The 576,716-nt window shown below is 37.8% G+C and overlaps 3 protein-coding genes across 14 annotated transcripts; 1 reads left to right on the top strand and 2 right to left on the bottom strand.

The window, feature by feature from the left end:
* Positions 1-117,773: 117,773 nt before the first annotated feature.
* Positions 117,774-387,652, bottom strand: TMTC2 (transmembrane O-mannosyltransferase targeting cadherins 2). Of its 6 annotated transcripts, none has more exons than XM_062613857.1 (12): positions 387,168-387,651; positions 284,818-285,388; positions 234,577-235,402; positions 214,637-214,751; positions 202,591-202,676; positions 201,558-201,742; positions 199,835-199,913; positions 189,263-189,384; positions 174,181-174,262; positions 153,479-153,593; positions 144,138-144,201; positions 117,774-120,714 (listed from the first exon to the last, which is right to left on the bottom strand). In XM_062613857.1, exons 1-12 carry the CDS (start codon positions 387,248-387,250, stop codon positions 120,535-120,537), a joined length of 2,508 nt encoding a protein of 835 aa, XP_062469841.1. In that variant the 5' UTR covers positions 387,251-387,651; the 3' UTR covers positions 117,774-120,534. The 6 variants fall into 6 exon arrangements, 5 of the variants coding, with proteins under 5 accessions (XP_062469841.1, XP_062469843.1, XP_062469842.1 ...); XM_062613859.1 differs by lacking the exon at positions 387,168-387,651 and adding an exon at positions 297,585-297,670; XM_062613858.1 differs by lacking the exon at positions 387,168-387,651 and adding an exon at positions 287,376-287,750.
* Positions 387,653-451,047: 63,395 nt separating this feature from the next.
* Positions 451,048-511,114, bottom strand: METTL25 (methyltransferase like 25). Of its 7 annotated transcripts, none has more exons than XM_062613850.1 (12): positions 510,880-511,114; positions 503,730-503,894; positions 498,875-498,975; positions 493,748-494,377; positions 490,771-490,915; positions 472,931-473,025; positions 470,404-470,433; positions 469,252-469,325; positions 466,751-466,844; positions 453,649-453,723; positions 452,958-453,029; positions 451,048-451,374 (listed from the first exon to the last, which is right to left on the bottom strand). In XM_062613850.1, exons 1-12 carry the CDS (start codon positions 511,112-511,114, stop codon positions 451,276-451,278), a joined length of 1,815 nt encoding a protein of 604 aa, XP_062469834.1. In that variant the 3' UTR covers positions 451,048-451,275. The 7 variants fall into 7 exon arrangements, 5 of the variants coding, with proteins under 5 accessions (XP_062469834.1, XP_062469837.1, XP_062469835.1 ...); XM_062613853.1 differs by having other exon boundaries at positions 493,841-494,377; XM_062613851.1 differs by lacking the exon at positions 470,404-470,433.
* CCDC59 (coiled-coil domain containing 59) lies at positions 511,105-518,169 on the top strand. The gene is made up of 4 exons (XM_062613856.1): positions 511,105-511,357; positions 512,531-512,756; positions 515,153-515,252; positions 517,919-518,169. The coding sequence occupies exons 1-4, from the start codon at positions 511,234-511,236 to the stop codon at positions 518,078-518,080; spliced, it is 612 nt and encodes a 203-aa protein (XP_062469840.1). The 5' UTR covers positions 511,105-511,233; the 3' UTR covers positions 518,081-518,169.
* The last annotated feature ends 58,547 nt before the right edge of the window (positions 518,170-576,716 follow it).

The following is a 576,716-nucleotide window of genomic DNA, read 5'->3' as shown; positions in this document are numbered from 1 at the left end:
AATTAAAAGTCATTTTTCAATTCTAAACTGCAAAATACAAATCAGGGAAACAATTTTTTTTTTATGTGCTTTTTAATGTGCTTTGTCATTTCTTTTTCTGGATGTGAATTTTATTCTGAATATATTAAAATGGAAAAAAGAAGTTATTATTAATAAATTATATAAGGGCAAAACAGAATCTAATTGTAACATGTTTCATTCACCAACCCTCCAACTATAGGCCACGTTGGCAGTGAAATTAACTGGATGAATTGACACTGATTCATCCACATGTGCTCATCTTTGTGCCAACAGAATCGCTTGCTTTTTTGTTTCTTTGCAGCCTTTTCATAAAACTCTTGCAGTGCAAAAGGGCAATGAATAAAGTTAAAAGCTGGTCTTTGGTTCTAAGGTGTTGTACACCCAGAAGTGAAAAAAACTAAAATACAATCAACTCAGGTAAACTGAACTAAATTTCAAGACAGCTTCCATATCATTTCAATAGGACATTCCATTACTACCTAAATAAGTAAGTGATTAACAGATCCATGTACTGGATCGATTTTCTTGCATAAAAACAAAACAATGGAAAATGACAATGTGTCCTTAATACTTACCATATTGAACAGTTAAAAACTTTCATATTCTGAAGGATTTATTCAATTACAAGAAAAGACTCACTAAAATAGAGCACTTTAGTTCACCATGTGAGAAACTCCTATTAAGGACAAATGTGTGAGTCAGAAAATTTCTTAAGCTTCAAAAATAAACTGTATGACTAAAGGAGATTCTTCAAAATGCACACTAAAAGTGTATGATTCCTCTTCTGTTTTTACAGATGTAAATCACATTTCATTTGGACTGGTAAAAAAAGTGGAGAATTCTGGCCACACTGACTAATCACGCAGTACTCAAGTTTGATATTTATAACTCTTTCTTTTGGGGTGGTTTTTTGCAATGAGGTTTTTCTTGGGTTTGGGTTTTTTTTTGTTTTTGTTTTTGTTTTTGTTTTTTTTGTTTTGTGGTTTTTGTTTTTTTTTATTACTCAACAGGAGTAGCATTTGCAATAAGGCACAGAAGTTCAAATCAGAAAGAAATACCCTATGGTCTGTTGATCAGATTCTTTCGAGATTGCATTTGTTCACATCACCAGTTTCTTTCTATTTTTAGGATCCACAGTTGCAATCAAATATCAGACATAAACAAATAATCACAGTCTACTTTAGCTGAAAGGAGAGTTCAATTTACACAGAGGGTAATTCTACTGTTTTCTCAAAGAGTAGAGAAGGGAGTTTTTTTGTTGCCACACACATAAGGAACAGAATCTGAACTCTTCATGTTTCTTTCTGATTGAGTACAACACGGATGTTGTATCAAGTGTAGAGTGCAATACCATGTTGAGTACAACATGGATGTTGGATCAAGTGTAGAGTGTAATACCCCTCATTTTCAACTCCTGTCCCAGCCCTGTAGATTCTACTTCACACTTGTTCCTAAGGAAACTTTTCCAGGCTCAGGTAGCAGCTGCCCTTAACATTACTCAAGGGTGGCCTCTTGGTATCTGACTGATCAAAGACCAGCTGCCTTGCCTTATCTAACATTAACACCTAAACCAAACACTCTATAAGCTACCATAAAAATCACATTCTTACAGGATTTGCCTTTCAGGTTTTAGGATGCTCCAAATTGCTCTAGACTAATATTAGTATACAATAAAAATAAAGGAGCTGACTGATTGCAAATGTTGCAAATCTTCTTGCTCTGGCTATAGTATGATTTTAATGCTTTTGCTTATGGGTAAAATAAAGAGTGTTTTAGGATGTGAATATTTTACTTAATTGACACATTTTATTTTCCACATGTTCTGCAATAACCGTCAAAAACTGAGACTACTCTTTTGCTATGGGATTAATCATCATTAAACATTAAACCATAAGAACAAAAAGTAACCTGTCAAACATTAACAAGCTCTATAGTTTTAGCAGGCCTTACCACAGAATCAGTGAGTAGGCTGTCTTTAATGGCCACATGTCATTATAAGTCTATTCAAATTTCTATGCCTAATCTATGATTGATTCATTTTACAAACGTATTAAATAGACTGAAGTAGCTTGCTCAGGAGATTGACAGAAATTAGATATCTGATAAATGAGTTACGAATTAACATTTTCATTGAATGTGCTATAATAAATTTGAAGTTGCCATGCTCATAACATACATTAACTTTAGTATACAGCATAGTTAATCATGGAGCACTTCCAGGATTACTCATTGTGTGCGCCCTGCCCACAGAAAGAAAGAAGACAGAACATCTCCTCTTTCATCTGCAGGTTTTCAGACCATGCCCACATTCTGAGTGTGATCAGATATTTCAGTAGCATTTATAATACAGTCTACCAGAAAACATGTTAAAAATGAGCTTTAAGGAAATTCCACTACTTACCTACAGAGTACTGCTACATTTCCCAGGCTCCCAATCATCCTTTCTTAGTCAAACACACACTACAAGTCAGATTTTTGCCAGGCTGAAGGCTCCATTTACAGCAAATGCTGAAATCAAATACGTCACGTTCTTTCCAGGCCAAGAAAAAGGTATGTCAATAGCAATTTATTTGATGAAAATACTTTGGACAATGATTCCTTTAAAAATATGGAGTACGTGGTGGAAAATACAGAATTGTAGGTACAGAACAAAGTATTTGTAACTTTGATGAATAAATTAATCAGAAGAATCCTAGAACCAAAGATGCAGACCAAAACCAGCTTAGTCCCAGCAGTAACAGAGGCAGCCAAGAGACTTAGCCACCCTGTAAGGTTAAATGCTAACAGTGAATATGGAAAGAGGTGTCCACGCTATGCAAAGCAAGACATGAACTTAAAGACTCTGGAGAGTCAAAGGGCATGGATCAAACTGCGATGTACTAATTAAAATAGAAGTGTATTTTGCCTAGGCCAATTTGCCTCTGGATCTGTTTATTTGCTTACAATAGTAATAAAATGTAACTGAAATCACCAACACATGCTTTGTGTTTAGTATTTAAACTCTGCTTCTAAAAAGTTAACTCATATAAGAAAGGATTTAGGGTCAAGGGATTCATAACCTCCAGAGGGTATTGACAGTCAGAGGGTCTAGTAGCTGCGTCATGGGTTGTTGGCTCTCAGACAAGTTGCCTCCTAAGGATGCGTCTTCTGTTCCTGACAAAGGGCTGTAAACACAGGGAAATGTGGTCTGAGAGCAATCACAGCAACCTCAAAAGCGTGTGTCAGGGGAGGACTTGGCTATAGTTCTCACAGGGTCCTAATATCCCAAGGTACCTTAACACATCATGCTCAGGGAAGAAAACAAAAGACAAAGGCTTAGCCTTATATTTCAGTAAGAACACATGATAGCTACAGTGGGTGTCCTTTTAAATGTTGTTAAATCAATTCTTCACAAATCAGTTCTTACTGAAATTGCATTCATCTAGTCTTTTGTTCATCCTGCTCTGAGCAATAATCCTATTTGCTACTATTCTCAGTGACCTCAGGGATAATAATGCTTCCTTTGCTTGCTCTGCACATCTTTTAATAGTAATGAGTTGCCCTGTGCATGTGCACTTTTAAACTCAGGGTTAGTAAGGCAATCACTTGTTTATTAGAGACAATCACATTTGCTGCTCTCACTTGATGTTCTAATATTGCACATTTCAAGAAATAAATTTTATTTTCTGGGAGTAGGTGGAATTTCAGTAAGTTCAGAGGTTCTGAATTATGTCTGTCACATATATTTTGTAGTTTTGGTTCATCAAAAGCATGGAAAAAGGAATTAGAGGTATTTCTTTTGTTTCCCCACATCCAGGAGCCTAGCTGGTAAAGACTAATTTTATGGAAAACTGCATTGAGAGAGACGGGGGAAATACAGGTCAATATTTTATTGGACATGACAGACAATCTCTGTGTACCACTGGTTTATGGATGTGAGACATAAACACTTACATAGTAGGTCATATGCATGTTGAGAACAACACATAAATATTTAATATTGATTATTTTTATGTTAAAACAGGTCTCCTGCCCTATGAATCTTAAATCTCAATTAATCTCTGTGCTAATTTGTGATTGTGTCAATTTATTTTAAATATATAATTTTTTTTCTATTTGATTTCCCTTTAATAATGATAATTCTTTCGTAGTCTCCAAGCTTAAGCTGTCAGCCTTATAAAGCTGACTCTGAAAACAAGTGATCATTAATGCAGTCTTTTTCCTCAGAAGGACCTGAGAAATTACGAGAGAATCAACCACTTCTGTTGTATGAAAGTTAGTCCCTCCCCATGTAAGCTAGTTTCTAGTAAAGCACACGGCACACAGTAGTAATACCTATCTTTAGTAAAAATTACTTTCGCTGATGTCCTAGCTCAGTGCAACTGGACACTGATTCATCTACACAGAAACAGTTCCCATGATCTCTAACCTTTGTTCTGAAAAACCATGCAGTGTACCTGGACCATAAATCAGGACAATCCTTACTCAGAAGTTTTCCTTCTCTCTATTGTCTTGTGTGATACAATCCGGAATTCAATCCTTATTTGTAACTATGAAGTACTATATGCACACTTACAAATAATGAAATATTATTGCTATATTTACTATTTTAAGCAGTTTATATGATAGCGAGCATATTTCTACAGAGTTAAAATACAAAGTATGCATCAAAATATAGTATTTTGCTGTATTTCACTGATCAAAACTGATTTTATTATAAACCTAATAATTTTATCATTAGTAAATTCATAACTATCCCTTCCTCTTACTTTTCCTCTGAAAGACAACACAGAAGAATTGAAATGGTCTGACTGCAGTGGGGATGTTAAAGCTATTACTCAAACAAAATTACATCTGAGATCATTTGCAGCTGTCCCTAAAATTAAAAAAAAAAAATAAAATAAAATAACCTTAGTTCAAAATCCGAAGAAGAAAATGAACAGATATTTCAGAGTTTTTGGCGCATGTATTGCATCTGTTCATACAATAGAAAGCACACTTAAAATTTAAGTCCAAATCTACAAAATAACCCTATTAGTTTTGTCCTTGCATAATTTCTCTTGTAAAGGGGGCCATTAGGTTTAAAGGTCCATCCTTAAGGTTGCACTTTTGTAAATTAACTTGCAATACTAGGTCTGACTTTCTGATAAAAGGTTTTCCCTAGTGTGCAGCAAACAGCACTTGTCTTTCATTGCCAATCAAAATATCCATCAGTGACAAAATAAAAAATTATAATTGTACAGAAAAGAGGAGGCATATTTTTAATACTGAAATTTTAGGTGCTTAGTAATTTTGACAACAGGGGTTTTTCTTTATATAACAATATCATATTCATATAATTCACAAATTCAGTAAATGCAATGGCACAAGTCTCTAAACCTCTTTAACTAAAAGGTGTCATTTACAAAATCTTCACGGAAAATACTTTTTACTAATTCCAGAACAAAAAATTTCAACATGAAACTCTGTATCCATGATGAGAGCTCAGAGAATATTTTGTTCCATGTGGATCATAAGGGATCATATCCCAGCCTTCATTAGCTGCCTAAAAGAAATTTGTATACTACCCAAAACATCCACCCAAAATCAATAGAATTAAAGCCTAAATAATCATTCCTTTCTTTATTTTATAACATTTGGTCAGAATTAAATTTTGTCTCACAGCACAGCAGAACACAACCTATATAGGTAACATTATAAACACAGTAAATTACTGATTCTTACATCGGTTTTATATAAATAAATTGCTATACTGTCACTATGTCTTTATTGCTGCTTGAGAATAAAGACGTCAGCCTGAAAGAGACAGTTTTAATACATGATTGTCTGCAAACATTCATCAGTCATTGGAAATCTGAGCATAAAGAACATTGTAATAAATGAAACTGCAATATCACAAGCCAGGCTCTGACTTTCCCCCAGTTTTCACTCAGTCTCTTCCTGAGGACAGTGCAATTCAGAAATGAATCATAACCTACAGCTCAGTGTGTGGCTTACTCTCCAATGTCTGCAGGACAGTTAAGACCTGCATTGCTTTCTTCCTCACATTGGAAAGTGCTTGGTAGGAATTGCAAGCTTATGTGCCCTGGGTTTTTTTCAGGTTTTCTATAACGAACAATGTTACATTTTCTCAGTAATGTTACACATCTTAGTCTGAGAGCTATCACATTTTCAACAAATGCATTGTACCCATTTGTTTATGCTGAAAACAGCAAAGGTGTATGTCACCTTCAGATTCACTACAACCTTGATTCTATGAAGCTGGAGAGTCAAGTTCACTACTTGCCACTATTTATATCACAGGACTTGATCCTATATGTCTGCTGCCAGACAGCTGAACAGATGTCTGTTAATAACAGCAGATCCCAGAACTAATGGGATGTGTCACTCACCAAGGATGTAACACAGGATCATTACTGACATACACAGTGTATTGTCTTTATGGAGATTCAAGGTAGCAACAGGCTAGACTTCTGGAAATACAAAGCCAAATGAAATCAGAGGCAATTACTGAAAAATGGTGAACTCTTCCAAATCAACAGAGATGGATATGTGCCTCCAAGAATACTCTACTTAACCTATCCAAGTGAAATGTAGGAGACTGATATGGAAACATCTGCTGACTGCTGGCTGCTGGCTGTTGGCTGCAGACTGATGTCTGCAAACATCCCTGACTTGGAGGTGACACCTGAATGAAGATCTTCTTCAGCTCATCTTGTTAGCTGTTCTCAGGCAGATTTCTCTACTGGAACTCTCCCAACCTCCACAAATAATTTCAGGCATACTGCATGAAGGATTTGATTCTCAGATTACAGACTCCTATGTTCAGAGCTCTGAGCTACAGATTCACTCACTTTGGCCTAAACACTATGTAATTACTTATGCAGCTCTAAAAGCAGTGCCAACAGAATAAGCTGAGAGACTTTCACAAAAATATATGAGACTTTGGTGATTTAGCACTGCAGGACTGTGGCAAATAGGTGTAAAAAGAGAATAATATGATTCTGAAACAGAACTACCTACAGGTAAAACAAGAAAACAAGATCTATTTTATATTGACTATTATGATGTGGGTTACTTTTCTGCATACTGTTTCTGTCTCTCATGTTTGTCAAAACACCTGAGTTTCCTGCTTCTTTTCCTTTATTCTCATTCTATCTAGTTAATTTTCTTCATTGAACATCTTGCTGTCTTGAATTTCTGTATAGTACACCCAATACATCCTGTGTGCTGTGCAGTGGTGGAGAGGACCCCATTTAAGACAGGGTTTCCTACTAAACAACAAAGAAATTTGAAATAATAGTAGCAGAACATTCAAGCTCTCCACAGTTAAGCATCTCTCTGACAATGGTACATAAGCCATTAATTGCTGGAAAATATCTGTATTTTTGTCTCCTGATTTCAGTGGGGGTGCAGTAACTCAGCCCTGTGACAGATGATTTTGAATTCCTATTTCTTCAGAAACTGTACTCAATTTCTTTAGTCACCTTTAAGGCATTTGGGAAGCAACCTGCATTTTAAAGATCAAAGATGGAACAAATCTAGCCACTATTACACAGCAGTTCTGGCACAATGATGGATAATAAGTTCCTTGTATCTTCATTGTAACACTTTTTTTGTAAGAAAAGCTACCAGATAACAAAATGTTATGCGAATATTGCTCCTACCCCATCTTTCTTATACTAGAAATACCTCCAATACAATAATCAGCTACAAGTCCAAGGCTACACTGTACCAATTTTTTTAATTCCTTTTTCTTATTGTTCTCACTAGTCAACAGGTCAGTTACAGATTTCACCTCATTGAACAAGCTGCAAGACTGTTGAAATCTATAAAGCACTACTTGGCTCCATCTCTGTCAAAACTAAGTCACATTTGCCCAAGTTCTAAAAGAGATTATTCATAACAAATGTATTGATCTGTTTGTAGCCATTTCAAATGAAAGACTGCTCCACAAAAAGAACCTCCACTGTCTGCAGATTTATAACTCCACAGTAACAAAATGTTTGAACTGCGTGAGAGACAGCCAATGTTTTTTTTATGAACCTACTATTTGAAGCTACTGTACTTTAATGTGGTATCCCAAATAGAAAGAAATTGCTTCATTTTATTTGTCTTATTTAAAACTTTCCACTTATCTGTGCAACTGGGAGATTGAAATCATGGATTTCATTACACATCCCACAAAACAAAGCCACTAGCATAACCAGCATCTTCCCTCTTTAGCTGAAAAAGTATATATCATGTCTGTATATTGCAAAGTCTATTTTCAGCTAAAGTATTTCAGCAAAATCTCATGCCAAGTTCCGTATCTTTATATATTTCTGTACATACCATTTCTTGGAATACTCAGATGTTATTTTTAAAGTGTTATGACATGTACTTTGAAATCCATGCGTAAGACAAGGTGGCCCAGTCCAAAAGCTTCCATTCACTCTATTTCTTTTTCCATGAAAATGACCATCTGAATGTGGGCAGACTCTACAGAGTATGTCTTCATTTGCTGAGAGGGCGCAGTTAAAGCCCCACGTACCTCTGCCAAGAACCTATGGGAGGCTGGGGTGAATAGGAATCCTGCTGTATTAGCAGTTTCATCTCCAACCCACAGCACTGTCAACAGCATTTGGGGCAAGCACTCACAAGCAAATCAGGTCCCAGTGGTTTATGAGGTTAAGCTATGTATAAATTCTTGTACAATGGACTGATACTAAAGAGCAAGAATCTGTTCTGTATTAGCAGAAATAGTGCCTGGAGATGGACGGTGGAGGCGAGAATGTTCATAGAGGAATGGGTCTGAAAGCACCCCCCACAACAGAGCCAAATTCCTGCATGCCCTGATCACCTTAGGAAATTTAGAGATGTGTGACCATTTAGGGTTTAGCAGTTAAAACCTTTACCCCTGATAACTGAGGCTCCTCTGTTTGATTTGGGGATGTCAGGCTTAAACTGTATTAAATTTAACACATCAAATTTGGCCCAGTGTAGTTTAGACATAAGCACTTTTAGAAGAGAAATCACAGGCTGCCAATAGAATTTTGCATCCAGTTGCAATGGGAGAGCAAACGTTGTTTCAGTTGCACCCAATCTGGCAATCTAACAGCTGAAACTGTGATGCACACTAGAACTCTGATTTAAATAAAGATTGTTAATTATTTAAGATATGGGAATCATCTATAGTTGTTACACTGAGAAGGTATGAAGGATGAAGGACAGAAAGGAAAAAATGAGAGAGGGAGGTGGCATTCAGTGGGTATGATTACAGCGCAATCCTTTCTTCTGCTTATTTCTGTGTTTCCCAGCTGGGTATCCCCAGAAAGGATTCCTGACAATGTAGGGTGGTGGACAATTTCTTAGATGTCGCTAGGCTCAGATTCTACTTTGTTTGCCATGAAGGATATTAATTTGAAAAGCTATGATTTAGCAGTGCATACTGCAAGCTAAGCAATGTATACTTTGAGGGTTTCTATGGCTCTTGTGAAATTCGTTTGTTGAAATGTTCCATTTGACTCAAGATTATTCCTCTCCTGTCAACATTTAGTGAACAAAACAAGGACAAACTAACCTTGAGTTAAAAAAAGGTCTTTAATAGCCCCAGGATAAGTGATAATTGGTTTTTCATTCATTTTGCTTCAACTATTCTACCCAACATCCATTCTGCATGCATATAATGAAAAAACAGAAAGCTAAGGAAATAGAGAGAAAACTTACAAAAAGAAAAAATTTACCAACAGAGATTATCTAAGACAGCAACAACTGAAAAGAGAAATATACTTTTTTTGTTAATTTCTCACTCTTGTTTACCTTTCCTTTTTCTTTTTTGTTCTGCTTTAGTTTATTTACTCCTTACTAACTGATCTTCTTTGTCTAGCAAGCAAGATCAGATTCATCCCTTGTCTTGCACTCTTGCACATTAACTTTACTAAAACAATTATCTGCAAAACTGATTAACTGTACCACATTTAAAAGGGCTGTTAAAGGATAAATCACTGCTTTGCAAGCATAAAGCTATCAGGAATTAGGTTTTCACATTTTGAGCTTAATCTACTCTTAGCATCCAGTCTGTGAGCTCCCTGAAAGAGCAAGAGCATGATGATTTTACTGCTGATGCCAGGGTTTCCATGTAGCACCTCACCATTCTGAAGCTCCTGAGACAGTTCCATCAGTAAGCCTGCCAGATAGGCTTGAAATTCTGAATGCAGCACATACCTTGCTGCCAGAATTCAAGATTACACTTTAATCACAGCTGCTAGGCTTCTTCAGTTTCCCCATTCTTTCCTCTTCCATGATATATTTCTTCACCGAGTCACTTTAAACATCTGATTACTATTTGTGGGGATTCTGGTGCTGCAAAGGGGTTATTCCACCACAACCAGCCACCACTGGCAGAAGGGAAACTGAGTTATTGCGGTTGTGTATTATTATGTGTCAGCTGAAATGACTGCACCTCTTCTCCTTTGTTTTTATGACCTTGTAGTCACAATAGCTAGAAATATTGACATGCATACTCTGGAAAGGTGGCAGTAGGATTCAAGAAGTTAATACAAAGAGATGTTTTACCACAAAAGGCACATGAGTTACAATAGTTCCAAGATGGAGTGTTACCAGCAACTCCAGTGACCAGTGGGCAAAATTCCCAACATATCAGCATGTGGAGAGCTCTAAGGCTGCAGTGACAGCTTCACAGGCTGCCTACATGGTATTCTCTGGCTTATTGGAATGTTCCCATCTCCACAGCCCTACCATTAACCCAATGACCACAGCTTTTTTCCCCTGTGAATCTGGACTGAGAAAAATAGAAAAAAGTTATTGGCAAGTGTAGTTGGCAAAAATAAGAGAATTGGGGGCTTTTGTTGGTTTTCTGTTGGTTTCTTTTTTTTTTCACTTTTGACCTCTATAAAAGTCTTGGAAAAGTTTCAGTACTGCCAATTTGGATTCATTTGCTGAAGTGTTTATGAGGTTTATGAACAGAGCTTCTGGTCCTTGAGTTAATTTTTTCAAAACAAATTTGTTATTTCACAGAAAATGAGAAGGGCCATCCTGTTAAGGATTTCTTCTGAAGTGTTTTTCACTCCTTTTCGTCCCTTTTTTAGTCCAAGCCTAAGCGTGCTCCAAAATGGGAAACTAAGAAGAATACAAAAAATGACAGTCAGAAGTAGCTTAACAAAATGAGTCCCAGGTCAAGCCAGGGAGCCAGTTCAGGAAGGGTGGGTCAGGCCAGAGAGATGAAAGGCACAGGCACAAGCACAGCTCAGACACAGATCAGGCAGGGGCCAAGGATGTAAATCATCATCCAAGCAAGGGGAAGCTCCCCATAGTTCTTCTCACTACCTCTGTGTTTTCCCAGTGGTCAGATCCATGGCTAGAAGGCTGCACCACAGCAAACCTGGTCTTGAGCATTGGCAGCCAAACACTTAGGCGAGTTTAGACACTGACACTTTAGACACTGAGAGTCCCTTCATTTTACCCTCAGTGAGAAAATCCATAAAGATCATACTTCCAGGAACACGACCTTGTTTTTCCAAGCATTTCTAATTTCTTTCATTCATGAGACTCTCTATCTATGTAATTATAAAAAAGATCATCACTGAAAACATCATTAGTTAGCACAACTCACCTGCCAATACAAATGGATATGAAAGTATAGATTTCAATCAACACCTTTGATAGCAAAAGCTAAGTAAAATGCTCTGAAAACTTTGGTGATACTATCAGTATATTGACTATCATCTATTGTCACAGAAACTTCAGCAATAACAACTTGTTGGCATCTTACTTGTAAGAAATAGGTTTTTTCTGCCATAGAGTAATTAATAGACATGAACCGTGTATCAGAAGGTTGTCAGGTCAGTCTTAGCTTGATTAAACCCCTAAAATATGAATGTTTATCCCAAGTTCATACAACATTCCAGAGTCAGCAAAATTTGGCAGAAAAATACACAGTACAATTCAAATTTTGGCTGGTTCCCAGAGCTACAGATATATGCAAAAATGATAAATTGGTCATGCTAGGTAACAAAGAGAAATTCTACATTTCAGAACCTTAAAATGTCTAACTCTAGTATTGATAGAAATGTTTATGTAAGGAAGTGATTTCGTTTAAACCAGTTTCATCAACCATAGTGCTTTTGAGTATGGATTTACATATATGAAACAGGAAAGTCATATTCAATGTGTGAATACAAAATGAGGGAAAGCACTGGATAAATAACCTCAGTTGCACATACATTGTAAATTAAATAAGAAAAAATAAAATTATATAATAAAATTATCTGCAAAAACAGTTCCCCTGCTAATTTCACGGGTTTTTAGTATTTTATTGCTTCCATTTCCCAAAGGCTTCCATGCTGAGGAAAGAAAGGAACTTTTGAAAACGTCCATTCAGCTCCTTTGAAAACAGAATGCCATTTGAAGTCTTCAAGTAGCATTGCAGTAAAGTGATTGATCTTTCCCTTACATCTAAGCTCCTTTTAAATTTCTTTAATAAACATTCACTTGATAACACACTTTAAAATCATCCACATAAAGACACAAAATTACATGTCTCTTCAATAAAGCAAGCTGCTGAAGTTGTGAATACGGTCTATGAAATTCAAACTTGGTACTTCTCACAGCGTCAAGGAAAGTTCAACTTGCAACTTATCTCCAACATTCAAGGATAACCCATCAGATGTACAAATCTAGACAAAAACTGCAATTAATAATTTCATTCATCAGGCAAATAAGACCTTTCAAACAGTAGGAGAAAGTCTCTCTGAACAGGAGATTGCCCTTTACAGAGTGCTGGTCCAAGTTTGTCACAGAAGGAAATGAGGACTTCTTATACCTGAAAAATCACAGAAACCTGGAGCCACTGAATTTTGTTATTTTGCCTCTCCTTAGGAAAATTTGACAAAAATGTCATTTAACTGCCTCTAAGGAATCTTGCAGAGGCTGATAATATTTAGCAAAAGTTACAGAGCAACACAGGTGAAAAAGGAGGGGAAAAAAAGCAAAACAGAGAACACGAAAGGGAAAAAACAATTCAGAATATACTTAGAATACTGCTCTCAGTAGACTAAAGGAAAATTAAAGAAGCAAGCACAAAATATCTGTCTTCCATGCTATCTTTTTGAATTTTGTCTAAAAAAAGTTCATACCTCTCTAATTTAAACCCTGAGGAATAAGACACAATTTTTTAAATTATGAATTTTTTCAAGGTTTATAGGTCTTTTTCTATTTTAACCTACTCCAGAGAGAGGGAAAAATATTCTGAAGTGAATCAGATTGAAGAGATGTCTCTGGAAAACAGTTATCTCTTCTGTGTCTTTTTCCTCTGATAGCCAGTACAATGACCCTCTGATTGAAATTCTTTTATCACCAATAGCAATAATAGACTGAAAATGCATAGAAAATTAAAGCTTCCAATGTCATTTCCTCACATAAAATTTGCCAATAAACTTAAACGTATAATTTATAAAAGCAGCAATATTACATATAGTTGTACTGTTTTTATAGTGCAGGTAATAGGTTTGGGAATTTGGGGACATTTTTATTGTCTCAAGGATTTCCTTCTCTAATGCTTTTGAACCTGTAGGTTTTCTGGTGTTTCTATTTTCCAGGAAAATTCTGAATCTTCATTTTATGTGACTCTGGATTTTCCTTTTTTGTCTCACTGCCTTCTGAAGCTGTCATTATCCCCAGTTTTCTTCAGTTTTCCTAGTCTTACTGTAAGGATTGGGCTGCCCTTACAGTTATGAATAACATTATGGTGATACAAAAACTTTGCCCCATGTCCTGCCAGGAGAGATGTCTCCACTGAGCCTCCACTACAACAATACACAATTCAACTCACGCTATATTCCCAAATTTGAGTTACCCCTTTCTCATTTTGTTTTAGTAGCCATAACATTGAGGTGTCATGCTTTCCCTCACTTTTTATGACCAAGGGGGAAAACATTCATCCTGGAAGCCTCAGATACTCAAATCATTAGGCTTTTTTCACTCTGCTCTCTACCCTTGAACTTGGTCTCCTGTTTCCATCCAATTGTCTTGAATTTATGGACTTTGGGCAGCTCAACCAAATCGGTCCCCAAGCTGCGCTGAAGCCAGCCAAGTTCCAGGAATCCCATCTACATATTTAAGGTTTCATACAACAAAGGGAGAAAGGAGGGCAGAGGGGAGCCAACAGGTTAGCAGGGCTTCCCTTTATAATTCCTCAGGGGAAGAAAAATAACCCTGTGATGATTTAAACAGCCTGATGTGTGTTGTCAAGGCCCATAAGTCAGCACCAAAGAGTTATATGCAATATAGGCCATAGAAGCTAAAAAATGCATTTGCCATAAAAAATATACTGTGTTATTAACCTAACGTTCTTCACAAATTCAGCCCAAGCCCTCTAGCAGGAGACCAGTTTAAACAAGGTAAAGCTCTGGAGATTGGTTATTACCATACACTGCAGCTTGCAAAACAACTCTGTATTGATGATCTAGATGAGAAAAATCTCTTTTGCATGTACTCATTTTCTTTAGTTTCAGAATCCTAATTTCTGCAATATCAAGTTTTTTTAGAAAGTAGTTATTTTTCACTACAAGCCAAGTAAATGCTTCTAATTTAAGGAGACTCCACAATATTAAACCGGCAGTGAATTTGAATAAAATACTTAGGGAAAGCTGTCAATCAAGATAACACTGTTTTTATTAGAATTTAAAAACAGTACAATATATGCATATTGCATGAAACTTTCTTAACATCATCAGGATGTTAATCTGTTAAGAGAGAAAACTTCATTCTATCTCTATCCATCTGCAGCTAGCAATTCTACTCTTTCTGATGCACAAGATGTGTTAAGGAGACAGGAAGCTCATCCTCACCCTTGTTTCAAGGACATCTGGCATAAACAGATTCCCCAGCTGAGGGATTCAGGGAACTGTATTAATGTTGCCCAATAAGGTGCACCTATGCCAGTCCGCTGCATATCAGCAAGCTGTATCTAACCCTCACTGCTTCTGTATTCAAGATGTACCTACCATGTCAATGCGATATTTGCCCCTGTCCAGCAGGCCCGATGCAACATAGCACCTGCTTTGATGCAATTCTCCACTGATCAGGTGTTCAGTGTTTGCTGTAAAGTCCTACTGAATTTAGTTCTGATTTGAACAAGACTACTCTTCATGCTCAAGTGGAGTGCCATGTCAGAGAGGATGCGAACCATGGAAAGGTTTGGCCCTCAACATTTCAGGTTTTCTTAGATCAAATCTGAACAAGCAGGAGATACAAATAAGTAATAATGCTTTCCATGTAACCATTATTCCTGTCACTTTGCCAAACAGAGAAGTTGAGGGTCACTACATTTTAATACAAGCATTCTTAACTTTCAGTGTTATTAAGACCTTCTGAGTCACTCAAGGTAATGATTCCAAATGGAGGGAAAAAGTAAGGTAGATAATGGAGCCAGCAGGCGTGGAAGAGATTTTACTATTCCTGGGAGACACTATACAGAAATGTCAGACTGAACACCTACTGAAAAGTGCTGGAACAAGTGTCTTTCTGTAAAAGTGAGTAATGCTCAAAATAAATTCATTAAACTATGTTTATTTAAATAAAAACCAGAGGGATTGGTAGGGGGAGGAGAGATTCTTATCTGATATTTCCTCTGGTCATTATTTTTTCTGTAGATGGAACTGAATGAAATGTAATTATATACTGCTTTTACCTTTTGGATCCTAAAACACTACAAAAGCACTGTTCACTTAAACTTAGATGTGATGAAGTGCAGCAATTTTTCTGGTGGAAAGGGGTAACTACCATACTCCAGAAGCTCCCAATACCATGAGCCAATTTTTCCATCCTATTTCCCCTCCTTCCCCATGAAAGCTCTCCCCTACGGCTTCTGTTTTGTTTTGGTTTAATTTGCCTTTTAAATATTAGACAAAAAAAAAAATGTTTTAAGAGCTATAGTATCATTTAGGTGTCCTTACCCTGAAAGAAGCTCAGTTTCCAGAAATAGAAAACAAACACTATTTTGCCTGCTTTTGTAAGTCAAGAAGTAGGAGCTTAAATGCCCACTAGATTCCACCATTTTAAAATATTTTATTTTATTAATAAGGTATTTTAATATTACTTTTGGTAACAAATCAAAGTTAAGAATCACCATACTGGGACATAAGTTTCAATTCCTTTGAAAATGTGGGTATATTTGCATATCTAGCAGAACCTAAACTAAGGATATAATCAAATCCGTACTTGTCAGCTCAAGAAGTAATTTATTAAAATAAAGAACCCTATTAGGTCTATCAGTAGAAGTTTGAGGTTGTTTGTCATAGTCATGAGCAACAGCCCATGACTCTTCTGGTAACCATTTGGTCTTTCATCTTTCCTAGTCAGTGTTACCCCTACCTCTCTTCTGCAGGTTAATATATAGAAAACCTATTAGAAAATACTATTTTTCTTTTCTCTTTTTCTTTTCCTTTTTTCTTTTTAATCAGAAGTTCCTTTAATATGCACAGAATAGATATGACAGGGACTTTTATGGCCATGATTATGAAGTTAGATTTCTTTTTTATTTCAGAGACATCTAATTTCCTGTCCTCTTGTGATCTATCCAGGGGCAAAATGAAGTTCCAAAAAATCCCCACTTCATCACATTTCATTACAGGTCAGCTTTATGTTTCTAAATTTTATAGGAGACAATATTAGTCACACAGGTCTTTGTGACTGATTACTTAATATATTCATACTTGAGAATTGGACTTGAGCCAGTCCTGAACAACTGCTGGCAGTTCACTGTAGCATTATTTAAAGACATGAACTGTGTCTCCAAAGTCTTGTCTTTACATTTCACGTCCAGTTTACTTTTTATTCATATAAAAGCAGGTTATCTGGCAAGCAGGTTACCAGACTGCTTGTAAAGTTTTCTCTGCTCTTTTTTTCTGGATGCTCTGTGTAGGTTTCTGCTCATTTCTCTTTCAGTTTAAGCCACTGTATTATGTGAGTTATTGTTATTTTAGCAAAAAATACATTCTACTTCTGGAGAAGATCACTGTCTCCAGAGTGATATAGCTTTAAAAAACCATAATGTCTATTTCTCCATGTTTTTGATGGGAGAGTAAGGGGGAAATATGACCCTGTGGCACCTGCTTGCAGATGGACAAAGAAAGAGAGGAGATACAACCTTTAATCATCATGGTGTGGCTCCCTAGATACTTCTGTGGTCATCCATCAGGAGCAGCACCAAGCCACTCTCAGAGGTGACAGGCAGAAGAATCACCCCATTTTTCTCTTCTGCTATTTTGTAGGACATTTGCAGTTCCTCATTTGCAGTTCCTCATTTGCAAATCCTCCACAGATTTACTGTTAATTCCTTTAGCTACAACATTTACATATGCCATTTCCAACATCAGACTAAATATTTGTTTATGTTATGTCTGCAGGTAGATTTCTAAACATCTGCCTCATATTCATTCTTTTCTTCAGGCAGTTGTACAAGGTTTCTCTCTTTGTTAGTATTATTTTACTTTTCAGCTACAGATTCACTTCTGTGAAAAGTGATATTTCAGGAAAGAAGACATACATCTCCAAAGCATGATGAGAATTTAAGTTTAGAAAGTAAGTAATTTTGGAAGCTTGTCTTATGAGCAGGAGAGATTGAAAGCAATCACTGCCTCAGAGCACGGAGCATTTTCAGAAGGGCTTCCAGCTTTTCAGGTAGGAATAACCTAGTATGTATCTGACACACACCAAAGCAGAGGTATAAGATGCTTTTTATCCTGATATGTTTGGAAAGATAAACATGATGAAAAGCCTATCATAGGTACATGAAAGACATATTGACTGATTACAAATCTTTGTAGCCCTCTGTGTCCCTACCGCTTTAAGCAAGGAAAAACACCTCTTTTCAATTATGCAATTTTTTTGCCCTTGACTTTGCTTGCCTATGTTTTCATTTAAGACAGGGACTTATCACACAACTGATGGAATTCAACAAAAGTTCAAAGTACTAGTTAACATTTTAATGGTTTATTTACTTGAGAAAGCTGAATCCAACCACGAAGAATTCTACTTCAACTAGAAAATACCAGAAAAAAAAAAAAAAGCACATCCAAGGAATCTGCTGTTTACATGAAAATATGCTTTCTATCACAAGGATTAGATTGTGCCAGAAACCTGCTATGATTTTCTAACATTTTGTAGCATTTGAGGTAAAAAATATGCACCTTTTAAGAAATTATAATAAATGCATCTGTGTTCTGCGTTTGTTTTCTTAAATATGCAAAGTAAGATTAAAACCTATTTTCCTTTATATCAATCAAAACCAATAAAGTATAAAATAAATAAAAACCAATAAAGTATAAACCAGAGAAATTTCTCTGATAATATGCAGCATAAATCTACAGTTACTTTTCTTTAGAATGTTCTATTTACATGTAGAAACCTTACTGAAGGAAATGGTAGGAACCATGATATCGTTTTCCACAAAAATACAGACATTGCATAATGTCCAAAAAGACTTAAGGGTCAATGTCAGGGATCACTTATACCCATGAAGTTTCATTGAATTCAGACATGTGAGCAAAATCTGCACTTTAAAATTGCTCAAAATGCCTGAGGTAGTCCCATAAGGAAAAGTACATCCATTTGCCTGGCTGGGAGTGCTGATATAGACAGGCTTTTTTATAAGCAGATTCACTTCAACAATTATGGTAATCAGACCTACAAAGGTCCCAGCAGGAGTGATGTTAACATAAATCCAGCTGTTTCATAAGAAAAAACATTATGTGAAATCAGCATTCTCCATCCCATATTTTTTGTGAGACAGAGATCCCAGGTCTCCCACAAACAAAGAAGACAGATATTTTAGTATAATGTTACTGTTATTCTACAGAAGAAAAAGAGAGGATGAAATGTAGTTTTGTGACTGAAATTGAATCAGGATTTCTGGATCTGATGCCATTTAAATATAATTTTGCCTGAGAAGATGCAAAAGGCAACTTCAGTGCAAGCAAAAATCCTGTGAAGACCACAGTATAAGGAAAGGAATCATCAAAAGAATCATCTTTCTTTCTGTCCCTAGGGTAGATTTTTATAGTGTTACGTTCTTAGCTTTCAATGAAAAACAAAACAAGATAAAACGGCTTACTATGGACTATAACTTTCACAGTCAGCTATAGCTCTCAAATTCTGCTGCAACACTGTCTTCAGAAATTTTGCAGACTGACACAAGCAGAAGTTAAACACATTTGGGAAATGTCAGTGTGAATGGGTTCTTTTTAATATTAGTGGCACCAAGAAAATGTTGGATAATTTTTTTGATGATTTGTTTTAAGACTAGCAATGACAAACATACTAGTTCTTTTATTACTTACTTTTCTAATAAAATACATTACAACAATAATGGTATATCTTTATGGCCTCCATCTAGTTACATATTTTTATAATGACAAGATTAATGTTGATAAGATCAGTAATGCCCATAAAAATATTTTACACTTACCAAAATTACTGGTTTTAATTGTTGAACATTTTGAGAAAATTTAATTCCTTAAAATAAGTTGGTGCTCTTAAGCTTTGCATAACAAAGGGAAGTGTTAGAACCACATTTTTATTGAATGAAAACTTAGAATTTTGGAATGAAATATGACACAGGCAAATTCCACTAGTCCATTGAGTGCAAAGGAAGGAATAAAACAGTCCCAGTAATGGTAAAGAAACAAAAGCTCTTATTTCACAATGTACAATCATGTTGCCTTTGGAACTGAAACACTTTCTAATGAGTCACTTTCAAAAAGCTGGAAATCATTTCACTTTTGAGGAAACACACTGTCACTACATAAAATTGGAGGTCATCACAGCTTCCATGTGGTATTGCACCATGCTATGTACAACAAAATAAGAACTCTGCCAGAAAAGTACAGATGAATGCTATTTCATCCAAAGACTGGAGATCTGTACACAGGGGCAATTCCTATTCACCTCTAGACTGAGCTGTAGTTAGTTCAGATAAGGATCTGAACATAGGAACAGTCTGAACATACCTGCTCTCATCAGAAAAACTCTGATGGACTTTAAGTGTGCTACATTAATTTTTCTGGATCAGATGTTCAAAAGAGAGAAATGTCTCAAGTTTTCCTGAGCATCACCTTTGTTCTCAAAATTGTCTCTGAGTTTGTATCTATCCAGCACATACTGAGAGTATATTGGTATTAACTGGAGCCCTTACACTTACATTTTAGTCTAACTTAAATGATGTGAACAGAAGACATCACATACATTGAGAAATAGTCTTAATCAATAAACAAGCCACAGAAAAAAAAGAAAGAAAGCCCCACAAAACAAGAAAACAAACCGAAACTGAGAAAGGCTTTGTTAGGTGTGGGGGTATGCTGAAGAATGTGCACAGAGGAAAACTGAAGATGAGATTATGGGAGAGAAAGAGCATCATCTTGTGTGTGATCTTATGCGCATGCCTCAGCTTATCCACTGTATAATATTTTGTCCGAGTGCATAAACTAAAGAAAGATAGAATGTTTTAGGGAGGACAAGAAATCAAGAACTATATAAAAATATTGAGTTCCCTTTCCTCAGTGATCCCACAAGTTTCTAGAAAGACTGCAGACTAATTTTGACAAGACCAGAGTAAAGGAATAGAACAAATCATGTCCCACCATGAGGAAAAAAAAAGAAAAAAAAAGGAGAGAAGAATGGTGGCTTATCAGAAAAAGAGATAAACAGAATTTTTGCAGGATGCTTTTGGGACAGCTGTGCTCATTTAAACTCTGAGCAGGTGACAAGCTGCAGGCAACTGATCTAATAGTTTGAATGCTTTTTCTGACTGCTGTATGCAATTGCTAGGTGAATAGAAAATAGGCCTGTTTGTTCCAAGCTTAATAACAGATGCTTGATAGGTCGGACCTGTCAAGGCTTAATTGCAGTTTTGGCTTCATGTTGATATGGGAGGGAAGACATAGGGAGCCTTAGTTTTATGTCTGGTCTAAGAAGCTGAAAGATATTTCCCTGACGGAGGTATACATCTGAAGGGCATATATTTAACCCGTGGCAAGCTGAGGCTATGTAGGAGAATAAAGTCCTCTCCTGGGTCTCTAACAGGACAGTAGAATCTGGAGGTCTGTGATTTTTTGTGGGACTACCTAGTGAATGATATGGGGAAAGGCAAGCAACAGTTCATCACTGGGAAAAGCATCTATTATGACAACAGATGAGGGGAAAAGATCCCATTTTGTAATTCTTGAAGTTTCACTGTGGTCTCAGGAAAATACAAAGATTTCTCAGGGAGCTATTCCCAAGCTATATTTTTACCATGTAGAATTTTTTTCAAAAGAGATGTTGATCAGACTATTTCCTCTATGAAATATTTATTTATCCTTGTGTAACTTTGACAGATTTAAAAAAATGTATGATTCTGGTGAACTTCTAGGACCCTTGTATGTATGGAGCAGCTAGTTTGTACTGCAAATACCTGCATATTTTGGTCTTAATGTGAATCATAACTAATTGCATACTCCTAACAGCTCGATAGCACTGTAAACAGATATTATTTAATGTGATTTTTTAAAAAAAAAAGAATGCACTTACATGACTGTAAAAGACAGAATTTGAACAGGTACAGGATGAAATCAGCAGAAAGAAAAAGCTGAGGTACATTTCTTGTTAAGGAACAGTGTGTTACTGCCCTTGCTGTGAACTAGTGACTGGTGTCATTAGGTAGTCTGTTTAGATGGACCTGGCAGTTTCCCACTGTGTTTGAGTCAAAGAGGGTGAAGATAAACTTCTGCTCTGAATATTGTTCTGTAAAAATGAATGAAGTGTTTCGCAGCTTGCTTGTGAAAGATATTTTGCTATATTCTTTTTAATGCTGCTGATATTTCAGTCCTGCTATCAATAAAGAAAAGCTATTAGTAGCAAAGACAAGACTGTATTTTCTAACTGAAAGCAAGAAATCTTTGGAAAGGGGGGAGAGACAAGAAAAACTGAAATGTATTCAAGGAGTTCACAAAACAAATTCAGAAAACACTGAAAACTTGTTTTTAAGGTGTCCTTAGATTATTTTAGGGATCTGTAAACATCTTGTCTTCTTTTCTAATTGGCACATGTAAGTCTGAAATACATAAAATGACAAACAAAATTAAAATACCAAGTATTTCAATTCTTGAATGCTGCTTGAATGTTTCTATACCTCCAAAATTAAATATTTTGATGTAAAAAAAAAAGTTTTATTCTTTAGAATATCTTCACTTTTACTGTTTTTGCTGATTTAAAATAAACATAAAAACACAGATGCCAAATCTATACCTGATCTCAGTCTCTCTTTCATTTTCTACCAAATGAAGTCAGTGCCATATGAAAATTGTTCCTTCATAACTCTCATAACTCTAAATACAAGAGTTACTTTGATTGTCTTCTGTGCTTTACTCCCCCTCTCTGAGGCATGCCAGTGTTCATAGTTATTGAATTGCTGAGGTGAGTAGCTCGGGAGAGGACGCCTTCAACACCGGAGCGGGGGGGGAGATCAGCGTCCAGGAGCCTCAACTCAGAGCGGCGACAGCCACCGAGGGAGCCTCAAGTCCTCGACAGGACCTGCCCAGGAGCCGGCAGCTCAGCTGACGAGAGCGAGCAGCTGACTCACACGGGGCGGAGCCAGGAGCAGCGGCACCAGCCCTGAGTGGGTAAAAACCTGCCCCAGGGAGCGAGGTGAACAGAGCTGACAAACAGAGCTAACAAAGGGAGCGGGTCGAGGCAGTTCGTGCGGGCAGGCGAGCGGGATGGTGAGCACTCGTCGTATGATCAGGGCCCGGCCCGGGAGCTCTGCTCTGGCTGCCCCGGCGGTGGCAGCGTAGGCACCCAGACAGAGCCGATGAGAGGGGAGGCTGCAGTGCAGAGCTCGGGGTACAGAGAGTGCCTGCACGGGTCTGGTGAGGGGAGGGTGCACAATGGGCAGGGCTGCACTCGGTGCTCCCTGGTGGAGGTGCTCCTGCAGCAGGTGGCTGAGCTGCGGGATGCTGTTAATAGGCTGCGAGATGTCAGGGAAGCTGAGAGGAAGCAGGAATGTTTACTCCTGGCCCGAACTGTGCAGGGGCCTCGAGCTTCACCTCTACCTCATGAAGGAAAGAAGAGGCCGCTAACCTGGGAAGCTGGGAATTAGTGACAAAAAAAAAGGAAAAGGACAACCAAAAGCAAGGGGCTTCCCCCTAAATCCCCTGTCCCCACGCAGAACCGGTTTGCTGTCCTGCAGGGGGCTAATGAGGAATTGCACTCGAGCCAGAAACAGCCGGCTGATGCACTGGTAAAGATCTCTACTGGTGCTGCTAGGAAAAAGCGGCGGGTCATAGTAATAGGGGACTCTACACTGAAAGGGACAGAAGCACTTGTCTGCCTGCCAGAGCCCGTCTCAAGGGAGGTGTGTTGCCTACCGGGGGCACAGATCAGGGATGTGGCAGAGAGGCTGACTGCTCTAGTAAGTCCCACAGACTATTACCCACTCCTGGTGATACATGTGGGTGCTAGGGATATAGATAGTAGTAGCCTGAGGAACATAAAGAAGGATTACAGAGCCCTGGGGGAGGTGGTTAGGGGCTCTGGAGCTCAGGTGGTCTTTTCATCAATTCTCCAGGATGCAGGGGAGGACCTAAAAAAAGCTAGGAGGATTAGCCAGGTTAATAAATGGTTAAAAGGGTGGTGTCATAGTCAGGGGTTTGGGTGTCTTGAACATGGGACCCAAGCTTGTAGGCCAGGTCTGGTGGAGCTGGTCTGATAAAGAAGGGAAAGAGCAGTTTTGGTAGGAGGCTTGCCAGACTGGTCAAGGAGGCCCTAAACTAGATGAGTTAGGGGAGGGGGGCATCATTCCATCCCGACACACCCAGTCAGTTGCCAGAACCTATAATAAATGCTTGGAGCAATGTAGAGATATCCCAGGCGCTCCAGCCAATGAGCAGGCTTCAGTTAGAGCTTGGCTCAGATGCCTCTATACAAATGCCTGTAGCATGGGGAACAAACAAGAGGAATTAGAGATGTGTGCATGTCTATGGGGGTATGATATAATAGGCATTGCAGAAACATGGTGGGATGGCTCCTATGACTGGAGTGTTGGAATGGAAGGTTACAGGCTCTTTAGAAAAGACAGGCCTGGCAGGCAGGGAGGGGGAGTTGCCCTTTATGTTAGGGATAGGCTGGAGAGTATGGAACTCTGTCTGGGGACAGGTGAGCAGTCCACAGAGAGTTTGTGGGTCAGGGTTAAAGGGAATATAGCTATGGGAGACATTACTGTGGGGATCTGTTACAGACTGCCTTATCAAGGAGAACCTGTGGATGAAGCACTCTATAGACAGATAGGAAAAGCCTCAAGCTCGCAGGCGCTTGTTCTCATGGGTGACTTCAACCACCCTGACATCTGTTGGAAGGATGGTACAGCCCAGCACAAGCAATCCAGGAGGTTCCTCGATTGTGTAGAAGAGAACTTCCTTCTGCAAGTTATAGAGGAGCCGACAAGGAGAGGTGCTGTGCTTGACTTCATGCTCACCAACAGGGAAGGGCTCACTGGAAATGTGACTCTCCAGGGCAGCCTTGGATGCAGCGATCACAAGATGCTCGAATTTGAGATCCTCAGGACAGTGAGAAGAGCGTGCAGCAAGCTCACTGCCCTGGACTTCAAAAGAGCAGAATTTGGCCTCTTCAGGAACCTGCTTAGTAAGGTTCCATGGGATACAGCCCTAGAGGGCAGAGGGGCCCAAGACTGTTGGTTGATATTCAAGGATCACCTGCTACAAGCTCAGGAGTGTTGCATCCCAACTAGAAGGAAGTGCAGCAGGAGGGCCAGGAGACCTCCTTGGATGGATAAGGAGCTGTTGAGGAAACTTCAAATGAAAAAAGAGGCTTATAATAAGTGGAAGCAAGGACAGGTGGCCTGGAAAGAGTACAGGGATGTTGTCTGGGAAGCTAGGGACCAGGTTAGGAAAGCTAAGGCTTAGTTAGAATTAAACTTGTCTAGAGGTATTAAAGATAACAGGAGGGGATTCTACAAGTACATAGCAAATAAAAAACAGACTAGGGAGAATGTAGGCCCCCTCAGGAAGCTCTCAGGAGAACTGGCTACACAGGATTTGGAGAAGGCTGAGGTTCTGAATGACTTCTTTGCCTCAGTCTTCACTGGCAAAGGCTCTGACCAAACCACCCAAGTCTTGGAAGGCAGATGCAGGGACTGCAAGAATGAAGACCTTGCGCCCACTGTAGGAGAGGATCTGGTTCGAGACCATCTTAAAAATCTGAATGTGCACAAATCCATGGATCCTGATGAGATCCATTCTTGGGTCCTGAAGGAGCTGGCAAATGAAATTGCGAAGCCCCTGTCCATCATATTTGAAAAATCATGGCAGTCAGGTGAAGTTCCCGATGACTGGAAAAAGGAAAATAAGAACCCCCATTTTCAAGAAGGGGAAAATGGATGACCTGGGGAATTACAGACCAGTCAGTCTCACCTCTGTGCCTGGCAAAATCTTGGAGCAGATTCTCCTGGAAGGCATGCTAAGGCACATGAAAATCAATGAGGTGCTTGGTGACAGCCAGCATGGCTTCACTAAGGGGAAATCCTGCCTGACCAATTTGGTGGCCTTCTATGATGGGGCTACAGAACTGATGGACAGGGGTAGAGCAGTTGATGTCATCTACCTGGACTTGTGTAAAGCGTTCAACACTGTCCCACACGACACCCTTGTTTCTAAATTGGAGCGACAACAATTTGATGGATGGACCACTCTGTGGATAAAGAACTGGCTGGATGGCTGCATGCAAAGAGTTGTGCTCAATGGCTCAATATCCAGCTGGAGACCAGTAACGAGTGGTGTCCCTCAGGGATAGGTGTTGGGACTGATCTTGTTTAACATCTCTGTCAGTGACATGGACAGTGGGATTGAGTGCACCCTCAGCAAGTTTGCCAATGACACCAAGCTGTGTGGTTCGGTTGATAGGCTGGAGGGAAGGAATGCCATCCAGAGAGATCTCGACATGCTTGTGAGGTGGGCTGATGCCATCGTTATGAAGTTTAACCATGCCAAGTGCAAGGTCCTACAACTGGGTCGGAGCAATCCCAGGCACAACTACAGGTTGGGCAGAGAAGAGATTCGGAGCAGCCCTGCGGAGAAGGACTTGGGGGTGTTGGTTGAAGAGAAAATGAACATGGCCCGGCAGTGTGCGCTTGCAGCCCAGAAAGCCAACTGTATCCTGGGCTGCATCAAAAGGAGTGTGACCAGCAGGTCAAAGGAGGTGATCCTGCCCCTCTACTCTGCTCTTGTGAGACCTCACTTGGAGTATTGTGTGCAGTTCTGGTGTCCTCAACATAAAAAGGCCATGGAACTGTTGGAATAAGTCCAGAGAAGGGCCACAAGGATGATCAGGGGACTGGAGCACCTCCCGTATGAAGACAGGCTGAGGAAGTTGGGGCTGTTCAGGCTGGAGAAGAGAAGGCTGCGTGGAGACCTCATAGCAGCCTTCCAGTATCTGAAGGGGGCCTGTAAGGATGCTGGGGAGGGACTCTTCATTAGGGACTGTAGTGATAGGACAAGGGGTAACAGGTTAAAACTTAAACAGGGGAAGTTTAGATTGGATATAAGGAGGAAATTCTTTCCTGTGAGGGTGGTGAGGCACTGGAATAGGTTGCCCAGGGAGGTTGTGAATGCTCCATCCCTGGCAGTGTTCAAGACCAGGTTGGACGAGGCCTTGGGTGATGTGATTTAGCGTAAGGTGTCCCTGCCCATGGCAGAGGGGTTGGAACTAGATGATCTTAAGGTCCTTTCCAACCCTAACTATTCTATGATTCAATTCTATGATTCTATGATTCTATTTCTAGTCTTGGCATTCACTGTGTAATGATAAGAGGGGACTACACTACACCAGAAACCTGAATAGGGAAGGAATGCAAATTAGAATGGCAGGTTTGCCACCTTCTGAAGAGGTGCAAGATGCAAACTTTTCCTGCACAACAGTGATGTAGTATTAGCTTTTGTAGTATCTTCACAACTTTTGTATGTAGTGCTAGCATTAATTTGTCCTGAGTTTATTGTGGCTGTCCCTGTGTACAGATCCTGTACATCTACAAGAAGCTCCTTCTTTTGCCCTGGGGAGGGAATGAAGAACAATTTAGGTGAAATCTTTGCCCATAACAGTTTTGGTAAATTTAAAGTTATTCTGCCCCTTTGTCATGAATGTTTTCAACACTGACCATCATAACTGCTGTAACCAGTGCCAGCACAAAAGACAAGGTTTTTAATTTTACAGAGCCAGTAACACAGTGCAGGATGTCCAAACCCAGTATGTTGTATGATAACCTAAATGAGAGCCATCTGTAGATGTACAGTGTATGCTACCCTGTAAGCCCTAGAGCACATATGAGGTTAATTGTTTTTCTGATCAAAAATACCACTTTTTTAAAGGCAGTATTATTTGTTTTAAAGAGAAATGAAAAGAAGGAAGCAATAGGTTGTGCAGAACAAAACAAATAGTTTAGAAAATAAGCATCAGAAGAGTGGGATATGTGCCATAATGTAAAGCTCACACAGTATCTGAAAAATTATAATAGCATGTCTTTAGTAAATATGAGTCTTGAAAGTGCAATAGCATGTAAGACATCCTGGGGTGGGGGGAGAGAAATAATCTTTCCCTCTTCATCTAGGAGTGCATGACTTAGCCAAACCAAATACTCAGAGTTCCAACTCCAGTACCGTGATGCCCTGCCAAGCTCTGACTATGGACTGGCTTACTTCCGTAGATGTCTCTCTGCCTCAGTGTTTGTAAAATGAGTTATTGAAGCAGATACCAGACTGATTTTTTTAACCTGTGATAAACCAACGGGATATTAACAACTCCACTACTTCCTGTGTATACTGCCATTCTGAATATCACCTTCTGTGCCCTCCCTTAGTCTCTCTACAAGCAATGAGAAAGGACCATCTAGATGAAGGTCTCAGATCTTCCCTTAGGAAAGCCCATTAATTTTCTTCATCTATATTTTATAGGCTGTGAGTTTCCATTTTGCTCTTAACTCAGCTTGCAAAAAACTTTACACTGTTGTTTGTCCATCATTAATAGTATTCTGATATTCTTATGTTTGTCTGCAACATCTGAATATGGCTGGACTCATAAGTAAAAGAATATAAGTAATACCTACATAAAATCTGGGAGGAAAGCAGAAGCAAGAGCTGTACGAGGAAAGTGAATACAGAAGACAGAAAGAAGTTATGAAAATTTAATGCAAACAAAATACCTCCCAGTTACCCACAGGCATCAAAGCTGGAAGAGATGGATTTTTGTCTGGTGATTAAGACTACCCCTAACCACCCTTCCAGCTGCTATCCAGTCCTAAGAACTTATTTACTGAAGACCTAAGGGGACAGCCTACTCTCAGGAGAGCTGAAATGCTTTAATTTGAATTAAATTTTACAAGAAATTTAAAGATAGAGAATAGAAAGAAGAAAGAGTTTAGAAGAATTTGCAAGAAGTAATTCTGGTTTACGTTTTCGTTTTATGTTAGCAGGAGCTGCAGAATGTATATAAACGTCTCTAAAATAACATTATTCTTCATGTTAATCTATACGTTTAAATGCACACATATATATACACACAGATATAGATACTCCTGTTATGTATGCACACATATATATACACACAGATATAGATACTCCTGTTATGTTGTTAACTCACATCTGGTGTGAGAAACCAAACTTAAGTGTCTTTGAGAAACTGAACATAGCAAACGGATTATATAAATTTATTAAAAATAGTCAAAGCAATTTGCATAACACAGTAAGAGAAAGTTGTCAGGGTTTTTTCCAAGCATAACATTGGAATGGTTTTATATATAGTTAAATAATATCCTTTTTATTTTCAGGACATATATAAATGGCTCAGTACATCCTGGATGCATAAACCTATTAAGACTCAGCCATAACACTCAGAAGTGGATAATTTCAGGATTTCTAGATATTACACAGCTTGGTGAAAGCAGTAAAGATGCCAAGAAATCATTGATGAACATATAGAAGTCTTCCAACATCATCTACACGTGACTTAGAGATTGAGAAAGAGGCCTTGTTCCAGGAATAATAGATGTATACAAACCCTCAATATTCCACAGAGTGAAATCTTCTGCATGATTTGTAAAATTTCCATTCATTCTATTCTTTACCAACTTATAATTACAAGCATGGGTAAAAAACATGGCTGCTTATTTTGGTGTCTCTATGGCTAAATGAAAAATCTGTTCTGATTATACAAAACTTAAAGAAAAGACATAAGGAAGTTGCTTCCTGTCCAAACATGCTGAGAGCTATATTTGTTGGATCCCAACTGTGGCACTGAAATAGAAGAAAAATGCAACTATGACGTAACTTCAGTAGCATCTTCAGATCTCCAATTAGCTATTTTTACCAGGTGCTAATACTGCCAAACACACCCACTAACTTCTGCATATGCCCGAATACCCAAACTGTTTCATAGCTAGCAGGTCTACCTCATCACTTAAACAGGACACTTTCAGGAAAATTAAAGGCAGAAAGTCATATTCACCATAGCCACCATAGATTTTTGGGAAACCTTGGGAAACCTGTTATATTGCTGAGATATTGATTTTCACATTCAGTCTGGCTGCTGCTTCAGGCTTGATTTGCTCTGGCAAACTAAAATGGATTGAAGACAACCAAGAAATAGATATCTCCAGGCAGATTCCATCCCATGTTGTAATAAGAAAACATTATAATAATGCCAAACCAACAGCCAGTGGTCAAGGTGAGGAACATAGTCCTATTATTGTGGTTTAAAATGTTCTACTTGGTTTATCTGGATGTAAAAAAGAGAAAAAAAAAAAAAAAAAGGCATAAAAATGTAGTGCTTATCCTCAGAAATTCCCAGCATCACAGCATTGTTATTCTTACATAGTACAGAACCAGCTAATGAGCTACAGCTCCTCAGCTTCCAAGACAATTTAAATGCCTATACAGAAGCATTCAGGAAGAACTGCAAAATCAAAGACTGAAAAAATGCTCTCCAGAGAAGCAATGTCCACAAAGGTATCAAGTCAAGCCACAGATGGTTCATTTTATAGATATTTTCCTCATTTTAAAAACATTTACATTGAGTTTGTGGTGATTTCTGCACCCTCACGAAGCTCCCTGAAAGCTTCTTATCAGAAGCTTTTTTCCAATTCATTTTTTTCATTTTGAGCTTAACTTGCATAGCTTTGCAAACCCCCTTACATGTTTTCTTTCAATAACCATTTTTCGCAAGTTTATATATTGAAGTGACTTTTCTTTTACCTTTCACCTGCTTCAAATAATGTATTACTTTTTACTTCATAGTAAGATTCAAGATATCTCTTCCTCCTTTATTTATGATATGCACTGATTAAATTAATTTCAAACTAGGCTGGGGCTTATCTGGGGTAAGGGCTGTTTCCATCAGGATATTTGCAGAGTTTTCACTACAAATTGCTCTGTTACAATTGGGCATTAGTAGAGTACAAAAAAAGGGGTGCTATTAACAACAGCAGCTTTAGGTTCAAAGATCAGGTGAGGTGATGTCCAAAAACAAAAGATACAATTTCATTTGGTTGGCTAGCAAATAGTGATCACTTGATGAATTCAGTGCTTCCACCTTCTGCTGAGAATTCCTGATTGACAGGAGTCTGTCTGGTGTCATTTGTTAGAGCTGTTGGAACATAACCTTGATGTGCATGTTTCAGCACTGTCTGCTTCTCTCTGTCACTTTTGCTATGTGTCGAGCTCTAATTTGTTGATTACAAATTGATGGTCATTTAGACATTACTGATTTTCTCCATTTAGCATTCTTAATTCTTCTTCTCTACCATGGTTTTTGTACAAGGATAAAAGTACAAAGTACCTCAACCACATAAAGAAACTTCAGATGAATCTGGCATTCTTGCAGAATGGTAACTTGAATTAGGATATTTTCTTCTTTTCTGCATTTTGTTTTGAGTTGTTTTTTGTTTTTTTTTTTTTTTGACTAAGCAATTTAATTAATAAATTTATAGCAATTTAAATAATAAATTGCTAAAATTCAACACAGAGTACAATTAGCAAGGCCATTTAAATTTTTAAAGCCGAGTGGCAGCATATTATCATTTTAAACCTAATTTATAGTGAACATCAATGAAGAGCTATCTGTGTGAAGATTTTAATAACATCATACAATGTGTATGAAATTGTGATCAATAATAGCAAAAGCATGACAGCTCATGGCGAGTTAACATACTTGTTAGTCAGCAAAACTGGCAGTACAGAATTGCTAGAGAAATTCATATACTATACATGGCAAGGTAAGACTTAAAAGAGATGCAGTTATCCAAATGAAATACCACTGGAGTTGATACATACATTTTGGAATATAGTATGATATTAGAAAAGTGAAAATATGCCTTTAAGGTACAATACTTGATGAACAGTAATTCTGAGAAACTGTAGAGATTTTTAAATCTGATATTTCATGTAATTCAGAGAAAAAACTCCTAGGTGACTGACAGAAAAGCACTTTCATAGAAGAAAACTCATAAAAGAGGATGTCTTATCATGTGTTCGTTTTTATGATCTGTGTGTGTAGTCCAGCCTGTAAAGCAGTGAAACTTCACATCATCTGGGAAGCTCAAAGAGAAAGTAAGTTTCAATACACCTGAAGAGTGTTTCAAAGGCCTAACTGTAGGGAATTCATGCCATTTTTGACCCTAGAATAATTGCATGGGACTGGCTTACATGACATATGACCGACAAGAGACACAAATACTTTGAAGCTGCTAAATAACAAGCATAAGACCGTAGCACATCTAAAATAGCACTAGATGATTAAGTTTAAGCATCTGAATCCTGTGTTCATCCCTCCTTAGCAGTTTTGCTCAAGCGGCTGATTGATAGACGTTGTTACTCATAGCCCTCCATTCATTCTTCCCTTTTCAAGAAATTTGCTCTTCGAACAAGTTGAAAGCAATGGTTACTCCTACTTTCAAAAAAGGGAAGGAAGAAGGACCTAGGGGACTACAGACCAGTCAGCTTCACCTTGATCCCTGGGAAGGTGATGAAATAACCATTTCTTAGGCAGAAGAAGGACAAGATAGTGACTGGGAGTAGTCAGTGTGGATCCACAAAGCAGAAGTCATACTTAACCAACTTGATACACCTCAGTGCTGAAATGAGTAAGGATTTCATACTGTCCCCCACAAGATCCTTATAGAGAAGCTGTTGATATATGGGCTGGATGGGAGGACAGTGAGGTAGATTTAAAACTGTCCATCTGGAGGGTGATGAGGTGGTGATCAGTGTAGCAAGGTCTAGATGGAGACTAGTAGCTAGCGGTATAACCCAGGGATCAATACTGGCTCCAATCCTGTGTAACACCATCATTAATGATCTGGATGGTGGATCACACCAAGTTTGCTAAGGATGCAAAAATGGATGGAGTGGCTGATATCCCAAAGGGATATGCTGTCATCCATAGAGACCCCAACAGGCTGGAGAAATAGGCTGACAGGAACCTCATGAAGTTCAATAAGAGGAACTACAAAATCCTGCATCTAGGGAGGAACAGTCTCATGTGGAAATATATGCTGGGGGCCACCCAGCTGGAAAGCTGCTTTACTGAAAAAGACCTGGGGGTTGAGGGAGATGATGTTTCCCCTCTGCTCATCACTGGTAAGGCTACATCTGGAGTATGCTGTGTTCAGTTCTTGGTTCCTTGTTGCAAAGGAGCACAAAGATGATTGAGGGATTGGACCATCACTCCTATCAGGAAAGACTGAGAAAACTTGTACTGTTCAGCCTAGAAAAGGCTCAGGGGGCAATCTCTTTAATGTGAACAAATATCTGAAAGGAGGGTGTAAAGAAGATGGAGCCAAACCATTTTCTGTAGTGCTCAGTGACAGGACAGGAGGCAATGGGTACAAGTTGAAATATGGATGGTTCTCTCTAAACATCAGGGAGCATTTTTATAACAGTAAGGGTGGCTGAGTACTGGCATAGGCAGCCCAGAGCAGTTGTGGGATCTACTACCTTGGACATATTCAAAAGCTGTCTGCCCACAGTCCTGGGCAACTGGCTCTAGGTGACCTCTTAAGCAGGAGGTTGGACCAGATTATATCCAGAAGTTCCTTCCAACTTCAACTGTTCTGGGATTCTATGAAGGGGAAATTAAAAGAGGTCTTGATACTGCAAACATTTAATTCACATCACTGTATACCTAACCAAAAATGACATTATTCAAGTCCACAGGCTGCAAACATTCTAGCATATGAATTCAAGAATCTAACTCCGAAGTCCCTCTTAGCCTACAAGATGGTGTGCAATCTGAAATTACAGATGAACAAATATGTGTAACTCCTGAAGATGTTCTTACACACTTGGAGAAATTCAGGCGTGCTAGAAAAAAGCACCCACCTATGGTTCAGGCACACTTACATAAACATGCATGCACCATGTGGGCATTTGCATGATCATGCAAAACACTTTGTCATGGTTTAAAGCCAGTCAGTAACTCAGAACACACAGCTGTTCACTCACTCCACCTCCCTTTCCCTTGCCCTAGGCAGGATGGGGAGGAGAAACAAAAGAATGCAAAACCAGTGGGTTGAGATAAGAATAGTTTAATAAATAAAGTATAATATACTACTACTACTATTAATGATAAGGGAAATAACAAGGGGAGAGAGAATATAAAGCTAAAAAGTAGAAAAGAAAAATGAACAATAACACAAAGGATGCACAATAGAATTGCTCACCACCCACTGACTGACACACAGCATGACCCAAGCAGCAATCAGTCCCTTACAGGTAACTCTTCCCAGTTTATATACTGGGCATGACGTGCTGTGGTATGGAATACCCCTTTGGCTAGTTTGGGTCAGGTGTCCTGTCTCTATTTTCTCCCAGCTTCTCGTGCCCTTCCTCATTGGCAGAGCATGAGAGACTGAAAAGCTCTTGATCAAAGTGCTACTTAGCCACAACTAAAAACATCAGTGTGTTATAAGCATTGTTCTCAGACTAAAGGCGAAAACACAGCACTGCACCAGCTACTAGGGAAAAAGTTAACTCTATCCCAGCTGAAATTAGGACATTCCTGCATGCAGAAAATTAGGTTCTTAGGATACAAGATAGCACCTCTTCTTTAATGTGCTTCACATTTCTCTGTTTGGGGCTTCTCTCCAAATTAATAGAGTCCCATGGCTAGCTCCACAAATATTGCTTCAATCACTATGGGAAAAGATCCGATATGTGGTAAAGGTAATCTCTGTCATGCACTTTATGCCAGTAGTTCTGTGGACATTACATTACAGCATTTTATCTTCTGTTTTTCTGATGCAGTTCATTAAACATATTTCTTCCTAGATCCTGTTGCATTCATTCTGATTCACTAAAGCCCTCTGAAAGTGGGAAAAGCCGTCAGGGTATATATGTCCAAAAGAATCCCTAAACTCTGCAGAACATTAATTTATCTTTACATATGAACATACTCAGCTCAATTTGTTGCAGTAATATCAAAACTAAACAATGAAAAATCAATGAACTGTGTAGGAATTATTCCTCCTACACTGTTTGAAAGACTTGCCTTTTCAAATAAGTAAATGATCTCTATCTTGCTGTTTGTACTAAAAATGAAAATACAAAATCTTACTGTAATACAAATGCCCAGCTACCTATCTTACATATTTTCCTACAAAATTTGCTTTAAAAGGTCTGAGTAACATTCCAAACCAGAAAATGGCTACAGAAACCATGTTTGACATATTCCTTAAATCACTTTGTCAAAAAAAAGTAAAAAATTAGAAATGCTTGTTTTTAGCAATGACAGCAGAGATTTTGTATCAGTCAGTCTCTGAAGCTGTTAGACATTTGTCAGGTCTCAATATTTGTTGAAAAAAAGCAGGTGAAATAATAGGTGATACAAATACTGTAAGTTTATAATTGAGACAGCATTTTCATGGTCAAAAATAAATTCCAAATATTGTCACATTTTTTTCAAGGAAAGTGGAAAATTCCACAGTGTTAGGCACTTCCTGTCCACTTAGAAAAATCCAAACTTGGAGACAAACAGGTTTTCTCAAGCAGTATTTCAGTTTTACAGGAATTTGTGAGAGCAAATTGATTTAGAAAGTTGGGGAAAGAGCTGGATAGAATAAATGCTGTACGTTTCAAATGTCAAGAAAGATGACAATGGCTTACATTGCCATGTATGGTCCATATCTGAGGTCTGATTATAAATCAATTCCTAGACTACCTTTCCTATTAACAACAGAAGCTTTCTGGGGAGCCACATGTTTGCAGTTCCTTTTTTCATATTTTCAGGCTTCAGATAACCTTTCTGTAAGCTAAATTTCAAATAAGTTTTTACTTATTATAGACCACCTGTGTGCTATGAATTGGTTACATCTGTAACCATAACTGGTGTCTTACTTTCATTGCAGAACAGCTAAGTGGAAAAGAGTGTGTCTAAAAAAATACAACTGTTTTAAATATAAAAAGCTGAAAGGAAATTTACAGTATGAGGGTACTTTAAATTGCAAAGGTATTGAAGAAAATAGTATGCTATTCCAAAATTTTCATCAAACATTTATCTTATTGTAGAAATGATCAACATAATGTGCTAAAAGGTTGATCTGATCCTGTAATTTCTGCAGAAAAAAATATGAGCATTTCAGTTTTCTCTGTTAAGAATTGCTAAGAAGCTAAGTTCATGTAGTGTACCTCAAAGTTTTACTATACGTCTTGGACTATTCATAAGGTGCTATACTCTCCATGTCATATAGTAGCACACCAGGAACTTTCTGATTCATTCAGTAAGATATGCTTGGTGATGTTTGAAAGTTCTGCCAAATTACTTGGTCTGCCCCTGTGAAGTACTTTTTCTTTCCCTTGAACCTTCAAGAGACTTACTTTGAGATTAGAGGGATACAACGGTATGTAATTCCATTTCATTTATTTATTTATTTATTTTATTTTGGGTTGGTTTGGTTTGGTTTTTTTGTGACCAAGACATTATTTTGCTTGTTGTTGAGAAAGTATTTTGTTACAACATATTATTGCTAGTAGGTTTCAGAGATAACTTGTGCAGCCTTCATGTGCTAATTCCAGGTCAGTTATTTATAAATAGCTCATTTGAATTTTCATACTTTCTTCTTTATACAAATATGTTGTGATTTGTAGCTGCATAGTTAAATATGTGTCAGACAATATATGGTATATAAGTAATAGATAAAGAGGACAGTATAAAACAAGCTGGAAAAATTAATCAAGAAAAGTAACTGACAATGGTAGTTACATTCTGCCAGTGACATATAATTTTTTTGAACTGAGCTGCAAATAAAGAATTTAGCAGTCATTTATTTGGGTGATGTTTACCCACAGCACCATGAACAGTTGAAAAAAAAAATGTGGTAGGCTTTTTACTGCACTTCTCATTACTTGCTGTGTAAGTTAGATGAAAAGTAGGATAAAAATGCATGCTAATCAACTATATGTTTCATATCAGTAAAATTTCGCACAAATTTCAAGTAAGAACTTGATCCACAGTATGCTTTTGATTAATGACATGTATTTCTAGAGATTTCAGTAGACTTTGGATTAGGCCCTAAAGGGAAGAGCAGGAGTTGAAGAACAGAATCAAGCTGTTAAGTCATAAAGCAATATATGATCCACAAAATTTTTCCAGGTAAGCCCAGCACTACTGTTTCCTCAGTATCTGTACACTTCCTTGTGCAGGATAATGTTTTCAAGGTGGATCCAAATAAACCATTACATTGACATTCATATGTTAGTAATAACATGACCAGGCTCTTCTGCACCTAACTTCCGTTCCAGAAAAGATAATATGTTCTTAGAGCAATGATGTGTTTCATTAGGCTGTGGTAAAATATTCCTGAAGGTACAATAGTGTAGATACTGTACTTGGCTAAGCCAACTCTCAGAAGAAGTGATAGTAATGACAACTTAATTCAAGCCTTCCAACTTTGATATTAGCTCAGATGTGGATTGTTGCTAGGGGGCATCTTAATTGTTAAAATTGGTCTTCAGTGAAACAACCTACAAATACAACCTTTGGAAATATTGGTGACATTACAGTTGCTTTCCTTAGGCAGACAAGATTCATATGCACCTCCTTTCAGACCCATTAATATATCTGCAGACCCAGCTACAAGGTTTGCCACGGAAAAGAAAGATTATCAGTGTACCTGTCACAGAGATCTTCACCCAGCCTATTTCAAAAAGGTCTATAATTTCTGTTTTTGCATAACAGACCTGTGTTTTCTGACATTTGTATGTATCAATAATAGGTGAAAAATCCCTAAGAAAAGTCAATGTGTATGCTGAACTACCTAAGGAGAAAGACTAAAAGCACTGGAGCTTAGAATTTTGAATGTTATTCAAAGAAACATACAGCTGCTAGTGGAGATGAATAATGCCCATTATTTTGGAATTAATGTTTGCCTGAAAATGAAAAGTCTGATCAATAGAAAATCTTTACAAATCTTTCCTTTTTGTGTTCAAAGGCTTGGACTGCCTCACTCACTTTCTCTCTGGGTATCAAATTAGTATAACTGGTCATCACATTTGTCATAGCTCATCAGCTTATTTGTGCTGCTTTGTGATACAGGGCTGCAGCTTGTATCAATTTTGGTTAAAAGAATGTTTTACGTTTAGTTGTTTGGGTTTTTTTTGGTTTGGTTTGGTTTTCTCAAGTTAGATTTGTCCATATGGCAGGTGGTTTTGAGGTACTTACACTAGTTTTTGACCTTGTTGATATGCATCATGGTCTTGAGTCAGCAGTGTTGTCTCATCTATGGAACAGGAAATTAATTCCTACCCTAATGATAACTTTAATTTTCTTACTACTTCCTGAAACTACATTTAAAAAATGGTGTTCTCATTTTAAATTGGCATAAATCAGCATTAAGGTCAAACAATCTGTGTAGTTCTCACTCCTGCCCTCTGTGTGAAACCACAAACATTCTTTCTGAACATTTTTTTATTATTATTTTTTATTCATCAAGTTAATTTTAATTCAGGTTTTTCCCCATATCTTGTCTGTTTTGTAGCATTATAAATGCTTATACCAACAGAAGGAGGAGATATTGGCGAGTAAGTAAAAAAACTGGTCGGAGCAGCAAAACACCAGTACTACTGCTTCCTTCCTCAGCCTAAAGGCACTGCAGCTACACTCTGATGTATGCAGCCTTTCCTTGGATACTTTAAAAAGGTCATGAGGAATGTAAGAGTTGTCAGAATATGTAGTTTTGCCCAGAATTTTGGATTCCAACACTGACTTTCACATGCACACAGGATGAAAAGGGAACACTTTGGCTCTTGACAAGTGTCGTGGCTACTTATTACATCTATATGGCAGATTTTCAACTATGGAGTTCAAATTCTACATGAGTTGGACACTTTGTACATGAATGTAAGTCAAATTATGGGGCTTCAGAGAGTTCGAGGAAGAATTCAGGTGTCCATGTAGACTTAGCCTTACTTAGTTCTTTTCCTCTTGGATGACTGGTTAGATCAAGTCATAATCAGTTTTGGTTGGAAAATGACTGTGTGTTCTTACAACCAGATGTGAATCAAAGCACTGAAGGTGAATAGGGCATCCAGTACTATGGAAACTTATTAGAAATGTTCATAACAAAATAAAAATATTTGAAGTAAAATCTTTTACTGGCAGCATGAGATCCAATAATGTTTTCTCACTTTTTCCCAGTGGTCTGCCTTAGGTTTACAAGGATTCAGAAGGTCTCCTTTACAAATTGCTTTAATATTTCTGTGAAGGTAGCATGAATGTCCAACTGCATATTGAAATAATTTTGAATTTTTTTAAACTATGCAATTTAAAATAGAAGTGTAAATAATAAATTTTGCAAATTATTTTCAAAGGCATTTACTGAACCTAGACAAAGGAAACTTACCTGCCAGAAAATTCTTCTTATCACATAAACCGCTAGTCAAGAAAAATCAAAAGCCACTATGTTTCTGAAACTTTTCTAATGGTAAATCCTAATATATTTTACAATGCTATTGACATTTTCACCATGCACAGGATGAGCAGAGACTTTGAAATCAGAGGTTGGTTTTGGCAAAATGAGAGCGTGTCACTGATTGAGTATCAGAAGTTTTCAAATCCCCTTTCAAATGATGCCTCTAGACTTTTTTATACTTGAGATATTGCAAAACTAATGGAGATCATAATATTTAAGGCACACTAAGTACTCATTTCAAACAGCTGGTTGCACTTAGAAATAATAATGTTCATAATCTCTCATTAGTGGACTCAGACATTTTTCAATGGTTTCAGCTCATACTAAAATTGTACAGCTCCTTTGACCTCCAAGATACTTTGAAAATACTAGGTTCTAGAAAAAAAAGTAATTGTAGTGTATAACCACTTTGTAAAATATAATAATTAGGAATTTTTTTTTATTTTTTCTTTTTTTTTAATAACTATTTGCAAAAAGCTAGCAGTTTCATACTGCTAATATATACTGCTAACCTAGAAGCATGTAATATGCTGTACACATCTGCCATTGCACAGGCAATCTAACTTTGTCATGGTATAAAAGATTTTTCTTTGTACATGCCACCTGTGTTTGACAGCTGACAAGTGATTCAGCTACATGAAAAAATGTGCAAAATTACATTGAGCTGCTAATAGAGAAGTTCATTTGCAAGAATTAACTGGGGAACTTGGAAACATTCAACTAATTAACTGTACAAATTACAAATATATGAGGGAATAGAAAATAGAAAAGCTTTTTCAACACTATGAAGAATAGTAGATTACTGATCCAAGTATGCCATTGCCAGATTACTTCAGAGTGTAACGGATCCTTAAGTGAAAGATCCAATACATATGTAAGGTATTATATCTGTTTTTCTAGTGGTCACATTTGTGATCCATATGTAAAAGAAGAGAAAGCTATATTTTATGACTTGAGATGACAGAAGATTTGGAAAACCCTGGGGTGATCCACAAGAAACGGAAAACATTAAGTGTATAGTAGCCATACTATTTCTGTCTTAAGCGTTTAGGACTGTTGTATAAAACTTTGAAGGTTAAAAGAAAGAACTGAAAAAAAGAAACTTCAGGATAGCAGCCTTCAAGACTTTTAGCAGGACTGTGTGAGGTTTCTTGCATGTCATACTTACTTTCATTTCAAGGGGTATATCTGGCAGACAGAGAGGAAACAGTTGCTTCAAAGAAAAGTTTGAGGAACGTAATGAAAAGGCTAAACTAATCCTTATCTATGAAATCCATCCCAATTTTCTGTTATTTTCTTCTTTAAAACATCTACAGCTGACTGAAAACATGCAGCAGCTAATGCCAAATGGTTTTGATATGTCATCAGACTTGTACCGTGTTTAAAGGTTAGTGTGATACAGGTTAACACTCAAGAAAGAAGATTCGTCAATTTTATTCTTGGCTTTACTAAGATTTCCAGCAAATGACACACCTCTATTTGCTTGTATGTAAAGAGGTCAAAAGGATACCTTTGGGCAGTCAGATTCTCCACCCCAGAGCTAATCATAGCACTCAAATATGAGGTCTAACCAGAGCCACCTTTAGCATTATAACAAAAAGCACATCAAAAACCATCATGGTTACTGTTTATTCTAAAGCACTGTGGACCAAATGAAAATGTGTTCTGATAGGAAACTTAAACATCTAAAAATATTTTAGGATTAATTTAATAACAAAGACCTAAGGAAGCATTTCATAATATCATGGAATTTAAATTTTGAAAACTAAACATATTTAAGAAACTGAAGTTTTGTGGCTGGGCCTGTCATGGTCTGTCTCTGTCTTGGTTGAGCAGAGCGACTCCATATATGTCTCATAACCAAGCCTGCTGGAGATTCAGCATGTGCTCTTGCATCTAAGTGCCTTGAAGGACCTTGGAGGTCCTAAACTCTTTGACATATTTTGTTTATCTCTAAAAAATATGAATAATCCTGAGCAGAAAATCATTTATTCAAAAACATGCTGATGGCTGTGACAACAGGTGATTACATGAAGTTATGGGTTGTCACCCCAGGGCTTATTCCTTCATCAGGGAGGTGCTCACTCATTGAAAATTTTACCCCTTATACTGTTATACTAGCATATAACAGTATGTCCCTTCAGAAGAACTTAATTACTTTTACAGGCAAAACCCATTAAAATTAGTCTTCTTATATGTCTGAATTTATTACATCCAAGAAAATAAATCCATTACAGATTTATGATCATCAGAGTTCATATTAAGAAACAATTATACTTAAAGACCTTATTTATTTTTTTTTAATTTCAGCAAAACAAAGATTTAACTCTGATAATAAGAAAAGAAGAGAGTAGTTGAAAAGCAAATACACCACTAAACTAAAATGTGGTTTCAAATACTACTAAGACTAAGGTTCATCCTTTGACATTGAAGGAGTGGGCTGATTCAGGAATCTGGCTTTGCCTTTCTGAGTTCCATCAGTCTGCATCTGATCTGTCACTGTCTTCAAACATAATCCTCCTCTCTCCTTCACACACTTTTTGAAAAGTTATTCCACTGAAAGCACAGCTTTTCTATTTATACTGCCTTAAACTATGATGACTAACGGTTTATCCATCTCCTGTTTTTTGTAATATGTCACATGATAGATAAGAGCGTGAGACTGTACCACACATGCCTCATTCAGTTCACTATAGAAACTCACTTTCTTCTCATTGTGGAGACCAAATATAACATATTAATAATATGTTTGAAAACTTGACATTTTGAAAGACATCCTCTTCAGTTTCAGTTCTTGGCATCATAAACATCTATTAAATACTTAGAACACTTCATGAGATTTTGTTGTGGTTTGTGGTCTTTTTACCTACTGCATCAGCCTTTGAAGAAAGTATCTAAACCAACAGACTGCACACAAGACTAAGTGTCTTCCCAGGTCTCTGGTTTGAGCTAAGATATGGTGCAGCAAGGCATAGAAAATGTAGAGGGAGAAGTGCAGACAGAGGAGAAGAGCACATTAATTACAAGCAGCTTGATTTAATAAGCTACTGATGAATTCATTCAGGATCTAATTGTCAAGCACGAAGGACAGACATTCAAGAATATTACAAATCAGCCTACCTAATTAAAAAAAAGTTTGATTATTTATAATTTATACAATTATGGAAGGATAAGTAAAGGTATGGAAATATGACATTGCAAGTACAGATCTGCTGGTTAAGATCATAGATCCGTATAGACATCTGTCTGTCCTTTCAGAGTAACTATTAAAGGATACCATGGGAAAGAGTTTAGGTCATGATACATAGAAAATTGCACCCTGTACATGCTTTTTCAAGACAACTTCCCAGCTTTCCTTTGTAAAGATTTCCTGAACTGCTAGAACCATGTTACATATGATTTTGTTGGTTAAGAGAGAGAAAAAATTCACACAAGGGAGCAACAGTTAGGTACTCAGATCCTCAGTTTAGCCACCTACCATCATTTAAACATTCAGAAATGGAAAACACCCAAACTGATGTGGAAAGAGAAAAAGATAATATTAGTTTCAGCTCAGGTGCCCAAATATAAGTAAGCGCTAAGTGCAGATGGAGATGAAAAATTAAAACTTGGATGAATGCATTCTGTCATCTTTTCCCCACCTGTGTCCATGTTGGAAGTCAAGGCCAGACTTCCTTTGATTGGAAAAGACCATAATGAAATAATTTGTCATGGTATGGTAGTATTTATGTAAAGATTTTTATTTAATAAAATTTGTAAGCTGGTCAATTAAATCAATAACCATCCTCAGTAACCTCTCCCTTGGTTGCTCTGTTAGCTGGAGTAAGAAATGTTCCTCTGTGCAGCACTTAAAGTGAATCTGAATTCATGGTTTTATTATTTACATTCTTTTCAGAGACACCTCTGGGCTTCTCTGAATGTAACAAAGAATATACTTTACAACTAATTTACCTTCACACACACAAACAAAAAATTCCTTAGCTATTCATCAATACAACTTTTGTTGAACCTACATAAAAAATCATTTTTTAGTATTTATATTTGACACTCTGTGGGATGCAAATAAGTTTCAGAATTTATATCTGTGTAATTCTTCTGCAATCACTTTAGACATTAGAATCCCCTCTGATTATGATTGCAGCTTTTTCACCATGATAAAAATTAGGCTGGAAATACACCTTATTAATTAGAAGCTATTAGGTCTTCTTAACGTAAGACTTTTCCAACAGAATAACAAAATAGCTTGCTCTTAGCAGGGGCTATGTTGTAAACTATCACTGTTTTGACCCCGTTATAACAATATTTATCACTGGTGTACTCTAACAACTACAATTGCTTATGCAAAAATTAATGTACATTTGCACATTTGTACATAATGCACATTTATTAGCCTTTAAAGTATGTTTGGTCTTCCCTTTTGCTGAACTGAAGAATTTGTTTGGATAAATGTATTAATTTTTATTTTGCAGAGATTAAATGAAATTCTTTTTCATTGTAACAAAGAACTATTAGAAATGTAGTTCTTTTACAGGCTGCTTTTTCTTTAATACTATTTTTTGTCTGGCACTCACTTTTTAGGAATAATTGAGATTATCTGTTAAGACATTTTAAGAGGCTCTCAAATTTGACCAACTGTAAACTTTTTCTACAACAACTACGTTTCCATTTTTATTCTGTAAAAGCTTTGTAATTTCCAGAGAGTTTGTCCTAACCAGCTGCTGTTTGGATTGTTTCAGCTAAATTAACAATGTATATCTGACCACCATATTTTCAGTTTCAAGCTTCATGTGACTCTTGTATCAAGAATATACTCAAATATTTCACTTTCTTGCCCTTTATCCTTTTAATAACTCAAATTGACATAATGGGGAAGCACAACCTGTCTCATAATCCTCTCTACATCTATTTTAGGAGAAGCAAATAGAATGGAAAGTGGTAACATGGACTTGTTCTTTTCTCAAGGATTACTTCGGCTATATGAAGAGGTTTTCCACTAGGGAGAGTTTAGGTGTGACAAAACTCAGTAGTCTAAAGGTAGAGATTGCTAAATGTATGAAAAGGATTGCACATCTTGGCTGTTGTTTGGGGCTGTGCTCAGGAGTACCCTCTACAGTCTTACACTCCCATATGTCAGAAGGAAATCCTCCCTAAGGAAATCTCCCCTTTTCCAGATCTGCATCCTTGAAGGTCTCTTTTTAACTTCTGATACTGTTCTAGGTTTGGAGCAATTTGCCTCCCTTCTCAGATGTTTTTTGAGGACTTAGCAAGTGTACGGATGCTTGTGTCTTTTGCTGTTCTTCCCAGGCTTTGTTGATTTAACATATTCCCTCTCACAATCTGAGATCATGAGAGTTCTTCTCTGTAACCACACAAAATAGACATTCCCTCTGAGCTTAAGATCTCAACATATTAAGGTTGTCTCTGATTGCTATAACTGAAAAACTGAAAACCATCTTTGCATCATAAAAGCAAAAACCGTAAAGAGCAATTCAGAATAATCATTCCATTACTGACTAGTCTAGCTAGCTGTGCCACTACTGGGGAATATTTTTTTCTTACCTTACTATAAAACTGTGTTTATCCTATGTAAACTGTATCTTTCCTGAGATTGTGCATCATCTGCATTTGATAACAAATATAATCTAACCACAGGGATGAAACAAGCACAGATTGGGAAGACCAAAAAAAAAGAAAAAAAAAAAACTAAACAAACACAAAACAACCCTAAAAGATCATGAAAAAAAAAAACAAAACCCAAAAACCCCACAAAAACAAAAAAGCCAAAGCAACAAAACTAAAATATTAAGAAATTGTTCAAATTTCAGAGAGATGTATATGTTAACAGTACATTGACCCATTCTTAAACCCAGTTCAGATAAAATTCCCCAAACATAGAGTATCTAATCTAATATGCACCAGATGTAGAAGGACATAGCACTTCCCAGTCTACGCATATTGTTTAATGCAACTTCATCAACTCATAGTACCAACATCATATATTGTATGGATCATAATCCATAGTAGAACTTGATACAACACTGTGAAGAATATTAAGAGCATTCTTTCTTTCTGTGGGTGTTACAGACCTAATAACACAATAACATAACCAGGCAAAACTTGAAGGAATATGTGAGTTTGATATGGTTTAATTTGAATATGAGAGACACCTTATAAGGAAACCAAGAAAATGAATTATTTGGGATTAAAACATTAAAAACTTGCTAATAGATTCTATTTTGAAATAATTTTCTCTAAAATCCTCTCACTTTGTAGCCAAGGATTGCCCTCTGAAAAAACACTGAATTTCTCACTGATAATAAAGGTGGATCAAATCCTTAACATAGAGTCCTCTGTGAAGTTTAAAATAAAATGCAGTGAACAGGTTATTTACAGTTAACAAATTACTTATGCATTCTTGAGAGTAATTTTTTCGTGAGAAGTTAAACTTTCCATAACTTGGGTTACTATAGTTGCTCATGAATATCTCATATTTCTCAATGGGTAGATCTTCACAAAACCAGAGGGAGAGAAAGCAGAATTTAATACCCCCAGTCTGGCCTTGGTTTTGCAAAGTCTACCCCCTGTGTAATAACACTCAGTGGCAGTGATCAAAAGCAATCAAGCTGAAATAATTCAATTTAAGAAGAAAAAGCACCTACGAATAGAAATTTCTCTGAAATATGAAGATCAGTTTGCTTAGTTTGATTTTGTGATGCAAGACCAATAAACGACTGAAAAGCTCAGGCTTGATATGAGATTTTTGGAGATGATGGCTGGATTCATCAAGGACACTAAAGCATATTTTTTTATTTATTATGTGATTTATAAGATCAAGTTGGTTAACATTATTTCAGGGCAATGGTTGTTCTCATTTTGGATATTGGTTTTTTGGACGATAGGAGATAATTCTTTTCATAAATTGGATAATATAATTTAAAAAAGATTCTCTGGCTTTAGCATTTAGTTTTGCCCTGTCAAAAACATGCTCACATATCAGAAATGAAAAAATATTAATAAAGAAAGTCTTGTATATTGTCCAAGACTCACCTGCAGCCCAGAAACCAGAAAATTAAGATGATGCTCTGTATCAAGACAAGTTATGGAAAACTTGCATTTTCCTTTGAATGTTGCAAGGTACAATAAGGTTAAAATGTAACATTTAGAGTCCGTATTCTTTACAGGCTATTTTTAATCTTTTTTAATTTTTAAACCCAAATACTTACTTCCTGAGAGTTTTCTCTAGCTTGTCCCTGTGGTTAGGCAGGAAGCTGAGATAAATTCAGGAGACTCAAGATGCTTAGGTCTTGCATGTGTAAAACAGAATGGACAGAAAGAGAAAAAAAAACAAACAACCTTGCAGACTTTTTTTTGGGGGGTATGACAGCTGATGACTTAAGTGAAAACTTCCACAGGGATTTCCAGACTATCTCTTATTTTGAATTCTAAACTCTATTACAAAGAGCTAATATAACATATCCCGCTCAGCTTTAATGGTTGTCACTTACACTATGCTATGCACATACACATGGAAATAAAAGATTTCTGTCTCTGTACAAAAAAATTAGCATAGGTCCCATATTCTCACAAGGAAGAAATACTTAAACAGCTTGACAATCTAGGCTTAATACTCTGGTAGAATAGCTATCTGAAATGATGTAAAAATCTCTGCAGTATAGAGCTTTTAAGTTCATTTCTCTGCTAGATGATTGTTTGCTCACAGAGAGCTCAATTTCAGTTTGCTAGTGTTGATCTATCATTTTTGATAGTGATCTATCATTTTGATAGTGGATGATAGTGTTGATCTAGCGTGATTTTTAAAGCATTTTAAATAAAATGTTAATAAAATTATTAAAAGTATTTTCAAATTCAGGCCACTGGATATAGCAAATGATCTATATAATTACTTGTGTGTGTGTATGTGTGTGTATATATACATATCGTGTATTTTGACTACAGATAGTTCAATAGGTACAGAAGTATGTACACACTCCATATATACATGATATGTACAGATAGACAGACAGGTAGACACCTGGATAAATGTATTAAATTCTTCCTTAGTATTTTCTCCGATTACATATGTGCACTGGGAGAGTGCAAAATACTTCTTTCCAAGAGAGTCATTTTGGTGTGTTTACCATCCCTGAAGAGAGAAGCAGTCCCTGAGGATTGTATTCTAACCATGTTGGGAACAACCTTTCCAACTCTCCATTAATCTTAATTTTTCTTATCATATTCACAAAGAAACATTGTGTCACATTTACTAAGCAAAGAAGAAGTTCTCCCAAAATACCTTACTCTCAGAGGCTTTCAGAGAAGGAAGCCGTTTCCACTTACAAATTTCATGCCTGTCAAAGGCCCTGGAAAGCATTTCCTTCTCTTGTTTTTGTTATGTTTTGGTCAGTTTTCTCCCTCTTGTTCTGTTATTCTCAGCGCTATTCCAGTGATTTTATTTCTTTCATTCTCCCTAGGGTTTTTTGAAAGCTTGCTGACCCCTAATAAGACAAGGAACCGCTCCCCCGCCACATCCTCTGATTCATCCCAGGAGCCCAAGATATAAACTGGTTCTTTTCTTCAGGATTTTGGATGCCTTTTCAAAGCATTTTCTGATAATGTTTGTAAACATTTCAAATTAAATTAAACAGAACATCATAAAGAATATCTCAGCATAGCAGAATGAAACAGGTACTGGAAGGAGATTGATATTTTTTAGCTTTCCCATAGCTCTCCCTGTGACTCCTTCCTCTGTTAAACCAAGACCAACATTGGCCTTTGTCATAACAACCCCCTAATGCTGGCACTAGCCAGCAGCCAAGAAGTGCATCTGCCTGAATCTAAGACGGAAAAGCCAAGGCATGCCTGGACACAGTCGCAGCTGCAATATCAGGGACAAGCATGGAGGAAAGCAGGCTCCCCATGGCTGAAGGAGACAGACCATGCTCCCTGCTATACAGTGCTAACAGAAGCAGTTATTTTCTTCTTCCAAGTACATGGAATGAGTATCAGGAGGTTCCTACCTCCAAAAAGATGTGGGCAATACCATGTTATTCTCAACTAAAAATACACTTAAAATGTAATTCAGAAAAGATCTGCTTTGGAATAAGGAAACAGACAATTTTGTTCAAGCACAGCAAATGTCTTCACATTAATGCCTTGCCAGTAACAGATTTTTTTCCATGGTCACTAACAGAGCCATCTGGTTTAACAGTCTTACTGTGTGTCTGTTTAGACACAGTTTCTTTTCTAACCTTCTTGTGAACCTAAGGGAAAGGCACAATTGGCTGGTTTTAATTTACATTCTAAACACGCCACATGACAATTCAAGGAGGAGAAATTATTTTAGTCTTGACTTATAACTAATATAAATATCTGCAAAATGTATGCATGTGTCTAATTTTCCATGTGTTTGGCTTTGATTGATAAATACAGACATGTACAAAATGTTGATGCATATATTAAACATAGGTTATATACAACTTTTAAAATTATTTAACAATTAAAATATTCTTAGTATAAAAAAAAACCTCACGTCAAAGCATTCACATTACTCTGTGGGATATTTTTCCTGTATTGTAGCATGGCAATGAACCCTTAAGGAATTTTGTAAGTAAATGTGGCAAAAAAAATTGATTGTGAATTTATTTTTCTTGTAATTTGTGTATGTTTTCTTTCTCTTTAGAACTTCTGCCCTTGTTAGATGAGGGATTTGAACAATTCTTTTTGCAATTATTTACAGTCTTTTGAACGGATTCTGAGGTCAAAAGTTTTCAAAGTTTCTGGGTAGAAATAGCACAGAACAGCAAATATGTGCAAAAATATACAGAAAGTTTAGTGATCATGTACAAGAAAAAGGTTGGGAATGCACACCACTTAGTTGTGCGAGCTCTCAGAAGTATGTCCTTCTGCAAAAACAAATCTGAGAAATACAATACTAAAATTATAGTGCTAACTAAGCAGGGGATTTTAAAGGAAGCTAACAAGCTTCCTGTCATAGTATGCTATATGCTACTTTATTATAGGACTGAACTGTTGTTTCTCCCTATAAAATTAAGATAAGCACTCTCACCAATCAAATCTGTTAACACATGTAAACTCTTGATTAAGACTGTGCCTTTTCTATAAGCAGTTAGCAGGAGAAAATGCTTGCTTGAGGAGAAGTCTGGAAGGTACCAATAACTAGATTTGATCTTTAAGGCGGTCTAAATTATTCACATTAGAAAATATGAATTTTTTTTCCTTTGGCCAGTGTGGCCCTGCACCATTTTGCCATGTTATATAGTCCAGTTTCATTGAGATTCATCATTTTGCATCAAGTCTCAGCTCCCCAGGTTAAAAGATCTGAAACTAAAAACAAGAACAGCAAGAAGAAAGAGAAACTATGCCCTCAGCTTGGTGTGAAAACCTATTTGCAAACAATGACCATGAAGATTACAAAAAGAGAAGAAAAGCTGTCCCATTTTTTTCACCTGAAGATATATACATCAGCCATATCAATGGTGGTTAACGGTAGTCCAATTTTTTAATATCCTGCTTTTTTCCTGTGTAATAACAAGAATACTTGGCAATAGGTAATCTAAACGAGGAAGCCCAGGATCCAAAAGGATCACTGACTCATCCAAGTTTCATAACACACACAGAATGATCACATTCTTTAATCTTCAGAGGAGGCTTGCAGTGATGTTTTATGAACTGCATAACTGTGCAGTTCAGAAAGCAAATGTGTAAGAACTATAGCTATAAGCAGCGTTTTCTCTGAGCAATCTAATATGTTAAAAGGCTGGTAACATGATCAGTATTCAATATCAGTTTTACATCTGTAAAAATTCGAGTTTAAACTTGTGTAGTTATTACATACTTCCAGAAATACCCCCATCACTTCTTACTACTTCTTACATCAGTATACAACTGTTTTGCTTCTACAAGATTAAAATGCCCTGAAAAGCAAATATGATTTTAAGGTTGCCTCTTGAAGAACCCATTGTACATTTACTACACTTACGCCTGCAAGTATTAATAGGAGCAGTTGCTACTGAGTGTTCCCAACTAAGGCCTTCAGATTACTGTGAGAATAAAATCCTTGAGCTCTGGAGAAAATAAATTTAAAAAATGTGATTTTGCTAAAATATGTCCTAATTGTGCATAATGTCAAATGGCAATTACAGAAGATACAGAACAAGCCTCAAACAATATTTATAATTTGAAAAAGTCCTTCCTTTTTTCCCCTACACTCTCTTCAGCAAATCATGTAAACTAACAATTTCTTTTATGAATTTTGGAAGTGTATTCAAGAAAAAAAACCTTAAAGAGATAAAAAACAGATACCATCTGCCAACCGCATAACTGGTTGACAACTCTAGATCCAGATGTAAAACGGCTTTTTCCCCAGCAAACTCTCATTAAAAAGAAAGCTATTATTGGGTTTTAATTTATAGGTCCAGGGGAAGTGAGATAAAACAGAAAATTAGTACAAATTTATGTTGTTTCAGTAAATGTCCTTCCTATGTTAGCCAGCGTCTGGTATAAAGTGGACTGGCACTAAAACACATGTAATAGGTAGCAGATAATACCGAGTTTCAGAGCCCATAATCAGATCCAGCAGTGTTTGCCTAGATCAGAAGGAAGTGGAGTTTTGGAAAAAGTTTTGTTACTACATAGGGTAAAACTTGTGCTGAGGAACAGCTTCTTTGGATATCTTTCTTAAGAAGAGTTTGGAAAGAGACTGCAGCACCTCTTCGAAGACTTAGTTATTCTGAGCTTCATTTCATACTTTGAAGATTCTTGACAATATTCTGTTGCCAGGTTTCATTCTGATTTGGTTATTTTTTCTGTTTAACAAATGTGTTCCTGATCAGCATTTGGCTACTTTGGCAAACATTCTGCCCAGTGAGGACAGAGTATTGACAGATCACAGCAAGGGTGATGATTGACTGCTTCAGTGCAGACATAGGCTGATTTAATTATTGGCAAGAGTTTGTGGAACTGTGGTCTTGCTTTTTTATATCATCAAACTCTAATTCTTATTTCCATCATGTTTAGGACAATCCAAAGAAACAACTAATGTAACTAACAATGCCTATATATAAGGATAAATTTGATTACAGTTTGACTTTTTCTAAGTTAGTTTAATAAATTTGAAGAGAGTTATGACTATTTACACAAAGCTAAGACGCCAGACTTCTATGATCTCATATATTTTTGGGATGCATTTGCGATTAAAGCATAACAACTTACTATTTATGTGCAGAGACACATTCTGGATAGTTGTAGCGCTTTGACTCGGTGGCATTATTCTGTAATGGATGAGAAAGAAATAAAGCAGGGTGAAGTGGGAAAATGGTTTATTATAAATACCCATCTGCTGATAATAGCTATTAACAAATCACGCCAAATGATGATCATGTTACTCTAATGAGGCATAGTTAAGGCAGAGAATCAAGCAAGAAACATCTGCCAGTAACCAAAGTTACTTGAATGAAATGGCCACAGCATGACCTGATTGAAGTGACAAGACAGTGGACATGAAATCCTGGATTTTGAGGCCACAGCTCAGTACGCTTAACAACTCTTTCAAAAATTCTTCCTCTGAAAATATTGTCTCTGTTGCTGTACAGAAGTTACTTTTATTTTAAGAAGACAGGGGTTTTTACAAAGAGCTGTATATAACAGTCATGAAAGAGAAGAGGTCTATATAACTAAACCTAGATGAATCTCACAAATATCAGCCATTGATTTGCGCTATTCTGCAGTTCCAATGCTCCTATACAAAGAAGAACATATACTGAATTTCACCTGGGCGTGGGTGAAGAAGTCAGGCATGGTAATGAAAGAGAGCATTCAGAGAATATAAAGTTAACCCCATTTCTTTTGTTTATTTTTCTTAGCTTTAGAAATATATCTTCAAATAAACCTAGCCCAATTGCTATTTTTCTTTTTTTAAGCCATAATACTTAAGAAAGCAGCAATCTCAAATTTCATTAAAGTATAAACTAACTCCTGTCTGGGAATTTATTTTTATTTTTTTAAACTCAACATTTATTTAACAGTAATTTCTAGCACAGAAACTGTGTCACAGAACTGTGTTTCTGTTTTTATGCCCTCATACTCCAAAATCTGCTTTTAGGCCAGATCTGCATATTGTCACCATAGAGAGCAGAATATCTCTGAGTGGCACGTCCCATAAAAGACACATCAAAACACAATGTAGTGAAATATTTGCTACACAGATGCTGGAATTAAAAGTGATTCTGGGTTACCTGAGGAACATAATTAAGACAGATATGCATGTTTTTTCCTTGTAGTTAGGAGACTCAATTGAAAGTAATTATATTAAAATTAACATTGAGTTAACATCAAGACTGTAAAAATAATAAGCACACTATATTATTTACCTATAAGAGATGGTATACGGAGAATATCAGATAATTTAACTTATATAAGGTAGGTGAATTTCATTGACTATGAAACCTGTGAGGTTTTCTTCTGTCCAAGCACTGTAGATATGAGGCTACCTCAGTTCCTTGTTCCCACGACCAGGCAGTAGGGAAGCTCAGCAGAGTTCCCAACACACACAGAGAAGATAGTTAAAAATAGGATTTAATAGAATATAGAACATATTGTGGTGATAAAGCTCAGGACTCAGATACATATACTGAGCAGCCAGCACCTGTTTGTATGTGGCCACATACTTATATTTCCTTTTCTTTATTTCCTTCTATACTATATTTCCTTCTATTGTCCTACTCTTTCCTATCTCAGTCTTGCTTGATTGTTCATTTTCTCTGCCTTCAAACTGTCTTCTAAATGTCTCATATCAAGGCTTTCTATAGTTTCATACATAAATCACAAAATTACTCAGTGAGTCTCATGGTCTAGGGGGAAAAAATGTATTGAAAACAATTTTCCAGAATTGTTTAACACTTGGCATATATTGTATACATATGGCTAGACAAAGTGAAAGGCAGCATGAGGATCAAGCCTCAATCTATAACCAGAAGATGCTGGTTTACTATATCCTTATTGTTTAACTTCACCTAGCTGCAAGCACTATTTCAGGAAAAAAAAAAAAAATCCAGTTATGTTTATCTTCTGTCAGGCTGATAACATCTCCGATCTTTTCCAATCAGTGCTTCAAACTGGATTACAGCATGAAGCCTTATGAGATTTTAATTGCAGGTTATTCATAAAGATTGCACTTAAGGAAGTAAAAAAAAAAAAAAATAAATTTGAAAGGTTCTCTGAGATGATTTAGCCCTTATTTACTTTTTTTTTCATGTCTAGTTTTGTTAAGAACTACAGATTGTTTTCATTTCAATACCCAGCTTCTTGTAGTAGAGAGAAACCTAGTGTCTGAGCTTTGATGTTTCAGTCACATCAACCAACTTTAAAATAAAATGTTATAAAACTATGCTTTTATTCTACTTTTTCAATCAATTAAACTAAATTAAACTGTCAAGACATTTACTATATTCATTCATTTCCTTTTTTTTTTCTTTTTCTCATATATCAAAAATGTCCTGGTTAATACCTATTTTCAGAAAAAGGATCTTGAGAGTAATTACCTCCAAACTGTCTTAATACTACAGGAGTCTATCAGAATTTTCAGAGGATGAAGAAAGTCCTAATTTAATACCTGGAGGTGTTCAGCAACGCACCCTGGCAGCCCAGAGTGCAAAACGCATCCTGGGGTGCATCAAAAGCAACATAATTGTCTGGTCAAAAGAGGTGATTATCCTGCTGTATTCAGCATTAGTAAGGCCTCACCTTCAGCACTGTGTGCAGTTCTGGGCCTCACAGTTTAAGAAGGATGTGAAGGTCCTTGAATGCATGCAGAGGAGGGCAACAAAGCTGGTCAAAGGGCTGGAAGGTACATCCCGTGATGAGTGGCTAAGGACATTGGGTTTATCTAGTTTGGATCTTTGGAACTTAATGTTCCCCACAGCTTCCTGAGGGAAGCTGTTTCAGTTGCATCAGCCCCAGTCTCTCCTGATTCTGAGTTTTCTTTCCTTTTTTTTTCTTTCCACTAACCTGCAATAACGCTGTAAAATACTAACTCACATTCTCTTTTTTTTCTTAATAAATTTATCCTTACCAGACAAATAGAATAAGAAATTTTTGTATGACTAGCTGCTGTACAGCAAAGGTAAAAGAAACTCAGAGTCAGATCCTAGAACAGAAAGTTTTGAGCACTAAACTAAAAGCTTCCCATCAGCTCTACACAAAGTACAAAGCAGGACTAAGCAGTAATGTGGTTCTAGAGCAACCCAGCCAAAATGCATCAGCAAAGAAGTAAATTATCTATTTTGCTGTTGTTATTTTAATATAGGTATATGTTTTCTAATTATAAGGATAAAATTTCCAATAACACTTGTTTCCAAGAAATGGAATAAAGGTCAGGATTGTAAATTGATTGTTCAATTTTATTAGTGGAGGACCACACAGAGGTGGGATCTGATAATGGGTCTAAGACATAAGGCATTTCCAGCAGTTAGCAGCCGCATGGAAGATATGAGTTTCTCACTCTGCCATACCTGGCAGGAAATACCTGACTGATGTCTTTACTGATGTTAAGAACTATGAAAATATGAAAAAATATAAATAACACAACTGAGTATCTATGGCATCATTCAACATTGGATTTTATGATGCCATAGATACAGTACTCTGTTGACATGCTTTATAATGAAGCTTTGACTTAGCATTTTAGTGATGGACCAGAAATTCTTAACCTAGGTCTCTTACAACCATTATAAACAATGATTGTAAGAGTTAAGATTTGTTCTGAGAAAGATTACCAAACCAGTCCATAACAGTAAAAGGTAGTCCCTCATAATGTAGAATTCAACCTTTTCAGCATAATAAAATATTTCAAGTTCCTTCACAAGACTCTTATTTAGATCTTTAATTCTCTGTCACTTATAGGATGCCAGGAATTGTGCTTTCCAGAAGCACTTATGATTTAAAGAGTTGAGCCTTGCAGAGCTATTATTTATTTAATCTTGCCAGAGCCCGCAGCTGATAAATCTTCTATGCAATGACAGTCTTCAGTGTATAATGTGACACTGGTGGATTTAACTTTTGAAAAAGATCCTAATTTGTTTGGCTTCAAAGACTGATAACAGAATAATCCTTCACCTCTGTTAGTTCTAGCATTCAGCTGTGAACAAATTCACATGGTCAAGAATCTGTGAGTACGTATCACTTTTCTTGGAATATCTCATTCTGAGATTCTTAACTGAATTGTTTTTCAGCAGCTTGGTTTCCAGCATGTTTTGAAGCACCAATTACCTGAAGTCTTATGACCAAAGCAAATATTAACCTTTCGAAATCCTGATCTTTTCAGGTCAGAAAAAGATTAAATATTTTCCAAGTGGGACATTTTAGCAGCACTTTGCTTTATGTACAGAAGACACTTAGTTTCTGTTGGTCTTGAATCTTATACAAGCATTTGGATGGCAGTATCATAGTGGTTCAAGAAATTACAATATTTTTTAGCTCTCAACACTAATATGAGAATTTATGTCATTCTGTTACCAATATGTAGGAAATGATAGCATCAATAATAACTCATTTTATTTGAATTTTTAGAGTTCAAATAATCTAACAGCACTTGGGGATCATTTAATATATTTAATGCTTTGTAATTTATATAATTTAAACTCAAGTAACCGAAGAAAGTTTTATTTGTAATATGAAGAAGCAGCACACTATCAATTTTAACAGGTCTTGGAAGAAAATTCCTATGAAGATATTTAAAAATCTGTATTAAATATCCCTACCACAAAATTCTGTTTGGCTTCTAGAAAGAAAAGAATAATATTTACTGTGATTCAGAAGATGAAATTCTCCCTTAATTTAGACATGTTATATGAAGGAAGCACAGAGCCAAGAAAATGGAAGTGTTAGAACTAAGAGACATTATGCACCACATTTTCAGGCCTTGATGAGTTCAAACGTGTACTTTTTATAGATATTCATGGTTTTTTAATTTCTTTTATAGCTTTTTTTCAGTTTATCAAAATTCAAATGAAATAAGAAATTCTCTTTCTGTGCACTTTTTAATTAATGAAGAATAGGTGGATTAGAAATAATAACTAAGCCTTTTTTGCCAACCTATATTGATAGATTATTGTATCTCATGAACCTTTCTGCTGAAATTCTGATATATTGCTAGTAGTACAAACAACATTAAGCACTACAGTTTCATATCATAATTCAAAAAGCTGTCCACATAGACCAAATATGCATAAGAATCTGGAATATATCTTATATAATTATATATCCTATTAGCAAACAGACATGTAGCTCTTATCAAGTCTTTGCTTTTAAGAAAGAGAATACCAGTGTTTCCCATTAAGAAATATTTCATTGCTATTCTCAAGCTGGCTACCCTCAAGTTCACTGAGGCAGTCAGAACCATGATTCCAACACAATTGCACATGACTCCAGCTTATACCTTTTTGCTCAATGCCATGAAGAAGGAATGTGTATCCACCAAACCTGGGATCAGGCTGGTTGTAACTTCTGCAAAGAGGCTAGCTCACTGTACAATGATCCTAGGATTAAAAACTGCGTCCGAATGGCTCAAAGTCATCTTTGAAGGCCACAAATTCAGCTAGTGTGCCACATACTTCAAAAACTAGAGCCTAGAACCAAAGCCTATACTTCAAAGCACATCAAAAATTTGTTTAATTCCCAGAGGTTTATGAGATTGGAAATGATGGGACCCAACTTCAAGATGGAAAAAGGGCAAATTTTGTTCTTCTGTAAGAAAAATGGACCCCTGATTTTACATGAATATCAGTTCCCAAAGCTATTGTAATTAGCAAGGAGATAATAGTATAGTGAACCTTTTCATTCAAGACTCAAAAGCTGATCTTTTATTGCTAAAAGTAGAATTCCCATCTGGCCATCCATCCATCCATCCTCTTAAGGCTCAGGAATTAGATTATACTAAAATTAACAAGAAGCAGCTTGATAGGAAGATACCTGTACATTGAAATATTTAATAATGAGGTTTGTAAATATTTCAGGGGTTTTCCTTTGTGGGATTGATTGTCCCATAACTGAAGAAAATTAGCTGTTGAAACAGTGCACACCTGGAACATATCTTCCAGTGTAATGTCATCAAAAAGAAATTCAGTTCATGTCCTCTAGTTTCCTCAGTAGGCATAAGAGAACAACAGACAGATTTCACACCTAAAACAGTCCTATTCTAGTCTATATCATAAAAGTAGATAAATCCTTAGGTAGCACAACAGAGCAAAAACTATAGAGTGGCAAAAATGAGTCCACAGTAAGTAAATGATAACTATGGGTTTTTACATTTTTGAAAGAAAACATCATTCTAATATTTAGGAAAAGAATTACTACTTTTGAGTTGATTTTGATTATCACTACAGAATAACAGTTCACTCTGTACTAGAACCACTGCTTTCATAACCTGGAATTTTAGGAAGGTCCAAAAAAAAAATATAATAAATTTAAATCTTATGAGCAGCAGTGGCATTTCCTATGTGAAGAGAGTAACATGTCCAGAAAGTTACCAGATAGAAATGACTGGCAGCAGCAGGAAGACCTGAGTATCCTATTAGTTAATTCAGCCTAAGTGGAATGGATAAATGGATTGCTGCAGCCCTTTTTGGTCAGTGTCACTATTAAGCAAGAAATTAATACGTCAGCTGTCCATTAATGAAAAACACACAGTAAAGTAATAGAGGGACCTCTTGAGCTACATAACTAGAACCATATCTAGTACTGATAGGAAAAACAACCACCATGCTGAATTTGTTATACAGCATGACATTGTTGCATATGGATGCTTTGCAAATGCGGAAGTAACCTAAAGCAACTCCATATAAATCAACACCTACGGTATGACTTCATTCTGAAACCTGATGAAGTACTCCATGATGCGAATATACCTGGGAATTGCATTCTGAAGTATGCAGGAGGAATAAAATAAAGGCACAAAAAATCATTTGGACGTGGGTTAGCTGGGAGACTTTTAAATCCTTAGAACGTGATCTTATGATTCAACAGTAAAATCAAGATTATTTTTTTTAACAAGGTTAGTTTACATATTGAAATTAAATCACTACAGAAAATCTATGAAAACAGACCTGGCTCTCTCCTCTGTAAACAGACTGAATCTTTAATAGTTCTATTCCTGGTATCAAATGTGTGATATTATATGGATGTAACTTCAGCATTCTGCATACCGTGTAGCAATTCCATGGGAAAAGAAGGAAGGACTGGGTAAAAGCCTCTTTTTTCCAAGAAAATTTCCTTCTGAATCAGAAAGTGCACTTCCTTCTTATGATTTTAAAAATATCATTTTCTGTTGTATTAATGTTCTTTTACATTCTATTCAGCACAACCTTTTAAAAGCATTGAGGTTACCTAAAGGAACTCACTCAATAAGTCACTGTAGATGAGTTATAAAACACTATCCATTAATTACTGATCTACACATTATTGTCATGTCAGCTACTCAAAAATGTAAAGCCCACTTAAAACCTAGGAAGCTATGGTATTTTCCACCAAGTGACAAAGAAGATTGCACAACCATTCCCACTGCTATCTGACCACAAGTACTTTTTGAGTTTTCAGAATTAAGAGACAAGCAGCAGGACTTTTGTGTGTCCCTTGCTACAATTTTTAAGAAACAGTTTGTTCATTATATTAAAAAAAAAAGAAAAAGTGATAAATGGGAATTCAGCCTTCTTGATATCCACTAGTCAAGTTAAAAATAAATCTGTTTTGCAGCAGATAGATGTGGCAGCAAGGATTGGCAAATTAGGTATAACTAATTGTCTTTCTGTTTATTCAAACAAATAAACATCTTTTTGCATGACTGGCCATATAGTATAGAATTTCAAAGAAATTGAGATGCAAATGTACATTAAATATGCTTTAGTTATTAAAAAAAAAGTTAATTTTCTACTCTTCTTATTTTTATACAAATTTGTAGGGCTAATGTACTCTCAAGGGAAATTTTGCAGGTAGTGCTAGAATTTCCATATTACAAAAAGCAAATGCTTGCTTCAAACAGTTCCCATTCTTAGCACAGAATTTCATACAACACAATATTAACATTCATTCCTAGATTTATTCATAATGAAAAATTAGTAAGCTTTAAAAAACAGGTGGTATTTTACTTATGTGTTTAAATTCTTAATTTGCAGATCTGACTTTACAAAGAAAAAGATCACTGTAGATCTGACTTCAGAAAAGAAAAAGCTTTTCTTAGGTCTATGTCATACTTAACTATCACAGGGGCACTGAGCATTGTCCTCTAAATCAAGATTTTTATGCTTGCCTTTGCTGGATATTCATTACAGCTCCTAAAAAATAGTGCTATGGCTTCCAGATTTACAAGCCTGAGAAATAATGAAAGATGCAAACCTTCAGAGCAGGAATAAGACTCAGATGAAGCTCAAACACACTAGTCAACTCAACATAAAGCAGCCCTATGAGCTTAACATAAAATTGATATGGCCCTATCAGACATATAAACTTTCAACATAAATTTGATCGTAGCTCACAATGATTCACATGTTTAAATCAGATTCTTTTCTTCAGGTTTATAATACTTCAGCTGTGGTATGATGTCTTCTGCATTTCCAAAATCTTGATCTGTTCCATCAGCATGCAATTGCAGTCACTGTACATTATTTTGACTGTGATATATCTTACTGACAACATCACCTACTTTTGATTTACGTTGACAGGACTTAAAATACATAAGTGGAATATTCTCCAAGGCATATAATCAATAGCATCTGCTGCATTTCTGGTATTTCCTTTTGCCCTGTTTATACCATTACTGTCTCTGCTGAAGCTATATTACTATAAATGCTTCCAGGAACATATGCTGGCATCAGCTCACAGCACTGTTTCTGCAGTACTAACAATTTAAAGCCTCAGAGGAATCTCAGAAGTATTACTGCTTTATTGTTAGAATGCTCAAGTTATTGCGCTAAATAAGATGATGAAACATACACATTAAAATCCTCTGTAGCATGTTCTAGTTTATGCAATACAAGATAATAATGGGAATGCATTTTCAAGAATAATAAAAAAAATCTTACTATATTGGAAAAATAATAATTAGACACTTTTTTTACAAGAAAAAAGAATAGGATTTCAATATTAACATCAGCTAACTTTTGAAAACATTTTAGCATAAAAATCAATGTTCTCAAGATCTATTTAGGACAATACAACTAACAACAAGAAAAAATCATGTCATTTTTAAAGAAATGTGTGTATATGCATTAATTAAATCACATTTTCTAACATAAGTATTCACATGTTATTAAAGAGCATAGTTGAAAATTAAAGAATTATGTTAAAAATTGGAGAGTAAAAAGGAAGCTGGGAAAAAAGCTGATGAACTACAGGTTTGTAGCTGAACAGAGAGGAAAGTCTATGCATAACTTAAATTAAACAGCATTGTCTGATTTAGTTTTAGTAAATGTGTCAGACTAAGTACTTTAAAACACATTAATTTTGATAGTGTGTTAAGCTTAGGCACATAATGAGTCATGAAAACATTTCAGGTATAAATATCATCTAATTGTTTAACTGTAGGATAGACCTATAATTGTTCCAAATTTTTATAATTAAAAAAAAACCACCACATTTAACATGTCCAGGTGAGCAAGAGTGCACCTACTTTCCTTTAGGCAGATGAAGAAATACTGAATCCAGCTAAAAGGTTCTTTCAAGGTCAAATTCTAAGAGAAAATTACTACATTTAAAAGAGATTAAATGAGGAGTTTTTTGAAGTTTATGATTGGAAGTGGTATCAGGAGCAGTAATACATAATGAAGAACTGAAAAGAGTTATTGCAGATCATTTATCTGCTGCATACATCTCATTCATAATAGTGCTGAAGATGGTGTAAACTGAAGTGTATATGCTGGCCTGTGAAAGCTCAGCATCTGAAATCTGTTTGCCTGATTAACGTGCATAACTTTTATTTCTTAAAAATCACATGTTCTACCAGAAGACTAAGGCTTTCTTTAGACTAAAAATAAGTCTTCATTAAACTCAATTCAAATTAAATTTCAGAAATTATTTAAAGGTAACTTTAATGATAATTTTAAATGATCTTTAAAAAAAGAAAGAGGGAAAAAAAATCATGTGCTATCACTGTGTTTAAAAAGGAAGGTTATCAGTAGTTTCAAGGTGGCAGAACATATTTCTTTAATAAGAAAGATAAAAGTTACTAACTTGAATTCTGTGTCTAAATCTGGCCCTTTTCTTGAACTCTTCATTGAGATTATGTTGTCAATTATGTCGATTATGGTGTCAATTATGTCAAAATTGCATTTCTTGACTGTTTTTAATTTCATTTCCATGTAGGGATGAAGGGATGGGAGGAACTGTCTTACAGCAGTTATCATTCTGAAATCTGAAATTACCTATTTTCTAGGCCTGGTGCGCCATCTAAATGTGATGGACACTTTTACTGCTGGAAAGAAGTAGGCACTTCGTGGATAAAGAAATGTGTCTCAGTATTGAAGATGCATGGTGAAACACCAGCAGGTTAACTTAATGACATATCAAATGCCTCACAGATACCCCAGCGGTGTCAGGAAGCGCCTTTCTGAAGCACACATCACAGCAGAAAAAAAAAACCAAAGAGACAGTAGATGAAGGATTCACCAGTGGACGGAGAAAAAGATTAAGACAAAATTTGACTATGTGGCATAGAGCATTAAAGTGTTTCTCTAGGAACTCAGAAACCTGTTCTTATTCTATAATTTCTGTTTATTGTATTTTGTACTAAAGAGAAAAGCAGCAAAAACCTATAGATAAGGTTCATGTCCTCAGCTGATGTCCCTTGCTGTGACTGCTACGTACGGCTTGTCTTCCAGTGCATGTCCTCAATAAGACATATACATTTTACCAGCTTTTTCCAGTAGAAAAGGTTATCATAATCAGAGAGTGGTCTTCCTGATAGTGGATCAAAGTGTGAAAAATGGGCAGAAAGAGCCAGATATTTACATTCTGATAGAGGTCTCTGAACACCAGGCTCTTACATAGTAACAGCATTACCAACTGCTATAACTTCAAGAGAAAGCAGTGAAGAGCAAGCTCCTTGAATGTCCTCTGTATTGTATCTCCTCAGAAATATGAAAAAACTGGGGCTTTTATTCTTTTTCAGATGTCAGAACATCATTTGTACCATGAAAACTGAAATATTTCTAGTCATATAATTGGTAACTGCAACACAGTGAAAAATAAGGTGTATAGACGTTTGTTGAGAAGTATCAAATGGTTTGGTTAGGGAGTTATATTCTGTCCTAGGGCAATACCACTTTAGTGGGGGTATCTACCAGCTCTTTGCTGATAGGTGGTAAAGAACAGGTTTATACATTAATTTTTGGCAAAGTGGTAAACTAAAATAGTCTCATTTATTAAATCAGTCAAATTACACTCTACCTTTGAGTTACTTATATGGAATGTCTGTCTTACTTATGCACAAGTGGGATTTTTTAACTTTGTATGTTCTAATGGTGCAAAATTCCAGTTCATGTTAGCATATTCTAAGTACATATATCAGATAAATGCCTAAAGAGAAGCCGTGATCAAAGTAGTTCACTGTGGGAACACTTATGTTCATAGTAAATCTATCCCTATTTCACCTTTTTCCATAAGAATGAAAGTATACTGGAACAAATCTGAAAATGAATGCATACAAACAGTATAAATAACAGATACCAGCAGCTTCTACGTGACATTTATCAGTATGTCAGACAGCAGCAAAGGTGAACCCATCTCCCATTTATAATACAATTCAGCTTCAGTTTTCCATATCTTCAATTACTAATTTTGCAAGTGTTTATTTCTAAAACTTTGGGTTTGATTTACTTCTAAATCATGGACTTCCCCTCCAAAATTTCTCAAAAGATATCATTCTTTCATCTCTCAATACTTTCATGTCAAATGTAAACTGAAATGTAGTTCAAACATGGGTGGGTGGTGGAAAAGAATAACAAGAACATTTGGTCTATACGTTCCCTAGAATTCTGGCAACTTTTTAAGGAAAAGTAAAAATACAGTAAGATAGTGCAAGAAGAGCAGATAAGATGACATTCCCACATTACAAGAATAATGATTTCTCTTTGGAGGGCACACACTTTTTCATAACTGCTGGGAGAATATAGGTATTTTTAAAAGGTACGTATCTATTAAAATGCTCATGAACTCAATTTCTGCCACCTGCTTTCATTGGCTCTCTGGGAACCTTAGTTTCCACATTTTAGGCAAATGTCACCTACATTCAAAAGCCTCTAAGAAAAAGATTACATAAAAGATGAATAAATTATAAATTCATCATAAGATCCACTAAGTAATAACCTTACAATAAAAAAACCCTTCTTTAGTGGATCTTCTCAGCACTAGGGTGCAAAAATTAGAAATAGAATACAAATTACATACTTGATTTAATAATCAAATAGTGTTAAGACTGGCAATTTCTGTTAGAAATAGAATACAAATTACATACTTGATTTAATAATCAAATAGTGTTAAGACTGGCAGTCAGTATTCATCTATGAATACTATGTCAATAATACATTATATATTATAGCTATAGCATTCATCATAGTTGGTTCACTGTTGCTCTAGGAGAGTTAACCTGCAGTCCAGAAAAAAGACACATGGCCAGCAACATCGTATTTTGACAATAAAAACGCAAAGCTTCTTTGAGAGAACCAGTGGGAGACAGGGTTCACACTGCTTCATTAGCCAATTAAAGATCTTTATAGAAAGCTTTTTAAATCAGGAATTACAACATTTCTCCAACATATCAATTTTTTAATGGACTCAGCTGTAAGCCTAAAAGGCACCTCCAGTGGGCTGGGTTCTTATATATGTATATATATATATGAGCAGATAAGCTCAGACAGGTACTCATTGTGCTTTTAAGACCTGACAGGCATCACAGCATAATGTCCTGGATTGTTTTCTTTGATTTAGGTGCTCTGCTCTACCTAAGTCTAATTTTAAGGACTGAAGTACAAAGTTTATGGCCTTACTTCCTATATGACATATGTTAGTACCTCTTATTATATAAAAAAGAGTTGAAATACAGGTCAAAATGAAAAAAGTATTCAGTAGATCTGTATTATGTATCGTTTTGCCCTGATTTACAAAATGTCAAGTTTTAATTCTAGAAAAGAATGATTTTCAACATTTCCATTGCTTTTGCCCAGTTCCCAGAAGAACAAGAAATCCAGTTTTCATTCACTATTTTTCATCCCCTAGGAATTTATAATTATACCAAAGCTGGAATACTTTCTTCTATTTACCCTTCTTTAGTTATTAGTTTTAAGAAGTTCTCCTGTCTCTTGGGATAGTTCCTTGTATATCAGATATGCACATAAGAAAAAGAAAATATAATTACAGGTAAGAGCAATATAAGTTTAAGTCCTCAGAAGAAGTATTCAGACCACTCAAGCTCTGCTTAACATACAAACTGTTATAATTTGTTGCATAAAACAGATGTTTGGAGCAGTGCAGTCTTGGACACAGGTACATTTTAATGACAAATCTGATTGTAGAATGGAATTTCTTTTTCCAAATACAGTTTAACTTCACAGGTGTTCTGGCAGTTTATTTTTCATGAATATTTAAATGTCCAAAATCAACTCTTCCAGAAACATAGGGCTTTCAGATGAAGCATTCAAGTACAAGTAAATCTATTTTAAATTGAAAAGAAGGAAGTTTAATTGAACTCGCTTTAAGCTGCAGAGACTGGAGAGAGATGTAAAAAATAAAACAGCAACTAAACTCACCAGGCAAGTAGTCCTAATCTCACAGAGTATTAATCATGTTCCTTGTAATGAGAAAATTCTATTAGCTATTGCATTTAAAATCATGTGCAAAAACGTTGAAAAGAGCTTATTTTAGAAACTTTCTTCTTCAGAGATTTTAATGGAACAATTGGATTCAATACAACATGACACATAACACACTAGTTATGTATATATTAGTGTACAGAATTCAACTTCAGTAATTGAGTGACTACATCCATTTGGACGTGTATTTGAGCAGTCAAGTTGTGTGTTTCTTTTCATTCATAAAGTGACTATTTCCCTCCACTACAGCTCCATTAATCAAACAATATTCTCACAGTGAAAAGATTTTTTATACACTGGAAACATCATGCTCTACAAAATAAACAAGATAAATAACCAGTCAATATCATTTATGTCTCAGCTCTCTAAACTTTCTGCAACTGAAATCAGTTCCTGAATGGCATCTAAATTGCCACATTTAAATTGCAACACAAAGTACAATCTAAATTAAAGTCCAGGCCTGCCGTTTTTTAAGTACCTCATTAAATTCTTGGATTCTAAGTCCTTAACAAAGCCAACTATATTTTATATTAGCCACTGGATGCAAATGGTCTATATTATAATCTGTATTCACCATCTAAATTATGTGAAGCTTTCTTTTTCATTCAGGAGACTGCAGGACCCCTTTGCCCTTCACTTCTACACAGCATTCAGAAAGACCCCAATCTCTGGCACCACACAGCAAAACAATTCTACTAGCAGTTACTAATTAGTAATTTTTCCCATTGAAAAGTACTGAAAACAAAGGTGCAAGTAGCAGAAGAATACCCCCTCTGCACTCCCTTCAACAATTGCATATATGTACAGCTGAGTTGCGTGTAGTTTACTTCGTCCATTTAGAAAAAAAAAACTTTATGTAGAAACTTTATATCTCCTTACTCTCCACCATTCAAATGTCATAAATCTTTGGCAAAGGAGACTGGTAGGAAGCGATACTGTAGTCATGATCTTCTGTGTGAGTACATTACCCAGTCATTCTTTGCATTGCTATTTCTTTCTTCTCCATACATGCAGAAGCAAATTCAATGAACAGACAATCTGTAAGTTGTGGCTCCTACTTAAATCGTAAGAAATGCTTTCTGTTGTCTCACTGACAATAATCACTAAAATGAAACCAAAAATCTTCATTCAATAAATGTGCTCCAGTGGCTTTGGTTTGGTTTTTTTTTGTTGTTGTTTTTTGTTTGTTTGTTTGTTGATTTTTTTATTTTTTGTAAAATATACATCTTATATATATTGTGGTTTTTATTTATTTGGTTTTGGTTATGCTGGGCTTTTGATTGAGAGATACATTGAATAAGAAACTTCAAGTGCCATCTCAAATTAAGGTTTCCAGTTATGAATTTAACTAGGCAGTTATTGGGCACTACAATTAGTAAATACTAACTGATTGTTAAAAACAAATTCAGACATGATTAGCTGTGCAATACATGTATATTGTATCAGTTTTATAGAGTTTTATTAACCAACTACTGTTTCAAGCGCTTATAAAAACTAACTACTCTATTAAATCTAGTTCTTTAGCCTGAATGTGATGGATTACATATTATTCAGTTACTACTTGTGAATGCTGTATGTTGACCTGGATATTGAGATTATTAGCCTATGCTTGTATTTTGCTACTGCCAGAGTTAGATGGCTAGTATCTTCCCTGCTCTGCATCAGTGAACACACTGTGCTAAATAAAATCAGTGAGAAAACACAGTGCATAACAGTCCCTTTAGTCCTCATTATCCAGTAAAGGCAACCCTTAGCCTTCTGAAAACAAGAAAAAGCAATGCCAGAAGATGACCCATACCCCCACCTTAAGGTGACTGAAACATAAGTTTTGATTCATGGACTCAGGGAACTGTTGAGGTTGGAAGAGACCTCTGGAGATTGTGTAGTTCAACCACTCTGCTCAAAGCAAATCAAAAGGACCTCCTGACATTAAAAAGTCTTGCAAAAAGAAGACATTGTGAAAATTCTTTTCAGATGGATACAAGCATATGTATTCAGCTTCACCTAAGCTATTACATTATGATAAAAAACAAAGTTAAAAGACATTGTTGTTCCTTCATATCCTTATTGAACTTCAATGAATTTCATTAGGAAGTGTACCAAATATCTATTTTAAACATAGAACTTTTGCACATCACTGTATTATTACGTCAACTGAACAACAGTGGTTAATTGTATAGCCCCAACACAATGCCAAGCATGTGAAAAGAACCTCAAGGAGAGAGGTTTAAGCTAACGAGTTATAGCTCAAGCTGGAATACATGCACAGTTAGTAACAGATGCTCAATTGATCCTCACTAGTGTGTGTAGCTACATCTCTGAGCCAAAATAGAGATAAAGGAAATCCAGTACCTACTGCCATTGGAAGAAGTGTCTAATGAAATCTATGCTGAGTAAATGACTCATTGAATATACCATACCACCAAAATGAGTCCAAAGTTTCCAGTTGCTTTTTTCTTTCAGTAGAATCTTTTTATTCTTAGCTTATAGATTTAAAATGTTGATGTCTTGGGACCATGCGGATGAATGCTTATACATGGTTAAAAGTGTGTCTAGGCTAAATGCCTGCATAACTACTTGCTAGACTTGAGCTGTGAGTGTGAGGAAAATACATGAACAATAACTGAATCTCACACATTTCCATTTTTAGTCTGGAACTCCCCATCTCAGTCTGTTCAGAGAGGTTTCAGATTTTATTGCTATGGTAGTAAAATCAATGACCCAATGGCAAGTCCCCATCCAGCCAGTGAAAATTCCAAAACTTGAAAGTCTGATCCAGTAAGATATTTAAACTTGTGTGATTCCTTAACACAGGAGTAGTCCCACTGAAGTCAATTAGAACTGCTTCTTTACTTAAAACAACACGTGAGATACGTATTCTGCCAAATCAGAACTGAAGAGAAAATGTCTCATAGAAAAGAAAACAGCTATAACTCCTATTTTCTGTTAAGGTATATAATTATTTTTTTTTTCCTAAGTTTTCACATCTGGGCTCAAACTCCTTTACTTAAATCATTCAATTGGTATTAAGAACATGTAGACTCCTTTTTAAAGAAAGCTAAATTGGGGCAGAAATAAAACCTTACAATGATAATAAGACAGCAGAGCTGAAGAAGACTGACAAGGAAGTTTGCCTAAGCATTCTGATGCAACTTTCCAAATAATTTGTGTTCCAGTAGCACCTGTATGGAACAGGTCGTTTTACCACAGTTATGGACTAAGAAATTTAAAGAGGTAGTGAGCTCAGATTGTTCGTAATAAATTAAAACCAAATTATTTAACAAAAGTTTCTGGGGAGGTTTTTCCTGATTATCTAACATTTTCCCTGGCTATGCCCTCATTATACACAGGCATTCAGAGAAGATTACATCTGAATGTGGTCAGGTGGCATCCTTGTTCAAAGCTCGGCCCCTAATGTTAAACATTTGAGCTGAAATTTAATACAAACAATTTCATATCTTTCTAGTATTTTCTGTGCTCTTTCATCAATCAAAGTTCAATTCATAAAAACAAGTCAGCATACTCTTCATAACTTAGTTTCGCACTTTCGTTAATGTAGGTGCAGTTCGGTGATGTTGGGCTTTGCTTTTTACTCTGCTTATAGTCTTCTGACAAACACAATAATGAATTACTGCTGGATGTGTAATTAATCTTATACATTTTCAGATGGTGCTTTATGACTCATCGGGACCATGAAATCATTTCTATTAGAAGACTCATCCTACATTATTTTGTCATAAAATACTGATTTATATGTCATCTACTGAAATTCAACAAATATAATTTGCTTTTAGTTTTAGCACAAACAGGAAATGCATCTTGTTTTCACTCCCACTCCGCTAGTCACACTGTTTAAGACAATAAATAACCATAAAAACTTTATACATAGCCTAGCATAAATACAATATTCAGGAACAAAGAGGTATGCTTATGACACTAGAATGTTTTTGTAACAAATGGATTTTGAAGACCTTGGACCCTGGGAAGGTAATTATGTGATTTGATGGGGTTCACAGTAGCTGCAATCTGATTAAAGAACTGATAACATTAGTGCTGACCATGAATCTGTCAATACGTTCCTTTTTACTCAGAGTGTTTGCTTTAATACAGCTAGATTATACCTTTAAAAAGATCTACTACAGTAATTTCAATCTGATTGCAAAGTATAAACTAAATATTCGTATCACTAATGTCTTGCTAATTTTTTTTCTTTTTTTGTTTTATTTGCTTAGGTGTTTTAATTCTTTTGAGCCTAGAGTGAAGTAGGATGGATGCTATAAATGTTTTACACTGAAATAGTTGAAATGAAATGTGAATTAAGGTAGAGTTTTGAAGTGTTATGACACACTTCTCCATGAGAGGAAAATATAGGCTACTTTTGAGAATTATGAAAATCACTTTATTGAATCAAGTAGAAGAGCTGATTTAAGAGACCTTTAAATATTTGTTAAATAGCATCACTAAAGAACTGTTCACTTGGCACTGTATTCAAAAATGCTAAGTTCCTCATAGGTGTTGATAACAACAACCTGAAGGAGCCACCCATTATTATCAAACACACATTCTTCCTTTTCAAGTAAATCACATTATGCAATCCTCTTTATGTATATATGACATTTCCTTTGCTTAGGAAATGAATTATCAAAAAATTTACTAATTTTGTAAAATATGATCAAACTTTGGTAAATCATTTTTCCATCTCCTTGCATGTCTTGTTTTGTTGTCTTTACATTATCTGAGAATCATCTATTTAAAATAACTTTATTTGCCTAATCTTCTAAAAGGCTCTGTCCTTTTTCCCAAAAAGTGATCAATGCTAATAAAGATATAAATACTGCTGTTGAGATGAAATACAAAGACAACTTATTAATTAAATGTAATTAATCTTTCACATATACACTCAATTCCAACACCTCCCAAATACATCAAACTGAAGACCCTGAGTAATAGATTTAGATTTATTCACAGAAATGAGTGCAGAATAGAAACTGTAAAAGTTTTGTTCACTGCTATCATACCTATGTCTTTAACTTTATCTCAAAGGAACAAACTAACACAATTAAAACCATATAATTTAATTTTGGGTTTGTTTTTTTTCCTGCCTATAATCTTCCTCATGAGTTGGTTAACAAAAATTCCTTTTAATGCCAGTTAAGATGGTATGACCATTTCTATGCTGATAAGGTACAATTATATTTCAGACTGTCCTCTTGATCAGTACAGGTAAATAGTCATTAGCTGGCAGTAATTTCTTATTGTACTAGGAAGGTACAACTGGAAAAGCTGCCTATACAAGTACAAATATGTCATATAATTAGAATGTAATGTGGTTTTGGAGTCAAACTCAGTCTTTGAGAAACACAATTTGTAGCACCTGAAAACCTGGCCCATTTAAGCCACCTCGTAAGGAATTCCTTCTTTGGGAAAAAAATCTCACATTTATTTCAATAGAAAACTTGTCAGGCAGAGCATTAGCCAGAAGCTTTTTGCATTCTTTTTGTAATACAAGAGAAGAAGGAGAAGTAAGATGAGGTGTTCCCTGAAAATTTTTAACTCGTATAATGTTAGACATTTTGGAGAGTCTGACTAAATGATTAATATGTATCATTTAAATTGTTGATATTTAAAAATAAGAAAATGTAGCAACTGTTATTTAAATTCAACTTAAATTTCTTTCTTTCCTTAATGACTGATTTAACTTTTAGGGATTTTTACGGTAGTGTTCATGAACAAAATGGAAAACAATTGCTTTATAGTTTGAAAAGTATGGATGAAACAGTAGCTAATGAGCTATAGGAAATAATTTTTTTCAGTTCATGTGGTAAGTATATTAAAATTAAGAAATAGCATTTAACTTTTTTTAATTATTTCTCTTAGAACTGTATTATGAATTTTATTTATTTAAAGCAAATAGAATATACACGTTCTTTAAATAATTTTTTAGATAACATACAACAATTTTTTTAAGTATCTGGTAAAAAAAAGCATAAAAGATACCTTGTGTCAACATCTCTGTCTTGCTTAGTATAAAAAGAGATGTCTAAAACCTTCCCTCTTGGAATTTACCAGCTAATTAACCACAAAAATTCCGTTTGATTGTTTGACAGTGAAACATGTTTAACTCAGTATGACTTTCAGACGTCTGTTAAAAGCTAAACATCAAAAAACAAAAGTGTTAAAGCCACATCCTTAGTTTAGGGGGCTGAGATTGCCTTTCAGGGGCTTTATTTGCTTTCATTTTATCGTCTTCCGGGCAGAAGGTCCTTCCTAGTCCCAAGAAGCTGCTCTCTCTCCTGATCTGGAACCCTTCTGGTTCTGGTCCCCTAAAGCAATCTATGTCTGTCTCTGGTTCACTCACCCTCTCCCCATACACTCCCCCCCTTCCTCCACAGCTATTCCCTCTCTTAACATTTTTTAATTCATCTTCCTGTGCACCATATTTATATGCAAGCTGGATACATATTTATTTCTTCTTCTAACATCCTACAAAGAGCAAGAAATCTAATAAAACAATAATTAAATGCTATGAAAAAGAGTGTATTATTTTATAGCAAGGCACCAAGTAGGCAATAAGATATTCACTATCTTCTTGAGTCATATTGTAAAGCCAGGATTAAAGTTAAATTTGCTTCTTTGTTCAAGGACATAGCATCCTGTCTAATTCAAAATAAAATAGAACAGCCCAATCATCAAAATTGAAGGGAAAACTAAGCAGCGTCTGCCTTACTTCTCTAGAAAATGACCATTTTGATTTTCAGATTTTTTTTAATGTTATTTCCCAAGACTTTTTTCCAGTACAACATTTCCTTTGAAGCCTTACATAGCTTTCAAGTGCCAAACTACATGTTCTAGAGAGATGTCAGTGACCTGCTTGTAAATGATAAGGCAGGAGAGGCTGACACAGTCAGTGTATTTTGTTTACAGAAATTTTACCTCATCGATCAATAACCATACGTAACAGAAAGATGGTTGCATTCTCCCTTTGACATGGTGCTAGCTACATTGCCTAAGGACTTTTTTCACTGTCAAACATGGTTTATTCTAGTATCTATAGCCAGTTTAACAGCAACATAATGTTTTATACTCAGAAGTGCCAGCTATGCTTTCACACTTGATTTGTATTTATTCCATCAAAACATTTCTATTTTAATGCACTGTAGTGCTTGGCTTTAAATCACTGTCAGTAAAGTAAACTTGCTGAGTAAGAAGATCAGACCCTCAGAGGAGATTCCAGGCAGTGGTGGGTTTTACTGTAAATTTTTGTTTTCTAGACCTTGATCTTCACAACAGAACCTCAAACATTGTGGCAAAGGTTATTATTATTCTTAAAGTATTTAGTAAATACAACTGCTTGTTGAAGCTACCGGGAAGACATGCATCAAGATAATGGGCTGAAAGATGCACACTCTTTCTTGATTTAGATTAAAAAAAAGAAGGTGGAACTAGAGGATCTTAAGGTCCTTTCCAACCCTACGATTCTATGATTCTATAACTGGGAGATAAAATGTGTTTTTTTATCTCCTCCTCAGAGCTGAGGCCTAATAACAGAATGATGGACAAGTAGTCGGTTTTGTTTGTTCAATAGCTTTCATTTAGTTACATTCAGGCATTTGTCTATACCACTAAAATACGTCTTTGTTGCAGATTTACATACATGGAGGTGTATTTTTGGTAGTGGGAAATAAGGTCATACAGAAAAGCCAAATAGGTAAGAGTTTTTACAAAAAGGACTAATTCTAGAGAAACAATTGGTCATTGTACTGAAATGGGAATATAGATGAAAGCTGAAATTCACAATTTACAGTTAACATGAAGTCCTGGATTGTTTTTCAGTTTCGGTTCATTAGGGCAAAACGCTTAGAACCTGATCTACTGATGTTTTAGCTGAGAAAACAGTTTTAAAAGCCCTGTCAGAAATGGTAATTATGTCCTACAGACATGCCTTTAACCAAATAAGTTCAAATTTTTCTTTTATGTGGGATCAAGTAACAAACAGTGTATTTATTGCTTTCTAGATCCTAATGTTAAGTCCCTATTTTCTTTTCTGTTTCTTTCACCACTGCAAAGTAATTAAACTTTTTTCTCAAATACTTTATAAAATGTCTTAAAAACTGTATAAAATATAAATATAATTTTAAAATAAGAAACCATTAAAAGGAAAGCATCTGCAACATAGTTGTTTCTACTTTGATTCCAGTAGTGTACACTGCGCCATTTCCAAGCCCTGTAACTTACTGCCTGGCACTTTCGGACCAAAACTTATTTTTACCCACTGCATGGGCCAGCACTGTGGCCAGAGGGCAGGGAGGAGTATATACATTTTCATTCAGTCCCCTGTGTTAAGCCATTGCTTTAAGGATGAACCATTATCAAACAGTAGCTCGCTAGTTAGAAGAAATACATTAATCCCCAGTCCAGAACTACTGGAAGATTGAACTGCAGGGACACTAGCCTTATCCTGTGACTTTTTTCCTTCTTTGTTCAATTTGTTTATCCAGGCCCTTCCATTCAAGAAGCCCACCAGAAACACACACCAACTTCCATCTTTAGTTACCTAAACGGAGCAAATTTCTGGAAAAGAGCCAGAAATTTCAGATTACTTAAAATTTTTAGAAGATTTTAAGGTATTAAGGTATACGGAAATTTGGAGAAGGACAAAGAACATGGGTGTCACAATCACCCAGGTTTTGAGATATATTCTTCTTTTGGACAAGTAAAAATCTCTTACTGTTTTTCTTGCAGCATCTGCAGTGGAGAAAGGAGAAAGTTGTGGACATGACTCAGAAGGACCTTCAGAAGCCTTGAGCTAGAATTTCTTCTGTTTGCCAGGATTTCACAAAGGTATGGCAGAGAGTTGCGTGGGAAGAAGCTGCCTTGTGATTTTGTTTTTTCCTCAGGGAACTTAACAGAAGGAAGTGCCAGTGCCTGCAAAAGGAAGCAGTTGATAGCCAGGTGCTTAAGAAAATCAGTGAAATAATTAGAATTTCTCTTGGGCAGTTATAGCGTTGAAAGTGTGCATGGGTGCATATGTAGTTCTTTCATAAATTGTTTGGTACATTTAGTGATTATTAAATGGCACCCAAAGGCAATACAAGATTTAATACTAAAGAACACAAAACCTGATGAAATTATTTAGCAACCTCACAGTGTTCTTTCTTTAAAAACAAGATTAACTCACATCTTGAAAAAATGATATTGCAGGGTGTGACACCTGATCTGTTTTCATTTTTATCCTGTTGACCAGCTAATGTTAATGTTATGCTTGATAACAAGGGCACGATTTCCAGGAAACGTAGATTTTGTGGGATTTTTTTTTAATTAATCATTTCAGAAAAATAATGCCTGGAAGCCACATCAGCCTCATTTTTGCTTGTAATTTTTTAGGGCTTAAAAATTCTATAGAGATCTTTGTTGAGTTAAAATAGTCTACTTATATTTTCTCAATACCAGTATAACTCTTGGGTTTGGTTTATGTTTAATTATTGGAAAATCATCTTCATGCACTAAGCATAAACAGGAGAAAGCGTTGGGGTTTCTTTTAAAGATGCACATAGTTATATATTTCCACTGGGGGATGTTATACATTTGAAGTATAGCCCTTAGTAGCTTCTGCAGTTTTGTTTTGGTGTATTCTCTAGGGTACATAGAAAAATATGGGAAGGTTGTGCAAAATTTCCTGAATACTGAAATTTTTTGCAAAGGTGTCTTTATCATGGCAGTAGCTTTAAACCATTTGGCTACTACTTTTGAAGTAGACAATGGCACAGAAACAGTTCAGCTATTTTAAGATATCTGTTCAAAGTTCCTCATGATGAGACGCAATTACAGAGGTGATATGCAGGTGACTGTGAATCTATCAATCTAATATTTTTCTCTTACTGATAGTAGTTCTAGTCAGCACGAACACTTCTTTTACTTAGCTAGGAAAAATGTTTAAATTTTTATTACGATATATTATTAAAAGTTTATATTGAAGTAGGGAAAATATGCTTTAAAAATTTAGGAAGTAACAGTTAAGGTTCCAAGCCTATATATACAAAGGGAAATTACTAGAAAATCCTGCCCAATACACCTAGCTGAATAGACATAACTGCTTCAGTGAAAACAGGTCCTATGATGAGAAAACATGCACCACTTTTACTGGTGTACGTATATATCTGAACACTCTGGAAAATGCAAACAACCTTTCCAATATCCAATAGCCTTAAACTTGACATAAATCTTTTTACTTTCCTGGCTTTTGCGACTTTACTTATTTCTCACTCTTCATGCAAAAAGTATCAAAGAACTAAAAGCAGTTTGTTAAAAGAAAGAATTAATGTTGAAGGTATAATTTTACTTTTGATATTTCTTAACCTTTGTATTTCACAAGTTTCATATCTGTTTATCACAGGTTTGGGGTTTTTTTTCCCCTTGACTAAGTTGCTGGGCTAAGAGTGTTTTTTGTTTTGTTTTCTTCTGCTGCTACAAGTTACCTTGTGTTACTGATTTAATGTGCATGGAGGAATAACTCTTATCTTCCTCTGTCTCTTGCTAGCCATAGAAATAGTGTGTGCAGGGGTGAAGCCAGGTGCCATTTCCTGAATAACAAAATGAGGTGAACTAGGCCCAAGAACATACTTTGGCATTTAGACACCAATTTGGCAATACCTGAAAATATAGAAGATGGAACATATCAGTTGCTAACAGTCAATCTATGTATTCATGTGAATATACAGCTGTTGTAATTTAGATAAGCATAATGCAACTAGCAGAGGTGGAATTTGGATAGAACAATGGAGCTATCCCTCTTCCTCTTGAAAATATCAAGACTATTTTTAATCACTGCAAATGATTAATATCTTGACTATACTCTTCTGCCAAAAAATTCAACTCCAACATCATGGGTCATTATGCAGGAACATTAATTTAATTAATATTGACTCACAGTGAAGGATATAATCTATTAAAATGCCACCACTACTTGTTTTAAAATATAGAAATACCCTATTTAATCCAAGTATGTTTTGTGCAACTGATTCTTGAGGACTATCCTGCTGCTCCCCTAACCAATAAATTACTCTTTTCATCTACTGTTGATTCATTTCATTCAAATCAGAATAGTTTCCAAAACAAGTTATTCTTCTCAAAGAAAAAAAAAAAAAATCACTTTAGACCTGCATGATCACAGGAGCACATCCTGTCAACAGCTCTGCAATAAGATCCAGTGGGATGGATGGTGTCCAAAGAATACTAATCAGGTTTCTGTATAAACAAAGTGCATTCTACACTTCTACACTGGAAGCTCATTGTCCAAACAGTTTGTGAACTTATTAAGTGCCTTAAAAAAAGTCTTTCTGTACAACAGAAAGAACTATCAAAGCACCTATGGTAAAAGATAAGATTGCACTTAAACTTACATGATGTGTTTTTTCAAGTACCAGCTCTGTTGATGCTAACAAGCAGTTGTTTAATTTGTGCAACTTCAGTGTTTCCACAGTCAGAGCTTCTGACTGGGATTCTGCCCTTCTAATATTTTAGTAGTGGAGGCAATATGTGCACGTGGGTGGTTGTGGGGCAGAGCGAGAATCACTTCTGTGGTTTGTGTGCTGGTATTTAAAATGTCAAGATGGAGTCCAATATAAATATTAGCAACAAAGGGCTGCACACTTAACTCTTGCTCATCTCATTTCTCTGAAGTGTAGAGCAAAGGATGCTGAACACATTTACAGCACAGCCAATTCACCAAATTGCTGAATACCTAATCTTAAACCAGCGCTATCAAATACAGTAAATTTCTCTGAGGCAGCACTTCAGTACATAGATTCAGCAGCAGGAGATCCAGTGAGTCCAGTCTGACCTCTGAGCCCCTGGAATCAAAGAGGCATGAAGTCTAAGGCACACAAACTACAGATCAAAGTAGAGCTGCAATGTTTCAAGGCTTTTCTTGTTTAAATATTGACCTAGAGAAACAGATGCTGGAGGATGTTTGGTTTGTGTTCCATCTGATTGCTTTTCAAGCTATAAGTTAGAGCCTGCAAAGGGAACAAGTTTTCTGCAAAACAGTTTGAGTTTCAGAAAGCAGAGAGGGGAGCTGGAAAGGGCAACAGTCACACTTTCTCTGTCCACACACAGACTAAGTGCTGTATGGATTCCTGGTCAGGGAAGCTCAAATCAGCGGACGACCAAATTGCAGAACCCTTCTGCAGAAGCTCTTAACCCTGAGCTTTCTCTATTTCCCTGCACTTAAAATTCCATTCCAGGTTTTGAGATTCTTGCTAATTCTTTCTAGTAGCAGTCTAAAGAAAAGGCTGGTAGGGAAGGTCTCTGGGACAGTTCCCTGTTATGAAAACATGTGGATTTTCCTCCACCTTCTATCCTCAATTTTTTTCCCATGAGCCACCTCTCCCACCCACTGTTACCGGTTTCTCAGTTCTTACAAATGATACAAGACCCTGCCTCTTTTCCCCCATGGATCACTCCTTACCCAAGTGACTTAGAATTACTCTAGAAAAACTCCTACATCTTCAGTGTCAATCCAGACAGCACTGGATTCCTGACATAGCAAAGATCACCATGCCCTCACATCTCCAAACACCCATCTTACCATGAATGCCAGGGCTGAAGATTCCTCACCCTGCCATTGCTCCCTACTTTTCTCTATCAGCAGTCCACCAAATAATCCTTGTCTCCATTCTCATTTACTCTTAAAGTTTCTTTTTCCAGACATAGGGCTATTTACAGCCTTATATAAGCCACCTAAAATTAAGTGCAGTCCTGAGCCCTTTGTTTCAAAGAACATGCTCAAGCAACCAGGTCTAATTTCTCATTAGTTTCCATCAAATTCTGTCTGTCACAACACTGAATCCCCTAATCAAAAGTGTGAATGCCAAACAAATCTGTCACACACCAAATCTTCCATTTGATTCAAAATCCTCTTAAGCCTCCTGAACCACCTCTACAGAGGTTAATGCTCACTAAATACCTATTCTAACCAAACTGCTCACCTAGAATTAAAGTTGTCAACCCTGAGACTCCAAAGGAACTAAAAAAATCCAGATATAAAAACCCCATAAAAGGGAAAGGACTGTAAGGAATACAGCTGAAAAAAAAACCACAAACCCGTAATGGTCCTATTTTGTCTACTTAGTCACTAGAGGAGAAATTACAGACTAGACTGCAAGTGTACAGACTCAAGGTATAGGGGTTTCTCTTCCAGTAACATGGGAAACAGGCTCCAGGTAATTGCAGCTGTGAGAAGTCTCTTGATTTGTGTCTGATCTATGAATTTTGTCTCCATTTTAAGGTGCCTGCTGCAGTACCTGAAAATCACAGACTGGACAGGGGTTTTTTTGTCCTGCTCAAACTGCCAATTATTTGCACATGACCTGTGGACTCCAGCAGAGAGAGAGGCCACAACACTGCACAGCCATAAAAAGCTGTGTTCCTTATTGCACCAGGCACTCTTGGCATGCAGTCTAATGCACAACCCCCTGTTGCTTTGTTTCCAGTGACCTGGTGGGCAGGGGCAGGTGATGGTGAGATCTGATTCAGGGCAGACTGTCTCACACACTGGAACAGAGGGAAACTGATAGGTTTTCACAAAAACCTGAGTGATTTCAGGCCACAGACACTACCAGCTTTGAAACAAACAGCCCTGCACCTTTACAAGATCCAGTAATAATTTCCAGCTGCTTGCCACAGGGGAAAACGTAAATATCCACCATTTGTACACACATGCTTTAATAGCCATGTCAGGAGAGTCCATCATGGGGCTGAAGTTTGGCCCAGCTACTCCAGCCACATTTTCTAGTGGGTGGAAATGTGACCCATTAGACCGGTGGGTCTAGTACCACTAGCCCAGGGACCAACCCAGGCACCACACCCTCAGGTGTACAAATGGCTCAGAGCTCTGCCTGGGCACCAGCAGGTTCAAGGACCACTTCTAGCTCAATTAGTCACCGTGTGCCAAATAGCGATGGATAGGTATTTACTGTGGAACTATGTAGAACAATATTTTGTGCCAGTGACGAACACTGGGGAATTCAGGAGTCTTGAACTGATAGTGATTTCCTTGCAGGAAAGCCACTGCTAAGTATAAGAAGAATGTTGATCTTTCACCTACCACTTTTCACTCCGGCACTCAGGTCCCTGCATGCAAATATTCTGGATTAAAACTCCAATTTCTTATGCATCTCAGTAACATTAACTGGACAAAAGCTTTAATTTCAGAGTCTTTATGAGTAATTACTTCAGAAGAGACATTGTGCTTTAAATCCGTAAAAGTCAAATCCATATTAACTTCCATACAGAAGAGTTTCCCGTGGCCAATGGCCCTCTAAACCTGTGTTGTCTTGCAGCAACAATAGAAATCTGGAAATAAATGTCTGTTGAAGAGTCCAGATACGTTGTACACCTGGTGATTTGCTACTGTATGTCATTGGGTCATCTTATTTTTAAATTGAAAGTAGACTATATTGAAAATACTTTTATTGAGCTGCAAGCTTTGCTCCCATGGATTTAATAGATACTTTTCTAGCAAAGTAACACCAAGGTAGTAGCACCTTGAATTAAGAGAGACTTCAAAAACCTCTTTGGGAAAGAGCTTTGCTTTTTTAAGATTTATCAGAACTGCAGTCCAAATAAACCCTTATAATGTCATCGACTTTATTGCAGTATAACTGCTGGCAACATTTGCATTTTTCTCAAGGCTATCTCCACGGAATTGACATGAAGTTGTTTTCCCTTCAGAAGTCCCATCATAATGCTAATAGAGAATTATTTTAAAATTGCTAAGATAATGTCACAGGAATATTCATTAACCTGACAAAATTCCTTTGAAAGTTGTCATAAAGCTTCTTTGTTAGAAATTGAACAATAATACCTGCCAAATAAATGTCTTGCTTCAGCAGAACACCACTAGTTAAGACAATGTTCATGTACACCCTTTTACAAGATCCTGTAGGCATCAGTTGAGCAATCTTATATGTTATTTTGAACAGACAAGAATATGTGCTTCTATGATAACCTGAACTTGATTTCCAACAATTTAAATTAATCTTAATGAATGAATATGTTGGCCCAGTTAAAAATTTATTTGGATTAGAGTGTTTTTTAAATGCAATAGCTATTCCACTCTGAAATACATTTCAATTTCAACATAATTAACTTTATAAATGTGTTCTTACGTGGAATTATTCAGGAATAGCTAATTTCTTGTATTATCTAGCTGTGGTTAAGTTTCACAGCTCCTATAAAATGCAGGAATTATTATCACCTTTGCACAGCCTGTGAACTTGAAGCAAAATGTCAAGGGAAAACAAAATTATTGACATGACTTGAATTAGACCTGCAGACACTCTTACACATACGCTTATGATCACCTATCCCATTTTTCTCCCTTATACATATATAGTCCTCCACAAGTGCTGAAACAAACAAGTGCATGTAGTTGAAGCTAAAAGATTTTCTATATGTAGAAAACTGTCAGATGATTAGATCAAAATAAATCCTATCAGATTTATTTATTGGTGATTTCTAACTAAAAAGGAGTTTCTATTTTAAATAACTGTTGTTTATAAACAGAAAACCCAGCAAAGCGTAAAGATTCCTATTTGGATAGGCAATCCCAGCCACACACATTTCTGAGACAACAAAGCCTTGTTAACAATGGCTGCTAACATATGTAGCTACATATTTTTGCTACATAAAAAATAATAATCATATCATCTCTATGCCATAGGGCAAATAGTTTCTCACCTGTGCTTATTCCTTTAAAACAATATTTTGTGTCTTCTTTTTTTGTTAACCTTATCCACATACAAAGAATGCTCATAAATGATTAACAAACGAATTGCAAATACTTTCAACTTAACAGGCTGCAGTAGTATATTAAATAAATAATAACACATACAACTAGAAGTTAACCTAGGGCAATGAATACTAGAATAAGATATTTACTTTAAGTGAATAACAGTATTAGAAACAAAACATTATTACATTCTAATTTCTAATTAGGATTAAAAATTTAATACCTATTTTCTTTTCATAACTGAACAAATCCTTAATCCAAATTTCTGAAAATTACCAAAAGTTCTTAAACCCTATTAGTATTACAGTTGTTCTTGTGCTTTTAGTTTCAACTAGATATAGATGCATGTTTCCTCTTTTTTCAGATAACAATTACTCAGTGTACTTGAGCAATATGAGCAACTCCATTGCACTGGACACTACAGCAGTTTCATTGGCACCATGCAGAACGCCAGCTCCTAAACTTCAGATTCTTTAAAACAGGGAGTAAAATACGCAATTTGCATAATAAAATCCATTTGTGATCATTGAGATTGCTGATATCATTAAGCTATTTGACGGTTGAATAAGGAGTCAAAAATCCGGCCTTGAGAAAAGAAGCTTCATTAAAGCTTATTTCTCCCTTCTGAAAAGAGAACGGATGTGAAAATATAATGAAGTATCTCTATCAATTGCAGAGCAGCAGTACATACACACAAACATTAATTTCCCTCTCTGTACAAACGACGTGTGCACATACTGTGGGAATGAATCCTTTACAGCTCATACCGCAGAAAAGATGGATATGGTGCTCATGTTTGCTTGAAATTGTCTTACATGACTGCTATATAATATAAAATGTGAGTGGAGTCACTGATTATATAATTAATATTGGGGAACTGAGGGGTTGAAGATATTTTTTGGCATCAGCTATTAGTGGTCTAACTTTTCACCTCTGAAGACATGAATTCTGGTCATGCTATGAGTAGGGGGTTTTTTGTTCACAGGAAATCAGTGGTAGTTCTCCTTTTGGCTTCCACTGACCAAGCTTTACCCTAAGGCTGAGAATATAAAAGTGTCACAAGAGATCTGTCTAAAACCTAGCTTCCTCTTTGGCTCTATTGCATCTTGGCAACATTTACACCTCTCTTGGCCAGCTCTTCAAAATTCCAGTAAAGACAGGATAAGAAGGAAAAGCAAAATTTTGTTTTGCCTCTTTACTATTCCAGGATGCTGTTTTCCCCTTAAGTTGCACTTGATTTGTTCTATTCTTTCTTACACCAGTCATAATAGTCCCTTTGGGACATTGTCCTGGCTTAAGACCCCGGAACATTTTGGCTTGGCTTCCCTTCCCTTCTGACCTGGCAAATCTTCTACACCAAAGGGCTGGCAGTAAGCGACCTACATTCAGTAATACCACTGTTGTGCCACCCAAAGGTTTACCTAATTAGAGACAGTATTGGTACAGGAACATAGAAATTGCTGTACAAGATATATGATCCTGCTAACCAGGACCATAGTATACCTCTCTCAGTTGTTTTCACAGAGGACTGTAAAAGAATACATCAGAAACATTGTCAAATAATCTCAGGATTCATTCTCTCCATTAGAGAATGAACCTAGCTGTTGACACTTAGCTCTAATCTTCAAAAGGAAGTATAATCACACACCTGTGCACTTTGTCACATGCGTCCTAGGTTCAGCAGTAGCAGTCATTTTTCTCCTTCTTGGTAGCTGGTGCAGTGCTGTGTTTTGAATTTCGGCCTGAGAACAAAGCTGATAACACTGATGTTTTGGTCTGGCCAAGGACTTTGTGAGCCTCATGCTCTGCCAGGGAAGAGGAGAAGCTGGAAGGAAGCAGAGACAGGACACCTGATCCAAACTGACCAAAGAGGTATTCCATACCACAGCACGTCATGCCCAGGATGTAACTGAGAGTTACCTGGAAGGGCTGGGAGACTGCAGGGCTGGAGGAGGTATCGGTTGGTGCTTGGTCGGGCTGGGGGGGTGAGTTATCGGCTGGCTAGTGCTGAGGTGTTGTATTCTCTTCCCTTGTTATTTATCCTTATTATTATTATTGGTGGTAGCAGTAGTGATTTGTGTTATACCTTAGTTACTAAACTGCTCTTATCTCAACCCGTGGGAGTTGCATTCTTTTTGATTATCCTCTCTGTCCCTCCAGGAGTAGGGGGAGGGCAAGAAGGGGGGGGGGGGAGTGAGTGAACAAGCTGTCTCCCTGGGTTTAAACCACAACAACATCCCATCGTATTTACCTGTGCTTGAAGGTAAATAACCCTTATTTTTTAATTTCTCTCTCCATAGACCCAGGACTTTCCATATCTTTTCCTCGCCTAAATTAATTATGTTAAATTTGTGTCTTATGTAAAAGCACTTGAGCTTAGCCTGAGCAGACTGGTACACTGGGTCATTCCTAGAAACAGTGCAACTTCACTGGTGACATAACTACGCCTACCTAGTAAGCCCCACTCCTCAGGCTGAACAAAACACAACCTTGACATGACTGCTGCCACAAGCAGTGATTCATGCTATGTATGTGTCTCCATAAATGGTTGTTATTTTTCTTTCCAATATTGTAGCAACTGCTAAAGACTTTACTTGGTTTACTGAAACACATGGGGTTTGTTTGTTTTTACTGAACTCCTCCTTTAAAACATATTTTCTGCTTGCAACATTGCTGTCCTTTAGAAATTAAATTTTAGTATGGTGTTTAGTTACTGCTGTGACTGGAATGAACTTTCTGGTGAGTTACTTCAGACTAAGCAAGAATAGCCTCTGTTGCCATGCTCTGCATGTATCTATTCTAAGCAGCAACCACTTAGAGTGTCAAGAAATAGTTTTCATAAATACAGTACATTTGTAGGTGGTACAAGTGGCTAGCTGAAGTTCCCTGGTTTTAGTCTTGTTAGATTTTTGTGGCCTCTCCAATTATGCTTACCAGTGAGCACTCAAATTCTTCCCCTCCTCCCCCTGCATATTTTGGTTCAGAGGCTGGTAATAAAGCTTTACCAACAGAGATTATTACAGTTTGAGATTTCCAGTCATATACATAAAACTTTGATAAAGGCAATAGAACGGAAAAAAGTACTGAGGAAAAAGATTTACATGACTGAAACAAATTTTCCAGTGTAACTAAATCCATGCTATCAGGAGCAGTAGTGGGAGCATCAGGTACCAAATGGGTAGTACTTACAACTGTGTAGACATTCATTTGTGCTTATTCAGGTCTTAGATGCTCTTTTTTGGAAGAAAAGGGTACATTTTTCTACATAAAGAGGGAGGAAGCATTTCTAAAAAGACTGTATGAAAGAGGTGACAGACAGCCACCAACTTGCGCAAATTTAAGGACTAATTTCAAATTAGTGAAGTATAAAAGCTAATTTTATGTCAGAGCCTACATGAAAAATCAAACCAACCATGTAGGCAAAAATTTTACTTACATTTTATCCAAAACCAAATGTCTAAAAATAATGCAGATCATTACTAACTGATGAGCCCAGAGCACAGGCTGTGGGAAAATGTATAAAGAAGCTGTGATTTCGTGGGAGAAATTCTGTTCTTATTTATATGTGGTTGATGCCATTTATCCAGGAAGAATTGTATTAAGTCTTTAGAAATAAATAGAATTGTAAGTGGATATGTATGAAACCGTGGGAGTGACTGATCTACAGATGGCAGAGAATTTTCTCTGCTTGAAGAATTTAGCATGCCAAACCAAGTAACCATTCTGGAAAATTCAGTCTGTTATTTGCTTACTTCCATACATATTACTTCTATTCAACTTGCTCTTAAAGGGCTGTCAGTGTTGTTATGTTTTTACCTTTTTCCACGGGAAACTACAAAGATTCTTCTTCTGAACTTCTCTTGCTCTTAAAAGCAGATTTGTATTGCCAGGCACAAATAATGCTCTGAACTTGGTTTCGTTCCCTGAAGGATTTGGTTCTTTGGTCTAAGAGAAGTACTAATCACTGACTGAAGTGGAATTGACTGCTGCTGGTAGATTCCCTTATCTCTGCACAAAGCTGACACTGTTTCCAGAGTCAATGAAAGGTGCAGTGCTGTGTGATCTCAATTTGTTTTCATAGCAGTACACAGCCAGTGACAAGATAAAGATATACTCTTGAAAATGGAGCAGAATTTCAGAGGGAAAACTCTACCCTTGCTAAGCATACTGTCGGTGTGTTTAGTAATAAAGAACACAACAGTATTCTTTCTTTGCATAAATAATTTAAATGCAGCAGCTACTGTAGCAGTCACACAGAATATAAATAGCTAATTCCAGAGACTAAATCCCCTGATTTCAATATCAAACTCTTAAGAGGTTATATTTGTCAGACCACAGCCAGTGATTACATGGCAGAACTCGGAGAAACTAATGGCCCTTCTGTATTCAAATGGTAATTACGAGAATTAGAATACCAACCCCACCTTAAATCTCTATGTTCACATTTCTCATACACAAATGAAACGCCATCATTTTTAAAAGAGCACTTTTGAAGTGCCGGTATAGTTAGATCTAACCACTTGGTATGCACATTGTGAAACGTCCCTCCACACTTTGCCAAATCCAGTCTTTTGAGAAGACAGGTCACTGCAGTTTACAAGAGTTCACTTTCCCTGGAGAGATACTCCTGCCAGCTCACAAGGACTGCAAATTGTTCACCCTCACATGTATCTGATGTAATAAGGCAAGCCAGGACAAAAAAGAAATAAAAAAATCCCACAGCCAAACGTTGGGCACTAGAGGTGTAATGAAAATAGAATATACACATTTGGAGGTCTAATGTTGAGAGATAATTTGAAAAATGATAAGTATTCCTGAAAATTGCATATGCCAGTGGAAGTACCAGCCCCATTTCTTTTATCATGTATAGTAGCTTCTGATTCTTATTTGAAAAAGACTTTTCATCTAATGATTGGTCTTACCTATACTGGACACTCCCTATAAGGAACAAATAAATAAAATTAAAATTCACCTTTAGGCGATATTACTTCCATTTGAAAACTACTCCTAAGATTAGGATTACTCCTAAGAGTACTCCTAAGGTTAAGGAATGTTTTTGTCATTTAGACACATGGGAATGCTGAGAAAGACTTTTATTGGATCTAATTAAATCTATTCTTCTCAGGATATGCAAATATCTATATATTTACATTTAGCATGAAGAATAAGATGTAGAAATATTTTACATCTCCAGCAGGCACAGATTTTACTCTAAATTTTATCATTTCACAGTAACATTTACAGAGACTGCTCATTGAGAAGACTTCCACAGATGATGATACAACTGTTTGTAAATAAGAATCACACAAAACTCTTACTCCTGGTTGCTCCTAAAGACAGATTAGCAAGGACAAAAGTTGCTGATGTTCACAGATATCATGGCCTTGATTGCTTTCCTTTTGAAAAAAGGCAATAGTTCTGTCCACTTAAAATTCATGTAAAAATTGGGTTTCTGATTTTGGTGGGATTTTTGGTTTGTTTGTTTTGTTGGTTTTGTTTCTTTTTCCTAAAAGATCTTATTTTTACAATTAGAAAAATCCAAATGTTTTGCGTGTCTGTCTTTACTTGGTGCTTAGCACTGTGAGATGGATGGCAGCACTGACATAGATTGGAGGAATCATGAACACTTGTTAGTGACAGAGTTCTCAGTTAAGAAACAGCTGTCCAAAATGTGGAAAATATAAATAACTTTAGCAAGACAACAAATTACACGTGAAGACATAGTCTTTACCATTTTATGAAGTTTAAAAGGTTTAGATAGAGTCTTTGTTGTACTACTTATTGTATAAACTCCACTGTCCCTGATCAGGGAAACATTTTTTGGACCAGACAAACTGATAGAATAATTTTCCAGCTGGCAAGTTAAGTTATCAAAAATAGAAGTGCTCCTAATACAACTCCATGACATTCCAAAAGAAGCATGATAAGTGGGTGTAGACTGCTGACACTGGAATAAGTCATCTTCTTTTATAGAATGATAAACATTTCTTGACCATTTGGCTCTTTTATCTGAAAGCTAATAATGCGTGCAGCTTCTCTCTACCCAAATGTATTCAGTTACTTAACAGCTGTATAACGTTTTTGTACACTTTTATATCCTTCTGCCTCAAAAGCAACTAAAGAGAAGATAGAGCAAGTAAAAACATCTTCAACTGAGAAAAATCCCAAAACAAAACAAAAAAAGCCACTGTGTCAAAAAGTGGCTTCTCTTACATCCATTTGCACTATTTCTTTTATGCATGTCTAGAGCCTACACTGCATATCTTTTCAACTGTTTTAGCTACTAATCCATGTTTTTAACTACATTAAAAACTATTACTCTTGCAAGTTAAAACAACTGAAGCTGATATTTATCCCTGTAAGTGAAATTCCATAGTTACCAAAAAACTATATTCCCTTTATTTTTATATTTTCCCTTGCCTCATCATCTTTTTTATTTCTGCGATGAGATGTATAGGATAAACAGAATAAAGATTTTTGTGCTGTCACATTCAGGACAATTGCAAATGCTAGTTCATGTGTACTAAATGCATGACAAGTAAGCTCTGCATTCATATACAGTCATTCATTGCTTTATAGCTAAAATTCAGTCTGTCAGTTTTACTGCCTGTTAATAGGAAAAGATAATAGAAACAAAACAGGGAAAATTATACCATCTGCTTTTGACATTGTTTTAGCATATTTTAACAGTATGAGTTCATATTTCTTTTCCATTTACTCTAAGTAATGAATACAGTTGAAATATTAACACTGAAAGTTCTTATACAGTAGGTTTGTCGTTGTTGTCTCCAAACACCTCAGAAAAAGCTGAATTCTTAGGTGGAGGAGAGTCTAGAAACTGTCCAAATTACTGGAGGAGAGAGGTAAATAAAAGTGAGATCCTGTCACAGTTAATGCTGTATCCAAAATATTGACATGGGTAGATGTTCAAACCCAACTAGCAACTAAGCACCACGCAGCTACTTACTCACTCCCTGATACAATGGGATGGGTGAAAGAACTGTAATGGTAAAAGAGAAAACTCATGGGTTGAGATAAAGACAATTTAATAGGTAAAGCAAAAGCCACACATACAAGCAAAGCAAAACAAGGACATCACTCACCATTTCCCACTGGCAGGCAGGCGTTCAGCTATCTCCAGGAAAGCTGTACTCCAGCATGCCTAACAGTGACTTGGGAAGAAAAAACTCCATCACTGAACATCCCTCACTTCGTTCTTCTTCCCACAGCTTTATATGCTGAGCTCATGACATCATATGGTATGGAATATCCCTTTGGTCAGTTGTCCTTGCTGTGTTCCTTCACAAACTCTTGTGCACCCCCAGCCTACTTGCTGGTGGCATGGTGTGAGGAGTAGACTGTGTGAACACTGCTTAGCAATAACAAAACATTTCTGTATTATCAATACTGTTTCTAGCACAAATCCAAGACATAGCCCCATACAAGCTATTATGAAGAAAATTGACTTTACACCAGCCAAAACAAGCATAGGCAGTCATCAAGGTATGGGTAATTATGGACAACTTTTGTTAGTTTTCATAGAAAAAAAAGGCCACAAAAACATCCCGTCATCATGGCTAATATAAAGCATAAAATATACAGTAATTTTTTAACATCTGGGCCACTTGGAATATAAGTCTTTTATGCATAAAAACTCTTACTATTTTGGTTGCAGTCAGTAAAGTATAAAGGGGATTGAAACCTTTATGGTAAACATCAGCAGCAGCAAGAAATCACTAGCAGCTCCCTGCCCTGCACCACCTACATAGTTTGAAGGTCTTCCCACACCTTTATCAATACACCAGCACTGTTTAGCAGCCACCTAACTTAAATTATTAGAAATACAATATATTCCAAAAATTCAGGGTTTCATCCTTCCTGTAGGTGCTATTTTTTGCAAACTAGGTAATATGTTACTTGGAAGTAGCTTGCATGCATCTATCATTTCTGGGTACCTTCACTTATTAATCTCAAAACATGGAAACAGACTGAACAAAAAGTTTGAGATTCTAAACCTACTATGAATATTTGAGGGGATTTTTCCAGTGGTTAGTTAAGGAATTTCAGAGGTACAACTGCCAATTTCCTTTGCAATGCCTCAGCAATACAAAATGAATTACTTAGCACCAAGCTAAGTAATCTGGCACCTACAGTCATGGCTTAGCAGCGTAAACACATACTCTGTTATAGCCTGATATGTCTTGTTTTCATGTGACTGTTAGCTAAACTGATTTCAGTGGAGTTTTTTCCTAATCTGATATGAATATTAAGAATGAAAGAACAACTTCTTTGACTCCCATCCTTTCTCCTTTATAAAAAAATTAACTTAAAATCACTATTGTGAAGTCCTAATGAAAACATTTTGAGGGCATTTTGAACATATCAGGTTGTTGCTGACCTGAAGGGTTAGGAAAGAAAGTGAGGTTAATCAAATTTAATTAAACCTGACTTCCACACCTGAGATGGACATCAAGGAAGAATATGTAGGAAGAGCACCCACTTCTTTCTTAGCTTCTATAATGCTTGTATTCAATGGAAACCAGGACATAGTTATTTTTCAAAAGTGAAAATTCTCAAGCCTGGACACCTCAAGGTACATTGTTGAAAAAGACTGTTGTGACTTCCTAGAATTGCTCCTAAAATGTGCAGTCTTAACCAACAGTATAAATAATGGTAACTCAGCTATAATCCAGCTTCCAGTTTTGTTGAATGGCGAAGTGGCTTAAGAGCAACATCACCTTTCCTACTGCCCAATTCCTCTGGAGAAAACTCTTTCCAGGTAGCACATGCTGTTTTTAAAAAGTGGTGCAGCAGACATCTTTGTGGGTTAGATGAGTCTGTTTGCCCTCAGAAATTCATATCTGCCTGGCTTTAGACACATTTCAAGTGCTGAAGCTACTCCAGCAGTGGCTTCCTAGAATGTTTCAAATAATTTGACTTTAATTTGAGGCAGAACATTAGCATCTTCAATGAACTCAGAAACAGTCATACAGCTTTCAGCACTCAGGGAGCTAGTGTGCTTAAAAACGTTTGTTAACTTCTTTTTGACCTTGATAATATCACTAGTGACACGACAGTTCAGAAACCTCTCAGGAAAACTAGAGTTTACTTAATTTGCTCTCTAATACTGCTAGTTCCAGCTGGAGTCTCTGAAAATTAAGTTCATTATTAAGAAGATCTTTAAAGTGAATACCAATCTAGGTAAATGTCACACTCATTAATCACCTTCTTAAATAGACAAAGAAAATAGCATGACTATTAACTCTGATTTCCTGAGAAAACACCATAGATTATTAAGATCAACACCACATCTGACAGGTTGCTAAAAGAATAAAAATAAAAATACATTCATAAGAAATGCAGTGTGAGGCACAATCAAGTTACTTGTTCACACCTTTGATAGTTTTAGTGAATCAAGTTATAAACAAACAGGAAGAAAGACAAAAGACATTTTCTATTTCACATAGGTATAGGGTTTGCATCTTGATGGTTTCAGATCAATTTTTCCGCCTGATGAGGACAAAACCCTAAAGGTCCTGATATTGCTTACTTTCTAACACCTAACAGCACTTAGGAAAAGCAGTTTCTATATGACAAATTGTGTTAGATCAATATAATCTAGTACATTTCACATAAGCAGTGAGAAAAATCTGTGCTGATGTAGCAACCTTCTTAGTATCAGGTTCAATAGATAAGCATCTACTGAGAGGAGGTGCTTATCACATCATTACTTTGATTGACAGAAATATAGGTCTTTGTGCATATGAGCATATACTGCACCTCCTGCACCTGTACTGGTTTCAAAGCAATAGGAAATAGATGATGAATGCATAGCAGAATTTGAATTTTCACCAGAGTTTCCAGAAATGTTCACACTCATATTGTTTCAAATACTTCTAATGGCACACAAACACACAAACAAAGCTCAGTCACTCATACTCTTTCTGCAATGTAAACTGTGAATGTGAACAGAAATAACCTCTCCTCCTTGCAAATAAAATCTGTACATTATTACATGGAGTATATCAGTTCAGTTAAGGGACAAGAAAAATGTTAGCAGAAAGACAAGAGGAGAAGGGGAGGTGGGGATGATCAAGGTATGAGTGAGCAGTGAGCAGAACATACTGTTTCCTGTTGGCTTTTCAAGATTATGCATGGAATAATAATTTCTTGCACCCAGCACCTTAATGTTAAGGTTAATAAAAGTAAGTCAAATGTGATGTGGTGAAGCAGCATTTATTTGCCAGGTAAATGTAACCTTAGAAAACTGATGGCAAAAGAAACTGAAGAATACTGGTGTCACTTCTAACGTCACAGTGTTGTCTATGTTAATGCTAATTCTTGCACTACAAGTAAAGCAGTGCATATTACAGGAATAAAAGCAGGCAAGGTCCTGAATAGTACTCCTCTGGCCAATGCAGTGTGCTAATGTAACCGGCAAAATACAGAGTGCTGTAAAAGAGCCTATATTAGTAAAGAAAAAAATGTCTCTTAGTGCCTCAAATTTTCCCCTTGGTCAAGACGATCCAGACAAAGCAGCAGGGTTTATGGCTATGTGGCTATGTTGTCTACATAGGCTGCTTCATGCTAGGTTGCTTTCCACTGAGTCAAAATTTTCCTCTTAACTAGTAAATTCTCACAAACAATAATGTGTTTCAGAGCTTTGACTTTACTCAGCTCATTTATCATAGCAGAGAGGATTGACTGAAGAATTCCAATCAAATGCCTGCCTGCTTTCTATGCTGAGTGAAAATCTAAAGTTGCAGTTATTTACTTAGCAATTTTGTGGCAAGCTTGTGAGATCAGCCAAAAGAGATGATTAGTGTGCAGCTGAACATGACCACTGGCCATATAATGGCATGGAAGAATGTACCCCTTTCCTTTTCCCCTGGTGTTCGATACTGGGGGATGTGGGATTGTTTTTACTACTCCTGCTCTCTTTTGGCTTACCTGCCAGTGTTTATAGTGCCATCCTCTCTAAATACGTTTAATCCTCATTTTGCAAGTCATTTATTACAAAAATAAACCAAAAAATATTTTCCTGTTACTATTGCAAACTTCACCACTGCAACCCCAGGGCTGTAAAAGAAGGGCTTACGTGACTTAAAAAGCTGCAGCTGCTGAATCCAGGATTTTCTCTCCCATGATTTTCCTGGGTCATTTATTTTCTCATTCTCCTGCTATTGTTAAATCTTCCAAGACTAACCTGAAATTGTGCTGATTGCTGGTATTTTTAATGTCCTTTTCAGTATTTATTCCACACATTTCAGTGTATCTATTTCTCCTGTTTTCATCTCTCCCTCCCCTCCTAGCTTTCCCCACCTTTTTTTTTTTTCCAGGTAGAAGACAGTATAATGAATACAATACATGAATTATATCTTTAGAATCGCCACAGGGGCCTCCAAAGTAAAAACAAAGATTATTTTCTATTCTACATAAATAAACTTTACATAGTGGGAATAGATCATTTATTTTCCAAGAAGAGCATTGATTTAAGCTGAAATAAGTTACAACAGTATTGGAAAAAAGAAATACCATCTGCCTGCACTAACAGTTGCCACAACTAACAGTTGCCTTGCCCAACTGAAAGTTTACAAAAGAACTTTTAACTCTGTCTTAACCACAGTATTAACCTGTGAAGCAAAGTAATTCCAAAATAAATGACTGATGATACTCTCTTTCCTGACAAGGTTCTCCTTCCTGCCCTGTTACATCCCACTTTTTGCACACAGTAAAAACGTTTAATTCTGCTAATACCACAATGAAAGCTCTGAGGTCAATGTTTATTCCAGCATAGTTCCACTTAGACCTGCACCTCCGCCAGATAAAAAAACACAGAACTGGATTTGCTTCTTGTAAGGGCTAGGAAATTTCAGAAATTCCTGATCTGCACTGACGCCCTTTTCCACAACTCATAAATAGGCAGTAGACTGCCTTGTATGAAAACTAGGTGGTGGTCCTCAGTCTTAATACAGGAACCCTAGTTAATTTGTTTGAACTGTCCCACTTCCTATAAATAATTGAATCTTCTTCAGAGCACAAAGAATAAGACTAAAGCAAAGGTTTTACTCTAGGTCTCCCACATCCTTCCTAACCACTGGTCCATTCAGGAATTTTCCTTGACAAGAAACTACAGACAGATTTGGGCTTTTTTTTTGAACACACAATTCCAGTGAAAATATTAGTCTTGATAAATTATCATTTTTTTTGAGACAAAGCTTTTGCTCAGAGATTCCTGACCAGCTTCTCTCAGAAAGGTGACTTCCCTCAATATCCATTATTTGCTGGTTTTCAGCCCTAAGTTCTGTCCCAAACAGTATCATGGGACAAGGGACCACCTGCGGTGTCAGAAGCCTCTGCTGGCAGCCCCAGTCTGAGAACATCTCCCTTAGTGCCCCATGGGGAAGCATTGGGGCTGTAAACAAACAACATATTGGTCTGAATTTAACAACACTTTTTATTTTACATAAGAAGGAACACATTTGGGTCTGGAAGTTTGCTAGCTCTCCCTTTTCACTATTATTTTTAAAACAAATATCGGGTCATTTAATCTTGAAATACCATCCTGAAGAAAAAATTGATTTTGAAGCAACAATTCATTTTTGAACTGAGAAAATGAAACATTGTTATTTGTTATATTTTGGGGAGGGGGGGCTATTTGTTTTTTATTAATATTATTTAACAGATTAAGCATAAATTCTAAGTTTTTTCCTTTCAATATCTACTTAATCACTCACATACCTAGAAGAGTACTTGTCCATAGGTAAACTCAATAACTACTTTTTATTAGAAAATACTATGCAAAACTTAAGAGTCTAGCCATTTGTAGGAAAAAAAGTGGGTAATTCTTCTTCCTATTGAAAAAAAACAATAATTCACCTTAAATATGATAAGGCTGTAGCTTTTAAACCTCCTGAAACTTGGATCATCTTCTGATGCACCATTTAGGACCCAGTACCAAATATTTAATCATTATTCTGATAAAATACCTGCTAGGAACCCTTAAACTGTGATTTCTACTGTAAGATCTGAAATGTGCTAGGGGTTCTTTATTTTGTTTCACATAACAACTGTCTTGCTGAACTCTGTGTTTTAGAAGAACTCTAGTTTTATGGGCACAATTCTGCATTTGCAATAATTTTAAGTACTAATTACATATACACACTTTCAGTGCTGTTAGACATACAAATGCTGACATTTGCCCTAACAATTAGAGTGTGAAAATAAAACTGTAATCACAGAGCAGCACACTGGCTTATTCTCACTTCAGCAATTAACAGTATGGCATCTCAGAGCAGATTGAAAGCAACCCTGAACAGCATTGAAAACAGCTGTGAGGAGGAAAACTTCTAGTAGCAAGTAGGTTCTTATAGCCCAGAAAGCCAACAGTATTTGAGGCTGCATCAAGAGAAGCATGAACAGCAGGTTGATGGAAGTGATTCTCTCCCACCACTCCACTCTCATGAGACCTCACCTGCAATACTTTGTTCAGCTCTGGGGCCCTTGATATAAGAGGGATGTGAACCTGTTGGGCAAGTCCAGAAGAGGGCCATGAAGATGATTAGAGGGCTGGAGTGCTCTATGATTCTATGATCTTAAAACTCCATATTTCTGGCTAGAACCATTACTCACAGCCTCCTGACAAGCACAGGAAGGTAATTGGTCCTACTTGTTTTAGACTGCAACAATTAATACTTCATAAGTGTCTGAATTGTTTTGTCGAATTGTATACTTCAAAAGTAATTGGATTTATGCAATGCTTTTCTTGGCCTGCAGTTGAGTTACAGATGTGGAAGTAAGCATAAAGGGCCCATGTGGGGCTAATCAGTACTAGCCTAGTTCCTTAAAATGTCTGTTCACTAAATGATTATTCCTTCAGTGAACATCCCTTCAGAAGCTGTAGGAGTCCTCATTAACTCGTTAACTGCCAGTTCTGCTTACCTCCATTCCGGGGAAAACCTCAGCCATCCCATCTGACAATGACATTTTCAGCATTCACAAATTAGTAATATGCAACATTTCTGGTGAAAAGCAGAGCTGAAATTAGAAGTTTATATGTATATATATTTTCTTTATTCACGTATGGTACACCGAGTATTTGTTCCTAAGTGTGAACCATAATCATATTAGACACCCAGGATAATTTAATTTAATTTATTGTGATTTAATTTAATTATTTAAAAGTTTTAGACCAAAGATTCTCTGGAAAGGGTTGTCTCATTTAGCAATTTGCTTAACTGTTTCAATCATTTTACTTTCATTAAAATGCACATTTACTATCTAAGAAAGAGGAGTACAATACTAAAAATACATCTGACTTTTATCTGAGCTTTTATTCATTTGTGATTTAGTTACATTTAAGACTGATAATTACATTTTTTTTTAAATCTTTGGTAGTTAGTCTTCAGAATGAAAAGTTTTATTGTGAGAAGTACGTAAAAACATTTTAAAGGTAATTAAAAAAATACCAATGTAGTTACACCATGGGGGAGCATCTACACAGTATTTTTTATTACATATTCAAAAAGCAGTAGATTAAAAGCACAGACAAAAAATAAACTTTTTTTTTTTTCTATGTAAACTGTGTATCTAGTTCAGGGGGGATAACAGAAGGGAGACTGCTGTGGCACTCAATCACAGTCCTGCAGTGAGATGACAATGAACAACAGGAGGAAATTAGGATATATTTCAAGAATAAAAGAGGAAAGAATGATAAACTGCTACACAGAAGTAACATGAAACCTCTCTTCTCCATTTAATTTGACCAACGTTGTCATTTCATGGGCCAGACTTTTCTTTTTTGTTATTTTCCTTCTTTTTTTTTTCGTACCAGCTTTTTTTCCACTTCAGCACCACCATTATTCAAACTCCAGGTTGCTCCTGACACCAAAGATGTTTCTTCTTTAATCTCATTACTATGAACTGTAAAATGTATAATCCATCTGAAATCATCTGCTCCAGTCAGACTAGCCTCCTGAGTCTGTGGATTTATAAGAAAGCAGAGTAGTTACATTTTCTTTGTTGGACTGTTTTTATAGTGCCAGAATGGTAAATTCTCAAGAACACAGCAAATATTCAGGAGTTATTAAGGGATTTTAGATATATATATATGTATTATTTTATGCTGAAACAAATTTTAGGTCTTTTTCTGCATTTTACAGCTCTGTAATCTCTCTTATTAAAAAAGCAATAGAAAGTAAGAAAATAAGAATAGCGCACCAGCTTAAACTGAAGTGCCATCTATGCTGGTACTCTGCTCTCAACAATAACCATGTACGATTATCTAGAGATGATTATAAAAGCGAATGAAAATAATACTTCCCCATAACACTCACAAACTCCTGTCATCTTCAGGTCAGGGACATACTGATCTAGCTGTTCCTGTGTACATAGCAACTCTCAATATTTTTTTCCTTTGAACTTTGCAGGTCTTTCTTTGAGCACCAGGGAAACCTTAAGCATCCACATTATACTTGGCAAGAGTCCTCTTGTTTTGAATCCATTGTCATCAGTTTTATTTAATTTGCCCTTTGATCTTGTGGTAAAAGATTAAATATCAGTTAAGCCCCTGCATGCTACTAAGGAGTCTATAAATCTATACTATTTCCCCTCCCCTCTATCAAGTATGTCTTTACCATACTGATGACTGCCAACTTTGTTGTTGCTCACACAGAAGCCATTTCATACTCTTGAAGGTCTTTGTTGACCATTTGTAGTTTTCCAGATCTCAGTCAACATCAAAATGATTGAGTGGTTCATTTAGAAACTTTCTGCAAACCTTCAGTGCCATTACTTGCATTTGCTCTCATCAATCACGCATACTGTGAAACAATAATTTAGAAAACCCACAAGCTGTGTCACTTTGATGACAGTCTAGAAAATAATTCGTTTAAATGACACTACAAGTGTGAGGGATTCAAGACTTAATAAGACAGGCAACTGAACTGGCAGATGTTTGGTCCGAAAGGATGAATGGCTTCTTACTGGTCAATCATAAGGGCCATGAGAGCATCTCCTGATCCTGGAGGTCTCACTGCTGAGATTCAGAGACACCATGGCAACAGCAGAGCCAAGGGCTGATCCTTCCTGTCTGAACCCCCCCATTCTGTAGTTGGGGGTGAGCAGGAGAGGGTCAGTCCAGCCAGGGTTTGTCCTACCACCAGATGGAAGCCTGCACCAATGTTGGCACTCCAAACCTATAAACAAGTTTTTGACTATCCTGAGAGCAATATGGGGAGAGAATGGATGAGAAAAGAAGCCAACTGGAGGTGATGGGAAATATTTGCCTCAAAGGAAAATTGTTTTCATCCCATGGAAAACAAACAAAAAAAAGTTTAAATTAAGTACTATGGATCATAGAGAGGGTGAATGAAAAGCATAATTATGTGCACAATAAGCTGGGCTAAAAATTTACATTAGATGGTAATATTTGTTTGGTTTTTTTTTCCCCTCACTTTTTGCAGAGTCAAAAAAAAGCCAAAGACTTCATATAGAGCATGTTATACTTACAAAAGAGACTGTATACAGAAATGGCACGTAACACACAGATTTACTGATCAGTTGTGGGACTGTGGTGACTGGCGAGAAGAGCAGACTAAGGAAGAATTTAGCAGACAGAAATTGAACCACTGCTGTTTTAATTTTCATCTTACACATGTGCTTCTATTGTTTGTTATTTAAAACCTCTGTCAGTACTCCTTTGGAAAACATTACATTTGTCTGGGCCTACAGCACAGCTTTGGAAGAAAATCATCCTTGTCCTTAAACAAGATTTAGAGATTCAGAGTTGTTAGCAGGGTTAGAAGATGATGGGGTCCATTCTCAACTGAACTTTAAAGCCTCCTGAATCTCTAAGTATCAATTCCCTGCTGTGCTGAGTGTGGTGGCTGACTGCCTTCATGGAGCCTGGCACTGCTGGAGATGTGCAGGAGAGCAGTCTGGATGCTGGGGACAGGAAGATTGCCCCACCAGGCAAAAATGTGTTAAGGCTGTTGATGGGCTGTATGTCTTGTATATATAACGGGAATATGTTGGCTTTACCAGGGTCTTTTATCATCCATGTTGCTGATTTAAAATATTAAAATTATTGTTAAGAAAGAAAAAAACGAAGAAACAAACAACAAAGAACAGATGAAATTTTAAGTGAGGGTTGAAACTCCTGCTCAAAAAAAATAAAACAAAACAAAACTTCTTCAGAAACTTCATTTTGTGTCTGATGTCGCTTAAGAGCCTGCAGTTGAGCAGTGCCCAGTATTGCCCCTGCCCACAGAATTCTCTCCCAGGAAAGGAATCAGTGTTAAAGGCTTAGCACCAGCATCATGTCCTCATCTTCCTTTACCTGAAATGCATGAGCACCACACAGCTTCTTGTAAGAATGGACACAAGACTAAACTTCATGCTGCTGCTCAACTTCCCCATAGTGCTATGGAACAGATGCTTAACTCCAGGTGTAGGCTGTTCTCTGCATTCCTCTGTGTCACACTTCTGGTATTTGGCAGTTTCCCAGTGACCATGCTGTTTTGGATGACATACTGAAGAGACTGACTATTCCTGTATGTTCCGTATAAAGACTGGACACATGAAATGGAGTTCTGTAATCTACTGTGTTGGTCAATCAGTTTTTCTTTCACAGTGCTTGGTCTAGGTATAGCTGTAAATATGAATGATTATACATAGACATAAAGAACAAAGGAAAACCAAAAAGTTTATCCAGAGCACAAAATTCCCAAGGAAAAAAACACAGCAATGAAAAATTGGCCTGCCTTAAGTGACGGAATAATGCTGAGGTGCAAGCCTGTCAGTTATGGCATTACATGATTCAGACCTCCAAAGTAGTGATATTCTGATATCACTGATTTTGCTGGAAATTCAATAAATGCAAGGTAGTCTAATGAAGAATTGGTAACTCATGAAAATTGAGAACAAAGAAAAAATATATGCTAAAAATATACTAATATACTAAAATATAAAAAATATACATGCAAATAATATACTTATTATATCATATATACATGCTGGATTGCTGGATAATCAGGATACCTTTTCATTTCCTAATAAGAACATCAATGTTAAAACAAACAGACTAGAATGCATCGATGTGAATGATGTGCCTCTCTTTTTGTTTCACTGCCCATTAAATCAAACCTAGTATTATAAGAAAAAACATGAGAGAAGGACAAACTGGGAACGGTGACTCATCAGTGTGAAGTTGGTTCCACCACACTGTTGCCAAATATGGCATGCTTTTGTTAAATGAAGATGGATTCCTGGTTTCCTTTTTGTTTATTTTCTTTACCCTTCTATTCTGTCTGTGGGGCATGGTTTGTTTTTCCTGACAGTTTGAGATTTCCGAGCTACTGCAATGTAGTGCCAACACACACTGTGCACAGTAAGTGAAGAAGAAACAATCTGGCTGTTTTTTCTTGCTTTGCAAATAGCAGTTTGCTTCTCATGACTGTATTTTAGATACTGGTACCACAGTCCCTATTTTAGAAATGAAATTTGGCATCCAATTAAAATAAAAAACTATGCAAATGTCCAGAATACATTGCAATGCAACTTTAGTAATTACCCAAGCAAATTAGAGTTAAAGCTTCCATTACTTCTGGTTTTCTGAGGAATCAGTCTTCCGATACTGAATGAATTCATCAAGGTGAACAAAGAATTAGCAGTTCATTTAAACTAAATTTAAATCAAGAAGAAATTTAAAAGTACTTTCCAATAAATTGTGCTTCATTATTATTTAACACAAGTACTTTAACACAGATTAAGCAACAAATTTAACAGATTTGCTACTACCACTTACTCTAATTGGACATCCACTGGCTATGGTTAAAATGAAGCCAAATTTCCAACGAGTTTCAGATCTTTCACTGAATAGTAATGATATCATGTCAAGAAGTTCCTAGAACAAACAGTGATACAAATCACTTGCCATGTACAATTAAATGTACATTTCATTTAGTTTTTATAGGCTATTTACTGCATGATCTTCTTATGTCATAAATTATCATAGCTCTGTTGAAGTCAATGAAGCCTGTTTATAACAGCTGAATCTCTTCTTCTTACTGTTGAATGATTAATGTTGTTTTTTAATATTCAGTAGAAAAATACATTGTGATATTGAGAGACATCAAGAAGAGAATGGAGAAATAAATGTCATAACTGGTTTGGGATTTCCCAAGAGATGCTGAAAGCCAACATTTAGGAAGAAAAATAAAAGCACAAATCTCACTGTAGTTGTTTTACAAGGTATTCTGATTCTTTATTTGAAAAATTTTAAAGTAACTCCCAGGGGGAAGAGGGGAGAGGGGACAGAAGTACTGAAAATGAATCCTGCTTAAAAGTAGCCATCAATTACACTTGTGATGTAAGATGACTAATTGCCTAGTCTAGAGATTATTGAAGATCAGACTGATTCTGCATTAACTACCATTCTCAAACACTGAATTACTTAATCCAGAATCATACAGTTTAATTACTTGTACTTTTGTCTCTTCAAGAATGTGACAACTTAGTTCATAAATGGTCTATCTAATGAAGAATGTCAGCTCTTCATATACATCTTTTTGTTGCTCAGTGTTGTTTTATCCACTGAAGTAACAAGATTTTATCTTCTATTCTAGAAACCCATTTCGTTGTGATTATATTTTTTAAAAAGACTGAAGACATAATGACCTTTGCCAGTTAATTAAATGTGATAATTCTGGATTATCTCTTAATTAAACCACAGCTTTGAAACACCCTTTACGATTCTATCAACAACTGATTACAAATAATCTTGAGATAAAACAATTAATCTTCTTTCTTTTTGATTGCTTTCCTTGATCCCTTATCTGAAAGCAGTTATTAAAATTATTTGCCTCCTTTATCATCTGTCTGTTTGAGTATTTTGACTTAGCTTTATCTATAGGTGTATTCTCAACTTTTCAATGTATTTTGCCACTAAAATTCAGGTCAAGGTGTTTGGTACCTTTTCACTCTGTTTCTGCCATTCACCAAGGGTTTTCCTGTAAGTAGTGGCTCCAAATCAGACGTGGGTTTTTTCTTGTGTTAAACTCCTAAGTTGGATCCTGAGAACAACCATATTTTGATCTCTTCCTTTCAAAGGTCTGCTATACAGATCCAATAGTCTCAGTATTCAGTGTGACAATAACGAAATCACTACTGTCAAGTATCCAAAAGAATAGTGGTAGGTTTTGGAAAGTATAGAACATGTTAAGGAAATTGGAGCTGAAGTGAAATTTAACTTCACAGGATTATTTTAATTGCTCTACTTAATTAATGGAAAATGACACAGAATGACTTAAAATCCCCAGGGATAAATATCATCCCTATTACATTCTATATGACTTCATTTTAGGCAACTGGGCACCTGCCGTTGAATTGGCCTTGCTGGACATAAAAGGTTTCGTAATATTTAGAAAAACAAGACCTGCTTAAGACACCTACTCTAAGACCTCTTCTGAAGAGGCTTGCACATTTATTAGTGCTCCATTTCTGTTTTATACCTATTAAACTCTGTGAGGGTTGTTCATAAAGGCCAACATTATCCTAAAAATGTTAATCTCTCCCTCTGTATTCATTTAAAACAGGCAGAGGGTCATTTAGAAGACCTACATCAGTCATATCTTTCCCAACAAAACTGTAGCAAGAGTATAGGGAGTTTTATATCATCCTTTGTGAATATCCTTCTCCAAAATTTTCCCATGTAAAAATGACTGTAACAATTTCAGGCTTTTTTCCATAAGTTGTAAAATAATTTCAAGTGCCATTTGTCTTTCCTTTCATACATTTTATGTTATTCAGAAACATATTATCAGCACAACACCAGCTGATTATTAACAGACATGTTGCAAAGCTGAATAAACAGTTTTATAATGATTTGGAATGTACTGAGTTACTTATAACAACCCAAAGTCAAGACTAGTAAAGAGGAACAGATAGAAATTATGGCTCTATCAGCATACATATGTAGAAAGTAGCTGTGTTACAACTTTCGTTAAAACGTGCTTGTCAAATTAGTGTGTGAATTTTCCTGGTGGTAAAAGGAAATGGAAATTTTGTTTACATCGATACATACTTTATAACAGCTGCACATTGAAAACTCCCATCTTTGAGGGGTCTCTCGACTTTAACATGAGTATCTATGTTAATTTGGTAAAACGAGAGCAATATTTGGTCCAGTATCTTAAAAATCTCTGAAATACATCTACATTCAGTTTCATTCCTGATTATTAGCACCAGGGAATGAAACAGAGTAATCATCATCATGTTTCAAATTAAATTTCTGTACATGAAATGCCCAAGGAGTTTGTGGACTGCTGAGAATAACTGAAATTCATAACAGTTTTGTTAAGTATGCATTAAAAAACATTATGCCACCATTAAAAAGCAACCTATTATTTCAATGGTATAGTACATTCCTGCAAAAAATGAAATACAATATTTCATACCTATGCTTTATGAGCCATGAATGATATGGAAGAAGGTTCCTGTTTTAAGAAAAAAATTTGAAAGGTGTGTCTGAAACCAAGCCCATTTCTGCCATAAAGGATTTTCACATTTGTGTTTTCTTCTCACACACACATGCACACACACACACACTCTTTTAAATCACAGTAAAATAACAAAGGGATCAGAATTTTCCATAAATTGCCAGCAGGTGCAAAGAAAATAGCTTCAGATTTTTATAAACATGTAGCACATATTTTAGGCAACAAACAAAAACTTACATCTGCAACACACTAGATCTGCAAGTTAGAGTATGCAACAGATCAGACTGTCAAACAGAAGTCATCTGCCAAACACAAGAAAAATTATAAAAGTTACACTAATTCAAGTAATAATTGTTATTGTTTTTAATTTTTTTCTGTTTATTTTTTTCTGCAAGAGACGCTGTTTGCAGTAAGTTGTAAATACAATCTGAATCACAAAATATTCACTATATCACACAAAAGGGACCTCCTGTATTTTGAACAAAAAAAAAAAAAAAGGGAGGACATTATGACATTATGGTCATTCCTCAACAGCTATGTTTCCAAGTGTGACAAGAAACAATTTTATTTTGTGTCAGCTACAAATGTCTCAATGAAAAAATATTACATGACCATTCAAGAAAATGCTAAAATGAGGCTTCTTAAAGAACTGAGTTTTCTGCCTGTGCTTGTTTAATCCTGATTTTAATATGTATATTACTATGTCTTCTAAAAAAGAGAAATCATCCATAATACAAGTTGTGACGTTTCGGATAAGCACAACTTAAGCTATTGCACATGTATTGTAACATGTGTAGCTGGATCCTGCTGAACGGTAATCCTACAAATTAATAAGCTCTACCCAAGAAAATTATGTATGGCAGGATACTTTTTTTTTGTCCAGTGTGACTTTGAATATTCTGCCCATGAAGGTGAGGTTTTCCATTTTTCATCTCCTTGTACAGAACATGAAATACTTTACAGGACTAGAATTTGGGGACCAAGAGGTACTTGAACAGTTAGTCTGTTACAGCCTCTTAGAGAAGAGACTATATCTTGTCTGTGTGTGAAGAGCACCAAGCTACTCCCTTTAATTAGTAACAGATGATGGATTTTCCTCTTGTCTGTCATGTTTCATAGTGATAGCCTGTCTTTCACTGTCTTTTTCTTGGGCCAGAGGAAGAAAGCCAATGTAACCAGGAATCTGAATAAGGAGTATCAGATCAGTATGAAGATATGTTTAGATTCCAGCTGTTACTTGATTAAGATTGTCCCAAACTGAGGGCCGATGGCTCTCTTTTTTTTTTCCTAGCAGGTCAGTTGATTGGTTTGTAAAAGCACACTCCAAAAACACTAGAGGCAATGAGACATCATTTTCTTCAGAATGCCACCATTTTCTTCAGAAGGATGGGAATTGAACTCTGAGAGAAAAAACGGTTATCATGCTGCTTAGCTGCTTTTTTCCAGCTCCCAAAGAAAATTTTTCTCCTTCAAGGATTAAGAATGTGGGTGGATGGTATAGCTAAGCCTAGTGTGTCTGCAAACTGTGAGGGTTTAAAAAGAAAGGCGACACAGTGAGCCACATGTGGTTCATAGCTCAAAACTGGTATCTGGAGATGTAATACTCTCAAAGTATTCACTCATTATTTCTCAGAAACATATCCAACCCTGCTGCAATTTCAACTCAACATGTCTGTATGTATACAGACACAGGATTAGTGTTCTAAATGAAATACCTCATATTATAGTCACACTGTGAAGTTCCTCTTGTCTCAATAGCCACAACAAAGGAAGTTGCTGGGCAGTACCCAGACTAGTATTTGGAAAGAATGAGAGAGAGAATGCAAAAAATGGCATTTGCTCTATTTTCTAACTTCAGATAGTAAGTAGGCTGTGCCATCTGCTGAACAATTTGCTTCTGTGCTGTCTTGTCTGCCACTTGTTTAATATGTAAAGTTATATGTCACTCTGACAGGAGCGCCACATTAACAGGCCCTAACAGGGTATGTCTCTCGATGGGATGACAGCTGATGTTGACTCTGCCTCTGAAATACTGCCAGTTTCATTTCTATCCTCCAGACTCATTTCTTGAGATTATTAATGATAGTATGAGACTTAGTTTGCAGCACACTGACTTCAGTTACTGACAATTACTCCCCGTCCTTTCCAGAAGGGAGGCCTGTGGGTGTTATAACAATATCATTTTATTCTTTTAGGGTTTTTTCTCTCTGGTTTTATCACACTTACTCTGTCATCCCCCTTGCCTTTTTATGTGATTTTTTTTTTCCTTTTTAACTTAACATTTCCTCCATATAAAGAACCTTCTGTCTTCTCTGCTCAGTCTTTTCCTCCCAGCCATTCCTACCCTTTGCACAGGTTTATGCACAGGAATTGCTGCGGCAGGGTGCAGAATTTTTAGATGCTGGGTTCCTGCTCTGCATTTTGCCTGTTATTAACCCAGAGCACTAAATTAGACGCTGCATCCATGTCATACAGTGCTACAGCCTCTCCAGATACTTCAAGCAGAAAACTATTATCATTAGCTGTTTACTAGAACAACTGTCATGGTTGCTAGGTTTATGTCACTTTTGTACACTCCTGCTAAATCAACATCTTGCGTTACATTTGACTTCTTTTTTTTCACCTGCAGAACCAGAAGCTGATAAAACTTATGAAATAATAGCTGCTGATCACTTTGCAGGTCCAACAGCGTATAAAACATTTCATGCTTTGTGTCTTTGAGAATGTGATTTGTGGTCCTGTTAAAATAGGGTATTTTATATAGTAGTTGGAACAAACTATGGGAGCAACTTCATTAAAAAAAAAAACAGTTATAGAGAGGTTATTAAAACAAAAGTAGCCCTAGCACTGGTAAGTCTTATGAGCTCCGGCACAGCAATGTATTAACATGTCTTTATGGCTTCCAGGCCAGAGCTGGCTTCCATTCAGACAGCTCAGTGTGCAAGCAGATCAAACGCATGACTGTCTGCACCCGTCTGTGCAGGCAAAGCCTCGGCTGCTTTCTCTGGCTCATCCTGCTTAGGCTGGTTTTGATGCTCCCCAATGAAAACACACTAAAGCCATTAAAGTATTTATGCATGCTCTCCTAAGGCCCCCAAAGCTAAGTGCTGGTGGTCAACAGGCCTTCCATCACTTTTGTTGTTGGAAAGGCTCTGCTAAGTATTCAGACCAAAAGTTTAATGTTCAATCAAGTACAAGAAACTAATAAAGACTCAGTATTAGCTTTACTAAAGACCAGCTTATCTTACTGAATTTCACTTATGAATGCAATTAACTATACTTTTTAACTCACTATACACACAGACCATCATAGCATAGGGCTGATCTGGAAACAGTAGTCAGAACTGAGCATCCCACAAATCAAACCCATTATTGAGACACCCAACCTAATGAAAGCAATGCATTTTTCCACTTCCCAAACTGCAGGAAAAGTCAATGATCTTTATTTTATCAGAAAGGTTCATTGCCACATGCTGCTGTCATGCCACTTCTGAACAGCAACATGATGTTTCTTTGTTCTTTTGTTGTGGAATCACCATCCCTTATGGAAACGTTTATTAATACTAAGCATGCGTCATCTTCTAAGAACTCTAGGCCAGCAAAAGCATATCAAAGTTGTCCTTTGCTTTCTATATCCTTTTCAGTGGACAGAGTCAAGTTTCACATCAAAGAAGCCAATTTTCACAATTTTTCAGATATCTATGACTAGCATATAAAATGTTTACATAAATCCCTTGGTAAAAATCATGGTATATAGCTTTGCACAAAAGAGCACTTGAAAATAAGGATAAACCTTGGCCAACCAATAGATACTGTTTTCCCAGAGGCTGGTCTGAAACTCTTTAACAGTCTTCCTTATGAACTAAGGTCCAGAGCTCTCCCTGGCTTCCACCCTCAGTAAAAGATGTTTTTTTACATCTTTTTGTGCCAAAGATGTCCAGCTTAAGCACAGAACAGAATATATTTGTTAATAATAATATTTAAAAAACTATTGGAACAATAATTATAGAGCAGACTTTAACTATAAATTTAAGTTATTCATGTACATTCATGACCTCTTTTCCCTCAGGAAGAAAACAAAAATTAACTAAAGGTCAGCTTTTTAGCCTGCAATTTATGAACTACCAGAACATACTCAGATACTATTGTGAACCAAGAAATGTAAAAAAATCACAGACAACAGAGTAGTATTGCCAATGCTTAAAGCTAGACATAATAAACATAATATTAAATAGCAAGGGTGCATGCTCCCAGTGCGTCTATACTTCTGCAGCTTCCAAGCAGCTGCATGAAATAAGGAGATCCCCATTTGTTATCATTTTAAATAGTTTAAGATACATTAAGATGAAAGATATAATGTCAAGATACTGTATTACTGGGTGGCCAGTTCCTACTTCACTGCTGTTGACATTTTGCTCCTTGATGTCAGCTTTAAAGTATAGTTTCATTTATTGGAAGATTTTTGTTATAGTACTTTACACTGATCTCATGATCTCCCTTGATCTCCAGGAATCCCATATTACAATTGGAAATGGGTAACACTGAGCAAGCAAATACCACAGAGCACCCTGAGCATAACACCATCAATCAGTAAACTTCACAGGGACTCTCTGCTTCCAAGAGGAAATATGACACAGGGTCTCCTCAGCTGTGGTCTCTAAAAGCTTTGGGGATCTTTGGTACAAGAATAGGATGCTAATCTCATTATCTTTTAAAATTTCTAGACAGATAATTGCATCTTCTTAGCCTACATTCCTCTGGCAGATGCAATTGGGTTCAGTACTGTTTCTCACTACCATAAACTGCCTTCGAGAGTTGCTGTGAAGTGTTAAATACTGCTTTGTTTTCCTTCAAAGGCATTTCTGCCATGGGAAAATTATCACTCTATGGCCCTTCTGTATGTTGCAGGAGTGATGAGACATTAAAATATTCTGATAGCTCCAGGAAAAGGTATTAAGGAATACACCAGTATTAATAAAATAGTGAGCGGTGTTTTAAATCTCTCTTTATATCAGAGCTTGTAATGTGACATTGAGATCTATGGAGCACACACTGCATGAGCAGACTGCCAGTATTTTCCAACTTGTTGTACAAGGAATGGGATGTTTTGAAAAATCAAATGCACAACAATTTAGCTCTGGAATTTTTCTTCACTGCTGGAAATCAGGTCCAAAAGTACCTTGTGTCAAATACCTCAGAAATAGGCACCCAGATTGAAAGTATCAGAAAAAAAATTGCTTGCACAGCTGAACCTCTTTCCATTAGAAAAACAGTCCTGTGGGCTGCAGAACTAATGAGGCCTGGTTTCCTATGGGAAGTGTCTAATAATCAGATCCCCTGATGTCTAAAAAGGCGTAAGCTCCTATTTTCCCACATTGAGGTTCTTACTCTCCAATCTGGATTTGTTCTCAGTATTTCTCTCCCAGAAGGACTGGAGAAGGGGAAAAGCACAATAACATATTTGTACATTAGGTATTTTTTCCCCTCTCTCTGTTCCTCACTTTACATTTCTGTCAGTGCTTGAAAGTCTTTGTTTAAGCTCACTTGTCCTGGGGAAATGCAATTCTTTCATATTTGTCTATCACTTTAAAAACAATGTAGCAAAAAAATGAAAGATGTAATCAAACTCTTAAATGTGGAAGCTCAAAAACAGGTTAACCACAAAGAGAGAAAAAAAGATCTACTCTGTCAAAATCATGATTTAGTCTCTGCTGTTAGAGGCTTCTGAAGTATTAGTAGGAGTAAACAGTTTTCTCAAATGTTTGAAATCAGTTGACTTTAATGAAATGGAACAGCATAATGATTAGTAATCTTGGTACTTAAAGGTAATAGGAAAAAAACATAAACTTTCTAAAGAAACATATTTATTGAGCAATTTTAAATTGAGAACATTTTCAAAATGTAGTATCTTAGAAATGGATTGACTCTCAATCAATTGAATAATTCAGTCAAAGTCAAGAGCACTTGGAACAAAAATCCGTCAAGTGAGCAAGAACAGTTTAATAACACACTAAACAGCGTAACAGAATTTCTAGTTACAAACTAAATTAAACATTAAAAAATGAAGCTTCAGTATCTCGTATGTGCCAAAACCCACCTGGAAAATCTTGGACAACTGGGATCAGAAGAAATCTAGAATATTTAACTCTTTTGAAAACAAGTCCTGTCTGTATTAGAAAACACTGAGATGTTGTAGCATGCATGTCATGAAGCAGTGCTTCATCTCAGCAGTCTTACTATTAAAAATTGCCTGCTTGATGTCCTCCAAGTTGAAAACATAAATCAATGTGATGAGCATCAGTGCTAGACCGGAGACACAACCCTGAAAGGAGGAAAAAAAATCCATGCTCACTTTAGAAATAATGTTTCGCATTACTCCTAATCTGAAATGAATAAGTGGAAAGTCCTATGTACAAACAACTTTAAAAATAATTAAATCCAATGTTAATCCACTGAACAGTGTGTAGCTGTGTTTGTTTACATCAGAGTTGAAGTCAGGTACCATTAAACTGCACAAGAGGAATAGACCTGTGAGTGAAATCAGATCTGCTCTCACTGTGAAGTAAGCACTTTCCCTTAAGGTTAAATTTGACAGGCTCATCTTTGTCATAAAGCTCCAGTTCCAGAATGCATTTAGCTAGAGCCAAACAGTGAGCACTCCTGCTTTGTAGTCTGAATGTCCAGCTCCAGCCAAAACAACCTTGAGTCCAAACACAGGGAAAACAGGAACCCTTTCTTGCAACCTAAGAGTGTTGCAAGATGCAGTGACTAGTAAAATTAGTGTCTCTAAATCACTGTCAGAAGGTAATTAAAGCTAATAATCAACTTTTTAATTTCTGTGCAGGAACTATGAAACAAGGATTTTCAACTACAGAATCAAACACAGAGCTGGTAGCTATTCAAATAATTTCACATGTATTTGTCATCACCGATTCATCTGTAATGAATCTGGGAATAAAATCGTAGTCTATTTACTAGTACTGATTTTTTAGCACACTTTCCTTTTCAAGCTTACTGTAACAAAAATTAATTATAGCTCTTCATAATTATTTCTTTTAGTGAAGAATAAACAACATGATAACAAGAAAAACTCTGGGGTCTTAGGGATGGATTCATTTTTTGCATATGCCTATGCAACTCCTTTTTGCTTTGGTGGAATTACAACCACATGCCTGAGCTTGTAGTGGGACCCTATGATTTTTCCAGTTATGAAAGTGTAATATGTAGATATTTTAACAGGATGCAATAGCTGTGGGGTTATTCTTTCCTATAACAGAAAAGCTTACACATCTAATCATCATTACAGCACTGGGCTGAAAAACAGATATGGTACAGGGGTCATTTTGTTATGTTTCTTGAATACATTCTCATGTGACATTCTCTTTCCTTGATGTATCCTACTCCTGATAATGATGAATTGCTTTAGCCACCGCTACTTGTTCTTTGAGCAGCCCCAAATGAACTGTATATCTCAATTAGCGTCCAGCTACCCTCTTGCCTTTCCCAAATTAACTTCATATATGTCCTATGTGATCTCACTGGATTTCATTAAGTTCATCTAAAACGGGGAAGTTTACATTCAAATTTGGTTTTCTCAGTCCTCTGCTTTATGTAAACTTATTTTTAGTGCTTCTCTCCTAAGATTGCATTTTCTGGAGCTAGTACTGTGATCAATCACATTAAGGACCATGAAGGGCCTATCAATAGATCAGATCATTCTGGCTTCTCAGAGTAACTGTTATCATTTGTATGCTGTAAGCACAAAACACATCATCTGGTGCAATTATAGAAGTGGCTTAGACAAAATGTACTTATGAAAAAAATATTATTCTAGGTCAGTCTAGGGTCAGGCTGTATCACTGCTATTCATGTCAACTTATGCTTCATAGAAAACTGGATTCCTGTTTTCCTCTTGGATAGTATTACACAAATTACTGTAGGCCAGCTGAGATACAGTAAACATCCATGAAAAAATGTTTAGTCACATCAAATGTGAGGTGACTAGTCTTAAATTAAGCTTTTTGCATTCTTGCTTAATTAAATTAAATTGGCACGTTTGCGGTGACTACTGACAGCGACTGAGCTTCAGCTGACAAATATCTGCAGTAGCCACAACAGTTGAAGGCACATTCGGACCTTGCAATTAACTGCACTATTTTTGGGGTTTTGCTGGGTTTGTGTTTGGTATGTTTTTTAAGGAGAAGCTCAGAAAAATTGAGACGTTGTTTTCCCTGCAAGAAGGCCTGAATGTTGAGACCACTGGGAGCCTTGAGCGGCAAAATGCCCATTCTAAGTATAGCAGACAAGTTTCTAATAAGAGTGCTGTCATTGTTAATGGTTTGAGATTTGGAGTAAGAAGCTTTTACATTTCAGGTATAAATGCTTAATCATTTATACTGCCACAACAGCGTTAAGCCCCAGTACTTTAAGCTCCATAGAAGTCCACTCACAGCACTGCACTGGCCTGTACTGAGGGAAAGAAAAGCTATGGGACTGGGAGCATCAGGTGCAAGTTAAGCTCCTGAAAAGCTGAGAGGTAATCTCTATGGAAATACAACAATTAACCCTTCTAACACTTCTTTGAAAAGGTAGACATCACCAATGTAGAAGTAATATTAAAACTAAAGATGAGACAAGAATAAGGGATTGCATTTTATACTTTATGAAAACTCTACCTCGCAAGCAGCATGACTCACAGATTATTAAAAAGCATGTTTCATGCTTCAGTCATTCCTCAACTGAATCTTTCAACTAAGCTGACAAATTGTTTGCTTTGCCTTAACATGTGAAAGTGGAATCTGCCAGCCACATGGTTGGCATTGTGGCAAAAAGTGCTTAGCAAAAAACCCTGAACCTATTCAAGAGGAAGAAGGTGATGCTGTTGAAGAATCAGGGAGGGAGATGATGCTTTTAGAAAAATCAAGTGAGCGTGCAATAAATTGCAGCTGTGACATTTGAGGGGGAGCCAAACACAACTGTGAGAATCCAGTCACTGAAAAAAAAAATAAATTAGGACAGAACAAGACATCCATTACTGAGGTTATTTTTTTATTTTCTTTGGTAAATAAACAGAGGTACAATTTTTTCAATAAAAGTTAATATCATCCAAGGCATAAAAATATTAGAATTTCAGAGGAAGTTCATCAACTTTGTGTCAGAGAAAACTAATTATTAACATACAAGAGTTACTACAACTGGACTTTACAAAAGAAACATGGTCACAAAGATTAAGTTTACATTTGAACCTCATCCTTATGAGACAGCATATGTAAAACTAGATTATTTGGTTTATACCAAACTAGAATCTGCCCTTTTTATTATGAACTTAAGGTAAAAGAAACAAGCACAATTTCAAGGGGCCTGGGATTTATTAGGGGTGCTGGTTGTATCTGTAAGTTTGTTCTTTTCTTTTTTTTTTGTGGTTAAAATGCTAGTAAAAAATCCACCTAGTTTTCAGAAATTACAGCTTTGTATTTCAATTATATTTTGCTAGAGCAAAACTAAATTCTAGGTGAGGTTCCTGTCCCCCTCCTTCATTACTTGGCTTTGTCCTATCCATCATGGTTATGTTCCTGCTAAAATAATTACAGATTTTAATCTATGTTCAAACAACTTTGCTAGGTGGGCTGTGAAGCACAGAAGAGGGGTCTTCTGAAACTGACTGAAACACACCAGAAATAATGCTTTTTGCAGATCAGGAGGAGAGTTTATACCTAGGAATGTCAGAGAGTTCACCTTCTTATCAGGCTTTAATATTCATCCAGTACAGTGCTGAAGCAATTACAATTGTGCACTTGACAAACTGAAATGTGAATTAGTTCTCAGTTGGTCACTCTAGTTGCCATAACAGAAGCTCTCCAGGCATTCAGAGGGAATGTATCTTCCAACAAATTGTATTTTCCTAAAAATACAAGAAAAAAAGATTCCCCGCTGTAAACTGTTAATGTGACTTTGCACTGTGAAACAGGAACTCACTGGTAGCCACCAGTACAATCTCTGGGCTAGCACTAGTGCTTTAACGCAGCTTTTGTATTGATGTTCTTAATCATGCAAATTGTTGCCACTGCAGTGAGTGAGACTGCACTAAATATACCAAACCCTAAACCCTTCAGTTCTTCTAAATTGTTATCCAACTTTGAGAATCAAGTAGGCTCCTAGGACTTAGCTGTACGCACAGAGTTATTGTCCCCCTTATAGTAGCCCTGCTGTACATGTTCAAAGTAATCATCAATGTTTAATTTAGCAGCTGTTTGGAATCTGTACAATTCCTCTTAAGACATATGGAGTATAGTTATACCATTCTCAGAGTTGACCATTCTCAGAGTAGAATTAAATTATAAATCCAGCACTAAGTGATGCTGCTTATTCAGGGTAAGTCAATCTATCATTTAGACAGTTTTCTGAGTTTCTGATATGAAACGCTTAAAGCAATTTTGTTTTAAGAAGTATTACAGCCTTTTGTTGTCATTTAAGAGGCAAAGGTGCACATTAGAAACCTATTAACACTGCAAATAAGTAATTTATATGAAAGTTAGGTTTGTGTACCCTGTTATTCTCACTTATTTTTACTGAAAGAGGCAGAAAAACTAATTATACAGTCCCATTAGAGCAGGCTACTTTACAGCCAACTAGAAGAAACAAATCACTGCCCTCAGGACACTGCTGTCTGCAATGAATATAGCAAGGCAAACAGAGGCAAGAACCAAATATATGAGCAAGGTTATGGGAAGACTAAGGTTAGGGAAGTCTGAGAAATGATTTCTTCATCTTGCCACTTCCATAGATTCTAAGCAGGTAACAGTCAAGATGGTGTGGCAATTTGGGATTTGCTAAAAAACACCTCTGTGATATAGTCCCATTCAGCCCCAGCTTCTGAAAGCTCAAATATCAGTTGGTGTGTTTACAATAAGCAATAAAACCAGACAAAGCAATCAGTTGCACTGCAACTTCCAACATTTTCTGCCTGAAGCAGTAAGACTTGTCCAGGAATCATGTTTGAAAAAAAAAAAAAAATTCCTGTATACTTTATTAGAAGCCTGCTCTTCCCTTGATTTGCTGTTGAATGCCTTCTCTTCTACAGTTTATGTTGAATTCAGTTTTAAAAGGCCACATTTCTCCATCAGAACACTATTGCTAGTTAAATCAGACTGAAGTGGAGATTTCCCTCCCTGCTTTTTGTTTAGCTGTTAATAAGTTCTGGGTACTTTTTAATTTTGAAGGTGAAAAAACACAACCTCTTCTTTGCCTCTAGCTTCAGAGAAAACAGTTCCTCTTTTAGTCTAAATCATTCATAAAACTAACAAAGCAGTAGAGAATATCCTAAAGAATCTCAACTAATGCAGAGCAATCAGAAGACATTCCATTTAAAGAAATAAAATCCAGAAACACAGACATATTTATAGTTACATAGTGAAAGGATTAAATGTCACTGAAACTTCACAGAGAAACTGCATTTCAGAGGGAGGAGTAATAATTAAATAATAGATATTTTTGTGACAGAGCCACTATGCTCGATCCATGAATTTTAAGGCATAAGACCCATTCATAGAATTCCGTTGTTATTAACAGTATCACTGCTTGGTTTTATTTTTTTTATGTTTGTTTGTTTTCAATTCAATTGTTAAAGATTTTAATTAAAGAGTAGAAAAGGACAAAACATGCTATGAAACTCTGGTGGCTGAGAAGAAAGAAAAGATCCTACTCTAAAGCAGGAATAAGACATTTTCTAGCAACTTACATCTTCGTGTTGTCATGTAAAACCATTCACTTCCACAACAGGAAAAACAACGTTGGATTCCAGAAACTGTGGGTGTGCAAAAATGACTCTATTGCAATGACTGGCTTTGCATATTGGATAGAAAACAGAAGAGAGAATTGATTTAATATAGGAAACAATACACTGCATTATACGCACATGTACCATACAGAAACTTATGGCTGTGGTTGCAACAAACATGACAAAATAATAAATCCATTCTATGTAAACTTTTCTCATTGCAATAAAGAAAAATATCAGGTATGCAGAAACATGTTTTAAAGAAAATTAGAGACAAAATAAAATATATTTCTCCAGAAAAGGACAAAATACGCTTTGCTGACAGAAAAAAGGAAATCCCCAAAACCCAATAAGAAACAAAACACTAGAGAAGAAACAAACAAAGCCTCTAAATTATTCTCTACTTTCTTGGATTACTTCGTAGAGCAAACAGCTATACTATTGGTTTAGAAATCTGCTCACCTGGGTTAAATCAATCCTGAAATCAAAACTGAATTCAAGCTTAGCCATCAAAGCTGAGCTTCATTTCTGCTTTGCTCACAACTGAATGTTTGGCTTAAGTTACTCAAACCCTGCAGAAACACGGCTTCATACAACCAGGTTCAGAGTTTCAGAAAAACAAAAATATCCATGTAAAATATCCATGTAACAGCAGAGTGCCAGCAGCTAAAGGACCAGCAATGGAAGAAAAGATAGACTTATGCACAAGTTCCACCAAATAAAAAAAAAATCCCAAACCCACAACTGTTCTCACTGTACGTGGTTTCCACACCCATTTCTTTAAAAGGAAATCTAAAGTTTTTTTTAAAACATAAATTTGTGCTCAAATACACATCAACTGGCACAAATTTGCAAATATAAACAACAATTTAATCTTCCAGCCTTGCACAGAAGTATCTGTAAGCTCAATAATTTCTGTAAGTAAATGTAATTGCACTTTGTCACTGAAAATATACTCAAAAAGTATACAGCAAGCATGCATAACTTAATCTATTTTATCTTACACCTTTCTCTTAAGGCCCATGCTGATGTTTCCACCCTTTTGAAATGCTTCCTCATATGTAACCTTCAAAGCTGTCAGACTCTAGAACTGTGGCACCACAAAAGAGCCAGCACACAACTACAGTAAATATGTAACACAAAGAATATAGAAGGAGGGGAGAAACATCAGTTTGAAATCTGAATACAAATGCAGCTACAAAGGTTTTCTAATCAAGTGGCATAACTCAAGGCATACATTCAGTCTTTCTTAGGTGCTGCAGTTTAATCCCAGCTGGTGATAAGCACCACAAAGGCACTCCATGGGATGGGGGAGAGAACTGGAAGGGTAAAAGTGAGAAAACCGATGGTTGAGATAAGCACAGTTAATAACTAAAATAAAAAATAAAATAAAATAATAAAATAAAATAATATAAAAAGATTAAATAAAATTAAAAAATATTATAATGAAAAGGAAAATGACAAAAAAAAAAAAAAGGCAAGTGAAATAAAACCCAAGAAAAAAAAGTGATGCAAATCAGAAACAATTGCTCATCACCAACTGGCCCCTGCCCAGCCTGCTCCTGAGCAGCAACCTCACAGCCACCTTTCTCCCCAGCTTATATCCTGAGCATGACATCCTATGGTATGGAATATCCCTTTGGGTAGTTGGGGTCAATTATCCCCGTTGTATCTCCTCTCAGCTCCTTGTGCACCCCCAGCCTCCTCGCTGGCAGGGCAGCATGAGAATCTGAAATGTCCTTGACTCAGTGTTAACACCGCTCAGTGACCACTAACTAACACATCAGTGTGTTACCAACAATATTCTCACTCTAAATCCAAAACACAGCATTGTACCAGCTACTAGGAAGAAAATTTAACTTTATGCCAGCTGAAACCAGCACAATGGGGAACATACTCTACCCAAACTCTACTATACTGCCCTCCGAGGCCAGCATTTCTGGCTGGCAATGTTTGGTTTTGATACATTATTAGGCCAAAAGAACTTAAGACCCTCATTCAAGTCAGTATTGCTTTTGGCTTTTTTGTTTGTTTGGTTAGATGTTTGGGTTGGTTGTTTGTTATTTTTTTAATCTACCGATGCATATCCTTTTCCATAGTTTATCCTGCCTTAGAAGGATCTTGGGATTCCTTCTTTTTTGTTGGAATAAACTCTGTCCCTCTAAAATTCTTACTCATTTCCACAAAAATGTCTGCACTTACTTCCTGACACCTCCTTCCCCATCACCTGCATAACACTGGATTTATTCTGTTCTTCTAAATACATTCTTCCAATATCACAATACTGAATCTCAGAGTAATTAAACGCTCACTATCTGTGTGAAACAAGACAGGGAGCTTTCAAATTGCAGGGTCGGTCCAACTGAGGGAGTCCATATGACACCTGAGTGGGGCCTCTATTTTATTTCAAAGGACCAGAAATAATTCCAAAAAGGTAAGTGGTTATATGGGATTCTCTTTAGATTTCCCACAATTTATTTCTTAATCTCCAGCTTCTCTCACAAAAATTTCTCCTTTGCAACCCTTAGGGATGCAGCAAAATAAATATAGCAATTCAGCTGTCAGTGACTGAAGGCAGAATCTTTCATTCTACCTGCATTTACTCCTGTCAGGCAAAGCTGCTATGGGAATGCCTACAACTGAGAGTCCCAAGCCAGAGTCAGATGAGCTGGTATATTTACACAGAATAATTTGGTGCTTACCTTTATACTGGTTCAAATCCCAGAAGTAATACAGCCATGCGTGTCAGCTGCAGCAAGCAAGTTCTGGTAGGCCAGTGTAATATAGCAGGACTAAAAAGCCACCATAGAGCTGCCATGTGCCTTCATCAAAAATGCATCAGGTATCTGCTACCCACAAAGGGTGAAGCTTGGAAGAACAGAAACATCAAAAGCACAACACAAGGCAGAGAGAACAGGATCTCGCAGACAAGGGCTTTGTGATAAGATGCCAGAGGACATGTTTAGGCCCTATTTCCATGAGAAAGGAGTGACACAGATCAGATTAGTGTTTGCATACTCCGTGTTCATTGTCTGCTATTTCATCGAAGCCTATGTAGGCAAGGAATGACCACATCTGAAGGTGAGGCATGACCTTTTCTTAAAAATAAGGCATAACAGCTGAATTTGGAAGTCAGTGACCCAAAGCCCCTGTAGCGCTCTGCTCATACCTATCAACACTTTTCAACCATAGAGCAAATCACTGCATAAGAACTGAATGCAACAGAACTAGAAAGGCATGAAAAAATTAGCATTAGGTCCACTGAGGTAAGAAGGCTCTGTCCACAGAAGATTAAGAGAAAAGCAAAGGTCAAAGAACCACGTCACTTCAAAACACCTCATGCACAGGAAGGCAGCAGATCTGAAACGGATCAAGTGATATTGCAGCATGAGAGAAAAGTGATCTCAGACACTAAAAAATCTATGTACGTAAGAGAATGCTTCTTTCCAGCTTTTGTAGCCAATTATACATTTTAGAACCATTTTAACTGACATCATGTTTGTATGTCAATTCAAAACTAATTTATAAATGTATCTTATTCATCAGCTTTTATTCCCTTAAGAGTTTAGAAACAATAATCAACTATAATAGTTACCATACCCCTTTGGCTAGATGTAGTAAGTAGAAATATAAAAAAATGCTCCCAGAGAACCTTTCTGAAAGTATTAGCTGAAGTATAATTGCAATAGAATATAGAAGAAAGCCAGCTGTAACAGGTTGTGCTCTACTTACGCTATATAGTTCTCCCATACGTAAACCAGTCACTATAACTCATTGAATTAGAATAATTTAAAACCAAAACCAAGTGTTGTTACAGTAACACATAAAGGAATGCACAGTGTATTAGTTATCAATGCTTTATTATTGAAAACAAAATTGAAATTTGCTTATCTAGCACATAAAACAATTATTTCTACAAAAAGGAAAGCCTACAAATCTGATAATTTATACAAAGAACAGTTTCTCAAAAAATAAAATTTTAATTTAGTAAACTTGTCTTGTGCTCTTTTTTCTTTTTTTTTAGCACTGTCTGCAATAATCCACCATAAATCCCTGAGCAGAGAGACATATTTTAAACATGTTTTAAATTTATCCCAAAAGAAGAAACTTATCAAGCCCAGACCTATATTAAAAAATGTATTTTCAGGGACATTCTTGTTAAATTTATGCTAGTCCTTTTTTCTTTTGTTTTTTTTTAAGAATCAAACAAAACCAGTTATCAAGGTAAGCATGGCACTGTATCACAGGAGTGCTCCCCTTTTCCCCTTTCTGTGCAATGAATAAAAATTACTAAACAATAATGAGTACAAGCTGAAGGAGACAAATAACACAGTGAATGGTTAAGACCAAGAAGCCATCAAAGTTCAATGGCTGTTGAGCAAATGAAGCTGCAAGATACCACAGTTTTATATTGAGTTCAGTTATATCAACTATCTAATTTCTTTCTATACTTCTTCCAGAAAGTGAGTAAAGCAGGAGAATAAGTTCAAGCTACCATTGTATTCTAACACTGGTTTCAATGATAAAGTAGGAATTCAACTCTCGAACCTTCAATTTTGCTTTTCCAGCCATAACACTATTTGAGAAAAGCCTGACACACTCCATGAAACCAAACAATCTTGCCCCTCTGGCCCTTTTGGTAGGCCAGTTGTAAACTTAGCAATGTATGGTATTTCAGAGAGCAAAAGGAAACACACACTACTATGACTTTTTACTATACTGACTTTGAAACAGCTACTCCCCAATCTATTTCAATACAGATTTAAAATCCAGGCGTATGATGGGGAGAATGACTAAGAAGGTAAAGTGTAACTCAAGTGTCCCCTTTCCTGTTATGTACACACACTAACCACAAAAGTTGCGAGGAAAAACAAAACAAAAAAAAGAAATAGCACACTTACAGACTGTTGTGTTAATGGCAGGTAACATTGCTGCAGTCAAGTAATAAATAAATAAATACAGCAAAGTATCCTTCTTTACAGTTTTGTTGGAATGGTGCTCAATGGCTAAAAAGCAAACTGAAAAAAACCCCAAACCATTGCTTGGTAATAAAGAGATTTTAACAGAAGATCCTGGAGAAGCTTCAGTTCAAGGTGCTCTGCCACTTTAACACTGCCTCTACCATTATGAAAATAAAACTGAAGCAGATACCGACAGGTAATTAAATGAAATAGTAAATTTTTGTACAAGCAATAATACTTACTCCAAAGAAAGAAAGCAGTTAACAAATGGCCTGGGGGAAAAAAAATTACTAAACCTTCAATACACTGTAATTTAAAATAAATTATTTTAACATTTACAAACTGAAGACTAAACCAGTAACTAGGCCAAATAATTCTGAAACAGAAATAAACTGAACCTCAGCAAAAGCATATTTAGATATTTGACATCTCTGATGGTAGCACACATGTCAGAATATAAACAGAATGCTAATATTTGGTTAGAATCTAAATAGGTAATATTTTTTAAAACACCACTACTGTGAAAAATAACTGGCAACCACCTTTACAATTTTCTCTTGAGTTACACTGTTTCAAGCATGATCTAATCCAGTCCCTTCACTTATTTGCAAGCCTCACTAATTTGTAACAGTCCCTTTTCTCAGAGTTGCTCATGAAGTCTCAACTATAGCATATCCAAGCACTAATATTTTCAAATCTCACTTGGCTGAGTTACTGCAAAAATACTGTAAGGACAGTCCAGTTTAAAGTTGGTCTTATCAGACAGCAATGTGGAGAGAGTCAAACACATTGCTCTATAATACCTATAATACCTTTTTTTTTTTTTCCTTAAGATGATCACACTCTTGATATCAGGGCAAACATCAGTCTTGCTTGTATTGCTAAACCACACTTCTGGACTTTTGTGTTAGTTATTTTTACCACTCTACATACACAGCTAATGTAGAATGTAAGTGGTTCCTTGCTCATTCTGTCTAGCACGCAGCCATTTGACTGTGTATCTCAAGAAAACTGCATTAAAACTTAACAAGCAGAAATAATATGCATATTCTCAACAAACAATTTTGAATACTGTCATCTAATCACAAATGACATGTTTGAAAAAAAAAATTACCGTAAGGGCTGTGAAATTGGTAAGCAAGTGGTTCTAAAGTGAGATACAGCAGTATTAAGACAAACTGCAAACACACTGGATTTAGTATACATTTTAATGAGTTACAGTATCAGCAAAACACTTTAACCTACCCTTACCAGTTTTACTCCCATGCGGCTTAGAGTATACTGTACAATCTTCCCTTAATACTTCTATGACAGTATACATTTCAAGTACCCACCCAAAAGTGAGCAATGTGGGATCTGCAATGATTTATCAAACAAGCCAAAACACCTTCTGTCAAGTGCTACGGTTCTAAATATTTTTGCGGGGTAACAAGTCCTTCATGAATATCTCAAAGTCTCCTTTTTTCTATTTATCTAGCAAAAAAACTTATGCCAAAAAGCAGAATAGCTTCTCCTAGCAGCAAGTAAGACCTCTGATCCTTGCAGTTAAGTCCAATGAGTTCTCTTATCCAACAACTGTGTGGAAGTTCTAGTTCGTGGTTTTAATCAGTTTAAGATAAAAAAGGTTCAGAATTTTCATCATCATATTTTGGATGTCTTCAAACCTTGCTTCTCCATGATATTCCACAATTTGCGAAGATTAGACTGAGTGATGACATCATCAGGTTTAAGTTGAAGAGCACGGAGGTAGTTTTCTTCAGCCTCTTTCAGTTTACCGTTCAGATGAAGAATGGCTCCAAGATTCATCAGGGCAGCCGGATACTGGTACAAAAAAATGGATGGAGAAATATTAGGAATATTTTCAATTTTTCTCTTCAGACAGCCTTCTTCCACTTAAGCAAATTATTCCCTTATGTTTGTAGACTTTTCATGGAAGCAGTTTAGCAATTTAAGCAAATAGAGATAACAAGAAAAAGTTTCTGAACAGCTGCTGTATACTTTGTACTTTAAACAGGTCAAGCTCTGGTGTCTACAGGCATAGACTTCTCTGTTTAATGAGGAAACACAGAACTCATAAAGCTTTACATGTGGTAATGTAGGCATAGCACAGTTTCCAAGAGAAAATTAAAGTGATCCAAGAGTGGATTAAAGACAGGAATTTAATTTTAATTCAACCCATTGCCAATAAAGAGTTTTTAATCGTTGGGAATAGTTAGCACATTGGAACTCATCCCTTTTCTCTCTTTGTCTTAATTACAACTAGTAGAAAATACAATCTGTTCTCAGATTGTAAGGATGTTCAGGGGTTCTAGGATATCCATTTAGATTCAGGCTGTGGCAATTATTTCTTAATGAATGATTGAATAAAATGAACAGTGGTGGAAACACATGCTACTTTAATAAAAAAGAAGCGAAAAAATCAGAACAAATCCATTAAAAAGCTTCTTACGTTTCTAGCATTTTTTCCATCTTTAGCTAAGACAAAACATTTCTTGTTTTTATATTTTCATCTTTAGATTATTCCATTATGAAATAATAGGATGTTCATGATAATTAAACATGACTGGTTACTGGAGTTAACAAATATTACAAGGGCAGAAAAGCAGATATATGAAGCTGAAGAGAATAGTTTAACCTACCTTTCTTCAACTACCTAAGGCATTCACATGCTAGTGAGAGCACAGGAAAGGCATTTGCAAAACCAGTACCTTTCATTTCAAAGAAAACGGGAAAAAACTACACAAAGTTCACTGCGGTTTTCCCTCTCAGGTCACTAACGTTTCCAATAAGCTTCAGGAACGCTCACTTTTGAAATCACATACTTCTGCCTGAGAAGATAAGTGTTTCAAGACACCACTCACCAATGGTCAAAACACAATACTCAAACGTGAACCCACATGGAAACTCAAGCTTCTGACTACTCTGTGTGGGTGTTGCTATGCTTCAGAGGCCCTTCAGTGACAATAACTTCAGGAAAACATGGATGTAGAAGGCCAATAAAAAATGCCCTAGAATTGGTCTCCCAGACTCATGAGGTAATAGGAAGTCATTAGGAGAAGTAAGACTTGTTCCAACCTCTCCACTAGCAAGTTAAACTCATTAATCATATCCTTCTGAAAAAAAAACAAATCAAAAAACCTCCAAACCTCCAAACAAACAAAAAAACAAAACTGCCCAAACCCCATAATTCTTGAATTTTTGTGTCTAAAACCTAAATTTTGTGGTGGAAATGTCCAGAAAATTCTCTAGTTTCATAAGTTTTATTTCCTACAAATATTTCTCTTTTTATTCAGCTTTCATCCTGCTTCTTTTCACCTATTAACACAAGTACCACAAAAATTCATAAAGAACCGCAACACACCATATTTTCAGAACAATTGGCTTCCAGAGTTTCAAAATTAAGCAAAAAAAAAAAAAAAAAAGGGTTCAGCCCTCCCTATTGTAAACATCATAATGCTAATACGGTAGAATGTGAAGTTGTTATTTTTAGATTTAATTTATTTTGCTTTGCCCTGAAAGATTATTTCCATCACCCCTAAGTCAGTTACTTTGTTCTACTAAAAATAAAATGAAACAGAAAGTTCTCCTGGATTTTATACAGTTTTCCCAATCAAGATTTCCTCTTCAGTCATATTCTGTATAGGGAAGTAAAAGAAAACTCATGGGATGTAACCTTTGCTATAGACTGCATATTGTCTCCATCTTTGTAAGACCAGTCTCACATACTATTTTATAAATGGAATAATACACTCCTTTATTACAGATGTTCTGGGTGCTAATTGAAGTGATGTAATTGAAGAATGACTGTAAAACAGCTCCAGTGTATATGGATGACTCTCTATATATCCACACATTTTATTTATTAATTTATTTGTAGAATTTTCTCAAATCATGAGTAGGATGGTCCATTCCCACTAATTGTGCTCCTTATTTGTCTCATTAGAGTTTATGAATCATACAGCTTTTTTGAATAGCACAATAGTTTCTCTTCCCACTTGTTATATAACTGTACATATGTTTGCATCTAGACAAAGCTTACAACGGGGAAGGATTAAAAAGCCTTAAACCTAGAAAAACTCACATTAAATAAGACAGAAGTTAAAATCTGCTCAGGGCTAATTCTACAACATCCGCAAACTTATGATGTGGGAAGCAACACAGTTGTCTCATGTGGCTTCCAGAATTCCTCTCCATTTCCTCCACAACCCCCTGAAAATGTGGTATGTGTATGGTACTAATCAAATACTCTAAAGAACGTCATATGCATAAGACTACATGCCTAGCTAAGAAAACTCTTCTGCCATCATGTCTTTAATTCTATATATAATTTCACTAGCCCATGCAACAAATACATCTAGAAAAAGAACCAAATCCATTCCTTTTGAGTGAACTTGAAATTTTCCAATTTCTACACGTCATTCGCAGTTTCCTGGAGACAACAAATTTTAGGCTGTTAATACTCTAAACAAATGTATCCTTGGACAAGGGGAACTGATAACTCATTTCAGGTACAGCTGAAAGCTTATTCCAAGCCCTGCATGTTTTAAATGAGGAAATGCACATGATTTCAGACAGACTGCTCCCTAAGTTCCTAGGGTATCAGCCACTCCAGTATCTATTGTAAAAGTCACAAGAATTTTGGGTGGCTGCTAGATTACACATCATTGCCATCACTCCCTGACAGCTATAAATGATGGTCTGAGGACAAGACAGCAAGAGACATTTGGTACAGTTTTTGTTCACATATATTGTCTCTTATTAAAGACAGATGAGAAAACTTTTCAGTATGTTAACAAAGGCAGTCGGCAGCTACCAGTGCAATAACATGGGACTTGTAGCACTGTATAACAAACGACACCACCTACTATTTCAGAGACTTGAAAGGAGAAACAGGCCTGCCTTCATTTCCTTTTGGAGACAGATGCTTTACATCAAAAAAAGCTGACTGGCATTTCTATCAGGGTTATAAATGCTGTCTTTTATGGTCTATTGGGAATTATTCTCTTTATCAGCATTTTTACCACGGTGCGCATGTTTCCTTAGTGTTTTTGAGGGAGGCTTGGGGGAGGTGCACATAGGAGGGGAAAAGAATAACAGAGTAGTTAATGAATAACAAAATAGCAAAAGGCATGCATTTAGCTGCCTGAGGTGTTTTTGGTTTACATTGATGACAGTTCTTCTAAACTTTCTAAAAATGACTTTATAAAAACCCTGCCAAAATTAAATGAGAGCCTTTGCTAAACTAAAATTTTAATCTAAATTAAAGTCCTCTCTAAAATTACAGAACTATGGAATGTCCACATAATTCAAAATAATTCTGAGTAGTATTTCCAGATTACATTGGTGTAAATGAGTACAGTACTGAATCCACAAATAGAATGAATCTTAGCGATACAGAAGGTAAATTACTGGCTCCCCATGTAGTAAATGTCATATCAAAAGAACAGTCCCAAACAGAAGAGAAGTTTACTCCTACATCTGCCTAAGAAGTTACGGAGAAAGAAAAAAATACAAACACTTAACCTAACTGAAAACACCTCTTCCATGTTTGTTAGATAAGTATGAACAAACAACATCCCAAACACAAGCAATGAAATCTGAAATTGTTTTCCTCAATGTTCTGCTTATAGATGACTTCTCCACTCAACACCACAGAGGCAGGGCAGCAGATTCTGAAAGTGCATTTTGTTGCTGATGGGGTACTTACAAGGAAAAACATGCAAATTTTTACTCCAGTAGACTCACAAGTGCAAGCTACTTCTCAGCCATTTTAAAAGGTCACTGAAAAGATGTTGCCAGTGTTCATCTTGCTCTTAATGAATTACTGCAGTGCATGATATTGTATATGTCTGAAAACAACCTCAGGACTGTTTAATGAATACTGTAATAAGCATGGCCAATCCATTCAAAACACAGAGGCTGTGTTTTATTTTAAAACAGTGCAATTAAGGACACTTGTGTTTTTAAGGGTTCCTGTTGAATAGTTCATACTTAAAGACGGACAGAAAATGTATCCACATGTGGATATTTCATGCCAGTATTTTTAGTTAAGTATGCATGAAGAATTCAGGTATTTCTCTCTGATAACGGAAAATACATTGGAGGTACAGTGACTGAGTAGTGAAGCAGCAGAGTATTAGTTGTAGCACGGTGGGCTGCTTCATCTTATCAGTGACCATGAGATAATGTGCTGTCATGCCTTTTTTATCCTCCTACAGTGACAGCAAGAATTTTGACTTGAACTTTTATTACTTGTGTTATTGCTGTAGCACAGCATAGTATTTTCTGAAGCAATCAAAATGTCAACAGCTCCTTTTTTATTGCTCAAGATAACTGTGGACAATACAATCGTTTCAGGGGTGGCACTTGCTTTCAAGAAACCTCACATCTGAATAGAAACATGACCTAGGAGTTGCACCAAGATGTAAGCATACTACTTTAAAGCATGGGTGTGGGCTGTGAAGGTAAAAGGAGAGGAAGGGGGAGGGACATAAAGCAAGATGGTTGCTGCCAACTGGGTACTACTCTCCAGTGCAATTCATTGTCAACACTAAATTCAGCAGTGACACACAGACCTTTTTACAGGAGTGACCTGATGTTGCCAGATAAGCCAAGTACCAGTTATTCCTTCCAGAGACTCATGTTTCTAGTTGGTCCTGTATGTTATAAGGCCTCTTAAGAACTTCAGTTTGCATATACTATGTTTTGTTCCAAACAGCTCATGAATCACAACTAAGACAATAAGCTCAAGGAAGTTGGCTAAGATGCCAAGAGTAAATTGTCTAGGAACTGATAACTTGATGCAAAAAGCATTCTGGAACAGGACGGCAGGATGTGTGGCAAAATAGTATGGATCAGGGAGAATAAAAAAGCATAAAATTCAGAGCTGAGAGGGATTTCCTGTGTTATCAGCCCAGAGAGCAAAGCATTCACTGCTGCTGGAAAACAACAACAAAAAAAAACCACCAAACCATCATCTTTGCAAACTCAAAATGGAAGAATGCTCTGCATGTTTTCCTCTATGACAGTTAAGGACATCATTATTTAAATTGCAAGTCTACTCATGAACAATTTCAATAAGCATGTTTTTGGGTTGACAGCTTTCAGCTTAAATAGTGAGGAGGGGGAATGGAGAGAAAAACATTCTCCTTTCAAGTACTAATTTGAACAAACATTGTGAAGAGCACAGTTTCCACAGTTGTATTAGTCAGAAATGGACCTAAAAGTCTGTAGCAAAGGGAGCCTGCGTCCTGATCTAATTTCCTTAAGACTGACTAACATACTTAGCTATATACATCAAATTAACAAGCCTAGGCTCGAGGGGAGAATGGATCCTTGGATTCAGTCATCATCTTTAAGAGATCTACATTGTTAACACTGATAGTTATCATTTATACTAACATGTCATTAAACGGAAAGAGACTTCATTTAGTACTCTATACTCATATTTTGTTCACAAAACTATTATTCATATCCAGGGGAGATGAACATCCTCCCGACAAAAAAAAAAGAAAAAAATCAAAAAAGAAAACACATAAAAATAGATGGGAAAGGAAAATAGTTTTTGTTGGATACTGTTTCTCAAGTTCAGTATCAAGTTAAGATAATATACCAAGTTAATAAGGCAGAACAGCAAAAGTTAATATGTGGCCACCTTAACAACTGATTGCCCTACAGAAATGTTAGGTCACATATATTTTTTTATTTTTTAAAATTATTATTTTACATTTGGACACTCTCATCTGGACATTCAAAGCAGATGACACTTTAACTTGCCTGTTGGAAGGAGAATAGACGTAGAAAGTGTTTGTATGGATCTAATCTTACATGCTTTCAAACGCTGGAGACTATGCTGTCTAAAATGGTAAACTACAGGATACGTACATTTAAAACCAGAAATTTAAGACTGAAGGAAGGGGTTTTATCATTTTATTTATGGCTGGCAGATGTGGGAGTTTTCATTCACAAGCATACCATGAAGTTATTCAGTTTGCTTGTAGATTTAGATATCAGCATGGTTAAGGAAACCCACAGCTGTGAATCAGTGAAGAGTTCTAGACTTGGCATGGGAAGGAAGCTTCAAGAGTCTACTTTGCTTCTCAAATTATCACATCAATAGGGGACATTTTTGCATCAATGTTCTCCAGTCAGTGGAGATTTTTTCCCTCAGCATCTTTTTCATCTTAACCTTCAGAGACTGCTCAGAGTTTTAAAAACATGGTTATCCATAACCAAACAGGCATATATAGATGCATGTTACTTCTTGCTGCTGAAAACCTACCACTGGCCTTTATATAAATTCAGAGTATACTGTTTTATATATCAGAAACAAAAGCATGCACTACAAATAGGGAAGGCTGCAGATCATAACATCAGATTAAAAAGTCCCACAAAAAATGTACATACATTCGTTATTTCTATGTTTCTAGAGTTTTTCCCCCATTGCCATGGATCAATTGCTTTGATTTATGCTTAAAAATCCTCTTAGTAATCGCTCTCAGTTTATATAGAAACCGTTATATTTAGATAACATACTTCTATTATCACGATAAAAGCTAAACAGGAACATATGTTATGAGTATTTAATATTATGGCTATATTTTTAAAAAAACAAACATTTTCCAGGAGTCAGTGTTTCTAATTAAGCTTCTTAGGTTTCCAGCTCAAATGTTGTCATTAGTATATGATAGCACAATCTTATCCAATTTTCCTACTACTTTAGGATTTCATTAAAAAAATCTTCAAATGACTTAATTTTTGTTTATAGAAATTCAACTGTGCTCTGATGTCTGTAATTTTGATAATTTTACTATATAGCTATGATTATGGTATAAAACATATAACAACTTCTTTACCTTATCTAACACTGGCATGCTGCATGCTAAGTAGAAAGTCTACTCCCAGCAAGTGAGAAACTTGCTGAATAGAAATGGCATCTGTATTACCATACAAACAGAAATTGCTCAGAATCTTTCACATACAGAGTTTTGTCCTATTAAGAAGGAGTTTTTAAAAATTAAATTAAATTTGTGAGTAAATGTATTTTTGCATGAACTTGCTTTCTAAATTTTGGAAACCAGAAAAATAAATGGCTTTGTGCTACTGCCTAAAGATAAACCCCACCTTTAATTTAAAAGTCTTAAAAGAAAAAGGAATATATTCTACTTTGCCCAGCAGCACACATGCAGGGTGATAGAATAGCTGTCCATATTAACACAATCGAAACTGTCTAATCTGCGCAGAAAACTCTGATTTAAAGATTATCTGAGATTATAATCACAGAATTATACTCCCATTATATACTACTAGTATTAAAAAAAGGTTAATTTTTTTCAATCAAATAAAATTTCATTGGAAAATAAAAATGCCTGCTGAGAAAAAAAAAAAAAATCATCATCTCTCTGGTTTGGCCCAGGTACTGATCAAATAGATGAGTACCCAGAGAAGGTCATATAGCTTTTCAAAATGCTTGTCACAAGCATATGAAATACTGCATTAGAATTTCCTTTTTTTGAGTAAAATAGCCAACTGCTGAAATTTCACAATGAAGAAATGTTAATTTTTGGCCTTAAAATTTTGTGAAGTTCTAATTAAGGAAATTTCAAAATAACAAGTTTTCCAGCTTTTTGACTCAGGAAGTTCACATGAATGCCAAGTGTCAAACAGGGCTTTGCACCTTTGGCTGACAAGTGTAGTCAGCTGAATCAAATGCTTGAGAACCAAATTAATATTGACACTACTGTATGTTTTCCAAAACTATTTAGGCATTTATAGTTGTAAGGTATAACTTTCAGACACATTGTGAAAATGATTATGCAACTTGAAATACTTGCTCTGAGCACAAAGAATGAGAATCTTGCTAACCTGTTCAAGGCTTATATCATGAACAATCAGTATTAAGACCGCTCACACGAAAAGTGTGATGTTAGAGCATTACAGAAATAAGACAGAAAACACTAGAAGATAATAGGCACTGTAGGATGTTTTAGGATGAATTTTAGCCTTCATTCTACCTCTCCATTGACATGCTTTCTTTTTTCTAGCTTGCCCGAGACAACAGAATCAATCTGTATGCCTCTATTGATAATAATTTCACTGGCAGGGAAGTACAACTGATGTCTATCACACAAAGTGATAAAATTTCCAGAATAATATGGTTTATCAATATCTGAAGATATTTTCAAATTGGTCAAAAAATGCAACTTCTCATAACTTCTTAAATAAATCACAAAACTCTTGAGAACATATATCGTTCAAGGAAACACATTTTAATTGGAGACAACTGCAAACACTTGAAAAAATCTTGCTACTAAGATTTTCTTTTCTGAAATTTTTGCATATAAAACCTTAAAATATTCATGTATTAATTTTTCCTTCCCCTTTGTAATTTTTGATCTGCCTCCTATCACTTCCATGCTTGTTTCATACTGTAAAAAAGTTATGCCTACCCTCTCTCTTTGGTTTTACTCACAAGATTATGACAGCAGCTCCGAAAAGAGGCACATGCTATCGGTCCTTTCAAAATGCTGAATTACAGTACTCCATGTAATTCATAAGAACTCATGCTCTATTTTTTGGCAGCCAATAACCTGCAGGTGTTCCCTATACAGTATTTAGCAATTAAATCTACAGTACACATTAAAATTACCAACTTCCAGAGTAAGATCAAGGATTTCTTTTTGACTCCTGTAGCTTACAGATTTTAAGGCTGTCATTCTAAAATTTCATCTTCTAATATCAAGACTACTGGGCACTAATTGCTTGCTAGGCTTTTACAAGGTTGTGAGTTGTAAAAAAAAATACTTTCTACTAGGGCAGCCTTATTTACCACCTCTGATAAGTGACACATATTTACACTGTCTTCTATCAATATCAGTAACAGCAAGACACGTTCAGTGGTAGACCTACACAACCCACTCTGAAAGGTTGAACTTCATACTGAATATGCTGATGACATTATTGAACAGAAGCTTTCTGTATTCTTCAAACTATGTCTCTAAGATATGGACACACAAAGCAACAGTGTGAACAATATTTTCCATTTTAAAAAGCTTTAATTAATTATTTCTGAAGGCACAGGAGAACAACTATTATTTACAGCACGAGCACCAAGAAATCAAAGTTCAATTCCAATCTCCAAAATGTGACGTCAAAAATTACTCAGTAAAGCCAGACACTTGCTCCAAAGAGCTCTAGAAAAACCCTTCCCTGACTGGAGCAAGCTACAATCCAGGGTCAACTAGAATCGCTATGCAGTTCTGTGGTCAGACGATTTCTCAGTTTAATTTGCTTTCTCATTATATGTTTTCATTACATATGCCACCTATTTTATATGAACACCACAGACTCCTACTGAAATTAACTTCAGGTCCAACCTACCAGGAATCTTTTTGTTAAAGCTCATTTTTTCCCTCAAATCAAAAGGTTTGCCTTCTGTGCAATTTAGAATCATAGAATCATAGGCTCATAGAATAGTCAGGATTGGAAAGGACCTTAAGATCATCTAATTCCAACCCCCCTGCCATGGGCAGGGACATCTCCCACTAAACCATGTCACCCAAGGCTCTGTCCAGCCTGGCCTTGAATACCGCCAGGGATGGAGCATTCACAACTTCCTTGGGCAACCCATTCCAGTGCCTCACCACCCTTACAGTAAAGAACTTCTTCCTTATACCCAATCATCTAAACTTCCCCTGTTTAAGTTTTAACCCGTTACCCCTTTTCCTATCACTAGAGTCCCTAATGAATAGTGCATCCACAGCATCCCTGTAGGCCCTCTTCTGGAAGGCTGCTATGAAGTCTTCACGCAGCCTTCTCTTCTCCAGGCTTAACAGCCCCAACTTTCTCAGCCTATCTTCATACGGGAGGTGCTCCAGTCCCCTGATCATCCTCATGGCCCTCCTCTGGACTTGTTCCATGTCCTTTTTATGTTGAGGACACCAGAACTGCACACAATACTCCAAGTGAGGTCTCACAAGAGCAGAGAAAAGGGGCAGGATCGCCTCCTTTGACCTGCTGGTCACGCTCCTTTTGCTGCAGCCCAGGATACGGCTGGCTTTCTGGGCTGTGAGCGCACACTGCCGGCTCATGTTCATTTTCTCATCAACCAACACCCCCAAGTCCTTCTCCACAGGGCTGCTTGTCTTGGGTTCAGCAGTAGCAGTCATTTTCTCCTTCTTGGTAGCTGGTGCAGTGCAGTGTTTTGACTTTCGGCTCGGGAACAGAGCTGATAGCAATGATGTTTTGGTTTGGCCAAGGACTTTGTGAGCCTCATGCTCTGCCAGGGAGGAGGGGAAGCCAGGAGGAAGCAGAGACAGGACGCCTGACCCAAACTGACCAAAGAGGTATTCCATACCACAGCACGTCATGCTCAGGATGTAATGGGGAGTTACCTGGAAGGGCTGGGAGACTGCAGGGTTGGAGGAGGCATCAGTCAGAGGTTGGTCAGGCTGGGGGTGCGAGCTATCAGTCGGCTGCTGGTGAGGTGTTGTATTCTCTTCCCTTGTTATTTCCTTTATCATTATTATTATTGGTGGTAGCAGTAGTGATCTGTGTTATACTTTAGTTACTAAACTGTTCTTATCTCAACCCGTGGGAGTTGCATTCTTTTCAATTCTCCTCTCTGTCCCTCTGGGAGTAGGGGGAGGGCAAGAAGGGGGGGAGTGAGTGAACGAGTTACCTGACTGGGTTTAAACCATGACACTACTCCAAATCTCTTCTCTGCCCAACCTGTAGCTGTGCCTGGGATTGCTCCGATCCAGGTGTAGGACCTTGCACTTGGCATGGTTAAACTTCATGAGGTTGGCATCAGCCCACCTCACAAGCATGTCGAGGTCCCTCTGGATGGCATTCCTTCCCTCCAGCGTACCAACCGAACCACACAGCTTGGCGTTATCAGCAAACTGAGTGCTGAGGGTGCACTCAATCCCACTGTCCATGTCAGTGACAAAGATGCTGAACAAGACTGGTACCCAACACCGATCCCTGAGGGGCACCACTTGTTACTAGTCTCCAGCTTGACATTGAGCCATTGACCACAGCTCTTTGTGTGCATCCATCCAGCCAGCTCTTTATCCACCGAGTGGTCCATCCATCAAATTGATGTCTCTCCAATTTAGAGGCAAGGATGTCGTGTGGGACAGTGTCGAATGCTTTGCACAAGTCCAGGTAGATGACATCAACTGCTCTACCCCTGTCCGTCAGTTCTGCAGCCCCATCACAGAAGGCCACCAAATTGGTCAGGCAGGATTTCCCCTTAGTGAAGCCATACTGGCTGTCACCAAGCACCTTGTTGTTTTTCATGTGCCTTAGCATGCCTTCCAGGAGAATGTGCTCCAAGATTTTGCCAGGCACAGAGGTGAGACTGACTGGTCTGTAGTTCCCTGGCTCATCCATTTTCCCCTTCCTGAAAATGGGGGTTCTATTTCCCTTTTTCCAGTCATCAGGAACTTCACGTGACTGCCATGATTTTTCAAATATGATGGACAGTGCCTTAGCAACTTCATTTGCCAGCAACTTCATTCCATAATACCTGTTCAGAAAGCATTTTTTTTCCTCGATTATGGGTAAAAAATCCAATTTGTCAACTCATCAGCAAAAAATTCCATCAAGGCAGCTATCAGAACAGAATTTTTCAGATATAATTACTGAATGATCACGAACTGATATTTCAAAAATGATAAAAAATTAGTCTGATAAACTGTATTTAAATTCAATCAGGATGTGAAGAAATGAAGTAGAGCTACTGAGCTACAATAAAACTCCAAGTAACTCCACCATGAATATATCAATTATTTACCCCATGGAATCTGAGACATACAGGAAACCTTTATATGGAATTTAATTTAGCATTTTATTGTGGATTTTCATTTTTACTGTTGTTGTATTGAAAAAGAATTTCAATTTTCTTTCACACTTTAACTGGTTTTGGTCAGTTTGAAGCAGCCAGATGCTGAGGCAACTGGCACTGTTACAAACCATAATGTCAGATTGAAGTTATTTACTGATAGAGAAAGACAATCTTTACTGGAGCACCTGAAAAATTAATAAAACTGTCTCAGCTCAGTAATAGAGCTGTTCATTAAATGAAGACATGTTTCAGAAGGGTAGGTACGCTTGAATGTATATTTGCTCTCTAGGAAAACTAACTGTGGCAAACAGAATAATGTAAATTCAATATACAAGCTGACCAGCATACTGTGGTTCAGAATGCCTCAACAAAAAGGGACTGTTCTTCGGGGGAAATGAAGAGCCACCCATCCCCTCCTCACAGCATCTTCTATTAGCAGACATTTGAACTCCAGACTGTAACTTTCCCAAGGGAAAAATACATTCAAACTGGTACTGAGGTTACTCTTATACATTCCAAGAAAATTACTTCAGCCAGACACCTGCTACCCATCCCGTTCATAGCAGTCTGCAAACATATCCTTCTTCTCAGGCAGAACTCAGATCAAAACCAGGCTTATTGTGGGGTGTTTTTCCTCTATTTAATTACTTACATATACACAAAGGTGTGGGAGGGGGGGAGAATACCAGCTGCATCAAAACCATCTTGTGAAACAGAAGTGTAAGTCCTTCAGTAGTTGCGTGGGGGGGGAAATGTAATACCCACAACTAAAAATCATTCTGAGAATTAAGAAATACATCAGAACTATCTATTGGGAAGAAAATTAGTAAGTTATTTATTGTAAAACATCCTAATGAGAATGGACTTTGCTGGGTTTATTTAATGAGTATTAAGAACGCTTCCTTATCATTTCTAATTGCATAATAAATTCCTTGCATTGTTTCCAGAGTTAGCACTAGAATGCTCTATTAGGAAAAAAAGTTGCTGGATTCTCTTTTAATTGAGTTCAAACAGATGGTTTAGTTTCTGAAATGCTAATCTACTGCTGCGAGTTCCATATTTCATGGCACTTTATTTTTGATTGACACTGAGGGCTACTTTTACGAGGCAAAGCCAATCTTGCTCTCTCCAGGAACTGATGCAGGCAGCATAGTACCCCCTGCAATATTCATATCAGACTGTGAATCACAATCAAGTGCATAGGTTTACCCATGATACATCATCCTCACTTCCACAGCTTCAGCAAAGAGACTGCATCTTTACTGCCTCCCATTATCTCAAAGCATAATGATTCCTTTCATTTAACTTAGTAGTACAAATCTAGGCTGTGACTTCCTATTAATTAGTTTTGCAAACCTATTCCTTTAATTATTCAGTAAACAAACAATAATTGAGTACAAGGAAAACTGTTGCACAGATATTTCCATACTGAAAAATAATATAAAATAATAGAATAAAAAAAGTTATTTGTTTACGAAGATGCAGATGAAAACCACTGGAATGCTAGATGAAACAAATCCGCACTCTAAGAGAGAGGCCTAGATAACCTCACATTCTTTCTTCTGCAAATAATTTTGATGGTGGACTGAACATACCTATATACCAGATAAAGACTTCAGATCTGCATCATGAAAATACATGTAAAAATCAGAAAAAGAAATGTGAAGACATTAAGACTTCTGGACAAGTTAACTGAGGTGCAGTCCCACAAAATTTCTGAATCAAGGTATTGACAATAAAGTAGCTCAAATATTATTTGGTATGAGATTTTCTTCTCTTCAGAGAATTTCTGAACTATCTATTGAGAATTACAGTCATCTGATGGGATCGAAAGAACAGTTTTCTGTTTCTATGTAGGTGCCTGGACAGAGAACAGAACCTGTAACTTAACACTTGGGTGATTAAATTCTTAGGAAACATCACTGCAATAATAAGAAACATGCATTATTTTTGTGGAAACACGGTCTTTTACCTTTTGGAGATGTAGTCACATAAACATTTCTAACACTGTGGGCAACGGAGCCTACAATGGAAAATGGGTGCATAAAGGAAAATACTCTGGGGTATTTTTTTTTTCTGAAGAAAATACCTTATTAGCAGCTTGAAGCAGCACAAAGGATTGCCACCAGACATACTTAGGACTTATGTCCTAAGTGAATAACGTATGAATCAGTTTCTTTCTCTCATATTACATGTTAAGCACGAAATTACTTGTTCAACAATTCTTGGTAAGAGTAATTGATGATTTAATGCAGATCTAAAGGTTAATTAAATTAGAAAAGAGGAATTAGTGTATAGTTGCTTATTTCCATTTGTTTCCCCCCTTAAAAAAACTCATGTCCATACATTTTACAGTTCATGAAGATGGATGACTCAGAAAATACATTACGCCAATAATTAGACTGCAGAAGGAGTAATATTTATGGAAAATTTGTAAACATTTTCATAGTTGAAAATGAAAAGCATTCCAACTTGCCATGACAACGAGTTTGTGGCTTACTTTGCCAAGCATGTCTGGGTATGCAACTTATGCCTGAAAAACTTTATGCTAAGAAACATTTATAGCTGCTTGCAGAATTTCACTGGAAGAAATCTGGAACTACATACAGGAGAAACAGAAGCAACTCTGAACAGTTGATGCTGCAATGCAATAGCTAAGTTAGCAGAAGAAACTCAAATGCATTTTCATTTCAGTCATTTAGGACTTGCATAGAAAAAATACTTATGTATTGTTGAGGATATCAATGTGCAATGAATTATTTTAGATGGAAATAAAGAGCAACATAAAGGACTTTTATTTCTATGACAAAGCTTACAAATTACACTGGGTGAGCCAATCGGTCTCAGACATTTGCATAATTAAATGCTTGTATAATCAAGAAGAGTACTAACAAACTCCCCATAATCTAACTTTCACAAAACTGAAGCTGAGAACTGTAATGACATGTTTTCCAGCTTTCTCCTATGCATCTTGCAGAAGGATGGATTACAGTATCAAGAAGCAGATTTAAGTATTCTATAATCACCAAAAAGCACGTTCAGTCTTTGCTTTTACTGAACTGCTATAATGCATGAGAAAACACATGTAGAGTTTTCCAGAGTAAGGCTATAAATATTCACATGTATTTCCCAAAGGAAATTCAGTGTTTTCCACAGCTGAATAAATCAGTTTTCAAATTATACAACTCATCCTGATACCATGCTTTAGTATTACAGGTAAATATCCCCATTCCAATAGCCTTCTTTCTTTGTCACCTGCTGGAGATCAGGGATGGGAAATGCTATATGGTATTTTTTTTGTTTGTTTTGTCTGTTGTTTTTTTCAAGGTGGGCGGCACTAACCTCTGCTGAAGCAGAAATACTTAAGATTCAAAACAACAGCCTATACTCAAGCCTGCCTTGAAGCTGACAACTGTATATGGCTAAAAACCTAGATTTATATTTAAAATATTTTGGAGGACCATGAACGAATATAATTGCAAATACAGAAATAGCTTTTTGTTCAAAAGAATAAACATGGTTTTCTCTAATTAACTGGAGAGAGAAAACAGATCTGCCTTGCACTTACCCCAGACAAGAAGAATGAACCTATGGGGACCTAGACGGGGTGAATCAGCAACAACAACAGCAACAAAAGAAAACTGAGCTACAGCCCAAAGTAGATTTATAAAGCTTTCATGCTCAGGAAGGACAAAGTGAGTTCATGCATAGATAAACTCTTTACATGGTGAAGTGATTGCTATTTCTGTGATAACACTGAAAAGTCTTTCTACCTGAAATGAAGGGCAGCTTGCATTCAGTTAATATTAATTTTCTTGAATTTCTCCATTCTGCACAACCTTTAAGCTAGGTCAGCCTTCCGCTAGGCAGGATGAAAAATGTTACAGCTATTCTGATATCAAATCTTAGAGTGTCTTTTATTGCCTGTCAATGGGGAAAATCTACCCAATTTACAGTAACCCAGAAAGTGCTCTCTCATCCTTTTGACATCAGAGAATGGTGTACTCTTTTCTCTAAGGGCATTTTACTATCTCCTCTCCCAGTGGAGCAGCACCATGCCTAAGCCTCCCTGTATCTGTCTGAAATAAAAAGCATGCCATCTTAAAATACAGTTCACATCAGTCATGCCTATCTTCTCATTAGGAAGCTGCAGTACCCTTTTTAGTCACTAAAAGTCCTGCATGCCCTATAACAATTGGTTTAATCTTTAGGAAGTAATAGAGCAGGAAGAGAGGAAGAACTGGATCCTGGGAAGTTTTCTTATTCCTCACACCTTCACCAGGAGAAAAGAAAGGAGGCATTTTCAGGAGGCCAAGAGTGTTGCTGGGCTGGAAAGAATCCACTACCATTCACATCATTGAGGCAGAAAGTTTGGCACACTTGAGAGGAAGCCTTGAACAATGTGAGGCTTAGTAGCAGCTCATGCTGGTAGTGGGAAGCTGGACAGCCCTGACACAAGACAGGAGAAGCTGGGAGCTTTTCAGAAGGCAGGCAGGCAATCAGCAAAAACTCCACCTGCCCCACAATGCCCATTTTCATATTTTCTGTAAAGGCAGACACAATTAATGGAAGACAACTGAAGTGAATCTACTGGATGCTAACTACCTAAAAATACAGCTCTGCAGTCATTCCATGGCACTAATAAATAAAGATAAGAGATTGCCATACATTCACTACTTTGAATAAACAAGGAACAGGAAGAAAAACATTTTAAAATGAGGATTCTCAAGAAGAAAGTGTCATGCTTTACTGGCAATAATACATGGTATAAAGATCTACAATGTACTTTCTCTAGAGGATTTTGTCAGCTTTATCCATACTATGCTCCAGAAACCAGGAGTAAGATGGCAAGACAACGGTTTGGGTAACAGAAAATAGGTAGACCTGTCCAAAAGAGCTGCAGGAGCAAGAAACTCCTCACTGTGAGGGGTTTGCAGTATTCCTAGAACAGTGTGAGGATGACATCATTGGATCCAGTGAAGCACGGGTCTGTGCCAGTTTTTTGTCAATGAGGATTAGCTGCAGACAATTTAAGAATTGCTGTTCACCCATCCATTATTGCCACCAGCAGCAGAACTAACATAGCAGGAACCCTTAAAAGCTTCATGAAAATTCTCCCTGGCAATAATAGGACATGCCCTTAAAAAAGCTGGCAAAATGCATTAAAGCTGTATCCCTCACAATTATTCCTAGCCTGGTAAAGTGACATGAGGAGAAAATGAAATGGGGAAATTTGGCATAAAAACACCTAAGCAAAAAACATAGAATAAAGCAGATCTTGGTTATAGATGTTTCAAGACCAAATCCAACATCTACTTTATTTTTTAAAGATGTATGTACTATCAGAAGTATATTAATTTTCAGAGGTCCTGCCATGAATAAAATCCATATATTGTGAACATTTTCCATAAGAAGGCACTGAAAGCATGTTATCTGTAATGTGGTTATGAAAATACAATCAATTATCTGGAAATCACCAGAATTCTTCTTTCAGCTATTAAGCAGCTTGAGGTATAGCTTATTGCAAGATTAGAGCCTTTGCAATAAAATCTGCATCCCAGCACTGGGAGGGAGGAATAAATAAAAGAAGCACTTGTAGAAACTGCTTTTTAATATGATATTGTGTTAACTGATTACATAAACCCTTCAAGTCAAGAAATGGTTTAGTAGCCCACATCATGATTAAACCATCTAGTGGAAATTGTATTTATTTTGCTTATAGGTACATTTCTCTTTCCCCCTCATTCTATGTGTGTGTCTTTATGTATGTTGTTACAGTAAGACATTTAATCAAGCCCTTTTGAAGTGGTAGAGTGGAAACAGCTGTTTCTGACAATGTGCTGCTGACATGGGGTTTAAAGCTGTCATGAACTCCAGATTGTAAGCAGCACTAGTATGTGGTTGGGATGGTAGTGACTTGCAGGTCACGGCACCTCCTTGAGGAATGCTTCTAAGCCAGTCAGCTCAAGGTGGTGGCTCAAAGTCTTAAGGCTCTGGTGAGCTCTCTTTCATTTCATACTCTTGAGGTCACACTTCTCGAAAGCCATTGGCCATATGTGGGGGCTCTAGAGCAGCTTTTTGAACATTGGTTGCTTCAAGTTCTGAGTTAAAAAATTAGAAGTGCAGTTCTATTATACAAATGATGTCTTAAAAGTTTAATCAAAGCTGAAGCTTAAGTCAATACCTCACATTCTTGTAAAGAATGCCAATTTAAAGAAAGTTTCTGGATGACTGACTTTTCCATAACAAGGGGAGCTTAAAGCCCACATTTTAGAGTGCCTAAGAACCTCTTAAAATAATTTCCTGGTTTGTGAACATTACAAGTTGTAGGGAACCTAGAAACCATCTCTGAACACAGATTTTCCTCGGCAATACTCCCACTCAGAATAATTACTGCATAAAGGTCTTGCTGTCCAAAACACGGTATCATTCCTTCGTGCAGATGAATTTATTAAAATTAGACTAATGTGATTAAGGCAAATCCAAGCCAACACTGTTAGAACAAACACATATGTGCTTCTCACTGAGAAAGCTCTAAAATGATTTTGTTTTGATCAAGGTAAACAATGTAGGAATGTATTTTTTTGAAAGTATTAAAAGAGATCCAGGGGCTAGGAGAAGCTAATCTCTGTAGGTTACCTATAGAGTTGAAGGAGGAAAAGAGAGTCCGGCAAGAAACAATTCATAGCAAATAAAAGTAGACTCCTTCTCTGAACCGATTTCTGGATTCCTCTTTCCCCCTTGGCTCTCCAGGGGAATGTCAACTCTCTGAAGCCTATTTGGAAATAAACAGACATGATCTTGAGAATGCTTGCTTCTTCACTGAAGTTTAAGACAAATGATTCCCATCTCTGCAGCAGCACTATATTCTACAGAAAATACTGTTGATTTGAAATTTGACTGGAAATTACTTTCACAGAGGATAGATACACACCTCCTGCAAATAAGGCCAATCATGAACTTTATGAAGAGAACAGCTACATCTCAATCTGGAATAATAATACTAGCCAGATCTGATCTTTCTTTGCACCCAAGCTGTATTTTAGCTGGTGCTGCTACTGTACCAAACTGTTTTAATTCTTTTATACTCTGCAGAAGGAAGGTATACCCAAAAGCAAAGATGATGCTCAAGATGTGGACATACATTTTAACATACCTGCACTGTATTCAGTTGTTCTTCTACTGGGTATAATTTTTTACTGTTTTTGCAAATACTTCATTCATTGTAATACAGCTTTTCACAGAGGAAAGAGTACTGGTATTTTCAGTATTTGTCAGTCCTCTCAGGATTAGTTCAATGAAGAATGAATCATACCCAGTACTACAAAAATAAAATCTTTTTATATCTGCTTTCTTAAAAACAATGACTTGCTCATTTCAGAGAGGTTTCTCCTGTAAGGAAATACTATTTTTCTGGGGATGTTTTTAGCTTTCTTAGTCGCAACTTTCATAAAAATGGATTAGTCAAATGAGAGTGACTCAGACTTAAAGGTGTACTGGTTGCTTACTGTTGTGTCCCAATCTTGAGATACTGAAAAGAAGGTTTGCTTAGGAGACAAATGCAAGAGTGAAGACTGCTGTCTGGAAAAAAAAAAACAAACTGAGACAGACAACTAAGTAGTTCTGAAAGCCATAACTCAGTTGGCCATTTAAACTGGACTTGGGTGTAGAAAAGCTCAACAGAGCAGCTTCTGGATCCAAAGGACTTCTACATCTGGGAGCAGGGGAGGAAGTATTGTGTTATGAAGTGTTGTTTCCTTCCAAAACCAAAAGGAACAGTTGAGAAACCAAAGAAAGGGATACAAGAGGAAAACAAAGCAAGGATGCGAAGAACAAAATTGTGTCATGAAAGCTCAATGAACATACAAATTCACTAACAATCAGTAAAGGCCTGAATTCACAGTATTACTCTCATTGCTGCTAAGGATGGATGTGGTTCTAAGAAACCTGATCAGCGGAAGATGTCCCTGCTCATTGCAAGGGGATTGGGCTAGATGACCTTTGAAGGTCCCTTCCAATCCAAACTATTCTACAATCCTATGGTATTTTATGGTAGTGATATTAGAGATATTGCACAAGATGTGATAATTGTAAAGAAAGTAATGCAAGAGAAGGGAAATCTGAGTTTTATTTCAGGCTGCACTAGCTGAAAATCTCTGAAGAGCCAGGCACAGGTCTAATTATTTAGAATAACTGAAAATTTAGTTGTCTTACTACAGTGTATAAGAAAGGAGTGAATAAGAAAGGAGTTGGTAACAGAAAAATGGATTTTCAACTTGGAATCTGGAAGAGTGACTGGGGAACCACAGGATGAAAAAATATCATGCTGAAAAAAAGCAGAGAGCCAGTTTATTTGGGATCCTGATCAACAATTCCTTATTGCCAAGCACTGGAAGATGGAAGGTTCTTGTTAAACGGATGCTTTTAGCACTTAATTATTCTAGCAACAAGGCTGATCCACTGCACAGAATGAGACTTCAGCACTGCCACAGTATTCTCACTGAGAGGGAATTTGGGAACACACCTCTTAGCCATTAGCAGTAAACAGATGCACACTATATAGATATGTGTGTATATATGGAACTGTATGCATGCATACATCATTACATTACATCGCATTCATATGACTATTACTTTGAATTATCTCCAAAGAAATGTTTCTAGTTCATTAATAATGGATTAAAAAAAATATCATTAAATCCTTCAGCACTATATTTTGATTAAGATATTTCTTTAGCATCTTGACTCACATAATTTTGCTGAACCTCCATTTTCATAAAACAGTGAGAAAATACAGAGGCTATATCCAAAATAAAAAATGTAACTGTGGACAAATGTAACTTGTAATTTTCAGGCTGTAAGGATGGTTCCTACACAGCTATGGACTGGGCCACTTGCAGTCTCTCAGACAGTACCTGAGAACACTCAAATAAGCCAGTTCAATCAACACTAGAGAATAGTCCTGGCCACATTTAATTTACCAGTGCAGACGCAACAATGAAGCACACAGGATTTGACTAATTTGCATTCCACACTCTTTTGGAAAGGTCAGGAGATTCTGTCTTAACCATATCTGCATCATATTGCTTACTACCTAGAAAAATTCCATGAGTGGCTTCTTTTCCTCCCACTCTGAAACTATTATGGAAAATTTGAGAGCTAATAATAAGAGAAAAGATATGCATGACTACTTTTGGCTTTATTTTCATTCTTGAGAGATTGCTCTTGTACAGTCATCAGATGGTTGACGCTGGCACTGAAAACTAATATCCTCCCCACTCTGCATCATTAAAGTAGTTTTAAATAGTCATGAACCATATGTATGCTATGCTTAGCTAGAAACTTTATCATCCTGAACATAAAAGTGAAATTATGTCTCATGAGGCCCCACTTGGAGTCCTGTGTGCAGTTCTGGTGTCTTCAACATAAAAAAGACATGGAACTGTTGGAACAAGTCCAGAGGAGGGCCACGAGGATGATCAGGGGACTGGGGCACCTCCCGTATGAAGACAGGCTGAGAAAGTTGGGGCTGTTCAGCCTGGAGAAGAGAAGGCTGTGTGGAGACCTCATAGCAGCCTTCCAGTGTCTGAAGGGGGCCTATAAGGATGCTGGGCAGGAACTATTCATTAGGGCCTGTAGTGACAGGACAAGGGGTAACAGGTTCAAACATACACAGGAGGTTCAGGTAAGATATAAGGAAGAACCTTACTGTGAGGTTGGTGAGCCACTGGAACAAGTTGCCTGAAGAAGTGGTAAATGTTTCATCCCTTGCAGTGTTCAAGGCCAGGTAGGACAGAACCTTGGGCAACACAGTCTATGGTGAGGTGTCCCTGCCCATGGCAGGGGGGTTGGAATGAGATGATCTTAAGGTCCTTTCCAACCCTAACTATTCTACGATTCTGTGATTTGTAAAGAAAGCTGAAGCAGTACTTACTTATTAGATTTTTACTTAAACTAATCAAAATTAAATGCAAGTTGCTCTAAAAAACTGTTCTGATGGTCCCATCCAGCAAAAAGGACACTTTAGTCTTAACAAGTAAAACTTGGCAGCTATACCTAGAAATACCACTCTGTAATTGCACCACTGCCATCAGCTAGAAAACCTCAGTTGTTTCCAAAGCTCTCTGAGAAACCTCACACATATAATCATATATGGCTTTATACAAATATCAGAAACTCAGAAATACATTCAAAGATTTTGAGAGTACAATGAACCACAGAAAAGAGAAGAGGAATTGTACCAACTTTCAGGCAATTGAGGGAATTTGTTCAACATTAGGGCATCCATACAGGAAAAAAAAAACCAAAAATTCTTGCATCTGAAAGCATATGGAGTCACAAAGTCTAAACTGTTAGCTCACAAAGTAGCAAGTAAAGAAATACACAGATTTTCTGAGTTTTGGTTTTGGCAAGTTTCAGGGTTTTTTTTTTGTTTTTGTTTTTTTTTTTTATGAGATGGTGTAAAAGTGTGCAATTTCATACAAACAAGTTATTTTTATTTTGGGTTATGGGGATTATATTTTGTTAACATGTGTTGAGTCTTGGCTGGTGTTGCTTTTAACTCTTAGCTCTGAAAACTCATTTTAAGCCTGCTATTTTTTAACTTTTTTTTCTTTTTCACTTGACTGAAATTGTTAATTTGCATCCTCAAATTTGGCACTATAGATTCTGAGACAGGAATGTGCTCTACATTTGATTTATTGCATAGACAAAGTATTAGGTATTTGAAATAGATTCTGCTCCATTTATATTCATGAATATTTTTTCTCAAAATGGAAGGTAATTGAAAAGAAATATAACATTGAGTAAAAAACTGCAAAAAGAAAATATTTTGTTTCCTTAGTTCCTGATGCAATAAGATTGGAAATAAGCTTTTCTTTTTAAGAAGGGTCTGTCACATATTTCTGCTTCAAGTAATAAGCTTTTCTTTGCCAATATACAACAATCTCAGAGGTAAATAGCTCTGAGGTAAAATCATCTTTAACTCTGTTGAATAACAAGGTTTGCCAGAAGTTCATGACAGAGGAAAAGGCGCAAAATGTATTGTTGAAAATACCTTATACAGTGGACCATAGAATTGCCCTACATTCTCTTTTACTAGTGAAAATAGATGGAATTAGGAAAGCTTTCCAAACTCAACACACTTAAAGGTACATAAATAAATCTTTTCCAACTATGTTAGCAAAGTAAGATTTGTTGCTAGAACAGTTCACTCAGGTAACTTAAAAGTATAGGGATTGGTTTGACAAAGGAACACCTTTATCTGACTATCCAATAATTAACCATTAAAACATCACAAATAATATAGGCTGAAGTTTCTCCTTGATCACAAAGGGTTCAGCACTGTGGCACGTTCATCAATTTATGTAATGGATATCATTAAGAAGGTACTTACATTAGGTCTTAATCCTGCTGCCATTTCATAATACTTCTCAGCTTCTTCATTGAGACTGGCTTGTCTATCAGGACAGAAAAAGCCAACACAGTTACACCTGATTTTCCTTGGGTTAAAAAAGAAAACATGCCTAATAAAGCATAGCTAAAACCAAAATACTGCAACTACTCCTCATTGATTAAGGATATAACCGTAACAAATGCAAAAAGTATGTCAATCTGAAAGATATTTTTTATAGTCCATAATGTCCAAAGATTTCTCTTTCCTACCTTATTTCCTTTTTAGTTCTAAAATTATATAAGTACACACAGGAGAGAAATGAAGAAGGCAAAAAACTCAGCTGAGACAAAACCAGAGACATACCAGTCCCCACCACAGGAAAATCTGGCTTGTTTTTTGTAATTAGCCATACTTTCACAGTAAATTATGAAGCTGTAGATTGTACAATAATGCAGTCCCTATTATTCCAGAAGGGAAAAAAAAAAAAAAAGGAAAAGAAAATAAAATCAGAGAATACAATGATTTTTCAAAAATGGGTTTTCAGGATGCAGGGAATTCATTCAGAAGGTAGAGTTTTGATTTCAACATTTACGCAAATCAGTCTGAGAGTGAATTTAAGCTTAGCTCTCATATTCCAGGAGAATAAAATGAGTTTCTGGGTATGGGAAGCACTATCAGTATAGTTGGCATCTATATTCTCATACTAGTTTAAGTTTTATTTGTTCCCTTGAGTTTTCACTTTAATGCGTTCAAATGAAAATGAAATATATTGACACAGAAATTCAAACACATTTTTGTCTCAATAGGCCTCTTTCTTCTCTCAAATTCCTCTCTTCTTTTGTCTTGTTCTTAATTTCCCTCCAACTATTCATTTTGGCTACTGATCCAATGTATATCAGTCAAACACATACATATCATAAGACGGATGTTAACTATGTAAGAATACTCAAGCAGAACTATCAGGCAGGCTACCTATCTTCTGCTAAAGTTATTTGCTTTTTATTTGCTCTTTTTTACTTTTTTTTTACATGAATAGCTATTTCCCTTCATACGGGAGTTAGGACAGGAGTTTTTCAGCCTATTTGTGTTTATTATGCAATTACAGATGTATTTCTGTGATACATAATGGAAAATTGGAAAACAAGGATAACATTAAGCACTGAGTTGGTTGTTTTTTCATTTTTTTCTTTTTCTTCTGATTCCAGAAACAGTTACTAGCTCACAGTGTATTAATCAATCAACTGAGCACTTGTATCTGGAGATTTTACTTTGTTCATTACAGGAGATTTTACATGCTTTGTTATTCAGTGATCAAATTGTATTCTAATTTTATGTTCCCATCCATCCAAATTTTAAACAATTAGCCACATAATACATGATAGGTAATTAATCCCAATCAACACATTTTGACAGTTATTGGTCTTGGGAGGAGAAAGGGAAGAAGGATAATCGCTTTGAAGTTTCCCACATAATTCACGTGCAAGCTGAAACCGCTTCTTGACTAACAATTTCCCAAGTAGTACCTGGTTTATACCTGTTAACTGTTTTAAATTACTTTGCACATGTATCATTGACTCAGTGGTTCCAGTGGTTAGGAATGTCTAATGACTGAATGTCTAAAAATTTAACCTGTCACATAACCTGCTTCTGAATCACTCCTGCTGAGCATTAGTAGTACTTGAAACAACTTGGGGGGGGGGCAGGGGGAAATCTTCCAAATTTCAGGATTTACTACATGGCACATAGGATAAAAAAATGAAAGATGTCACAGAGCTTTTTTTTTTTTCCTCCCTTCTTTTTCCTGTTTTCACAAAGCTGTCAGGAAACAAAGCATTTCTGAACGTGGTTAAATTCTGAACAAACAAGGTGCCTTACCCAGGAGGCAGATACAGATGGTACACTTCACCTCCAAAAAGTGGTGTTGGCATGTGAACATTGAACAAATTAAAATCCTGTCTCCTTTTAGCCCAGTGGAAAAACATGGTTTGTTTTCCTCCCACATGTACATTTTGAAACATGGATCATTAATTCCTGAGTTGAAATCAGTTTGAAATTATAGCTCTCCATTAAAAATGGTTTATAGAAATGAATGCACACCACAGCAAACCAGTGAGGAAAATGCCACTTCCATTTCTGGGGCATTCAGCAACAGCTCCTTTAGTTAAGATACAGCAGAATTCTGGTTCCCATTTTCACTGGAAATGTAAACTAGAAATACATTATGTTAAGCCTTGGAATGGCTTTCCCTTGAGAAAAATTAAAGGCACAGAGGCAGAAAATTGCAGTAACCTTACGCCACTGAGCAGTAAAGGGCCCTGGATCAATGTCAAACAATGGAAGGACACTACTAAAGGAATCATAATTCATATTAGAGTAAAACATTAGATAAAATGTTGATAATTACACAGAATGGAAGAAAGGAAGCAAAGGCAAGTCTGGAAGACAGTCCTTTTCATAGTTGCAAGTTATATTTTAACCTGCATCCTAAATCTCTTCATGGGGACTGACCTTGAAAATACATCTGATTTTATCCATTAACACCTAGTACTCAATCTTACTGTAAGGGACAAAAATGTCTCTTCTTTTTATTCTCTCATATATCTTAACCTGAGCCTTCAGACCTAACAGTTCCCTGGTTTCTGTTCCAGCTGACTGCCAGTGACACCTCATAAACGTGCTTGACAACACATCGCTCTTCGGGTCTCCTGATACCCAGTTACATTCAGCTTGCATTTATTTTGAATCTTTATGTTGATCACTGGAAAACATATTGCTTTAAGAGAAAACTACCATCAATGCTGACTGGTTCAGACACATAAACAAGTGAATTTTAACCTGTCTATTGCTTTGTATAAGGCCTTAGTCTGTTTTGGGGGTTTTCAATGTGAAATCATGCATGTCAGTCCAGCAATAACGATCAATCTTCAAAGAGATTCCTATTTTAAAATACGAATGTTGATACTCAGCATTCTTAATGGACCTTTTTGTGTCACAACAAAGTCATAATCATATTCTATACATGTAGACCTTAATGCAAATTCTTTGTATACAAAATTTACATAGGCCTAGGGTTACAAAATTTATATAGACTATAAACTTAGCCATGCATACATGCATATATGTATTTAAGCACATGGGCAGTAATTAAAGAATTAATAAAGTCTGTTTAGACAATGACACTGAAAAACCGAAGACAATGTCATGTAGTATTGCTCTAATTCAGACTTCTGTTTTCAAATAGCCAATAAGCATGCTGTAACTTCATGTAATATAAGTGTTTCCCAGAACAACCCACTTCAAGAAGCATGAAAAGAACCAATTGTTCCTACAAAATATGCTTCTAAGCAAGGTTCTTTTTCGTGTGTTTGTTCGCATTTGGAGACAATGTGAAGCACTTTTCCTGTTTATAATTAGTACAGTGGTATCATCACACTGCCATTCCTCATTCTAAAAGTAATTATTCCCTAGATCACAGGAAACCTATCGCATGGCAGCTCACCTCAGTATGCAAAGTGAAATTTCACTTAGTACTGTTAATACATAACTTAGTCACTCCAACTATGGCCACCAAATGGCATTACAAATATACACTTCCATACATTCTTACAAAATGTATCTGCCAAAAAGGCTTCAAACTGCTATAAGCAAAAGAGCATAGCAAACACTACAAAAGTAAAACATGTGACCAGTTACTGTTTTAAGATGAACCACCCAAAGATGACCCTTGAATGAAGCTGTCTAGAAAACAAATTTGTTGAGAAAACAAATTTTACAGGCAAGTATTAGGCAAGTTATAAGTTACCAGACTGTTGCAAAGATATTAATTACATTCATTCCATATCTCATCCCTATTACAGATGACTTGATTCATCTGGCACTGCATTATCAGGATCCAACAGAAGTCATCTCAGCAAAAAATTAATAACTATGCTTGTGTAATTAGGAATAGGGAGTTGTCTTAATAATGCATACAGATCTAACTTGGTTTTTGTCTTGGTTTCGGTTTCAGATTTAGTCACAAAGAGAGGCAGTAAACAGTGTTAGAATACCTGACTGAACAGAAGTCTTTCTTGTGACTGCTAAACTGAGAACAGACCATCTATAAATACACTTACTGCATCTGGACACAGCTAACAATTCTGTTACAAATTAAAAAAAAAAAAAAAACCCTCAACAAACCAAATAAAACTAACCTGCAGCATACCAGTTAAAAATTTACAAAACCTGGTATTTCTTTATTCAGGTTGCATTTTAATTTAAAAAATTTTCTCAACGAAAGGAAAAGAAAAACATTTTAGTAGAAGAATAATCGACTTGGAAGGCATGTTGTGATTGGTTTTACTCAAAGCAGCTCCAACCCAAGTTTTAAAGAATTTGCCTGCAATTGTGAAGAAATGTCTGCATGTTTCTGAATCCTGTGACACTCTTTGGGCTAATGGCAGAAACAGGAGTACGGCAGGGAGAAAAGATGGCTCCTTTCTATTACAGCAGAACATCACTGCAAAGAGTACTTGGTCTGAAAAAAAATTAATTAGAATTTACACACAAATGTAAATTGCTATTACAACTAGTTATTACTTCCCAGTCATTTTGGAAACCTTGCACCACCCACATTAAAATCGTTTTCTACCTCTTATTCTACAACACATTTTAAAATTTATCCCTTCTCTCTCACAACAGTGAATTCACTTCCATGCCCTGTAAACTTCTGTAATGTATTTTCTACCTCACAGCTGTGAAGTCCATTCAAAATTCTTACTCACTAGTCAGTTTTTATAGCTCTCTAAGGTACCTAAAGAGCAGTTGGTCACCTACGTGAAACTAATATATTTAATAATTTTGTCCTTTCATTTATGAGTGTTAGCACCCACAGTTTCGAGTTGTGTCACTCTATGTCAGTCTGAGTACTTCCTTCTTTCCTCCCTCTGTTGTATCCTTGTATCTGCTTTCCTCTTGGAATCACCTCAGCTCTCCATCATTCTAAATATTTTGAAAATCAGCTTCTGAAGTCCCCCAGACTCATGATGGATTTGTAGCTGCTTTGTCCTAACATATGAATATACATTCCTCTTGTCCAGCAGGTATTATGTAAGCAGTATATTGAATAAATTACTAAGCAGTGAACAAAGGCAGACAACAGAATCATGTTTTAGCTAAAATCAGACAGATCATAACACACAGGGTTTTAAGCAAATACTTGGCAGCACTGAATTTCACTTTGCCACCCTAATTCTTGCTAAATCCTTCAGACCACTTTAGACTCCCAAAGCATATTAGGAAGGCATTATCATCTTCCACAAAGAAAGATGAGCATTTAAGTGAAAAATTAGACCAACTGGATATCCCTAAGGACCACAGTTGGATTCTAGCTAAACAAAACCACTGGGCCTTTTTTTTAATTTTGTTTTGTTTTTAAGGGGTTTGGTTTGATGGGTTTTCTTTCTTTTAGAGGTTCTTTTTTGGTTTTTGGCTTACAGTTTAGAATCACTGAGCTCAATGCTGGTCAAAGCTTCTCAAAAAGTGTCCGCTCCCAACCAGAACAAGAAGCGTAACCATGGCTGATTTATACAGTACAGCCATGTCACTCTAACTCTGAGAGTCAAAAAATAACTCATATCCCAATGTAAAGACATACCTTTAAAACCTGGGATGCCTCACTCAGTGCTCAGAGAGGAAGTAAGAGACTTATTGCAGTTATCCCCAAAATAATATTGATCTATGTCACCGCATTTTAAGATAGATACCCACAATCATACCATGAAACATACATACTCACTTCCACAACATACTCACTGAAGTCAGGAGACTGGCACACTTTATACTGTTTTGGATTCAGTTTTCATACCTAACTTGCTATGCTTCTGTCAGTGAATTTGTTTCATTAATCTAAATGTTTCAAACTACTGAATTCTATCTTGAGAGATATAATTCAGAGAATAATCGGGGGAAGGGAAGGATCTTTAAAATAGCTCATATACCTGTGGGAGGTCAAACTGTTGTTTACCAGTTAACCATCTGTCTTGGTTTCCTTTCTAATCTACAAGCAATGAGAATTATTTCTCAAAGGGTATTTTGGGTCTTATTTCAAAATCCTGGTATAGAAACTTTCATTCTGAAACACAGGCTGCTTGGCTAAAGCCAATTCTACCTGCTCTTTAATAACATTTTCTTTTCATTTCATATCCTAAGTATTAAAAGTATAAACAGCCAAGTGAGATACCTCCACCAGACAAAGTATTTCAATAATTGGCTTGCGTTAATGATGAATTGTATTTTTTATTTCCCTTTTTATCCATTTTCTAAGAATAGACACAATCTAAATGAAACCAAGTAGCCTCGTAGCTGTTAAGCGGACAATAGACAATAATTAGACAGTTATCCTAGAAATAAGCATGGAGGATACCTATTACGGTAATGTGAATTTAATGATAATATTCAGGTAGAAGCTTAATGTTACTGCATATCTGGGTCTGACAGCTTTAGAAGGAAAAAAAATAGTCTAAATTTTTATTCTATTTGAATAGGACAACAGGATTAAATATAACAATAAATCACAGATTCTGATAACATCACTAAGTGCTACTGTGAGTCTCAAAGTCACAGTATCACAGTATGCTAGAGATTGGAAGGGACCTCAAAGATCATCTAGTCCAATCCCCCTGCCACAGCAGGAACACCTAGATAAGGTTACATAGGAATGTGTCCAGGCGAGTTTTGAATGTCTCCAGGGAAGGAGACTCCACAGCCTCCCTGGGCAGCCTGTTCCAGTGTTCCGTCACCCTCACTGAGAAGAAGGTTCTTCTCAAGTTTAAGTGGAACCTCTTGTGTTCCAGTTTGTACCCATTACCCCTTGTCCTATCATTGTTTGCCACTGAGTAGAGCCTGGCTCCATCCTCGTGACACTCACCCTTTATATATTTATAGACACTTATAAGGTCACCCCTCAGTCTCCTCTTCTCCAAACTGTAGAGACCCAGCTCCCTTAGTCTTTCCTCATAAGGGAGATGCTCCACTCCCTTAATCATCTTAGTTGCCCTGCTCTGGACTCTCTCCAGCAGGTCCCTGTCCTTCTTGAACTGAGGGGCCCAGAACTGGACACAATATTCCAGATGGGGTCTCACCAGGGCAGAGTAGAGGGGAAGGAGGACCTCTCTCGACCTACTAACCACCCCCCTTCTAATACACCCCAGGATGCCATTGGCCTTCTTGGCCACAAGGGCACAGTGTTGGCTCATGGTCATCCTGTCGTCCACTAGGACCCCCAGGTCCCTCTCCCCTACAATGCTCTCTAACAGGTCGTTTCCCAACCTATACTGGAACCTGGGGTTGCTCCTGCCCAGATGCAGGACTCTACACTTTCCCTTGTTATATTTCATCAAGTTATTCCCTGCCCAACTCTCCAGCCTGTCCAGGTCTCGCTGGATGGCAGCACAGCCTTCTGGCGTGTCAGCCACTCCTCCCAGCTTAGTGTCATCAGCAAACTTGCTGATAGTACACTCAATTCCCTCATCTAAATCGTTGATGGATATATTAAATAATACTGGTCCCAGTACTGACCCTTGAGGCACTCCACTAGTTACAGCCTCCAACTAGACTCAGTCCCATAGACTACAACTCTCTGGCTTCTCTCTTTCAGCCAGTTCACAGTCCACCTCACTACCTGATCATCGAGACCACACTTCCTCAATTTAGCTGTGAGGATGCTGTGGGAGACTGTGTCAAATGCTTTGCTGAAGTCAAGGTAGACCACATCCACCACTGTGCCATCATCCATCCACCTTGTTATTTCCTCATAAAAGGCTAAGAGATTGGTCAAACATGATTTCCCCTTGGTGAAGCCATGTTGACTGCCCCTCATAACCCTCTTATCCTTGATATGCCTTAAGATGGCACCAAGGATAAGGTGTTCCATCACTTTCCCAGGGATGGAGGTGAGGCTGACTGGTCTATAGTTACCCGGGTCCTCCTTCTTGCCCTTTTTGAAGACTGGAGTGACATTTGCTTTCCTCCAGTCCTCAGGCACCTCTCCCGTTTCCCAAGACTTGGTAAAGATGATGGCGAGTGGTCTAGCAATGACTTCCGCCAGTTCCCTCAGCACCCGCGGGTGCATCCCATCTGGACCCATGGATTTATGGATGTCCAGATTGCTCAACCGGTCTCTAACCCATTCCTCATCGACTAAGGCAAACCGCTCCGTTGACCTGACTTCATCTAAGTTCTCCGGGGTACAGGGCTCTTCAGGACTGCCTGCAGCAGAGTAGACAGAGACAAAGAAGGCATTCAGTAACTCTGCCATCTCTGTATCTTCTGTCACCAGGGCACCCATCCCGCTCATCAGTGGGCCTACATTGCCTCTGGTGTTAGTTTTATCTGCCATGTATTTGAAAAAGCTCTTTTTGCTGTCCTTGACCCTTCTTGCCAGGTTTAATTCTAAGGATGCCTTAGTCCTCCTAGCTGCCTTCCTACATCCTCTAGCAGCAGCCTTATATTCCTCCCAGGTGGCCAGCTCCTCCTTCCATGACCTGTAAACTCTCCTCTTCCACTTGAGCATACCCAGCAATTCCCTATTTAACCACGCAGGTCTCCTGGCCCTCTTCCTTGACTTCCTACGTGTCGGGATGCTCCGATCTTGAGCTTGGAAAAAGCAATCCTTGAATGCCAACCAACTATCTTGGGCCCCTTTACCTTCAAACAGCCTTGCCCATGGGATTTCCCCTAGCAATTGCTTGAAAAGGCCAAAGTTTGCCCTGCTAAAGTCCAGGGTTGCAATTCTACTTGCTATTCTACTGGTCCTACCACACAAGATCCTGAATTCCACCATCTCGTGGTCGCTGCAACCAAGGCAGCCCTCAACCCTTACTGTCATAATTAAGTCATAATTAGCCTGGCAATATTTAGATTTCTAATTATTGTACTGTTCCCTACTGTTATTAATATAAAATCTTGTGTTTTCAATATTCCCTAGTTACACCCAGATCACTCTATTATTTTCAATTGTATGCAATCTAATTTTTTTAAAATCAGGTAAAAGAAAATTCTGCAGATGGTTCTTCACAAAGCCCCCACTTTTTCTTGTGTGCAAGCAAAAAGGATTAACTGCTTGTGAACAGAAATTTTAAAAGTAAGAAATTACAAGATAAAGCACAGAAAATCAGAAATAGAAAGTGCTAAATCCTGCAACAGTTTCAGTCCAATTCTTTTTAACTTAATCGCAATGTTGAATTATTCAAAAGAGTTGCTGGGCTTTAAAAAGGACCCTGTGTAAGCGAAAGCTGTAAAGACTTTTTTTTCCTCTAAAAGTGGGGAGGAAAATCAAGTAAGGTGGATGCAAAAGCACTAACCTGAGCATATGGGCTGCATTGAAAACAACATCAAATTCTGTATTATCCAGTTCAGCTGCTTTTTTTGCCATCTCAGCCGCTTCTATCAGGCGGGATTCTTCTAGAAGGAACTGACCTGCAATGTAGTGCATGAATGTGAGCCCACAAAAAACAACTGATGGATAATACCTCAGACAATATGGTTAGGAAAAGGAATTTAGAAAACAAAAAAATCGCAGATGTCTAAGATTCAAAGTTTAGTCATTGGTTGATCTACTCTGTATTTCAGTATCTTTAAAAATGTAGTAAATATAGAAAAAATGCAATAAATATGACAGGTATTAACTGCAATATTTGCAGAACATATTTATGGAGCGTGAGAACAACACAGAACAACTCAGCCATCAAGAAACAACGCTCCCATCCCTGAGAAGTTTGCCATTTAAGAATTTGCCCTTCCACCTATACACTGATATTCACTTCCTCAAAACAAAATAAAATCAAATATCATCTACAGTGAAATATATTCCAATTTAAAAGTATCTACCAGAATCATATTGTCGTGGTTTAAACACAGTCAGCCACGCAGTATCTCTCTCACCCCCCCACCCACCCCCCCTTGCCTTCCCCCTGCTCCCAGAGGGATGGGGAGGAGAATCAAAAGAATGCAACTCCCACACGTTGAGATAAGAACAGTTTAGTAACTAAGGTATAACACAAGTCACTACTGCTACCACCAATAGTAATAATGATAAAGGAAATAACAAGGGAAGAGAATACAACACCTCACCACCTGCCCACCCAAGCACCGACCGATACGTGGTCCAACCCGAGCAGTGAACCAGCCCTTCCAGGTAACTCTCAGTTACATTCCGGTCATGATGTGCTGTGGTATGGAATACCTCTTTGGTCAGTTTGGGTCAGGTGTCCTGTCTCTGCTTCCTCCTGGCTTCCCCTCCTCCCTGGCAGAGCATGAGGCTCATAAAGTCCTTGGCCAGACTAAACATTTGAGCAGCAACTAAAAACATCAGTGTTATCAGCTCTGTTCCCAGGCCGAAAGTCAAAACCACAGCACTGCACCAGCTACTAAGAAGGAGAAAAAATGACTGCTACTGCTGAACCCAGGACACATATGAAAATACTTTTTATATAAATACCTGCAAACATATTTCTTCAGCTTTAGAATTATAAATGATGCTTTGCTTTAAAATTATTAAATATATAAATATATATAATATACTTGATGAACTGGTATTTTATCATGTATTTTAATAACACTAAGAAAATCACAACAGGTAGCTTTTTACAAGTTTCCTACATGATGCTTACCTTTCACACGAAAATACAGATGGCTAGAATTAAGTGACTGAATTTTTTACAAATGACGTAATCATAATCATTAAACCAAGTTAATACTGAAAAGAATGAATAATTTAGGATTTGTCCCTGCTCATGGCAGCGGAGTTGGAACTAGATGATCTTAAGGTCCTTTCCAACCCTAACTATTCTATGATTCTATGATTCAATGATCAACAAAACTTTAACTAAAGTACAGTAGTTTCAAAACAAAACATAACAACTAGTAGAATTCTGTAAGAATGTATTTTCCTTTGAAGAAGAGGGGAAAAAACATTTTGGAAGGTACTCAAACCACCCTATTTCTGCTTCTTTCAAAGATTTTTTCACACCTAATTTATAAAATGCGTTATTTTTGGATCAAGGACTTTTCAAAGGGTTTCAGCCATCTAGAATCTGTGTCTACATAACTTTATATTTGGAAAAGCTATCTTAAAGTATGGTGATTATACATTCCAGTATCCCATCCTTTCTTTTTTATCTTTCTAAAGGTCACTCAACCAAAAGTCCACCAAATCATCACTGGCCACAAGCCTCTTCAGGTGCACTTTGCCATAAGCAAATTACTTTCTCTCTCAGAGAGGGATTTTATTTTTTTTCCTTGCCTCCCTTCCTCATACATTCCCTGTTACTTTCATGCTTATGCAGATTGACTTAACCAGAGCTAGCAAGGTCTGCAGGGGCACAGTGAATTCAGTGATGCTTTGATACCATGAACCTGTTCACAGAAGGAATTATCTCTATACAAAAAGTGATGAAGGACAGCTTTCCTAGGTTTTTGTTTACTCTGTAGATACATTTCAACTTCACAAGAGATAGAATATTATTTACTCAGACAGTCACCTGTATCTTAGTTATTCAGATCTGCAAAAATCTGTGCCTTTCTGCATTCAAAGCATAAGGTTTGCTTGCTTTAGTTACACCCTCATTCTAGTATATGCCATCCTTTCATGCATTATGATGTTTTGTGTTCAATTTGTCCGGAAACAGGTGATTTCAAAAAAGATTTCTTACACAGAACAATAAGTAAATAAATAAAGAGATAAAAGCATAACAATAAAACATACTGTGAGAAAAGTCTGTATTACAAGAAATTAATTTGTCTTTAGAATTAGAAACTGTGGTGCCCTAGGTTCAGTTGTAACAGTTGTTTTTCTCCTTCCTAGCAGCTGGTGCAGTGCTGTGTTTGTCTTTAGACTGAGAACAGTGCTGATAACACACTAATGTTTTAGTTGTTGATAAATAATGCTTACTCTGATCAAGTACTTTTCAGTCTCTCATCCTCTGCCAGGGAGCAGGGGAAGTCAGGAGGAAACAGAGACAGGACACCTGACCCAAGCTAGCCAAAAGGGTATTCCATACCACAGCACATCATGCCCAGTATATAAACTGGGGGGAGTTACTCAGAAGGCACAGATCACTGCTTGGGTCAGGCCGAGTATCAGTCGGCAGGTGGTGAGCAATTGTATCGTGCATCACTTGTGTTTATTGTTGGTTTTTTTCCTTATCCCCTTTTAGTTCTGTATTACCTCCCCTTGTTATTTCCCTTATCATTATTATTATTAGTGGTAGCAGGAGTGGTTTTATATTGTAGCTTAGTTACTGGACTGCTCTTATCTCAGCCTGTGGGATTTACATTCTTCTGATTTTCCTCCCCATCCCGGGGGCAGAAATGGGGGAGTGAGCAAGTGGGTGTGTGGTTCTGAGTTACTGGCTGGGCTTAAACCACAACATATGGCTTGAGCCATTAATGGAAATCTTTTATGAAGGAGAAAAAAAAAATTATGAGAGCCATAAGTTAGTTTTTTTAATTTTTCTCTTTTTTTTCTTTCTCAATCTAGTGGAAATATCTGAGTGTACAGGTGTGTGGTGGGTTGTCCCCTATCAGCATCCAAGCACCCATACAGCTGCTCACTGCCAGACCCCAGCTGGGTAACATGGGAAAATAGGAAGAACAAAAGCAAGAAAGCTTCTGGGTCAAGACAAAGATAGTTCAGTAGATGAAAGAAAGCATTAAAAAACAAAAAACAGAGAAATGAAGGAAATTGCTCACCACTTCTCATATGTAGTCTGACACCCAGCCAGTCTCCAAAAGCTACCTCAGAAGCCAAAACCCCTCTTCTTCATCTATCCCAGGGTCTATTGCTGAACATGATGTTATATGGTCTGACATATACCTTTGGCCAGCTTGGGTAAACTGTCCAAGCTGTGTCCCCTTCCAATCACCTGCTACCTCCAGCCTACTCACAGAGGGAGCAGAGTGGAAAAAGGAGAAAGCCTTGACTCTGCTAAAACACTGTTCAGCAACAGCCAAAACATGGGCATGTTATCAACTCTGGTTTAGCCACAAATTCAAAACACAGCATCATGCAGTCAGCTATGATAAAAGTGAATTATCATTAGTATGCTATATCTATCTATTGCAGTCAGAGCCAGTACAAGATGGAAACTTTCAGTTGAGAACTGATTTGCCAAGTTCTCCTGAAAGGCATACTAATTTTATTCATGCACCTGAATTTAATTTAAAGCATCTAAGTAGAGATATCTCATTTTGAAAACATTACCTGACATTCATTTTAATATGATATACTGAATTCATATGACAACAAGGTGGATTGGTACTTTACTGCTGCACTTTCTTATTTAGAAATCAGACTTATGAACTTTTCCTGCCCAAGTCACAAAGGTGTGTTTCTCAAGAGAATAGCACTCTTCCCACTTCGCTGGGAAGAATAATGCCAAGGAGTTGAAGGTGGATTGGAAGGCTTGATCCACAAGGCCCTGGATCCAGCAACCGCTTGCGTGGGTCTAAATTTGCACGCAGGATTTCCTCCTCTGACAGGCAGCTGGCAAACTGCATGATTTATGACAGACTGCCCAGTATCCCATCCTGAGCTTTCTTAGTGCAGGTGTCATGACTCCAACTCTTGCCAACAACATAAATTATGGTAGCCTGATTGTTTTCTTGAATCAGAACCAGCTTTTGAGAAAACATCTTTCTAGAAGCCCTGAATCCCTGATTTTCCTTTATCAAGGAAAGAATATTTCTCATTACTATTTTTCTGAAATGGGAGTGGTAAATCCACGGTCCAGGTTCAGGTGCAACCTTCAACAACACTGCTTTTTGCCTGGAACAATGTTATCTTTTTAATAGAATTTTCTACCTTTGTTGCTACACAGCACAGAGCTGAGGGTAAATATGAAGTCAAGAGTTTTGAAAGACCTTTGACAGCAGAGAACTGATTCAATATTTCACTATCCACATAATAATTCTCCCCTAAACCAAGATATCTAAGCATCAGAAATAGCATAAAAGCTGACAAATCCTGTCAGACTTGCTTAAACTTACTTTTTCTTGCAGATTGTCAACAACAGTTTTGAGTCTATATTTGACAAAAAAGAACTGAGGCAATATATGCAAACTACTGAAAAGTAACATAAAAGTATACATTCAATTTAAACAACAACCAAGAATTTTCAGTTCCTAAGAGCTGAGGAAAAACAACTCATTTTCATCTTATGCCAAAATTTTTAACAAATCTTCATCCACAGAGATGAAAGCATACAGCTCTCTAGCTGGTGTAACTACCTGTCTAAAATGAGCATAAACATTTGTAAAACATTTTGTTAATACATGCACCAACACCAGTTTAAAAGCCATACATCTGAATTGATAGTTCTGCTTTGTTGTAATATGAAAGGTATTAATTGGTTGGGATATGCCAGCGTGCAACAATCTGTTATGGCCAGAGCACAAAGGCATTAGTGCCTTCCTCTAGAACGGGCTCAACTATTCCTTACAGGCGCTAGGAGCTTCTTTTCTTATTAGACAAAAGTGCAAGTTGCACCAATCTTTCTTTAATTGAAATATTCTCACTTGTGCTCACTGGCAAACATTCAAATGTACTTTGTACCAGATCAGTGTAGGTTTCTGAAGTAGCCCATCTTGTTACTGCTGCTTTTGAAAAGAAAAATTTTGAATGGTCTCAGAACACACCATTAGTTCTGGACTTACTCAAACTTCAACGACTTACACTTCTGTCCTGATATCTTCAGTAATCCAAACAAAACTGAGTAAACTACCTTGTGAACAAGAAGGAAAAATCCTCAAATCCCACCATAACAGGAAATAGTTAACATTTTCTTCTTTTAATACACATTTGTCACCAGGTCTTCTGCACCTTATCTTCTTCAAAAGTTTTCTCCTTCCGTGGCAGCAACTTAAACAACTATATTAACAGGAAAAGTAGCTATATCAAAACCATAGATTCAACTGTCAAATCTGTTTATAATAAACTTCACTGAAAGATCTTTCAGAAACACATTCAACATTGAGGATTTGAAGCTGAATATTTGTTGATGCTATCAAAGCATTTCAAGTTTCAAAAGAAACCAGAATACAGACTGGGTTCTTGCTAACCCAAAGCATCACGTCTTGTCTTTGAAGCATGCAGTAAGGCTAAAAGATAATGTCTTGAGAACTGAACTACATTCTCACTGGCATAAGCAGAACTGCCACTGAAGTTACCATCAACTTCAACTCTGCTGTGGTAATGCAGGGCAAAAGAGCAGATGCAGCTAGAGATTTCTGAATGGAAAATTTCAACAGCGTTCTGTGGAAGAAATGAGAGGAGAGACCTTGTCTCTGAGTTGATTTCCAAAGCTTGCCAGGTGATGAATCAATGTTGCAAGATGCCAAGTCAAGAGACATGACCTAATGTAACTGTCTCCTTCAAGAGTTTCAAACCAGATTCATTGCCTGTGAATGAGCAGTTCCCAGAAAAAGGAAATGTTTGCTTAAAGATCCTGTTTTGCAAGCCTGTTTAGACAATAATTTCTTGCTGAATGTATAATTTTACAGGGGAAGCAAAGAGAACTTTTATCAGGATTACCTAGATGGTAGCAGCATTCTGGTTTGTTTTGCTACTCCTTATAGCCCATTCTATCTTTATCTAAAGCTGCTCTCTGGCTTTCTTGCAGGAAAGGCTTTTGGGGAGCTCATCCCCTCAGTCGGTTCCCATGGAGATCATTTCATGCAAATAACATATAAAGAAAGACTACACAAGCCTGCAACTTCAATATACACACTGTCTTGGAAAGGTCTTTTAACTAGCCTTTTACTTTGTCTGAAAAACTTGTATTACACTTGTGCTAAATATACCATTGGATGCCATCCAGAGCACAACCAGAGATAAGAGGGAAAAAAATTAAATTGCAAGCCTTTGGGACTCAATGACTGAACTTGTGACCACAACTGGATTACTGGAAGCTCTAACTAAAATGAAAGATTAATGATGAAAATATATAATTCAGAGGACCTCATCTTCTACAAATAGTAAGGAAGATTTTGGACCCTAGGTCATTCCCCAGATACCTGATGACGTATAAGGTTTGGAAAAGTGAAATTTAGAAGGGAAAGTCCCATCCATTTGCACTTTTATAGTGGCTCCATGGTATTTCTTCAAAAATCCTCATAATGAGAGGAAACTCATAGGTCAAAACATATGATCATTAACAAAGAAGTCTCCATGGTTGTTCATGCCATAGGTTTTTTTGATTCCTGCAGAAACCCCATATTTTGGCAAAATGAAATAAGTATAAAGCCACATTTCTAGCTCTGTCTCTAATCTGTAATTTCTATACCACATCTTTCTAGCAGTCTAGTATAATGTGCTGAGGAAGCAGTCAGCCACATATTTGGGATGTCAGAATGATGAGATTTAAAGATAAGGGAAGAACCAGAAACATGGAAATTCCACAGTGTTTAGGGTCAGTGACCTGGCTTGTTTGGAAATACTCCATTGCATCCCACTTATGTGATTGTTTCTAAAAGAAGGTTAGGATAAATAGTTATTATAGTGGTTTGTCATAACCTTCTTTTAATTTTGTGTGATAGCAACAGTCTAGACAACAACAAAAAGGACATGACAATTTACAAGTAAATTGTCTTCGTACACTCATCATTCACAGCTGCCAAGACAACAGCAAACAAGACTTCAAATTAGTATATTCTTTTGAATAGCTCAGTTGCTTGTTCAGTTTCAGTCTGGAGATAAGAAATACTGTCTGTGTTAATAAAGGCTGAAGATTTTCTTAAAAGTTATTGGAGAGCGTTCTGGGAGCGGAAAGGTTGTAAGCTTAATGAAGTCTTTTTGCAAGTGAGTTACATCCATCTTCCCATTTTGGGTCTAGGAATCCTGTTTTACTGGAACTACATTCATTCATTCATACTGTAGGAGGAGGTACAAGCCATAGTCCACTGCATGCCCAAGACAGAGAAACCCTTCTTCTAAAGAGTACATATGTTCTATGAACATGTCTTGAGTATCATAAACTTGTTTTACAGTTTCCCCACAAAAACACTATATATTTAGTGTTAGGATTTACAAAAGATTTTAAATGGCAAAAAGCCTTTCGTTTACTGAGATGTTCTTGAGTGCACACTGGAAGGCTGGCAAAGCCACTTTGTGATGGACATACTACATCTGGTTGGCTGTGAACCATCTCATGAAGTAATTTAATTCCTCAATATATAATGACCATGTAACATCTGGTGTTTCCAATGGAGCAGATCCACGTACTCTGTTTTATTTATCATTTGGCATATACCACATTTATCTAACCTGCCAGTCAGAAATAGACAATTCATTCACTGGAATTATGTATTGTGAAGTAAGTTTTATTTGTTTCATTGACAAAGATAAAAATCGACCTTCCCATGGACTAGAGTGACATTTTTTTCCATTGGCATAAAAGTCTCTTGAAGAAATGAGTAAGACTTTGTTACTAGGCCATGGTTGGTATTTGTCTTTCTTATCAACACCCCATTGACATTTTTCATTATTACACTGTTTTCTTCATAAAATCTTTTCCTTAAATATATGGCAGGAAAATAAAGCTTTCCAGGGCTGCTCTTCAGGAAATGAAGAACAAAGACACAAAGCTCCAGCAATATGACTGCACAGAAATATTATAAATACATCACATCTAAGAAGAAAACTGAATCCACATCTGTAAACATATGTAAATTCCCACACTTACTAGTACATGCAAGTGTATGACTTACAGACTGAAAAAAATGGTGCTCGAAAATCCACTGCTATCATATTTCAAATAAACTTATTTTGAAGCTTAATATACAGCAGTTCCAATCCATTTTCAGTCTGGGACTTATGAGTGATAAAGCAGTCATCTTTGGATGCAAGTCATATACAAAGTACTCACAGGCTCAGGTAAAAATTTAGGTTTCAAAAAGAGCTAAAAGCCCTGTGCTGAAACAATTATTGGAAAGACTTAGGATGAAAGTGGAAAAAAAAGAAAAAAAAAAAGAAAAAAAAAAGAGCAGTTAACAAGTTAAACTTGTGTTAGAAAATAATGATAATAAAAACCCCAACCAAAACCCAAACTGGATAATATGAGAAAATCTATAAAAGCAACTAAATTATCACAAATTCAGAAGTGAAAGCTAATGCAAAAAAAACCCCATGTTAGAATGTTTGGGAACATGTTAACATGTTCCTCCTTCAATGAGAGCATAGCTAATATGCTTCAGTTTTACTTTATCTGACAGAGTATTTTTCATTTTATTTTATATCTGTAACTGGGAATGCACTGTAAAAGGCAGATGAACAATGTGAACTGCCTAATTAAGTGAATGCATAATTAATCTAATGAGAATAATCCATTTTTATAATGAAAAGAAATCATTAAACAATTTAGAGTTATTAGAAACAATGTATTATTCAAAGGAAGCTATTTTTAAAAGAGGTCTCAATGGTGATTAATAAAACAGACTTAATATGAACATCCCGTTGGGTTCTCGACTTTCCCATTCCAATTAAGCCACTACAAATGTAAGGGAGAAGGGACTTCTGTACACGCATTTACCTTGAAACCTACTTTCTCTTTTTTTTCCTACTCCATTTTCTTTATGTTGAAGGGAAGCCACTACATGCACTTTAAGAGGCGTGGTAGCAAACCCTGGTTTTAGCAAACAAGCTAGCAGCTTGCTGGCTAAACAAAAGTGGCAGGTTTAGCAGAACTTGCTTTAGTGTGGTTTTCATTATTATTATTATTATTTTTCTTTTAAACAGCAAATTATAACGGAAATAAGACAGTTTAGGAGGCAAAACGTTTGGATGACTTAAATTTCACTGTAGATTTATGGGGTTATTTTTTTTTGTTTGTTCGTTTGCTTGTTTAAGTGAAACCTAGTACACAAAACCTTCAACAACTTCAAACTCCTAAATTATGCTATATCCTAGTAGCCATCTCAATGAAAAGATATGAAGAATTTAGGTTTTTATTTTCAAACAGATGAGCACTTAAGTGTTTCACTGTTTGAAATTCATCTCATCTCTGTGCACTAACAAATTTTATATAGAATATTTCTTCAACTTCTGAGATAGGCTCAGTGGAGACAGAAATATATCTTTACTTCCTTTGTGAGTGGTCAAATAACCCCTGGGCCATAATGGCACTGGTCTGACCTGGCTGAATATTCCTATGTTTGGCACATTTGTTAACAAATTGAACTTATTGACTCTTTAGATCCCAACATGTTCTTCAAATATATATACAAAAATTCCTTTGGATTCGATTAATTCATAGGTGTCTGGTTTCTCAGTTTCACACCTGGATTCATCCCTCCTAACCACGGCATTTAATCAAGGCAACTGGGTTAGAAAGAGTTCTCTTAATGGTCAATGGAGACCATTTCAATTATGTCATCAATTTTTTGATGACAGAAGCCACTGAGGTCTTGCAGGATCCAAAATGGCATACTTGAGTTAAATGTTCAAAATAACATGGGATTATAAGAGCCAATACCATGAGTAGGTGTGGGTAAGACCCTTTGAAGAAAACTTTAAGGGGCAGGGGGAGGAGAAAGGAAAGGAAATGCAAAAATAAATAAGCATTTATTAAGGTTCAGTCCAAACTGTTCATTTTAAGTTTTCTTAAAAAAATGTATTAAATCTATCTAATTAAAAGCCTCAGACTTTAAAGGAGCACTCAAATATAGTATCTGAAATAATTTCTGCCAGTGTTTTAGTTTTAAAAATTGTAGTATGTGCCAAAAATAGTATTTTCATTGACAGAGAATTAAAAAAATAATAATTAAAAAAACAAAAGCTAGTGCTTCTGCAGTCTTTCAACAGCCATTTTTTTTCTTCTTCCTGACTGGTATGCAGTTTCATCTGTTAGGTGTTTCTGGTAGCATAGCATGTACATGAGTAGCTTGTATCAGATCAACCATCAAGACTCACATACTCATAAGACAACCGTTTTACACAAATTCTAGATGCTCAGATAACTGGCATATGTGAAAGAAAAAGGAGAAAAGGGGAAGAAAAGGGGAGAATTAGTAGAGAACTAGATGAGAATTCAGAAAAAGGACAGCTGAGCAGCTGCCTGCATTTCAGCTCAAGAGGGGATCGCACACTCTCATCACTAGAGTAAAAGATCCTTCCTCTTCTGTCCAATGAAGTGGCATCATGTCAGGAGTGTGCAGGGATTTCTATCTCTTCAGCTTTTCCACTAGTTCTCCTTTCAGACATCTCCAAGCACAGTGAGTTTGAGAAACAGTGCTTTAAACCTAAGTCCACTGAAATACAAAGTCAGCAAATTACCTAACTAATTCTAACACTACCTCAAGCAGGGAAGTGTGCTGTGGTGGTATTATCCATGAAGCAACCATGAATCTGTTCACATCTTCAATTTTCATGTGATCAAATAAGTTGACTCCTGCACCAAATCATGCCTAAGAAAGCCTTTAGCTTAATGCTTGAATTGAAGCACAATGTAATACACATGTAAGTCTCTTGAAAGATACAGTATATTGACAGTTTTTCCTGACAGCTCCAAAAAAAGTCTAGAAGGTTAGAAGTCAAAAAGAACATCTGCACATCCTGGGAGCACAAATTATAAGTGTGTGTATCCACATGCACTTGGAAGAAAATCATCAATCCATTCATTTCTGCTAGTCCATCAACGCACTTCTTTTGTCCCAGGTGACCCTTCTTTTCATTTGGCTGATTCGTGAGGTATGTGATTTCTTTAGGGCTGATGCCAACTAATTTATTCTCTGTTCTAACGTCTTCATGCTGAGAAAAAAAGATTTACGTGGAAAATACAGATGTATTTCCCCATATTTTAACACTTGGAATGTAAGACATAGTCTGTACCTGTGACAAGGTGCTAAAATAAACTAATGAGCTGATAGAGATAAAGCTTAAAACATTCACTAGGGATTCCTGTGTAGTATCTGGAATGTCCCTGGTAACATACACTAAAGAATCCTTATCAATACAAGAAATAGGTGGAAGTGAAATTGAAAGAAAGGGAAAAGGGAAAGAAAGGGGAAAGAAGGAGAGAAAGAGGGAAGGAGGGAAGGAGGCAGGCAGAAAGGAAAGAATCATTTATTTCAAATTTTATAGTCCTGTGACCGAAGTGACAGGGCTTTGAGATCAACTGTACTACATAGGCACATAAGACAAGCAGAAGTAAACCACCTCTCTCTCATAGCTACTTTGATATAAACATAGAGTAACATCATTGAATTTTATGAGGTGATCCGAAGTCATGCCATTCAAAGAAAAGATTTCACTGGCATTCAGTAGAGTTCTCTGTGTATAATACTCCACAACAAAGACCTAGTGACTGGTATAGAGAACCTTCCGGTGTCTACAGCCTTTCTGCATCACATTTTACTATGCTTGTATTCCAGTGACTAAATTTTGCCTTTCACTCCTAATCTGCAGAATGTCATTTATGTTGCAATATCCTCTGCACAAGGACACAGAAACCACAGTTTGAACCTGTGACACAATAAAAGAAAAATCTGCTAAAGTTTTTAGGCAATAATCTTCCTTAGGAAACAACACACCATTTTAACACTGCAGTGCAGTAATGAAGAAGTCGATACTCCTGAGATGAATGATTATTTGAATAACCTTGCTTTCAGTTTATAGGGACTTGAAAATGACACAAAGGGAATATTGCAGGAAAAGAGGCTAGCTGATGGAATAGTGAGAGAGAAAAAAGAAAAAAAAGTCTAGATCTGTAATAAAATGCACACAATCAACTTCAATTGCTATGACAGATAATCAAGACCTTTCATACAAAGTAAAGACAGATTTCTTAATAACATAGGCTAGAAGGGACTTGAGTAGGATTTCAAGATACAAGCTGCTGCAACTTTTCTTGATTATTTTGGGACATCAACTGTACTAATATTCAATTGTGTTGTGGTTTAAACCCAGTCAGGTAACTTGTTCACTCACTCCCAGTGAGTGGTACCGAGCTGACAGCAATCGAGGTCCGTGTCGTCCCCCCCCCCACCGGGGTTCGCCCCCACTCCCGGAGGAACGGGGAGGAGGATCGAAAGAGTGCAACTCCTACGGGTTGAGACAAGAACAGTCCAGCAACCAATGTACACAAATCACCACCGCTACTATCAACTACAACAACGATAAGGGAAAATAACAAGGGGAGAGAATACGATACCACCGGCCAAGAAAACGAGTGCCACCCGGAAGCCTGTGTCCTTCCGGGTAACTCCCAGTAACCCCCCACCCCGGCCATGACGTGCTGTGGTATGGAATACCTCCCTGGCTAGCCTGGGTCAGGCGCCCCGTCTCTGCTTCCTCCCGGCTTCCCCTCCTCCCTGGCAGAGCATGAGCCTCACAAAGTCCTTGGTCAGGGTAAACATCACTTAGCAACAACCGAAAATATCGACTTCACCAACACTGTTCTCAGGCTGGAAGTCAAAACACAGCACTGTACCAGCTACCACAAAGGGAAAAAAAAAATAACATGACTGCTACTGCTGAACCCAGGACATTATCCACCCGTTATTCCATACCATTCACGTCGTGCTCAGATCCCACATTTTCAATACACCATCACTCTCCCATATATATACATCCATACACATACAGGCCAAGAGGAAAAAATCATTTTCAGAGTGCATGGACCAATCCCTATAATACTGCCGAGTCCATTCAGTCCATGATGTTCAAAGTTCATTCTCTGTTGGGATGATGGCTGGAGGGAAGTCAGGGCCAGTCGCTGGTGACCTGGAGACATCTAGTTGATGGGCTATAAAAGCATTACACAGCAGGCAACAGCATACAATTGAGTTCACTGGCTGTTTTCCCCTAAAATCAAATCCCCTTGAGGTACACATCGGACTTCCCCATCTTCCCGCATTACCCACCAAGTATATCCAGGTCCCTGAGCAAAAGCAATCCCACGAGTGGGTTTGCCTTTACCTGAAGCAGGAATAACCCAGACTGTCTTCCCCAGCAAATTCTTCATATGCACCACGGGAACTTTGTCCCCCTCTACAATATGTAAAAGTTCTGACTGGGCTGGGCCAGCCCTGTTGGCAGATCCTCTGGTGTTGACCAACCAGGTGGCCTTTGGTAAGTGTGTATCCCAATGCTTGAAAGTTCCCCCACCCATTGCTCTCAGCGTAGTTTTTAACAGGCCATTGTACCATTCGATTTTCCCAGAGGCTGGTGCATGGTAGGGGATGTGATATACCCACTCAATGCCATGCTCTTTGGCCCAAATATCTATAAGGTTATTCCGGAAATGAGTCCCATTGTCTGACTCAATTCTCTCTGGGGTGCCGTGTCGCCACAAAATCTGTTTCTCAAGGCCCAGGATGGTGTTCCGGGCAGTGGCATGGGGCACGGCGTATGTTTCCAGCCACCCGGTGGTTGCTTCCACCATGGTAAGCACATGGCGCTTGCCTTGGCGGGTTGGCGGCAGTGTGATATAGTCAATCTGCCAGGCCTCCCCATACATATACTTCAACCATCGTCCTCCATACCAAAGAGGCTTTAACCGCTTGCCTTGTTTAATTGCAGCACATGTTTCACACTCATGAATAACCTGGGCAATAATGTCCATTGTTAAGTCCACCCCTCGATCACAGGCCCATCTATATGTTGCATCTCTGCCCTGATGGCCTGAAGTGTCATGGGCCCACTGGGCCAAAAATAATTCACCTTTATGTTGCCAATCTAAGTCCATCTGAGCCACTTCAATCTTAGCTGCTTTATCCACTTGTTGGTTGTTCTGGTGTTCCTCAGTGGCCCGACTCTTGGGTACATGGGCATCTACATGACGTACCTTCACCACCAGGTTCTGCACCCTGGCAGCAATATCTTTCCACAGTGCAGCAGCCCAGATGGGTTTACCTCTGCGTTGCCAGTTGCTCTGCTTCCATTGCTTCAACCACCCCCACAGGGCATTTGCCACCATCCATGAGTCAGTATAGAGATAAAGTACTGGCCACTTTTCTCGTTCAGCAATGTCCAGGGCCAGCTGGATGGCTTTCACCTCGGCAAACTGACTCGATTCACCCTCTCCGTCAGCAGTTTCTGCAACTTGTCGTCCAGGACTCCATACAGCTGCCTTCCATCTCCGATGCTTTCCCACAATACGGCAAGAGCCATCAGTAAACAAGGCATACTGCTTTTCACTTTCTGACAGTTTATTATATGGTGGGGCCGCTTCAGCGTGCACCGCCTCCTCCTTTGGTGACATTCCAAAATCTTTGCCCTCTGGCCAGTCCATGATGACTTCTAGAATGCCTGGACGACTGGGATTTCCTATTCGAGTTCGTTGTGTAATTAGTGCAGCCCATTTACTCCATGTAGCATCAGTTGCATGATGTGTAGAGGAGACCCTGCCTTTGAACATCCAGCCCAGCACGGGCAGCCGGGGTGCCAGGAGGAGCTGTGCTTCAGTGCCAATCACTTCCGAAGCAGCTCGAATCCCTTCATAGGCTGCCAGTATCCCTTTCTCAGTTGGGGTATAGCTGGCCTCAGATCCTTTATATCCCCGACTCCAAAAGCCGAGGGGTCGACCTCGAGTCTCCCCTGGAGCTTTCTGCCAGAGGCTCCAGGTAGGACCGTTCTCCCCAGCTGCAGTGTACAGCACATTTTTTACATCTGGTCCGGTCTGGACTGGTCCAAGGGCTACTGCATGAACTATCTCGCGTTTAATTTGCTCAAAGGCTTGTTGCTGCTCAGGGCCCCATTTAAAATCATTCTTCTTCCAGGTCACATGATAGAGAGGGCTTACAATCGAACTGTAATTTGGGATGTGCATTCTCCAGAACCCCACTGCACCCAAGAAAGCTTGCGTTTCTTTCTTATTAGTTGGTGGAGACATTGCTGTTATCTTGTTGATCACATCTGTGGGGATCTGTCTACGTCCATCTTGCCATTTTATTCCCCAAAATTGAATCTCCTGTGCAGGTCCCTTGACCTTACTCCGTTTTATGGCAAAACCGGCTTTCAGCAGGATTTGGATTATTTTCCTCCCTTTCTCAAAGACTTCTTCCGCTGTATCGCCCCACACAATAATGTCATCAATGTATTGCAAGTGTTCTGGAGCTTGCCCCTGTTCCAGTGCAGTCTGGATCAGTCCGTGGCAAATGGTAGGGCTGTGTTTCCACCCCTGGGGCAGTCGGTTCCAAGTGAACTGGACACCCCTCCAAGTAAAAGCAAACCGTGGCCTGCACTCTGCTGCCAAAGGAATTGAGAAAAATGCATTGGCAATATCAATCGTGGCATACCACTTGGCCGCCTTTGACTCTAGTTCATACTGAAGTTCTAGCATGTCCGGTACGGCAGCACTCAATGGTGGCGTGACTTCATTCAGGCCACGATAGTCTACTGTTAGTCTCCATTTTCCATTAGACTTTCGCACTGACCATATGGGGCTATTAAAGGGTGAGTGGGTCCTGCTGATCACCCCCTGACTCTCCAGTCTACGGATCAGCCTATGGATGGGAATCAGGGAGTCTCGGTTGGTGTGATATTGCCGCCGGTGCACTGTTGTGGTCGCAATTGGCACTTGTTGTTCTTCAACTTTCAGCAACCCCACAGCAGAGGGATCTTCTGAGAGACCAGGCAAGGTGGACAGCTGCTCAATTTCCTCAGTCTCCAAAGCAGCAATACCAAAAGCCCACCGGTACCCTTTTGGGTCTTTGAAGTACCCTCTCTTGAGGTAGTCTATGCCGAGGATGCATGGAGCCTCTGGACCAGTCACAATAGGGTGCTTTTGCCACTCCCTCCCAGTCAGGCTGATTTCAGCCTCCAGCACAGTCAACTCTTGGGATCCTCCTGTTACTCCAGAAATATAGATGGATTCCACCCCTTGACAGCTTGATGGCATCAGGGTACACTGTGCACCGGTATCTACTAGAGCCTTATACTTCTGTGGGACTGATGTGCCAGGCCATCTGATCCACACAGTCCAGTAAATCCGATTGTCCCCTACCTCCACCTGGCTGGAGGCAGGGCCCCTCTAATGGTCGTCACAGTGTTGGACACTTAAGTCGTGGTGAAAGGGATTATTCTTCGTTATCACAGGAGCTGGAGTAAAATCAGCTCTTCCATTCCATCTGGGAAACTGCTCACCAGAGACTGAAGCCGTAGCTCTCATGGGATGATCAGTCTTGGCCCTTGCTCCCCTCTTCAGTTCACTCACCCGTTCCTCCAAAGCTGAAGTAGGTTTTCCATCCCACTTTGTCATGTCTTCTCCGTGATCCAGCAGGTAAAACCATAGGGTACCCCGTGGCGTATACCTCCTGTATCTCCTCTCTTGAACAATAGGACGCCTTTTGTTAATAGCTGAGACGTGTGTTGGTACACGTGAGGAGCTGGATAAATCAGATAGATCGTCCCTCAATTGTTCGATGTCCTGGGACAGTTTTTTCACAGCTGAGATGATGGAAGGGGTGAGGTTGTCTTCGAACTCTCGGAGTTTATGAACCATTTCATCCACTGTTAGTGGTACTATGTCATTCCAGGTTACTGTTGCCAATGAATGGGCATATGATGACGGTGCATTCCGTGTAAGTTTTCGCCACATGGGTCGTGTACATTCAACTTCATCTGGATCTATAGGTGTATCCCCGTTATTCGGCTTGATGTGATAGATCATCTCTACGATGGCCGATTCCCTCAGAGACTGGATGCCTTTGTCTATAGTAGTCCACTTGGCCGAACGACTCGTAACATCGTCCTTGTACGGAAACCTTTCTTTCACAGCTGCCAAGAGCCTCCTCCAAAGGCTGAGGGACTTTTTCTCTCTTGCAATTGCTTTGTCAATTCCCCCTTCTCTAGCAAGTGATCCCAGCTGCTTGGCTTCTGTACCTTCTAGTTCGTGACCATCGGCCCCATTGTCCCAGCATCGGAGTAACCAGGTGATGATGTGCTCCCCTGGTTGACGGGTAAAATCTTTTCGCATATTCCGCAGCTCGGTTGAGGTCCGAGGTCGAGAAGTTACCTCTTCTTCTTCTTCTTCGTCATGTGATGATGACTCCTGATCAGATTCTGGACCGGGTGGTGAATTCATTGGTTCTTCATCTCGCTTCACCCTTTTTGCCTCCTTTTTACTTGTTCTCTTGCGTACAGGGGCAACCGATATTGGTACAAAGTGGTCCTCTGGTTTGGCTGTAGTGATTATCACTGGGAGTGGTGTAGCTGCTGTGCTTGGAGCTGGGGTAACCGCGCTGTCTGTTGCAGTTGAAGTTTGAACAGCTGCTGTACTTGCCGCTGGGGTAGCTGCTCTGTTCATTGAGGCCAAAGTTTGAGTAGCGACTGTTGCTTTAGCTGCTGTACTTGCCGCTGGGGTAGCTGCGCAGTTCATTGCAGCCAAAGTTTGAGTAGCGACTGTTGCTTTGCCCTCAGATCCGCCGACATTCTTTTCCTTTTGAAGGTGCTGGATAGTGGTGAACAAGGCCCTGTAAGCATAGGCCAAGCCCCAGCACGTTGCCGTAATTTGTCCATCTCTGGTATGGCCAGAATGACCACACACTTCATTTAAGTGTTTTACTAATTCTTCTGGATTTTGTAGTTGTTCAGTAGTGAAATTTCAAAGTACTGGAGGGGCCCACACCTAGATACTTGCCCATACTGTCCCACACACCCTGCCACTCATGGCTGTCCAGCCTCAGGGAAAATCTCTCGCTCCTCCCACATCGTCGTTTGACCCCAGACAAGAACCAAACCTGACTCTGCTTAACTCCTGAAATCAGTAGTGGGTAAAACACACTCTGTATGCGTGTTAGCATGGTGATTCCCATCACCATCAGCAAACAAGTCTCAACAGCATTAAAATGCCATTCAAAAAATTCAAAACTCTCAAATGTAAATGGTCTGGGGGGACGACTGGGAGGGTAAAAGAATGTCTCCTTCACAGGTTGAGCACCTGAGAAGGAGAAAAAAGATGTGTAATTGCTAAGCACCTCCATCATATACCTCCCAAAGTATAAAGGTGGTGACCACACTGGGAACATAAGCCAGATCAGTTTCATGATCAATGATTCTATTGTATTACAAGTCATTACCATAAAGTACAATGGGACAAAAACCTTAGCCCAAGCCCCACACTTGAAAAACACTAATACAGCAAATACCGGATGGACGTAAGATACTATATACTGAAACTGTGAGATCAAGAGGAACAACCTTGAGAGCCAATAAATCAGCATTGTGACGAGTGACTATCAATTCAGTCAGATCTGTTCTTATCTCAACCCCTCGTGCCCCACGTTGGGCGCCAAAAAGAACTGTTGTGGTTTAAACCCAGTCAGGTAACTTGTTCACTCACTCCCAGTGAGTGGTGCCGAGCTGACAGCAATCGAGGTCCGTGTCGTCCCCCCCCCCCCACCGGCGTTCTCCCCCACTCCCGGAGGAACGGGGAGGAGGATCGAAAAAAAAGTGCGACTCCCACGGGTTGAGACAAGAACAGTCCAGCAACCAATGTACACAAATCACCACCGCTACTATCAACTACAACAATGATAAGGGAAAATAACAAGGGAAGAGAATACGATACCACCGGCCAAGAGAACGAGTTCCACCCGGAAGCCCGTGTCCTTCCGGGTAACTCCCAGTCACCCCCCACCCCGGCCATGACGTGCTGTGGTATGGAATACCTCCCGGGCTAGCCCGGGTCAGGTGCCCCGTCTCTGCTTCCTCACAGCTTCCCCTCCTCCCTGGCAGAGCATGAGCCTCACAAAGTCCTTGGTCAGGGTAAACATCACTTAGCAACAACTGAAAATATCGACTTCACCAACACTGTTCTCAGGCTGGAAGTCAAAACACAGCACTGTACCAGCTACCACAAAGGGAAAAAAAAAAATAACATGACTGCTACTGCTGAACCCAGGACAAATTGAAATTAACAGAAATAGCTGCACAAATACCCATATCAGATTTGTCTGTACAGGCATAACTAGAAGACAAAGTTACTAACTGTAGTGATCCATAATGCAAAAAAATGCAACACTGACCTACATTAATTTAAATACCATAACATTTTCTAAATAACAAAGTATGCATTGATTCTGGGAGTCCAGCATACAGAATTTTACACTGAACAGGACCAAAGGGAAATACAACATGTGAGCAATTCAGGCAGAGATATCACACAAAGTAAAAACATGGTTATTATGTGAGATTAATTTTCCCTTTTGGCCACTCATTTTTATTTATTTTACATTTATCAGTTAGAATCAGAAGAGGAAATTAAAACAATATACAAATATATATACAGTATGCTTGTGGTTCCCTACCTTCTTCCTTAACTAAGATTAAATTTATTACTTCTTTCTGTATTTTCCAATTGGGACTACATAGCTAGCATTTTTAATTTGTCTATTACCAGCTTTAAAATACAGTACAAATTAGTCCACAAAGTTAAATATTTTTGGTTCCTTGGGACTAATCGCATCTGGAACTATTTTTTGCACATCTAGCATAAACAATGCAAAGTTATAAAGACACCTTCACGTTGTGTACTTTCTGCACGTGCATGGCTCAGTAGGACCAAAAATAGGCAACTTGTCAAAACCTTTTGTAATACTTATCCTTTTCAGCCATGAAGATGTTAGGAAGGAGATAAATCTAATTCTTCAACACAAAGCAGACACTTCGATACATAGAACTCATGCACAGTAAAGTATAACTTCTAGTTGCCCACCCAGCAACAACTGGCAAAGTTAGGCCACAACTGTTAGTAATAATATCCCAGCTCATGAAATTTTGAGATATGGCAATAGTCACCTTTTTTTTGTTTCCCAGAGAGGCAGCAATACTGAAATTCCTCTCGCAGGAGGAAAGTTATGCAAAATATTAAAATCTTCACTTTTGCCTCTGCAGTGATTAACAGACTGATGAAGTTATATTAACAGGTAGATGAAGTTATACATGACAGATTAGTTTATTTTCCTTTAAAGAAGATATTTTGCCAGTAGCACATTTCAAATCCTTAATGTTTCTGAGAGATTAACAGCAAGCCTGCAATATGCGTGAAAACCTTATCTATCTGAAACGTACCATAATGCATGTAGCAGTTTCCTTTGGTAGGATCCAGCTGAATAGCCTTCACAAAGTACTTTTCTGCCTCAATCTTGCGTCCCTAAAGAAAATAAAGGGGGGAGGAGGGCATTATTTTAATGGTGTGTCACCATGTAGCGATCACATACAGTTACAATTTCCAAATTCCAGGCACTAGAGAAAAACAACTTCTATTATCACTAGGCTTAACCTAAGTAAATATGAATGTTTAAGTGTTACAGCAAGTTTTGTGGTCAGCTACTTGATGTTGCTGTTCTCCAGATTGAGGAAGAAATGTGTCCAACATTGTCAATGTCCAAGAAGTAAGGAAGTGGTAAAAATGTATTGCAGAATATATTGTAAAGGGCTTTGGGTGAACATCAAGATCCACACTACTTTTCTGGACAGGCATCAGGATGAGCATTACAGACCCAAGCTAAAATCAGAAGAGAAGGTAGGAAGGAGGTTTAGTCACGCTTTTTAATAAAAATGGGGGTGAGGTGGGGTGGGGGTAGTTTGGGGGGAACATGTTTCGATTCTATGAAATCACAGAATACCTCAACTTGGAAAGGACCCATAAAGTTCATAAAATCCAACTCCCTCCTTCTTGCAGGACTACCTAAAACTAAAACATATGATTAAGAGTGTCATCCAGATGCTCCTTGAGCTCTGACAGGTTTGGTGACCATGACTCTGGAGAGCCTGTTCCAGGGTCTGATAATCAGCTCAGTGAAGAGCCTTTTCCTAATATTCAATCTGAACTTCCCCTGGTGCAGCTTCATTCCATTTCATTGTGTCCCAAATAACACTATTTACATAGCCAACAGTAAAGTCACCGCAAAGAAAGGTAATTATAAATAAAAGTATTTTGGATTTCAGTATGGGAAGTAAAAAAATAGAAAATATTCATAATTTTAATAGGAAGTAAGATTTCATAAGAAAATAATTCTGTCTACCATAAAACATAATAGAAATTGAGAAGATAACTTTTAAAAGACAATTATCAATGGTATGACAGAACAGACAGCAAAAAAAACAAAATCCCAACACAAATGACAGTGAAAAGAGTAGATATGTTCTATACCAGAGATTTTCTTATCACTGAAATCACCAAGCTACTAACGTTGCAGTATAGTATGTACATGCCAGAGCATGTTCATTAATGGTTGTTACTCTTTCCATGGAGAAACCAGCAATATTGGGTTAGCCTAGAGTCTGATATCAAACACAAATCACCATCCGCTATTTAGTAAGACATCTGTAACCTGTTTATCTCTATTTCCATGAAATTAGTTGCTTCTGTATGTGTTATAAAATAGAAGACCTCCAGAATAAAGAACAGTTAAGCTTAACCACTGTGGAAGAAAGGCATTGTGGTCTACACCTATCAAGGTTTCCTTGAGTGCTATTTCACAGATATAAGCATATAATCTTTCTCAAGTTTTGTGGTCTGGAAACAGATACTGCATACATCCTGCACTATCCCACAAGTTAAAATAGGAATAATAATGAGGTCTGTTCGTGATTACAGCTGCTCCAGATTCTCAGTATTTCCCTCAAGGGCCTTAGAGACAATAAAATAAAGACAGGGAAAGAAGTTGTGCAGCACACCATGAACTGTACCAAGACCAGGTTCCATCCAAAACAACAAAGAGGCCATATTTCTAAGAGATCACCCTGGCAGAGATGTAAGCAGGCTTACAATTTACAATATTTCGGTTTCACAAAATAAATGTTCATTGGAGGTAAGGGTTTAGCTTTATTATTTAGTAAACTTTCTTTGGTAAACCCATATACCTTAAAATCATATCCACATGGCAAAAGGCTCTTATCAAACAAATGGTGCAATTACAGCACACTATTTGATACTGCAGCATCTCTCATCCCTGGTTTGTTTGTTTGACTGATTGGTTTAGTTTTTGTTTGTTTAGTTTATAAAACAACCCCTTCCCAAACCCATATGACCTGTTGGACAGAGTCCGGAGGAGGACCACAAGCAGAGGGCTGTAGCATCTCTCCTACGAAGACAGGTTGAGAGAACTGGGCTTTTTGAGCCTGAAGAAAAATCTCAGGGGAGACCTTAGAGCTGCCTCCCAGTACCTAAACAGGGCATAAAAGAAATCTGGAGAGGCACTTTTTACAAGGTCAAGTAGCGACAAGATAAGGAGAAATAAGGAGGCTTGAAATGAAAAGAGGGTAGGTTTAGACTAGGTATTATGAAGTTGTTTACTGTCAGGGGCCTGAGACACTGGCACAGGTTGCTCAAAGAAGTTCTGGCTGCACCATCCATGGCAGTGCTCAAGGCCAGGTTGGGTGGGGCTTTGAGCAACCTGGTCTAGTGGAAGGTGTCCCTGGCCATGGCAGGGACAGTTGTGTGTGTGATAATTAAACACTAAAATTTACACATTAAAGTCCAAGGTTGGCATTCGTAGCCTGGCAAAAGTTACCATGATGCACTGTGTAGTGCAGCCTTGAGGCTCTGAAATGACAGCACCAAGCATACGTACTACTAATACTGACAGAACTAACATGTACAGATTTTGCATCAGTGCCTTAACAAACTACCATCACTAGTTTTAGCTGGTTGCACTTTGTGTCTATTTCTAGAATATAAAAGGACAGTTCATTGATTATACGTAGCTTCTGCCTACAGATCTATAAGTACACAAACGTTTGTCAAACATGATTAATTTACATTTACTGTGATCACCAAAACCACATGACTGCTCTACTCTTTTTGGCACTTTTCAAATGGCATATTGCACTTAAGTTCAGGCCAGTCAGGAGACGAACACATAATGATGACAGGTGCCAGCATACATAGCATCAAAGGAATGACTGTGCTATTAACAGTCTCTAATACTCATTAACAGATAAAGGGGATGTCCTGGGTTCAGGTGCAACAGTTATTCTTCCATGACAAGAGAGAAAAATCTTACGTTATATCAGCAAAGATACAAGATGATCTATGAAGATCATAGAATCATAGAACGGTTTGGGTTGGAAAGGACCTTAAGATCATATAGTTCCAACCCCCTGCCACGGGCAGGGACACCTCCCACTAGATCAGGTTGCTCTAAGCCCTGTCCAACCTGGCCATGAACACTGCCAGGGATGGGGCATTCAGAACTTCCTTGGGCAGCCTGTTCCAGTGTCTCACCGCTCCTTTTATCTAACCTAAATTTCCTGTGTTTTGGGGATTAGCAAAGTTCCGTATGTTCATGTTGGCCATCTTTTAATATATACAAATTTGTCAAAAAATTAAAAAAAAATAGAATAAAAACATTTTCTTGCAGAATTGCATTTTGAGGAACCTTGCATCACATTATCTAAAATGTCCTCTTTGGTGACATCTGTCTGCTGCTAAAATGTCAATACCTTGGCATAGATTTAATAACCATTATTTTTGTGTCAAACAATATAAAATCCAACCGCTTATCACAATCAAGCTATTTTACAATTAAAATTTAGCATTTATCAACTTTTTTCAACTATTCAATGTACATCTTAACTACTATAACAGAACGCATACACTGTGTAGTTAAAGACAGCAATCCCTGTCATCCTCCCTTTCCACTGTATGTTTTCAGTGTTATACACATGGCATAAGGGACTAAAATTCCGAGTTTTAAAGAAAATCCAAGTAATTGTTTAAACAGCTGAAAAATAATGATTTGGGGCAGGAAGGCATTTTGTGTGCATGTTCACTGTTACATGACCCATACAAATGCAGGCATTGAGAGTCTCTGGAAACCTCCCAGTTTCTAGCAGCAGGGTGTGCAGTTGTATATGCGCAACCACATGCTTTGGCAATTTTACAAAGCAAAAGAAATCTGCATGATAGCAGACTTATTTGAAGGACAGAAAAGTTACTCATAAGATTTTAATGGAAGGACTTGATGGCTCTGAGGATTAATAATGAGATATGAAATACCTTTCACCCATTGGTCACCAGTTCACATCCCATCCAGGCCAGTAGCTAATGAAAAGGTGCTATCTAATAGCTACTGCTTTGCTCAGGAGAAATGAGTGGGTGGTCTTAGCCCAAGCCCTAATGGAGATCCTCTGCAAAGACGCACTGGCATATTTATGGCTTTTCAGTGCAGAGACCAACAAGACAGAATCATAAAACAATGAATGGTAACCTCATTGCTGGGAAGAAAAAAACAGGAACATAACGAAGACACTTTGACAACTGATTTGGAAGGCTGTGCTGATATTCGCCTTACTGGATCTGGACCTTATTCTAAAGCCTATAATGAGGACAAATATTCAACGGTTTTCCATTAATAAGGAAAACTTTATTCCCCCTCTGTCTAAATAAAGATGAATTTCCCATGATTACTACCTTCCAGCAACAGCATCAAATTTGAAAGGAAAAAAAGGGAAAGTAACTGACACATGACTCTTATAATTTAGCACACTAGTTGTCCTGGCTTTCAGAAATACCCCACAAATCATGAGACTTCCAATCAGAACAGCTGGTTGCTTGCAGGTTTGGAAGGCAGTTAATTGTTCAAATATGAATTCAGGAGCTTGATTTTTAAGACCAGATCTTTGCAGTTGACTGCAAGGGGTTTTATGTTTGTTGGGCTGCTTTTTTCCTAAAGACAATGCATCTGATCTTGGTAATATGGTTGGACATACTGCTTAATAGGGCTTTCCTACAAAAGACTGTTATGACAAACATGACAAACAAAAGAGAGATAGCTAAGGGCAGCTGATACATTAGTAGAAGGCCGGTACTTATCCTTAAAATATTAAAAAACTGAGGCTAAACCTACCACTTTTATATCCACCCACTTCTTTCTCCATATTGTGTTGGCAAACTGTGCCAAATTCATGTCAAGGCAGCTGTTGTACTCCAGGCTACTGGAGGCCCAAGGACCCTGAGATGCTAGTAAAATTGGGAAAGATTAACACAGGTAAGCAGCTCTGAATAACCCTCTTGTGGAAACTATGATGACACAGTGGCAACCAGTAAGGTAGTTCAACAAACTAGTTGGTCTCTGCAAATTAAAACAAATTATATTTTGTAAATATTCATCATTCTTTAAAGGGTGTGAGGGTTTAACCGGCAGAGCAGAGGCTTCACTCTGCAATACAGTTTAGCCCGATTTAACTGATAATAATGTGATTACATAGGGAACTCAATTTGTGTCACAAATGCAGTTGACTGTTATTTCCTACAACCTGTTAAATTTATTTTCTTTTTTGGCAAGCATTCGTATTTTTAATAAAAAGAATTGAATTATGAAAAGATATCTTAATGGAAGATTGATTAAACTGTGGACACTGGATAAAGAAAAGAATTATTATGTTACATATTTCCTTCTTCCTCTCTAGGACATTTTAAAGTCACAGAGAGACTACACAAGGATAGTAGAAAGCTCTGAACTGAACCTGTGACTTAGTTTCAAGTTTCTTTAAGTCGCTGCATACCAGCACATCTGTTTCATAAACAGTTCCTTTGCCTTACTTACAAAAGTTGCGGCAGGACAGGCAAAACACAATTTAAATGGTGTGATACTGTGCAAATTAGTGATCAAGTGCTCAAAAGTTTACTTAGCTGGACTAAAGAAACAGGAACTAGAGAGCTGCATCCTACAATGAGGCCACTGACATATGTAAGCTCCCCATTCATCAGCTAAATATTAATACTTAAGAAAAAGCTCTAATATCTAGTATTTAGTAGCTAAATGGATTTTAGTTTTTCCCCACATTTTGCTGTTATTTCTATAACTCTTTCTTCTTCACTCTGAATTACAATGTCAGCATCCTGCATCATAATTTGCACTGAAATGCTAGTACCAGTGAAACATGAGGGACTTGCATTATTTACATCGAAGGTCCAGAATTTATCTCAATCTCTATAGCTCCTATGCAGTAGAGATACACCTTGCCCCTTCATCCCATCTTTATTATAATAAAATATAAACAGCTGAACACGGAAGAGAAACAATGACTCCTGAAGTTTAACATCTGGCCCAGAAAAACACACACACAAGGCAAGATTTGTAACTAGAAATCATTTGTAACGATAAGCAATACATATTTCATCAGAAAGCCAAATAGTTGTGGGGGGAGTTTACAGCCATGCAAAGCCCTTTGTTTCCCAAGTTGTCATAGGATCATAGAATGGTTAGGGTTGGAAAGGACCTTCAAGATCATCATAGAATCATATAATTATAGATCATATACTTCCAACCCCCCTGCCATGGGCAGGGACATGTTCTACTAGACCAGGTTGCTCAAAGCCCCATCCAGCCTGGCCTTGAACACTTCCAGGGATGCAGCAGCCACAGCTTCTCTGGGCAGCCTGTGCCGGTGCTTCACCATCCTCACCACCCTCATAGGGAAGAATTTTTTTCTTATGTCTAATATAAATCTCTCCTTTGTCAGCTTAAAGGCATTCCCCTTTGTACTGTCACTACACGACCCTGTAAAAAGTGCCTCTCCAAATTTCTTGTAGACCCTATTTAGGTACTGGGAGGCAGCTCTAATGTCTCCCCTGAGCCTTCCCTTCTCCAGACTGAACAAGATGGACTCTCATAGCCTGTTCTTCATAGGAGAGGTGCTCCGGCTCTCTGATCATCTCCGTGGCCCTCCTCTGGACTCAGGATCAGTGGGCTTGTAAAAGATGCTCTCTTTTCAAACAAAGTTTTCTTCTCTCATGTCCTTAGATGATCACAGTGACTAGTACTGATCCTCAAGTTTTGGCTCTCTAATAACTTCAAGAACATGAGAATATTTCTGCTTGGTGTTATGTATTAATGTTGGTGTGTGGGAGCAAGAATTGGGTGACTGGAGGAAATTAGGGTATAAATCTGTATCTACTGATACACAGTAATTCATCATATACTAATCTTTGCCTTATACAAATGTGAGGCAACCTTCTCATTATTGCGCAGTGTGATATGTTCACATACCCTTGTCCTTGAGGTCATGACTGATGCTTTCCTTCCCAGTCATTCCACTGGACCAGGGTCCTCACATGCACACGAGTCTATGTATACTATGCTTGTGTAATCCAGTGAGTTACTTTTAGAAATAAGCTTGGCATGATCAATAAAATGCAATGTCCTGTTTAATTTTAATCCTCCATTTGTACCTTAAGTAAGTGGTTTGCTTCCATCTAAATATATTATATTAGTCCTCCTTCAACTTGTTGACTAAAAATCCACCTCCTAGCCTGAGATTCTGCTGAAGTTGGTGTAATTTTTCTATGAGCCAAGGTTATTTAGCAAGTAAATAACATAAATTTGGTTCTTGAGTCTACATGTACCGGGATAATTAACGGTGATAACCAGAGAGCTGAGATTTAAGCACTACCCCTGGACCTTGTTGGGAATCCACTTAACCATTTCTGAATGTGACACCACTGCTTATACACAGATTTTGGAATGTAAAGCACATCTCATAACTTTACTGGCTCAGGGCATGATTCAGTGGCTAGTAAGGTGGCATTTTCTTCAAGCAAAGCATGTATCTGATTAATCAGTAATTTATTACAGCTATTTGACACCCATTTTCTTAGCTTATGGGTCTCATATCATAAAAAGCATTCTTGTTTTATTAAAGCATTCAAAATTATATAGGAAAGATATATAGGCATAGGATTTTCCCCCCTTGAAGTTTTATTTGGTTGTGGGTTAGGGTTTGGGTTTTTTTTTTTTTGTTGATTGGAATGGTTTTTTTGGTTGGTATTATACCTACTTTTTAGTCTTTCTTTTTTTGCGCAATATGAAGTCTAAAAGGAATTTACCTCATGTTACATCACTGTTAACACCAAAAAAGATTGTATACAATCTTAAGTAAACTTTTAAACAACAGATTTCATTTCATACCTGTTGTGGTTTATACCCTAGCCAGACAGCTTGTTCACTCCGCTCCTGTGAGGGCTGGGGAGGAGGATCGAACGGGTGCACCTCCCACGGGTTGAGACAAGAACAGTCCAGCAACCAATGTACAACACAAATCACCACAGCTACCACCAACGACAACAATGATAAGAGAAAATAACAAGGGAAGAGAATACAGTACCACTTGCCAAGAAACGAGTCTGACCCAGAAGCCCGTGTCCTTCCGGGTAACTCCCAGTTACTCCCCACCCTGGGCATGACGTGCTGTGGTATGGAATACCTCCCTGGCTAGCCTGGGTCAGGCGCCCCGTCTCTGCTTCCTCCTGGCTTTCCCTCCTCCCTGGCAGAGCATGAGCCTCACAAAGTCCTTGGCCAAACCAAAACATTGCTGTCAGCTCTGCTCCCGAGCCGAAAGTCAAAACACAGCACTGCACCAGCTACCAAGAAGGAGAAAAATGACTGCTACTGCTGAACCCAGGACAATACCTTGTGATTTATCTACTGTCTAGAGCCATATTGAAATGTTGACCTCAGTCATTAAGCTTTAGATTATTTTATATCAAGAATATGTAATGCAATGTTAAGTAAATTTTCATGTTATGCCCTTGCTTTTCCATTCAGTCTTAAGCACATTCTATATTTTTTGATAAAGCAGTGTATTAATATCTACTCATATTTCACTGGCCATTCAGTATAATATAAATCAACTATCTCCACATACTCTTTCCACCGAGTACTATGAATTTCTTCTAAGTTAAATTTGGCTTATATCATGCATTTTATGATTACTGACAAAATTACTACACACAGAGTAATTACAGGTGACTGGTGGCTATATTCAACCATGTAGCAAACCAGAAAGATCTCTTTCTTTCATGAAAGCAGTTCATCCTGTGTCAGTGATGTTTTCTATAACAAGCCTTAAATATATGTTGAGTAAAGCGAGAAGTTTAGGGCTCCCCTTTTCCTGTCTTCAGGACGTCAGAAACAAGATACAGAAGATGAGTTCCCTAAAGGAGGTTAGTGAGGGGTTATGTGCCTAAGTACTTATTCCAGAGTAATTTACCAACTAGTTAGACGAATATGTTATATTTAAATTAAAATGCTCTGTTTTACAATTAATTCTGTTACATTTGGCATGCAGCCAAACATATGTCCTAAGGGGATAGAAAAGTATATCTATGGATGCAATACTTATGGCACACAGCCAACCTTAGAAGAAACAGAAGCTCAATAGATGTCAGCTATTGAAATTTCTGCAGTTCCAAAATCCTAATATTCAGCCTGAAGGTGTTAATGCTCTAGATACACCAGATAACCAAACATAAAAAAAAAAATAGGGCTTATGGTTTTGAAGTCAGTAAGCTTTTCACATTGAAGAGGGAAACTCACCCCTCCTAACCCCTACAAGCAAACTGCTTGTAAACTGGAAACAAAACTGAAAACAGCTTCAGACATTCTGCAAATTTCAGAACTAAATCCAAACTTCATGCTTGGATCAGTTTTCACCCTCAAGGGATCTCAAGTGTCAAGAAAAACTGTCTGCGTCAGACTCCAAAGACAAACTGAATACATAACTGAAAAGTAGCAGTGGCTATTGCTTGGCTTAACTTCATTTCTTAGGGAGGGCCTTCTCAAAGATTCAACGTCATTTATAAGTTGTTCTGATGGGAGTTTAACTGAAATAACCAATTTTCATTAAAATATTTTTCCTTGAAGCAGTACTAATAGCCAAGGGATTCAGCCTCCAAAAATGAAATATCTAATAGACTTGCTGATTTAATTAAACTGACTCATTCAGAAAATGCTGTTTCATAAATTAAAGATTTCTGTATGTGCAGGCATTTATTTATCATTCCCAAAAGAAGCATTACTAAAAATATTTTGTTGTCATTGTTTTAAAGGAATTGATTACTAAAATAAGGGATAAACTGCTCTGGAAAAATTATACCTAAATTTAACATACAGAATTTCAATTGCTATGCCTAAAACTAGTCATGATTCTTTTGACATCATGACTGTTCTACCTCATCCCTGCTTTCTTCTAAGTTATGTTAATCTAGAGAGACAGAAGGGTAGCAATCAGCCAGTGACGTAAAAAATGGCAATATGACAGGATTGTTCAACAGAAATGCAAATTTCATTTCTGTGCTGGAACATCAGCAGCAAGTAATTAGAGAAATAGTAAATGTTGAATTAGTCCATTAATTATTGCACTATGTCCTCCTTTTCCCCTGCTGTCCTATTTCTTTCTCTTTTTCCTACCTTCCATTTATTTCTATGTTGTCATTTATTTACATTTATTTTGAGATGATTTTCAAGGACTACACCAATTACTGAATACAGAAGGGTATTTGATAGTGGCACTCTGAGTAATTTTGCAGCTCTCCAAAAATGGCAGGATACCACTCTAGTCTTCTGTTTGTTGGAAACATAAGCAACAAACAACTGCAGGCAAAAAATATGGCCACCCACTGAAGAGGGAGTATTTCAAAACTTAAAAAAAGTATTTAACTTCAGTGTTGATACTTGAATGTCCCAATCCTGTTTCTTTTATTTTAATCCAAAACACTACAAGTCCCTATCATGTCTACTTCTGCTTTCTCCCCAGCCCACTTTGGAGACCCCCCCCCCAAAAAAAAAAAAACCAAACAAACAACAACATTTTACATTTTAAGGAATCTTCTAGGGTGATTATTACTGAATTTAATATGGTTTGGAACTGTAACACAAAATTTTTACAAGTCAAAGTAATTTTTTCTTACAGCACTTTGGGTGATTTTCCAAGCCAGTAAAAAATAGGAGATTAACAGCACTGTGTGGTGCTGTGTAAAACGCAAGAAAACACTGCACAATTTTTTCCAAAGAAATATAGCAAAGCCTGTAATTCCTAGTTTGCAACACACTAAATGTTACAATATGGGGCTATCCTCAAGTACTTAAGTAATTATAGCTTCCACTACTGCAAGCTATGAGGGGTGGTTTGTGGTCTCAAGTTCAATCTAGACAGATAAAAGAAAACTTCAAAACAGATTTATTTGTAATTGAAATAAAGCTTCTCAGACTAGTGTGCCACTATAACAACTGTCCACTACCTCATGGAAGACAGGCCAGCCATTAAAAGGAAGGTTTTCTTAGTCTTCTCTTTAAGACTAAAATGAGAGGAGAATAAAAAAAAACAACTAAGAGCCTTACTTAGAAATTAATTCTTTTTAGCATGAAAGCCAACCTTTTTTCTTCTAGAAGGTCTGCCATAAAATGGAAAATGAATTACAGCACATGCTCAAGGCCTCAGCTGGCACTGTCATTTTTGACAGACTCATTTTTATCCTAGAACTTGGCGCCATGCAATTTTAAAGTCTTTCCCAAAAATTATGCTTTTCTTCGTGATATAGAAATAAATTACCTAAGTAAGGGATGAGGCTGTGGTACCAAATCCCTGTGCTGCCAGGAGATTGGCTAGGTCAACTAATACGTCACATTAACAAGTAAATTTCTTGAGTAATTTATGGTGCTTAACAAGTTAAAGATATGAAAAAGACATAATGCTAAACACTGCAGCCCTAAACAGCTACATGTTGTTTTTTAAAAAATAAATAATATAGAAAGCACAAACTTAAGTCCCAGAAAACTATTTTCCAATTATTTTACTAGCTGAGCTACTAATCATGCTTTTCAACCAGTGAATTATGCTGTTCTAATACATTCTCAGGAAAATTGTAGCTTAGTGAGCTATAATTTTTAGATATGAACATATAACATTATCCAATATAAGGGTTATGAAATACTTGTGACTTATGATATTAGGTAAGATGACTGTAAATTCATTAGGTATTCCTTTAGAGCTCTTAATTTGGTCTGCTTTATTCATATACAGCAGAATGTCCAAACCCATCTGTCATTTCTTGTGTCCCAAAAGAGTTAATAAGCCTTTGAGAAAATATTTTAATTAAAATAATAATAAAAAAATAATAGTTTTAATATAATAAGTAGTTTTTTAATCCAAAGGTTTTATTGCACACAAATTAGAACTGTATCACTTTTGTATTTTAAGAACCAATGACAAATTTGCAGCTATTTTTAGTCTGGTTTTTGTTTGTTTGTTTTGTGTCAATGTAAATTTTAATGTTATTACAAGCTGAACATCATATTCTGAGTTTTATGAATGGATCTTTAAAGTTATTCAGGAAGTAAACTTTACCGAGGATGTTGCACAGACATAACAAAACTTTGTTTTCGTTGAAGACTTTCTTGGGAATATATGGAAGTTTATGAAGGAAATAACTTAGAAAAGTATGTACTTTTATTGAGAGTATTTTATTCAGCATTGGTGCAGCCTTATCTTGACTACTCTGTGCAGTTCTGGGCCCTCTGAAAAGCTTTTGCTGAAAAGTTGGAAAGCACAGCTTGCTGCAACCAGCAAGCAATTTTGCACATCTCTAATCTACACACTGGACATAGGTTCCCCTCACGTTTCCTTATGAGAAACCAAAGAAAATGAAGGATATAAGGTGGTCCAGGTATCCAGGCTGGCATGAAGGGATTAAATTTGGTGAAAGGAGTTAAATCCAGTTGGCACCCAATCACAAGTGGTGTTCCCCAGGGCTCAGTACTATCTTTATCAGTACTATTTTTATCAATTATCTCAATGAGGGGATTGAGTGCACCTTCAGTAAGTTTGCAGATGACATCAGGCTGGGCAGAAATGTTGATCTTCTTGAGGGTAGGAAGGCTCTACAAAGGAATCTGGACAGGCTGGATCAATGGGCTGTGGCTAATGGTATCAGGTTCAATAAGGCAAAGTGCCAGGTCCTGCACTTGGGTCACAACAACCCCATGCAGTGCTACAGGCTTGGGGAAGAGTGGCTGGAAAGCTGCTCTGTGGAAAAGGACCTGGTGGTGCTGATGGACGGCCAGCTGAACATAAGCCAGCTTGTGCCCAGCTGGCCAAGAAAGCCAACAACATTTTGGCTTGTATCAGAACTAGTGAGACCAACAGGACTGGGGCAGTGATTGTCCCCCTGTACTTGGCACTGTGTTCAGGTCTACAAGACAGACACTGAGGTGCTGGAGCATGTCCAAAGAAGGGCAACATAGCTGGTGAAGTATCTAGAGAACAAGTCTTATAAGGCTGAGGGAACTGGGGTTGTTTAGCCTGGAGAAAAAGAGGCTCATGGGATATGTTATCACTTTCTAAAACTACCTGAAAGGAGGTTGTAGAAAGATGGGTGTTGTATTGAGGTAGGTGTTGGTCTCTTTTCCCAAATAACAAGTGCTAGGACCAGAGGGAATGGCTCCAAGTTGTGCAAGGGGAGGTTTAGATTAGATATTAGGAAAAAATTCTTCACTGGAAGAGTTGTCAAGCATTGCAGCAGGCTGCCCAAGGAAGTGGTGGAGTTATCATCCCTGTAGGTATTTAAAGGATGTGTAGACATGGTACTTAGGGACATGGTTTAGTGGAGGACTTGGAAGTGTTAGCTTAACGGTTGGACTTGATGATCTTACAGGTCTTTTCCAACCTCAATGATTCTATTATTCTGTGTCATGCTGCTTTCAGTATGCATTAATACTGGCAAGAGATTTGAGGAGGCAGAAAAGCTGGGGTTAAGATTAAGCCACTTCATTAGAATTTAAGTCAGGAAGTAAAATGTAGCTGAATTTGTGAACTTTACAGGTTTGACTTTACTGATAGGGGGGTTTATACTAGAATTGACTTTGGCTGGAACTTAGGAACTTGTCTGAAACCTTTTTCCTCTCCTCCCTCACCCCACAATTTCACTGACAGAGAAAACTTTTCTATCTATATTAGCACCCACTTCCACCTGTCACTTCATCATCCATCTCACATATCTCTCCTGGAAAAAAAGTGTTATCAATGGTTTTGTCTTAGCACTTACATTCAGGAGCAGGACTGCAAACAGTATGAAAGTTTGGTTCAACAGATGGGGGAAAGAAGCCTCTACAACATCCTTCCTCTAACAGCTGAAACCTAACTGAAGGAGGCTTTTCTCTCTTCTAAATATGCAGGCTGTGAGAAAATGATCATGAGCCTAGGTAGCAAAGTTTAACAGAAGAATAAATCACAGCAGTACCTCAAATTAGGTATGGGCTGAATCAACTATGCCAAAGGTTGCAGCTCTAATGCTGCAGTATCTCGGGAAGCCTACGTAGACTTCCAGGAAGCCTATGTCAACTTCCAGGAAGCATGTTAAGTTACAGCAATCATATATTTGCAATGGGAAGTAATACTAATACAGTTCAGTATACTACAAACTAGACAAAATTAATTTAATTTGAAACACTGAGCAGGTAGTAGGCTGCGGAAGTGATTAATAAGTGACCAACATAGAATCACAGAATGGTTTGGGTTGGAAGGGACCTTAAAGATCATGTAGTTCCAACACACCAGCCATGAGCAGGGACACCTTCCATTAGATCAGGTTGCTCAAATCCCATCTATCTCCAGCATGGAGACAAAAATCCATATGCTATTGCCAAATCTCTTCATCATCCATTTTATCATTGAATGTCTTTTCAGACTCTGTAGCTGAAAGACCTAAATGAAATAAATGCCAAATTTCAACAGATCAAAGTCTAATGAACTTTTTTCTTCATGAATGAAATAACCGCCTGAAAAATTTTGTCATCTCCAATTACTTCGCCATCAAGATGCTGTCCTGTTATGTTACTCAGAAGGCAAAGTAAATTTTAAAGAAACGAAAAAGTCCAACTCTGATTTTTTTAGAACCAGTCCTTAGTAGTTGAGTAGTTCTTTTCACATGCTCAAAGAGATAATCCTAAATAAGTAAGTAAATTCAAAGCATGAGACATGTAATTCATAAAGTATAGGTGACACCTCTAGCTCTGCCATAGGCTGCTACAACAATCCTGGGTAAAACACTAAGTATCTTTTTGTATTAATATCATAACTTGTGATCTAAACTACTTACAATAAAGGCTTTTTGAAACAAAGAACTCCTCGCTATCTGTTATAAAGTTCCTACTTTATTATAAGTGTTTTCTTACAGCACAGAGGTGTGTGAAACTTCAGGAATGGATGCAATGTTTCACAAAAAAAATGACGCTGTCAAAAACCCTAATAACAGAAATGGCATGATAAATAGGCTATAAGCAATTCTCAGACTGAAGTCTTCCCATCCCTCTACCTCACCAACTCAAAGCACCTGGGACCAGCTCCCAGGAGCTGCTGATAAACTCACTGTCAGGGCCAGCAGTTTTCCGTAGGTGAGATGGGCTGGGATGTGGTCGCTCTTGGATCGCAGTGACTCCACGTACCAGTGCTCTGCTTCTGGCAGACGGTTCATTCTCATATAGGCTTCTCCTAGAGGGTAAAACAAATGCCGAAACCTAGTGAGAAAGTCCAAAATTTCTCAAGGCTTCCATAATTTCTAATTTGAAAAAAATTAGTAAAGGGCTTTGAACACCTACAATGACACAGAGGCTTGAGTGAGGAGATTGAGTAATTGCCTTATTAGTGCTGAAAGAGCATAGCTGAGATGAAAGTCCTGTTGGAAAAGAATTGCAGAAGAGATCTCCAGCTGCTAAGTTTCAGTCAAAAGTTTCAAAGCAACACGTTTTATCACCTCTACTGCAGAAAAGTTACTTCTTTTCCATCAGTCTACATTGCACAGCAGGGAATGGCAGGGAGAGTACAGAACATGGTTGCATTTAATCATAATACATTAAGAACTTAGATTTTTCTAAACTAGGAAAGGTTAAGAAAACAGTCCTGAAGCTATATTGGAGGGAGAGACACTAAAAAAAGATTAAAAATCTCTGAATGTAGTCAAATTAGGTCATCTGCCAGAATTCGTTTAAATTAGAATATACCATCTATAATTTTAAAATTGATAGTCTTTAGAAGTCATATATGAAATGACTGAAACTGGACATTTTTCAAAGTGAAATCCTTTACTGTGAGAGGCTGAGGCAGGCAATGCTGAAGAACAACAGATGAATGAGATGTCAGAAAGCCACACACTGTGGTACAGATAATTGTAGACTTAAAGTTTCTGAGAAAGAATTTGGTATACAGAGAAAGACAGGCTCTTTCTCCAAGATGCAAAGGTTGAAAATAAGCAACATCAGACAAATATGTAATGGTGAAGAACAGTGACTTTCTCCACAGCTCTTTCAAGATATAAATGCAAAGGTTGAAAATAAGCAACATCAGACAAATATGTCCCAAAATCATGAAGTCACAGTTTACCCAGTGCCACCCCTGGAGGACCTACCCAAGTAGAGCTTGGCTAAGCTGACTCCAGGTGAGTCACTGGCCCCAGTTCTGCATTATCTTTCTGCATTACCTGGAAATTAATAGCTGTGAGGGCATCAGGGAGAGATAGAAGGATGAGCCTTCTTTATTCAAGCTTGAAGTCAACTACCACACCCCCAAAAAATCAAAGCAGGAGGAGCTATGAAGGATTTTCTTGATGAAAGAAAAATGGACAAGGCCAGTTAGAGTTACTCTTTTTTTTTTTTTCCTAATTCATGAGAGAATAGGGATCCCAGGCAAAATGTGGCTCATAAGTCTGAGTTTCAGGATGTAGAGTGCAGTGCATGCAAAATGATGAAACCACAGCCTAAAGACAAAATTAGTGTGACAGAGTCAGAAGTCACGCTGAGTCAAGGCTAAGGGAAGCCAACATGAGCAAATACAGTTTTTCCAAAAAGGGGTGTAGGCCTGTAAATCTAGCAGACCAGGACTTCTAATTCAAGGATTTACAGAGCACTCTGTACTCCTGCACTGGTCTTGGATATCTGATTACATACTCAAGTAAGTAAGTAAGTACTTACCCAAGTAATGACTTGAGTAAGTAAGTACTCAAGTCATTCTACTGCTGGTTAGGGCCAAATTAAAAAGCAATTCCTCCAAAAAGAGAGGCCAAATTAAAAAAATAAAAATAAAAAAATTCCACACAGGAAATAAATCCCAAAAGAACATGAGCACCCTCCAAAAACCACAATCACATTCAGGATATCAATGTCATATGCATTTTTTTCACTATGTCAGCACTCACAAATAAGTGACATGATACTTTCTTAAGCACAAAACAAAGACATAAAATCAAGTGCTGAAAGGATGGAAGAAGCCAGAAGTCAAGCTATATGCTGCCCTCAAATCCTCTCCCTAGGTGTATGCTTTGTGGCAGATTGTTTAATTATTTGATTGCATACTTTTCCCACAGGCCCCTGCTGCATTTAGCATACAGGAAACAAGGAATCCATGTTGTGCTTTTCTTTCAGTGGAAAATTCCAGCCCAACCTGTTACAGCTTGGCAAAGTTTCAAGCAATTAAAAACAAGATCCTTTAAAAAGCAATGCAAGTAGCCATAAGAGACGAAGTTATTATCTGCTGGTAGTGTATGCTGAAAACATTGCCAAATTTCAAAAAGATCCAAGGTTCTCATCCATTTTCCATGATAGATTTTGATGTAAGAAAAGATTAACATCTTAGGAGTACTGGCAAATTCAATTTTTAATAGGTTTTAAGAGCTCAACTACTTTGCAAGCTAACCTCCTAAAACTTTGAGGCCATTTCTGAGTGGTGCATCTAGAAATGAAGCAACGATACATCAATCTAAATGTCAAAGTCTTGAGAAAGGCAAGTCCCCTGAAGACTTTACAGGGAATTCTCTATAGCTAAACATTTTTTTTTCTGGAGTCTGTTTTCTGCCACTGAACCCCATACCACCAAGAATCGCTACATTATAAGCAACTGGAACATGTCATTACTACAGAAGGAAGTATGGTTAGGGAGTCTGTTACTAATTTCATCTTCAAACTGATTTACAATGACACTCTTATCTAAGAAAAATTAAAGCAAGTTGAAAAATGACAAAGGCTCTACTACTGCCATACTCAAAGACTGGAATAAAATCAAGAAACTGTTAACTGAAGTGTTAATTCAGTCAAGTGATTTTATATGTTAGACTGATGAAATTTTAATAAACGCTATTCTAGTTTAAGACAGTTTTCCAACAAAATGGAAGACAACATGTATAGATTGACTTCTGTCATTTAGGGGTCATTCAGGATGCATCTGTATGTCTGAGATTAAAATAAGAAAAATAGTATTTGACATTTACAGTCATGTATTTTTATAAACTTGCAACATGAATGATTTCATCATTAGGAAAATAATAGTGTCTGTTCGTAGAAAATATGCAAATCAATGATATACGTGAGCGAGTTTCTATATTTACTTTAACGATTAATTTATAAAATCTTTCAAAATTCATGCTCAAAATCCGAAAGATCACACACACACAATTTCTTAATCAAACTAGTCAGATCTATAAAGTTCAGCAGAGGTAAGAACAACAGAGAAAGAAATTAATTTCAGTGGAAAACTTGGGACATAAATTGACAGTTATTGCAGCTCCCTAATCCATATCAACATGCAACCGTTTGCAGCACTGCCTGCACAATGAGTGCTGGTAAGAAATACAAAGTCAACTTGAGTAAAAGGGGACAAATCAGTAATTCGAAACTGTTTCCATTTTTCCAGGGGTTTGTTCAGCTATATATTCTCTGGGCTTTATGCACCCATTTCTTAGCTTATTCTGCAAGGAAGAACATAGATTATTAAACTGTAACTCTCATTTACCAATGTAGTGTAAGAAAAACATTAATATGCAACTGAAACACTACTTAAAGGACATAGTTCATTACATCTCTGCTAATACTTATGACAAAGAAGTGAGTAAAGAGCTACCTTTTAACTAGACTTATACCAGCACAATTAAGATCCTGGTACTCAGGATCAGGTGGACTTTATTTTTTTTCCTGCCATAGGAATAGATCAGCTGCAAGACTACCATTCTCCAAACAATATTTTCCCATATTTTCCCAGAATCCTTGAAATTAAAAAATTAATCTTTCAAAATAAACAAATCAAACAAAAAAAATCCAACAAACTAAACCAACACTAAAAATATCCCCACTAAAATCCCATGACAAATTATTCCTAATTAGAAAACAATATCAATCATATTAAGAATTAATTATGTATATCAAACAATAATGTTAATAAAGGATCGGTTTGCTAGCAGCTATTTCCCCTGGAAGACCAACTTCTTACTTGATAATGAAGGGGAATGTGATTTTAATACAAATCCTAGAAAAAAGAAGACACAAGTTAAATTTTTCTAATACATACCACATGTTGTTAAAAAGCGTCCATTTACATGGATGTATGTTACATGGTTCTAGATTAATCCCTCATCTGCTTTCATATTTGTTCTGTTTCAGATGCACGATGTCATACCAAGCAAAGGCCATTTCCTTGCAGGGATCATGTTAGACTTATCAATCAGCAAGTATAACAGAACATTGGCTGTAATAGCACTATGCCTCTTTAAGTGTCATGTACCCATACTTGCAGATTAAGAACATATGTTGCTTTATGATCTTCCTCTTAGGACCCCAAAATATATTGCTGAAAAGACAACTGAAAAATCATCTCCGTAAAGAAGGCAATACAGGATAAACCTGTCCCGAATCATACTTGTATCTGTTAACTATCTGCCACTCAAATTTGTGGATGTTAAAAATGTAATATAGAAAATACATAATTTGGCACTGACAAAAGCAGATGTCAAGACAGAGAGGAACATGAAGACGCACTTTGAAAACAAAAATTTCTAACACATACATTCAGTCAGGATTTAAATTTTATTTTTCCATCATCTATTTGAATTTGGAACAGAAACAGGTTGCCTTAGAAAATGATGGAGAGGTCTGAAACCCTGTGTACAAACCCCTTCCACAAGGGGTTTGTATCTTTCATAATGCAACTGTGCAGCTTCCGTGCTCAAATCAAGGCTGCAGATGCATTTACCATAAATGCACCTGTCTGGATACATAACTTCCTTCTTTTTTTCCCTTAGGTACCAGCACATACAATAACAACAATAACACAATAAATCTAGAAGCATAGTTGTATATTATACTATACTATACTGATGTTTAAGATATATTGCAGAAGATTAACAGTCTTGGTGATAAATATGCAGTGCATGTATATCTCTGCAACAGCTGAAGCATGTAAGTTTAATGAGCACCAAGTTCTGCACAGACTGAAAATATTCTGTTTGTTTTTTTTTTTCCTTTTACAAAACAATCTCCTTGAAGATTTCAAGGAATGTATTGTATTTTAAGAGAGCTTTTGATGGATGTGAGTCAATCCAAATTTACTATGGTTGAGCAGTTTTTTATAGGCTTCAATTAGTCAAAGCAAAGCCTTTGATCTTATTTAATTAGACCATTAAGCTACTTTGGAAGGAAAATACCTAAAGTGGAAAACAGATACAACTGAAGGGCAAAATAAGATCACTTGCAGTGTGGACTTTGCACAGCTGTTTCCTGCTGTACGAAGACTTCAGTGAAAGAAGTATACTGACACAAATAGAGGCATTGAGCTCACCTGAGATAGATAATTTCATTTTCCAAAAGATGTGCAGCAGCATATCAGAAGGGAACAAACTAAGAATTCCTAACTGAACAAGTGATTGTACTCTTTTTTTGCCTTTTACTTTATTTACACACATTTAAAATATTTCTTTTTGTCAGTAAAACAGACATTATGCCAGTCTAGGTTTCTTTAAAACCATCTTAATAGAAGCATTTTTCATTAGAATCTTATCTAAGTGGGATCCCTGTAGTACAATTTCAGTATCAGACCATATTTTTGGTCTACAAATGTTATGATTACACTTATTTTCATATAAACCCTGTATGTTTATAATACAAATGCATTTCAGGCTTAGACCCTTAGCTTTTTCAGAACATTGCTTAAGAAAACTCATGCAATTCACATGAAATTATAGATCAATAGTCCAAAGAGATAAACCCGAGAAGACCTGAGAATCAGGAAAAAAACCCCAACAACCAACCCTGTTCTCAAACAGTGCATCCATTACCCCCTCAGCAAACCACTCATGAAACCTCCATACTCAGCTTGAAACCCTCAAACAAAACAAAGTGAAAAAAACAGGAGACACTGCAATCAGCCTGGAAATTTATACACAGCTTTGGCCAGCAGATATAAACTACCATAGTCTGCAAAGTCTCAGAGGAGGAAGGCTTAAAGTAGCAAGATGAGGATAGGGAAGGGGAGAAGGAAGCACAGAATTTTACTCCCCTCAGCATTGAAGTGTATTCTTATTTCCCTAGAACACATAACAAAATAAGAAAAGAGAAAAAACAAACTTTTTTTTTGACCAAGATGGTTTTAAAAGAAAAAAAAAAGTAGTTTGTAATGTGCATTTAGTAATAAATTATCGGTAAAGCTTCATGAGATGCATAGGAAGCACAACTGGAGCTCAGACCAGTGCAGGTACAATGTTCTGCATAAGTTATGATGTGGGATATGCATTTCACAGCTTAATCAACTTTGGCTCTTAAAAAGTAAGTCTTGCACAGCATGAATTGTAAAACTATACCAGCAAAAGTGTTTCTTGGAGTTCTAAACAATATTTAAAAGTAATTCAATAAAAAAAGCATTTAATGGGAGCAAGGGGCAAATGGGATAGGAGCCTTAACAATATTAACAGGTTTGTACAAACAACCACATCCACCCAAAAGCATAATCAAATAAAGCAATAGTTATGTTATAATCATCAACACAGAAAGTCCCCCTGCATGCTAAGCCTTTGCACTTAAGATGCAAACCTCTGCACCAGATGTAGAATCTGGCTCGCCTTTCCTGCTCTGTACCTGTCTGCCACTTGTGTACGATTTGTTTTCTGTCCATGTGCATGTAACAGATTAGCAAAGAGAAATCTAAACTCTAATTTGTGCATCACTAACTGTATTCACTCCTGCAATGTTAGGTTCTCTTGTAACTTGCATTTCTTATTAACAAATGTCTGTAAGACTTTGCACTCCAATGTTAGCTGGAAAGGGCAGATGAAGTCCCATCAAGACACTTGTCCTTATGATAGTATCTTGCCCATCTAAACCATAACATCTTTCTTGTTACTGTTTAGTAATAAAATAAAACCTCCATGGTCCACCTCACACCACTTAACTGGCAGGAATATGAATTACTGTAGCAGGTGGGCCAATGTGGTTTTAAAAGCAATGTAATACAATCAACTGTACAATATCAGATTTCAAGAAACACAAAAGACATCTAGAGCAGAGTCTGATCCTTAAGCAATCCTAATATTGGCATTAAAGTGTTCAAGATCCCACAGGGACCATTTTATCTTTTGACCCCAGGCTTTAATTGAAACTTGAAACAAAATATATTACCTATTTAATGCAGCTGAGCTGGACTCTTGCGTTTGTAGTGCATGTTGCCATGCCAAGCAAATTAATCTGTGTAACCTTAGCATGTACTTTTTAATTTACATCAAAGAAATATGACATAGAGAAAATAAATTCCAAGCCAAACCTACACAGCTTGTTGAATAATTATTTTGATTCTAGTTTTAGAGTTTTAATTTTTAGCTGTTTGGGACTCTTTTAACCAAAAAAAAAAAAAAAAAGCCCCCCAAAAGGGGTGTGTGTGTGTGTGCCTGTGTGTGTGTGTGTGTGTGTTTATTTTCTTGGTACAAAGCCAGAGAAACATATGGTTTCTTTAGCTGAGTTGTTGCACACCTGGCAAAATAAATCACAGCAACAGGAGACTGCCCTGCAACTTCTCATATACACAAATGTAGAACATCCAGCGCTGGTATTCTGGCCCTGCCTTTTGTACCATGAATAAATGCAAAGTCAAATGGACGGCTTGCTTCTTGAGCCCCAGTACTTCTTTTTTGTTTAAGAGTCAAGTTACTTAAGGTTTTAAAGAATGAGAGTCAGCCGGGCAGGCTGGTACACTGGAGGAGTGAGTCACTGGGCTTGTCAGAGTGAAAGGCCAATAGAAGCAAGCACAGGAAAAGAAGTGTAACACAAACAGGGAAAGCAGGTGGTGTAAAGGCTTAACACTGATGGAGTGTTAATGCTACTGTACTCAGAGTGCCGGAGTTCAAACCTATTTCAGTTTAAACAGTTTGTCTCCTATTCTCTTTTGTCATATACATCATACAGGGGAAAAAGCTTACATAAAAGCTTCAATGACATCATTGAATAATTATTAAAAATTAGAGAAAGCAATGTTTTCTTAGATCATATGCCAATATGTGGCAATTTGTGTGTCACTGAACCAAGCAGAGTGATTGATAGAGACTCAGAATACATTAATCACAGTAACAACTGCAGCAGATAATCCTCAAATTCTAGCTACTCTCGGACTTCATGATAAACCATGAAGACTTTTTCCACATGTAAAAAAACAGGCAAAGACCCTTCCTTCCCAAGCAGATGGGGAGCACTTCCCAGTTTTTCCCCCTTCTCTTTAGCAATAAGCATATGGAGAGTGGGCACAGCTCAGTGTCAGATTCATGCAGTTCCAGGCACACAAGACAGGACTGGCCTATTTCAGTTCCTCCAGTCTCCCTTTTAAAGGCAAGAAGCAGGCAGACAAGTTTATGTAAAGCTGTTTATCAGAGAAAGTGTTATAGCAAACATGTTTGTAATTTTATCTTGAACTTCAAAACAGAAATAAACAATCCAGCTGGCCTTCTGATGCCCAGTGACACGCTATGAACTGCAGAGTGGATGTACTCCTGATAACGGATGTCGTGTCCTTGTTCTCCTGTCACACCCAATGCAAAGAGATGACTGAATGGGTGTTTAGGATTTATCTCACACAACTTGAGCTAGTAAATCTAAGCTAGCTATCTCAGCTCCTTTTACAGGAGAAGTATGCTTGCAGGGGTTTATTTGTATAATCTAAAATAAATAATCTAAATCAGATGGTCTTAATTACTCCCCAGAGGTTATCTTTTCCTTTCCATCCTATAAAGTGAGTCTAGCTACCTACCTTTGTCATGTCATCTAATTTTTACACTAATACAGGTAAGAGAGACTAACCTAACTCACTCCACTACTGCTCAGATAGACACATCCAGGACAGCTTTAAACAAATCAGTCTGAGTATTGCTGTTAATATAGCAGCACTGTGCTAAATTCAAGTCACTACCTGACCCTTTATGTAGCCCCTTGGATTGCCTTTGCAGCATAAACAAGCTACACCTCAGCAACTGGTGTGAAGCAAGTTCTGGTTTCCCTGCAACAGCTGCCATCACAACAGCAAACAAAATACAAATAAATGCTATGTTAATGATTAGTTTCACTTTACCAAGCTCCATAATAGCCTGTTGCTCTTTACAAGGTAAGCTCAACTGATCCTAACTTGTTATGCCGCTAGGACATCCATGAAATGCTGGCAGCTGACTAAAAGAAACAAGCCCAAGTATGGGCTAAGCAGTGCACGGAGGAAGTGTAGCAGCAGCCAAGCCCAGGCAAAGGACTGAGCTGGTCTTTGTGTTCACTATCGCTTTGACTTAATAAATGCAAATCCCAGGAACAGAGTGAACTTGTACATCATGGACTGTGCTTATAAAGGGAGCTGAGAAAGCCATTCTGAACCTAAAAAAGTAACAAATGGGAAAAATAAAGTAAAAAAGTAAAGAATTGTATAGGTCAGGGTGATCCTAAAGGGAGCATCTACTAATGGGAACACAAGAAGTGGCACAGGCTCACTTTGCAGTGGAACAACCATCATGCTAGAAACAGCGCTGGTCTACTTTTTCCAATTTCTGTACTTCCAAGGAGCACTTTAATCAAAATTATGAAATATATATTTGCACTAAAGAGGGCAGTCAGAGTTCAGAGGATTTGCTGGAGCACTGAAGTACTTCAGCCACTACAGGACACTGATAGCAAGCAGAAGTTTAATTTACACAGTGGTGACTGTTTTGATAACCCAACTGAATTTACCAGCAAATCCTGATAAAACTGATAAAACAACAGTTGCACTAAGATCCTCTGTGAAGTACATGCAATAATCAACTTGTGTGTTCTAGAGATTTTAGCCATTTGTATGAATATGACAAAGCTCAGCACTCAGGGAAAATAAGTCTCCACTGAATTGTATGAACTCTTAAGGAAGTGCTTATAGTATTATTGACATTAGATACTTTGTCACTATGACAAGAAAAGTAATTAATTTAGCATTTACAGAGCATAAATTAATTTAGGTTTTACAAACACATAGCATCAGTTACAACTACAATTTTAGAATATTTTTTTCCTATGCCCTAGTACTTGTAAGGAGCTAATAAAAGATGTCTTTCTGAATAAGTAGACAGAAGTGAGTGGTGCCTTCTTTCTGCAACTGTGTCAAACCGAATGACATCAACCAATACATTCTCTCATACATTAGGTACTGGGAGAGGAGAGAAGGGAGGGATGACCACAAAACCCCACATGCTTCCTGTTTATCCTAATTGTTTCCACATATAGTTTTAATTGCTCTACCTTGAACTACTTTAAAGTAAAGCATCTTACATCCTTTTCTGTCCCAGAAAGGAGCTCACAGAGTTTACTGGGCCAGACATTGAGGTTGCTTAGAAGAAACAAATGCCCTTTCAGAGAGAATTCCACTTAATTCTCCATGCATTCTAAACGTAAACATGCTGCATAGACACTCTCTAAAGACATCAAGTATCTAACAGTCTTATCATTTAGTGTGCCTTATGCAGTGTTGCAGTTGCTGTCATTTAAGCTCTGAACCTGGTTTGGCTTGTATCTACTGAAAGCAATTATTTTGGTTTTGTTAGCTAATTCATTTCAGCACCAGTTGCCTGGCTAAGCTTTTTTGTATCACCCTGCCTAACACCCTAAATACCTTTCTAAGGCAGTAACAATGCACTTACCCATCATGTTGTATAAGCTCTGTGGGGCAAACTGCCTTGGCATTTTCTGTATTGCTTCTTTGTAAACCATGAGGGCATCCTGAAAAAGAGACACACAAGTGGGATAAATCGTTAGTAAAGAACCAATTTCAAAAACAGTCTTTCACATATACAGTAAAACCAAACTATCTTCCTTTCAAAATGAAAGGTGCAGAGAGAAGGAAAACACATCATAAATACCAGAGAAAGTTAAAATTTCTCATTTATATAAGTTTTTCCAAAGTCAGTAAAGCGTATTGACAAGAGATCAAATTAGTTCCAATATTGCAACTCTCTTCTCTATCCCTCAATGACTCACGAGTTTATAAACATATATTGTATAGACTGTCAGAGAATATGGAATAATATCAAACTGCAGACAAAGGACTTTCTGATGACTAAGCTACACTAAGTGACCTAAAATTATTGTCTACTGCCAAGTAATAACAAAGCATAATCCATACAAATGAAGTTGGCTCCACAGAAGGAATGACAGAGATTATAGTGTCAAGAATGCCAAAATTGGATTCCCTTGCAAATGTGCCGTGCCTTGAATTACTTGATCACACATCTATGATTCATTCAACACTTAGTATGCTTACTGGTCAGTCTGTTAGCTGTGCATAATATTCTGCATCATCCCATCAAACAGTCACAACCTGTGAAGGCTGAAATACGCTTGAGAAAATCTAAGTGTATGATCAACTCAAGGCTGGATCAGACTGCAATGATCACCAAGCAGAAATCTGATGGTTTATAGTCTTAAAATCCCTTGTACCTCCCAGGCATCAAACTCCACCTCTACGATCTATTGGTTGTGCAGACAACATGCTGCTGTTCTCTTATCTTTATGGATGTATTAGCTGTCTGTGTTTTAACCAATTAGTAACTGCCATCTGAGAAAGCTGGATTCAGCATACAGATGACAAAGAGTTCATGGAGCTTGTGCATGCCTAATCTTAAACAGCTGAATTAACTGTCATGGTCAGGAAGAGTTATATGGATCAAAACCATGCATAATTCCTGTCTGAAGTATGCTCAGCAAGGCAAAGGGAGAACGACTCCTTCAAATACTGCTAAAGGTAAAAGTCAATCAAATGTCCAGTTTTAGTACTTTCATCAGGGAGAATGGAGAGGAATCACAACAGCCACATTTGCACATGTAAATGAAATGGGATGGGTTGGGTACAGCATAGGGTTACATTAAAGATATCCAACCCACATCAGCACTTATCTGAAAATAGCACATAGCGGGATGTTTTTAATCACTGAAGTTTTGAATTGTTCCAACTAGTTCTTGTTTTTTGAGGCTAGAAAGCAAACATAATTGCATTTTTTCAACTAAAGAGGGACTTACTCTGTTTTGAATAAAAAGCCAGTACACTTTAGATCGGCTGGTCTGTAATCAGGCTATATTCTTTGCATACCAGCCATGGGGATAAAGACAAAAAGAATGAATTAACACACAACAGATGTGACCATTGCTAATGTTGACTCTGACATCAGAACATCATGCTGCTAATTAACGTCATCACACCTGTGGCTATAAAGAATAAATATTCTCTGTAGAGAATGCTAATCTTGATTTGGTGAAATTCAATCAACTTGTGCCTGTGATGTATTTTGAAAGTCTGGCTGGAAGCAATAGCTATTACTTATGTATGAAAGTTTTATCATTATACAGCAGAAAAATCTGGAGTCTTACCTCATAGTGTCCTTGCTCATGAAAAAGTTTTCCTAAGTTATAAAGACAGCTAGTAACAGAGCTTTTATGGGCATGAGGGTCTTTCAAATTTTCATCAGGGATCTCTGAACACTTCAGGAAAGTCCTCCTGGCTTCTTCTGTCTTCCCTTGGTTCATCAGGATGATACCAGTATTTAAATAGGCAGCTGTGAAGAGGGAAAAAATGTTATCTCTTGATGTGGTTCCAATGTTTCAAAGTAATATTTGAAATATATTACTTCAAAGTAATATCTGAAAGAGATCCCATGGTTATCTAATCTGGGGTTTGTATAGTATAGATCACTCATGGGTGTAAAGAGGAACACAGAAGAGGTAAAAGTTCAGAGACAACTAAAGAGAAAGTGGCTATTAAGACTGAGGAAGGAGGGAACAGAACACTGGTTAAGCAGGGTGCTCCATTTTGTTCCTCTTTTTAGGACTGTATGAAGCATATAGCATCACTATTTGAAATGTCACAAAAATATATACATATATTCATACATATATACAAGTATGTGTATACATACATATATAGAAGATTTAATACTGAAGCTACAAAAAAAAAAGACAGCAATCTTAAAAGGTATCCACTTAATTTTGGAACCGATTGCTAGCAACCTTGTATGGATTATTTCCCTTTTCCCCCAGGCAAGAAAGGAAAAGTAAAAGGACTTCAAAAATATGTCTGTTACATCACATACCTCAAAAATAAGAAACTGGCTATATGAAACAGAAAACAGGAGACTGAAAATTTGGGCAACAGCACTTACGGCTCACCACCCCAGATCAGAAGCAGTGCTGTCCAGTGTTAACTCATTAACTGCTTCTTCTGTACACTACGTTAAATGTAGCTGTTGACTAATAAATGCTTTCAAACAAAATGTGCACATTTTCATTTTTGCTTTCTGAATTAAAAACTTCATAAGAAAAAAAGTGTTATTAAAGACTAGGAAGATTTCCTTAAAAAAAACCCTGTAGTCAATATCACGCAAGCTTGTATAGTTGAAATACTTACATGCTAGTGTGGGTCTGCTACTAATTGCCAGTTTATAGTAATGCAATGCCTCCGAAAACCTGCTGTTCTCCTGAAGCAGTAATCCTCTGCGTAAGGAAAAGGAAAAAGAGAGGGGGAGGTTACTGCAAAGAATAACTTCAAAATAAATGTTGGGAACAAAACTAAGGTAACAAACACATGCTGACTGGTATTTCAGAGATACAACTCTGCATGTTACTAACAATTAAATGGGAAAAACAAGATTAAGTCATAAACATCAGGTGCATCCACATGGCTTTAAAAAAGCAGATGTTAAATGCAATAATTGGGCTTTTTTGGAAACCAGGAGATTCATTTATTTAGTTGAGAAAACAGTAGACTGTAAGACTTTTAAAAGTGGATGAGGTATGGTGGTGGTATTTTTAAGTCATTCATGTTTAGCCTGTCATTTTCCCTTGACTTGAAATAAGCAGCTCTTTTCCAAATGCACAATAAAATTAACACACTTCACATGCAGTTCCATAAGCAGTCCTCTTATTAAGTAATTTCACTACATTATTTACTGTACAGCTGAGCACCTACACCAGTTCAATTTTTCCCAGTCTTCTTTCTGCTGTGAAGAAATTTAATAAACAAAGAGTATCAGAATTGATGCTGAATACTTCCAGTTCTCAGTTAGTTTCATAATCCAAGGGCTTTAATTAAATTTCTCAAGACAAACATCCTTGTGAATTACAATTTACACCAGCCACCCAAAAATTTCTGAGAAATAAGTGGTCTGGACATCATTGATATGCTTAAATGAAGGCTCAAAGCATTACAGTGTCCGTGAAGTTTTAGAAGACTGAAAAAAGCATACACAAATACATTTAAATCACAAGGATCTAAAAATCCATAAAAATTAGTCATTTCACAGTAGAGACTTAGGCCTTATTATCCAGGGGTACATGTCCCTCTTCACATACCTCAAAATATCCAGGAAAAAAATAAATGTAGCTATTTCTTTTAGGTGGGAGGGTTATCATCTCTATTTGTAGTTTCTCTAACTCAACAGCAATTTTCTCTTCTTCCTCTATGCTTTTATCTGCTGATACCTTTTTGAATTGCAAAGATCCTGGACTTTTTCCATCTCCAGTATCTAATCAGAGAAATTTTTTTTTCCCTCCAAGTCTCACAAAAACTTTTTGAATTAAATCAGTAAACTTTAAGGGAAAAAATCTAACCCAAACCATTTTATGACTCTAAAACAGAACAGTGCTTAGCTAAAGAAGTAACCATCATCTACATCGGTTCCTTCCCATCGTTGGGTCAGGCTTTAACAGAATGGAGGAATAGTCCCTCTTTTTTTCTACACTATCAGCACCACACAGCTTTGCTTCTGAAACTCTCAAGTAACTTCAAATTACGTAGTAAACCACTTCTAATAGTAACAGGACTTACACTTAGTTGGTACTTGCAGTAATGTGAGCAATGAGGGGATAACATTCAGGATATTTTTTGGCATGGCACCAAGGCTTTTAACTAACTGTCAAGCATCTTTGTCGTGGGTTCAGCAGTAGCAGTCTTTTTTTTCCCCTTCTTGGTAGCTGGTGCAGTGCAGTGTTTTGACTTTCGGCCTGGGAACAGAGCTGATAACAAGCGATGTTTTGGTTTGGCCAAGGACTTTGTGAGCCTCATGCTCTGCCAGGGAGGAGGGGAAGCCGGGAGGAAGCAGAGACAGGACACCTGACCCAAACTGACCAAAGAGGTATTCCGTACCACAGCACGTCATGCCCAGGATGCAACTGGGAGTTAACTGGAAGGGCTGGGGGACTGCGGGGTTGGAGGAGGTATCGGTCGGTGCTTGGTCGGGCTGAGGGGGGGCAAGTTATCGGTCGGCTGGTGCTGAGGTGTTGTATTCTCTTCCCTTGTTATTTCCTTTATCATTGTTATTATTGTTGGCAGCAGTAGTGATTTGTGTTATACCTTAGTTACTAAACTGTTCTTATCTCAACCCGTGGGAGTTGCATTCTTTTCAATTCTCCTCTCCGTCCCTCCGAGAGCAGGGGGAGGGCAAGAAAGGGGGGGGGGGAAGTGAGCGAATGAATTACCTGACTGGGTTTAAACCACGACAATCTTGCAGGTGGCAAGAGGTATGATTGTCAGAATAGCAACGACATTTTGCAGATTTTCTAGAACCTGATTTTGTTTACTCTAAAAAATTGTATAGTGTTATTATTCCAGGGGATGATATTATTGTTGTTGTTATTATTATTATTGCATTTTGATCCATTTTTCTATGGATAGAAATAGAATTAACATAAAAATAAATGACTTGCATTTTCTGACATTTAAGCTGCTTTTTTTTTTAAATAAAAAAAAAACAACCCAAAACATAAACATTCTTAAACACAATTTTATGACAAATTTATCAGAAAAGTTCCATTTATACTTTAGTTCTGGAATAAACAATTTCATATATTAAGAGAGGTACTACAGTAATTGGTCAACTTGAAAAAAATAAATTACTCTGGTGAGTGTATGACACTTGTGCTTTTTGGATTTAAAGAACGTTTATTTGTAATTATTATCAAATTAATCTTCTGTGTTCACTACATGCTTTAGTACTGACACACTTGATTAAATACTTGATACTTTAAGGTCTTTTGGTCTACTTGTCTTTTTTTCCTTTTAAGTTATTCAATTAGCAGACATTGTCTCTCTCTTGCCCCCCACCTTGTTTTTATATACGTCTAAACACATAAAAAACCCACTAAACTGCTCAGATGTGAGATTGAATGCTGTATTCCAGCAAATAATTGTTTGTTTTTATTTGTTGTAAGGTTTGTTAGAAGAAAAAGGAGAGAAAAAACATAGGATATAATTTTAAAAACCTTGACAAGGCATGAAAGTGCCTCCTTTTCTTGTGAAATTGGTCTTGATTGATCACTGGTTTTCCCTGTGGCTTCTGACAGTGCAAAAATGGTTAGATTTATGAGTCTCTAGTTCTAGTTTCAGATTAAACAAAGTCAGGAAAAGGCTTAAAGGAAAATCAAACAATAAAATTTTCAGCTGAATGAAATCAGGGGAGCATACTTCTGAGAGATAGCTGGCTTGAATGTCCACTGAAAAGGGACAACTAATTTAAATAGGTAATCATCAGTTAAGATTATGAACATTTCATTAAATTTGCAAAGCATTCCTGAATTTACAGTGAATATTAGAGGAGTTTAAAAAGCAGTTATATTTCACTTCCAAGATGACAAAAATTACATTGTCTCTAGCTTTAAGCTCAAACAAAACGTAGGCATATAAATATGCTCACAAACCTCTGTGTAATTACTCATAAAATGTGACTAAAACTAAATGCAAACATTTCAAATTTAATTGCTGCCAAAATTAATACTGCTCATGCAACGTCTGGCTTCTCTTTCTAAGGCATGTATTATAATCCCAATCTCTTAACTACATTATTAGTTACTATTACTTCCACAGTTCTATTGCCTCATTCACTAAACAGAAGGAATATAAATGAGCAGTAGTTCAATATTTGCTTCTGTCTCCAGTTTTGACACATAAAACACCACCACCTTCTTATAAATATTTACCTTTGGAGCAAAATACAAATAAGCCCCAGAATCCCATGACAAAGTCCTGCTTCTTTCAAAGCTAGTTGAAGAAAATCTTTACATCTTTAGGTCCTATATTCTCCTTTCTGTTGCTGCATTTCACAACATCTAAGCCATTTCCAAGACAAAAATCATGTTCATTTTCTGCTAGGCATTACATCTGAGAGGCAGACCCAAGGTTCTGAGGAACAGTGCAGTTCACCCTTGATACCACATTGCTACACCAGTGAACCTAATCAGAAGAGATAGCAGGGCCGGTGAAGGAACAGCAGCCCAAGGGACAGAACCTGGGAGTGGAGGATGGATCTCCTCTACTCAAGGCTCTCTGCTGGTTGCTCCAGCAATGTTGTGTTCAGGCAGCAAGTCCAAGGTTTGCCTCTGAAACGATTACCTTTGCAATATGTTAAGTTGCATTAACAAGTCTTCAACAAGCTTCAAGTGGAAGTTTGACTATACATTTATCCTCCTCCTCCAGAAACTGGTGAAGTATGGGTTATTTTGTCACTGAAATGCTTCCTTTTTCATTGACTGTAGTCTCATTTCAAAATGAAGGCCAAAGCCATGAAAGCAAAGTTCAATATGCCTCGTCTTATTTTCACTTTTACTATCTTCCAGCTAGAGAATTTTCAAAGACTAAAAATTACTTTGAAATCACTAAAAATAAAACTTTTCTATGCCAATTCAACTAGAGAATTGCAAAGTGTTCTTCAAGCAAACTGACCATGGTTGAACAGAAAGAAGTGGTGTCATAAGCTCTGAATTAATTGATGCATAATTAACAGAGTAAGCAAAGCTTTCAAGAAAAGAACTGACTCACTACATAACAGAGGAGCATCAACAGAGGTCAATGAAGTGAGACCCACAGGCTGTAACAATGAAAGTCCATGACCTCCTTGAAGTTCTTAGCATTTCATCAGCCCTGTTTTGATAAATCCATTTCATCCTTCCTCCTTTATGCAACCCATTATCCTACAGCTGGTTGCTAGGGTTTCAGTCAGAAGCTGGCAATGGCAGATGGAGTCTATGCTTCCTCATCTACTGGCTCTCAAAACTTTTAAACAAAAATTAGTTCCTTTCCACTCACCTGGAAAGGAGTGATAATAGATTAAAGGTCTGTAAAAATGGCAAACTGAAAAAGGTTTGATGCGTGAATATTTCCATTTTTCATGTGTGTGTATGTGTGTGTGTGTGTGTGTGTGTGTGTGTGTGAAAATAAAAAGGAAGACTAAATGCTTAGCCAAAACTTTCCAATTTGGCTAGTAAATGTACCTGATTGCACAATCAATGTAAAATTTGGTTGCCATTTTTTTTACTATTCTTTATTACATTGAAGACATCTTTAAAAGGTTCAGGGTGCATTTCTAAGGTTCGACAAATATACAGTTCTACTCCATTTCCTTTTAAAAGAGACCGTTGATTTTTATCTCATATTGCTACTTCCTTCGCCTATAGTAAATATGGGAAGAGTGGAGGAAGTTGCTCTGAATGACCAATTTCTAGAAGCAGAGGAAGAACATCTGTCAGCTGGAGTTCACACTCTGTGGGCACTGCTGAGTCTCCAGTAGCTCACCCCTCCCAGTGGCAGGGCACATGGATATGTAAAAAAGTTCTTTGCATAGCTAGGAGTGGATTTGTTCTTGCCATGCCTTTCCCCTTCTTTGTTTACACTTTGAAATGATAATTGCTCTTTAGAGATCACTGGCAGAGGGTAGAAGGAGTAGAAAGAATACAAAAGCAGCGATGTGGTACAAGGCATTGAACACAAGCCAGTGGAGGAGCATGGCAACTGGCACGCATTTGAGAACGTACCTGTCTGTTGTGGTTATAGAGACACAACACCTTCTCTCTTCCTTATGCAAGGATGAACAACGGAAAGCATGTCCTTGACATAAGGATGCTTGATACAGAAGAGTAAACTCAAGTAACAGACTTGGATGAAGAGCTTAAAGCCTTCTAGCACTTTTTAATGAACTTTCTACAGTGGATAAGAATACCAAGCTAAATAAATAAAAAGCATAACCCCAAAATGCATGCAAAGTGCAAGGTCCTACACCTGGGTCAGAGCAATCCCAGGCACAGCTACAGATTGGGCACAGAAGAGATTCAGAGCAGCCCTGTGGAGAAGGACTTGGGAGTGTTGGTCCATGAGAAAATGAACATGAGCCAGCTTCAGTGTGTGCTTGCAGCCCAGAAAGCCAACCGTATCCTGGGCTGCATCAAAAGAAGCATGACCAGCAGGTCGAAGGAGGTGATCCTGCCCCTCTACTCTGCTCTTGTGAGACCTCACTTGGAGTATTGTGTGCAGTTCTCATGTCCTCAACATCAAAAGGACATGGAACTGTTGGAACAAGTCCAGAGAAGGGCCACGAGGATGATCAGGGAAATGGAGCACCTCCCGTATGAAGACAGGCTGAGGAAGTTGTGGCTGTTCAGCCTGGAGAAGAGAAGGCTGCGTGGAGACCTCAGAGCAGCCTTCTAGTATCTGAAGGGGGCCTATAGGGATGCTGGGGAGGGACTCTTCATTAGGGACTGTAGTGACAGGACAATTGGTAACAGGTTAAAACTTAAACAGGGTAAGTTTAGATTGGATATAAAGAGGAAGTTCTTTACTGTAAGGGTGGTGAGGCACTGGAATGGGTTGCCCAAGGAAGCTGTGAATGCTCCATCCCTGGTGGTGTTCAAGGCCAGGTTGGACAGAGCCTTGGGTGATATGTTTTAGTGTAAAGTGTCCCTGCTCATGGCAGGGGGGTTGGAATAAGATGATCTTAAGGTTCTTTCCAACCCTAACAATTGTATGAGTCTACGAAAACGGCCCCCCAAAAAACAAAACACAGAAGCGGTTGCTTCAAGTTTGCAGTTCCAAAATTTTATTTTCTCTTTACTCCACCCCCCAGTTGTAAAGCAGATAAATTAAAATGTTAATTGAGACATGAAACCTTCATTCAAAGAAAGTTTACCTACATAACTGGAAAAATGTGAAGTCTATCACATGGAAGGAGAGTGGGGAGAAAATCAGTGACTCCTTAAGCGTAGTAAGACAAATGCAGTGGAAGAGTATCAAGTTTCTTTCCAGAAATAGATGAGGATGAAATTACTTGGAAAAAGTGAGAAGCAAATTCTGGCTATATAGAAATGATGCACATCACTTCTATAGAGAGAATTGCTCATTTAAATTACTAAAGCTTTCATAAACTGACCAAGTACAATACATAGGAACATAACCGGCATCAAGGTAAACAGGTATGAGAGGGAAATATTTATAAAACTTTCAAGCCAGGTAAAATATTGAAATATTTTAATCAATTTTGTTTACTGGTTGATAACAGTTAATACAGGGCCTGTTAGCTATTAGTTTGCCATGACTGCAGTTCATCCATACCTCAAGCTACATTTATCCCATTGATTTCAGGTGGGATTATCTACAAAGAACTATATTTATCTGAATGCTACACTGCATATCTGTACTTCATATAGATCCTACAGAGAGTCCTGAAGCAGATTTCTGCACCACTGGTCACGTAAGTGCTACCTCAAGATCTGGTCTCACAATATAGCAGCCTTTACACATTTCAGCTACTGTCTTTGAGAAAGGAAGAACTAGCTGGCAAAGCAGAGATTAATTCCAAACAGGTTTGTAACAAGTCTGCAGTCACAGCTAAAAAAAAAATAAAAAAAAAAAATAGGTATTTTGACAGCGGATGATGCATCCTCTTGACTTTTTATCTCAACATTTTGCACTAAAAAAAACACTTCTGGACTATCAAGGAAGAGGAACCATAACCATGACTCATTTCCTATGACATGAAGTGGTGCAGCAAACACAAAACATGGTTCAAACACAAAAACTACATGCTTGTAGATGAGCATGCTTTCAGAGCTTTTTATCTCTGATAGCTCAGCACAGGAGATTTTTATGCCAGAACCCTTAAGACGCAGAAGCAGAGGGGACACAATTTCAAATGTTGTATAGGTTAACAACAGACAAGGAAGAACTTTGCTCATATTGATTTTTATCTGAGGATTCAGAGTTAAGCTCTGACTATAAAACACTTCTGCAATCTCAGACTTTACAGAATTAAAATTTCAGCTACAACTGAAGACTTCACCAAACAGAAATCTAAAAAAAAAATCCGCATTTATTGACATAGTACCCTAAGTTTGCCAAAGTTAAGTTTATGGAAATTCATATTTGTTCACACAGCCCTGTATCACTAAAGGCAAAATGGGATATTTTGGGAGAAAAGCGAGGGAATGGATGTTTGGTAGAAATTTATCATTTATAGGGTATTGTATACTCCAAAACTACAACATTTAAAGCAATTAGTATAATTTTAAAGGAAATTTCAACATTTATGTGAGATTGTGAACATCGTTAAAATCGACTGAGAAACTCAAGATAATGTAGCTTACCAATACAGATCATAAAAGAATACGGTAAGCACAGGTAAGTTTAAAAGTGAAATCATGTATGCAAAACTTTTGCATGATAAGCCATGTTACTTTAGGCATTAATCAGAAGCAATTTGAAACAATACAAAAAAAACCCATGAGCTTTATCTAATAATCATAAGGCAACAAAGACTGAAAAGCCAAAGCAAGCTAAAAATAGTTTGGTTTTAATCACTGCCTAGTTTGGAAAAACAAACTACTGTTTTTCTGCAGCTCTGTCCTTGGTACTTCACAGTATTAAAATACATGGATTTCTCAGTTAAAAAAAAAACAACAGAGAAAGAAATCTCAGTTTACGCTGATTTACTACCCTATGAAATCTAGCTGAAGTCAGCAGTGCTACACTGCTTTGAGATGCTGGCTTTGAGATTTATTTGCAAAAATTACCTGCAGCGCAGTCCCAGGATGTCAGAGAAGTTATTCATAGGAGGCCACTGTATATGTATTTTTGAAGTACAAACTATCTTATTAAAGTCCTATTGTAACACATTCTCCATTTTACAGTATAAAACAACAACTGAAATCCTTTCTGCACTGAAATTGCTATAAAAATCTCAAATATTGTCAGAGTTGCCAGGAATTTGCCCTCAGTTTTTCATAAGATTCAGAAAACAAGCTTCCAGACAAGACTTCAAGTCCTTAGTCTGAGCTCAGGTTTTGCAAATTCCAAGCCACAGATCTACAAGACAGACTGGGTTACAACTATCCTGAGGTATAACCTATGCATACATTTCACTTATTTGGACCTGAGAAAATGTCAGCAGAACAAATCTGTTTTTACCCATACCTGAAGTAGTGACGAAACACCAATTAATGTTAGCAGGGTTTTCCCCCCTCATTTTTTCCCCCTCTTTTGTTTTTATAAATTAAAATAATAAACATTTTTCTGCTGGTCTCTAAAAGGAATTTATTTAAGGTAACAGAATGGACACATCTGAACACTATGGGAAATGACATGAATGAGACAAACCTTCAAATGGAAATTATGTAATTATGCAGGCTAAATTAATGTGGTTTAAATTGTCCTAAATGGCAAAAGCAGCTATAACTCAGAGCCATAAGGTATAACTATCAGAAAATAAAAATATACCACTGAAATCAGCCAGTCATCTAATGTGTTAAATCCTCTATATTTAAATGCATTTATAGGCAATTGCTAAGCCAATGTCACATTTTAGTTTCTTGAAAGAGACATCATCAAATACTTCTATTTATGTAGTTTCTCTCTTTGTTTACTACCTGTTACAAATTGTGAGTTAATCCTTGTTTTTTTCCTCAATCAGATAGCACTTTGTTATTGCTCTCTGTGAACAGGTGTCCCGGCCCATGGCAGGGGGGTTGGAACTAGATGATCTTAAGGTCCTTTCCAACCCTAGCGATTCTATGATTCTATGATTCTATAACACTCGGCTGCATGTGCCAATTAATCTGTAACAAATACTGAGATGTAAGATAAAAAACAATAAAGAGCATGTGAGACTACAATATACATTGAATATTTTATGGCCAAAATACAGTAATTAGAAATGACTGTAAGGATGCTTTTTTTCCTAAAGTTCCTAAGTGACCACTTCAGTTTCAAAGGCACACACTGAAAACCAGAAACAACAAATCTAACTGGCCTCTCGTAAGCACATGTAAGACACATTTTTCCATTGCACAATTTTTTGTAAAAGGCTCCCATAGAACTGCGCATGAAAGCTGGGCCGAATTTGCAAGGGAGCTCTTCAGAGTATATGCTTAAAATAATCGCTTAGTTTGGGTCTTGTAATATCAAAACACACTCCATTCACCACCTAGTTTTCATGCTAGATATGGAAGCATCCAACACATGGAAAGACTACAAAACCAAAAAATAAAATGATGCAAGATTTTTCAATTTCAGCTGAATAACTAACAGTTGTGTGAAGCTTTTTACTTTAAAAGAAAAAAATTCAATTGTATTTAATATAGTAATAGCTTAAGAATTAGAGATCCTTTTTTGCATAAGCATATGTATACAAACACTATATAGCAAACACTTTCCTCTGAATACACTTCCTTAACTTTCACAGGTATATATAAGGTAACTTCATGCCCTACATATTGTAACCAGCATTTCAGTTAGATTCCTTTTATACAAATTCAGTAGAACTCCAAGAAATGTTCTATTCAACAGAAATCAAAGTCTGTAGGTGTGTATGACTGGAAAGCTGGAACATTATCAGCTTGTTCTGAGACCAGCAGAACTACTGAAATCTGCTTTCTTTTATATCCCTGTGTTTATCGCCAAACCCCTTTCCTCTTCTTACTCTGGTATTAACTTCAGTTTCCCTCTATAAAAATTTATATAAAAATTTTAATGGTTATAATTTTCATCCCCCAAATGAATGGCGCATGAGAAACTTAAGAGTATCAATCTGGTCAGTTTTTTCCCTACAATCTTCTGCTGTGTTCAAAAGATATTCTTTAAATGTGAGCAGAAGGAGTTTCTTCTTAAAAATATGCTTTTCACACTCTCCACTGCCTAACAGACAACAAAAAATTACATACGTGTGCAACTGATGTTTATTAAAAATATACATATTTTCAGATAGTAGTTTGATTTTGGAACAGAAATTCTATTATTATTTTGAGCTCCCAGTATGCTTAACTGTACAGCAGATTAATGAAATGGGCAAATTATTCCTTGTTAAACATGGAAAAATGTGGAAAAAAGTCTATTATGGTAAACTTTGTTTTGGATATTATAAATGACCATTTTAGACTGGACTTACAGGCAGAACATATTTTGTTTTTATTTAAAGGGGCCTACTATTCGCATTTAGGTTTTGTACATGTCTTTTTGTACAGATACTTTTCACACAGGACATAATTTTCATGCTACTACCTAAAGTACAACAGTCACCTGGATATAAGGTTAGATATAAGGAAGAAGTTCTTCACTGTGGGGTGATGAGGCACTGGAAAAGGTTGGCCAAAGAAGTGGTAAATGCTCCATCCCTGGCAGTGTTCAAGGGCAGGTTGGACAGAGCCTTGGGTGACATGGTCTAGTGTGAGCCATTCCTGTCCATGGCAGGGAGGGTGGAACTAGATGATCTCAAGGTCCTTTCCAACCCTAACTATTCTATGATTCTATAATTCTATGATTCTGTTCTCTGCACACATCATGAAAGAACTCATAGCTATTGAAGGTGATGAGCCCATTTGTAGCACAGCCCCACTATGGGGTCTTGGGCTGGGTGGGTGGTGGCAGGAGGGGAAGGAAGGGTGAGTCCCAGAATGACTAGCAGTGCTGAGCAGGGAACAGTGAGATGCCCAGCCATGACACCTAGAGAACCAGCCTCTGCCCCACTGGGGGATGCAGCACTATCTTGCCTCAGTGAGAAGCTTAGCATGACACTAGCTTTGGTGTTCATGGTGTGGTATATTAATGAGTTGGGAAATCTGTATAATTATTTTGATGCTCATGGTATTTATTCTTTTACCCCCTACAGCAAGATTCTGGTAATTAAACTTTTTTGAGCCTATGCTTCTCTGAAATCAGTCATAGGAGAAAAGCAATTTGCTATTTTAACAATTAAGTAAGCCCTCTGGAGCTAACCAAGGGGTATTGGTTTATGCTAGGAAGTGCTTACACCCACTCCACCCACCAAGTATTATTCAGACTTGAAAAAGAAGTCTAAATAACACTTCTACATTTTAGCTGAGTCAGAAACAGATGGAGGGCTACTGTTGCCAGCTCATGTATATGTACTTTGTTCAGTGTGAGGGTTTTTTAATTCTTTTTTTTTAATTCTCTTAAAGCAAACAGATCTGTGAGCTTACCTTCTCCATATCCAACACATGGCTATACAATAAAGTTGACTAAGTAAAGGTCCTGTCCACTCCATAGTTTAAGGATCACAACTAATGAAATAACTATACAAAGCAACAGCTATATCATCTCGATTTCCAGCAAGTAAATCAATAGCTCCATTCACAACAGGTTTCACAGATGGTCCAAGCCCAGGAAAGCCACATATACTTACAAATTATAAAGCATATCAGCCATGTTGCTGCGGTAGTACAAGGCATTTCTATAGGCGCTTTCAGCTTCAGAAATCTTGCTCTGGCTCTTGAGAACATTTCCAAGGTTACCCCATGCTGTCAAGAGGAGAAAACGGTACTCAGAAAGAGCTACAATCCAATTACACATGACAGAGTATGCAAGTATCAGGAAGTTCCTCAGGGAGACAAACCCCACAAAGAAACTATTTTTATTGAAGGGGAGGGAAGGTTGGTCCTTTTTTTCCCTGGCTCCTTGGATCTCTGCATCTTACTGTGAGATTCACATTTCCAAGCGGTGATCTGCATACATACTGTGTACATATAGCTTTCAGGTGGGAAAAGGAACTTTAAAAACAAAATACGTCTCTATGATTTAGAAACTACAATAGCAAAAGGAAAGGACCATTTTATTTTATATCACCTCTAAATAAAAATCCAGAGTGAAATGTGGAACTGGGGCATCTTCATAGCTTTAGCTTTTTTTTTTTTTTTTACGCCTATCTACTCTAAACAGCAACAAATTTTCCCAGAGCAGGCACAGCTCTCACTGAGGTATGAAAATTTGACAAATGATGCAGGAATTGAAAGAATGGTTAGGTAAGTAACCAGCATTAAAGCACGCCATATGGATATAAACATACTATTCAGATCACTAAAATGAATTTTTTGTCTACTTGGAAAACATATGGTTTCTTTCCATACAATTTATTATGCTATACAATGTGCTTTTATATTCCATCTATAAAGGACTTGAGGTAAAAAATATTTAAGGCTCCACATGTATTCCCTTTGCAGTTTTGTTGAGTGGCACAAAAACTGTACTTAAAAAAGAAACTGGAAGTAACATTTTATGGAAAACACAGCCCATGTTATTCATAATTTAGGAAGCTAATTTAACTGGCATTATAATTACAGTCTATGTGTATACATTACAAAAACCCCACATTATACTTTCAAATACATTAAAGTTGTTTCATAAAACAGTTCTACTTTCACAAGTATTCTTTTTATGAGCAAAAACAATGGAAAGATGATGCATGCCCTTTCCACCAAACACACAACATATGGCAAACCATTCTTCCCTCCAGAGGCACTAAGTATAAACATTAGCTCAAGTAGCAGTTAAAGTCTACTGCTTCAATTACTCAAGCCGATCTTTTTACAGGAATTTGTATCAATCCTGAACAATACAAACTTTCAATGTAGTTTTAACATAACACTGCTAAATAGGTTTATAATTATTCCAGATACATGTTTTTTCCTCAGAAAGTGCATTGCTTTGAATTTGCTCTGGTCTCCTGCAGAAGCATCCTGCCATAGGGATGAAAAAGCAGCAAACAGTACTTTCCTCTGAGCAGAATAAACTAATCATTGCTGGGAAAAAACTGATGGAGTCCTTTTAGGAGTAACAAAAATAATGTCATCCAACTGTGCACAACAAATTTTGTAAAGGCAAATAAAAAAAAATAAATGTAGTATTGCTATGAGAAAATAAAGTCTCTTCTGTGAGTCACTTCATTTTAGACTAGTATTTCATAAGATAGGAAATAATTCTGACGATATTTATCACTAAATCGATAAAAGTCACAAATGTTCCATTATTCTCCTGTTTAATGAAATAAAGCTGCTAAAAAAATCAGAAGGAGGTGACTACCCAGCTTATAAGCATTAACACTTGGAAGAAAAGAAAAAACAACCCAGATTTTTTTTTTTAACTAATTTGTGAAAACACTCTCTGATGTTGCTTCTGCAGTACAATTTCCTGTAGTTGTATGTTCCATATAATCTGTAGCTACTTTTGTTTTCAGTCTGATCTCCCATAAAAGAGCACTACATCAAATGACCATTTTGACTACTATTAACAATTCCCTGCCATAGAGTTACTGGCTCCCAACCACTTCGAAGCTCAGTAAGTGAAAGGACGTATAGAAGAATGATTCGGTTCATCTTTTCATCTGTTAAGACTGGGAAAAAAAAATATTAACACTGTTCAACGTATTAGTTTCTCATCCACACTTCACGCTGTATGCTCCATTTTTTATCCAACTTAAGTTTTAAAGCAATACTTTATTTTACATTCTGTGAAATAATCTGTCATCTTTTTAATATCAATCAATATTTAATCTGATTTCATTTGAAATATATTCCACTTAGACTTTTGTTAAAACTTGTAAAACCGTGAATGATTAATTTAACTTAATGTAATATAGTAGAAGAAGTGATAGTAGCAGAAAACAGCAAACATAAACCACAGTAATTTCACAACTTATCATTAAAAGAAACATGTAAACCAAGGGTATTTTACTTCCTCAAACTATAAAAGCTTAGTATAAATCTTCACATCTATTTAAATACAGAATTAGATGAATGACCTAGTTCTGGCTGGAGATGAAGCTACAGAGAACATTTTGTAGAATAAATGCTTACATTTAGAGCTCATACTCATAGCCCTAGAAGTTATGAACACCTATTATCTGCATCAGTCACATCCTCTAGGTTGTTATTATATGACGGAAAGAAAAAGAGGATGATCCACATGGAAAAGAGGCTACATCAGCTACTCAACAATATTCACTCCTTTTGTCTTAGGGAACACAACTAACCTTAGGGAAAAAAAAAAAAAATCAGTTAGTACCTACATCTCTGGCACCCGATTTCTCAATCCACACCTCAAAACAAACTTCTGCAAAACTTTAGTTAACATTGGTTCAGGTATGTGCACATTCAAAAACAGAAACAAAATTATACCTGAATGAAGCCACATCCCTATTAAAAACATTCCCTATGATTTCAGCTGAATTTCAGTACTCAACTGTTTTTCATCTGTGCATTATGAGAAATTAAAAATTAAATCCTCAAAAAAAAGGAAACTAGGTCAATAATTCTGGAATTTAAAATGGATTTTTATTCCACTGATTTTTTATATATCTATTCTTCATATAAAATCTGTAATACCTGAAATTGCAAAAGGATATATTCATAAGAATATATTAAGTATATTCATAAGTATATATTAAATATTCTGAATATTCTGAATATTTAATATTCAGAAGATGCTAAAGCATATATATATATATATATACACACACACCACAGCTTAATCTTTAATTACAAGTCCAATTTTTCTCCTGTTGAAGCCCCTACTCAGTACAAGCTGTGAATGAAACAGCTTTGTAATATTTACTTTTTGACTGCTGCTTAATTCCCTCTGCAATGAAACCAAACCAGTCCCAGGTCTTTGAGAAATAATACTCCATCATACCATGGGAACAAAGGTAACATTCACATATCTCGCACACCTACAAAACAGTCAATCCATTCAAACTCCATTGCCTATTTTTCCATAGATCATAATCAATATAAATGGGAACATTTTAAATTAAATCCATTCCATCATTTTGTATCCTAAACCAATTATAAACTGAAAAATCTCTTAATGCTTGAGAATCCCAGTGCTTTGCAGTGCAATCCCAGTGCAAATTCCTTCTTTGCAGGAAAATAGATCCTTTTAAAAGAGTTTTGCTGCTGAAGATTTTAAATAAACAGCAGAAGAAATTCTGTAGCACTAAATAGGAAAATAAACAATTGTTTAAAAGTTACCATTTTGGTCGAATCAAACTAGATTTCTATTAAACTTTAAAGATGACATTTATGCTACCTTGCAGTGAGAGTAGGTCAACTTCCCAGTCATTTCATTGCTTTCAAAATGAAAATGAATCTGACAAATTTCAGCTTCAAATTTAACATGATTAATTTCTTAACTACCTCACTGAAACTGAGAATTGAGATTTAACAAGCCTGAAAAATAGCAGGTTGGCATGCAAAACCTTCTCTAGCCTTCATTCTTCAACAGACCAAGGCAAATAACAGTGAAGCAGGAACAACACTGTCCACTCCAATCTGCCTGAATCTATGAAACTTGTCTCTTGCTAAAGGAACAGTTGAACTTTCATCTTGCAATTGAATTATGAAGACAAATGACAAATGGAAATGAATGTGTGCAAATATCTTAATTCAAATAAAACTTTCCCTATCTACTGAATAAAGGATCATGATATGCTATTCAGTGAAATGGAAATAACAAGGAACAAAGTAAAGTTTCAGAGAAAAGTATTCAGGTGATGTAAAAGCACATATGCTGACTTCTTCATCCAATAGTTTGATAAGGAAGGAAGGGAGGGAAGGGAAGGGAAGGGAAGGGAAGGGAAGGGAAGGGAAGGGAAGGGAAGGGAAGGGAAGGGAAGGGAAGGGAAGGGAAGGGAAGGGAAGGGAAGGGAAGGGAAGGGAAGGGAAGGGAAGGGAAGGGAAGGGAAGGGAAGGGAAGGGAAGGGAAGGGAAGGGAAGGGAAGGGAAGGGAAGGGAAGGGAAGGGAAGGGAAGGGAAGGGAAGGGAAGGGAAGGGAAGGGAAGGGAAGGGAAGGGAAGGGAAGGGAAGGGAAGGGAGGTTAACAAAGATAACCCAAAGTATTAAAGGAGGATTCTCCTTTCCCCGAGTCACCCTTATATAATCTATGAAAAATAGGACAATAAAATCTATTTGGAAGCTCAAAACCTACTGAATGTAACTGAACTCCTTTACTGAAATATGGAGAGGAAAAAAAAAATCCAACTAAAATTCCTTCCTAAATCAGTGAAATACAACCTGGTAAAGTTTTACAAAGGAGAGGAGAGGAGAGAAGAGGAGAGGAGAGGAAAAGGAAAAGGAAAAGGAAAAGGAAAAGGAAAAGGAAAAGGAAAAGGAAAAGGAAAAGGAAAAGGAAAAGGAAAAGGAAAAGGAAAAGGAAAAGTGCTTTCTTTCCCGTTATGTTATGCCAGTGGGCAAACTGCCTTTTGTAAATCTTCCTAGAAGCAAACACTTGAAAATGGATTAAAGAAACATTCAAAATTCACATCAACAAATTACTGAAGTTTTCTAATACTGTGTTCACCTTAAACTATCACTCAGACATATTCACAAAATAAAAGTTAAAACTATCAATCAGACTTATTCACAAAATAAAAGTTAAAACACAAAGTGATGAACACATTAAAAATGTTTAGTACTTGAGTGGGGTGAACTTGAACAAAGACTGAAGTTGTTTAGGGAACAGCAAAGTCATTTGTAAACAACTTGTCAGCAGTTCCAACTAGCAACTTCAGTTCATAGAAAATGCACATCAAGCCAAGAAAACTTCTATAGAGCTTTACAAATATTTGTGCATTATATACTATTCTTTAGCTTGTGAAATTAATAACAGCAGTTCCAGGCTGCATTCCCTCTCTTGACGGTCCTTCTGCATTTCTCCTGACTCATCTATGAAAAAGAATTAAATGTGTAACAATTACCATCTCTATATTTATCATAAAAAAAGTTTAGGGATGAAGAGATGCTGGTCCAGAAAAAAAAAGCCTTCAATATATTTTTTTGCCAGAGATCTGTTGTCCTCTGTTATCACAATTGCATTTATGATCCCATGCAGCAGGCACAAAAAGTATGGTCCTGAGCAACATTTATGATAAGGAACCCTAACACAGGAATCTTAATAGAGGGGGAGTTCAGAAACTGAATCCTTGATTTCAAAAAAACCCACTAGCACAGCAAAAAACCTGACTCTGATATTTGAACAAATAACCCATTTCAGAGCTGTAACAATTTCTTCAGCAATGTAAATATATATTGGCATGCTCCCACTACAGAGAGGGATAGGATAAGTAAATAAATAAAAAAAAAAATCCATTCAAACTTCAGTAGACAAACACCATGTGCTTTTCTTGTTAATTCTGAGTAAAACTGATCTCTACCTTCCCTTCTGGAAAGAAAGCATACCTGCCATACTGGACAAAAGATAAGAGAAGGTAGCAAAAACATATGAACCAACCCACTTTAACTTACGTAAAACTCCTTAAAGAGCAAAAATGTGCAATTCTGAAAGATACTCCACAATTGCAAACTACATGAAATGATGATAAAAATAGGCTTTTATCTGGCAAGTTTTTCAATAGTATTTTTTATTTCCTCTCCCTCCACATGAAATAATTTAAAGATAGAGGTATCATTGTATCTCTGGCAAGAGTGGAGTGGAAACTATGGTAATTATCAATACAGTTACCAACACAGTTATCAACACTTTAGAGGTGCTTTTACTTTGTGAAAGTAATGTTGATTGGTATCAAAACCATCATCAAGTTGATAAACAATGCAGCTCCTCCATATTTCCCTACAATTTTACACCTGAACCATCAGTACTCTGAACTTCATGAAAAAGGTATTTCTGTTCCCCCATTTACTTTGCAGACATTAGATTTCAACTCAAAGATTATTAAGCATGTAAGCCCAACAGATGCTGTAAAACTCCAAAGAAGCATCCTGTTGAAATTCCTAGCCATTATCATTTATAAGGCATTTATCTGGACAATGACTGAATGGGAAGAATTCTAATTTTACTTTTCTTGAACAATTTTTCCTGTTTCAAATATTGTCCAAAAGGATTTTCCATTTGTTTCTTTTCCCTTCCAAGGCTTGAAGGTCAATTACAAGTAAGATATGCCCATTTTATATAAATCAGTTCTTCAGTACAGCACACTTATAACCTCCTCATGGTCACAGCATCAATATTTGAAATTTGCATTATGCTTGGTGCAAAGTTTTATGTTTTTATTCATTACAAGCTTGTTGAGTTGGAAAATCAGCAGGAAACAGGTTAGAACAGTATGACAAAATTTAAAACAAGAAGGTAATGGTACTAATTACATTTCCCACTTTGAAATGTGATGTTTTCCAAGAATTACATCACAGTATGATTTATTTTCAGGGGCTTGTTGGGTTTTTTTCCTGAAATTAGTTACTTCAGTTGTTAGGAGCATAATGGAGTCAAATCTGAAAGAAATAAAATAACTTTTTTGAAAATGATGAAGTTTTATTATTTTCCAGGTGAAGCTTCCAATAAAGTGACAAAAAATAGCATGGGGAAGATACCTGTGGCCTTGACCACACTGTGCATCAGTTTTTATGGGCTGTCACCATGAGAGGATTTATGAATGCTGGATTAACTTCTACAAGTTTGGAGCATAAAAACAAACAAAAAAATAACCTCCTGTCTTTTGCTATTAACTTTTATGTGGACTCAATTACTAGAGCATGACAATCCAGGTTTCCAGTTTAGGACACTTTTTTTTACCATCTGTTCTTAATACTTTTTCATTCTGCACTATAAATTACTACTTTACAGCTATCAGTATGAAAGCCATGAATTCCAAGCACCTCACCCTGTAGCAATATCACCAGAATGCAGGCAGCATCAGGTGCAGCAGCATGTTGTGAATCTCTCTCATCTCTATGGTAATAGCATACAGAATATTGAATATTCTTAGAACTTTGCCTAAGTGTGTTTTTCTATTCATTCTTAGCATCTACACTCAATATTTCTAGATGAGGTATTTTATGAACCAAATTGTTTGCTTTACCATCTATCCGAAGCTCCACATTAAAGGCTGAAAGCCACATATTGCCTTCCATAAGGCACTGGACCATTGCTAAGGTTAGAGACTATTCAAAAATTAAAGAGAATTTTGTGAAACAATGATGACAGCAGGGGATGCCTCAGTAAAAATAAACTTAATGTACTATGTAGCTTGCATAGAAAGAAAATTTCTTTTTCTTCAGGTTTATACCTTGAAAACAGATAGATTCCTGTTACCAGACTGCTTCTTCCTGCTGAAATTACAGGTGATAAACTGGGAATTAAAGAAGTGTATTGTGTTCACAGATCTGCCACCGGCCTTTTGTTCAGATTTGTTGTTCAGGAGGCTTCATGTCCTGATGCCTTTCTGTTTGTATTCTTGATGTTTGTTACTCTACCATTAATTACAAGACTTTTCTGGTTTAGTATCTGATTGTATCTCACTGTCGGTTTGCAGAGTGCCTACTGCAGAAATGCAGCTAGACACTAATGGAGCACAGATGCATGATAACTTCTGGAGGAATGAAATAAAGGAGAAAGAGAAGAAAGATGCAATGAACATTTCCCCATATGATTAGCATTCTCACAAAATGAGGGCCAAGAAAACTAAGTTCCTTACAGTTTAAACATTATGGAAACATTGACGTATGTGTATGTATTTCATGTTTTGATCTATGTTCTTTTCTTAAAGGGTCATCCTTCCTAAAACACATTTGGGAGCGACAAAGCTGTAAAAAAAAACAACCAACAACCAAACCCAAAAAAACAAAACCCTGTAAAATCTGACATTCCTTTGAGCCTTCTAAGGAATTCTAACAGTAGTTTATTTCATGACAAATAAGTTGAAACATTAAGAACAATGTTTGTAGATGGAAAATCCATCCTACTTAAAAAGAATAAAAATGGATTTGCAACTGAAGTCAAAAGTTTCCAACATCCAAATATTCCTAATTACCTTTGTTGGGTAACGCCTGAAGAGCATAGCACTAGTTATATCATTCACATCTGAAAGATTATAACCACAGCTATAAAGAACAACACCTTTTCCTCCTTGAAAGGTTAAATTCATCAGCAGCTTACAGCTTTTTCCTTTCAAGTGTACTAGTTGATAAAGTAGAGTGATGCTCCAGCCTTAGCACTCATATTTCATCAGGCAATTACTTTGTTCTGGATGGGGAAAGAGTTTCATGAATAGAGGCAATAATAGGTTTCCCCACTAAAAATTCTGAAAGCTCAGTTGCATGCACAAAAAAAGGCAATGAAAAGAGCTCAGTGTTTTAGATAGCTTTTCTACAATAAGGACCCACTATCTCTCACAAAGATATATCAGAAGATCAATTAGACCATGTCTGTTAAGTGGCTTGCAAACAGAAAAGTTCATGTAAATGCTAAAAATTATTACCTGAAAAGTGGAACACATTTTGCATAAGTTCTGCATTATGGCTTATACAGCTCATTATATTTTTCTACTGTTTTTTTAAATATGTCATAAATTCATTCATATCATTCGCAATTATTTTCCCCTCAAAACTTCACTTGTTAATATACACATTTTGATCAAGTTACCTCATTTTGCTAACTCAACAGCCAAACTGCCCTGTTTCTTGTTTCCTAAAGTGATAAATGGTTTCTATATACCCATAATTTATGAGTTTAATCTACTTTATACACTGAATCTTATATACATATCAGTGGGTATGTGGTAATGTTGAGACAGACTGCATTAGAGATTTACCACCTCCTAACTTTTACATATTATTCTCCTTTTTATTAAGAGTGTTATTTATATCGTGTGTTCAACGCTTTGTTGATCAATTCCAGGGCTTTTGGAATGACAGCAGGTGAAAGAAAAAAATAATTTAAAACTATGCAGAGCTCTGAAAGCTATCCAACACCATGTCAGCACCGGTACTGAACCAACTGACTTTTGGCAGGCAGTGCTTCAGTTTTGTTTCTTAGGTTTGAAACCCTGATGCAAATGGTATGAATGCATAACACTACCATACTCAGCATCACAACCTGATACACCCGCTCCACTTGCTATGTTACAGAAAATAAATTTCTCCTCCTCAAAGGATAGCACAGTGGCTCTGTCAGCTCAATGAACTTCAGAGATGAGACTGAGCAGCTGGTAAAGTGTTCTTAGGCACTACCATTTACTCTGTTTAGTCTACAGTATGGACTCCTCATTCAGCATAGGACATACTTGCAGATTTTGGTAATCCAATTAGCTTTAATGAACCTAATCTCAAACGTGCTAGGGCTCCCTAAACTGTCTGAATAGTAAATATCACATTAACACATTAAATATCACATTAATGTTGTTTTTAGCCAACACCCAGAATAAAGCAAGCCATCAAAGAAAAATTTCAGGTATACTCACATACTGATGCACTACATGTGACAGACTACTGTATGAAAAAATTCTTGCCAGTACTTTTGTTTAAGGTACAACAGATTGAAATAGCACTGCCTTACTATTCTTACTTATGTATCAACAATGTAAAATATTTTCAGGATAACATTACAGAAACTTTCTACTGAATAGCCCTCGCTCACAATTAGTCAATAAACAAGTTCAGGAAGAAACATGCTTCCCAGCCACTCATCTCTCAGATGGAGGTACCAACTCACATCTCCCAGGACCTGACTCAGTGCAGCCAGTGTGCTCCATGGACAGTCCTTCCACTTTCCCCACAAGAGAAAGAAAATACTTCAGACAAAGCTGTCCTGTAAACGAGATTAAGCCCATAATGCAAGTGTTCATACTGCAGAACCTCTAAAAAGATTCAAATTGGAAACCACAACCTCATTGCAACTTTGTAGGTGTCCTTTATAAATAAGCAAACAAACAAGACACCAACACACACATTGTTCTGGATAAGTCATCCCATTTACCAATTTTGTACAGTTCAGTTTTGTTTAACATTGCAACTCTTACGAAGACATTCTGGTTAAGCTAAAACTATTGCAAGACTTGTTGAAAATACAGGTTTTCTGCCTTCCAAACTGTGCTGGCACACCCCAATGCATCAGGAAATAACTTTTCACATGTCAGAAAGGTAATAAAAGACTGGTAAACATATATTATCTTTTATTTAAATGGAAATCCTGATGCTAAAGGAGATTCATGATTGATTCATGTGTTTCATGACACAGAGGTTCTGGTGGAATTACCACTGTAAGGAATTCCTGCACCTATCACCCTCCAGGCCCATCCCTCCTGTGAAAATGAGTTTTGGGAAGCTCGTGGTATGTATCAGATGCATAAACTGATCCAGGTTTGTTTGAAAAGACAGATCACAGTACCTTTAACATCTAATCTAGTCAATGCTCTGTTCACAGCAGAGACTGATCACACCTTTGTTTGCACAGCTTCGTTAGCTATGCACTGTGGGAACACCGTAAGCTGTTACTGCCATAAAGTTCCCATTTCATAAAACTTCATAAGGGTCAGGAACAAAGCAGTGAACAGAAACTCTTATGATATAAGGAACTGTGCTTTTTTGAGGTGATAAATCATGCAAGAAAGGGAGAGGAGGCCAAAGGAGCAGAAAATACAAGTGGACAAAGAGGAGAGCTCCGAGCATGCTGGAAAACTCAGGATTAACCCTGAGAAACTCTTCAGAGCACCAAACTGACTCAGGCAAGGAGGTGACCATGTACTAAATCTGTCAAATTACATAATTTTTTAAACAGCAGGCATAGTTCTAAGAAAAATTATCTATGATACAGTTTAAAATTATGTCCCATGTTCAAAATTATGTGAGTTGTAAGCCAGCCTTCTGCAGAAATGGAAGAGTGCACATCGCTGACTGAAATGACAGCCATGGTCCTCAAAGCTGAAAGTAGATGGATTGTGTTGGCTCCTTTCCAGGAAACAGGAATAGAGAGGACAGTGTCCTGGAAAAGTGCCAGAGGAGCCACAGAAAGGGGAAAATCAGTGCTAGGTTGTCAAACCAAGAGAATTGTGAGAGTGCTCAAACAACATACGTCAGACTTGGAAAAGGGAAATTAGTGCATATCCAGGAAGCAGGCTTTTCGTAATACTTCAAGTTGTATGGTTTTGTTTATTTTGTTTTAAATCACTTATTAAGGCAAGACAGAGCCTGTGAAGCCTTGCCAGCCAATACATATCCACACTGGTATGGAAATATAGGTGACAGGGAGGAAGGTGGGTCATGAAATGACCTCCTTCATTTTTTGCCGGTAGTGAAACTAATTAAAGACTTTATTATTAACTACCATCTTTAACACTCCACATTCTAAATGTCTTCTGTGTTTGAAGAACTGAAAGAAAAGTTCAGTGTCCTACAATGTCTAAGCAAAGAGAAGGAAATTACGTTGAACACTCAGTCCTTCTGTTTTGTGATTTTTTTCTGTAATTTAAAGCAAAACTACATGCAAGCCTTTTGCACATACTATACTTGCATCAGCCATCATTTCATTTTTGCATGTGTGAGGGGTGGCAATGACGACAGCCCAAGCTTAAGGGTTAATAAAGCTCCCTGTTACAAAGGAAGAGTATTGGAAATATTAATAAAATACTTGCATTTATCTATCTACACTGGGATTTTACAGTGCCAAAAGGAGTATAAAGAAGCATGTATATAAATTACTGTCCTGTCCACATTAAAGGTTAGCTTCTCTACAAGATTTATGTGATGGGACCTTAGTGTGTACCAGTATGAAACCCATTACAGACAGTAAAATGAAGACATGTAGTCCATGGTGAAAATCATTATGTAAAGGAAAAATTTTTGCAGTTAATATATTTTCAAAAAAAAAAAAAAGAAAGTAAAATAATGAAACAACTGGATGACTGACTAATACATTTAAACAGACATGCTCACCTTGACAACCAACCCAGGTAATCTCATTTTCCTCTAATTGATAGTAACGCTTTCCCAGTAAAAAAAAACAGGCTGGTTTCAAAGTACCCACAAATATGGACTGAAGGCCTGACTTTTAATCAAACCGAACAATAAAATCTGTCATTTTCTGGCAAAGAAAATACCAAATTTAATCCATTTCACTTGATATGCTACAAAACCCCCATCTTGCCAAAGATAATCCCTCCTTGACCAGGGTGGGGTTTTTTTTGCACTGTAGTTTTTAGCATAGATTGAGTTTGTTGAATGATTTTGCAGAGCACCTTAGTGAAGGCAGGGGAAGAAATAACAGTCTGATGAGTCCATGTCTCAAAACAGAGTAATAGAGTCCATGTCTCAAAATTGTTTATTTATTTAAATTCTTATCATACGCAAAGGGGAAAATAAAGTCTAGCTAGTCATTAATAACAGATTCTCTTCCTATCCCCCTGCTATTTACTATTCACAGATAAGAGATGCTGTTGGACAACACTCAAGAAAAAGAAAAAAAAAAAAAATTACTATTCTTGTTTCCAGTCCTTTATATATGTAAAGGAAGCGTATCAGGCTTTCTGGTATCCTGCTCAAGGAGAAGCAGATATCCCACAGTGACTTGGATTTCAGAGGAAACTACAGCACTATTGAAGAACTGAAAGAAAGTACACTGTCACTGGAGAATAAATTTAGATTTTAAACTGAAGTGCAAACCACTTTCCTTCAGCTCTCAAACATATTTAGCATAGCCAAACTGTTTTACTGAGGCTGGGATGACTGTGGCATGTTCAACTGCTTCAGATAACTACGGCCATTTCCCAAACTTACTAATGGCCATTCCTTTTACACTGTCTAATAATTCAGGGCAATAACACCCATTTAGAGATCCCGACACTACTTTCAGAAAGTAGTATTTTTATTTATCTTTCAAACAATTCTATGCAGTTCACCTACCAGTTGAGCTTTCTCCGTTAAAGCTGTTAAAGCTGTTATGAGCGGCAGGCAGATAGAAAGCATTTCCTATTTATTTCAAGAATTCTGAAGCATTCTGTACAACATTTATCCTTAAAATTCTTTCATTATTATAATTATAACCTTTTAATTTTTATTTATATAGGATCATTTCATTATTGGGAGTTTCCTCATACAGTAGGCTGTGATAAGGGTTATTACAGACACTGACCGAAGGTATACTACCTTTACAGTAATTTCTTTTTAAAAACATAGCCAAACGTAAGTTACTGATCAAACTTGAAAATAGTAATAGAAGTCAAGGAAATTTTCCATGCAACCTATAGTCAAAGGATTAAGTGCCAGAAAGTTCTGGTAAACGTGCTGGGAAAATTGACAGTTGATGCTATGTTTCTCTGACAATTACTTCTAAAAGAGTTGACTAAAAAATATGCCAAGAATCACCATAATGGCTATGTATCTAGATATTATTTAGCAACTAGCTTATTAGGGGTATTATACTGTCATAAATGTGGAGAGGTTGTAATAAAATAATGAATCACCAAAATTTTTAAGAAGTGATCCAAAGTCTACAGCAGAGGGAAAAATTGAGATTAAAGTGGCTTGTTCAAAGGCTAAAGAAGAGTTCATTAGCAAGATAGAAACAAAGGCGTGTATACCCAATTACAGAAGCTATGCTCGCAGCACTTATATTTCTTAACAGTGATCATACGAAAAATTTTCATGCATGATTATTAGAAGATTTTATACTTCTAAAATTTGCTGGATTATGGCAATCTGTGCACTGAAATTACTTTCCCTTTTCAGTCTTGTTTTTCAAAATCAGCATTTTGTATTTACTGCAGTGTCATTTGAGTCAGACTTTTACCACTTTAAGAGTGATTTTATTATTACTGAAGTGACATAAACCAAAGGAGCAAGAAATAATTACTGTGCAGTGTGATATTTTGGGCTATTGGCTAAAAGGTGAGTTGGAGTTTTACTGTGAAGTTGCATATAAGAAAAAGAATTTATGCACCAAATCACTGAAATGCAATTACAAAGACACCAAGTATTTTTAAATGCCAGTGTGATATTTGTTAAAATACACACTACTCAGGAGGCATAAAAAAGTGTGATTAACAAGTTGTGTGCCAGAGCAGTGGCTATTGAATACAAAGCTCTAAAGGCATTATAAAAGAGCCAAGCTTCTTGTCAGCATAATCTAAGCTTTTAATAATAAGTATATTTGAAGAAAGCCATACCTTCAAATATTTCTTCTCCTTTTGTCTCCAGTCATCACTAGTGATATGAAAATATTAATCATCATGGAAAATACTGGTCTATTGCATTCTTTTTGTTTGAGGGAAATATGGCTTCTTTACTTAGTTTACTACACGGTATTATAACTGCTTTTCCTCACTACGCTATTAGCTATTTTCATTGTCCGCTGAAGAACAGACCTCTTACTGACAGCTGCAGTTAGCAAGAAATCATTTTCTAAAAGTCGATAAGAATAACAGTAGAAAGCTGTCAAATCAGATTGAAACAGCTTCTAGTATTTACTTCTACCCAAGTGTACAGAACTAGAGCATACAATCTCTACAATGACAGGCATGGATTTTTTCTTTTCTTTCCTTTTTTTTAATCAGAGGAACAACTCTTGGGTTAGGACAAACCTGGGTGCTTTTTTAACAATAACAAATTATGCAAATGGAACAATATAAACTCACATGATTGTTTCCCCTTGCTCTACATTTATAATTAAAATAATTTGTATAGCAAATACATTTGCTTGCTGCATCAGAGTAATGGTAAAAGAGGAAATCAACACTACAAAGTATTCAACATGAGTAAAAAAAATAAATTTGGTGTTTTAAAAAATATTTTTTGAAAAAGAGTATTTTTTTCAGTTCAGAGAGGGGAAAAAAAGAAAGAAATAAAGAAAAGAAAGGTAATTGTCCATGAAGTTCCAGGGAATAAAACTGATCAACTCTAAATGCTATGCCAAAGATGCCAAACCTCCCCTGGAGACTGTTCTTTAAACATTCTACAGGCACAAACATTGCAGAATGATGCAGTAAGATCTTACAACCCTGTTGCAAAGCTAAAAAAAACCCCGATGTGAACAGGGAAAAGCAACATTGTGGTACAGAAGAGTATTTCAGTGTTAGAATATATTCTAAAGATATTAAGCAAAATTGAATTATTCACACCCAAGGGAACCTGGAATAGGAGCAAGGGTGGATAGAAGGAAAGCAACTTTCAATATTCATATGGAACAACTTACATATTCTTCTCTGTCAACACCATGTCTTGGTCTTATTGCTGCCCACTGAGAACAACATGGTAATTGAGATATGAAACAAGACACTAAGAATAGGATTTTTAACTTCAGGAAAGATCTGAAGCACATATTCCAGTCCTATTGACCTGTCCAAGATATGAACATATGACATCTCATTAATACTAATTTGTGATGGAACAAGGACAAACACCCGAGCAACATGCAGAACTGATTTTGAAGCCACAAGCTGCAAGGCCAACTTAAGTCAGTGCCACATGCGAGACAGGCCTTACCAGACTAGGTGTAGTGCCACAATAATGTAGCAATACTGCTTTTGGAACCAGCCTAGTATCTGTTTCTTGCTGTACAATCCATTGCAAAAGCCACATATATAAACTCAGCAGGATTTGAATGCACGGTTAAAAATAAGCAACTACTTGGTGTGGTGTGGTATTTCCAGGAAGGATCTTCAAAGCTTACTTACAAATGTCACGGCAACCACCAGGAGACTAAAATTATGATCAAGCAACTAATGGCTCTGCAGCACTCCAACAATCTATGCCTTGCTCTGTTACATTCTACTTCTTTAATTAGTGTCTCTAACAGTACAAAATAATATATATCATAATACATCATAAGGAATATCTTTGATGTTCAGATGTTGACTGCAAGGTACAAAATGGCCTGGAGGAAAAAGATAAGGCTTTTTGAAGCCTGCTTTTGGTAATACAGAGAAAATTAGAGACAAAAAGGCATAATAAGAACAATTATTTTGTGCGTCATTGTGATTTTATAAAAAACATGAGGTAATCATCACCACAGAATGACTCTCAGTCTAACTGAAAAAGACAAGTCAGCTACCACCAATTTATAACTTCTTTGTTTACATTTTGGGAGGCTTTCTTCACTATAGAAGAATAATCAAATAATGGGAGCTGGTTTATATCAGTGGGCTGCTCATTAAGTTGAAGGCAGCACAGAGAAATTCTTGTGCCTTTCCCTCCCTAGTGTCAAAACATGTACATGGCCACTTCAGGATCCATAAACTACGTTAATCAATCTTGCCTATTTTTCCTTCAAGTGCTGACAGACTGTAAAAAGGCAATGCTCAGATCACTTTAAAGATATCTGAAATACTAGCCATAACCAAAAGACCAGAACGAGCCCAGAAAGAGATGGAATCAAGGCATCCTAGGTCCTCACTATGACTCCACCAGGCAAGGGCCATTATCTTCCTGCCACACAGAAAGCCAGATATGAAAGCTGGCATGTGCACAGTGGCTCAGAGGTGGCACCACCACCTTCTTTCTCACTTGACTCTCCTGCAGTGTATTTTGGCGTTTTGAGAAAGGTGAGCCATGCATTATGCTTTTGAGTATTTTTTCCACATTTCAGTGATTGACAAGAGCAGCCTGTAGAAATGTAAATTGCAGAAAGGCTGTGGCTGCCTATGGGGTTAGGGGCTTTCTCACTTGAGGCAAAACACTATTTCTCTGCCTTTCTTCTCCTTGAGGGAGCCAGAAGAAAGAGCTGGCAAGGTACTTATTGCCCATCTCTTCACTGAGGATTGAAGACGAAGAAGCCTCTGAACAAATCTGCCTGAAAGTCCCATAGCAGCAGAAAAGATTATATTCATAACCTACTACAGCACAGAGGACCTGATTATAAACCATCACCATGTGAGACAACTCCATTTCCAAAGCAGTTCAGCCACATTAGTTCATAAATGCACCTGTGCTAATAGCTTGCCTCTCAAATGACCTTATTAGTACAATACATCAGCTCAATGTTATCACACAGCATCCAGCCACAGAGTGGCTTTCATCCTGCTAGGCCAGAATACAGATGGATCTGGAACAAAACACTCAGCTCCTTGCTTTAGCAAAGCTGGTCCTCACAGATATCCACTTCTTTATTGGCCTGCATATGGGGAATTTTTGAAGAGATTCCCTCTTTGCTTTTTAGCCGAGGACTAAAGCAGCTCTTGTTCAGAAGCTCTTTGCAGAAGAAGAAAGGAAAAGTGTTAGGGAAAATGATCCCACCACTCAAAAATGATCAGAAGTAAGAAAATACTCATGAGGAGAAAGGGCTGCAAGTTGAGAAAAAGAGAAATGAGGAGTGGCAGCTTCTTCTTAGCAGACTAGAAGGAAGGAAAACACTTTCTCTCTGCTGTCTAAGCAGTCCATTGTCTCACTGTTTGAACAGCCTATTTATCACTAGCATTCATAAAACTAAAAAAAAAAAAAAAAAAAGAGGCAAACAAAAATAAATTGTTTTTCCTACGTCAACCTCATTTAATTACTGAAGAGTAGTTTGAATTGTTCATCTCCTAATGCCTCAGTGGATTGGCAGCCAGTCCAGACCAGTCAGGCTTGCCTGATCATATAAGAAATAGAAAATAAAATTAGCATAGTCAAAGCCAGGGATAATCTCGAAAGTATTCACAATAATGAATAGAGCTAAGTGACAGGTCACTTTAGCTGGGAGTTTCTGGTACCCAGCCTTGTTACAACGTGTGTGGGCTAGTAAATATTCAGCAGAACTTCAACAGGATATTTTAAGGAGATTTACAGCCAGCTCAGTCATGTCTATATCACCACACTGACATGCTGTCTTTGCTTTTGCATATCTTACAAGAAACTTAATGTCAGCTTATATGGTGAGAAACCAGGCAATCATATATACATAAGTCTGCGCATACTGAGATGTGTATGATGAAAATAGCTTGCCTTGTCTCCGGGGAGCATAGTACCCAGCAGTTTAATTTCCAGACAACATCACAGCCAAACCTACTATTGGACAAAACCTAGAATTTTATTTTTTTAATCACAAAAACTGGATTAAAGCAAGCAGAAAACTATCAATACAGTCTGCAATATCTTGGGATCCCCACCAAAAATGGAACATACTTAACTATTTAATCAAATGTGCACACACTCTTTTCTTTCTAAAGAAAGCCAACGTTTTAATGCAAGCTTTACAATGTCACTAAACTGGTAAGTCTCACAGCATCATATCACCACTCTGGTGTGCTGTCTTGCTGTTCACTTACTTCACTTCTTGCCCTCCTGCACTAGTTTTGAAAAAAAAAGAAATGGGATGTGCTTGTTCACGGTTAACAAAAAGTCACTGCAGCAACAAGTTTAATAATTTTACCTAGGGAGACAAAGTATATGAAGAAGAGCTACAAAAGCAGACTGACAATTGACAAGCCACTATAATGCTGCTTTGCAAGGCATCTTATCTGTCAAATCTAGTTTTTCACTCTCTATCAGCTTTAGGCAACACCTGCATTTGCCTCATAGTAACACAGCTTTTAGACTATGGCATGATATAACTGTCTAACCAAGAAACACACCTCTGTCAGTGGATGACTTTGCACTTCTGGGCTTCTGAGCACAGAACTTGAAAAACTCAAGTGCAACATGATCAAAGGCTGTCAGATTTTTCTTTCACAGACAGACAAAGCAATCAAGTGATCCCTTCTCACTTCTTATGAATTGTGAATAATGAAAGCTTAGTCAATGCCTACACAGCACTCACAGGTGGTATTTTAACCATTCTCATAAAACCTGTTTGTGTGCCAAGAGCAGTACAGGCAGCATGTAGTTCAGGATCCCAGCTGGATCTGCCATATATGCTGAAACCACAGCTAAACATTGTTGCTGATGCCTGAACTAGAGGGTTTACTGTGTGTTTGGAAGTGCTTACACTAGCTGTAGCCCTATTTCATTATGGTATAGATACAACCAAGAGAAGTAGCTGGGAAACAAATAGCTTACATTTATACATTAACAGGAAGGCCTAAGTATTTGACAGTAACTCTTTACAGTACCTGCACGCAGGAAGAAATACAGTAATTTCCTAGGGTGAATAATATGACCTCATTTCCTCATTTTTATCATGTAGTATTGACGTTATTTGCATCATATGAAATAAAAAAAAAAAAAACACAAGCTCACTGATGGTGTCCTTTACTATTTTATATATTTCCTAGTCATAGAGAACAGAACATTAGGTGAACATATGAAAAAACTTCATCAGCATGATAGGTACCAGATTCCAGATGGAAAATTAGCACGGTGGGTAGGATCTTTAATACTAATAATGCATCTTTAATTCTAAAACACAGAACTAAGATAATGAAAAAGAAAGTATCGTCTTACCTTAGGGTCTCATTTTCTCCACGTTAACGCAAAACCTGTAACACCCTATCAAAACATACTCCTGCTTTTTTTCATTTTTTACTAATGTATGTACTACTGCAACTTAAAAGGACATTTCCTAGCATATCCTCTTTAGATACAGCTGATAAATTCAGACAATTCAAAGGCAAAGACAGGAATAAATAAAGCATTGACCATAAAAAGCAGAATTTACCTTTAGCAGGGTTTACTTTTATCCCTGACCTATACAGCATCTCCTCATTCTGCCAGTCCCCATTCCTGACAACAGTCTTGAGTCCATAGAAAACAATTAATGCAGCAGTGGAACAAAAAACCAAGTTCTTCAGAAAACGCTTTTGGGCTTTGACATAAAGGGCCCTGACACCTACTGTAACCAGCAGGCAGAAGCCCATACTAGGAACATACAGCACACGCTCTGCTATTACAAAGCCAACATAGAAAAATAGGTTTGTGGCAGGAACAAAGGGCACTATTAACAAAGACAGAGACAGAATGACAATGTTCTCAGTTGAAGGAAGTGGCAGTTTCTGCATTTCGAGCTTTTTTACACCATTCTCTTGTTTTGATGCAAAGCTTGACTTCACCTCCAGTGTCTTGTACTCTATGTCTGAGTGGCAGCTATGCCCATTAGCATTCTGCTTGCCGTTCATTACAGTTTTCCCATTGCATTCTCTCTCATTGCTGGAACCCTTCAAGCTAAAGTAGGCAAGGAGGAGAAGTCCAGCATAGAAGGCCACAGCGTGTAGATTCCTCCAGTCGCTGACTGCTTTCAGAAGAGGCACAGCATCCATAGACCAGTCAAAGCTGAGGGTATCTGGGCATAGCAACAGCCAGAGGTTCTTTGTTGGCAGGTAAAAGAAGGTCAGCGTACGTGTGAGAAAACTGTCCGCGTCAGCTGCTGGATTGTCAGAATTGGAAAAACTTGGGGGCTTGTTGCCCATCCAGTATAAGCGGACACCCAGCAGTGCAGTGCCCCACGAGGTCAATAAACCAATGCTGCAGAGGGTCAAATTCTTTCTCTGGGGAACAAAAAAAAAACAAATATAATCATCAACATAAATCAACAGCAGGTGTTCAATTCTGTAAATTCTGAACAAAAGGAACTGGGAAATGTAGAATACAACTTTTTTATTTTTTTTTAATGGAAACAAGCACTATAGATCTCAGTCGCTTGACATTTGAATAACAAAATATTGGGGTATGCTGTTGACCACAGACCAAAGAACAAGCCTTTCCACTTAAGCTCTGTCAAGCCTGCATCAGTCAAGCCTTTGGAGATCTTAGGGCTGTCAGTCCTTGCTTAAGATTTAGTTGTGCAACCCTTTGAAAAATTTTTATTTTAGAGGAATTTATGGAATATTACGATGACTGCAGCAAAAACTCCCAAATCCTTTCTTTGTTCCTGACTGTGACCAAAACGCCAGTTTGTCTTAACTAGATTTAAAGTTCCAGTTCCATTTTCTCTACATAAAGTGCATCCTAACGTATTCTACCTGAAAACTAAGTAACTTTCCAAGACTGCAAGAGACGAAAACAGATTCCATGCTTAGGTCTTCCAGCTCCTACTTACTAACTACAGTGGTCATTTGGAGCATTCAGATCTGCCTCCTATTGAAAGCCCCACTTAATTTTGCATCTCACAGCCAAACAATATGTTTGTTTTTTTTTTTTTTCTTCAAGCACACCATACCAAATAAGTGCTCTAAAACCTTTCACAACTTCATACCCATCTAAACAACATTTTGTGAAGCACGCAGCTGCCTCCACCTCCCCATGTCATCATGCTAGTAACTTGAAGAACCTCCCCTTATTTATGGAATAACTCAACATTTGCCATCTGGAACTGCTTGTTAGGTTCCCCCCTGCTGCATCCGAAAGCACTTACTTATTCAAATGCTTTCAGAAACATACCACTTCTGCCTAAATGAGAATCAGGAAGCAAGATTTTCTCACCTATTTCTATGACTGATGAGCCTAAGTTCTGCTCTCAATTACATGGGCACCCTAAAAGAAAGCTGTTTTGAATTACTCTCTCTTTGCAGAAGAATCTGTAAATGCTAAAATATGTGCATTTTTGTATTTTAATTTCTTAGATGCCTTTTGTAACAAACCTCTTTGCCAAATAGTGCCAGATACAACATAAGCATTTTGATAACCTTTCTCCCCATTATTACAAAGAATCATTTGTCAAATGTTTTTCCTTTTATTAGGTCTGTTTCTTCCATGTCACACTACGCATTCATGGGATGGTTATTCATGTTTCCTCAATCATTCAGAAGCAGGACTTCACACTGGAATTATCTTATTTCTTTCCGTTTATTTTCTCCTTTGTAGGGACACTCTCCCTGGATATGAAATAGAGATGCTAGTGCTTCTCCATTTTAGGTCAATTACTAATAGTTTCCTACCATCAGGCTACTGATGTTTCAGTAACAAGATGTGGTCTAATCATAATTTATCTATTTATCTCATGAAGAAATTTCTGTACAGTTTCTCTTTGTGAAGTTTAAAATACTTAATCAGTTAAACTAATTAATTCAATTTTGATGCAATACGGAAGAATTCAATGGAGGCATTAGTAGGGAACAAAGAAATTTATAACAAGAATATTTATGTACTTGTATCAGAACCATCTAAAAAGGCCTAAGTCCATATATTTTATTTACCATATTAATTCTGGTTTGATTTATTAGCTTTCGTATATTTCTATATCCTGAAAAATTAAATATTTTCTGGTAATAAATCAGTCAAAACCCACATCTACAATTTATAATGAATGTATTCCCTGGAAAGCCTATTGTAACAAGTTATTTTTATTTGTAAGCTGGATAATACTTGACAACTCATCTCAGATACTTTTCATCCCTACCTGCCAGGACAGTTGTCCTGGGTTCAGCAGTAGCAGTCATTTTTCTCCTTCTTGGTAGCTGGAACAGAGCTGGAACAGAGCTATCAGCTCTGTTCCCGAGCTGAAAGTCAAAACACTGCACTACACCAGCTACCAAGAAGGAGAAAAATGACTGCTACTGCTGAACCCAGGACAACAGTTTAAATGCTTTTAATGATCTGATACTGTGTAAATGGGTTATCACTTAAAATCCCAATTAAGTTTATATTTGAAACAAAAAGATTATTCAGAGTTTATGGAATTACATGCACACGTTCACAGTAAAATCTCTGTTCCTGGTTCAACTTGTCCTTTCATTCCTAGCAGATTTTGCTATGTGGAAATTTTTCTGCCCACCCCTCTGGCACAATTATTTTCAAACTCGTTTCCTTCAAACATGCACATAAACAACTGACAAATGTTAAATGTGACCTTTTTCGCTCTTTTTATAGACCCTTCTACAGTCTCTTAAGAGGAGACTGTTTATGCAGAAAGAGGCTGGGAAGTGGAAGATGGGTTTGTGTGTTTGTTTGTTTTAATTAGAAATTCAGAGCAGGTCTTTGCTGGAAGGCTATACACCACTTGAAAGATTATGACATCCTGAATACTAACAAGAAAAATATAATTATCAACAGATAAGAAGTGAGCTTTCACGGATTGTTTTGATTGTTGTTATTTTGTTAATACTTACTTAACAATAGAAAAAATTCTCTCTTTCCAAAAGGTTTAACTTTTCAATTAAATGCTGAGAAAGTTCACAGTACAGTGTTCTTTGACAAGACCATACTAGAGCAAATATGCTATTCCTCAAGGATAATAGCGAAACCTGCTAAAAGCCTTCAGATCTTTTTTGTACATCATAAAACAATAACAATGAAAAGTTTGCCTTTTGCTTCCTGCCCTAGAAATGCAAACAATCTCAGCGCTAATCCGTCCTCATTGCTGGTGCAACTAATTGCAGCCTCTCTTTTAAGTTTAAATTTAAGATCAGTAAGGTCTAGATCCTTAAACTTCTTTGGCTCTACAAAGAGCACAACTTAACAATATGCAGTATTGCATTTCATGCTTTAACAAAACATTTTTATGATTTTAGTTTTTTTGGGTATGGTTTTGTTGGTTTGTTGGTTTTTTTTTATTTATTTTGATGGCTTGGCTTCGTGAGTGAAGATTTGGGAAGGGCTTTAACCATTCTTACTACAAGCACGAAGACCAAGGGCAAGTGGGATATGAAAATCTGGTTGAAAAGAAGGGTGTTTAGGTAATCAGGAAGTGGCTGACCAGGACTGTCATCTCCTGAGCGATCTTGAGCTACCCATGCGCTGGTCTGCCCGCATGCAAGGTTGGATCTGCAGCTACCCATGCACCTTGTTACCTACTGTTTCGACCCTTGCCTGTTCATACAGACAAGTGAGAGTGAGCCCTTCCAGCCTGTGCACTGGATTTTTCAGGTGAGGAGCAGCATGCGCAGAACTGGCCCCACGCTTTACACCTGAGGTTTAACTGCCACGGCCTAGCGAGCTAGGATGGTGACAGCAAAGTCCTCAGGTCATAGGTTTTGTAAGAGTGTCCTTCTCTTAGATGGAAGACCACACAAGGCTAGATGAGCTCCATCTGCCCATGTTTGAAGATAGGAGTTTTCCTTCTCCTATGAGGAAGGCTTGTCTTCGCTAACGAAGATTCGGGAAGACCTTCACCCACGCATTCTGAACAAGACTGTCATCTCCTGGGTCAATCACAAGTGACTGATGACACAGTAGCACAACAAGCGTCTAGGCAGGATACTCAGAGGCGTTCAGTCATAAGCCCGTAGATGGTAGCCTCACGCCAGTGGCTCCTCAGCCAAGCACACGCACCAGGGGTCTGAACCTGCAGTTCCTCTCGTACTGAGCAGGATTACTATTGCAGCAGCACATCATCAGTAGGGTAAAATTACACCAGTGTCAAATGACGTATCTAAGCATCCACTCATGGAGCTCAACAATATTTAAGTAGGTGGTTTTCTACACCAGCATATGGATTTATCATGCTGTAAACTAGTTAACAGTAGTTAACTAACAAAAGAGCTCTGGTGGATTCTTTAGCTTAAATAACTGACTAAAGGGATGGAGTGCAAATATCCTCTTGTTGCCTCAGACACAAATGACTTGCATCCTTCCCCAGAAACAATTTTAGACATAGATCTCCTCAAAAGCCAGTAGCTTCACATCATCTTAAAATTAACTACCCGTTAACTGCAGTTACTGATAACCTATGTAACACTGACATGCCATTGTGAATTTTCAGATTTCAGAAGAGATCCTCTGAACTCCGTCTAAAACCAAGACTAAAACTGGGCCTAATGCTTAAAATTCTGTCTCTAACATTTGAAGTAGGATGGGTTTTTTCCCCCTTTTTTTCCCCTCTCTCAACATTCATGACTTTTGCACAGCTTTTATCTCTCTGTAGTAATACAGCCTGAGATACTTAGAAAAGTTTAGTTCACATTTTGGGTTTACTTTCTTCCAGGCTTTGTATAACAAACCAAAGGAAAAAGAAGAATGGTTACAGCAATTTACTAAAGCTAAATAATGTAACAGTTCCCCAGTAGACTTTTTCCTTCAAATAAAGGGCTTTCAAAATGAACGCTGCTCAGACAAGCACTTTCACTAGCAACTCTTCCTCTAAGCCTCCTGACAGCCAGTTCTCCTCTAACTGTGTACATTTAGTGTAGCCCAGCAGCAGGAAGAGATCCTCTGTAATGCTTGGCAGAAAGGATTTGGATTACTATACTCATGAGTCCTAATCCAGCCCATCTGCCATATGTTTTGACACCCCCATAAATCCTCTAACCTTTCATAAGTAGTCATTTACATCTGGGGAAAAAAACTGAGCACTGATTTAGATCAGATTTAACATCTCTCCTGCCTGCTAACAGTCAAGTACCACCAAAGCAATTTTAGTATTTGTGACTGCAGAAACCTTTTTCATCTTTTTACCAAAATGCATCTGTATGACCCACCCACACTGTACATTTCCCTTGCATTAAATCCTAATTCCTCACTCCATTACACTGCTCTTAAATAAGGCACTTCAGCAGATTTCTTGATCAGGCAGCCCCTGCCAAGGCTCAGTCATCACCTAAGCAGTATCCAAAGCATTTTCAAGACACTATTCTTTTAATTTAATGTCATCCATTTCACAAAGCACCATTAAATACAGTACATTGCCAAGACACTCCAGATATCAAAATCTTTGAGGCTAACCACATACAAAATGTTATTTTTAGAACTCAGGAAATGCAGAAAAGAAAGTAGGCATTATCCACACGAGTTTCTTTTCCAACTTAGAGCTCCTTGAAAATATGTTGGCTTGAAAACTGGGACTTCCCAAAGCAGTAAAATGCTACCAAATCACTAGACTGACAGTACCTTGTTTCCATGGTAGGTAGATGCTCCTGGATTACAGCTCAGCTGAGTTTGAGCTGAACTAGAATTCAAAATATATCTCCATCAGGGACAAAGCTATTTGCACAACCCCTGCTGGTTTTAGTACTGAGCTGCAAATGGCCTCTACCACTCCCTTTCCACTTGCCCAGTTTGCTCCTGCTCGCATGACCCACTAATTGAGATTCACTTATTTACACTGGTGATGCAACAGCTGGCCCGAAGGTCTGCTCTGCCTCTGAGTTGTAACTCTGCCTATAGCTTATCCAATATTGTGACCATCTGTACATATTAAATGACATTTACTTCTAGTGGTATTAACCCACAGAATTCTCCTCAACAAGTCAATGCATTCATAAAACAGATGAAGATTATGTGTACATAATTTTTACTGTATTTAGCAAGTACCACAAGCTAAGCAGTCCTTATTCCTGTTGACCTGACTTACTAAACTTTAAATTGACTTATAAATACTGACACTTAGAATTACTCAAAGTCTGCCTCTAAAATACTTAATACTTTAATATGTATCTTAAAATCAATCAATCAAACAAACAAAAAAATCAACACTAAAACAGACAAAAAAAATCCCATTAGTGTCTCAGCTGAAAAAATAGTTTTAAGGACTACAGGAGGAAACATAAATTGCATGAAGAACAGAAACTCTATGAATGACTGCAGAAACTGTAGAACAGCAGAAATGACTACATTAGCCTGATAAATCTGTGTTCATGATCAGTGCAACAGAGAAGGCTCTCTCTGAAGATAAGTCTACACAGCCAAATGCAGTGTGACAATGCTAGGTGATGCTAGGGATATCTACCCAGGGTTAATCCATGTATCTGCAGAAGCAAGAATTTAACAAAGGAGGTTAAAAGCCCAGTGGGACCCAAAGATATTCCTGAACTGCCAAACTGCTCAGGAATTCTGTCCAGCACTACTGATATCACTGCACAGGCAGATACGTGGTCCAGCAGTCACACCTTCATTTCATTTAACAAGTACTGTCTCATTTGAGAGGTTCTGTGGTGAAGGAAAGGCACTGCACTTTCTGCACCGGCTAAAATGCTGATAGCTCACTGAATATGCAAGTATGTAGGAAGGCAGAATTTGAACTCAAAATTATATTGAAAAAAACAGAAATATGCAGTAAAATAAACACATTTAAAAGGCAGGGGCAACTCTCATTGCTTAAAGCTACACAAATATGAGACATAGAAGGAGCAGTTGGCTTATCTTCAGAGAAGCATCAGGGATTATCATAGATCACAATCAACTCTTTTAAACCACTGCTAAAGAGGTAAACAAACACCATACTGAGACTACAAATGAAAGCACACCCTTCAAGATATATGAAGTAATTCTTCCTCTCTTCTCAATACTAATAAATCCTAACAGTGTCTGGTTCCAGCACAGAACTTGCAGAAATAAATTAAGGAACTGGATAGACAAAATGATAGATCAATTTATTTAAATTCACAGAGAACCAAGAGGAAATTCCAGATGTGTAAAACAGCACCAATTTGCCTCTGCTGCATGGTCTAGATAGTAGGACAGTCTCCTAGATGAGGCTTACTTGCTGTAAAGACAGGCTGTCCTCTTGATTAACACGCACACCTGAAGAGTACTCAAGGCTGAGGCCCATCATGTCTCCTCCACCATATTAAGTAAATCAGGCCTGACAATGCTTTTGAACTACTCATCCTGTAGAAAGTGTTGGCAACTCACTAAAGCCCTACTCATTTGGACTGATGGATATACATTTTTTCTTCTAAGGGAAGTTTGTTCTGCTCTTCTCTACAACATACAGGCATGGTTGAGAAAAAAAAAAAAAGAAGCAAAATGGCACTTAAAAGCACATACTGCAATCCTACCTATAAAACCTACCACCAAAGTTATTATGGCACATTTCATGTTTCCTACACCCATAAGATGGCAATGAAGGCAAATTAAAGCTGAAGAGCTAATTTAATATACAGTGGGAGAAAAATATACATTATAAGAATGTAAACAGACACATACTTTTTAAGTGACTAATGAAAATAGAAATAGATTTTACCAACAAAAATGTCATTTAATCCCAGATTAAGCCTCTGGCAATGATTAAGCAACTTTATCAATCCAGCAGAAGGAAGTAATCAATAATCAATTTCTGTACATAGGTTAAATAGCAACTTGTCTCTAGTTTTGACATTACAACCTATCTAGGAGAAATAGAAATACATCAGCTGGAAGCCCACTGAGCTACAAAAGTCAGTTTATACAGTGAATAACAAACAGCATCTTGTGTGGTTATTTTTCATTTTCCCTTTGCAAACTACAAAACGGAGGCATTTCATTTTATTTGTGCCTTTAATATACAGCAAAAGAACAAACAGCAAAGTTATACTGAAATTATACTCATAACAAAGAAAATATATTACAAATTTGAATCCTTGATTGTAATTCTTCCAGTAAAGCTTAAAAACCTACATTTTCAAAGAGAAACACAGATAACATTGAAAGTCCCTGTGAAACGCAGAACCTGCTCATAAACTCAGAAGGCACTGTAAATTATCAAGAAAGATTCATTTAAGATCATACAAATAGTCATTTATTAACCTTGGGGAAAAAAAAAAGAGTATTTAAAGCTGGGTTTGGCGCAGGTATTTTATTTTCAGATCTACTGGTTCTACTCAGAACCTATTTGTATGGTAAACTAAACAGAAGCTATGTTGTGACTTCCAAAAAAAGTGCTTCCCCTTTTCTACGCCCACCTATGAAATATATTTATGAGGTGGTACAAAAGGACGGTCAAAAGACACTCAAAAGTACTGCAGCTGTTATGCTTGAAGCCAGTATCTTGAGAAGTCAGAATAAATTTCACCATATCAACCACTTACCAGTCATTTATTTCTGATGTAGTGATTATTATATGTAACAGCCTAAAGGATGCTTTCTGTGGTCTGAATGCAATCTCTGCATAATGTCTACATATTCTATGCTGCACTAGCATCACATTTCAAACAATGGGAACCACAAGGAACTGGAGAAACTAAAGACAATGCAGCAATGACTATCAGTCTCAGCCTTCACAAAAAATTATTTACAGTGAGAACTATACACCTCTGAGATTCAAAGTCACTGCCAACAGTAGACGAAAGCTAATTCAAAGAGAATGCTTAAAGTAGGTCACCACCATTGATGAAAAGCTTGGATTCCAAGTATATTGACAGGGATTGGCCTTATACTCCTAGTCAAAACAAACAGCCTGAAGCACATCTGCATGTTCTGCACTAAAGCTAATGGAAAATAAGCAGGTGACTGGTGACAGCCAACATGACTGTAGTGATAGGACAAGGGGGAATGGCTTTAAACTGAAGGAGGGTAGATTTAGATTACATAGCAAGAAAAGAATTTTTTACTGTGAGGGGGTGAGGCACTGGCACAGGTTGCCCAGAGAAGCTGTGGCTGCCCCATCCCTGGCAGTGTTCAAGGCCAGGTTGGATGGGGTCTTGAGCAACCTGGTCTAGTGGAAGGTGTCCCTGCCCATGGCAAGGGGATTGGAACTACATGATCGCTAAGGTACGTTCCAACCCAAACCATTCTGTGATTGATTCTATACTTGCCTCCTTTGTCATCTAGTCTAGTCTTATCTTCCATGTAGATAACCAGAGAGCTATGAAGCATAGTCAATGAAATTCTGGAGATAAATACATGGATGCTTAAAGAGTATGACACTGGGGGGAGAACTCAACAACTTGTCAAAGAAATTAAATTAACAAATTTTGTAAGACCTGACCAGCAAGTATTGCAATCTCAGAGGAGCAAGACTGGGAAAATAACGTATTAATAACAATTTCATTTGTTCCTCTTTTCCATTAGATCACATTAGTTTCTTCTAAAATTGGTTATGCTCAAAGACTAATTTGGAGAAAATAGAGTTTGCTATGTCCTACGTTAGTTAACAGGATTTTTTTTTAATTAATTCAATTTTAATTAATTAATTTAATTAATTCCCTATTGAAGATACTAAATACAAATGGGTACAAATAACTGTTAGAAAATTAGTAGAGACACCAAATTAAACTTTTTGCAGCAAATAGCACTGGCTGGCTACATAAGTAATCACTACCCAGTGATAGCAAAGTGTTGCAAAAATGTCACAGGAATTAACAGAAATGTACAACTATAAGAATATTTAGTTAATAACAGAAACCTCATTTCAGTAGAAAAGCTCCTCAAAAGCATATTTGACAATTAGAATAGAATACCTTGAATAGGATGTGCTCTACCTTGATTCCCTACACATAAAATATGAAGAAAATGATAATAAAAAAGTGCTATTTTTTCTAACCTGAGTTTAGATACCTTTTTAATGGGTACTCAAAAGGATACTGAAGCACAGCCTTTTTCAAAACACAAACTGCATTACTAGTGTCTGACTCAGAGACAGAGTTAAAGGTAAAGCAATTACTGACCTCTGTAATACAAAATCAAATCCTTAATAATCCAGATAAAAAGAGATGAAAAATGGTGAAGCAGAACAGAGACGACAAAACTTACTTCATGTCATGTGATTTTATTGCTCTCCATTAAGATAATGTGAAGAAATTAGGCAGTTTGCAGTCTCCAGTGAAACAACAGCAAGATATTCTCAACCAAACTATTAGGGGGGGGACTTAAAAGAGTTTGGTTTTTTTTCTGGTACTGCAAAAGGTATGCTGAAGCCCCTTAACTGATTACATTAAACTTACTTGAAAGCCTGCACAGTTGTTTTTTTTACCTTAAAATAAGGTCTTTAATATTCCAGCTCGGAAATGATCTGTGGTCAAATCAGCCTAGCTGTAAGACAATCCAGCTTCTCTGAAGGAAATTAAAAATCATGTGTTATCTTAGAAGAAAACAAGAAACTTATTTGTAGATAAATACATTCAGTACCATTATCAAAACATTTGTTTTAAGTAAGTTTCTCAGGTTTTGGACAAAACAAAAGCAGCAGAAATAAAAACGGTGCAAACTGAAACCATTTGCCTGCACATACTCATCCGTATTCAGACACACATATACACAGACCCTTCCTTAGCAATTGCTGGTTTGTAGGTCTAATGCATTGCAAATATGTTTTGGGCATCAAGGAAGTAAATGCAACCACTTTTCCTTAGCATGGCTACAGTGCAAACAGCCAGCCATCATGAAATTCATTCCAGTCTCATTAACGAGTGAAGTTCGGAAGCACAGCATTTTGGAGCCATAAAGAGGGGATTTATAATGAGATTTCACTCAGTGGGAAGGCCAAAGTACAGCAGTTCTCCCTCCAAGTTATCATAATAGAAAGCTATTTAATGAGTGTGGGATTTCTTCAAGAATTCAAAAAAGGCAGGATTTGGAAGAGGATGTGTTACATTATGCAGACACCCACATCACTGAACATTTCTGCTACAGTAAAACCATCAAAATAAAAATCCTCAAAGTTATTCCTATTTTGAGCTTTCAAATGTAAAACACAGATTTGTAGAGATTAGCAGACAGACACAATTCAGTGTTTAAAATGTTAGCAAGGTTTAGTGAACTAAACTAGGTTTCCTAAGGTCATGCACTCCATAGTGCAAACAAGAAAAAAATTGTGCCCTGAAGCAAGACACTGCCTTGCAACAACAAAAGAACAGTGATAACTTTCCTCAACAAATTCTGCAGATGCCTGTGGCAGTATTGGTGACTCAAATTCAATTACACACAAACGTGTGTCCTCCCCTTAATCCAAGTCCAGATCAAAGCTATATCCAGCACCCAATAATGGTTTAAAAATAAACACATTTCAGTAACCCATATGCCATAATCTGCATGCACAAGATGGGGACATAAGGGCTTTGCATGCTAGAAATTAATCACCTAACTTTCAGATTACATTATTGAGTTTGCCAATGAAGGATGGTATTGGGAAGGTGAGGTAACACTGGAGCAGAGTATGCTAGAATTCTTAACATCAAAACACAGGTGCAACTGACACAAGTCATATTTATTTTTCCAACTAGCAAATTTAGACTGTGGCTCCGTCACAATACAAGACTCTAGACAGCAATGATGCTTTAGAAAGTTTTTATTTTCTGTTGTTTCCAGGGTGATCAGTTCTTTGCACAAAGTGGCATTGTGTCAGCCAGAGGAACAGGTATGAGGGTGGAAAGCTGAAGGAAGCACTGCAACTTTGTTAAGCCATGACTCCTACCAAAGACACCTATCAAACCACAACTTCAAGAGTATTGCTAGGGAGCTGCACCACAGACAGCACTACAGACAGCAGTAACCTCTTTCACCATGCAATCTGGAATTTTTCTTCTAAAAATGCTTCTGTTGCACATAGATTCAACTTAAGTATCAGCTTTCAATGACTTTATTTTTATCTTTCTTCACCCTGAATTCCTTTTATTGTTTGCTTCTGCCAAATACCACCCTGAATTACACAATAATGCCTTTAGAAATGGTGGTGTCCACCTTTTTGCCTAGAGTCTTGTAAAATCTAACCTGATCCAGTACTGCATCCTGGGAAGAACAATATTCATAGAATCACAGAACAGTTTGGGTTGGATAGGACTTTAAAGATGATTTAGTTCAAGCCTCCTGCAAAGAGCAGGGACATATTCATATAGACCAGGTTGCTCAGAACCCCATCCAGCCTGGCCTTGAATGTTTCCAGGGATCCAGAGATATCTATCACCTCTCTGGGCAACTTGTTCCAGTGTTTCAGTAAAAAACTTCTTCTTTATATCTAGTCTGAATCTACCCTCTTTCAGTTTAAAACCATTACCTGTGTTCTGTATCAACAGGTCCTGCTAAAAAGTTTTCCGCATCTTTCTTGTAAGTCCTCTGTAGGTAATGAAATGCTGCAATAAGATCTCTCTGGTGCCTTCAGTTCTCCAGGCTGAACAACCTCAGCTCTCTCAGCCTTTGCTCACAGGAGAGGTGCCCCAGCCCTCTGAGCTTTTTCGTGGCCCTCCTCTGGACTTGCTCCAACAGGTCCATGTCTTTACTGTACTGAGACTCCAGAGCTAGATACAATACACCAGGTGAGGTCTCACCAGAGTGGAGTAGAAGAACAGAATAACCTCCCTCGACCTGCTGATCACACTGTCTTTGATGCAGCACAGCATACTGTTGGCTTTCTGGGCTGCAAGTGCACATTGCTGGGTCATGTCCAGCTTTTCACCCGCAAGTACCCCTCAAGTCCTTCGCCACAGGGCTGCTCTCAAGCCCTTCATCCCCTTTGCCTGTATTGATACTGAGGGTTGCCAGATCGAGGTGCAGGACCTTGCACTTGGCCTTGTTGAACCTCATGAGGTGCACGTGGGCCCACTTCTCAAGCTTACTCAGGTCCCTCTGAATGGCATCCCATCACATATTGTCTACCACTTACTCTTCCAGAATTTTATCATTTAAATATTCAGGCAAACACAGAGCAAGTCCAGCTAAACTGGGGTTGTAGCCTTTGGCTGATCACAATTTCAGCTACCACTCTACTACGAAGACATTAATTTGAAAGAATTAATCCGTTTTGAACCATCATCAGTTACCTTGTTTGCCAGAATCTCATTAAGAGAAAAGACAAAAAACTTATAGTTCTTACATGAGTGAGTAGAGGTATGACGGGAGAGACAGCATCATTCATTAGACCAATCAGCTTAGCTAGAAAAACATACATTTTATAACAGGAAAAAAACAGTCCAAAACCAGACAGCTAGTCTGATAAAAGATACTACCCCCTTCCAATAAAGTTTGTTATATTTTTACTCTCACAATGACAATTATACAAGTCCTGCTTGCTATTAAAGAAGAAAAAAGCCTAGATAAGTGAAGGCAATTTTTGCCATGAAAAAGTCTCTTCATCATTCCACAGGTTTCAGCTCAAGTGTGCAAAGCAGAAATGAGGCTTTTAATACAATACAACTGGAAAGACATGAAGAATATGCTCTCTTCTTACTACATAGCACTTCTAATAAATTCTTACAGGAATGGGGAAAAAAAATCCCAGAATTCCCTTTCCTTTAAAAGAAAATAATGTTAAACGGGGAAATTTTAGAAAACTGGCTTTCCATAAGTGAGAGGCAGATATGGGGTAAAAAACTATAAATAACATGGGAATGGAAGGAAATCTTACAAGAGAAAACAATAAAAGAAACGAAGATCATAAACCAAGAGAAGGAAGGAGCAACACCAGAGACATAAACGAGAACAGTAAAAGGTTAAAGTAAGAAGACAGTCAAGATTTTATTCTTTCCCAAAGAGACTGCTATGAATCTAAAAATAATGGGGGGTGGAGTGGAAGGATGCACAAAGATCTTCAATAGTAGAACTATTCAAAATAAATCACAAAGTAAAGGAAAACAAACCAAAATAAATCTGAACATTTGAACAAAACCAGAAAGACAACTTCCTTGGCTTGAGAAACTCTTCCGTGACCCCACTTCTTTCTGTTTTACCCCTTCTCCCTGTCTGAATTTGCAAATATCTGTTGTCAGAATGGTCGTCAGCAATTGCAGTTTGGTTTGGTCTCAGGCTTTTAAAATAGACACAAATTCTGCCTGTCCTGGGTGGGTACAACAGTACATATATACTGTTGTTCTACCCTGTGTGGGTATACCAATACTTAACACGATGAGAACCTAGTGCCAGCTCTGCAGCCAGTTCCTCTCTACCTACTAAGCTGTAAACCTGTGAGGTCACCAAAAGAGCAGTTTCAGAGGAGACTATAGGAGATACAGGGGTATAATAAAAAGTAAGTCTTCAGGAAGACTACTACAGTTTATACTAAAATGCCAAGACCCTTAGCCAACAGTGCATTATATATATACACACACATATATAATTATATCTCTATACATACCTCCCTCTGTGGGTGAGGCAGATGCTGTGCCACATACATCCTTTGACATGTCAAGGGTTTATATTCTGTTCTTTTTTTTCCAGTTGCCTAATGACGACATAACTAATTTCCATGTAATGAATTCCAAACTTACTTTTCCACATAGAATTCTGGTTCAGGAATAATCATCATGGCAGGCTCCCGGGATTTTTTACAATTATGCATCCTGAGATGTCAGAAAGGGACCAACCATACTCAATTGATTTTCAAGACAGCAGCTAGGCTGCAAAGAAGTCAGAAGTTGTTAATCATTTACGTACTTCTCAACTTTGCCAATCAATGCAGCAAATACACTTCTTCACCTTGCTTAGAGAAAAAAATGAGGATAACCTTTAAAGACCAGGAGTACTCACACATTATGGATTTATCTGGCTAGCAATATTCATTTCAGTAATGAAAAATTTGACTGAAATGGCTAATGTTTTTAAATTACATACCTCCAAGTTTTATTAAAATTCCTTTTTATCTGCACAAGAACATAAAAACCATTAACTAAAATACATGCAGGGACAGAAATGACAACTGCTAAATTTTTCAGGAGTCCATCTGAAAGGACATTGACATTTTTCCAGTTATTAAATATTACATCTTCCACAATTCATATATCTAAGTAGGAACTGATCTGTAAAGACTAGACTGTAGTGACATTTGTACTTCTCTGAAACAAACTGTTTTAGTATTGCTGCATTGTTTGTCTGAGGTGATTTCTGAGATTAATGTTTCTTATATTAAAATGATGAACACTATGAAAATGATAAAAACTTCACACTGCTGAAAACTCCAGTGACTCCATTTTTAATCACTTACCAGCTTGGAAGCATCAGAATCTTAAATGGAAGTGAAATGCTTTAAAGCATGGACTCCACAGAAACCAGCACTCTGGGTGGAAGCTATGTCTAGGCTAGTCTCCAAGTTCCTTAGAAATCTTCCTTCAGTCTCAGTTTCACAAATGGAAGAATTAAGCAGTTGGACCTCTTTTTAGAAGACAATGTCTTTTCCTTTCTTTTGCTCAGTGACTTTCCAGAACCATGGAAATGCCTTCCTTTTAAAGAGAAAACTATAATTTCCACGTATCAGTCTGTATTTGTTATGTGTAACAGATCCCAGACTATACAGATATTCTCTTCCTAAGACTGACATTTTCTTTTCTCCAAGTTGAGTGATTCTGCATGCAATGCAATGAGTCAGTTCTCAGTTGACAACAACGAGCCTGAGTAAGTATGACTTGAGTCTGTTGTTCTGGAGGTGACCTGAGCTCTGGTATCTCATCGAGGAAGTATTTAATTTAGTATCTATTTGAGCACATACACATTGATCAGAGCTCACAGTGTGTATAGTGTGCTAGCACACAAATTGGATAAAGCACTCTGAAATCCTGACAGCACAAAAGTAAATGGGGGTGGTATATGCAGACCTGGATAACCTTTATAAGCACTCTGTCCATAAACTTGTCAGTGTATGCCTAAAAGCAGCTGCTTAAGGACGTAAGGATGGTGTCTAGGGACCCTGCTCAACTGAAGGTGACAGATGAACCTGAAGACAGATGAATCTGAAGACCCACCTTCTGGACTTCGGCAATGTGATGGTTTAGAATCAGCTGTGCCCCTACCTCCTTCTCTGAATCTTGACCCAAGCGTTTGTGTGAAAGGTTTACATACTTTCCACATACTACAAGTATAAATGAAGAGAAGTTTAAACCAACAGCTAAATTATGAAGCACACCTCCTACTTCCTGCAACAGACCTTGCTCGGACAAGAACATTAACACCTGGGGATAACCTCACTCCTGTCAAACCCACAGTCAGCCTTTGAGTCTTATCACAGAAATAACTCGAAGGATAGAAAACCCAGTTCGTATTAATTTTTGTTATTTGCTTTCTGGAATCCCAGATTAAAAAGGTTTACATTCTTAAGCTCTGGCCAAAACCATAAGGACTATTCATATTGGTTTGGTTGGGTTTTTTTTTTCCTGTGAAAGCTAAGATTCTCACTGGGTCAGATGTTACAAGTGTATAATTCATTGCTCACAGTTTACAGTATGTGTATATTTTGTTAAAGGGCTGTGGCTTGTCAGAAAAGCACTGGGTTGACTGCTTGTCTTACCAGGCAGCTACGCACTAGTTCAAGCGGAATGTTGGGAAGGAGGAGGGAGTTCTCAGAAAGCACCAAACTGAGAAATGCTGCAGTGCAGGAGAAACAGGGATAACTATGGGAAGCCATGAGCCATGAGGATGAGAACAAGAGGCTTGAGGAAAGTAGGGAACCAGGTCTTAGAGACAACAGGCAGATTTTTCTAGAGACCTATGGGACACCGCAGTGATCTATCTAAACAAGGAAAAAATAAGACGCCTCATTCTTGCAAGGACAAAACCTGCTTTCAAACACAACTATCTGAGTATACAACACCCAGCAAATCTGTTCTCTTTTATGAAATTCGGTGTTATTTTAATAATTACATTTAAAAAAAAATAAAGTTTTAAAAATTATTGGTGTATTCTCTTTAAAAAAAAGGTCCAGAGAGGACATATCTCAGAGCTCTGAGATGGCTTCACTGGCCTAAGAATTAAGGCTTAAAATGCTGAGAAAACTAACGCAAAAGTTGAAACTGCATCAGGGGCCTTCTTGAAAGTACTGTCAATAAATTATACTTTGCTTATGGAGCTTCACCTTTGCTCTAAAAATTGTCACAGATCCTGACAGAAAGCAAACTTACTGAATGTGAAAGGTCATCTTCTCTTTGCATTAACTGATTTTCCAAATGGAAAAGATCAACCAACACAGAGCATTCTGCAACTGGCAGCAAAAATCTAGCGTTTCTTTAAGGTCAGGAGCAAAACCAACCTAGAAAGAAATTTGGCTCAACACCAAGTAGAGAAGCAATAAAAAAGTGTGCCCAGATAGCTGGGCTGTCTGCTGGGATTGCAGCTAGGGTACAGTCCCAGAGGGGTTTCCTCCAGGCCAGGGTTGCAACGTGAGTCAGTAGGATGTCAAGTACACATGCACATGACCTGCCATTTCCCCACCAGACTCAATTATTGCTTTTAATCTGTTCCTTTGACAACAGAAACCCGATAACCAATCTGTCTGTGCAGAATCCAACTTCACCCATACAGAAATAATAAAAATAAAAAGGTCTTTAAGTAAATGCCTGCTTTTTCAAAAGGGGTTCAGCATATCAGGGATTAGTTCTAACAACATGAGTGACAACATTGGCAGCTTGATATAGGTAGGTGATGAGACAGCAGAACTGCACTTGGGGGTCTTTAAGTCAATGTGGATGAGTACAGAACAATGTAGGATGTCTAAGAATACTGCGGCAACAAAGTTATTTCCTGGAAAGGAAGACAGATGAGGAAGAAGGGCTTGAGCTTTGCTTTTTGAATGCTACAGTTTGTTCATTTTTACCTATTTTTGGAAACTATCTGAAAGCAATAAATTACGCCAATATTCACCTGTCTTTTGAGTATTTCCTAACCATTTACAATGCCAGACAGCAGTGGACCCCCAGCTGGGCAGTAGCTAACCTTTTCTGATGATGCAGCTGGTATTGCTGGAACATCTGCTAACTTTTCAGACAGGAATTTTCCTCTTTTTTTCCCACAATTGCAAAAGATGCAGAATTTGTTTTTAAAATGTCATTAATGTTAAGTATGCTATCCTCCAAAAAGGTTATTTTACAGATCAGTGAGAAGGAAAAGGGTAGCCTTTGTATTGTAAAATGTGGACTTTCAAATCCTGAAAAGAAATAAAAATGCAATACTGTAGTATGACTTGCAAAAGTTATACACACGGATGAAAACTTAGAGATATGTATATACTTGGAAAAGAAGTAGCTAAGAGATACTTTATTCCTGAAATTTCATTTAACAAAGACTGTGCTCAAAAAAAGTCACTTTAATACAGCAGCCCAAGCGTATTTCAGTGCCATCTAGCTAACGCTCAAGGTAACTGTCGTGGTTTAAACCCTAGCCAGACAGCTTGTTCACTCACTCCCAGTGAGTGGTTCCAGGCTGAGAGTAATCGAGGCTCTCCCCCCGGGCTCTCCCCTTCCCCGCTCCCGGAGGAACAGGGAGGAGGATCGAAAGGGTGCAACTTGCAACTCCTACGGGTTGAGACAAGAACAGTCCAGCAACCAATGTACAACACAAATCACCACTGCGACTACCAACTACAACAATGATAAGAGAAAATAACAAGAGAAGAGAATACAGCACCACCGGCCAAGAAACGAGTCCCACCCTGAAGACCGTGTCCTTCCGGGTAACTCCCAGTTACGCACCACCCCGGGCATGATGTGCTGTGGCATGGAATACCTCTTTGGCTAGCTTGGGTCAGGCGCCCCATCTCTGCTTCCTCACAGCTTCCCCTCCTCCCTGGCAGAGCATGAGCCTCACAAAGTCCTTGGTCAGGGTAAACATCACTTAGCAACAACCGAAAACATCGGTATCACCAGCACTGTTCCCAGGCTGGAAGTCAAAACACAGCACTGTACCAGCTACCACAAAGGAGAAACATGACTGCTACTGCTGAACCCAGGACATTATCCACCCCTTATTCCATACCATTCACATCATGCTCAGATCCCACATTTTCAATACACCATCACTCTCCCACACATATACATCCATATACACACAGACCAAGAGAAAATGATCATTTTCTTAGTGCATGGACCAATCCCTATAATGCTGCCAAGTCCATTTGGTCCATGATGTCAGGTTCCATCTCTTGTAACAATCTTTCAGGGCAGGAAAGGCTGTGTGCAGTATTGGATCGTTGCCTGCTGCTACTGGTCGTTCCTTTACTGCGGAACTCATCCGGTTCTATCAAAGTTCATTCTCTGTTGGGATGATGGCTGGAGGGAAGTCAGGGCTAGTCGCTGGTCACCTGGAGACATCTAGTTGATGGGCTATAAAAGTATTACACAGCAGGCAACAGCATATAATTAAGTTCACTGGCTGTTTTCCCCTAAAATCAAATCCCCTTGAGGTATACATCGGACTTCCACATCTTCCCGCATTACCCACCAAGTATATCCAGGTCCCTGAGCAAAAGCAATCCCACAAGTGGGTTTGCCTTTACCTGAAGCAGGAATTACCCAGACTGTCTTCCCCAGCAAATTCTTCATATGCACCACGGGAACTTTGTACCCCTCTACAATATGTAAAAGTTCTGACTGGGCTGGGCCAGCCCTGTTGGCAGATCCTCTGGTGTTGACCAACCAGGTGGCCTTTGGTAAGTGTGTATCCCAATGCTTGAAAGTTCCCCCACCCATTGCTCTCAGTGTAGTTTTTAACAGCCCATTGTACCGTTCGATTTTCCCAGAGGTTGGTGCATGGTAGGGGATGTGATATACCCACTCAATGCCATGCTCATTGGCCCAAATATCTATAAGGTTATTCCGGAAATGAGTCCCATTGTCTGACTCGGTTCTCTCTGGGGTGCCGTGTCGCCACAAAATCTGTTTCTCAAGGCCCAGGATGGTGTTCCGGGCAGTGGCATGGGGCACAGCGTATGTTTCCAGCCACCCTGTGGTTGCTTCCACCATGGTAAGCACATGGCGCTTGCCTTGGCGGGTTGGTGGCAGTGTGATATAGTCAATCTGCCAGGCCTCCCAATACATATACTTCAACCATCGTCCTCCATACCAAAGAGGCTTTAACCGCTTGCCTTGTTTAATTGCAGCACATGTTTCACACTCATGAATAACCTGGGCAATAGTGTCCATTGTTAAGTCCACCCCTCGATCACGAGCCCATCTATATGTTGCATCTCTGCCCTGATGGCCTGAAGTGTCATGGGCCCACCAGGCCAAAAATAATTCACCTTTATGTTGCCAATCTAAGTCCATCTGAGCCACTTCAATCTTAGCCGCTTTATCCACTTGTTGGTTGTTCTGGTGTTCCTCAGTGGCCCGACTCTTGGGTACATGGGCATCTACATGACGTACCTTCACCACCAGGTTCTGCACCCTGGCAGCAAAATCTTTCCACAGTGCAGCAGCCCAGATGGGTTTACCTCTGCGTTGCCAGTTGCTCTGCTTCCATTGCTTCAACCACCCCCACAGGGCATTTGCCACCATCCATGAGTCAGTATAGAGATAAAGTACTGGCCACTTTTCTCGTTCAGCAATGTCCAGGGCCAGCTGGATGGCTTTCACCTCGGCAAACTGACTCGATTCACCCTCTCCGTCAGCAGTTTCTGCAACTTGTCGTCCAGGACTCCATACAGCTGCCTTCCATCTCCGATGCTTTCCCACAATACGGCAAGAGCCATCAGTAAACAAGGCATACTGCTTTTCACTTTCTGACAGTTTATTATATGGTGGGGCCTCTTCAGCGCGCACCGCCTCCTCCTTTGGTGACATTCCAAAATCTTTGCCCTCTGGCCAGTCCATGATGACTTCTAGAATGCCTGGACGACTGAGATTTCCTATTCGAGTTCGTTGTGTAATTAGTGCAGCCCATTTACTCCATGTAGCATCAGTTGCATGATGTGTAGAGGAAACCCTGCCTTTGAACATCCAGCCCAGCACGGGCAACCGGGGTGCCAGAAGGAGCTGTGCTTCAGTGACAATCACTTCCGAAGCAGCTCGAACCCCTTCATAGGCTGCCAGTATCTCTTTCTTAGTTGGGATATAGCTGGCCTCAGATCCTTTGTATCCCCGACTCCAAAAGCCGAGGGGTCGACCTCGAGTCTCCCCTGGAGCTTTCTGCCAGAGGCTCCAGGTAGGACCGTTCTCCCCAGCTGCAGTGTACAGCACATTTTTTACATCTGGTCCGGTCTGGACTGGTCCAAGGGCTACTGCATGAACTATCTCACGTTTAATTTGCTCAAAGGCTTGTTGCTGCTCAGGGCCCCATTTAAAATCATTCTTCTTCCGGGTCACATGATAGAGAGGGCTTACAATCGAACTGTAATTTGGGATGTGCATTCTCCAGAACCCCACTGCACCCAAGAAAGCTTGCGTTTCTTTCTTATTAGTTGGTGGAGACATTGCTGTTATCTTGTTGATCACATCTGTGGGGATCTGTCTACGTCCATCTTGCCACTTTATTCCCAAAAATTGAATCTCCTGTGCAGGTCCCTTGACCTTACTCCGTTTTATGGCAAAACCGGCTTTCAGCAGGATTTGGATTATTTTCCTCCCTTTCTCAAAGACTTCTTCCGCTGTATCGTCCAACACAATAATGTCATCAATGTATTGCAAGTGTTCTGGAGCTTGCCCCTGTTCCAGTGCAGTCTGGATCAGTCCATGGCAAATGGTAGAGCTGTGTTTCCACCCCTGGGGCAGTCGGTTCCAAGTGAACTGGACACCCCTCCAAGTAAAAGCAAACTGTGGCCTGCACTCTGCTGCCAAAGGAATTGAGAAAAATGCATTGGCAATATCAATCATGGCATACCACTTGGCTGCCTTTGACTCTAGTTCATACTGAAGTTCTAGCATGCCTGCAGGGGCATTACACCAAGTAAGTGACTGAGTTCTGGGGCATGGGATGGTGGATGCGCTTCCTTAAAGCACTTTGCAGCCAGCTAGATCTCCTCCTTTTGGCTATGGGGAAAGTGCTGCCACAGTTGTTTCCCAGCAGCAGGCACAAGGTGAAAGTGTGTGCCTCTGCAGCACTGCTGAGTTCTTCTGCACCCAGGCAAAAGAATGGCAGACTGCCAGGTGTAGCGTTAGGTTTTGTGCTGGGCTGGAGTAGCTGCACTGACTGCTGCTTTGCCCTCAGATCCACTGACATTCTTTTCCTTTTGAAGGTGCTGGATAGTGTTGAACAAGGCCCTGTAAGCATAGGCCAAGCCCCAGCACGTTGCCATGATTTGGCCATCTCTGGTATGGCCAGAATGACCACACACCTCATTTAAGTGTTTTACTAATTCTTCTGGATTTTGCAGTTGTTCGGTAGTGAAATTCCAAAGTACTGGAGGGGCCCACTGACCTAGATACTTGCCCATACCATCCCACACACCCTGCCACTCATGGCTGTCCAGCCTCAGGGAAAATCTCTTGGTCCTCCTACATCGTCGTTTAACCCCAGACAAGACCCAAACCTGACTCTGCTTAATTCTTGAAATCAGTCATGGGCAAAACACATTCTGTATGCGTGCTAGCATGGTGAGTGCCATCACGATCATCAAACAAGTCCCAACAGCATTAAAAAGCCATTCAAAAAATTCAAAACTCTCAAATGTAAATGGTCTGGGGGGACGACTGGGAGGGTAAAAGAATGTCTCCTTCACAGGTTGAGCACCTGAGAAGGAGAAAAAAAATGTGTAATTGCTAAGCACTTCTATTATATACCTCCCAAAGTATAAAGGTGGTGACCACACTGGGAACATAAGCCAGATCAGTTTCATGATCAATGATTCTATTGTACTGCAAGTCATTACCATAAAGTACAATGAAACAAAAACCTTAGCCCAAGCCCCACACTTGAAAAACACTAATACAGCAAATACCGGATGGACGTAAGGCACGATATACTGAAACTGTGAGATCAAGAGGAACAACCTTGAGAGCCAATAAATCAGCATTGTGACGAGTGACTATCAATCCAGTCAGATCTGTCATTATCTCAACCCCTCGGGCCCCACGTTGCGAGCCAAAAGAACTGTCATGGTCTAAACCATAGCCAGACAGGTTGTTCACTCACTCCCAGTGAGTGGTGCCAGGCTAAGAGTAATAGAGTGCCCCCCCCACACCCCTCCCCTTCCCTGCTCCCGAAGGAAGGCGGATTGAAAGAGTGCAACTCCTACGGGTTGAGACAAGAACAGTCCAGCAACCAATGTACACAAATCACCACTGCTACTATCAACTACAACAATGATAAGGGAAAATAACAAGGGAAGAGAATACAGCACCACCGGCCAAGAAACGAGTCCCACCCTGAAGACCGTGTCCTTCTGGGTAACTCCCAGTTACCCCCCACCCCGGGCATGATGTGCTGTGGCATGGAATACCTCTTTGGCTAGCTTGGGTCAGGCACCCCATCTCTGCTTCCTCACGGCTTCCCCTCCTCCCTGGCAGAGCATAAGCCTCACAAAGTCCTTGGTCAGGGTAAACATCACTTAGCAACAACCGAAAACATCGGTATCACCAGCACTGTTCCCAGGCTGGAAGTCAAAACACAGCACTGCACCAGCTACCACAAAGGAAAAACATGACTGCTACTGCTGAAGCCAGGATGGTAACTTGCATCAAAAACACAGGGACCCTTTTCACTGCAAATATCCTCTCTTCAATAAAAAACAGAGAAGTGGCACATTGCTTTTGCTTCAGATCCATCAGTGTTTTCAAGCATAAGAAATTTGGGCTGCTCTTGAAATACTTGAGCTTTGATGTATTTACGTGAAGAATATTAAAAATGTTAAGGAAAACATTTATGCTGTGACTGAGTTCTTGATCTGGATAGATCCACATGAATTAGTGCTTTAAATACTGTTTTTTCAAGTATAAATATATTAGGTGTCATTACACAACCATTCTATTCAATTCTTTTGTGCTATACATTATTTGACAGGTTGAGACAAATTCAAAAAAGGAAGATCAAAGAAAGAAGACCATTTCAGCTCATTTTAATAAATGGAAAGAGTATTGATTTCTAAAAAAAATAGATCTGTAAAAGCAAGTGAAGAATATATTTTGAAGAGTGGAACTCTATGGTTTAAAACCTCTGAAACTTCATTTTGCCTCCTCCATAGAATGGGCTTCTAGATAATAAAAGATATTTGCAGTCCTGACCATATCATTGTGACTGCGTTAACACCAACTAACAATGTGCAAGCTCTTTCTAAACTTTAATCAAAATTCTCCACATTAAAATAACTTGTCAGTCTAACATTTTTCCCTCCAGTGCAAAATAGATGGGACAAAAAATGGTTTCTTTTGACTCAGCAACATGATTTCATACTCTCTAAAAACTGTAATTGAAACATAATGGCCCAGCTTTAAATCTTTCTGGCTTAGAAGTGCACCATTCAGCCTCTACAGAACAACCCGAAGAGCCAGCATATACCTGCTAGGTCATGTTATTGAAAATCTCAGAAAAGAATAAATAACAAAAATCATGCTTGTTTTCCCCTACACAGTAACTGCATTTTGGATTGCAGATTGTGAGAGCATGCAAATCAAACACCCTAAGCAGAAAAAAAACTCCTCACAGTAACCCCAAAACTCAGCTAGTCAAGTGAAGAAGAAAAAAAAAGTTGCAAAAGCACAAAGTAGAAGGTCTTGGAACACTGTGCCAAGGCAGCCCAAATGCAGCTACTAGATAATTATCTACAGTTAAATTTCCCTTAACTTCTCCTGTTACATAATCTTCCACTATTTAGTCCCTTGTCTCTCTGTTCTTTTTTTTCCTAACATGTAACTAATTTCCCTCCATATACCTCATAAGGCTTTTTACCAATAGTTTAATAGGCATGTCAAACGGCATTGAAAAACACTTCAGGAAAGGTATTCTAAAGAATAAGAAATGTCAATGAATGAAACATGGATGGGATTAAGACATGGTTCAGGAACATGCACGCAAGACCTGTTGTGCTTGCTGCAGTTAAGCAGAAGCAGTAGCTAAAAGCTTGCTCCAGCAAACTCCACTTTCCCTCCCTGCCCTTCCATGTCAGCCTCAGCTCTTCCTTCCCTGCCATCCTTGATTCATTGCTATACAGACCCCTTTTCTCACCAGTCCCACCAGCTGTCCCACCTGAAAATTCCCTCTTTAGCAGCTGGCTGGGACACCACTTTTGGTTGCACATCGGTAGGGAGTAAAGGAAGAGCAGGGCAAGGCTGCAGTAAGAAAGACAAGGCAGGAGGAGCTTTGCAAGGCACCTGTGTGACAGTGAAACAACACTGCCTGAGGTAAGCCTGAAGAAAAATGAGCTGGTAAGCAGACTAAAGATGAGGCATTTAAAGCAGTGACATTTCTGATAGACTATCCTTGTTCAGACTGGAGAAAAATTTCAGATACTGAAGGCAGAGAGAGCATGCTCATACATAATCATACTCCTTGGCAGGAACTTGGCTGGATGCACTGCTAAAATAACTATTTAAGCTCTCTCCCATCTTGCTAGACATACAGACAATCTCCACAACACATAAAGAGACTGCATAATTTTTCATAGATTTGGGGGGTTTCAGTGGTTTTGTTTGTTTTTCTTTTTCCCATTGCAATGGTAAATTTATTTGGCTGAATAAATCCAACTGTTCTTCAGACAACCATGATAGTTTCCAACTGACAATAACTACTAGTTTACACAAACTTATGTCCTCTTGTGAATTAACTTCCTTCACTGTTTCATTAACATTAGGGATAAGCCTGAAAGTTTCCAGCAGAGTCTAAAGAGGGTTAAAACAGCTTTGAGAAATCCAAGCTTAGCTTTTGGAGTGGATAAACAAATGAAGTATGAAGTAAGTTACTTGGAGATATTTGTGGTTGGCTAGTTGCCTTTGTGTTATCTGAAGTCAAAAACTTCCCCTAAGCATCCACTGGTTTGTGTGTCTGAACTGTAAACAGACAAATAAAAAGTATCACTGACTATGCCTAACTACTGTTTTCACTGCCATAATAGCATGCCCTGTCAACAGTCTCACCCATAACAAACAGATGAGAATGTGAGCAACTAAAAAATCAGAGTAGTCCTAATCATTAACCCAAACATATAATGGATCTAAAATTTCCCCCATATTCCTCCACTGTATACTGAAGAAACTGGATGCAGAAGAAGATAAAGAGCAAACTGGGCACAGTTAATGTGTATTTGATACACAAACATTGCAAGTTACTGAATATCTACAAGAGTTGTACTTTCTAAGGCAGCACCTCTCTTCTCCATGACCAGTCGGCTGTTCTTACAGGTCAAGATTTCCACGCCAGTGATGGGTCCACCTATATACCTAGGTATGTGTACACTGTGCTTGGTTACAGAGCAATGTTCACAGACAACTAACATAGTATTTTACCCTGAAAACAAAGTTCAAATAGCAATATGAGCCTCAAAGTGTAGCATATACCTCTATGGGAACTTAAAGCCTATTTTAGGAATTACCTCCATTTTTCTTACCTTTGCGTGTCCATCTTGGATGCTACTTTGCACAGCAAACTAGAAATAGCTTGTACAAAAACTTGCTACCTCCCAAAATTTTATCATAACAATCTGCTCTCAGGGAAATACTTTCATGAACAACTTAAAGCCACGGAATACATGTTTGTTTCTACATCATGTGACAAGCACTTATGAAACAAGGTCTTGTGTGAAAGCCTAAAAATACTAACAACTAATTTTCAGAAATTGTTCAGAAAGTGATTTCCTGACCCCACACAATTTTTCCGCAATGATTGAAAAGCATTGGTGCGTGTTAATCATGCTGCCAGTGCTGACATTCTTACAGACACCTTCTTCTCTGCTACACAAACCTATGAGATTAGACAACTTGTCCAATGGATTACAGTAATTGTATTAATTCCTAGAAAAATATGTCTAGTGGGCATTCTGCCTGGTTTGACCATCACGGTCCAGCTGAGGCACTTCCACCAAACTGTCAATCATGTCCTGATGGGCTTTCAGCACTCATGACCCTGGTGGGAAATAATGGGTGGTGCTTTATCAGGTGTAGCACTTGTCCAGAGAGCAGGAGGGGGGTAGCAGCAGGGGAGGCACTGGGCAAACCTGTAGAATCTGACTTTTCACTTTGGGCACCTCCTCATAATTTGGCCGTGCCCCAGATGGCTAACAGTCATGCTGTTTTATAGAAATCTTTTGTTAAGTAAGTGTGAAGTGTTCAGTACCAGTTCCTAATGGATTGCACATCTGGCAAAATGGGCAAACATGACCTGTCTAAGGCCACAAATCTGCAGGCAGGCAAGGAAGCTTGCACAGGTGGAAAACGACCACCTCTTCAAGTTAAAATCTCTGTTGTGCCAAACTAATTTAGTTGCAGTGAACTGTTGATGAGGAACTGCAAAACCTGCTAACAGAAATACAGAGATAGAGCAGGTTTTCATACTGCTATAGTAGCCAGTGCAGCAGATAATGCACAAATGAAGAAACTCACCACTTAATAGCATACTTATCTCCTCCATAAACTATGAGATCTATATGCAAATCACAGCATTTCTCTAAAGACTGAGATATTTCCAATCTTTACACTGCTATCTTCACAGTCATTGTTAATCAAACAATTTGGCAGAACTGATAAGAGTCTGATAAATTTAACATACATAAAGGTAGGGGAAGATATTTTTATGTTTTTAAACACAGCATTTAAATTGTTGCAGACTATTTTCAACACATTTTTTTTATGACAATTTACTTGACAGGGGGGAGACATGACAGCACAACCTGAGAGGCTGGTATTTCCCAGGGATACACAATAAAACCATTTGCTACAACTATTGATTTTGTCTTTAAAGCAAAAAAAGAAACAAATATTCTTTGAAAGCTCTGAAGTAGCTTCAGAAAACCTATAAGGGATTGAGAACTTTGATCAAGAAGCCAAAGAGAACATTAGATCTTAAAGAAGGAGGGAAGAAAAAGAGATGGGAAAAAATCATTTGGTAATTATCTTCATGGCAACTTTTTTAAGCAGATTGGCAAAACTGAAAGATTAAGTGATTCAGTATCAAACAAAAGATGAAGTATCATTCCCTGATAGCAATTAATAAATAGTAGAAAACCTAAAGAACATTTTGAATAGCTACTGTAAATTAAAACTTTGGCACAAACTATAGAATCTTTCAGCTAAGACAAGCATTTGCCTTCAGACTGTATTAAAATAAACTTTTTTGTACATGCACACCACCCAGACTCTCTTAAAAACTGTACACAAAGTAGTGTTTTGGAATTCCCACCACAAAAAGCAAGGAAAATAAAGCAAAAAAGCAAAAATAACAAGAGAAGATAACATGCTGTGGGTCACAGTGGACACAGGCCTATAGGGAGAGAACTAGTTTGGTAACTATCCTTTCCCAGAGTTTCCTTAATTAAAAAAAAAAAAAAAAAAAAAAAAAAAACCACAAAACCACCACAAACTGAAATCTCTCTCCTTGACTGATGGACACTGTTTTCAAAGGTGAAGCACTTACAAGCCTCATTAAAATTGGATTCAGAATAGAGAAGAGACATCAAGTTGCCCTGAAAGAAAAATAAATCAGGAGCACCTTGTTAGACATCAAAAATCCAAGTAGCAGCAACACATACTGAGTTCTTAAAAACTAGTTTCTGATAAAACATCATATGAAGACTGTTAACCTGCTAAAAATCTTTTGTGCACTAAAACTTGTTAATTCTGTATCTATACTTTAATAATACCAAAACTGGGGGTTCTGTCACCTCCCAAAGAATCATACTTTATGCTCTGTGCTAAAAATCAGACACACCTTCTGACAAATCCTATTTTATTATTTGTTTCTGAATATTTTGAATGAGGAAGGGTTTTCATATCAGATGATACAGTGCTACATAATGCGTACTTGATGTTCTTAAAGATCTTTCCAACCTCAGTGACTCTATAATCTTATGATTCCGTAAAAGCTGCCGTGTAAGTGATGAGGATGGAAAGAAAACTATGTTTCAAATTCAGATGTTCCTACAGAATACCTTTCTACTGCCTGATAGCACCTAGAAGTAGGAACACATATCAATATTACATAGAAGTTAAAAGCATATGTATATCTGGAGAAGTGAGAAGGAAAGGATAAAAAATAAATTTATTTTAAGCCACACACAATTAGTTTGCAAGCATTAGCACTAACAAAGTCTATTTCCAAAGAATGCACCTCCCAAGACAAGATTCAACGTAATACAGTGCAATTTTTCAGAATTCAGAACACGTTGCTGCTATGTGGATTTTTGGTGTCTAACAAGGTGCTCCTGAGTTATTTTTCTCCCAGGGCAACTTGATGCCTTTTCTCCATTTTGAGTCCAATTTTAATGACGCTTGTAAGTGTTCCACCTTTGAGAACTCGGTGTCCGTCAGTCAAGGAGAGAGAATTTGACAGAGAAACAAAAGTAAATGTGTAATAAGGAGGACAGAAATACCAAGCATGGCAATATAAGCTGGGTGTCTTTTAAAATAAACCTACACTAAACCACCACTAGCAGTTTCTGATACATCACCAGCCAAAGACTGCTAACTTGCTAAAAAAACTCTGTGACCTAAAACTTGCTGATTTCGTATCTATACTTTAAGAATACTAAACCTGTTTTTTTGTCACTTTCCAAAGAATTATACTTTATACTGTGTGCTAAATTTTGACCTAGACAATTTTTATAGTTTCGTTATAAACTCTAGAAATAATCTTGGAAGTAGCATCTACTTGTTGAAGCCACTTCAGGAGGATACTGGAAGGAAAGTATCAACGTTATTTTGCTGAAGGGGTGGGGAGAAGTTAACACCAAGATGGCTAAAACTGCTGAGGTTCAAGTATTATCAGGAAGAGTTCTGAAACAAAATACCATCTGGAGCACAAAATAAAACTTGAAGAATTATAAAAGGAATACACACAGAAGGAATAATGCCTGTGCTATCCACCTGTAACTGGCAGACACAAATTTTAATATATTTCTATTTCTCTGCTTCATAACAAACTATCCACTTCTAGTACTTGGCATCAGGTCTTCATTTCTGATTCTGGTGAAGTAACCAAAATGTGTTTTCCCCTTGACCCTCCACACAAGGGACAATGCTGCTGAACTAGCCCATTTTCTTGGTTCCTGCAGTCCTTTACGCCATGGTTGTGACAGATGCCGCAGTACACCCTACAGTGCTGGGCTGATGAGGTGGTACTTCCCCGATTCATGCCTGGAATGTGCTACTAGCTGTCATCTGTGCAGTTACAGATTAAACGCTAAAACTGTCATCTTAAGACTTATCTTTTCCTACTGGCTTTTCCCTAAGTCATCTCAGTGATGTGGATCTCAACAAGCTTTATTCTTGCTTAATAACTGAGAAGCACCCTGGGGTCTGAAGACTCTGTTATAAATATACTGGCTGATCAACTTTCATTAAAACTTACCTTCAGACTGACAAGTTTGGTTGTAAGTGGCATCATATGTAAAGCAGTTCATAAACAGAAAGCAGGGGACATTAGCTTTCTGTGAAAAATTATCATAACATTCACTAACTTGGAACAAAGATATTTTCCTTTTTAGGTTTAAAGAGTGGAGGAGTGAAGACTCCCTGGTGCTTCACATACATATTTTAATGACAATTTACTTGACAGGGGAGAGACATGACAGCATAACCTTCTGAGAGGTTGGTATTTTCCAGAGATAGACAGCAAAAAACTAGTATATGCTAAAAGATCTTCTGCTTATCCCATGAACACAAAAAATATGCCATCACTCAGATGTTTAAGCTTTTTAATCAGTTTCTGTTTAACATTCATCTAAACAAAGTTAACAATAAAAAGAAAGATTGGCCAAATGCATTTTAAAATCCTTCTTCATAATAAAAATTTCTAGTAGACCTAGAGCCATGCAGATCACTCCATCTCACTGTCAAAGTATCTCTTTAACATGGTTGATGGAGACACATGGACAATTAGCAGGTCCTTCAGGTTCAACACTTTTTTTTCTGCTTCTCTTGCTAGAATATGATATATTTAGTTACGACTTTGAAATTTTCATCTTTAGGTTACCACTGATCCCATTAAAACAATAATAAATGACTGTGTCCTTGGGACAGAGCTAATATGAGAGCAAGTGTTTTATGGTTTTACTAAAAGAAAGTCTCCTAAGTCAAATTTACTGTCTTGGTATGTATAAATTAATTGTATTTAGATTTGGTATGTATGACACTGTTCTGCTAAAGCAAAGGGCTATTTTGCAAAACCAAGTTGAATGGAAGTTCCTGTTCCTGGTGTTGTTATGGCAGAGTCTGGACTGACCTGTTTTGCCAATGAGCTTATACAGCCAGCTTACATTTTCTCCTCTCTTCTTAAGATTTACATTTTTATAGGTTGTGTTTCATTGGACAAAGCATGAAGGTAAAGACAAGAACTTAAAATATCAGGCAATTCACTGTGAATTAATAACACATTCCACTTTCATAATTTATCTACCTTTTACCTCCTGATTATAAACTTTTCCAATCTGGCTGTGTTCATACCATATAATGGACTTCCATCTTTAGCTTAAAGGAATATTCCCCCAATCTGTTACAAGGAAGGCTCATTCTTTGCTACAGGACATTAAAAAGTTGTTTCAAGCAATATATGTTTATTAGTCATTTATTTAAAAATTAAGTCAACTCCAAGTCCTCATTTTGCTGAATTTACCTATTTTTTGGCTTCCTTTATTTAAAAAAAAAAAAATACTAAAAAACAATAAAATCAATGCATTTATCCCCCAACCTTCTGCTGCTCTTGTCTGGTTTCTAACATTTTTTTACCCATAATTATCTCGTGTGGAGAAAATTCTGAATAAGTTTTGCCTTTCAAATATTAAAATATATAGCAAGGAATAACTTAATTCCTGCATTATGGTAGAATGACATAGTCTGCAGAATTTATTTCAATGGTGGCATCTCTCCTGCTGCAGCACACAGACATTCAGCTTGAATTCACTGATCTTCACTTTAGATGAAGATGTCATAGGACACTCTTTCATGACTGGCATCTTCAGATTATTCGTCTTCTAATGTCTGGTTTGTATTTTGTAACACCACCCAAAATTTCTTTACACAGCTGGCCTTTTTTCAAACAAATCCACTGCATTAACTAACATATTTTAAAATGTTGATATCCACATTTCTAATCCATTTTTGGTAGTAGTTCCTAAATGGTTACTTATATCCTCATAAATTACAGGACTCTAAACCCTCTCTAATTCAATCCCAATGGCACTCTTCTGAAGTAATAGCTAATACCATAAGTTAGCACACTTTGAATGGTAGGAAGGGCAAAGCTGTATCCTAACCTTAGGTCTGGTAATTATTTTTTTTACCTGAGTGAACATCTGTGGTCATTAGTTTTAGATTATCATTTCTTGCAAGCAAATTCACTCTAATCTCTTAAAGCCACTTTGAAATTTCACATAATTAAGTTTAGGTCCCCCCCCCTCTTCCAGTTCCAAACATATACTTGAGCACAACAGAGCGCCTATTAAAAAAAAAAACAACACTTGGCAACTAAAAAAATCACAGCAGATGGGCAAGGTGCACAGAGGCACAGGGGTTGAGTTCAGTAGGCCAAAACAAAACAAAACAAAGCACCCTTTTCAGATGCTTTGTTGTAATAAAAGGGCAACATAGATAAAATAATACTGAGCCATCCAGAAATGTTTCAGATGACCCAAAAAGATTACCTCTGTTACAGAGCTGTCATTTGTGTTACCTCCTTTCACTTGTGGTATACTTGAGTCCTTTAATTTCAAAATCTTCTACAAATTTCCTTAATGCATTTCAGGGACTCTTATAAATATTTACAAAGACATAGAATAGAACAGACCCAAATATAAGTCTCTAACATCTCAGTTATTTGAGACAAAGTAATTTAGCCCTCTGGTTTGCCTGTCAGCTACCCAGGTTTTGGTCCACATGGTAACAGTCTTAACCAATACATACTAATGCAAATTGATATGTATAAGCAAAATTGATATGGATAAGAAACATACTAGAAGTACAGAATTTGAACTTTTGACAACCAGTTTTTTAAACCATTAGAAAGAATTTGTGTATTTTTAAATTGAAACACTTACACTTAAAAATTCGTATAATTTCTAGGTAGGATGAACCACCATCCCTTCTGAAGCTTACCACTAGAACAGCATACAATCTACATACTAAATGAATGCACACCGAAATATGAATGTATACACATTCCTCTCTGAATAGTATGACTTCTACCAAGTGTAAAAGTAAAACATTAAACCCTGAGCTGTAATTTAAACAATGAACTCAAGATTCAATGACATTATGAATCCATATTTTTCTTATTACATTCCATTCTCTTCATCATCTTGTTTTACTTTACCATCTTTATAAACAAAAAAATAGGATTATATTCATGTATGATCTTCCTTGTTTCCCAGCTGCTTGAACTAGGTTGTTATTCTTAGAAAAATATTTTAGTAACTAAGTCTGCATCCTGGGTTTGGGTGGGGTGGGTTCTGGGGGTCTTTTTCAGACCCTTCTCAATGTCTCTAATGAAGTTCTTCCCTTTCTCCATTGCTAACAGTCTCTCTCACTTCACTCTCTTTGGCAGTCATTAAATCATTCTAGTTTTCACTGCTCTTGGGTTTCCTCTGAAAGACTTATCTGCCCATGTATTCTTTTATTTTCTTTTTACAAAAGTTACATTGTTTGTTATTAAAAACACTTGTTAACTTCATGAGAAAATGCTTCTTGGTACAAAATCATGTCTCACAATCCTGGTATTTCCAATCATTTACTCACTTTACCTTATATTTAAGCAGCCCTACCATAATATTGTATTCTTTTCTGCAACATATCAAATCTGGATGTCCCTGACAGGCAGTTCAAATAGGCTAAAGCAGATTAACTGTGATTCAGCAATTTTCAGAAATTCCGACTTTGCATCAAGCATTTCAATGTGAACTTCACTCAAGTAAGTTTTTGTACATGCTTGGAAAAACATCACAGCTTTTTAGAGATGGGGATAAAGCTCCTAAAACAAACCTAAGCTCCAGATTAAGGTATATGTACAATAATCCCACACTTGGATATTGAAGAAATCTTCTAGGAGAACAATAATCCTTTAAACTCTGTTGCAGCTGTTAACTTCAGATGGCAAGTCCTTTGTTGTATGTGGCATCCCAAAAAGCATGCTTGATGTGCAAATTTATTAACCAGGCTTCAGTAGCAGACATAGCTGCACTAACATTTCCTATCTGAAGTCACTGTAGGTAAACACTGAGGATTTATTTAAGTGTATTACCCACTGCTGAATTTTTTAACATCCAAATGATATAATATTTCCCATGAAAGATTTTCTCTCTGTATGACAGAAAAAACATAGTCATATTTCCGTTTTCTGCTATTTCTCCAATAACTTGAAAAATATCAAGAAAACTTTGAAAACCATGCATTATCTTGTCAGAAAACAAAAAGCCTTTTGACTAATTCTTTCAGAATTTAGATCTTGTTTAACCAGTCTCCCATTTCTAGGCAAGTATCTCTAGATATCCCCTCTTCAGGCCTAGTCATTTGTGGCCTACATATCAAGAAAACATGGTCAAATAGTGACCAGAGCAAAATTTGTGAAACAAATCTTGATTAAGAACTAGCATTACCTTCAAAACAAGTTTCTTCATTCATAAAAAAAAAAGTTTAGCATTAGTTACATCAGAATTATATTTCAAACCATTTTCATAGCAAGGAAGAACCTATTACCCACATACAGGTAGAGTTGCACCCATAATGGCTTAACCATATCATAAAGGCAGCTCTAGATGATCATCAACTATATCAATAAATAAGTAAATAAATAGAAAACCCAATAAAAAACAACAAAACAAAACACAGAAACCAAATGGCAGCAGCAACTTTTGATCATGCAGCCCAGATTCATGGTTCAGTAAGATCTTCACAGGACACTGCACCCAGAAAAAGCCAACAGTCTCATGTTAAAAATACATGGCTTTTACTCTTAAGGACAGCACACAAAATGAGGATGTAACATTCAAGTGCAGAAGTGCTGAAGTTGTAGTAACGTGAACATTTACAATTAATTAAGCTTTCACAAGGAGTCTGTACTTCTGCAAGAGCCTATGTAATTCACATAGCTGTACCAGCCAGCTAATGGCAGAATATATCAGATTACCAAAAAACTATGCAGAAAAACATGAGGTATTTAAATTTCCACAGGCACCAACATTGTCATCGGGGGGGAGGGGGTACTGAAAACAATTTACTTCTTTCCTTTAATGCACAGAAAATTGAGTTTCTTAGAAGGATTCGACAAAAACTTAAGCTATGTTATAATTCAAGATGCAAATACATATTATTTTAAAATGCAGTTCTAGGATTTTTAATGAAAACATTTCTGAGCCATTTTGCTGTGCCTCTTCGTGTTGACAGGCCTGGAAGAAGTCTGCTGATGCCAAGCAGCATGGCTTCATGGCTTTGGGACTCACAAAAAGGTTAAGTCTACAGTGAGTTTCTAGACATGTATATTTGGAGGCTTTGAATACCTTTTTTAAAAACAAATCTAAGTATTTCAAATTGCTTGTGTATCACAGTAATGTACATTTAACCAAAATATTGCAACCAAGCCCAGAGGATGACAGAGCAAAGCAGACCATCTGACAGACAAACTTCCCCCGAGGGTCTGAAGCTCTCTGCTACACTACAGGTAAAACAAATAACTGTATTAAAACATTAATTTATTACCCCAGTAAGGCAGTATGCTGGTTGCTAACCACCAAGTGCCACAGAATGGAAGGACACATATCAAGCAAGATTTTATAAAATTTCACTTTTCAATGGTCTTCCAAAACTAAGAAAACACACAAACACTGCCCGCAATAAGGATAGCAGACAGGTGCTGCATCCTCCAGCTTATAAGAACAGCTCTGCTGATTACTATACAAAGTTAGCCTGCATAGATTCCAAAATTTGGGCTTTTCTATTGCATATTCAGATTTTCATTCGGTTCTTCATTTTTGTTATCATTACTTCTTCCTCACACTTCAGGCAGCCAGTCCAAAGAGTTGTTTTTAAGCAGGCATCCTATTCAAATACCTATTCAGTAGGCGGGTGGGGGGTAGAAGCACTTTCATTAGGACTGGTATAGACCTGAAGCTAAAAACACTCAGCATTAAGGACTACGTGAAAGAGCACTGTCTTCATTAATAAACTATGAAATCATTGCTGCTTCGGAATAAGATTAGCATTTCAGACTGAATTTATTTCTAGCAGGAAACCAGGCTATAACTGATATATGCTATGCAGCTATTATATAAATATATCACTTCCTTACTGGATACAGATTTGCAGTCACAAATAGGAATAAACAGATATTATTAAAGAAGTTGCACAGACACCTGTATCTTCATTAGTTCACCTGATGATGGCAGGAGTTATTATCAGATTATCAGAGCACAGAGGAGCCATCTGGGTACTGCAGAGCCTTGGAGACCAACCTGAGAGCACAAGGACACATCAACCTTTCTGCTAACTGTGCAACCACAGATTGCTGACAACACACCATATCATGAGCATGGCAGTGCCAAGGTAGAAAAACTTAGTAGCAAGAACTTAGAGCTAATATAGTACTATATACATCATGGTCTATGACGCAATGAAACCAGTGTACTAGATTGAAAACGGATGGACTCAAGAGACGGGGGTTTTAAAGTTGTGTTTAGAAACTACCTATCTTCAAAATATAATAACACAGAGCTACCAAGACAATAATTAAAATATAAACAGAGACAGATTGCACTTCTGTCTTTTTTATTTTTTTAATTTGGATTGCATATAATACCAAAAGTGTCACTGAAGCTAAAAAGTGTGACTGTTTAGAGACCACGTAGTCTGCCACAAGTGCAGCCCACTCGCAAGTTTTGTCTTACGGTACTCTTCATAAAAAGTTCGTGGTTAACAGCTCAGGTCAAAAGAGGTAAGAATATTTAATGGTTTAAACAAAAACAAAAAAAAAGGCAAAAAAAAAAAATAGTCACTCTAAGAAACTGCTAATTTCCACAGACTTCGAATTACAAGAAGCCAAAAATCCTATATATAAAGTAGCCCAAAGAAACAAGACCTGAAGTTAAAAAAAATTGGCACTGCTTCCATTTTAAAACTCGTGAGAGCTATTTTGTGGTGGTGTTTTGCCACTTCTAATAATGACTTCTAAGGAGAAAAGTCTCCAAGTAAGAGACAGAGCTACAATAAATGTGCATTTTAAAAATAAACTGTAATCTCACAATCCCTACTAAATAAACACTGCTGTTGATGCAAGCTTCATTGTGCTCTACAGCAGTACAAGCTGCCCAGGATACTTTTAAAACATGCAGACTAAAACATGCAAAAAATTTATCCATAACCCCCGAAGTCCTGTTTTCTGGGAGAGAAAGAATTTACAGAGACTCGATACAATTCTAGCCCCTCTTTTCCCCTGTTCCCTCATTGCCTTTATTAACTCAATATGCCCCTACACTCACTTTAAAGACTTTGCTGCTATGGGAATTCCATATTTTATTGTCAAGGAGAAAAATAAGATTTTGGTGATTAAACGTCATAGAAGCTCTGACTTTTGAACACCCCAATCAAATCTACGACCTTAGAAGTACTCTGTGTATGTGTCTGAAACTCTTACCATTCTTATCATAAAAAGGCACATATGTTCTACCTTGCATTTAAGAACCAGGTACACAAATTCTCTCTCCCTTCCCCCAGAAAGCTTCTGGATAATTTTAACATAATTTCCTCATGTGCATTTTCAATTAGTTTCCTAGAAACTTAGGAACAAAAATATTTTGTTTCCCCCTCCTCCCAGTATGGACTATCTGCAGCATAAAGGGATTCTTCTCTTGTCTAAGAGACATTCAAGGTTAGTGAGGCTAAAAATTTACCTCTTACCAACTAACCCATAAAGTCAGCTACAGGATTGCAAGCCTGGGTTCCTTTCCTCCACATTCCTAATCCACATTGCAGATGGAAAAAGAAATACAAGCATACGTACCAAATATTGTTCCGTTCCCCCAGTAAATATGCCAGAAAATGTTTTCTGCCTTCTATCACAACTAGCTGTTTCCACTGTAAATCTCATACAGTTGTGTGTTTTCCTCCTTTTTAATACTGTAACTGTCTACATAGCTGAATGTTTAGAATCACTCAGCTTGGAAAGAGTGTGCAAGTAATCATTAAATCATTATGACTTAAATAAAAATAAGCATAAGCCAGGAAATTCAAAATTAAACTCAATACCAAGAGAAAAGTCTCCCTCATGGCTCCGGGTTTATGTATGCTCCTGCTCCTTCAAAAGATGTTCTCCAAGGTCTGGAATCAGAGCTCATGCTAACCAGGAATGGCTCTCTCTGGGGTAGGACTCCAGGAAGACAACTGTCTTTGAAAATACAGTTCTACTGAATAGTCTGCAATGCCTTCTGAGCAGTACAGCTCTGAAACTTAGGTGACTACAGTTAAGATACTCAAAAAATCAGGAGCCCGATCTTCACATACTATCACCAGCGTTATCTTTCCCAAAGGCGCATAATGCACTGCTGTGTGTAAGAAATCGGAACATCCAGAAGCTGCAAATTCTCCCTAAACTATATGATCCTGACTGGGGACATAGGTTTATCTTTTCTGACACTACGACAGTGTACCCTGACTGCTGGGAGCAGTCTAATTTGCTATTTAGCTGTGACTGACAAAGCGGAATGGATTAATTCAATAAAGCTCACTAGGAGCTACAAGCATTCATCACTGCATCAAATCAGGACATTTAGGTGCCCGAACAAGACATTAGGAGGCTAACAAAAGTATCCATGATTGAACATCTGTATGCAAGGTGCAGCTATAAACTTTCTGTGTGGCATTTAACAAACCCAGTACATACTTGACGATTACAATCATGAATGTGTGCATTTTAACCAAGACACCAAATCAGGTTTAAGTAGAAAGGTGTAACTCCCAAAGCAAATCAACATGAAAGGAATTACACCAGTAGATGTTGAACTCATTATGGTGACACTTAGCTTTACCATTGTATGTTGTTTTTCCCATTTTGTAGCCAGTGCCCAGACAACTGACTCATGGCAGAAGCAGAGCTAGAAGGGAAAGGGTCATGGCTTTCCAGCTGGTGAACAAATGGAAAATTGAAGATAGCCAGAGCTACATACATTTTTTTATCCCTCAAAGTTCATAGGTACTCAGGTCCCCTTATCTCAGCATAAAATAATATGTTGTTCCAAAGATACTGATATTTTAAAAAAGAAAATTGCCAGCTGTTAGAAAAACAGTTTTACAAAGCTTCTTCAATTCAGGAGATAAAGAAATCACCAAGATGAAAAAAGAAAAGCCCAACACCTGCAAATGTTCTGAAACAGTTGTTACATGCTAGGGTAAGTTTGGTGCTTTCATTTGATTCCTCAAATATTTTGAAAACATTAAAATCTAGGAGAAAAACATTGTTAGATTGATATTACTTGCAAAGGTTTTGTAAACTGGAAAGTAGCAAGCCCACCAATGCCCTGTAATTAAACAGCACCATGAAAAAGTCACACCATTCTTGATGTTAGTAATTGGCATGTAACCACAGAATGTAAAATAAGTGCTAACACCAACTGTGCAAAGCCCCTGGAAGCTTTTTTAACTCTGTGCCTCAAAGAGATCCCTTTTAAGGCAGGGGAAAATGTACTGGGTTTGGCTGGGATATAGTTAATACTCTTCATAGTAGCTGGTATGGGCTATGGTTCAGATTTGTGCTGGAAACTGTGTTTACAATTCAGGGATGCTTTAGTCATCGCTGAGGAGTGCTCGCACAGAGTTAAGGCCTTTCCTGGTCCTCGCCCCACCACACTAGTGAGCATGCTGGGGGTGCACAAGAGGCTGGGAAGGGACACAGCCAGGACAGCTGACCCCAACTGACCAAAGGGATGGTCCATATCATATGACATTGTGCTCAGCAGATAAAGCCTGGGGAAGAAGAAGGAAGGGGGGGACATTCGGAGTGATGGCATTTGGTTTCCCAAGTAACTGCTACGCCTGATGGAGCTCAGCATTCCTGGAGATGACTAAACACCTCCCTGCTGCTAGGAAGTGCTGAATTAATTCCTTACTTTGTGCAGCTTTTGATTTACCTGTTAAACTGTCTTTATCTCAACACAGGAGTTTTCTTACTTTCACCCTTCTGATTCTCTCCCTCATCCCACGTCAGGGGGAATGAGTGAATGGTTGTGTGGGGTTTTATTGTCAGTTGGGGTTAAACCATGAAAGGGAAGAATGGAAGAACACAGGATCATTTGCATGCTACCATGCAGCATAAAGCTTATGCAAGACTGAAGACAGTGACAACTTTTCTTTAGCAAACTAACCTCTCTATTAAATTGAAGGTTCTATGCGTGTTCACAATCTCAGTAAATATGAGAAGCTTCTCTTTTTTTTTATTTACTTACTCATTATTAAGGAACCCTTTGCCTTTTGCATCTTTCCAGAGAGGCATGCTCAAATACAGGCTCCAAAACACCATTGTAGACTTCAGTTGGATAGACAAACATAATGTAGATTTTAGTAGCAATTCCAAAAAGACTTTAAAGATTTAATATTAAAATATAATCCATTTTAAGTCAGTGACTTCAGCAAGATAGTTTATGATTCCTCATTTGATTTGCTAAATTAGCCTTAGGATGCTGTACTTCTGTCATATGTGATCTGTTTCAGTGGTTTAAATCACTCCATGAAAATATTTTCAGGAAAAAACAGCTATTTATATGTATTGATGTCCAATTCAGTACCATTCCACCGACATCACAGGGACCTACAGGAGATCACATCTCTGAGAAGAAAGATAGTAGAGGGTAATCTTGCTTTTCTTATTTCAGGATCAAAAAGAAAAGCAGGAAGGAGCTGTGGGAACTACAGGAAACAGCAGTATTAGCACTTGACATTGTCAAGAAAGAAGTAAATTGCAAAAAGCTTCTTTTGTCTAGGAAATATCTGCTGGGGGGGGGGGGGGGGCGGAAGAGGAGGGATGGTCAAGACTTCATGCTGCTGCCATCCAGCAGAGTGAAGAGAAAAGCACCAGGCTGGCTCATCCACAAACAGGAGAAATGTATGTGCAGGCACATTCATCTCAGCACTTCTACAATCTTGTACAGCCTTAAAGCTGCCAGAAAAATTAACCCCCAGCTGACCACTGCAGAATGAGAGGTCACAACTAGGGAACAACCTGGGCCCCAGCTGGCAATGTAGCTCCCAATCTTTTCCAAAGCTCTTAAAGTGCTAAATGTTACCCAGCCCACAAACACAATATTTAACAGCTTACCACGCCTGAATATGCAGCTTTTGTTAGACAGTGTGAACCTGTGAGAGGTCAGGTCATGTTCTGAAGCTGCAATTTATTTATTATTTTTAACTCCAACAAAAGTAGTCTCAAGGAAAAGATTGTTTACAAAATATCTGACTCTAGGAATTAATCTGTCCTGTGAGGGAGCAGCTGCTTCCTAACAGTTTAAAAACTGCATTTCAAACACACAGGACTAAGGCTGGACCATTCCCACCCAAATGTTTGTTACAAAATAATGCTTACAGGTCAGATCTGCCAAAATACCCAGGCCTATGGGTAAGTTCAAACATAATAAAATCCTTAGATTGTAGAAAATAAACAGAAAATAAAACATCAAGCTAGATTTTAAATGGTGATAAAACACTTGCAAAACGGCATAGATGGAGAAGAGGTGAAAAACCAGCAAGACCAACTACTGTGGTGCTAAGGCTTTCAAGCTCCTCACATGAGAAGGATAAAACTGTAAATTTAAATCAAGAGCAGCATTTTATTTTTAAATTGCTTTCCAAAGCACAGTAGTTCTAAAAGTAGCAACTTCAAAGAGTAAAGAATGTCTAAAGTGGCTTATTTCAAGTTTAGAGTGTTCTGAAAAATCAGCAGCTTTATCTAATACCCAGCAGGAATCATACATATCCCTCACAACTAAGGCTGATCCAAGACCATAAAAGAAAGTAGTGTTTTATAAAACTTGGTTTGGTGGTTCACCATGTCATCCATGGAGACCCAGGTTCACATCACTACCTTAGATAAAATATAGGCCTTCAATAAACTTCCTTTTTACAAAACCAATACTGTTATAATAGCACAGAAGGTTAGAAAATGCATCCTGCAATCCAGTTTGTGGTTCACATTAAGCTATAGATATCAATAACTAATTCCACATGTGAGACAGACCTCCCAGAGGGAGATTTTAATCAAATAAGTGATGGCAAAAGCGAGGTTTAGTATAACTCCCTGTACTAACTATATGTTGTTCTGGTAAAACGTTACTGTACTTTAGCAGTGGAATATTAGTAGAACATACATCTGGTTTAGTTATTTCTGTAAGGCAGTTTGTACACATAAACCACAGAGCAATAATTATTTTATCATTACAATTTTATTAAAAATGCGCTTTAAATGCATTTGCCCCATCTTTTTAACTGCTAATGTTGTCCAGATCCATTCCCACTTTAAAAAAAAAGAAAAGGGGGGGGGGGAGGGACAGACAGCACAGAAAGGTTTATATTAGCTTTGTACTGTTAATTGGACAGAAGACTCTGTACTGCAATGTTGATTAATGGTTCTGCTCTCTAGATGGAGATTGCAAGTACAAAAGAATTAGGCCCCTGAATTTGCATATTTTCTATAATTACAAACTTGATCACAACTCTCTCCCTTGTTCAGGTTTCTCCCACACACTCCTACACTTCTGGTAGTTTAATTTACACAAGTCTAGGTGCTGACAGGTACAATCATCTGATACCTATGATACATGACAAGTCAATCAATCTGCGTACCTGCTACGGAACTTACACTGCAAATGACTCAAGGTCTAAAATGCTGAAAAATCAAACAAAAGCCTAACTTTCTTCCACAAAGACCATTTTGCTCCAGTAAAGCACCACGTTTTTTAATTGCTCTCATTTCAGACAACTCATTTATGACCACAATAAATACACTTCCATCAAAATCCGCTGACTTAAAGACAGCGAATACATTCTTTTTAGACACTCAGACAGAACAAAATAGAGCTAACCAAATGAAATGAGGTCCAGACTGACAACTTTGCTAGCCAGAGGGAGAGCATCACAGGCAGATGGGAATACAAGTCTTGGCAAAAGGAAAAAAGTCAGCAGCCAAGTCCTACTGAATAACCAATATGCAGATGACAGGGAAAAAAACTGGAGAGTTTAGTAAGTAGCTATGATACACATTTTAAAAATGCATTAAGAATAGCTTCTAAATAAGGGGTCATATTCATCTGCTCTGCTGGTGGTCCTTCTCTGCAGCTGCCTTGTTCAGAAGTCCTGCCAGTCTACTCAGATTGCACTGGGATGGTCTCATGTATTTGATGTGACAAATCAGAACTCACATGACAATAAATGTGAACTCAGTAAGCAGCTACTGGTCTTGTGTAGCAGCCACCATTTCATATTTATTGGACACTCAGCCCAAAGGTAAAAACAAAATGGAAAAAACAGGCTTGTCACCCCAGTGCCAACAGCTACCATCTGCTGGAGCATTTTTAAAGCTGCTTTTAGCAGCCCATCCTTCACTGACCATCCTGAAGAAGAGTCAGTGGTTTTAATACCCTTTAAACATAATTAATCATATTTCAGTTTCCTCAGTGATATATTCTGAAAAATCTTACAGAAACCAAAAGCCACAGTGTGGCAGCAAACCAGCCCAGGTCCTTCACTACCCATTTCCCCAAATTCCTCGCTCTCCAGTCCTTGTTTTTGCTCCTCCACCTCAGTTTTTCTCCAGGAGTATTTGAAGTACTGCTGTTTGTAGGGCAGTAATGAGGATTGGATATAACTGAACTGATTAAGGTTTAAAATAATTCCTAAAGAACTATCTGGGGTATATCTGGGGTTGGGGATATTTTTAATGTTTGGGTTTTTTTTACCTTAATTTCCTCTCTGTTCCAGTCTGCAGCACAGCCTACGAAACAGTTGTGCTAGGTCATCTGCACAGGGTTTAGCTCAAGGTTAGGTAGGTTGAAAAACGGTAGCTCCTTTCTACGGGCCCATTACCAAGCATTCAGTTTCATATCAATACTGGTTACTTATTTAGTACAGATTTTAGCCAACCACCTCTTAAAAACATTTTCATAGAAATATAGAATCATAGAATAGTTAGGGTTGGAAAGGACCTTAAGATCATCTAGTTCCAACCCCCCTGCTGTGGGCAGGGACACCTCACACTAAACCATGTCACCCAAGGCCACGTCCAACCTGGTCTTGAACACCGCCAGGGATGGAGCATTCACAACCTCCCTGGGCAACCTATTCCAGTGCCTCACCACCCTCACAGGAAAGAATTTCTTCCTTATATCCAATCTAAACTTCCCCTGTTTAAGTTTTAACCTGTTACCCCTTATTCTGTCACTACAGTCTCTAATGAAGAGTCCCTCTCCAGCATCCCTATAGGCCCCCTTCAGATACTGGAAGGCTGCTATGAGGTCTCCATGCAGCCTTCTCTTCTCCAGGCTGAACAGCCCCAACTTTCTCAGCCTGTCTTCATACGGGAGGTGCTCCAGTCCCCTGATCATCCTCGTGGCCCTTCTCTGGACTTGTTCCAATAGTTCCATGTCCTTTTTCTGTTGAGGACACCAGAACTGCACACAACACTCCAGGTGAAGTCTCACGAGAGCAGAGTAGAGGGGCAGGATCACCTCCTTCAACCTGCTGGTCACGCTCCTTTTGATGCAGCCCAGGATACGGTTGGCTTTCTGGGCTGCAAGCGCACACTGAAGCTGGCTCATGTTCATTTTCTCATCAACCAGCACCCCCAAGTCCTTCTCCGCAGGGCTGCTCTGAATCTCTTCTCTGCCCAACCTGAAGCTGTGCCTGGGATTGCTCTGACCCAGGTGTAGGACCTTGCACTTGGCATGGTTAAACTTCATAAGGTTGGCATCAGCCCACCTCACAAGCATGTCAAGGTCCCTCTGGATGGCATTCCTTCCTTCCAGCATATCAACCTGTCGTGGTTTAAACCCAGTCAGGTAACTTGTTCACTCACTCCCAGTGAGTGGTGCCGAGCTGACAACAATCGAGGTCCGTGTCCGTCCCCCCCCACCAGGGCTCTCCGCTTCCCCGCTCCCGGAGGAACGGGGAGGAGGATCGAAAGAGTGCAACTCCTACGGGTTGAGACAAGAACAGTCCAGCAACCAATGTACACAAATCACCACCGCTACTATCAACTACAACAATGATAAGAGAAAATAACAAGGGAAGAGAATACGATACCACCGGCCAAGAAAACGAGTTCCATATGGAAGCCCGTGTCCTTCCGGGTAACTCCCAGTTACCCCTCACCCCGGGCATGACGTGCTGTGGTATGGAATACCTCCCTGGCTAGCCCGGGTCAGGTGCCCCGTCTCTGCTTCCTCACAGCTTCCCCTCCTCCCTGGCAGAGCATGAGCCTCACAGAGTCCTTGGTCAGGGTAAACATCACTTAGCAACAACTGAAAACATCGGCTTCACCAACACTGTTCTCAGGCTGGAAGTCAAAACACAGCACTGCACCAGCTAACACAAAGGAAAAAACATGACTGCTACTGCTGAACCCAGGACACAACCGAACCACACAGCTTGGTGTCATCGGCAAACTTGCTGAGGGCGCACTCAATCCCACTGTCCATGTCGGCGACAAAGATGTTGAACAAGACCGGTCCCAACACCGATCCCTGAGGGACACCACCCGTTACTGGTCTCCAGCCGGACATTGAGCCATTGACCACAACTCTTTATATGCAGCCATCCAGCCATTTATTTATCCCCTGAGTGGTCCATCCATCAAATTGATGTAGCTCCAATTTAGAGATAAGGATGTCATGGGGGACGGTGTCAAACGCTTTACACAAGTCCAGGTAGATGACATCAACCGCACTACCCCTGTCTGTCAGTTCTGTAGCCCCATCATAGAAGGCCACCAAATTGGTCAGGCAGGATTTCCCCTTAGTGAAGCCATGCTGGCTGTCACCAAGCACCTTGTTGATTTTTCATGTGCCTTAGCATGCCTTCCAGGAGAATCTGCTCCAAGATTTTGCCAGGCACAGAGGTGAGACTGACTGGTCTGTAATTCCCCGGGTCATCCATTTTCCCCTTCTTGAAAATGGGGGTTCTATTTCCCTTTTTCCAGTCATCGGGAACTTCACCTGACTGCCATGATCTCTCAAATACGATGGCCAGCGGCTTTGCAACTTTATTCCCCAGCTCCTTCAGGACCCGAGGATGGATCTCATCAGGACCCATGGACTTGTGCACATTCAGGTTTTTAAGATGGTCTCGAACCAGTTCCTCTCCTACAGTGGGCCCAAGGTCTTCATTCTTGCAGTCGCTGCATCTGCCTTCCAAGACTTGGGTGGTGCAGTCAGAGCCTTTGCCAGTGAAGACCGAGGCAAAGAAGTCATTCAGAACCTCAGCCTTCTCCAAATCCTGTGTAGCCAGTTCTCCTGAGAGCTTCCTGAGGGGGCCTACATTCTCCCTAGTCTGTTTTTTAGAATCCCTTCCTGTTATCCTTAATACCTCTAGCCAAGTTAATTCTAACTGGGCCTTAACTTTCCTAACCTGGTCCCTAGCTTCCCAGACAGCATCCCTGGATTCTTCCCAGGCCGCCTGTCCTTGCTTCCACTTATTATAAGCCTCTTTTTTCATTTGAATTTTCCTCAGCAGCTCCTTATCCATCCAAGGAGGTCTCCTGGCCCTCCTGCTGCACTTCCTTCTGGTTGGGATGCAACACTCCTGAGCTTGTAGCAGGTGATCCTTGAATATCAACCAACAGTCTTGGGGCCCCTCTGCCCTCTAGGGCTGTATCACATGGAACCTTACTAAGCAGGTTCCTGAAGAGGCCAAAGTCTGCTCTTTTGAAGTCCAGGGCAGTGAGCTTGCTGCACGCTCTTCTCACTGTCCTGTGGATCTCAAATTCAAGCATCTCATGATCGCTGCATCCAAGGCTGCCCTGGAGCGTCACATTTCCAACCAGCCCTTCCCTGTTGGTGAGCACGAGGTCAAGCACAGCACCTCTCCCTGTCGGCTCCTCTATTACTTGCAGAAGGAAGTTGTCTTCCACACAATCGAGGAATCTCCTGGATTGCTTGTGCCGGGCCATACCATCCTTCCAACAGGTGTCAGGGTGGTTGAAGTTTTCCTTTCTTCCTTGGCTCCATTCTACCCTTTTCCCTCCAATGCACTACAAGAGACCGTAACTTTTTTCTAGACTGTTCTTCTTGGTGTCTTTTGTCCCCCCTTTCTGCTACAGTCATCCTCTCCCAGTATTTACATTGGGAAAACACAAAGCACAAATTCCAGAACAGGTAAATGGACACAATTCTTTCTAATTGCCTAGACATTCTAATAAAGAGCTCTCCCACAAGATGGGGTTTTGTTTTCTGGGTTTGGTGGGAGATTTTCTGCTTTGGTTGAAACTGTACTGCAGCTTTTAAAATGCTCAAGACAGCTGGATAACACAGAATGAGTCATCTCTATAGGTCTGCCTTGGTCTCACACAATTTGCAATGCAGGAATGTCTTTTCAAGCAAGAAAAAGTGTAAGCAACAATATTAAAGAAAAATAAATAAATAAACCCGTTAATCCAAAAGTTACTTGCTTAAGGAGATTTTACAGTTTGTTCTAGGAAGAAAGGATTTGTCAGTTCCTACTAGGTACACATTTTACTTAAGGTCAAAGCAGCAGCATAAGAAAGGCAACACCCAATGATCCAAAAGAAAGCTTTTTCATTTTTGTTTGAGTCTGTGTTTTAATTCTGCATAATGCAAAAATTAAACCATGGGCTACACACTTTGAGGTTTTCTTCTGATTATTTTCAATACAAAACTTAAAAAGCAAGCAAACAAAAAACCCCAACACTTGTCTTTATCACAGTATGTATAAACACACAGAACTGAAATAAAAACAAAGCTTTCAGTAAGAAAAGTTTTCTCTGTTCTTCCTAGTGTCTTCAGAAGGGAAAAGTTATTATTTTAAAATTCCAATCTTACAGCGCAATCACCTTGAAATCGTTTGAAAATAAATCAAAAAAGTAATTTCAAATCAACAGGACAGCACCTAATTTGCCCTCCTGGTGAAGACTTGTCAAACATTCATCAGACATACTACAATCAAACTCTAAATTTCTAAACTCCAAGTTCATTGTCCATTCTCAAATTATCTATCCACTGATACCAACTAAATAGCATCCTCTGAAAACAGCTGCCAGCCTTCAGATGCAGCGGGCCAAAAACAGTCTTAATAACCTGAACATTCTCTAAACACTATTTTATGTCAAAGGCTAAAACTCAAAAGACCAAAGGGAATTTTAAACACCATGGTAGTACTTCACAAAATACTGGCTGAAAAGAAGGCAGTGCACTAAAATAATTATTTTCAGTACCTTATTTAGGAAAATTGTAATGCTTTTATTGCCCTAGAATGTTTGCATTTAAGTGTGAAACTCTCCAGAAGACTGAAACATTAACTTTCAGGGTGCTACTTTTGTTCCTCTTTGATGCACCTGTCTTTATTTATTTTGAATTTACAGTGATTATCCTTACAAAAGGCTTGTATTTCGCTCCTTTACTTCACATGGAGTGCCTGGGAACAGGAAACTGCAATGCTAAAGGTAGAGGCCATGCAAAGTTGGAGTACAAAGGACTACACAGACAAGTACTCATAAACGTATTATAAAGCCCTTTATTATTATTATTGCATTTCTTGGTTATGTTTTACTGAAAAGTGCAACAACATGCATCCCTATGAAACATTTTCCTTTTGTTAAATCAGTATTTTTCTGAAAGAAAGTGATTTCACTGAAATTAAAATTGCATATACTCAGCTTACTCATTTGTATAGCAACTGGTGTAAATAAGATTTGATTTCAACTGGGGTATCTTGATGCCAGTAAAACACATGCAGATCTGGGAGAAGGAAGTTAGGGGATTTTGGTGGGCTTGTTTGCTTATTCTACTTGTTTGCTCTTGGGCAAGAAGTTAAAAAATGAGAAACAGTCATTTTATTAAGACAATAATACATCTGAGTCATAGCTCCGACTAGGGGGAGAAAAAATACATGCCAAAGGCATGTGCCCAGGTCTTATGCATCTGTTAAACTAGAACAATAAGAGCTCTATCTTTGCCTCAGGGAGCCTGTAGATTATATCAGCTGCTGCACTTGCATGCCCCACCAGACTAAGCTGAGTTTGCAAGATACAAGAGGATAAGAGCATGAATGAATTCTTTGCAAAAGGCAGCCAGATATCCAGTGCTCAACAGTAAACAGAATGAGGAGGGAGCTGCTGGAAGCAAGGAAAGCAACTGAAAAAAAAATACATCCCCAGCATCAAGTAATAGCAATGGATAATAACACATTGTTTAAACAAAATGTAAAACCCCCATATTAAACTGCTTTAAATGTTCTTTCAGCATTAGACATCTGTGCTTATTTTGGGAAGTTGACTAAACTACTAAGAATTATTGTGTACTTGAAAACTCATTTAGCACCTGTTTAACAGTGATTGAGGCCTTATGAATAGCTTATGGAGAAAGACAACTCACCTTGTATAAAGCAGGAATGATCTGGTGCATTTTCAGTCGATTAAATACAAAGATATCGTACACCGCTGAAATGGCCAGAACAGTCACTCCTTGCTCCTTCCACAGCATGCTGCATCCTGCACACAGCCCCGTTCCCAAGATCCAGCCCCATGTACTTGGTGAGGAACCTCTGGTTGAGCAGTGCTTCACATAACACATCAGAGAAAGCAGAAAGAAGAGACAGGCTCCAATGTCTGCCCTCCCTACGATCCCTGCTACAGCTTCTGTGTGGATCGGATGAGACGCAAACAGCAGGCCTGCTATCAAGGTCCAGTACCCATCCCCAAACAGGATCCTAGAGAAGTTTGTGAAAAGGCCTGTGACTGCAGCATGTAACAAGACATTCACAAGGTGGTAGCCCCATGGGTCCATCCCTCCAACAGCATGGTTAATACGGAAGGAGAGTGTGCAGAGAGGTCTGTAGGACTTGTGGCTCCCACTGTGAGTGAGCAGTGTCCCCCAGAAGTCATTGTAGAAGATATGGGTCCACGGCGTCTCTGGCAGAAGGTCCTGGTTTGTCTTGATAGCTCGACTACAAAAGACAAATAAAAACTTAATTTCAACAGAAGGAAAAGGGTACAAATGAAAGGCTGTGAAAATGCAATCACACTGCTACCAGAAGAAAGAATGGTATTGCTTTGGTGCTGCTTTAATTTAAGTTTTAAATTTTTACAGGAGGTGTTAAAAAACTACGTATCTATTGACCTCCCACTAAAGCAAAATTTCCATATAAATTGGCTTTTAAAACACTGAAAACAGATGTTACGCTGCTCCATTCTATTAAAACACCCTTCAGTGACACTCTTCTGAGTCTAAACCAGGAGTAACCGGTTAAGATTTGATGAGTTATAATTAAAACATAAAAGAAGTATGAAAAACTGACAAACACTATTGTTGAAACAACAGATTCCCCACTAATTCAGTACTAAAACCCCCAACTGGAGATTTATACTGAAATTTTAATTTAGATGTTGGAATGGATCTCACTGACATGGATGAACAATAAATACGGCAGTTGGTAGGAGCATGCAAATCTCTGGTGCTGAACAGGGTACTCCCACAGCTGTCTGTACATATTTTAACTGACAATATTTTCTGCTAACACCTTGCTGGAGGCAGACAGCAGAATATTTTACAGATGAAAATAAACCTTCCTTTACATTTCTTGTATTTACAAATCAGGAAAAAGAAAACATTTTTAGGTTGTAGTAGCTTATGAATTCAAGTCTGTGTCAGCTTGACTGGGAAAAAAAGCGCTGCAGCTTTCAGCATTTATGTTTCCAACCACCCTGGCAAGGACTGGTGCCAGCCATTAGCAGTCTCCATGTCAGTACTGTAAAAATCTGTCTCGTATAGTGTTTGTACAAATCCAATCATTTGCATTTAAAATTTATGCTGTGGGAGAAGGTGTGAGACCTGCTTACTGCAAAAAGATGACTGGAATTTAATTAGTTACTTGCCTTCATAAGCAAAGTTATATTTAAGCAATTCTTTAAAGATGCACTGTTATTACCACTGAGCTTAACTCATTTAGCATTTATTTTATGAGATAATTAAGAATCCAGCCAGCTCAAGTCCCCTCAGTTAAAAATACTAAACGAGTGATGATTTAAATCAAATTCTTTACTCATTCCCTCTTTCTGTGTTTCCAATAAATATCTTCCCACAAGTAACAATTTTTCAATTCACATGAGGGAGAAAAAAGAAAAAGAATTGTGTGAAACACGACTCAGGCCTGCATCTGAAATGTACTACTCTCATTCATACTCCAAGATTCCCCTCACATTCTCCATTCCTTTGGAATGTGTATCCAAATCCCTTTTTCTTTTATTTTATAGTTTTAGTTTCAGGAATGTTGTCTTGTTCTATAAAGAAAAATGCTCAAACACTGATATACTATGCCACAGAACCTCCACGCAAATATTCTAAATACCATGCAGCTCAGCATTTCCATTGTCCGGACCACATTGCTGTAATGCTTTCAGACACACTTCCTCTCGGCATGTCCTTTTGTCTCTGAGCGTATGGAGGTTATGGAGACGTCAAATTAAATCCTTTAAAGAGCTAATGATGCTTTCTACAATACTTGAAAATCTTCATTTTGACTTCTGCTCATGCCATGGACTGAGTTGCTTTCATTTGTTTTCCCGACCCCACACACATTTTTCTCATTTGAGTCCTGTCACAAAAGAACATTGGAAAAAAACAAGAACTCTGTTTTCACAATATTTATCTCATCCTCCTGTGTAGTCCTTTCCTAAAATCTAATTCCTCTGTTTGTGATTTCAGTTTGTAGAACCACTACCAGAACCACTATCAGAAAACTAGGAATGCAAGAATAAAGCAGGTGTTGGGCTAGAAAGAGTCCTTTCTCTGAGAGAAACATATTATGTTAGACTACAGATTCCCAAACACTAAGAATGGCAATCAGATGTCAGGATTTAGAGTTGACACCCTGAACTGCAAAAGTGTTTGTTTCTTGCGGAAATACTAAGAAAAATAAGTTGCAGTAATATTACCAGCACAACTGCCCCAGTGGCATTCAGCTACAAAAAGCCTAGATAGTGCACCGGTTCATTCCCAGGAAATTGTAGCTCTTATATCTTTTACAAATGTGGCCATTTCCAATATGTGAAGCCATGCAACCACTTAAAAAAAATAAAACAAACAAAACAACAACAAAAAAAAAACCCTGAATAAAATACTTCCACACTATGCTGCTGCACTTGCTAAGAGACCAGCCCTCTCCCTCTAAGCCAATGATTTTCATGCAGCACATACTCATATTGGACTCATATTCCCCACCAAAAGTAAACTGCATTTCTCCAAATCATCAAGAAACCTACTGTACATTCTGAAGGCATTAATTCAGTCAAATTTTATATACAGACTTAGCAAAATTATGCAACCCTAATCAGTTCCTGTTCCTGGTTTTATTAAAAATATATAAAATTAAAATAAATCAAAAGGAAGCCTTTTGATCACCCTGTATTTGAGTATGGATTTCAGCTGGCAATTCTGAATTACTCCTAGTTTCTCGTATGTGTAAAAGCAACCGATTCTGCTACCTGCCAGTCAGCACGACAAATACAGCTGGCAATTCCAACTTACTCAGCGATTCAGTCAGGTCAAATGTTGTATTCTCTATGAGTCAAAATTTTAAATAAAGTTAAAAGCCCTTTCCATATGGTTATTTTATGCTAAATGTTAAAAAAAAAAAAAAAAAAAATCAAAAGTCTAGCGAATGGTTTGGAATATTAGAAAAGCCTAATACAAGAGCAAAGCTAGACATTCTACAGCAAAGAAGTCTCACATAATAGTCAACAACTACTCTGTTTCACATTATAAAATGTAAGAAAAAATACAACTTGGCCAACACCAGACTTGACTGCTCAGGAGGATGCAAGATTATGAGCACCTGAGATATTAGAGCCAGGCAGCTCTTTGTCTTTTTGCCCACAAAAGCAAAAGTCAACAAGGTCTCAGTAACACTAGGACAACACCCTAGACACCATTATTGCAGGACCAAGAGTCCATGCAAAACCACCTGGGGCCATGTCCATCTGCATCCCCAGCCCAGCTGTCTAACAGCACTGGCAAGATAAACATGAGGTGAAACATTCATCTCTCTGAAGGGGAGAGAAATACAAGCTCTGTAGCTAATAAAATAAAAGAATAAAAATAAATAGTACTAAATTGTTCATATCAAGGCCCTGAGGGCACTAGAAAGCCCTGCCAGCCCTGACCCTCCTCCCTGGGGCTCCCCCAACTTGTCCACAGCCCAGAACCCTATTTCTGCCCCACAAGGCCATCAGCCCCTGCCTCAGGGCACTCTCCAGCTCCCCACAGCCCTGCCCTGCCATGGGTGTCCCTAAGCCAGGCCCACATCTTGGCCTGTCCCCAGGGAGGTGCCCCAACACACACACACACCCAGCTGCCCTGCTCCTTGCTGGGGCAAGGCCCTGTTTTTCTTTAATTACTAAATTAACAAGCTGTTAACTCTGCCGCAGTATTGATGCTTAGCTGCCAATTTCAACAGCAGTTTTAAAAGCAGCCCCTCTTCCCGGCCTGGCAGGTAGTGCTGATGCGTCCTTTGTAAAGCCTCCTGTGCTGGCAGGAACCTGGGCTCTCCACAGATAGAAAATAATATTAATTGCTGGCTCCGGGAAAGACTCTGGGATGAAAGAAACTACAAAATGTCTTATTAGCCTTGTCTTCTCCTTCAGTCACAGTTTACCTTCAGGTTACATCCTGCAGATTAGTCCAATCTTGCTAATGGGCATAACAAGAGAAACTCTCCAACTGCACTCATCACTCTTAAACAGAGCTGTAAACTCTGTTCTTGCTAAAAGGCAGCGGGTCACCAGGGAAAGTCATTTTTCAAAGCTCCAACTCAACTGGCATTTTTACTTTCAACCAGCCTCAGATAAGGGTTGCAGACTCAGTCGGGGAACTTGCTTGCTTTAATTTTTAATGCCTGCCCACTTCACTCATCCCAGGAGAGTGGGATATCTTCTTCAGTGTACAACAAATGGATGGGTTTGAGGAGGGAAGGAAAGAATCAGGGTCAGCAATCAATTCTTCAGAAATGGAAATCTGAGGATAGGTAAAAGCTGTAAAGGCAAAATCATAATTTGTAACCCCGTCAAAAGAATCATTCTGCCTCCTGCCACAAACTACTTACTTGCCTAGATGGATACACACCTTTAGCACAATTTAGTGAGATTTTTTTCATCAAACTCAAAAATGCCAGAGATCCAGCAGTTCACACATGCCCATACACATGCATACACACAAAAATCCCAGATGTTTTTAAAATTAACAGCTATATATGTCCTAAACTGCTGCGCTAGTGCTAAACTGATCCAGGTGTTAACACTAGGGCAAAAAAACAGATGCAACATTCTAAAGTGATTTAACGCGTTAAGCCTTATGTCCAGCTTCAATATTGCTAATGGTCCCCATATGCTGAAAATGAACATCAGCATTTGAAGTAGAGAACATATTTTAAAGAAAAAGGAGAACTCCCAAACGTGCACACAGGAAGCCATTGACCAGCCCTCTCCCACATAAAACAGATAGGCAGTGATGGACTTGCAAGTCTGCTTGGAGGTTCTTCATTGTTTTTCCCCAAGATCACGTCTGAATATTATTCATTTACTCCTTTTTGATAAATAGCAAAGTGAAAACATGCTATTTTTACAGCGGATCTTAAGCATCCTAAGGATGCTTTCAAGATTTTATGTTGCTTGTATAGACAACAAAGCCTGAAAACACAGCTAGAACCTACTTTTTTAAGTATAAATAGTTTCACATACCCAAAATATACAGCTGAGCCAACCCTCCAAACTACTTACAGGCTGTCAGGCAGGTGCATGGTCAGAAAGCAGGCAACTAAAGCTTGTCATAGTTTGGACAATTCTCATATTTGCCTACAGAATACAATATACATGTAGTCTGTATTGACAGCCTAAAGAAAAATCAGAAAATACTATCTAGTACATAGAGATATCTTAATACAGTATTAAGCAGAAGTACATGAAAAAACATTCATTTAAATGTTTAATTATAGAGTCAGGGGAACTATTTGCCATTCCAATACATCTCTAGCGGCAATTATGTCTTACACGTTCTGTATTAAAGTTAATTCCCTCTCAACAGTTGTGAAAGTGGAATTTATCTACAAATCCAGCAGGCAGGAAAGTTTTATCCATGCCCATTTCTCAAAACAACAGATCCCTATATTGTATATCAACTAGGCACACCTGCAAGGGTATGAAATACTGTGTATCCTCTGGGCTACAAATTGTAGCTTTCAGTTTCTCTTCAGAACAAATTTTCTTAAGTGAATCTCCAAGGAACAGCTAATAACTCAGCTATTTTCAGATGAGAAATACTGGGTAACAACTAGCTAAGTAATATATAGGATTCTGAGTTGGTGGCTAGGCTCTGAGAACAAGACTATGCATACCAAACAGACAGAAGGAAACATTTATTTTAAATTAACAATCATATTTTAAATTAAAGGAAAAGCGAACATCACGAAATAGAAATAAAGTTCTAACAAACTAGTGCCTAGTTAATTTCTGCCAATAGTATGTTCCTTTTCTAGTTGTACAGAACTGTAGAATGCATGGATTTCAAAGCTCAAACACTGAAGAAAATACATATTTTTAATATAATATTCCTATCCTATGTGACTGCTAGTGAAGGCTATTAACTCAATACATTGTTATTACAGGGCCTCAGGAGAATATATTAACAAATAATAATATATTTATCTATTTTGAACTATTAGTGTCCTATAGCAGTGATTTCATAGCCATCATCAGTCTTGCAATAGAACAAACAGGAACTACAAGTAACAAGACTGTGTTTTACTTCCAAAACTTTCTTGTGTGAGACGTCCCTGATTTAGATATAAGCAGAGTGGAAAGATGGATGAGACAACCATAACTATACCCTCACATGATTGCAACCCCTACCAAAAATGAAGACACAGAGAAATAAACAAAAATCGCTCCAGTAAATAAAATAACAGAGAAAGGTTATGGTCTTGTACCACAGTATAAAGACATACAGACTTCCTAAGATTTTCTAAGCTGCATAATGTCTTTTAAAGGAATTGATCTCTTAAAATAAGCAACACAAATTTTCAGAAGGCAAATGGGGGGAGGAGACATCTAAGCAAGGTAACTTACTCCTTGTTGATTTCCATGAATGACTATCAGTTGTGGCTTGACTTCACCCACCAGTACGCTATGATCCAGCAGCCCATCAACTGCAGAATTCTAGCCTTTACACTTCTGCGACTGAAGATGCATGGTGTTTTTCGGAACAAGGAAGCAGTGGCAGTAGTTACGTATAACACTGAATGCTGTTGAGCACTGCCTTAACTATACTGAAGTATGCTCCATGTATTGATTTTTGCATTGACTTGAAAGAGCTTTGAAAACTTTTAGTAACTAAAGGTTCAAAACATATTGGTTACAAGAAGGTTGAGATGGCCTGAAAAATCTTTACCACCCAGAAGATAAATATTTCAAAAGCTAACTATAAAGGCTCTGAACTGTATCTTTCTCCATAGTGTAAGCCTTTTCATTTCTACGTATGTTCTCTTATGCTGAAAGAATCTAGCCTTAATATTAACCCTAAGTGCACCTCACTCCCTCTCAGTTTAAGCTTTAGCATAACATAACAAATGCTGAAAGATGGACTATGTGAAATTCAAAACCCTAATTAATACCAACTGCCTGGGATAGTACTATTTGATTATTCATGCACAGGTAAAAAACACATGCTGGAGGGAAGCAAGAAAAGTAATTAATATTTTCTGGTGCTGAACAATGGGATACCATCAGCTTCCTCTCAGGAGGGAGCAGATAAAAATAGACAGAGAAGAAGGGCTCCTGTCCTTGTGTCTGCTCCCTGAGTTTCTTCACCACAGCATGTACAGCAGGTCTGCGAAAAAACATTTATTGAAAAAGTACTTAAATTCCTAAACCAGAAAATGCTTTCTGCTATTCTCACAGCTGTTTCATAAGCTAGTTTCTCTCCTGATTAATACAACACAAAACTGCTAATTCTGTTCCTCTAAGACTTCAAGATACTTCACACTTACCTGATAACATATTCTTTCAAATGCACATTCAAAGTTATTCTTTAAAATACCCTTCAGCGCCAAACCACTGCCTGGCAATAACTCAAGATTTGCTTATTTTATAGTTATAGATATGTATTACCCTCTTCTGAAGCATGGTCAGAATTCATAGCTGGAACCTCTGCTGCCCTTTCCAAATCTATTGTAGATGATGAAAGTGGGCCCAGCAGGCCTTATTAGATTTACTGTTCTGCAGTAGAATATGGAGCTATTTCTCTTGCCCACTTTCCTTTGAAAAAATAAAACATAATTTTTACCATATCACCATACAACAACTCACAACAGCAAAAGAACAGAAATTTTAAAGCTTGCGAATACGGTAGACAGACATGTTGAGTTGCTTCATCAGATTAATAGTATGGATATTAAACTATTTTTTCTGACAAGTTACCTTCTGAATATACCTAAAGCCTTCCCAAGACACACACATTTTAAACCATTATCTGAAAATGGAGGCACACATACTGTACCACTACAGAATAGAGTTTATCAGTCATACATCAGTTCCATGAATATCCTCTTTTCTGTTCTATTCAGTACATGGTTGGACTGTACCGAGAAAAAGCACTCTGTAATTTAATTTTTGAAAAATTATGTTTTTTTTCCTCAATTCAATCTATTTTTTGACACAGCATTTTTTAGAAAGTTTGAGGAGATTATACATAATTATGCCTAAACCCATGGCATAAACTCTGGTGCACTCTAAATTTAAAACCTGAATGAATATTTAGCCACCACTCTGACTTTCATTTTTAGCGAAGCACTGAAGAAAATACATACACATATAGAAATAATGAGTAGAGGAGAAAACTACCGAACCAAATCATAACACACAGACAGTCTCTCTTCTTTTTTTGGGGGGGTGGGAGTGGTAAACAAAAGCATCAAGTATAAGTTCCTTTCTTCAAGCCTCTTATTTAAGCACAAAAATCCCCTTTCATTAACTAAGGTCTGGTCTAAACTTAAGGTTTTTTGGTTTAACTGAAAGGTGTTATTCAAAATCAACTTAGTGAAAACAGTTTGGTGTACGCATATTCACAGAGGTCAACTTAACCTTTATATTGGCTTTAGAACTCATATTGAAGAAATATATGCATTGGGGGAGAGGAGAATAAAAACAATCCTAGACCCAGCTATCACTGATCATGTTCATGCTTTTCACTGTAAGAATCCAATGATTCCTGAGCACTCAGACCCACCCTTTCATTATCCACAGAACTGCCAAGCATAGGCTCCACTACGCTACAAACTATCAGCTCTGAAATTCATGCCTACCCAAAATTCTCCCGTCTCCAAAAAGTCTCTTCTTCCCTCCCTTCAGCCCCACCGTAAGAAGCATAAATGCATAAAACTAATGTTCTGACACACACCAATTGCACACCATCGCTTTTCCTACCCAAATGCTATCATGCTAGCAGATCTGTGGGGTGGGTTCCTTAAGAAATAATATTGTACAGAAGAACTATTTTCCATGTAGGTTAGACATATTTTGGTATCCTACAAATATGCTGAAAGACTATTTCTTTATGGCAAGAACTCCTGCGTATCCAGTTTATGAACTTCTCTGATATGCAGTCACAGATGATCGTAGGCATAGATCTATTTATAGGCAGACAGAAAATAATATTAGGAGGGCAAGGGAATCCCTCCTGAGGATTAAAAAAAAAAATCTAACTTATTTTGAGTCAGCTCCAAATTCCATCCACACAATCACAAACAAAAGATGATGCACTGCCATTACAGTGAAATATTCTGAGGAAACACACAAAACAAAGCAAGCTTAACTAGATGTCAAAAGCAGCAAGAAATGTTAATGTAACTGAGATAAAACCCAAGGTTTATCTTTCTCTGTGATGATAGTTTACTCACCAGTGAATCAACCAAAATATTTAAAGTACCTTCCCAGAGGATTCCAAACTAAAAAACAGTGCAGCACTTTTCCTTCTCAGATTCCTATTAAGCAAAATTGCTACAGAATATAGAGTCTAAACTCTGGCTAGAAAGTACTTGTGAGGGATAGAGACTTTATCCTCAGGCCTTGCCATAGATATGTCAGATAAATTCCTGGAAGCTTTTGTTTTTTGTTTTTGTGGGTTTCTTGTGGTTTGTTTTGGGTTTTTTTTTGCTTGGTGGGTTTTTGGTTGTTGTTCTTTGTTGCTTGTTTTGTTTCATTGGGGATGGGGGTTGGTTTGTGGTGGTTTTTTTTAACAGGAAAAATGGAATTTGCCACAGACATATGTCAAAACCAATTTTCTTTCAAACAGAATTCTCTCAAAAAGTAGAACAACCCAGATAATTAACAATATTTTGTTTCACAAAGATGTGTAATGACTTCTAATGAATAGAGTGACAGCTCAGCATAGTCCTGGCTGGATGAACTATGTTTTTTCCAGCTGTCCAACTTCTTTACAGGAACACTGTTGGATGCCCTTCATAAAAGTGCTTCAATAGAGCAGACTGGCACCCACCCATTTGGAACATGTTGATTCTAATAAAAAAGGTTAAAGTCATAGAATCCTAGAATGGTTTTGGTTGGAAGGGACCTTAAAGGTCATCTAGTTCCAACCCCCCTGCCATAGGCTGGGAAACCTTTCACTAGACTGGGTTCCTCAAAGCCCCATCAAACCTGGACTTGAAAACCTCCAGGGATGGGGCAGTCAAAACTTCTCTGAGCAACCTGTTCCAGTGCCTCACCAACTTCACCATAAAGAACTTCTTCCTAATACCTAATCCAAATCTACCCTCTTCTAGTTTAAAAGAGTTGAAATGAGTTTTAATGATTTGTTTCCTCTCTGTGCCTCAACAGCTTGTCCAGATGCATGGAGTCACTACAGAAAACCAAGTTTTGTGGCATGTCATAGCAATTGTGAAACACTAGAAAATGAAACCATAGCAGTGTTTAAAGTATTTTTTTTCTTAATTCCTTGGTTAAGAGCACCTTGTTAGTAGGTAACAGTTTGGAGTGACACAGAAAAGGCTAATTCACAGTTATTATGTAAATGAAAACATGGGCTATTACAGCTGCTGTTACATGCAAGTCCACACTAAGCATACTCTCAAGGATTGTACTGGATGCTAAGACTGAGCTAAAAAGGCAGGAAATGACAAATTAGTTAAATTATTTTATCAGTTCACATAGGATCAGATTCTGACTTCTATTACATTAGCATTAATCCACATTTTTCTAACCAACTGCAATTGGCATAAGCTGTTATAGCCTTTCAGTAGACTTTTTAGACTTCCAAGCATAAAACCAAAACAATCAGAAACCATGTATTTCTATATTTTACAGCAGCTGTTGAGAATCAGGCAGTAAGTTAAAAGGATCAAAGACAGCAATTCAGGTAAACGGAAGCCATTACCAGAATCACACACCTGATCAACATTCCTGACACTACCACTACAACAAAGTCAAGTCAAGCTGAACTACAAGAAGCAGACAGCATTGAACTGAAACAGTGCCAGATTTTCAAGTCTCTCCAATTCTGTGCAAGCCAACCACCTGCACTTTTTCCACTAGGTATATGCATGCCATTTTATGTATTTTACTTTTTTTAAGCAGCTTTAACTTTCCTAAGAAGCATCCTTTTAAAAGGTCTGAAGATCTACTGGAAGATCAAACCAATATTTAACTACTAGGTTTAAGTTCCCTACAGTAACGTTTAAGTCCAACTATCCTTGACAGCAGCGCAACAGAGGACTGCATTTTTCCTTGTAGCCAAGAAACCCAAGCACCACAAAAGGTTATGGTATTTCTTAACTCTGGCCTTTAGACAATGACAGCTATAAGTTCAACCTAAAAAGACCTATAGAAGAAAGCTGATGGAACACAAAGTTTTATGAAAGCTTTAAAAAAGTGAACAGTTTGCTTCTTTCAGTACTCTACATCAAACACAGAAATGGTTTGTCAGGAAAAAATTCATGTACACTATTTTATTAAGAAACTGTCAGTCATCTCTCAAAATTCCAGCAGTGCTAATGGACAGTGATAATTTTGCATTCTCTGTTCAGAAGAGGACTGTTTGAGATCACAATAAAAAGACATATCAAACATGGGTGGAAAAAAACATGGGTTGATTAAGGGAAACACATGCAGCTCAGTGCAATGAAGGTGACCCAAACAAACCAGAAAACAGACTGCCTGGAACGGTCAGTCAGCAGTTTCAGACTTCAGAAGGAGAAAAACAGTGGGTACTGTGTTGTTGCATTTGTTGACAAGGCTAATGTATTCTCTTCAAGTGTCCCAGATTCTCACGTAAGGATGTGAAAAATAAAGAAAGATGTGACACAATTCCACCTTGAAAAGAAGTTTCAACTTCATGCACCTGAGCTTGAACCAAGTCTCTTTTCTACTAGGGATCTGCATGTGTTGTATAATGTCATTTAAGAAAGAGTATTGAAGAGTATTGTAATGCCCTTTTCTTTCTTTTTCCTAAGAAGCAACTATCCATTAGAATATTTACATAAAACATAGTGCATACCTATTACCTACAAAGCTGGGGAAGGTTACTTCTTCAGGCTCCCTCTTTGCTGTCCCCCGTGGCATTACAAGCCACTGAAAGTTTAATGAAAAAAATTATAGTTTGACAGACCATATAAAACAGCAGGATGCATTTATTTCTGCATAATAAAACCAACATAGAGTAACATAAAGAATAAGCTGTTTCTGCTCTACAAGACTTACTTCTTTTTTTCTAGGGCTCTGCATTGATCTTGCTACAAAGTAATCAGGAATTCAAGACATTTCTCACCACAGGAAATTAGTTATTTGGAATAAAACAGTGCTGTGTATGCATCATAAATTTCCCAGGTTTCTAACATGTTGTGGTACACAGAAAGACACTGAGAAATTAATTATGACACGCAGCCAAGAAATAATACAGATATCTAACCCATACATCCCATCCACTAAGACAGTGTAGCACCCAAGGCATATGAAGATTTCAGGGTAGACTGCCAGGTGCTTTTAATGAAATCTGAAGAAACATTCAGATAGTAAGTTATTGCTATCCAGCTATTTCAGAAGTATTTATCCAGATGGTGTATGTAATCAGCCACACATACGTACCTCATTCAAATCAACTTCAGCACCCCCTTTAGTTCCTTCTCAACTCTAGGTTGTAAGATAAGAGCCTGTAGAAATCAGCGTGGAACAGAGGCAGCTCCTGGCTCGTGAGAAGCTAATGAGTTGGAAGTCCTACCCTGGAAACTGGACTGAGTCTAAGTGGGAACTGCACCAGTGCCGATTGTGAGGATCGTTTCACATGAAGATGTTCACCTTGAACCCCAAACTTACAGTGAATGCTTAATCTTCAACTAGTGAGAAAGATAAAATACTATTTTAGAGACACAGGCTGCTGTTATTTTAATATTACAGGCCAACAAAACAGATGAAAGTTTTAAATTAAAGGCCACTTCTCTGAACTGATATTCTGTGATTTTATGCATAAATCAAGCCAAGTGACTTATTTCCAATAGCTATGAAAATAATAAAATTAGTTTCAATGACCTCAGAGATATATATGCTTATTCATGGTCATGGCCCAAGGCAACCCTGAAATCAGACATTCCATTAAGTCAGAAGTATGGCACACAGCCAAGCTCCTGTAAAAGTTAAAGGTCTTGCACATACTTTATGTGTTTATTTGAATAGAATGGTGACTTTGGGTTTTGGGCCACCCATCACTTCTAGACCTCCCAAAATATTTAAAGGAGCTATTCAGCCAAATCTTAGCATACACCACTCCGCCTTGGGATGCTACCTCTTTAAACAAGATGTAAAAGCATCAGAAAATGAAGTTAACAGGGGAATAAAAATCAAAAAGTTTATCTGAAGATATTTTAATGTGTATTTTGCTCTACAGATGAGTCATGCAACATTTTGCGTGCAGTTTAATTACAATAATAAGATAATAATAAGATAAAGAACCTAAATGCTGTTACAAAGCCAAAAGAAATACACAGTAAACCAGAAACTGTCGCATATAATAAAATGAGAAATAATGGTGACAATTATCAGAAAACAAAGTACTTCAGGTCACCATACTGTAAGATAAATTTTAAAAATAAAGAACCTATTTTCCCTTTCTTCTCCAGGGTCACAAAAAGAAGCTTAACAACTGACTAACATAATCACAAATACCACAGTGATGTGGGGACTTTAGAAACAAATTCTGATTTGAATATTCAGAAATAACTGGCATTTGCCAGCAGTCTTAAGGACACCTTGCTACTAAATTAACAAACAATTTCTCAATCTGGGCTCCAGAGCCACAAAAGTAATCATGAATTGAATTTTTATTCAGAAGCTACAAACTTACACTATTTCTACCTGTACAGTTGAGCTCTCACAAATAAGACAAAATCACAAGGAAAAAATGATATGCTTCAGGAGCAGGAGAAAATGAGTCAAACTTGCTAGCGTGCATAACACAAAAGCTATATTTACTGCTCTATTTTCTTGCCAGTGGTAGTGCTTATTACTATAAAAGGTCTCTCTCAAAGACATCAAGAGTTAAATTGATACAGATAAAGAGAAAAAAGTTTTTAGAACTTGCTAATAGTAGTCATCCTCATCCATCCTGGAATTCATGGCCCCATCTCTATATTTTAGATTCTACACATCAAACAAAAGAAAGTAGCAAGCAAAAAGCTCTAAAACAGGAACCAAATTCGGATTTTTTTCCTTGACTGGGTACCACAATAAAGATTGGCACGGACTACCACAATTCCGGCAGTACCAGTTCCAGCCTGACCAACTACCACTTTGAACAGTCATAAATTACACAAGTGTGTATATACATACACTGCAATTTAGGAACTGCTACTGTAGAAAGTTGATTCAGTGCTAACCTCGAAAGATTTAAATTTGGCTCCTGCAACAGAAAAGGGTATCAAAGCATGACTACTCACTAAATGCCAAGGAAGGAACCCAGGGCACCTCTCAGCGATAGTAAAAAATCAACTAATGAAACACAATTATTATTTATTAGTAGATTTTTCTTAGAGTGCTCATTTCCTTATAGCCTTAAAAAAAAAAAAACAACCAAACAAAAAACCCAAACAACAACAAAAAAAAACAACAAAGAGAAAAGCACTGCCAAGAACAGCAGAAACTCCAAGTTCTGTCACTCCACCTTTCCTGGCACTCGAAAGATTGCTAAAACAAGTTAATGGTTACTGTAAACTGTATTTCACACAGCTCCTGTCACCAAATGGACTAACTCAGAAAGGAAAGCGCTTCATTAAACAACAGGTAAACGCAACACATTCAACCTGTTAGAACACATGATCTGAAAGACTGCATCCAAATTAATCCTGAAAAGTAAAAGTGGATAGAAATACACAAAAATGTTTAGATTGCATACATAAATCAATGTAAGGTATCCACTACATAAGGTAGAAGTGGAAGATACTGCAGCTTGTAGCATACCTGCCAGTTCATAGTGTTCTCTTCTAGAAACTAGCACAAACACTAGTTTGCAGATACCTCACTCCAGTATGACATCCCACTGTGCTGGCGGCACGAGGCTTCCTTCCCACCAGGCATGTTTCATCTTTGTGGAATGAACTTAGAGCCAGCAACAACAATCCACCCTTCCTCTTGGTATTTATTACATGGCTTCTTACTGTCTGAAGGACGCTGATGTCTCTTGGATACGTTTTTGCAATTTTTCAGAACTTATTTTAGATGCTGTGTAATTACTTTCAAACTGAAGTTTCACGGTGATGTTTTTCAAGCTCAACTGATTAAAGCTTGTTTAATAGATCTTGAAGAAAATATATTATTCAACTTAATGAAAATTTATGCAAATCACTGCCACTAGCTTCTGCAGAAAACCTTTTCAATTAATTATAATTAGGCTTTTTAGTTTTAGGCTTCTGTTTTTTTTTCTACTAGGAAATTACAAGCATGGGTTTTTTTTCCTTTTTTTCAATTGTGGGAGATGAAGAACTTCATTGGTGTGATGTACAAACTCCCATACAAATTGGGCTTGTAACTGCAGAGCCCTTTTTATTCCTGCCTTTCAGATCAGGTCTAAGTATTTGCTCCCAGATATCCAGGACTGGAAAGAAGACAAAGAAATCTGGTCATTGGTGGTGATATACGCACATAAATTACTCCTCAGCTTTAGGAGAGTGACTTGATAGACAAAATGAATAGGGTATTCAAAGAGTGGCATGTCTCCATGACACTTTTGAAACTCTCACAAATACAGAAAGATCTCTCTCTATAGTAATGTACAAGTATATTTTGTACATATTTCATGGGAATTTCAGTGGCTTGCCTACTTAGCATTGATATAAAAAGCCTTGCTTAAGTGGACAAACTCTGAATATAGCCAGAAATACTCCACTAGAGAAGTTGCAACAACTCAGAAAGAACAATTCACTTACTAGTAATAACATCTGACCTATTTTTACAGGTATGGATTTACAGTGAAGAAGATGGTGCAAAGCTTTATATTGCAGAGATTGTCAGAGGTTATTATGATTCATTGGATCAGATATCAAGAAGCTCCTCAAAGAAAAGTGAAATCCTTATTGTATTGAAACTGCTTTCCTAAAATCAGGCACTTTTAGCTCTTCTGAAAGATCTACCTAGCACCACTTTGGTACTCATTTTACCTGCTGAGGCCAAAGACAGAAAGTGGGGGATTTTTGTTACAAAGTTTCTAATGAAGAGGCTTAATTTTGCAGAACAGCACAAGTGCAATGAATCTTGCATGTTCCCATCGGGCTGGACTGTGGCAGAATCCAGCCACTGCTTTGTTCCCACCTTCTTCCTTGAACTCTGAAATCCCATCCCTCATCCCAGAACTAATCCTGAATAGATTCCTCTGTTCCCTTCATTGAACGCATGACTTATTTGGGAGGAGAAGGAAAGACAAGATGGGAAAGGACTGTGAGGTTGTTACCTGGAACTACAATTCAGGGAAGCCAGTTTGTGTCTGCCCCTACTTTTCTCACACAGCCACTGGATTCCAGTCCTAGAACATCTGTGTTATGACAGCATCTCTCTCTAAAAGCAGTCTGACATACCTTTCATCGTTCTCACCCTTCTGTTAGGATTTCCTATGCTGGACCTAATAGGGACAGAAATCAGGTAAAAAGAATGACTGCCTCAAGCAATCCATGTTCGACAAACTTACAGCTACCCACTGATGACAAACCCCTTTATGTTCCTTTTTCAGGTCCTCAAGCATGGCCTGTTTCCTACTATGAAACAGAAGTTTTAGTCCATAGTGATGGCTGCAATCATACCTCCTATTTAGTTATGTGTCATTTAACCAGAAATTAAAGAGCATTTCCTCTTGGAAAAGCAAATGTGAAAACAACTGTTTGGTTCCAGGTTTACAGTCTTCTAATCCAGATCAAATGTGCTCAGACCAAAAAAAAAGTTACTACTCTTTAGCTCCACAGAACCAATCAGGGATCTGCTTTGAAGCCTATATTGCCATAACATAGAAGCAAAAGTTTGGTGGGCAAATTCCAACTGCCATGAAATTTTCTATAATGCAGTGCCAAACATTTACAGACCTCAAGAGGACGTGCACAGAAAAACTGTGACCAAAACAATAACACTCAAAATTAATGTACAGGACAACAATCTTGAGCTGAACATAAAAATAAGAGTAAGGCTTTGGAGCAACAAGCATATTCATTAGAAATTAAAAGGCAAAGCAGAATATTAAACAGCCACATTAACAAGGTGAAACTGTGCTACGCTTTTAATTTGCAGGCAGAATTTGGTAACTGGAACTTCATTAGCAATTCTCAAGCTAACATATGAACCTGTTCAGCCTCCCATGACTGCACCTGTTCTACAGGGCTAGCAGAAGTAAAACTGACATACTAGCTAGAATCATAAAGACAGAGAGCACCACTTTTCAACACTCTCAGTAAAGCGACATGGTTTATTTTTTAAGCAGCCACTTAGCCCTTCTGGAAGCATAGTTATGGTCAGATGACAGAAATCCTCTTTAAGACTTCAATATTCACTGCCAAGACGATATCATGATGCAAGATCACGTCTCCTTGTTTTGCCATTAACACTGTGTAATCTGTCAACTTCTCTTCAAGAGTAAAAGAGATCTTGTCTTACAGAAAAATAACTTGAACACTTTTTTTTCTTTAAAATCCAAACAACTGAAATATTCACAGTATCCTAGCTATGATTTCTAGGGAAAGGTACAATAACTGAACAGCCATTAGAAATTAGCATTCCGGAGAAAAAGTCCAACTGATTAGGTTTCTGAGAGATCTTCAGCTCATGGGATGAAGTGGTAAGTATAAATAAAAATTCAGGCATTCCAAGACGAATACTCCTGTAAAGAATCTGTTTTATATGAATGATGCTTTATTGACTGATTTTCTTTTTTTAAGAGTCATCTAGCCAAACAAAGATAATCTAAAGGAAGATAATTACAGCAGCAGCAGGAATCCAATATTCAGTAACATTTTTTTCTTGTAAGTGACGCTTTCATGCACAAAAAAATTAAATACTATAATGGCACAAACTGGCTTTCAGCACTGTAATTTTGGGAATTACAGTTTCAGAGCCTCAAGTATTTTGCTGCTGTAACATTTCAGATCTGCTCTGCTCTAAGTAGCCAAACCTTTTAACATTTCCCAATCACATTAGAAGACATGTCTCCCTTCTCCAGCTTTTTTTTTTTCCTCTCGGCTTCTGTATTCTCCCATTTCCATCTAAGAATGTAGGATTACTAAACCATATTGGGTTTTTATTTGGAGAAAAAAATAAATAATCACACAGTAATTAACACAATTACTTTCCCCCTACTAAAGAAATGAAATATCAATACAAATCCATTAAGTTGTCCAAATACATGAGGGTCCTTATCAAATTACCAGCGCCATCGAATAAATGTTCTTGATTTCTTTTTTTCACTTACTTAATATTTTTAATTACTTACTTTTAAAAGAACGTTTCCATCTCTCTTTTTCAGGCTTGATTACCCCACTGAGTGAAATTAGCTGGTCTACCAGAAAAGCCACACACACGTATGCAACCACAAACGCACATATTTCTTTCCCTCAGCATAATTTCCCAATTTAGCCATTTTGAATAAGCCCTGAGGTTCTGATAGCTCTCATGAAGCTAAAGCTTGCTCTGAAAATGGGCAAAATTACATAAAGTGCAGGAAGATGCCTTTATGCCATTTTTCTTCCTTGCAAAACCATTGAGAAATAACTATATGTAAAACTTCTTTCTAATCAACAAAATGATGCTACACTTCATAGTGTTCCTGAGCACCTTTAGAAACAGAGGAGGAAGTGGCTGCGAGATTCACAGAAGAGCTTGAAAGGAAAAGCAATTGTGTGTTGGAAAACCTTTTCCAGATAAATTACACAGTGACTTCCTCAGCCCAAGATGTCTTAAATAAATCTAAACAAAAAGTATCAGTATGTAACTGCCTTTGATATTCTCTTGCTCTGCAGAGAATTACCAGCTATAGTAACATTTTTAATATTTATAGGAAAAAGTCTTCATCTTAGAAACAGTACAGTTTAAGAAAAGTAAGGGCCTGACTAGCTGAAACTAAGCATTCAACAGAGTTTTCCCTTTCAATTCTAGAAGAGAGGATTTTCCTCCTCATATTTTCCTTAACAGCAAAAAAGCAAAGCCATTGTAGCATAAATAAAAGGAACAGCAATTTTCTTAGTTTTTAATTTTTACCCTACTTTGTGCTACTGGTCAGTTTATGAAGGTGGGGTAAGGGTTGGTTGAGCTTTAACAGATGCTGTAATAATTTAGAAATTAATCAATTTACAGGAAAACAATGTTTTTTTCCTTGCTGATAGTTGGAGTTAGAGCGATTGAGGTTCTGCCCCCTTTCACCAAGTGTTGATTTACATTATGCAGCATTGGCTCTAACCACTTAAACACTCTATTAAGCAAGTGATCAAAATTTCTAATAATCTGCCCTTTTAGATGATGTCAGCTTTTACTAGTCTAAGAATTTCTTCATGCCAAGTTCTGAAATCTTGCTCCTAAATGCAGATGAGACAACTTTTAAATCTGATTGTGATCTGTTGTAAATATGCACCCCTCTTTTTTTCTACATCAAGCACATAGTTATTTTATGGTTTTTTTTAACATAAGTATGAACTTCACACCTTCCAATGTCCCTCTGTAGGTACCACAAACCCCATAAATAACTGGGGGGGGGAGGTGGGAAAGGGAGAGGGGAAGCAAAGAAATGTGAAATTGTTTCTTTCATAGTACTGTCCCATTATGCCCAGTAGTGCCAGAAGTCTTAAAAGCAAGCACAGTCATCTACTGTTCTGCACAAACAAAAGTTAGAGCTAGCAAATTAAACTAAATGAAACTGGCATTTAATTTAGAACGTCCTTGTTCAGTCATTTTGTTAAACCCTCCTGGGGACATTCTCAGGGCTGCTGATGGGTATTTAGCCACCAAGTTTCTCACCTACATTACTCTACAGGGTTGTTTTGAAAATTAATGTTAGTACAGCATTTCAAAAGTGTAAAATACTATGTAAATACTAGAGGCATTCAGTTAATGTTATTGAAAGCAGTTTAGCTGAACCCCCATTCAGCATACCGAATGTAAGCATTTTATATTTTTAAAGTTCACGGACTGTCTACAAATAGCCTAACACACACTGAATAGCACACTGAAAGCATGGATAGCCTCAGCTTGTTGTTTCTGAAATCGATTCTGAATGAAGCCAACTCAAAACAATCATCTTGCAGGAACAGGAAGCCCACATAAAATCACAGCTCCCAAATGAAAGGGCAAGAAGTCTGAGTGCCTTTTCTGCTGCTGTGACCCAAAAAGCCATAGAGGGCAATGAAATAGCTTTAACTACTGTGAACTTTGAATCACGTTCTAAAGGTCAACAATTATTAGCTGAGTAACAAAAGGAAAAGGGAAAAAAAAAAAAAAGCTAGCACCCCAAAAACCTCATTGCAGTAGAAAAAGCAGTTCCTGTAACAGCTCCTCAGTATCTTCTCCTTTCCCTGTACCCCCAGTCTCTGTACAGCATGATGTTGTTTTGTTTTTACACTGCTGTAAAAATTTCTAGGTTCTAAAATGTAAAAAGGCCACCTAGAATAAAGGCACATGTGGGGCTGCACTGACCCTACTATACAGAACCTACATAACCATTGCCAATGTGAAAAAGATTCCTTTATCCATAATAAAATCAAGAACAGAATTAAGTTTATCAACCTTGCATTAAACTGTACAGTTAGAGAACATCACTTTTGGACAGCAGTGCCAATTCTTGGACAATAACTGGCATGGACAGTGGGATTGAGTGCACCCTCAGCAAGTTTGCCAATGACGCCAAGCTGTGTGGTTCAGTTGATAGGCTGGAGGGAAGGAATGCCATCCAGAGGGACCTCGACACGCTTGTGAGGTGGGCTGATGCCAACCTCATGAAGTTTAACCATGGCAAGTGCAAGGTCCTACACCTGGGTCAGAGCAATCCCAGACACAGCTACAGGTTGGGCAGAGAAGAGATTCAGAGCAGCCCTGCAGAGAAGGACTTGGGGGTGTTGGTCAATGAGAAAATGAACACGAGCCGGCTTCAGTGTGCGCCCACAGCCCATAAAGCCAACCGTATCCTGGGCTGCATCAAAAGGAGCATGACCAGCATGTCGAAGGAGGTGATCCTGCCCCTCTACTCTGCTCTCGTGAGACCTCACCTGGAGTATTGTATGCAGTTCTGGTGTCCTCAACAGAAAAAGGACATGGAACTGTTGGAACAAGTCCAGAGAAGGGCCACAAGGATGATCAGGGGACTGGAGCACCTCCCGTATGAAGATAGTCTGAGAAAATTGTGGCTGCTCAGCCTGGAGAAGAGAAGGCTGCGTGGAGACCTCATAGCAGCCTTCCAGTATCTGAAGGGGGCTTATAGGGATGCTGGAGAGGGACTCTTCATTAGAGACTGTAGTGATAGGACAAGGGGTAACGGGTTAAAACTTAAACAGGGGAAATTTAGATCGGATATAAGAAGGAAAGTCTTTCCTGTGAGGGTGGTGAGGCACTGGAATAGGTTGCCCAGGGATGTTGTGAATGCTCCATCCCTGGCGGTGTTCAAGACCAGGTTGGACATAGCCTTGGGTGATATGGTTTAGTGTGAGGTGTCCCTGCCCATGGCAGGGGGGTTGGAACTAGATGATCTTAAGGTCCTTTCCAACCCTAACTATTCTATGATTCTATTCTATTCTATGATTTTATAAATTATTTTCATGAAAAGGACCAACAATAGGTATTATACAAACTGTCCCATCTTCTTTTCAATGGCCTTCAACCTAGCCATGCTTCCCAACAAAGACAGGTTAAAAAGCAACTCCACTATGCACCATTTATACAAGTTGGTTTGGTTGTTTTTTTTTACCCTCTTGCAAGATAGTTTATTCCATGACAGTATTCAAGTATACAATTAAAATTTATATGATCTACTAAAACCAGGTGAACTTACTTAAGAATAGATATCTGAGCATAAATACTTTGCTGGAATAACAAGAAGATTCACGCTGATACCGGTGTGAAGGCTTTTATTCCATATATGTACACAGAAGATAGAGGTATTAGTGAACTTCGTTACTGTTATTTCCTGCAGAGATCAGTAAATGCACTGGTGTCTGCACAGAAGCATACCTAAATTTAAACTTCTCACAGCTGTGTAATAATGAGCTTCACTGAACAAGCTGGTCTGAAGCTACACTAAGCAGTTCACACATTCAAATTAGCATTAAAAGAAGAAAAACCATACCCTGTATATGTGCTCATAAGATCAGTAGAAAATCAGCACAATTCTCTCTGCTACCACTCCAGACTACACAAACAGGCCTTTTTACACTCTGCAGAGTTTGATACATTTCAGAGTTCAAATGTCTGGTCCTACACTACAGTAATGTCAAAGTTTGATGCTGTTGCATGAGAAAAGGGTTCCTGGCATTCACATTTCACTTAAATCTCTAGTTCCAGATGCTTGGCTTCAACAGTAACATTAAAAGAGTCATGACTTCATTTCAGAACATCATTTCTGTTCTTAAGACTTTAGTAGCAACTTTCACCACCAGTGAGTTTTATATTCTTAAGAGGCAATAGCGGTCAGTGAGATGTTGGTTTAGGGGCCCAAAACTAAAACGACATCTGAATACACACTGAAGTCCTGCCATCACTACTCAGACAAGCCATGAACTCTGCTACCTGTTCCCAATAGCAACACTATTTATCCACCTGATTTCTACAGCCTAAGTCCACTACTTCTGATAGGTCCCATGTTATTGGCACCGCCAAGTCTCCAGGGTCTTCTCACATTTATGTCCCAATCATCATCTGTCAAAAGGAACACTGTTAACTACAGTCAGAATATAGGTCCAAGAATGGCAAATAACAGCACTGAACACAGCCAGATTAATTTTCAGATTAAAATTTCCCTTAAAAAAGGATGAATAAAGTAGATTGCTTGTCTAAGGCATTTGAGAATGTGGAGTGGTTACCATATTCTAATGGCAATTAGACTATTCCTAAAATACTACAGCTAGTATACTCCCCTCAGTACTACATTACCCAATTGCTTTCCACTGTCATTACGCATGCATACAATTAAAAAATACAAATACTTGAAAAATTTGTATTTGATATTTGAACCCCAAAAGCTAGCTGTTCACTGATAAGACTTTTATGTTATTAAGCTAAAAATAAGTTCACTTTGCAACATCATTTATAAAAACCAACACATTTTAAAATCTATATGGAGTCCATGTATTTTAATGCAAATATTTTATTTTTAAGTTGATTGAATAATGTTACTGTTCTGACAGTAGCAATAGTTTAGTGCATTGGCCTCAGGCTTTTTGCAACGCCTGCCCCCAACAGACAAGTCAAAGAGCTTCAGACCCTTCTACTGAAGCAGTTTATCCCCAGTCAATGCTTACTTCACCCTTGGTCTCCTTTTAAAGATATCAACAGGCATGGAACAAAGCAGCAAGTAACCAGAAGGAATAAATAAAACCTCTGTGAGTTACAGACATAAAGAACAATGTGAGCAAATAACAGTATAGCATTCCTTCCTTCCTCTGTAAGTTTTCAGACTTTTAGGATTCTTGAAAGCAAGAATGTAAGTCCAGGACCAAAAATATAATGATTGTAACAACAACAACAAATAATGAAACCAGTTCTTTCAAATATCTAATCACAATGACGTGCCTAGGGGGAGGCTTGCTCACTTTGAGTCAGATTTTATTAATTAAGGTTCTGTGACAAACAAGAAAACTATTTCATTTGTTGCCGGTTCACTGCTTAAATAATACATGCTGTACATTTTGTTATAGAGATGAGCACTAAGGTTGTCTCCTGATATCAGCTGATTGCTGCAGCTCCAGGTCACACTGAACCATCTGGAAAAGCAGGAAATTATCTCTCCACATCCCAAAGACCAACAGAAGCCACACAGGTTGGAGGAGCTTTTGGAGATGGCTTTGCCAAATGTATCTCTGTGGTCTAATGAAACATACCTCAAAGGGTCAGTACCTGTCAGTACCGTTTGCCATGGCCACCTCAAGCAAAGGAAATGCAACTCTAGCCTTGGTGGCGTCACATAACTCAATTGCCAGAATTTTAGCACCTACTGAAATCACTGAAATACACAGAGAAATTCTTTGGGGATCTAACTTTAAAAAAACTTCTTGACCCGTAATTCTCCATCTGTAGAAGAGCAATAAAAATAATAAAAAAAAAAAAAGTCATTTACCTTGCTCTAAGGATGATTATTACAAAGACAGTGAGGGGCTTGTGATGTGGGTATATGTGCACTGTTAATGGGAGAACTCATTTTCAAGCACAAGACAGAACAAGCACTAACTTGCTTGACAAATGAAAATAATTATAAATAGTTCTACCTCCTCCCTTTTTCCTTTATATGTTTTCTTTGGAAGACATTATTTTGATGGAATGGAGAAGGATTACATCACTAGTGGGAAGTGTACGAATAATATCACTAAGACATCATACATTTTTCTCCAGTTGAAAAGAAAAATAGCAGCTCAGTGCTTGGATCTCCACTTGAGCTCTGTGCTGAAGGCACTCATCACCACAGAGGATCCCATTTGAGAATTTTCTTTCTTCTGTTGTGGGTGGAGGGGAATAAAATTCTACTTATTACCTAAGCAAACATAATAGTCATGGAAGAAAAAATATTAGGTATTAATATTTGTATTGAACAACCTTTCAGGGCACAAAAACTGAAAAGATATGTAAAAGAGCTTTTAAGATTTAAGTGGAAGTGCATATCTGGATCTTGCTTCACTGATGGAAATGTGATTTTTGACAATTAATTAGCTTCAGAAAGATCTGGATTTATGAATAGCCTAGCAGAATGAAAAATGAAAGACCAGCGATGAATCAGCTAGCTTTGCAAATAATCACGTTTCATGCCAAATTCTCCTTTCAAAGACTCCTTGTGTCTTCATAGCACATAAAGTAGGTTAAAGGCTTTAAAAATACCATATATAATGCAGGAGCTGCTACTCTGTGCTTATGATTATGACCAATACAATAACAAAGTATGTCAGTGTGTAAACCATGAATGTCTTTAAACTCTGGTTTACTTGGTATAAGTTTGGAAGTTGTTGGTACTGAGCAAGTATATCCCCTGCCTGCCTGTAGGTACACAAGCCCTGTATCTATAGGATTCTTTATTCACATATAGACACCTTATTTGTAAATATTGGACTACATTATGTAGAATACCAAAATGTCACTTTTATTGTTGGAAAAAGAAATCTTGTTTGCCCCTTTCCAAGGCAACTATCTGAAACGCTCATGTTTCACCACTCACTTGAAACGTTTTTATGGCAACCCAAGTAAGATGGTACACAAAAATCTTTGCAAGCACGAAAACAAGATCACTACATATTTCATTACGTTTAAAGACTGTCTGTAAAAAGCAGCAGGTGGGGTAGTGCAAAGGCTTTCCAGTTACAACAATTAAAAGTACTGAAAGCAATACAGAGTGTGTGCAGATAACTACCTATCCTAATGATCTGCATTTGTAAGCAGAATCTATCAGTACTAACTCCCTTACTTTCTCACAATCTTTTTAGCTATCAGCTTGAATTATGTCTGCAACACTTCTGAAAACTGCCTTTTTTTTTTTTTTTTTTTAACTTTCTCTGATGTTTATTCCTTTCCTCTCTATTCAGGCTATGAAACAAGTTGCAGCTCAGTACTATCTGAATAAACCGCAAAGGCACCTCTGTTCAATTACTTCCTATATTAGCTCTAAAGGACTTTTACTCAAATGATTTTATACAAAAGCAAGTATCTCCAGTCTGACATAAAAGTCTAACACATCATTCCATGGAAGCAGCATCCAGGGAAAAAGGCATCCATTCACACAACAAACATGCACTTATGCATGGGTTCACAGCACAACCCATGCAGAGAGTTGGGAAGCTGTTCTGCCAAAGGCAAATTAGACCCCATGAAAGAGAATGACTATTTTATAAAGCTGGTACTGAGAATCTGTTTCTTATAACACATTTTCCAAAGCATAACAGAGCTCCTCTGTCCCTCCCGCATTTCTGGTCTATACACCAGCAGATCAGTGAAAGGTCACAGATCTGGGAATCAGCTGTGTTTGATGCGAGGCGGAAGCAAGGCTGTGTAGCCAGTGTATGAAACATTTGGACCACAGCAGGAGAGCACACAGTGAGGGCCAAAAGAGTAAGCTTATGCTGAGCACATAAGACATAACAGGTCTGTAAACGTAATGACTTCCAGCCTTCAAGAAATACTCTGTGGCATACCAAATCAATATAGCAGCAGCTCTTTTCCTGCCCTGACCTCTAAGATGTCATCCTCTAACAAATGACCCAGAGGATTATATGCTTTTCTTTTTTTTTTTTATGAGAATGCAAAATTACTTTTTTGGCCAGAAAGATGGGATGATTTAGGTGTGAATGAGCACAGCCTATTGAGAACTTTCAGTAGAAACAAAAGCATGAAGCAAATTTTACAGCAAGTGAGCAACAGCAGACAAAGGCTTTGCAGAAAGCATGCCCATCATCCTTGAAGCTTTTAACAGCTGAACAAATGAAGTGCTGTGCCATAGTACACACTCCCCTCCCTAACTCAAGGTAAGTCACCATTTACTTGGACCCACATGTGCCCAATTATCTTTGCTCAACTAGGACTGCCCAGAAAATTGGAAGGACCTGCACGGGCACTTTTCCTCGCTACCAAGAAGCCACAAAAGGTGAGGGAAGGAAAATAACAGGAACCATGAACCAAGTCTTAAATAAAGGAAGAAAGTGAGAGAAATTGGTTGTGTTTGCGATTGTGATGAAGGAAGAACAAGAGCTAAAATTGCTTTTAAGTCTCAAGCAGTGCAAGTGTCCGTCTTTCATTCACGTGTCGCAGCTCAGTGTCCACAGGCCTTCTCAACACTGGTGTCAGGCTCTCACCACAGAGGGAAAGAACACCTCTCACCACCCTTCTCTAGCTTTTCTCTTGGGACTTCCGAAGGAGCACTTGAAAGCATCGATGCTTACACCTAACACGCACATCCTCCATGCATATGTACCTAACTGCAGCTCTCCTATAAGGTAAGCCCCCTTCCTGACTACCCTCACAGGATGAAGGTGGTAGTCTGCCATCTCTGAATGCTGACAAACAGCATTATGTTCTGTAAAAATAGGAAGGAATTTAGTTTGCACTAATTATCTCTTTGTCTATTTAGACAAATCCCTTCAGCACAGGGTCTTTCCTATCTGATCACACTAGATGTTACACAATGAAGCCTGCTCTCAACTGGAACTCCTCAGAACTCCAGGACAAGTACAAGTGACAGAAGACCCACCACCTCTCTATTCTTAAATAGCAAGAAGGTTGGATGTTTTCAACTAGAACATGGTACATCACCCAGGACAAGACAAGGGAATGATACAAGGAACAGCTTCAAGCTTTAAAAAAATAGTTCTTAGGTAAAAGAACAGTTATGTATCTCTGTAAATTTCACTGCTCAAGTAGTAGACCAAGATGAAAAGAAGCAGCACCCATTATCAATCAAAGCAGTCTGCTATGAGTTGCTTAGTTTGTCGCCTCCAACACTATAAATAAACAGTATTACCCAAGTATTTCTCAAAGGAACAGCCTCTATGAAGAATTAAACAAATGAAGCCAAAAGACCAGCTTTCCAATAGCCTTCTGACAGTGAAATTTATTATCAGGTTATTAATAGAATGAGACATCCCCTCTTCAAAGTTATTTTCCCCACAAACACTCTTCGGGAAGGAATCCATCACAGTATTTAGTATATAATAAATTTTCTTCTGCCTTTAAAGTAGTTTTGTAAATAAAAGCAAGCTTTGAGTGATCTACACACTTGTATCCCCATATATACCCACGTAATTTGTGCAACAATGCACTTAAATACCAAAACACAAGGACATACTCAAGTACACCAGCATATCATCTTGTTGCAGCCAATCTTCCCTTCATCCGCATTATTTTTTTGTTACTTCAAGAAGTTTATAATCCAAATAACATGAGTTGAGAAAATAAAGTATGTAACATATGCATCATGCTTTAAAATACCCATGGCCTGCCCCAAAATAATCCAAATTTCTAAATATTATACAAGTAAGGGCTTTGCATATGGCAACATTTAGTCTATGCATACATAAAAATCCTGTGATATTAGAGTTCTTGTACATGATTCTCTGAAGTACCAACATGGCAGATGTAAACTTCATTAAAAAAAAAAATTACAATGACATTAAATTGTCATTGTAATGACAGAATTTTGATGGTTTTAAATTGAAAGAAACAATGGCAATACCGTGAAATGTTTTAGACAAATAAAAATCCAGCTTCACTTTTCTACACACCAGCTATGGAACTGATTACATCTATGCTTGCTGCTAAATAAAAGGCAGTTATTTTTATACATTGCAACTCAGCTAAAACAAGCAAACAGCCTACTTAGTTCTCACATTTGAGAGAATCAGGAGCAAGTGTGAAATAGGGCAATGAACCCAAATTAAAAAATAGCAATTATGTTAACTGTTGAAAGAATTGAAAAGCAAAGGAGGTAAACTGAAAACCAACTGGATGATACCGTACAAGAGAAATCCTACATAAAAACTGTAATAATACCAAATTAAAAATTAAACTGTTTTACAATTTCTAATATGCTGAATTAATTAGGGTATATATGAAGGAGGCAGCTCTTTTATTCAGTAAGTATAAAACCTTGTAAATTACCTTTAGGGTGCAATTCCAGTCTTACTTCAAGTAAGCAAATAAATATGCTTTACAAAAAAGGTAACTGAAAATAAATGCTAGTAGGCGTCACAATAAAGGGATGCCAGTGCCACACATTCACTGGAAAATATCTAAATGCATCATTCATTACCACACACCATGAATTATAATTTTCTCTTTACCGTCTTTTATTGAAGGGTAAGCTGTAGCATAGGTGAAAAATAACTGGATGTTGAGGACCATGAGGTTGAATCTATATGGAGATATAAAGCATTTTGATACGCATTACAGGGATGAAAAGAAGTACAGCCCTTACAAGTGAAATATTGCTTCTCTGCTGTTAGAACTGTTTGGGAGAGTTTAGGAAACAGTGGATAAGGAAGAAGCAGTGAATGTAGGCTACATGTCCTACACCAGAGCCTGGTAAAAAAAAAAAAAAAAAAAGAGAAAAAACAAAACACAACCTTGGTAACCACAGAGTGAGTAGTAAAGTCCTGTCATGGCCTGAAAGCTGGCCAATAGGTAGGAAGCAAAGGAGTATTAACAAATGGCCAACTCTCAGCACAGAAAGAAGTTAACAGCAGCACGCCCTGGGGAGCTGTGCTGAGACTTACACTGTTCCATGTATTTATTAATGACCTAGGGGAGATGGAAAAAATGCTGATGGCAGGAAATTATGTAGGTTAGCGAAGATGAAATAGCATGGTGAGAAGTTCCCAAGCAGTGTAGCAAAACTAAGTTGGAGGTAAATCTTCCCACATATTTAAACAAAGCACATGTACATTTGTGAAGGACAAAATTAGGGTACGTTCCTAGGCTTATAATTTCTCTCTTAACAATCTCTTCACTACCAAGTCTAGTGCAAGTCAGATGGTGAGTCTCCTCATTTTAATTTGTATAAAGTGGAAGAAACCATTTATGTTGGTAAGAATTCTAACATAAATATTCAACCAAAGGAGAATTGGATCTTCTAATACTTTTGAATAGAGCTAAACACAATAGAAGACTGAAATAGAAAAATACATGTATAAAAGCGCTACTAAGTAAATCAAAGGTGTGCTTTCATACTAAAAAATTAAAACAAAACCCAGTGACTTTTCACTGGCTTTCACTGGTTTTGACAAAAACCTCAAGAGCTCAGTGCTGATATTATAAAGATGGAACCGAGAAAAAAAAGTTGTTTAAAACATAGCAGCTAAAACATAAGCATAAACCCTACAAAACACTCAGAATAAATTCTTAACAGCCATTACAAGGTCTTTAGGAAGCCCCATAAAGCACTTCTGCTGCTCTTCATATTAATAAATAATTGAAGAAACAGGAGTAGAGGAAGAAGGGAGTAACAATGAAAAAGAAGTAACAAACTTTGCTGGTTTAGATCCAACAGTAAAAATTAACACCAACTTTGAGCAGCTGCAGAAAAACTTCATGAAATTTTGCAATCAGTCAATGAATCCTATGAAGAATTCAGTATTAGTAAATCCTAATATAACCTATAGAAGTGTATATAGTTAAGCAGAACACACTCTGAATATACTCACATAGAACGCAATGATTTTGACCTAATTATTGCCCATGAAGAAAAAAAACCTCTGGAGTTATAAGATATTATTACACTTGCATTTTAATAAACAAGTAGAAAAGAAGGATATTTAAAAAAAAAAAAAAATCATCCTTACCTCATGCTATATATTCATGCACCCAATCATTTATTTAAGACTCCATGCTCAGTCTTGTTTTCCTCTTCTTCAAAGGAGAACTAGAAATCATACAGATAGGAAAGTTCTGATAACTGGAAAAGGGGAAATATAACCCCTATTTTCAAGAAGGGGAAAATGGATGACCCGGGGAATTACAGACCAGTCAGTCTCACCTCTGTGCCTGGCAAAATCTTGGAGCAGATTCTCCTGGAAGGCATGCTAAGGCACATGAAAATCAACAAGGTGCTTGGTGACAGCCAGTATGGCTTCACTAAGGGGAAATCCTTCCTGACCAATCTGGTGGCCTTCTATGATGGGGCTACAGAACTGATGGACAGGGGTAGAGCAGTTGACGTCATCTACCTGGACTTGTGTAAAGCGTTCGACACCGTCCCCCATGACATCCTTGTCTCTAAATTGGAGCAACATCAATTTGATGGGTGGATCACTCAGTGGATAAATAACTGGCTGGATGGTTGCATGCAAAGAGTTGTGGTCAATGGCTCAATGGCCAGCTGGAGAACAGTAGCAAGTGCCGTCCCTCAGGGATCGGTGTTGGGACTGATCTTGTTCAACATCTTCATCACTGACATGAACAGTGGGATTGAGTGCACCCTCAGCAAGTTTGCCGATGACACCAAGCTGTGTGGTTCGGTTGATACACTGGAGGGAAGGAATGCCATCCAGAGGGACCTTGACATGCTTGTGAGGTGGGCTGATGCCAAGCTCATGAAGTTTAACCATGACAAGTACAAGGTCCTGCACCTGGGTCAGAGCAATCCCAGGCACAGCTACAGGTTGGGCAGAGAAGAGATTCAGAGCAGCCCTGCGGAGAAGGACTTGGGGGTGTTGGTCAATGAGAAAATGAACATGAGCCCGCTTCAGTGTGCACTTGCAGCCCAGAAAGCCAACCATATCCTGGGCTGCATCAAAAGGAGCATGACCAGCAGGTCGAAGGAGGCAATCCTGCCCCTCTACTCTGCTCTTGTGAGACCTCACTTGGAGTACTGTGTGCAGTTCTGGTGTCCTCAACAGAAAAAGGACATGGAACTGTTGGAACAAGTCCAGAGAAGGGCCACAAGGATGATCAGGGGACTGGAGCACCTCCTGTATGAAGAAGTTTGGGCTGTTCAGCCTGGAGAAGAGAAGGCTGTGTAGAGACCTCATAGCAGCCTTCCAGTATCTGAAGGGGGCTTATAAGGATGCTGGGCAGGGACTCTTCATTAGGGACTATAGCGACAAGACAAGGTAATAGGTTAAAACTTAAACAGAGGAAGTTTAGATTGGATATATGGATGAAGTTCTTTACTGTAAGGGTGGTGAGGCACTGGAATGGGCTGCCCATGGAGGTTGTGAATGCTCCATCCCTGGCGGTGTTCAAGGCCAGGTTGGACAGAGCCTTAGGTGGCATGGTTTAGTGTGAGGTGTCCCTGCCTATGGCAGGGGGGCTGGAACTTGTTGATCTTAAGGTCCTTTCCAACCGTAACTATTCTATGATTCTATGAAAAAGATGAACATATTCCATTCAAGAAGCAGCTAAACAGACTGAGATCTTTTCCAACTGGAAAAAGAGACCACAAAAAAGCCACTGGACAGAGATGTATAAATACTCGATGGTATATACGAAGTTAAATACCAAGTGAGGCTTTTGCTTTATTATTTTTAAGACACATTCTAACAGATATCTAGTACACAGAACTAAAATGCTGATTTTTTGGTATCCAGGTATATTTTGGTTCCAGGGAAGCATTACTGTATTTCCTCTGCTCTCATATACACCTCTGTTCACCTGCTGTTCACTCCTGTTAATGAAATAGTAATCTAGATGTACAAGCAATTTGACCTAGTATGACCGTTTGGACATTCTTATTAGGGAGAAAAAAAGGTTATGATCAAAGAAAGCTAGGAAATTATTACAGAAATGACAGCTTGGGGGTCTGAACTTGTATGAGCTAGCATTAAAAAAACAATAAAACTGACACATACAACAGTCTATCTATTTTAATTGCTAGAGTATGAAAATCAGTGTCACTGTGGGAAATGTTTAAAAGTCAAATGTTGATGATAATTATCATCACAGAAGTTAGTCTGCTTAACTTGAAAGACTTATTAATAATTTTACATGGAGCCATAAAAAAGGCATCACTAAAAAAACACCTTGAAGACACAGGCACTGTAGGAAAAGATGCACACCTAGAAATTTAGCATTAAAGAAAAGGTTTTTTTATACCTTAAGTTTGACTCATCTTTGCCTTGCATCATGCAATCATTTATACCAACGGCAGAAGCAACAGTAGAGAAGCCAACAGAAAAATTCTTAAGTACTGACAAATTAGAATGTAGTGGTTTATTACCTACTCTGCAATAGCCTGAATAGCTGCAGAGTAATTGAGCATTAAGACCTGATTTACTGTGAGAAAAAGGGGGTGGAAAATGCCCAATTATTTAATGACCTTTTCTAACCCCACTCCACTGGAGAAATACATAAATAAATAAAACATTCAGAATGCAGCAGGAATAATGAAACAATGCTCTTACACAGAGCTAGTGGGGGAAGAGAGCTCCCTAATTTAGAAGAAACTAAAAAAGACAGCTTTCCTAGTAGAAGCAAGAAAGTGGAGTAGGTGGAATTAACTCTTGGAGGATATTGACTCAAATAATTTAGTAAGACTATAAAACATTAACAACACAGATAAGAACACAGCCACAGCTGCAGTAAAATAAAATAAAATTACAAGGGCTATCAGTACTGAAATGCCAAGGTTGTTTTTAAAATCACCTCTAAGTAGTTTCTTTTTATATTTAGCTCATAAAAACAGGCATTTTCACACCAGTCTTTACATAGCTTTGCTCACTTTTAGAGGAAAAATATTTAAGTACAATTCCCACAGAAATAGAACGCGAAATTTTTAAATGAGCTATTAAGCTAGCTCTTACCTCCAATGGCATCAGCATACTAGTTTTGAAATCAACATTAAAAAGTATTTTATTTTTTATAAAAATGTTCACAGAAAACAAAACCAAGTTCAGAGAGTCAAGGGTTCTAAGCAGAGGAATCTAGCTCTACTTTTTTTCTTTAACAGAGGAAAAATGAAGCTGTTTGGAAGCAAAGTAGCATTCAGGAAGGTATCTGTAAACCAGAGAGTGATGAAGGGGTGAAAAGCTCCATGCTGCTTTAAGAGGAAAGCAGCACTGTGATTAAAAACACCTGAAGAGACCTTATGTGTCATGACATTTTTCTGTATTACAGTTTTTCCTCTTGTTCGTTTAATAATAAGGTATCTCGTAACTATAGTCACAGACAAGGTACATGCCAAATACATCAGCCAAAGCACTCTTTTTTGAAAACAATAGAACGAAGTTTCCTGTTTAAGAGCAATGTGGGGCTTCGATAGGATCACAGAAAGCTCAGCAGTAATCACTCATAGCAAAGATACTAGAAAACACAATGCACACACACGTGAACTCCACGTTCCTACACTACAAACCACAGACACCTGCACTAAAAAGCTTTTACTCATGTAATTTTTCATTTATGTAGTAATTTTTCAACCTGATGACCAAATAAGATGATTCAAGACCAGGAGGTTTTTTCCTCCATCCTCTTGGCATTCTGCTTATTACAGTAATTCTCTAAATATTCAAATGGACCAACAAACTTTTAATACAACAATAATCACCCTCAGCCTGCTGCACTCCAGGTTGCTATTTGAAATTTTTTAAAATATTCCGCAAGAAAATAAGTTTCCCATCTCAGCCGACTGGATCTTTTGTCAGTGTCTCAAATAATAAGGCCCACAGCTCCCAATTAAAAAGGGACTGTGCACAGCCCCCTTTGCTCAAAAAGCACTGATGTCTCACTTACTTACAAGTGAGTAACTTATACTTAATTGAAGAAAACCTTGTAACATTTTTCAAGTTTTTGTAGACTGTATTTCCTTGACCAAGTAAACATCACACACCTGTAAATATGCACATAAAAAACCCAGTTTCAGCTGGTTTTGAGTGCGCTAGGATTATTCATTTGATTAATACCTAATGCAATTTTCAAGATAACAGAAACTAATTTATGTGACTTTCCTAACTGAAAAATAGCTTAAATTTTAAAAATGGATCTCAATTTATAACTGACTAGTAAACAAACTTTATCACGTCATTCCTAATATTGATAATGAAAAATAAAAGAAAGTGTACACTAAAAAGAAAACAGAAGCAGTTTCTGACCAGAGCCATCACTGATCTTCCTCAAAATATTATGAAATCATGACACAATGAAAAAAGCCAGATAACTATAAACTGAAGATTTAGTTCATATGGTTTCCAAGCCATCCTAGCCATCTCAGGACATACTTCTAAAGACTATACTTATCTTACTAGGATGGAAATGCCCAAGTCCATCTTCCATCAAAGTATTTGACAATGTATTTTTACAGAATAACCTAGTGGATTGGTACAACATAACGTTATAGTAATTATTCAGAAACAAAAAAAAAATCTCTTGGTAAGATTCCTACTTTTACCCACGTCCTCCATGACACAGAAAGAATAGAAACAGATGATTCAAAGGTAATTTATGCATTGGTTTTGGTACTATTCATCCAACTGATGCAAAATATTTGAGTTACTCTGTGAAGCCCTGACATCAAATGCCTATTAGTACTCTTGTACTCCTTTAAGGAGGAACGCTGAGGCAGCCCAGCACACAAAAAGTCTTGCACTATTTGAATCTCCAATATAATAGTCTTTTATCTAGTGCTCTCAGTGTTTTGAATCAACAGTTACCTTTAAAAGAATTAAAACAGAATTTGACCGCAGACAGGCAGGACACCAGCATACTTCTTTATGAATGTGTTACCTAGCTAGCTGGAGAGCACGACAGTGTTTGAGCACTTGGTATCTTAACCTAATTGCTTAATAACAACATAATGCTTCTCGGATGGTAAATGCTAAGTACAGGCAGTTAGGGCAACTGGGAAAATGCGTTGCATCACTCTGTTTGAGACCACCAATGTGGTCTTTGAACAAGATCCTTCTTTCAGGAGGACACGGCTGAAAACAGCTCTCTAATTAGCATCAGACAGGCACAAGCTTGAGCAAAAAGACACAGGTCAACAGACTGAAGAGTGGGTCAAGCTACCAAAACTCTATGGGACAATACACAAACTATAGGGCAGCAAAGCTTCTCATCTGTGTAGACAATAAGCTAGGCTAAAATCTCTAAGCCCTCCTTCTCCCTCTCTCACTCCCTCCCCCTTCCAAAGTGGGGAGGGGAGGAAACAAAATTAAATGGACCTGTTGTCAGTGTGACACGATCACTAATTAGCAGTTACAATTTTCTGAATAAACACAAATAAACAGAGGCCAAGTCTACATCACTTGCAGCCGAAAATGTTTATGCTGTATATAAGGGCACAATTAGCCAAGCATTAAGAAAGTACAAACAGTCCCTCACAAAGTTTCACATCATTCAGAAGACAGAAAATATACAGAAACATTTCTGGAAGAGAATCACTTGTACTTATTCAGCCACTCTGATTTATTTTATTACAAGGATTGACGTATTATTAAAAAAAAAAGAAAAAAAAACAAAAAAGGAGGGGGGAGGGGAAGGCAGTAACTAAAGCTGGGAAGGTTTCTCAACAAAATTAGTATTGATTGCTGCTCCCAAATAAACCCTCCACAACCCTGAAGGGATGCTCCAGTGAGATAACACACTCCAAACTTTTGAACTTTAGATGGCTACCTTTGAGAAATAAGCACTTGTCTGATCATTTTTGACACTGGATTCAAGTGAGTCATGCCCAGAGTGCCTCTTTTCTTCCAATGGCTCTGAAGGGAGCCAAGAACACTAGCTCAGATGTTAACATATATATTGGACCACTGCTGTTGTTTTTCTTTCTCCTTTTCAAATTTCATCTAACAATGAGGTAAACACACTACCGTCTGTTTTTGTTAAGCTGTTACAATCACTGGATTATATAAACTTCACATCTTCCTTCAAACTTTTATGTCTGTCCTTTTTCAAAAAGGTCAAACTTCCCAATGTAAAAAAAGAGAAAAAAAGGGTTGCTTTCATCAGAGAACCAAATTTACCTGCAGCTGCTTTCCTCAGAAATGAGCTGTCAGCAGCCACTGAGACTATCGCTTCTCATGGCTTTGCTGGCATTAAGTCAAAACTACTTTAGGCCCAACAAGCCAAACCTCACTATAATGCACAGCACAGGCAGGAAATGGCAATGGGAAATGAATGTATTCTGGGGAGATTTAGGGGCAAAATTTAGGTTTACACACAGGGGAAGAGAAGGGAGCTGAGGCAGCAGGAGAGTAAGGGAAGAGTTGGATCAGTGAAGGGCAGAGGAACTGACAGGAAAAAAAAAAGTGGATGGGAAACCAAATGACATTCAAAAGGGATTATAAATCCTGTCCTATTCAGTGTTTTATATTGCTGATTATAAAAACATATCAGAATAAAAATTATTAACCATGTGTTAACTGAAGAAAACACTTTCCAGGACTCAAATCTTCCTTATCAGTTAAGGAACTTTGTTGAAATACAATTACTAAATAGCAAGCCATCAAGGAATTATTTTATTTAAGGAGGTATACATTGCATTGCTAACCCTGTAAGCCACATGCTTATAAAACAAATAGTAAAATGTTTTTAGGGTTAAAGGAATTAAAAGGATAGTTTTAAAATTATTCCACATTTTTGGAAGCTTCAGGAATTATTGCTCAGTATCTTTTTCAAAATATGCAAGTGACTAAAAATGAGGAGACTCCTGAAAATATAACGACAGCACAAGAGTAAACAGGTGATCACCGTTCAAAGACAGTGGAAGGATACACATGAACAGAGATAGAGCTGAGTGACCGAGAGGAATGGGCCAAAACACTGAGATAATTCTAAAACTGAATTCACAAGGGGAGGCGGTAAATGGGCTGAAACCTTGGGATGATGAAAGAAAGACTTGCTTTAAGAGTCAAATCTGAAGTCATTCAAGCAAAATGAACATCAAAGAGGAATTTCAGAAAAAGTCAATACAAGAGCTGACTAAATATTGTAGGCTTTAGACTACTTCAAAACCTAAAAATTTAGGGCAACAGATGTTCCAGAATAATATAGGTCAGGAACAGCAGTTCAGCATGTTAAAATAAATCGATGCTTTCATATTTGAGTGTTGTTTACAGATAGATGAATTGGAAAGGGAATAACCTTGCCAAACAGAACAATGCAATGGGGCCTCTTCTAAAATAACACCTGTACATGAACTGTTTATTAACAGGCATATTTCATACATTACTTATTTTAACTACAATGAATGCTCAAGAGTGTAACATTTAAATGCAGAACTATATTCCTATTGGTTCAGGTTAAGAATATAATAAATGCCTCATAGTAAGTCTAACAGTGATTACTAATACAGTGCATTGAATCTTTCAGGAAATTTTCTCCCAAGACAAAGAAAAACCCCAACTTATTCTCACAGTACTATATGCCTAATACATGCCATATGTATAATATTTTAAACATACATTCAGTTCTAATTTCTGTCAGATAAGAATGAAGAAAAAACATAAATGTCACTGATGGTTCAGATTTTGGAGCACATTCTTTTCTCTTGAAAAACAAAGCTGGGCTTTTTTTTAAATGCAATTTGTTTTTAATAGCTTCTCCTTAAGGAGCAGTTTTGACGGTAATGGGGCAAAAAGATGTGGTTTTCTGGTTGCTTATGTGCAACATCATAGGAGAATTTAAACTTTGGGAAAGCCCATCTAACTCCCTTTCTCAAGATCCACCATTAAAATCAAATACCTATTACTTTGAAGCTTTAGGAGCGTTATCTTCATGAATCTTTATACCAGAATGCTAGGCAAAGCTGAAGTGAGAGGAAAGACAGAGAATGGAGGTGGCAATTAATTGTAACATTATCTATAACAAGCAAGTAACAAGTTGTGTTAAATATTCCAGTCAAAGACATTAAGGAATAAACATTATAACAGCAGAATATCCACTCTAGTTTCAACAATTCATAGCATCTTTCAAAACAACAGTTTGGGATACAACTGAAAAGGAAGACCATAGATTTTTAAATTAACTTTAGAAATAAGCTGGTCTACACAAAGGAAAATATTTTTTCTTCATCTTCTTTCTAATAGCTTTTTCTGTTTTCTACTACTTGACACAACAAGTGACCATCTTTAAGTGTAAATCAGAAACCTATGAGCTTACTCTATTTTGTTGATGAATTCAGCCACTGATACCACAGCTCCATACATTATAGCACATTCAAATTTTGATCTGCAGATGCACCTTTAGAAGTTTTATGCATCTGGAGAAATTCAAACAAATGCATTAGTTTGTGCTGAGCTGAAGTTTAACTACACAGCACCTACACTTATCTGTTAATTCCAAACTTCAGTATTTCATAAAAAACGTGTTCATTGAAGAAACATTTTTGAGATAACATGCTCAAGATATTAATGAAATTAATGTATTTGAGAAGGATCCATTTAGGACAGGCCTTTTGTCTAAGGGTTTCCTCATCTAACCACATAAAACAATTTAATCTTTAAATTTTCTAAATGTTGTCCTCCTGCTTTTTAATTTACATACAAAAAACTTATTTGTAATATTACCACACAGTTTGTAAGCGCACAGCTTGGACAAGAGTTTAGAATTCTGCTAAACCAACTTTGAATACTTCAGTTTTCATATACAAAAATCATAGGTAGCACCATACCGCAACTTCTTTAACAATAGCTCGATCCCACAAGGTAATTGCTCACTGGCTTCAGTGTAGAAAAGCTCTAAGGCACCAAGGAGTAACTGGCCAAAATTATTCCACACCTGTAGAGTTATAGGATTCCTGCCTTTTTAAAGAATTGCAAAACATGGATTTATTCATCTCGTTTTCCTTCCCCCTTCCCAAACAAGACAGTTTAATCGTGACCTGGCACATCACAACCAGCTGGAATTTGATGCTATTCCCAGCACTGATCAATCAGAACCTCGAAGTTAGATGGATGCATTAAGGCCCAGAAGATTTTCAAGTATAGGCTTCAGTTCGCATGGAGCTGGCAATGGTTTCGTTCTGCTCTATTGTTCAGCAGTCCACAGAGAGTTCTTACAGATGCTGAAAGTTATACTGCAGTGAAACCAAACCTTTAAAAGAGCAAAAGCAGAATGTGATTGAATGAAGCTGCAAACCAGAGTGAAGACAACCTTTAGCAAGATTCTCAAAAAAGGAAAAACAGGCTTAGTATTTTGCAATGACAGAAAAACCTCCAGAAGTTTGAGACTTTACTTCCAAAAGACTTAATGAACCTGGATAGAAGCCTGCTTTGCACAAGCAAGTGGAATATCAGAATACTGATTGCAGTACTTCTTCACCCTTCACCTGCCAGTTTGCTGGCTGCCAATATCGTAAGTTCTTCTGAAACACAGCTCTGCTTGCAAAAAACAATTCAAATGACCACTTACTGCAAGGGGAGCTGGTCTTTCATGCAAGTGACATACTGTAATACGTATCTGCACTGTCCTCTACAACACTATTTTACTAGTTTGCTTACATATTAAGGTAAGGGAGAAATGGATATCCAGGTGCCATTTAGATCTACTCAAGTATTTGCTTGACTGTGCTTTTCAAGCTATCCTTATGGTGTCTTCATTAGGGCTCTCACGTTGCATGTTAGGTGCTTACAGATTTAACTCTGGAAGTCACCAGTGGAATTCTGTAACTGAATTTTACACACACTCTGCAATAATTAATACTTTTCTCTCTCCCGCCAAGCAGAGTGTGAATTTGGTTCCTATACTGCTATTATGACTAAGGGTCTGGCACACATCAAGGCACAGTAAGCGAAGGTGCTGCGTAAGCATGAGAAAGCTTTGCCAATATGCCTCTCTCCTGATCTACAATCGTAGACCCATCGGTTCCAGCGCTGAGCCCCTGCGGAAAGACAGGTTGCCAATGTTGTCACAATGTGTGATGTTTCTTTGATGCGGTCAAATGTCCCTGAGGGTACAGGATGAATTCCATGAACTCTCTCTCACTTGCGAGTCACGCCAGAATGCACATATAAATAATAATAATTTAAAAGGCAGCTTTTCAATGCTAAAAACTACAATAACAAGAATATTTCTTTTTTCCTTCTCCTCTGTGCTGCTCCAGAAGCCAAACTGGAGGGAGCAGAAAGGACTTCCCTCTTCTTACACTTGTTTTTTAAACTACCCAAACAGCTTCTAGCCAGTAAGTGTACAAGAACCTAAACCACACATTGTCAAAAGTACAAAATCTGCACTTCAAAGAGAACACATGCCATTAACATAAAACAATAATAATAAAGCTCCTATGCTTCAGAGGAAAGATTACAGTCCAGTCCCAGAGTCACATATGATTATGGATATTAAAAAGTGGTTTCTCAAATAATCACATGGGGAACAAGCAGGCACTCCCACAGCTGTCAGCATTTTGTACCGGTCCCCCAAAGAAGAGATTAGTGTCTCACAGAAAATGCTGCATCCCACTGTTTTCACCCACACCTAGGGAAACACACATTCCTCCCCTCCTTTTCAATCCTGGTCCCACATGGCTTTTTACTTTTATCTACTGAACAGTTCCAACATAAGCACTGTCTTAAGCGCTTCAGTTGCTCAACAGCTTCAGTTGGGTTTAACGAGAAAATAAATGTGAGGCAAAACCTTTGTTGAGGTTCTTGAGAAAATCTGTTTCATCTTGAGGAGGAATCATGAAAAGACAAAGTTTTACTTTGAGTCTGAGATGCCAAGGTATGCCAGGGAAACTGCTCAGCATCCTCATGACCAGACAAAATATTTCCCTTCTTACTGATCTACTTCTTGGGTCTCCCCAGGTACCTTGGGTCGAGTCTCAGTTTAACACAACAGACAGAAACAACACCACCTTTCTTCATTACTATGAATCTTCAGGATTGGTTTCATAACACCACCTGTTTTGGCCTGGATGACAACAGCTTCCAAGAGAGCAAGAGACTCTGGGAATGACACTCACCCTTGCTCAAACTCCAGCCTTTCCTCCAATGGGCAGGACAGGGCTGAGGCTGGCTACTGCAATGGCAAATCAGTGGTAAACGTTGTCACTACAGGTGTACTTTTTAATGGGTATATTACAAAGAGTAGAAAGTTTTTTAGCTTTCTGGGAGATTCATGCCTTAAAACCTGGAATATGGATCCAGAGCTGAAATACTGAAAACCCATAGTGCCATTCTGGCAGGCTCTTCTGTATCTGACAAGGAGAGGAGGCTCACATGCACCAACAGCATCTGAACTTCACTTACATGGGTAGTTCCAGGAGGAATGCTCTCCCGTTTTACTCAAACTCTGTCATCTTAGTGCAGTGAGAGAAGTGGTCATTTTCAACTTTCCCTTCTTTAAGTGAAAGCGTAGCTTCAGTAAACTTAAGCAAACATTCTCTCCTTGCTCCCATAATAAGGCGGCACACAGTGGGAATGCTATATATAGGTTCAGTCATATGTTGCTTTTTATACTTAGAATCATAATTTCTACGGATTGATCCAATAGAGTAGAAAAATCAGTAAGCATTCGGACATTTAAAAAGTCCCTACAAAGTTTTTTAGTATGTTAGCATCAATTTTCATTAGCTCGTGTTCCCCAGAATGCCACTTCTGACAGAAAAAAAATTAGAACATTAGTTGCTCGTGACATCACTAGGCAACTAAGATGTAGTAACTACCAAAACAGAATGATAAATGTCTTAGTATATCATGAGACAGAGACAGGAGACTACAGATGTTTTATTTCTGGAATATGGCTTTCTTAATAAGCTTTGGAGTTTGGTTCATATTTTCCAAGCAAATTCTTACCTTGTACATCATCTGACCTAGGGAGAGCAAGCGAGTAAAAGCAAGGAAAATATCCAGTGATACTGTGAAAGCTGGCAATATTGTAGATAACTTAATACAGCTAAAAGACTATTAACCACACACAGAACTACTACGTATATGAAGTCCCACCAAAACACGTCAAACTTGAAGTGCTTAAGTGCCAGAGGCGGAGCAAAAAGCAAGAACAAGCTATCAGCTAATTAAAAATTAAAGTGACCATTGTATAACCTACTCTGGAGAGAAGGCAGGGGCTCAACTTTTGAGAACAGTTTGAAAAGCACTTTTACTGCTAAAAATAAATAAATAAACAACAACTGGAATTTGGAAGCAGCTAATACTCCTGTGCAACTGACAGAGAGCATGTCATCTAGGGAAAAAAATACAGAAGTATTTAATTTGTATTAATATGTTTCTCTTAGTTAAGTTAAAGTTTCCCTAAAGGTCTACACAGGAAAAATAACACACAACATTCAGTTAATGAAGAGCACTCAAAACTAAGAGAGGCAAACAAGCTGCAGGTGAAATCACATTTTGAGTGCTTCTCTTGAAAATGTTTCCTTTAATCTCAGGTAAGTAGTTACTCCTCACCTTTCTTCCATTCAGCAGGCACAATCAACAAGAATGCATCTACACCAGTAGCACTGCTGCACAAGAATGCAAGAGCTGCCTGGATCTGTTCTTACAGTAACAGCACTGATGCAAGGTGTCAGGATTCACTCTCTGGGGTAATTGGTTTGAATCAGGCTCTGGTTAAAGTTGTAACAAATCTGTTGGCCACTGCGCAGGGGCTATAAAACATGTTCCACACCACAAAACCACCAAACATTTCTGCAAAAGCCAACAGCATACAAGACCCACCAGTACAAATCACATGGATGACAAATGTTAAGCCACTGTCACTCTGTTGGAGACTAAGGTTATCAGTTATTTTGGGAGGGGAAGGTACAGTAAAAGCATATAAATAGGAAAGAGATGAGGGATACTGATGATCATGATGTGTAACATTACCTTCAGTGGTTTCTACTTTATGTTATGAATTACCCTTACTCTTCAAGTACCCCTAGTAAATGAGACAGCTCCGCTGTAGGCACGCATACACACAATCCCCACATGCAAGAGTTCATAGCACATCACACTGCAAACATGTCTTGCAACAAACACACTGAAGCCTTTCCAACAGCTTGTTAGATATTATGCAATTCTGCCCATTTAGCTACTAAGAACAAAGTATGTTCGAATGTGCTGTATTTCTTTAGTTGTTCATGCAATGAATAGACATGTCAAATCCATCTCAAGTGAAAAAAAAAAAACAACATAAAAAAGACAGGCTGAACACCGAATCGACTTTTCAATTTAAAAAAGGAAAATTTTGTATATTTTATTGGAAATATAACTGTACATGGTTCACAAAGCAGAGACATTTCACTGCTTCCTAGAACTCAAGCTACAGCTGGACTTTAGGTGGGGAATTTTATTAACTGGCCAATTAACACAGTATTGTAAAATCTCTATTTTTTAAGTACTTTATATATCATTAATGAAACAATTTACATACTGACAGCTACAGTAAGCAACTGTTAGGTAGTGCTATGTCTTTATTTTGGCCCTAAGTAGTCTTGCTTTATTATGTATGATTATACATTCCCTCCAACATTAAAAGATTACTGCCTGGGACCACAGAATACCATACTGGAGGAGGTATTTCCAGAGGTTCAGTAATGCCTTGCCTTTCCACAGTACAAATACTATATTAGTCCCACTCAGCCACTTAACAGGAGAAAAGGTACAGTTCATTTTTTCCAGAGTTCCAGGACTAAAAGTTGCAACAGACAACTTGTTGAGTGTTGAGGGATTTTCCTTGGAGAAGCAACACAGCTCTGCTCTACCTCCACCCTACCTGCAAGGAAACATGCTTCTCTACTTCTTTAAATGACAAGTGATTTTGCTTGTGGTTGGTACAGCTTTCTCAACACATTCCTTTCTTAAAGAAACTGGCTTACAAAAGAACACCCATAAGCAGAATTTAATTAACTTATTTAACTGACTTGACCTTGTGACTGCTCACACCCCTCTTTTCCGGAATTCATATTTTGCATCTTATGGCCCAAAGACAGGCTGAACACAGTCTAGTTCTTTCACTCATGTTCTTCCTTCTGGGAAATGTAAGCATCTACTTTTGAAATCACAGTATTTCCTTAAATTCATGAGGACTGATTTTGATTAAGCAAAATCAGCCTCACAGTACGGGAGGTCTCCAGGGAGGAAGTAAATAGTTTCAATTCTTTGTCCTTGTAAATTAAATTCAGATTAGGTGAGTCTGATCACAAGGAAATCTGAAAGACAGACTGCAACCCTAAGAAGGAAAATTAATTGGCAAGTTCCTTATGCATCCAGGTGGAGCAGGTCCATAATAAAACTGTAAGACAAGAAACATTTGCATGACCAGATTACAAAGCATATCCAGAATTCCCAAGATATTTTGACAAGCTGTCTGTATCAAGGTAAGACATAAAAAGGTTATGGTTTTGGGTTTTGCTAGATTTGTTTTGTTGCTTTTTTTTTCTTGCATGTAGGCAAGTAAGAATTTTATTTTCTTTCACTAAAATCCCAAATGTATTTGCAGCAGCTTATACTTCACTACATTACCCTCAAAGAAAGGAAAAACCTCTATACCAGTATCTTCAGTGTTAGGTCTTTTGATTTAACTGACAGTTCTTTTGCACATAGGCAGAAGTTTTGATTCACATTGTTTATGCAAAGCAGTGCCTCTGGATAGCTGAATTTAGACTGAGGACATGAAGATGATAATTGCTTTAATGTTCATTGCTTCTTATTAATTTAGCAACAGCAAGGAGTGCAACGTCTGCATTCGCTTTCAGATACTCTGTATACAGATCAAAAGCCATCCCTGTACCATGCAATATGCTTTGAAATTTCACTATCAGCATAAATTGTATTTATTTCCCTAGACAGGAGAGACTGTGCCAACTCGTAGGGAATTCAACATGAGGCTTCAAAATTTTTTTTTCCTCTACCATTAAAGTCATTGCCATAAACTTCTCCTACTCTAGACATGACCAGCATTTCTAAATTTTATCTCTGCTTCCAGGTCTAACATTTCTTTTAACGTTAAAAGAGTTCTAATGAGGTTGTCCTGAGGAATTTACAGATCGATGAAGAGAAAAAGAATGGGACCTGGTGAATACTACCACGTCATATTTCCCAATAGCATCTGCCCTTTTGAGTTTTTTTTAACCAAAAAATCAAAAGAAAAAGTTTACCACTCACTCTAGAAATATTGTCAAGACACTGGAGCTACTTCTCTCTCTGCTCTACTCAAACTCAAGCCATGAGGAGGTAACAACGTAAGTATTCCAGAGCCTTTCAGGCAGCCTGGCTCAAAGAACATCCACCTGGAGAACATCCACCTCTCAGAAAGCCCATTCTGCCCTCTTTGCAAAGTACACATAATGTAGACTTAAACCCTTTGGACTTGCACCCAAGCTCTGCAAGAGATCTTCCCAGACAATATGATATCACTCTTCATTTCATCCTATTATCATAACATAATTGTTCAAATTTATAATGAATAGCAGTTGGGACTCACTCCAGGTCATTACTGCAACAAGCTTAAACCTGGAATGAGCTACCTCTGCTGGAGCAATCTTCCTCTGGAACTTGCTTGCTCCCTATGTTTACATCAATTAGCATCAATTCTGAGCCCTGCAAGGTTTTTTTTTTCCTGAAGCATATTCAACGTTTAACCCATTTTTTCTGATATTTAATGTAATTCATTAAGTCAATAGGCATTTAACCTGTTTCTTGGACTTCCATGAGAGTTTAATCTGTTGTAATAAAGTATAATACAATGCAGATTAGTATTTAATCATGAGAAGCAGCAAAGAAATGAGCACTCTTTTGTCTAAATGAGATTACAAAAAAAGCAAATTTAAATTTTTTGAAGAAACTGTATCATCCTCAGAGAGAAAACATTCATGCAGCCTTTACAGACTGCATGCTCACTGTAATATCTGCTCCCACCATACCTTTTTTCCTATTACAATTCATTATATACTCTTAATACCTACTGTACACAAGCACCTCATTATAGCATGCAAATTCTTTGGTTGCCAACTTCATTAGTGTGGGTGAGCTGTTTTCCTCAATTGCTAAATGAAGAGTATTAAAATAATGCATAAAAGAGAGAGAAAGAAGCAGGAATTAGAAACTAGACAATTTGATTCTCCTTTTGCAACACAAATTTAGCATTACCTCTCTCAGCCAATGTAGCTGCTAATAAGACAGGTTTGTATACCTGGATGCAGCAATAAAATTCAAATTGCTGCAAATACTGCATAGGTTTTAGTTGCCAAAAAGTCTTTGTGGAAGTACACAGAAGGCACAAGGAATGTATATGTGTCCATGCATGTGCTCACTAATTTGAGAAAAAGAGCATAAAGCTTGCAAAGTTTGGAAGGGATGTCTGCACATGCATGCTCCAGCCGCCTCTGCAGGAAGGACACATTCCCAGCCTCTTACTCCAAGATCCTAAAATCCTGTTGAAAGCCTGTTTACACAATGCACATCAGAAGCTGACCAAGTTAACATTAAGACTCAAAAGTTCAGCATCTGCTAAGTGGATATTTGCACAATCAATTCTGATATTGTTTTGGCAGAGCTAATTTTCCCATCCTAAATGCAAAACTAAAACTGCCGCATGATTTAATATGGACAGCTGATGGGAAACAAAAATATATTTTTAACTTGGACTTTAACTTTTTTATATTTTTTCATTTAACAGATTTTGCTTTTGTTCTCAAGATATGGCCATTATCAAGGGTGGAGGTTCTTTAGGGGGAACAGGGGTAAGGGCTTACAAGCATGCTTGCAGATCTTTCTTTACAACAGAAAGGAACAGTTTAATCTGTGGAGTCTTGGCATCAGCAGGCCAACAGCTGTAGAAAACTAATTTCATTTGAAACCCTATAGGCAACTACTCTTACAGACTCCAAAAGCTACATCAATTTACACAAACCGTGAACAAGCTGTTGCAGACAAAGGAAACCTGCATATACTCACAAAAGCTCAACTTATGATTCAAGTCATGTGTCAACATAAAACAATTCAATTAATAATCCATTCAATATTTTCAGGAAAAGTTAGCATATCCAAACTTTTCAAGCAATTACTTAGCAAAGCTGTTTGAGCAAATCATGCAAAATGAAGAGGAACTGCAGAAAGCTCAGACCGTTGCTTAGTTCAAAACAATATTAGAATATATTACACGATAGCAAATCAGAATTTTTTTAAGAACTAACAATCAACAATGTGCTTCTATTTTTGGCATTAAAAAAAAACAACCAAACAAAAATACTGCAGAAACTTCCTGTAACAAGTCATAGCAAAGTCTACTAGCTTGATCTGGAGGAAGAGCAGCCTTCAGTCCATCTGCGGGTACCTACATTTTATGAGATGTTTAAACAGATTCTGTGACCTCTAGAAATTGAAGATTGGACATTTGATTTTTTTAAGCATTGAGATTACCTGTTAATCTGCTTACTTGAGCATGTAAAAATGAAAAATTACCGAATTACAAAGCCAGAAAGTCTTGCAGAGCTTCTACTACATAAGTCAGTTATTTGGGAAGAAAGTTACCTCAATGGGTAACCAAATCACCACCATCTTACTGGGGGGGGGGGGGGGGGATAAAATATGACATTATGAGATAATAGCAATTCTTTTAAACACTGTACATCACCTCTGACATAAAAATACCCCTTGGTATTCTTGAGCAATGTGGTATAGTGTGAGGTGTCCCTGCCCATGGCAGGAGGGTTGGAACTAGATGATCTTAAGGTCCTTTCCAACCCTAACTATTCTATGATTCTGAGGTAATTAAAATGCATATTCCCAAATTTCAGAAGACAGAGTATATACTACACAAATTATGTATATATTTGTACCTGCAATTAAAAAAAAACTTAAACTAAGATGGCAAGTCGAGGGGAAAATGGAAGCACCTACAAGATAGGAAGTGATTATCAGGGTAGCAATAATAGCTTTGAATAACAGACCAATCAATATTTTGTGTACTTACCTTCTGATAGACTAACAAGTTTTTAACTGAAAAGCATCTGAATACAATACATTGCTTACCTAACTAAATAGCAATAGTTAATTAGTAAAAAAAAAAAATTAAAAAATTGCTTTTCAGTAAAGCAGATTTTCAAAACTGCCTAAGACTTGAGAAGCTTCAATACACTGAAGCTCAACACTTATATTCTGAAATGTTTTAATCTTGAAGCACCTTCCAAAGAATTTTTTTAGTCCACTTATTCTGATTAAATACCTGGCAGTATAGAAGATTAATTTATAAAATGCACAGCTTGAAATGGCCATTTTTATGCCTATTGTGCTATTATCTCATAGACCCTTGGATTCAACCAAAACCTTCACCAGCTATCATTAGACTTTTGGTCAAATGCCTGTTTTATTGCTTATATCCAGAATACCAAGAACCAGTAGCATCAGCTTGCTATGAATATCAGATGGCAACATTAAATACCCCTAATATTTGTTTTCTGCAGTCATTCGACTCACATGGTTTTTCCTTGATTTATCTAACAGAGTCATCTACAAATCTTGATGTGTATCAGTGACCGTATTGACACACACTGACAATCACAATGGCATTACGTTTTTCTCAAAAGGAAATGCTGGAAATCAAAGCCCAAGAACAGATATTTTCACATAAGTACAAAAATTATTCAGTCTTGGCCCTGAGTAACCAATAGTAAATACTGAGATAAAATAAAATACTTCTTTGATAAAAGAACAAAAAAAAAAGGAGCTAAACATTCTGATTCTGTACAGTAACAGGAAAAGGCTGATAGCGTACAAGAACTCTTAATTATTTCCATCTGTATTTCATTTTACCAAATTATATATGCTACTAAACCTCCCCATTCTGATGTTAAAGAGGAAAAGGAAAAAAAAAAGTAACCAATGCTCTAATCACTCTTCCTTCTGTCCATGCTGAGAGCAAATCTGCAAAATTATAATATGCCAGGAACAGTTTAGGCCAGGAACAGTAAGGTGCAACACTCACAGAATTCAATGACAGCACTGTCACTCACAATGAGGCAGACAATAACCTGGTGCTATGAATACAAACTTTCCACTTTTCTGCCATCTGTCAATGCTTCATTTTTACCATTTGTTTTGTCTGACAGTTGACCTTGAGGCACAGACTGTTTCTATGCCATATTAGAACTTCATGGTATAAATCAGCCATGGACTAAAAGTTACTGTCAACGAAAAAAGTAAAATCCATAACTAAAGCATCCTGAAGGTCCTCGTCAAGTTGCTGTAGCCAGTAGCCATGCATTGATTCATCCAACCAAGCCACGAAGCAAGACAGAAACCTGACAGCAACTACTTACTCACTGTCATGGGGGTGAAAAAAAAGTTAAATTTAAACACATTTTCTTAATTAAGAATTAAAAATGGGAACTCATTTTAGAACCTCATTTTTTAGAGTGCTACTTAGAAACCTTAAGCTATATTAATTAAATTTTCCAACGTTCCTGGTGTCCAAAGACTGGAGATATAAATTATGTGGTAGACTGTTTAGGACAGCAAAACAGTCAAAAAGCCTTCAGTAACACCGCTGATATGGAAAATTATGCTTAATAGTTGAATGGCATCTTACTCAGCCCTGTCAGCAAACCACACAGCAAGTGGTAACAACCCATTCCAACAATCTGACTTACTTGAAACAGTTCTTCACTCCCGCTTGTTACCATGAAATCTCCAAAATGATGTCAATTACACAAGAGTTTTCTAGAGTGCATTTTTTAGAAGAATGAAATATTTCCTATGCTTGTTTTCATCTGGGTCATTAAAGGTTGTTTCTATACCCAGACTACAGGTAGGCTTTATCCTCTCATTTTCTAAGTGCTACCCTTTAGAGGGCCACAGCTTGCAAGGCAAATACTTCTACACCACACTTTAAAGCAAAGCTTCTAAACTAGCTCTGAGCAGGCATCCTCCACAATATGAAACATCAATCACACCAGTCAAAGATCAGGGAAGGGGCAGCTCTAATTAGAGCAACAGAACATCACGGAATAAGGAATTTCCGCCTAGTCTTGAAGTGATCACATACTTCAACGTACCCACAGAATACTGCAAATCCTCACAGTCTACATCTCACTCCTTCAGTTTTATGAGGGCAACAAGAGCAGACATTTGCAAGCCCAAGGAACCTGACCACTCTCTATAACAGCTTGACTGATTCAGCCTCATCCACCCTACTGATGATAGGGTATAGACATAACATCTGTTTTCTTACGGTTCTTCTTGTCACAGAACTCATGTTAATGTTACAAGAGTACATGACAAAGAAACTTGAAACCAGTAAGTTCCAGGAACCAAATCCAGCAAGCACCGTGAGTGCTGCAGGTACAGCTGCTCTAAAACGAATCACTACTGAACAGAAAAGCTCTCCAGCAGCTAACCACACTCCCTCTAAACATACCAGCTAGAGTTATCAGCTGCAAAGAGTTGTATTTGCTTTTTCTTTTTTTCATCTGTTTAAACAAACAGCAGAAGCTCAGACAGGAAATTATCAAATTGTAACTCCATTCTAACTTGAAGGCTTTCCAGTGCTACAGATAGACAGAAAAAAGGGAGTGGAAGAATAAAAAGCTTATTCACTCTAAAAAAAAAAAAAAAAAAAAATGTTATTTTTGCTAAAAAGTTTTTATACCAAAAGTGTTACTCTGTTCCTATCACGTTGTGTCACAGACTTCTAAGCTTAGTGAACCCAAAGTGCCAAAAAATGCTTTCAGGACATTAGACAAAACTTGTCTAAATGATCTCACAAATACCCAAGAAACCCATTCTTAAGTCTTTGTTTTTTCTTTTCTGTTTACATAATCTTTTCAGAGATTGGTTGCTATTAGCTGTCTTGAATTCCTTTCTTGGTATATGTATTTTAATAAAATATTTTTCATTCCATTCTGTACTAAATCAAAATCCTACAGTCAGAATCATTGAACAACTGTAAGTTTCTTGAACAGCGAAAAGCGATTAAGAACTTTCTCTAAACAACTAGCGCTGACTTGCAACTACTGCAACGCAACCACTTGCACCATTTCAACCAGTATCAGTGGAAAGATGATTTAATGTAGACAGTCTTAACTGTATTTTGGTTTTCTTCCCAGTGATCTAGCTTAGATATTAAAAATACCATTTACGTTTACCACCAAGAAGCCAAACGTCTTAAGTGATTAGAAGTATTTCATAATGTGATTAGCTTCCACGTAAACTTAATAAATAGTATACACTGGACTTTAAAGGAACTTCAGAATACAATTTGACATTGAATTCTATGAAAACCAAAATTTAAAGGATTATATCATCTTTACACTTTAAAGTTTACTAAGTACACAAAAAACTTTGTTAAAAGTTCTGATCCTGCACCACAGATACCTGGAATGCAGTTTAGCTACTGAGAGTTTCCACTTCAGGACTGAACTGTAAAGAACCAGAAGCATTTTGATCCACAATGAATACAGATGAAAAGGTATTGCTCTGAGGTAACAGGAGTTCTAATGCCAAGAAAAAATTTGAACTGTTTATGCTAAATCCTTTGCTACTGTAGGCACTTTTACACGCTAGCTACCATACACAACCAAGGCTTCAGCATGTACGTGTGAGTTTTGTTATTTAGCTTTAATCTAAGAATAGATTTTCAAGATAAGGAATGCCAAAGCTAAGATATGTACTTGCTAAAATGCCACAGCAAAAATAGCAGTCCATCCTCACTTCTCCCACGAGGAGCTTTGCAAAAACACTTTCTCACTGAACTCTTTAATTGTTATCCTGTCTACCTTTCCTCTGGAAATACATATTACAAAAATTGTAGTCTGCACATGATTGAATTTTTCTGAGTCTATTTTTCCTCCCTCTTCTACATCCTGAAGGATACCTATGTCATCTAAAAGCTATTCTGGTCTCTTCCTATCCTAAGGCCCAGCTATAGGAAACTCACTTCCTTTCCACACTGGTTAGTTTTCTTCCTAATAGATACAAAGACTGATCTCTGATAAGCCACTTAGTCACTGGGAATGGAAGGAGGGAGGAGGGAAGCAGAGTCCCTTTAGGACACTTTGAGAGATTACAGGTAAATGCTGATTCAGGGCAGCCCAGCTGTCAAACACATGCACAAGAAGTTTAAAATTCATAACATCATCTCATTGCTACTCATTACAATCACTACACAGCCTTTTATAAGAGAAAGAAAATACCTGTTACATTCAGTTTTAATAATGAAAATACTCAAAAATCATCAATTCCCTTGGCCAACATTAAATACTTTATCACCTTGGTGTTTCCTCTGTATTTCACCAAGCCCACGTTTTAAGTGAGGCAACATCTCCAGGATCATTCACAGCACTTACAGCTGTGAACATATTCACTACACCTGAAAAATGTACTTTTGCACAGGTTTATTAAGAGCCATCAATTAACTGTGACCACCACCATAGATGTGTTGCACCCAGTATCATTGGCCAACGTATGACTGATATAAAATGTCAAAGGGGAAGCATTTCTTTGTGGGGCAGTTTGTCACGCTGCATGAAGCCCTGGGACGCCTGCTCAATTGCAGGGTCACTTTTTCCTCTGCCAGGGGTAGGATGAAAGAGTTGCAAACAGAGAATAGAAGATGCAGCCTGACATCACAGGCAGATGTTGCTTGTGCTGTACCTACACACAGTAACTTCACCCAGCTACAAGCACCTTGGAAATTCTACATAAGAAGTGACTGGCCTTTCTGACCCTGTGCATACTATTTGTAAATAATTCATTACATCCTAAATGTTTCTGCACAACACCTACACATTCCTGTTCTGCAAGGTTACAGCAGAACATGTAATCAGTTTTAAGCTTTCAAGAGGAAGCAGTTTAATTTAAAGATGAAGAGCACTATATATGGTTAAAGAAGATTCACTCTGACTGCATCTTTGAACTTATTTTGACAGTTTTGCACCATCTCCAAAGCATAAAATCATTACTCCCATTTCACAGATGAGGCTGGAATGAAGCCAAATTTGCCATCCATTTATATTACAGGATATAATGAAACCTATTTAACCTCAGGGCTCAGGATATAATGAAACCTATTTAACCTCAGGGCTAAACAACAACACATATTGAAAAGTAATATTACCACTATTTCAGCTTCAGATGGAAGACAAAAATACTGCTCACCACCTCTTCTTTGGGCAGAATTCTGAACACAACAGTATCAAAAACAAGTGAACTAAACAGAGATTCTCAATAACCTAAAATTAGCTACAAGTTGTGTCAACACTCAGTAACTTCTTACTACTGTTTCCAATGTGCGAAAAGAAACTTTACTTAAGAAGATCTTCTCTTGTACTGTCAATATTTCAAATATATTCAAGGTTTCTCTAAGCTGTTTATGATAAACCATCAAGGCAGTCCATTTGAGTTTTATCATTCTCTGCAAAAAGAAGTCACAGTATCTGGCTACAACCTTCACTCCTGTAGACTATGCAGAAGATTTCCTACAACAGATCTTATCTAACCTTCTTTGATGTAGCCACAAATATGTCATTAGATGATGCACAGCACTTCTTGTTTCTACTAATTCAAGGTTACACAGTCCACAGCTTAAAGGATCACAGAGATGAAGATCACAGAGATGAAAAGGTCACACATTACAACAAAGGAAAAAAAATAAGTTTCTGAAACTGCTGTCTATAGCCCTTTCAAATTATTATATGCTACTGCATCAAGACTATTGTCCAGACTTACAGACCAAAATGAAAAATACAGATTTTTATTATTTCCTCTTGCCTTGTACAGCAAACAGCCACAAAGACCAGGGTAATTATGATGAGTATGTGTTAATATGTGAATTCAAAATGCTTATAATGAAAGCTATTGAAAATTCTTGTATATTATCATCAGCTTAGGACAAAAAGCTCTGCAGTACTTACTAGGCGGTAAAACAGGAGACCAGCAAAGATGATCAATACAAATCATGTGAAAACCACTACTCTGCATCTTGTGCCATCATTTTAGCCATTACAGGATAAAAATGCTTTTTGAATAAGCTAACATTTCCAGCAGATTGCACCTTCCTCAGTTGACCTTCAGCTACAACATTATCCCCCACCCCCATCACCACTGCATACAGAAAGAGACTAACAGTGGAGCTAGAGACACAGCACCAAAGCCGACCCCTAAAGCCAGAATCAAGGCCAATAAATTTAACTTCAAATCCCATAGATACCTCTAAAGGCCAATATCTACCCTATTTCTGCCTCACCCATTTCTTGCTACATAATAGCATCTGCTTGATTTCACTTGTAAAAGACATACATTGAGGCATCTGAAATATGTAATTGTAGTTGTGATAATTCCCATTCTGCTATGAAGCTATATACCGGAAAAAGACAGCTATTACTAATACATTAAATTGGTTATATGCTTTATAACCTAAATTGCATTGCTTCTAAGCTTGTGGTCTGATCTGTCCCTGGAAATGCAGTTTCTTTTTCTCCACAAGAAAAAAAAAAAAAAATAGTAGCATTAATGTATTTCAAAAGCAGGTAAAACAAAACAGAACTCCATTCCTAATTATATTAAGAAGAAAGGACAGATTGTCTGAGACAAGATAAACACTATGTAAGATCCTGTTAAAGCAATTCTCTGTGAAATGACTGTCCTGTCCTCACTGAGCAGGACCAGAGGGCAAAACGTGCTGCTGAAAACAGTCCACAATATACAGACATAGCTGGGAGGAGTGTGACCACATGCATTAACATACAGCTAAACCCCCCTTCCTATACACTCTTCTCAACAGACATGTGAACCCTCAGGACACTCAGAATATGACTACTCAGAGGTTTGTGTCAGGCTTTTTGTTTGGAGTTCTCAGAAGGCTTGGTGGTGTTTGTTTGAGGTTTTGTTTGGTTGGTTTTTGGGGGGTTGTTTTTTTTTTCCCCCAATAAAGTGCTATAGCTGAAGAGTATATATGGCAACAGTCTGACTAGAAATAAATGATATGGAGCTTTACAATATCGCCCAGTGTTCTCTACCTGAGTCAAGACAGAAAGGAGTGATTCTATCATTACATTTCCAAGTACACACCTATGCTTTAAAGAGCCATCTCATAGTCCATGTAAAAAGCCAGCACAGTGTGGAGTGCCGTTTGCACCAACTCTGCCAGATTCAATCACTGAAGAACACAAGGTGCAAATGGAATAAGGAAGAAACAAAAGCCAATGAACACTTGCTGCTGAGGAACTAGTTCTCACCATACATGCCTCCTAATTCCCACCACACATGCCTCCTAATTCCCACCACTTGTGGAAACCACATGTAATAAGGAAGGGATGTTTTGAGCCCTAGCCTGAGCTACCTATATAGTCTCCAATTAGCATATCAGATAAAAAGAATGATTTGGACCCAGGAGAAGCAGGAAGAAGGTAGAAGATGGAACTGAAAGGACATAAGCACAGGTTTGGGTCAAAGAGACCAACAGGGTTACCAGGTAAGAGACAAAGAGAATACTGGGGAATGAAGCCAATACTAAAATAATTCATGAGCATGTTTTTCCTCCAGTTCTATTCTTCACTCCCCTCCACAAAAAAAAAAAAGAGTCCTACTTCTTTCCTTAATATTTTGTAGTCCTGCCAGGGAGCTGCTGTAAAAAGGTAATATTTGGGACAAATAAAATCAATCCCAATTACAAGCATTTGAGCTGATGATCAGCTTTATCGGTTTTCAAAGATGATGTACTGCTGAACACGTGCTGATCAAGGACATTCCCTAGTTTTGTTTCCCTACATTTAGTTCGCATTCAACTGAAAAACAAAATGGTCATGTTGCTGAAGCACAGCTTTAATCATGGCACTCATTTAAAACTTTGCCTTCATCTCAGCAAACATTCAATCCAAAAGCAAAGAACTACATAAAGAGAGGGAATATATAATAATAAAATCCAGCAATACAGTTGAAGTTAAATAGTTTAAAAGGTCTGGCTATACTAGCTGCTAGAAAAGTTCAGAATTCATGTCTTTTTAAGCTCCTTTTCCTCTAGAGAGTATTTTTCACCCTTTTTATTCCTAATACATATTCTTTATACTTCTACATACATAATGCACCTGGTCTGCCTGGCAAAGAGAGAAGACCAAGACAGATGAATTTTTATGTATGCAAAAATGTACTACCACTCTTAAAAACAACATTCTCTGTGTGATGATGTAAGAGCGCAAACTTTATAGTCTGCTCTTAAAATACCCACACAATATGTTTGTCTGTCTAAGCACGTGTACTTCGTTAAAGAGATAAACCAGCTTTGACAGCTATAGCATGTTCTGTGAATACAGGAAGGCTATATATTTTTTTTATCTTGGTTCATACAAATAGCTCCGTTCAGCTACTAATTTATTCAAAACTGATGAAACCACAGGGAGTTGAAGAAACAGGAGAGCTTATTTTCCAGTCCATCAGTAAAATGAAAGTGTGATCTCTTCTATTCCACGAACAAATCTGGACAGACATGGGTAAGCAAAATCAATTAGATCTCCTTCCTTTGCTACAAGTATCTCCTTTGGTAAGTAGACTTTAGAGGGAAAGTTCTTATAAATGTGATTTTTATTAGTTATTCAGTATATGCAAAGCAACTGGAACTAAAAAAAAAAAAAAATCCATCACTCATATGAATATTCATCGACTCATCAAGTATTCTAGGTTGGAAGGGACCTTTGGAGGTCATCTTGTTCAAGCCCCTGCATTAGGCAGGAATAATCTCAAAGAAAAACAAGGCTGCTCCATACCTTGATCACTCAGTTATTAAAGGCGCCAAGAACAGAGAAACCTCGGAAACCTCTTCCAGTGCTCAACCACTCCCACTGTGGGTATATTTTTACCTTTTATCTAATCAGAATTTCCCCACTGTAAGACTGTTATTGTCTGTTTTCACTAAACACCTCCAAGAAGATCCATCTCCTCTAAATGCTTCCTTTAGATCGCTAAAGTCAGTAATCAGATCACCCTTAGTCTTCTCATCTTCCAGTTGAGCAAACCCAGCTTCCTCAGCCTATCCCTGCACTTACTATCTTGCATCCAGACTATGTCAGTGCTCCTCTGCTGGACTTGCTCTTCTTCATAAATCCTTCTCCTGCGCTGGGAAGCCCCAAACTGGACACAATTCCCCAGATGCAAGCTCCCAGGTGCTGAGCAGAGGACAGCCACTGCTTTCTTTGACCTGGCTGCTAGTAAAGAACAGCATTTGGTTGGCCTTTATTGCCTCAAGAACACAACACAATAATATCCAAGATACTGTAACACAACAACATTTAACCAAAACCAGCCTGATAAAAGATAGGCTAAAAAAAAAAGTATTTAGGAAAAAATTGCAATTAGAAGTATCATTTGTTGTTTTGTACATAAGTAAACATTAGAACAACAACTTTATACTGAACAGGTATATACATAGCCACTATTCAATATATCATAATAGTTATAGCCCCAAAAGAATTAAACATGCTTTACAGTCAGTATTTCTTTTTTTTTCCCCCCTTTCTTTTTTTTAAATAATGATTTGGGCAATAAAAAAAAAAAGTAACATCTTAGAATCTTGTATTTAGATTAACATATTATATCCTGCACTAGATACATCCACATCTTCAAAACAGATAGAGATTAAGCTTTCAAGGAAACTGCCTAACCAGCTTTAGCAATGGCACCCCTGGAACCAGCATCCTGTTAGCCAAACAGGTTTTGCTCTGAAAGTCATATGGCAGCGGAAATGTGGTCTCCATTTATGATTCCGAAGATCAGCAATGAAACCCTCCTGATGAACATCACAAAAAAAGCTGAATATACTCTTACAAATCCTCAAACCACAGCCAATATAAATGTCATGAGACAAAATATTCCTGGCAAGGTATGTCTTTACGGACTCAGAGAAGCAACAACCATCTGCTTACTCAAAAATCAATCCCAATGAGATTAAATGAAACAGGGTAGTATTGCATGAGATCACAAGGATATCACTTAGGTGTTGTAGAAGTAGTGTTTTGCAAATGGTTAAGCTCAGGATGACTGGTGAAAAATTATGCATTTATCACCATCAATGAGAAGTCAATAGCATCATTTAGATTACTGTCCCAGGACAGAAAGAAGATGAAAAGGAAGAGTGGAAAAATCCTTTAAAGTGTTCTTTTAGCAAGCATCAGAAAGCATTTCTGCCAGTTTTATAGAAAATTAGTATCTGGAAAGATAATAAGGCAGTCTGTTTACTTATCTGCAGATCACATGAGTATGCACCAGTGGACTAACTTGGGGTTTGATAAAGACAGTGCAAAACATCAGTGATTTTCTGGAATCTCAGCACAACACAACAAACTTGTTTATCTACAATCATAATCACAATCCAATAACACTTATATTCTAAGCATTATCAGTAGGAACTAAGTGTTGTAAAATCGGAGTGCTGTGATGCAGCAACATTCATTCAGTAGCTCAGACAAAAAAGATTTACCATGTCTTTCTGACAACAAATGTTTCCAGCCCTTTTTGGGTATCGCTCATTGTACAAAAAAAAAAAAAAAAAAAAACTTTTCTAACCCTCAGATGTAAATGATTTTGGACATTTGGGAAGATACAACACTAGAGTATGTGACAGCTGCAAATGCTACATTCCACTTCTTGAAAGATCTGTATTCTCTCATTCAATACTTCTCAATTTCTTTTTTTTTTTTTTTATGGAACATGAAGCATCAATCACTGTTTCTGATCTGTGGCTGCTTCTGGCTGAAAGCACTGCTTTCTCACCTAAAATTGTAAGTGATTTTAACAGACCCTTGCTTCAGAATAGAGATGAGAGGCATTATCAGCTGGAATGTCTTTGACAACCTGCATTGTCAAGAACTAAAAACATGTCTTGTAATAAAGAGCTCTACATAAAATTATACAGTAAAACAGTATAGGAAGCTCCCTCCTTCATATATATCATGTTTCCAACGTTAATTCTTCTTTTTTTTCCTCCCTTTTCCATTGCATAGTATTTGATAAGCCCCTACTCCTGTATGATTAAAATCGAAGGCTCATCAGCAACCACAGAGAAATAGAGTCTACTAATAAAAGTAAGCAAACAAAACCCATGCCTGCTTTCACAGCAATGCTGATTCTCATCACTAAGAGATTCCCTTCATTTTCCAAAAAGACATACTGATCTTAAAACTCAGTTAAAAAAGAAGAAAATGAGACAGAAATCAGTTCAGCTGGTAACACCTGCGTTTGATTTCTTTCAACAATTTGTGTAGTTTGACACACATCTACTTTCCCAGTTCTTCAAAGGTTCTTATTCCTTATTTATGAGAAACACTTCGGTGAGGAAGCTGACCAGAGGTCTCCTGACCAGCCCTACCTACCACATGCCCTGTCACAGCCAGGACACATCCTGCAGGTCTACAAAGCACCTGAGTACCCAGGGCATGAGAGGATTCCCCAAAGCACACACTGCTCTGCCCTTCCTCTGCAAAAGCTGACAGGAACCCTCACCGGAGGTCACCTACCCTTATTCTCTATAGCCAACTTGGAAGCAGCCTTCAGAGAAGCACTGGAGAAGGCCACTAAGCTTTCCAATCTATGGCTGTATATTGACAAAAAAAAAAAACAAAGGAAGTAGATGCAAATAAAATACTTTTTTTCTTTCTCAGTATTCAGTAGGATTACTGCATTTTGCATCACCACAGAAGTCTAGAAACTTCTGTGTCTGAAGTCTGAAGTCTGAAGTCAAAAACTTCTAGGACACCAAGACACTGCACAAGTGCAGAGGCAACAAAACTACAGACAAGTGCTGCTTTGAGAGCCTGGCTCTCTTCTGTGGAAACAAGCATTACAGTTGGATTTATGTTTTGGCCATAAATAAACTGCCAATATCATTAGGACTTTTAATAGCCTGATGCAATGTGTGATTGGTTTGTAACCTGATGCACTAATTCTCCCTTACAGAGTCAGATTGTGAAATCTTGCCCTACAACTCTAATGTTTGGCTTCAATTATTACTGTTAATTAATTACTTGTGCTACAGATACTCCAAATCTAACGTCAACTAAACATAAATTTGCTGTACTTATAAGGCAACCTAACTCCCTTATTCACTCTCCCCTGAGAAAGCCAATGAAGCAAACATTTCAAAAGAAGTGAAGGGAAGGCAATCTGGCTCTTCAACCCTTCCCAATGCACAAGCTGGTCCTCCCCCCTTGAAGAAAATTTGACCTTCCTGTGGAGCACAGAATAGCAGTGAGAGCCCTCAAAAGTACAACCCACCTCTTAACCTCACTTCACACCTTGTCAAGACACCTCCCTAACCACCAGTGTCCCTTAGCATGGATGCAGATCTCATCCAAAACCCCAAGACTTCATTTTCAGAAAAACATTCAAGGAACAAACTCAATTCTATACTCTGCAGGAAGAAACATGGAAAATGAGGTGGGTGGGAATGATCATAACTGCAGAAATTATGAATAAGGCAAAGTAGTGAGTATTATCTGTCTTCAGCTTTCCAGGAGCTATGAATGCACAGTCTGTGAGCCTTGACTGAAAAATAAAACCTGAAGAGATAGCGAAGTACTCAAGCAGCAGCGTTGTATAAACCTAGATTCTATTTCTGTCCAGTAATTTAATTAATGTCTTACAAAAGGGATAACTGAGTGAAAGTTAAAATTTTAATATACTTCAGATCATAAGACGTCCTAACATTCCTTTCTGGTGTTACACTGTGAATTTATGTAAAAATATATTTTGTTTTCTGATTTCACTCAGATAGCCCTTCTTGGCTTTGAAAGTGCTTCAGCTTAATATTTTCTTGCAGAACATGAAGGCAACTGCATAGTTGCCTCTCCTTTTCTTCATACACTAGCTATCCATAACATTTTTTTGACATACAACCTTTTGCAGCTGGTACACCAAGAACAGTTCTCTTGCATCTGTGCGTTACCTTCATCCAGAAAATAGCATCTGGGGACTTACAGAATGACAGAAGCTTTTCCCCTTGTGGGCTAGATTTTGGCGCTAAAAAGCAAACGCTGAGCCAGACATTTCCCTTGCTAACACAAGTGCAAATTCAACCCTGCCATCCCTCAAAATAAACTTAATTTACAGCAGTGAAACACAGTATCAGAATCAGACCTTCTATCACAAGCTAACTAGCAACCCCATATTTAAATGTGCTCAGCATCCCTACACAAATTACCTTTCCCACTTCAAATATACAAATTTGTGGCCGCCCCCACATGCTCCCACTTTTACGCAGTTCTGAACTAATGCCACTGCAAGAGCATAACCAGCCCTACACTATACTTTATTTGACTTGCATTGCTACAGAAGCATCTGCCTGCTTCTCTCTATGTAGGTGAGGATGAGATTTTTGGTTTACTTTTAAGGACATACTAACACAGCTATTTTTGTACCAAACATAGAGCTTCTCAGCCCAGTTGTCTTAATTGAGCGTGGGCTCAAACCAATTTCTAAACAGTGTTTCAGAAAGACTTTAATTATTAATATAACTCTCATATTAGTGCCACTTTTGTATGAAACGTATTTTACATATTAGCTGTCACGCCTACAGGGACTACTGTGTGACCTGCGCAGATAAATCAATGAAATGTCACTTTGACTTGTTCAGAGTTGAAGAGGAAGAGGCAGGGGAACCAACACACGCAAACACACGGGATTAGGTGAAATACAGGGTGGAAGTGGAATCACCTCACACGCACCACACACCCTTGAACAGAGAGGAATGGCTTCCCAGTGAAAGTTGTTAGTTACTTTATTTCAACATATTTATCTGACCTGTTTCTTGTTTCCATTTTGTGCAAGAGGCTTCAAGGTAACAGAAAACTGAGAGAATTACAAGTATACCACAGCTGTCAACAACTTGAAAAGCCTATTATTTCAAAGAAGCTCAAGTTTGCTGAAAGGAAGCAATGGAGGCCCTATCATACCTCAAGTTCAATGGCAGAGCCATACTGAAAATGAAGAACAGATTATTTTTCCCTTCTCCAATTTTATTCTAGGTCAGTATAAACTGGATTCCTCCTTCACACTTTTGACAAATACAAACTGGGGGCTAAATAAAATACTGTGCCTCACTCCTTCAGCTCACGCAAAAAGTAATCCTTTCAGTGAACCACCAGTAGCTAGCAGCTACCTAGGACATACACTGAGACACACAAGGGAGAACAAAAGGGAGGATGCAGTGCCATAGTGCTGCCGGTGTTACCTTCCCAGTGTTCCTTTACTAGATCACAGCTGGACACCAAACCCTTTATTTCTAATTCTGAAAAATGATCTCTTACCTCTCAGCAAAGCACCCCCTGACTACCAGCTTCAAAGCCTTTCCAAGGGTCAGCAGGGGACAGGCTCTTTCCTGTTGAAACTAGTGCCAAAACATACTAAACATGCGGAGTCAGAGGAGAGGAAGAAAAGGAAGGAAGAGAGCTCAGAGGGCTGTCTGGGAGAGCCATGTGCCTGAGGAGCTGGTGCTTGCCCACAGGACAGGAATCTTGGGTCTAGACTGCTGCTTAGTGAATAAATAATTTCACTAATCGTTTTTGGTAGCTTTATTTCCAAGTAGCACTGTAGAACTAAAATCTGCATCCCAGAGCTGCAAATCCCATTATTGTTAAGATCACAACTGCAGAAACATTAATAAGCCTAATGCAATTGCATAGTTGAATTTCTGAAATTAAGCACATATTTCACATGAAAAATTCCCATTAAAAGAGTTCAAAAGGGTTAAATAAGAAACACATAACATGTCAGAAACAAAGACGTAGTAAACAGTACACGTTTACATCTTACTACTATCCTTCCCCATAGTCCCAGAGTCACATCTGCACACAAATGAAGTAACATAAATGTCAACAGGCCACCTCAGGAAAGACATAAGCAGCAACACTGAATCCTAAATTCTTGTTACCTGAGTCACAAAAGTACCATCATTTTTTGCTGGATTTTACTGTGGATCAGATAACTTGGGACCCTGAAGCCTATCTGACAGGCTCAGGCTTTCTCTGGTGTCTCCCAGGGCCAGTTATTCTCACATGCTCCATACTGCTCTGCCTAAAGCCTGGAGGCATTATACCCTGTAAACAGTCATGGGGTTACTAAGCTTAGTAGCTATTCCAAAGACAACAGTGTACTTTTGTCCTTCAAAATGCACTCTGATTTCCTATCAGGTGTAAATCGCTACAAGATAAGGCTCAGAGCCTCTGCCTGTTAGTGTAAGAGCCCAGGAACAAAAAGCCCATCAAAGCCTTCTTTCTTATTTTTGTTTTTCTGCATGTTTGTTTTGAAATATATATAGAAATCTTTGATACTGTTTTGTGAACATTACGAAGAAAAAAAAATGCTACTTATATTTTTTTGTATTTATGAGAAAAACAATCCTCAACACAATGTTTTAAACGACTTAACTATTTCTGAGGATTTTACAAGAAATACTACATTTGCAGAAAGCGACTTCCATCCCAACACCATTTACTTCAAAGACACAGCAGAAATTTAGGCAATAGGTGAGAATGGAGTAATCTCAGTCAAGAAATCAGGGGCACAATTTTCAAGAACTACTGATCTGCTAAAATCTGCCTTTGAAAGGCACAAAGCAAAAAATAAACATGTCTATTTTGAAAGAGTGCCAAACTATTAAAATGCTTTCTAATAAACAGCACATTAGAACTTCAGAGCCATAAATGATGACCTGAATAGCAATTACAACTTTGTTTTCAAAGACATATCATTAAGTACATGAATGAACTTATTACTTTTTTTTTTTTGTACAATAATAGCAAGGTAGAAATCAGATGAACTGTGCCAGACCATGAAAAAGCAGGAAAAGATTTTTTTTTTTCTTATCTGAACAGGCTACAAGACCACCACCAAATGTTTCTCAATGAGTAGAGTAATGCAATTATATAAAATAACATATTTCATTTACATAGTCTCGTGTCATGTGATGGAGACTCATAACCTTTACATGAGCAACACTTACCAACTCAAATAATACCACCACTTCAAAGCCCACAAAATGTATCCAGAAATAGCTTTTGACTCTCACCCCATCAAAACCTGCCAGAAGTGCAGGTTTGCACCACCCATAGGAAATTCTATAATCCCTCCCTCCACTTTCCAGGGATAGGAGGATGATGACGTTTAGCAAAATCTCTCTGAACTTCCTCATAAATGTTGCACTCCCTTGTCGGAAACTCAACTATTTAAACGAGGAGAACACTGCTGCAGCCACATCTGCATCTCCCACACAACCCAGAAAGAGGAACCAAGCTAATTACAGTTAGTTATGGACAGAAGATAACAGACCAGCTGCTGATAGCTGGAAACAAAAGAGATCAGGGTGAAACAACAGCATTTTAGCACGTTGCCTTAGCTGACAGTTGCATATTAGTGTAACTGCATCTGCTTTTTCTACTGGAGAAACGAGGCTCATGCAAGCTCTACAGCCTCTATTCCCCTCCTGCTGTAGTCACAGGTTGAGACGGAAAAAACATCCTCCCTAGGAGGAAAACACCTTTTACTAGTGTCCCTCCTCTCTTCCTCCACCAACTCTGGAAACAATTAACAACAAAAAAGTCACAGTTCCTGTTAGCTGTCACCTCCGGTGTAGATGTGCTCTCCATAACCTTAAATGCCAAAAGACTCTGGGAACAAACGGCTCCTTCCGGAGCTCCTCCTCTTGTCCTGCCCTCCTTAACCCACAGAAATTAAAACACTGCCCAAGGTGGCCACAGGCTATCACTTCCTACACATCAGAACAAAACCAGACGCCATTCAGACTCACACATCAGCTACCATCACCCTCCTACTTCTGATTGCCATAAGGCTGTGTGAGCTATTATTTTTGTTGGTTTTAAATGGTGCGTATGGCACTAATCCCTTTTTTAAGGGCTAGAAAGGACCTACTGTTTCACAGGATGTGGAAGATGTCCCCACATTCCACATAGGAGTTTAAAAGACCTATTTTACACGGTAGTAGAAAATGTCAAGTGTTCAGCCCAAACACCATTTCAAAGACAGTTTCCTGACCAATCTGGTGTGCCAACCACAGAACACAAATACATGCAAGAGAATATCTGGTATAGCAAAGACATAAATTTCTCTCTCATCTTTATTTGATCAGAATTGAATGAAAGCCAAGTGGGACACCTGACAAAATCTGGAGCCAGCTCTTCAAAGAAGTGGATGCCAGTGGAGGGAGCTGGGGACAGAGGGATTGGCAAACAGCTCCCCAGCTCAAGTTGCATCTGTATCATCATCCACCCCCATCCACTACCACCTGCAGCTGAGAAGACTGCTGCTTTAGGAGGGGACATTAGCTACACCAGGATAACCTCTGCCATTAAGGAATGTGAACTGCATAACCAGGAGGGAAGCACACAACACGACTTCTTTTTTCTCCATCAGTTCTTATGAAAAGCTAAAAATCTACTAGCTTGAATGCTTTCAGCTGGGCATTTCTCCTGACTCTAAGTGAATCAACACTTCCTAATTCAATCTCCATTGTAGCCAGACCCTCATTATGTTGTCATTGCAAGCTCCAAAGAAAAGCACTTTAACTCGAAACAGCCAAAAAAGACCTGGAAGCACCACTAAATTAAAAAGTATCTGGGAAGTCATAACAGGGGAGAAAAAATGGCAGTTTTCAGCTTTCATAAAATTTTTAGATACATTTTAAACAAACTAAAGCCAGATACATTCAATTTTCTTCTGGCTTTTATTTACTACCTGTGTCAAGAAGCTACAAAGTAGAATTCCCAGCTGTTGCACACACAAAACAATTATGCCAAGCATTTTTTAATTCACTGTTTTAAGTACAAATGTTGAATAAAAGACTATTTTAACCCAGAACAAGCTATTTTCTTCACCCCATACTGTAAAAAGGAAAAACTTTTAAACCTATTCCTTTATTGACAATAACTGCAACAAATAACTGACAATTTTAAAAAAAAAAGGTATACAGGGTCAAACTTATTATGCATATTTTCTCACAAATTGTATTCTTCATTATACCTCTCAAATTTTATTGCAACAAAATCAGCAAAAAATCAACACTCTTGTCTTTATCAAGAAAGAAAACACTACACCTTCCTATTCAAGGCCAGGAAACATTTTATTAGCCCCAGACTTTTATTCCCGCCAGGAGAGAAGAAAAATACAGCATGTGTTAATCAGATTGTAAGCACGTCCATATTATCAAAATATCAGTGCAGTCACAGCTGCCTCTTAACCAAGTTTGCAATAATTCAGACACAGAACCTAATTACAGAGGGGAGTATTATGGACCTGGTCACTCCTCATTTCGCTTGTTTAACAGAAACAGGAAAAAATGATAATACAAGAAGAAACAGCTCAAGTCTTCATTCAACTCTTTCTTATCATGCTATTGCTTAGATCTTAAAAGCAGAAGAAGAATACAGGAAGAATAACACTCCTCTTGATTAAATTTTCATTTCATTTGACAGTTTAAAGTTCTACATTCTTTTTGCTTGAATATAATTCACCTTCTAGTATCATCATAACAAGTAGTACCATTTCGTTTCCCCCCGGTAATTTCCAGACACGCGTTCCCCCAGGCAGGATAAGGTACAGGGGTATATATTTATACATAGCCAAAGGCTCAGCATTTCATTAAAAAGTTTACTTGCTAAATCAATTCTCTTCTTTAAGGTGCACCGCTTGCCAGAAAACCACAGAATACATTGACCATGGGTGAGAACAGAGGTTAAGGAGAGTAAAGTCAACATAACCATCTCTTCTTAAAGTCTGCGAAAACAGAAGGACTTCACAGCCTGCTTCAGAGCTAATCCTAGTTTGGACCATTTCACACCAGTCAAAGGGAAAAAGAAACTAGGTAAATTCCAAAGTGATGAACAGCTTGGAATCAAACAGCACAGTCCCCTTCCAAGCAGATTAACTTCTGGAGACACGGTCAATGTTAACAGCTAGCAGTAGAGCTGCTCCTGAGAACTGATTTGGAGACTTTCTTGGAGATTACAGACAAACACAAGCTATTTTTGCACTCATACATAGTGATAGAAGACCACCTAGCAATGGTAAGAAGTAGCATTAACAAATAAATCACTCCTTCCTTGCAGTTAACTTCATTCTTTCAAGAGATTTAAAAAGTGACTCAGTACAACAGCACAGTAACATACAAATCAAGACCAAAATCTAGATCTTGATTAAACTCAATGACCAAAACATGAAGCACAGCTGAAAGTTCTCTGACCAAAAATAAAGGTCATAGCTCCCTAATCCAAAGCAAAGGAGATGGAAGTACATAGCTACTTCTCTTCACTGTTCTCAGCGCGTCTTGGAAAACCAGTTAACCATCCATGCATACTTTTTATGTGCTTTCTCTTATTCCCAAACTCTACCAGAGAAGCACCTTAACTGATTATGTTCCAAGCACACACCAGACAAGTTAATCAGAACTTTTCTTACCCAGTATAAAATTGGAAGAAATAAAAGGCAGGGAAGAGAGAGAATAAATACAGAGACAGCAAAGTACTCCACTCTTCCTATTTTTATGCATTGGTCATTAACAGAGAAAACACCACATTATTCTCATGTAATAATGCCAAATTCAAACAATAAATAAAACGGTTTGCATAAACAAATAGAATTTGAAGCTTGAAGATTCAGCACAGGACCTATGCAAACTGAGAGGGTAGCTACATCATCCCCCATGGGAAGTTCACTGTTATCCTTTGCAGATTAGCCACTAAGGAGTGCAGCATGCTTCACTTCTGCTTTATGTTCTACTTATCCACATGATTTATATATATGATAGCTATTCATTCTTTTAATGCCATTGATAAAAGTCTCACCTAAGAATGTTAAACCCTACATGAACCATGATGTAGTTATTCATTATGTACTTTAATGCAGTGTGTACTGCAGCAGTCAGATAAATGAGTCTACAATCATTTTTGTACGTTCTAAGCACAGCTTTATCTCCTCATTTGCTGGCTTCCTTGATAGGAACTTCTAACTGTGACTAACATGTAGAGTACACAGTATCTTAAGTACTATATCCATGAGAGGCGAAATCTTACATTCACCAGTTGAAAGTCAACAGCAAAACTCATTACTTCATCAAATGGAACAAAACATTTAACAACTTCTGAGAAGTGTTTCTTTTGCCTCTTGGGGAAGGGGAAGGAGGTAGGGAACAGAAAGTGTTTGAACCTTTACAGTCTTAAATGGCAACATTCCTAAATTTCTTGCCAAGAATTTGCTTCCCTCTACAATTTGTATATGGTATACTACCCACTTTTTTTCAGTTATTTCCTGATAGCATGTTATTTCTCCTCACCAGGAACATTACTGTACTTAGGCACAACTTCCAAAGAATGACTAAGAGTCTACGCCATACCGATGAATTCCTAGCAAGGCACTTTCAGATACTTCCATACCGAATAATGGCAATATGATACACTGGCAAGGATTTGGCTTGCCTGTCAGTGCAAATTGCTGATAAGAATTAACTTTTTCATCATTTGCAAGGACTTACCCCCAAACATCAGAGTTTAGCAATCCCAAGATTGCTTTAAGCACATAAACCTTTGATATACCTTCCTTAATTAAAATTTACCACTTCATTTGCAAGCTACCTTTGAAGCAGTTGTGAAACTACCCATAATTTCCAAAGCTGATCCCTGTGCTTGCAGCTCAGAACAATCCACGGAAGCCTAGCTTGATGGACAGTGTGATATAAATCTCTTTGCTCAAGAACTATGCAAGGCTTCCTGTATCAAGGAGGCAAACACATTTTTTTTTCTGATTAAATCTGCATAATTATCAAGCTGTGCTCACACAGCTCTGTAAGATATTTTGAAGGTAATTAACATTCTAAGAGATCAGGTCCTCTTTCCGAAAAGGCTGTATTCCCTAAGTTCTGAATGAAAATGCATTAGCTCCTCATGTTCAAATTGGATGTGCTACCCACTGGCATAGTATAGATGCGATTTCATATCAATCTTGCATTACTGGTGGTGACAACACTGTCAAAATAGCAGAAGCCTGTAAAAACATAATAAGCAACAGATCTATGCCTAGCATTTCACAAAGCATGAATACATCAATTAACAGTCTTACAAAACAAAATTAGAAGAAAATGCTACTATTGTGTATCAAGGACACTGAGTTTTAAGTGATAAAAATGAAATTATCTTCAGGTAACTAAGCTGGCAACACAGTCCCTCTAGAAATGTCCTCTTTGGGTTTGGCCTTTAAGCACTCTTCTACACTGACAAGATTAGAAGCATATCTGGAGGTCACCTGGAAGTATGAAATACTATTTACTGACAAGATTTTCAATTAAGCAATGTTCTTACTGAAGAAGGAATGATTCTTTAATACTAGAAACTGCTTTCACTGAGAAAGGGGTCCTGATGTCAGGTAATATAAAGGTTTTACCTATAAAGTGCCAAGAGTACTCAAGAGAGCATAGAAAATCGGGGATTTATGTGGAACAAGAAACATAGATGGAAATCACTTCTAACTTGTTTATCCATAAATCCAACTCAATTACATGCTCTAAAAAAATTTTTATTATCAAATATTAAACAAAAATTTCATAGAATATTTAAAACCAGTTTCGCTCTGAGGCATTTGATTTACACATGTTAATGTAATTATGCAAATGTTGAAACTTTCATCATGCCCCGCAAATAGTTTAATTCTCTGGGGAGTTTTAGCTACTCAGTTTATTTTTTAAAGTGCTTTTCACCTCTTTATTGATTTTCTTTTGTCTCACCTCTTCCGGAGGTCCCTGTCACATCCGGGAGGCAGCAAGTAGGAATCACGTTGCTACCTTCCCTGCTACGCAAGCACACCTCTTCTGACAGCAGAGACCACAGACTGCAGCCGTAATCAAGGACGCCTTCAGTCACCAAAAGTAAAAACAAGGCAGGACAAAAAGCCGGAAAGCTGGTCTGGCCTCCTGATCTCTAGTTTGGTTTCCTGATACTGTGATGAAGATGCAGAGAGCAGTCACCAACATTTCTGACAACCTGGGCATCCACCCAACACACATAACACAGATGCTAAAGATAAGCTGAAGCCCAGCCACGAAGCTCCAGACAGGATATGTTTGTAAGAGCCTTCTTCCAGCTGTCGCTATTAGTGCTCAATGATAAATCAAGGATAGAAGTCACAATTATATTCTCTGCTAATTAATTAATTATCCACATGCAGCTTCCTCCCCTTTACACCAACTGTGAAACTTAAAGGTTGAAGATACATTAAAAAGGGCATCTTTGTCTTACTCTGTAACAACATGAGCATCATTAAGGTCAAGTGCACTCCTCATGCTACACACTGCAAACTTTCTTGTCCCTCACTATAGTACATGAGCATTTAAAAGGACTTTGCCCATCCCCCTCTCTTCTGCAGCACACATCCTCACCTCATCTTCCCACAGCATGAAGGCAGAGACCTCACAACAAAATTCCCTCATTACATCTTTGCTCTTCAGGAGAGAACAGAAATGCTTTTACCGAGTAAGACATAAAAGCCACCATCTCTACAAGAAATCATTTCCACAAAAAAGGTCAAATACCTTTTGTATTGACCTTTATGGTCATACACTATCCTACAGTAATTCCCTTATAGGAAACCATTTCATAGTGTACTTGGAGAATGCTGGAGCAGTGGTACACCGATCTCAGCTGCTAAACCCACGCTGTTTCCACTCCACTGTCAACAAGGATTTATGGTAAGACTTCTTATCTTGAAAGAATAATCAAATTTCTTTAGGAGCCTCAGTTTTATGTTACCATACACAATTACATGAAAGTAATGGCAAAATAGATGTTATCTAATTGGTAAAAGGATTCCCAAATCCTTTGAAGAGAGATTATCCATAAACCATAAAATTAAGTAGGCCATGCAATTGCATAGCTACACTAACAGCAATGAAGTGGAAACAAAAAGATCACATTTACCGAGGAGATTGGTTAAATTACTAGCTAAGAATATTAGATATGGAGTATGGTTTTTGAAAAATTACTGGAGGCAACAGTATCACAGTACCGGACTGCATGTACAGCATGGCAGTGCATTTGAAAAGACTTCTCTGATGCTAGTGAGGTTCAGCTGTTTGTGGAGGGATCAGATCAAAGGCTACCAAAATACAGGAAATCAATATGCTCCAGGTGAAGAGTTATCATCACTTAAAACATTTCTCAAATGCATATTTCCGAAGTATTTTTAATGTTTCCCTTCTCTTTTAGCTGAGACAACACATCTGGTAAATAGCAATGATGATATCTTTAAAAAATATTAAATTATCTCTGAATTGTTATAAAAAAAAAAACAAAAACACAAAGCAAACCACCACTAGGAATGTTTTAGTTAGCATTGCAAGCACACAGACAAAACTACTTCTTTGATACCAAGTAAAAATCAAGAGATTGCAATAGCAACTGTGGACTAAGGACTGCATTAAATTTATGAAAATATTTTACATATGCATGAACACAAACACATGCAATGGCATACTGGATTTCCATCTGCATAGAACAGACTATCTGGTCCAGTAACACCATCTTTGAAAGTGGACTCTGCATATTTAAGAACTTTTTCCTCAGGCCAGCCATGTTGCAGAATGAAAAAGAAGTGAACAAACCCAACAGGCAGTTAAGCTCCAGTCAAGTTTTACTTCAGCTTCTTTGAAGATGGTGTTCACTTAGATTTTATTCCGCTTTCAAAGAGTAATTCAGTGATAATTCATTCTTTCCCATGCAGCATTACTGAGGCTTGTAGCTGTTGTGATAACATATGCTGAGAAACAGCTGTGTCTCTGGCAAAGAGACTTAAGTAACAACTCACATCACAATTTCTGATTGTTCTGATTTCTGCCACCCTGGTAGAAGAGATATGTCAGGCTTCTTATGCTGCATAGCAAAAGCCAAGCCCAATGAGATACAAGCATGCGATTGAGAGCTCTTAAGATGGGAACCTTGTCAATGAAAAAACAGTTAAGGGGCAATAAGCAGCTGCTAACCACTTCCCTAAGCTGGAAACAGAAATCACATTGTCCCACAGAGCTCTCTGCACACTTTCCGCCACCCATCCCACTCCCCTAAAGATGTCTGTACTGCTATATCAGATTTAAGATACTTTTTTTTGTCAGTCTTGAACTCTGTCATTTACAAAACCATAACTTTCCCAACAATATTAACTGTGAGGCACAAATTCCTTTTTAATTACAGCTTAAGATTCAAATTCTATTCCACTACTCAAAACAAAGAGAAAAGCAGCGCCACTGTGAAGGTTACTTGGCACTTCTTACTGTCCAACTTCCTCCTCTTTTTTTCATCTGATGAGAATTTCAGAATTTAGCATGCAAGTTACACAGGCTCAATTCAATTCCTAGATTTGATCATGAACCTGAGATCTAAGGAGCACTTTTAATCCAGACTCCATTTATACACCTGGCAAGATTTTGGTCCTTAAAATATTGCCGATTTCAAGAAATGCAAGTCTGAAAAACTAGAATCTTACCCTTATGTCAAAAGGCCAGCATCTCTCCTCCTGCCTACCCACTGATCCTTTGTGTATCTTCTCTGGGGCAGTGTCTGGGGCTGTCTCAGAATGCCCCCAGGGAGAGAGAGGAAGCCAAGCTGCGAAAAAAAGCTTTGGAAAAAGCATACCCATTATCTCCAACTGATTATATAGTGGCATCACTGAATAATTGTTGCAAAAGGTTTTCCGGGTCCACACAATCATGAGCACTGACAGTCGTATTAGCCAGATTCCACCCAAGCTTCTTTCTCCCAATCTTACAAGTATGATAATTGCCAAAACCCCTGATATTTCCCCATAAAAAAAACAAATTAGGCTTTCATGAAATATGCAATCTCATTCCAACAGACTGGGGCGGATTCGCCCCTGCTTCATATTCTACAACTAGTATAAAGCAACTCCTGGAAGCCAGGGGAGCCCAAGCAGATGATGCTTCCCCAGCAGTTCACATTTGCCTGCCTCCTGCTTCGTGTCAGGGATGGTAGGCATTCAGCAACTGCACGTTCAATGGTGACAAAGCTATCTGTCCAACACAAGCAATGGGCTGTCTGTAACTGGTGTGATTGCATTTAATAACATATCTAGGGAACCGAAAGTTTCATTACTGGTACATTTTTAATCATTGTAATTTAATTTTGAATTTTTGATTCCCAAGTCCATCAACAAATATAACAAGCTATTAATTAGGCTACAGAACCATCATTTCAGAGAAATAAAATGCAACTGTGAAACCACAATAGGTATAAGCTGCCAGTCCGCACTAATCCTATACATTGGCCTTGAAGCACATTTCAGTTGATTTCTGATGAAAGCTTATCCCATTCCACTTCTAAGTCCTCCAGTATTTGAAGGCAAAAATCAAGTTCATTTTTAAAGAAGCATAGATTACAAATGGAAGGAGTTTCACATTCTAGCCTTTGGCTACTAAAACTGGACTGAATTTCTGAGCAATTGCACAAGCTGCGTTAGATGAGACGAGCTGATTTCCAAAGTGTGAGTCCTAGCACTAGAATTCATTATGATTTTTTCAAGATAGGGTAGTGATTCACTTCAAAAGCAAGCCCTCTCTTTCCTCTTTATGTTAGGCAAGGCAAATGCATAAAATTAATGTATTCATCTCCTTCCTAGGAACTAAATTAAGAGTATAAGAAAGGATGTTCTATTTCTTTTGTCTTCTATTAAGGAAGCGCATTCCTAAGCAACTTGTGCTGCATTTTCCTAAAACAAAGAAGTCACAGTGCTTTAACAGGTTGATGTAACAGTTCATGTCCTTATACTGATCTTTGCAATCATACCATAGCTCATGCAGTAACAGAAGCAGTGACACAAAAACAAAAACCCGGAAAAACCGTTTCCCAGATGAGACCACGGTGGGAAAGCATGTATTCCTAAAGGAGAATGATGCTTTATCACATTTCCAAACAGCTTTGTAAAACAAAGCCAGGCAGAATTTGCTGTTATCCAAACAGTACTTACTCACAGTGCATTGTATGTTTCTCTTTCAAAGTGCTGTTCAAAGGGGCAGAAAGGTCCCTGGTCTGACAATAGCTTGCTACCAGGTGGAAACAATTAAGGAAGGAAGCTTTCCTCCACTGTGCAAATTATTCACTAGCAATCCCCACCAAAGCTCATGCCATGACCTAATTTAACTACATCACTTGCATCATGTCTCTCTCTTCCTGCACGCCTATGACAAGACAACCCCATGAATTCTCCATGTGTTTACAGAACGTTTTTCTTTCTTTAATTTGTCATAATTGTAGTTGGGTTTAAAAATCAGTCTGCCTTCTTCCTGCATCTGAAAGCTGAAATATGGAACATCTTTCTCTGCTGTGAGTCAGCCTAATTCCGTTTACTAGCTATATATTAATTTACATCAGCTGAAACTCTATCTCAGAGCTAATAGCAGTGGGGTTTGTTGTTTTGTTTTGTTTTTTTTTTTTAACACGAAAACCAGGGCTAAGGAAGGAGAATAAAAGATATGCCATTGATTTTGTTATGGGTTTTTTTTTCTAGTAATCCTGGTATTTGTATATACAGTAGATCAGCAATAACACTAGCCTCTCTATCTTATCTCTCTACATAATAATCTTCCAATGAAGTATTATAGGCAAAGGAATATTTTTTTAAAAACAAAGGTTAACTTGATATGTTTATTTTAACCAGGCTATTCGGCCACCTTTGATACCTTGGTCATCTAAACCAAGGAGTCAGTATTCACTCCTTACTAAATGATAATTATTTCCAAAGGTTATTAATAACAGCTATGCTCAAGTTAGTGGAGAGAACCATATCATACATGTAGAAGAAGTAAACATTTGATTTAAAATACTTAACCATTATGAATGGAGACAGAGGAGGGAAGTAGTCTCTCTCATAAGAAAATTCACTGAGCCTCCAGGAGCTACCCATCTTTGTTCCCTCTGAGCAATGCTCTCGATCCAATAATCACCTTCCTTTTAAGATGACAGGCAAAATAAATCTTGCTCATACTATCAATGTCATTCACAAACAGGCTAAACAGCAAGACAGTGCAGCTGCAGACAGTTTCAAAAGCAGTGTTGTGGTACAGTTCGGCATCATTCATAATGAAAGAAAGGGTCCTTCTTGCATCACAGAGTCAGAGGTAACATGCGCTGCTGAGACATTTTAATACTACTACATACTAATAGAATGTTTTCCATGAATCTCAAATGCTCCTGGCATTTGATACCACTCAGGACCACCTTCCCAAAAGTGTACCAAGTGCACAAGCACAGCAGGAAAAAATGGATAGAATTCAGACTGCCTCCACTTAGGTTTCTTCTTTATTCAATAGAACAGCCATCATCAAGTTTGCCAGCTTCAAAAGTTAGGGAAATATCACTTCTCTCTTTCTTAAAAATAGCTGTGGCTAGAGGATGAAGATGCAGCATCATCATCTCACTGGAAAATGCTCACACCTTAGTTTTACACTGATGTTCTGAATTAGAATAGGGAGGAAAAGTGAACAATATTTGAATTAACCCCATTTTACCATGACTGTAGATACCTGTTTGCTTCCTCCTCCTTCCCAGTGTACATAGCAAAACTGTAAGTCAAATGGCCCTTAAGAAGGCATCATAAGTAACTGCAACAGAGAGAGCAACTACAGTCTCTGTCTTGTTTCCTAAGCCCACGGACCAAAGGAAAAAAAAGAGGATGAAAACAACACATCTCACTATGAAGAGGTAAGGTAGGAACAAGATGGTTACGGGGCATGGTTAACAGATCCTCCTCTTTCCAGGGAAGACCTACAATGCCGAAGGAGCAGTAAAAAGCAGCAGCAGGAAATGCAGCAGGGAGAACCCCAACACATTTAATCCTCAGTAAAGGCAGCCCAGCTTAAAGTCTGTGGAGCTCTTTATGTCACCAGAGGGGAAGAGCGTGCCTAAGTACTTGCTACAATTACCAAAATCCATAAAATATGGGATCCTTTTGCCTACCCCCTTGAGAAAGAGGTTTGGGGGAAAATTTGTAATTTAGTCCCATCAAAATAATAACAGTCCTTGAATTTTACATCATCCTCATCAGTTTAACAAGGTTAGATTTGTTCTGGGAACATGAATTGTTAGAACTGTCAGGCCTATAACATAATCACCACTTTTTCCTTGGCAACAAAGGAAACTTTTAATGCAAAGAGATTTAAAGAACAGAGTGGAGATTCCTCTCCAGACTGTAACCTTTTCCAGTAGAGTCTAGTTACAATACATCTTCTGAGTATCTCTTCTGAAAGGGATCTGAAAGACCAAACAGATCATACACAATTTAAGAGCTTACACCACCACTCAGTTAAAAGTACATTACTGTGAAACCAGTAGTTCACCTCCTGGTTCTTCTGCACACCTACTCAGGAGACAAACACCGCAGAGTTAGAGATAAGGTCCTTAGAAGTGGGATTTGAAACAAAGCTCAACACTAAGCAAATGCAAATGTTCCTTCTGCTTACACACATCTGTACTGGGGGAACACCCACTCTGAAGCACAGGCACACAATAGGTTTAGTTCATCTGTGCATATAACTGGCACAAGTTTAAAGCTGAAATTGTGCTTAGCCTGTTGACTTGGTAGGTAAAACTAACAAACAAATAAACAAATGAAGGCACACTGCAAAAGGCTGATCTTGCACATATATAGTCAACTATTCACAAAAAAACATTTTAAACTAAGCAGATCCCTTCATGTGCTGCATTGTCAGTAATACTGATGAGCAATCCAAAACTAAAACCACTACAAAGGAGAAATACCTGAATAAATACCAAATCTAGAAAATACCTGGAAAAGAGGGAAAAAATCATATATTGTCCTTGAAGCACTTGCCAGTAGATTTGGCTCCATTACAGCCAGCAGTGCCCAGCCTTATGAATGCAAAGACTCAGGCAAAGCTGCCTGACCAACAGCACTTTTGTGTCATTATTTGTTCCAGGGCCATTTTCAAAACTGCAGTAAAAAAGAGGGAATTACCAGTTAGTTTTTTTACAGTAAGGGAGAAAAATCTGAAGAAGGCAGAAAAACACAATGCAACACAATAGAAAAATCTGGATAAAGTTGTACATTATCTCCTCAAACAGGAGGAATTTAAAGGGATATAAAAGTTTAACATTTGGGCAAATAGGGAATACCACAAACTGGAATGCCTGAAAACTGCCCTGGATTAAAGGCTGTAAATCTAGAAGAGCTGCAGATCTGGCCCAGCAGAGTAAATCTTGACTAGGCTGAGCAAATAAAGGTCAGAGGTGGATCCGATTTTAGCCTCCATCCACCACTCCCATAGTCACAGTGCAACACGCTCAAAGTTACACACACAACATGTGAAAAGCCCTTTCCAAAAACAGGGGAAAATCAACTCAAACACTGTATTTGTGTCTCCTTCTTTCCTATCATTTTTTTTATATGAAAATGGAAAGGGGTAAAAGACAGACTCCCATTTCCAATATATAAATCCACATTTCTGACTGCTTTAAAAGAAAGGAAAAAAATAGACGCATTAAGGTGTTTTTTGATTAGAAGTCCATGAGGCACACAAAGGAGCGAACAGTCACAATGGGCTCTGTTTCACTCTGCTTTTTAAACACTGATAGGATAGCACTCGTAACACTGTGCAAAAAGCACTTAGTACTAATTCTTGCAGGGTGCACTGGAGGTCAGGTGCCTTTAAGCAGGTCCCCATGCCCATGTGTGGGGTTTGGATTAGCCTGCCCAAAGTCCCCAGCAGCACCATGAATGGGGACCCTCCAGCTGCTACCTTCACCCACAGCTTGTCAGGTCAGCACCGCCTGCCTCAGGACAAAGAGAAGTACTCCAAGACCAAGTGACTGCAGAGCTTAAAGCATTTTCAGAAGGGAATTTCTGACGCCTCATGGAAGGGTCACAGCCCAGCTTACACCACTTGCATAGTAACAAAGCCACGATCTTGACATTTTGCAAACAGCAAAAACCTAGGGAGGAATATACATTTTTAATCTCATGACTTCACAAAACTGTGCAGAAACAGACTTGTAAGTCTTTTATATGTACCCTTCAGTAGTTATGCTGGGATTATTGCTGCATATTAGCAGTTTGGAGGGGCTGTAGGATTGCAGGGTTAATGCACAGTTCAGCTCCTCAAACAAGTTAAAATAATAGGGGATAACCTTTGTACCATCCCTCTACATTTCTAGGCTTTAAAAAATGTTATTATTAAACAAAGAGGCATGGAAGCTCTCGAAAAGGCAAATGAGCAATACCCATATGCTTTAGAAGCTCTCACATATCAGGCTCAAATGCCAGAAACTACTGAATCTGCCTAGCAGAGCTGAATATTAAATCAAAACTAGAAGAGAAAGTAGATTGTACTAATAAAAATTGATCCATATTAATTTAGAATCAGAACATTTGGTTTTTACCTGTAGGGAAAAAAAATATTTTAACAGATAACCAGGTACATTTATAAAGTAGAGGCAGTTAATCCAAGCGGTATTATGTTCAAACTGTCTATCAGTATTTAGGGAATATTTCAATCACCTGAGATGACCCCTACCCTTCTCACTACCAGCCTCCTCACACTGCAGATTATAGATTAAGTCATTTGCAAATCAGTTCATTGGGGATGCTCTGTAGGAAAAGAGACCAATCAACTACAGAGTACCCTTCCAAAGCATGGGTAGCTCACAAACCCATGCCGAAGGTAAAAATAAGAGGAAAGCTTTTAAGAGACGTGTTTACTTCAGGGACAATGAGGCATCATCTAAAGTGATGTTTTTTCCACTGAGCCTGGCAAACAGCCCCAAATAACCCAGGGCCAACTTGGCAGCTCTGTATTTCTGATCTTGTTGCTGACTGATTCCCAGCTACCCCACAGACCTCTGCAGGTGACACTTTTTGCAGTAGATCACACCACCACAGACAGCAGGTCCCAATCAAATTTGAGCATAACCAGGCCTACAAACACCCACTTTCTCCTTCCAGCTTTCCCAAGGAGGAATGTAATCACAGGGGACTGCTGCCAGCATATCACTAATCCACACCCCACTCACAGGGACTCCAGGGACAGGGTACACACAGCTGGCATCACTGCGATCAGCCATTGTGGGGGGGGAGCATCTATCACTCATCCTTGGAAAACAAATCTCCAACGTTCACTCAGCTGAAATAGGGCAATGGCAAGCAGGTTTCACAGGGGATGATGTTGCTCTTATCTCTACCAGCTCAGCAGGGGTCAGGGCCAGGTTTCTAGCGCCCCTGCAGCTTTGCTGAAGCCAGAGAAATCAAAAGGCAACACCAACAGCTGCTGCAGGATTATCTGAGCAGAGCAGGCAGGGGAGGAAAAGCCAAGGGTCTTCAGTGAGGCTGTGATGCAGCAACCACTCTTGGGAAATCAGTTTATCCTTGGGACTGCTGTTATGATGCCACCAATCTAAAGGTGACCCTGACAATCAGAAGAACCTCACAGATTTGCCCTGCTAGCAAAGATGTCCTGGAGAGTGTATGGCAACTCATGAGCAAAATTCATGAGTAGCACATTTTTACATAAGCACCACTGTTTCCTATTATTTTTCTGTTTTATGCTTAGTGTTCAAGAGCTTCATGCAATATAGAAGAGACACTGTTACTGGTATTCACCAACATGAAATCCTGACACTCTTCTTTAACAAATATTTTCATAAGCAAGAGGCAGCAGGTTTCACGAATTATAAGAATCAGCAAAACAAAGATCAGGTTCAGAGAAGAGAGTAACAACATTTAAAGAATCCAACCCATCAGTAAAGTCAGCTTCCTGCAAGACACTGTACAAGCTTCAAGTTTGTCCTCAGCCCACAGGAGGTGTAATCTAATTGTGAGGCAGGAAAGAACAAGCAGATACAGACAGAGCAAACAAACTAAATAAATAAAATTGAAAAACCAGAAAAACAGGAGACAAAAAAAATTAATATTGACATGCAAAGAAGATTAGTTGAGCTTGTATCACTTTCACAGTTCATGGTCTATGATGATGCGAAGCTGCTTTTGTTCCCAACGTTTTTTTCTGGTAAGGCTTGGGTTTTGTGTGATACTGAAAACAACAGTTTTCTTAACACTAGATGATTAGGACTGGAAGATAAAAAAGAGGAAAAAAAAAATCCAAACCCAGCACACAGAAGAAAGTAATGTTAAAGGAATTAAAAATGAAATGAATTTGTAAAATACCACTTCAAAAATATGCATAAAATTATTTACATAGCTAAGGCTACAGGCAGGTTTTAGCTAAAGGTAGAAATTTTATTCAGCAAATCAATGGATGCGCACAACTTCAAATGTATCACTCCAAAGCCCCACACCACCACCTCAGGCAAATCCACAGACTAGGTCATGGCACTGCTGATCATTCCAAGCTTAAAACCACAGTAAATATTTATGAACATTAACTGCGGCACTTTGGTTCAATGATGTAAGAAATGTAACTACCTTAAAAAAAGCACTGAATCCCCTTTTCTCCTAGAGACAGGTGCATTGAAGAACCAAAATACAGGTTCTCAACAGTTTTCTGAAACACAAAGGGAAAGCTCTAAGGGCACAATTTGGATACATTACAAAAGAAAAAAAAAGCAATCCTTTATTAAATACAATTAAATTTGGATTGTAATAGTCATTCCTTTAATTACAGTTGATGAAAAACATTGCACATAATTTTTTTACCCACACCAATGCTCCAAATACAGATTTCCATTACTTCACCAATACCCACAGCATGAAGTAATCAGAAATAAACCATGAGCAAAATCTCTAAGATTTTTATGTTCCTAAAAAAAATAAGCCACACCAATGTTCAGATTTATATAAGCAATGCTACTAAGTAAAATAAAAAATGGGCAGGGGTAGACATGAAGCACGTTAGTTTTGGGTGGGGTATTTGTTACAGATTAAGAGCCTGAACGACAAGCACTTTAGGACTGGGACAGTTTCCATTTGTACAGTCTCTCAGAGAGCAAGGACCCAACTCGAGAAAGATCTGTTTCAAAACTCATGTTATGACAATAAATCAGAAAAGATACAGTTTATACTTTTGAACCACCCATACTGCAGATAAGCCATTTATTGACTAATTCTGGTACTGGTCTCCATCTCAGCTTTCTGGCTGAATATGCCCTGAAGACAGAGCCACAACTCTAGCATATGCCAGAAATATCTAAATCCAAGTAACTGAGATTAATACTGATACAAAAATACAACGATGTTTCAGCTCAGATTCTGCAAGTACATTTAGACCTCAGAGGAACCCAAGAGTATGCACTGACCATATGTCAGCTATAACCACTAATGATTTCCTGCTTTTAGTCCTCTATTAGGCTGGACAGACATTGCAGTTGTCCCTCATATTTGCAGGGTCTCCAAAACGTTAGATAAATCTCCTTGAAAACAGTATTATTGCCATTTGTACTTAAGACAGTTAAACAAAGCAAGTGATTAAATCACACTTTGAAGAGTATTAGCATTCCTGAATGCTCACAATATATTTTTTTTTTTACTTTCATATATAATAGGTCTTTTTATTGCCTTCTGAATATTGCTATTATATACTTACTACCTGAATAGATTTCCAAGACAACTTTCCAGGTAGCTGTTACTGGCTCACATGTGCAAGCAGGCTGCTCCCATGCCATTTGCAGACCAGTTCTGCACTATGCATAAAGCTTGATCTCACCATGCACAGAATATGGACATACTATAAGAAATGCCCTATCAGCTAAAGATGAACACAGGCATAGCCATTAGCACTTCTAAAACATTCCCCCATCTAAGAAAATACTATATTAAAAAACAAACAAAAAATGCTAGCATAAAAAATCTGAATATTTTCTTCCTGCTTTAGGATGAGAGACGGAGATACATAAACCAGCAAGTGCAGATGGAGAGATGTATCACTATTCTGTTTTTCATGATAAATTGACAGCAGTCTAATTACATAATGCATTTCTACCAAGCTCAGGCCAGCATCAAAAGCCTGGTGACATTTAGGGAAATGTAGGAAATCTTTTGAAGCTTCATTCAACATTCCTGAAAGCATGCACCAAACATTTCAGTAAAACTCCACATTGAGCTGGTCTGAGAATACATTGGTTGTGGCTGCATTTCCAGTTTCATACCACAAATCTTGGAGGCCTGGGAGTATAATGTGTCTTCACAAATCATTTATTTTATTAAATGTAAAAATTAAGTTTCCCTTTGTCCTTTAAAATAAGACATGGCAGTAAAGACTATATAGTCCAAAAAGAAAGAAAAAAAAGCCTATTTACCTGGAACTAAAGATGTACACCTTCTATAACAATAACCTAAGCAAACACAGGGAGAAGAATACTTGTTTAATTCATAACATTTAATCTAATAATGGGGTAATAAATTCATGCCACATGCTGTGCAATGCCATGTTTGAAACTCACAGTCAATTCTCATGTGGAGAGAGATTTGAAAACTTCTTTGGAGTAAAGTATTCAAAGCACAAGGCACAGTGTCACTTTCCAAGAGTTTCTATAGCTTTATATCATCAACTATTTCTTCATATACACAGCCCTAAAAATAGTATAGTATTGTCTCTGCTGATAGTTCAGCTTGGCCTTCCATCCAAACCACTACTGCCAAAACTAGGTTAAAACCTTGTGCTTCATTAGCCACACAGCAGCCTTGGCAAGGACCAGCTCAAAGCAGCAGTGCTTCGCATCATCGCCGTCTGTCCCAAACTAGGACTTAGTGTGAGGAACAGCCAAACAAGGCAGCTACAAAACCGTAGCTTCTGCAGCAATCTAGTTTTTGCATAGCAACAGCTAAGCCTCTGTCTTCAGCTACATTGTTTCATCCATTTTCCTTTCCCAAACAATTTATCTCTTTTTTAGTATGTATTGTGTCTTTCTCCTTGAATGGGCCTAACCGTATTAACTAAGCCATTGCTCATTTTTCCTACTTTGGTTCCAGTGTCTGTTTTCTGTATATGTCTTATTGGCTTTCCATTGTAGGAAACATGAAGGAAGAAAACCACCCAGGGAGATGGAGAGAGAACAAGTTAGAAAAGCAAGCTGAAAACACATGAAAGACAGGAGTGAAATCCACCAAGACCTCTCTAGACAAGCTTCCCTGGTACCCTGTAACCGGATTATCAACACAGATTGCTTATCCCCACTTACACTACTAATGGTCACCCTTTTCAGACCTGTTGGCTGTGCTGATGGTAGTGTCATCTATGTCAGATTTTAGTGAGGCACACATCCTTGGCTTAAGAAGTTTGACCCAGCCTGGCTCGCTACAATAGAGACAGTTGGGACTGCCAAAGTCTAAGGATAATTTCTCTTTCAGGAAACACAGTAGCAGCATTCACAGGCTGAGAGTAATTTTTCTCCCAGTTTGTGTATTGGATTTGGATCTTCTGCACCACACGCACCTAAGAGCCACCAAGGGTTACATCTCATTTCACACTGCCCTGTTATGCCTTCTGTCTTCTCTTCTTTCTCCAGACCTTCCTTCACTGTCACCATTACATTTACATGGTCCTTGTAACTGCAAACACAACACAGTCTCCAGCATACAGGACCACTATGCATATCATGCCTCTTTTCCATTCATTCTCTGCTTGCACCTTTCAGTCTGAAAGCTCCCTGGGGCGGAAAAAAAAAGTCCTGAAAGCAGTCTAAAGTACCACTCCCTACCCAGTGGGATAATGTAACTGAAGTGAATGGAACTGCATCAGCATCTTAACAGACTAAAACAGTTAAAAAACAACAAATACTGGTAAGTGAGGAAGTATTTGCCCCAGACATCTGTGCACACAACAGCTGAGGAGAGGAGCTTTGTACCAGTGCTGAAACTCCTACTGCCTTACTGCTTTACTTTTTCTTCTGCTTGCTCACTACACCAAGTCTTCCCAGTCTATTCCCCCAGCAATAACTGGACTGCACAATCATCAGGATAATGGAGCTGGCATGTTCTCCTGTATTCTCCAAACACATCAGCAATATCAGTCCCCAACTTGGGGAAAAGACAAGATTCTGCATCCACGTACAATGAGAGACAAAAGATAACACAAAAGTTTGCAGCCTAAGTCTAACCTCATTATGGGGGTCACATTCCTTCTATTTAAAGCCATGCACAGAGGAAAAAACAGCCTCAACACTATACCAAAATGAAGTAATTTAAAAGAATGAATAGTAGCTATCATTTGCTTAAAATCTCAGTGTTTCTCTCTTTAAGCAAGTTCATTGTACAACAGAGCAGGTCAATTTTACATAAGAATTTAAATAAGGCTGCAGCTTTTTAGTATGCTACAGGTAAAACAGGTGAGCACACACAAAGGGCACCCCATACAGCTATCTGCACATGTATTGTTGTGTAACTGTTTCCACAGGGACAAAGGACTGTCAGGCTGCCATAAGACTTCATGCTAATTGCTCGTGTGTGTGTGTGTGTTATGAAATGTAAATTAGGACTCCCTCAAAAACCTGGAAAATTGCACTTATCTAAATCTCACAGGATTAAGAGGGCAGTCATTCAAATAATATTTCTTGCCAAGCAGTGTGAAACCAGGCTCTGCAAAGATGTTCTGGACAAAGAGAAAGATCTGTTTGCGTACATGACAGTTGTTCTGCTGCACATGAAGCTCCAAATCAAATTTGCAAATCAGTGAAACATCTGGAGAGGAGAGCCTCAGATTGTGAGAACCGTCACAGTTATAGTAATACCCACAGTGTTTCTTTACCAAGTGTGATATGAAATTAAGTGATTAATATACATGACGGTTACAACAGTTGACATAATTACCAAATACTGCAGGACTGCTGTAACTGGGGGGGAGGGGGCTAGCCTGTAACTTCTATTTTCCCTCTGCCTTCCAAAAGAAAGCATCTACTGCTACTAAGTTCTTCTGAATATCAAAACATAATACTAATAATACTAATTCCTTATATGCATTTGTGCCAAAATATATAAAATAAAAATATATTACAAGAACAAGCATAGCCCATAAAGATTTTCACTGCTTCATTATTTAGGACCAACCAAGCATTTTATGAATTGTAGTTATTTATGATGTTTTATATACTCCGTGTTTGTTTATGCCCAAAAGGTTCATGTACTTCCTCAATGTGGCTCTCCATCATGCAACAGCAAGACAGGTCAGACTTCAAATTGCACCGCAAGGGTCTTATTTTCATACCCTTGCAGGCCTTCTATCCTGCAAACACTTAGCCATATGTTGAACTTTATGCATACAAGTAGTCTCACTGAACTCATTCATGAAATTCTAGCCTTATTTAAATTGCCACAGGTTTTACCATTGACTCCAGTTGGACCCAGATTTCATCTAATGGGACTATTTACATCTGAAAAGCTGAACACATGCCCAAGTGTTCAAATGAAGTCTTAGCAGCAAAGCCAAGGCATACACTGCCATTTTATCTCTTACCTACAGAATGATTTGCTTTTATCTTGACTTTAACCAAGTTAGGACACAATAAACAGATCATCAGTAAGGCAGATTATTAGGTTATATTTTTCCTCCCTTTTGGATATTACTAACCAGGCTATTCACACTCTCTAATCTGCTAATTTTTTCCATTCTAATAAGCATGAAATAGTTGATGCTTCATCATCTAGGCACAAACACTGATTTTTGCTTAGATGGAGAGTTCATTTGTACTACAAAAAAGAATAAATTTTATGCAGGTACAAAAGACATGCAAGAAAAACAGATTAGTGACTAGTAAGCTACAGTTTCTTTAATTACAACATCAGTAATATTCAACCAATCTAAACAGAATTCAATTAAATCAAGGTTTAGTCAGTTCCTGAAGCAATAGCTGAAATATAATCTCTGTGCTTGCTTCCTCATTTAGTTTTAACATGGTTAGTGTAAGGTGACCCGAGCACCTAACTTCTAACCTTCAGCAGGAAGAAAAAAGAAAATTCAGAAATTGCAAAGTCAACAGAGATCCTTTGCTAGAGAAAGTAAAATTGTGGAAGCCCCTGCTGCACAGAAATTCTGACAAACTACTAAACAAACACAAAAAACAACTTGAATTTTCTGATTACCATACTGCTTACTGTATTTATGAGCCTAGAAACTCCTCAGGGCATAATCTGATACTAATTTAATCACTCTGCTGGAAGATCCACTGATTGCAGGGTCCATCCCTTCACTCCCTCCATGACCTGCATTGCTGGTACACACAAGACAGCATGTGAATATAGGTAAGATGGAAAATTATGTCTTATTATATATGCAATTAAATATACATATTAAATGCAACCACCTTGCTATGAACAGGGTTCTTTTGCATTTTACAATACAAAATACAGCATGATAAGCAATATTCCTTGAGCAGTTTATTCTATAAGTGTGCTCATTTACTCCTGGCAAAGCACTAACTGGTATCATTTCAGGTTCATGCTAAGAATTACCACCATATCTGATCTTCCTTAACAGAGCTGTGCCCTATTAACATACAGATTTTATATAGGATTTTAGTCCACGAAAAATGAGGATGGAAAACAAATACTCTCCACTCACTAACCACTTATAGCAGCATATATAGCGCTAATTTTCATAGTGCACACACAGATGTTTCCCCACAACTTCTTATCTTGAAAGAGGTATTGAAAATAAAGTGCTCTCAGTGCCCTTGCTGAAGAAAAACATTCAGCCATCACTCCCACTGTGCTACACAATGAACAGATGCCCCCACACCCTTGCCCACACTAATATCCCGTGCAGTTTATACTTTTAAGAATTGTTTAAATTACACTAGACCAGAAGGAAATGAAATTTCAAACTGATTTTTACCCCATCCATTATTGAAAATTCTCATCTACATAATTTAGATTTTTCCTTAAATATTTACAGAAAGAACAAGGCATAGGCATTAATACCTTTTATTCTTTTCTGTACTTACGTTTACCTGTATCTTAGTTCTTTGTTTTCATGCTTTAAAGTAATTTTACTTATTCAGAAAACAGTATCATAATGTTAGGATTCAGTAGTAAGAAAATGAGTTTTAAATCTTTTTGCTGTAAAATAAGCTCATAGAGTTTTTCACATCATTAACAATTAGCATCGTGCGAACATAAACTGAAACTCCCTGCCTATAATAAGCTACAAAACAGGGAGTCTCAACAAAATCTACAACTTCCAGTCTGCAGGATGTTCAGAACAAGCCAAGCACAGAGCCAAGCTGGTAGATTTAAATATCTCACACAGCATGTGATCCCTGGAAACTGTGCATAACAGGGTGAATCCTAGCTTCAAGCTACTGCATCGGAGCCTTTCAAGATACGTACATCATACTCATCACCATGGTACCTGCAGTCCTGTGTTATCAAGTTTTCCTGCTTAGACAAGACTCTTTCTCCAACACTATCCCCAAGGAGCCCAGAGATCTAGAGCTGTATAAAGAGCAGCAAACCTTCTCTTTTCCTGCAACACCTGCTGATTTCCATACATATCAAGTTAACAGCTCAGAATCACAGTAGATTGAGCACTTAGCTTTCCATCAGATGGACATACAGGTCCACTACACTACAGGTATTCCTATACAGTCATATTTATAACTTTTTCAAGAGAGAAAAATTCCAACTATTAATACCATTATAAGCTAAGAGATTACACATGCAGCACACAACCAAGTGAAAGCCAATATTCCTTAAGGCCTTTCTTCTTTCTGGGATCCTTTCCTCACCTCATCAAACACTCTCCCAGTCCCTATACAAGACGGTCTTTAATTGTTTTCAGAAAGGACTGCACACATGGATTGCAAATGGAATATTTAGAGGAAAACAAAAAGAAAGAGTGAGCTGTCCCCTAGAGAAGTTTTCCTGCAAAATCTCTCACAGGTTTAACTGTACCTCAAGAGATCAGTTTTGTTTACTTATAAACATCAACTTTTTATTAATATCCTTACATTAGCTTCTTTGTCAAGAGCTAGAAGCTCTAAATTCCAGAGGACCTGCTAGCTTCCTGATCCCTGGATATTCAATCCTTCCTTTTGCTTTTAACCCTGTATCAGCCAGACATAAAGCTTCAAGTACCAAAGTCCATCATAGACCAGGGTAATTCAGGGTTCTGCTTTGAACACAAACAAACCTTCTCATTCAACATTAATTGAAACAGAATTAGTCTTTGTTTTATTAAAATAAAGAAGTACACTGCTACAGCAGAAGACTTAAGAGAAATCATGGCCAACCTGCGCTGGCTAAACAGCATCTGTACATCTAGCAACTCCATGGGAACGGGTGAGTATATAAAGTATCTTCCATTAAACTTCCCTTCTTTAAGACCAAGCCATCATCTTAAAATGACCAGATGCCTTTATCAAGGCTTGAGCCATGCAGCACCAACACCATGCTGCCACAGACCTACTAAAGATGCTGGTTTGGCTGCCAAGAGTTTGCATTTCTGGCAGGAACAACGACAAAGGAAGCAGCAGCAGTAACAGATGCAATGACTTCCATGGTAGCTTGGGGCACATACATACACACAGTCCCAGGCCCACTCGGGTGGAGGCAGCTTTCATCTTGGACTCCACCTGCTACCGATGCTCCATGGGCCACACCCCCACAACCATCACCATAACACTAGCTGAAGCTATGCAGTGCTGGTGCAGAGCTGCTTTCTGCTCTCATTTCAGATGCCAGGAAGAGCATATGACTGGCAGCAAAGAGCAGCATAGATGGTATTCCAGGGTGATCTAGCTTGGGTTTTGCTTTTTTAGCATGAGGCCAGCAACATGAGGAGCCATTTTCATTGTGGCCTTTCCTTGTACTTAAGTCTTCCATCTTCTAAAACTGTGCACCTTGAGAAATCTCCAGAAGTGTGATGTTTATTAAAGAGAAATACTAACATTTTTAACAAGCCAAGTTATTTACATAAAAGAGATGAGTAATGTACTGTGAAATGGAAAAGAACATAGAGCTACATCTTTTCACAGAAATAGAAAAATTATTCCACTATATTGGTGGTACAAAAAAGCTATAAAGAACTGTTTCTACTACAAAATGAAAGCTGCTATATACAAAATGGCTATTTTATTTGATTAAATTTTTTATCATTCTCCTTAGTACTTTTTCTTTCAGCAAGCTTTATTTATACAGCCATACAGCATTTAATTTTTAGATTTTTTTTATAGAAAACATGACTTTTTTACCTGAAACCTTAATCCAGATCAAAGTGCTTTTAAAAAGCCCAAGTTTTCTTCTGCTTTAATTACAAAGAAGTAAAAGAGCAGAAGTTTAATTACAAGTAATTAACTGAAAAACTGAAAACTTTCTTCTGAAATTAACAATTATTTTGCAAGACCAATACTCCTTGTCCTCCTAAAAAAAATAAATAAATAAATAAATAAACAGGAAAAACTATTTTTGAAGTTTCCTAAAGCACAACTGAAAACTGTTTGAAGAAAATGAAGCACATACACTGAAGATTCATGGCATTTATTACAAGAAAATTCAAGAAATTACAAGAAGATTTTGCAGCATGGAAATAGAATCATAGAAATATAGAATCATACAATCATTAGGGTTGGAAAGGACCTTAAGATCATCTAGTTCCAACCCCCTGCCATGGGCAGGGACACCTTACTCTAAATCATATCACCCAAGGCCTCGTCCAACCTGGTCTTGAACACTGCCAGGGATGGAGCATTCACAACCTCCCTGGGCAACCCATTCCAGTGCCTCACCACCCTCACAGGAAAGAATTTCCTCCTTACATCCAACCTAAACTTCCCCTGTTTAAGTTTTAACCCATTACCCCTTGTCCTGTCACTACAGTCCCTAATGAAGAGTCCCTCTCCAGCATCCCTATAGGCCCCCTTCAGATACTGGAAGGCTGCTATGAGGTCTCCACGCAGCCTTCTCTTCTCCAGGCTGAACAGCCACAACTTCCTCAGCCTGTCTTCATACGGGAGGTGCTCCAGTCCCCTGATCATCCTCGTGGCCCTTCTCTGGACTTGTTCCAACAGTTCCATGTCCTTTTGATGTTGAGGACACCAGAACTGCACACAATACTCCAGGTGAGGTCTCACGTGAGCAGAGTAGAGGGGCAGGATCACCTCCTTCGACCTGCTGGTCACGCTCCTTTTGATGCAGCCCAGGATACGGTTGGCTTTCTGGGCTGCAAGCACACACTGCCGGCTCATGCTCATTTTCTCATCAACCAGCACCCCCAACTCCTTCTCCGCAGGGCTGCTCTGAATCTCTTCTCTGCCCAACCTGTAGCTGTGCCTGGCATTGCTCCGACCCAGCTGTAGGACCTTGCACTTGGCATGGTTAAACTTCATAAGGTTGGCATCAGCCCACCTCACAAGGGTGTCAAGGTCCCTCTGGATGGCATTCCTTCCCTCCAGCGTATCAACTGAACCACACAGCTTGGCGGCATTGGTGAACTTTCTGAGGGCGCACTCAACCCCACTGTCCATGTCAGCAACGAAGATGTAAAACAAGATCAGTCCCAACACCGATGCCTGAGGGACACCGCTCGTTACTGGTCTCCAGCTGGACATTGAGCCATTGACCACAACTCTTTGCATGCAGCCATCCAGCCAGTTCTTTATCCACCGAGTGGTCCATCCATCAAATTGATGTCTCTCCAATTTAGAGACAAGGATGTTGTGTGGGACAGTGTCGAACGCTTTACACAAGTCCAGGTAGATGACATCAACTGTTCTACCCCTGTCCATCAGTTCTGTAGCCCCATCATAGTAGGCAACCAAATTGGTCAGGCAGGATTTCCCCTTAGTGAAGCCATGCTGGCTGTCACCAAGCACCTTGTTGATTTTCATGTGCCTTAGCATGCCTTCCAGGAGAATCTGCTCCAAGATTTTGCCAGGCACAGAGGTGAGACTGACCGGTCTGTAATTCCCAGGGCCATCCATTTTCCCCTTCTTGAAAATGGGGGTTCTATTTCCCTTTTTCCAGTCATTGGGAACTTCACCTGACTGCCATGATTTTTCAAATATGATGGGCAGTGGCTTAGCAACTTCAGGACCTCCAGATGGATTTCATCAGGTCCCATGGACTTGTGCATGTTCAGGTCCTTAAGATGGTCTCGAACCAGATTCTCTCCTACGGTGGGCTCAAATTCTTAATTCTCACAGTCCCTGCATCTGCTTTCCGAGACTTGGGTGGCGTGGTCAGAGCCTTTGCCAGTGAAGACCAAGACAAAGAAATCATTATGAACCTCAGCCTTCTCCAAATCCAGGGTAGCCAGTTCTCCCGAGAGCTTCCTGAGGGGGCCTACGTTGTCCCTAGTCTGCCTTTTATTCACTATGTACCTATAGAATCCCTTCCTGTTAGCTTTAACATCCTCAGCCAAGTTTAATTCTAACTGGGACTTAGCTTTCCTAACCTGGTCCCTAGCTTCCCAGACAGCATCCCTGGATTCTTCCCAGGCCGCCTGCCCTCTTTTTTGCTTCATATTTTCCTCAGGAGCTCCTTATCGATCTAAGGAGGTCTCCTGGCCCTCCTGATGCACTTCCTTCTAGTTGGGATGCAACACTCCTGAGCTTGTAGCAGGTGATCCTTGAATATCAACCAACAGTCTTGCCCCCCCCCTGCCCTCTAGGGCTATATCCCATGGAACCTTACTAAGCAGGTTCCTGAAGAGGCCAAAGTCTGGGGCAGTGAGCTTGCTGCATGCTCTTCTCACTGTCCTGGGGATCTCAGATTCGACCATCTCATGATCGCTGCAACCAAGGCTGCCCTGGAGCATCACATTTCCAACCAGCCCTTCCCGATTGGTGAGCACTAGGTCAAGCATGGCACCTCTCCTTGTTGGCTCCTCTATAACTTGCAGAAGGAAGTTGTCTTCTACACAATTGAGGAACCTCCTGGATTGCTTGTGCCGGGCCATGCCATCCTTCCAACAGATGTCAGGGTGGTTGAAGTCCCCCATGAAAACAAGGGCCTGTGAGCGTGAGGCTTTTCCTATCTGTCTATAGAGTGCTTCATCCGCAGGTTCTCCTTGATCAGGTGGTCTGTAACAGATCCCCACAGTAATGTCTCCCATAGCTATATTCCCTTTAACCCTGACCCACAAACTCTCTGTGGACTGCTCACCTGTCCCCAGACAGAGTTCCATACTCTCCAGCCTATCCCTAACATAAAGGGCAACTCCCCCCCCCACCTGCCAGGCCTGTCTTTTCTAAAGAGCCTGTACACAGATAGATGCATACCATACCTAGAAGTACCTTCCCAGGAACTTTCAGGAGTTGGGAGGAAACATGGAAGGCCAAAGGAAGGATGGCAGAATGGAAGCAACTTTACCAGAGATTCACAAACCAAACTTCCAAGCAAACCTTCACAAATTATTTCAGAGTTGCCCAAGATGATTCACTGATGAAGCTATGTCACCAACAAGGAGAGCCAGGCCAACGCAGAGAGGCTTAATCCAAGACATAAATTTTAGTTTTATCTAGAGGGCTGATGTACAACACACAAAATAAGGCTGAAGATCCTGCCTCACTTCTGAGCCTAATTTCTTTATCTTCTTATTAAAATGATGAAAACAATCAACACTGTTGCTACACTAAGCAGTCAAATCAAATACAGTATCAAGTAATAAAGGAGGCATGACAGTACCTTCATCTTCACAAATCTGTTGGACATGAGAGGATACGACAAGGCACAATGTTCCTTCAAATACCTTTTTTTTTTTTTGAAAAGAAATAAAAATCTATTTTTAAAAAGCATATGAAGCATAAAAAAGAGTATATACCAGAAAGCTCATAGCCTACAGAACAACAGCTACAAGTGCATTCTTCCACCCACAGAGTCACACTCAAGGCAGCGTGGGCTCCTTCCACTTCAGCAAGAAAAATACCCAGTGGTATTTGGGGTTAGAAAAGCTACTCCAATGGCCAGAGGAAACTGTGGGCATCTCATCTTAATTTCCAACTGGACCTAATCCTTTTCCCAGTAGTAGCCCAGTTCAAGTGCACACAAATAAAGGAGCCAGCCAAATATAACTGATCCTGACGCAGGAATGTTGTCAGGCTGTAAAACAAAACCAAGAACACTCCCATGTTAGTATCGTGCTTACAATATCATATAAAGGCTAAAAGCACCACCATGATCAACCTGCAGAAGAGAACCAATATAGTACTGAACTGCCTTGAAGGCACAGACACTGTGTGCTTTAAAGAGCAGATTTTTAAGTGTAGCACTTAATGCGCTGCTTTGCATATTGAACAGTGAGATCCTCCTGTGGCTTCTCAAAAGGCCACCATCAAAAACATTCTGAAAATGATGAAATCAAACCACACACACACAAAGGACTCGAAGGCACCAAAGTCCCAGAAGTGACTGATTTTTGGAGGGTTTCATCATTTCAAGGTTTCACATTAGAGACGTGGAACAAATCAGTCATTTGCAGAAAATAAATTTATCCTGGATTAGGAGTTCTAGGTCTCCCCATGCTGCCTCCAAAGATGCTGACCTATTATTTTATAATCCAGTGACCTGCATCTCTCAAAGTGACTACTAAAAGCCTGTCAAATAGACACGCATATATAAATAACATCAATTGCACAACTCAAGTCCTCACTTACAGCACTTAGAGCAGCTTGAACTCCAAGTGTGCTAAAGCACACCTCAGGGAAACACTCCAGACTGGAAGGCAAGCACAGGAATCACCATGAGACACATGGGTCCAAAATAGAGACCAGCCACACTGAATATTTAGTGGTTAAATGACAATGGAGCAGACCACCTCTGCCTACCTTCTAGAGGCAGCTTCAGTACACAGATGCTTGTCTCATCATGAAGACTTTCATCTCCTGCTGTAATTTGGATGAAGTCATGGGGCTTGGTTTTATTTGTGATACTCCACAATAAGGGGGTTGGACGACCCCTATGTACATATAGGTTTATTTTCCTGGTACCAGTGTTAGTTCTTCAGGATCTTTATAATGGACAACATTCTATGCCTTGGGGATTTTTTTCCACAGAGTAATTCCCTCACCTTAAAAGCACTGCAAACAAACTTACAGAAACTATTTTCAGTGGAAGAGTATTTCTTAGCACTTTACTCATACACAGGAACTCGTAAGCGCTGGGTTTTTTATCAAAGTAAACAACGATTACCAGCTTCAACAGTTACTGGGCAGAAACTAAGAGCTATTTTAAACAGCATCAAATGAGAAATATTCCCATATAGAAGTTGGAGGCTAATGCTGTAAAGGCACTGCTGCTGCTCCAGCATGTTAGAAGCCTACGCACTTATCAGCCAGGCACTGCTGCCTATAGATTATCTGATTTACAGAGCCATCCAACTCCAAGCTACATTCCCTTGCATCAGAAGGAGAGAAAATTCTCAGTAAAGCAATTAAGAAGTGAAGTCACACTTACCAAGAGCAAGTAGCCAAGCAATTGGAAATGCTATGTACAGAAGTTAAATGCTGTCTCTAAGCTTGAGACCGCAGACAAACACTTGTAGTATATATATACATATAGATATATATATTATTTAGGTGTTTGAGAGGGTTCAAAGACTAGTTACACACCAGAAAGGTACCCTAAGCATAGGGCACAGGTCATTCTGCAGCAATAATGGGGAAGCAGCACACTGGAACATGATTCCTGGGCCCAGCACCGGTTATTAATTGTTACATGTAAAAAGCCAGAGCAGTAGGAAGAGAAGACAGGACAGAGATCTAGGAACAGCTTAGGCTGCTGCTGAGTGGGTTTGTTTCCATGACAATTTTGGTCACTGAAAAGTGACCCTGCTTCAAGAGTTCATGTACTTTTTTGGGGATTTAATTACGCCAGGCACTGGCAAAGTCTTTACAGCAATAGTTCTGCTACCAATTGCTATCTTGTTCCTCTGATCCAATACTGGAGTAGCTGACTAGAGCACATAGGAGTTAAAATCATACAATTTCTCATTAGCAAAATAGCTCAGAGTAATGCTAAATTCAGAAAAACCCAACCCATCTGAATACTAAACTCAGAAAAAAAAAACTGTCCTTCTTTGAACCACAGGTCAAAGGTCAGGGTGGTTTTTTTTGGGTCTACTGACAGGCTGGTGAATAATAGGGGATGCCACAGACTAGTCCAGTCATCTAGCAGTAATGGTTTGTACCATCATGTGGAAAATCCTCATTCAATTACCTGTCAGTCTCTGGCTTCATGGGTCAGCTGGGACCAGGAGCGCTGCTAAGGCCAATGTGCTTAACTCCTAGAGAGAAGGAAATGCTCTGAGGCAGTCAACTGTGACCCTCCACAAATAAATTAAGGAGCCTTTGTGGCAGACTAATGGGAAATCTGTCCTGCTCTCTGCGGCAAGACAGATGCCAAACAAACACTTGGTCTCAAGTTTTAGGCATACAACAAAAAAATCCGCTATTCTATTTACTATAGAGATGTATATAGCATAAACATCTATGTGTGTTTTGAGAGGCTATCCTGATTTTAACAGGTTTTGAAGCATGGATATGAGCTCTTTGAATAAACCACTTGAAAGAAAATATCAAAAAAGGTATAAAAGACAAAATGGCTTACACTGGAAGTATAATTTTCTCTTAAAACAGCAATTAAAAAGAATTAAGAGACAAAGGAAAGAAGGGATAGGAAGACAGTATATGAGCATTATTTACCTCCAACTGAAAACTTTCACAATTCTCAAAAATTCCCATGAAGCCAGAGAACAAAGGCTACCACAGCAATTCATAGTAAGGAATACAAGTATTCAAGTATTCCTACTATTCGAGGAAGCCACTTTTACTTTCTCACCCTTTTGAAGCTTAACAAACCCAGGAACAGCTAGGGGTGGCAAAGCATCAGAGCATACCAACTAGCCATCTCTGCTTAGGGAGGTTGGATGGCCAAGTTTCATCAGCTTGACTTGGTCTGATTTACTGATTTTCTTTTTCCTTGAAGTGAAAGAGAGATTGACAGATTACTTGATCCTCATCTGCTGCCCTGGTGATACAGCACACTTCTTCGTTTCACAATGAGCTGTCATATACAAAGAGCAGCAACTTTGTGCTAGGCTGAAGCATCCTCCAAAGACAGAGCCAAACTGCACATTACTGCCTTTAAAGATGCCTGTTATGAGACATTCATAGGCCCGTAAGATATTTCAACTGTCCTGAAGTAACAGTGGAGTCAACATGTTAAGGAATATTTAGGGTGCAATTCCAAAAACCAATTTCCTCTGGCTCTTTAAGTTTTATTCAGCAATGGACTAGCCTTTGTGGAAAAATGGTTTAGTATGTAGTTCTGCCGAGAGTGAAATCGGGAAAGAAATTACAGGATTTACACCCTTCTCCCTCTTACTGGAGAGGGACCACCTGTGCAAGCAGTAACACAAATATCTCAAGTCTAGAGGACTATCCTGAGACTACAGCTCAAGAACCTGATGTAGAAGAAGTAAAATAAAATCCTACTCCACCCTGATTTAAACAACCTGTTCACAGAACAATCTGCCACTTTAAAAGAAAAAAAAATAATCTAGAAGCCAACAACGAGGGAAGGGCAAGCTTCCAGATGAGAGAGGCAAAGGAGCCCTAATTCATCACTCTTGCAGCTATCAGATGGTTAAATTGAGATGAGAGACTTCTGAGCCTTTTGAGCAACTTTCACTCTGGCAAACGCAGAGGATTCAGAAGTGCAGCTGGAATACATATGGGAGATGCTGGAGAAAGTGGATCATATGAATTTGTAACTCCATTGTGTGCTGGATGAACTTTCTGCAGATGAGGCGCATCCTGTCGGTGACTCAGGGAGACTCTCCGTCTGCTAACAGTCATGAATTTATTCCCAGAACCAGCTACCAGAAGTGACATGGTTTAGTGCTATATATGCACAAGAATCTTAAAATAAAGCCTACAGGGACATAATTTCTCTTTTGCTTCCAAAAAATTCTATACTACATACAGCATCGCCACTAAGAAAAAAAGAGAAACAAAACCATTATCCTGATGAAACCAAGATTTCACATTTTGATCACAGTCTTTCCTTCAGCACAACCTTTTATGTAGCAATGCTTTTAGAATCAGAAGCCAAATATATTCTTAGATTATTTCAGAACAGAACTGGTATCATATTAATAGAACATTGCTGTGCCAGGTTCACCCCATTAGATAACCAGTTATTGGTTCATTTGGTTAATACTACAATACAGTACCTGAAAACTACATGGCCCCAGTTACTCAGGCAACTTCTCTGGGTTATGCTGTTCTTTATCAACATGTTAAAGTCCCCGATTCACAAACAAATTATCTTTACGGTAGTTTGAAATTAGTATGCAGAAGACACAACAGGAGTGACAAAGGGAAGACACCACAGAGAAAGCATACAAGTCCCCATCTCCCCACTTTTTCCAACCACCAGCCTCACTACTGTAATTCAGACGACTGGCGACAACTGCAAACTGAAGCTACTGAAGAGGTGTACTTGGAGCTGAAGAACTGAAACTAGATGACAAAAAGGGGCCATAAAAAAATTGCAGATATAAATTAATAATCAAATATATGCACACAACAAGGAGACAGATGGCAAGCAATTTTCCCCAGTGTATTTATACTTGTTCTTCTAGTGCACGTATCTGGGTCACTTGCTAGATTAAATCTCATGTGGCAGACCCAACAGAGGTACTGTTGAATGCATATGGGCTCAGCCTGTTTTTAAATGATGCAAGTCTGACACTACAGGGTGAAGGCATTTATTAGGATTTCTTTAACACTGCTTGCAATATTACCCTGTAACTTAGAAACAAGTCTGCTGGAGATTTTCTACAATCAGCAAGGCTGCCCCATTCAGGCCTGCTAAATAAAATGCAGCACAAGCTAGAGAAAGTTGAACAGTGCTAGCAAATCTCACGGAACAGTCCTTACAGAGATTAAACAAATACATATATATCTTCCAGAGCACCAATTTCATCAATGTGCCACAGAGAAAATACATCACACAAGGTTAAAGATTCCTACTAATTCTCTCCTTAAAATATGCCTTGCTTCTGACATTTCAGAAAAGAAAGGAACACCTCAATGGATTAGTTGCTTTTGACATATTCTCTGTAGCAACACATGACCTCAGATACACAGAGCACTAAATCTTCCACGCCCCAGCTACAAACTGGCAATGACCCGTCTTACTTAGCACAGGTCACATGAAGGACTACAACTTCAGTGCATGGCACCCACAGGTCAAATTGCCTACTTTTGGGGGGGATATTAAGTGGCAAGGAAAAATAATTACGCAGATGTGCAAGCCTAATTGAAGCAATGGGTTTCCCTCCTGTAATGCTGGTAGGTATTAGCATAAACACAAAATGAGTGTGCAGAGATTACCCCCCCTTAATCTGGGAAAAAGCTGTATTTAATGCAGTGCAACAAGGAAAATCTTCAACATATCCACAGGAATGCAAACTCCATTTCTCCCTACACCCTATTATCAGTTCCAAGATGACTGGAATCTTGGATTGGAATCAGCAATAAATAAACCTTTATTAACAAGCCGTGTGAGCTCTCTGCGACATTAAAGCAACACCTAAATATTCCCATCCCCTTTCCACATTTATCTCTTCTTTTGGATTATTGCATCCAGCTTCAAATAGAACAAGCAAAAACAGGGAATAAATATATTTATTGTTCCTAGATGAACAAGGAGGATATGAGTTGGGGGGGGAAATTTCCACCTAATAATCCTCACATGTATCAAGGAAATACCACAGCTGTCTGAGAATTACAGTAGCAGGGAACAGGGTGGCAAAAGTTTGTGTTTTCTAGGTCTAGAGAAAAAGAAAAACAACATAATAAAGCAGCATTTCTTCTTTACACTGGCTCTTGGGTTTAGAGGCTGTCACTTTTATTCAAAGTAATCAATAAATCAATTGATCAAAAAGATCACGTTTGCACTGATTATGTGCATGCCATGTAGCTGTCTAGCCTGAAACAAGTAAGGCAGACTAATGATGAAAAGTAAGAATGTATACATTTTCTTATTCAACTTCCTCAGGCTTTAAATTCATTCAATTTCAGTTTAATTGGGTGAAGGGTGGGAAATAAAATATTGAATCCTTTTGATATAGAGTCATAAAGCCATGGCTACAAGCAAGTTTGTTATATCACTGTCCATACAGTCCTTGGTCCAGTGCCGTGCTGCTGCTAAAATATGAAGTTTTACCATTGGGAAATTGATTTTGTTATAAGAAGTTTTTATGATGCCATTTAATCTTACCCAACCTACATTAAAAAAAAAAAAAAACTGAAAGCAATTACAGATATCCTTTATATAGTAAGCTTGATCACTATATTAAAAAAAGAACAGTCTGATGTAATTTCAATATAATGGCAAAGGAAGCAGGAAAAGCTATGGCAATGTGCTGCTCTCCTGAAACAAAACATTGCGGGCTCCTAGCTTAAATGCACAATCTTGATTCACTTAAAGTTAGTACCATGATCCATCTCCTACATGGAGGGCTGTGTCCTACAGCTCCAGCATCAACCTCCTTTTCTAGTGTTTCAAGCCAGCTCCTGCAGGGCAGTGAGATTCTGTGATTACAGCTGAAAGAACACTTTGGGTCTGAGAGTCTGCCTCTTTGAATAGATAGCCCTTTCTAGTTCAACAATTACTAGCATGCAACAGCCATTTCTGCTTTGCCCCTTCCAGTGCTGTAGTTGAAAAACATCCTAATTAGATGACCCTGCGCACAGAAGTGCTATTAACTGGCTTTCAGAGCACTCCAGTGAATGCCTAAATCTTAGCTGCGGATGATAAGTACTTTATTTAGTTAGGAGGTAAACACATAAAGCAGTATTTTAGAACACCTCTTATAGTCTGGGATAAGTACTAGCGAAGACAGTGCATGGTCCTTTTCCACCCTTCCGGAGATGACACTCGGATATCACTGGGTTTTACCTGCAATGGAGCACACTCAGGTGGATCAAGATTAACCTTGACCTTCACATCAATAACACCAAGCAGTTCGAACTGGCCTGCAGCACAGGCTTTTATAAGCATGACCTTAAACAACCCAGTTTTGCCTAAATATTACAACACAGGCTACTTAGGGTTATGTAAATATTCCACAACTCCTGCAGTTCTTAACTACAACAAGCGTTTAAAATAGTGTCAGTGTGTCAAAATATTCATTACCGGCTATTGATCCCACTCAGACCTTGCATTTCAGGACAATGGCAAGTATTTTTTCTTTTACTGTTTGTGAATGAAGCTTTGAAATGCTAAAATAGGTTTAAGAAAAATCATTGTAGATAATTGGAAGACTCACAAAAACCTTAAAACACTTAACTGCTTCACAAGTCTTCGAGCACATGTAAATGACCTGAAGCCTGAATCACCACATTCTGCAGCCGACACTGTTCCCAGCCGGAGACCTAGAGCACGACTAACACTTGGCATTTACTCCCAGCATTAACAGGTTTAATAGTAGCAACCCTCGAAAACAAAGGGGGTTTGGAGGGTGACGGCATTCTGGAAGATGTGACAGATCCTTAAACACGGCAGGTGCACCGTAATACAGCTTAAGGAAGGAAAATTCCAAGTTTAGTAACTAATTGACTCCAGGACAGGCAGGTTATTTCCCAAGGCAAATGCCTAATCAAAGACATAACTGACCCTTCAGCATCCCACCAGCGCGCCGGGAAGTTCAGCTCATCCAGCAACATTTTTCCGCTCAGACGCATCCGTGAACAACCCCCCAACGCCCCTACCTCCCCCCCTTCCCCGTGCTTCTTCGCGTTCGTCCTCTCACAAGCGAGGCTCCAAGGCACGAACCCCGTTTGACAGCAGCTCGGGGAGTTAGCCGGTACCGCAGACAGGAGCGGCGAAGCTGGGCCCCGTCACAGTTCACATGCAGAGGGACTCAAGCACTCCCCTCCGCGATCCGCCCCCCCGCCCCGCAAGCGGCGGGACGGCCGGTTGCCGCCACCGGGGAGGATCCGAGCCGGGGTGTCTCGGCAGCCGGTGAAGCTGCCCGGCAGCCCGCTCTCCACCAAGGAGGGGGGAGGCTGGTGAAAAGCTGTCAAAGTCAATCCGCGCTCACTTTTGGATGAGTTAATTCCAAGGGACCATGAATCACTCCAGGACGGTTAATTAATTTAGTCAGGCATCCTGCTCTCCCTAATACGTTTTAATTATGCATCTGTTTTAATTGTGATAAGATTAAGTCACCGGAAAAGGTACAGATCGGACCCTTCCCCAACTGCTGCTGAATGCAGGTACATCCAGAAAAGGAACAGGTAGGGAGCCCACTCCAGCCCAGTCCGGCTGCTCCCCTGCCCACCGGCGGAGGGGCTCCGGTCCCCGCAGCCGTCCGGAGGAGCCCGACAGCGAACAGTAACTTCCCGCTCGGGGCTCGGTCCCGGCGCGGGGGGTGGGGGGCCGGGAGGCGGCCGAGCGCCCCTGTGCCACCGCCCTCGTGGGAGCAACCCGGGACACGCTAAGTTAAAGCAGCCGGTCCCGTCCCACTTGGAAGGAAGGGCTGGAGGAAACCGAGCCCGCGAGGGAGCTGTCACAGCCCCGGCGCCGCCGCGGCCACCCGGAGCCGAGGAACGGCCGCGACCCTCCGGCATCGCCTTCGGTGCCCCGAGTGGGGCGGCTGCCGCCCCGCTCCCGGCAGGTGGGCAGCCCCCGTCCACCCGCCCGGCCCCGCCGCTCCCCGCCCTACCTGTCATCGTAGCAGAAGTCGGCGCTCAGGGTGTTGAGGTACAGGGCGAGCCCCAGGGCGCTGCTCAACAACTCCGCGATCATCTCTCCGCCTGCCGCCGCGCTCGCACCGGAGCAGCCCCCCTGCCCGGCCTCCCGCGCCAGTCCCGCCGCGGCTGCCCCTCGCTCCGCCAGCACCGCGGGGAGCCGCTCCACCGGCGGCCGCAGCCTGACGGCGTCCCCCCGCGCCTCCGCCGCCCCCTACCCCATGGCAGCGGGGCGGGCAGGAGACAGAGCGCACAGAGGCTGGGCTAAGCGCGGCTGGGCTCAGCGGAGCGCAGCGGCAGCTGCCGCCCCTCTCCCGTGGCACCTCGGCAGTACCGGCGCTCCAGCTCCCGCCTGCCCCAGCCCGCGACACCCTCACTACCGAGCCGGGCGCCGCCGCCGAGGCTCTGGGAGCGCCCGCGTGGGGCGCCTGGAGCTCCCACCGCGCCTGCGTGGGAGCCCGCCCTGTGCCCGCCCCTCCGCCCAGGCCCGCCTGCCGGCCCGCCCCGCGCCCTCTGCGGCGCTGGGCCCGTACCCGCTCCCGCGCCCTCACTCGCCCTGGCAGGGCAGGGGCGGTGGCATATCCTGGTACGTGCGTTGCGCCGGGCTTGCCCCGCTGTTGCCGCTAGATTGGCACGGGCCTGTTCTTCAAGGGGTTTTTTCTTTCTTTTCTTCCGTTTCTCGGTTTTCCTTTTTCCTTTTTTTTTAATCTCATTTCTTTCTGTCTGCTTTCTGTCGGTTTTCTTTCTTTTCAGTTTCTTTGTCTTTATTTCAGTTTTTTTCTTCCTTTTCACTTTGGTTTTTCTTCCTTTTCCTGGAAACTCGTTAGTAGGAAAGAGAGGGCCGGTTACTGGGTCCGGGATGCCAAAGCAGTGGCCCAATGCCCTCCCTTGCCCTGAGCCTGGTACTTCTCTCACTGTCTATGTGGACATCCGTGGTGAGCTCTTAGCTCAGCTTCCAGTCAAGCAAAACCACAGAAACTTGGCAGGGGGGTGGCTGAAAACAAACACACTCCAGGGCAAGGAGCGCTGCAGACTGGCTCCCTCAGGGCAGCCCCACAACTGGGGAGGGAGGGGTTGGGGGGGGGGGGGGGGGGTGCGTGCAGCCTAAGCCTGGTGCTGTGAGTGGGACAAACAAATGGCCTGGGCAAGCAACCCAGCTATGGGAAATAAGGCACTGAAAGCATCTTAAGTAATTCATGGGATACCAAGGCATGAAGTTATGGAGAGGGTTTAGGTCCATCAAGCTGATTGTTTCCTTTTTTAAGAGAGTTTTATAAATGTTGCCTCCATTTACTGCTAGCCAGCCCTTTATATAACTGTTTCCTCATGATTTCCATCAAGTGGCACACCATGCTGTCGCAGAAGAATGGGAGTTTGTGCATCAAGCTGTGTCTAATAAATTGAGGAGCTTTTAACAAGCTTTCTTTCTCCCCTATGTGATTATTTAATGCTGTTCTTTGCAACCTCAAAATATATTAAGTGCATTAAGACCTCTTTCAAGCAATGCTTAAAGTGCTCCTGTGAAGTCTGCCCCAAGTGTCACAAATGTCTCAGCTGCTTTTACTTAGATTCAGGAGTGTTATCACCATCAGTGGCAGTAATTGCAGACATGGGGGGAGGGTATGTTTTGTTCAGAATATTAAAGCTTTGAGGGGCCTTATTGAACCCATTAGCGGATCACATTGATCTGGCATTAAAATTTCCAGCCTGAAGCGTGGAACACAGTAACCTAGATTTCAGAGGGTTGGTACGCTTTGTCGGAAGAACTTACTTTTGAACACCAATTCTCAATGTGTTTCTGGACCTACTGCCAAGATCCCAATCATTGTGACTTAGTCCTTCTTGCTGCAGAGGGATTGCTGAGGTTACAGCACTAGATTTGAAACATCCTAATAAACACTGCATAAAAAGCATTAGAATTACTGCTGAGTCACGGTGGCAGAAATGTCATCTTCTCCATAAAAAGCATATGGATTATTTCTTCAAAGGGCTAGGATTACTGGTTGGGGGATGGCAGAAAAGCTTTTAGAAGCAAAACAAATACACCAGTTTAAGAAAGCCTGGTGCTGGCTAATAAAACCAAATGCAGAAAAGGGGAAGGATGAAATGTGGAGAGAACCTAATCCCCTGGACATCCCCAGTGCTCCAGGGTGGATGGAAGTAGCATTAGTGCTCCACTAGCCTGTCCAAGTGGATTTAGATGCACTCAGAAGAGTCCACAAAGTCTGCATCTTACAGAAATGTTTCTCTGTTTATAACCAAAGGATAAGTGTTAACCCAAGAGCGAGAGCTTTCTCTGATGGAGAAAACCTGCTTTGTAGAAAGCTATAAATGGCAATGTGTGCATGTACCACCCCACCTGTCAGATCTGGGACCCCACATGCCAGGCCAAGCTGGGGGCAGCCGGTGAAAAGAGCTGACACAGAAAGCTGGAGACAGGTTCAACATAAAAATTATTGTCCTTGTCAAGCCAACAGCACCTCAGGGGAAAACAAGAGGGTAAAAAAATCAAAGCATGGTAGAGAAATTCCTTCTCTTCCTCAGCTAATTAAAAGTAATAAATACACTGGAGTTATGAACAACATTATACCTCACCATTTCATCTGGAGATATCAGATAACATTCAGAGTCATAGAAGATTTACAGTGTGATGTATTGTAATCACAAGGTATCAAAAAAGATAATTTAGAAGTTCAGATGTGTCACTAAGCAGACAGTTCCAAAATAACCTTCACTGCCAGAAAGTCATTGTCACAGACTCTGGTATCAAGGAAAAGGGAAGAGGTGGAGGGTTGTAACAACACATAATAATAATAGTAATTGTAACGATAACTAGCATAATGCAGTCATAACAGCTGATCTGCTGTGTATAGCTTAGTAGACAAATTCACATGCTATATTGCAAATATGGCAATCAAAAGCAATCTGTTTTAATACCAGTCTGGAAATTTCTTCATTAAAGATATTATAGACTCTGAGTCGCTCTGCTACAATATACTTCACCTAAACTGTGTCTGAAAGATTAAGTTGTGGCACAGCATGTAGAAATACATGTCTGTCACAGTGACAGATTTGGTTAACCGGTCACTGACTATGAGACCTTAAATGTCAGGGTAATGCGTGTGGTGCAGATCCCTCAACAGATTAGATTAGACATTTCGATTTCTATACACTGGGTTCATTTTCTGGAGCTTGTAGAAAATATTTGTGCCAACTTCCTCAAAGCATCTGAGAAAAACTGACCCTCTGAAAGCTGCTGGAATTTTTTATTAAAATGAGGTAACTGGGTATTAAATGTTACTATAGAAATAATCAGATGGGATTTATATTTTTTTTTTTCCGGTACTTATGCTCATATACCATCAAATAAATATCGTAACACAATGTGCATAATTTTGAACAACCTAAATTACGTCCAAAGGTGTGGATGAGCCTCAGAAATATAAACTTTGGTGCATTTCAAAACACCCACGCTGTTGCTGTTGTGAGCAGTCAAGGATAAACTGGTGTTATCTAATAAGGAAATCAACTTAGTTGAACATGAACCAGTGACCTCACTTTATCAGAAGTGGAGAAAGTGGGAAGAAAAGAATGTTTTGGCCAAGTGCCTCGTTTGGAATTACTGATTCATAGAGGTAAAGTTGTTTGATTTTGTGGACAAACATCCAAGCTGCTGTTTTCCCATCATGCTGGCAAGATCATATTAATTCTCAAAGAGACCAGTATTTCTGCTTTCTCTTAAAAAATTGCTCTTTGTTTTTCTTTTGCTAGTGCTGTGATAATAATAATGACATCAGCAATGACAAATGAAGTAAAAATAAGGTACAACTGCAACAGTGAAATCTCATGGAAATATGCATAAAATAGGTCAGTAAAAACTACACACATGCAGAAAAACCAAGCACACACAGGGCTTGGCTCAGTACCTGGAAGAGATTTTAGCTGAACACATTTTCTAAGGAAGTACATTTCCAGAAGGCACCAGTTCCTAGTTTAGATCAGTCAGTGGAGCTAGAGTGTTGCTGCAGAGCTGGAGAGAGAGAAGGAAGGAGGAAAAATAAGTACGTTTTAGCTTGACATTATTTAATTATGAAATTATGCAGACTCTCTTTAGGAAGAAGAAACATAAGAGCAAGAGTGAGCATATCTTAAGGAAGGGGATTGCTCCAAGTGGCTGTGATTAAAAAACATAACACATTTTATGGAAAAATTTAGGACTAGAACCTAAATCCGTGGAGGAACTTCAACATCACATTCTTCAGAAAATTCTTCTATTCCTTAGAGGAAGATGCCAGTGCAGTTTTTATGTTCAGGTAACATCAGACAACCTGAAGTTTCAAAGTACCTGATTCTACAGAGTTAAAAGTCCCTATGCGTCTAGATTGTCACTTGATGTTTTCAGAAACACCCAAAAAAGACACTGTTGTGTCGCTTAAAGCTTTAGCATATCCTGAAGCTATGTCATAATTACCAAAACAAGCCTTTTCTTGCCTCTCAGTGCTTATGGGACCTGAGACAGGAGTGTGCAAAACAACACATAGATGATTCTCTTTCAACTGGAGCCTGAACCAAGGACTCAGGAAACGCAGAATACCTTTGCCTAATCTGGAGAATGGATTTGAGCTGCAATGTCATAACTCTGAAGTTACTGCACCAACATCAGGCAGTCTGACAGAATGCTTCCACATCCAAATTATTCTGTTTAAATACAATATTCATTTATTCATTGTATGCAAGAGTAATTGCTCCTACACTGGCAATTAGGACATAGTGTGCGTGCAATCTGGAATCAGATGACTGCTCCAAATCAGGAAGGAAAAGGCAGATTGTGAACCCGGAGAGCTCTGGTAAAGAGCTTTAAAATATAAAGCATTTGTAATGAGGGCTAAGGAAGCTCCCTCCCAGGTGATTATTTTTATGAAAACAAACTAATTTATATAGTCATCTGCCTCCAAAATATGTTCACTGATAAAAATTGTAAGGAAAAGGGGGTAGCTCCTTGCAGCTAAATTCCTGAATAAGAGCTAACATATATTTCCACTATTTTTTGAAAAGTTATTGGTTTAATGTCCTGTTATAGTCAAGAAGAAAATGTTTAGATAAGGTTCTGCTCCCCTGTGATTAAAAAAACCCCTCCAGACATTAAATGGGAAAACTGGGATTTTTTTTTCTTACCCAGTACTCCAGCTGTCTCCACAGTAGACTTGCTCTCTCCTATCAATTCCATCTTCAGATGCCTGAGCATTCCCATTTAGGAATGCCTACTAAACTGACTGTGTTCACTCGTGCAGCAGGAAACAATGATGCATCTGAAATCCTGGAAGGATGCTCTAGTTTTCCATACTGTACCAATTCCTAATTAATTTGCTGCAGGATACTGTTGACTCATTTGCTGATTTCTGGTGGTATGCTCATTACTGCTTGAAGTAAAAGAGCAATGGCACAGCAAAAGGTACATTTTAGTCTCTTCTGAAGTTTCAAGGATTATTTTATGTTACTCCATTCTAAACTAATCCTAGTCTGCTTTACATATTTATCTTCCTTGACCTTTGAGATAGCTCAAAGTAAGATCAAGAGTTTTTAATCCTTCTTGTTCAGAATAAGTTGACAGTGTAAACTTACTAATTGCAGATATGTCAACTTGTCATCTCCCAGAACATGAGCCTTTTTACTGCTTGTTTTCTCCTACTTCACAAAAATAGCAATATACCAATTTTCTTTCTTTTTTTTTTTTTTGTAGCTCCTTTTATCAAAACAGCTCAAAGAAATACACATTCTTAGAAGATGGCTCTGAGAGTAAATTAGAATTAACCTCATTTTACACAGGTGGAAATCAAGGCAACTGCTATTTGTGTTGGTTTATGCAAGTCATAGTGGAACTCTATGGCAGAAGAGGAATCTATCTGAGAGCCCAGCCATGATTCCAAGTCACTCACTTGCTATCATCATGAGATCATCCTTCCTTTAACAGTAACTGATATTTCCTTAGACAAAATACAATGGAATTATCCCAGGGATTAATTTGGCCTAAAATGCTAATTCTGAGAAAAGTCCTTCTTGACAGATGGATGCCTGCAACATAACTAAGAAGCCTTGATTTTGTGCAGGTGGAGGATTGGGAGTATGAGTGGTATATCATATCCTGCCTCTCATCATTTCTTGGCAGAAGCATTGTCCAGTAGATGGAAAAGCTTCATCAACAGCTGAAAATCTGTTTCTTGTCATCTCCTTCCCATAGAAAGAAACGAGTCATCATGCTGTCCATCAGTCCTCTGCTTTTCAGGGCACTGACATTTCCTCTCTGATGCAGATGTTAAAAGACCATTTTTTAGTCTAGCTCTGTCTACGTCTACTTTATTTGTCCTTCAAGTGTACAACCTGGGATATAGGCTGTGAAAATTGGACAAAAAAATGATACGTCTCTATGGCAGCAGCATCAGACCTTTGTCCCATGGCAGAGCAAAACCAGCCAAAGATGCAAGTGTAATTTCCACCTCATTCCCTGCAGATTTTGTATGGAATAACCTAATTTACTTCTTTACTTCAGTATAATCTTGGCTTCCTGCTGCACAAGCATGAAGTAAAGCCAGGAAAACTATGATTACTCTTATTTTAGAGAGAACATGTCAACATTACCAAAACATATCTAACACCAGCACAAGCACAATTCTCAAGAGTTAAATAAACGAGGGAAAATTATTATAAGGAGTAAACCTTTGAATCCCACTAAACAGAGTCAGTTTGATTTTTCATTATAATTTTGGAACTAAATGATGTTTTGTACTGCAATGTAGACAAGTCCAGAGAGGATAGTCAAGGAGTTCTAGGTTCTTAATGAACAATAAAGCAGAAAGCAACCAAATTAGCAGGAACTGAATTGTTTCTTCGCCTTTGCTTGCTTAGTTTGAGAGCTGCCTTCTCTGTATATATGAAATCGTGACTGAAAATCTCAGATGGCCACTGTCTCCATACTTTAAAATATAATTAACACATGTCAGCAATAAAGTCACATTAAATGTAATTTTGAATGGATTAAAGACATTACTATTTTGATTTGGAGCTAAGGCAATTGCTTCTTTTATTTGCAAATATGGAAAAATACAAAACATGAACTGTTTGAGAGTTTGTTTTTTTTTTGTACATGAGGTTTGTAGCTGAAGTTTTATCAATTCAGTGGAGCATTCACAGCTTTTATCTGACTGCATAAAAGTGACTCAGGATATGCAGGTAACCCAGATTTCTCCCCTGCTGTGTCACACAGATAGATACAGAACTGTATACTTTCTGGCATCACTGAGTCAATTCGTTTGCTACAGGATGTTACATATAGATGCTGTATCCCATTTATATTGGTATATGCCATAGGATGCAATGAAGTGAAAGTTATAATCTCCAGTGTACACATCAAAAACAAAATTCTTTGGAGGCCCTAATCAGAGACTTTTTTTCTTACATGTACGCTGGTACAGGGCAGAGAACTCTGTGTGTTTTGCCAAGTAGCAGCATTGGAATTTATTTAATCCTTCCTTATTTTTTCCCCTGGTAGTGTTTGCTTACTTTGCTTGGGAAAATATGCCTAACTCTAGCTCCCATAAACCTTACCATCACCAAGCTGGCCCATTTAGTCCTTGTGCACTAGTAACAGCAAACCTGAACTTTAATCAGTCTCTGGTGACCTTTAGGAGAATTTTGCATCATGAGATTGTTTTTCATTATAATTTATAGATAAAGCTGGTAAAAAGAATGTTGTTCTTTCCATTTCCATTAGGAATTTTTGGAAAACAAAGGTATCCTAGTGAATACATCTCAGGGAAAATACTTTGTGTTGAAGCTTTCATTTGGTTTCCTGAATCTGCTAACAAGTGAAAGATGCAGCCTGCTCTGTCAGCAAAAGGACTTTCCCATATGCTAGCTACCGTGTGGTTAAAACCGTATTTTCTAGCCTAGGTACCTTGTCCAAGATTTTGGATCATATTTGCAGCTGGTATAGCTCTTCATAGCTTCAGCAGAACTGTCACAGTTTCTATCATCTTGGATCTATTCCTCAGTACGTAATACAGAGGGAGGCATGAAAAGAGATAAACAGGTCTAGGGAATGTTGACATTTAAAATTCCTTCCTACCCTATTTTGCACAAGAAAGAGCATTACATTTGGCTATGTAAATAGATCCCAGATTTTAAAATAGCCAGGTTCTTTTCTGCCTCAAGGAGAAAGAAAGATATAAACCAGAATTATTGGCTTTCTGTAATATTTTATATTCAATTTTCTCTTGTTACGTTCATGCCATGTAATTGTGTGCACATGTGTACATGCGTGGTCCTTGTTGTACAGGCCTACAGCCAGATTCTTGTCCATGTGCCAGTGCTCTACCGGGGGTTTGGGGAGTTGCTGTGCACTCTCCTTTATTCTGTGTACAACAATGAATACCCTTCCTATATCTGCCAAACGCATGGTCTGATCCCATTGATACCCATTTCACATGAGACTGTTATTCACTAACCCTTCACCACAGCTATTAATCACATGCACATGCAAAGTGCTGTTTGCAAGGGATGGGTTCCCATGTCTGCTTTGTTATCTCATGTTATTAAAGGCTCTAATACCCTTGTTCTGGCCTACTATTCCTCATCGGTCCATCGCTGAAATACATATCCTTGAGTGATTCTGGGCTCTCCACCCTATTCCCAGTACCCACAACATACGGATCTGTCCAAAGTGCAAGGCATATTACAACTGTTTCCAGGAAACTGCCGTTTCCATTACCTCAGAGTTACCCTCTTTTCCTCTCCAACATTCTACTCCTGTATGTTGCAGCTTTGGAGAAAGCCACCCATTTTGAACATATAACTGACTGCAAATTCTTCATTCTTCATCTGGCTTGCTCTGAGAGACTGACTTGCCTAATTTGGAAGATTTGAACAGTTTTCATTAGCAGCAGCAGACAGTAGCTGGCTGAAATGTTCCTGTGACACAATCATCTATGTGTACAAATAACCCACAAAGTACTTTTTTTTTCCTTGGTCACAGCTGAAATCAGATAAGAAAAAGTTTCTTTATTTGCAATTCCAACCCTTCTTAAGCAAAAATTTCCCTTTAACTTTGAAAGAGGCCTGACAAAAAGTTAGTCATGAGTACTGCCAGTTAAGCACTGCCCCAGGGCTACACATAGCAGCACCAGCCAGGCAAAAGGGCTACCAAACAAGACTCCAAAAAATGTTGGTAGCAACCCAAGAGCTTTATCAGCCAAAGGGAATTTAGTCATGAGCCTGATTTTGTGAACAAGGGGTCAAACCCTTCTTCACTGAAGTCAGCATTGCTTTGGTACAGAGACAGCAATTAGGTTGGCTGAGCATCTCACATAGGATGTCTGTAAATGTATCTTTTCCATCTTTGCCATACACAATATGGGAAATGGCTGTAATTACACAAAAAAAAAGAAATGTCTCATTTTTTGCGTATATTTGAACTCAGCTTCAGAGAACATTTCTGATACTCTTTATAACGTGCATTCTAAAAGCAAACCTTCAGTGGCAAAACATATGGAATAATAAATTATTTTTCAGTAGAAAAAATAAACTCTTGTCACAGAGACACATTTATCTGATTCATATTCTCCAGTGATCACTTTTATTGCAGCTTTTAAGCCAAATGGTTTTGTTTGAGTTTATAAGTTTTCTAATGTTCAAAGTTTGGCAATGGGCAAACAAAAACATGCACATAACAAGGATGTGATGGAAAAAAAATGGGAGCACTGGGCTGGAGTGCTCAGCATCCTGAGATGCTGAGCTCAGGGTCCTCCAGCTGCAGGCAGCTGTGGATGGGGCCAGTACCCATTATACCCAGTTTCCCAGTTATATTCCTCTTGAGGCACTTCTGGTGCTACTGTCACAGAACTCTGTGCTTCTGGATGGTTTTGAGATCATTTAGGGAGCTCAGAATTACAGAAACAGATGTCAGACATCCCTAATTTGCTATTAGAAATGATGTTTTCTTAATCCCATTGTCAAAATGGAGACAGGAAGATCTTTGCCACAATTAATGCCTAGCATTTTCCCCAGCCTGCTTTCCTTATGAGGTGAAGGGGTGAAGTGTTTGAGAAGCTGAACAGCAAGCTCAGCTGTTCATCCCCTAACAGATACACGCTCACCACCACCAGAAAAAGTATTTACTTGCTGCTGTACTTTAGAAGATCTTAAATGCACAGACCACTGCACCAACAACCTTTCTTTTCCTTTACATGAGGAATAAATATGTATGGCTGCGCACCTTCAGAAAGGAGAAAAAAATTACCTAGGTTTGTTTGAAAGAGCTTGAGGCACTTAAAAATAGTAAAATTAGAATATTAGAAAAAAAACAGAAAAATTATATATGTATATAACAACTTAGTATTTCTGTCAAAACTAACCTTTATTCAAAATGAAGAGAAGTGACTACACAGAGGTGAGGGCATGGCTGCCTACCCTTTACATTAATCACTTCTGCTGGAAAGGTACATAGTGGACCATACAGTGATTAATCCAAGAGTAGTGGGAGGATGGCATTCTAGGAAGGGCACAAAAGTGCCAGGTCTGGAAGTCCCTGGTATACAATGAAGGATAATATCACTTCAGTAGAGATTTACAGTTCAGTGCCACATTGTCAAATCTTATTCTCTGAGTATATAATACAACAGATCAAGAAAGAAGCATGATATTCTTTCTAAATCACAGGGATCAAAAGGTAATAATTTCCTGTCTGTCTGTCTCTATTTCTTTCTGATTGCAGCATTCTCTCGCCTCAAATCCTAAATAAAGCCACAATAAAGCCAGCGGTTTAGAGAGACTTCCAAAATGCCTTTGAAGAATTCTTGATGAATTGATGAAGGAGTTTATTTTCAGTCTTAAGCTGGAGACATTTCATAACAAAAAGGGACTGTGTTTGTTAGCAGGTGCAGAGGATAACTGTCTCTTTTCACTTAGAGACACCCCATCTATTTTCAATCTGTTTTCAAGTTTGAGATTATTTTACCAGTGCAGAGACTTCAGAGGCTTTAGAAACTGTGTATTCCTGCAGTTTAGAATATATACTTTTGTTTCTGCTTTTGGGTCCTGTGAAATTTGCAGTCATATTTCTTTCCTTGCGCTGTTTATCCTGCTCTTAATCTGTATTGATTTTCCCCTTATAAAGCAGGAAAAAAAAATCAATTTTCCATTATGTTTTTAATCAGTTGTAGTAAGAGTTAAACAATCCTTGGCATCGCAGGTAAAATAGCTGATAATCAGTTGGGGACTTATTTATTATGCTGAGTTGACAGGGGGTTAAATTCTTGCGTTGTTAGCATCATGGCTAAAGAAAGTAGAGTAGTGGTGCCTTGCATCCAGGTACAGTGCTTGCCAGAGAGAAGTCCCACCCCAGAGGCTGTGCCAGGTGATGTTAGAGACAGTTCTGCCAGCCTGAGGGTACCCAGAGTAGCTCACTTTGATGACTGCAACCTCTAGAAAGAAAGAAACCACTATAAAGAGGCAGCAGCCTGCTGTCTGCAGACTTTAGGGTTGAGAAGTGATTCTCCAATCTAAGCATTTGTCAGTCACTGGCAAGGAGACCTTGAACTGCTGCTGCATCACAGAATCAAGACAAGAAGTGCTGAGTCCTGAGCTGCCCAAGCAGTGACTCACCCACGGCCTGAAGCAGCTTTCCTTAGAATCAATGGGAGCCTTTCAATTGGTTTTACAGCAGGAGTTTGTTCAACAGTCACCATTGCGTGCTGGGAATTATTTGTCTGATGGAAAGCACAATCAAAAAACCCGTTCTCATATTCATCATCCTCTATTGACAAGAAATGAAAGGACCCTGGAAAAAATCATGTGGTTTGTACGTGCAAAAAAAGACACTTCAGGAGTCTGAAGACTGGGATAAGCATATCTTTCCCTTCCCTGATTATTAAAGTACGGGGTTGGGAGACAGCTCTATGTAATAAGTCTCTGTGGTCGCAGCTTCGATTTCAGTACTATGACTCACCCTTGATTGCTCTTAGGTAAGTGCCAGATGCCTTCTTACTGCTCTCAAGCTTCAGTTCAGCAAAACATACAAGCACATGCCTAAACACTTCTCTGAATAACAATGGTCTTCACACATAATTAAATTCAGCATATACTTAAATGCATGCATGCTCAATATGGGTGATTAAAGGATCAGAAACTAATAGTTTTTTGCTGACAATGTGACATAATTTTTCACCATACCTCTGTAAAATTGAGATAAAAGCTCAAAATGGAAATAAGGGATACCTCTAAACTAGCTAAACAAAACCCCAGTATGCAGGTCCAGGTCTCTGCTGGAAGCAAGGGAATTTAGTTGCCCCATTAATCACACTTCTACACTTCATCACATTTAAGTATAAAATATTGATCAACAGTACTCTCCATTGCTCAAACTTCACAGTGCTAGTAGAGGCACTACATATCTTTTCAAGACTCAGTGACCTCTCCACTGTGTCTTACCTCTAGAGAAGAGGCCAGTACTGAGAGCTCCCATGTTGACTGTCATCTACAGGCTCTCAGGACCATTTTCACAACTGCCACTTCACTTTCAGACATCTGATTGCTGATTAGGGATGATGGTAAAGCAGCAGTTCTTAGAACTGACAAAACTATTAGAAAAATGCTGCCTCTTGGTGGTCACTCTTTCCTTATAACTGCTGTCTGGCACAAGACTGGGTACTAGTGCTTGTCTCCATTTCCACCCTGTTTTTACAGTGAAATCCAGCCAGCTTCCACTACTTTTCAGTGTCAGTCTCCTTTCTGACTCACATGCAGATTTTGCTTTTGCCTCCATGGCACTCTGGGTACACTGTAGAGGTATGCATGGAACACAAAGAGAGTTAGTTTCTTCCAAGCAGTTTGGGTATAACACCCGCTCCTTTTTGGTTTGGCAAAATACCAAATGCTTCTGCTGCACATGGTTTCTGGCAAGACTAAGTTGCTAGCGGCAATCAAAAAAAGGCACTGCTTTTCTGTAGGGATGTTCTGACAAATCCCACACTGCAGCCTTCCGGCCACTCAGCCCATGCAGAGAAGACGACTAGAAGTTATACCATTAGATTAACTGCATATACTGCATATACTGGGAACAGCTGCATCGCCTAAGACTTGTACAAAAAGGTTACATACTTCATGTTTTCCTCAATTCTGCAATATGTCAGTTTTTACCAAAAAAAAAAAAAATACAGCACTCAAATGTGCTGTAAGTTTATCTTCTGTTCCACTTAGGGAAGCTACAGATGAAGTGTTCTTCAAACAACTGGGAGAAGTTTCACGACCATTTGTCCTTGTTCTCGTGGGGAACTTCAACCTACCAGATATCTGCTGGATGTACAACACAGCAGAGAAAAAAACAATCCAGGAGGTTCTTGGAAGGTGTGGAAGATAACTTCCTAACTCAGCTGGTTAGTGAGTCAACTAGGAGAGATGCCTAGCTAGATTTGCTGTTCGCAGGCAGAGAAGGACTGGTGAGTATTGTGATGATTGGAGGCCATTTTGGGCAAAGTGATCACAAAATGACTGAATTTTCAGTCCTTAGAGAAGTCAGGAAGAAGGTCAGCAAAACCTCCACCTTAGATTTCCAGAGGGTTGACTTTGACCTGTTTAAGATGCTGGTTGGCAGAATTCCTTGAGAAACATTACTGAAGGATGGCCCAGGAAGGCTGGACACTCTTCAAGAATTAAATCCTTGAAGCACAGGAACAGGCAGTCCCCATGTGCTGAAAATCAAACCAGTGGGGAAGAAACCAGCCTGGCTGAACAGAGAAATATTTCTGGAATGCAGAAGAAACAGAGAATTTATCACCTGTGGATGGGACTGTCACCCCATGAAAAGTACGAGGATGTTGTTAGGCTATGTAGAGAGAAAGTTAGAAAGGTGAAGGCACAGATGGAACTAAATCTGGCCACTGGCATAAAAGAAAATAAAAAGTACTTTTTCAAATATATTACCATTAAAAGGAGAGCCAAGCTGAAGAATAGGGAGGCTCTGCAGAGGGACCTGGACAGGCTGGATCAGTTGGCTAAGGCCAGTGGTATGAGGTTGAACAAAACAAAGTGCCGGGTCCTGTGCATGAGCCGCACTCAACACTACAGGCTTGGGGAAGAGTAGCTGGAAACCTGCTCGGCAGAAAACAGCCTGGGAATGTTGGTTCTCAGGTGGCTGAACATGAGCCAGCTTGTGCCCAGGAGGTTAAGGTGGCCAAGAGCATCTGGCTTGTATCTGAAATAGTGTGGCCAACAGGGCCAGGGAAGTGATCATCTGCCTGTACTCGGCACTGGTGAAGCTGCACCTCAAATACTGTGTTCAGTTCTGGGCTCCTCACTACAAGAAAGACATTGAGGTGTTGGAGCAGATCCAGAGAAGGGCAACAAAGCTGGTGAAAGGTCTGGAAAATGAGGAATGGCTGAGGGAACTGGGATGTTTAATCTGGAGAAAAGAAGGCTCAGGTGAGACCTTATTGTTCTCTACAACTACCTGAAAGGAAGATGGAGTCATGCGGGGGTTGGTCTCTTCTCCTAAGTAACAGGTGATAGGACAAGAAGTAACAGCCTCAAGCTGCACCAGAGGAGGTTTAGATTGGATATTGAGAAAAATTGCTTCACTCAGAGTGGTCAAGCATTGGAACAGGCTGCCCAGGGCAGTGGTGGTGTCACAGTCCCTGGAAGTGCTCAGAAACCACGCAGATGAGGCCCTTAGTGATATGGTTTAGAGGTGATTTTGGCAGTCCTGGGGAAATGGCTGGACTTGATGATCTTAAAAGTCTTTTCCAACCTAGTCGATTCTATGATTCTGGGATTCTATGTCTCCTTCCATTCAGCCCTGTGTAGCTGTTAGCCTGCTCCAGTCTATGGACATCTTGGGAACAGTTGCTCTTTCCTCAGGTATTGTGTTATGACTCATGTCCAGTGAGACCCTCAGATTTTCCTTATCATCACTGAGTGAAGGTGCTCCAGGGGTGAGCCTCTACAGACTCCAATACTTTCTGCCATAATCCCAAGGACTCCTGTTTTTCCTTAACTGTCAGCCCTTAGCCAGCTTCTCTCCTCCACAAGGTCATTTGCAGGACAAACTGTTTTCAGTCCTCAACTGATCTTACAGACCATTTTGTGTATGGGAACTGCAGAATGGATGTTTGTGTCTAGGTTTGTCTTTCCCTCCTGCCACTCTGCTTTTCACCCCTCTCATACACTTCCCCAGGGATGTTGCTTTCAGTGCTGGCATCTTTCCTGATCCATCCTTGAGCGCACAGAGCCAGGGTCACCCACACAATTCCTGGTGCTATGTCAGGAAGTGTCTAGGTCCCTCCTGGATATCGCTTGGCTGTCACAATGAGTTTCCACTCTCAAGCACTTCTTCCTCTCTGCCAACTTCTGCTCAAGCAAGCAAACATTGTGGTTTCCTGTATTTGGACACTGGTCTAGACCACATGAACTCTTGCTATTGTTTTGTTGCCTGTTTTGAGATCTTCTGCTAGGATGTACTTTTTTACCACACCCAGGATTTGCTGACACTCTCTCAAGTCTTCTCATATGATCCCAAACCATAACAATTTATCCCTCCAGGCTTTGTTCATGGTTCTTACCTCATGCTTCCTGCTCTTGTACTGCTCTCCCTTTATCAGGAAGCTAAAAAGCTGTGAAGCTATCTTTATTTCTATTACTTGAATCCAGCTTTGCGACCCCTCAGCTCAGCACCTGCTACTGGGTAGGCTGAGGGTGCCACAGATACAGACTAGGTTGTCTCTGTGCAATAACAATACAAACTGTCAGAACTTAATTTTTCAGGCCAAAAGTAATCTCTGTTCCAAGGGCAGTTTTCCCAAGCAGAGCCATATGACTTGTAGTTGCTTTCTGGCATAGTTCAGAGAGTACCCGTAGTCTCAGACAGCCCAGTCCAGTGAAACTTGTTCATTCTTAACTGATGTGTCTTGTCTGACTTGTGGGCTAAATGGCTTCTTCAGCTACACTAGATGGAAGGACCTTATCTTTTTGAAACCACTGAAAGAACCAATAACCAGAGGTACTCCAGCTTCCAGTCTTCCTTGGCGGGATGCGTAAATCATACAGGCTTCTCACTCCTGCCCCCTGTACAGTAGGTTTTCACCTACTGTGACTCCTCATGTCCCACTGCACACTGTTCCTGTTCTACCCAATTTGGGATGTCATTACACAGGGCTGCAAAAATTGTTCTCAGATCCTCACACCAGCACTTTAAAATGGCTAGAGAATGTGGTGGAGAAGATGATGGTGATGCAGGCAGAGAAAAATTACACACTCCAGTGCCAGATGTAAACAGTCACAGGTCAGTGCTTCCACTGAGATATGCCTGGGCATCCCTTGCTGCTCAGCACAGTGCAGCATTGTTCCCTTTCATCTCCTTCCAAGCCTTTTAGCTGATTCATCCAAAAACCTCTCTCTTCCAGAATGAGCTGGTCATGTGAAAGTTATAGTCACTTTAATATTAGTTTAGTCACACATATTCACAAAAAAGCTTCTGCCATCTCTCCTGGATTGAACAACCTGAACAGTCTTGATTCCCTTAGCAGCAAAAAAAAAAGTGTGTGTATTTTTCAAATGCATTTAATTGAGCTCAGATTGAGGTGATTTTCTGGCAGCCAAAAAAAGCAACCACCAGTTCCCAGGTCTGCTCTTCCACAGGGAGGTCTGATAACAGCCCTTCTGTGTTTTAACCACCAAGTTGTTCAGCTATCAGTTAGAGGTAAGACGATGATCTGTTTCTCTCTATGTTCAGATTTCACCTGGGTAAATGTAAGTATGGGCAAAATGGCAATTTAAAAGGGGACCCTGTGAGATGTGGACATTGTAAGAGCTGGGCTCTCCTTTTTTGGGGAAGGGCCAGTAATGCTTTTCTGCTGTGTATGGCATGTGCACATCCCCCTTACACCTAAAACACCACAAAGCTAATATCTGTGTATTTAATAGGTGAGGATTGACAAAAACCAACCTGTCTAATGTTGCTCTTTCCATGACACTTAACTAGGCAAGAGCCAAGAAAGAAGAAGTTGAACACTGAACTATCACTTTATGGACCTCTGGAGTATGTGTCCAGTTCTACATGTCCTGGAATTAGTCCATATCTAGCAAAACTTTACTGATAAGCATCCAGCCTGGTAACTCACTTTCCCTATTAAAAAGCAAATAGCTGGAGTATCTCCTCTTGTACACCAGATCTACTGGAGGTAATGAAAGACATGTTTTCCAAGGATTCTTGCGCATTGTATATTATTATTACTACTATTCTTTTTGTCTATGATATATTTAGTATATGTCAGATATAATAATTTGAACTTACAAAACACTTTTCATTAAATATCTTCAAGCTTTTTAAAATTCAAAGTCCATTTTACTGCACTGGTTCAAAGGCAGTTATTAGTAATACACTGCTTGATAGACTGACAAGTGGAGAAACAGATAAGCTAAAAGACTTGTGCAAAAAGTCTCAGAATCCCTCAGCCTTAACTCTAATATTGATTTAACAGAACAAACCACAAAAAGTGTTAATTTCTTTTAAACTTTGTTGCAGTGTGAGAGGGGATGACAATACTTTCTAGAAGTCTAGATCTTGTCTATTTTGCACTGCTTATTTCAGCAAGAAAGATCAAATGCACACATTTCCAAAGGTCATAAAGTGTACATCAAAGCCCTTTCACAGGTGCTTATCAGAAAATCTATAGCTTTATAATTTAGATAAAAATAAAACACAGTTTATTAACCTGTAATATCTGCAGTATCACTTATATTCTTATATGATATACTTTATCTTAACTGTTTTCTTGTGGGATGTTTACATGAACAGAAGAAATATAGCTTATTCTAAAAAAGGCTGAATGTAACTCTTGTAACATCATTCTGAAAGTGGTGAGGATAAGAAAGAATATGGTGATTTACCAAATTTATGTAACATAAATTCCAGATGCTTGTCATATGAGCAGTCTTTTATGTTGAACACACACATATGACATTTTACCTATTTCAATCAGAGATTCCACAATCTAGCTTGCATGTTTGGTTTTAAAACCAAAGAAAAAATTCAATATGACCACAAAATTTTTATATAATGAATCAAATTAATAATTATTACCAGACCTTTTAAATGAACAAATGTGTTAATAATAAATCTGCTGTGCACAAATGTGTGTCATTTTCTCAGATACTGTGAGAGTTATAAATGGTAAAATGAAAGCAAATTCCTGCTGAAAGATATGACAAGTTAACTGATTAAGTTCACACAGAAGAAGAGTGTGGAAGAAGCCTTGTATTTCCCAGTAGAGTTACCTTTCCTTTAGACTGTCCTGCTGGTTATACTTTCCCACCAATTTGGTTCTGCCATAGGAAATCTCATCTCCATGTATAGCATTAGGGCCACTTTATTCTTATGCTACAGAATCCCATTTTTATGATCATCAAGTCAAATCTTAAGTTGGTGTTAATGGAAGTTTTGTCTAAATTGGACCTCAGTGAGGCCAGGACTTTGGATATGGCCCAGTTTGTTTTAGTAATTAATAAAGTACTATAGCTACGGTACTTATTTACAAAAAAGTCAGCAGGCGTCAGCAGGCAGCTGTGTGGAAAGGAGGATGGGGAGAATCAGTACTGGCAGTACTCATTTTCCATCTCTCTGGCCCTGATTCAGCAAAGCACTTAACCACATGTTTAATTTTAGGCGCATGAGTAATCCCATCTTTGCAGAGCAAAGTGTGTGTTTCGTTCTCATTGACTTTAATGGGGCTACTCAGAGACCTGTCAAATCTCGCATGCTGTGTGTGACACTTTCACAACTGCTTCCACCTCACTCACCCCTGCAGCACGGCCTTTGGTCTGAACCTTTGCAGACCATGAGCCTTGTGACCTTGTTCCACCTCATCATCTTTTGGTAGTTCTACCTGGTGCTTGGGAAAATGTATTGGGAGTAACTGGGAACCATGATATTTATTCAGAGCATTCCCAGAACAACACCAACATCAATATATTATCCAGCTTGTGGTGTCTTGCTCAAGTACACTGCTGATTCAGTCTTTATCATCCTAATCATCTGAGAAGATTTCTAGTAAGGATTTTCCTTGATCCGTTAACTATCTCAAGACTGGATAAATGTGTATTGCTGATGGACAGGACATCCCCTACTCAGGAAGGATGCTTGGAGCAAAATAAGTGAACAGCTAAGGCCCAAATCCACAGTTCTGCAAGACCTATTTAAGAGTCTAATTCTGCAGTCATGGAAGTCAGTGCATGTTTCCAATAAAAATGGAATCAAGGCAGTAGGACCTCATTCAGCTAAACATTTAAGCAGATGCTTACTTTAAGAACAAGATTAAGTCCCTTTGAACTCACTGGGAACGAAACACATGCTTAAGTACTTCAATGAATCAGGGGCCTATTCCAGCTTTGGATCCACAGCAGTGGAAGGTATCTACAGAGGCAGTCCAGTAATTTCCTATTACTGCCTACATATCTGGCTACAGCTATGTTTTACTTCTTTTGATAAATATAATATTTTTCCTACTTCAGTAATTATTATTTTTTTTTTTTACTATCCAGTGTACTATAAGTTTGTAATTATTGCTGGACTAATCATGTTTTGGATTGATTTTATGCATGGAACCTGAAGCTGTTTTATTCTACTGCAGTCTTCCTTTAGATTTGCTCTCTAGCCCATTGATTGAATCATGACAAATGATTTCTTGAGCATGCTGACTGCATTCAGCTCCTGTGACATTTCCAAAAGCCTGCTTGTGATGGCTTATTTCATTTTCAAAACTTGCAAGGGTTATTTATGGGAAAAAAAAAGCCCTTTTACAGCTACCTAACAATGCATTTAGCTAGTTAGCTTATTTACTGTGCAAAAGAGGAAAACACTCAGCAGCTCTTCCTGCATATGTACTTTTATGAAATACTACATTTGGTTTTGAGTCATCTGCTTACCAATCTTTCATGCCAAACTGGCTTTAGAGGTAACGAGTAAAATCTTTGCCACAGCTATTATGCAGTGCCAGTCAGCAAAAAAAAAAAAGCCAACATAGGATGCATAATTTGGCAGTCTGCTGCCATAGAAGGAAGCACTTTTCTCCCATCAGAATCAAAAGTAGACTTTTTGACTAGAGCCTGGGGGGCCCTTGAATTGTCTGGGATCAATAGTCACAAAAGCCACGCTCTGTTGGATCAAGCCCAGTGTGCATTATTCTAATGTCAGATGTACAGGAGTGCAAAACCGTACATAGTACACTGAAAAACTTTTCCTTCACTTGTGCATAGTTGGAGAATAGCTTGACACTGAAATTAGATCTCTTGATGAACATAAAAACACTTGCCATTTTGTTTGGAAAGTTACTGTGTATGTTCATACACAATAGGCAATTGCTTAAAGTAAATACAAGTGACTTAAAGTCAATAAGGAGCATTTTCAAGGCTGACAAGGACTCAGATTTTATGAAAGTAAAGCTGTCTACTAGGCATAGAAAAGACATTTAAAATTAGGGATGGATGAGATCATCCCATTTCATTTCAAGCACTGCATTTTTGTTTTTTTCCAGCCTTCACAGAATTTCTCTTCCAGCTTAAAAGTTTGTGGGTATAAAGGGATCAGATACTGTGAGGGATTAAGAAAATTACCAAAAAAAGTACATCATGTACTGCATGTGCAGCCACACACTTATTCATGCCAGCCTGGTCACAGCATATGGCCTTCTAACAAAGCAGAACTACATTTGGTATAAAGAAAGTGAGTATTTAGCAGACACTTTCTTCTTTCCTCAAAAAATGTTTCAGCTATGAGAGAAAACATTTATAAATGTAAACAGATTCTGCAAGCCTAATAATCCATCTGTGAGATTAGTTACACTGAGGACAAACAAAACTATTCAGAATGCTTCAACATAAAAAAAGCTAACAACTGGTGGACAAATTTTTGGTAAAGACAGCCTGTGAATAAAAGTTTGCAACAACAAAACCACAAGCCAAAGCTCTCTTTTTAGAGCTAATATAAATCTGAGACCTTATGTACAAATCGCAAAGATACTTGTCTATGTTGTTAGAGGGAGCTAGGCACCTGAATGCTTTTCAAATATTGTATAGGATTCAAAGAGTTGCTGATATTTAAATGTCATTTAAAATACATTACTTGGGCACCTCCAAGTAAGAATTTCAGGTTCCTCTGTTATTCATGTAGGTGATGTTTAAAACAGTGTCTGATTAGTTATTTTTTTCCAAGGTGTGTATTCTCACATAGATTTTATTCACATTAACTGATTCATGCCTTCAGTAAATACAGATTTTATCCATTCTAAAGATGCAAGAATGTCACATTTGCCCTTACCAGTTCAGAGGCAGCTTTGGGTATAAATAAAAAAGCTCCCTACTGCATCAGAATGCCTATTGTACCTTTGCTAGAGGGCATGCCTTAGCTGTTCTAGAGTCAGATGCAGCTCAAACCACCACTTTATGAAGAATCAATTTCTGCTTTTGCCTCCCCATCCCATTTCTCTGTGGTAGCAGCAGGAACAGGAAACTTTGCCGTCCAGGTATTTTGCTTCAGTGTTTTATTTGGGGTCTATTAAGGCTGATGGTCTGAGGGTGAAGGCATATTATTGAAATGAATAGAGAAGGAAGAAAGACCCCTGAAGGCAGACCAGCTGGAGGACAGGGAGTAATCCATAGCTTTCCCCAAAGTGTCCTAGGATATCCCAAATTACTCTAACTGCTCCCTGCCATTGGCATGTCTGTGCCAATACACATCATGCATATGTACTGAGCTCAGTCTCAGCTCACAGGCTTTGTTTAGAGAACACTGGCAGGACTGGGAATATCTTATTTTAAATTGTCTTGTGGTGGAGGATGATATAGTGTGAATACCAGAGGAGAGGGCTTTCCAAAAGCACACTGAGTCAAGAGACACAGACGTTGTCAAATGCAAAGTTTTTACTGTCTCCTTACAAAAAAAAAAGAAAAGCTGTTGGCAATGTGCAGGCCCTGAAAGCTATACCAAAAATAACAATAATACATAGGCCTTCTGGCCACAGATTACATTGTGAAATATAGAGAATATAAATACTAGCATTCCTGCCTGGGCTAGGCAAAATGCTGAAAGATATACAGGGAACATAAAGACAGAGCCTTTTGTCTTACTCTTTAAAGAAATACGACGAATAAAAAGTGTGCTTAAAAGCACTAGGATTTGTTTGGAAGCAAAACATGACTTTGTAGCTGTCTTTAGGCCACTGTGTCCTCCAGGGCAGGAACGAAAATTCAGGAATGAGGGCTGTACACCCTCTAAAATTTAACCTTCAATATCTAGGGCTTCAGCTTGCGATTTTCAAGCAATAGATACTTCCACAGTTATCCCATCACTGTGGTGTGCCCCCCCCCCCCCAGTTCAGACATGCTTGCAGCAGTGCAATATGTATGGCTGCTCACTCACAGTCTGTAGGTGCAGGGTGATGAGAATCTAGGGAGACAAGATGACAGCTGAGGAGCACCCTGCCAGTACATGGAGGAGGTATTGCAGGCACTGTAGGAAGGACAGAAAAATGTGGTTGTAAAGATACAAAGATTTCACCGTTTTAGGTGATCATTAACCTCTTGTGACAGGAACATGTGATCATCCTCAGTGAAATGCACAGTACACCAACCTGGCATGTCTATCACAGAGAGGGCCTAAGTATCACGGTGAAAGTTCTCAGAGCTCTCCCTCACTACAGAGCCTGTTATTTTCTGTCCTTCTTCATGGTCCCCATCTGAGGCACAGACATAAGTCCAGAGGAGGCCTAACAGGGGACTAGCAGACTCTGAGCAGAAAATATATAACACAAGTCTACATTTGTAAAATCTTTGAACCTTCTAGTTTTTATAGAATATTCCCTTGAAGTCCTTCCTCTGGAAAAGACCTGTAAACTATTCTGAGCTATCCCTATTCTGAACGCATTCATCCAGGAAGCAACATATAAAAGAAATATTTAGCTGCTCTCCTGATTCCTGCATATTTCAACTCGACAAGAAAAGGAGAGTGATCAGTTCTGATAAGACGGGACATGGACTTGGGCCACAGTGAAAGAGCTGTAGATTTTAGTACCTTGTTTGATGAAGGTGTTGGTGGGGATTGATGGAAGGCGGAGAATGAAAGAAATACAGAGCTTTGTCCATAAGGAAGAGACAGCTAAGCTGTCTCACTGGAGTATTGCTGCCTGCTTATGGCCTCTATCATACTTCTGTCTCTCAAGAGTGTGCAGCCAAAGTAGGACTTCACCCGACTTTGTAGTTCTTGTAGTGCCAGAATGATTACGGGACCTGTTTTTCCAGGCCATGATTGGTGTATCCTCCTCATTCACAGTAAAGCTGCTCTGGCATTTTATGCCCTCACTTCAGCTCCCATGGTGTGAAAGCTGGGTGTGTTTTAATGAGTCTCAGCCTCATTACAAGCTTTAAGGAATGTCCAGGAACAGCTAAAGTTCCTGCTACGCGAAACATTTTCCTATGTCCCTGCCCAGGAGTGGGCGAACATCTGGACAGTGAAAGACAGTCTGTTCAATCAGGCTGTTGGGCTCTTGGGCTCTGTAATGGAGGGTGGAGAAAAAAGACCCTTCCAGCATTAGCATGGAGCAATGATGGGAACTGACATTTTAGGGCAGTTGTGTACTCAGTAAGGACTCTTCCTGTCAGTTTTAGGCAGCTCCTTGCAAGGACTTTGTCCTTAGCTATGCTGTCAGCTTCTCACAAAAGGTGCTAGCCTCTGTGCACCACTCTCCCACCAGAGCAACCATCCTATAGGCTAAAAGACATGGAAGAAGCCAGCTGGGATAGGTCTATGAGGGAAAAAAGCTGGGGAACAAGTATGAGAGTCTATCCTGGAGCTTGGGGATGGACATCTGCAAGTCCAAGTGCTACTAGTGCTGAGGGTAGAGCACAGGACTGCTGTTGGTGCTGAGGGCTGCATTACAGACCCAAAGTGTGTAAGCAGGTCCTTCAGCACATCACTTCTGCCTTGTCTGCAGCCACTCAAACCTGGCACTAGCAAGGGCAGTGAAAGATGAACTAGAACTTTTGAGAGAAGGAGCCCTACGGCAGTTCAATCAGAAGTTGTTCTAAAAACATACTTTAAAAAATCTACAATAAATTAAAACCCTTACCAGGTATTCCTATACTGACAATCCTGGCTAGTAAGAGAAGAGTGTCACTGGTTCTTCTGGTGAGATTCTTGCAGAGCTAGTAACCCTGACAGAGAATGGCTGCAGGTGATGACAGAGGAAGAAAATCCCTGTTTGCTGCAGCTGGAGGACAATGGTCTAACAGGTCGTCCTGGGTTCAGCAGTAGCAGTCATTTTTTTCTCCTTCTTAGTAGATGGTGCAGCGCTGTGTTTTTGACTTTCGGCCTGGGAACAGTGCTGATATCACTGATGTTTAGTCTGACCAAGGACTTTTCGAGTCTCATGCTCTGCCAGGGAGGAGGGGAAGCTGGGAGGAAGCCGAGACAGGACAGCTGCCCCAAACTAGCCAAAGAGGTATTCCATACCACAGCACGTCATGCCCGGGATGTAACTGGGAGTTACCCGAAAGGGCACTCACTGCTGGGTCAGGCTTGTTTCGGCAGGTGGTGTCATATTCTCTTCCCTTGTTACTTCCTTTATCATTATTATTATTGGGGGTAGCAGTAGTGATTTGTGTTATACCTTAGTTACTGGGCTGTTCTTATCTCAACCCATGGGAGTTACATTCTTTCCATTCTCCACCCCATGCCTCCAGGAGGGGGGCAGGGGGGAAGCAGTAGACTGCATGGCTGACTTGCTGACAGGGTTTAAACCACGACACAGGTCAGGGACCAAAGTAGAAGTCCCTACTAAAACTAATGGTGGGTATCAGGGATAGGGATAATGAATTAGTCAGAAGTATTTTATTACCAGATTAAGCATATATATGATGCTAACCTAGGCAGTTGTCAATCAAATATTATATTTCATTATATAATGCATAAGGTGTTATTGGTGAGCATAAGACTGCAAGTGAAAAACACAGCCCAAAGCCAGTAATGTCCAATCTAAGGTATATAAAGTAATACATTCAAGATGCTAATGAGGGCTTTGGAAACTGGGGACAAGGAGAAAAAGACAAATGGAAAAGAAACAGGATTATCATCTGCAATCTCATGGTGTGCTCTAGAGTCTAATTATAAGAAATAAAACCCCCAGTCTTAAAAGAGCTTTATCAAGGCCAAGGCATACCTGACAGGTATGGGAACAGCAAAGTATTGCAAGTCATCTGGAAGAGAGCTGTGCACAGTTATCTGCCCTCCCACTAGTGACTGAAACTGCAATAGCTCTCCACTAGTCCACACAGTGTCTACAGTAGTCACAGGTGGTCACACTGGGATTTTTTTCCCAAGCTGGTTTTGAGCTACTTTTGATGGCAGCATCAACACCCCTTAGCAGTAAGCCTATTAAGCTTTCACTACGCAGCTGTTTCCCTGATGATCACGCCCCTAACTGGCCAAGGTCAGTAGATGCACAAAGACAGTACTTAATAGCAATGCAGTTGCGCACCTGCCCTCCCCTCCCCCCCGTCAAAAATGTTCAAGTCACTAAACAAGGAAGGAGGGCAGAAGTACCCCAAGAGCAAAAAGACTTTAAGCTGGAGCAGAAGCAGGGCTACGGCTACTAGTAAGGCTAGAAAACATGCAGGTAATGGGTCTTGATACTCTTAAATACATTCTCAAGTTCTGAGGTTTGAGCACAGATATGATTCTAAGCCTGTGTCCTTCCTGAATAGCCTGGACAAGTATTCAGTGAATAACATAGTTTCCCTACAGAGGTGTAACTGTAGCTTTGCAGTACATGGGTAATGGAGAGTTTAGCAATGCGTCTGTGAAGCACTGACTTTCGGGTGCTCTCTGAGGTTACAGTTTTCCAGTACCTCTCACCGTATTTCTTTTCTCAATAGAATAGTATTCTGTACTGTGTGAATTGCCTGAGGCTATGCAGACTGAAAATACAAGAGTGCTGTTTGTGAAAGGAAAAACAGAAATGAAAGAAGAAATTTTTAAGACAGTTCATTCACTATGGATTCTCTTACAACTGTTTCTTGACAAACCACAACTGACCATGAATGTGGGATACCTGAGATGTATACATCTACATTGGCATCACAGATGAGACTGAAAAATAGTGTTGAAGTAGGCAAGTAGCTCAAATGCTGTAGTAGACCTGAGAGCAAAACATCACCAGCTTCCAAATACATCCTTAGTCAAGAACCACCAGACTCAGAGGAGGTTAGAATAAAATTAGCATAATGGACTTTAATAATAATGGATTGCTTTTCTGCATCTCAGTTGCTTTCTTTAATTATTTTTCCATATTAAAGCCTTATGTATATAAACCAACATGCTCACTGTTACTCTTCTTTGTTCAAAACCTCCAAATAAATAAGAAAAGTAATTTATATTCATAAGAGATGCAGCCTAGTTTCCCAGCCTTTATTTTTCAACACTCTATGGAGCTACTTCAGTGTAGCTGAAGGACTGATTTTCAGGGGTACCAATAGGGTACCCCTGTCCCAACTGCCCCTGGAAACCCATTTTCTGCTTCTTTGCCATGGCATTCATACTGGGACCTTAAAGATGCTTTCTGTTGTCCTAGAGAGATACCACATCAGGCCTGTGCCTAGGGAAATCTGGTGATCCATGGCTGGCATAACCCAGCCATGTCTGGTACTACAGTGAAGAGTAACAGTATCGAGTATCACAGTATCATGACATCCATGTCAGATCAGCCTGCGTTGTCCAGAGCGGTGTCAGCCCTTGTCACTTTGTGGTTACTCCCATAACCAAGACTTAACTGAGAACACAGAACAGGCTTGAACACCGAGAACAAAGCACATTTATTTCATTATATGTAAATAATATCATGTGCAATAATCAGATAATGGGTATAACAATAACATGACTATCATTTGAGAAACTATATTTTCAGCCCAGCTGTGGACTTTATACTAGCTCAGTTGCTTTACTAAATTTTGCTAGGATTATCTTTAATTTTTAATTTCTTAAGATGACTGCAATGACACAGGAGTGCACCTAGGTCAAGCCCTGGTCAGAGGAAACTCTTTTCCTAGAGACTAAAAGAAAGTGAGAGCAGTCACACTTAGCAACTAATGCAGACCATGGCTTCCACAGACTGTAGTATAAATTCACTGGGGAAGATGTGAATTAATGCCTCAGACTACTCTGCATGTTCAGAAAAGGATGATTCATGCAGCTTATCTAAGTTTGGCCCCTTGCTCCCCACAATCACTAGTGCATGTGGAAAGGGACACACAGTCCTAAATGCAGTTCCACATATACATTCCTTCCCTGCCATTACTCAAAATACCTGTGCTGTGTTCTGCTTCTCAGCTGGAAAAGGCTTGCCTCAGGAAATGTCTGAATACAGCCACCAAGAAACCAAAATGGGGGTGGAAATTGGGTCTGTGTCAAGGAACTTTTCAACTATCTTTCCTGTAGCTCATCAACCTGACAACCAAAAATTTAGAATAAAGACTAAGATAATCACAGAAAGTTTATAAGGTCTATTAATGTAGCAACTCAGTCAGATCTGCTGACATGAAACAGCTGGAGGTGCTGAAGCCCTTAATAAATGGACTCTCCTGATGAGATTTACAAGAGCTCTCGATCTGTCATCATGCTGGTTGCATCTGTCACTTGCACCTGGTATGAATATCTTAGTTAGCTATTACGTATCACTTTCATGTGGTCCAGCAGGACAGCTGCAATTACTTCACCTTTGTGTCAAGGCCTTTAATAGTAAAACTTGTTTTATAAGATTCATTTCTGCCATCGCTAGCATTGTTTAGTGCTGGATTCTCCTAAAACAGTAGGTCCTCATCAGTCTCATCCACTGGTGATGCTCAGCTCACAACAGGCACTGTAAAATTGATCGGTGTTTCTCTCTTCCCTTTTACAGGCTGTTACATTCAGAGCTGGTTCTAGCAAAAGAGATCCTCTTGGGACCTACTTCAGCCATTATCTGAAGATTGTATTTTGATTTAGGCATTTTATATGCACCTCTCTGTGGGCTACCTGCATTTCACGGGAGCATATTCCTTTACAGATGTGAGGTAGATCAGTATACAGCCTGAGATTTCCATTACGTGTTCTTTCTTTATTCTGATGCTGCTGTCACTACAAATGCATGATTGCTAAGGTGCTTTTATCACATATAAGTGCCCTGAAGCAACAAAACCTCTTTGTTTCAGAACCATAACTCAGCCTGTGTCAGTTTGGTCCCCTTCCTCAGTGACAGCTCTTGTCTCATAAAGGCTATCAATGTCTGTGTGAAAGTCAGGAGACCTCTCACTCAGATATGATCCAAGGGAGAGCAGTACAGACAGGACCAGTTGCATAACCTTATCAAGACCAGTAGTTAGCACTATTGGGGCAACTATCTGCAAATAGAACAGCACACAACTGTCAATATGACCCAAGATTTGGACCTTTCTGTCCAGGGCTTTTACACACTGAGACTTTCTCCATGAACACAGTCTGACTGTCCAGTTTGTTATATAGAACAACATTGTGAACTGCCCACTTGAATTTAAGCAGATTTAAAATGGAAGAGCTTCAATTTCAACATGTAAAAATAACAGTGTTCACCTCTAAATACTAATTTCTTAACTAATTTGCTTCAATGTGTGATACAACTGATTTTTAATTTCATAATCCATTAATTTAATTTAATTTTTTTAATACTTGATGCAGATCCTCAAAAATGTAACTTTTTCAGATTTTTAGGAAGTCTCCCAGTCCATGATTTTGGAAGAGTGACATTACCATGATTCACTCTCCACATTTATGAAGCACTTACAGTTTAACATAACAAAATTACCAGGCATGTCACTTGCAATTGAGTATCAATACAATTATCTATAATCAGTGGATCTAAATCACCTGCACATTTCTTCACTTTCTTTTGAAAGTTATATTTACATTGTTTCAAACATACTATTGAAACTCTTTATCTACAAATATTCTCAGGCAAATAATTTTTCCATAATGTCTTACAGAGTAGGTCAGAGTCTAATGGCAAAAGATTAAAGGCATTATTCTTCCAGGTGAATAATGTTCCTTTTCCCCATATTCATATGCCCTTAATAATATTCCTTTAAATTTATGTTCCCTCAACACAAATTCCTGATTCAGTCCTCCATGTAGTACTATGCACCAGTCTGTGACAATGAAGAGCTGGATTTTTCCCCTCATATTGAGGTTTTTCTCCTACTGCTTCCCAGTTTGAATTGTTTTAGTTTCCTGCCTTCTGCACACTAGCTTAGTGAAGTAAGAAAAGGGATTAATGGGTATTTTTTGTTCTATCATGCCTTGTTCTAACTTTTCTTGTTCTTGTCTTTTTCTCCTCTCATTCTCCCTCATGTACCTGCATTCAGGTATCCGTTTTTATTCCACATGAATACTTCATTTTTTCAGGGGAAACATAAAGAAGAGTTTGTGTCAATGAAAATAAAATCTCTGGTGAAAATGAAGCACAGGGCAAACAGAATAGGAGGAAGGGGAAACTGCAGAAAGGGGCAGCCTGTAGCAAAGGTGAGCTGTGAGGAGTGGCAGCGCTCCACAGAGGTGATGGTGCACATGGGCCAAGGCAGTGTAAGGACAACCAGAAGGTGCAAACACAGCTAAGGCTTGCTGGCTTCTGCAGCTCCAGAAAAAAGTGGCAGTGGCTGGAAAGAGCCCAAGGAAAAAGGCAGGTTAGCTGGAAGAGGTCTGGAGAGGGGAGAGTGATGACAGTGGGTGCGAAAATCTCCTACTAAAGCTCTTGGCTGTGGAAGGGCCTGACTAACCCCTTCCATCTTCCCACTTGCATGGGCTGATCTTGGCTCTCTCTTCCAGTTGGCTTTTTTGCATTGGCCAGAAGTTTTACTCAGATGAGTAGTCTGCAGCTTAAGCCTTTTCATGAACAATTTAAATTTAATTTTCAAGATGTGTCCCCTTTATCTCTCTCCAAAGAACATCTGTGAAAGAGTGAACAAACATCGTGATTTACATTAATTAGAAACCCACTCACCTCACAGTCAACATCAAAGGAAAATATCCATAAAAATACAAATATCAGTGTAATGGGGCCCAACAAAAGTGCATCAAAGAAGAGAGCTCAGGCCACAGGTGAACTAAAGGAGGAAAAAGGAAGAGAGGGAAATGTAATAAAGCACTCAAGCATCCACAGGAAACATGTGCAGCTCGAGAACCTGCATGTAATACGTCTTCAAAAATGGGACATTGTACACCTTTACTGAGCACTCCCAAAGCATTTGGAAATGATACATGATGAGATAGAAAGGAAGAAGAAGCATCAATGCTCAAAATGGTTATAAAGCTGACAATGTTAGATCAGTACTGTGTTGACAGCAGAAGGAAAAGAAATCGAAGAGAATTTTCAAAGAAGATATACTGACAACTCCTAAGCTACCTATGCCCAGTTTGCAGAAGTGGGGAAAATGAACAAACCAGGACCATTTGCACATCCCAAGTAAGATATTGTTTATCTTGTGACTAACAAAAATTGTAGAAAAAGAGGAAGCACATGACCCCAAAAACTGAATGAAGGAATCTTAGCAATGAAAATCTGAAAGAAATTAGCATAACAGCATGCTTCATTTGAATAAAATAAGAGATATTCTAATACTGGAAATTCTAACAGCCGTGAGGCTATTTTTTCCACAGTCATCTTTTTGGCATGTCACACTGAACTCCTCCAGAATTTATATGTAGCATTTTTATATCCTCTTATTGAAAACATGAAAAACTGATAACAGGATCACTTCTAAAATGTAGCTATATGATATCAGTTGGTGGGATCAAGCATGGGCAGGGACCCCTTCCACTAGACCAGGTTCCTCCAAGCCCTGTCCAACCTGGTCTTTAACAGTGCCAGGGATGGGGCAGCCACAGCTTCTCTGGGCACCTGTGCCAGCATCTCACTACTCCCCCTAGGTATAATTTTTCCTGATACCTAATCTAAATCTACCCTCTTTCAGTTTACAGCCATTCTCCCTTGTCCTGTCACTACATGCCCTTGTAAAATGTCCCTTTCCAGATTTCTTGTAGGCCCCCTTTAGGACTGGAAGGCTGCTCTAAGGTCTCCCCAGAGCCTTCTGCTTGTCAACTGCATAAATCAGAAAGTGTCTCAGTCTCCTTTCCTTTGACCATGCTTATATGTCACACCTCTTTTCTTCTAGCTCTTCATCACTTGAAGTACTACAGGTGTCTCAACTGACAGCAGTTTTCCACACTATAAACCTCAATAATGTATAAGTTCTCTATATAGCCAGTGTAAATAACAGCCACAAGCAACAATAATAATTATTATAAATTAATTAATATTTTAAACTTGGATAGAATTTTGCATTTGAGAGACTAAAGATAAAAGAAAAAAATAATTACTTTCTTCTTTACTGAGCTGAATAGGAGTGGTCACTTATTAAAGCAACATGTTCAACAGCTTTTGCTGCACTAGCCTGGCAAACTTTAAGAAAAGCATATTTTCCCAAACCCTCACAAATCTAGTTAACTTGTTAAAAACGCTTTCTATAAAACACTTATAGCTCCTTATCAAAATAATTTTAATGTGAATGCATTCTCTGGAGCTTTCCTCAATATCTATTTAGAAAAATACTCATAGTCTAAGAGGTTCCAACTTAAGCCCCTTTATCCGTGATTTCAGCTAGAGGGTGAGAGCTCTTCTATATGAAGCTTTCCTGCCATAGAAACTCAATGATGAAATGCAATGGAAAGGAGGGTGGTGTGTCAGAAAAAGTTAAAATGTGAAAAGCATAACTATCCTGAAGTCTTTTGAAATCTGGGTCTCTCTCAGATTTCTATTTACTATTGCCAGAAAATACTTCCTCACGGAGTAGCTGGATTTGACATAGGATTCAAATGATACTTTGGCTCATGCTTTTTAGGGCTCACACAAAATGCCGTGTACCTCTCTTAGAGTGATACTGATGGGAAATTAGTATAAAAATCTGACTTCTGGAAAGTATTGCATTCCAGCATTAGAACATTACTGGCAGGTTTGTTCCCTATCTACAAGGAAAACATTTTTCACCAAATGCTGACCCTATGGATAACTAAGCTTCCTGATGGTGGAGTCACCTTTTGTCAGCCACACCATATGGCCTCCTGAAATGGAAAACGCGCCTTCTGCGCCCAGTGAAGAGGTTTGTTCTCTTTAATGACCTGTCTCCAAAGCACCACGGGTGACTTGAGTTCATAGGATTTCAGTCCAGAAAGGAAACTCCAGAACTCTCTAGTCAAGCCGCCTTTGGATCTTACATTTCATGTGCTTATCAGTTGGTCAAACCAAGTTAACTGCAGCTTAACACAGGCCTAACTTCCAATTTCTCTCATATTTGCTGCTTCCATTTTCCTGTGGCTTGCTTCAGGCCTAAAGAACCACATAGTAAGAGCAGATTTCCATATGACCCTTGCCTTCCTTTCGTAACTAGGAGAAAACATTGTAAAGTGACAGTCATGTTGAAAACCACATATGAAGAGATTGTAATTTTTAAAGTGAGGTTTAAGGAAGTATCTCTCTTCTAATTCTACTCACAGACTTGCTAGCACTAAACCTATCTGTGTGAATTTGAAAGCATACTAAGTCCAGGGAATCCATGGAGTTCTTCCACAGTGCAAGGGATTTATTTATTTCATTTTGCAAGAGATTTATAGTACCAATCAAAAACAGAGTGTGAAACAGAGGAGCACTGTAATACATGCAAACTTAGCACAAAACACAGCAAACATAAATTATTATCTTTGCGATTCTATTTATCTATATAGGACTGGCAAGATGACCTAAGTATGTCCCATAGAAACGGACATGGAAGAAATCTCCAACAAAATCAAAATCAGTTGACAATAAAGATGCAATTAAAAGAAACAATCAAGAAATAATTGAATAAATAGCCACTGTTTTGAAACAAGTGAACACCTAAATAAGTAAAACCCTTTCCTCTCTAATGTACATATATAGCATTGTCAAGCATACAGGGTTGTTTTTTTTTTTCCTTAAGGTCTAATAAACTTTAAGGGTTACAAAACTAGATTCAAACTGTTGTTCTGCTTGTCTTGAGTATCTAGATCATATAGAGTCTTCTCTGGGATATTTTCACTAGGAAAATAAACTTATGATATATCCAGATACTTCCTTACAAGCAACAGCCGGTAGCAAGGAACATGCTCTTACCCACACTTGCTCAAAAGGTATTTTCTCTCTTTCCTCTTCCAGGTTTTCCTCACAGCTCTGACCTTGATCCTATTTCCTCTTCAGAGTTGACCTTCAATTAATTCCTTAGTATTTTTTTATACTCCTTTTCTCACTTTTTTTTCATCACAAAGATAAAACCAGATGAACACATGACAAACAAAACCACAAAGTTGCAATCTGCCCTGTGTTTCTCCCTTCTCTCCTTCCCCTTTCCACACTCCTTAAATTCAGGGTTGCTTGCACCTGCCCAGTGTAGTTTTCAATTGTTGCCTCTTTTGTTAGAAGTAAAAAGAGGCAGCAGCTGGGCCCCTCATTTACTCAGAAGACAATATGGTTTCCCTTCTTGAAAGTCTTACGGTGATGTACTGCCTAGCATTGCTCAGTGCTGAATACATTGCTTCACTTCTGCAAGTTGTCTGCAACTTCAGGAATCTTAACTGTACTGCAGTTTCTGTCTGATGCTAAATTATTAAATTATTAAGAAATTTGGTATTAAAATAGCCTTGTTATGTCTTTAAAACAAATACATTTAATCCCACGGAGAAAGCTAGTTTAAGATAAAGACAATATGATAATAAGATTAAGGTATTTCAGTTAAAAAGAACCAGAAATCACCATGTCCTTATCTTATGTAAATGCTACATTGTGAAAATCCTCTCAGGCTTAGTCTAACTGTGTAACGTTTAGCTGTTGTATTTCGACTGTAATAACAAGCAAATGTAATCTTAAAGGAACTTATCAAATCACCACAATCCTTCCACACTCTAGGACAAAATAGCTCCTCATTATTGTTATGTAACCTGTACGTAAGGGGTTCTCCTGGGGTCTGTGACTTCTGCCTCCCCTTTCATTCCCTTTCTGAAGGAACATGAAGAGTATTTGCTAAAAAATAGCCCAGTCTGTGTTCCTAGGAGCCTAAGAACACTGTCTCCTTGTGGATTACAGCTGGCAGCTGTAAGGTGTAAAGTTTTACAATTTACAGTGCTGGGATTTCTTCTTCATTTTAATCTCTCCTACTCAAAAAACTTTCATTTTCTTGGCGAGCTGTGAGACTTTAGATTGCGAGTTAAATAGAATGTTCTGCCTGCAAATAGTATAATGTATATATGGGTTAGAGGGAATGTATAGTAAATGAATGCAGAATGCATTAGTATTGTCTAGTTTGGGGAGAAAAGATGAAAATATGGTGAATTTTAAGCAGCTACAAGAACTGTCATAAGAATCAAGGATCATTTTGGATGTGAATAAACCTATTTATTTATAGAAAAGTCGTGCTACAGGCAGAACAGAATTCGCATACACTTTTAGCAGAATGGGTATTTTTCTCCATTAAATTCTTTAGACTGATTTTAGATGTCTTTAGAAATCAGTTCTATAATGTTTTACAATAATAATTTTATCAAAAAGAGTAATTTAATTTTAGTGGCATTCCACTGCATTTGTCCCATTCTATTCATTCCCATTATTTTTTCTTAATTATGTTTTACTACAGCTGGACCACATCATTCCTTTCCTCACTATAGTCCTCAAAAGAGACTTGATGAGGACCTTTTCTAGAAGAAGATGACTTCATGAGGACCTCTCTGTAGAGATGTATGATCTCCCACTGGGGGGCCCAGGTTTTCCTCAATCCAAAAAGGGCATTTGCACTATTAATTTGTTCACATTCTTAAGCAGCTGACTTTGTCTATTCCTGCTTGCTTGGCCTCAGGCAAGCCTTCTGGCTTGTTGGCAACATTGCTGTACTGTACCTGTGCTGTATGGGATTTCCTTTGGCTCTGACTGACCCTAATAAAAGCCCAAAGAGGCAGAGCAGAAATAATAATACCAGAACCCTAAAGCAATTGTGGCTAGAATGGATACTTGCCATTTCCCTAAACCCCATCCAATTAATTTCTTCTTTAGCCTGTCCTATCTTTCTTTAATCCCCATCGAGGAACCATGTCTCCTGTCAATCCTGTCAGCTGATGAATGTGTAGGGCAATCTAACACTTACAGAAGACCTCCAGGTGAAGACCCTACGTGCATGCAGTAGGTATCCAATCAAAGTTTTTCAGTGGAACAACAGATATGTTTCCCCCCTTTTTTTCTAGAAGGGAGATCCCACTAGCTGATTTCTACAAGTCTAAACTGATTGTTAACAGGCTTTGCACTGATCCCAGCTTTACCTTCATCTAAAGGAATGTTTCAGTGGTATGCAACCTGGGGATACTGCAATGGCCAAACAAAAAGCAATGGAGACAGGAGTTCAGAGGGGGTGTAACCAAACTGTTGTCTGCCATTTGGGTTTGCATCCTTCTGATCTCAGCCACAAAATAGATACAAAGCGGTCACTGTTTTTGTTAAAAAGCTTCACTCACAAACCATTTTTTTAAATAACTTTTGTAAATAACCCATGACTAGAAATCTCAGAGTTAATCTCTGTTTCTCTGTAACTACTCCCTCACTAACACGTCCTTGGTCACTCCCTCTTCTTCAGCCTGACTGCTGTGCTCCTGAGCACAGCGTAACCTAAGGACAGAATTTCAGCTGTACTTGCAAGTTCCTCATCTTTATGAGATGAAGTCACACCTCGACTTCAGTTTAAAGGCTGATCTTCTTTCATCTTATGCTCGTTTATAAAACAAATGGAGAAGCTTGTTCTGTCAAAAGAATTAGAAAAGATTACATGCCAGATGCTCCAGTATTTTCAGAAAACATTACATCCAGACAACTTCATGTGAACAACATTTTCATAGCTATTGCGTTTAAATTATTGAGTTCCCCCCGTGAACAAAACATAATGAAAACAACAATATTGGACATTTTATCTTGACAACTGGCAAAATATCAAAATCAGGAATTATTATGTAAGGTAAGGAAATAAAGCACAGATACAATGATCTAACCTTCTTTTTCTACTCACTGTTTCTTAAAATTGCCAAACTCATTTTACCTAATTTTATGCTCAAACTGGCTCAGAGTTACCCAAAATTGTTGAATATGTGTTTCATTCCATTTACATGGTGCCACAAAAAATGTTCTGGTATTGAAATAATGACTCTGAAAGGAGAGTAATAAAAGTTTAACACAATTTCTTTGTCCATGAAAAGAATAAGGTTTGAAACTGTGGTTCTGCTAAGTCAATATAGCTTCTATTGACTTCAGAGCACTTCAAGATGCCATCCTATTTATTTTATAAATAAACCTACATGCTTCTGACATTGTTATGGAAGTGACAGCATCTCAAAGCACAATTTACAATGAAGGTATGAAGGCATGAATTTGGCCTGTAATTTGTATATATATTAAAGTGCAATAGTTACTATTGTCCTTATCATGAGAACATTTCTTCTACAGGCTATTTATGGAAAGATCCAAACACAGCTGAACACATTGTGGTATCAGCAGGAAGTTGTTCACTGTTCAGAAGGCAAGATACAATAGGAGAAATCATACATTTTAAACTTCGTGCGCATATGTGCTAGTAAACATAGTTAATCCTCTTCTTCATCAGCTGGACATCTGTATTTAGCATCATGCTAGTTCATATATTATTTATAATTGTGCTCATCATGGAGCTTGAATTTTATTTTAGATTTCACTTTGGATTTCATTTTATTATTAATGAGTTTTAAAGGGCATGGATCAGTTATTTTACAATTTCTTTCAGAGGCACTGTACAATGTACAGGGACTAGTATAGAATGATTAGTTAAGCAGTGTAGTTTTCAAGAAAGTTTCAAATTAATGGCAAACATCTTGAAATTATTATTACTTACAATCACTTTCATGTTTGCATTCTATTTCCTGAAGTCAGTTATTGCTACAGCACTTATAATGTCTCTCCCACCATATGCGGCCATTTGCTGTCTAAAACTCCTCGACTTTTAGATCAACTCGAGCCAATGTTACAGGAATCAATGCCCAGCCCAGTTCCTGGCTGAAGCGTTGGGGGCTGGTGGAGCTTGGTGCATGGTGACCTCTGCTGCTTGTGCAATGCTACAGTCATAGAAGGCTCAGCAAAAACTGAACACTTCAATTTAAGTGTTTCACTGTGGAAACAGAGAATATTTTTTTACACAATGCTAGCTTGGACTACTGTGGGACAGTCTCAGATAAACAGCTGCACAATAAGTCGCTTGACTCTAGAAAAAACAGTGTATATCAAAGGGTGTGTGTCTCTTTCACAGATTTATAACAGCACTATATAATTTCAACTGAAATGCTATTGTAACTCCAGATGTTTGGCTGCACCTAATGTTTACCAGGATAAACACTGTGCATATTAATTGAAATATAATACATGCCATTTAATTTTGTGGAAAAAAATAATTTATTAGTATTTTCTAAATTATAAATGTCAAGATTTAGCATGCAATAAGATATAGAAGCATGCTAGAAAGTATTTTTTTCTGTGCAAAATACTATCAACACCTTAACAGCAACCCACCTATCCTCCATACAACAACCCTCACTCTCACTTTGCAATATTGCCATGGAAAGAAAAATACATCAGCACAAAATTAGGACACAAGGACTAATACAAAGTCTGACATCAGGTAAGTTGACGATTACCAGATCTATGTCTTGCACTCACATATGTCCTGTTGCAACTTTCAATCTGTTTTTTTTAAACCTGAAATGACAGCTCTATTAGAAGATGAGAGTACCCCAGTCAGTGTAAACAGTGCCACTATTTTCACCCTCTTCCTGGAACAAAAGAGTTTTCCCAGGCTACCTTTCTTTTTTCTTGTCCAACCATTGAAGCTATTTACGTTCATTCCCAGAAGGTATGATACCACCAAATGTTGAGCCAGATTCAGTAGCTGGGACTGTGACATTTGTCTATGACCTTTTGATAGATTCAAGATTAAAAATATCTTTTCACATGTTATATCTCTTCCAGGCACATTTTATGTCATGCAAGGCCTGGACAATATCATTTGGTCTTGGTAGACCCCCAGGAATAAAAAGAATTCAATAAAATTTGGTTCAGATCAAAATATTGTGAATAACTGATGTTGCCTTTAAATTCCCAGCTTTGATATTTGCCAGTTTTCTTCTTCTACCTGTTCCTTTCCCCTTTCTAAGTGACAAAACAGAAAATTAAGGGAGCCAGGAAGAGAAGTGGAAAAAACCCAAGAACATTTCTAAATCCTGAAACTCACAGCCTGGTTAAAAGCTGGAGGTACGTGAGTGTTTCCACAACTCTTTGCAGGTTAGTCTTTCGTCTGTGGTTTAACTCCAACCCTGTTTCATTCAGTATAAAATAATCCTCAAGGATTACAAGGGGCACCTCAAGATTCCTAAAGGAAATTTCAAATGTGCAGCATCTCTAAAGGGCTAATAAATGATGTATGGGACAAAGCTGCATCCCACACAATTCCAGGCTGCACCATGGCTGTCCTGGGTTCAGCAGTAGCAGTCATTTTTTCTCCTTCTTAGTAGCTAGTGCAGTGCTGTGATGTGTTTTTTACTTTTGGCCTGGGAGCAGCGTTGATAACACCGGTGTTTTTAGTTGCTGCTCAAATGTTTAGTCTGACCAATTACTTTGTGAGTCTCATGCTCTGCCAGGGAGGAGGGGAAGCTGGGAGGAAGCAGAGACAGGACACCTGACCCAAACTAGCCAAAGAGGTATTCCATACCACAGCAAGTCATGCCCAGGAGGTAGAACTGGGGGCAGTTACCCGGAAGGGCGAGTTCACTGCTCGGGTCGGGCTGGGTATCGGTCAGCAGGTGGTGAGCGGTTGTATTCTCTCCCCTTGTTATTTCCCTTATCATTATTATTATTGGTGGTAGCAGTAGTGATTTGTGTTATACCTTAGTTACTGGGCTGTTCTTATCTCAACCCATGGGAGTTACATTCTTTTGATTCTCCTCCCCATCCGTCCGGGAGCCGGGGTGGGGGGAGGAAGCGGGGGGAGTGAGTGAGCAAGCTGCGTGACTGACTGGGCTTAAACCACGACAGTGGCTCATAAGAAAGACTGGCTCAGGAGCCCTGGCCCTGTGCATGCTATGGCATAGCCTGCTCACACTGTGTGCGCTATGGCATAACTGAGCAACCCAGTGAAGAACACATAAAGATGAAATTCTGAGGTAACGTACCCAGAGTTTGCTAGTGACTTTGGTTGGTTGGTTTAATTTCCTAAAATGTTCACAGGAGGGGAGAGATAAGGGAATATTTCATTTAAAGAACCTGTGAGGAGGCTTTAGTAAAAGAAAGGAGTGGATTTGCAGCATTCCTTCTGCTTACAGATTGGGCATGTGCAGGATATATTACATTGTGAGAGGTACAGGAGGCAAAAGGGCATGTTGCACTGGTACAGAGGTATAACTGGGGAGAAACTGCTCACATTAGGATACTTCCTGAGCAACAACTGAAAACAAATACTGATCAAAAAAGCTTGTTTTAGTCAAACCTACTACAAATGCACAGTATAACTACTAGAGGATAGATAGTTTAACAAGGATACTAAGCAAAATTATGTATGATATTGCCTCTGTCTTTCAGAATACAAGTTAAGGTTCTTCAAGGCTTTCCATGAACCACTGCAGAAGTTAGTTCAAAAGCACTGCTCTAATATGGGGCAGTTACTTTTGATTAACAGTCTACAAGTCTACACTTAAATCAGGAAAAAATCACCAATAATACAAAGAAAACCATAATTCAAGCATCCATAGTTGAACTCAACAAAGATATTTTCTTAAAGAGAATTTTTAGTCATTTCTAAAATAAAATAACTTTAAAATTAATAATTGGAAAAAAAAAGGTTGCAAGATTGCTTCTGTTAAGCTTCCCATTTAGACTTTCTCACGCCTGCTACTGTTTAGTCAATGAATATTCATGAACATAAACATGATTTGTAACATCTGTATACCAGCGGTAGAGCCTTAGAAAGACATTTACACTCCTTTGTTTGGGATATACACATGTATACAAAAAGAGCAGCTTTCCCTTGTGATCTTCTCCAGATATGATTTCACAGTCCAAAGTCTGGCTTCAAAAAATTATAATGTATATCATATGATTCTGCAGAAAGAGAAATGGAAGCAGTGTCCCTCAGCCCACAGCCAAACCCTTCTACCTTGCCAGAAAACAGAAATAAAAGTTTAGTCTGTGAATCCCTTTTGCAGCCTTCACTGCACTTAAAAGAAAAAACCCTACAAAAAGCAAAAACTAGACTGCATCTGGGTTTGTCAGTACATACAAAAATCCATCTTCTGAGTTAAAATTCCTCTTCTACATGACATTTCTTTATTCCAGTTAGCCCAGCTGTGTTAGATGAGGTGGCACGGCTTGTCACGTAAGAAGGTCACCCTGATTTACTCGAATATCCTTCCTTTAACAATCACTTGAAAGCCATGTGAAGTCTATTATTTCAGCTTCCCACTCCTTGTTTCAGTTTGTCTTACATTGTGCACTTAATTCACCATTTTAAATTAACACCTACCTTTTGGTGACAGGTCCCACAGGTTTAAATTAGTGCTTTCAGTTGAAGTAAGAGTTTATCTAAATTGAAAGTTCCTCAAGGTATTAATCTAATCTAAACCAATTAGTTAACAATAGCTGGGAAGGCTGGTTTAACACTTCATGGTGTGAGGTGTGTTCAGTACCCCTCTCATAAAGACTAGGAAAACAACCACCTGTGATCTGACAACAGTATCTTTTTGGGCATCTGGTTCCTGGCTGAGACTCTTAGAAAGTTTAATCAGCTAAATAATGTCCATCCCAGACGTAAGTGTTCATAAACCTACCTGAACATCTCATTTTCTGATGAGTTCTGTATAGCTACCTGTCTGGAACAGCAGAACAGCATCTTGCTAAGTATCTTCAACACACTCTTTTACCCTCTGGTCACTTTGTTCCTCCGCACTGTTTACATGTAACAGCATAAGTAATTTTGATAATTGTTTTCCTCCAACTTACCACTTCCCAATTTTTCTTTTCTGGGCTATAATAGAAAGCAAAGAATTCCATATTTGTGCAACACCCAAGTTTCATAATGGAAGTTAAACTGGTCCTGAGTGAACTGTATGTCTCAGGTTGCCCCCCTATGTAGAACTCTTTGCAGGTAGATCAGCCAGCAACTCAACAGAATCTCTAATTTTTACCAGTTGAATTGCTAACGTGAAGTGAGTCAGTAATTTAAGGTCAGTCACTGAGCTGGCAATCTTTCATGGCTCAGAAGTGAGAGAGAGCTTACAAATTCAGGATTCATGGAAACTGACATGTACAGAGTTATAAGATGCTGATGGTAGAAGGCAGAGGTTTAAAAAAGTGAAACACTTTTTATCACTTCCTTGTGTAGAATGAAACATAGCCTGCATTGCACCAAAAGGCTTCCATGAGTGATTTGAAATTTACTGCAAGTAGATGTCCATAAGATAAAAAGCAGTCTTCCTGTGTCTATTTTGTTTGACTTCTATGAACCAAACTGGGCGTTCTGTTATTGTGGTCTACTATGTGATTCTGCAGTTAGCACATCCAATAGTCTCTCCAATTACTTTGGAAGGAGAATTCTTTATTGAGCATTAATCTTTAATTGGTATCTGAAGCATTCCTCTTCTGGGATGAGGGCTGTTGTCAATGTGCTGAAAAACACCATTAAAAAATCAATCTGTCATATTCTTACATCTTAATCTGAGAAACTGTCACATTCAGACTTCTCAGTCAGTATGAAAATAGTCCAAAAGACAAGATAGGTAGGCTTGAGTGGAACATTGCATCTTTTTTCTGGTCCTTAAGTGTTGCTACATACAAAATACAGATTCTTTGCTAGACATAATTGCAAGCTATGAACAGTCAAATGGCTCCAGTTATTCCACTATGTCCACATTTCAGATTGACTCAAACCTCCACTTCTGGAAAGCCTGTAAAAGAAAGATTAATGGGAAATAGAAAGCCTTCGAAAACACAGACATCTGGCAGTAAAGATATCACAGTGGTGTAAGCCACAGTGGAATAAAACATTTGTTTAATTCAGCCTTTAGATTCTAAAGCCAGTCAATAGGGAAAGAGAGCCAATGATTAAATGACACACTTTTGTTTATGGAAGACCTTGTGTGCAGAGAAGCCATCCAATTTAGTTTGCAAACTCTCCAAAACAGCAGGTGCTGGGTGTGCTGAGCTGACAGAGCACCCAGCTCCCAGGGCAAACACTCATCATTTCACACGTAATCCTTGAACCTCTTCTGCTTGACTGATGACCTTTGTCACTTGCATAAGCCCTTTCTTGCCCAGCTTCTTGCAGCAATGCAGGGCCAGAGAAGGGCAGAAAGGAAACTAGCAGCACCAGTTCCGTAGGGATGGTCCACATCTACACCCTACTCCTACACAAATCCTACAGCATATCTCATCTGGATATGCAGCTGCTGCACTATAGCAATAGCTGGCACAGGTCGCTGAAAAAATTCAAGTTTGGATATGCAAAAGTGTTAATATAAAAAAGTGAGTAGTTTTGAATGTTGTGAGCTATTTTGCTGGTGATGTTTATATTGTGCTGATTTTAATTTCCCACTCAGCAGGTTGAAATATTTTATTCCAGACTGTCTTGCTCCTTAATCATATAAATCTGTTTCTAATTGAAGCTCATATTAAAATAAAGTTTTTTTTCCTTAATGTTATTTCATGCAAGTCATTAGTATTCTCAAACATCTTTGCCAGTACAGTAACATTGTCAATAGGTAACAGAACAGCTATAGGTACAATATTTTTAGCATCCTGGTTTGCAAACAGTATTGCACCAGGAGAAGAACCTCCAAATTCACTTGCCCTGTGTGATCCTTTTGTGAGTAATAGAGGTTCAGCTCAGTGGTTTGTAGACTTTCTAAAAATGAAAAGACTTTATCTAGTAGATGACTTGGTGATAGAAAGTACATTAGAACTTCAATAAATCACACTGATGGATGAAACCTTGTCAGCTACTGAATTTAACTTGTATTAAAGTTAAATCCCATTTAACTGTGTGTATAGGCCAGGTTTGAGACCAGCTGTGAATTACTGAATATTGGTCACAATACTGTAATGCAGTGAGTCACTTCCATTTTCAGTCAAGCCAATACAAGCCAAGAGTATTTAGCACTTTGCAGAGCTGAATGGTAAGAGGAAGGTTTATTCTATGAGGAAAGACAATTAACTGTTGCATATTGAACATATAGAAGTCTCGGTGGTTTAATACTCATGAGTCTCTTCAAGAAGACTCAAGATCACCTTGTGATTAAGACATATTCTGATAAAAAAACTCTTTATTTACTGCTGGAAAAAGAGGAGGACCTCTTTCCTAAATCCAAAATAAGGGTAAGGATCAGCAACACTTTTAGCCATTGCTACGGAGTACTACAAGATTACGGCTCAAGAGATTATGGCCATTCAGGCATCCTTATGTAAGGAAATAGAGAAACAACTGTGGAGCAACTGTGGGGCATGGTGTGATAAATAAACCACAAAAGAAGTCTCCTTGAAAGGCATCTTTGCATACATGAAAGAACCACAGCAGAGTCTATTTCCTTTTGAGATGAAGACTGAAGGGCTAGAATCGTTCAAGGTTTCCTGTTGCAAAAGATGTCTGTCACACAAACAAGCATTTGTATTTGTAATGAAATCCTGCAGCAGTCACTGAGTGTCATCTCCAGTTTCATAAAGCCAATTGCAAGCTTATGAATAATTAAGCTACACTGTAATTTGTGTGTTCAGGTTGAGCGAGAGAGAGGGTACAAATATACAAAAAGAGGAAAGTTGCAACAAAATTGCAGGGTTGAATAATGCATAGGCAGCAATTTTTTAGCTGAAGTTTGCAACAGAGGTTAGAAAATTTCCGGTGTAAGCATAAGAGTGCAATGTAGACATAAAATCTCGTTTCCTTTGTTCAAAATCCTCCCAGCTGATTTGACACTTTTATTAATTCAATTAGAAGGGATAAGAAAATTAAAGTACCAATAGCACTTGAACAGTTTAGTATACTTTATCTGAGAAAACGAGATGGGTTTTTTTGTTTGAGAATGACATTTCATTCCAGAATATAACAGGAGATGCAAGTGGCAGAAACTAAGGCTCAAAATGCATTAGGATGGACTGTCAAAGACTTGTTACTGTACATTGAGCAATGACAGTTTTCTCAGAAGCATTGAGAAATTCCCAGCAAATGAATACCAGGTATAACACACACTGAAACAAATGCATAACTTACACATCTCGGTCAGTAACTGCTTCAAATCACGTTTGGAGCCAATTTAGTCGAACTTCTGAAATACTGAAACAACTTCTTCCTGAGACTTCTTGTATACCAGCCATCCCTACTTAACATCATTAAATTGTAAAATGTCTTGGTTTTATCCATTTCTTTGGGAAGCAGTGTTAGAAGGAATGTGATAGATTTCCATCTTAAAGGCCCAGAAATCAATTTGGTTTTTACTTTGCTGAAAGGACAGTCCTCACCCTCACAGCAAAACGTGAAACCCAGCCGACAAGGAATGTGTTGCTCTCTCTTCTGGTGTTAAGCGGTCAAAAATCTCTTCGAAGGAAGTCAAATGTCCACTTGATAAATCAGATAACTTCATGATATAAGCAGGACCTGAGCAGAAATGTTATTGCCAATCTTCTCTGCTGAGTAAAAAGTCCAGTTTTATCTCCCTACACAAAGACAAAGTTAGGAGATTCTCCCCACCACAAAGAGATTTCCCGCAGAGGTTCAGCTGAAACTACTGTGAACTAAGAAAAGTACTGAATGCATTTAGGAATTATTTTTAAAATTCCTCTTGGTTTATTCCACTTCCCTTCTGTAACATTTCTATTTGCGTAAAAGTCTTCCACCATCTCTCGAGGGTTGTTCTTAGGCTTTATCTTTCCAGAAGTGCTTATATCACATGCTAATTGGCTTAATTAACTACAAGTCACAGCTCCAACAAAAGCATTTCCTATCTATTCAATGTGACCATTAAAAAGTCATTTGCATTACATTTGGAACAGCAGATATTTAGCTGGGAAAGGGGTTAATGAAGCATGTGTTCTGGGCACACAAATCAGGTGCTAGAGGTATAGAAAGCAATAGATAGTTCCTCAGAAGCAATTTAGAAGATTTTAACTAGTGTTTTTCCAATGAAGACTGACATAATTTTTTGCAGTGATAAAATAATAAAGAGAAATAGAGAAAATCATCCTCAAGCAATTTGACAATTATGAGAGAAACCACAGTCTGTATTTGTAGTAATTCACAGAAGTGCTTCAACATATACTAGGGCAGAAAAATATTCTGTAAATTATATTTTGAAAAGAGAATTTGGAAGGACAAGTGCAGCATACGAGTGTTGCTAATGACCTGCAGAGATGAACCTGCACAGATGCAGGGCTCTGTTCTTACATTCAGTAATAATGCAGCACCACAGGCACCAAAAAAAGGCAGCGTTTCAAATGAAATTTAGGTCACATGTAAGTGCCAATATACAAAAATATAATCCTGTAAATCTCTTCACAGCTGCTAACAGACCTTGGACTTGCTTAAGCTCTGTAGGCACTCTTGTTTTCAACACAGACTTTCCATCCTTATCTGTAGCTCTTATTCTTGGCACGTGCATATGTATTTCATGTTGGCAGGGTTGAGCAGGGCTGCCTGTGCCTGATGCTATAAATTAGAATGGTGGGATTCAGAGCCCTAGTCCTGGGCTCTGGGACTGGTCAGCGCACATCTGAAATGCCTGCACTCCATACAGCACACAGGTGAAGCAGTAAACCCTTTCAGAATATGGCACGGAGAAAGAAGTGCTTGATTGTCTCCCTTTATAAATGGAGACTGCTGCGTCTTCTTCATCTTAACTTTTGTCTGACTTTGGAGTTAGCCCAGTTAGCTGGCCTCCCAAGGTCCCTTCCAGACTAAATTGCTATGTGACTACCATCTGTTACTCGCATTTTAAAACTAGTCCTTGCTAACTTGCTGCAAGAAATACTGTAGACCTATTTGGGGAATTCAAGGATGAATATTTCTTTATTCACAGAATAACGAATAAGGAATGTAAATCCTGTCTGTGCACTGGTGAGCTGTAGATGGCTCACTGTGCATATGGGTGTACAGTTCTGGCATCCCTTAACTTTCTCAGATACTGCTTAGGCACCGAGGCCTCCTAAATTCATGAGCCAAAATTTCAGACCCTAAAATTCAGGTGTGACACCAACAGGATTGCTTCTGGGGAAAGGGAACTCCAACTTCAGCTGCTCTGGTACCAGCTAAAGCAACTCAGTTTCTCACAGGTGTCCATTATCCAGCAAGTCCTTTCCTGATTTTGCACTGGAGAAGTCTGGAAAAGTGTTCTTTCATTTCTGCCCCATTATGAGCTGAGCAGTAAGCCATAAAACAAGTCCTCATACCCAGAAGTTATAGCTCTGTCTTTAAAATAGCTTCTTGAAGTTTTAATTCCTCCCCTCTCTTCTTCCTCAGCTGAAGGGAAACTGAAAATCAACAACTGAAAATCATGATAAAACAGTAGAAAATGTAAAATTATTGTCCAATCCATCTGTAAGCTACCAGCAGAGTGCAACTGGAATTAAGCCTGGTATTCATAAATAGTGGTAAGAGGACACAGGCTCAAGCTAAACGCTCACTGAAGCAGCTCTGAGCAGTGTCGGACAGTCAACTTTCATGGTTTCAGATACTGCTCAGGGTGCCTGCGTGTGGTAGGGGGCCAGGGCTTCCAGGGGCAGCAGGGCACCAAGATGGCATCCCACCCCACCACCCCATCCAAGAGCAGGCCAGGTGGGGCCAGATGGCTGGAGGGCACCTCCCTGAGGACGGGGCTGAGGCTGAGACACAGGCTGTGGATGGGTCCAACTAACCAGGGCCAGTGGCTGGGCAGGGCTGTGGGGAGCTGGAGACCAACACTGCTGTGCTGTCACTGGTGGCCCCAGGGGCTGGCATGGGGTCCTGAGCTGTGATCAGGGTTGGAGCAGTGCTGAGAAGGGGGTCAGGACCCTGAGGATCCTGATGCACTCAGCACCCTGAGTCAGAGCGATGGACCATTCCAAATAGGCAAGGATCCAACATGCCATCTCTTTTGGAGGAGAAGGGAAGTTAGCCCTGTGCCTACAGGCTTTGCAAATCTTCTCCCCAGGCCTGATCTCTCCTTTTTTCTATTGAACAATAAACAGGCATAGTTTGAGATACCATGAGGGCATGTTCCGTGACAACAGCTGTTACCTTTTTTTGCCTTTCACACACATGAACGAATGATCTTCTCTTAATCACCTATGAACAATACAAAGGTTTTTGCCCTTAATGTCATAGCACCCTTGGCCGGGGTGTTTTACAGATTTTCTAGGTCCTTACTTAGATGTGTTTCTTAGCCCCCTCTAACATCACTTTTAATCTCTGGTGCTCTAGAGATCACATTTCCATCTGGCCATTGGGTAGCAGTACGGCATAGTTGTACCCTCAGGTTGTGCCTTTGAGTGACTGAGTGGGCACAGACTTCCCCTCTGGTCCCCACATGCCCCTGGAGTTACAGGTGAGTGATGGTGCCTCACAAGAGCTTGCAAAGGGCTGCCGTGTGTTGTACTTTGTTCCTTCCTTGCTTCTGTTCCTTACGCTCAATTTAAATTGGGGGGTTTTAGATCTATATCTGTGGTGCTGCCTGGAACAATACAAGCTTCTGGTCTTGCTCACATGTTTATTTCTGCTGGCTAGGATGTCTTGTGCGGGTTGCTAACAGTAAGCAGAACTCTGCTGGAGGTGTGAACTGTCAGTTCTGTCAGGCCCGGCATGTACTCCTTTGAGAAATATGTTTCCTCCTGGGAAGAATCCTTAAACTCTTCCTCAATATTTTGTTTCTCCCAACAACACATCTGCTGGAGAAGATAATTTAAAAAAATGAAAAACTTCCCCCCCCCCCCCTCCCCCCCCAAAATTGTGAAGTTTCCAAGTTATTTTTCCCTGTACACTTAGTTTTCTTCCTTTCTCAATAGGGGAAAGATCACTTCTATTAAACCCTAAATCTAATCATTTACCTTCTACTAACTGTGGCTTTTCTTCCAGTGATAATATCATGTTTTCTGGCAGCACACAGGCTTGTGCACTTGTGTCCAACTTAAAACAAATAGATGTTTCATTTGCCTTTGGACTTGTGGCTAATTCATCTTCTGTTGCGATGGTGTCCAAAAATCCCTATTTCTTCATTCGCCCTTCAGACTCTCCTGGCAGCGGTAAGCTCTTAGAAAGTGATGTATTACTTACAGTTTCTGCATTTTCTTCTGAAGGCCAGGCGGAGTTATTTAGCACAATGCATGGAACTGTTTCATGTATGTTGATTTTCATCTCCACATGCTTTCCTTCTTCCTTGTTGCAGTAATTCATCTTCTTTCGCATCTTCTGTCAAAATCACGTCTTCGAAGAAGAGTTGAAACTGGATATCCTATTAATTACTGTCTTCTAATTCATATTTCAAATATGATTTGTTATACAGAAACCTAATGTTCAAGACTTGAGGTGTTTCAGCCCTCTGTAAGTCAGAAAGCTTTGTAACTTGACTTTTCTCTGTGATTGAGAACACCCCTCTTTTATTTCACATAACATAAAGAACATTCCTCCATTTCTGTGGTAGCTTCTGCCTTTACCCTGATGTTTGTGAAGACAGTCAAGTTCTGCTCAAAGTTCCACATCTAGGATTTCAGATATTTAAAAATTGTTCTATTTATGATTCAATAATTGTTTTTCCCTTTGCTTCCCTCCTGGCATCCTGCATCAGTTAGGAATCATAAGTATCAAAGTGCTTGACAAATGTCTAGTTTAGGCTGTAATATCCCAGTCATTAACACTTGATCAATGCATTTCCAGATCACCCAGTAATGTATTTTTGATGCAGGTCAGGTATGGTCACACAAACATTGTTTTGTAAAATTAAAAGCATGCAACATGGTGTTAATGCTGTCTTTACACTGCAGGATTTTTGACCTTGCACTATAGGCTCTAAACTTGACTTTAACGTGTAGTCAGACCATGACCTCAGTGCCTGACTTGTAAGCTAACAGCACAGTGTAATGTGAGCTTCAGCAGAACACAATGCATTCCCTGTGGCTTTTGCATGGTTATCTAAAATGTGTAACTCCCCACTAGTTTAGGTGAGTTTCACAAAGGAGCCATGGTCAAAGATGAAGATGCGTAACAGTTTATTTTTGTCCATACACAATGATATAGGACTTCTTGATACTAAATTTAAACCTGTTAAAAATTTTTGCATTTTGTACTACGTTTCTCATTAGTCTGTCAATGTCTTCCCTGCCTATGTATTTCAGAGTCCAGAACTGCATCATCGTAATAGCTTTAGGTCTGAATGCCAATTTAAACACACAATTAATGAATATCAGAATACATTTAAATTGACTTTCAAACCCAAATAATTCAAATGCTTTTTTAAAATAATTACCAATTTACTTTTTATCAAGCGTGCCTTTAATTTATATTGTAGTTTTAATCTATGAAGTCACTGTTGTAGATGGGGAGAAGGTTGCAGGTTAACCAAAGAGTATTTTACTTCGGAAAGCCTGTCACAGAATCACAGAGTCATAGAATCATAGACTGGCTTGAGTTGGAAGAGACCATCCAGTTCCAACCCTCCTGCCATGGGCAGGGACACCTTACACCAGACCAGGTTCCTCAAAGCCCCATTAAACCTGGCCTCGTACACTGCCAGGGTTGGGGCAGCCACAACTTCAGTAAACAGGATATATTGCTTCTCACTTTCTGACAGTTTATTGTAATGGTAGGGCTTCTTCAGCACTGCACCAGCTACTAAGAAAGAGAAAAATAACTGTTACAGCTGAACTCAGGACAGTATGAAACACCTACGAACATATTTTTTATGTCACTATGAACTCCAGTACTTACGTTATTTCATAATTTGCTAAAATCCTCAGTGGTTGACTAAAGGATTGGGAAGAATTGAAATGTGACATTGTGGAAATTGCTGTTTCCAGCTTTGAGAAGGAAAGTCATGGAAGATTATACACTGGGACAGAGACATAAAAATATGGTTTTGGAAAGACTCTCAAGGGATCATTTAGCTCATTTGTTTCTAGTGAATGAAGATCACCTATTCGATTGGATACCAAGCTTCCCTAGAGTTGTGTTGGCTCTGTGCCAACCTACCACCTTCTGTGCCATCTCTTTTGCATAAAAGCATCCTTCAGGAGTGAAGCCTAACTGCCCTTGCATACGCAGGCAATGTATCCTGTGGAGGATGAAGGAGTGGCAGACTCATGAGTTGAGGTCAAGTGCAGAGAAGATGCTGAACTCATCCCATATTAATGCTCATCTTCTGACTGGCTTTGTGCTTATTACTGTGTTCAGCGAAAGGCTGTATACTGTGTTTTACTATGGACAGGGCTGGAAGACAATCTTACAAAATACAGGATGGGAGGTGTGGAACCCTGTGCCTTTGGAGCTAGATTGTATGGAGAGACAAGGGAGGCCTGGGACGATAGGATAGAAAAAGCTGATTATCTGTGATGACCAGTGATCTGCTGCACTTATCACCATAAAAGTAATTCTTTCCATCCCTTGTTAGATGGTCCTGTAACATCTCCCTTCTTCACTCTCAGAGTAGAGCTCTGCATATTTTCTCTGAACCTTTACAGGTATTCTGTCTGGATTTCAGGGAGACAATAGGTGGATTTTGAACAGGAAACTTTCAGTTGTGAACTAAATCCATGTGCAAATGCTAAAATTTATATTCTGTGGGTAACCAAATGGATTTCCGAGGTCTGCAAGCTTAGAAGACTGGAAGATTGCCAGAAACCTGGCAAGGTGACATCGTCACCGTTCTGCAATTAGTGTGGTATAACATAACTGAAGTTTTCTTGAGGGGAAAACAATCCATGCTCAGTTTGTACAATAAGCCTCTGTCAAGCACTTCCATTTTTGGGAAGCTACTGTGTAGACAGTGCTTTGAACTAGAGTAAGTCACGAGGTTAACAAAAGACTCAGTGGAACCTGAGACCATAGCTGAACAAATTCCAGTGGACCAAGATCAACTTCTAATTCAATACTTTGAATTCATAGTTTTCTTTTCCATTAGGACTTTTAAAGTCCAGGTAGGATTTTAAAAATATGTAATAATACCACCCATGATTATGCATACATAGGCACAGATGTGAAGTCTCTAAGCAGGGAAACCCAGCAGACAGAATCTAAGCTTCTTTTCTTGGCAGATGTAAGGATTTAATTTTTAAGATAACTGTAACATTCCTTAGTTAATGTGGGGTGGTGGCTTTAGAAGTTGGTGCCTTGAAGGCTTGATAATCTGACATTTAAAATTTGTTTCATATGGTCAAAAAGATACTGTGCCATTGGGTTAATTTCTACTTTTTTTCTGCTTATTACTACAATAAAACATTTGTATATTACTACAATAAAAACATTTGTGTATATATATATATATATATATATATAAAATCTTTAAGTTCCTGGAAAAAAATGTTTGAGAACTAGGCTAGATTATTGATACTTTTTTGTAATAGAAAACATACTGGTGTCGTTGCTACGTGCCATATAAAAGGTGTTAAGATCAGGAAAATTCCTTATATTTTCCACTGGAGGAAAAAGGGGTTTTGTTTATAGGTCACACAGAGAAGAATTATGTCTTCATCAGTTCACTTTTTGCTTTTGCATAGGCTGTACAAGAAATCCTGGACTGGTAGGAATACAGGTGGAAATGCTGTTTATTTGGCTGCTGATTAATTGTCATACTAAAAAAAAATAAATGAAAGTATTTCAAGAAAGATCTAACATGTTCTTGAAGAAGAGTATGGAAGGACTACATGAAACAAACACCTTTCATAATGTGCAGAAAAATCTCCTTTAAGTAGTTACTTGACAGCAAGAAGAACCTGAACTGAGGAATTCAACCACTTATCTCTGTTTCCCAAAAAATTACAAAAATCCTTGTCAAAACTGTAAAACCATTATGTGATGTGTCCTTCTTGCATCCGTGATAGAAGTGGTTATAAAATATTACCACAAATATTCTTGTCTACAACTTGCTAACACACAATGCCAAATACATCACTAGGGGTGACTTTCCTGGTGCATGGAAGTTGCATGTATACACTATGACAGTAAAAACACAATAACTATTGTAAATCAAACAGTTGTATGCAAGCAGATTTGAGTCAAACATGTTGCCTCACATTTTTAACGCCCACTGAGTTGGCTTAGAGTTTTCCCATTAGAGATAATTATCTAAAAAAGCTTTGTGTGTGTTGAGCATACAATGTGTAAAAATAGATAGACTAACTGGAAACAATTCTCCTTTCCATTCTGTTCAATTATTTTGGTTTACATTTGCTATGTTCTAAATGGCCAACATGTTTTTTTCATTAATTAATTAAATTGGTCTTGTCTTTGTTTTCTGTTCTAGCTAAACAAAGTTTAAAAAGTTTCCATTGTTGCTGTTGCTGTGTTTCCAAAACATCCTGTGGTATGTCCAATTCACTATGTATTTGGCTGTTTTTTGCGGCTTGCTTTGAATATTCAGTCTGCATATCATGAAATGTTCTTTCTGGCATCAAAAGTCTAAATTTCCTTCCTAGCCTCTCTGTTCTTGGTTCATGGCATACTAATTTGATCATGACATGGATATAAATATTAGATGTGTATATTGCACACACTAAATTTGTCCTGCAGATAAGTCTGGGGTGAATATGTTTCAGAAATGTTTACTTTAATTATCAATTCAATTTTTAAGACAGATTTCTTTGGCTTTGTTTGTGCCTACTTTGCATACATGTCACATAAATACTTTTGTAAATGGTCTTCATTACGTGAGTAGCTGCAACTGCTAATTTTGATCAGATGCTCTAATAGTTGCCAGAAATATAGTTCATAATTCATATTGCATCATTAATCCCCCTACCCCATTTGCCATTCTTGATGCTCTAGCTCACTATCCTCTAAGATATTCCCTGCTTATTTTTACTACAATGAAGTGCCTCATGACCTAAGCAGGACTAGAGTAGTGAGGCTAAGCAGATGAACCAATTTCTGCAGAAACAGACCTTTGCTGCAGAAATTATCCAGTCAGAAAACAAAGCAGTGGAAAATGTAAATAATCATTCCATGCCATTTGTGAACCATCTGCAGGCCAACAGCTATTCTCTGAAGGAATTAATATATATTTCATGACAACAAATATGAGAGATAAATATGATCTCCTAGTACAATTCATGTCAGGCAGAATTCAGCAGTAAGCAATGACACAGAATCACATAGGCATCTTGCAGGCCGCTTTTTAGCTTTTCAAATAATGTTTAAATTAGACTTAACTAGTTAAGGTATTTTACACCTAGGAGCAGAATTCACATAAACCAAGTAAAAAGTATTAATCTATTAATCTGTCACTATTTTTTTCTGTTCTTCTATGTAGCACATACACACTCAATGAAAAACATTCTTTTTGCAAAGAACACTTTGTAGTATTGTTCTGATAGTTTTTGCTGAAGCATGCTTGTTTTGTTATGGATAGTAATTTATTACCTATGTGCATTTTAGGGCATCCTCTTAGCAACAAATTGCAGAGGTAAAAAACCCTGGCTTTTTAAGACCACAGACAGAATTTTTCAGGAACTGAATGTAAACACTTCCAAGATCACTTTAAACAGAAGATACATTGATTAGACACTAAAAGAATGGAAAGAATTTTAAAATATTGATGGGGCTGTAGCTAATTTTCATAACAAACATTGGGGATTTCAGGTTTTCATTGATCCGTTGTGTCTTACATAAAACTGCCTGTCTAGAATAATTTACCTCAATCTTTGGGAGAGTGGATCACTGGGATTTCTGTTGCTCAGTGCATTACAAACTGAAGAAAGTGATTACATATATTGGCATTAGAACTTTGTAAGTCTAAAACTGTAATAGGCACAGACATTCTAAGCATCTTACAAAACAAATTTCAGATTTCTTCTCTATGTGAAAGCTTATTTAGACTACTTGAAAATACATGCTGCAAACTTTTACTTCAACTGGAAAATGGTACTTCTCTCCCAAAGTCCATTATCACACAATTGAATAAAATAAACCAAAAAGAACAGCTGAAAAGCCCACGGAAATGTAAAAAATTGCATTTTCAATACAAAAAGGATAGTTTCCCTGAGGAGACTTCAAGATAGTTTCAAGAGTGAAGGCCAATTTTTGAAAAGCACTTTAAAGAACTTTTTGGTTTGAAGAGGACTGTCAGAATGCAAAGATACTGATAATGCAGAGCGTGCATCCAAGGTGCTTTTCTGCATTAAAGGGGAATGTTTACTATTTATCACACACAGAACAGAAGTTAGATTTATTTATTTTCTGGTTCTTTCTAATAATGTCCTCTAGGCAACCTGAGAATAATAATATGTATTGCAATTTTCAGTGGCAAGCCTGTGAATTCACTGTCCAAGGGAAGCACTCCAGTTCAATAAAAAAACATTCAGAAAAACCTGGAATAGTGCATCTGTCCTTGGTTCAGCTGTAACAGTTATTTATTTCTCCTTCTTAGTAGCTGGAGCAGTGCTGTAATTTCAGCTTTATTCTGAGAACAATGCTGGCAACACACTGATGTTTTAGTTGCTGCTAAGTAGTGCTTATCCCAGTCAAGGACTTTTCAGTCTCATGCTCTGCCGGTGAGGAGGGGCACAAGAAGCAGGGAGGAAGCAGAGACAGGACACCTGACCCAAACTAGCCAAAGGGCTATTCCATACTACAGCATGTCATGCCCAGTATATAAACTGGGGGGAGTTATCCAGGAGGCCCATATCGCTGCTTGAGTTGGGCTGGGTGTTGGTCAGCGGGTGGTGAGCAATTGTATTGTGCATCAGTGCTGTTTATTGGTGTTTTTCCCCCCTCATTTTTTAGTTTTATATTCTCTCCCCTTGTTATTTTCCTTACCATTATTATTATTGGTGGTAGCAGTAGTGATTTGTGTTGTACCTTAGTCACTAAACTGTTCTTATCTCAAACCTTGGGAGTTACATTCTTTTGATTCTCCTCCCCATCCCTCTGGAAGCAGGGGGGGGGACAAGGTAGGGAGTGAGTGAGCAGCTGCATAGTTCTGAGTTACCAGCTGGGCTTAAACCATAACAACAGCACACCTTATTGCAAAGCAGTGTCACTTCTCTTAGAAGAGAAAGTAAGTCCTGCAACGATTTTTTGGGAAAGAAAAGGTCATTGTATTTTGCATACTGAGCTCTGGCTGTCACTGCTAATATACAGCAGTGCTCATATCTCTCTCCAGCCTTCCATAAAGGCAGGAGAAGAAATTAAATAATAGAAATATGAAGGAAGCAAGAAGAGGAGAATTAATGAGAAATTATCTCCAAACTGAGAACTGGAATGAGGGTTCTTAGTCACATATTTTCAAATAGCTATATCAAAGCATGTGCATTCAGTCACTCACTTGTTCCAAGCACAGATTTTTTTTTCTTTCTGATATAATACTTTTAGTTTTAGTGATGGAAAAAACAACTGATATTCAGACCAGACAAGTGTTCTAATTGAAGGTATTGGAGTAAGACAAGGAGCTTTTTGTTTTTTAGCTTTTTTGATTATGGTGTATTTGTGTTTCTGTGTACAATGATTTAACTATTTTCTCACCAGCTGGACCCAATCACTTGTGTGTATAAACACAAAATAGACAGAGAAAATATATAGAGGAAAAAATCCCGGAGATCAGCTGGTGAGTATGTGAGGTCCTCAATCTTAAGGAACTTAACTGCATGCCAAAACTTCCCTGCAGCTGAGATATACAAAATTTAAACCACCCTCAACATGAACTGAGGACAGGCATAGCTTGGATTAGTTCACTGTGGAAGAGGACAATTCCCTAAACGGCTGACCACCTCACTGCATTAGTAAGGCTACTCACTGCAATGAGTGGACACATCAGGGACCAATCAGGCTGACTTCCACATCTGGAATTACTCAGCCTTTGGTGGCAGTGTGTCCCAGACACTAATTACATGAAACAGCTCTACAGGAGCCATGCTTGACCTGCTTGCTCATCAGCCACAAGCATTGTGAAAGTTGTTCTTTGCTACCCTTGGAAAATAAGAGAAAAATCTTAGCCTAAAGTGCTTGAAGGGATAACACAGGCAGTGGATGGGAGAACAGAAGTAATAAATCTCTTCCTTCTTTATTTCCCTAGACCATGTTCTTGTCTCAAAAACTTGCTTGATGCTTAGAAGACATACCTGCTCTTCCCCTGGACTCAGCAGGAATATTTATATCAGGGCACCACTTCACCACAGTCAACTGGTGATGCTGCAAAGCATAGAACTGATTTGGGGTAATATGCTACTATAAGGCTTATGTGGCCTTTGGGACCTAAGGCAATAATATCGCAGTTTTACATAGTGCAAAGCAGAGCTGTCTTTCCTTTCCTGAGCTGGAGAATGAGACCACAAAGCTGGTCTCAAAGCATAACTGACTAAAAAGCAGTGAATTAAGCTGACATTAACTTCTGATGACAAACTGGTAAAGAAACTTAAGTGCTTACTGTGAACTGTAATCTTCTCTTGCATGTATTCAGATTTGTTTTGGCAGCTGTTTTAATGGAGAAACACTGTGTTATTTAACATACCACACCACAATGCTCCTATTTCATTCAATAAAATTGTAAAACAGTAGTGCAAAAAACCATGAATGTTCCTAGATTTGCTCTTCCAGAAACTTAGGTATGGTCTGCCAAGGAAAAAATAAATTAGCAACATATGAAACTGCAAGATTTCAATATTACACTAGAAGTCAATGAATAATTCTGATACATTTTAAGCTTAATTAATTTATGTTGTATTAAAGTTAAATGCTAAATCATAACAAACAGGAAATTAAAAAATAGTTAGTCCCATTGAAAACCTGAAATATTTTCATTCTTTCTGAGATCCTACCTTCAGTTACCAAGTTTTCAAGTTCTGCTGAAATTTTTTTCAATAAAATCACATTTAAAAAAATATTTTCCATAGAAATCCATTCTGAAAATACATCTTGAATGGAATTGTAAAAATCAATCAAAATTTATGTCTCACAGCCTATGTTTATAGGTTCTGTATTGAATTCAAAGGCTGTGAGGAAAGAGTTATTAATTAAAATTACTGTCTTCACCACATAGTTCATGACTAAAGGATGAGCTGCCTGAAAAGTGCTGATGGAGGTGGCTAATTGGGGAAACAATATCATTTATATAAATACAATTCTTTGTTTTACAACGTTCTATAAAGCCTCTGCACAGAGGAAGAAGGGAAACACAGGTTTACAGTGAAATCTTGCTATGAAGAGATTCCATCAAAGTACTGTAACAAATGTTGCTTTTTGAAGAATTAAGGCTAAATCTTATTTTTTTTACTCATACAAACAGACCTCATGTGAATTTTACCATTGGCTTCTGTGAAAAGTACAAGCTGTGACACTTGAGTTATTCTTAGGAACCGTAAGTGCTATTTAATTCTGTATGGTTAGCCAAAAAATCACCTCTTAGATACACCTGTTACATTTTCTCTCACTTCTGCAGTACTGTTTGAGGATAAGAACAGGAACAAAGTGATGCTTCTTTTCTTTGAATACCTTATTTTTCTAAATAAACTGAATGAATTCTGTTTACTTAAAAAAAAACAAAAACAGCATCACTACATAAGTGTGGCTTTAAAAAGAAGTGTGACCTAAAAAAAACCAGAAACCAAAGGATAAATTCTCTAAAGCTATTGTTGGCCAGATATTTTTTACTTAAATCAAGATTATGTCTAGGAGAATTCTTACTGATATGCATTTTCACTCTTTATCATTTGACTCTTTACCATTATTCATATTCTCAAATTAAAACTAAAATTTCTGGGAAAGTAAGGATTTATATTTTTTATTTGCTTTTACTTAAAATTTTTTAATAAAATTAGCACAGCTGAAATCACCCCTATAGCCCTTGCTAGCTAACAATAGTCTGCCAATAAATAAACACTGAACAAGTTAAAATTGATAAAACTTGATTTATATGCTGTCCATACAGCATTTTGTGAGTTGGGTTCTTTGAATTGATATTCATGCCTTAGAGTATAAATAGGTTACCAAATGACAAATTTATCTAAGTAATATATAGTTCAGTCTACCCTTTTTAACATCTGTGCATTCTCTTGATTGCTTCAGCCTTTCTAAGACTAACAAGTGAATTTAGGATGTATAGTTGAGAAACAACATGGCTGATTCTGCTGTCAGTCTTTACTCATTAATAATAGGAGGTGTAATAACACAGATTTACAACTGTACATTTTAATTATTGTTTCCGAAGGTTTATGTATTCAGGAGAGGTGATCACTGTTCTTTCCTGTTTAGAATTTTCTCTTTTAGTGCCAGACATTACTGAGTTTTTCAGTAAGCAAACAGCTTTGCTCTTTTCATTAGTGATTCATGAAAGAGTTGACAGTGTGTTAAGGCAATCTGAGCTTCAGTCTAACAATCTGATTTCTGGGCTCAGTAGATTTACTGCATCTTGATTTTCTTGATAAATTCCATGTGAAACCCAATACCAGATGCCCTGACAACATCTTTATCTACATGAGGAAGTTCATATTGGCCCAGATGCAAAGACAGACTACATAAAACTGAGAATTTTGTAATGAAAAGTTAAAAAGTTTTCACATGCAGAATTTTTCAATCCACAGATAAACTGTAGCTAAATTTAGAAGTGATAATTTTCTTTTGGGCAGTCATTGTTCATTTTAAACAGATATTAAATGAATGGATCTTGTTAGCATGTGTTAAATACAACAGGAAATAGAAAGTTTTTGCTTACTGTGACTGTAATTGCAGAAGACTAAAAAGAGATATTGTAATGATAAACTATTAACAAAAAATAATAAAGCAGTCATAGACCAAAACTATGGATTATACAACAGGTATAAAATTAATGTTGTGTAGAAAATAGCTTGGTTTCCTGGGGTGAACAGTACATCAGATTGTTGCCTAATTTTTTTTTTCACTTTTGCAGCTAGTTCCTAGATGTTAGGAGAGTTTAAAATCTGAATCTCCTGTTTACTTGATGAAAGGTCATGATTTCTTGTATTTCCTCTGAATAAGATAATTCCATTTCTCTCTACAGTTTATAAAGAATAGCAATATACTTTATGGAAACTGCAAATCTTTAAGATATTTTGTCCATATAATCTTACCTATATGTTATTTGTTTGTGAGTTTAACTAATTCTGGTCAACAGTGTGCCTCATGATGTAACCTGTACATATACTGTGCTTTCCTACCCAAGAACACGCTTATACAGTGCAATTTCAATCTCTTCTAAATTGCATTGATAACCTAGAAGCCATTTTCTCATTTCCTTCAGTTCTGAGGAAATGATGGTATATTGTAGGATTCCACTTGCATAAAATAATTTAAAATTATTGTAAATTCAAAAAATGCATCTAGAGGTAGTTCCCACTTACAGCAATCCACTGAATTAATTACCTGTTTTGATGAGTAACAAAACGATATTATGAGAAAGGTCTACCTGTGAAACATAAACCACAGGACAAAACTCTCCAGTTTGATGCAGACATTGCAGACAGCCTTGAACAGGATGCAGGTACATACTGTGAAGATTGGTGTTCGACAGTATGTTCTAACAGTTTGAGGGAAATCTTCATTATGTTGGTGGGTTTCCTTGCACGTTTGATTTTAACAATAATGTGCACTGGAATTTCTGTGAAGGATATCTCTCAGAGTTCTTGATTTTAAAAGGACTCTTGAAGAGAAGATAATGGTCACAGTGTTTTTTATAACCTATGCCTATCAGGCTGTCTGGTGTTTATTAGTCTGTGTGATCATCAGGAATTAATTTCAAGGCTTTAAGGGAGAAAGCAACAAGAAGCATAACTGCAGTGCAACTTCTTTGAGGGATCCTAAATCTCAGAGGGATTTTAGTCCTTTTCTCAGAGTACAATGAAATACAACATTGACAAAGATAACAACCACTAAGCAAATCCAAAGAAACCAACTTATTCAGCAGTTGACTGGAGATACAGAATATAGAGCCACCAAATTGACTTGCTTATTTCACATGGGGAGGGAACTGGATACCAGAGATTTAAGCCATGTTCCCATCTAGCAGGAAATATGGGAAGTATGGCCTTGCAGTTTGGAAACTGCAAAATTTGAATGGATCTCAGAAACTAAGGAAGCTAAAATCAGAGTTCTAAGGCTTAGCTGGCCAATTTGAATGTCTAGGCAACCATACTTCAGTTATGATTTGATTATGGACCCTGAAAATTCTTCGTGGCTCACAACCTAGCATGGATTCCTTTCCATTCAGAGCACTAGGATATATATCAGCAACAAGAAGGACATATATCAGAAGAATGATAAGATGCATGGGATAAAGAGATTTGAAGATGCTAACAAAGACTGGGTATTCAGTTACTTCAAAGAGAAAAGAAAGTCTGAAGCACCATACTAAGTTGTCTATTTCACAAACAAGCAGGGAAGACTTTCTTGGTGCTGGTCCTGTTTTACCTTTTGCTCTTAGTATCAGTAGTATCTGGCAATATAATGACACACTTAGGATGATTTTTAGGAAAAAAAGTAAATCTGAAGCAATAAGTAGTGATAGAAAAGAATACCTCCACCATCAAAAAGACATACAGCTGCCACCAAGCCCGATACATTTAGCCTGGTTTCCCTGTGCAGATTTAATTCCATCATGGAATGAACAAGTTACCTGACTGGGTTTAAACCACGACAATAGGATATACAGATTTTGAGTCTCAAGATTAACTCCATCATGACACATTTTAACTAACTCTAAGCAGACAGTTGTTAACAGTAAATTAATGAAGAATGTCAATGAAGAAGATAATTTGTAATAAAAATTACTTAGTATTTAATCAGAAGAAAACCTTGAAACTAAAACAGCACTTTTTGGGGGGGGGTATTCTTGGGTTTGGTTATTTTTTTTTTTGGTGGTGTGATGTTCTAAGGCATGAATCAGAATTGCAGAATTAAATTTTATTGTCATAAAAGCATGCTTGGAGATCTTAAGGCTACAACAAACTCTTGGGTGTTAAGCTTGCATACATACCTTACATATACTCTTGTTCCTTCACCCAAGAACAGGTTTCAGCCCTACGAAAAATAAATACAATATGCTAAATCTGCTACAGACTTCATAGGTGTGCCACACACAGAATCAGGCAAACATCTGAGGAAAGCAGGTATATCCACTATTCCTCAGGGAGCATATTAAGATAGATAGCTCTCTGTCACAATGACAGCAAATTGAGATTCTTTTCTATCAAAAGACTTCATCATATTTAGGATATGGCTTACATTATGGAAGAACTTCTGGCAATAACCATGAAGAAAAATAATTTTATTCATCGTGATTACTGCCAGGGATTCTTCAATTATGTAAACAACAGCTCATAGGAATTCAGGCATCCAAAGCTTCAAAATAGCTTTGAGAGCAGACAGCAACTGACTTTGCTGAATGCAAACTCGTCATATAAACCTCTTGACAGTTATTATTCTAAGAAGCACCACGCCTCTGCCTTTGCCTGCATAGACTACAAAGTGCATGAAAGATATTGAAAGAGCCTAAGAAGTTGCCGGGGGGGCATGCAAAATTATTCAGACTTTTTTGAATCAGTGGTAAAGTACTTTGACTAATCCTAGAGATGTGCTTGCTATTCTAAACTCACTCAAATGTCCTTTTAAAATAGTAATAAGAATTTAACTTTGAATTTAGATAGCATCACACACATTAAAATATCATAAGAAAACAGCAGTAGTCTGTATACCCTATTCAGTTTCAACTGTGGTCAAATTAAAACAGGTGGGGCTCCCTGAAATTAATATTTTTGGTCTATAAAAGACTACTTCTAAGCACTTGTTTTTAGTGAGAAACTGTGCTGTCTTTATTTGGAGATCATATATGCCCAGATTTTAGTATTTGGTCTGAAAAGCAGAAGAAACAATTCATAGCACACAAAAAAAGGCCAATTCATCACCAAGTAAGTTTTTCCAACAGCACATGAGATTTGGATGACAACACTCTTAACACTTCACTAATAATTACTCATTATGTCTTAGTAGAACATAATATAATAAAACCTATTTTTTCAAGACTTTTTTGTTAATCTTTTTTTAACATCATGTACTTTACATTGCCTCTTCAAATCAGATATTAGTGAGTTTCTTTCCTTCCAGATACATATTAAAGGGTTTTATTCCTTTTGATTCCTGTCCTGGGAAAAGAATCTACCAGCCTGTTAGCTTCCTTAGTACTGCCTGTATAACAAAAGTGGCATATATAGAAGGCCTTATTTTTTTTCTTACCTCTACTCCAAAGATGCTGTAAGAACCTGCAATTTCTGTTAATTTCCTTGGGTATTGCAGGTGTTCAGTAGCTCTAAGGATTGAATGTACTGGGACCGAACAAAGGTGAGAAACTCAGTGGATCCATGGAGCTAATAAGGACTGTGAGTCCTAAAATAGACAGCAGTGAACATCCATCACCAAAAAACCCCAGTATTTCTTCCTAGCGAACACATCATGAAAGATGTCACCTGTTAGAAAAATACCTTACTTCTCTATTCTTGAGTGGCCATGTTCACAAGCTCTCACATTTTGCAGACTGAAACAGAGTAAGATTTGTTCCTACTCACGTCTGAATTTCAGTCTGATTCCCATGACTATTACTGTCACTATACAGCTAACATAAAAATATTTTCTGTTATTCTCATCTTCTGCCCACCAAAGTTGCATTCTCCCCTTTTCTGTGTTGTATTTTATTACTTATTTGTTGTCTTTCTTTATGAGCGCTGGTAGTTAATTATGTTTTATGTATGCTAGAAAATTCTAATAAAAGCACTAGGACTTGGAATAGAAACTTTTTTTTAATTGATGGAAAATCTGCAAGTTTAATTAGGTTACCCATTGAGAGAAATGCATCAACAAATACATTTCCCACACATGAATGCAGTACAGTGAACGAGAAACTGCCTAGCAAGTTTCAATTCACTTAAGTACCAAATTAGTTCTACCCAACACATTTTGGCTAGATAATAGCTTTCTGATACAACGCAAGGACTACAGACTGAACCCCAGCAGGGCAGCTGATTCCTAAGTATTGGGAAATCTCCCACTGTGTTAGAGCACACACATTTTTTTCTTCCAGAGTGACAGGCAAAGAAGTGCACGCCAGGAACATCCCTGAAGGAAGAAGGGGTCAATCCAAAACTGCTCTTTGCAGGTAGTTAATGTCTAGGCTCTTCTATTTTGCTCTATAAGAAGGTGGTCTTGAAGATGTGAAGAGTAGGGAAGTACAAAGATCTTATTTAGTGTATGAATCTCCTCTTTACAGTGCAGGTTATTTTTCTGTTTTTACTATGCACCATCTGAATCCAGAAAAGAGAAAGTTGAGGCTACTCTGAGACTTCTGGTGCCAACCCCTGGTAAAAATTAGGAAGGTATGATCTTGTGATTAGAAATAGCATGAGAAAGGGTATCGATACTTAGTATAATGCTTTAAAAAGAAGAAACATAAAAAATTACTTTAACATAATAATCACATAATATGGGTCATAAATTTTATAATAAAGCTAGATGTGCAACATTTTAATAATGGACATAAGGAAGGAAAGGTATTTTTAAAGGAGATATTTATTTCTCATGATTCAAAGAGGCATTGCACTTTTTCCTTTTGCAGCTGAAAAGCAGTTTTCTTGACGAATCAGCTAAAAATAACAGAATAAAATGAGGAAAGAGCAGTATCAGTTCAGAGATTTCAAACTGTCTGCACTTTGCTTCCACTTAAAAACATGACTGTTTCTTCAGAGCAATAACTGCACAGCATCTGGGGGATTTCACGGGATCAAATAACTTCACAAGTCCAGACCAGGCAATGTTTTCCTGTAAAATGATATATGTTTGAAGTACATGAAAATGTGTTTGACTTAAAAGCTAAGACATGGTATTAGGTCCACATTTTGAAATACAAAATTAAAAGAAAAAATAAATCCTTGATGCGAAACAGGAAAAACACTAACAAGAAAATCACAGGAAGTTTGTTGTGAAAAAAGAACACCCAAACCAGGATATATTTTCAAGTCACTAAATTATTTCTGGCACTATCAAATGTTAGCTTACCGCCCCCTTTACCAATTAAGGTTTTTTTTTTTGTTTCACTATAGCAAAAAAAAATTAAGGACCAAGTCCTACTCATTTTATGCAGCACATTCTACTACTGAAGCTAATTAACTGACTTTTCAAATGAATCAGGCCAGCTGGATCCAGTCTTCCTGTTGCATATGGCTTTTATCATTTCTATTTTTTCTTCCTAAACACGTTTTGTGAATCAACCAGTCCAAGATTAAATCAATGCATATATTACATTTAGAAAAGGTAAATTAGCGCTTAACGCAGCAAGTCTGATTTCCCATCTAAGAAATCATACAGATCTCTATGTGATTTAGAACTGGTTGGGAAAAAACATCATTTGGGAATACATATTTGGGAAAATACATCATTATTTAAATATTTCAAATTATCTCTCTCTAAAAATACCAGTTAGAATAAAAGCATATATTTACTACAATGCAGTCATTCCAAGTGCACCGTGGCAGAAAATATAGTGAGTTTTTACTTATGACAAAATGGAGCTGTTAAAATCAAAGTTTTATGGTGGAAAAACAGAGCTATTCATACAAATGGGTTTAAACTTTATTTTTAAATTATATTTTGACCATGGCCCAGAGCAGAAGCTGGAAGATGCTACCATTTCCTCCTAGTAAATTATTATTTGTCCAGAAAATGTTTCTGGCACAGAGAAAGTATGACTGCTGCTTGTGAGTTAATCAGGCCAAGCTCAAAATTAGTGTTAGAAGAAACACTGTAATATAAATCATTATGGAGTAAATGCAGTAGCATTTCCTTATTATGTCCCAGGTCTACACTTGTAAAATATATCCAGGCTGTACATGTCAAATGTACCTCAGTTGACCCATACAGTTGGAAAAAGTGCACCCTCTTTCATCATTGATCTTAATTAAGAAACAATAAATGAAATCATAAATATTTTGGACCTAATTCAAAATATCTTGAATTGCATGATCTAAATTGTAAGCTTTGGCGTTTGCAGCATAATGTTTGTTTAGCATTTCCAATATTCTTTTTAATTATTAAATATCTCAGTATGTTGTATAAAATGAGATTTGTTGCATATTTAATTAATTTCTTTTTTACTGTCTATTGACTAGTAATTACCATACAATTAAAAGAACATAAACTTTAATGTTGCTGCTTTGCTGAAAATAAAAACATCTGCTGGGCATATGTTTATACATAATGGAATGAATGCTTATACTTTTGCAAATATGATGAGAATAATAATTCTGCAACAGAGACTTTTGGTCTGCAGAGTAATAATTTGGCTGAAATAGTCTCATTTCACTGATGTAGCCTCTAGGTACCGTAAAATATAATGCAAAAAATACCTGCTCCTTGAGGTAGCAAAGACGATCCAGAAGTATCAAAACTTCTATGCAGGGAGCCAGAACAACCTTCAACTGAAAGAAAGATTAGACACTATAATGATTTTGGGAATGAGAGACAATATACTTCCAAATGGCTATACTTCCACAGAACAATTCCAGGAAGGTCAGTCATTTTCCAGTGGTTCTGTTGTACAAATGTCACCTTGCCAATTTTCCCTTTGGGATGGGCATCTTCAAAACAGATTATACTAAAGATCAAAAATATATGGAATGCTGTAAAGCCAGGAAACTATGTTATTTAGTTGGTTTTGAGACAGTGTCCAGCAAGAAAATGATATTACATGAAGCAGAACAATTTTAAAGAGGGAAATAATGAATTTTAATAAAAAGATTTTTTATGAAATAACTGCATGGAGACCAGTCTATGTTTAAAAGGAGACTAACATTTCATTTTTCAGGGTAATAGTCCCTCTTGAAAAAGAATCTTCCATGTGTTCACTTTATTATTTTACTGACACCTAATATAGTTTTGGACTAGGATATGCTCCAGAGTTTGGAAGAGAGTGCTGCTTTGTTTTTGAGATTGCATACCACAGCGTAAGACAGTCCACCTCCACATAAAATTTAACAGGGCTTTGTTCTAGACTAGCACAAATATACAAGGTAATAGTATTAATCCTATAACTTTTACCATATTAAAAGCTTCGAGCTCATTCATTCTGTGCTTGTATTTTTCATAGTAATCCATTATACATCTGTCTGGGAGCTGCAAGGGATTGAAACAAACAAAACAACAAAAAAATGATATCAGAGTTATTCTGGTTACTTTCTCAAGAGAACTTTAAAATTAAATATTTTTTCCTAATTGAAAGTCTCACTACAAAATGAAATCTGTGTTTTGTTTTTCACATTATCACTTTCCTAAGGTTTACAATAATTTTCCATAGGAGTTCCTCAGTTCTCATTTACAACAACTGTTATTCAGACAGCATTTTGTACTGACATGAAATACGGAGATACATTCATTATTCAGAAAGCTCTAGCCATTCTTAACTGTGTATTATACAGTAAAGTGGAGATAACATTCTCATTTCCTTTCTCATATATCTTACCCCCTCTTCACCCCCATCTCAAAGAGATTTATTTAAATAGCTGAGTGGATTCTGGTGTGAGAGTAACATGCATCAGTCAGGACTCCTGGATGGTATTTCACATTAGTAAACCTACTATCAGAATTTCTAAATATTACTTTGTTTCTACATGCCTCAAGTTACCCATCTTTAAAATAAAACTTCCTCTATTTGACGTACTACACGTTCCCCTTCTTCCTGTCCAAATCACCTCATGCAACACTGCCAGCACTGCCACTAGGACTGCAAATGCTACAATTTGGAGCTGAATGTGACAGCTGAAGAACTTGACTAAACCAAATACTCCTTCCCTTAGTTCAGCCCTTAGTGGCCAGTGCACCACAGAGGTAGCTAGAGCTATGAGCATAACTGGCCTTCACAAAGCCTGTTCTTTACAGGGCAACCAGATCACAACATCTTCCAGTTTTTAAAAGTCATGATATCTACTCTTCTGCTCTCCACAGTCCTGGAGGCTAAACAAGACAGTTAGTAACCTGCCAGAGGAAGGGGAAGTAGGTTTACTACCTTACTGGTGATGGAGGCTGCTGGAAAGAGCAGAAGTGAAAGAGCCTGATGTTTTGTCTTCAGTACAAAGTCTTCTTTGTTTACAGTGTGGCTACTCTGTTGCAGCTATGGAAAGAGCTAGTCCAAAACTCATCAGAAAAGTAATGGTATGGCAAACATGTATATGTGGCACTGAAGGACGTGGTTTAATGATGAACTTGGCACTCTTAAATTCACAGTTGGACGCGGTGACCTGAAAAGTGTCTTCCAATCTGAATGATTCTATGGTTCTATAACAAAAGACTAGGGAAGCTGAAGTATTTAATATATTTTTGCACACATTTATTAGAAGAGTCATCTGAGAGCATGTGGCTAATTCAGTTGCAAAGAAGTGAAATCTCAGCATAAAATAAGAAAAAAAAATAGAGAACATTTCTATGAATTAAAAGTTTTCAAATCAGGTATGTATTATGAACTTTATCCTAGGGCAACAAAGAAGGGAATGAAGTTGCCTCAAACTATTTATGACTTATTGTCACTGAAAAGTTCTCAAAGATGGTATGTCAGGTGGCTAGCAGATGTATGCCTTCTATTATAGAGCAGTAAGCTCAAATTCAATACACTGAAAAAAACTGAAAAATAAAGAATTTAAAAGCACTGAAAGATAAGCAGATGAGTTATAGTCAACATGAATTTGTACAGAATAACTCATAAGTCAGTCTCCTTTGCTTGTAAGGAAGCTCAAAGGGTTCAAGACAACAAAAATCAACTTGTTGTCAGATTTTGATTTTAGCAATATTTTGGACACCATTTCACATCATTTCATTAGCAAATTTAAGAAAAATGTTTTAAATTAAACTAATATAATGTGAATAAAGTCTGTTTGAATGACTATAAACAGAGAGTAGTTATTAATGAGTCTTTGAACAATTAAAAAGACCTACTGACTGGAGGTCCATTACAATGCAGTGTTTCCATTAGGAACTCAGAAAATTGAACAAAAACCAAATTAACTAAACCTGCAAATGTGCAACAGGAAGGAACTTAATTGCTGGAACTTAAGAAAACAATTTTCAGAAATTTGAGCACTGATTAGAAGTGAAGTTTGAAACACTGTACAGAAAAGCATAAGGGACTACACTCGGGCAGAAAGAATAGCTGTTCAGGATGGGGAACAGCAAATGACAGTCTGGGAGATACAGCAGTTCACAAGCTGAGTGGGAGTCACAGCTGAGCTACTGAAAAAAACCTCAGTCACCATTCTGCAACATGTATGGGAGAGCAGCCTGTAAAGTGTGGGAAGTAATCCTTCAACTCTGCTTGGCAGTGGCAAAGCTCTAGCTGGAATAGTGCATCCATTTTGGGGCATCAGATTTCAAAGAAACAGTCTGAAAAAGCCCTCAGAGAGAAAAGAGATCAGAGATCTAGAAAACATGACCCATGAAGAAACAAGGAGACAACTGGAACTGATCAGGCTAAATAAGAGAAAATTGAAAGTGGGCATAATCATAGGTTTTACAAGGCTATCACCAAGAATCAGGGAACAGTTTGTTCACTGTGCCTATGGTGAATAGGACAAGACCTAATGGGCTTGCATTGCAGCAAAAAAAAAATTCAGCCAAAAACTGGAAGAAAATTTCTCTCTTTGAGGTTAATTAAGGACTGAGGTTGTCAGTCTCCATCACATGAAACTTTAAGGTTTGACCAATATTTTCCAAGAATTACACAAAATTCTAACTCTGCCTTAAAACAGGGGGATGGTTACAAAAACTTTTGTAGTCTTTCAGCCATATTTTTTAAATTTATAAAGCACTTTTTCCCAGCTATGAAGGCAAAGTTGAATAGCTGATCTGGCAGTACTAATGTGGACTAATAGGACTTCTTTGATCTTGTTGGTATTTCATTTTCAGCAAATCTCTGTAAATATCTAATTTGTTTTTCTCTCCCCCTCTAAGAAGTCAAACAAACTAAAATATATCAGTCATGAGATAAACAAAATAGTTTACTTAACCTCTGCTTTATAAGCTTTTCATTTCAACTGAGACCTACAATGGGTTTAGTATAATGGATTTTTGAAATTACAGGCTATTTGGGATTAAAATACAAAGTTCCATATTATAAAAATGTGATCATGAAACCTTTCTGCTTTTGTTTCCTTTATGTTCTCCATCTTTTAACATGAAGCATTCAAATTAAAAGAAAGCAACCTGTGAAATGTTTGCCAGATGAAAAGCTGTGTCAAAAATGTCTCCTGGATGTTGTCATACTGAAATACTAGGCCCAAATGCTTTTCCACTCCAACCTTGCTTACTACACATTCTGATGTGTATTGATTAGGTACTATTAGATTAGGTATGGACAGATTAGGTACTCTTGCAACTATGCCTCAGTTAAAAGTTTGGTGAGTGAACCAATTCAATGAAACAGCCCAGCAGGAAAAGAGAGAAAGCACCCACCAAAAAGCATTGACAGAAAAAAACAATGAAAAGGGTAACTGGTAGCTAGCTATATTATATGGTCAGTTTACTGGAAGAACACTAAAACCCAGATAACACTGGCTTTGTCTGAAACTGCAAGAGCTTGCCACGTGGTTTCAGTTTTGAAAAGGTTCCCAACCCAATCTTCAGCTGTCTTTTCAAGGCAAAGTAGGAGTAAATTACTGTCTGTACTTTCAGGAAAAGAATTGTACTTACACATGCAAAGCAAGCCCCATTTAGACACTGAAGTTCGCCATGCAAAAGTACTAGGGAGCAGCAAGGTCTCCACTGACCTAGTTATAACTATACCATATCCTGGTGGTGGCACTAAAAGTATACTATGGGCCAGACTCATCTTTTATGACCACTAGGAGACTGTCAACAGAGCCCTGGGAGCATGGTAGATGCTACATGCCTGAGCACACCCTAGTTAGACTGCAATCCCACAAACATTGAGCCCATGACTGAGCATGGGCTAAAAAGAAAATATTCATGCAGAAGGTGCGTGACAAATAGTGATACCACACTTAATGTTTTCCCAGAGAGTATTCTTTCAGAGTCATGCATCTCCCTAGACTAAGAGTATTTTGACTGAATGAAAGTCTGGTTTACTGTCTGACACTGCACATGCCCTACAAAGGGAAGACAGCCTAATAAGGATGCTGTTCCAGCCTGTTTAAACAAACTGCTTTCCCCTGCATTGACTCCACATTTCCATTTCCTTTCTCTTCTTGCACCAGCATTATCATGAACACTAGCAAGAGTATAAGAAAGCAGTCAGACAACCCTTTTAGCAAAGCAGTGTCTAAAATCAGCTTGAAACATTAGGAAAGCAATACCATACAGCAACTTTTTACAATTTTCCCATGACAAAGTTAGTTAAAAATAGCATAATTAATGTAATATAGTGTAAAATAATGTAAAACAGATAATGAAATTACTGAGAAACTTAATTTTATTTAAAACTATGTTTGAAATGCATTTCAAATGAATTCAACCTATATTATTTATATCTAATTGAAATAAAAGTCACGTCTCTTAAGATTCTCTGTCAGATTATGTTATGCTGCCACAACTGGGATAGTATTTTGTCTGTTCAAAAAACAATTATATTTGAAAACAGCATTAAGCACAGACACTTTATAAGCTGAATACAAGTGTTACTTGAGCTTTCATTCAGTATTAAGCAAAGTAACAAACCACGAAATCTGTCAGCTTAAGTTCCTTCTGTCCAAGAAAACAGTAGAGAAAGTCAAATCTTCAACAACTGTAAAATGAATTGAGTGTGTAAATTCATTTAGAGCCTTCATTTTTTGACTGTTTAGACTCAGTTAACTCCATGTTAGAATGCATGGGAAAGTGGAGAGTATTGTTTTGGCTTTGGCTCCATGTTTGTCCTATGGCTGTACACAATAAAAACCATCAAAATTAGAAATAATCTTAGCAAAGATCAGCCAGTTTGAGGTATTCACTGTCATTTAAAGATACCAACACTGAATTTGGTGAGGGGCAGACATTAAGATTGTAAGAACTGTTAGATTGAAAGTCCTCTCTTTTCCAGTTTCTTCAAAAATTCTCCTTTTTAGTTCCTGTATAGTTGTATATAATCAGGTTAGTTCATGTCTTAATGCATTATACAATTCCATTACTGACAGTTCCAAAGTCACACTCTTTTCACAGTAGCAACAGTGTTGCCTACTTTAATAATATTTCACTTCTAAGAAAGCAGCTTCTTTCAATGCAACGTAGCTGACAAAAATTAAAGAAAAAAAAGACCATCACAAAACCCACCAATTTCTCAGAAAACGTTGTGGAGGCGCTAAGCATTCTTCCAAGGATTCTATTTGACAACAAAACTGGTTAAGCTTATTGGTATCCCAAATAGTACATTGCACTAAAACTTAAATTACGAATTTGCCAGTAGTAGTTCTCTAGTTAAGACTCAATTTTCAGATGAGAAATGAACAACATATTAAGCAATTTGAATTTAGGGAGTAAAATAAACCCATTTGGTTAAAGAGTTCATATCAGTGCTGAAATGTAAGCTTAGAAATTCTTCAATCAACTAATCCTTTGGGATAGGTTTAGCTAATACCAAACTCCTTTGGTCAAAATCTTGCAAGGTCAGTAAAGCAGAAATCCATACGAAAAATTATTTTGCCTGCAAAAAAACTTAAAAATGCCTGTAAGGAATGAAGTAAAGATCAGTCTGTTAGTTTAGAATGTTCTCCCATGGCCATGGAAGCCTTATTAAATATTTTCTAGGAAGAATGGAACTGCCCAAACACCTCATTTTAAAAAAGTGCAGCTTTTGAAATACTGTAATGCAACTTATCCTGACAAGCCACATAAGGACAGAAGGCTCACCTGCTCACTTAATTACAACACTGCTTGCCAATGATGTGTACAGAGCAGTGTTTCTTAATTGTGTGGGTTAAAATTATGAAAAAACATGCAGAACATTCTGTTCAACATAGTTTGACATAGTTGTGTTCAATGAATCAGAACAACATTTGAACATCTGAAGCACAGCTGGCATAGGACCAGACTAGGAGATATATGTGATAAATTGAAAATGGTATCATATGAGAAGCATGTATGTGGAAAGAGAAAGGAATAGCCTTAAAGCCTACTCACCATTACATGAGTAGAACATGATAAGGGACTAAAGCCAGGACAGGTCATGACACAGGTAGGACTGAGAGCCAGCATGGGGGACAGGCCTTCTAATTGCATGGCCCTCAGACAGACTACAAAGTTTGAAAAGGCTTGTCAGATGGCTTCTGGTTTGGTCTGAAAAGGGGGAAAAAATGATCTTAGGGATAGATTCCAAGAAACTCAGGAGGTGTTTCCAAATATTTTCCCAGCCACTGACTGTGAAATTATCTGCAATAATTTACCACTTATGCATTTTCACAAAGCATTTACGGAATCAGGACATCTGAGTCTCCTAGCAGTAGTCTTTGGAAGTACTCTCTTCAAATTCTTGGCTTTGCAGTGCTTTAGCTAGTGTTTCCACCTAACATTATAGCAATCTGAGCAAAGCAAACTTGAACTATTTTTCTATTGATTTTAAAAAGAGCACTAATATCGTATAAATAAATGAAAGCAAGCACAGCATAAATTGTCTGCTGAATACATTAAATATAATAAGCCCAATATCTTCAATATAGATTTAGCTAACATGAATAACTGCCCAATCTTAAAATAAGAGATGACATCTTTTTAATACATGTTCACTCTGCCATCTGAGCAATTATAAAAAGGAAACATGCACTAAAACTGCAGTTCTAAACCAGTGATAAATCACTGAAATCTTTAATATGCTTCAAGTGTAAACACAGTTATTTTTAAAATTAACAGATCCTTGTTTATAAGAAAAAAAATCAACAGAATAATTTATTTTGTCATAAAAAATTTGGACCTGTGACTATTTTTCACCTGACAGTTACAGCATTGAGATCACTCCGCTCAGCTACTTAGTTTTCAGGCTTTACATGTATGCTACTGCTATTTGTAGGCCTTTGGATCATCAAAATAAAAGCAAAAAGTCACATATCAATGCTCTTGTATTTTCTTAAAAAGTATCACTGTTTTAAAAAAACACTACTGCTATATAGTCTCACAGAATCATAGAACTGTTTAGCTTGCAAAAGACCTTTAAGATCATCCAGACCAACCATTAACCTAACACTACCAAGTCCACCACTAAACCATGTGTTGAAGTGCCACATCTGCATGTTTTTTAAATACCTCCATGGATGGCAATTCCACCACTTCCCTGAGCAGCCTGTTCCAGTGCTTAACAACCCTTCTGGTTAAGAAATATTTCCCCTATCAAATCTAAATCTCCCCTTGTGCAACTTGAGGCTGTTTCCTCTTGTCCTGTCACTTGTCACTTGGGAGCAGAGACCAAACCCCACCTCACTGAAACCTCCTTTCAGGCAGTTGTAGAGTGCGATAAGGTGCCCCCTGAGCCTTTTTCTCCAGACTAAACAACCCCAATTCCCTCAGCCATTCCTCATAAGACCTGTGCTCCAGACCCTTCACCAGCTTTGTTGCCCTTCTCTGGACCTGCTCCAGCGCCTCAATGTCTTTCTTACAGTGAGGGGCCCAGAACTGAACATAGGATTTGAGGTGTGACCACACCAGTGATGAGTACAAAGGGACAGGCACTTCCCCTGTCTCGGTGGCCATACTATTTCTGATACAAGCCAGGATGCTCTTGGCCTTCTTGGTCACCTGGGCACAAGCTGGCTCATCTTCAGCTGGTTGTTGAACAACACCCCCAGGTCCTTTTCCACCAAGCAGCTTTCCAGCCACTCTTCCCCAAGCCTGTAGCACTGCATGGGGTTGTTGTGACCCAAGTGCAGGACCTGGCACTGAGATGTGTTGAACCTGATACCATGGGCCTTGGCCCATCAATGAAACATATAACAACTATTTACACTAAATACATAAAAAGCTTCCCAAGACTTAAGGGAAAAAAAAAATCTGTTAAAAAATAAACAATTAGTGAAAAAGAAACTACATTTTCACACAAGTTCTGATTTCAGTATTATTTACCAGTTTTATCACTCAAAACTAAACAGCCTGGAGTTTGCAAAATCACGAAGTCAATGTAGCAAGAGGAAATAATTCAGGAGTTTTAGTATAGCTGAACTAGTAAGCCCAATGCATATTAGATATATTTGGATGATTAATTACCTTAAAATGCAAGTGTAACTAATATAGGAAAAGGATCACTTTATAAACTAATGATAAGCAATATTTTCAGAGATTCTTGTAAAAATCAGACAAAATTATATAAAATTAATTTTTATTTAAACAAACTTAGAAGTTTTGGTTATTGTAGAGAAAGAAAGCACTGACAAGCTTATTCAATTAAATATAATTCTAAATTCTTTGCAGAATACACAGGACTATATGACATAAAAATTTAGCTACATAGCTACATCAAGGATTTGAAATATTTTGAGTCTAACATTGATAGGCATAAGGTATCTAATATCAAAGTTGTTTAAATTACTTAAGACAATAAATGAGCTTTTCACAGGATGTGAGTTTCTCTATGCTATTAATGCTATTAATGTAAATACTACTGTGATGGGTAGAATGTCTCACGGAAAGTGCCCTTCACCAAACAGCCAGTTGAGACCTGACAGCTGTGCCTTTTTGGGATGCTCTACCTGAAGCACAGCTCAGGAAAAAACACGTGGGCAGCATATTTGTAAGAAGTCTGGTCAGAGTAGAGCAAACAGGGATGGTGGAAACTGAGCATCTGTTTCTTGTTGCAGATCTCATCTCAGGTTGTTAGACGGGGCACATGCCAAATCATTGACTTTTTCCTGGGGAAAAGCCCCAGCAACTTCAAGTTATGTGCAGACACCAGACTGTTCAAAACTGAAATACACCAGTCACAGCAGACTTGGAAGCTTGGTTGAGCAAAACCAAGTAAATCGGAAAAAAACAACTTGCTGACAGGCACATAAACGTTTTTTTGTGTGTGAAAGCTAAGGTGACCCTACCTCTGAAATTACTATTGTATGTCTTTAGCATATGTCTACATCTCAAAGGGTTAAGTGATTTGTGAAGTATTTTGACCAAGACAAAGCAACCATCTTATATGCTATTATCCCACAGCAGTAACTATAGTATGAATATAGCAGGAGATGGAACCAAAGTGCCTAATAACTTTTCTTTGTGGATGTGTCAGGTGTGTTCCCAGCCCTGTTTATCTTCCTGCAATCAGACACGGCATTAAATAGAATTCTCTCCTTACTCCCAGATTGCACTTTGCATGAATCCTGGCCAGCTTCTCTTTGTTAAACAGCTCCACCCGCTGAGGCTCACTTACTAGCAGAAATGGATCCTAGATCACTAAGGCTCCCAGACATACAGCCATGCCTTAGCCTTGTAAGCAGCTTCTCCCTTTAATCACCTTAAAAACTGGCCCTGTAAAAGATCTTTTGCTAATATACCCAAGTACAAGAAATTTAAGAAAGTTTTTTTTGTTGTTGTTGTTGTTTTGTTTTGTTTTATTTTCCCCTTCAAATGCTCTAGAAATACATAAATACTTATACAAGGACTTTTTGCTGTGGCAATGCCATTTGTAGCACTTAAGCCAAAGAGCTGAAACATGTTCTGCTGAAGAGGAAGGAGCAACTGCTCTTGCTGATTGAAAGAATCAACACAAGTGTAGGAGTGGCCAGCTCCCTTAGGAGAAGGAGAAGGGATGTGAAAGTCCCACATTCATGTTAAATTAGGTGAAACATTAAATGAAAGGGAAATTTTACTTATAGAATTTCTCCCATATCAGTGTGACACTGAACATTCTTCCCATACAACATGGAGTGTATAGGAACAGAATGAACTATGACAAAATAAACAACCAGGAATAAAATACTGTCTCGGCATGTATCCAGACCAGTTACTGAAGCCCTGTTCAGGAATTCATGGCCCACAAAGCAATTCCATTTGTTCTGAAGCTAGAAGCAATATAACTACACCTGTGAAGCATCACACTCACACTAAAAGACCTCCCTCTGCCCTCACAAACCGGGAGTATTTTGTCAGACATTCAGTAGTCATGGTGTATGTCTCAGCTTTACTACTGAGGTGGAGAGAAATGTGAAAGGGATGGTCCTGTACCAAAAGGCAGAAAAAATAGTTCGTTTGTATCTCAGTGTTTCATCTGGACTTGACAGACTCTTCCACACTGAAAACAAACACAATAGAGGAGATTATTTTGGCTAAAGTAATGAGAAACGTCAGTCCCTGAACAGTAAGTTGCAATAATGAATGGCTCTAGGTGACTGATAAATGCTAGGTTTTTTTTTTTTGTAGAAAAACTATTGTACTATTCTAACTCACTTGCAATTGCTAATCTTTTCATAAAGGGTCTGGGTCTTACTTCAAATAAGCAAAGAAAGATCTTCACATCTATTTCACAAGTGAGAGAGGCAGAGAAGATTGTTCATATGAAGAATCAGCAGGATTAAAGAACACATCATTACTGGAAAATGATTGCACCAGAGCTACAGAGGCACTAGGGTATAAAAAGGAGACAGCTGTGATGTTCATGAACCATGAGTCTGGAAGGATGTTTATGTCCCAAAAGTCCAGCCACAGTGATCAAAAACGTCGATGACTTTACAATACATGCCAAGCTACCAAACCCTGGCAGTGACTCCTAGAAACCTAGTGCCGTTGCCCCTCTACTTCCCAGTACATTTATTATTGTGTAGAGATTAAACTCACTTCAATTTTCTGACAAGCATAGTAAAAGACCTGAGACACAGTTTTCTGACTTCTGGTTTTTAGAAAATGCTTTTTCAACATGTAAAACACAGACTCAAATGCAAATAATATTTCCTCATTGTTCTCTGGTTGTGCTACACAGTGTAACACAAAGTATCCTTCATATACACTTACTCTTGCCTTATATGCTTCCCAAGGCATCTTTTTTTGGCCATTGCTGGAGACAAAGTAGACATTTGGTCTATGCAGTACAGCTGTTTTTTTTTGTTAATTTTTAACAACAGAGCTAGAAAACAAATTCTGCGTAAATTCCTCTTTAATTTTTGTTGTTTATGAGAGCAAATGTTTAGGCTTCATCACATTTTTAGCCATGTAAGTATTTTTTTTCTGAAGAGAGGAATTTAATGCATTCTCCAATATTGTGTAGATATAGTGCTGGAAAATGAAAACTGCAGTGTCAGAACCACTGTTGAGGGAGCAGTAACAACTTTCCTCTCAGTAGTATCAAAATAGCACTGGTTTTGTGCTGCTGCAGATTTCAGCATAGATGGGAAATAAAAAATAATATTGTTTATATTAGCATAAAATTCAGTCTTCAGTATGCAGCCAGCTGTACAGAAAAATGAGAAGAAATATAAGTAAAAATGAGGATTTACTTGAATCAGGTCTTTAGCAAGCACACAAACATGTGCAGCTTGAAGTAGTGTTGACAGACATCTTTCTCTAAGGGCACTTTGCATTTGTCCAGACCCTTTCTAGCAAAAGGCAGCATGTCTAAAATCAGACATACTGACGCAAAGTTTCTATGCTTACTGGCTTTAAAGAAAAGAATTTATAACTTTCTACCAGCAGAGTTTAATCAGTGATTGAGTAAACTGATTATTGCACAAACAGCCGACTATTGCTTTTGGGTGATCGTATGCATACTGAGGAAGACACCATTTTACTGTCAGCTGCAGTAAATGCATGATGTTAGTCCTGCTTATACAGAAAAGCAAAGAGGTAACTCAATTTGCAAGTAGAATTAAATATAATCTTTTTAAAAGCCAGTAAACATCAGGCATAAGTATTTTTCTAAACGTTGTAAACATGATTCCAATGTCATTTGCATTTACTTGCTTATTTGGGTTTGCATTTTCCCCCTAGTTCACGGTTTGATGTGCCTGGAAAATTTTAAGTGATCTGGCATTTTGACTACAGATTTTAAGCATTGCTTTACCAAAGATGACAACAACATTTACCTTAAATAATTTACATACTTGCCACTAGTACTTTTTCTTTGATTTGTACTAAATTTGTTAATCTGTCTAATACTCTCTAGTGTCTCTATTGCACAACTTGTTGTCACAATGTTGTAATCTTCACACAGTCATATTCCATGCCTGATGTGATGTTGCCATCTGTTGACCAATTTAGCAGTTGTAGTACTAAGATAAAACACAGACGAACATAAAAAAAAATCCAAAATATTTTATAAGTTTAAATCTCATATTTGTACTTCTTTATCTAGGAAAGTTTTTAAAAATCTTAGTATTTATCCTTAACATCTATTCATTTAAAGAAAAAATAGTATTTGGTCTTCAAAGATCTTCAAAAGAGATCTATTTAAGGAGACTGTCTAAAGGGTAAAGTAAATTGGAAATACTTTGGGAACTAAATTGTAAGAGAAACATACTGCTTGGATGGAATTGCCTATCTTGCTATAATGTTACATTTTCCAGTTTCAAAGTGTCCAAGGGGTTCAAGATAATATTGCTGCAGAAAAAAAATGCAAATAAGAAGGGGTCAAAGTGTTTACTATGTGATTCATTATTCATCTTTTTTTGGATCACATGCAGTTTAAACTTAAGTACAGACAAAAAAGCAACGTGTTTGTATAGAACAGTATTTCAACTGGATTTAAAAGAGTATAAGAATTACTTTTATCAGGATGTATAGTAATGGCGCAAGCAAGAAGCTCTTCGTGTCTCCTTCACTTGGCATCTGAAAAGTATACTTACCTCTAAATGACAGCATGTATAAAATAGAGCATGTATTGATTTTTTTTTTTTGCCTCGAAGGAGATTTGTAGGACTAACTTCAGAAATATCAGAAAGGCTTAAAAAAATTCCGATCATGAGCACCATGTATAAAAAAGGATTGGTTGTATATAAAGACATTAGAATCTATCAATTTGAAAACAAAATCTTTAAAGAAATTTATACATGGAAGTCTATTAAAAAAAACAACAAACCCAACATTAAAAATACCCAACTTTGATACATTTCTTTTTAATATGTAAGTATGGATTGGCTATATTACTATTAATATATATTTATACAGTAATATATAAACTAAATCAACTCAGTGGCTTAAACACTGCATTGTGGTGCTGACTTACATGAATATAAGAATTTTATGCAGTCTCTATTTAGTGACTCACCTTTGAATCATCAAGCTTCAGCTTTTTCAGAGACTTTCTGACATAATCTACGAAGGAAGATGATTTAGAGAAAGTTTTTCCAACATGTCGATCACTGCAAAAACAGCATTGAGATGCAGGCTTTTACACATTCAATAACAGAAACAGACACATTTTTAACTTAATTTTTAATTGAGGAGAAAGAAGTCAGATGGATGGCTACTACTGCCAAGTTAGTAACAATTTTTCTTTTAACTCTACTACTTAAAGGAAAACAAGCCATCTAGTACTTGAAGAAGTTTCTAGATACAGCAACTGTGCAATTGTACTATAGCTATAGTATGGTTATCATTAGCTAGTTGAAAGTTGCGTTTAATTTCTCACCTCATATTTTTATTTCCCTACATGAACTATAAAATTCTTATTTTTGCTGACATATATTTCCTTTTATACTACTATAATACTTTTATAATTTACTTTAGTGATGCTGACATTTATTTACTGTTAACCACTGGAAAGATCAAATGCCAAATTGGAGAAAAAATTCACTTCTGCTTGTTACCTTGTGTTCTTACCCTTGCAATTATTTCAGTAAATGATGCCAAAATTTTCTCCTGTTTACAACTCAATGTCTGCTTTTGAAAGAAGCCAAAAATAAGAGTTGTTTCAGAAAGCATATTAAAAAAAATGCATGAAAACTAATAAATAAATGAATAAGGAAGACCTTATCCTAACAGGACACTTACATTTGTTCTTTGTGTTTAAAATATTTTGGAGAAACAACGCACAAAGTTTCTGTTAGTCTGAATTCTCTTTCTTGACTGTGTCCTAATGTAATTCCTCTTCCAGCTGTGCAGTGCAAGAGTTAAATTTTCAGCTATAGAATTTTCAGCTACCCAGTTACTTAGGAATAAATACACTGCCCTCCCCCCAGTGAAAAACCGTGTAGAAAAATCTTAGTTCAAAACTTTTCATCCTCTATTCTTAGTAAACTGCCTTTCTCCTTATTTAAAGAGGACAACAGAAAGACTTCATTCAGTGGCATTTCTAATGCTGTTTAGCTGGCAATGACTCTCACTCATTGAGAATCATTTCTGTGGTCATATTTAATATTCAGATGCACCTAAACATTTGGGCTGATGCAGTCTGAAAATGAATTAATGATTATGTTGTTTATGCATTATGTTCATGTTTATGAATATGCTTATGCTTCCTAATCACAAGCTACTGTGATTAGGTAGAAAGAAACTGACTGGGTCTGTCTGGGATGGACCTAACTTCACAACAGCCCATATAGTGCTGTGCTTTGGATTTGTGACTAAAATAGCACTGGTAACACACCAATATTTCAGCTACTGACAAACAGTGATTGCACAGCATCAAAGACTTTTCTGATTTTCCCTCTGCCCCCCAGGAAGTAGGCTGGGGGTGCATAAGAAATGTTGGGGGACATGGCTGGGACAGCTGATGTGAATGGACCATAGGGATATTCTACACCATATAACATTATGCCCAGTAATAAAGCCGGGAGAGTCTTTCCAAGGTAGTCACTGCTTTTATTTTAAAAGTGTAATTTTATTTACTTCTGCCAAGTTACTTCGTTTAACAAAAGAAACATATTATGATCTACCTCACACTTCTTTTCCTTGCAGTTTAGTAGCCATGATCTTATGTATGATATTTTACATAATTTTAAAATTAAAAAGCATTTCTTCTTTCAGGAGCTTGACCTTCTGAAAGGTAAGCTGTCTGGCTCTACATTTAGCAAAAGATTTGGGGGGTATCTGCATTAGCACTTATTTCAGATCAGGAATATAATTCTGAAATGAATTTTATGGTTTTCCCCACCTCTAATGCCTTATTCATACTGTGGGATAGGATCAGAGCCCCCAGAATGGGTTATTTTCAATTTAAATTAAACTGGAAGGTGTGCTTCTGAATGTCCTCCAAGTGCTAATGGATATACATTCCACAGAATTAGATAAAATCTAATCCAACTACAATTCCAGAAAAAGAGTATATAGTTCAGATGACAGGCCCTCAGCACCAGCTCTCCAAATCCCATCCTATAAGGGCACAGTACGAGCCAGGGTAGACAGTGTAAGTAGCCCTTTACAGCCGCAATGGCCACTGAGCTTTAAGCAGTTTTTCTCAGGACAAATGGAAATGGTTTTTTGTCTTCTGAATTACTAAATTTGCCAAAACCTCTGCATAAAAGGGTAGCCCAGGATTGGGTTGACTTTTTAGTGAATTCGCTGTCAAGTTCTCTGGTGAAGTTTTATTCACATGTCCATTACGAAAGAGGACCTAATTCAGCAATGGCTAAAGGAAGGGCAATACATCTGTGCTATGGATTTAGGATGAATGAAACTATTCCGCAGTTTACTAACACAATGTATATACAGTCTTATAAGACTGGTTCTTACACCCTTCAGCTTTCTAATAAATACTTTCTCTATATAATAGAGTTAAAAAAAGAATCAGATCTTTGGTTCATATTCTCTTAATTTAGAGCTTCTTACCTTTTAGTAACACCATAATTTTCTTCTATAATAACCTGAAGAACAGCTCGATAAAACAATGATTCTGTAGGCAGCTGAAAAAAAATTTACCACAGCAAGGATTTAAAACTGGCACTGAAATTAAGATCAGAGTAACAAAACAGTATTGACTTCCTTGACTACTTATTGGCTTGTATTCTTTACAATCAGTCATAAAAGGTTGAAGAGGACAATTTACTCATGTTCTTGCATCCAGTTAAAACTATGTTTTGGGTCAGATTCTAACAAAAACATGAATGGAAGAAAAAACCTGAAACTCTGAAGTAAAAGTTCAAAGGTTGGCAGAGGGAAAAGGTACTGATCATGATCTAAATTCTACTATGCAAAATGAAAATAACAATTTACCTAAGCTGTTTTAAAGACAAAAGGAGTAATCCCTAGATGAATCACCATACACTGTAGTTTGAACCATGCAGAAAGTACAATGCTCATAAAAAAGAGATTACACTGGAAACTTAATATCTTTGCGTATGAGAGATCTGTTTGTATAAAACCAGTTAATGCTTCCCAATTAAAAATTCACAGCAAAGTGTATTTACTAGGGTCAGTGGGCTTACATATGGAAAGAAGAGGTCTCTCAGCCCTGGCTTTTAAATATTTGCACTGTTGGTGTCCACCACCCCCAAAAGGATAACTTGCACAACAATTCAAGGTGTTCACTGGGAAAAAACATACAAGGATAAAAAAGAGAATGATGATGTTTCTAATGGGTTCAAGCTTTTGTCATAACAATTTCTATTTTTACATTAGTTGATAAAACACTGGGACAGAGTGATCCAAAACAGGGATATCAGAAGGACATTTATAGCGAATTTATGTCTGAGCTGAAAGAGTGAAAGGAGGTAGGAAGGGTAGTTTAATGCCTTAAGTTTTAAGCTGTGCTTTTTCTCTAAACTCTTATTTGCCAGAAGAACAGATTCACTAAGTACAATCACAGCAATTGAGATGTGATTTCACAGTGACACATGCTATCTATCAGGATTCGATGTAGTATATGCTAGTCTTTTAGATTCCAGAAATGCAGAAGTTCAATAAAAGGCCAGGGATTAAGAGCGTTCAAGGAGGAAAAGCACATTTTATCTTAGAATGGCTAAAATAAACAATATTACTTACCATTTGGCCAACTGCAACTCGCTCCAAAGCCTTTAAGAGTAAAGGAATTAAATTACTGATATGTTTATTCTTTATCAGAACATTTTATAAACACATTGTGTAAAAGTCAGAGGAGATGACATTTTAAAAGATTAATGGCGTGACATAACATGAGCTTGCACACTTTAACGTGTTAATACCTTCAGGGACTCATAATCAGCTCACTCCTGTTGTTTTGGTTTATTTATAGGAGAAGCAATGACAACTGTATGGAAATAGATGCACGCAAAATTTGTTTGTTTTTCTTAGTATTGTAAAAGAATTTCAGAGGATTACTTTCTGTGGAACTGCTAAAAAGAAATGCATTTTTCTTGAGTCTGTTCATACCAACATACAAATAATTCACTTTGTATATTCAGCTATTTTAAAGTAAATATTAGTTCAATGTAAAATATCTTTAAATACTTTTAGTTCCTGGTATTCATATAAGTTCTGAACTACCATATGTAGAGAAAATGAAAACTTCAGGGAGACTGCCGTTTAAAATACTGTGAACTATCTTTCACTAGATTCTTCATATCATAAATTTTAATGCAGGTGTGAAAGTATTTGATTTTTATGATCCATAGTGACAAAGAATGACAAATAATTAAAAGCATGGAATACTTTTCCACACTTGAAAAGATACAGTGTTTACAAAAAATTCAACCGAGTATTAAAGATCATACTAGAAACGAGGACGAAAATTCAGTAAATTATCTGACACTACAACATATTAGATGGCAAACAAAATTTGCGTAACAATTTACGGCTCATTGCCACCTTTAGTCCCCAAACTCCACTACAGTAAATAAGTCTGTGTCTGAATCACCCACTTCTTCTTCCAGCTTTAGAATTGATCTTTTATTTCAGACTGTTCTTCAACACGGTCCAAGTAGTTGCAGTTCCTCTGTTCGTGGCTTTGGCTGACTCTCAGGTCTAACTTTTGCTGTATAAGCTGTAACTTTCATACCAGCATATATCTGGTGCTGCTTAGAAAATGGATGTGGGTTCTAATATATACTGCAGGGGTCTGAAACTGAAACTCTCATGCAGAACCTTTGGCCTTTGGGACTTTAACCAGTTTGAATGACATGTAATAATGAACATCAGCAATAATGATCATTGCACAGCAGACTCATTTTCTCCTAGCTAGCCATTACCCCTAGGAAGATGGGTGCCTAGCTGCACTGCACTGTTTCCCTTGTACCTCCTAGAAGACAAGGAAAATCCTAGTGAAATCCTAATGAAAAATGCATAGAGAATTACAAATAAAATAATAGGAAAAGTATCTAGTGACACAGGAGAACTCTTTGCCTTTTGTGAATGTTTAAACAAAAAAGTTTTAAACTGCCAAATTTCTGTGATTTCTGTGAAATCTAGATATATATGTCACGATCGGTACTGTCTCTTGGGGGTCATTTTCTTACAAAATTTATCTTCCTACCATTGTTGAAAAACAGCCCAAACTTCTTTCCAAAATAAATGGAATGGGAAAGGAAATGGCTAATGTGTCAGCTGAGGAAGAACTGGTATTGCATGACACTGACAACAAAAAGAGAAAATGCAAATCCCTTTTACAAAGTACTTTTCATGATTGGTTTTACAGTAACATCTCTAAAATGAACATTTTTTTTTCTTGTACCTTGCCAAGAGTAACACATTTAAGCCTTATGAATACTAAACAACTGTCCTCCTATCCTTTCTCCTGATAGCATTTAACTATCATGTTAGTTCAAGTTTACATAACCTTATGCATTAGCCTAAATTGTCTTTTTTCTACACTGCTCTCTGTAACAGAGGCACAGAGCTAGCAGCGAAAGATAGCCAGGAACTGATGTGATTCACCTTGATACCAGAAATCAAAAATTAATAGCAGAAAGGAATAGTGGGCTTCTAACTGAAACAGTGGTTGAAATGTTCAGTACTTATCTGTTTTTTCAAATTAGACAACAGTTTATCATACTGTCTTGACGAGGTTATGTCTTTAAAAGCACTTTGTCTCTTGGTGCAATATTAAAAAGATGTTTCCAGTCTCTTAAGCCACACGGATTTTAGAGCTCTTCTAGTTTTTGGAATAGGCAGGTTTGTCTGGGTTTTATACAGTCAGAACATTCAATATTATGAATCATGAAGGTGTTGGGGGAGTTACTGATTGCAACCCTTCTACAATTATCTTGCTCCCCCTAAGTCCTTGACCAGGAACTATTACCCTGAGGGTTTACCTTGTTTAGGTTTCAACAAAGGTTTGGCCCTTCTGTTCCCTCTTAAAAAACATTTCTGTCAATATTCCTTTTTTTTCATACCTTCAGCAAGTATAAAATATATAAAGCTGGAAGGTCAATACTATTTTTTTAGAACTAATTCATCATGCTTACAACATTAATGATGTTATTTTGTAGAATCTTGGATTAAACTCATGGCTTTAGGATTAGAAGCCAAAAACAATGAATCCTGTAACATCTGGATAAAGCTCTCGGTAGGAAAAAGAAAAGAAGAGAAATCATACCAAGCATGCTGACATTCTAGCATTGCGACCACAGCACCAGCCTTTGTCCTTCAAGTACTGACACATGGGAAATCCCCACACTTCATTGGAGCATTCTGCAAAATGGAAAAAAAAACAAAAGGCACAGCTTTCATGGGCTATTTTTCTCTTACAGAATACAAAGTGTTGAGCAAAATGAACAGTAGTTAATGGCAGCAGAAACACTTAACTGTTCTAGTACAGTACCAAAACCCACGGTCATGCTATAGAAAACGTATTTTCCCTGCACCAGATGTTTTTAGCTTGCTGAATTCCTGAAAACATCAGATTTTCAAGAACGATTTGCTTTTGCAAAAATCCACCAAAAAAAAAATAAAAAATTCCAGGGGACAAGAGAAGAGTTTGCAAATACTCATTGCACCCTACGCCATGCCATGAGTCAGAAAATGTAAGCCTGGCCGTCATTTAATGTAGCAGGACTTTGGTATTGCTCTGATTGGGTTCTTCTGCTATCATAAACATCTTCCAAACATCACACAGAAACTTGTTTATTTCAGTACTTGTTTATTTCAGTTCTGAAGGCCCTTTCTGTTGTGAGGCAGACTGTTTGTTTTCCAGAAAAGAGCAGCTGCAAAGGCTCTTGCTGTTTCTTCAAAACACTGAGAGGCATTTGCATCACAGTCTGTGCTCAGTGTGTTTCAGTAACATTTATATTTTGAATAACAACACAATTCTTCATGTTTAACACTAGTGCAAATGTGGAAAAACTAAAGTACAGGGATTACTTTATAGATGTTCATAATACCCACTTTTAATGTAGACAAAATCTACAATTGAATTTTCATTAGCACATTTGTCAGCTGATTTTTTAGAATGCTAAATAAGAATTACAACTTTAAAAAAACCCCAACAAACCAACTAAAAAACCCAAATCGGCTGGGATCCTGGCTTTTTAGCATAGAAAGATGACCAGCGCATATTAGAAGATAAATCATGTAACAGGGTTAAAAAGAGGACAGCAGAAATACGGCTCTTCAAATTTACTACCAGTCTGAGAAACATATGTGTAAGTAGAATTCATTTCATGAAAGTTAAGCAAACAAAAAGGGAAATAGGAAGCTATAAAGGATACGACCCTCCTCCCCACAGCGAAATCCTTTTGTTTTCTAGTGGTAGTCCCCAGTCTTTCCTGATGTCTAGAGTGACAAGGTAATCTGCAGGCAACCTCACACTGAGAAATACCAGAGGCTCTTAGCAGATGAATACTGGTTTGAGAACCATGATTTAAAAATAGGATTTTAATTCTACTTCATAAGTGCCTAATGACAAGCTATAGAATATTCATTAACTTCAAGTCTCATTACTGAGTACCTGGAATAAAGCAGTATTTCTACTGCAGGGATTGTAAGAAGCACTTATCAAATATATATATATATTTTTTTTTGTTGTTGTTGTTGTTGCAAAGACAACAATTACTGCCATGGCTCCTACTGTGTGAGTCACACTAGTAAGTCTTTCTAATACATTTATTAAAATATTTAACAAAAAATTTGCAAACTGAGTTAGAAAGATGAAATCATTATCTTTTCAAGTAAACCCTTTTAATTTACACCCTAATCCTCTAGGCAAACTAATCATTCATGAAAGTTAAAGTTGCTACCCACTGAGCTACAGTCTCAGTATTAGTGCACTGTACTCATGCATGATTCTGAAGAATTTATGATACCTTTGAAAAAGATAATCAGGTAAAGCACCATCTTCATTTAATTTACTGAAGCTGTAAAACAGGAGAAAAAGAGAAGGAAACTAATGCTCTAATACAGAAATTTTTGTGTATATCTAAAACTGACCACATATACACAGTACTGCCTTGAGTTCCATTTAGTTTTCCACATCCAGGCCACTCTTAAGTACACTGCTGATTAAAAAAAAAAAAATAAAAAATTGTAGGGTGAATATATTGCTATAAAATTATAAAGTTTATCAGCTACATTTTAAACTGCAGGAAATTCTTTTAATGCCTGCAACTATTTTCAGATATAATTAATATTATATAGCTAGCTAATTACCATATTGTGCATCTATCTGAATAGACAGCAGCTGTTCCAATCTGTATAGATCTCCCAAAACATTCAAGCAACATTTTAAATATGGGTATTCTATGGAAGATTTCACAGCAAACAGCTCAAGCTCAGCTTGAGCTCAAACAGTCAACAATGCATGAAGCAACCACATTATAATTCAATATAGAGCAACCAATCAAGACAGAATTCATTCAATTAAAAGTTAAGAAACTGAGGAATCTTGGTAATCATTTGAAGAACTGAGCTGAAGCTATGCTGGGTTATAATCCTAGAATCTATTAGTTAAATAGCTATAACTTCCCTCTAAACTAACCTCTTAAAAAAGACTAAATCTCACATTTAGTAAAACGAATTGTTGCAAGTATTACAGAATCACAGAATGGCTGAGATTGGAAGGGACCACCAGAGGTCATGTACTCCAACCTCCCTGGTCAAGCAGGGTCACGTACAGCACATTACTCAGGATCATGTCCAGACGGTTCTTGAATATCTCCAGGGGAGGAAACTAACTTCAAAATCTCTCTAGGCAACCTATTCCAATGCTTGGTCAAGACCAATGTGCTTGGGTCAGGGTAGGTCACCTTCACAGACACCACTGAATCTCTGCACCCCTTTCTTCAGAAATCTATCTCAGTGGCACAAGTAAAATTTTCAACTCTACAGACTCAGGCAGATTATATGATACAGAATTGCCACCAGAGCTAAGAAAAACACTTTTATCTTCAAAAAAAAGGAAAAAAAATCCTTTCTTTGAGCAAAGGTTTTCATTAAAAAACATCATCAGGTTTCAGTTTAACAAAACAGTGTATTTTCCATTTTTTATATTACAACAAAATAAACAATTACAAAAAAAAAAAGTTATGTTCTAGAAGAAAATCTATAAATCAAACTATAATTTCACAGTAAATCACTTACAGAGGAAGAGAACATAGAAAACATGTTAGAGTTAAAGCAGCATCATGAACAACATGCAAACTTGTATCCTAGTTCAGCTTTGTCAAGAGTATGGTTCTTTGGAAACCTACACAGATAAAACACTGATTAAGGTAGCTTGCAGATACTTTGATGTTATTGCTCACTGTCCCCATAAATTGGAGACATCTGGCAGAAGTCAGAAAACATTCTCATCAAAATCACCCAGTTACACACAGCAGGATAAACAAAGTGTAGATAACACCAAAATGTATAATGCTACAGAAAAGAACAATTCCAGTCATTAACCAAGGAAAAAAAACCCTACTATTGCCCTCAGACTGAGCTTACTAACAGTCACAGTTTCATGGAAGAGTTGTTTAAATATATATATATATATAAAATATATTTAAACAAACTAATGCTGTCCTTACCATTCTTTTTTTAATAGTAAAGAACATTTTTCTGGTAGGCATAACATCTCTCCCAGAAAGGGATTTTAATAGAATTTTTTCAAAATTTTCACCAACTTTTTTTCCATTACCATTTTTTTTATCTCTTTTGAAAAACAAAGGAACTTTATGGATCTTAAAACATAGGTGGGAAAATCCTTTAAATATTCACATTAAGCAATCCTTCAATGGATTTACTCACTCTTCCTGTGATCACACAGATGTCTCATGACTAACCCTTCAGCAGCTGACTTCTCACACTCTTTGTACCATATACTGTATGGAGAAGCTGTCTATGTTTTATTACATACTTGAAATGCTGTGGAGGAGATTAACACTTTGGGAAACAAGTGCAAATACATCCAGATGCCAGCCACAACAGAAAAATATTCATAGATTTTTTTTCCCCCAGCGCTGTCTAGCAAAGAGGAATACAAACCCTCAGGTTTATATTTGTAAAACATTTTAAATTTAAATAAAAGCAAAGTCTCATACTTCAACTGAACAAGACAAAATTTTCTATAAGGTATGTCAGATTACCTTCCCACTTCTGGGAACCCAATACTACTACTGTATCTTAATATTTTGTCAGAAGGAAGTCTTATTTCTTAACTTGGTGCTGGAAGTCTTATGTTATTTCTTGTCCTCTAATTATTTGGAACTTTTTATAAGACTATCAGTAAATTTCTCTTAAGTTTTGTAGAGGAACTGAACTTCCATTTTGTGCAATATTTATAATATTGCAATACTAGTGTCATATGCTATCTGGAGCACCTGTACTATTTTGAACTTTGTAAAGGATATTTTTTCTTTCTATTCAACTTCAAAATGCAAGAAAAAAAAAAGGCAATACATATGGACATCTGATACACTGAAAACGTTATAATGAGCAGTAAAAAAAGTATAAATCACAATAAGTATCTATTTATAGTGAGTTCAACTACAACTTCAATTATTTAATTCTGTCTAGATGCAGAGAAAAGCTTTAGGTGAGCCTTATAGTTGTTACCATCCTATTCATCGATCCAGTAAGACTCTTACTGGCTCAGCATTACGTCAAACACATTTTTTTTAAAGAGTTGTTTAACTAACGAAACCATTTGTGTACCTAGGACACTGGTTTTCCAAACTACACAACAGTGAATGTTTTCTATTTGTTTCATTTTTTAGTAGTTACAGGAAAAATATCTGGCAGTAGAAGTCAGATGATTTTACTAGCTAATCCTTCTGTATATACACAGAGATTTCCAAGGAATTTCAAGAGAACAGGACAAGCGACTCCACTATCTTTAATATTTGGCCTTCCATAGTTCATCTCTAAGCAAAAAACTACAACTTCTAGCGTGTTAATATTTAAAATTTACTTTGCACAGCTTTATGGCACTATATAGTTTCTATGAAATATCAGGACCAAAACTCTTGTTACAAGAGAAATAAGCTTAACTAGGATATCATGTCGTCTTTCAGTTTCTTTTTTACCTTTCTTTGGTAACATTTCATAAAAATGTGTATGCGTTTACACTTCCCATCTTTTTAATTTCTTGCAATTCCCAACTATTCTGAACTGCAGTTACTAATATAACAACTAAATTACTGTGTTTTCTGCTTCATCTTCTAGAAGAGATATTTTTATTAAGATAATGTACTGAACACTATTTTTTAAACAGAAGCAATCCCAATTCAATCACAAAACACTGCCTATCCCAATGGTTAATGGACAATTTATTAAAAAAAAAAAACAACAAAACCACCATAAAATCACTCTTTGTGGTATGGTATGTGGTATGGATTATAATGTCTGTTTGGAAACTTTTTATCTTTTTAAAAGCACAGTAGTACAAATAAGTTATGAAAATGGCAAAGTACTATAAAGCAGAGGATTCTGATTTTCTTGAAATGCACTTTATCTATTTTAAGATTTTTAAGATTTTTCTAGAATATTCATAATGAGAACAGAAGATATTTATTTTCTAGTAATGAAGTTCATTAGATTGTAAACAGCATGTGGCAAAGGCAGAAATATCCTTTTAGTGCACAGGCTGAAGTTCCCACTCACTGTATTTTATTTAAGAAATCATATTCTCCTTAGAAAAAAAAGATTGCTCACTTCAGTCCTAAATTTTATCTTTATTTGTGCAATTATTATTGAAATGTTGTAAAACACCAGTCTCTTGATTTTTTATCAGCATGAGAACATAACTTCAACAGAAAGAGAGTTTATTCTAATTTAATACAGTTATGCTGACAGTACACCCACAGCTAGTGCTGTATGAAACCACTATAATGGTAGTTTTTAGTGACAGAATCTTAAATTTCCTTTAAAAATTACCATGAAGACTGAAATCAGTTTCTGTATTGAAATTTATCTATCAGTTTCTGACATTTTAATACAGAAATGTATTAACAATTTGAAATGATATTATTAAAATGTTAATATTAAGAATTTGAAAGATATTTCAAAATGGTGTATTATGAGTAGTTCTTAATAATACCATCCACTGAGTTACTGCAGTATAATCTTGTCAGTTCTAAATACTTAAATACGTCTTTGTCTTTTACCACTTAAAAGCTGCATTGGATAAAAACACCCTACATCTACATCTATTTATGAACTGTGATCAGTATCAGCCAATGTAAAATATTGCATGTAGCAATCTAATCAGTTAATGTAGAAGTACACGTCACATCTTCTATCCATTTGCTATTAATTCAATATTGCCATCTATTTCAGCTGATTCATTCTGTACCTCCAGTTTCCAAATTCCACTACAGTTATGAATTATAATTCCCCAACTTGCCTTTCTACTTCAATGTATTATTTAGGTGTTTATGATAGCAATTCCCATTGATTTATGGAGCTGCTTTTCAAAGGTTTTATTGGCTTTTTTTTTTCTTTTTCATTTTCTCAGTATCAAAGCATGAGAAACCTGGGCTTCAGACACTTATTAGTTAAATTCAGTCGCATATTTGTACTTCACATCTAGCATACCTGAGTATCTATGACTTCTTTCTGTGATCATGAATGAAAATTCAAAAACAAAGATGAAAATAAATGTAGAAGGCGAAGGCTCCATTTTGAACTACTCCTGGGAAGCTAGAGAATACTCAAGCCAAAAATAAAATGAGTGCCAATTGGACAGAAAAAGCACAACTGACTGGAGATCAGACACAGCTGTCACTGTGAGGCAATTGTGCAAAGACTGCCAAGCACATTGCAAAATCTCTGTATTAATCACACATTTCTTGGCCAACAATGCTTTGGGATTCTCATCAAAGACAAGCAGATAAAGGTAACATGACATGGCACCTAAAACATGTATGGCTGAATCCTCAAGGCTGGCACTAAGATCTTCTCTTCAGCTATTTAATTCAAAGAGCAATACCTGAGAGATAACAACGACAGGAAACATATCCTTGCTTGGGTAGTTCCTGACATACTGATGGTCAGGTAAAAGGAAAAGCTGTAATAGACAGGACTAAATTATTTCCTTTCCACTTGTTCCTTATTATTCTCTGTCCCACCATTCCTATTTCTGCATTTGAAGTTGTTAGACAATGTATCTTAAAGAGTAAATGCCCAAACTGCATCTTAAAATCATATAAAAAGCTGTGATCTAAAAATCCTTGGGAGGATCTCCTCTCTAAATACTGTCTTCTTTCTTCCAAGGAAGACAGTAAACATTCCTAGAAGTGTAAAACTAATTTAAAAAAAAAAAAAAAAAAGGGAGGGAAGCAGCAGGGCACATTTGAGAACTGTAACTGGCAATGTAAATTAATTTCCCTTCTTCTCTTCAATTTTTTGATCTCAGTTTCATCATAGAATCATAAAATCATTTAGGTTGGAAAAGACCTTTACAATCAAGATGAGCCATTAGCACTGCCAAGTCTGCCATTAAACCATGACCCTAAGCACCACACCTACACATCTTTCAAATGCTTCCAGGGATGGTGATTCTACCACCTTTTCTGGGCAGCCTGTTCCAATGCCTGTCAACCCTTTTGGTGAAGATTTTTTTCCTAATATCCAATCTAAGTCTCCCTGGCACAGACTGAGGCAATTTCCTCTTCTCCTATCATCTGTTACCTATGAGAAGAGACTGACCCCCAGAGTACTACATCCTCCTTTCAGGTAGTTGTAGAGAGTGATAAGGTCCCCGCTGAGCCTTCTCTTCTCCAGACTAAACAACTCCAGTTTTGTATCTGTTACTTTGAGCACAATAACATATGATTAATACTAGAAAAATTACTGAAAGGTAAAAGAAAACTTTGACAGGACACAGCAAGTGAAAGATGAAGAAATGGTTTCTGACAGTTTTATGTCAATACTGGCATTTCAATAGGGTCACAGTAAGGAAGGGAGGGACCCCCATTCTTCTAGACTGATTACCACTTGGAAGGCCTAGAAGGACTTACAACAACCTAGACAAATCAGAGAAGCAGAGCGAAGAGAGAGACAAGAAGCTCAGGCTCAGAAGTAGCTCAGTGAAGAATAAGCCTGGTCTCCCAGAACAAAACAGAGTTCATTCTAGTTCTACTGAAAAACCCAACGACTGGCATAAAAGTTGAGGTAAGTAGCTGTGAAAGGAAATGAAAATAAATTCTTTGCTAAAATTGTATTAAAATATTGCTTTCCAGACCAGTTACTTAATTCTAGGAACTTAGCACTAGTCATATTAAAAATCAACAACAAAAACATGACATTCCAACACAAACACCCACTGAATAAGAAATAAACACGGCCCTTGATTTGGAGACATATAGAATCATAGAATTGTTAGGGTTGGAAAGGATCTTAAGATCATCTAGTTCCAACCCCCCTGCCGTGGGCAGGGACACCTCACACTAAACCATATCACCCAAGGCCTTGTCCAACCTGGTCTTGAACACTGCCAGGGATGGAGCATTCACAACCTCCCTATTCCAGTGCCTCACCACCCTAACAGGAATATATCTATATATATATTAAATGCTATGCCATTTCCGCTTATATGATGATTCAAGAGACAGTAGTCATTTTCCATATGCACAAACCAAAATATTTACTAGTAAAAAGAATATTATATTCTGGTACTCAAAATTGTAACTATAATATTAAAAATGTTACCTTTTTTCTAATATAACTGTATTAATTGGAAAGGAAAATGACCCCTAATTATTAAGTTAAATTATCTGGAAAAAAAAATCTAATTTTTATCAGTAAACATGGCAAATGTATAAACTGTTTTTAGTGTAAAAATAATATGGAATCATGGGATACAAATATCCATAAACTGCCCTATAAATGTGTAAGCTAAAGGAAAAGTATTTTTATATAAACTTCTTCTACTGTGTTCCAACAATTTTCTCAATTTTCTTGTGTATGAAAATTTATTTTCTTAGACTGGACAATGAAATTTTCTGCAGCTGCGTTTAATAAACTCCAAACAAAAAGAAGATGAATCTCAACACTAAGACTGGTTTATGCACCAGACTTGGGTACCTCTTTCACTTGGAGGAAACTCCCACTGAAGCCAATTAACCACCTTCTCATACTACTGAACACCTCTCATAGCACTCAGTTAGCAAGGCGTGACACAAATTTAAAAAAGTGAAAGAATTTGTATGCTAAATCAGAAAAATCCCCTTTGCAAAGTAGGAGAAAGAAGTATAACATATGCATAGGCACAGTATGAAGTTATCCTTATATATCTTTTAATGTAACCAGTAACACTAACAGAACTGTATTTTATACCTCCTACTTCTAATTCTCATCTCAGTTGTCATTAGTGGCAAATTTATGTATTATCTTAGTGGAAATAGGTCTTCTGTAACAAACATGAGACAGGCCGATGCAAGAACTGTATGAGTGTTTGTACTATTGTTATTATAATACATCAGAAGTCTTCTGCATGACAAACCCTGTAACATCCACGTTGTATTAACACTCAAAGGTCACATTGTACATTAGATTTTTCTCCCAAAGGCCTTGAGATTGCAATAGTCCGTGTGGAATATTATGTTTAAAAGGAACCCAGCTGAAGTCATGCAAATACCACAAATTATGTAGCCTATTTATATGCTGTAGACTGAAGGATTAGAACATGTACATTTACATGTAGTATATTTACATTGACATTATGCTACAAAGATGTATAAAAAGGAAATACCCTGATATATCATTGTTACTAAAACTGTGGAAGATACCTTAAATGACTTCACAGAAACTACATTTCAAGATGGAAGAAAGTTTTCTGAAGTTCTGTATTTGAAAATGGCCCTTGCTTTTAAAAGAATTCTTTTCCTGTCTTATTTCAAAGATCTTTTCTGCTTCTCTCACTTCTCAAATAGACAATGATTTATTTGCCAAGTTTGGTATAAAATGCAAAACATAAAAGATTTTTATGTTGAATTTGTTTTCTTTTTGAAAAAAAAGGTAAATAGACAATTATTTGGTATTTTTTTATTCAGAAGAGTATTTTTACATTCCTGCAGATGTTACTGAAATAAATGGTATATTGAACATGTGTAGTCCATCACTTTCATATCATGTTCCCAGAGAATTCTTGTCAGAGTTTTTAATAAGTGCTGGACAAACAGGCATTAGTTAACATACCCTAAGCTCTTTGCTCTTGACATACAAAGGCTGTCACTATGCACAGATTATTCTTACAGAAGTTAGGAAAGGAATTACCCTATTCAGACCAGCAGAAAATATACAGCGACACCATGCCTCAACAGTTTTATAAATACTACCATCCCAACAGGAGATTAATCTTGCTTACCAAGGATTTATAGCTTTAGCAATTCTTATCTTCTCAGTAAAATTAGTCTTTTTGCACTTGATCTCAATAACAGTCGTAATAAAAAATGTGAAGTTTTTTTCCCTTCTCAGCTATGTAATTTTTATTATGTTGTAAATATTCTGACTCTATTTCAGGTATGAAATTGTTAGAGTATTATTCTGGATCTCCTTGAGAGAGCACAAGCTATTTAACTGTATTCTGCACAGTGACAGAAGAAAAAAGGTTATTAACAAATAACTGTCTTATGTCAGTGGTGTAATTGGCACAAGGAAGCAAAAACATTTTTTTTTCAATGGTTATAAAAGTGAAACATAATTCTGTATGTTCTTTGATAATAATTTCTATGGATTTCAATATTACTTTAATTTTAATCTCAGAACTCTTCAACCTTTTGCAGATCTCTGCCTACAGAATTTCTTATAAATAGAAAATTATAGCAGTTATAGGACTACAATTTTGATAAAACTATAAAGAAGCCACAGTTCTGCTTCAGAGAAGGGACTGATCAGATGAAATATCTAAAAGGATAATATCTAAAGGATGCCTAGAAGTTATAGAAAAACTTAAGTTGTAAACAGCAAAAAATTGCCAAGACCATAAAGCATTAATACAAAACCAAAAACCAAGTCGAAATTGTCAAATTGCAGTATGCAACTTCTTGATCAAAACTCTTTGAGTCTAGAGATCTGAAAACAGGTAATGTAATTTTAATTCTTATGAAGAGCTCAAGGGAAGGTCCAGGGAGTTTCCAAACAGGAAGCTTCACATTTTTATAGAGAGCAAGTATTTTAAAGAATAGAGTCATTGGGTAGTTGAGGAACTATACTATATTTGGAAAGAGCCAATGTGATTTTCTTAAAAAGTCATCTCACAAACATACTGCAATTTTTTCTTTTAAGGCTTCAAGGAACACTTAGACAAGAAAGATAGAGTAGGTTTCCAAATGGTATTCAACAAGACCATTAGAGAATCTATCAAAACACATAACAAGATAAAGTATTCCTATGGGTAAGTAATTGACAGAAACAATGGATGGGAATAAAGTATCATTTTTTCACAGAGGACAGAGATCACCAGAAGAGGCCTAAGGAGACTTCTGCTGGAACAGGTTTTTGATCAAATTCACAAATAATCTGAGACAGTTAATGAGGAGTACGACAAAGTTTTATGATGATTCTAAGGGTAATAAAAAAATAGAGCAATTGCCATTAAAAATTAGACATGAAATGGCATATAAAATTCAACGTAGCTGAAAGTTATTCGAATTGGGAAAAATATTAACTTTAAATACACAATGAATGGCTTTGAACTGAGACCTGACAGTTCAATAAAAAGATCAACCTGGTACTAAGAAAAGGAAAAAACCACAACCATTTAGAATTAAGTAAAAAAATACAAACAAACAAAACACAGAAAACACCAGTACCTAAAGGGGGCCCACAAGAAAGCTGGAGAGTGACTTTTTTACAAAGGCATGTAGGTACAGGTCAAGGGAAAATGGCCTTAAACTGACAGAGTAGATTTAGATTAGATATTATGAAAAAATACCCTCACTATGAGGATGATGAGACACTAGCACAGGTTGCCCAGAGAAGTTTTGGCTGCCCCATCCCTGGAAGTGTTCAAGACTATCAAGTTGGACAGGCCTTTGAGCAACCTGGTCGACTAGAAGGTGTCCCTGCCCACTGCAGGTGGGGGTTTGAACTAGATCTTTAAGGTTCCGTCTAATCCAAACCATTCTATGATTCTAGAAACCTTGGCTTTCTCAATTATAATGTCTTACTGTGTATACCCATGCAAAATTATAAATGGAAGATAGTTTCCAGTTTTGATATATTTGTTCTACATTTATTAATGAAAAATAGTAACATAAATAGGTAGTGCTGTTATTTAACATCTGTAAAACTTACCTAGTTAATATTTTCATATTTTTTTCAGGATAAATTTTGATAGAGACCATCTGGGTTTTAGTGACTTGTTAGCTCTGTCACAAATTCATTAAATGTGCCCTGTGCAGCAATATCTACAGATGCCTTGGAAAGGAAATCAAGCATTTTGATCTCTTGCTTCAAAGTGTTTTCCTGTGTTGCCATGGTATCAGTGATAGCTATTCTAGGACGCTGGCTGTGGAATATCTTTGAAAACATACCTAGGCAACACATAAATCATCTGCCCTCTAATGCTTCTAAAACAGTGACAGATCTTTCCATATTTCAGTGGAATGGAGTGATATGCAGCTATTATGTTTGTGTAAGGAATCCTTTAGGAAATTTAGTTTTGAAGTTTTTGTCTGCCGAATGCACCTTATTCAAAGCCTTTTCAGTTTCCACAAATCTGCTAGAATTCTATATGTGAATTTTGACAATCCTGTGCATCCTTTCTAGTTCTCCTATTTATGTTCACTAGCTTTTAAAAGTTAGAGCTTAACAAATGTAGTAAAAGTTTATACCTATGTAACTTGAGAGACCAAGGCTCTTACTCTTCCGCGAAAGCCTTGCTGACTTGTTGCAGAGTGCCTTACTGAGAAGGTATTCTCCACAGCTTCCAGGAAGGCTCTAGACCTTTGTTGCCCAGCATGTATCTTCTTCTTCCTAGGACAGTGACCTGATCCTGGAAATCCTTACAAAAGCCGGAGTTTGTGATTTGCAGTACTCATGCTAACCTCAAAAAAGGTTTCTATCAGACATCTGTCATTGAAGCTACCTATACAACTACACTGATGTCTTATTTCAAATTATGAAATACTTATAAATAAGTAGCTCCTTAGCAATAGTAATGCTCATGTGTTTTTTCCTCAAAACAGAGGATACAATATTGAAAAATTTTATTGGTTTCTATACTGGCACTGATGTGTTTAGTGGTTTGGAGGACAGAAGAAAGAGAATTAGAATACTGAAACAAATCAATTCCTTTCTAAGGAAAGTCAAGTCTTTTTGAATACATCTTAAATCTGCAGTTACTGTCTGTTAAGGGATAATTATAGTCCAGGTGGTACACTGCCCCAGAAATGTACTACCTAACTGTAAGATAAAACAGCTCTCAGAAATCCTAACAATAGCTCCTGAACAGAGGCATGGAGTTTGTTTTAATTCACTAGCAAATGGACTGTTTCCAGAAAAATTGTCATAATGGTTCACTATGTAAATAGGTTTATGTAAAAAGTCTCAAATAGTAAAATCATTACTACGCTGATGTAACTGACTATCTGATGCAGTAACAGTGAAGAAAAACCCCAAAGGAATCAATTATATCAATGGCTAAATGCATTTTATCCATAGAAGAATCTCTGTATAAACAGCCAATTCTCCTTAGAGAAAGCCAAAGAAAAACTACTTAGAATTTTCCAACAGCTGTCATAATAGTCCTCATTAACTGAAATTTAGTATTTGATGCAGCTTATAACAGCAGTGAAATTTAAAGACAGGTGTTAAAAGTCACTGGCCTCAGCTTTTTAATACTGAATTGGAATTTGACATTACACAGCACCTCTTAGTTGTTGTAATTACTAATAAATCAAAACAAAGGCTTTCATGATCTTAAGAGTTTAAAATTATTCCCCGCATAATTTGAAATGCAGTCTCATTACAAAAATTTCTTGATGAATTTAGCTTATTTAGAGACACATAGAAGGACACTGTATAATGATTGCAATATTCCAGACTTTGACTACCGGGAACCACTTTCATCAGAAATGCTCCCAGAGTATTCACAGTGGGTCCAATGGTAAACTGAATCAGGCAGTCTTGTAATATCCTTACTATTTTCAGAGTATATAAGAAATGTAAGGCATTATTCCCTGTAGTCAACTCCTCCGAAGCAAGAAACCCAAAACGTGATAACCAAGGTGACTGAATATCCTGCCAAAAATAGCATAATAAGATTTTGTTGATATTTTGTCAATTCACCACCTCAGACTTATAAAGATTAGGTTAGGCATCAAAACAGGTAACATTTCTTCTCATGAATACCAGTTAATTCCGGTTAATATGAAGTGAAAAAGCAATTTTTCACTGGCCTCAAACAAGACTGACCTTAGTACTGTATAAAACTTAACTGCCAAACAACATACAGCCCAGCCATCTCAACTTATGGCAACCATCAGTCCACAGCAGCTTGTGAGCTGGCACATCTGCTTCAACTAGACTTATGAGAACAACCAGCTACTTTTACATTAAAGAAGCAGCAAAGATGGAAAATGTGCTACTCGGGGGGGAGTTTTGAGGTGGACTTGCTTCAACCTTGTCCTTATGGGAACAAACCTCAAGAAAATAAGAAAGCTTTTAAACAGGACAAAAAAAAAAAATTAAATAAAAAATAGAGCAATGGCATTTACAAACAAAAAAAAAATAAAAAAAAAACTTCAAAGTCTCAAAGCTGCAAAGTCAAGATAAAATAAGTATAAAATGCTTTATAAGAGAACTTCCCACTGTGTCCTTGCAGGCAAGCCCTTGCTTGCCTTGCTTGGACTGATTTCAAACAAGTAAGTGATTTCCTGCGTTGCAGCAAATTCTCCCCAGTTCTCTCAGCTTCTTAGGAAGAACTTTTACCCATTACTGCAGAGATCTAGCTCTAAGGCTGCTTCCTAATACTGAAACTACTCTCTCCATCTGGGTCTTCTACATGTCTCTTCAATCTCTGTTTTTGGTCTAGATTAGTCAGTAGCTTCCCTGAACTTAGTGTCAGAGCCTGGACAAGTGAAGGACTACCTACAATAGAGATTATATTGTCTCAGGGACAACAAAAGGAAACTGGAAATACAACTGCATGTGACCATATGGGATGCATTTCAGGAAGCTGAGGCAACCAACTGGTGTCACACAAAGGCCACGCTCTACCATCTTTGAAAAGTCACATCCATCAGGGGCAGTTCCTGGTGACAGGAAGAAGGTAAACATCACACCCATCTTCAGTTTAACCTCAGTTCTCAATCAGGTTATGGAATAAATTTTCCTGGAAACCATGCCCAGGCCCATAATGAACAAGAAGGAGAATAACTGTCAGGAATCTACCAAGCACTGACAAACTTTATTGACTTCTGTGATGCAGTAACTGTCTCCATGAAGTAAGGGAGAGCCTTGATTTTAGTGAGACCTTCAGCAAGGTTACCTTACGATCTTTATAGACAGATTGAAAAGATATGACTCTGGTAGACTCTAAGATGAGGAGAAAATTGACAGGACTCTGAAGCTTAACAGTAAAGCCTGCAGGTTAAGGGATGTGATTATTTCCCCTTTTTAGCACTTGTGAGCATATCTAGAGTGCTTCTTTGGGCTCTCCAACACACCATACTGATTTACTGGATTACAGTGGTGGCAAGAGGACTACAAGCTTGCAGAGACGGTCAAGGAGATATCTAACTGCTGTCTTCAACTACCTAAAGGGAAGCGAACAGAAAAGATTAAGGCTGACTATTCTTGAAGGTGCACAATGAAAATACAATAGATAATGCATGAGAGTTGAAAATTGTGAATAGATATGAGAAAAAAAACTTAATGGTGATGGCAAACATTGTAAAGGGCTGCTGAACCACTGTCCTTGGAGGTATTCAAAACATGACTAGACAAGGCTCTGAACAACCTGATTTGACACTGTCTTGCACTGTGATCTGGGCCAGCTGACCTCCAGAAGCCACTTCCAAGTTAAATTATTGTCCTGGGTTCAGCAGTAGCAGTCATTTTTCCCCTTCTTGGTAGCTGGTGTAGTGCAGTGTTTTGACTTTCAGCTCGGGAGAGCTGATAACAAGGATGTTTTGGTTTGGCCAAGGACTTTGTGAGCCTCATGCTCTGCCATTTGACCAAAGAGGTATTCCATACCACAGCACGTCATGCCCAGGAGGTAACTGGGAGTTAGCACTGGGGGACTGCAGGGCTCTTGGTCGGGCTGGGGGGGGGCGAGTTATCGGTCGGCTGGTGGTGAGATGATGTATTCTCTTCCCTTGTTATTTCCTTTATCATTGTTATTATTGGTGGTAGCAGAGTGATCTGTGTTATACCTTAGTTACTAAACTGTTCTTATCTCAACCTGTGGGAGTTGCATTCTTTTCGATTCTCCTCTCCGTCCCTCCAAGAGCAGGGGGAGGGCAAGAAAGGGGGGGAAGTGAGCGAACGAATTACCTGACTGGGTTTAAACCACGACAATTATTCAATCCTGATTCTAGCATTTAGTCTATTTCAGAAGCAGTACCAAAATCCACTTGTCTCAGACAGCTACAAGATGAATGAGTTTACTTCTTTTACAAGTGAGTTGTTGGATCTATACCATCTGGTTAGTTACAGAGTCCTCTAGCATCCTCTACAATGCTTTGTCAATTTGAAATCCATGCATAGTAAGTGTAGATACAAGCTTTAGTCTGAATTCGTTCCCATTTTCTCTTTCAAGAAGTATTAGCTTTTAAGATACTGTCAGTCCTTGTGCTCTTACCCCTCCACCATACATTTATGAAAAAAAAAACATTTTCAGGAGAATACAACAGCATTATAGATTTTAGAATATGTACCTTCATAGTAAAAAAAAAAAAATCAACCAATTTTTTTAGTATTACTGGAACTATTTATGTGTTCTCCCCTTAAAAAAAAAAAGAATACTACATTTTCTTTTTTGTCTGTCTAAAGGTTCTTCACAGAGAGTGATTTTATCATTCAAGCTGAGAAAAATCAAACAGCTAGAAATTCCAACATGCAATTTGTCTTCATTTACATGCTGCTATGAAACTGCAGTATCTCTTACCACCATGCATGTACATCTGTTTGTTTGAACTTAGAAACAGGTTATCACACCTGATCTTTTGGTAGTGCCTGAGTAACAATAGTTTAGTAAAGCCTTATGCACTGGTCTAGAAAAAATAATCCTACAACTACAAACAGAAAGTTGTGTTCTCTTTGCAATAATAAGAAACAGCCAAATGTTTCATACACACATACTTAATGACAAGTACCTGAAAAGTTAACAATTTTAAAAAACTCTTATCTAAAAGGAATTGTAAATTTTTTAGTAATTGCATTTCTGTAACTGAGAAATGTCAGTTGTATTTTATTTTTCTTTGGTTTTGGGATGAGAAGCGCTGTGAAGTAACTGAAGCTAATACACTGCAAAAACTCTTAAAATTGTTGCAAAGCCAGATAAAAACAACATGAAAAGATCACTGAAGCAAGCAAGATCTACCATGTGTCGTGGTCAGACTGGAGCTGCACCTTAGCTGCCTGAACAGCTAACTGTTAAAGAGCAGCATTAATCCTGCTCATAGTTGTATATGTACAACTCAACATAAATGGATATTGCATGCAGACAGCCAACGGCAAAATCTGGTACGAAATATTTCAAACGGATGAAAACATACTGGACTAAAAAAAGCCTCCACATTTTACAAGTTAAGTAATAGACTAAAACCAGCTGTATTCATAACCACATAAAAAACATTCTACATTAATGTCCCTAATTTCAGTAAGACTATTAGGAATATTGGCATAACAGAAAAGCTACAGAGCATCCGGAAGTGAATGACCCACATAATTTAATTAAAACCAGTACTAAATAAGCCACTGGAAAGGAACAAACACAAGGAGGTTATTAATTAGAAGTTATCATACTCTCAACATACAAACTGGCAGCCACAAATTAAGCTGAAGAATTACCTTCTTGGTTTTCAAACTGTTCTGACAACAGATGGTAGCAGCAACCTACACTGCAAACTGCTTTGATTTCAGGCTTGGCAGTGAAAATTCGTAGTGTATTTGCAGCAAGATCACCACATGTATGTAGACCCACCATCATACAGTCCTAAGAAAAAAAAACAAAAGAAAACAAAGCAACAATAAAGCATCTCCTTCTTCAACTGAAAGAGCACGAATAACAACAACAAATTTCAAAACCCAGTTATATTGCAAATGGTTATTGAGCTGTAAGGTTTAAATACGCAACTCCATGGGGACTCCTGCTGTTCTCTTCTAGAATTTTTCAATGCATAATAAAAGCTCTTCAGTGCTAAGAAAACATGGTGCATTGCCTCTGTGGATAGAAAGACTGCTCATTGCTTTGGTCAGGTAAGGAACTACCCATCTACTCACTCTACCTTCACCAGTCATGAGGAAGCAGAAGTTCAAGACGGTAAATAGTAGCCGGTTTACTTGCATGGAAGGGAACATCTATGAGTTGACTGGATATGGGCCATTTCCCTTGTCCTTCCAGCTTTTCTGCCATTGTTACTAATACTACTGCTATTTCCTTTTCTTACTTGGGATTTACTGCTATAAATCTGGCTGGACCTATCTATGGAATTTCTACTACTTTAAGCTCTTGAAATAAAAACCACTTCCTAAATATAGACATACTGTGAAAAGCAGGCTTTGTTTATTTCCAAAACTGTAGTTTTGCCTCAGTTTTGCAATATGCCTAGTACTATTCAACAACAAACGAGCATTTTCTTTTATAACACACAGAATTTAAGCTTCAGATGCGCTGTATTCTATTGCCTGCTTTCCTTTTTTTTCTCAATTTCCCTTTTCCATCTATTTTTCCATCCAAATTATCCCTCTTCTCACCCTTCTTATCAAGATATTTCCTTTTTGGCATTATTAGTTGGAATCTATTGGAATCTAATCAAAACAACATGGCATTGCTTTGAATTTCAGCCTTATTTATTAACAAGGTTATCAACAAGAAGTTAGCCCAACTGGGATACCCGTCTGTAATAATTCTGAATTTATATTCACATTGTTTTTTTGCTGCTCTGTGTCTGATTTATTCACCCATCTTTATTATACAGAAGGCGCATGTGTGAAACAGTAAAACCTCCCTTTTCCTTTTTTTTTTTTCAATTCTTCTTGCCCCCCTTCACACCTTTTGTTCTGCTTCTCTGTGCTTGCCCTCACTTTGTACAACATTTTTAGGCGGCAAAAGTTCAGTTTCAGTCCATTTTAGTTTTTAAAGATTTTTTTCCCTATCAGTCAGCTTCAGCTCACCATTCCACAAATCTTTTTTCAACGCTAAAGTTTGGAAGCTAAGGGAAGATGTGCACTTGCAAGGGCAGCATTTAAATCCCAGGCCAGGAAAAGTTACGAGAGATTCTTTCAGGAGAAAGCTAGTGGAAGATGGCTACTGCATGCAAGATAGAGGAAGCACTACAGTGCTCAAAACTTCTGAACAATAGGTCAGCCTGACTGTGGCAGGTATACTTTGAGACCATTACTGACTTCAGTGAGGTTGCCTAGGTATAACTGCAAGTACTTTCTGGATCATTGGCTTATATATAGCAAGATTTGATATCTTAATATTAGTCCTGGGCTATATACAAACATGCATTCCTATACCCATATTTCATCCGCAGATTTATTTCAGAATTTATGGCATAAATCAGTAATTACTAATTTTATCCATTCCTCATTTGTCCTTAGCTTAGGAAAACTTGAGAAAAAAACCCCATCAACTTATGGTTCTAATAAAAAATGGAAAATATTTGTAAAACTATTTCTAAAAAAATTCGTTTCTAAAAATTGTGAAAATATCTTAAAACATGAAAATTCTTGCACATTATAAAGGGTTTTAACCACATACCTTCATCACACATAATGTGGTATGGATATTACTATTTTTTAACACAATGAACCTTTTGCTTTTTCTGACAGTATTTTTTTTTTTAATAAAGGCAGTGATATCTTCTACATTAGGCAAATTACATACTAAGAGTATACAAAATGCAACCGTGCAAGTGCAAATGTATATGTTTCACCAACAAACCCTGCTGCTCAGGGTGGCTTTTGCAGACAGACAAGAACTTGCTCCACACGTTCTCAGATAATCAATATGACTTCTTAGCTCCAGTTATAGGACCATCAGCATGAACCTATAGTCTTGAAACAGAGATTAATTACACCCCTGAATATAATTGTTCAGTTACCACTGAACACAGACAGGTTTTTATCTTTCCATAAAAGACTGACTGTATCTACCCCATCAATGTGTTAGCTCAGGCACAGGAACTAAACAGCCATACAGCTTCTAGACTTGTGTCACAGTCTTTGAGCAGCTGAGCTTTGTGCTCGTTTGTGTAGCCACAATCCCTGCCAGCTAGTAGATTACTAAATAATTTACAGTGATTCTGAAAAGTAAAAAAATAAAAACATTATTTGCAAACAGAGCTCTTTTCAAACTCTTTATGTTGAGGACTATACACAATAAATTCTCCTATGCCTTCAAAGTTTAACTGAAATTACAAAAATATAAAACTTAAAAGATAAGAAATTTCAGGGAAATTTCAATGTTTCATATATCCATCTACCTTGTAAATATAACTTTTTTCATAATAGTTAGATGCTAGCTATAAGCACAATTGTAAAATGAATGTGCTAATATACATAGTTAACTTTGACAGCTGATTATTATCTACCCCACAAACTCTAAAGAGTGCTTTACATATTCAAAATAATCCCAACATATATTAAAAAATCTGTATGTGCTAGACATACTTCTGCTAACTGGCTGAAAAACATTACTGGGGCAGAATATTAATTTACACCACTAATAGTATTCCATGTACACAGGAAATATTCTGTAGATATGAAAATGGCAATATAAAGACAACAGACAATCTAATTCAAATATGAGTAAAATAACCTCCAGATCTGTGATGATGTCACTGAGTTCTGTTTCTGCAGTGATGCAAGAAGTCAATGGAAAATACAAGTTTGATTCACTTGACTTGCTCACTTTCGCCTTGAGAGATGCCATTTTTCTTTGCGCCTTGTCCTCTTCACAGAGTTCCCTACAGTTACACTGAGATGAAGAAACTTCTACAGCATCAGCAGGCAGAATGTTTAGAATAGCAAGAACCTCTTCAGAAAGTTTGTTCTCATCAGATTGTGTCCAAGCCACCAAATCAGCTTCAGTTTGTTTGCTCATTTCACATGTAGCTATTCCTGTGAAACCACAGGAAGGAACTAAATCTTGGATAGCCATTTGGTCCTGACTTTGAAGACTGCTGTCATTATTTAAGGGCTCTTCATTGATTGCTTTACATTTAATTTCACTTTCCACTGGCCTGTCATTTGCCTTTTCTAACCTCTGGCTTTTGAGGTTTGCTTTCCCTCGACTCTGATATGCTGTCCAGTGTTTCTTCAATTTTCTGTTCCTCTCATGAGCACCGTTAGTGTTGACGTTTGAGGAGTCAATTCCATAAACTTTTAGGTTATATTGCATGGACAAAAATGAGCTCAGGTAGCCTTTTCCAGAACCTATATCAATCACCTAGACAACGGTAGGGAGAAGGAAGGAATAAAAAAAAAAATAAATTCGATATATTAATGAGCAACAAGACACACTTCAATCAAATGCAAAATAATCCTGTAAGAATTTAAACATAGATTTAATAGCTACCTTATTAGAATCATCCCTCCTAGTATACTTAATTATTTTGCTTTGTTGGTCCACCTTCTGACTTTAAAACACAGAACTTAACTGATTTGCTCCATAAAACAGACACTGCAATGCTTAAGCAATGCACATGTCCTGACTCTTTCGTATATTTTGTGACATCGAACTTCCTTCTGCAAAAGAAAATAACCATAAACCACCAACACCACCACCTGCCCTCATTAAAGTGGGTCAGGATATAGAGTTAGCAAAGAAAACGGACACAGTGTTTAGCTTCAGGCTCCTAACTCCGATACTGAGCAGCCTACTACCACTCAGTGTACAGAAGTAAGTATCTTTAGATTCAGTACCTAACTTAATCACTTCAGATGTGACCTAAAGACAGGTGATATTGATACCTTCTTTTATGTCAGAATGTTTCTTTCTACTGCTAATCGTTTTCTGTGAAAATGATTCATATAGTTTTGGTTAACATGAGGATGCTTTTGTAATAAAACAAAGGGGCTCATATGTCACATGTGCTTTCTACTTCTTGTTCTGGATGAAGGAGTGAATAGAGGGGCCAGTTTAGTTTGTCTCACAGCTGATAGCACGTGCTAGTTCAGTGATTGATATGACAAGGAAGGAAAACAAACAAGACTAACCCAAGACCTTTAAGAACATAATCACAGCTTTATATCATGTGTGGTTTAATTTGTAAAAAGTATATAACAAAATATTTTACAAGAATGGGCAGTGACTTTTCTCTAAGGAAAGAAAATGATAATGTTCACTTCTGTTCAGGCATCTCCCCAAAATTATATTGACTAGATATAATGACTTTTTTGTAAATGTTCCTGAAAGTGTTTGATTCAAGAACATCTATGTCTTGTTCTTGGTCTATCACACATTCATAAGAAAGCTTACACTAATATTTGTAAGTCCAAATAACAGCAAACACTGCACAAATTCATCTTAAACTCAACTGCACAGTTTTTTACCAGGTAAGAATACACTGTGTGGCAATACTCTTACTGAAATAATTTATTCTTTTTTCTAAGAAAGTTAAAGATTTGTATGTCCATGAAATTAGAAAGAAAGATCTGAAGCAATGTTACTAAAAACTATGTAAAACAGTGGAGAATACACACTATTAGGTAAAAATTGTTTAGCCAGGGTACACATGGCTTTCTCATCTGCACTCATCATGCAATATCGCTGCGTATTTATCATCTAGGTATGCTATAATCCTCAAGTTTCTTGTACAAAATCATTACAGAAGTGGATTTACTGAAATAGAATTGATATAATCTAAGCATACATTTTGAAAATGTCATTTACTTGTCATGTTTATCACCAATATTCTCCTAGATTTAAAAGTGGGGGAAAGAGAAGTGTTCAAGGAATAATTTTTCCCACTTTATGTAACAGATAAAACTATTGTGCAGAATATGTACACCTCCAATTCTACAAGGTTTTGACATATTTCTGTGAAAGGCTGCACTTGGACACAATTCAGCTAGGGAATTACTCCTAACTCCTACGTGTGACCTCTAGTGGTTGTAAAGACAAACTGCTCTTCGGGTAAGGTTTTTTCCCGTCGTTCCAAGTAAAAAGGAACGGTAATACGCTGTTGAATTAGCACTGGGAGAATGGTTTTAAAGAGAAAGGAAAGTTTGACTAAAAATAAGCAGGCGGTGATCTTGTGCTAAACAAATAGACCACATTAAATTAATCCCCACTTTACCTTCCCTTGATTACATAAGGTAATCAGCAACCCACAGCCTATCTGCCAAGCAAGAACTTTTAAAATGAAATTTCCATGATATAATGAACGCCAAAGGTCTTGTCCATGGTGAGCTGGGTACTATGCTTAAACAATGTTTCTGGCACAGAGGAATCAAGAACTCAGTTTCCAGGAGCATTCCAACATTTCCCAGCACCAAATGACAAATTTGATGGCTGCTGAATGCAGAACTACATCATACTTAACATTACACACTGCAACTCGGCTGCACATGCTGCGATTTCCAAGGAAAACTTTCACAAATACATTAAAGAAAACAAATGTGCATTGAAGCAAAGAGGCACCATCACAGGTTTCTTTTCATAGTTTAATCAAGAACTTCTTTATAAAAGTTCCACTTGCATGATAGGAAAGATACTTAAACGGGGCAGTAAACATTTGAAAAAACCCTTTAGCTAGTTTCCTTTAATGTTTTAACTCAAACCAATAACCTAGAGGTGATTACAGTAGCAATAAATTTTTTGCTTTCATTCTCATTTTACTATTTATTATACTACGTTATAAAATACCACATGAGCGCAATATCCTCTACCACCCATTATATACCATGGGTACAAAGGTGAAATGGAGGGCATTTTTCAAGCCGTCAGTGATCTGTAATATCTGAAAGAAACACCCTAAGGACACATGGTGCTGTAAAACATGTGTTGGGCTTTCATAGCTCTAGATTTTTTAATTAAATGCTGCATATATTTTGTTTTGTGAGAAGGATAGAAAAAAATCAATAAGGAAAAAAACTCTCCTAAAACTTTACAATTCCTGTATTTTTTTAAGTTGAAAGGTAACCAAAACAAAAGGAGTTGCTTTTTAATAACTGAGGAGGCTTTTCTTTCTTCTTTTATTTTTTTTTTAATGTAACTGGAAAGCTCTTTTCATATATTAGGGATTTGTAACTTTGCACAAATAAATTTTGTTACAGTGTATGACTAAGATGGAAAAAAGTTAATATAGGGCAGTCAGCATTTTATATTCAGTGATATATTGCAATAATATCTTTCATTAAATGTTACCTTTTTTAAAAAAAATAAACAGTAAATAATCCTTTGCATAAAGATACTCCAAGCCATCTGATAGAAGTTCATAATCACTGGATGAAATTGCAGTATATTGACAGATTCTTAATAATGACTGGTTTGAGATTTTATTAGTAACCAGCTACATTGGGATTTAGGTTAGGTCATTAAGGCGACTGTACTTTTTTATCTCTGAACATGAGTTTTCTTTTCCTTTCATTCCTGAATCTCACAGGAACTATTTAAAATCTAAATGAAAATACTATATGAAACACCACCTTCCAGCAAATTCAGACATTTAATATTGTATTATAAGGAAACAACACTCTCCTACAGTTTTTTCAGTATGTGAAAATCTTCAACACTTGAACAACTAATGCTTGCCTAAAGCAGAAGGTATGCAAGGCAAAAAAAAATGCTAGAGATGGAATAAATTACTTTTACAAATCTGCTGCTACTGTATCTGTTCTTTACAGAGCACACACACGTTATGGCTGTTCAGGCACCCACACTTGTCACCATCACTGGCTTTTGAAAGAGCTGATGGAGAAATAGCCTTGCACTGCTGTAAGCAGTCGCAGATGCTCACAAACTGATTGCATCTCATGCAGTAATATTTGGCTTTAATTGCAGCTATTTACTTTGTAAACCCAGTTGTAAGGAGAAGACTGCCTAAAACTTTGCCTTCGTCAGTCATTCCTCACAAAACAGACGGTCAGGATTCAGAGTTTTATCTCAGTATCCACAGGCCTAACCCAAACATATCAAGTGTACTGCATCATTTCCATTATCTAAATTAAACTTAGTCTGAGCCAAATAACTTCCTAATCAAAGTTCAGCTTCAGCAACTCAGAGATGAAGTCAAGTTCTGGGGCCTGCCCTTCAGTCTACAGTAGCAGTAGCAGCAACCTGGGACACTGCAGTTAACCTCTACCATTGAAGTGAACAGAGCACGGCCATGTACTCTGGCAATATGACTGACCACACCATTGATTTCTAGCAATCTCCCTGGTGCAGCTATGAGGCAGGGCAACTAGCACTTTCCCATTACAAACACCATGCACAAAATAGGGAACAAGATGTAGAGAGGTCAGGGTAATAGGGTTTGTTAAGCATAGAGAAAAGAAGGCTTGGAAGAGACCTTAACACCATGTTCCAGTATTTAAAGAATGGCTACAAAGAAAACTCCTTTTTACAAGGAGTCACATGGAAAAGACAACGGGTAATGGGCACAAGTTACTCCTGGGGAGATTCCAACTGGACACAAGAGGAAAATTTTTCACAAAGAGCACACTCAGCCATCAGAATCATCTCTCCAGGGAAGTGGTGGACTCCCCAACACTGGATGCTTTTAAGATCTGGCTGGAAAGGGTGCTGGATCATCTAGGTCATGCTTTGCCTAGAAAGGTTGGATCAGATGAACCTTGGCCCTAAAGGCTCTTCTTTAGCCACCATTATTTACAAGCAAAATAAGAACAGCAGTGAAAGAATATCAAAATGGTGATTTCAAATACAGTAAGGAGAACAATTCGGAAGGTACACAGTAACATACAGTAAGAAATGCTTTCTTACCTGCTTTATATCACAATAATTTGCTATGTTGACTACCAGCTCTGACATCACCTGCACTTCATGTGATTTCTTATTATTCATAAACTCATCAGTTTTGATACCTGTATCAGATTAATAAATACACATTAACATAATCCATATTAAAAAAGATTTGTGAGCAATCAGAAAAAATACCAGCCTAAAAATAGCCTATATTATTTTCCTATTTTAAGCATAGCATTTTTTAATTAAAAACTCATAAATTGTTACAAGGCTAAACTTCTGATTTACACACTCTAAAACTCAGTACTATTAGTGTAGTTTTTAAAAGATGCAGCATATCAAGCATCTGACCAGATACAAGACAATAGCCACTTCTATAAAACTGTACTATTACTTCCTGTTCATTAAAGAAGTATTTATTTCACATTTACCTTTACATAAATGAAATATAAGAGCAGGGACAATTGATAATCACATGGTGCGGCTTGTTAATTCTGCAGATTTGCTCACAATATCAAGTGGGAGACATCTTCAGTGAAATTTGAATGATGCTCGGGAAATTCAAAGGAAGATGCATTTCTATTTTATTTACCCTATGGATTGGTTGTAGAACTGTTATAACTTTATGGTAGAAAATCACTAATTTCAGCGTTTCTGGAGGATGTGTTAATGAGCTGGAGTCAATCTCTACCACAGATTTATTGCTTGTGAAGAATACCAAGCACCCACTTGCTAATCTCTACATCTCTACAAGTAGAGATGGATCTCAGAAGTCACTCCCTTGGGAGAAATACACACAATTCTCACAGGGGACCAACACTACAGTACACCTGGCTCTAGTAAATTGATGGAAATTTTTGTAAGTATGAGTGATGGCAGAAGAAACTGAACTATTACTGATGAGCATGCTCCTAGAAAACAAGATTTTTCTACATGACTAGGCAGATTAATGTACTTTCCCATTCTAGCTTTTTGTACAGTATGTGTTCATCTGTCCAGAAAGTGATCATTAGGCAAAAACCATATTCAGTCCTTGATCAGATCATGCTGGGAACAAAGCCAGGAGTGTTACTTCTTTAAAAGAGAGTGGGGAATTGAACTGAGCTCATGAGAAACCTAGTGTTTTCTCTATTTTTCCCAAAGCCCACAGGATTTCTCTACTTCTTAAACATCTGTTATTTTATAATAAACTGTTATGACAATACTTAAAACCTAATATAGACTCTATGAATTGACAAAGGAAAAAATAGACTAATACTTTTAAACAAAATATACAGCAGAAACAAGTGTTTGTAATTTCACTGAAGATTCTGCTTAACATTAAAACTCTGAAGATCAGTGTCCTAAAAAACTCTGAATTTGTAAGCATTTGAAATGAAAGGAAAAAAGGGAAAAAATTTTAAAGAAAGAAAAAAGGTGTCTTTTTTGTTGATATTTGAACATTTTTGTGTCTGGATAGTCTCATCATCAGGAGCAGCAGAATGGGAACAGGAAGAAATAGATATATAAGTTCTTGACAGAAATAAAAGTTGGTTGTTGTCCGAAGCAGCACTGTCACTTTGAGCTGTCATCACATATTGCACCTTTTATTCTTTGCTATAGGCATGAACTCAAAAGACTGAATTGGGCAATGCTGTGTGAAGTACCATTTCAGAGAGCACCTAAGCCAAATTAAGTATTTCAAACATGCAAGAAATCCAGAAATCCAGAAACAAAAACCAGCTTATAAAAGCTGAGGTTCCAGGCAGAAATTTCATAGTTTGCTTATATCTACAAATACAAAGGTTTTATCAGTTTAGCTACTGAAGTTTCTTAGCTGTTTTTAGACTTCTTCTCCTACTTTTGCAGAACAAAAGCTCTGTTTATATTTTAGCTCAAGGAAAATTATACTGTTTGTAGAAAATTATGGATTTTCAACCAATTTTATTGTTGCTGCATTTTCTGCAAAATTCTGATAGGTTTTTTTACATTATTTTTTAAAAAAAGACATATTACAGTCTAATAGAAAACTGAATGTGGTGACAGTTTTATACTGCCAACTGCAAATTTGAAAGAAAAATGTATACTGCTTTTAAATAAACTGTGTAAATTCATTCTGCTCTTATAAAATTACTTTCTTGAAACAAATAATTATGCATGCAGATTTCCTTATTATATGTACAACTAATGCAAGAACAAAAACTTCAAAATCCATAAGAAATGTAGAGATCCATCTTTTTGTGATGAAAAAAGAATGTGGGGCTTGAATCCTTCACAGAAGTACCCTGGATATAAGACAGGAACAGAAAGCTTAATGTTACTAATGTTCATACTGAAATTTGCTTATTCCCATTGTGAAGCCCTAGCACTGGTAGCTGTTTTCTATTTGAAAAACTGCTTCAACTCTATAATGCCATTTACAACTACATCTCTAGTTGTGAAGCTGAACAAACTGAGGAGAGACTCTCTTTTATACATGTCTATTGCACATCTTCCTAAGATCTCCTATGGCAGAGTGCTGGGGTTTTATACCCCAGCTACCTGTGTAAATTCAGATACACCAGAGAAAACAGAAATTCCGAGTCCACACCAGACAACACCACCTATACAGAAGCTCACTATGACTTAATTCCGTAAGCAAGAGTGAGGGGCTGAGATAATCATATACTAAAAAAAACCCACCACTGAGGCAGACTGATATACCAGCACATGCAATATAAATACAGATTTATTAACAGTCATTGCATGACTACTACTTTGGCCATAAACACATTGCAAAGGTAGACAGCACTTTTAAACCAATACTCTAACAACCCTAACTTCTTGTATCAGATATGAATCGTGTAACAACAGAAATGCTCCTGGCTGGCCTCTTCCCCTTGGGCCAGGCTCTTTTGGACAACATTCACTCAGTGCAAGCAAACCGATGGTGCAGTAAGAACAGTGTCCTTTACTAAGAAGCAATGGAGAAAGTCCTTTAGACTCACAACTCCATTCTGAGTAGCTGTGTCCACAATATGCATAAGATGTTTGTGCTTATCAATTATTCCAAGGGAGGACAGCGCTATGGTGAGGAAGTTAGAGAACTACGCAAGTACACAAACTATGGGAACAGGCCCATAAACATGCTTGTCTTAGAACAAGAAAATGTATTAAAAACATCTGAAGCATAAATGGAATTATCCTGCTGCATACTTTTCAGAATATGAGCAAGACCATCGTAAAGTTACAGTTTTCTCAGACTTACACCTCTCCTGACTTGCAAGCTTTGGTATGTGAGGAAATTAATGCATTTTCGGAAATACAGAATTAAATCCAAAAAATCTAAAATAGCTTAAAGTTAAAAGATCACAACTTTCATTTGGAAATTTGCATGTTATGAATCCATAATTTGGTATTTTGCTTCTGCCAAATGTTTACCAGGAACTTCAATCAAGTTAATTTAACTGATATTTACTGCCAAGTCAACACAAAGGATTTGAATTATAATACCATTGTATACATTTGGAAGACATTTTATTTTCTCTATGAAGTAGAACTTAGAATTACTGCATCACAAACCCAGGCCCTAGCTACCCAACTGAGCAGCACTCCTGCAACACACAGAAATATTGAGCAACTGCCTTATTCCTGATGCTCAGTTCTGCATGACAACAAGATGAAAGAATCTTTCGAGTTTTGTCTAAGAAAGATAATCCAGGTATGAACTCAGGTATGAATATAACAAGGTAAACTAGAGAATTATGGCAGATTAAGTGGAATGCAGGGAATGAGAGCATAATAAAAATGAAGAGCTAAAAAACAAGCAGAAGAAAAGCAGCACACAGTAGTCAAATAAGAAAAAAGGGCTTCAGATGATACTGCAGAAGGAAAGAAGCCAGTAAGTAAGATCAACCCACAACAAACCATTAAAATTACCATTAAAACTGGCATTTTAGTACTTCTGAAGAAATGAAAAACTAGGGAGCCAACCATAGAAAATGGCAAAACTGGAAAGAAAAAACTGCTGAAGATAGGAGAGATGCCCAGTATATACAATGGCATTATCACTTAGGATACGAAATGTCAGTGTTTCAATACATTATGGGGGTAAAACACACTAGAAGGCAGAAAGCTGCCCAGTCCACCTCTGAAAAACTAATGAGAAAACTGAAAGACAGTGACAGACCTACAAAGACCGAAGACTCCCTTAAGAACACATTTTCAGTGAAAGTGACAGAAGCCCAAGTAAGTAAAAATGCCAATTTATCATATACAAAAAAAATATAATCAGGAGTAAGGCTTCCAGTATCTAACTTGATGCCAACTTGAGACTGTTTTAATTCAATTTCTTTAACTAAAGAAAATTAAATTACTGCAGTTTTATGACATATAATTGGTATCAGTCCAAAACATACAGAATGAATAACTTTTTTTTTTGTTTGAGTCATCAAACACTTATTGGGCCATATTCAGCTAAACACCAAAATACACATTTAACATAAAACAAAAGAAAACCTACTTGCCAGATTTTACAGTGAGAATTTCAAAAAACACTAGAATAGACATCATGGTTCGGGCTGCTCAAGCAGAAGGCAAACAAAAGGAATTAACAAGGTATCTCAAATAACAGTGTGTCTGCTTGTCTATCTCATCGCCTTTAAAACTGAACCTCAGGAAGGGTCTATAGGTACTGAATGCTGTGACCCTTCTGCTCAAATTTTAGCATGAGAATCCATTTTCTAAACAAAGGCAACGAATAAACTTATAAGGAACAAATGAAAAGTTAAGCATATAGGGAAAAAAACAACAACAAAAAAAACTGAACAAAAAACAAACAACAAACCCCCCAAACCCAAAACTCAGCAAGTCCTATAGCGAACACGTAAAAATGTAAGTACAGATGTAAATATACCTGTTGTTCCTTGACTGTCTCCTCTCAGTGCTTCAAGTATGTCTTCTAATGGGGTACACACTCCAAGGCTGGAGAAGGAACAATACTTAGCAGAGAGGGCAAACAAATGTACATTGATAAGCTTCTCTGAGTTTTCACAAAACACATTGGAAAATGTGTCATCATCTGTACAGAAAAGGAAATAGGTCTGTAAATATTGCTTAACATCTTTTGCAACAGTGCTGACAAAAAACTACAAGCAATAAATACTTAGTACCAGCCAGAAGTAACCATTTATTTTGCTTCCATAAGTGAAAAAACTCAATTTTTCTTCAGCTGCATTCCCCCTTCAGAACCAAGGTCAAATTTTGCTCGTAGCTGAACCAGTGTAAATGTGAAAAAACCTATTAACAGAGCAACTTTAGTATAATCAATAAGAGAATTCAGTCAACATGATCGATTCTCTTTTGTTTACAAACTTGCTCATAAAACATTTCCTCCTCATCCCCAACTGACAATACATGCTACTAGATTGCTTAAGAAATGCAGCTGTTCAATGTATTAAATATTTTGATTTATAATCACTACATGCTTTCCAAGCTGCTTTGTAGCTGGTGATTCTGCTGGGAGAGTTAAATAAATGATTTTTATTACCGATCAGGTGTGAGCAAAAGTTAAATTCCAATGAATATTTTGTTTAACTCATGATTAAATGCTTCAGTTTAGTACTACTTAGTTCTTAGTGTCTGAAATGTACATTTATTTCTAAGTGAAACATATTGATATGAATCAATTATTAATTCTGAGTTTGTTTTCTATTGTCTAATTCTTATCTACTGCAGCTAAAACAATTTGTGAATTCCACATGCTTTTGCTAATAATTTTTGAATATCTGTAATTCTTTTCAAAGATATAAAAATTAACCAGTCCAGCAATCAAACTGTTAGAAAGATTCAGAAAATGTCTCCTGGTTTGCCTTTTGTCTCATGAGTAGATGTTGAGCAAGTACATAACATAGCATGAGGTAGCTTTCTCAAATCTGGCCTACCCACCTACATGACAACAGATACAACTGTTTTGACTGACCTCACCTCTAATTTTCTTAATTTTCTTGCAAGACCACAATTAAAGGTCATGCATACTATTAGAACTTACTTAAAACAGTTCCAACAGTGTCAACACATTCATTTTCATTGTATTACATGAAAAAGGCATGAAATCAGCAAACTTTGAACCTAAAAAAGGATACTAAGCTATGACCAGAATCAATATTATTTCAGCGCCTGCATGGCACTTCTTACTTTACTTCTACTACAAAATACAAAAAGAAAGCAACTTTTCTCTATAAACAATTTATCTGAACTTCTGAACATCTGGTAACTTTGAATTAGTGAACCTTCATGAAGGATAAAGGTGTAAAATGATACTAGAGAACATAAATAAAGAGGAATGCTAAACCAGAATAAAGACTGCAGATTTTAGGGAGAAGGGGTAATTTTGCTTTCCTATGTCTCTGTAAGATATGTTACAGAAAGAGAAAAAATTAGATGTGCGCATTTTGAAATGAGTGAAAAAAAGCAAATTTCCTTCCTGACAATACCTTCAATTCAAGCAAATAATGGAAGAAACCAATATAATAGGGTAAGAAAATGCTTTTGGACATTGTACGGAATTGTTTGGATTTGGGGGAGTGGGAGATGTTTGTGGGTGTTTTGTTTGTTTTGCACTTTTTTTCCTCAAAAAAGTTTCAACAACCATAAAATGAGGTGAATATCTACACACAAAGAGTATTTTTGCTTTCTGCTGGGTAAATGTTATGCAAGTTCTTACAAGAAAATGTCACAGCTTGAGTAACTGCTTGTTCCAGAGTTCAAAGATTCCAGCTGAGAGAAAACGAGAGACAAATAGAGAACTCTCAACTAGTTTATTAATATAGGAAAATATAGAGAATCTAACAGATACAGTAAAGGATACTTCTGAAGAGTGTATATCTTACCAACCCCAAGGACCCTGTGAAGACGATCAGGAAACGAGCTCCAAGGATCATCATCGCAGTGCGAGGTGGCAGGTTCAAGCTTAGCGGGCATCCCGCAGAGGCAACGTTGACCTGGGTGGTATGAGGTTCTGCCTCCCCTGCATCGCATGAGACTCGGGCTTTTATACTAACAAGAATGCACACTCATTCTGACACAGGGGGCCAGCCTACATTGGAAGAAGTGGCTAGCAACATCTAGGAAGGTCTCCAAGGGTCGAGACTTTTCCAGGGAATTCTAAAGCAGAACTTTCCAGGTAAGAAGCAAAGCATGACTCTCCAGAGAGCAGCCAAAGCAGGACTCTCCAGGGAGGAGTCAAAGCAGACAAAAGAGTACTTTTCTATCCTTGTGTTTTCCACCACGGACCATTATCTATTGTCCCTGACACACTGCTGAATAAGAAAATTTCAGTTAATTTTTAAGGGAGATTCACTCATTTATTTTATGTTAGATTTTCTATGAATGAACAGCGTTTCAGAAAATTTATAGACTCACTGTTGAAAATAATCATAATGAGAATTACATATACAAACTTGCTATAGTATAAAAAGAAAACTACGGTCAACCACACACATACCCATGTTACACCAAACAACCCTGCTACTGATATGGGAAAACATTAAGCCTATACCCTTGAAGAAATTTATCCTTATTTTTGCTATCTAACTGTCAAACAGGTCACAAAGATTAACAGCATAAACAAATATTCTGCAGATTTAAAGCTCACAAGATTTAGCAACCCAATCTTGCTTTCACCTTACTGCCTGCTGATCCCACTATATCACAAAAATACAACTTCTCTTGAAACTTCATAACTTTCCTAAGTTAAAGACTGATTACTGAAATTCGGACATGTCTGCTTCTTTGTCAGAACTCATGAAAAGCTTATAACCCCTCACTTGTCTGCTTTCACTTTCTCAGAACCTGCCAGGTTGGGAGGGACTTTGAGCAACCTGGTCTATTGGAAGGTGTCCCTGCCCATGGCACGGGGGTTGGAACTACATGAGCTTTAAGGTCCCTTCCAACCCAAACCAGTCAATTATTTGGGTTGACATAACATATATTAACTCTTCTTATAAACCTCACTTAAATGAAACTAAATTTAGCAATACTTCCATTCTACAACTTCCACGAATTCAGTTATCTGATGGAAGAACATGAACAGAACTAGTAGGATCTCATGAATAATCATAGAATCACAGAATCATAGAATAATTAGGGCTGGAAAGGACCTTAAGATCATCTAGTTCCAACCCCCCTGCTGTGGGCAGGGACACCTTATGCTTATCACCCAAGGCCTCATCCAACCTGGTCTTGAACACTGCCAGGGATGGAGCATTCACAGCCTCCCTGGGCAACCTATTCCAGTGCCTCACCACCCTAACAGGAAAGAATTTCCTCCTTATATCCAATCTAAACTTCCCCCGTTTAAGTTTTAACCCATTACCCCTTGTCCTATCACTACAGTCTCTAATGAAGAGTCCCTCCCCAGCATCCCTATAGGCCCCCTTCAGATACTGGAAGGCTGCTATGAGGTCTCCACGCAGCCTTCTCTTCTCCAGGCTCAACAGCCCCAACTTCCTCACTAGTAAATCATCTGTAATACCACTCCTACCAAATACAAATTGTTGTCCCAGCTTGCTAACTAAAAGGAAAGAAAAATCCAACTATATTAAGGTACCTGAAGCATGACTTCAAGCAGTTTGTGGACTACATATTTATGAATATTAAAAAGGTTAGTTTTCTCAAAATGTTTCTACTTTGGTTGCTCAGAAGATGAAATCTAGTATGTCTTTTAATCAGTCAGTCGCTACATTTGCAAATAAATCTTCAGAGGAAAGAAACATATGCCAAAAAAAATTGGAATTACAAACAGTAATTTACAGTAAAATATGAAAATACTTAAACCACAGATTTTTCTGTGCCTGTGTCCAATTTACAGCAATGACATGATAAACAAGATGCAATATGGCAAACGTCAGCTTTTTGATGTATAAAAATATAAAAGTTTTTTCTACCTAAAAATGGATCTGAAATTTATCTATGGGGTCCAACTGAAAAAAAGGGTTCCACCCTTTATATGGTCATTATAATGAAATATCATCTGATGAGTATCTGAAAATATTCTTTAAAACTAGTTTACAGAGCACACAATGTTCTGTAGCATGATTATCTTCTTGCATGTAATACTGTACAACAGAATTGTAATTTCTTGCTTGCTAGCTTCTAAAACTATAATTCAGCATATATTTGTCAAAATCCCTATAGTAACATAAAATATCATGCAGAGTAACAGCTTTGTGCCAATCTGCAATAATGTTACTTTTTAGTTTGCAGAGATGTATGAGTATGAACTGACAACTTCACATTTTCACATCAATTCCGTCAAATGTAGCTTATGTTTCCCTATAATTTAATTTGGGATCTGTAATAGAACAGATTCTAGAAAACTTGCCATAATAGTTTGGAGATTGTGAATGTATAAATGTGAAACTTCTCAAACTCTTAGGAAGCAAAGTGTTTACCATGTGAAATCAAAATGTCATTTACCACATATTTTGAGTAAGCTATTTGGGGTACATTACCACAGTGTCATTTGGGCATGCAAAATAAATCTATGCTCATAGCTACACTCCAAAAAAGGTAGTTCTATGAATGACAGCATGTTATGAGAGCCTTTTAGGACCTTACAAGGTAAACATAAATAACAAATATTTATGTATCTGTCAATTTGAAGGACAACCACACATACAGTTGATATTTAAAAGAAATATAAGGAAGAGTCACTCTGTTCATGCTGGGTTTCAAGCTCTCTAATGCTTGGCTTCTGATCTCTAATGTTATTAAGTTGTATTGATGCACTCAAATAATGATAGTAAATTTCTCAATCCTATTTTTAATACAGGCTAACAAGCACTCATTTTCACATATAGGTGTTTGTGTTTATATTCACTGAAAAAATCATATTCTACTATGATGTACTTTCATCATATGACTGGGTGGACAGATACCATGCAGTCAAATAACTCAGAAATGAATTCCCAAATCAGCAAGCACATGCCCATTCATTTACATTGCCTCCAATTTTGTCATAATACTGACGGAACTTGCAGAGTGTCTCAAAATCTTTTGAATGTTAACACATAATAGTTTTGAAGCTAGGAAAAAAGAGCAATTCTTTTTTTTTTTTCAATAATCAGAAATAATTCCTGCAGAAACCAACAAACGTTATATATTGGTCACAACATGAAAGTTTCATACCTTTCTAAAGCACGCACTTCATTTTAAAGATACGTAAATCATGTCTTTTGTTCCAGTAATTTCTGTATCAGATTCTGCAACATGCATTTTGAATACAGATCATTAAATGATTTTCAAATTTAAAAAAACTGCAGAACAATGCTCTGCCTTCCTGGTTGTCTTCCTGCTCTACCGGCCACTACTTCAGTGTCTGAATAATTCAATGTGTTTTCCCATAGAAAAAGGTAAAATCAGGGTAATTTTCCTTTAGTGTTTTATTTTTTAATGACTTCATCTAGTAATTAGTTTTGCAGCCAGCCTCTATTTACATTTAATTTTATGTCCTGTTGATCTGAATCAGTTCTAGCTCTGACATTCCCTGTCAAAAAAATTAGTAGTTTTTCTTCACTGCTTCCCAACACTTTTGCTTGCTGACTGAAACAAGGTCTTGTTTCCATCTGGCTCTCAAAGTTAATTCATACTCCAGTATCTTTTTCATGCACAAATAAACTCTTTTGGGGTTTTTCTTTTTTTTTTCCCCCAGATATCTCAACCCTTTAAAAATGAGTCTTACAGTTAGTATTTTGAAGGTCTTGAGATACAAGAGAGAAATGTTGCAAGTGATGCAGCAATTCACAGCTCCTCAATCTCTTTCCAAATCCAAATCATTATCTTAGGCTGTCTTCTATGCCAAAAGTGCACAGCTCCACATGTTGCTTTCTGTGGACCCTTCTGTTGCACTCAACGTGCTTTCCTGTCTCACATGTCATTTAACACAGCATTTCACAGCGAATGCTACATGAGAGCTATCTCTGCTCTGTAAGCTTTGGCATGATACAGGTTTTTCTCAGCTAAGTGCTTTGTCAGAGATTTTATTACCTTAGTTCTGAAATGGATCTCTTTGCCTGGGCTCAGCCCCCCAAATACCATTCCTTTCAGATGCTTTATCTTCATTTCTGTGCCCTGACTGAAAGCGTACTAGTGGCATGTTTCCCTTCTGCTTGAACTGCAGTAAATTCAGTCACACAGTTTCATAGCTGGCTTCCTCTGGACTTACTTGAAAATTGCTAAAAATATGAAGTGCCTCTTAAATTGGTCTTGTCAGAAACAAAACTGCTTTCTCTCTTCCTCTGCCAGACACACAGTATTACAGATAAGCAGTGTTTTAAGCCTTTTCCAGCTGTCCTCCACGTTTCCAGAGCCTCAAGTTGAAAGACTTTTAATTGTTACATCTTTGCACTCCTGTGAAGGGTTTTTTGTGGGGGTTCATTTTATTTCTGTTCTTCAGAAATTGGTCGCAGCAAAGGAGCCTGACAGGACATTCATTTCTGAACGAACAAGATGAAACTTATAAACGAGACTATCAGCACAACCGCCACTACCGACAGCTCCTAAAGAGCAGCTCCTCCCAACATAGCTATACCTTACCTGTTCCAAATACACCCCTTTTACCCCGGAAAAGGGTACGACAACATAGCAGTGATGGCGACAGCACTGTCACCAAAGGGCAGAAACAGCTTCGGCACACGGTAAAGTAATGGATCGGCATGGGGGTGGCCGCAAGAAGGCAGAGGGTAGAAAAAATCAGAGCAGCTCGGCAGGGTGGTGTTTATTCAAGCTTTTAACACAGGAGGCCTGACCGCGATGGCAAGGCGGGCCGTGAGGCACGTCACCGTGAGGCGGGTATGGCGGCGCCGCCACCGAGCGCTCCGCAGGCGGCCCCAGCAGCCCACGCGCAGCAGCAGCCCGCTCCGCCGCCGCCACAGCTCCGGGGATCGCCGCATCTCCGCGAGCAACGGCACCGCGGCCGACACCGGGCCGGGCCCCTCCCTCTGGGCCCGCGATCCCGCGCCCTGGCCCCTCCCCGCCCCACCCCGACTCGCCCCACCCCGACTCACCCCACCGCGCCTCCGCGGCGCCGGAAGCCTCCGCCAGGGGGCGCCGCAGCGCCTCGAGCACGGCGCCTGGGCGCGGCTCTACCATCCGGTCCCACAGCCCGCGCGTGTAGAACTCCACCGTGTGGGCGCGGCACAGCGGCAGCGCGAGCGCCAGGAATCGCGACACGCGCCGCAGCGTGCTCTCCGCCGCCGCCGGCGACAGCTGGGGCGGCAGCGTGAGGGCCGCCCGCGACATGGGGCCTGCGCTCGGCTCGCCGGGGCTGCCGCTACGCAGGCAGGTGAATCGAGGACCGAGTGGCTTAGACGGCGGCGCACCTCCGTGACGCCATCTCGTTGCGCGACGCCCGGAGAGCGATGGAGGCGGCGCGGCGCGGGGCGTCAGCTTCTGAAAATGCCAGTGGCGCGGCCCGAGGACCCCGCCGCAAGCGGCTGTGGAGGCCCGACCTGATGCGCAGTGGCGTGGGAAGTGTCCAGGAGGGTGAGTCTGGGGATGGGGGTGCAGCCGCGACTGCCCCCCGGCGGGTCTGAGGTGGCGTCACGGCGGGAGAGACGGCGCCTCGGGAGGCTCGGCACTGGCCAGACCCGCTGCGCGCAGCCCTAGGCCTCCCGCGTGCTTCCGCGCTGGCTCGACCGTGGCGGACCGGATGAGGACCGTCTGCACGGCTGGCCGGGGCGTCCAGTGTGAGCTGCGTATTTCAGGTAGAAGCATATGTGGAAAAAGGTTCAGGTTATTGAACGGTAGTTAAGCAAGTGTCAAAAACGAACAGGAAACAGAGCATTGGCTTTTGCAGCACTTTCCTGAAATGTCAACGTTGGAGAAAGAATCAAAGGAAAAGTAGTGACTGGACTGATCTGGACTTGCTGCCTTTGGAAACGTTTTTAAATTAATATTATAAAAGTCAGTAGCTCTTAAGACTAATGTAATAAAAATAAGATATGATATTAGGAAAAGAACATGTTTGATTTCAACGTCATTGTACAATGATTGAGACTGAAACAGCCATTGTCTGATGTTTCTTTTCGGGCTAAATCATTCTATGATGTAGCATTCTTTTGAAGTGTAGAAGAGCTCTTCCTGGGCAGGTGTAGAAAGAAAGTAGTGGCAATAAAAATACTATTTGTATGGAAAGATATGATGGGTTATTAATTCAATGTAATACAGTGATTTAGAGGCTGTTTTCTTTCCTGTGGCATTACAGCTGCAGACTATCGAAGCATCTGATGTTACTATTGTCAGTGTCTTCTTGAGATTATCTTTAGGAATCTGCGTTGATATTGCTTATGAAGCTGTAAGAAGAGAGAAGTGAAATGCAAGTGAAATGTTAATGCATTTTTTCACTAGGTTCAAAAAGCATTGCTGAACGTATATCATGTTGAGAACACATTAAGAAGTATGTTTACCATGGCATGTTCTCTCAAGGGTTTTAGGCAATAATTTTCAGAAAATTTGTACAAGCTGCAATGCTACAGTAGGAGATAGGTTTGTAACTGTTTTTTCCTTGAATTTTTTCTGCTCCTTATTAAAATTAGCACAAGTAGTGTGTTTCTCTGGTTTTGTAAAGTAAATATATTGAAATGGTCCTGACAATAATTGAATGGTTTGATACTACTTTAGTGTAGTTGCATTTCACTCTTTTTCTTATGTTTTTAGGACGAGGATTTGCATTTCGGAGAAAACAAAAGATCGAAAGACAATACAGGAAATTATTGAGAAAGGGAAAGAAGGTTCATTCACAACAGGATAATCAGTTTACTGATACTTATCCAGAGCACTTGAAGCATCTTTACCTAGCTGAGGAAGAAATGCTCAAGAAACGGCGGCGCAGGGCTCCAGATAATTCACTTTTATCAGAAGAAAAACTTAATGAAGCAGTAGAGTAAGTTTTTTAAATGTGTTTCTAAGAACAAGTAATTGTTTCCATTATTAAAGAAATATTTTAGATCTCACACTTTACATGAACTTCAGTATAGTGATTTCCTTCAAATGCCATTAGATCTTAAATATTTTTCTTATTTGTTAGAAAATTTGAACCTACAGCTTAGTTGTGTTTGAATCAGAATCGGAAAGCAATATGAATGATGTTTAGTCCACAGAAGGTTACCACTGTACTTTAAAGACAAGGTTCAGCCCAAGAGCAATAAATGTTTGACTAATTTCTTACCATATCTACAAAGATGAGAGCCTGCCTTTCAGGTAATGTGCTTTTGCATTTGCAGAATTTTCCTTTGAATTGATGCTGAGTATTTTAAAATTAATGCCACTTTTCAGAAAGGTTGTTCCCAGTTTGATAGATTGTCTTCTTTATATTGCACTGTTTTTCTGCTAGAATGAGTAGTATTTTGTGCAATTATACTTTCATGGCATGGCTAATTTTCTATGAGCTTTTTTTTTTTTAAAAAAAAAGGGATTTAGTAAAATCTTAAAGCAGTAAAGTGTTGTTTATCAAAGTAATAATTTTAAACAACAGAAATGTCATTATAGCTTGCCATTGGTGAGGAGTTTTTTGGGGGTTATTTGTTTGGCTTTTAATTTACTTATAATAACTGAGAAAAGTCCAGTGGAGCTTCTCACTTGTGATCTAACAAATGTCAGCAACTTAAACCTTTTTTTTCCCTGTGTGACAGTAATTCCCCCTGAAATGTTGGTTAGGTATGTCAGTAAAATGAAAAGTGTAGTCACTCAGGTCTGACATTGTCTTGACAGTGTTTTAAAACAACATTCAAGTACTGTGACTGAGTTAATCTTTTTTATCCTCAGTACAAGGAGTGTCCTAATTCTTCGGATTCCAAGGTGTATCTGTATTTGAACTTTCTTGAGAAGAACAATCAGGAGAGTGGGTAAAGGCAGTCAGATCTAAGCCCATCAGGGAGAGAAAGGTAGAGTTTTTGTCTGGAATAGGCAGTTAATTCGTGGGGGTGTCCGAAATAGGCCTGATGTTTTTCTTTAAACCAGTGGGGGGTTAATTTTACTTAAACTATGGTCAGTGTGGTTGTAATCTACAATTAATATTTCGTCATGCCTGTGACTGCTGATCATTGAGGTGGTGTGATGCGTAGAGACTTAGATAGACTTCAGTGTTTTATGGGAATATAAAGTAAGACTGTATGTAATTCTATTTTTAGCACATACTGTTACTTTAAGTGGGTTGGTACTTGAGACGATGAAATGTCATTACATAGTATTGCCACAAGATGGAGATGAGACTAAGGCAAAGATTCTTTGTTTTTTCTTTTTTCTCCGAAAGAGTGGTACTTCTAAATGAAAGTATGAACAAATACCTTCTCTTCCCTTTTTGATTGTCTGTCTGAAATCTCCTAGATGACAATGGCGACTTCTCAGATTTTTTAGTGTAATAGAGTCATCAAAAACTTGCTTTGTGAGCAGTTCTTAAATATCTAACAGGGCATGTACTTTTCAAGTGTGAAATGTCTTTGCTACCACACTGTTTATGTAATGGCGGTGTTGTGAATCAGAAGAAAAAAATAATGTGGGACTAAATAACAAGAAAAATCCACTCAAAGTAGTGTGTCAGTAAATGCCAGGCAAACAAAATTGGTTTTCTTGAACTGTTTTATTTGGTGAAAGATACCTGGGCAGTTTTTTTAATACTGAAATTTTGAGGGAATGTAATTTTAGTTCCTAATCTCAGAACATTAAGGACAATAGTAATGCCATCTCCTTCAAGAAAAAACTTTTAGGAAAGCATTGCAAGGAGGCATTTTCTCCTTGCCATGTTAGCCTGATTTCTCTGGCAGGCAGCCTGCTAACAACTGGCTGTCCTCATATCTCTGCAGGTGCATCCATATGTCAGAATTATAAAGACATAATATGTTCTAAGCTAGTGCATTCAGTTTTTCTAGCTCTGAAGAGCTTGTATGATATAGGAAGAAAATTTTTAGACACTCTTTAAACTTCATGAAGCATCATCCATGTGAAGATGCAGCAGATAAGTGATATGGGTCCCTAAAAGTTGTGTGTAGGCTGGTCTTTGGTATACTTGGCATTGAAGAAGTTTAGTTTGCTGTCTTTTCATGTGAGCTGCTTGTTACATGACGTGTAAGGGTGTTAGGCATCATGTAAGAGTGGTGCAAATAGGTGTCCCATCAGTGTGGAAGGATGGGCCTTCTGAAACCTGTATTTCTAATAAACTTCCCCAAATACGTACTACAAAATCGTGGAGGAGTGTGCTCTGATTCTGTAGTGGCTATGGGATACATGGTTATGTGTACTTGGTGATAGTCCATAGTTGAAGTACGTGACTTTTTCTTACAGGTCAGTTACGACTGAAGGGAAATGTAGGAAGAAAACATCTAATCAGAAGGCAAAAGAAGAGTATGAGAAAATAAAGGCTGAGCGTGCTAGAAAGAAAGAGGTAAATCTTAAACAGATACATTTATTGATTGTAAACAAAGACTAGATTACCATTTCTATCATTTTGGGTCCATCTGGACCCGAATAGGGCCATAGGAGAGGGACACAGATACAGGTATTCTTTTAGTCTTTTTCAACTTGACAGTAATATTCAGGCATGCAGGTCTTCAAAGTTATCATTGTTTTTGTTACTATTTTTGTCTTGCAATTGCCATGAGCAGGATTTTGTTATGTCAGTTGGTACATCAGGCAAAACTTAGAGCTTCATCTGCATAGCCCAGTGAATTATACTAGACTTCTTAAATATTGTAGAAGGGGAAGTAATAACAAGACCATCATCTTGTGATGAAAAATGAAATATCCATCCTATATCTTAAGGTGTTACCATAATGCAGGCTTCATTTTACCTTTTTATGTTCTTTGACCAACAGCAAAACAATTAAATGTAATGGTATCCATGGCCAAAATCTCATTTGTGCCTTCATTCTGATTTAGTGGGACTTGTTTTTATAGGGCATATCTTAACATTGTTGACTAGTCAGTTGAATTACTCATTTGAGGCATCCTTATTTAAATAGTTTTGTTCTTTGCCTGTACATTGCTTGTTGCACTGTAAAATGGCACACATTGTAACATCGTAGAAGTTGTGTAACTCACTGCTAACCAACTAAATTTCAGTAACTGCTGTTTAAATACTATAGAAATATATAGCTGGATAAAACATATTATTTCTTCAGTTTAGCTGATTGAAAACTAGTGTAATTCTGTGCCAACTGGTCCATGATTGTGGGTGAGTTACATGGTTGTTCAGCTGAGAGTTGCTGTTTTGAATATCAGATGCAGATCATGCTAAAACAGATTAATTTTATGACTAGGTTATTTAGAGGAAATGGGAATACACAAAAACCCAGCAAGACTGCAGAGAATTTTCTTTGAGCATCACATAAGTTATCTAAGGAGAGGTGTTAGCATATTTTGTCTTTTCAAGATATTTAGGCAAAACAAACCATAGCCAAGGTCCACAGTAACAGTTATCATTTATGGGGAATACTGTGTGATGATCACATACTTTCCCCTCACATATGTTAGCAAACTCTGGATTTGCTGTTACGTATTTTGGGAAAAGAAATAAGCTTAAAGGTACAACTTTTAGCCTCCACACTATATAAAAACACTAGGATTTAGTACAGATCAGAATGTAAGTAACAACCACCTAAGGAAGATGAATGTTCTTGCTTTGAGTAAGCATTTGGTTGGTAGCTTAAATGGATGTTGTTTACAATGGTATGCTGAACAGCAGTAAAATTATTAGATGGGAAGCGAATTGCAGGTAAGTTAGAGTTGGTGCTACTCTGGTTTGAAAAAAAAAAAAAAGGAATCAATTATATTTATCATCGTTACAGGAAGATAACTGAAGTGTGCTGAGTGGAGAGGTTAGCTGTGCAATTTTGTTGTTTGTTTTTTTCCCTGTAGCCTCTTAGATTTCTATTTAGAAATATTTTCTTGTGTTATTTCTAGTTAATTTTATGTTGTACATCATGGGGCATTCTTACTAATTTTTGTACATCACAGAAGCCTACTATGCCATGAAAAACAAAAGCATAATTGATAAATTATCGTTTATTTGGGTAATTGATAAATTATCATCTATTTGGGCATTCTGCAGAAACACATGCCTTTGTGGTCAGCAGCTATTTCATTTCAAAGAATAAGCTTTTTGAGAAGAAGTCATCTAAATGATATGAAGCAGCCAGCCCTTCAGTTTGATTTGTGAGGTCTTGCATATTTTGGTAGAGGGCATGATATATGTGAAGGAAGCTAGTTAAGTTGCTTGTTGTAAATGTTTGACCAAATTACTTGCTAAAATTAGAACACTGTAGAAGGGGCATAAGCTGTTTGATAAAAACCTGAACATATTGCCATGGTGATTATCCATGTAGTCTAAGTGCCTCCATTAGTATTTTGTTTGCATATGTGCTGTCCCCTCAAGATGGAAAATTTGTACAGTTGAAAATTTGGTTATCTCCTGCCCCACCTTCTTTCTCTCAGTAAAGACAGGAGTCTGTGTTGCTTTGAAGATGACAGGTCACTAACAGTTTTGTCTTGATCAGGTTGCCCTAGATAATGCTTCTTGTGATGCTGTTGTAGTATCACAGACCTGCCCAACTTCTAGCTACAGATACATCCCATACCCTATCTGCCAGTCCCATGCAGATGTGTCCAGTATCCTAGCACATCTGGATTGGCAAGACATTTACATGGGGCTCACTGAATGGCTTTTTTTTTTTTTTTTTTTCTTTCTTGCACTCCAGAGGAGAAAGTAGGAAATTTTTCCACTTTGTCCTTTAAGGAGAAAAGTCAAGGAGCTCATTTTGCAGAAAGGAGGTAGAATGGATTTTAGCAACAAACCTTATCATAGGATGTTCTACTGAGGAAAACTTGGCTCTTCTCATTAAGCTTTAGGCAATATAATGTTTTGATTGCAGTACGTGCTGGAAGAGCATCCTGATTAACCCTTTAAGATTACTGGTGTTTCTAGTGTCAGTACAAGACCTAATTGCCAGTATCTTTACAAAAATAAATCTTGTTTATAGATAGCTTCATAGTTACATGAATTATGTAATGTATGTATTTATTTCCTAATTTTATTTATTTCTTTAATTTTAGGAAGCAGAAAAAAGGAAACAACAAAGAGAAGAAGCCCAGCGTTTGTACAAGCAGAAGAAAATGGAAGCTTATAAAATATTGAGTAAGAAAACAAAAAGAGGACAGCCAAATCTAAACTTACAAGTGGAGTTTCTTCTTCAGAAAATACAACAAAATGCATAAACCTTTGCACACATCTTAGTTGCAGGTTTTGAGTTACCTGTGGACACTTTATTAAATTACTTTTAATAAATGATATCTTTACTTCTGTATGACTTTTGCTGTTGGTTTATTTTATCTCATCAGTCCAACATTGGAGGATATTCATAATGAAAATAGGTATTCTGTGCTGAGAGAGAGAGAGATTTGATACCTTGAAAATAAATGGTCTGTATTTCTAAATTTGAATTCTGTTAGCTAAGTAATATCTTGAATTCCAAATCATTAGAGCCTAGGACCATTTGAACATGAATTTGCATAGTATAAAGCATTTTTTTTCTAGCTCTAACACTTCCTGCAATTGTGATTACTAAAATTATACTTACTTGAGAGGAGTGAAATGATAAATGCAACATAATTGATACCTCATGAACTGCCAAGGCTCAGAGTATGTTTTGTGTGCTGTTGAATGCGGTGTGGCATATGAAAGCAAAGAACATAAATTATACTCAGAGGGTTATTATTAGTCATTCTCCGGGACTTAACATATACTTTGTGCTTGGTGATAACATCTTTAGTCTTTTTATTCCATGTTCTTGGTGGTAGTTAACATGAAACAGTTTTCCTGATGAGGCACTGAAAATGCCTCCTTCCCCTGTGCTTCAGATAACCTGATCAGGCAGAGTGCATAATAAAAAAAGCACTGAAGTACCTGATCTTGGCCCAGCATTGCTGGTTTCAAGGAGGAGAAGTTTCTGGAATTTTTCCCCAGCACTTTCCCTCTTTCATAGGTTTATTTGATTTGGAGATAAAAATGGCTTGTAGGTAAGCCTTGCTTCTCACAGGCATTCATATGAGAGATGTTTTTCCCACTGGAATTTTTTTTATGTACCAGTTCTAAAAGGAAGATGTTAAAATGGGATATCTCCTGATACTGTCCTTTGCTGATTACTTTGACATAGCAGCCCAGCATAGTAGTTATCAGAACCCAGAGCAGTCCAGTGTCTCGGCTGCTTCATGAGCCCACACTTCTGCACTGCCAAGCCACTTAAATTACTTTGGTACCACTGGAAGGGAGCAACACAGCAGTAGTGGTGCGCTGTGGCTCAAGGTCATGCAGGTAGCCAAGAGAATGGAACCTTTGCTTTCATTTGCCGAGTAGCACTGTAACAGTTGACCCATCATGTTTGTATGGAGAAAAGCGTGAAGAATGAAGGGAAGGGATCTTTTAAGGAAGGAAATAAAGCCCAGATTACTTTTTTTTATGTGACAACTAGGGAAATAGTTCAGTAGCCGATATGAGTTCATGGAGGCTGCCTGTAAAGGCAAAGCTGCTGCTTTCAACTGTGTGTTTTGATTTTAAATGTGAGAAGTTAGTCCAATGTGATATTAAACTTGTATTGGTTTTTATTAAACTGTGATTTTAAATGTGAAAAAGAGCAGCCTAAATCCTGTTTCTGTTTTTTGTGGTTTAGGCCCAGCTGGTAACTCAGAACCATGCAGCTGCTCACTCACTTCCCCCCTACTTTTCCTGCTCTCCCTGAGGGATGGGGTGAAGAATCAAAAGAATGTAAATCTGACGGGTTAAGAACACTCCAGTAACTAAGGTATAATACAAAGCTACTTCTACTACCACCAATAATTATAATGATAAGGGGAAAAACAGAATATAAAACTAAAAGGGGAAAGGGAACAAGACAATAAACATAAGTGATGCACAATACAATTGCTCACCACCCGCTGGCCAATACGCAGTCTGACCCGAGCAGTGATCTAGGCCTTCCGGCTAACCCCCCAGTTTATATACTGGGCATGATGAGTTGTGGTATGGAATACCCCTTTGGTTAGTTTGGGTCAGGTGTCCTATCTCTGCTTCCTCCCTGCTTCTTGTGCCCCTCCTCGCTGGCAGAGCATGAGACTCAGAAAGTCCTTGGTCAGACTAAACATTACTGAGCAACAACTAAAACCATCGGTGTTATCAGCACTGTTCCCAGGCTGAAAGTCAAAAACACAGCACTGCATCAGCTACTAAGAAGAAAAGCGACTGCTACTGCTGAACCCAGGACACTCTTCATGGTATTTTTGGTGTTTTTTTTTCCCCTCAACCTCTCTAGCAGCTTGTTTTCTATTCTCTGAAAGCCTGCAGATCTCAAGTAGTTATGTCTTCTTTCCAGTACATCTGAATAAGATGAGGTGGAAGGGATAGGTAGGGCTGCACAGTTTGAAATTCTATTCTCCAAGTTGGATGATCGGTGAATGCAGGCGACTTCAGACGTTTTACTATTTTCATTTTCTTTAATTATAGATCAGTGAAACTGTGAATCAGAAATAAAGGGGAGAAGAAAGCAACAGGTACAGACATTAATTTTCTCTTTTCAATCCTGAGGAAGAGAATGTGAAGCTTCCCTTGCTCCTTTTGCAGGGTAACTTCTTGGGAAATCATAATAGTAATTTCAATGGATCATCACTAAGCCGGTTTTGACATAACAGGGACTTTCTCAACCCATACCCATCTAGAAATACTTTTTTTTTTTCCACTAATAGGAAAAAAACCGAACCAAAACACCCTTTCACTGTTAAGATACTAAGGTTTTGGCAATGTGGACTTGGATTTTTCTTTTTAATCTTTACAGTCTGATAAATTATGCCTGTACTAAGAAAGGTTAAGAACATTAAGTAAAAAACTTGATGTTATTCTCAGCGTCTGTTTCTGCTTTCATAAAGTAATGTTTTAAGTCATTAATCAAAGAGTTTAGAAGCAATTTGAAATGTATTAATGAACAGAAGAAGTTTGAGCATAAGAAAAATATAAGGACACGACAGAGCTCTGAAATACCAATTTGCCGTATAATTTTATTAACTGATGCATACCTTCTGGAAGTTAGTGATGAGAGTAGTTAATGAATTGAAAGCCATGCAGCAAACTTGCTGACTTCCCTCTGAAGAAAACCTTTATGGGATATGTAAAAGAAAAAAACAAGTAAAGTAGTTCAGTTTGAACTCTTAGTAAAATAGTTGGTCTATTTACAAAACTGCTGTGTAACTTGACCTACAGCATGCTGATTGCTCTAACTTTTGTCTACAGCTCTGTCGTGTCTCTCTTTTGGGAAAATATGTAAAGCCAGGCTTGAAAATAATTATCCAAATTGCTATTAATTAAAAACTACATAGAAAACAACAAAGTTCATGACAGAGCTATAGATAAAAGTTAGAGCAATTAGCATGTTGTAGGTCAAGTTACACAGCAGCTTTGTGAATGGACCAATAAAAGCAGTGGTTCTGCAGCTACCAGCAAAATTCATTCAAAATGAAGTAGCTGTCACTAATGATTTGGGAAGCTATTTAATGTTTTAAAAAGTTAAAACTGTATTGTAAGGGATAGTATGTTTTAGGTAAACAGCCAACTCAAATCAGTTGCACATTATGGCTTAGATGTCATTAAGGAGACCCAGGTAATGAAACATGTACAGTAGCAAGGTAATGCTAGATTATGGTAAGGCCTTGATGTTTCATTCAATCGCTAATGTTTAATGTTTATGTTCAGTTTCTTTTATTGTCACATTAAGCTAGAAAAAATAAATAGATTTGTTTTAGAATAGAATCCTAAGTTGAATACTTAATAATGAGTTTTTAAATTTGTTCTTAGTTTCAAGAGCTGGATGTAGTTTTGGATGTAGAAGTATACTCCCAGCTAGTCAGGCTGGTGCTGTTAAAACTTCTTTCCCCAAGAGCTGCATACACCACGTGCTTATAATTAAAACAGTCTTCAGGCTGATATAATTTATGTTTCCTACCTACTCCAGTTTTGGGTTTGCTCCCGGATGATAGGACTGCTGTATTTTTGTTGAGGATTTTCCAGGGAGGAATGGAAGTAGCTGCCCTCCACAGGTGGCACTTCCTCCACTGGTAGGAAATGCCTCTGGTCTCAGCATTTAGAGCATTTAAGATTTACTGTGCACATACAAGCTCTGCATTCACTGCACACACAGTATGTCTGATCTGGCCCCAGAATTATGGCAGGAAGCTTTACAGCTGATCTGTACAGATACTGAGCATTTGAAGCTTTGAGAAATTTTACTGCTGTTTACATACATGGCACAAAATTAGTTTGCTCAGCATCACTGACAGTTGGCAGCACAGTATTCAAATCTGCATCCACATTACTAGATATTTTAAAGTTATGTGAGAATGTTAGGTCATCAAACTTCATCAGACGACATTACTGGATGCAAAAAGTCCACCAACACCAAATATTTCACAACCCTACCTGTTAATAAATTAAGGTCAAGCTTATTTTCTTGTAAGTGCAGTTGCTTTTGCTTTGGTGTCCTTTTTCAGTTTGTATCTTCTGATGTTAGCTGAAAACATCTGCTTTCTGCACTAATGATCATGAAGCATTTGTCTGCTGGAGGTAGGATGTCTCCTCTCAGATATATAAAGCTGTAATATAAAATATTTTATATTCCACTGTAATCATTAATGTGTGATTTTGTCATCTCAGAGAAATATGATATAATATAATCTCTGCTTTTGAATACAGCACATACATTTCATTCTCCAAAGACAATGCAGTGAAAGCTTTTTTTAATGCTTTTTTGATGTCTCCAAATAATGATCTGTCTGTAGAAATTATAGGTATAAAAAGCATTAACTCATGCAGTATCATAATTTCTACTGATATTTATGTTTTTTTTTCCTGCTATTTATTTTATTTTGGGATTTCCCCCCCCCCCTTATAAATAGTATAAATAAAACTGGTACCTTAGGTTGAAAATGGGATTTGGATTTAATGAAGTGAACAGTTTTCTTTTTTAAATAATCTATTATGTATTAAAATACACTTAGTCGTTGATAAACCAATGCACATTAGAATATCAATGTATTCAAAGTTTGTTTTTTATAATTGCTGTATAGGTGCCAACACGTTGGATTGCATTACAGATTTGAAAATACAAAACAGTATTTCATATCCACTGTGCACAAGATTAAAACAGAGGAAAGGGGATATAAATTATGTACACATCCATGCCCACATATAGGTATCTCTAAGCAGTTGACTGATTCTCAGGTAATTAATTAGGATGGACATTTTTAATGTTGAAACTATGTCCCGTTGTCCAGGTGGTAGTGATTGCTGTTGTCAGTGTTATTTTAAAACCAGTTAGATACACATAATTTTGTGGTAATTTCACTTTTTGAATCTGCAAGTGCGTGAGCTGTTGCTCCGCTGTCCCTTTTTACAGAATTCTGCTCTGAAGGCAGTGGAGGTACACTGATAAATTGCTTTCGCACTGTGAGCAATAAATCATGCCAAAAATGGCACTTTGTATTTAACAAATATTTTCTCTGGGAGTGTACAAAGAGGGCAAAACACAGTTACAACACACAGGAGCACTTTCCATTTCTGAATCATAACTAAAGGTAGAGCAAGGTGTCAAATTTTCAGCTGCATAAGTGGGGAAAGACAACTCTTCCAACCCATGCCCTTGCTTCCCATCCCTGCTCAGAGCAACACTTAGGAATGGGCTTCATCTTGAATCAGTGGGCCTTAAACAAAGTTCATCATACAAAGTAAGACAAGCTGGAAAAAGGCTGTCTCATCCATCCTCTGACCTGTTGTGCTGTTTGGTTGTTTTTTTTTAAAGTTGGAACCTTTGTCTATGGGTTTGTAACTCTGTCTGGAAGAGTACTTTTCATTACACCACTCCTGACCGCTCCGGAAAAGCAAATGAGCAGTTACGTGATGGTAAGCAGGCACAGCTCGTTAAGGGCAGTACCATGTTGGAAGCTCACTGAAACGCCAGATTTTTGAGTGCATTATCAGGAGATATCAGAATTAAGCATATTTCTGTGGGCATCTTGAGGTCATAAATGGCATACAGGAGGGATTTTGCATGAAAGTTTTAAATTTGAAGTAAATTCTGAATATCGGTCATACATTCAACTTTCACAACTGATGAATTAGTGAGGTTTTTTGGCTAGAAAGTGAATTTCTATTTAATACTCTGTGTATGATAAAAATGAAGGTTGTTTGCCACCTTCCTTGGTTCTGAAAGGTGGAGGTATTTTGCAAAAGTAATGTATGCCACAACTTTCACAGTAGCACCCTTAATTTTCTAATATTTTTAACTTTCTGAAGATTCTTTGGTATATTAGTAACTCTTTCACAATAGGTCATCACCTGCCTTGGATTTGACAAACAAAAACATGGGTGTGGTAAAGATTGAATATGTACTGTTTAAGGAAAAACTTGTAATGAGCAGCAAAACCAGGAAAAAGCGTAGTCAGAGGTAAGCTTTACCTGAAAATATGATGTGCAGGTAAGACTGTCACAGTCTCTAATTTCCTTAGAATGTCATTTGGCAAGTGTGAAATTAAGCTACTCTGGTCCTTAGGTACCCGTAAAACAACCCACAACACCACAAAACAACACCCCTCCACCCCCCCAAAACAAACGCAGGAACAACTAGAAACATCTCTGTCAGTCCATTTTCATTAGGTATCTCCCAAAGAGGTGTTGTCTAAATACTGTAAACTTTATACAGAAATGATTCTTTGATGTGTGCTATGAAAAAAATATCAGCAATGATGATTTGTTTGCTATTTGAATTATTATCCATTCAGGGGCATTATTTCTTCTCCACCAAAACCTAATTTGTACTGAAGACTGCAGACTTTTGCATCTGTTAACAGTTGTGGATTAATTATATGCAGAAAAGCTTTTCATTGTCCTTTAATTTCATTATCTTTTAGTTTCAGTTCTACGGTAGTATCAAATCGTAAACAGTTCTTTGCAGATGGCAGCAGGGCTGTTGTGTGTGAGAGGAGAGATTTATTCTGGGATGGTTTTGTTATTAGATGTGAGGAAGGCCATTAAAGTGATGGGAGATCAGAGAAGTGTATTTTTTACTTCTCTAACCAGCATGGAGGAAGAGATCTTATTCTTTTTGGGTTGGGACACAAGTGTTTCCCTAAACCGTGTTTTCTTCTTTGACACATTAAGAGTTCACTTCCTCATAAGCTTATATTTTTTTTCAATGGAAAGTGACCCATGACAGTAAAGCTCAGGGACCAACAGAAAAGAAAGGGATGAAAGGCACAAAAAGTTGCCTTATTAAAGTTTGCCTGTGCCAAAGTCTTAATAAAAATAATCATCATACAGGTTCATACAAACTAGTGTTTTAGAAAACCAGTGCGTATGTTTAGTGAAAAAACTCACTCATGTAGTTTAACAGAGAAGTTTACATTTACAGAACTTATTTTATTATAAGCTTTTTAGGGTCTTTGAGTTTAAAACAGGAATGCCATTGCAAGTAGCTAAATAATCTCAACTGAGGAAAGAAAAGTAGAAAATACTTTTCCCTACTTGAAGTGTGGGAAATAAGTACTGCAAAGCAAAGGGTTATTTATTACCAAAAGCCAGTGTTGTGATCTGGTTTACTTATTTTAAAACTTGAAGCTCCTTTCAGGTTTTTAGAGTAAACAAACAAGCATGCAAAAAACAATCAACAACAACAAAAAAAAAAGAGACAAAAATCCCCCAACCAAACACTCTGAAATTTAAGTTTTCCCTGATGCCAACTGGATTTGGTGTTTCTCAATGACTGTTTCTATAGCAAAAGCAAACTTCTTATGAAAACAATTTAAAAATATTTTTTTAAGATCTCATGTTTGTGGTTATCTAGCTTCAGAATGTGATATCAAATACCTGTCTCCTTTTCAGATTTGCCACAGAAAGGATGGAAAGAAATAATTTGAGCACTTCTGCTTCCCTGGTATTGCATATGTGCAAGCACCTTTCAGGGGCTCTTTTTGTTCTTGGTGAAGAAAAGGCCACTGGGTGGAGGCATGGAGCTGAATTTCATGAGGACACAGCTATTCATAGATTAATAAAGATAAAAAGAGGGACATTAAGATCAAAACTAGGTAAACTTGCTTAACAAAGTCTGTAGGACTTGATCATTATTGGAAGTTGTGCACACCTTCCTTAAAACCTACTGATTATAACTTTATTTCTGGCATTAGAGAATCTATGGAAAACTTTTTTGAACTGCTCAGATGTATCTCATATTTAATCTTATGATGGTTAATTACACTCTTGGCCATATGCTGCTCTAGCTATGCTGTTTACATGAACAATACTGTTTCTTATATATGTTACATATGTATTTATGCTTCCTAATCTATATAGAAGGAAACCCTGAAATCTTGCAGTATAGAGTCTATTTCAGTAATTTTTTGGCTCTTCTGAGGGCTAAATGCCACTTTATCAACATTTTTCTCTTAATAGGGACACCAAAGCTGGGCAAGGCCAACTTCTCCACAAGCCGTGTCGGCTGCACCACACGTTGTTTTCCACACCTTATATACTTATCCCATGCTAAATAAGAGGCTTATCCATAACCCCTCAATTTCTCATCTGAACTTGATTAGCCCAGTTAATAGCACCAACCCTACATGTAACAGAAACTGAGAGCAGCAGCAGAAGCTAACTACAGCTCCGCAGCTTCCCTGCTGCTTCCCTGCACAGCTTTCTCCCACATGTGCAGCCCCCTGTGGCAGTGTCACAGGCAGCTCAAAAGCTTTTGAACAGGTGAGCCTCTTCTACTGAGGACCAACCTGAAATGACAGAGGGTGTGCCTGCATCTCCCTGTGCTGCTTCAGCTGGAAGAGTTGCTTCAACAGGGCTGGTGACCTCGCAGACAGAACTGAGGGTGGTGCACCAGCAGCAGTCTATTGACACCCATTTCATATATATATATATGTATATATATATAGTGATTTTCAATGGAGTGCTGTGAGGTGCTGGGGTTTGCTAATCTCTGCCTTATCTCCTTTCCTGAGCCTTGGACATATTTTCAGACCTCTGTCTCTCAGCTGTAATGGCAGTGACATCTGCCATTGACTGTTCCTCTGTTGATGTATCTCAAAGCAACTTTGTATAAGCTCTTCTCTGTGGAAATGTTTTGGGGGAGAAAGCAAAGTTGAGTAAGTCCTCTAGGTGCTTGACAGATAGTCTCAACTTTATTTAACGGAGGGACAAGTGTCACAAGGTCAGACTGCAATTTTGTCTCCAAATGCTTGCTCTGTGCTCCTTCTTCCTGGAAAATGCTTGGAGAAGGTTTCCAGAGGAATTCCAGTTAGTAAGTTGAGTCTTGGCAATTATTGACCCATTGTTGAGACAAGTCAGAGACCCAAGGTTAACCAAAGTGACTGCTGTGCTGCTGCAGTTTTGTTATGGCTCTTACTTGGGTTCGTTTACTCAGACATCTTCCGCCAGGCACAAAGACACTCTGCAGTCAGAGTATATGCACCTCTAAAGTATCAAAGCAAAAATTTATTAGTTAACATCTAAGAGTTAATGAGCTGTTAGTCTACGCATCAGTGTGCTCACCACCTCTGGCATGATGGATCTTTGTTGAGAGGCTGGCATCAGTCAGGAGTGGGAAGTGTTGGATGCCACCACACATCATCCAGACTTCAAGTTGCTGTCTGCCACCACATCAACCCTGATGACACTGGGTTGATGACACAGTGCTTCACAGCTAAATGATCGTCCCTACTCTTTTTTCTTTCTTTTCCTGTTAGGACTTTGAACCTTTCCTTGTTCCTGTTTTCTCTCTTGTATCTTTGAGCTACTAATGGTGCTGTCTCCACAATCCTACCCTGGATGAGACTTTCATCTTTTCTGCCTCTTTACACACCTTCTCACAGCACTTTCATGGCAGCCTGATTGGTATCTGCCCTTTGGTGTCCAGGTCACTATAAAGATGTTAGACATCACAGGTCCCAGGACAGACCCTTGTGGTACTCCACTTGTCACCGGCTCCAGGTAGCATCCCATGACCCTCTGAGTGCAGTCATCTAGAAGCTTTTTACCTATCTAATAGTCTGCTTTGTAATCACCTTTCAAATAGTAAATATGCAATGTTTATCTCATTTGGCATTTTCCCCAGGTAGTGGAAAAAATATTTATTAAAATTATATTTGTTTATAATTTTTTTAAGTCAGTTTTTTCCTATAATAACACTGTTAGGATTCCTTTTGTCCTAAGTAGACCTTAAATTAGCTTTATTTTCCTTACTGCCAGCTATAGAGCTTCCTTTTTATCCTTTAATTTCCTCTATTGACTTTCTACAATTTCTTATTGATATTCATTTCATCTTTCTCTTTTTCTGCTCTCTTGAACAGAAAGAGGATTTTTTTATCTGCAAAACTCTGAGATGTATATATGTAATAAAATTGAAAATGTAGAAATACTAATTTATGTGCATGAATTCAGCTCATTTAGTATTACTGAAAACAAATGGGCATCGTAAAAGAGGCAGTGATACTCCTCATAAAGATAGTAATAGCTGTTATACTTGTAATACCTAACAATCCTGAAGCACAAGAATATTTTAAAGAGTAATTTATACTGTTTTCTAAGATCCACTCTGTTACCCTGAAGAGCTCCAAATCTATAGTATCTAGCCGGAAAAAAAGACGCCTTTCCACTGAAAATTTTAAAACCAATGTTGCCTTCTGTGCCAAGATTATTCTAAAATTCTTACATAATTATTTTGGAAATCATTTCATTCAGCACAGTAATATTAGGTCTTATTCTTCATCCTGACAGATGATGAGTTACATCACAGAATTACAAATTTTTGTAGCTTAGTTCCAGTGATCACAACTTGATTGTATTTGTGATGTGCAAAATTCATGCTGAGCAAGTGGTAAGCTTGTAACACTTCAAAAGGTACTATCCTGGCATACGCTTCTGTCCTGGTTTCAGCTGTAGCAGTTATTTTTCTTACTAGTAGCTGGTGCAGTGCCATGTTTTGACTTTAGCCTGAGAACAATGCTGGTAACACACCAGTGTTTTACTTATTGCTAAGTAATGCTTACTCTGATCAAGGGCTTTTCAGTCTTATGCTCTGCCAGTGAGGAGGGGCATGGGAAGCCAAGAGGAAGCAGAGACAGAACACCTGACCCAGACTAGCCAAAGGGGTATTCCATACCACAGCACGTCATATCCAGTATATAAACTGGGGGGAGATACTTGAAAGGCCCGTATCACTGCTTGGGTCCGGGTGGGTGTCGGTCTGCATGTGATGAGCAGTTGTATTGTGCATCACTTGTGTTTTCTCAGCTTTCCTTTCTTCTCTTGTTGTTTAATATTACTATTATTATTGTTGTTGTTGATATTATTTCTATTATCACTATATTTTACTTTATTTTAGTTATTAAACTGTTCTTATCTCAACCCCTGTGGTTTACATTCTTTGAATTCTCCTCCCCATCCTGCCCTGGGGAGGGGGGAAAGAGAGTGTGTGAGCAAATGGCTGTATGGTACTGAGTTACCGTCTGGGTCTAAACCATGACAGCCTATTCAAGAATATCTCAATTCTAACAAAATAATATAAGGTTATTACAGTATAAGCTTGTAAAATAGCTAGATACCTTGTTTCTGATTTCTGAAATTTTTAACTTGTAGATTTACAATGAACTAAGCCAATACAGAACATTACAAGAAAAAGTGCCCTTATGCATTTATGAAGATTTTTTTCCCTGACTATTCTTCTCCTGAGAAAAAATGTATAGTATACATAAACCGTAGCAACTTACAAATTTGATTTTTCTCAGCATTTTTAACAGTAAATAGATGTTTTCCAAGTGAACTCATAACCAAGAGCTTGTTTACATACTTTGATTGACAAAGTCCTCAATATGATTACTTACATACCATGGAAAAATTCCTGGGGAAAACTATAGTTGAAGGATTATTGTTTTTGCTAGAGCTCTAGCAGTATTCTAACAACAACGTGTGTGCAACAGTGAACATTTTATAATAGCGAATGCTTTTAAATGTCAAGTTTTGTTTCAGATGGCTCTTGAAAATGCAGTCCTTGTAGACCATTGAATTTGAATTCTAGGGATCGTGATTTCTTTGACACCCACTCAATTATGCTTATTTGTGGTTAGCATCTGTAGGCTACAGCCATACCTGACGAAGTAAAGTAGCAATTCATGCAGCCCTGGAGTGAGGCACAGTGAGGAGGATCAACCCATAATGGCAGCGTAGTGTCTGTCATGTGAAGCCTGAAGGGTCATCTGAGTTTGAATAGTGGAGAGGGTAAGGTAGTCACCAAATCTGCTCCTTTCTGTAAATTATCCCCGGAAAGATAGTACCCACCTGCTAATATTGAGAGGCCAACCTAATAGGTAGGAATGATGCTGGCTTGTCTCAGCTCTCTCCTGTGTGGTGTAGATAGTCTTTTTGTCTTTGAACAGCATCCAGCAGAATCAGTCTATTCGTGAGCAGCAGGAGAGAGGGAGGCAAATAATAAGGGACTCTCCTGTTTTCTGTTATATCAATTATTCACCACTGTTTATCAAATGCTTTATGAAACACAATTCAGCCTGCATGTTATGCAAATCTTCATCCACTCATGATGCAATTGAAGCTAATGCTATATACTTATATTCAGCTGATATATATGTATATATATTCTGATTGTTCTACCAAATGATTTTGTTTTTCCCCCAGTGTACTTTCATAAAGTCAATATAGGTGGTTTAGGATTATCTGTAGCATTACATGTTCTGCAGTTTTGACCTGCAGAGAAACACTAAAAAGACAATGTATGTGTGTGTACATATTTAAAATGTGAAGATGTTACATACTCAGCATTGTTACATACTTTCCGCTGTCTGATTTTACCTTGGATCCATAAAGTAATTAATCTTCTATTCCAATGTGGAATAAGGTGAAATCTCTAAGTAGTTACATGGATCAAGAGAGAAGTTGGGAGTGGCAGATCTTAATGTAAGATGAGGCCATTGCTCAGTAGGTTTCAAACAAGGTTAAAATTCATGCCAGGTAGAGTGCCCTATGGAGTTAGCATCTTTTTTATCACATTATATGTTAACATAGTATAACAATCATGATATCTCCTGGAAAATAATGTAACAAAAGATAATTCAATTGCTTTTAAACTCACTAGAACCATTCTAATGAGAAAATATAGGATTTTTTTTTTTTAATTTCTTTGCTAAAAGAAAATTAAATTTCTGTCATAAAGATATAGTATCAGTAGTAAAATTGTCCAGACACTTTAATATTTAAAAAATAGGCATAAGCTTAAGTGTGATGATTAGTCATAATTGAGTCAGCTTATTAACTTCATTGTATTTAATTGATTCTTGGAGTGAAATTTTGTTCTGTTGAAGGCAATTGGATTTTCAGTATGTGTTTTCAGTGTGTCAGGTTTTCTCCCTTCTATTTCTTTTGTTAACCTTTTTTGCCCCCATTCCAGTCTTTCATTTCTTGAAATGATAGAGTTCAAAGATCTGATCACAAGACCTGATAGATCTGGTGGACCATAGCTCTTAATTTGATGTGTCAGTAACTTTCAAACTGTAACCCACATCTCCAGATGAACATATTTTATTTCTTCTTGCTAGTGTATGAAGATGTAACACCAACAAAGTGTGTCAAGACCTTGCTGTCTCTGTGATAGAGAACACACAGATTTTTATGACCTCAAAGGAAAATGCAGTCAATTCATATTGAACCACTGATTTTTCATTATACCATCCCACCCATCCACCCCCTCCTGCCCTCAAAGAGTTACAGCGAGAGACTTCTTCCTCTGCTGGGAAATACCATGTGTCAGTGTACAGGGGGTAGTACATCCTGTAACAAACATAAGTCACCTTCCCTCTGGTGTTGCGGAAGAAATGCCTCACCTCATATGGGTACCCAGGGCCACCTTTTTGAAAGGCAAATTTGTTTGGTAATATGACAATGATACAGGAAAGCACTTGATAGAACAGGCTGCATTCATGCAGTACATAGAGAGCATTTCAGTGCATTTCAGAAAGGAAGTGAATTCCAACAACTTCTAATTTTGATGCTCTCAGTTCACTTCTGAGGCAGAAGAATGAACCTTTCTTGTATCCTCTACAGAAACAATAAAGTACAATCTTAACAGAAATCATACGGCTCCAGGCTCCCATTGCACATCCCAAACAACATTTTCTTGATAGAAAGACAAAATGTTAGCACTGTTAGAAAATGTATAGTCTGAATAAATACATCTCTACATTCAATCACAAGGTCAATAAAACATTTACAAAACTCGATTCTGAAAACAAACTCCAAAATTCTACAGAGGAATCTCAATACTTACGTAGTTACTAATTTTACTGCTTCATGGATTTCAATTCACTGAAGAATTTCATGCTAGTCTAAAATGAAGCATAAAGTTCGGTCAAAAATAATGACATCTAAGTTGCTTATATTCATCAGTTCTAAAACGTGTTACAATCTTACTACATCATACCGTTGCATTATTAGAGGAGGTTTGTGCCCAGTTGTGGTCTACACACATGAATTTTTCCAGTGATGGCATACACCACTTTATAAAAAAACCCAGACAAACAGATTGCTGCATGACAATCGATAGTCCTGGTTTGGTTTGGTTTAGTTTTGTCAGAATTTGGTAGTTCCCTAGAAGTAGTTCATGGAACCTTGCGAATGTGTGCATCACAAGCCAAAAAGCAGTCTTTACTATTGAGCAATCCTACTTATAGCTGTGGTCTGGATGGTAAGGTCGACAGAAGCAGCTAAGGGTTGAAACCAGCAGCTACAAATCACATTCAGGAAGGAGGGAAAATAGGGTAGTATATCAGATCTTCAGCTACATCTTTTATCTAGAAGTGTTTCTAGATGGATCCCTTTTAAATCAACATTTTCATTATGTAGTGGTTTCATAAATAGCATTTTGACCTAAAACAGTAGGCAGAATTTTCTGAGGAGTCTTATTCAGGTCACCAGGAATAGGGAGAGTGACATCCATATCAAAGGATATATTTATGGGCAATCACATGAGAACGACAGGGAACAGAGTCTAAGGAAGAAGAGCTGGATGTGCTCATCACATCAGAAAATAATCTGAGAAGTTTGAAATCACTTGCAGGGAAACTGGCTTCCCAGGGAAGTGGTGGAATCACCATCCCTGGAACCATTCAAAAGAAGTGTAGAGAAAGCCCTTAGTGACATGGTTTGGTGATGGACTTGGCAGTCCTGGGGTAAAGGTTGGACTTGACCTTAAAAGGTCTTTTCCAACCTACTTGATACTATGATTATGTGTTTTTATTGCTGAAGAAGAGGAAGAGTTGGCTCCATCTTACATCCCTCTGCCGCTGCCTTGCTTGAAACCACTCTACGTTTTGCATGGGCCATTTTTCTTTACTAAATGTTCTGGGTGTTTTTTGTTGAAAGACCTCACCGTGTCACTACAATGATACTTGACACTTCCTCTCTTTTGACGAAGTTTTTAATTTCTTTTTTTCTGGCATTTAGCTAAAACTTCCAGGATCCAAGAATATCATGCAATATCAGGAAACACAAACTGTGGGTGAATTCAGATTTAACAGACCTGAACTTCTGTGCAGCTAATCTGGTTTATTCCAAACAAGAAAATGCAGGCAACATTGAAAGTAATACATTTACTGCTCAACAGAGGTGTCAGGCTTTCCGCATTTCCAAAGTTGTCATAATAAGGCTGTCTTCAAGCCATAAAAAGGACTGTTCAGTAATGATATATGAAGACTGTGAAGAAAATAACAATTTCCTACAAGATCTGATTAAATCAGGGTCACCACTAGTGTGACGTTTTAAAACACATGGAAGAATTTGTTTGGAACCAAATCCTGAAATTGAATATTCATGTATTATGGTATTGCATTTTAAATGGTGATAATAACATGAAAAACTTCGTCTTATAGGATTTTCTGCTTGCATTTCATGATTCAAATGTTAACGATGGTTTTTATTTTCTCTTGCTTGCCTGCATGTGGAACTAGTGAAAAATATGGAAGACATGCCATATTCTTCACAGCAATAATATCCTTCCTAAGAGGATATTTTTCCAGTGATAGAATCAGATCATTGACAAAGAAACCTTATTTTACTGTTTGTATTTTCATAGCAAACCAGATTTGGGAGTTCTTCAGGAAAATGCTTTCCTTTATGTGGATTCTTCAAATGTACCACATAAGAATAAGCAACTCCTTAAAAAAAATCATAGCAGAACTTGGGATCTTGCTTAGTAATAAAAATATATTTCTAAAAGCTTGTATTTCCTAACATAATAAGAGGACACACATGGCTGAGATCGACAGTACGCTCAGTCACTGACTGTGGAACTGCAGAGTTCTTCTGGATCCTGTGTTTTAAAACATTTTCTTCCTGACCTTAAAAGTATTTATTTCTTAGTGAGAGTTCAAATTATGTCAGATTTTGTCACCAACAGAAGAAATACTAGTGAAACAAGTCAGTGAGTTGAGAGTGGAGAAAGAACCAACGTAAGGCTCAGTAAGTGTTCCTCACAAAATACACCCTGTTTCCAAAGAGGGGCTTCACTTTAATTATTTTTGCTTCAGATTTCATTCACTGGATTATGAATTTCTTACAAGAGACTTCAAAAAAAGTTTCTCACTTCTCCAGAGAAAACAGCAAACTGTCTCAAGTAATAAGCTGCTGGATTTGCGGAATTGCCTCCTTTGTTGTCATGGAAACTAAAGTTATGAAAAATTGAATTAAAGAAGCTGATGATGACTCCCATAGTTTTTCTATAACTCTTGGATTTGTTAATGTTCCTTAACACAGATAATTACTTGTAAATACTTTGGAGATAAGGATGGAAGAATATGAAGATTTTTTGAAGAGTAACTGAATATTTATGTGCATAACTGGAGCATAGAATGCTTGTTAATCAATATCCTACAGAAGAATATTAGAAATCATAATCCCACCAAAATTAGTCAGAATTTATCACTGAAAGCATTAGGAAAAGAATTTGATCCAAGTGATGAGAAATTATTGTTCCGCAAATCCTAGGAAGTTTCCACCACTGGAAATGAATCTCTTTCTACAGGTTAACTGACAGCTATTCTAGGACTAAAGCATTCTTCAGCTGCTGTTTCCACAAGGTTAGTGTACTGTCTCCTACAGCAAGAAACACCTGAACAAAATAAAGCATGTGTTTGATTTAAAAGAGCTGTCTTGTGGGATTAGCCCATCAAAATCGTCTGGGTCAATTGGTTTAGCCAGTTTATAGCTATGGTCTTAGTTATATCTGTAACTGTCTTCTGAAAAAAATCCTGTCTTTTAGGGTACATGGGCATTTTACTCAGGTGATCATCTAGATCAACTTTATTAAACAAGTGTCTTGTATCATTAGAGAAGCAGCCAAATCAGAGGTACTTTTACCTGAAATATTTGGCATCAACCTGAATTATAGCTCTGGCTTATTTTTTCTTGTTGATCTGACAAGTAATTATTCTCTTTTGTTGGTCACAGGAAACTTTGTAAGCAAATATTGGACATTCCAGTTCTGGTTCCTTCAACAAAAAACAGACAACAACCCTCAGACTTCTCACCAAGACTACAAGCAAAATCTAGTTTATTACCATTGCTATTTTAATAATGTTAAAGGATCTGGGATTTATTCAGGGATTCTTTATAATTATTATAAAAACTATGACTTAAGTAGATGTCTGCAACTCAAAAAATGAAATAGAGGAAGAAAGAGAAGGAATAGGAGTCCAGGCATAAGCACTGGCTTTCTGAAGTTGGTAGTGACAGTTCTTTCAACCATCTCTTTTGACAAGTTTAATATTACATGTTTTCACTACCTTACAAATCAATACAGTTAGTAGTACTTAAAAATCAGTCATGGTGAACCCCACCTTTTATGACATACCAGCATGTTGTACCCTTTCCTATACAGAAAATTAGTGATCAGAGCACTGGGTATACAGCTAACATCTTGGGTTAATTGTCCCCTTCCTCTTAAAGTGATTCAAATCTAAACTAAAATACATTCTATGCAAGTCATTTAACTCCTTGTTTAGGGACTTTGGAAAATACCCTCCAGCATTTCAGTTGAAGCTATGCACTCTACAGCAATTAACTTCTTCTTTTAATGGTTAATAGGCAGCATGACCATGGTGGACCATGATGGTTTGGGTGCTCCCATGTGAATAAGTAATCAAAGATTTTTATCCTCTACGCCTATGGGTGGTTTTACTTTTTATTAAAAAGAATTTGAATATATGGCAAAAGCATTTCTGAGAGAAGGACTCTAGCCACAAGGCATGCCTCTGTTTTCTGATTGTTCTGCTGGGGTCTTTGCCTTCTGCCTTCTGAATAGTCCATGGAGCTATCTGCTGACGGTGTGTCCCAGCAACTCAATAAGCAAAGTGCTTTATTCAAAGTTGTTTTGGTGGTTTTCTTTTTTTTTTTAGACATCAAAGAATTTGTATTATAGTATTTAACATTTGTTGGATGTACCTAAATATTTTATTAAATCTGATCCTTTTTTTTTCTGCTTTAGTTTTTCACCATTAAGTGATGGTATTACTGTTATATTTCACTGCTATTGTTCACAAAGATACTGTTAGAAAAAGCCTGTAACTTGTGACTTGCTCAGGTACTAAATTAGTAAGTGCCATAAAAACAAAGTAGATAAGAATAAATAAAACAATACAATAAAATGTATCATTTCAATTTCTAAATCTTAAAAATAACTTCCATAAACTAAAAATCCATTAAAAGGCATTCTCATGCAACGCGAAGTATTTCATATGAAAATACAAATGGTAATATTAGCAGATAAAATAATATAGTAACAACAATGCAGAAAAACAACATATTCTGTTAAATCTTTATAAGTAGAATGTGTTATTTAGAAATTAATAAAAATATATCAATTGCAGAAGAAAACTCAATATCAGTAGAGAATTTTGTGTTCCTATAAGAGAAGCGAGGATTTTGCTTTGTAAGTTTCTTTTTTCACTTCACTTTGACTTTATCCAGTAATTCATCCGGATTCAAATCATGTTCAACTTTGACTGTGTCATTGAAACCTAAAGCCAGGATTACTTCCCTAAATGATACCTTTGCCAAATGTGGTTTAATCACTGAACCATCTCCTGCATTTGTGTAGTTAAGTGTTTCAGCTGCAAGTGTTTTCTGTGTGTCTTCCTTATTAAGCATCCCATCTTTATAGAAGCAGATAAAAACTAGCAAATATGACTTAAAAAGCCCATAAAGGCACACAATCCAGAAAATAAATAAAAATAACCTCAAAGGGTTGTGTGGTTTTTTTTTTACAGCTGTTTTTTTTGTGATCTACCCTCTTTGAGGTTATACCTTCAGTGATATAGGTAAAATCTCAAGACACATGAGGGAAACAATGTTTTTTCAAGACAGATATAATTTTGTTTCACTGAAAGGAAACAGAAAGTTCCCTGAGTCTTACATATGATTTTTTTTTTTTTTTTTTTCCATTATAAAAGCAAATAAATGAGACTTTTGTTTAGCTTTAGGAAGAATGAAGACATGAGAAGCACTAATTTAGATTATATCCTTCATGTAATTTGCACTTTCCAGACAAATGAAGGTAGGAAAAATCTAGAAGTTATTATTTTGTCTTAGGCAGTCTGTATATCCACAAACCAAAATTTGCTTGATTTAAGACCACTTTTTTTTTTTTTAATAGGATAATAATATCACTAATATTGATGCTTTAATAACCAAAAGTTGAATGGCTTGGAAATGTTATATTTTCAAGATAAAAGGAACAAAGGGGCTTTTAAATATTAACACATTTGTTAGGACCATTCTACACACAATGGTAAAATATAATCCCCACAAGGCCAACCTACTCTCCTGAGTTTCTTCCTTCATTGACATAACTTTTTTTTCATAATTCTTGGGTGAAATTAAATTAAACATATACCAATACATTTAAACATAAACATATATTGTCAATCTCAGCATATCTCAGGTCACATGAGGAACATACATTTAAACACTGTAACGTTTAATAAAAGCTTTCTCTCCAACACTATAAATTTCCAGGGGGATGCCTAAAATAAGTCTTAACCCCATGCCTAATGTCTTTTTCCATACCTGCAATTCTGATAGCAAGGAAAAAAATAATTAAACCCTATGGATTGTCAGTGCAATTTTGAAAATTGGAGGGGATCAATCTCATCCGACATTCACTTTCTTAAATTTAGTCATCTGGTCTAAGTTAATTGTTTGGATCCTTCTGTATTCCATGGAGAAAATAAGCAATGCCAGAGACTGGGTCCCCCTGGTGAAAGACACTGATAGTATGATTTCTAGTAATGGCTCTCTCCCATGATTGACTCTGGTGGTATCTGAATGACAAGCATTAAGCGGATGATGCTTTAGGTTTTATTAATGAAATGAAGAACAATAAACCTCATTTGTAAAGAAATTCTCATCACCATAGTACTTCAACACCACGAAATTCAGATTTTCTAAGGTGTGTTTCTGTGCTGTATCCTGGCACTGGCAGCAGAACCTTTCCAAGCTCCATGGCTCCTGTCTGCTGGTGCTGCTACCTTCTCTCCTTCCTGAGGACCAGCAGCTCCTAGCTCCACCTCTGCAGTAGCCTGTGGGGCTATGGCAGCCTCTGTCAGGTACCAAATGAGAAACTTGCTGCCTCAAAGGAGCAGCTTGCTATATATGAGGGTGGGATAATACAAATTCAGCTTCTAAGCAGATACTAGTTGTCCCTAAGGGGAGAGAAGAAATGATGGAAGCACCAAGAGACAACTTGAAGGGAAAAGCCTGAACGGAAATGGAGAGACAAGAAAAGGACATCTGTAACAGAAGAAACAGAATGTGGGGCTTATTTGTGTATTCATAAAACCAAGGTGATATATAAAGAACTCTGAAGGAAGAGGCTGTTGAACAAAGAAGGAGACATAATTCAGATTTTCATTTTATGGTTGACTTGAATCATCTTTGAATCACCTTTGAATCACCTGGCATGTGAATAGTTAAACTGAATCTCTTGAATAACCTATAGGGTGGCATTTGTTTCCATAAATTATTCACTGAATACCTACAAATAACAAACTCAAACAAAAAAGGGTGAAATTTTCAATACATATTTCAAACAGCTGGAGTTCAGATATGTTTTTTATATATGTCATCCACAAATACTCTTGAGGTGTTATTAGACAGCAAGTGTGATAAACTGGGCATTTCTTTTGCATCAAATGCTATTGATTGCTGAGCTCTGAGAGCCATTGTCTGTTGAAAATGTAGAGTATTTGAGCTTTTGCCAGTTTCTTGTTGCTGAGCAACAGCATTTGTCCCTTCTAGTTTCCTGTGTGTATATAGCTTGTACATATGGTTTAAACTGAATGTAGAATAAAAACTATCTTAACTATTTAATGACCATGTAAAATATCTCTTCTGTTGAAAAAGAGCTGCCAAGCAGCAAATTTTATGGATTTTCTTACACAGCTTTGGCTAGGGAGGGGACATGGCTGTCAGGGAGCAGCCAAAGCATGGACAGGGAGCAGGAACACCAACAGTCCCTGTGCCATCCAGGCAGGGGCTCAAAGCCAGGGCTCAGCTGTACAGCTAAGCGAGGGAGCAGACCCACAGATCATGGCCAGGTCCAATCAAGGTCCCACAGCATAAGACAGTATCATGGTGATGGGCTGGGTCCAAGGTTCAGCCAGGACATCAGGACAGGGGCGGACATGGCCCTGGGATGGCTGAGCAAGACTATGGGGGAGGCAATGGGCTTGAGGCTGGGCTGGAACGTGGGCCTGTGGGTTGGCCCAGCTTGATAGGTTCCATGGTAGGGTAGGGCTATTGGGAGATGGAGCACTAGCCCTGCTGTGGCACCTCTGGGGCAAGGGCCGATGTCTCTGGGGGCATGACATGGGGCTCTGGGCTTTAGGCAGGTTAGGTGAAGCTCCAAGGGGCTGACATGAGGTCCTGAGCCATGGGAAGGGTGAGGGAGTCCCAGTCCCCACAAGTCCCTGAGAGTGGTGTTGGTAAGCATCCTTAGTGAGAGTCACGTGTTCTCACTGCTGTGTCTGGATTATTTTATAATACAGAATTTCTTGAAAAAATGAGTAAAGACATTTACTACACTCTATGGTATGTCTGCATTTTTTTTTCCATTCCATAAGAACTGTTGTACAGCAAAAAAATTAGTATGCATTAACAATAAGCATGTTCTGCAAAGGTTTGACTGTCAGTGTCTCACCACCACAGGAAAATAAGAGCATTTTTGTGAGATTCACAGATAGTTAAAAGTAGGATTCACATGACAGTGCTAAAGATTATTTTGACCTTTTCATCAGTCACTTTGAAATGTCAGATGTTTTCAACTGACTCCACACAGCACCTTTAGCTCCATTAAGCATCTGTTTTCTACCTGGTATTTTAACTTTTAATAATGAGTTCCAATATCTGCATATGGATTAACACAGCAAAAAGTGATTTCCGTTGCATTTCCAAATGGGAAACCTATAGGTAGATTCAAGTTCTCTGATGTTCAGGTATGAAGTCCTTGCTGAATCTGCCTTCCAACTCTTGGCTCCTATGAGGTCTACCATGCTTAATTAGAGCATTTTCATAACTCACCAATGAAGATCAACAGCAAATGTTTTAAGTGGGATAACACTCATGCTGGATTGAGTTACTCATATCTGAAAATATTTTGGTCAAACTTTAATTCATCTTTTTTATTCTAGCAGTTCTAAATGGTGTTGGCAATGTAACTTTTGCCCACTAGCTGAAAAAGTAGTTACTAGTAGTACAGCACATGAAGACTTTTCTAGTGTATATCTGATACTGGCTTAAACCTAAATTCTGAAGAGCCATTACATTTTTCTGTTAAGAGGTAAGGTTGGCCCAGGAAATGTTGGCCATCATTTTTCTTTTCTACATTCAGTGCTGTCTGCACCAGTATCTAACTGGTGGTTGCTGTCTCCTTCAAAAATAGTATTATGCGTACATGAAATGTAAATTTACTAGTTGACTGTCACAGTAAGTAAAATAAGAGAAGAAATCTAATCATTTTTTTCTACAGAAATGTCTTTTCAGGATCAGAGTAAGAGATTGCAAATGATTGTTATAGGACAGTGTTTAAATGAATGAAGAACAATTTAGTTTTCAATTTCATGAAAGCTGCAAGTCTTCAGTTCTTTCATACCTCCATACTGAGTAAATAAAAAAGATGAAAGAATTTCTTATATGCAGCTAATGCATGCAAAAGATTTCTATATGAATAATCACACAAACTTATCTCAAATAAATTAATTATGTACATCTGACTTCCTCAGCCCCTCTCTGGACACAAAGACACCTTCTTTGGATATATCATAGCACCCCAAATCTTTGAACTGTTTCAGACGTTCATCACTAATTGCACTTCACTGAGGGCAAATTGTGCCTGACAAATCCTGGAATCAGCAGCAAACTTCACCACAGCAACACTACTGTTACAACACAAAACTAATAGATGCATTCAGTCAGTTCTGCAATGTGTCTGCCTGCAGCCTTGCTGAAACTAACTTCTGTGAAGATAGTACTGGAGTTCTGTCTTAATTACAGATTTATCCAAGCATGGATTTACCTACTGAGTTAGATCAAGGTTTCGTGTAGTTGAGTTAGGATTTACCTAGAAAGTAAATGGAACGTACATATTCCCTCCAGTCCCTCATAGTCAGTATTTTGGATTATGTTGCATATTTTTCTTGGTCATATGTTGTAGAAGTTACTCTAAAATCCCCCAGGATCTGCATTAAAGGTGATATTTAGTTACCTGTGACAGCACCCCCCGTTACGCAAATAGAACTGGAATGCCACTTACGTGACAGAACTCATACTTGCCACCAAATTAATTTTATTTTGCTTCAGCTGCTCCCCAGAATTTGTGCTAAAACAAATAGATTGTGCAAAGTTTGAAAGTGCATGTTCAGAAGTCATAGTCTTATGTAACTAACATTCATTTGGATTTGAAAAGCCAACTGTTTTGTGTCAATAGGGGTGGAAGTAGTGATAAGTGGTGAATATTTCTGTACAGAGACATCATTATTTTGTTAAGCTTGCAGTTGTAACTAATTTTATTGAAGGAACAGACTAGAAGGAAGTGCCTGCATTTTACTTTGTCTTTGGAAACAACATAGTAAATTTCTATTCATAAATGGAGTAAACTTCAATTCTGAAAATTCTGAATTTGTTTTAACTCCTGTTACAGCTGCAGGAATGATCTAGTGGAACTGTACTTCCATGAGAGTCCTTCTAAATTCTAACCAAAATTTATTCATGTCCAGTTTGTTTCTATTTGGTTTTATGCCAGCATTGTCCTTTAGATTAAATAGTTCTTATTTGTCTCCCTTGTTTATCCCTGAAGTGTTTATATGCAGAGTCACTGTATTCCCTCTCAGCTTTTGTTTTGCTAGTCTAAACAATGCAAGCTCTGTTGACAGATGGTTGGCCAGAATCCAGCCAGGCGAAGCTGATACACCAGCTTCAGAAAGCCAGGAGCAATCACTCTTTGGAGGCTACCTTGACTCCAATGCAACCCATCAGAGATTTGAGGGTAAATAAATGTTCTCTTGGGCTGTAGCCATCTCATTTCTTCCAACTCCCCAGTTACCAATACACCATGATCGCGTTTTTTTGGTTTTTGTTTTTTTTTTTTACATAACTGGATTATTTGTGATCTAACTAATTTGTAGACCAAAATAGATGAAATATGAGAATTCTGAAGAGAGGGCAGTAAGAAGCCATCACAGAACATGAGCTCACAATTTTAGATATGGTAAAGTCCTTGCTAACTCTGCTATTGCTTCATCTGTTCAGAAAGAGCATTCCTACATATATGTGTGGCGACCATACTGGTGCCTGCTGTGTGTACATATTTTCTCCTGATCCTGAAAAAGAGCTCTTAGAATACTTGTGGAAAACCAGATGTGTACCGAAGTAACTGATAAATGCTGGATATTTCCCCCCCTCATTTCCTTAGTACTGACCTAGCAACAACAATTTCTCCTTTTAACCCACAAGTGTCATGGCCAAAATTCAAACCAAACTCCAAAATTCAGCATTTGTGTGCTGCCAATATAGAAAAGGAATTGCTTGTTTCAGTTTTAAGGTTACTCTCCTTCCCCATCTTAAAAATATTTTGCAGTCATTAAGTGGTTTCTTACCAACAGTGCTGGCTGTTTGTCAACATGGGTGAGATAATCCCTACATATCGTGCTCAACCTTCAGAACTGGCTTACCTCCAAAATGAAATGAATAGGTTGGGCTGTTGAAATAGGCTTTAAAACCTTGTTCCTCTTATTCTTACATAGGAAAAATATGTGCAAGCTATGGATAGTTTTATGACTAAAGAAAGTGGTCAAGATTTGTCCCATGTAGATGTTTTGCTACCAAAGAAGTCAAATCTAAAAGGAGTATTTATCAGGATCAATAATCCCTACTTGGGTATCTGTTTCCTTCCCTTGCTCTTGTAAGTTCCTCCTATCCTTTCTTTACTGCTTCCTTCCCCTTCCCTGTTCCTTCCCTGTCTCCTCTGCCTCATTCCCTCAAATTCTTCCCTCTGTTCTATCCTCTTTCTATTATTTAAGTTTCTCTATTTTATCATACATCATGGGATGATTTCTGTTGCTCAAACCTTTGTATGTTTGAATGAACCAGGGACATATTTTTCAGTGACGAAATAAGTCCAGTAGCACATTTTCTTGGTTTGTTAGGATATACATAATCTGATTATTTTATGCTAAGTTTTTCCATGTTGAAGTTATCAAACTTGTTCTTTTTCAACTTTTTCTTTTCCTTACTTTCTTATTCTTCCTATTTTTATTTGTTTTCTTGTTAAAACTGTATTTAAAGAATTGGAGAAATACGAGAATTAAGAAAATACATTCCATTTGACACTGCTGACACTTTGTTTGTATGTTATGTTATGCCATTTTCCCATATTTCACCATTCACGTGAGCTCCACCCTTCAGGAGGAATTGAAGTGGTATTGGCTGTGGATGGACTTTTGGCTATTCAACACTATCATAATATGAATAATATATTTGTGTGTTACACTGCACTCAACAGAGAATGCTGCTGCAGAGAAAAGAACTTTTACCTTGCACAGGGGTCTGCTAACTGGGGTTTTGCAGCTGTATGAAAAAGCTCCATTTCAGTAAGGACAGCTGGAAAAACTGTACCCAAATGCATTTTATATCACATATCTTAGTAAACATTCTTAATACTATAAATTAAAATGCTGCCGTTTTCATCAATAAAATTCATATTCACAGGTATTCAATCATCAGGAGTTCTTGGTTGTGGAGTCTTCAGTATTTGCAAATGTAATTTTAAAATAACACCCAATTTCATTTGGGCACTGACTGAGCAGGGAAGACCTGCAAAATATGTAACCAGTTCACTTTAAAGCTAAAATTTTTTAAAGTGAAACATGGTATTATTACATGTATTAAGCATTCACTAAAATATATCTGCTCAAAATGCCTCAAATCTTTAGTGCGCATGCGAATGTGAGGATAGGGACTGGGTAAAACACTAGTGTAGGAAAGACAGCTTCTATCAGTGGAGAGGAAGAGGGAGACAGCAGAGAGAAAAGATGGGAGAGGAGGGAAGTAAAACAAAATGTCCCAATCAAACAACTTTATATCAGCATCTTCGGAGCAATGATTGTCAATGGCCTGAGCTGAGTGCCACAAGAAACTGGGACTTGGCCGATGTCCAAAAAAAATCCATCATCTATAAGAGCAATGTTAACTTGCCTGTGTACTGGTTTGTGTGGGCAGCAAGAAACTCAAAATGATCCCTTATATACAGATATATACATGTATTCACAATGCCACCATGCATGTACTATCCCTCTTTAACATTTATTCACCTGACTGGATTTCCATATATTGTACTCTGCCATTTGCTGCAATGAAATGTAATAGCTTCTACAGAAAGTAGAATGTATGCAAAGCATTCTGTAATCAGCTGAGGGACCACACTGCAGACTTCTCGTTGTGAGTAGCCCTGTCACTTTCTGGTTGATCATCTAATGTGATTTTTACCCTATCTACCTTGGCTGTGAACTCCTTTTTCATACTGACGCTGTTTCTTCCTGCTTGTATTTTGAGTGGTTCTTTGGAAATATTTAGCTCTCAAAAGGATACTTTTGCTTTGGTTTTTCATTGTTGGGTGCTGTTGCTGGTGGGGCTTTTTTTACAGTTATTAGGACCTATTTTTTTTAATCTTGGTTCTTCACAATTGCATAGTTAACAGTTTGCTGAAGTATTTTCATGTTTAATATTCTCCAGTCATGAGGTTTTAGACTTTTAGTGATGAGTTCCTGATTATTACAGATTAAACACAAACATGTTATTCAAAAAATGAGTGAAAGTCCAGGAAAAGAATGAAGAAATGACTGATCAATCTGTATGCTTAGTTGTTTTGTTTTGGTTTTTTTTGTTTGTTTGTTTTAGAACTTGTTTAGCACAGCCCTGTAAGTTTTAATACACATTTTATCATGCAGATATATATATTAGCACAATAACTTCCTTAAGCAGGACAGCAAGATACGCTGTCACTGACATGCTTGTCATACAGGCAAGGGAAGCTCGTAGTCATTTTTGAGGAAATACTGCTAGAGGCAAAATTCCTTCCAGGGGCTTCCTGAAGGGGATGTAGCTCTGTTTAATAGCAGCTTAAGTGTTTTTGTATGCATGAAGACAAGGTTTTATTACTGTGCGCAAAGCTACTTCTTGATTCTGGCCAGGGACACAAGTGAACCATTGACAGAAAGACCTCTCTTTCAAATCAGTTCTGTTTTGATAGTTCAAAGCCAATACTGAAACACACAAATTGCTTCATCTCTCAGGGCATGGGAAAGGGAACATGGCTGGGGTAAAGATGCATAAGAGCAGAATGTTCCTATGCTGTAGACAGTCCTAATTTATTAAGCTTTATGCAACCTTTATGCAGGGTTACTGCTATTAGTGGAGGTGGAAAAGGTGAAATGACAAGGTTTCAGACCTTTTTTTTTTTTAAACTTGCATTCATTGTTTTCAATTTGACTATAACCATGGTAGAACAGTGTAGAAAAATATCCATTTCTTGTTCCAGCCATTCTGGAGAGGAAAGAATGGTTTCTTCCTTTGAAAATGAATGTAAAGGATTTTTTCTACTCTTTCTTGTTTAGAACTGATAATTACAAATAGTAATGGATTTTTAAAATTTATTTTGCTTTTCTTTGCTACCAGATTTTGCCTGTATCTCTCATTGCAAATTGGTTTGCTATAGCTCTATCCATATTTGCTGTATACTTATATTTGAGTTTGTCTCTTTTTCAAGGTAAACCTTGTTATATTAGCGTTACATGCTTAGTTTGACTGATTTTCTATCTTTTTATAGCTAGTTTTTCAGATTTAGCAGGTAGCGCATACAAGATGTTCATGTTGCAAAGTTTATGTCTTGCTGTGTTTTAAAACCTCTGTCAAACAAGATTTTGTACCTCTTTCTGCAAAGCACAGTGCACCTTCTTTAATTCAAAAGTTTCTCCTTTATTTAGGAATTTAGGAATTCCTTAAATTTAGGAACTCAGGACATTACACTCAGTGGTATAAAATCATATATACATGACTTTTATATATTATATATTATTTATTACATATTATTTAATTATAATATATTATTTATTATATATTATTATATATATGACTTTTATAATAAAATGTACATTTCAGATTTAAAAAGTAACATAAAGTCTTTTCTGTGGTCTTCTTCAGACAGAACGGATTCACTGCATTTCTTTGGTTTTCAAAAAAGTTATCTCACAGATTAATGTGGCACAATCTAATTCTGCATATCCTGTGCTGCATGTTGTTTTATTTTTCTCCGGCCATTATTTTTTCTTGCATTCATAATTTGTTTTAGTATCTTTCATAAAATTGAAATCAGGCATTAAGTCAATGATGCATATAATTTTTCTTCCCTCTCTTCAACATTTTGTGCTTTCCAGTTAAACTCCAGTTAAACCCAGTAGACCTCACAAAACTACATTTTTGTCAGAACCTGTGATGTAAGTAATCACTGAACATTTTCAGTTTTGATGTGCTTCGGTTAAATCCATTCTCTTGGTCACTAACATTTTATTACCAGCCAACATATAGACATTGTGATCAGATGTGTCTCATAGCAGAGCAGAACTGGGTCCCTGATTCACAGTCTGAACTCTAGTCTTTAGACAGCTGGTTCTTGGACTATTAATTGTTCTTTAAACATCTAGTGAGGGATGAACGGGCTATGGCCAGATAAGGCTGAGCTTAATTTTGTTTTAAAGATAGAAGCTTAAATATATAACATATATTCAGGAATTATAAAATATATATTCAGGAATTATATAATATATAACAATTTTGGTTATAGTGCTTTGAGTGTTAACAGTTATTTTTAATTTCTCCCCACTTTATGAGGTGTAAAGGTGTTAAATTGCATTGCAAAATATGGATTTATATAAGAATATTCTAGCTCATGGCTTGTGTCTTTGTCTGATGTTCAGAAATGCTGAAAATAATGCTTATATACAGTAGTGTGTTAATTCAGGTATTAGACATTGCAGTAAAATAATTAGCTCTCCTATGTTGAATGCAAGCTCATTTAATGACTTGAATAATTCTGCAGATGATTGCAAGTTTCAAAGTTCTGAAGTGCTCCCTGTGAATGCCAAATCCAACCTAATGGTTATTTTCTTGTCTACAGTGAATTCTCAATAAGTGGAGAGAAGTGTTTGTTTGAAGTACGAAAGACAATTACAAACTAATCTGTCTTGGTTGTAAGCATTTGCTCTCATAAATGTGTGCATGCCACAAAAAAAACCTCCCTTGAGGGCACTGGGATTACACAAATGGTACACTGGAGAAAGGGACTGAGTTCCAAGGAATAATTCTACACTGGATGTTCAAAGAATGGGATACAAGCTATCTTTAAAGAAAATGAAAGTGTAGCTTTCACTACTGCAAATGTGTTGAGGGCTGCTCAATATGCAAAAAACCAAGGCAAGGAGCCAGATAAGTTTAATTCCACTCTTTTTCTTTTTAATTTTTTTTTTTTTTTGCTATATTTTACAGGGTGATGATGTTTTTTAGATACCAAAGACTTTCTTCCAAGTTATTAATAACTTGTACTTCTAATGTTGCATTTAGCAGGAGTAGGGTTTCTAAGAATTCTGCTCTAAGGTTGTTCCTGCTAAATTCTGTAGATGTAAATAATAGAGAATTTATATTCAATACTGTCTCCATTTCAACTATATTAGCCAGGGTATTGTATTTAATACCTGCCAATTGCCTGTTTGCAATGTTACACTTTCAAATGTTTACTGTGAGTGTTACAGGGACTGTGAAGATGTTGGATGCATCTCCCAGAAGTAGACAAATTTATTTCCAGGAAGAGAGGAAAAATATGATGATCTCTTTGCAACATACTCCTTAGCAGATGTTGCTGTGTGATAGACATTGGTCCACAGGTAAAGCCACAGGAAGTTTTTTGTGTGCTTCAACAGTTCTTTATGAAAGACAAGAAATGTGCCTGCTAAGTGATAGATACAATCCAAACTGTGTATTCTTTGTGGGAAACTGATTCTGATAGATTAATACACAATTAACAATAAATAAAAGGTGGCACTTATGCCCTAACTTGAGGATATATTGCTCCAGAAATCAGAAATCAAAAATCAACATGTTATTGAGAGACAGAGGTTTGATTACATTGCTGCTAAGTGTACATTCTGTGGAAGGAGATGGCAGTTCAATAATTACATCTGGCATGCGTTTTAAAGCTTTTTATTTTTTGAACTAGCTGGTTCTTAAAATACATAGGTTTTCTCTTAAAAGTTATACTGATGACTTTGAAAAGAGAAGCTGATGAGCCACTTGAAGTATACAGCTCTGATAACATTTGGTAAAAAATCCTAGCTGGGGAACTTGAGGAAGAGATAATAAAACATTTTAGAGAAAAAGGTAAAAAAGCAAGAAAGAATTTAGGTTATTTTAGCTAGGTTTTCAAATAAGCAATTTTTGTCTGTGCATCTGAACTGCAACATAACTCAGAACACCCACTTAATATTGAAAGCAATGTTCTAACTGAAACTTCACAAAGCATGTACATTAAACTTGTTCTAGTATTTGTTGTACTATGACTTTGTATCACCAGCTCTCTGATATCCATAATCTGACACAGCAATCACAATCAATTTCTTTGAGATAATATCCTTGAAATTTAGTAGTGAAAGCACCAGCAATACTCGGTGCCTTTTGCTGAGAACTCTATTGTTGACAATGCCAACATTTAACACAGAACCTTTGTGGAAGTAGCTTGAAGGAAGGAGAGAACTAGTTGTCATAAAAACCCTTGGGTTTTTATTTTTCTGTACTCAGAAGTCATAAAATTAACTGTGCACCTATGAATATGTAAGCTGAGGAAATTGCAAAGATACATTTGTATAAATCTAAATATGCTAAGTGGTAAGTCTGAGGCTGAAGATGACTGTTTTGTTATAATTCTTTAGAGTGAAAACTAAAATGAAAATTAGCTCTTCAATAACAAATTATATTCTTTTTAATGGGTTGGTTTTCTATAACACTTAACACTTTTCATTTTTTCCCCTTTATTATTGTTATAAAATGTCTATTTCTATAAACATTACCTACAGCTAACAGATGTGGCTTCTTCTTGTTTTGATTGGTAAATACAGGTCTCACTGACGCCTTGTGTTTCAACATCTGATTTAGTCCTAAGGCCCTGTTTTTGGTAGTTTTATCTCTAATCCACCTGAGACTATTCTACCCAGTTCCACCTCCTTGAAGACAGCTCATACTCCTCTCTTCCTACTAATGTAGCATGTTAACTAAACCCTTGAGACCACTGCATTGGAACATAGTCCTACAAATTTGTGCCCCCAGTACTCAAAAACCTGTTTTTTCAGAAAAAAAGAAATAATTCTTCACAACAGAACAACGGCTTCTACTTGTTATTTTCATTCTGCCGGGATGTGTTCAATTCCCTGATTTAGTGATTTTAGAGTTCTGTTTACTTTGCATTAGATGAGCAATTCTACTGCTCAGACAATGTTATTAATTAGCAATAATGCATATAATGATGAACATTAGGGCCAGATAAATGCCTACCATTTTAATTATCCTAAAGAGAGACACAAAGGGAAGACAGACCTATTTATTTAACAGCTGAAAGAGAAAATATTTGTCTGTGGCCATACCTAGCCTTTGTGTCTTTGCTAACAATATCAAATCACGTACATTAAAACAAGCTGTCAAGCCAAATGTATGTAGTGAGAATTTTTATATTAAAAATACAATGAAATATTTTTATTTATTGTGGTTTAGATCATTACCCACAAAGATTTTTCTCTTTATATGCAGGAAGCTCAATTTTTCTTATGTAGCTTGCTTTACAATGCTTCCATTAGAAGAAAAGGAGGAAGAGCTAAATTACTCTTTTCTTCAGCAAATATCTCGTAACTAGAGAGAATAGAGCCTATTTACCTCATAATTAAACCCAAATGTCCAGGCTTTAAGTATGGACTTTCACTATGGGTTTGTTAAATTCCATAATATGTTACCTGTCATTGTAAAACTCAATACCAATTTAACTAGGGATTTTGTTTAAAATAACTCTTTGATTCTGGATATGAGATGTATTTATGGTAGGTGCTATTTTAACTAGTGATAGTTAACATAAACAGTATCTCAACTGCATTTTGATTTTTTTTCAGTCTACATTTGTGCCAAAACTTGGCTTGTGTTCCTCTGATTAAGGGTTGGACATTTCTCCAATTAAGGCAGGAACGTTGTGTTCCTCTGATTAAGGGGGTAAGAAGAGGATTGAAAGGAGAACAAAGTTTGCGACACATACAGCTCTAAACACAGATCTACCCATATGTGAACAGAGTGAGTGGAATTATGAGTAAGCTGGTTGCTGTCTTTGAGGCACTATCACATTATTGGTGTTTGAGACGCAAATTGGCCACTTGAGAAGGCATCAAAACCATGTCCTGGGAACAGAACAGTTTGTTAGGAGACTGAATTTAGATGGCGCTTGGAGAACCTTCCCCCCAGCCCTCCAGCACAGGGGAATAGAGAATGCAGATTACAGTGTTTATCACATGTTGACTTTGCTATTCGTTCCTCCTCAGGGGAGGACTCTCACATTCTTGGTGTTTGCAGGGTTGTTTCTTTCACATTTTCTCATTCCTCTCTCCCAGCTGCTGCTGTGCAGCAGTTTCTTCGCCTTCTTAACTGTATTATCCCAGACGCACTACCACCCTCACTGATGGGCTCAGCCTTGGCCAGCAGTGGGTCCAGATAGAGATGGCTGCCATTGGCTCTGTCAGAGACATGGAAGCTTCTGGCAGCTTCTCACAAAAGCCACTCCTGTAACTCACCGCTACCAACACCTTGCCACACAAACTCAACAAATGCTCAAAATTTCATAGTTTAGTATGACAAAGTTTATATACATAGTTAGGCATAGTATATTACGGAAATTCTGCATTTTCTTTTTTAAACTAGATACTATTTTCCAGCCACGTTTTTCTAATTTTTTTGTTGGTGGCTTTTTTTTTTTTGGTGTAATTAACATGGTTACCAAAAATTTCCTTAAAAATTAAAAGGATCAGCTACAGTTAAGTACACCCATCTAATTTGGTGAACAAATTAACTTGTGATGTTTGATATGCTGGTTTCCTGAAGATGTCAGAATAAAAAATTCATAGACTGATATTTTTCAGGCCTGATGCTCATCTTATTTACAGCAAGCTGCTATTATCAGCGCATCTGATCATTATACATTGCAGCAGATTAGGCAAAAATCCGGCTATTAAACATGCTAGACAAAAATTCTAATCACATTTTATTGTTAAAAGTTAAATGAAACAATGTATTCCAAAAAGTTATTTATATTTACTTTGAAAGTACTTTTTGTACCATTAAAAACAGATGAAAACTACGCCTTATAGTTAGCCATTTTATTTGTCCTTACTTGTTTTTAAGTAGATAAAAAAGATTTACAATTGTAACACTATTTTTATAAGTAAATGTATTAGTTTCAGAGGGATAACTCAATTTGTAAGCTCTGTGATTCTCTTATAAATCAATGGTATTTTTCAGTATAGAAAAGCTGCTGCTGTCAGTTGCCAAAAATTGCTATAACCCATCAAAGTCAGTGGAAATATGGTCATATACACCAGATGACAGGAGGATCAGAAGATTCATTTCAGAACCATTTGAAAGAATCAGAACTGTCTCCATGAAATAGCTACCAAAATAGAGTACAATGTAAACACTATTTTGGCATGAGATGAAACAACTTCAGTGAAAAAAAGAGGAAACAAACTAGAGATATATGGATATAATTAGAATCCTTTGAAAAATATCAAGAAAGACAGTGAGTAATACAGTAGTTGAACAAAAATGGAATGCAAAGACAAAAGTAAATTTTGGGTTAATGTAGTATTTACCAAAAAGTAAATGTGACTTGAAGTGAATAGGTCTGAACCATAAAGACTGACACTCACAATAGTGGCTAAAACATGGGTGTCTTCTTCCTTTCACCTAGTCACCAGATGGTTTGTTCTGATATTTAACCATGTGCACCATTACTCCTTACATGCTGCTTTTGAAGAAAGCTGAACTAGTAACTCTCACTTAAAATATTTTTAATTTCTAATTCCAATTTTTAAATGTAATCCATACATTACTTGCAATGGGTATTTTTGTTATATCTTCTTCAGTCCTCATGCATTTTCCCTTGCAGGCTGGAAACTGGAAATCAACTCATCTTTTCTGTTTTCCACTACCTATGGTAGTGCACTTTTGTGTGATAAATATTCAGTATTAATATCTTTTAAAAAGGTTCTGTTATGGTTGCATAATTGTAAAATGAAGGAAAGTTTTTCTTCTCTTTTTGGTATATAACAAACTCAGTTAATGAAACTGATTTTACTTTTGTGTTAGCAGGATAAGGTCCAGCTTAAGTAACCAAGAGATTGTACTAATTCCAGCTGAGTTAATGAAGCTGATGTGCTAGTTAGGAGAAAATTACTGTTTATTACTAAGGGTCAACATCTGACTAAAAAGAAAGAGATTACATACAATAAAATCTGTTCAAAACTATGATGGTTCATAATGCAGTTTGCAGAGCTAATACAACTGCACTGAACTCTGAGAAACAGACATCCAAATCATTGTTCTTTGGTTGCATCTATTTTGACAGTTCAGAAGTCTGCATCAAGTCTACCCAATCCATAACTATAAAATATTACTTGATCCAATGTCATTTTAGTCTGTTGTATTGCAAGACTTCTTATTTAGATGGATTCCTGAGCCTGTGCTGAACCTTATGGAGTGACTGCCGCCTTTTTTTTCCCTTCTAATCTCCTGCTGCATAAGTACTTTTCACAGCTGCATTAGTACACTTAGTACACAGGTTAGTACACAAGCTTAGTACACAAGCTGCAATTGCTTCAGTGCACTTTGGATTTATACATGTGAACCTTCTGTTTAAAGGAGAGAGGACTGCCTCTAATTTCAGCTTTTTAAAAGTTAAATTTCCAGACCAAATTGCATATCTATGTTCTTTCTATTGCAAGAAAGACAGAAATACACTGTCACCTGGTAATCACCTGACAATTTTAAGGAAGTCTTAGGATCTGTTGAACCTTGAGAACAATTTGTCTTAATTGTTTTGGTTTGGTTTGTGTTTTTTAATGAAATAAATGCTCTTTCCTGTAGACATGTTATATAGAACCACGGTAAACTCCACCGATGTGAAATATTGCTATTGGTAGATTAGAAAAGGGAGAATTTTCTCTTGTTCAAGTAGGAAACAGGTAGCTGAAATGTAAGCACTGAAGAATAAGGTAATATTTGGTGGCTGATAAATTAAACTTCAGCTCTTGCTAGGTAAAAAGACACATAAAGAAATCCATACATGTGGTGCAAGGCACTTTCTACAGATGAAAGCTACAGAAACACAGCGGCAAACACCATGAAGTTTAGCCCTCTTAGATGAGCAAGTGCAGGTATGATTCTAAAGCTGCAAATTGTTTCCTCCACAAAGAACAAGGGAGAAGAAAGAACCACAGATACAAGAGATTTTTCAGATTACTGTGTCTGAAATGCTAACAAACCTTTTGTGAATATTCAAAGAACTACCCATACTTTTAGTTATTTCTGCTTTTAATTGCTTCTGGACTTTAAAAGAACCACAAGGATGCTGCAAAATGCACAACAAAGAAGGAGCATATCAAACTACAAACTGTAGGGTTTATCAATTATACTGATTGAAAACAGGAAACAGAATGAAAGGAAGTCTGCATTGATTGAATACTAACAAAGACACATTGCTGGCTCCAGCTAATGGAGTTATCTAGGAAACTTTGGGTTCAACTCCCAAAAGTTACTTCTCATAATTAATTTATTGTGTTGCATTGCTTCTGAAACCCATTAAGAAAGAATGTTGTGACATGGAAATCTACGTTGTTGGCTCTTAAATGATGACTGCAATGCTATTCCTAACCACAAAGGAATGTATTTGGAAGTTACATGAGATAGGAATAAGGATAAATATAAAACAGTGTTGTACAAGCAATTTTAATACAAAAACAGAAAGATAGAAGAATGCCATTGAAAAGCTTTTCTGTGTTTTTGTCCAAACAAGACATAATAGCTTTTGTGAACAATCAAAGAATTTTTTTTTATATCTGCATGTGACTGAATGTTTTAAATTAGAAATGTAAAGGAGTTTGTACATATATTATATACTGACATGTATAAATAATGTATTGCAGGTCATATGCTAAACCAAACAGTGAAGCTGGAAGAAAGCACATTCATTCAAATATCAGCACAAGGTACATTCGAAGATTCAAAATTAATTGTTTATAAAAATAATCTTTTTATTCCCTGTGCTCTGGTATATTTTGCAGATTTTGCCAAGTCAGAATTTCTCTAGTCAGTGGAGTCAACAGTCAAACATTGCAGAGCCCAGAAATCGAGATTTCAAGAACTGCATCTGGATCCTCACATTTGAAATGAATATGTAGATAAATATGTGGATTAAGAGTTCTGAAAGTGCTCCAAACTCATAAACTTCATAAATTCAGGAATCACTTGAACTTACAGAAGGTTATGAAGATGCTTTTAGAATAGAACTACCTAGCATAAAACACGGAAATCAATCTGTATCACTATGAACAGAAGTAACTTCTGAAGTACTACCAGTGGGTAATTAATACAGAATGCATATACCGATGCTGATGAATTCATTCTTAACTTTTTAACCAGAGAAACTAAGCAATTCAAAGGTGTCAAATAAAAGGAGGAATTGTTCAGCTTCTGCAGGCAGTCATTTTTTACATCAATAATAGATGACTACACGGAAATACGGTTAATGATTAAACATTCTTGTCTAAACATAGGAGCCAGAATAATTTTTCTGACTAACAATACAATGCCTTTTTGACATCTTAACAGTAGCTCAATTACTTATGTCACCCATCAGATAGCGTGCTTTATTTCACACAGGTTCATATTTTTCCACAGATCATAGGCTATATCTTATGGCTGTAATGATGGCAGGCTCATTTCTTTCAACCCTATGCTGAGCTGAGCCATCCTTGACCAAGCGTGTTTGTCTGTGCCATGCTTCCTGGAGGGCTGCTGGGATCACCAGTGCCCCAGAAGCCATGCCTATCCATGGGGAGCAAACCAGAAGATGGACACCTCACTGAGTGTATTTTTCTGTGGTGTGGATAGATATGTATGTGCCAATGCATCTGTGGATTTACATCATATTCATTTTCAAGCAAAGCCACCAATTTTTGGTAAGCCTTAGACTGCAGTTCATGGATCACATGAATTCTAATCTGGCTATATTTGTCTACGCACAGAATAAAACTTTTCCATAACTCATGACAATATAATTAAAAATATGAAATCTTCCCCCTGACAATTTTTTTCTGATGTTACAATAAAAATGATGGGCATTTGTTTTAGTGATGTATGATTAAACAATCCCAGGAAGTGTGAAAAAAAAATGAAGACCATAATGAGCAGCTTCTGAGATACTGAGCAGATTCTGTTATTTAATTTCAATGTATTTTGAGTCCTGTGCATGACGAAATTGCCTGACCTTACCTGCAGGAACAGATGAAGGGTCCATTCCAACACAGATGACATGAACACTGATGAAAATTACATAAGTTTCTCTCTTTAAAGATCTGAAGTAATTTACGTGTAACTTCAGTACTCATTGAACGTTTCAGGCAAAGATTGAGCTTTAATTAACACTGGTGAAATAGTCAGGACCTGATTAATACAACAGAGGAATATTATCTAGAAGGTTAATGCAGCTATCTAGAAGTCATGAGCAGAAACAACCTTATGATGATTAAACATTTCCAGACACTCTTTCTTTGTATTAACCCTACAACACTTCAGTAAGTTATGACATAGTTGACAGAGTAATATGAAGCTGCATTGCCAGCACAGTCTCATGAATACTTTTTTATTCAACTTCTGAAACAACGTTGTTACTCATTTTTATCAAAACAAGTATATTCTATTTTATATTATCATAGAATCATAGAATAGTTAGGGTTGGAAAGGACCTTAAGATCATCTAGTTCCAACCCCCCTGCTGTGGGCAGGGACACCTTACACTAAATCATATCACCCAAGGCCTCGTCCAACCTGGTCTTGAACACCGCCAGGGATGGAGCATTCACAACCTCCCTGGGCAACCTATTCCAGTGCCTCACCGCCCTAACAGGAAAGAATTTCCTCCTTATATCCAGTCTAAACTTCCCCTGTTTAAGTTTTAACCCATTACCCCTTGTCCTATCACTACAGTCTGTAATGAAGAGTCCCTCTCCAGCATCCCTATACCCACCCTTTAGATGCTGGAAGGTTACTATGAGGTCTCCACGCAGCCTTCTCTTCTCCAGGCTGAACAGCCCCAACTTCCTCAGCCTGTCTTCATACGGGAGGTGCTCCAGTCCCCCAATCATCCTCGTGGCCCTTCTCTGGACTTGTTCCAACAGTTCCATGTCCTTTTGATGTTGAGGACACCAGAACTGTACACAATACTCCAGGTGAGGTCTCACAAGAACAGAGTAGAGGGGCAGGATCACCTCCTTTGACCTGCTGGTCATGCTCCTTTTGATGCAGCCCAGGATACGGTTGGCTTTCTGGGCTGAGAGCGCACACTGAGACCGGCTCATGTTCATTTTCTCATTATACGTGGCATATGCATGTGTCTAAGGATTATACAATTTGACATGATTTTAGTTTATTTTGTTGTAAACATGTTCAATAAAATAAAGGAAATATTATTCTGAAAAAGGAATCCTGCATGGAAAAGAAATCATTAAATACTTGAGGAGTCAGCAAACTTCTTTTCATTAGTGCAAAAATTTACAGAGACACATTAGGGTTCTCTGCTATTCCAGTATTTCCAGGTAGACCCTGGGTAATTTTATAGTAGAGGTCTTAGGACATTAAGGAAATGTGAAGTTTCATAGTGCCATGGAGAACTGAAAGAACCTAAGGACTTGATGAATGAAATTACCTTTTCAGTACCTCAGTCTTTTCCCATGTTTAAAAGACTTAAAGACTGAGGGGAATCCTGTTGGTATGTTGAAGATAATTGGTTCCCAGAGACAGATCTTTTAAAACGGTCCAATTTCCTGATCATACTGTAGTTAATCCAAAAATCCTTATTACATTAATTTAACAAAATTAAACCAGTTAATTTCCTATTGTAAGGTGTTTCCAAATTGCGCAGTTTTGAAGTCTTTTATTTCTATTTTTCCACATTGTAAAGCAAAAGAGCACGTCTAGCAAATCGATGGTTGTATGTACAGGCACCTGCAAGGCCTTAATTTATTGACGAAGAAACACGTCAGGCACACTGGAAGTTAAATTGAACGTTTCTTTCTGAAGTATGTACTAATGTGTATGCTATTGACATGAAAAGAAACCTTGTATTATTAAAAGGTTTAAAATAACCTTTTAACTTAGCATGTTTGGAGGCTAAATTTACCATCATTAGTACAAGGAACTACAAATGTACCTCTGTCTATATGCTTCTGAGCTTGCATCCTTCCTATGATTGACATCACCACTTGTTCCTAAGTTTGAAGGCATGTCAAGCTTATGTGCATGCATACTTTATACATGCATAGGGCACGTATGCATGCATATGTACAGGACACACATGTAAATGAAATTGTAGACTATTAGTTTTTAATATCTACATGTATCAAATATGTGTAGTATCTTTTAAAAGAAAACTCAAATGAATCACTGCAGTATCTAAATGTCCACCATTTTCTAAGCTTAGAAATCCCACCAACAGACTGAAGTTACAAAGTGGGACTACATAGCACTGAAAGTGAAGAGGCTAGGAGGCTACCCTAAACTGTACATTGTGTCAGCCAAGGGACCCTCAGATGTCTGCCATGGGATGGGAAATTTGTCTTTGAAAACAATTCAAAACAAATCCTATGAAGACCAGAAAAATAAAAGCTCTGTCATGCTTGTCTTACCATCAGCTGCTCTCCATGCTGGTACCTTACAGCTTCCTAATGGATTTTATGTCATGTGAAGACCCTGAGTTCATAGGGTTTTCCCCAGAAAATGTATTTGTTCCTTACATTAATAATTCCTGGAATTCTGATATACAAGATGAGTGGGAAAATATATGTAATATAATGGTGTCCTGGGTTCCGCAGTAGCAGTCATGTTTTTCCTTTGTGTTAACTGGTACAGTGCTGTGTTTTGACTTCCAGTTTGAGAACAGTGTTGGTGAAGCCGATGTTCTCGGTTGTTGCTAAGTGATGTTTACCCTGACCAAGGACTCTGTGAGGCTCATGCTCTGCCAGGGAGGAGGGGAGGCTGTGAGGAAGCAGAGACGGGGCGCCTTACCCGGGCTAGCCGGGGAGGTATTCCATACCACAGCACGTCATGCCCGGGGTGAGGGGTATTCCGGGTGGAGCTCGTTTCTCTTGGCCGGTGGTATCATATTCTCTGTTTTCAGGTTCTATCAAATATAGATAGTTAGGATTAAGTATTTTATGACTATAGTTTTATTTTTCAAGATTTCTACATAGGTACAAAGCCATTTTCTTTTGAAGATTTCTTCTTAAGTTTTCTGCATCTTAAGCTTCACAACATTTATGAAGCAAGATATATATTCAGCTAAAAACATGCCAAAGATGAGCCTTCAGGTATATTTGAATTCAGTGAAATTGCATATGAATTTTATTGTCAGGATAGTAATACTAGTTGTACCATACAGCTACTAAGGAAGCAGAATGTTTACTGAAAATTTATTTTGTGAGCTTCTGATGGAATGTGAAGGATGAGTATTTCCAGTCTGATGACAAAACCGCAATGTCTGGTGCTGAAAAGTAAATAGAATAAAATAAGGTAGGAGTTTTGGTTACAAATATGCGTGCGGGTAGATAAAGATTTACTGTCCAAGGGGAGTAAGTAGCATAATCTATTTGTGAACTGTTGGGCTTATGTCATTCTACACCTCTTCCATTCTACACCTCTTCCAAGACTTACTACTCTGCCTCCTCATTGTTTTCTTCATTGCAACATACACAGCAAGTGTCTTGCATTGCTTTAACTGTAATGATATACACAAAGAAATACAGTGCTCTTTGCTTTCATCATAATTACAATTTCCCTTATATTAAAATCACTAGCTTTAGTTTATTGTCTTGTCTGAACCACTATACTAATGCATAAAGCTCTATTACTGTACATTATTAAATAAATGAAAGTAAACATAAAGTTGCAGTAGTTAAATGGTATAACATCATTATATTTAGACAAAGACAAACCTTAGGAATTGCTTTGGTATTACCTGAGGAGGAAGAAAAGCAGGAAGAGACAGGAACATCTCAGTTCTACACCAGTGAAAAAAAGAGGTCATAACTCCAACACTGGACAAGTTGTGTGACACTGCTTGTATCAATACAGTTAAATTTGTGATTTTGCCCTGCAATGGGGTAGCTTTCTTCACACTACCCACTAATCTGAGCCACCACCCAAACCATGTCCAGGCGTAGCTCAGGGTTGGCAGCAGGGTTGGCAGCAGCCTGGACAGGGCCACATGGGTGACAACAGGCCAGTATTCATGCCTGCATCAAAGCCTTACCTAGTTCACTAGTATGAGTAACTTCCTACTATAGCAGGGCCACTATTTAGAAAAATTTACATGAAATTTTTTTTTGTATAATTAAAATCACTCCAAAGAACATATAGTTTGCCCTTCTGTGAAGCTGGTTTTTTTTTTTAAATTACTACAACCTAAATCAAAAAGATATGAGAGAGATTCACATTGCTTTGTTTTGACTATCCAGCTGAACAGCCAAAATTATGTGCTTAGAATATAATTGTTTGACTTGTCTAAGAGGAGGATTGCATTGATTTAAACTAAGTCTATTTAAAAACAAACCAGCTCAATGACCTCGTGCATGGGTCACCTTAGAATCTTAAAATCCTGTATAAAGGATCAACCTATTTCTTCATTCCAAGAACAGCAGTTTCCCTGTATCAAAAGAAGTAAGAGTGATTGGAATCTGACATGTTGTTATTGCTACACATGCTTTCAGAAATGTGGTACCGGCTGTAGCTGAAAAAAAAATGTTACCTTGTCCTCTTTATTGTACACCTAAGGACAAACCAGATTCATCACAGGCCCTCCAATTTTTTTTTTAATTTTCTTTTCAGAGTGTGGTTCATCTGAAATCATGTCTCTGGGAGTCCCTCAGGCTGCAGGTTATTTTTCATTCTCTTCAGTCTGATGTTTTAGCTCTGTGATGCACTGCACCCAGTTACGTCCTTACACAAACTGACTGATGTGACCAGGCAGAATTATCAGCATAATGACTAGTGAGATGGAAGTCTAAATAAAAAAACAGTGAAACCTCACCTTAATTTCCTGAGAACGGAAACAGAATAGATTGGAAGATGCAATAAGAGCTTTTCAAACTAAAATGAGTTTCCTTCTTATATTGCTTTAATAATGGCTTTAATAATTTAATCTATTGCTTTAATCAAAATTTCTCCCCTTAAATAGGAAAAAAACAACTTTTTGTTGAATTACCTACTTAGCAGCAGTGACAATAGGTTAAACAAGCTTTGATCATCTTTCCTTAATTATAAATTATTGCATTCATGCTAGGTTTTGCAATTTTCTTTCTCAAGTCTCTTTGAGTCTTAATGTTATAAAAGTCTACATCTTTCCATGCTTAAATGAAAATTGTACTAAATACACTGAATGACGGGGTCAACATGGCACCTCTCTTTGTTGGCTCCTCTATTACTTGCAGAAGGAAGTTCTCTTCTACACAATCGAGGAACCTCCTGGATTGCTTGTGCCGGGCCACACCATACTTCCAACAGATGTCAGGGTGGTTGAAGTCACCCATGAGAACAAGGGCCTGTGAGCGTGAGGCTTTTCCTATCTGTGTATAGAGTGCTTCATCCACAGGTTCTCTACAGATGCTAGAAAATGCAGACAGGCATGCTGCAATTAAGCACTTCACTAAAAAAGAAATTATGGCATGCAGTTTAGGGAAAAAAAATTGCCTCTTCTCCAGGTGAAATACCTCTGAAAGTATCCTCACTGACTCCCGAATCTTTCTCTTCTGCTCTGTTGTTTAAAGGACTGCAGGGACAGGGCTTATGTCATAAATATTATTTTAAGGCTACTAATGCCACAATTTCTATATTTCTAAAACTTATTCTTGACCTGTAAGAAGGTAAATTTTCTGTCTTTTAACATTAGCTGGGTCATTCTGTCACCAGAAGACTACTTGCATTACTGACTCTTCCCCTTTGACTGCATGCGCCCATAGGCAATTAAGTTCCTGAATTATGATTAGCTAAATGCATTCTCTATTGGACCTTCTTCATTATTCTGATGAAACTTCCATGTTGTATGACAGTGTTGCATAAAGCAAAATGCAAAGTTTTAAAGAATAAGCTTCTATTATATAGCTTCAAAGCCACCACCAATGGATCTCTCAAGATGATCTGAAATTTTATTGCATTTAATACAAATAAGACATATATGATTATTAGACAGAATTTCAAAACATATTATTGGATGTTCATGCTTCATCAAGCCCAAACTGTTTTCAATTAGTTTTTCAGTAGTTTTAAAAACTTAAAAAATGTTGCAATTAAGCAGAAAAACACCTCCATGGGGCAATGTGCCTTACATATCTTAGGAAAGGATCAATTGTCCTTCAGAAATGCCTATTCCTCTCCTTTTACTATGTAGGAGGCAAGATAACATTTTTTTCTTTTTTTTTTTTTTTTTAATTATAATTATACTTTCAGATGGCTATAATTGTCATCTTAGGATGTTAAAAGGAATTTAAGAGTCCAATCGTTAGATGGGAACGAATTTCATCCAAAGTTCAATGCTTACTCAGAAAGTTATGAAATTAATATATAGACAGCATATACTTTGCATTTTGTCCTGCATCTGCAGTATCAGTCACAGGATGGACACAAAAATAGTGCCAGCATTTAAGTGACTAGATAGCTCTTGCTTGTTTTCCTAATTATACATATTTTAAAAATTATAAACAAAGGTGATACCGTTAGTCTCACCCTTTTAAGTATAATCTTCTTTTAATCACCAGACAAAAATAAGGAGGTCTTAAACTTCACATTAGGAAGCTTGGGGGTGAGGGCTTTCTTCTTCTAGGACTTTGCTTTTTAAGCAGATTTGCTGACAGACTGGCAAATGCGCGCATGTATCAAATGGCAACAGCCCTGGACAGCCTAAGAAATTCATATAGCAGCTTCAGGTTTAGACTGTGTCTGAGCAGAAGTCTTTGCTCAGATGTCTGCCAAAATGCCTACTGACATGACTTAGGAAATCTCTTTATGAGCAATTCCTGAAAGGCAGTTATAATTTACAATCCTAGGCTAAACAATGGCTTTTGCAAGAGGTAGAATTCATATTTTAAAATAAGATCCCCAAAACATCTTCATGAAACTGAAATACACTTTGTGCCACTATAGCAAAGTATATTTGCAAAAAATGGGTGTCACTCTTTTTTCCCTCCAGACTGAAAACTTGCAGAGTAATACCTCATTACGTCGCAGCTATTCTGATCTCAGTGTTTACCTCAATGTGTTTCCCTAACCTTGTTCAATTACATGTTAAAACATATTTCATATTACTGGCAGATATAAGGAAGCTTGCTTGATTGATTAATGACTCATTTGAATTCGAATCTTGTCAATTTCACACCTCATTTTGGGAAGCAATATCTACAAGCATGGTTTCGAATAATTTATAATGCAGCAATTTTTTTCTTTACTTTCAAGATAGGGGGTGGAGGAGATGGGCTACTTAAATGTTTCTTATTAGTTTAATGAACAATTACTAAGCAAAATCAGAACTTGCTCCATGTTTATATGAGTTCTATTTTTATGATTTGCACAGAGTACAAACAAAGCTTTGGATAATTGCTCAGTATGGTTCACAAGGATTAAACACTTCAACTTCTCACATTAAAACACCACAGAAGTGAACAGGATTAATTTTTGAGTCACTTCATGATATTTAAAATTATTGCCTTCCTAATAAGAGGCAATATTATATTCCCACTTCAAAGGAATTTTTACTTTAGTTTAGTAAGACATTTAAAAAGAGAAAGAAAGGCTTTGTTAACATTAACCTAATAGTGATGTGAAATATTTACTAGTATCAAGAGTCGATATTTTCTATTTTTATTTCAGAAAGGGGTAATGCAAGTTAAAAGATTTGTAAATAGAAGACAGACGATAAAATGCTCCAGTGCCTGCTCTTGTTTTAATAATCAGTTAAAAGTAGTAACACTCATTTTAAAATATCCTTAAGAGAAAACCTGGAACTGAGCCAATTTGCTTTAGAGAGTTTAGACAGTTACTTGGAAGGAAAGGGGGCTGAACTGAGTGCAGGTAAGCAGAATACAGAAGCAGTACAACTAAGCAGAAAATGAAAGGCATACTTATTCCTGTGTAATGCTCTTTGTTTGACAGGTTGCTTGCACTTGGCAAAGCATTTGCGTAAAGCAGACAACGGGATACATTCAGAAGTACACAGCTTTGACATGAAACATCTTGAATTTAGCATTCTCTACAAGATAACAAAAGATTGACCTTGACAAATGCATAATGAGATATTTTTAAGCTCTCATCAGTACTTGAGTGTAATGAATTGATTTTCACATGTTTACATGTATAAGATAAAAGTGGTCCTAGCTGTTGCAAACCTATTGCTTGCTCTGACAGAACCTTGATGTTCTTCAAAATACAAGAAAGATGCCAAATTGTATAAGGCAAAAGTCTTGCAGATAAATGACAAGCTTTAGTCTTTTTGTTGTTTACATACTTTCTCTGTTATTTATACAGTAGTGTAGAAATGTCTTGTGATACAGATTTTGCAGTTAAAATACCTTTGAGGGCTGTGACCATTTTAAATTTCCTGTGATGCGAAATTCTGTCAGAAATGGGTCAAGCATGAACTGAAGGTTGGTTCAAAGGAAGACAAAGGATGTTCTCATACAGAAAACAACATATTCCTTTCACAGTGTGGCTGTTTCAATGTAGTAATGGTTTTCACCCTCTTCCACATATTTTTTGCTGTTAAAAGGGTTCTGTATGGTTAAATGTAAGAATGCTCAATACTAACAGTTCAATGATGACTAAACCCATTAATTTAGCTGTTTTTTCATGAATAGTAACTACTCACAGAAAGTGACAACATATGCATGTACATACATACATACATACCTATCTATATATACACATGTATGAGTATATATTCATGAGCATAATCTGAATTTTTTGTATTTATATTAATTTCTATGGGGTATAATTCTTATTCCACTCTATTTTTCTGCTTTTTTTTTTTTTTTCTGCAGATCTCAAATCTTCTAATCAGTGGTTTGAATGGTTAAGCTTTGTGGGGAATTTTCTTAAAGATTACTCATTTCTCTGAGTACCTACAGTCTTGACAACGGTATGAAAAGTACTGTTAAATGTATAGCATAATTTAAATGTTGGTAAGCTATAAATAGTCCAAGAAAGATTTACTGGCAGCAGGTGCACACAGGTGCTTGTTGAAAGAAAACTATTATACAGTTCCTCAATTTGGCAAATAGTATCAGCAAGTGTGAGCACTCCATACTTTGACAAGCATATAATGTGCACATGTGGATGAAGTTTTAAATATCCAATTATACATACAATAATTATTAATTTACTTCTCACCATAGTGAACTATATTCTTAAACTACTGATATATGATCTGTAGCCAATATGATGGCATATTTAGGACAACAGACTGAGAACCCACAACTTAAAATGACATGTGCCTCCTGGTACTGAAAACCAGGATATACTGATATGCTTTTTTCACAGATGGTTGTTTTTTTTTTTTGCTTAATGCTGCAAATACTGCTATTTACTACATCTTTACTGATGTAGTGCTTAAAACATAGTATGGACTTCCTGAGTGAGTGGAGAATACTAAGGAAAGCATAAAGGTGGCTATTGGAGATGTCCTTCCTCTTTAACTACAAAGATATATTTGTATAAAGGAGTAATGTTCAGAACTGAGGTCTAGTCCGAGGACTTTTACCAAAAATTAGATATGTAACATTTTATTCACATTCCTGTTCCAAACCTGAGTAGCTAAATCTTTGTCGTTCTCCAAAATTTCACTTTAGGGTTTAATGCCCCTGCTATTTGTACATGACAAATTCCCCATGTCGCAGGAGATGTGACTCTCCTTAGACTCAACACAAGAAAAAGCAAGTATAGTAACACAGCTGTGGGTACAAAAATATCCTGATATTAATGGAGAAGAGGGGAGGAGGCTGCTGAGCTTGCTTTTCTCCCTTCCCTTCCCTCTCCAGTTCCCACTGGGCACACAGCAGGATATTGCCTTTTTGAGTGGGTGGAAAGGGGCACTTGTAGCGGTCTTCTGTGCTCTTTCCACCACCACCTCCCCCTCCCCTTCCCTGCCTCATTATGGTCGCATTTACACCTCCAGAGCCCTTCCACAGCTTTTCTCTGGCTCTGTTAATTTGGTTAATAAGGCCTGGGAGTCAGAGCAAAACTGCAGTACTGCAAATATGAGTAGCATACGAGTCTCTTGTGGGAGAAACAAGCAAATGGGTTCATCGGACTGGTTTTACTCCTTATCTATAATTACTGTGCTCTAGAGGCTGCGGCAACATGCATTAGTAGTAAGTTTGTATTTTATAACCTCTAAGCTTCAGGAATCTGAATCTATATTTTTCCATTTCTGATGAAATGGCATAACTACCAGATGAAGGAAGAGGAAGGGTAAGGATGTTTCAGGCTTCTGTGGAAAGTCTCACGTCAAAGGAAAGAAAGCTTCATTAAGCCAGAAGAGGAGAAAGAACATGGCTCCTTCAACCCAAACAGGAGAGGGTTGTGGGTTTGGCTCCCAGGGCTACCTATACATTTTATATTAAGGAGCTGCTAGACATGAGTCACAACAGAGCACTGGGAAGGGTGACAAAGGTGAACTGTACATAAATTCATTCTCACTGGCTTAAAGCTGGTTGCACAAAGCAGATTATAAAACTTATATTAAAAATAAAATTTTAAAGGAAAAAATAGTCAGTTAACAATATTTTATTATTCTATATACAATTTTTCAGCCAAAGGCACAGCTTTTCTCTTTGAGAACAGAAGTGGATTTTAACAGTGATGTTGAGTCATATTTTGGCATGTGGAAAAGAATAAAGAAATAAAAATTGTGTCCATGATATTGAGCTGAGAGAATTTTGCCCTTTATGGTTTTAATTCAAGATTAAAGCATCAATCAGATAAAGGTCAAAACATACAGGTACACTTTAAATGAAGAAATACATTTATCAAACAGTTTCAAAAGTTTATATCTCAAGAAAGCTATCTGTACAGTAGATGCTGAGGAAATTTTATTTTATTTTCTTTAGCTGTAAGTGAAATTATCATATCAGTCAGATGTAGACATAGAATATACGATTCAGTTGATTTGTAAATTAAATTTCATTTATTCTGATTTTAAAGTAAATTTACATTTATTTTTAAATGTAATTTTAAATGCAATTTTAATATAAATTAAAATTTTACAGCTGATTGATAATAGACAATTACATTCTAATTTATTTGATGCATCTTTAACTTTTTTTTTTTCAGGATTTCTGTTTAAAGCTAGTCAACTTAATATGACTACACTATTTGTAAAGGCTAGTGGAATAAGAAAATTAATCTCATCATTTTTCTACTTCTACTTATTTGAATGACAGGACATTTTCTAGTGAGTAGCGGATACCTTCTCCAGTGGAGTTTTCCTTTCACATGAGCTGTTGGATGTTTCCTTGTATACCAGACCTATTCCACTCATTTGATTTTCAGTTTTCTGTCTGCTGAGTACTCTTGCAATGATTTCACGGAGAATTCCCACATGCTTTTTCATCCAAGTTTTAATCAAGCACAGATCCATCTTCACTCTGAACAGGAAATGCTATGTGTTTATTCTTCCATAGAATATCCCATATCAAAAACATGGTTTTGCATAGTTTGTTAAAGAAATATAATTACGTGGCTGAATCTCAAGATGACGTTTGACTCTCAGCAGATTATTCGGATACCCTGCCTATCTTTAAACTGTAATAAAGATTGACTTTAATCAGCAGTCAGGTAGTATAGGTATATTCTGGTATCGCAGCTGTGATATAAACACAAGAACATCAGAGGCTTTGGAAACATGTCATAGGCCTAAAGTATTGGGGTTATACTTATTGCTTCCTGTGTTTTATCCTGATTTAACAGTGCAAGGGCAGGTAACTAGAACAATTTGATCTAAAGTGATGTTTTATCTAGACAGTACTTTAGACCAAATACTAAGGTACAATTCCTTTTAATGCTCATAAGGCAATACTTACATAAACAGCAGTATGGTATAGGATATCAGTGTGACGTAAAAAAAGAAGTATCTGCTCAGCTCATCTGGGCTTGTTGCTGTCTTGTGCCCAATCTAGAAACAGCTTCACCTGTTGATGTGTGGACAACATGGATAATTCCCCAGGTGGTGAAGTTACATGATTCTGATCAATGGCAGGTGATCCTGGCCCTCTACTCTGCTCTTGTGAGACCTCACCTGCAGTATTGTGTGCAGTTCTGGTGTCCTCAACATCAAAAGGACATGGAACTGTTGGAACAAGTCCAGAGAAGGCCACAAGGATGATCAGGGGACTGCAGCACCTCCCGTATGAAGATAGTCTGAGAAAATTGTGGCTGCTCAGCCTGGAGAAGAGAAGGCTGCGTGGAGACCTCATAGCAGCCTTCCAGTATCGGAAGGGGGCCTATAGGGATGCTGGGGAGGGACTTTTCATTAGGGGCTGTAGTGACAGAACAAGGGGTAACGGGTTAAAACTTAAATAGGGGAAGTTTAGATTGGATATAAGGAAGAAGTTCTTTACTGTGAGGGTGGTAAGGCACTGGAATGAGTTGCCCAGGGAAGCTGTGAATGCTCCATCCCTGGCAGTGGTCAAGACCAGGTTGGACAGAGCCTTGGGTGACGTGGTTTAGTGTGAGGTGTCCCTGCTCATGTCAGGGGGGTTGGAACTAGATGATCTTAAGGTCCTTTCCAACCCTAATTATTCTGTGATTCTATGATACAACGTTGATTAGGTTTTTCCATTGAAATTTTCTCTTTAATTTGTTAACACATTCTGAAGACTGTCCATGAATATATATATTCTTATATGATTTGTTCACCTTGAACATTTTGTTTTCTAAAATAATCTGGTCATCTGCGGACCATCCACCAGAGTACGCTTTTTTGAGACGCATATTAACATTCTTTGAAGACATTATATTTTACCCATGCTTTTATCTGGTTCAAGATAATTTTGTTTTATTCTTTATCCCAAATACTCTCTTATTTGAAGGTTCTCAGATTTCCTAGGATCCCTGGAAAGTTCCTTTACATAGCCATAGTACAGCAGCATATATACACCTGCTCTTGTGCATGTATTTTACACATATATTTTACATATAAAAATACGTACATACCTGCATACTATATACAGAATCATAGAATCATGGAATGGTTAGAGTTGGAAAAGACCTTAAGATCATCGAGTTTCAAACCCTCTGCCATGGGGAGGGATGCCTCACCCCAGACCATGTCACCCAAGGCTCTGTCCAACCTGGTCTTGAACTCTGCCAGGGATGGAGCATTTACCACTTATAGGGCAACCTATATTTGTATAATATCTAACTGTTCTGTCTTAATTTAGCATGCCTCTAATGATGGCAATATTGATCATGTTCTTTGCAGTTATTCAATTTTCTTTATGTTGTTTAGTTCACTTTTAGCTACAATAGTTGTATGAGATGTCCTAAACATGGATTTATATTTAAGGGAACAATGTCCTCTATAGGATGTAAATTGCTGCCCGAGAATGTGAGCACTCTGGTACTGTAGTATACGAAAGAATAAATACCAAACCCTTTATTATTTTTTTCTTATCTCTTTTTTCTCAGAATTAAATAGTAAAATCTTACTGACCACTGGATCCAGAATTTCTCCATTACTGTTATTATTTTTCCTTTATTGTTAATTTATTTTTATTTTTTAATTATAATGACTGGAATTGAATTACAAAAGACAATACTTACTGTATTACAAAAAATCATTAGGTACTTTTTTTTCCTCTCTTTTTTTTTTTTTAATGCATCCAAGGAATTGGTGTCTTGTCTGTAATTTCACAGAATCATAGATTTGCTGAGTGACTGAGGCATCTGATTCAACTTCCCTCCTCAGACAACCTAGAATCAGTTGCCCAGGACCATGTTCAGATGCCTTTTTAGTGTCTCCAAGGATGGAGACTCCACAACTGCTCTCTGAGCAGCCTGTGTCAGTGCTCCTGTCACACTCACAGTAAAAAAGTGTTTCCTGCTATTCGAAAGGAACTTCCTATGTTTTAGTTTGTGCCCATTACCTCTGGTTCTGGCACTGGGCACCACCCTTTATTGTCTCTATTCTGTTACAAGCTATTGCAAATTGTTAATGAATGTATTTCTAGACAAAATGTAAATCTAAGGACAGAATTTATGCAAAGAAGAAAATGCTTGATAAAGCATTGAATGAATGCTTGATAAAGCATCTGAGTTCCATAAATCTTCCATGTAATGGCAACATATAATATCTTTCATCAATTATTTATATTTGTTGTGGATAGTTATGAAGTAGATTAAATGAATTTTAAAAAATAATGGAGTTTATAAACATTTTCCCTATCATGATATTAACCTATATCAGAGTTAGTAACAACTGCTTACTTAACAGTAATTTTACTTTTGAGATTTGGGGTTTTCTATTGTTAACTTCTGCATAATTACAACACATCTGTCATATTCTTTAACATATTAATTATAAAGATAGTCTTTCAATCCTAATTTACTTTTAAAGAAGAGTATTCCCCTGTGATATATTGCATAATTTTTTGTTTTGCCTTTCAAAAATTTTGAGTTAGAGACCCCCCCCAAAAAACACCCTTAGAGGGGATGCAGACTGTAGTATGAAGAGTTCAGATCTACTGAGAAAATATTTGCTTTTATTTTAGCTATCATTTTATAAACTGCAATGTAGAAAACTACTGACAATTTTGTCTGCCAAAGCTCCTTTGGTTTTTTAGGTGGTAATGCTATAGGGTGACATCCAAGTGCAGATGTCTAAGTAAATATGCAATCATAAAATTTTTAAAGAGCAGTTAGTGATAGAAGCAAGGACTTATTGCTTTTATATGACATTCTTCTGCAACCCACAGAATTACTGTTTTACGGTAGTACTACAATGGCTACCTAAACTGCTAACATGGATTTCTGCTGATGAATATAGCTATTACACATGGAACCCTATCTTAAAAAAAAGTTATTAAAAGTAGAGAACAAAACACAAGTTACAAATGCCAGATACATTTAGCAATGGGTCAAAACAAAACCTATTATTAGCTTAACAGAGGTAACTGGAATCAACAGACAAGATTTTATGTGTACAAGCTTATGGTTGAAAAAGTAGCAGGCAACCTCAAGGTAAACAAATGAAGAACTTGTACGAGAACGAAGGGTTAGCATAATGTCAGGGTGAAAACAAATGAGGGTGTATTACATAACTTGCATGTCCGTTGAATTTGCAGTTTTAAGCACTGAGCAGTTATATGAATTTTTGCTTCCAGACTTAGCTTTTGAAATAAATTTGTAGAAATTGAACATTGTTTTTAAACAAATAGTATGTCCTGGTATCTGGACCTGTCTGTATGTCTGCTCCATAATGTATTTAGGCATAAAATGTAAAACAACTGAAAGAAATTTCATGGTCCTTTGAAAGCATAGAGCCATTTTCTCTAAAAGACTGTAAAATGGGAAAATCTCAGCTTGTACGAATGCATGGAAGTAGACATAATCAGCATGTGATGAAAATTTATTGAATTAGACACGTGGAGCTCCAAAGCAGTGTTTCTTTAATACAATCCTTGGTCTTTGGATTTGGTTCCTGAGCCACCCTATTCTTATTCAATATTTTGTCTGCTCTTTCAACTGAGTATGTGAACGTAGCTAAAGGACATTGTACATGTTTTGTTTAATGGAGGTTTTAAAGACCCCTTCAGAATCTCATCATAGCACCCATTTTAAAAAGCACACTTTTCTCTGAGGCTTGCTTTAATATTTTCACTGGAGGAGAAATACTCCTGTTACTCCTTGTTAATGAAATGACTTGCATCCCAGAGAATTTTATTTTCCATTTTATCTATCTTGTTTGCCTCAAGCCTGTGCTTCTCTCAGCTGTCAGGAAGTAAGATTTTCCTTGTTACTAATCCATTAGTTTCATTTATCTGGTTACCTTTTGCTTTTAATTTTTTGTGTTTAAAGCAATGTCCCGTAAATCAGCTGTTCATCCTACAGTGGGTTTTTATAGAGCTTGCATCTGTTTCCAATGTTACTGGCTTGACAGATGTCTATGGCTCATATTAAGATTAAATTAGCTTCCTGGGACAGTGTATGCCTCATACAACTGCTCTGTTTTTTTCCACACTCTGCCTTGTCAGTACAAGCCAGTCTTTTACTAAAAAGAAATGCAGTTTTCCAATTTCACATGTGTTAGTTTTACATTTTCAGCTATACAAACATCCATCTGCTGGTTCTCACTGCCTTTAGGTTTAAACAGGAAAAAAGTGCTGACAATACAGCACATTTCCCAGCTAGTTTATTGGCTTCATCAAAGCTTTGCCCACAAGATGGAGGTCCTGTCTTGGCGTGCTGAACATTGGTATTGAGCCTGCTACTGATGCCTATCTTCATTTTACTGTTTTATGGATCACCACTCTCTCTTTTGTCTGCATCAGGTCATTATAATCAGTGATGCACTCACCATACCATGGGATTACAGTAGGGAAGACACAGAGCTCATTTTTTACTTGTTTGTGTGCACATTTCCATTAAGGGGTGTTTATTCTATTAAAGAACACTAGTATCAGTCTGAAGTCCATTCAGCAAGTCCAGCTGTACTCTTTTGCAAATGTCTATAACAAAGTCAGGCAGCTGAGTAGTTTTGTAGAGGATTTAATCCTAACATTGTTTCCCTAAGGGTGTAGCATATTTACCCCATTACAAAGCTGAAGAAGATGTTTTTGAAATCTTTATGACAGTTTATAATATTCCTTCAGCAAATTGAAGGTAAAGAAAAAAGACATTTCTCTTCCAGGGCAAACCACAGACATGGTAAATCTGACGAGATGTCTAAAAATGCCACTCTTTATTTACTGCTCATGGTTTCTGTTCTACACAACTTGTTTTCTGTAATTTCTTTTTAGACATTTAAGCATCTGAGTATTTCTTGACCATCAGCTACTGGTATGCTCCTTAAAGATTTGCATAGCTACTTGTATACACAGGCTTCCTTTTAGCACAGATTGAGCTAGAGATACATTTATCTCTGCATTCAACTATTAGCTGTATCTTTGTCCAGTCTGTATATTTAACAGAAAGCATATTACAGGAAAAATAATTTTAAGATTCAATAACAAGACTGAAAAGAAACTAGTTTTACTCCCACTCTCTACTTCCATCCTTTGAATGTGGTAACTGGGACTCATTCTGTTAGACAGCCTATTAGATTGGAGATGCAGTGTAAATTTCCTTCCCAATGTTCCTCTTGCAAATCCCATAATAAGGGACATGCCATAATTCAGGAAGGTGTTACAATAGGAGTTGCCAGACTACATGTGAGAGACATGCTTATGGCTGGATAGCTTCTCAGTGCTGTCCTGTAATAGCTCAGGGGCTCTTGATTTAGGAAGGGCTCATGCTAACATGCAAAACAGTCAGGGGGTAAGAGCATAAACGAAAACTGGCATAAATCTGCTTCAGCTTTGACAGTGAGACCTGTAATATGTTGCTACACAGGGCAAAATGGGGTTCCACCCTTGGACTTGCTGATGGGGTGTGAGCAGTCTGTATGACTGCTTATCCACCTTTCCAGGAGTGAAACTGAAAATCAATTGACACAGCTCTGACTCACTAACAGATTTCTCACTGATTTTGTTTGATTGATATCCAGTGAAAGATGTCTTTAGTAAATACACATAATTGCAGAACTTGTGATAAATTGCAGACAACTTATGTATCTTGTAAGGAGCTTTCCCCTGTGTGTGGCTCCAAGCTCCATATGACATACTGACAGCTCGCAAGTAATTTGTTTTCCAGCTCAGAACTTTTCTAGTATCTGTCAGTGTAAATGTTTGTTTATATATGTATATACACACATATATATATAAATTTGAGACATTCAGTCTGCACAGTATTGTATCTTATAACTAGTGGAGGAAAAATTCCACAAAGACTGCAAGTTTATAGTACATCTGGCTCAGATATGACATGACAGATGTTCAGAATATGCTTATTTGTTCGACATTTTAAGGCGATTAAGCAGAATTTGGTTTAGATTCTAATACTTTAAATTAGCCATGGAGTTTACAGACTGCCCTAATTTTCAGTTTTGTAGCAAAACTTCAAAGCAAAAATCCAGATATTTTTTAAGTACTAGTAATTTATATGTTGATATTATTTTCTATATTCTATTGAGCTAATAATATAAAATGTTAGACAAACTGTGACATTATTTTCAGTAGGAATGAAGCAATAAAACAGATGTTTTACCTATGGCATACGGTTGGCATAACTTTTATTTCTATTTTATTCCTTTTGTGCATATATGCGGATATTGCATTTAATTTTGAGACTGTTTCTCTGTATTTGAAAAAATTACTTTGAACTATTGAATCATAGAATGCTTTGGGTTGGAAGAGACCTTAAAATCATCTACTTCCAACCCCCTGCCAGGGACAGGGACACCTTCCACTAAACCAGGTTTCTCAAAGCCCTGTCCAACCTGTCCTTGAACATGCCTTGCAGGCATGGGACACCCTCAGCTTCTCTGGGCAACCTGTTCCAGTGTCTCACCACCCTCATGGTAAAGAATTTCTTCCTAATATCTAATCTAAATCTACCCTCTGCCAGTTTAAAGACATTCCACCTTGTCCTGTCTCTACAAGCCCTTGTAAATATCCCTCTCCAGATTTCTTGCAGGCCCCCCTCTGGGCACTGGAAGCTGCCCTAAGGTTTTCTCAGAGTGTTCCCTTCTCCAGCCTGAACTATCTTGACCCTCTCAGCCTGTCCTCTTATAGCAGATGTTCCAGCCCTCTGATCATCTTCATGACGCTCCTCTGGACCCACTTGAGCAGATCTGTACCTTTCTTGTGTTGGGGGCCCCAGAGCTGAATGCAGTAGTCCATGTGGGATCTCATGAGAGTGGAGTAGACAGAGAGAATCACCTCCCTCAACCAGCTAGCCAGACTTCTTTTGATGCAGCCCGTGAATGTACTTGTATTCTTTTGAAATCATTATTTATTCCGTAAGGAATCGGTGTAGGTTGCCTACTTCAGCCTTCTCAAAGCAGCTCCAGTCATATCAGCTTGCTCAGTGCTTTGTCCAGCCAAAACTGAGTATTTCCAAGGAGTAAACCTCCTCAACCTCCCTCAGCAGCCTCTTCCAATATCTGTTCACTCTCATAGTAAAATAGATTTTCCTTAGATTCAAAAGAATTCCACAAATTGCAGCTTGTGTGTTTTGCCTGTTATCCAACCACTGTGTTACCTTTGAGAAGAATTTGATTCTGCTTTCTCTATCCCCTACCATTAAGCAATGGAAGACAGCAGTAAGGTCTCCCTTTACCTTTCTTTTATTAAGGCTGAAGACACCCAGCTATCTCAGCCTCTCATTGTACTTTGTGTACTCCATCCCCTCACCACCCTGGTCACCCTTCACTGGACTTGCTCCAGTCTGCCAGTCGCTTTTCTGTACTGGGGAGCCCCAGACCGTATGCAGCAGTCCACATGGTGTTGGAAGTGCCAAAAAAGAAGAACTGCTCCCGTTTAGCTCCTGTCTGCAGTCCTGCTAAAACAGTCCAAGGGGAAGAACTTTGCTGCCAGGAAGTACGACTGGCTCGGTTCACAACCATTTTGAAATTAAAATCTCGATAATCATATGAAAAATATGTACTGCTTCTGTCTCTTAAACAATCATAGTAAAATATCCAAAGAAAAACACTCATATGAAATTGCTTCTACTTTCATCACAGATGTGATGTGCAGGATCAAGCGGTGGCACCTTGTCACAGGGAAACACCTTTGGCCCTTGGTTCCATTTGGGAACATCTGTTTTCAGAACCCATCCAGATCAGGGACATCCCTGCACTGCCAGCATCAGAGCATGTAATACATGCAGTCTTTTTCAGCAGTCACCCTGTCATGGGATTGCAATGAAATACATTCCCTGGTGCTCTCGTCGGGAATGCAATCTGTACTTACAGAGCATGTTGCCAGGCAATAACCATTTTATTGTTTACTTCATCTTTTTGCTAAATGCCCAATCTCAAATATTCAAAAATATATGTGAAATTCATGGTATTCATAAAGATTACGCTCTGTAGTAAGAGGACATTTATACATAATTTATAACGAGTTACTAAATTATTAATACTAGCTATAAATGCATAACGTGGGCTGAGCTCTTAAACAGTCTTCCTCTGGTTTCAGGGGCCTCAGCTTGAGCCGTACTCTTGACTTCTGTTGTGGGCCAAACCTAATTACTTAAACAGGAATTTGTTCATGATAATTTCATTTAGGTGCACAGAAACTGTTATAGATGTGATACTGGCCATATGAGCTGTAGCTACAAGCAAGCATTCCTTACATGCACCAACAAAGCTCAGGTGGATCTTTGATTTTTGTCAAAACATTTGCATTGGATTACTCAAAACTTATCCATGGAATGAGTTAAAGATCTTTACAAACTGATCTACAGAAGTCTATGATAAACAGGTAGTAAGGCTATTTTAATCTATAGGATTCTAAGCTAGTTAGAACTAAATGCTATTACCATCTAAAAGTCATTTAAATATTTATTATTTAATAACCCTCTGCAAAAGGCATATTTACAAATTTACACTTAATTTAATTGTTGCTCTTGGCAGTAGGATTGAGCTAAAAAAATATAGTTCTGCTTTTACTTTAACGTAGTTGTTTTCCTAAAAAAGATTTTATACATGTATAATTA

The sequence above is a fragment of the Pezoporus occidentalis genome, unplaced genomic scaffold, assembly GCF_034315485.1.
Source record: "Pezoporus occidentalis ecotype Australia unplaced genomic scaffold, CSIRO_AGI_Poc_V1 ctg17, whole genome shotgun sequence".
NCBI lineage: Eukaryota > Metazoa > Chordata > Aves > Psittaciformes > Psittacidae > Pezoporus > Pezoporus occidentalis.
This window is presented reverse-complemented; position numbering and strand designations above follow the sequence as displayed.

Excerpts from the sequence above, each read along its gene's own strand:
- TMTC2 (XM_062613857.1), bottom strand. The coding sequence starts at position 387,250 with ATGATCGCGGAGTTGTTGAGCAGCGCCCTGGGGCTCGCCCTGTACCTC. Across the intron at positions 214,752-234,576 it reads AAAAGTAAACCCTGCTAAAG|CATGGGGTAACCTTGGAAAT; the intron begins GTAAATTCTGCT and ends TCCTCTTGACAG. Across the intron at positions 189,385-199,834 it reads GAGCTTATACAACATGATGG|GAGAAGCCTATATGAGAATG; the intron begins GTAAGTGCATTG and ends TTTACCCTCTAG.
- METTL25 (XM_062613850.1), bottom strand. The coding sequence starts at position 511,114 with ATGTCGCGGGCGGCCCTCACGCTGCCGCCCCAGCTGTCGCCGGCGGCG. Across the intron at positions 473,026-490,770 it reads ACAGTTTGAAAACCAAGAAG|AATGCTCCAATGAAGTGTGG; the intron begins GTAATTCTTCAG and ends TCCATTTTGCAG. Across the intron at positions 451,375-452,957 it reads TTTGCTACCTCAAGGAGCAG|GAAAACATTGCCTGGTCTGG; the intron begins GTATTTTTTGCA and ends ATCATTTTACAG.
- CCDC59 (XM_062613856.1), top strand. The coding sequence starts at position 511,234 with ATGGAGGCGGCGCGGCGCGGGGCGTCAGCTTCTGAAAATGCCAGTGGC. Across the intron at positions 511,358-512,530 it reads CGTGGGAAGTGTCCAGGAGG|GACGAGGATTTGCATTTCGG; the intron begins GTGAGTCTGGGG and ends TTATGTTTTTAG. Across the intron at positions 512,757-515,152 it reads AAACTTAATGAAGCAGTAGA|GTCAGTTACGACTGAAGGGA; the intron begins GTAAGTTTTTTA and ends TTTTTCTTACAG.